At 43.6% G+C, this 576,716-nt stretch overlaps 5 protein-coding genes, 3 long non-coding RNA genes and 1 pseudogene across 29 annotated transcripts; 7 read left to right on the top strand and 2 right to left on the bottom strand.

Annotated features, from left to right (window-relative positions):
* The first annotated feature begins 19,571 nt into the window (after positions 1-19,571).
* PACSIN2 (protein kinase C and casein kinase substrate in neurons 2) lies at positions 19,572-49,026 on the top strand. 3 transcript variants are annotated; one of them, XM_082223185.1, is made up of 10 exons: positions 19,572-19,721; positions 27,254-27,410; positions 28,397-28,632; positions 29,680-29,835; positions 30,889-31,064; positions 33,235-33,355; positions 37,152-37,273; positions 43,451-43,564; positions 44,106-44,302; positions 46,896-49,026. In XM_082223185.1, exons 1-10 carry the CDS (start codon positions 19,662-19,664, stop codon positions 47,006-47,008), a joined length of 1,452 nt encoding a protein of 483 aa, XP_082079311.1. In that variant the 5' UTR covers positions 19,572-19,661; the 3' UTR covers positions 47,009-49,026. The 3 variants fall into 3 exon arrangements, with proteins under 3 accessions (XP_082079311.1, XP_082079310.1, XP_082079312.1); XM_082223184.1 differs by having other exon boundaries at positions 43,448-43,564; XM_082223186.1 differs by lacking the exon at positions 43,451-43,564.
* A 3,545-nt stretch (positions 49,027-52,571) lies between these two features.
* Positions 52,572-90,023, top strand: ARFGAP3 (ARF GTPase activating protein 3). 8 transcript variants are annotated; one of them, XM_082223154.1, is made up of 17 exons: positions 52,572-52,724; positions 56,899-57,017; positions 58,967-59,039; positions 60,759-60,890; positions 62,956-63,039; positions 63,884-63,971; positions 64,442-64,498; positions 65,071-65,115; positions 67,051-67,097; positions 69,160-69,299; positions 74,685-74,810; positions 77,334-77,462; positions 78,679-78,816; positions 81,491-81,614; positions 81,988-82,078; positions 86,567-86,688; positions 88,419-90,023. In XM_082223154.1, exons 1-17 carry the CDS (start codon positions 52,656-52,658, stop codon positions 88,434-88,436), a joined length of 1,602 nt encoding a protein of 533 aa, XP_082079280.1. In that variant the 5' UTR covers positions 52,572-52,655; the 3' UTR covers positions 88,437-90,023. The 8 variants fall into 8 exon arrangements, with proteins under 8 accessions (XP_082079280.1, XP_082079281.1, XP_082079279.1 ...); XM_082223155.1 differs by having other exon boundaries at positions 64,439-64,498; positions 67,051-67,085; XM_082223153.1 differs by having other exon boundaries at positions 64,439-64,498.
* Positions 65,122-66,732, top strand: LOC309532729. The gene is made up of 2 exons (XR_014219983.1): positions 65,122-65,911; positions 66,418-66,732. It is a non-coding gene; the product is annotated as an uncharacterized lncRNA (long non-coding RNA).
* Positions 90,024-116,543: 26,520 nt separating the features above from the next.
* On the top strand, positions 116,544-170,114 carry LOC309532667 (lactosylceramide 4-alpha-galactosyltransferase-like). Of its 7 annotated transcripts, XM_082223275.1 has the most exons (3): positions 116,614-116,681; positions 116,820-117,024; positions 168,850-170,109. In XM_082223275.1, exon 3 carries the CDS (start codon positions 168,897-168,899, stop codon positions 169,956-169,958), a length of 1,062 nt encoding a protein of 353 aa, XP_082079401.1. In that variant the 5' UTR covers positions 116,614-116,681; positions 116,820-117,024; positions 168,850-168,896; the 3' UTR covers positions 169,959-170,109. The 7 variants fall into 7 exon arrangements, with proteins under 7 accessions (XP_082079402.1, XP_082079401.1, XP_082079400.1 ...); XM_082223276.1 differs by lacking the exon at positions 116,820-117,024 and having other exon boundaries at positions 116,544-116,681; positions 168,850-170,113; XM_082223274.1 differs by lacking the exon at positions 116,614-116,681 and having other exon boundaries at positions 116,693-117,024.
* Positions 170,115-172,298: 2,184 nt separating this feature from the next.
* Positions 172,299-206,928, top strand: LOC309532726. Its single transcript, XR_014219980.1, has 2 exons — positions 172,299-174,515; positions 205,545-206,928. It is a non-coding gene; the product is annotated as an uncharacterized lncRNA (long non-coding RNA).
* Positions 206,929-212,835: 5,907 nt separating this feature from the next.
* On the top strand, positions 212,836-214,997 carry LOC309532998 (lactosylceramide 4-alpha-galactosyltransferase pseudogene; annotated as a pseudogene). Its single transcript, XR_014224720.1, has 2 exons — positions 212,836-214,251; positions 214,775-214,997. The product of XR_014224720.1 is annotated as a lactosylceramide 4-alpha-galactosyltransferase pseudogene (transcript).
* Positions 214,998-228,107: 13,110 nt separating this feature from the next.
* LOC309532684 (poly(U)-specific endoribonuclease-like) lies at positions 228,108-241,310 on the top strand. The gene is made up of 7 exons (XM_082223308.1): positions 228,108-228,396; positions 233,398-233,497; positions 234,791-234,902; positions 237,658-237,779; positions 238,612-238,724; positions 239,771-239,924; positions 240,944-241,310. The coding sequence occupies exons 1-7, from the start codon at positions 228,377-228,379 to the stop codon at positions 241,199-241,201; spliced, it is 879 nt and encodes a 292-aa protein (XP_082079434.1). The 5' UTR covers positions 228,108-228,376; the 3' UTR covers positions 241,202-241,310.
* On the bottom strand, positions 241,311-243,174 carry LOC309532736. The gene is made up of 2 exons (XR_014219991.1): positions 241,990-243,174; positions 241,311-241,652 (listed from the first exon to the last, which is right to left on the bottom strand). It is a non-coding gene; the product is annotated as an uncharacterized lncRNA (long non-coding RNA).
* Positions 243,175-249,734: 6,560 nt separating this feature from the next.
* On the bottom strand, positions 249,735-500,515 carry PCLO (piccolo presynaptic cytomatrix protein; the record flags this gene model as incomplete). 6 transcript variants are annotated; one of them, XM_082222991.1, is made up of 26 exons in its annotated part: positions 249,735-254,398; positions 255,304-255,449; positions 257,553-257,687; positions 279,835-279,902; positions 283,848-283,998; positions 288,023-288,205; positions 289,351-289,545; positions 289,915-290,095; positions 291,017-291,088; positions 294,226-294,319; positions 296,654-296,680; positions 298,389-298,519; positions 300,616-300,666; positions 303,717-303,928; positions 306,585-306,652; positions 307,504-307,612; positions 321,833-321,958; positions 325,453-325,534; positions 340,524-340,660; positions 345,220-347,422; positions 359,404-361,415; positions 361,834-366,814; positions 368,121-369,770; positions 451,502-452,887; positions 468,396-469,542; positions 500,391-500,515. In XM_082222991.1, 25 exons carry the CDS (start codon positions 469,344-469,346, stop codon positions 254,258-254,260), a joined length of 15,492 nt encoding a protein of 5,163 aa, XP_082079117.1. In that variant the 3' UTR covers positions 249,735-254,257. The 6 variants fall into 6 exon arrangements, 5 of the variants coding, with proteins under 5 accessions (XP_082079117.1, XP_082079118.1, XP_082079121.1 ...); XM_082222992.1 differs by having other exon boundaries at positions 288,023-288,097; XM_082222995.1 differs by lacking the exon at positions 500,391-500,515 and adding an exon at positions 483,530-483,753.
* Between the last annotated feature and the right edge of the window lie 76,201 nt (positions 500,516-576,716).

Genomic DNA, 576,716 nt, shown 5'->3' with positions numbered 1-576,716 from the left:
GTGGAGTTGGAAGGGTCCCGGAGAGTCATCTAGTCTGACCCCTTGTGATGCAGGAATCTCAACTAGACCATACTTGGCAGAGGCCATCCAAACTCTGCTGAAAAACTACCACGGAAGGAGAGCCCCATTGTGCTAGCAGGACTTACTGGACTGGCTCCCGTTAGTGTAACTACTTAGTTGACTCTGTACAGTGGTGCTTCGCAAGACGAAAATAATCCGTTCCGCGAGTCTCTTCGTCTAGCGGTTTTTTCGTCTTGCGAAGCAACCCTATTAGCAGCTTAGCGGATTAACGGCTATTAAAGGCTTAGCGGCTTAGTGGCTAAAAGGCTATTAGCGGCTTAGTGGCTTAGAAAAGGGGGAAAAAGCGGAAAAAAATTGGAACACTCGCAAGATGTTTTCGTCTTGCAAAGCAAGCCCATAGGGAAATTCATCTTGCGAAGCAGCTCAAAAACGGAAAACCCTTTCGTCTAGCGGGTTTTCCGTCTTGCGAGGCATTCGTCTTGCGGGGCACCAATGTATCTTTCTGTAGCCAAGCCAAAGGACGAGTAATTGAAATGATCACATATTCTTCCCCTACCTACACGGGCCTCCATTTCTCCCCTTCCTCTGTTGCCCTGTGTATACACAGAAAAATTAAACAAGAATCCTGAATTGACTGATTATGTTATAAACTAATTCAGACAAAGTACAGGGGGAAATCATTTTTGAAAACTAGGCATCTCTTCCTGTTAGGGTAAGATGGTTAGGAATGAGCCCTGGGGGGGGGTGGTTGAGGGAGACCACCTTAGCCTGAATATTGGGATCTGTAGATGGTTGGCATCTCCTCAGGGTGAGGGGGGGCATTAGGAACCTGTCATACCTGTTTGTTGTAAAATGCTGTGTACACAGATGGTACGGTATAAAATAAAATAATAAAGGTGCTGTCTTATTAAGGCAGGATCAGTCTGTTAGCCAGGACAGATAAGTGGAACCTCTTACATGCAGATGCTGTGGACATACAATGGTGGAGGGATGCTGCTCTCTTGTGCTGCTTGAAGCCTTTGCCAAAAGGAGAGATGGGTTTTTCAAGGGGGGGGGAGAGTTGAATTAAGAAAATTCCTAATTGTCAGGGCTGGTCGTTGTCCTCTTCAGATCACCACACAAACGCTTCTTGTTCTTTTATAACTTTTTATTGCGTATTAACAAATAATCTTGTAAATGGTTCTTATCTTTAACTATTCTTCCTCAGAGTCCCTTATTTCAGATACCTTCTGAGCTCTGCTTCTCTGTGACCAGCCACTCTTAAAATGGCAAAGGCGCCATTGTTCCTTTCGCTTTTCCGCTATTTTTTCTAGAGCTTGTATCTCCCCTTCTCCCAATCTGAGCTAGAATTTAGCCCTTGCCTTTCCTGGGAACAGCCGGTCCCTCCCTGTTGTTATCTTCTATTAGCTTCACTGCTCTCCTCCCCACCTTGGGGAAAAGATTATACCAAAAATATAAGGCACATTGGCATAAACATTAACATTTAAATTTATTTAGAGCATTGATCAAGTTCTCAGTGTGCATTAGAAGTACAGTGGTGCCTCGCAAGACGGAAAGAATCCGTTCTGTGATTCTCTTCGTCTAGCGGTTTTTTCGTCTTGCGAAGCAAGCCCATTGACGGATTAGCAGATTAGTGCTATTAGCGGCTTTTAGCGGCTTATCTGCTGATCGGATCAGCTGATAAGCGGCTTAGCGGCTTTGAAAAAGGGGGGAGGGGAAAAAACCCCACAGGAACTTGCACCTCCAAAACGGAAAACTCTTTCGTCTAGCGAGTTTTCCGTCTTGCGAGGCATTCGTCTTGCGGGGCACCACTGTATACCGTAAATTAATAGAGGCCATCTGTAGAATAGCAAATGGCTAGGCATACAATGCCTGGCGTGCCTGGTGTGCTCTGGTCCATGGGGTCACGAAGAGTCGGACACGATTAAATGACTAAACAACAACAAGAAGACATACAATAAGAGGTTTATAAAGGTCTCCAGGATAACATTTCAGAATCCTTTCCACACTGTGCCACACATTTGTTCAGTTGGGGAGAATTTGTTCTTTAAACACTGGTTACTTACACATCAGAAGTGGTTACAAACACACTTCAGTGAATAATTTTTCATTTTAGCTACTTTGGGCTACTGGAAAAGTCTTTTGAAGTATTCAATACACAACATGAATAGTTTGATCTCCGAAGAAGCCAAACATGTAAAATCAAGTCTCTGTTGATTTATGACATTAGTGTCAGGGAAGAGATAGAAGTTCCCAGTTTTCCAGAGGGAGAAAGTTTCCCCAAACTTCCACTGGGTGTGTGTGGGTGAGTGAAAATGCAGATATTGGTACAGTGGTACCTCAGGTTACATGTGCTTCAGGTTACATACGCTTCAGGTTACAGACTCCGCTAACCCAGAAATATTAACTCAAAGTTAAGAACTTTGCTTCAGGATGAGAACAGAAATCGTGCTCCGGCGGCGCAGCAGGAGGCCCCATTAGCTAAAGTGGTGCTTCAGGTTAAGAACAGTTTCAGGTTAAGAACAGAGCTCCGGAACGAATTAAGTACTTAACCCGAGGTACCACTGTATTATCAATGAAATCACAGTCTTGTAGGTGTTGAATACTAATGGTTCTTGCCCTAATTTCTGTGTTCTTTCAGATTTTGAGTATGGCCTGAATGCCTGACCTAGTTATGCTGTCAGTAATTGCTTCAAATCTGAGGCTTAAATGTGATGGCAGCAAACCTGTTTAGAATCATGACATTTGAAGGGACCCCGAGTCTCACCCAGCCCATCCCCCTGCAATCCAGGAATCTCAACTAGATCATCCATGACAGATGGCCATCCAGCCTCTGCTTCGAAACCTCCAAGAAATGAGTGTCCACCACCTTGTACATAAAAATGGGTGGATTTATTTTTTTAAGTGCAAAAGGTGATAATGGTGATAACCTCTCTGCAGATTGTCTTCCCGGGACTCAGCTATACATCTGGAAATAAAATGTTTTAGGTGTGTTTTAAGTGCAGTATACAATGTGACACTAGATGGCGAAAATTCAATGTATTTTTAAAAACACTTTTTTAAAAAAAAGCATTTCCAGAACTTTTTAAAATATGTGTGTAGTTTCCACTCTGGACACTTTAAATTTCAGCCAGCTCTGTGGTAAACTCATCTAAGAGAAAAGTGTCTGTGTGCATGCAGGGGGTGCAAAGGGGATTCAGCTCTTTTTTTGATCAGGTTTCTCGCCCACTCAGTCTGATTACAGAGCACTGTCTCACTTGAAAACAAAATTCTGCATCCCCAATGTATTAGTAAAACTGAACATATTGTGGCGTTCCAGTTACTGTATTTTTTTAAAATAATATTTATTGAGATTTTACAAACATTAAAAAGTTTCAAAGTTTAGACTTAACAAATAAGAACAAAAAATAACCTTAAAAAAGAAAAAAACTACAAAAGTACAAAAACAGAACACATGAAAAATACAAAATAGAAAACAGTTAACAAAAAGAAAAAAGAAAAGAAAAAGATCAATAATTTCATATCTTATACTTCATTTACTAGTTTCCTGACCTCCTCACACCTCCCTTTTTGTATTCCAGTTCAGATATTTAATTCAGCAAATCCTTACCCTCTGTCATTTATCTTTACTCAGTATCTTAACCTATCATAACCATGTGTTTATAACCATTGTCAATCCATATTTACTATTAGGGGATGATTAGCTGCTTGTGCTTAAAATGGTGCCCCTTCAGAGTTTGTGCGGCCCCACAAACCTCTGTGTGTGACAGAGCTCCTCAGACATGTCTGCTCTAGTCACTGTTAGAGTCCGACAGTGGCTGTTTGCGGAAACGCCTCCAACAAAGAAGTTCCTTAACGGAAACACGTCTCCTGGACTCACGACGTGACAGCTTCCGACGAAGCATGGGTCTCCCTGCAATTGCTTCTGACACCTCCCCACTATTTTCACTGGACGTGTCTCTCACCCCTTTCTCCCCCCTGCTTCCTGCCTGCGCTGCTGCATCTCTCTCAGTATCCCTGAGATCCTCCTCCAGAGACCCCGCGCTCCCCCTGCTGGTCCCTGCTTTGGCTGTTGAGTCTCTCCCAGTCTCTGGGAGCCCTATCACCTCCTTTCCCTCTGAGGTCAGTTCCCTGACATCCACCTCCCCTCCAGGGCCCCCTTCCCCCCCGCCCCCTCCCTCTCCTCTGGGCGGTGAGGAGCTGAAACCCCGAAACGAATCCTCTTCATCTTCCGACGTCTCGAACATCTCCCTCCATCGGTCTTTGTTCCGACTCGCTGAATCCTCCTCCACCTCGGAATCAGAGAACCCCTCCAACTCCTCTTCTTCGTCTGTGGTGGCGAAGTATTCCCTCCGGAACCTTGCCACTGGCTGGGGTTTCCGAGGGAATCTCTGATGAAAAGTTTCAATTAGAACCTCGTCATCTACATCCTCTGCTCTGACCCAGGTGTTTTCCGACTCCGGTTCCCCTTCCCACATTACCAAATACTCTACTTGCTCTCCTTTCCACCTGGAATCTAGGATCTCCGCTGCATGGTAGCTGTGTTCTTTTTCCTCCATCGCTGGTCCCCTATTGACCCTCCCCTCTCTGTCCCCTATATACGGTGACAGCAACGATCTGTGGAACACTGGGTGCAACTTCATGTGGTTCGGTAACCGGAGTCTGAAAGCCACTGGGTTGACCTGTTGCGTGACTTCAAATGGGCCCAGTCTTTTGGGTCTTAACTTCTTACAACCTCCTTTAAATGGTAACCCTTGGGTGGACAGCCACACCTGGTCTCCCACCCTAAGGCTTTCCCCTTCCCTTCTGGTTTTGTCTGCCTGCCTCTTATATTCCTCCTTCGCCCGGTTTAAATTAAGTTGGAGTTGGCGATGGATCGCTTCCATTTCTTCAACGAACTGTTCTGCTGCTGGAACGCTCCAGTTCTCCCCCTCCCCCCCTGGGAAGGCTCGGGGATGACACCCGTGATTGGCCAAAAAAGGGCTCATTCCCGTGGACACGTTCTCTGCATTGTTGTAAGCAAATTCTGCCAACGCCAGCTTCTCCACCCAATCATTCTCTCTGTCATTAACATAACACCTCAAATATTGCTGGAGGACACCATTAGCTCTTTCCGCCTGCCCGTTGGTTTCTGGATGACGGGCAGTAGAGAAATTAACCTCTACATGCAGTAAGCTCATGAGCTTCCTCCAGAACCTGGAAGTAAATTGTTTCCCTCGGTCCGAAACCACCCTCAAGGGGGCGCCATGCAACCTAAACACATTTTCCACAAACAATTTGGCGGTTTCTTCTGCTGTGACCGCATGTGAGCAGGCTATAAAGTGTGCCATCTTGGTTAACAGATCTACCACCACCATAATGGCTGTTTTCCCTTTGGACCTGGGCAAATCAGTCATAAAATCTATTGCCACTGCCTCCCACGGTCTTTCCGGCGTGGGTAGTGGTTCTAATAAACCTGCCGGTGCCCGCCTCTCCCCCTTGGCTCGTTGGCAACGGTCACACCCTCTCACATATTCACGCACATCTTCCCTGACCTTGGGCCACCAGAATTCCCTGGTAACCAGCCACATGGTTTTGTGTTGCCCAAAATGCCCTGCTGTGGGGTTATCGTGCAGTTGCTTGAGTACCTTTTCCCTCAATTCCCCTTCAGGTATGTATAACGCTCCCTTGTAGTACAACGCCCCATTTCTCTCCTCAAAACCCCCGGGTTTGTCTCCCTCCCTCCTAAGACTCCTGAGTTTGTCCTGGGCGTATACATCCTGCCCCGTTCCCTCTACCAGTTCCCTTTGCCCCACCAATGCCGCCCCACACACCCAGCGGTCCTCGGGAATGACATGGGTCTCTTCGGGTACACCCTCTCCCTCCAAATATTCAGGTTTGCGTGAGAGAGCGTCCGCCCTAACGTTCTCCGGGCCTGGTACGTAACAAATCTCAAAGTTAAATTTGGAGAACTCCTGGGCCCATCTCAACTGCCGTTGGTTGAGCACTCGCGCAGATCTCCAATACTCTAGATTCTTATGGTCCGTGCACACTTGCACCTTCTGTTGTGCACCAATTAGTAGGTGCCTCCATCTCCGGAAGGCCTCATAAATTGCAAGAAGTTCCCGGTCGTACACCGTGTAGTTCCTCTCAGACTTGTTCAGCTTCCGCGAAAAGAAGGCACACGGTCGCCACTCCGACCCCTCCTTCCCCGGCTGCAGAAGAAGCACCGCCCCTATGGCTCGGTCCGACGCGTCTGTTTCGACCCTCAGCTTTTTTTGTAAATCCACATGTAGAAGTTGTTCGCCAGAGGCGAAGGCCCTTTTCAGTTCCTCAAACGCTCGCTCCGCCTCCCCCGTCCAAACAAACTTCTTTTTGCTGCTGAGACAGTCCGTGATGGGCGCCGTCAGGTGGGCGAAGTTGCGGATGAACTTACGATAAAAGTTTCCAAACCCTAGGAACCTCTGCACATCCTTCTTGGTCTTGGGTGTTTTCCATTCCAGCACCGCTTGAACCTTGCCGGGGTCCATGGCCAACCCTTTGTCTGACAAGCGGTACCCCAGGAATTCCACCTCCTTGGTATGAAACTGACACTTCTCCAGTTTCACCCACAGTCGGTTGGCTTGCAGCCTGCTCAACACTTCTCTGACGTCTCTCACATGTTGCTCCTCATTCTCCGAATACACCAACACGTCATCTAAGAAGGCCACGCAATTCTTGTAGAGCAAAGACCCCAGTACGTGGTTCATGAAAGCTTGAAAACACGCGGAGCCTGTTTGTAATCCAAAAGGCATAACTAAGTATTCAAATGCCCCCAAAGGGGTGAACAAGGTGGTCTTCCATTCATCCCCTTTCCTTATACGTATCAGGTTGTACGCCCCCCTTAGGTCCAGCTTTGTAAAAATCTTTCCCTTCCGCACCCTGGTCAAAATATCATCAATCCTGGGCATAGGAAAAGCCGCCGGCTCTGTCACTGCATTTAAGGCCCGAAAGTCACATACCAGCCTCGGCTTGTCCGTGTTTTTTTTGTCCACAAAAAACACTGGGCTACCCCCCGCTGCCTTGGACTCTCTGATGAAGCCCCTCTTCAGGTTCTTGTCAATGAACGCTCGCAACTCCTGCATTTCCCTGTCTGACATGGCATACAACTTGCCTACAGGAAGCTGTGCTCCAGGGAGTAAATTGATCTGGCAATCAAAGGGTCTATGCGGAGGTAGTTGGTCAGCTTCCTTCTCGCTGAACACGTCGCTGAGATCAGCATACTGTGGTGGCACCTTCCCCTTCTCCACTACTTCAGTCCCTGCCAGGGTGGCTTGGGCCCCTGCTGACCCCTTTTCCCCCCTGCAGTGTTCTAAGCAATGTGCGGAACCGAAGGAAACCACTCTTTGATGCCAGCCCACCAGCGGATCATGTAGGGCTAGCCAGCTCATTCCCAAAATAATGGGAGCACCTCCCAAGGTGGCCACATTAAACGCTATCAGTTCTGTGTGCCTTGCCACCCTCATTATCATTGGGATGGTCTGCAAGCTGACTCCTCCTCCCAACAGTTCCCTGCCATCGATCGTGGTCACCTGCAGGGGGTTGCTTAAAGGGATAGTCTGTATCTGGTGTTCAGCAGCAAACTCCTTGCTCATAAAATTGCAGGAGCTGCCTGAGTCCAACAGTGCCTTTATTTTTAGGGGGTGTCCATTTTGCAGCTCTAGCGACACTTCAATCACTAGAGCCGGTCGAGGAGCTTCTGGCACTGGCACTTGGGGAAGGGGCACTTTCACTGCTCTTTGGCCTGGCTGCAGTGCCCTGATGGCAACCAGGCGTTGGCTTTTACCTGCTCCGTTTCTCCCTGCTCTTCCCCCTCAACAGTTCCCACCATCCCTTGCCATTCCTTCCTCTGGGGGCAGACTCTGGCAAAGTGGCCTGGCTGTTGGCAGAGATAGCATTTCCGGGCTCCCTTTCCCTCCTTCTTCGCCCCCTCACTGGGCTTTGAAACTGCGCGCGCGCGGGCTGTTCCGATTTCCATCGGCTCTGCCGGCGGGAAAGCTGGCTCAGGAATGTCTGGAATGCGTAACTCCTTCCAACGTTCCCCTCTCCCTTCCCGCCTCTCCAAGGCTCTTGCCTCCTGGCGCGCTCCAATGGTCAGCGCAGATTTGGTCAGCTGATCCATAGACACCGCCCTGGGGCTCCTGGCCAGCTCGTCTTTCACAGCTGAAGAAAGACCTTCTTCAAATAGCATCTGAATGGGTGCTGCCGATAAATCCCACCCCAATCTGTGAATCAGCATGGTAAATTCAGTCCAGTACTCACGGACAGATCTGCTTCCCTGCTTGCAAGCCATTAACTGTCTGCGCACCGCCCCTTCCTCAACGTCGCTGGAAAACATGATATCCATTGCACGAAAAAATTTCATAGTGTCCTTTAGGATATCGTTGTGCGTTGCCATCAGGGGTCGAACCCAGTCTCGCGCGCCCTTCTCAAGATGCCCAATTACAAAAGCAACTCGAGATTCCTCATCAGGGAACTCATCAAACTGGACATTCAGGGCATATTGCATTTCAGTCCTAAAGGCATGGTAATCCTTGGGGTCCCCCCCAAACTTCTGCACCAATCCTGGTACCTTTCTGGGGAACTGAGTGGTTCTCCCCTTCTTGTCTGCATCTTGAGCCCTCCTCTCCTCGAGCCTCGCCGTCTGCAGCGCCAGTTGGACCTCCAATGCTCGGCATCTTTCTTCCAAGCTTGGATCAGCTCCTCCCCCTGCTCCGGCTGGGTCGCTCATGATGCTTTCTCCTGCACAGGCAGCGTACAGAGACTGTCGGACTGCTATTAGGGGATGATTAGCTGCTTGTGCTTAAAATGGTGCCCCTTCAGAGTTTGTGCGGCCCCACAAACCTCTGTGTGTGACAGAGCTCCTCAGACATGTCTGCTCTAGTCACTGTTAGAGTCCGACAGTGGCTGTTTGCGGAAACGCCTCCAACAAAGAAGTTCCTTAACGGAAACACGTCTCCTGGACTCACGACGTGACAGCTTCCGACGAAGCATGGGTCTCCCTGCAATTGCTTCTGACACCTCCCCACTATTTTCACTGGACGTGTCTCTCACCCCTTTCTCCCCCCTGCTTCCTGCCTGCGCTGCTGCATCTCTCTCAGTATCCCTGAGATCCTCCTCCAGAGACCCCGCGCTCCCCCTGCTGGTCCCTGCTTTGGCTGTTGAGTCTCTCCCAGTCTCTGGGAGCCCTATCACCTCCTTTCCCTCTGAGGTCAGTTCCCTGACATTTACATATTCTTGATAATCTTTTTACCAATACCACTTAGTTTCCATCCGACATCATTTTAACATTCCTTAATTTTACAGTATTTCTGCAAATAGTCTTTAAATTTCTTCCAGTCTTCTTCCACCGACTCTTCTCCCTGGTCACGGATTCTGCCGGTCATTTCTGCCAATTCCATGTAGTCCATCACTTTCATCTGCCATTCTTCCAGTGTGGGTAAATCCTGTGTCTTCCAATACTTAGCAATCAGTATTCTTGCTGCTGTTGTTGCATACATAAAAAAGGTTCTATCCTTCTTTGGCACCAATTGGCCCAGTTACTGTATTTTTAAATAAACCACCATAAGGCATTCTGTGATTTTCCTTTGCTTGGCTAGTATGGTATTGCAGTTTTCACTGGGGCTTTGAAACTTCCCTTTTTTGGTGCAGTTGGGGTTGCTGTTCATGAATATCTGATAGATTAGCAGTACTGGATATCCCATGTAAATCTGTCCATTCATTAAGACCATCCCATTCTGTGTGTGTGTGTGGGGGGGGGGGTGTAGGCAGGTGTTTAGGGCTTAGGCTTCTTTGCTGGTACTGTCCCACTAAGTGAATACCCTCCTAAGAAGCACTTCTTTGATGCTGCTGACTCAGTTTTCAGGCTCCAAGTTCGTTTTATATTCCTGACCATGTCATGATTGGTTGATTTGTTGATCTCCAACAAATCAGTTTTCATTGATCAGCTTTAGACCTTGTATTCCTTAATTTATGTTTCTGTTCACTTTATTATTTTGTTGGTTTCTTGGATGTTGGCAAGTGAAAAGAAAGGAATAATTTAGCACCATTGTTTCTGAATCTTGGTATTTGGGGGGTGGTGGGCAGGATATCCTTTTTCTGGAATATAGACTGTATCTGGTGAATATGTATGGGTTCCGTATTATTTAGCTTGAAATCCTTCAGGCTGCAGGAAAAAAATGCCTGCATAATGTTAGCATAACCTTGAGCTCCTGCAGACTTTTTTTTTAAGGCACTATCTTGTGATCTTCATCAAACTATGTAATTATAAAGAAGGTGACGTAAAGGAAACTCCATTGTTAGTCTTCATGTGTGTGCGACTGAACAAGAAAAATAGTGTTAATTGGTGCTGTTGATCATAATATATTTTTTAAAGATTAACCATTCTATGTGGAAATATAGAATTCATGAAAATCGAGGGAATAAGGGGGTATCTCATCACCTTGTCTTATGTTGACTGAAAACTGGATTTATAATTTGTCAGACTAGCTGTTGTTAGACTGTTTGTGAGTTGCCTAGGAGGTAGTGGCTGGGAAATGAAATAAAAATTAGGCACCATTCCTTTCCGTATATGTGCACATAATAGGTATAACATAAGATCTGCTGAGTAATTCTTTGTCCAACCGATTATATTTCTTGTTTCTTAGTTTCAGATATTTTCAATTTCTTGGGAGAGGCAGGTTAGTGCAGAAACTGCAGTATATAAGCAGTAAAAAACAAACAAACAAACAAGCTTTTGGCTGGTGGGGGAAGAGATCCGCAGTCTGAAAGAATGACCTTATCTTGAGCTACAAGGAGTTTAGCTGCCAACAGGAAATGATGAAATGTGCCGTGAGAATTCTGTTTGCAGAACACTGCAGGCATTACAGTTCTGTTAGGAGAAGACAGGCACAGGGTTCACAGATCTACATGATTATGCAAGCATGTGAAATTGGGAAGAATGTGGAATGCTTAAGGTATTTGTAAGAAGATAGATGGTATTGCAAACTTAGTTTAAAATTATTGGCCTAAAAGAAACCTCACCTATAGGATAATAGATCAAATGCTAAATATGAATTAGTGTTGGCGTGACTGCAAGCACTTTCGGAGGTCAGGGATTAGTTATTTGTGGATTTACTTAATTGCAGGTACATTATATTTGTTTTTAATGGGATATAAAGTTAGGCCTTCATGTATTGCCTTTCTCTGGTGTTACCGTTTCATTGCCTGTGTTTCTTTCTTAATTTGTTGTTAGCCATATCATGTCTGGCATAAGGGGCATTTTTTATCCAGCTAAGGTGGCCTAGGCTTTTCCAGAATAGTTCTGTCCCCATCAAAGATAGAACTGCTGTATAATGTCAAGTTACTTAGGGTTTCCTAGTTACTCAAAGCAACATACATAGTGAGTCACAATTATTTCAAAATGTTTTCTTTCCTTCACTTTAGAAATTCAAGTGATATTCTGACTTGCCACTATTAAAAGAAAAACGTAGTAATAGGAATTGAGGAACAAAGAAGTTTTGTAAAGATTTGTAAACTCTTCAAAACTTTAATACCTAGTTATCTGGACCAGCTAAATAGGTGTTTATTTTTTTGAAATTTATGATGCTGGTATCTTCTGTTGATAGCTTAGTGTTTTTTGTGGATTTGGTTTTGTTAAGCTGGTATGGATTTTTTGGGGGTGGGGTGGGGGGAGGCATTGAACAAATTTTAATGAAATTAAAAGTTACCATTTGGAAAGGGCTTCTTAAGGTTACCAAAAGTATATATGAGTTTCAGTATTGCATTAAATTGGGAAGCAAGGGATATTGCTGAATAGATGGAAAAGTAGTGTATCCATTACTGTATGTGATTCTGCAAATTGTCTATTATGAAGGTGGAAGATGTTGTAGAGGAACATCTGAGATTTTAGTGTCCATTCATGGCTGGTACTGTTTGTTGCTAAATAAAGTATTTGTTTGGCTGAGTTCCCTTTCAATCTATGGACAAGTCAGAATTGTTCAGTTGGAGTGATGTTTTTGGTTGCAAGTAGCTTAACCCCACCAACATTTGTGGCTCACTAGTGAGGTCAAAATGTCATTCTTCTGGCACTTGGGCAGATGTGTAGCTTCCCCTGCAAGCTGCAGACAAGTTTCTCCCCCTTCTCTGTTATATTTAGCAAGGCAAAGTGTGTGAAGGAGTTTGAGTTTGCCTATCTGTTTAAACCAGGGGAGACGAAGTAGTATCCTTCAGTTGTTGTTGGACTATAACTCCTATCAGTCCCAGGCAGCATGGCCAATTTCACTTTTCACTTTTCATTTTCACTTTACTTTTAATTTGTATACCGCATTTCCATTTTGCCATACTCAAGGCGGTTTACAAGCTGAAGAAACATCAAAATATACAGCAATCCGATCCAATACAAATAAGTCATAATAAAAGATATCACTTAAAAAAATTCTGAGGGATGATGAGAGTTTGGTAGGCATTATTTTGTCTGAATGAACACCTTTTTTTTCAGTGAGTGTGCAATCTGCCTATACTGCAACTGTCTGTAGTATGCATGGGTTTTGAAAGTGGAATCATCATCATCATCATAACATCAACAATTACTTATAACATCAAACATGAAAAACGTCCTGATACAGGACAGCCTTCGAATGTGTTCGGAAAGTTGCAGAATTGTTTATCTCTTTGACATCTGATGGGAGGGTGTTCCATAGGGCGGGCACCACTACCAAGAAGGTCCCCTGTTCTAGGGGCTCCCCCAGCCCTCTAGAGCCCCACTGGGAGGTATGGGGGGGGGAGGAGGAAAGGGACTGAGTTTTCCCTTGCACAAGCAGAAGTCTTCGTATGAACAGGACCCCTTCTGTTTCATTTCAGTATATTTCAGCTGGCCATTCCAACACGAGACTGAAAACAGCCTCTCCCAACCTAGTTTATCATCCCATGATACCTCAAACAGAAAGTGTTTTTAAAACCCATTTAGAAGACACCAAGGAGGTTGCTGTTCATATTTCCTGCTCTGTATCAGGGTCAGCAACCTTTTTCAGCCGTGGGCCGGTCCACCGTCCCTCAGACCATGTGGTGGGCCGGACTATATTTTTTTGGGGAAAATGAATGAATTCCTATGCCCCACAAATAACCTAGAGATGCATTTTAAATAAAGGGACACATTCTACTCATATAAAAACATGCTGATTCCCAGACCGTCCACGGGCCAGATTGAGAAGGTGATTGGGCCACATCCGGCCCACGGGCCTTAGGTCGCCTACCCCTGCTCTGTAGGAAGTGCCCATCAGGAAGGCCCTATCTATCTCTTGGACCTACCAGGCTAGCTTCCCTTCCTAGTTAGCAAACAAGAAATGATGATCTTAATGTTCTAATAGGTTCATATGGGGTGTAGGTGGTGCTTTTAAGTGGCTTGACCCCAAATGTTAGTGGCTTTGAAGTTCATTACAAGTGCTTTGAATTGAGTCTGGAAGCAAATAGGTAACCAGTGCAGCTGAACCAGAACATAGTTTGAGCATTTATTCCTCCTCAACACCCAAGCAACTGTATTCTGTAGCAGCTGAAACTTTTGGACAATGCAAATTGCATTGAAATGGGATGCCAGAAGGGCAGGTGTCACTGTAAGAAAACAGCTTTATCTCAATAGGGTCACAGCTGGTGAATTGGCTTGAGCTGGTAAATGGTGCTCCTACTCATTGCCAGACCACCTGTAATTTCACCGATCATATCTTATTCAGGAGGACACCAAGCTGTGGCTTGGACTTCCTGATGTGGTCTACTAGTAATGAACAGTTGGCCAGAAATAAAAAGTTCCAATCTTAAGCTCTGGGGACATTGTGTGGGGTTTTGCTTGGCATGCAGTGCTGTGCTTGCAAAGGAACCCTGTTCACACACTGGTTGCACAACAAGGCATTGCAGACTGGCCAGGTCCCAAAGAGTTTTTAGGTGTGTCCAGCCGAATATTTTTACTTTGAGCAGAGGGCGCTGAAAGCAGAAACTGCTTTTTCAAACTCATTAATTTCACAAGAGACGGATAGTGTGGCAGCTTGGAGGATGGGTTCCTATTTGAGAAACATATGCTCAAAGCACCTCTGGCCATTTAGAACTAGTTGCACTGCTGTTTGGACCTGGGCCATAATGTGTAATTTATTGCATATGTTAATGATACCACATTTTAAGGAAACTTTTTTTTAAAAAAGTTGGATTTTCATACCTGGGATTTTTCATGACAGTTTATGTTGGATGCTAATTCACTGTGATGCTTTCCAGAATATTGGGTGAGTAATTAAAGAAATGGGTTGTAAGACATGGGTGTGGAACCTGTTGAGTTTCCAGATCCAGGTGGCGACCATTTCAGGCGCATCCAATGGACATGCGTTTGCGAACGCAGGAGAACTTTTGGCTCTGGAGGAAGGTGTAACCAGGTCAGGGTGGAATTGTTCACACCACCAATGCTCATGTGGGCTGGGAAAGGAACCCCTGTGTGAAATGGTTGCCGCCTGTTCTGGTGTACTACAACTCATATTAACCCAGACCACTGACCGTGCTGGCTGGAACTAATGGGAGCTGAGAGTCCCATCAGGAACTGGAGAGTCACAGGTTTCTGACACTTGCTGTCAGATCATGCCTTACATGGGGTGGTGGTGGTGTTTTGCGAAACAGTTTTTGTACCCAATGCACTGCATCCTAAATTGTATTCCTGAGCTCCACTACTCTGTTCTCTCCCTGAGCATTTTCACTAGAAATATTCTAGCTTGCCTCCACAAATATCTCTGAATGTCATGAGGAACTTAAGTATTTTGCTGGGGTCTAAGATGGTAGGCTTGGGTAGGTCTGCTCATGGTTCAGGTAGAAAGATGACTTCCCAGGAGGAGTCATTGAAGTATGCTTCAAGGCTTAAATTGTTCTTAGAAAGTCGCTTCTGGTATTGTCTTAGAAACAGTTTTAGGAGGGAAAAGTGACGAGGAAGCAGTTTTGGGACGAGGAAGTGGTGAAGTGGTGCAGATTCTGCCTTTGAATGCAGTCAATAGAAAGGAGTCAGTTTTTCAAAGTGAATTTTGTCAAAGTGAAAGCATCGTTCTCTAGTGTGAAGTGTCTGTTGTAATCAACTTTGGATGTTATTTAAAAACAATTTAGAACATCGATGTGTGTATCAAAGTTCAGTTTAAGTTCAGCTAATCTGCTCGGATCTTAAAACATCACATTAGCATGGGAGACTATTATGTAATAGGGTCATGTGATCAGCTAGGCAGGGAAATGTTTTCCTGTAAAATAATTCTCCATTACTTAATCCTAAAACTCTTGCAGTCAGGTTTTGCATATTGGAGCATTACAACTATGTTCAGACATGAGCTAAAGCATGTTTGGTCGAGATCATTGTGGGTAAAAATAATGACTTGCAGGCAACTTGCTAGTAAGTACTTAATGGCCTTAACTGAGGCTATGCTTCTTCATCCAAGTATCTGATCAGTTTTATTCTATCTAGTTAGTAAAGTGATGCCTTTTTTAAGCTATTGAAATTTTGTTTGTTGTGGGTATTGCATTTCCTAGAAAGCAGCACTGTCATTATTTATCAAATAATCATTGAAGAGGCTGATAATGTACTGGAAATGCCAATTAATTTATTTCCACGTCATCAAATATTCTATTTCAAGCAATCATGGTTTGCTGTGCTTTGACACCACATTTTCTCAGCCAAACTTACACCTGTAGTACTATTTCTAGGTAACATGTTTGGCCTCTTTCTGATACTTTAGAGGTATATTATATTCATAGGCCAATCCTTTGAGTGTTTGAGCTGAAGCATTTTTTGGTAAATGTGCATATAATTGCAACATTATTTTCCCAGTCTGATTTCTAGTCATTTCAGTATCTTTTAAAATTTTGGAAAATATTATAATTTAACTTTTAACAGTTGTGATGGTTTCACTGTTGTGGTGTGGGTGCCTATGAGTGTGTAAGTGGGTAACTAATATAGATGATGACATTCTGTGTGTAACCCCCGATCTTATACAGATAATTTCCTAAAATTCTTAGGAATATCTGACTGATCATTAGGAGATGGTCATTAGGGCAATCATTACTGGAAGCCCCCTCAGAATGATACTGTGTCATGATATGATGGCATTCCAAGGAGAAAAATGTGGCTGTTGAGATCGAGATGAGCAGCACCATTGCCAAAGTCAGTCATCCCCCCTTCAAAAAAACTTCACACGTTTGTCCCTCCTGTTTGGTTCTCCCCCCAATCCTGAGCCAACGTTTCCCTGAGCTTTTCATGGGGAGGCATTGCCATAGCACAGAGGACTGGCTGCCCTCATCATGTTCTGCCGCTCTAGTGCTCTCTCTTCCCACAGACGCCCTTGGCTTCCAACCTTGATGGTTTCAGTTTCCAGCGTGAGCTCAACAGTTTCCGTGCTTTGGGTGAGACTTGGAAGGCTGGCAGCTTAAAGGAAGGCTAGGCGATTTAAAAATCTGAATGCTCCTTTAAGTAGTCCACAAGAATCAATAGCTGTCCATTGTTCAAAATACTTTTCTTCTCCAAAGTTGGCTTAGTATAGCATATAGCTGAAGAAGAACATGCAACTTTGTGGTGGTTGTTTTTGCAGTCAAGTAGTTTATAAATTGTGCGACATACCGTATTTTGCGCCCCATAGGACGCTCCGGCCCATAGGACGCACCTGGTTTTTTGGGGGGGAAATAAAGAAAAAAATTTTATTTTCCCCCCAGGTGCGGGGCTGGAAGAACCAGATCGGGGAACATCGGGAAGGCGCGCTCTGCCTCCCCGTTGTCCCCCGAGCTTGTGGGGCTGGCTATGGGGAGAAGTGTGCTGATCCCGGGACTGCAGGCAGCTCTGCGCGGCCATCCGGAGCTGGGCGGGACTTCGCGCCCCGCTCCCGGTGGCCACGCAGAGCTGCGCTGATCCCGGGACTGCAGGCAGCTCTGCGCAACCCTCGGAGCCGGTCTCCCGAGGGTTGCGCAGAGCTTCCTGAAGCCTGGAGAGCGAGAGGGGTCGGTGCGCACCGACCCCCCCCCTCTCTCTCCAGGCTTCAGCGAAAGCCTGCATTCGCCCCATAGGATGCACACACATTTCCCCTTCATTTTTGGAGAGTGCGTCCTATAGGGCGAAAAATACGGTAAATAAGAATGGTAGGTTTAAATCTGGATCAAGAGTACACTGTCTCAATCGCTGGCAGAATCCGTCAGTGGGCGTTTCTTAAACTTCTTCCAGCAAAGAAGCTCTTTGACGCCCAGTCTCCTCCTACTCTCTCTGCGCGAAAGCCTTCTGCGCAAGGAGGGCGTGGGCAGCGGAGGACCCCTACTCTCCCCGCTGGTCCCCGGCAAGGAGTCATGGGACCGCCTCGCCGCTTCCCCCATCTGCCCCCTTCTCCACTGGTGCTACGCTGATTCTCTTTCCCAGAAGATGGGCTGCTTCTCCCCATCCCGGGACGCTCTCTGGAATCCCTCTGGATCTTGCTCTCTCCCTCCGGCACTGATGGCAGTTCCCTGACATACACATAAGTAATTTTGCCAAGCCTTTTGAGCACCTGGTGATGTGAGTTAATTATTTTTAATATTCTAAGAATGAGTGACATACTCTTTCCCTTTGAGATACTGAATTCATTTCCACTCATTTTTTATGTAGCTTTGTTTTGTGAAACTGAGTCTAAGTGTGTCACAGCTCCCTCATTTTTAAAAAGTAGTCTGGACTATTAAGGATGAAACACAATCCAGTTACGCTTCTCTACTGCTGTAGAGATAAATGCCGGGCAATTGCTTTTGTGCTGAGTGGGGGAAGGCAAAGTCAATCTCTTTCATCAGATATGTTAAGGTACTGGCTGTTCTTCTAATCATTGTATTGTAGGAGACTGGAGTGAGTCATCACTAGCTTAATGTTGGTATTTTAGTATCTAGTTTATTTTTAAAAAGTGTGTGAGTAGAGATTTTTCTGGCGTGGTCGTTGCTATGACTTCATAATATTTCCCCAAATATGCCTGTTCCTACTTTCTCACCATGTAGCATCAATGATATGTACAAACCTTAAAATTAATATTAGCATAACTTGATGTATCATGAAGAAAGTGCTTTATTCAAAAAATATTATGACTTGTCTGATTGGAAAGAGTGTGTGTTTCTTCATTGCTGTATTAACTACTCCCAGGTTCCCTTGGCATGTAAACATTACAAAGTCATAGGCTGAATTCTGAAAGGTAAATATTTCCATAAGGTTGGTCTCGGAAGCCAATTTATTAAAAACAAAAGGACATTACTGTATATAAGTTTGAAAAAGATCTTATAATTTGGAGGTTTGAATGACTTTCTTCATCACAAATGAAAATTTGGGACAGTAGAAATTTAAATAGAGCCAAGGCTGCTATGGGTAAGCTCTTTGCTGTCTATCTCTCAGAGTTGCCTGGCTAAAATTTCAAAATTTTGGTGGTAGCAGTGTAATCCTTAGCTAGAACTCAACATGGAGGTTTGGCTATGTTTTGGTCTGTATGAATAGCAGTTTTCATGACATGCACCTTGTTCTGCACTTGATATCCAGATGTATTTTGTAATTGACAACCATGAAAACACTTTCCTGTATGCATTGAACAAATCTTTTGGTTCAAATCTGTTCTGTGTGAACTCAAAATTAAGGGCTTTTGCTAAGCATTTTGCTTCCAAAAATGGCATGCATTGATTAAGATGGTGAGATGGTTGACAAAGAACGTTCAAGCTTGGCAACAAAAAATGATTTCTGTAAGTAGCTGGAATATAGTCCAAGTCGACCTGAGCACATGAGGAAAGTAGGGGACCAAAAATCCTTACTGATGCCATTTAAAATTAGAAAACAGCCTTGCCTAACTGCTGTAATGTAACCTTGCTGGTACATTGGCCCTGGGAGTTTGTATTCTGACTGCAGAAGCTCCCAAGACTTGCTTGCCCCTAGACCTGTTGGCTTTGCCTGGAGACTGGATGCAAAACAGGTGACTTGGGCTTTGTTTACACATAACAAGAAACCAAACTGGCTTAATGTGAATATCCTTGCTTTCTGGGAGGAGATTGTAAACACTCTGCTTCCTTCTTGTCCTTTTTTGGTCAGTTCAGCATGGCACTAAACCCGAGTTTGGCTTATCATCCAACTCCGGGTTCATGGGTGAGCTGTCTGCTCCTTCATCACCATCTGTAGAGAAGGTTTGTTCCTGGGTACAGACTGTGGTTAAGGAGGAAAGAGCTTTACCAGCATTCTGGGTTCAGACAATACGCTAATCCAAACGTTGACTTGGCTGCAGAGGAGAAAAGTGGATGTGAGCTCCTTTCTTGGAGCCAGCATGTTTGTGCAGTCCTGGTAAAAGTTTGGCTTACCGTGACATGTGAACCAAGCCATTAACTTAATATTTTGCTTGAGCATTTTACTCTTCTGACAGTTCAATCCTGCCAGATATGGCTCTGTATAATATAATATAATATAATATAATATAATATAATATAATATACATAAAACAAATGTCTTTCTCTCTCTCTCTCTCTCCACTGCAAACTTAAAATAATTTTAATTCTTTAAAAATGTGCAAGTTCAATTCTTTGTTCCGCTGATCTTTGTATTTCCTCTCTACAGACTTTGAAGAACTCATATTTACAAGACTCCGGATTGCACTGGGTGTGCAGAGATGTCTGACTCGTATTATGATTCTGTTGGAGAAGAGGTTCCTAGTGACAGCTTCTGGGAGGTAATTAAGAAAAAAAAGGAAACAAGATGTTTTTTTAAAGTACAGGTAGCTATGTTGCACCATAAGAAATCCCAAAATCTGTATTGGAGCGACATTTTTATTAGACCAAGCAAAATACCATAAAAGAGTGTGCTGGCTTTTGGCTTCTCCAGAACTTGTCCTCAGGCTGACTGGTAAATGTGTTGTGTGCCCTGAGTGCTTGTGTTAGGGAGGTGGGGAAACAACATTTTCTGGGTGGGGTTGCACTCCCTTGAAAGGAGCAGCCCACAGGTTGGGCTGTGGTCCTGGATTCAGCATTCTCACTGGAGGCTCTGGTTGCCTCAGTGGCCACGAGTGTCATTTTCCAGCTCCAGCTGGTTCACCAGCTATGGCCTCATTTGGACAGAAATGACTTGGCCTCTGTGCTCCATGCTCTGGTAACTTCCAGGTTGGATTATTGCAGTGCCCTCTATGTGGGGCTGTCACCGAACTTGGAAACTTCAATTGATTCAAAACACAACTGCTGATGTTCCATTTAGATTGCATATAAACCCTGTTTGAAAACAGCTATATTGGTTGTCTCTCTTTTATCAGGGTTTCAGTTAATCCGTTTAAGGAATTATTGGATTCGATACTATACAAAATGTGTGAATGGATTAAGTCATATACTAGACTTTTTCTGCCTGTGTTTTCTCAGTTCAGTATTGACTTTAATTTTATACTTTACATTAGAAATATTATTTATTGCTTATTATTATTGTCTGCCACCCTTCACTCTAAGGTCCCAGGATGGGTTACAACATTAAAACACAATATTAAAAACACATGAGCCTACGATTTTTATCTGCCTTGGTAAACCCCCGCCCCCCCAAAAAACCACCCATGTTCCTGGCAAACTGTGCTGCCCTCACAAGCTTTGTAAGCGTTGGCCTGTAGAGCTTTCAGTTTGTGTCTGGGAAATCTAAGGTCGGGTCTCTGTCCATTCGTAAAGCTTTCTTGGCAGCCTTGGCAAGCTACTATTTCCACTTAGCTTACCACATAAGGGTGTTGCACAGGTAAAATGGGAACTTCAGTGTAATGTAAGCCACCCTGACCTTCATAGAGGAGGAGCAGGCTAAAAATATGCAGGTTCATTAGATCTAAAATCTGTCTTCATTGGGGAAAGTAACCATTGATGGGAATAACATTATTGAATTACAGACCTCCATTCAAGTGGTGTGCCTCTGAAAGTCTCTGGATAGATTGCATCTTTAAATTGCACTGTCATTGTCAGTCTTTCTACTGTGGAAAATATCACATTTTTGTGCTAACAGTAGATTTACCCTACCCCATATGTTTCATTCTTGGCTATTTGCGGGGTGTTCAGGAGTGCCTCCCCTTTGGACCAGCTTGGTTACAGTCAAACCCAAATAGAGCTCTACCCTTGTTACCTCTTAGGGTGGGGAGGTGAAGGAGATTTCAGAGAAGTTGTTGACTTAATTCTTTGTCTTTACCGTGAAATATTTGGGAAAGATACCTGTTTCAATTAAGCTGACTAGTGCTGTTCCACTTGTTCATTAATCATCAGAAGTTTGGGTTGAGTGGTAAAGTTGTCAAGTTTTCAGGTTTTTCTGGATAATGAAATCTCTCTAACTGGGGAGCTGACCAACAGAATGGCAATTTAGGTTTGATAAGTAACTGGCGCGGGCGGCGCTGTGGGTTAAACCTCAGCGCCTAGGACTTGCCGATCGCATGGTCGGCGGTTCGAATCCCAGCAGTGGGGTGTGCTCCCGTTGCTCGGTCCCAGCGCCTGCCAACCTAGCAGTTCGAAAGCACCCCCGGGTGCAAGTAGATAAATAGGGACCGCCTACTAGCGGGAAGGTAAACAGCGTTTCCATGTGCTGTTCTGGTGCCGGTTCGCCAGAGCAGCTTCGTCACGCTGGCCATGTGACCCGGAAGTGTCTGCGGACAGCGCTGGCTCCCGGCCTCTTAAGTGAGATGAGCGCACAACCCCAGAGTCTGTCAAGACTGGCCCGTACAGGCAGGGGTACCTTTACCTTTACCTTAAGTAACTGAAACTGATGAACATTGGAGGAGAAAGAGATCTTGGAGTCATTATAGATAGCACAATGAGAATAGTAACTTGGTGTGCAGCACCTGTGAAAGACTACCGTAATTCTGTGAGAGGGATAATTAGGAAAGGGAAAAAGGGAAATAAATCACCGGTGTTGTAATGCTGTTACGCACTTTGACTATATGACCCTATTTGGAATACCACATAGGGATGAAGCAGGGATGAAGTATCCAAGGCATAGCCCGACGTGCTGTTCTCAGAAAGGCTATTGTGGAGCTAGATAACTTTCACAAAAGGGCAACCAAAAGTATCAAAACCAAAAGCCTCCAAAAGTTTCCAAACTGTCTTCAGAGGCAGCCCCACAGATAACACACGACAGTAATCCAGCTAATGTTGGGGAAGGTAACAAGTAGGTAAGCTTGTGATGTTCTGCACTTGGTCGCAATAGCCATTGGCTGGAAGTGAAAGAGTTCCACAGCTCATTCCACATACCAAATGAACTTCAGAATCTATCCTTGGGATTGCGTTTCAGACTTGAGATTTTTAGAAATCATTTTGATATGACATAAATTGTCTGCTGTTTTAAAGAGAGAGCCCACTGAATGTCTCTAAGCCCTTGGTTCATGTCAAAGTAGCTTTCTGCCTGCTGATTATAACACAAGTAAAAACTGATTCCAGATGTAGTCTACAAAATAACTAAATGGGGGGGACCTGGTGGGAAGAAACGTACCTGGTGGAAAGCTGAATTTTCCTCTTTTCTCCACCAGCTGCATTTATAGATATGCTAGTCAAATCTCAAGATTCCGTTTGTCCCCAAAAATATAAAAATATCGATGTTAAAAATTTAATCTCCAGCTTTCATGTTCTGCTACTAGGGATAAAAATGTGAAGGTTTTGAAGTATTGCTACATTTCATTTTCTGCTTAAGCGAACTATCGCAAAGAGGTCTTTGCCTTTGCATATGCTAAGCACAGGAAACCAACTGGTAACATCTTTCCGCTTAGTAAAAACAAAGTATGGTTAACTTTTTGGATCTTCTTTGTAAACAGTGCTTTGTTCAAATTTTGCTTGCCGGATTGCAAAGATCAAAAACTATAAAATGCTCTCAGAGGCTATTTTCCATCAGAAGCATTTGACCTGAAAACAAATGACACATTCTTTTATCTTTAGCAGCCAAGCAGAATAAATTTCCCAGTAGCTTCCCCCCGCCCATCCTCAGTTATATTTGCATAGTATCATCATGGCCCATTGTTTCTTTTTTTAAACTAGATTCCTGTTTTGCAGATAGAACCCAGACTCTAATTCAGTCATCACGGCAGACCGTGGTGCTGGCAAAACGGAATCAGAAAGTTCAAAACTATGGTGAATTGCAGTTTGCAAACCATTTGTGGTTTGCTGTGATGTCCAGATTGGCAAACCATATTTACACCTCCAGAAAATAATTTGCTATGACCCAAGTGCTGAGAGGATGGAATACAAAAGCAGATGAACTGGTCTGGACCATACATTGCCTGCTATTTGCATTGCAAGCTCATCCTACTGCTTTCTGGCTTGTCTGAATTGAGCCTCAGGTTCTGCTTGCGTGGGCACAACTATTCGCCTCTAGAATTAGTCAATAACTTTGCTATTGTAGGAATTATGCAGCCTTTAAATATCAGAGGCAAGTCTTTTTATTTACTTATTACATAAAAATTATATACTGCAGGATTGTAAAATACCTAAAAGCCATTTACAAAAATATAAAAGCTTTTTGAAAGTTACTGAAGTGTGTTCACGATTGCATTTTTATCTATGGCTTGCATTTACAGTACTTTTTGTGTTATAAAATGAGGGTTTTTTACTCAAAATTTAAGTTAAACATGGGGGGTGGTCTTATACATGGGTAGTGCAGAGGGGGGACGGGCGATTGGTTGCAGCCGGGAACAGGATCTTGTGATTGGGTGGGTGAATGGTGTCTGCTGCAAGGGCTGCTTTGTCAGTTGGGTGAGTTATTTGCAGTTAGTTGCGGATGTGTAAAGGGCTGCTTTGGATTGGCTGTCGTGGCTTGCAATTGTTAGCGTTTCAGTTGAGTGAGAGATTTTCGGCATTCACCCCCACAAGTTGTCCAGCAACTGGGCACTCCCCCCCAGAACAGCTTTGGGCAATCTCCCCCCCCCCCAAAAAAGCTCGACAACTCTGCCATCTCCCCCCATTTTCTTTAAATCAGGGACTGTGATCTACTCACAGAATGAAAAACTGGCAGTGATCTACCCCTCTTGAAATTGTGCGCAGATAAAGGAAAGAGGGAGGGGATGGAGCCGAATGCTCCTTTTCCACCTGCGGACAAAAATGAGCCTGCAACTGACTTCTAACAACTGCGGGTCGGCCTGTCGATTGTGGTTGACCTGTTGGACACCCCTGCTTTAAATTTAGTCCCCCAAAATAGGGGGCATCTTATATACGGGGGCGTGTTACACATGGAAACGTACGGTAGTTTGGCTACAGTATTTACCGTAATTACCTTCTGCCTCCCCTCCCCCACACTCTCCAAGGCCGTGCAAGTGAAGTTCCTGTGAAGTTCCCATGAAACCTGACTGCAGTTTGTGGAAGTTCAATCCAGGAACCACCTTCACGGTTTATAGGCAGCTCCCATTGCACTTTGAACTTAAGTGTGGCTTACATAAAGATGCCACAGGTCACCAGTGAATCTTAGCAATACAATATAAGATTTAGTAGATACCGAGTAAATAGCATTAGGGATTTGACTGTTGTGTGCATGAGGATAGTGCTAAAAGCAGATTGTTTACAATGGACCAATAGGTCTAAAGGGTTTCCCCTTCTGAAAGCATCAGGTGATACTGTTCCGTATAAGCTGTGCCAGTTGCAAACGTCACTTATGATGTACTCCGTATTAAGTGGAAATACTTGCAAGTGTATTGCCAGAAGGGAATGCGCAACAAGGACATGGTGTCCGTTTTGAGTTTGGCAGCTTCATTTGTAAGTGAGAATATTTGGCAGATGTATTTGTATGCTAAGAGGACTTCAAATTTCACTCCTGTAGGGAGTCTCCTGTGATTCTGCCAATGCAGAAACTACAAGGGCTCAGAATACCTTTTAGTAGCAGTGAGGGTCTAAGCTTCACTTTCCTGCCCCTTTGAGGGTTGCCAACTGAAAAAAACATTTGTATGAATTTCTTTGCCAGGAACACCATGTCAAACAAACCATGTCTTAGTGCAAACTAGCAAATGTGCAGGCTCCTGAGCAGGAGATTGTGGCAGCTTTGCTCCTACAATCATTTTGCTGCTGTGCTATGTTAAGCCACAAGCCCGGGTTTGGACGACACACTAAGCCGAACCATAGCAGCGTGCCTGAGGGCAGCTCTTACCCTTTTCTGTGACTTTAGAGGCAGGTCTACATGGCGGGTGGGTGGGGAAGGAACTGGATGGGGTGAGAAACCCTAAGGGGGCTGTTGCCGTGACTTTCAAATCTCTCAGAATGAAGCTGTGATAACCCCAGAGTCTTGTCCTCTGCTAGCTGCAATGAACTGGTTGACTAGGTGGACTCTGGGGAAGTGGTGCAGCAGCCTGGAGGCTCTTAGGAAGCCGCAATAACCCTCCCCAGAGTAGTCCTATTTGGCTCCTAGGTGACTGGCAGTTAGAAACAAGCAGTGCTTTCATTCCCAGATCAGTCCTCACTATTCTGCTGCCCACCCCATACACCCTTGGACGTGATGCCTGTTCTCTTGCATGAGGAAAGGACAGCGGACAAACCCTTATTCAGGACAGGCTAATAATAATAATAATAATAATAATAATAATTTATTATTTATACGCTGCCCCTCTGGCTGGGTTTCCCCAGCCACTCTGGGCGGCTTCCAACAAAATATTAAAATACAGTAGTCCAAACATTAAAAGCTTCCCTAAACAGGGCTGTCTTCAAATGTCTTCTAAAAGTCAGGTACTTATTGTTCTCTTTGACATCTGGTGGGAGGGTGTTCCACAGGGCGGGTGCCACTACTGAGAAGGCCCTCTGCCTGGTTCCCTGTAACTTGGCTTCTCGCAATGAGGGAACCGCCAGGAGGCCCTCGGCACTGGACCTCAGTATCCGGGCAGAATGATGGAGGTGGAGACGCTCCTTCAGGTAAACTGGACCAAGGCCGTTTAGGGCTTTAAAGGTCAGCACCAACACTTTGAATTGTGCTCGGAAACGTACTGGGACCCAGTGTAGGTCTTTCAAGACTTGTGTTATGTGGTCTCGGCGGCCGCCCCCAGTCACCAGTCTAGCTGCCGCAATCTGGATTAGTTGTAGTTTCCGGGTCACCTTCAAAGGTAGCCCCACATAGAGCAGGCAGGTAGGGTCTCAGCCTGCGTACCAGGTGGAGCTGGTAAATAAGCAGCTATCCTATCTTTAAAAGACATCTGAAAGCAGCCCTGTTTAGGGAAGCTTTTAATATTTAATGCTGTATTGTTCTTAACACTTGATTGGGAGCTGCCCAGAGTGTCTGGGAAAACTCAGCCAGATGGGCAGGGTATAAATAAATAAATAAATTATTATTATTATTATTATTATTATTATTATTATTATTAAAAAGGCAGTGTTGGCTCTATGGAACAGCCTTGATTTTTAAGATCTTTCTTACAGACTGTGCTCTAGGCTTTGTCTTATATGAAAAATATGCTGCTGGTTACAAATAAGGCCATCAACACTTCAACATTCCTAGCTAGCTCAATTGTTCATCTGAATGTAACTGTTAGATGATGATGATGATGATGATTATTATTATTTTACAAAATAACAGAACTCTGGTAAGTATGACGAGTTCTAGGTGTGTAAGGGAATTGGATTTGGTCCTCAATAGGAAACACAAATAAAATAAAAATAAAAAAACTCCTTCCAGTAGCACCTTAAAGACCAACTAAGTTAGTTCTTGGTATGAGCTTTTGTGTGCATGCACACGAAAGCTCATACCAAGTATAGAAGGATCTGGCAACTTCTGTTTCAGTGTATCTGAAGAAGTGTGCATGCACACGAAAGCTCATACCAAGAACTAACTTAGTTGGTCTTTAAGGTGCTACTGGAAGGAATTTTTTTATTTTGACTATGGCAGACCAACACGGCTACCTATCTGTAACAAATAAAATAGTATTAGGAAAGGTGATTATGGTACTTTAAGCTGGCTTTCTTGGATAAGAAAATGCCTACTTTTTTAACACATCAAGTGAAGCAAGATTGCTTATAGCTAAAAATTGGAATTCTCTCAAATCTTGACTCCTTGGTACATACCTGAATGTATTTAGGGAATCTTTCACTGCATTCAGAATCATGGTCATTTAATAGTATTTGATTGCTTGTGATTGGCATTACAAACTGATTTTCAGTACAAGTTTCATTTTTGTAATTAACCTAAGAATGGTTGTCACGTTTCTAGGAACAGAAAAACAATTGGCGTCCATTTTAAATAAGAGGTTGGATTTGTTGCCGTAGATGTGTTTTATATAAATGTTTCTGTCTCTCTTTTTAGGTTGGAAACTATAAGCGGACAGTGAAACGCATTGATGATGGTCATAGACTTTGCAGTGATCTGATGAACTGCATTCATGAGCGTGCAAGGATAGAAAAGGGCTATGCACAGCAGCTCACTGAATGGGCGAAAAGGTGGAGACAACTTGTAGAAAAGGGTAAAGGGAACTTTTGTCTATTTTGCGTGTTTATGTTTTCTGTGTCGATGGCAGTGTGCAAGTCCACTTAATTACTTAGAAGATCTTAGCGGGTTAGTAGGAAGCACTGAAAAAAGTGCAGTGACCCTGGATACCATCCTTTTTCCAAAATGTCAGTGAGTAGCTGTTTGCCCAGATTTCAAAATCTTCCCAATTTTTTTTTAACACAAGTGATTTGGTAATTTACTTGAGTCTAGCTAACCTTAATTAAATTAGCCCTCTATTTAAAAAAGGTGAAATAATAGAACCCAACAAGTTATGAAAAACACAAATATAGGTCCTGGAGTTGATTTCTAAGAAGGTTTAAGAGAAAAAAATAGAGTGAATGCAGTTTCAGTCATAATGGGTACCTAAAAATATATACCTATCCTTGGACCAAAGGGCTCCCTGATTCAGGGATCGATAATTAAAGAATATTTAAGTTTATCTGACCAGTCTTATGGTGTTGCTGCTTAATGCCAGGTTGGTGTTATAGAATTTGTCATATAGTGTTTGATCCTGATTGAAAGAACTGACCTATCCTACGTTACTGAAATCTTGGTGGGTGATCTAGAAGGCATTGACCATCCTCCTGCCTTTCAGCCTCTTTGCATGGTCTCAGATGGTGTGTTAAGGACCCCCTGGCTTATTCTGGGGAACCACAATAGACACACTAGGTGTTGTCAGGCCTCTGTATGTTCACAGTAAACCATTAACTGCTTTATTGTGAAATGAATGTAGTCACTATAGTCCAGGCTTCCTCAACCTCGGCCCTCCAGATGTTTTTGGCCTACAACTCCCATAATCCCTAGCTAGCAGTACCAGTGTTCAGGGATGGTGGGAATTGTAGTCTCAAAGCATTTGGAGGGCCGAGGTTGAGGAAGCCTGCTATAGTCCTCCCTTAAAAAATCAGGATAGTGTGAGAAAAATGACTTCATTTGCTGCTTTTTTCCCATCTTTGTGATCAGGGCCCCAGTATGGCACCGTTGAAAAGGCTTGGCATGCATTTATGTCTGAGGCCGAAAAGGTGAGTGAACTACACATAGAAGTAAAAAGTGCCCTAATGAATGAAGACTTCGAAAAGATAAAGAACTGGCAGAAGGAGGCATTTCACAAGCAAATAATGGGTGGATTTAAGGAAACCAAAGAAGCTGAAGATGGATTTAGGAAAGCTCAGAAACCATGGGCCAAAAAGCTAAAAGAGGTAAGTGATTGTTATGTACTGGGTGTTCCTTGCACCTTTGTCCACTATTCCACCTCTCCGTGCTCTTGTATCCATGCTGCATTGGGTGCTTTCACATAGAACCATAGAATTAAAGTGTTGGAAGGGACCCAAGGGTCATCTAGTCCAACCCCCTGCAATGCAAGAATCTCAGCTAAAGCATCCAGGACAGATGACCATCAACCTGTGCTTAAAAACCTCCAGTGACGGCGAGTCTGCCACCTTCTGAGAGAGCCAACTCCACCGTTGATCATGGTCAACAGGTCCTTGCTTTCTGGTCCTTGAAGCAGAGAGGCACAGTAGGCTGGACTGTTGATCTCTTTTTAGGAAGAACTGAATGTTGCAGAAGGACATCCTTGCATCCAGTTCTCCTGCTTCTTTCCTCTTTTCTCCTGCCCATAGTGTGCTGTTTCTTGACTGGAGAATGCAGCAGGGCCCTGTGCCTTCCTCAAGAATCTCTTCTTTCCTCCTGGTGAGAGCAAAAGTCAGTAATGGAGTGATGTTGCAGCAGTTGGCTCCACTGCTATTTTTCTCACTCTCTAAGAAAATTGTGGCCAGTGCTCATTTCCCTCTGGTCTTAAAGCCACAGAGAGCCAAACATGTGCTTAAGTCCTTGACTACAAGTTTTTGTTGTATCTGTAGATTGGAAGTAGCGACTGAAGTCTCATTTTGTCTTGTATGAGCAAACAATTCTCCATTCTTTAAGTGCTGCGGGAAGCTGCTCACACATGCTTTCTCCCTGCAAACATATAGACTCCCTTTTGGGTGTCCAGGGGCAGGATCAGCAACAGGGCTGTGTTAACTACACCAGGACCTCTTCACGTGTGTAATGTGGGAAAGGGTATTTATTGGCGCCTCAGTTTTGCTCACTACTTTTCAGCAATATAATGATCAGGTTATCTGAAGATATTTTGATACCTCCTTAAGTCCTACAACACCATTCCCCCTCCCTCAAACTTTCTAATCTATGGTGGGTGCTTATAGTGATGCTGTACAAAGATGAAATTATTGTTAAAACGTGTCACTTAGGTTGAAGCTGCTAAGAAAGCATATCATGTAGCCTGCAAGGAAGAAAAGCTGGCCGTATCCAGAGAGACTAATAGCAAAGCTGACCCAGCCCTCAATCCAGAACAACTGAAGAAACTGCAGGACAAAGTTGATAAGAGTAAACAGGATGTCCTTAAGGTAAACTGTGTGTTACTCTGAACACGGGACTTTACAAGCATTTCTTCCAGGTGGAAAAATGGAAATACTACTAGGTAGATTAGTAAATATAAGTGATCCTAGCACAAGGGTAAAAAATTGTCACCTTCTGTCTCATATTATTAGTATTCTTATTCTGTTCAAATTAGGGTATTTGGAGCATACAGGTGCCCACTTTCACTCTCACTTTGCTGTTCAATTGTATGAAGTGTTCTTCTCTTCCTGCTGCATTCTAGATATGCCAGTGGCATTTTGTGTGTGTGAATGAACTACGTATTGCACCTCTGAGAGTGCTCCAACAATTCTTTGGTGAGAGAGCCCCAGCAGAGATTTGAAAGCAGAGAACGTGCAGCAAAGGAAAGCATGGAAAGAGATAGTCTGCTAGACCTTTCAAATTCCCCCTTCTAAGTTGCTTCCAAAGTTACCCACTTCCATTAGCATAGAAAAAGACCACATGTTAAACATGGCTTACTTAAACACTCTGCAAAGAGCAGCAAGAAAAGACATAGAAACACAAAGATAGTCGGTTCACATGGTGGAAAGAGAATGATGATAGAAAGTGGAAGACCAAAGAGTTTGGGAGTCCTTCCTCCCAAGGTGAGGGTGTCTTTCCTAGCTAAGCCTGGCACGACTGCTTCCTCTATGGTCTTAACCCCTCCATGCATGAATTAGAGTTAAGCATGTTGGTTATATGAGGCTAATTTATTCCACAGGATGAAGGGCTATAGATATTCATTTTTTTATTAATAATAGTACATGACGATAAACTATGCTTTATCACACAGCCAGAGACTGAAGTGAGGCAGTCAACACCCAGTTAGAACTGTGCTAATAGGAGACAGGTTGCCAGACTTGAGCCTGGATATCTTAGTGGCATCCACCTGTAGACCTAACCTTAGCTTAGCTCTTCCGGGTCACCTGTGAGCAATCCAGTACAGCAAGGTTAGTCTTGCCTGTGCCATAGCCAGCTCGGTCAGACGTAGTTCCCCAATTAGCTGATCTGATTTGGATTTGTCTGTTTGTTTTGTCTTTAAGACGAGAGAAAAGTATGAAAAGGCTCTGAAAGACCTGGACAATGCAACCCCTCAATATATGGAAAATATGGAGCAGGTTTTTGAGCAGTGTCAGCAGTTTGAGGAAAGACGTATCCGTTTCTTCCGAGAAGTGTTGTTGGAAGTTCAGAAACATCTTGACTTGTCTACTGTTCCAGGGTAAATGTGTAAGATGAAAGCCATTGCATACCAAAGTTGTCTTCTAACAGTAAATTATGCTAGCATAGCTCGCTATTTAAAGAATATAGAATTGGGGTGACATAACCTGTATTTAAACATTTTTTTGTTGAATTTACTGACTTCTGAAGAGGGTTATAGGAAGACCTTGTGATTTTCACAAGCTAGTGATTGTGACTGGCTTCATTTTAAAAGCTACCAGTGATTTTTCTCTTAGTGTTTTACTTAGAGAGATCTTAGTTGATTTGGTTAAATCTGCATAAATTTGAAGATTCAGTAAGAAAAGAAAAGTCTTAGGAAGCATGTACCGTCATGGGTGCATCCCTCCTTTGTGAAAGAGAAGGGGCTTCCAAAAAGGGGTCTTCCGCCCTCAGTTTTGTTAGCACTTTTTGAAACTGCTTGCTTGTTTATTAAGTAGAAAGTAACAATAAGAAAACATGATGTTGACAAGCTGGGAACAGAATGGTAAATATTAATTAATGTGATTTATTTTAGTTTAGAGCATTAACAGTACTAACAGGCTTATTCAGGAATAAATAAATAGTAAAACAGAAATAGATACAATAATGATAAATAGTATTAAATGCATATGCTTTGTAACATTATGATAATGGTCTACCCCAAATTTTATCCTCATAACATTCCCAAAAGAATTGTTTGTTTGTTTATTACCCCACCCTTCACCACAAGGTCCAAGAATGAGTTACAGTAATTTGTTTATTTATAGAATATTAAGATCGGTTTTAAACAAATACAACCCAAAGGTGAATCCCCAGTGTGGGAGATATAGGTAGACAGAGTATTTTATTAAAATACCTTTACTAAAGTAATTAAAATAATTTAAAAAATTAAGCAGGGCAATGTTCTAAAGGCTTTTAATAGATTATCAGTTAGACGGTTATAAAGATCAACTTGAGTGAGTTTATGATAATGGGAGGGTAGAGCAGGCATAGGCAAACTATCTCAACCTCGGCCCTCCAGATGTTTTGGGACTACAACTCCCATCATCCCTAGATAACAGGACCAGTGATCAGGGATGATGGGAATTGTAGTCCCAAAACATCTGGAGGGCCAAGTTTGCCTATGCCTGGGGTAGAGGGTATTTTCTCTAGAAAAACATCCAACTCCTCCTGCTGTCAGCGTCTTTCTGTCTTCAAGATTTTTAGTGGTGAAGTACTGGCCGCAAAACAGAATAATTCCATATAGCTTCTAACACACTTAGGCATAGCACTAATCTTTCCAGGAAGGAAAAACCAATTGTATGATAGTGTTATATACAACCTACCCTATCTCCAAAGACAGGTAGTTAAAGAAATTAAACTCTTAAATACTTATAAATACAATTGGTCACTGAAAGATGCCCTTGCTCACACCCAGCTTCAAAGCGTTTTTTCCAAATATTATTGATCAGCTGCTTATACGTCTCTAGAAAATACGTTTAACAGCTAAAACACATGACCAGATTTTTTTTTTTGCTTATCATTACTTGATTAAACTATAAAGTAAACTTCTTATTTTTAGTTTTTTTCTCCCCCTCAGTTATCAGGCTAAAATGGATCCAGGTATGTTGCTAGTCTCAGTTTTATCACTGAAGTGTGCAGTGCAGTAGTGCAAGCACTGACCCAATACCCTTGTTAGTAAAAAAAAACAGCCTGTGTGTTAAACATTTGTGAAATGTTTCTCTCTGCTAGTTCGTATTTAAGTAGTAATACCAAATAGTAAGTCTGTTGGTGCTGCAGTGAAATGCCTAGTAGATGTGCCGATCTAATAACAGAATTCACCTTGCCTTTGGGAAATACTCTCACAATAAAGTTTGTGCAAATTTTACAGTTGATCTGGTTTGTGTTTTCCATCCAGATTGACTAATGTGGGTTGAAGCAACAAAGCTCTCTCTCTTTTAGCTGATGATGAATATGTTTAACTGCACATAAAAGGTTAATATTTTTGTTAAAACAGTGGTATGAAAATATTCATCAGCTGTTTATAGAACTGATTAAAAAGATATTACTCCTTTTTCCTATCTACTACATGTCTGTATTGTACCGAACCTCATGCAGATGTTATAGGATAATACCTAGGCAAAACATTGTATAGCTGAAACCTTTCTGATTTGCTCATTGCAACTTCTAAATCAGCGTGTATTACTTAACAGCTATAAAAACATCTATCGTGAATTGGAGCAGAACATCAAAGCAGCAGACACTGTTGAAGATCTGAGGTGGTTTAGAGCTAATCATGGTCCAGGCATGTCCATGAACTGGCCCCAGTTTGAGGTAAGGACTTGATCTGTTGCAGCCTTTTCCTGGTGGGACCGCAAAATGGTGCTGCCATGCCCCCCTCAATGGGGGAAAAGGCACCTCCATCTGCCCCGGCTGCCACACACTCACAGAGGGAAGCTCTTAGTGACTCTCCTCTCTATGGAATGGATGGGAGGAGGGTGGCTGTCATCCAGGGAGATGTGGGTATGTTGAAGGAGGCATGTTCAAAATTTGGGAATTGGAATACAGAAAGGGGAGGTACGAGGAAGTCGGGGAAGTAAGTTACAAGAAAATAAGGGATTGAAATTATACTTTTTTTTGGGTGTTTTTGTTTGTTTGTTTGTATTAATGTTTTGTTTTGTTATTATATAATTTGTGAAACTTCAATAAAAATCTTAAAAAAAAATATGAAGGAGGCATGTTCAGTGGACGAGAGGCTATGCCAGTGCAAAGAGGAACTAAGTAAGAATAGCAGACTAATTTTGAAATAATAATTACTGGACATTTGCCAGGTACCATAGGAGGGACTGGTGGGCAAAAGGCAACCACCATTGTAACGTTTCTGTATTCAGAAATAACCAGCAGTTTTATGGTTCAGGTTGTGACTTAGCCAGTTGAGAGTTTCTCCTTCGGAATCTTGATCATGTTTGGCTCATGCTCCTATTTGGAAGAATACACTAGGAATGAAATAAGTTAAATATTATCCTCATGTTGCTGTTTTGTTTTAAAGAGGTGTGAAATCTACGTCCTTTTTAAATGGCTTCCAATACAAATGCATTACATCATTCAGTGTAAGCTAAGCCAGATCTTTTTACCAAAGACCCTACGTGAAAAAAGCACGTAAGAAACCAAAGTGCTGCCATGTGCTCTCAGGATAATATTAGCAAATTATTGCTGCCTTGGTAATGTTTTTTTATTGTGAGCTAGATAATATGCAAATGGCAATTTAACATTGCTTTATGCTAATTTTTTAAAAGGACTGTTGTAGAAAGGTTATGTTGTTGCAGATATTTACATTTCTGGCAAGAGAACTATGGATTTATCTTGCCTGGACTCAACCACAATTGCATTTTAGAAATTGCATTTTGAAACTATTATAAACTATTATAAACTATTACCCACCTTTGCCCTAAGGCCCCAGGGCGGATTACAAAAGTAAACCAATGTTTAAAACATTATTAAAAATCAGCTGGATTGATAAAATACTCTTCAGTATTTCTAGTATTCTTCTTCCTGATGGAATAAAGCTGGAAAATGCATTTAAACTCAAGGCTTCAATCTTTTGCACACTTACCCAGAGTAAACTCCACTGAATACAATCAGGCCTACTTCTGAGTAAACACTCTGAGAACTGTGCTATAAATTATACTAATATATGTTCTGTATGTATTCTGTGTTGGGTATGCAATTGTGAAGCACTATCCAAAATGGAAATTACATGTTATAGATGTGATGTTATAGCTTGTTTTCCCATCGGTTCTACTGTTCTAATTTGTTTGCATTTAAATTTTTTGCTTTAAACTCTAAGCTGGAAGCTTCTTCTTTTTTAAAATGAATGTCAGGCTTTAAAATGCTTAAAATAAAATGCTGTCCTAACAAATATTGTTTGTTTATTTTTCATGCAACAAGGAGGAAGTAAGTTTTTTTTCCAGATTTACTTACGGCTAATTTTATAACTCAGACTGCCTAAATGGTCATGAAAACATGTCAAATGACACGAGCTATTTGTACAATTTTCAGCTTTTTTGTGAATGGTTACTTCCTGTGTACGTAATTTTCCTTGCTACTTAGATACAATTTTCAGTTAAGGAATTTTAATTTCATCCAAGGATTTAATAAATAATTTGAATTAAGGTAGTTTGGAGGAAGCAACAGCTGTGAGATCAAAGTTTTTCCAGAAGCTAGAGTTTTTGTTGAGAAAGTAAAACAAAAAGCTAGGTTAGCTCATATTTAATTATATACTGCCTTTCTGCCTTGGCACCCAGAAAAAGTGTCTCAGAGTTGGGAGGTGTGGAGAGGGATGAAGAATAAGGCAGCACTGGTTCAGAGAAGGCTGCAGAGTGGAGCTTTGGCATTTAGTGTGAGGAAAGAGGGACGCGCAGCGGTAGAAGCTGGAAAGCTGCAAGCCCTTTTGAGCGGGGTTTACCATTGCAAAGTGCTGCACAGACACACCGATGATCAGAAAACAGTGGGTTAGATCTTTGCTTCCTTCTGCTCTATCTGAAACAGAGAATTGCTAGTGTCAGGATAAGATCCAAGAGGCTGAAAGGGAAGACTTTCCTTGACCACAGTGAGACTTTACTGAGTGTAGGGATGCAGAAAATCCACCCAAAGCTGGAAGTCAAGTCAGACTATATTCATCCCAGCCAAACCCTCTGAAATTGCTTAGAGGTACCAAAATGGGCTGGAATTTGAAAAGCTGTTTGAGCAGAGGTAGCCCTGGATTCATCTGATTTCAGGCATTTAACATCAGTTATAGTTTAGGAAACAAGGGCTCTCCAAAGAGTGAAGTACCGTATTTTTCGCTCCATAGGGCGCACCGGACCATAGGGCGCACCTAGTTTTGGGAGGCGGAAAACAAGAAAAACTTATTCTGAACCCCAGAAGCCAGAACAGCAAGAGGGATCTGGCTTCCGGGATACCGTGTGGCTGTTCTGGCTTCTGGGATAACCGCGCCAAGCCTCTTCAGGGCAGCGGGATGAAGGCTCCCCCTGCCCAAAGAGGCTGCGCAGGGCTAAAGCAGAAGCCAGGACAGGCGCGTCGCTGAAGGGGCGCTGCGCCTTCTCTCTCTGCGCAGAGAGGGAGAAGGCGCAGTGCCCTTCAGCGAAGCTGGAGAAGGAACAGGAGGAGACCTTTCTGTTCCTCCTCGGGCTTCGCTGGAAAGGCGCGTCACTGCGAAGTGGGAGAAGGAACAGAAGGAGACCCTTCTGTTCCTCCTCGGGCTTCGCATGACAGGCACGTCGCTGAAGGGGAGCTGTGCCTTCTCTCTCTCTGCGCAGCGCCTCTCCTTCACAGGAGAGGTGCTGCGCAGAGAGGGAGAAGGCGCGGCGCCCTTCAGCGAAGCGGGAGAAGGAACAGAAGGAAGTCCCTTCTGTTCCTCCTCCGGCTTCCAGGTCAGGCGCCTCGCGGCGAAGCCGAGGATCCTGCATTCGCTCCATAGGACGCACACACATTTCCCCTTCATTTTTGGAGGGGAAAAAGTGCGTCCTATAGAGCGAAAAATACGGTAGTCCTGAAATGACCATTTCGAGGTGAACCTTAACAGAAGGATTTCCTTAAGGTGGTTTATTATGCTACAGTGCTATTGTAAGGACTCTTAAACTTTACTCTCCATAGCCAATTGGGCAGCAATACAGTGTTGCCTTGACTGAACTGAATATTAAGTTTTAGCAATTCCAGGGATTCCCAAGCCACAGTATGGAGTGGGACATTGTAATGCTTGTGTCAGCGGGAACATCGGGCAAAGGCATTTTGTCCTTGTTTCCTAGATTTTGCCAGTTTATGTTCCCTGACAATGAATATCTCCAGGCTAAGGTTGACAGGGTTTTTTTGTTGTTGTTCTTTTTATACCACCCTTCATCCAAAGCTCACAGGGTGGTTTACAATAGAAAAACTCAAAAATACATACCATAATAACAAGCAAAAGCAATAACCCCCTCAGTTATTATTAGCTATGATAAAGATATTAATGACTTAAGACTAGAATCAGGGTTAAGACACACAAAGGGCATTGCCCCTTTGACCCAAGAATGGGGGTTGGTCTCTGGAAATAAGCTGATACAAAATGCCTTTTCTCACTTACATTTTCTAGGACTGGTCAGCTGATCTGAATCGCACTCTTAGTAGAAGAGAGAAGAAGAAAGCTGCAGATGGGGTAACTCTGACGGGTATTAGCCAGACAGAACCAGTTCCACAGCACAACAAAAACAGCAGGTACATGATCATGAGTCCATTATCTTTTAGCACTAATTGCTAAGTATAAAATGGTTGTATTTTGGGTTATACTGCAAATACGTCATTTTGGAAAATTAGGCTCTATCCAGACCTATTTCCCCATAAGGAGCGATTGGGAGTGGGCTTGAGCTGACATGTTTATTCCTGGGCCTGTCTCCTGCTCCTTTACTATGTGAAGAAGTGAATGACTGACTGAACTGGGAGCTGTTGCAGTAGATTGAATATGGGATTTTTACTGACCCTGGAAGGTTGATATCTTGAAAACATCTCTAACTTCCCAGAGCCGGGAAGTCACCACATGGAAAACATGCTTTTTCTGGTTTGTTTGAAACGTGGGTAGGAGAGCCAGAACTCTACTCTCAGTCTCTTGCCAAAGTTAGGCTGGAAATAATGTCCCATCAGAACTGTAGAGAAGTTAGGCATACATTCATTTAAAATCTAAGTAAATAAATAGGACTTGTTTTGGCAGTCAGTTTGTCAACCAAACTAAACAGCGGAGTCTTAAAATTTTTGATTAGATTCCAGAATAAGGCAAATAAGTAATAATCTGTGGAAAAGAACAGACTTGCAACAAATCGATTCAACATTTGGCCTTGTTGAAAACAGATGGAGGTAAGTTTTATCTTGAGTCAGAGCAGTAGCTAGCAGGAAGTTGTACGCCCTGACAAAATACATTCCCATGCTCAAAAGCTGGGTCCTCCTTCTACGCTTCCTAACTACAGGTCTGTTTAATTGGAGATCCTAGTATCTTAATGCATATAGTTTACAAAGCTGTAATCCAGGGATAGATAACCTCAGGCCTGGGGCTCCTCTGGCCCTCAGGCTGCTCCCCTGGCCACATCCCTTACTAGCTGTGCTTTGTGCCCAGCTTGGATGTTCTGGCCTGCCTGACATGTGTCATTGAAGGCCATTAATGCCTCTTGCTTGCCTGGATGGACAAGAAGAAGAAGAAGAAGAAGAAGAGTTTGGATTTGATATCCCGCCTTTCACTCCCTTTAAGGAGTCTCAAAGCGGCTAACATTCTCCTTTCCCTTCCTCCCCCACAACAAACACTCTGTGAGGTGAGTGGGGCTGAGAGACTTCAGAGAAGTGTGACTGGTGAATGTGGAAACCTTTACTCTGGTATGGCTGGAATGTAACCTATTGCCTGTGGGTCCTGGAAGGTAGTCCACGAAGAAGTTGAACACTGGTGTTGAAACAAGCTCCCCACCCCTTCTATAGTCTCCTTAATACAGAAGACCTTTTATGAGAAATTTGGCGTTGGTCATTCACTTGTGAAATTGCTTAGAACTAGGTATAGCTGCGGAATAACACAAGCTTTAAAGAACTTTTAGTACAGCTTTGAAAGGTAGCATCTGTTTCTGGGATTTGTTGTTCTGGGATTTTTGCAGTTAAAGTTTGACCAGCTGAGGTAATAGATAAGGAGTAGTGAATCTTTTTTTTTTTTTTTTTTTAGCTCAAGGGTTGTGTTTCTTCATAAGCAGTCTTCATGGGGTGGGGGTGGGCCTGTGGGACTCTAGGCTATGTTGCAGTTACACATCAGGTTTCTGCAGACAAAGCCCTCCACCCAGAGGGTTTAGCACATTTCAAGGGCACACTCCAGCCAAGTAAAAGCTCTCAAGGAGGCTCAGAGCTGAGCTGGTGGTGAGGGATGTGAAATGGGGAAAGGGCAAGGTAAAAGGGCCCAGAGTGCCACCCTGGAGTTTTGCGTTCCAATAATGTTTTATGTCTGCTCCACACCTCATACAATGATTTTCTAATAGTATGATTCAAAAACCCTCTGTGCATTCTGACTTTATCATACCACAGGTAGGCGTGCCACCCGAATGTTGTCAAATCCCTCCAAATCCAATATATCTGAATTATCTAAGGTTATCCATTCCCTCAGCCAACAAAAACACGCCGCCTTGTAGTAAATTTTTAGATCTGGCAGGGAAAAACCGCCTCTTTCTTTTGCACCTGTCAATATTTTATACTTAATTCTTGGCTTTTCCCCCTGCCAGATAAATTTGGACAATCTTCTTTGCCATACGTTGAATTGTTTTGTTCCACTGATAACCGGAATTGTCTGAAATAAAAACAACAGTCTCGGTAACACGTTCATTTTGATAGCTGAGATTCTTCCCATCGTTGATAATTTCATTCTAGTCTATATCTCCAGATATCTCTTCACTTCATTCCACACCTTTTCATAGTTGTCTTTAAAGAGCTTTATGCTCTTAGATGTGAGCCAGACTCCTAGGTATTTTAACTTTTTTTCTATCGACATACCTGTCTTTTGTTGTAGTTCTCCTATTTCTTTACTGTTCAAATTTTTAGTTAATATTTTTGTCTTATTTTTGTTGAGCTTAAAGCCTGCTAATTGCCCATACTCTTCAATCTTTTTCAAAGCTTCTATTGCACTGGACATAGGTTGTTCTAAAGTCAAAGCAATGTCATCGGCAAAGGCCTTATACTTAAATTCTTTTGAGGCTATACCAATCCCTTTTATTTCTTTTGTTGCTTCTATTTTCTTCAACAGGACCTCTAGTATTGTTATAAATAACAATGGCGATAGCGGGCACCCCTGTCTGGTTCCCTTTGTTTTCTCAATTTTGTCTGTAAGGTTATTATTAATTATCAATTTAGCATATTGTTCCGAATAAATAGCCTGAATACCATTTAAAATTTTTTCACCGATATCCATAAATTCTAAATTTCTTTTCATAAAATGCCAAGACACATTATCAAATGCTTTTTCAGCGTCCAGAAACATTAGGGCGTCTTGTTTGTCTCTCCTGGAGTCCAGATATTTCGTTATATCAATTATATTTCTAACATTGTCCTTCATCTGTCTACCAGATAGAAATCCAGTTTGGTTCTTTCCAATCTCCTCTCCCAATACATCTTTAAGTCTATTTGCCAATATACTGACGAATAATTTGTAATCATTATTTAGGAGTGAGATTGGCTTATAATTTTTCACCTGCCTTAAGTCCGTGTCTTGTTTAGGAACTAGCGTAATATGGGCTTCTTTCCAAGTCTCTGGAATTTTGTTCCCCATTAAAATGTTATTCATTACCTCCATTAACGGAACTGACAGTTGTTCCACGCATTTCTTATAGTATTTGGCTGTCAAGCCATCGGGTCCTGGTGCCTTTCCTATTATTGCTTGTTTTATTGCTACTTTTATTTCATCCACAGTAATAATGAAATTGAGTTGGTTCTTTTTGTCATTGGGAATTTTCCGCAACCTGTTCTTTTCCAGAAATTCTTCTATTTTCCCCTCATCTTTTTCTTTTTTATATAATTGTTTATAGAATCTTTGAAAATTCTTCCTTATTTCTCCTGGATTTTCTATTGTTTCCCCTTCCACTATTAGTTTTGTTATCGTATTCTGCTTTTGTCTCTTCTTTAGTTGCCAGGCTAACAATTTTCCTGGTTTATTTGCGAACTCAAAGCTTCTCTGGTTTTAAAATTTAACTTTCCATTCGATCTCTTGGTTTATCAATATTGAGAATTGTGTCTGCAACATTTTTATGCTTTTGTTTAGCTTGGCTATCTTTTCGATTAGTTGCTAATTTCTTTTCATTACATATTATCTGTTTTAACAACTCTTCTTTTTTCTTCTCTCTCATTCTCTTTTGAATTGTGTTCTGCTGTATCCAAAATCCTCTTATTACAGCCTTTGAGGCATCCCATACCACATTAATGTCCACTCCTTTATTTAAATTAAACTCAGAATAATCTTTCAGTGTCTTTTGTGCTTTTTCCAATATTATCTGGTTATCTAGCAACCCCTCGTTCAATCTCCACCTAAATGAAGTCTCCTCCTTAACTTTCAACTCCAGTGTTTTTTCATTGTAATCTGACATAGTTTTCGGAAGAATTTCAGATTTTATTATTCTCGTTGCCAAATCTCTGGAAGCCCATATATAATCAATCTGACCAGCACTTTAATTTGGTTCTGAGAAGTAACTAAATTGTTTCTCAAGTGGGTGTTTTAATCTCCATGTGTCTATTAAATCATTATTTTCCACCAAAGTGAAAAATGTTTTGGGCAGTTTCCCTTGATTCGTTACCTTTTCCCTTTCCGTTCTATCCATCCCTAGGGAAACTACCCCATTAAAGTCTCCCATTATTATTATTTTTTGGTCCATAAAATCAAACTGCTTCTCTAGTTCTTTGTAAAAGTTCACTTTTTTGTCATTCGGTGCATAGATTCCCACCATAATTAAATTTTCCCATTGTGCTACCATTTCCACTGCTATTATCCTTCCGTTATCATCCTTAAAAATCTGACGAGATTCATATTTTTCCTTTATATATAAGGCCACCCCTCTTTTTTTACTGTCATCTGCTGAAATATATTCCTTCCCTAGTCTTTTATTTTAAAGAATTATTTCATGTTTTTTTGCCACATGTGTTTCCTGCATACAAATCACCGTATTTTTCGCTCTACAAGACGCACCAGACCATAAGACGCACCTAGTTTTTGGAGGAGGGAAACAAGAAAAAAATATTCTGAATCTCAGAAGCCAGAACAACAAGAGGGATCACTGTTTTCTTCACCGTCTCCTCCAGGGCTTGGGTCTTTATCCTTACCTCTCCCAATTGGCCTTTTAATTCTGCCACTGATTTATCAATTTTTCCATCCATTTTATCAAATTTACTATCCAAGATTTTTTTCAGTATCTTTTATATCTTTCCGAATATCTGCCAGTATCTCTGTAATGTCTATTCTGGGCTCTTCCTGTTTTGAATTCCTCCTGTCTGTTCTCTTCAACTGCCCATTCAGCCTAATCCAATTCTTAAAGTCACAACCACCAATAAAAAAATAGTCCTCAGGATCCAAAATTATTAAAGAACCCCCCTCTTCGGTCTCTTCAATGACCTAATCATCAGTAATGATATCGGAGAACACCAGCAGATCTCAGTTCCCTCAGATTTAAAGCCGCATCTCCCAGTGCGTCAGGATCAAGCAACAAATATTGCACGTCCAATGCTTCTGAGTGTCTTTATATAGCTATTTCCCCCCTTCCCCAAAGGGCTGACGGGGGTTAGCTATTATAGCCACTTGTCTCCGTTTGTAGCTAAAGAACTGATATACTTTCAATTTTGTAGTAGAAAACTTACTGCACCATTTTCTCGTCAGCAGTGAGACGGACTCCCTGTTTGCGTCTCAAAGCTCTCCGAATTCCTTCTTTTGCCAAATAAGTCCAAATTTTCTCCACTTGCCTTCGGATTATCTTTTAATGTCGGGAAATCAGCTGCCTTTGCCATCTGAACTAGAGGCTTCACTCAGCAGAAGTAGCAAGTAGACCCCCTTGCACCCACGCCTCCATCCCCTCGGGTTTCCAAACATTTTTACCGGTCCGTCTGCCTTTGGGGAGATACGCCAGGGGTGCTGCTGGGTCCCCATCACCCAAAACTCCCTTTTGGGTTTTTTACCGGAGCTCACAGTGCCCTTGTGAAACTCCAATCTTCTGCTAGGCTCGGATTTCCCCCAAGAGGCTAAATCCACGTCCGAAATGGCCCCTGCAGCCGACAGGAAGTCGGGACATCCATAAGTTTTATTTTCCATTCTACTTCCTGATTCACCAACAGAAAATTGTGTGTATAACGTTTTGATAGTTTGTTTTATTTGTTCATCTTTTGGTTTTAATGTTAGTTTTTTCTCGTTTTCCACAAGATGGGCTTGTCTGATTGGTAAGTGACTTCAGAATGTAAACATGCATTGTAACCTGTAAAATGGTATTAATTGCTGTACTTTTTAGAGTCCTTGCTATCAAGACTGATTTGGAGTGCACGGCCCACGTTGTGCACTCCATACTTCCCTGGCTAGCGCTAACTACGATTTGATGTAAATCAGAATCAATGTATCCATTCTTATTGCTAAGCATTATATGCTCAGAAACCAGCTTGAAACTGGGATCCTTGGCTGGCTTCTATAGTGGCAGGTCAGACACTTGTGACACTGAATCTGAAGTGTCTCTGTAGCGAAATAAAATGGAAATGGCTTTGGCAGAAGGGGAGACGTGTTTTCGTTTTAAGTAAGTGTTGGGAAGATAAGCCATCCAAAGAGAAGGATGTGCATGGCTCTGTTCTTAATTGCATGTATATTGACTCCGTGAAATGGCAGGGTCACCTTCATGATTTTTTTCTCCCAAATAGCAGTGTTAGTGTTCCGGGTGACACAGTGCAGTCAGTTCAGTCAAGTTACAATCCCTTTGAAGATGAAGAGGATACTGGAAGTACTGTCAGTGAAAAGGAGGACAATAAAATCAAAAAGTTGGTGAAAGACGGTTTTCAAACTGTTTTTTATACTTACACTTTTCCTATCCAGGGTTTCCAACTCCGGGTTTCTACAAAAGCCTTATGTTGCACAATGCATGAAGTCCTTGTTGAACGGTTATTTTGTCGCAAACCCGACCGACTAACCTCCCAATGCTCTGTCACTGTTTTGTTTTCTGGTTGGTTTTCCTTCACTGGTTCCACAAATATTAACTGTGGTCATGTGCTTTGAAACTACTGCTGGATCTTTGCTACTGGCTGTGCTCACTAGGTGTTCCCCCCTCCCCTTTCTCACCATTTCATGTTTTTTCCTCAAATGAACATGTTGGCCTTGATGTTTCTCTTGGTGGTCCATAACCTCTATGTTCACTCTTCTTGTCTCTAAGGGCACTGTGATGTGAAAAGGGGCAAAGCACAGCATTGCTAAGCAGGGGCCCAGAAGTAGCTTGGCAGGGGGTGGGATATCTGGAATTGATACCCCACCTCCTGCCAGGCTACTTGTATCAGGGAAGCTAACATAATTTTTCCGTGTGTTTAGTGTTAGCAGCTCGGAGAAAAACCAAAGTTACTCTGCGGACTGGTCCGACGAGGAGACCAACAATCCTTTTTCATCCAATGATGCTCCAGCAGAAACAAATCCATTTGATGAGGATACATCCCCTACGATGGAAGTTAGAGTACGGGCATTGTATGACTATGAAGGTCAAGAGCTCGATGAACTCAGTTTCAAGACTGGTAAATACCCTTTACTTTTTTCCACTGCCCTAAAAAGATGCAAGGCAGGGTTGGCCCAAAACATTTTGCTGCCTGAAACAGAATAGCAAATGGCAAAGGTACGTAAGAGTCAATGCCAACCACGAGCATCTCTAAGACCATAAGAGCCTGGCTGCAGGATCACACCAAGGACCCATCCAGTCCAGCATTCTGTTCTCACAGTGGCCAACCTAAGGAAAGCCTGCAAGCAGGACTGGCCGGCAGCCTCCCTCACCACTTGGAATATTGCCTCTGACAGGGAAGGGACAATGTTAGCCTTGGTATCCTTTACCCTCATGAATTGGGCTGATCGCCAGCTTAAACCCATCCAAGTTACGAGAGCCAGTGTGGTGTAGTGGTTAAGAGCGGTAGTCTCGTAATCTGGAGAACCGGGTTCGAGTCTCCGCTCCTCCACCTGCAGCTGCTGGGTGACCTTGGGCCAGTCACAGTTCTCTGAAGTCTCTCAGCCCCACTCACCTCACAGAGTGTTTGTTGTGGGGGAGGAAGGGAAAGGAGAACGTTAGCCGCTTTGAGACTCCTTAAAGGGAGTGAAAGGCGGGATATCAAATCCAAACTCTTCTTCTTCTTCAAGTTTGTGGACAGCACTACAATTTGTGGAACCAAATTCCCTAGTTTTTGTGGTGAGAAGAAATAGTCCATTTTGAATCTCCCACCCTTCTGCTTCATGGAATGACCGCAAGTTCTAGTAGTATAAGAAAGAGAAAGAAAACTTTCTCCACCCCATACATACCATATTTTTCGCCCTATAGGACGCAATTTTCCCCCTCCAAAAATGAAGGGGAAATGTGTGTGCGTCCTATGGGGTGAATGCAGGCTTTCGCTGAAGCCTGGAGAGCGAGAGGGGTCGGTGCACACCGACCCCTCTCACTCTCCAGGCTTCAGGAAGCTATCCGCAAGCCTTGCAAGCCCAGCGGGAGGTCCCGCGGGCTCGCAAGGCTTGCGGGCAGCAGCCTGCAGCCCACAAGCTCGGGGGACAGCGGGGAGCTGCAGCGCCGCCACCCCACCATTCCTGGACCTGGTCTGGAGGCTGGCGGGGGGGGGGCGAGGAGCAAGCTTGCTTCTCCCCATCGCCAGCCCCACAAGCTCAGGGGATAGCGGGGAGGCGGAGCGCTGCCACTCCACTATTCCCTGACCTGATGTGAAGGCTGGCGGGGGGGGGGGAGAAGCAAGCTTGCTTCTCCCCATCGCCAGCCCCACAAGCTTGGGGGATAGCGGGGCAAGCCGCTGCCCCACAGAGGCTTGGGAGGCTGTCCCTGAAGGCAGAAGAGGGAGACGGAGCGCTCCGTGTCTCCCTCTTCTAGCTTGGGGATGGCTGCGCAAACCTGGGGGGGGGAATAAATTCCCCCCCTTGATTTCCCCTCCAAAAAACTAGGTGCGTCCTATGGGTCGGTGTGTCGTATAGGGCGAAAAATATGGTAATCTGATATACAGTGGTACCTCGGGTTACAGACGCTTCAGGTTACAGACCCTGCTAGCCCAGAAAGAGTACCTCAGATTAAGAACTTTGCTTCAGGATGAGAACAGAAATCGGGCGGTGGAGCGGGAGGCCCCATTAGCTAAAGTGGTGTCTCAGGTTAAGAACAGGTTCAGGTTAAGAACGGACCTCCGGACCGAATTAAGTTATTAACCCGAGGTACCACTGTGCCTCTATCATGTCCTTCATTACTTGTCCTTTCCCTAACACAAAGCTCCCAAATGTTTTAAGCTTTCCTCACAAGGGATCATTTTGGTTGCCCATTTCTGAACCCTTTTCACTTCTACAGTATCCTTTATCAGATTAAATGCCAGTAGTCAAAGTGCATTTGCTGTATAACGGCATTATGATATTGCCAGTTTTGTTTTCAATCCCGTTCCATGGTATTCACCTTTTTACAGCTGCGGCCCCAGGACCAAAATCTGAATAGCGCTTCCTGATCCTGGTCAGTCACTGCCACTTCGTACCCCATGGGTGTATATGTGATATTAGGATTTTTTGCCCCAATGGGCATCACTTTCTACTTGTTTACTTTTAATTACATTTGCTATTATACTGCCCATTCACCCAGTTTGGAGAGCTCCTTTTTTTGTAGGGGATTTAAACCTGCTCTGCAACCTTCTTATCCCAGGCCTGTCCAGAAACATTTCCCTAAAAATATTTGCCTAAAAAAATCAACACCCCCCCAGACCACTGTCTTATACACACATTGACATTACACAGCTGTGTCTGTCTAGCTGGCCCTGCACTCAGAACTGATAGCAACTAATTTCCCTGATATCCCTGATTCCCTGAGACCAGCAGGTATAAGGCAGTTTATAAAATCAATCAATAATAATAATAAATGATGATACCTGGTGTTTTTTATCCAGTTAACATGGTGCTTCAATGGATGCTTTGATTATTACTCTTTTTGAAGGGATGGGAGGATCAATGTAATCAAACCCAGATTTCTAGTGCTCTGATGCTTATTGGGGCGAAGAGGCAGTACTGTAACTGCAATGGGAAGACCCATTTTCCTCAAACACTCCAGGGGAGTAGCTATTTTTGGGGTTCTGAAATTACTTTCTTTCCTCACAGGGGAAGAGCTAACTAAAATAGAAGATGAAGATGAACAGGGCTGGTGCAAAGGCCGCTTGGACAACGGACAAGTTGGACTCTACCCCGCAAACTATGTTGAGGCAATCCAGTGACAAAGAGTTGTATAGAAGTGCTGTAGTAATTGTCAGTCAGTATGAAGTTGGTGGCCCGCCATGAAGAGAACTGAAATGTGTTGAAATTGTATATATTTCCTGTAATTCAAATGAATGATGGGTTGAAATATGTGTTCCCAGGGGACAAGATAACAATTCAGACTGAAACTGGGAAAGGTTGGCAGCTTATGCACAGCACAAAATAACCAGGCCAGAGTGGAAATTTAGTTGGCAAGAAAATGATATTCTTAGAACTTATTGCCAATTTACTGTTTTATCATGCCTTATGTATATTTTCAAATTTGCTGCTGCCTCAACCCCATTTTTCTGGGTGGTGGCTTGCATTGATTCTTGTTTAAATCACTTCTTTTAAGTGACCTATAATAATTTGCAATAAATTGCAACTTATTTTTTTAATTGCAATTTTTTATCTGTTCTTAGCAATATTTGAAAGATGCATTTTTTTAATTTAAAGAATATGTAGCCTGCCATATTTTCATGCCTGATTCATCTACTACTACTTAAGTTATGAATTTGATTATTCCTCAGTTTACATTGTACTGTTAACTTTTCCATGCCTTAATGGTGTAAAATGCCAAATTGGGTCTGTTACATAACATTGTAGCATACTGTCTGCAAATGTTAGTTTGGGTTTCTGGAATGCCATTGATGCATTTTGGCACCAGAAGCATGAATTTTCCAAATTACGACTTCCAAGTGGATTTCTAAAAGTATAATATTTAAAACTATTTCCATCATATTCTTGCTGAGAAATTTACATTTTGCAAGATGTTAATGATTTTGTGCAATTTGGAAACGTCTACGGAGATTATTTTTTCAAGCAAAAGACTGTAAAATAGATTAATGCTTTTTTTATTGAGATGCTCTTTAAGTTGTGCATATGTGTATATATAATTTGATATTCAAATGTTTAAAGAGCATATCCTGATTAGCCAGCCTATTGTCTATGCATTAGATTTAAGGTGGAGTCCCGCACTAGTAAATGTGAGTTTGCTATCCATGTCAGTGGGACGTTGCAGCTCTAGAGCAAGCCATTTAAATTATAACATATTTAAATTGTGCTTTGACAGTGCTTACTCATTTAAACATAAAGTAGATCAGCTGCTCAACCCAGTCCACTGTGGATGTTGTAGCTGGGAGGGATTGTCCTAAGGATATAGGAGCCCAGTTTTGACCCTCTTCCATATGGAGTGATTTCAGGAGGAAGAGACCTGCATGCACACATAATACGTCCCTGTCCACCCCAATCTCCCTTTCCTTGATGGAGGTGGAGGAGTGAGGGCTGCATGGGGAGTTGCAAGGTACGCACAAGATTCCCACTCCTTGTAAAGGCCGAGGGGGGGGGGCGGGGCGGGGCGGGAGAAGACCAGTCTTTCGCAATGCATTCCTGGGATCCTTCTGTGGGCCCTGCATCCACAGTACACTGGAGTGAGGCCTAAGTATTATGTGACTTTGATTCTCAAATAAGATGAACATAGTAGTTACATCCTAATATTAATATTTGTAGGTAGAATCGTGGCTCCAAATATAAACTCGCAGTAGCCCCACTGTGGATTATTGTAGCAGAACACTGTAAAATCTACTTGTTTGAAATTGCAAATCAACTGTAAAAGTGTGAAATTGTATACATTTGTCGGAGATCAAATAGCTGGATTGTGAACATGTTGGAACAAGTTGCTTTATAGAAAATCTAAATCTTATCCGATAAGTAGAAATGCTATTTTAGGGAACTACACTGTAATTGAAATAACTTTTTGGCAATTAAAATGCTGTAAGTGCTCCTGGTATTACATTTGCTTTTGGAGATCAATATATTTATTAACATATGAAGTTCAATTGTATAAGGTTCAGTATTGGATCGCTGCCATCATAATATTCCAGCATAATTGTTCATGAACAGTAGATTTGCCACAAGTGGTGAAAAATAAGTCTGGAGTATTTTTCTGTATAGCACACTATTTTAAAAATAATAAAATCTTAAATATGCTGAACACAAATTTACTGTGAAAGTACTTCTCTCTCTCTCTCTCTCTCTTTACTGAAAGCGCTGTATTTTCTGTTTGTTGCACTTTGAGATAAATAGTCAAAAATTACTGTTTGGTATATGCATAATGATAAGTAGAAGTACTATTTGTCCCAGCAATGCACACATGATTTTGGCTAACATGAGACTGAAGAAAGTTACAGTCCTGTCCTCCAGCTATCAAAGTATGCCTACAAAAGGAGTCAGATATACTTTGGAAGAAATGCTCAAAATACAGAATAGGCAAAGTGCAGACCCATTACACTAGGCAAGTGTTCAGGCATGAATATATTGAGATAAAACAAATGCTGAATAAAGGAATGCTGAACAACAACAAATCAGTTCCCCTAAAAGGTTTGGTTTTGGACAGGGCTGAAAATAAGTCAAGGCGCTATTACAGAGAAGGCCCTGTCCCAGTCACCAATCAGGGAGCCTGCCTTAACAGTGGGACTACAATATCTTGCTGATCTCCTTTACATCCATATAAACCAGCAAATGAGATACTAGTGTGGCTGTCAGTTTTGTTATTTCCCAGGTGCTTCAGGTGGATTCTGCCTCTTTTCAAAATTAAACAGAGCCAGGCAAGTACATTTCTATGCATATGTTAACCCAGCACTTTATTTTTCAAAACATGTGAAATCTTTAAGCAATTGCAAAACTGCTTTAGAGATGCAGACGCGGCGCTGCAATGTGCTGTGGGGATAGCTTAAGTGATGCTCTCTAGATGATGTTGGACTCCAATGCCCATCACCCCTAACCTTTAGCCATGCTCGATGGGGCTGATAGGAGCACAGTATCTGGAAGGCACCATCCCTGTGCTAACCACTTAACTCAGGTCGAGGCTTCCCAGGTTTAAACTGACCCATGCTAAATAGTTGCAGGAACGGTTTTCAAAGCTCGACCCATTGTTTTCTCCTCCTCCAGATGGTAGGACCCAAACCAGTGGCTTCAAGTTACAAGAACAGAGGTTCAGACTAAACATCTGAAAGAACTTTCTGAAGAGCTCTTTGACAGTGGAACAGACTCCCTCGGAAGGTGGTGGACTCTCCTTTCATGGATGTTTTTAAGCAGGGGTGGGGTGGCCATCTACCATGGATGTTGAGATTCCTGTATTGCAGGCAGTTGGACTAGATCAGGGGTCAGCAACCGGAGCCGCATGTGGCTCTTTTACACCTTTGCCACGGCTCCGGGGCGGATACTAGCGAGGGGAGGAGGCGCATTGTGCGCCCCAACACTCCCCACTGTGGCGGGTGCTGTACTGGCTGTGACGTCGCATGGAGGCGGTGCGTGCATTAGTCACGCACCATCCCGACATCACTTTCCCGCCCGCCTGCTACATTGTAAGGGGCATGTACGCTGGTCACTGCATTGAAAGGGGGCATGTACGCTGGTCACTGTTTTGAAGGGGAGTGAAGAACACACACACACAAAAAGGGTAACTTGTTAATTTAACGTTTATTTCTATGAGGAGGAGTAATTCTGAGGGGTCAAACAAAGAAATAATAAAAAAGTGACAAAAAAGTTATTTTTATAATGACGAGTTTTGCGGCTCCCAGGTTTTTTTTCTTCGGAAACGGGTCCAAGTGGCTCTTTTTGTCTAAAGGTTGCAGACCCCTGGACTAGATGACCCTCAGGGTCCCTTCCAACCATACAATTCTGGCTTTTATTTAACATTCACAGTGCACTTGCAAACCACACCCAGGACTCGAAATGTTGTGTCCTCATCCTATCTATCCAATTAACTATCAAGAGGGAGGGTAGCGGTTTTGTAACTCCTGCTGATGCTCAAGACACAGCCGGAAATAGCACAGCATGCCAGAAGTATCTCAATGCTACCTCAAGCAGAATCTCTGTGGAGCTAGTTTTGCAATCACATTGCACTTTGATACAGACACGCTGATGATCAGCATGTGGACTCCAAAGGTTGACTCCAACAGCAGCAGATACAACAAGCATAATATGTTGTGGAGCTGAATAATTTTTTTACTGGCCCAACCCCAAAAGTGGATTTGATAGCTCCTAAAAAGAACCAATTTCCAAGTGCTTCTTAAATGAGCCAATTCTTTATGCCCAATAGTTTTAATGAATTGATGGCCCATTTGATAAGTAAGAGTCTACCGCGGGGGGAAAACAAAGTTGACTTTTAAATTTTTCAGGTGCTGTAGAGAGACTTTTTTGGTGGGACAGGCCTCTATCCCTTGCCCAGTCAGTGCCAGATTACCAAATAGGTAGCAGCTTTTCAGAAGCCCTGCAACTATGGGTCAAAATAATAGTGATCTAGACAGAAGATTACAATTGAGCTTTAAAATCCAAAAATACATTAAGAGTTAATTTGTGAGGGGCCCCCTGAGATTTTGGCTGCCTAGGGGCCTCCACAGAGTTTGGCCCTGTGCCCAGCAGGCATCTTTTTAGTTGCAGGTCATATCACATCCTGCTTCTTCTCTAATTGGAAAGGAGAAACGAAGCCCTACATGAAACCCGAAGCCCTACATGAAACCCGTTAGATTTCTTCCCCCTTCCTCCCAAGCCTGCGCTTGTTTTTCATGTAGGTAAACAACATAATAAGGGACGCAGGTGGCGCTGTGGGTTAAACCACAGATCCTAGGACTTGCCGATCAGAAGGTCGGTGGTTCGAATCCCCGCAACGGGGTGAGCTCCCGTTCTTCAATCCCTGCTCCTGCCCACCTAGCAGTTCGAAAGCACGTCAAAGTGCAAGTAGATAAATAGGTACCGCTCTGGCGGGAAGGTAAACGGCGTTTCCGTGCGCTGCTCTGGTACGCCAGAAGCGTCGGCCAATAAAGCGAAATGAGCACTGCAACGCTCATTTTGAGCCATTTTGGCCACGGCTGGACCTAATGGTCAGGGGTCCCTTCACCCTTAAACAACATAACAAAAAAGCCCTCCAGCAACCCCCTTCCTCTTAATTTCTAAGGACTTGAGGAGGGGGCTGAAATCTTGAACGTTTTAGTGCATGTACCTTGAGGCAAACCTTCAACCAGTTCTTTCTCCGCTCCCCGACCCTCCCAAAAAGAGCACCTTTATTTTCTTGGATCAGGAAACTATTTAAAAAAGGGACTTTGTATTGGGTATAAACTTTTTGCATCTCCTTTGAGGATCATCAATGAAATGTGAGAAAAGGAAACGGGCATTGGTCCTTTTCCGTTCACTTGTTGAGCGTTCACACGTACATCCGTGTCGCCTTTATTCGCGTGTCTCCTTTCTATCCTTCCCCCCCCCCTCCTCGCATTAACCCTCTCCGCGCCCCGCCGCCCTGGGCCGCCCTCGGCTCGAGGGGAAAGGAACCCCGCCCTCCCGGTCGCCTAGGCAACGCCAAAGCGCCCAACCGGCTGGCGCGAAGGAAGCCCCGCCCCGCTTCCCGGCCTTCCCAATCCGCGCCCAACAAATCAGCCCTTCCCCGCGACGCTCCTCCGGGGAGCGTGCGTGGCGCGACGTGGGCCTGCGCGCGGCGCCGCGTGGAGGCCCCGCCCCGTTGGCGGGAGCGTGCGAGGCGCGCGCGCGGGTTGGCCTCCCTCCGTGGCGCTTGAGGCGGCGCTTCTTGAGGCGGCTGGGTCGTCGTCTCCGTCGCGTCGGCCGAGAGGAAGGATGTGCGAGCCCAGCAAGCAGGACATCGGCGCCGTTTTCCGGAGGCTCCGCGCCGTCCCCACCAACAAGGTAAGCCAGCGGGGCCAGGTCGGCGGCGGCGTCAAGGAGGGAGGCGGGCTTCTTCTCCTCTCCGCTGACACGTCGCGCCTCCGGGAGCTTCGTGGTTCCCGTGTGGCTGTTTACTTTTGCCTGCCGCCCTCGGGCCGCCGAGAGGCCGGGCAAAAGCACGACGCGCGCGAGGAGAACAAGATCCCAGTGGGGTAGCGTGGGGGGTGCAGGGGGGGGGCCGGCCGCACCGGGCACAACATCTGGGGGTTAGGGGGCGCAAATCCACGGGTTAGGGGGCGCAAATTACTTGCCTTGCCCCGGGTGCTGACAACCCACGCTACGCCACTGCAAGATCCCACGGAGATCGTGATCTTCGTCCTGATTTCGCACCTTCTGTGGCCATCGCGCTCCCCCCCCCGGTGCTTTCCGATCTCCCTCCCCGAAATCGCGTTATCCGCCAGGCGCTTTGCGCTCGCGATCCCAACACCCCGAGGTACGTAGGGAGCAAGCTCCGTCCGATTAGGCGGGGCTTGCTTTCGCGTAGACGTGGCCAGATTCGTTTCTCTCTTATTTTTTTTGCATTTGTTTATTTATTGCCTTGATCTTCCAAAGAGCTCAAAAGTGGTCACATGGTCCTCCTCCTCCTCCTCCCGCTCCCCCCATTTCATCGTCACAACAACCCTGCGAGGTCGGTCAGGCTAAGAGAGAGAGTCTGGCCCAAGATCAGATCACCCATTGAGCTTCATGGATAATGTGGGGTTTGGAACCCAGGTCTCCCTTTTGCAAAGGACTTCAATTCTAGGGATTTGAGGAAGGGGCTGAAATCTTTAAGGGTTTTGCTGCATTCTTTTTGCAGGCAAACTTTCAGCTTTCTTTTTTCTGCTGCCCAAGGCCAAACGCAAAAGAAAAAAGGGCACATTGATTTACTTGGATCAAGTATAGGGAAACTGGGAAACGTAGGGAAAGCTATGTAGGTAGATGTGTCCTTCCTGATTTATATCCATCCATGTATTGTGGAGCTGACGTTGTGAATCATCCCTTGCCTTTTGTAAGGTGAAGTGCATCTGCTTCCTGCCCAGAACTCCTCACTCCTTTTTCTTTGCTGGAATTCATGGTCAAGGTTCTGTCTGCCTTGTCACTGTTGGCAATATTCCTTTAAAGCACAGCATGGAAGGGAGTGAAAACTGATGAGGTGGCTTAGGAACTAGGGCTGTAGTTGATTTTGTGTTTTGCATTTTCTTCTTGGTGAAGAGTGAGTCAGTGACCTTTCAGAATAGGAGGAGCACCGTAATGTGGGCTTTTCCCACAGGCAGTTATTTCTGCGTATTTTCTTCATGTAATTTTGTTTGCTCGTTCCTGCACACTCTGACATGACTGTATAATTTTATAATGAACGGTTACGGTGCCCAAAGTCAAGTTACTTTATCTTCTGTTCTGATGGTTTGTGGAAATATGAGTAAAACAGCATGTTCATTTCAAGCAGTGATTCCGAACTTGTTCTGAGTTATAACAGATTAAACTATGAGGATGATGAAATCATCTTATAAGATGATGAAATAGAAATGCTGCAGGGCAAACTGGTTCAGGCAAATTGGTTGCTGGCAAGTGGACTAGCTGAAAATAATTACTGCTCTGTTATAGCTCTTTAGTGATATGTAGATATGATCTTCAGGTTCACAAAGTTCAAATGTTGGATTATAAGGCCACTGTTACTTCAGTCAAGTGGTTTTGAGGTAGCTGTGTGTGGACATGATCATAACAAGGAGGATTTGGAATTCAGAGGTTGCCGAATGGATAAAAGTAACATGTTCTTCTGGTACCTTGTTAGGTATTCTGATGTCTTAACAGTTTAAAAACTAGGTTGTATATTGTTCTGGATCATATTAATGTTTGTTAACGGGTCTGTTCACATGCACATGTTAGGTTTCAGATGGTGACAGTTATCCTAGTGAGTGTTTTTTGTTTGTATAACTCAGAGTGGATATCAATTCTATGCATGGTAATTTGGAGAATGCCTACTGTGTTCTAGATGCTTAACTCCCAGTTAAGTGTGCATAGAATTGCAGCCCTAGACATGTTGGGCTTCTTTTGTACAGTGTTCTGATAGGTGACCTAATAAAGAGATAGACTATATAATCCGAAGCAGCTAGGTGACGGTCTTCCACCTGCAGGTACAGCTTTAGAAACTCAGCTATATAAACTAGTTGCCAAGTGGCTCCTTAAACCAAGATTACAGTCATCAAAACGGAATGTCTGATTGCCATTTTTGGGCAAGACGGCTCTAAAGTCTCATTTTTCAACTGATAGACTGACTGTGATTGATTATTAAGAAAGGTAAAGGATCCCTGGATGGTTTAAGTCAAGTCCAATTCGACTATAGGGTGTGGCGCTCAACTCCGCTTTCAGGCCGAGGGAGCCAGTGTTCCTCCGCAGGCAGCTTTCTGGGTCATGTGGTGAACATGACTAAACTGTTTCCAGCCCATGGAGCACCATGATGAGTGCCAGAGCGCACGGAAACACTTTAAATTCCTGCTGCAGTGGTACATATTTATCTACATGCACTGGTATGCTTTCGAACTGCTAGACTGGCAGGAGCTGGGACAAAACAACAGGATATTCGAACTGCCAACCTTATGGTCAGCAAACCCAAGAGGCTCAGTAGTTTAGACCACAGCGCCACCTGTGTATCCATCAGCTACCGTATTTCTCGTTCTATAGGACGCACATTTCCCCCTCCAAAAATTAAGGGGAAATGTGTGTGCGTCCTATAGAGCGAATGCAGGCTGCGCCGCTAAGCCCAAAGCCAGAACAGGAAGACTGAGCACTGCGGAGCGCTCCGTCTCGCTGCTCTAGCTTGGGGACGGTGCCTTCACCCCGCTGTCCTGCAGAAGCTAGCAAGGCTGTTCCCAAGCCAGAACAGCAAGACGGAGGGCTCCGTCTCACTGCTCTAGCTTGGGGACGGCTGCACGCAAACCTCTGTAGGGCAGCGGGGCGCTGCGCTCCAAAGGCTTCAGGGATCTTTGAGGCTGGCGGTGGGGGAAAGCAGCGCTTCCCTCCACCGCCAGCCCCACAAGCTCTGGTGAATGTACCTTGAACGCACCTTGTTTTAGAGGGGGAGAACAAGAAAAAAAAATTTCCCTGTTCTCCCCCTCCTATGGTCCGGTGCGTCCAATGGAGCGAAAAATACGGTAATCATCTGGCTAATTCAGGTGGCAACCTTGAGCCAGGTTAAGAGCATTGAGAACTTGAAGACAAGTTACTTGATTCAAGGACAGTCCTCATATATATTGTCCTATTCCTACCTCTTTTTCTTAATGGTGACACAGACCATTCATTACATGAGAATATTCTTCACAACTGGGAGCTGGGCAGTGGGGTGGGGTAGTTGAAGACAAGCTACAAAAATTAACTATAATGTTGTTCACTGCTCCCGCTCAGGCTGAACAGAAAAAGTATTTTGGTTCCTGAAATTTATTCAGATTGTGCAGATAAAATATAACTGATAGAATTCTACAGGATGGAGTATTAGTGTGTGAAAACAGGCAAGACCCAAGGATCCCCAGGCATGCGCCTCCAGGTGGTAGAGATGTCAGGCGCCACCCAGGAACCTTCACTTGGTCGAAGTGGTTGATAGGTCCAAAATGTGCCTGATGCCCAGTTAATTTCAAAGACTGCGGGTACATTAGAAGTTACATCAAGGCAACCAACTTTTTGCCTTACTTCAGCTCATTTGCTGGAGTAATTTAGAGCTATTTATTCTGCAGGTCTCACACTGTTGTTCAGATGCTTACCGTATTTTTCGCTCTATAACACAAACCAGACCATAACATGCATGTAGTTTTTAGAGGAGGAAAAGAAAAAAAATATTCTAAACGAAATAGTGGATATATGATTTTTGTGGTTCATGCTGTGGCCACAGACATGTGATCTGACAGTGAGTTTGGAGAAGCCCAATGCAAAAATCCTGAGGATCCATGTGGATCCATGCTTTGTAACCACGGAGGAGGGAAGGAAGGGGAACCATGGATCCTCTGCTAACGACTGCAACAGATCCCCCCCGCCACCCGCAGGCATTCGCTCCATAACACGCACAGACATTTCCCCTTACTTTCCAGGAGGAAAAAAGTGAGTGTTATGGTGCAAAAAATACGGTACTTGTCACTATATGCTATACACTTTTTGTATTGTTTTCTAGATATGCTTCGACTGTGGAGCGAAAAACCCAAGCTGGGCAAGCATAACGTATGGCGTTTTCCTGTGTATTGACTGCTCAGGGACTCATCGATCGCTTGGGGTTCACTTGACTTTCATTCGGTAAGGAATTTGCTTGCTGCTTTTGGATTGAGGATGCTTTTTCTGTGTTACTGCATTTGTCTGACTTTCTCCCATATTTGTGAGTAAAAGGTTTGTTCATCTTGTGTGCCTCTTTTATAAGGATGGTATCTTACAACATGGCCCTTCTGCTGACAGAAGGCACCTGTCATCAAAACAGGGGAGGGAGGCAATTTTCAGATTTTCAGCAATGTCTTCCTCCCCCCTGCCTCCTCTAGTGCCACCATAAATCTACTCTGGAGGGCCTTCTCTTGACAGAGGGAAAGCATTGAATCCCACCCTCAGAATGCTACTTTGGCATCAATAGTAGAGACAGGAGAATTTCTTTGGTGTGATTCCCAAGGAGTGGTTAAGATCTGAAAATTGCTCTTTCAATATCAGACAGTCGCCTTTTGGATCAGACCTGAAATTCTGGATATGGCTATTAACCTGGCTTTTGTTGTGCTGACTTGTTTTCTTACTGCTTTTATCCCCTCCTAGTGACAGATAGGTAGCCGTGTTGGTCTGCCATAGTCAAAATAAAAAAATTCCTTCCAGTAGCACCTTAAAGACCAACTAAGTTAGTTCTTGGTATGAGCTTTCGTGTGCATGCACACTTCTTCAGATACACTGAAACAGAAGTTGCGAGATCCTTCTATATAGTGAGAAGGTGGGGAGGGGTATTACTCAGAAGGGTGGTGGGAATGGGAGATTGGCAGATAGCTGAGATGAGCCTGTTGACGACTCTTAACGACTGCAATAGGTCTTACAGGAAAAGGCAAGGGGTGAGAAGGTGAAAAATGGCTTAGTCATGTATAATGAGATAAGAATCCAATGTCTTTGTTCATACCAGGTCTCTCCATGGTTTTGAGTTTGGTAATGAGTTGCAATTCAGCAGCTTCTCTTTCCAGTCTATTTCAGAAATAGTAATACCCCAGTGTATCTGAAGAAGTGTGCATGCACACGAAAGCTCATACCAAGAACTAACTTAGTTGATCTTTAAGGTGCTACTGGAAGGAATTTTTTTATTTTGACCCCTCCTAGTGGTGCAACAATGAAACTGCTAGAACAGTTGCAAAGCTAAGCAGAGTCCACTATAGTTTAAAATAGGATGGGGCACCACTTGCTGGGATGAGCCTTAGGGGGCCTTTACAACTCTACGATTCTATGGTGATATTGTGTTAACTGTTTTAAATGGTTTCTTAGGTAGTCTGAAACAGTGGGGTCTAAATTATATAAACATACTTCTGTTGAAATTATTGGATTTATTCCATTTTACCATTGAGATAAAACATTTATATTTTTATTAAATTGAAGTGGTTTTAAATATAAACAAAGATTTGATTGCCTTCAGCTTTACTGTGAATGTTGCCGTCTGAGGGTTGTGCATCAGAAAACTGCAATCATGTGTTTACATTTTTGAACTTAACATTTATGAGTCATATATCCGATACTGAATATCACAATCTTTATTTACTTTACCAACCAATCCCCTGTGTCATGCTGGTAGTTGAGCTTCATACTTTGAATACTGAATATTAGAACAGCTTTCCTAAAGATTGGTTGGTTCTGTTTACAGGAGCTAGAATGCCAGAAGTATAAATGGAAGTTTCCCTTTTTAGATGAATGTGCCACATAACTGGCAATTTTGTATTTTGGCTTTAAAGACTTTTCTCATCTGAATTACTTTTTACATGGCATATACAGCCATGGGAAAAAGAAAGCGCACCCTCTTTGAATTCTGTGGTTTTATCTGTGAGCACATAATAACAATCATCTGTTCCTTAGCAGGTCTAAAAAATAGGTAAATACAACCTCAGATGAACAGCAACACGTGACATATTACACAGTGTCATGATTTATTTAACAACAACAAAAAAGTTTTGCTTCAAGATTTTGTTTGGAAATAATGGTTAGTTCTCAAATTTTTTTCTTATTTTTTATTTTGGTAGGTCTACAGAATTAGATTCTAACTGGTCATGGTTTCAGCTGAGATGTATGCAAGTTGGAGGAAATGCTAATGCTGTAAGTTTATTTGTGAAGTTGAGTTTTTACTCCCTGAACTGTTTCATATCATTCATATTTTGCAGAAGCTCTCTCTCTCTCTGTCTCTGTCTCTCTGCGTGTTATTTTTGTGGGTGCAAAAGCTGCACTTTTTAATTTAAACCTGAGTGGTTAACCTGTAGCCCTTCAGATGTTACTGGTTTAAATTCCCATCAGTCCCAGCCAGTGGTTCAGCAGCGTCTGGAGAACCACAGATTAGTCAGCCCTGATTTATGTATACAATTCTACCCCATTTATTTAACCACAAAGTGTTCCCAGAACAGCAAGCAATACTGTACTAAACACAAAATTCTGCTTCTGAGAATCCTGCCTTCTTTCTTTGTTTACAAGCAAGTTTCTATTCCTTATGGATGCAAACATATGCTTGAAAATGTATGCTGAAATCTGGGGTTGTTTTCTCATTTGTATGGGGTTAGGGCTTCTGTGTTCCAGTAAAACCAGAATACATTATGCAAAATATCAGCTGCAGAATCAGAAACGTTAATTTTGCACAATTTATACAGGTTATAGAATTCGGATTGCCTGTGTGCACTTTTTAAAATAATGCTTGAGTGCATGCAATCCTGCTGATGGCTACTTGATTTTCTCATGCTCCTGATATTTACCCCAAACATGTATGTATTACAGTATTTTTCACCCTATAGGGCGCACCGGCCCATAGGGCGCACCTAGTTTTTTTTTGGGGGGGAATAAAGAAAGAAAAATTTATTTTCCCCCCAGGCGCGGGGCTGGGGCGGGGGAAGCCCGATCTTCCCCCGACCCCAGCCTCCAGAACAGGCTGCTATCCGCAAGCCATGGGAGCCCAGCGGGAAGTCGCGCCGGTCTCCCCAGGCTTGCGGATATCTGTCCCCCGAGCTTGTGGGGCTGGCAGCCTCCAAACCAGGTCGGGGAACAGCGGGATGGAGGCGCTGCGCCTCCCCGCTGTCCCCCAGCTTGTGGGGCTGGCGCTGGGGAGAAGCGCGCTTCTCCCCACTGCCAGCCTCCAAACCAGGTCGGGGAATAGCGGGATGGCGGCGCTCCGCCTCCCCGCTGTCCCCCAAGCTTGTGGGGCTGCCCGATATCTGCTCGAAGCCCGGGGTGCGCTCCGGAGTGTGCCCCATGCTTCGGGCTGCAGGCTGCCGCCCGCAAGCCTTGCGAGCCTGGCAGGAACTCCTGCCGGGCTTGCAAGGCTTGCGGATAGCTTCCTGAAGCCTGGAGAGGGAGAGGGGTCGGGGTCAGCGAAAGCCTGCATTCGCCCCATAGGACGCACACACATTTCCTCTTAATTTTTGGAGGGGGAAAAGTGCGTCCTCTAGGGCGAAAAATACGGTATATATGTTTTATTACTTGTATCTTAGCATGTTGTTCTCATTAACTTTGTTTTCTTGCAAAAATCTTATTTCTTTTCTTTTTTGTCTATAACCTGTATTTGGTTGACCAACAAAATTTGATTTGATTTGATGTTTGAAGATTTGATATTTGAATTTACGCTCAGATGAAAAATATGTAAATGCTATAGAAAAATGCTACAACTTTCATCTCGTTGCATTCATGCAAGGTTTCTTGATAATGTTCACCCACCCTAACATAGCATAACCCAAACATAAATACATTTGCTTTAACTTTAAGGAATAAACCCACCCTCAAATGCTTTTAAAAACACACACATTGTCTTTCTTTAATGTACTCTCTTTTTTGTAGTCTGCATTTTTCCACCAACATGGTTGCACTACAACTGACACCAATGCTAAGTATAGCAGTCGTGCTGCTCAACTTTACAGGGAAAAAATTAAGTCGCTTGCAGCTCAGGCAACACGGAAGTATGGTACTGATGTAAGTGATCTGCACTCTACCTGATTCATTGATTCTTGTTTTTACTGTCTTGTTAGACCACTGTTGTATTTCCAGGAAATCGAATGCTTATAAAGCTGACATGCAACCAATCACATGGTGTTCAGACATTTGCTTAGCTCTTTAAGAATGTTGCAGTAATGAGGAAAGATGGAAGATGCTGTATCAATTCATATCATGGCTTCCGTCATCTCTTTGGTGCATTCTGTCACCTCTGTAGCATTTAGGCAGAGTTCTGGCACCTCTTTTTCTAGAAAAAAAGCCCTGATTAATATTAATCACGTAAATTGTATTTCCTGGGTGCTTTGTATTCCTGAACAGATTATTACAAAAAATTAGGAGGGGGACCCCACTACCATATTTTCACTGAAATGAAATATTTTGCACCAAGTACATTCTTGTTCATCATACAGTTTCACCAAAGTTGCAGAAGTGTTTATGTTGGGGTACAATACCTGTATAATTAAGACATTACCTGTGCAATCAGAGGAGGTTTAATATGTTCACCAACATAAAGTGTGACCAAGAGGTTCACTGATTTCGTATGAACTGTGAAACATATTTTATAAAAGGCAAAATTAGAATTTCAGGAACCAAAAAGGTTGTATGGAAAAATACGACTTTGAAGCCATCCGGCCCTGAAATGACTGTCACCTGGTTTAAGGAGCCATTTGGCATCTAGCTTATAGATCTGAGTTTCCAACACTGACTGTAAGTCTTGCAGCCCTTGAAAAAGTAGCTACCTAATCTTTACTGCAGAGGTATGAAATCTTTTTCTGTCCGAGGGCCCTCATTCCTTCTTGGTCAAATTTTTGGAGGCTGCGTAGAAAAGTGGGCAATAAATGTCCGTCTGACCTTTGTGCAGTAGGCTGTGTTCCAGCCCTGCAAGCCAGAGGTTGACATAAACACCCTGCAAATCCCCCCCACCTCCACCCAAGGAAATGAAGAGACGTTCTCATTCAAGGAGACATTCAAGGAGACATATGGTAGGTGTGGAGCATGGCTGCTAATGAGTGGGGCCTGGGGAGCGTTCCACAGAGACTACAATAAAAACCCTGTTCCTGGCTGTTTGTGTTTGCACTTGCTTAAAAAAACAATAAAATAATCTGACTGGATATCAACGGGTATGGGGAATTTATTATGCAATTATAATGTATTTATAGTCCTGATCTAATCACTCTTATGTTAATCTGATGCACTGATCATATTTAAAATTAATGACAACTTATACAGGTTTGAAATATTTTTTCTGTTTTTCTGACCTTAGTTACTTCTATTAACTGTATTTTATATGAGGCCATTAAATGTAATATTTATCTTCACATCTGTGTGACTTTATGGAAGTCTACACTTTGTTCTGCAGAATGGAGCTCCCTTCATATGATGAATATGTGAAAAGGACTACAGCTGCCTATAGGAAACAGTAGAGAAATAATGCATTTTAGCTTAGCTATGATTGGGTAGCAGCAGTATGTTTTCCCACCCCACCAAGGCATACAAATAGGTTTGCCTGTCTTTGGCTTTGAATATAAACCTGGAAGTTTCCTATCTGGGCAATACAATGGTCTACTCTAGTATTGATTTTCTGTGGCTCTTGGAAGTCTATAGAACTGTGTTCTTTCTTGAATTGTTTTCTTTGGATTTATGAAAGTACATTTCTCTATACCTAGGGAAATCCCAAGTGTCTAGAATCTGTGTGACCTTATTTTTGGGTAGCCTTGGGTCAGTTTCAAGTTGACGACCCAAATTTGCTGTCAGAGGGAATGGTGATGCTGAAAGAATTTGAGAACTGCTGAATTTTCATTGGAGCATGTGAATGCCAGTGTAAATTGTCTGGAGCTTAGCAGCCATCAGATTTTGAATTCTTACATTAACTGTATCCATTGCAACATTTCCAATAGGTCTTGCACTCCTGTATGTTTGCCTTCGTTTCAAAGACTAGTCCCGTGTGATGCCTTTATGAAACTGTCTGTACATGCTGTTGATTATGCCTAAAACATACCTTGTTGAGGGAACATCATGAGATGACATGCTGTGTTTGTTCTAGTTGTGGATAGATGGCAGTGGAGCCCCCCCTCTATCACCACAAGAAAAAGAGGAAGACTTCTTTGCATCTCACGTTACTCCTCGGGTATAGAATAAGTTGAATTTTGCTTCTTAAGTCTCTGGTATTTCTCAAGTAGCAAAGTTTTAGTATCTGTTCTGGCCCATGCATGGATGTACAGTAAACGTCCCATCTATTGTCTTGAGAGGGCCATGGATCCATGCTCTTCCTGGCCACCACAACCAAGAGTGGGAGGGTGGGGACTAGTCACAGATCAAAGGCAATGCAGTGTTGTCCCTGTGTTGGCATGAGCTGCCTCTGTTCAGCAGCAGAATAGATGATGTCTCTAGTTTATGCCAACACAACATTGCACTTCCTACAGTTGATCATAGTGGTAGGTGGCAGTTTAGTCCTTGCTCTCCCACTCTGCGCTGGTGGCCAGATGTGCATCCAGCATCCCCCGCTTCGGACTGATTGAGCAATATGTGACCTGCCATGTAATTTCAATCTGAAAGTGCATCACTTTTTATCAGTCTTGTGACAATGATTGCTATCAGTTACTGTTTATACAAAATACAACACTTTGTAATCAAGTTTACATTGATTTTAAGTAATGTTTGTAGGGTTGTTGAATTTACGGAATTGGCAGTTGTCTTATCTAATTCTGTAACTTTATGTAATTAGTGAAAATATTCTAGTGACAAGTTATGGCAGAACTATTTGGATCCTTTACTTTTGTCCCGTAGATGATTCATAATTTTTCTTACTGAAAAAATGTAGGTGTGAAATTTTAGATGTCTTATACGTGTGTCTATAATTTTCATGACGGCATAAACATTGAGATTAACCAGTGTCTTAGCTAGTTCAGTTTTGGGGTTACTTTGGGCTTACTCCAAATAGATAGTAGTAACTAATTTTTCCTTTTCTGCAGGTTATCAACACAGAATGGGAGTTATCACATCAGGAGACAAGTACTCTAAAACAGACTTCTCTAGAAAATGATTCAGAGAGCAAAGAAGGTACAATTTGAGGAGGAGAGACAGAGGTTTTAGACTAAAGTTTAGCATTCTTGGCTACTGCTTATTCTTGTGTGGCCCTTTTATAATATCGCTGCACATTCAATAACAATAGATGCTAAAAAGCAGGCATCTGTGTTTAACAAACTTCTGCAAAAGGGGAATGTCTTATGCTGCTTTATGAATAATAACTTAGCCAGTTCTATTGTCACTGCATCTGAAGCACAACTTCAAACATGATAGAAATGCAGCATAGTTACAAAAATCTGTTGCCACTTTCATGTTGTAATCCATTTGCAGTTCCAACTTCTTAATACTGTGATTAATTTATTTTTCCGGTGAAAAAAGTTCACAGAGAGTGGAAGTTCGGGGTGGGGGAAATGAGTGTCTGTGGGGGGAAATCTCTCTAGTAAGGTATTTTTGAATATTCTGAAATGGACTATTTGTGCTTAATGTTTTTATATATCTAGAAGATCCTGAACATGGACCAAGTGTTGATTGCCTTAGTGTCTCGCCACAAGCTTCATTAGGTAATCAGTCCAAAACAGTCCTGTGTGTTTTTTAATGTGTACATGTTTGAAGTGAGTTTGGTTTGGGAAAAGCAGTGCAAATTTTGCACTGAACATTTAATGACTGCCACCAGAGCCAGCACAATATCTAGGTATGGGCAGTATTGAAGTGCATCTAAATGTGCCCTTTTGCTCCATTCACGATGCTTATTTCTCTTCTGAGAAATGTAATGTGATAAAGGCCTCCTGAGCCTGTCACAGGTCAGAATGTAGGTGGGGGATTGCATATTTGAATGCTCCTCCATGATGAATCCTTTCATATGAAAACCAACACATCTGGCCAAAACAGGCTAGCTTGTTATAAGTCTTGGCATCTGTAACATAGGGGAGTTTAGACCTGTAATTTCCCCCAGCTGTAGTCTGGAATAGTGCAGTCCTTCAAAGACAGTATCATACACTTAACCCCCTCCCTGTCCCGCAATAGTTTGGCCTTTAGGGTCCAGCAGTTGCCATGTACTATAAATTCTGTTGTTTATTTAAAACATTGACCTTTTTAGTTAGTGATGTGTGTTTGTTTTTATCTCTTATTTTAGCCAACTCGGAGAATGTAAATGCCTCAGGCACCACGCATAGCAAAGGTGACCGTGGATCTTTTTAAATATCCTGTTTTACTGCTTGAGTTTCCACATTTAGGACTTACGTGGAATAGAGCAAAATAACAGTTTCTTAGCTTCTTATACCAATTTAAGCAAATGTATCACCCTCTAACAAATTCATTTTTTGTTTTTTGTTTTAATTTGAGAAAGTAATGATAGTAAATAAACAAGAATAAAAATGTGCACCCCACCACCGAGACCATTCCATTGTAACTATCCAGCCTCCCAAAATTTCAACACCTCTTGCGATGGTTTGACCCCTTTCTGTTTGAACAGTACAAATTCTACAAACACCTTCAAACCTCTAACAATTTAAACAGTCTTAGATGCTTTTAATTTCCCCCGACTATATTTCTGGATCGCTGATATTCCCATACATTTCTTAAACATCTTGAATATCCTCTTGGCCATTTAATACTTCAGTATTTGAGGTATTAAGCTGGCATCAGTCTGGAGATCCTCACCTATAGGAGTGGTCTGCATCCTTATTTCTGTGAATGTGGATCTTATATTCAACAAACATGATTAACAATTTCAGCTCTGGGAACATAAGGAAAGATTTGCTGGATGGGGGCCTATGCAGTTCAGAATTCTTTTTCTCACAGTGCCAGACAGATGCCTCTTGGAATCCCCACAAGCAGAATATGAGGGCAGTCTCCTCTTGTTCCCTAGCAACATCCTGTCACTGATTCTGGAGGTAGTATGCAAACCTTCATGACTAGTCACCGCCATGATTTTGTCTCATTTCCTTTTAATAAGAGCGTAAGAAAAACTATTGGTGTGGGGAAGGGTCCAGTCTTCCTCTTAGTACTGAGTAGATCACTCTTCCCGAGTACGTTTCCGAGCACAATTCAAAGTGCTGGTGCCGACCTTTAAAGCCCTAAACGGCCTCGGCCCAGTATACCTGAAGGAGCGTCTCCACCCCCATCGTTCTGCCTGGACATTGAGGTCCAGCGCTGAGGGCCTTCTGGCGGTTCCCTCACTGCGAGAAGCCAAGTTACAGGGAACCAGGCAGAGGGCCTTCTCGGTAGTGGCACCCGCCCAGTGGAACGCCCTCCCATCAGGTGTCAAAGAGATAAACAACAACCTGACATTCAGAAGACATCTTAAGGCAGCCCTGTTCAGGGAAGTTTTTAACGTGTGATATTTTATTGTATTTTTGGTTTCTATGGAAGCCGCCCAGAGTGGCTGGGGAGGCCCAGCCAGATGGGCGGGGTATAAATAATATATTATTATTATTATTATTATTATTATTATTATTATTATTATTATTTTGCTCTTAAGGTGTATCAACTGATTTAATGTCTGCTGGTTTAGATTTATGACCCGAAATTCTATTCTGAAACTTTGAGTTGAAGGGTGGAAGCTAAATGCATTAGAGAGAGGAAGATTTTGTTCTCTAGGTGCCTTATTCTTTAAAAGCACACTTTCCCTAAGCAATTTTTTGGAGATGGCATACAAGTTATTAACTGGTTTCCTAATTTGTGCCTAGTGGCTTGATTCCCTCCCCATTCTGCCCCGGGGCATATAGTTTGTTCATACTTCTGTACCGTGTGTGTGTGTGTGTGTGTGTAAAAGTGTGTGTAAAAGTGTGTAAAATCTGACAATTTTGGTTAAATATCAAGGAGGTATGCTTGTCAGTTGGACAACTTCTCTGAATTGCTATATCCTTCGCCCTTTGGTAGTTCACAGAAATGTATTTGTTTATACTGTAGCTAATATTTTAATGTTGAAAATAAGACATTTCATACTACACTGTACTGCTAATTTCTTTATTAATGAAACTGCTGTATTTCAGTTAAGGAAAATAAAGGGGGAAGCTTGCTGATACATCATGCTTTTGTGCAGATTGTTGTTAAGAACATTTGCATGCTCAAAAAATACAGATCATAACAAAATATGTTTTTAACTTTCCAGAGGCCAGCTCAATGATAAAGAAGAAGCCAAATCAAGCAAGAAAGGGGGTAAGTGATTCGGTGCCATGTTTTCTTCTGTTAATGGTGTTGTAAATTAGTTTTTTCCATAGGATCTATGTTGAATTTTTGTACACTGCCATTTGTCTTTAGGTAAAAGGTATAAAACACCAAAATAAATTTTAAAATCCATAATAAATATTGGGACTCCTGCCCAAAAGAAGTACTGCGTGCATGTTGTCCTCTTCTCAAAAGCTGATTATCCTTTTCATTAGCTACAGTGGTACCTCGGGTTAAGTACTTAATTCATTCCGGAGGTCAGTTCTTAACCTGAGACTGTTCTTAACCTGAAACACCACTTGAGCTAATGGGGCCTCCTGCTGCCGCCGTGCCGCCGGAGCACGATTTCTGTTCTCATCCTGAAGCAAAGTTCTTAACCCGAGGTACTATTTCTGGGTTAGCGGAGTCTGTAACCTGAAGCGTATGTAACCTGAGGTACCACTGTATTTGGCATGGAAGAGAGACTGGATCCAGCTCTCTAGTCCTCTTTTAAAGAGCTGACTTAACGAGCTTCCAGCTTTGTTTGTTTACTTAAAGGCTATACATATAGAGACCCAGCTGAGGATTCTTCATGCATGTAGGAATATGTATGTTGAAGCATTGCATTGGAATAAAGGAGTGATCCATTTGCGGGAGGTATTTCTGCAGTTATATAGCACCCTAGATGACTTTTGTATCTTGGTAACAGAGTACATTTGTTCTATCTGTACAGGAGACCCTTGGGTTACGTTACTCTCGAGTAACGTAAACTTCAGGTTGCAAAAGTGGCAAACCTGGAAGTATTTTTCTGGGTTTCGCCACTCTGGATATGGATTTTTTGGGGTGCGCGCGGATCCCGGAATGAATTAAATTCATATCCAGAGGGTCCACTGTATTTTATGTAATTTGACCATGAGCGTACAAGGAGTAGTATTTGCCACAATTGGTAAGCATTGTGCTAACATTTCATAGTGCTGCATATTGTTGAAAAATCATGGCCTGGCCATCAGGAGTGTTCTGTGGGATGGCATGCTCGCCTCTGTTCCTGGTTCAGAGCAAACTGGTTTTTGCCATGGTGGCGTCTGAACTAGTGAGACATATGGCGACTGCTAACTATAGTGTGCTTCTAAATCCCAGAATCTTTTTTCATGTTGTGGTTTGAAGGCAAAATACATTTAGGTGTCAAAACTTGAGATTACCACAAACCAGGAAGTGCAGGAGAAATTGGGGTTTGGTTTGTCTGTGAGGTGCAAACTGGGTCTTGATTCAGCCGGCCATTGCCATTGTTGAAACTTTTTTCTTTTCTTGTTTACAATGTGACAGAACAAATGCACATGTAGTTTCTTTACCTACCTGTACAAACAGATGCCTTTGTTTAGTTTATAGAATCATAGAATCATAGAGTTGGAAGAGACCACAAGGGCCATCGAGTCCAACCCCCTGCCAAGCAGGAAACACCATCAGAGCACTCCTGACATATGGTTGTCAAGCCTCTGCTTAAAGACCTCCAAAGTAGGAGACTCCACCACACTCCTTGGCAGCAAATTCCACTGTCGAACAGCTCTTACTGTCAGGAAGTTCTTCCTAATGTTTAGGTGGAATCTTCTTTCTTGTAGTTTGGATCCATTGCTCCGTGTCCGCTTCTCTGGAGCAGCAGAAAACAACCTTTCTCCCTCCTCTATGTGACATCCTTTTATATATTTGAACATGGCTATCATATCACCCCTTAACCTCCTCTTCTCCAGGCTAAACATGCCCAGCTCCCTTAGCCGTTCCTCATAAGGCATCGTTTCCAGGCCTTTGACCATTTTGGTTGCCCTCCTCTGGACACGTTCCAGTTTGTCAGTGTCCTTCTTGAACTGTGGTGCCCAGAACTGGACACAGTACTCCAGGTGAGGTCTGACCAGAGCAGAATACAGTGGCACTATTACTTCCCTTGATCTAGATGCAATACTCCTATTGATGCAGCCCAGAATTGCATTGGCTTTTTTAGCTGTTTACTTTATTGGTCCGCTCCTCTCCTCCTATTCACTGACATTTCAGACTGTAAAATGACTTATATCTTTCATTAAAGCTTGGAGCCAAGAAAGGTGGTTTGGGGGCCCAGAAGATGAGCAGCAAGAGCTTTAACGAAATTGAGAAGCAAGCCCAAGCCGTAGATAAAATGAAAGAAGATATGCATGCTAGCAAAAGAACTGAGAAGGAAGAGCCGCTGTAAGTGTAGCTCACTTTGCATGTATAATATGTTTGCTTAGCAAATACGTAAGCTGGATTTTTGTAGTTGCGCTGAATGGTTCTTGATGCGGGGAATGCTTTAGACCAGGGGGTCAGCCAACTTTTTCAGCAGGGGGCTCATCCACTGTCCCTCAGGCCTTGTGAATGAATTCCTATGCCCCACAAATAACCCAGAGAGGCATTTTAAATAAAAGGACGCATTCTACTCATGTAAAAACACACTGATTCTTGAATCGTTCGCGGGCCGGATTTAGAAGGTGATTGGGCTGCATCCGGCCCCCAAGCCTTAGTTTGTGGACAGGCTGCTTGGACGAGTGAAACCAACCACCTGTCTCCTGGATCCTTGCCCATCCTGGCTTATAAAAGCTAGCCGGGAAGGACTGGGCGATGGGCTTCGTGGGGTGGTGAATGCTTCCCTCCGTGAGGGAGCCTTCCCAGACCCGCTGAAAGAGGCGGTTATTAAACCGCTTCTTTAAAAACCATCTTTAGATGCGGCCACGATGGCCAACTATCGCCCAGTCTCAAATCTTCCATTCCTGGGCAAGGTGATTGAGCGAGCGGTTGCCGAACAACTCCAGGCACGCCTGGAAGAAGCGGACCATTTGGATCCCTTCCAGTCGGGATTCAGGCCTCATCATGGGACTGAAACTGCCTTGGTCGCACTGGTTGATGATCTCCGGCGGGCTAGGGACAAAGGTGAGAGCTGTTTCCTAGTTCTGCTGGATCTCTCAGCGGCGTTCGATACCATCAACCATAGCATCCTTCTGGACCGTCTTGAGGGGCTGGGAGCGGGGGGCACTGTTATACAGTGGTTCCGCTCCTTCCTCCTGGGCCGTGTTCAGAAAGTGGTGGTGGGGGATGAGTGTTCAGACCCCTGGGCTCTCACTTGTGGGGTGCCTCAGGGTTCTGTCCTCTCCCCCATGCTTTTCAACATTTATATGCAGCCGCTGGGAGAGATAATCAGGAGGTTTGGGCTGGGTGTTCATCAGTATGCGGATGATACCCAGCTCTACCTCTCTTTCAAATCAGAACCAGTGAAGGCGGTGAAGGTCCTGTGTGAGTGTCTGGAGGTGGTTGGAAGATGGATGGCAGCTAACAGATTGAGGTTGAATCCTGACAAGACAGAACTACTGTTTTTGGGGGACAGGAGGCGGGCAGGTGTGGAGGATTCCCTGGTCCTGAATGGGGTAACTGTGCCCCTGAAGGACCAGGTGCACAGCCTGGGAGTCATTTTGGACTCACAGCTGTCCATGGAGGCACAGGTCAATTCTGTATGCAGGGCAGCTGTCTACCAACTCCACCTGGTACGCAGGCTGAGACCCTACCTGCCCGCGGACTGTCTCGCCAGAGTGGTGCATGCTCTGGTTATCTCCCGCTTGGACTACTGCAATGCACTCTACGTGGGGCTACCTTTGAAGGTGACCCGGAAACCGCAATTAATCCAGAACGCGGCAGCTAGACTGGTGACTGGGGGCGGCTGCCGAGACCATATAACACCGGTCTTGAAAGACCTGCATTGGCTCCCTGTACGTTTCTGAGCACAATTCAAAGTGTTGGTGCTGACCTTTAAAGCCCTAAACGGCCTCGGCCCAGTATACCTGAAGGAGTGCCTCCACCCCCATCGTTCAGCCCGGACGCTGAGGTCCAGTGCCGAGGGCCTTCTGGCGGTTCCCTCACTGCGAGAAGCCAAGTCACAGGGAACCAGGCAGAGGGCCTTCTCGGTAGTGGCACCCGCCCTGTGGAACGCCCTTCCAGCAGATGTCAAAGAGAAAAACAACTACCTGACATTATTATTATTATTATTACCCATGCTTTAGACAGCACCTGTTATGCTTCAAGAAGCCCCTGTTTTCCTTTAGCCTGAAGCGCAGCTGATGGAGTTGAAAAGCAGTTTGAGCAAGCTGTGATAACAGGATGTTCTCAGACTTGTGATACTTTCCAGATGTCCTTGGACTCAAACTCCGCTCAGCCTCAGCCAGCAGGGGATGATGCCCATGACATTCCAATAACGTGTGTCGTGCACAATGTGGACTAGCTCCCCCTTAGGCAATCCCCCCCTTTTATTTCAAAACACGTTATACTGCCTTCAAGACCGCTTACAGTCAATTTAAAATACAAAATATTTAAAAAAACAACATTTTAACAGGCGGCTAGAGAAATAGAATGCTAAAAAGCAGATGAGATTAAAACGCTAATTAAAGCACCCAAGAAAATGATTATAACAGCTTCTGACAAATGTGAAATGCTTAATTCAAAGTGTTGGTGCTGACCTTTAAAGCCCTAAACGGCCTCGGTCCAGTATATCTGAAGGAGCGTCTCCACCCCCATCTTTCTACCCGGACACTGAGGTCCAGCGCCGAGGGCCTTCTGGCAGTTCCCTCACTGCGAGAGGCCAAGTTACAGGGAACCAGGCAGAGGGCCTTCTCGGTAGTGGCACCCGCCCTGTGGAACGATCTCCCATCAGATGTCAAAGCGATAAACAACTACCTGACATTCAGAAGACATCTGAAGGCTGCCCTGTTCAGGGAAGTTTTTAATATGTGACATTTTAGTGTATTTTTCATCTTTGTTGGAAGCCGCCCAGAGCGGCTGGGGAAACCCAGCCAGATGGGCGGGGTACAAATAATAAATTATTATTATTATTATTAACCAAAATCCTTCCTGGAAAGAAAGATCTTTACAGTGTAGCCAAATGCCATGGGAGAGAGAGGATGGGTGGTGGGTCTCCTTTGGGAGGATATTCCAAAGCCTGGGCATAGCGACTGAAACACTACCCCTCACCCCGTCAGCCCCAGCCCCAGGAGTTGTTGGGGGACCCCGGGGCTTCCATTGAAGAGCTTAAGGATGAAATTTGCATGCATCTTGCCAGTGGAAAAAGCTTGCAGGTTTCCAGGCAAATGGGTGCAGCGTTTTCGTTCTTGGCACCTTTAAAGTTGGATTTTATTTATTTATTTCTTTATTTATTCCTAAGTAGCAAGGATGGGGGTGCAGGTGGCGCTGTGGTCTAAATCACAGAGCCTAGGGCTTGCCGATCGGAAGGTCGGTGGTTTGAATCCCTCGAAGGGGTGAGCTCCCGTCTCTCGGTCCCAGCACCTGCCAACCTAGCAGTTCGAAAGCACGTCAAAGTGCAAGTAGATAAATAGGTACCGCTCCAGCAGGAAGGTAAAAGGTGTTTCCATGTGCTGCTCTGGTTTTGCCAGAAGTGGCTTAGTCACGTTGGCCACATGAGCTGGAAAAACTGTCTGCGGACAAACGCCGGCTCCCTCGGCCTGTAAAGTGAGATGAGCGCCGCAGCCCCAGAGTCATTCGTGACTGGACTTAACTGTCAGGGGTCCTTTACCTTTGTAATTAGCAAGGAGTGTCCCTAAGATTCCGACAAATCCTAGGCTGAATTGTGCAATTTAGGGGTATTCAGACGATGTTCAACACAAAGCAGACTGAACAGAAATGACTTGCTTGAAGTGAAAGCCTCATGTTAAAATGCCCAGCTACTTTTCAGTCGGCCACTAGATGGCAGCATAAATGCGTTTTTAGGAGTTTCAAGCAATTATTGTGGCTCTCTCAAACCAGCAATCTAGTTCATATTCCAGGATGAGCTTGTGGAAATCCCCATTCAGATGGAACTATTAGTTCGATCCCGCCCCTAGACTACATAGTTTACTTTAATGCAATATATCCCTGAATACTTTCCTTGCACCCCGCCCCCCCCCCCGGTTATTTTCAGGGATAGTTGAAGGTGTTTGGGGAGAATAGCACATTCAAATACATTGCACCCAGCTTGTCCTTTTAAAATATACCTGCAAACATTTTGGCATTTCAACACATCTTAGTTAAAACTTTTATGAATACCTATGCTGTCATTTCATGACCCCTTAGGAGGTTATTCATGGGTCACACACACAAAAATTGCACCTTGTTTTGAAGACGCATATTGTTCTTACCTTCTTGATTTTGTTAATGCTGTCAGAGAGAGATAAAAGTAAGTGTGTTTTTTGTTTTGTAATTGGAAAGTCAAGTGCACGTTGGCTGAGCGAAAGCTTTTGCAACTTACTTGCATGGCTTCAGGATCAGAAGCTGTATTGCAAAAACTCCCGTGAATTTAATCCTATTAATATGTGTTCGTTCATTCATTCATTCATTCATTATAATCATTTCAATTTCATTTCTTTATTTTCTCCTCTTAACTTTTATTCCCTTGCAAAGTATTTTTAAATAAGTATCTGACAATCTTAAGTTACTACCTGGTGGTCATGTTATGTCCTGTAATTTTTCATTGGTTTCTGGGTTGTATTATTGCAGGAGATCAATTGAATGTACCAATGTAATCGAAGGGGAGCACAGGGACAACAGAGGGAAAATGGAGGCTGGAGATCCCCACTCCGGGAGGGGGATGCTTCTGAGGGTGGAAAGCTAGATGTACAACAGGCAGTTAAACATATATCCATCAATAAGATTTTTGAGTTAATTATCTCCCCCCCACCCCCTTTTGTGTTGTGATTTGCATTGAATTTTCAGAGTGGTGAAGATACATTTTGAACTTAGGTTCCTGGGTGGTGCGTATATATACATGAAATTGCGTATAGTGGGAACACCATCTAAAAAGCCTGTAAACACCCTCTAAATATTCAGAAACCCACAAAAATCCACCAAACTCCACCACAGTCATTCCCTCCAAACCTCCTTTCTCAAAATCCAACTCTCCGCAGGCCTCAAAGGTCTGTGCAAAGGCTCCTGGGATTGCAAGCTTGGGATTTTCCCGCTCTTTAGGAGCCATTTTTGCTGTTTTTGCAGTTTGAATAGATTTATTTAACTATTTCCTGGCACTGTGTGTATATACACATGTGTGAGCCTAATATGCATAAGTGGAGACTGTCTCTGGTAGGCAATAACCCATGCTTTTGGATACACTGAAAAGCTTCAGCAAATGCCCGCTCTTCCGATCACGTTGCCCTGTCCTTTTTACCGGAGGATCATTTCCTTAGGTGGTCAGACTCAAACTCCACTGTTCTTGCCCAGCCAATGGCATTGTGCCTTTCTGTAAGCCTTTTGGCTCCTTTTGCCTGACTGTACCACAGCTCCACAGATCATTTTTGGAAGGTCGCCCGCCCCGTCTTAGAGCAGTGCTATACTTCTGACATGTTTGACTTGTGTATGTGAAAAAGCCTTTTCTGTTAGGAAAAGCTAGAAAAGGTTTTGGCTCAGTGTGTGCTTTTCCCACACAATCCTCATATGACAGTTGCATGCAGTCCCCCCTTGGTGGCACTTTTGGTCACCTGCTATTACTGTTATCTGCATTGATCAGTGGGTGGTGGTGGGGAGATTCGGGTTTCCATTTGAAATACGTTGACTCTGCTCTGTTTTTAGGGTGTCATCATTACGACTGGCCTACAAAGATCTTGAAATTCAGATGAAAGATGAGAAAATAAATATGGCTGGTAAAAAGAAAAGTGAGGTAGACAGACTTGGCATGGGATTTAACAGCAATAGAAGGTATGTATTTTTTTTTTTAATAAAATATATATTGCTCCTTCATTGCCATCGCAGAGCAGGGTACCTAAAACAAAATAAATCATAACTACATTACTAAATGTTTACTTATTTAAATACGTATAGACAATTTCATAAAAATACAGCAAGGTAGTATAGAGCATACAAAAATACAACAACATCATCAATAAAAACTGCTCGGGAAAAGGAAGTTCGTGTTTCAGAGGCAGGTATGACTTCTGTCCATAGCTGTCAACTTACAGATTTGAAAATAAGGGACCAGCAGCCTCAAAAATAAGGGATCAGCAGCCAAAATAAGGGATTTTCCAAGCACAGGTATGTTCAACTTCTGAGCCCCTCCAAGCCAAAGTCAGAAAGCCCAGCCAGCAGCCAAACAAAGCCTCAAACAGTGGTTCCCACAGTGCAGCAACCCAGCAAAGGGGATGCAGCAAGGAAAACCACTGTCACCTCTCCGCTGGGAAGCGCTGAGCAAAGGCGAGTCCCCAGGCAACGCGGCTGATTTGATTGGCACAAGGCATGCAAGCTCCACCCCCCAGTCGTTCTTAGACTCCTTTTTGGGTGAGCAACGCAGCCAAGCAACACAGTTGGAGCCTCCCTCCTCCCTGGCCGGCAGGGAGGGAGGGAGAGGAGCTGCTTCCTTTGAAACCCGGGAAATTTAAGGGACATCATCAGTAAGGGACAGCAGCGGGACACGGCGCTGGGATAAGGGACTTTCCCGCCAAATAAGGGACAGTTGACAGCTATGCTTTTGTCGTGTCTACTCAAGTTGACTCCCTGCTCCTCATCATTTGTTCAGCCCTTCAAGGAGTGTGTCCACAAGGAGCCATAGTTAATAGTTTACCATGAACACAGAAATTGCTTCCACTTTACTCCTATCCTGGGGTGAAAAGGAACAGTGAACTATTGGTTCCTGGCTTAGCATAAGGCTCACGCTGGGATCATGGTTCCTTTTCCTCAAATCACGATTTGTAAGCCATTTGTTTTGCTAAAAAAACCAAAAATATTACTGTGATCTTTCATTTGTTCTTTGGTTCTTGATCTCTGTGTTTACAGTTTCCCTTTGTGAGGTTGCCTTTGGGCTTGTGATCCTTATAAGGGCTTTAATGGGAATAATGAAGGGGAAGGGGCAAAAGTTACTTGGAGGCTGAGGAAACCATGAAGGTTTTCCTTACTAATATCCTCTCAGTGTACTGAGTTCTATCAGATTTTAGTATGTGTAGTTTTTATTATTATGCATAATTTTAAATGCTTATATCAAGAGATCAAGGCTTGTATAAATATTATTAATTACATAATCTGTACTTCCACTCAGCATTACCACAAGGTTCCTGATGCTATTCCGCCAAGAATTTTCTCAAGGCAAAACATAGTTGGCAATCCTCAAACCTTTCTCTGCCCAGAGTCAAAATGAATGAAAAACGGGTGAATAGGGTAGGGAGAACACTGTTACGAATTTTTAATTCCAGAGGGGTATCCATATAGTGTGCTGCAGAAAAACTCCAGTGCCTTGTAATACCTTGGCTAATGATTTGTTGTGGTATAAACATTGGCACGTATACTGCTAGCCTGCTTTGTCAGATGCATGAAGGACACCATCGAATGAAGTGGGCTGTTGTCCATGCTGTGAAGGCCTTTGGGTATGTTTAGCAATACTGTCGTGTTGCCTTTTCTGCAGCAGACTAACTGACATGGCTTGCGGAAGGCACTGGAATTCAGCTTGTGAAGTGACAGACATCCATATAAACAGCAGGATTAATCCATGAAAGCTGATCCCATAATTAATCTCTGCTGCATTTGCTCAATGTTCTAGGCCCAGGGGTCAGCAAACTTTTTCAGCAGGGGGCCGGTCCACTGTCCCTCAGACCTTTTGGGGGCCAGACTATATTTTGAAAAAATAATAATGAACAAATTCCTATGCCCCACAAATAACCCAGAGATACATTTTTAATAAAAGCACACATTCTACTCATGTAAAAACACCAGGCAGGCCCCACAAAAAACCCACAAATACATTTTAAATAAAAGGACACATTCTACTCGCTGATTCCCGGACCATCCGTGGGCCGGATTTAGAAGGCGATTGGGCTGGATCTGACCCCGGGCCTTAGTTTTCCTACCCATGTTCTAGGCCCTTCAATACAAAGCTGTCTTTATGTTCTAATAAAGTTACTCGTTGGAATATGTGAGGGAGAAGCTTCAGCATTTCTAGTGACTGTCCTGGCCTCACTAGGATGTCTGGCATCAGTTTGAGACCCAGTGTTCTAGAGCAGCATGAGATTGCAGAAAGATTTTTTCCCTTAAAGCTACTTTAAAATCTTGTTGTCATGGCTGAGGAGATCTGAAATTTGATTTGTTGTATTAAGCTTGATTATTACATCAGGCCTTGGCCTATTATAATTAGATGTTTACTGATAATCCAATTCATAAGATGGGCTTTGTCCTTTTAACTGAATTTCTCTTTGTCCGTTTAATGCTAACACAGTCGTATCTTCTCTCCCATCCCAGTGGCGTTTCCCATTCCGTAATTTCAGATATGCAGATCATAGAACAAGAAACACCTATAATTGCAAAACCAAGGAAAAAGTACAATAATAATGATGACGTCGACTCATATTTCTCATCCCCTAGTTCAAGGTAACACTTTCACTTACTTGGTTGGATTAAGATTAAAACATTTAGGCAGTGGCACAATGTTTTGTATTTCCAGTTCAAACTCTTGAAAGCAGTTTCAGCAGATGCAATGTACTAATAATTTAGAAAATCATAAGAGTGAAGGTCATGATCAGATGGGGATACGAGGGAAGATCGATGAAACACCTTGTTTTCATGTTGACTTTTGTATAGTTTTGGAGGATTTGAAACCCTGTTTATCTATGAGATACTCATATCCGTAAATACCTTCCTTATTATTTTTTAACATTTCTGCAGGTGTTGGTTGTGTTCACATGACCAAATTCTGGTCTTAATAAGCCAAGGTGTTCATAAGTTTGTGGCACTTAAATGCAGCATCCTTTTCGAGTATAGGGAGAGAAACCAGGAAGCAACAATTGAACTATGGCTTAAACCAGGCTTCCTCAAACACTGCCCTTCAGATGTTTTGAGACTACAACTCCCATCATCCCTGACCACTGGTCCTGCTAGCTAGGAATCATGGGAGTTGTAGGCCAAAAATATCTGGAGGGTTGAGTTTGAGGAAGCCTGGTTTAAACTTAGCTTCTGAATCCTGGCTAATTTGGTATGCATTAATCTGGCATCCACATTATTTATTTGTGGAACTCCTAAACCACCCATCAAAATAGATCCTAAGGTGGCTTGTAAACATTAACAAAATTAACAAAATTATAAAACCTACAACAAACCAAGTAACATTTCTGAAAACTATGACACACAGTAAAACGATGAAACAGCTGTTCACACAAGCCCTAGGACCTTGAACAGTCCTGTTAAATTTCACCAAGGCCTGGGTAAGTCAATGTGCCTTAACTTGGCTCCAGAAACCTAATAATGTTGCCACCATACTCGCCTCCTTGGGGACTGATGCTTATTCCTATCCTGATTTATTATGGCATTAATTGGTCATGTGAACAGGTTAGTGGCTTGAATCAAAATGACCGCCGGTAGAATTCCACTTCCCCACACTTCACAGCCCCTTATGTTTCCTGAAGAGCTGGTGCTGGAAAATCACCTAATGCTTTCTAAGTAACAAAATGCATTGCCGTTGGACTGGAACGAGAGGAAAGCATCGCCTTCCCAAGGGCGCTTTCAGCTAAAGGCTCAGCTCTTGCTGCCCGCGAAGGCCAGGGGGACCTTCCAGAGCAGTAGTCCAATAACATTCTCTTTTTCCACCCAGGTACTTTGATTCCTCCGAATTGAGAAGTAGCACTTTTTCTAACTGGGACGACAATTCTGATTCCTTCTGGAAGAAAGAGAGCGGCAACAGAGACTTAGATACGATTCTGTCTTCGAAAACTTCAAGCTACTTAGAGAGGTACCTAAAGGAAACCTTCATGTGAATAAACCTTCAACTAGGGATGAACTGATAATAATCTTACTCATTTTCAATTACAATCCAATAATAGCCTTGTTATAACAATACCAAATTATAATACAGTTACTAATACTGATCATTCAAATACCGAATTATATAATTTAGGTGGCCTCCCCATGCCAGATTTTATGAACCTTATCAGTTCCTTGGCAAGTTTGCAGATTCCCTCTGTTCGGCTCAAGATAAATGAGCAATTATACTTCCAGTTAAATTCCAAGTCCTTTTTGAATTAATCAGTTCCGTCCGTAGATAATAAAGTCCAAATTAAGCTCTGATTAACAGGAGAACCTCTGCTTCTTAATGGCCTCATAGGTGAGTTACCGGCAGCCAAATGCTTTTGCACTCAGTGTCTCCCTGCCTCCAGCATCCCATGCCGGAGCCAGAGCCAGGTAAAAACTGTCAGTGAAGCCTGTTCCTCCCTGTCCCTGGGGGTAACTTGCAAGGATAATTACCCTCAATCATCATTGTTTTTTCTTTGCCAACAATCTCCTGCTGTCGTGGGCGCTGCCTCCATTAAGGCAGACCGGAACCAGAAGCCTCAACTAGGGATGATCAGATCAGTTTGCTTCCAGCCTCTGTCCATTTCAAATGTGTTTAGATGTCTGTTCCATCCTGTTTTTGCAACAGTCTGCTCATTTTTAAAAAATGGATATGAAAAAGTCATATTTAAATTCATATTTTAAAATTACAGTTGTATTTTCTCTCAGCATATGCTTTTCTAATTTATTCTAAAACTTGAGTTTTAAAAAATGCATTTTACATCTGGGAAAGCTCAGTCGGTAAAGCGTGAGACTCTTAATATCAGGGTTGTGGGTTCGAGTTCCACGCTGGGCAAAGAGATTCCTTCCTTGCCGGGGGTTGGACTAAATGACCCTCATTGTCCCTTCCACTATTCTACATTTTCCAGACAAGAATTACATGTCAAATTTGGAGAAATTCTAAATCCGAAGGATAATTATGTTCTGGTCTGGTCCATGTATTAATTTAGGAGTTGTGAATTAGGTCAGTTTATTTAAAAATGCAAACCAAATAAAATTCTCCTGCCATTTAACCACTGAGGCAAAACAGGTAGTCTAAGCCTGCTCACTTGTATCTAAGATATTCAGGTGGGAAATTCTATGAGTAGGCAAATACTGAATATTGAGTACAGCGATCTGCTTGTGGCTATGTTAAAACCTTTATTTCTTATGTACAGGCTGCATTAACATATAATATAGCAATATTACTGATTAGCATTTGCTACTCCTGTTATCTTTGGTCTCTCTATGTTATGAGCTCATGAGAAATTCATTGACAAAGCAGCTAAATAGGTGAAAACCTCTAAAAGTATTCTCATAAAGAAATAGCCAGCAAAATTGTATATAAAATCCAGAACAGGAGGGGATTTTGTAAAAAATATAAACAACAACCATCATGTCCTAGGTTTTAAAAGGTAGAATGTTAAATTTTAGACTAAGGATTCTTGCTTAATACTCTAGGGATCATGGGCTTTGCTGTGGTTTCTGTATGTGAAGAGAGGTTTTCCAAATCTATCAGTCTGTGTCTTAATGGTGGTTAAAGTTGCAGTTAAGCAGTGCATTTTCAATCTTCTCCATTTATTGATATCAATATATAATGGAAGAAGGAGGAACATCAGGGAAGTGCGATCCTTAAATTTTTGATGTTTGTAGATAAAAGTGATACACAAGGAACCCAGCAGACTTCTTGTGAAAACCGATTTTTTTTACTAATGTTTGTGTACATAAAATGATTGGGTTGCTAACATAGCTGGGATAATTCATGTCTTTTATGTGCATCCTGTTCCACCTGGATTATTATACATTAAATATTTATAAAATCTAACCAGTTGAAATAAACTAGGTGACACTGTTCAATTTTTAAAATGAAGTTTTTATTTATTTTAAAATTATGTTAGATACATTTGAGAAAAAAAATGTTCCAACAGTAAACAACAAATAAATTTGTGTCATGCTGGATAATAAAGTTTCATTTGATTACTCTAAGAAGTCTTGGCATATTTTTTTAATGGGTATTGGGTAGTTTCGTACCAGGGTCTGAACAATTCATGCATTCAGTAAATATTTGCCATGTATTATAAAATGAAAGTGGATGGTGATTGCCCCTAGGTGCTCTGACCTGACATGTCAGTCTCTCCGCCAGTGCTGTTGACTACACTCTGGCATGCCAAGAAGTGATGCTAAGACCAGACCTAGTTCCCCAGCATCATAATGTACAGTTTCTGGAATTACCGCCATTGCCACACCAAAATTCTCCAGCAAAACGATATTGCATACTTCTGCTTGACTTCATTATTGCTATTTATGTATTAAGCTTTTCAATTAACTTTTAGCAATAGGTTTCTGAAAGTTCTACTTAATCTTACTCTGGTTATAAACTTTCGACTTTATTTACCAGTAAATACCAGTACGTGGATGTGTTTATATGTAGGGTTTTGTTTTGAGATCCACCCCCCCATGCAGATGGAAGCCACAGTTGTTAAAATCGCTGCTCTAATGAAATAGCTAAAACTACAAAAAGTATAAATCTATTAACACTATCAAGTTGATAAGCAATATCCTCTCAGATATAACCATGTGGAACAATGTTCTTTTAGGCCTTCGTCTCGTCGTAAAGCCGAGTTTGAACCTCCTGCAAGCACAGATGAAGCCCAGAAGAAATTTGGCAACGTAAAAGCTATTTCATCAGATATGTACTTTGGAAAGCAAGACCATGCTGACGTAAGTGCAAATTAAATTGCACTAATTGCAAAACCTGTATGCAATTGATAACCAGCTTGTGGGGTATTTGGAAACATCACATTGCTAGAAGCAAATTTTTCTTGTAGAAATAGTTGTGATTTGAGAGAAATCAGAGTGATGATGTTCTCCTCCCTCAAAAAAATTTGAAACTTTCAAACCAGTTTAGAAAAGTGCATCTATTTGGATTTTCTCCTAGTAACCTATACTTTGAGTGAATTAAGAACTGGAGTTAATAAAATACTGGCTTTACCAGGATATTCAGCTTCATAGCAACAGCTGAAATAATCTCACCTAGGTGTGAAACATGTGTAAGTTTATTATCATTGCTGAAATCTTCTTAACTCTTTTGTAGTATGAAGCTAGAGTTCGGTTAGAGAGACTTTCAGGAAACTCTGCTATAAGTTCAGCTGATTTGTTTGAAGAACAGAAGAAACAACCATCAGGTGGGAAAGGAAAATGATGAACATTTTTGCTGTTTTGAATTGTGTGCAGTGTCCTGTTGATCAGCATACTGTCAGTGTTGTTTTAGTTATGGAACTTACTGCTATCCTCGTACGTCCTGGAAAATAAGTCCTTGGTCAAATATACTTCATGAGCAATCCTAATATTGGCCTGTTTATATATTTTGAGACCTGTTTTTTGCTCCTGCCCTGAGCAGGTGCCCCTGCTTTCTCACCTAACCGCAGCCCCTGCTACTGTTCACGGCAGTCGATATAGCTCACTACTATCTAAACAAATGGGTTGTGTTGAATACATGAAATTAAAACCAGCAAGTTCTTGGGTGGGATTTAATACTATGGAGGCCTTCCTTTTTAACTCTGAATGCCCTGCCTGTAATTCTGTATCCAGTATTGGGGAGATCCTAGCTGTACAGTGGTGCCTCGCAAGACGAAAAGAATCCGTTCTGTGATTCTCTTCGTCTAGCGGTTTTTTCGTCTTCCGAAGCAAGCCCATTGACGGATTAGCGCTATTAGCGGCTTTTAGCGGCTTATCTGCTGATCGGATCAGCTGATCAGCGGCTTAGCGGCTTAGAAAAAGGGGGGGGAGGAAAAAAACCCCGCAGGAACTCGCAAGACATTGTCATCTTGTGAAGCAAGCCCATAGGAAATTCGTTTTGCGAAGCACCTCCAAAACGGAAAACTCTTTCGTCTAGCGGGTTTTCTGTCTTGCGAGGCACCACTGTACTGTGCTTTAGATCTACTTGCATGGTCACTCAAAGAAGTCCCTTGGTACTGGTTGCTGAGAATTGCAGGTGAGGAGAGGGCCGTTACACTTGGAGACTTCCCAGGGATATCTTGTTGTCCACTGTCGAACTGGAACAGCGGACCTTGTTTTAATCCCACAGGGCTCTTTCAGGCTGCATTTGGGGCTGTGTTAATTGGTCCTTAGTAAAATACCAAAATGGATCAAGCTAGCCTCAAAAATAATTGTGTCTGTTTTACTGCTTGCCTTATGTGTGAAGGGAACAGTTCAAATGCTGACTGGAAATAATATATACAGTGGTACCTCGGGTTAAGAACTTAATTCGTTCCGGAGGTCTGTTCTTAACCTGAAACTGTTCTTAACCTGAAGCACCACTTTAGCTAATGGGGCCTCCCACTGCCGCCACGCCGCTGTTGCGTGATTTCTGTTCTCAACCTGAAGCAAAGTTCTTAATTTGAGGTAATATTTCTGGGTTAGTGGAGTCTGTAACCTGAAGCGTATGTAACCCGAGGTACCACTGTAATGTGTGTGTATATATGCTTAAGTTACTAGGGTTTTGTCTGAAAGGTAATCATTTCATTTGAAACAAGCCAGTTTCAACCCATGGGTGATGAACCTCACTTCTTCCAACAACCATAGTCAAGATTAACCACACTTCTGGGTTCAGGTGCAATTCTAAACTGCCGTTAATAAAAAATGGAAGTGAAAGCTGCCAGTCTTCTCAATTTTAAAGTGCCGTTAATCAGTGAAAGCTGCCAATCTCCTCACAGCTACACTGGAAGAAGTGAGGGGAGAGTAGGAGCACCTGAGTGTAAGATTCACCTAGGATCATTCCCATTAAATATTGATTTTTATTGTATCATCATGTCCAGATGCAACCAGTGACTTTAGTACTGTAATTGATCCTTATGGGGTTGAATTTTAGAACCTCATGTTACTATGGGCTGGAGCCTGATTCCCCCCACTGGTGGAGGAAGAGGAGTGGGGGGGGAGTGCACTGCCCCCGTCCGCGTGATCCCAGCAGGGTGCCATTGCGGCTGCCCCCCCCCCCGTACTGGCATGTCCCGCCCCAGGACACGTGTCAGCCATGCCCCCACCTGCTCTCCGCCCCCCAGTGCCGGCGCATGAAGCTCCGCCACTGCCTCCACCCCAGTTCTCTGTTTCTCATAGAGTTTGTGTTTTATGTATTGAAAGGTATTCCTATCAAAGCACACCAAAAAAGATATTAAAAAGTTAATATTTAATGAAAACTTTCTATCAGATTATCACCACAGTGGCTCTTACAGCTAAAGGACTTTGTTGTGCCTTTCAAAAAGGGTCTTCTTTGGGTTTACAGCTAAAAAATCTACAAGCAAGACCTTTGTATTCTGGTCCACAGTCCTATATAAATCCTTTTAGATACCATGATTGTCATGAAACTTGATTATAGTAGGTTGATAGGGTCTAATTCTCTTTGTGCATATCTGCAGCAGGAAGCTTGCAACTGGATAATCTAAAGTGCCTGCTATTTAATACTGGAGAGCCATTAGAGACTGGTAACATGACACGCACTACGTGCTGAAACTGAGCAGGGAGGTTAACTGCTGTCTTGTAGCAGTTCACGACAAGAGAAAATGAATAATTTTAAAAACACAATATAATGAAACCTAGACAACTTTACAAACGGTGATTGATCCATAGTGTTTTACGATTAACAGAATTTTCAGCTGTATATGTTCTTCACGAAATTTCCCAGTACCTTTTACACAAAACATGATCACGTCAGGTTTAGATATTTGAAATCTTTAATGTTATGAAAGTGTACCAGATTTTCCTACACAATTTATCAAGTGGAGGCTATTTAGGTACCAGCATTTGAGTTTTGTAAGCCTAAAGATTTATTCATTATTCGACTTTGTAGAATGCAACTCTCACGGTAGATCAAAGGGGGAAACTAATCCATTGGCCGCATCTGCCTTGTTGAGTCACACAGGAAGAGGCCCGCCAACGGCCTCCACAGCATTCGGGATCTCTAGAGAGCAGATGAGGTGCTTTATCTCTAGATCAGGAGATAAAATTCTTCTACTTTTAGGGGTCTTCTTGAATTCCACTTCAGATATTCTCTCAAAAGAGCAGGCAGAAGAATAATTTATCTTTTAGCCTAGCTCCAAGCACTGCAGCGCTAAGGTTGGAGCCCAATCTGCCTGCCTGCAAGCAAAAGGCAGGATTTTCACCCATCTAATAGCTGGAATGGGAATGGCTAGAAATATTGATCGTGTGTGTGAGAGAGTGCCTGCTATGTGCCTCTGTCTATGCATGTGGGTGAGCATGCATATACTTTGGCCACACTTGCTGCTGGCATGTGGCCATGTGACTATCATTGTGACTGAGAAAGGCTAGCCCCCCCTTGCCTTCAATCCCCCTCTTCATTTTGATGCTGGAAAATGGGTGTGTGGCGTGTTTGAGAAGGGGTAGTACCTCTGGTTGGGGTCATGTTGTGCTCCTTCTGCAGTAGCTTGCCCAACTTTGGTCCCCACCCTGCACTCAGCTCTCTCCTGTGGCTCCTAGAAGCTGTCAGCAGGCAAGAGCAGCCACAACCCGGGAGACGGTTCTGACTGGCCAGCTAAAGCAGGTGAGGGGAGCCGATGGGTCTCAAACCCTCAGTCAGTAAAGGACTTCCTCTGTATGTGAAGACAGATGGAGCGGATGAGACCAACAGTGGGTACAGCTGTCAAGAAGGCGGTTTTTTATGTGCTGTAGAGGGAAGTGAGAGGCAAGGTAGTTCCTCTAGAAGGAAAACTCTGATCCTAAACTGCTGCCTTACAGAACATCTTCGAATGGAGAAGAAATGGCTAAGGAGTAAACTTTCCCCAGCAATTCCTGCAGCCAGGCTGGTGCCACATTGTATTGCTGCGCTTTCCTTTGGACCACATCAGCCAGGCAGCCCTGGACATCCAAACACACTGCTCAAACTTGGGCCCCAGGGAGGTCACTTCAGTGCTGCCAGTGCAGCCACTTAAATTCACAAGTGGAGGACCCTCTGTGGTCTCTTGAGACAGACAGATGCAAAAAATAAAATAAAAATCCCCCTGCTCTTTCCCCCAGTCTCACTGGAACTTATTTTCCTATAAATCAAAGAGGGGACTTCCTGCTAAATTATTTTTATGTGCAACGTTCAGGTTCAGAGTTGTACTTTCTTTTAAGTAACTTTTTAAATAGCATCTTTGTTTCTGAAAATGAAGCTCAGGAATTCCCCCAAAATATTAACATTGCAGTGCAAAACCAGCTTTTTACCATCTAATGGTAAAACTACAGAAGTCATTGATAGAAAACCCAAACTACTGTTTGGTATTTTGGTACATTAAAGATAGATAGATGAGTTCACCAACATACTTACACATTTTTGCTGAGCGTCCTTTCCAGGTTATCGGGCATCTCCAAAATTGCTTAAGAAGAAGGGGTAACGGACAAGCTTAGAACAATGTTTCTGAATTTTGAGTCCTGTTCAGATTGTAAATATTGGAACCACTTTGGAGCATGTTTTGCCATGCAACTCTTAATGTTTGTCACAGCCATAAACCTTCTTTCTAAACAAACACAATTATGCACCCTAGTCTTTTGCTTCCATAGATTTTAGATAGTTGTTTTAATCACGTTGAAATGATTTGTCTGATAAAATTAACTGAGGAGACCTGAACTCACCTTTTATTGGGCATAACCACTAAATTTATTTCTCACTCTATTCTTAGGCAGTTACAATATTTCACATGTCTTGCCCACGGCACCGGATATGGCTCAGTTTAAACAAGGGGTGAAATCTGTGGCTGGAAGGCTTTCTGTCCTGGCAAATGGAGTCATGACTTCTATACAGGTTAGTAAACTTACACAAAAGGGACATTTTCAAATTTGAAATCAGGTTTTATGTGTTTTCTGTCGGTAGCAGACTTACCTGTATGTGAGACGCTGGAGCGTGCTTCTTGTGTAAACTGATGGTTTTATTCTGTCACTTCCATAACAAGGCTGGGTCCCTTTAGGTAAAACAATTTGTGTAGATCTATTCATGGAACATACAGTTGGCCATATTTTAAGTGTTTTCACAATGGAGTGGGGGGGGGGAGTAAATTTCAGTCCATTTATTTTCGTAGTTGTATGTTTTATGTAAGACATATGTAAGACATATGTACCGTATTTTTCGCTCTATAGGACGCACTTTTTCCCCTCCAAAAATGAAGGGGAAATCTGGGTGCGTCCTATGGGGCGAATGCAGGCTTTCGCTGAAGCCTGGAGAGTGAGAGGGGTCCGTGCGCACCGACCGCTCTCGCTCTCCAGGCTTCAGGAAGCTATCCCAAGTCTTGCAAGCCCGGCGGGATGTCCCGCGGGCTCGCAAGGCTTGCGGGCAGCAGCCTGCACCCAAAAGCTGGGGACAGCGGGGAGGCGCAGCGCCGCCACCCCGCTATTCCCCGACCTGAACTGGAGGCTGGGGGTGGGAGAAGTAAGCCTGCTTTTCCCCCCGCCAGCCCCACAAGCTCGGGAGATAGGGGGATGGCGAAGTGCCGCCATCCCGCTATTCCCCGACCTGATCTGGAGGCTGGGGGGGGGGAAGAAGCAAGCCTGCTTCTCCCCCCCCCCCGCCAGCCCCACAAGCTCGGGGGACAGCGGGGAGTGCGCTGCCCCACAGAGGCTTGGGAGGCTGTCCCTGAAGGCAGAAGAGGGAGACGAAGTGCTCCGTCTCCCTCTTCTAGCTTGGGGATGGCTGCGCAAACCTGGGGGGAAATCAAATTTTTTCCCTTGATCCCCCCCCCCCCCCAAATAGGTGCGTCCTATGGGCCGGTGCGTCCTATAGGGCGAAAAATACGGTATGTTTTATGTAAGACATATACTTTCTTATGAATATTTTATTTACATCACTTAGAGGTTTGATTAAGCAGTATATAAGTCTTGTTAGATGAATAGAGTACAGCTGTTACACTACTGCATTTTTTTTTTTACAAGGGGTGGGGAATTTTTGCACCCTGTTAATCATTGTAGGAGGTGGGGATTATTTGTTTGCCGCTGTTCTTAATTTTATTATGTATTTTGTGGTTTTTCTATTGTATTTTTATATTGTGAACTGCCCTGAGATCTACGGATGAAGGGTGGTATACAAATTTAATAAATAAGTGGACAAAATAAGTAAAAATTAAATATAGATGCAGACTTTAACAATTCAGATCTATTAAGGTCCAGAAGACTTCTGCCAGTAGGAATGTAAGTTGACCCCATAAATGCACAGAGTTCCATGTCCACAGGGAGATTTTTCTACAGCAAGCAACTGGGAAGTCCCATTCTTTTCCTTCTCAAGCTTGCTTCTCTGGCTTATCACCAGTATCAGGAGCTAATGTACTAGAAGACGACATAAATCAGCAGTTCTTTAAAAACAAGCTGAATCTTAATTTTCAAAATCCATTATATGGGCCATTTGTTAAACACTAAATTACAAAATAAATGGGTAGAGATTTCGATTTGCGATGTTTCAGATTATAATAGTGCATGCAACTTGTATTTTTCCTTCCTTGTAAGAGAGAGCACCTGTTCATGTCTTTTCATTTCCTTCTCTTTTAGGATCGTTATGGTTCTTAACCATTTGTATTCAACTGAACTTGGATACACAGAAGAAGAGCTTTTTAAAAACAAACAAACACCACACTTGCCATTGATAATAGTGCAAATCTTAAATGAAGGCTGTAGAATATTTTGTTTTAATTGATTTCACACCTGTATGTTTTTACCATGTGTCCTCTCTGGTTCCTAGCCACCTTTCATTTAACCTAGTGACTTGTTATTACTTCTGCTTTCATTCTATTAGTGTCGTCTCTTCTGCTGTTTGTGGCTTTTTGGTGCTATGAATAGCTTCCCCACCGTCACTGCCGAGAATCTGGTTCTGAAGCCAGACAGGAAAGGCAAAGCATTCAGTTATGTCTACGCAGAATTAGTTATAGACAAGCAATGAGATTATTTTCATAATATATGCTTGTCACCTTACAGAAAAAGTTGTCTGTGATAGATCACTGGCTGTAACCTCAAGTTAGCTCATTTGCTTTGCCCCTTCCACACGTGGCGATACTGGAGTGGCCATGAAACTGGTCCCTTTCCTATCTAGTCAGTGGGTAGAAAGTAGTATCTGGACAGAGCGATTCCTCAGGTAATCGAAGGTACCAAAATATTTACGCTATTTATGCATTCCAAAGTCTGAAGTAAGGGAGACCTAAGGGATTTGGGGCATTACCTTCCAGGGCTGCAAGGAGGAGTGGATTGTTTTACAATCATAAGGAATGTTGCTGATCTTGCGGCACTTCGAAATAAGAAGGGCGTGTTGTGTGCATCATCCCAACAGACCCATAGAAGAGGCCACAATTCAACACAGAGTTAAGAATGGGTTGAGTGTGTGTTGGATTGTATCCGGTATGTCTTGATAGTTTAAAACTAGTACTGATGAACGTCTCAAAATGGAAGCTAATTGCTATGCTCTAGTTGGAAAGTGAAGTAGTATTTGAAGCATTATTTTTCCCCATGTAAACAGGCTTGCCTAGAGCAGACATTTTTGTCACTTGTTAGACTGTCATTTTCCCCAACCAGCATTGCCAGCGGGAGGATTGGAGTTGTAGACCAAAACATCTGACAGGCCCTAGGTTCCCTATACCAACCTGTCCTGTGTTAAAGGACCTTGCTTTTGTGTGTTGACGGTCTGTTTATTCATAACAGATAAGTTTTCTTTTGAATTTCAATTTAGGCTCCTTAAGTGCTTTTAAACAATCAATATGATGTATAAAATTAAGACTAAAGTGTTTCTATCTGTACAAGTAAATGCACACAAATAGATATATTATACAGAGAGAGAATCTACTTATGAAACTTGCAGGGCCAAACAGTCTCGTCTTAGGCTGTTTAAATTTCTTAGTGCTGTTAACTTCTGTAAGAATTTTAACACCATCTTGGGATTTAAGAACAAAATACTGAATATGTGCATAAATGTATAAAGAGTGGCTGTGTTTTAGACAGCCTGGAAGCATAATTCCTAAAAATAAACTGAATTGGAAACTTGGTGGCCTGAAAGATCACCAAAAAAACCTACATTGTATCAGTTCTGTATTCCCCCCCCCCTTGAACAGCTGCCCTTTGAACAGCTGCTCAATAAATTTAGAAATAAATTGTAATCTTTCATGTGAAGCTTTGTTTTCTGTTTCCTGATTGAATTTCATGTTGTGTGGATTATCATGAATTTTGATTCCTATCTGTCAGGAATGCAGGAAAGTGTGTGTGCATGTGTGTGTGAGAGAGAGTCACGCTTCTTCAGGGTTCAGCCTTTATGAAAACAAAAATACACCAGCAGACAGATGGACTCTGAAAATAGAATCATAGAATCATAGAATCATAGAATCATAGAGTTGGAAGAGACCACAAGGGCCATCGAGTCCAACCCCCTGCCAAGCAGGAAATAGAGGGGGCTAGTTCTGAAGGACTTCTTGTTTAAAGCGTAATGACAGAATATGGGATCAACAGGAAGCCATTTCCAGCAGCTCAGCATGACGTGAACCAGCAAGATGCATTATTTACTTATAAACAAGAACGGTCTTCTCCTAGGAGTTACCTGTTCATTGCAGGGAACCACTTGTCAAGAACCTCATGCTCCCTGCAGATTGTGATTAGCTCATTTTTGTGTGTTTATTTTGACCCAAGCATTAATTGTTGTGACTTGGATCCTAAGATACATTTATGGAAGTTCACAGAAGGAAAGGGTTGCATCCAACACTCTTGTGTGCTGTGGAACTCCTCCTGTCCTCTCACCAGGTGTCCCCAAAATCTGCTCTTTTGGTCCCCCCAATCCTTGAGCAAGAGGGAAAGAGGAGGAAGCTCCATCCGAGCAGCCAACTTTTCCTATCCTGACCTGCACCCCCCCCCTGTGCTTCCTTCTGGCACAGGGCAAAAAGCAAGCTGGGGGCCCTTTTACTGGTTAAAGCTGGGGTGGAGAACCTGTGGCCATCCAGGTTTTTTTTTTTGGGGGGGGGGCGGACTCCCATCGACCTCATCTAACATGGCCTGTTGTCAGGAATACATGGAGGGCCACAGATTCCTCATTCCTGGCCAGAATGATCACAAGCAGAGATGATAACATTCACCCTGTGGATCCTTGGGAAATGGAGTACAGTGGTGCCTCACAAGACGAAAAGAATCCGTTCTGAGAGTCTCTTCGTCTAGCGGTTTTTTCGTCTTGCGAAGCAAGCCCATTGACGGATTAGCGGATTAGCGCTATTAGAGGCTTTTAGCGGCTTATCGGCTTAGCGAATAAGCCGCTTAGCGTCTTAGAAAAGGGGGGGGGAGGAAAAAAACCCGCAGGAACTCGCAAGACATTTTCGTCTTGCGAAGCAAGCCTATAAGAGATTAGTTTTGCGAAGCACCTCCAAAACGGAAAACTCTTTCGTTTAGCGAGTTTCCCGTCTTGCGAGGCATTCGTCTTGCAGGGCACCTCTGTATTTGGGTATGAAGTATCTGTGGAAGGACCCATATCTCAAAGTAGTTGCTTGAAAGCCTCAAAGATACTGTCTATTGATAGTTTTGCAGGGAGGAGCAGAGTCACTTGAACATCATGCTCAAACTCCCAACCCACAGAGCCGTTTCAGGAGGATCTCATCAACACTACATGTGCAAATCTCCCAACACTTTGGTCTCATAAGAACACCAAGGCTGCTTCTGAAATCTAATGCTTGGGGAACTGAGAAGTGGAGAACAATATTAGGAGCATATTGTATAATTTATGGCGAACCAAAAAGGCAGGCATTGGGAAATAATAGCAAAGCGGTTGGTTGTTCTCAAAAGGCTCCCTAGAGATATACAGGATGTGTGAGAAAGTTGAACTTAGAAATGGGAAGCTGTGGGGGATAGAGCCACGTACAATTCCTTGAGGAAGACAATACAAATTTTGTGTTCTGTTTAGAGAGATTAACTGCAGAACTTTGATAAGTCACCAGAGTAAAACAATAGCCAGACAAGCAGATCAAACTGCTGCCAAAACCATCTCTTGAAGCAAACAAAACAAAAACAACCCTTTGTGCACTGTACAATCTGGCCGATTCAAGATAACGGTTTCTATGATACGAAACCTTTAGTGGGGTCTTTAAATGTTAAACCACTTTGTGAATCAGTCTGGGCTTAGAAACAGGATATAAATATAAATCAAGGGTCAGCAAACTTTTTCAGCAGGGGGCTGGTCCACTGTCCCTCAGACCTTGTGGGGGGCGGACTATATTTTGAAAAATAATAATGAATGAATTCCTATAATAATAATAAATTTTATTTATATCCCGCCCTCCCCAGCCGAAGCCGGGCTCAGGGCGGCTAACAACAATAAAACAGTACAAAAGTACAATGCCCCACAGAGATGCATTTGAAATAAAAGCATACATTCTGTCCATGTAAAAACACCAGGCAGGTCCTACAAATCACCCAGAGATGCAGTCTAAATAAAAGGACACATTCTACTCATGTAAAAACACGCTGATTCCCGGACCATCTGCGGGCTGGATTTAGAAGGCGTTTGGGCTGGATCCGGCCCCCGGGCCTTAGGTTGCTTACCCGTGATGTAAATGAATGAGAGAAAGGTGTAGTAATAGCTGCTCCACTTAAATCGTCTGGCAACTGGATTGTTCTAATCTTTGTGGTAAATCAGAGGTAAGAGTGTGTCTGCAGGCGCACAAACAGATATGCAAATAGATCTGTGTCTGCTCAGCATACGTCCTGGAAACGTCTAGGAACAGTCAGTACCTTCTCAAGCAGAGAAACCTCATGTCTCCTGGGCATCCCTTTCTCTGCTGCAATTACGGCTGCTGGGAACATCACAGCTTCTTTAAAATTCCCAAGGCAGTCTATTTTTTCTTCTTTGTTGTCTTGTTCTCTTTGCTGTTTCTCCTTTATTTAAAAATGTATAGCTTTTCAATCTTAGTCTTTTATAGAGGCAAAAATTGTCCCAGTCCCTAACTACTATTTAGTTTGGAGTTGGATTTAATACCAAGGACTAACACCAAGCTGGTCAGGATCTTCAAAATAAAAATGAAAAACGTACTTACATTCTCAGTCTTCTTGCTATCCCTCTTCAATAATTTCTCAAAAGGTTTTCACAATGCATTCCATGTCTACTCAGAAGTAAGTGCTACTGAGTTCAATGGAGCGCATGGTCAGACGAAGGGTATTGCCCCGGGCCTCACTATGTCTGGAAATAAAAACCACCATAGCAAAATTAAACACATCTGCAAAGTTTGCTTCAAGGAGGAGCGGCTATGCCAGATAAAGCTGTATGATATGCCGCCATTCTAATTGCAGTGAGTACCGGTAACTTAAACAAATCTCCCTAGAGATGGGTAAAGACTTCTTGCTTTCAGAATGGCTCAGGTTAAACCAAAATGCTTAAAATTTTTCAAGTAAGGATGAGCTCTGATAGAGCAGTGGTTTCCAACCTTTTTAAGTCCATGGCTCCCTTGACCACCCACATTCTTTTTTGGGGAGCCACTTCCACTGAGGTTCTGTTACATGACGTGCGTAAGTGGGGATTCCCTCGTTCCTCCCTGTTCTGCCCCTGCCAGCTGCCCTGAATGTTCTTCAGAAATATATGGGCTTCAAGTTAATGAAAGCCCCCCCCCCGCTCCCCTCAAGTGTTTCTCGTCTCCCCAGGGTGCCCGGTGCACTGGTTGACACCCAATGTGATAGACTATTGTTAGAGCACAGGGCAAGTATGGTAATTAACATATGCTGAATTCTCTGGGTGTCCTTCCATTGGCCTATGTTTTGTTGTGCCCTCTAATTAGTTGGGAAAGGATGACATTTTGAAATCCAATCTTATACTTCAGGGCTGGGGAGTCTGTGACCCAATAGATATTGCTGGACTCCCAACTCCCATCAGCAAAAACCAGCACGACCAATGGTTGGGGAGGGTGAGAGTTCTAGTCCAGTGAAACCCAGGGGACCAGAACGATGACAATGTAGTGGTAGAAGAAGAGTTTGGATTTGATATCCCACTTTATCACTACCCGAAGGAGTCTCAAAGCGGCTAACATTCTCTCTCTCTTTTTTTTAAATGATATTTATTAGAAGTTTAAGAATTACAGAAAAAAGAAAAAAAGAAAACAACAAAAAAATTGACAAAACATACAATACATAAAAGGAAAAGCATAAAAAACAATACAATACAGCAAAAAAACCAATAACATTAAAACACACATCCAATGTTCCATATCTTTATCTTTCATTTACTTGTTTCATCGACCTCCTCACACCTCCCTTTTTGTATTCTAATTTAATTAATTGTTTCAGCAAATTCTTTCCATCTTTCTCAATTTTCGTTATATAATTTATCTTAACGATCTAACCTATTAATTAACTCAACAAATCCTTTCCATCTTTCACTATATTCTGTCATTCAATTTACCTTAATTTATTTAACCTTATCTTACCATAAAAAAACCTTAAAACGTAAAACTTAATACTTATTTGTACATAACTCCTTATATCATTTCTACTAAAGCCAAATAGTTTCATTCCAACATTTTTCCTAATACTCATTAATTTTACACTAATTGTCAAAATAATTTTTTTAAAACTTTATTCCAATCTTCATCCAATGTCTCTTCTTCCTGGTCTCGGGTTTTGTCAGTCCTTCTTGTCCATTCCATCTAGTCCATCAACCTGGTGATCTTATGTCCGAGGCTCTTAAGTCTTTTCCATGTCCCTTCTGCAGATCTTCTTCTTGTTTATACCTGCACTTTACTTTGTCTTTTGTTGATCTTTTTCTTAATTTCTTTCCTTTCTCATTGGGGGGTAGGTCTCGGGAGGACTCCAATCCAAAAATATCTTCATCGCCCCTCAGCAGATCAGCCCATTCCCCACAGTCCCATTCCCCACAGTCAACACTGTAATCCAGAAAGTATTTAAAAGCATGTTTCAAAGTCCTTCCAAAATTAAGAGCCCTCACAACTCCAGACCCCCCTGGTCCACTCCAGATTCAAACTTCAAGAACAGCGGCTTATGCTCCTGCAAGGCCTTGAGTCTATCCATTTGTGTTATTTGAGGTTGTGTGGATGCCTGATTATCATCTTCCAAAGCAACTACTCTATTCCGAACTTAAAAATGGGAAGCGTAATGCTGGTGGTCAACAAAGAGGTTTAAAGACTGTCTCAAGGCAAATTTTAAAAAATGTAGTATAAACACTGACAACTGGGAAACACTGGCCTGCGAGCGCTCCAGTTGGAGAACAGCCTTTACCAAAGGTGTCATGGGCTTTGAAGACACTTGAACTCAGGATACAAGGGAGAAACGTGCTAAGAGGAAGGCATGCTTGGCAAATCCACACCATGATCAACTCTCGCTCGGGAACAAATGTCCCCACTGTGGAAGGATGTGTGGGTCCAGAATCAGAGGCGCCAGCTTGTGAAGGCAATGGGGGGGGCAGCATTGTGTGTGTGATGTCATTACATTAGGGGCGGAGCCAAACACAGCGGTCACATGGCTCAATGGGCGGCAGTTCCTCTTTCGCCGGCTCTTGGTCCTTTGACCCTCCTCTGCAGTAGGATTTAACTCATTACTGAATGTATTTTAAAAGGTAACTATCGTCAAACAAGGAAAATAAAAAATACCAACATAATTTTGTGATTTTACAAAGCATAATATAACTAATAATTTTCTTAAATTATTGGGGGGGCAGAGCCCCCCCAAATGAATTTTTGTGGGGGCTCGGGCCCCCTCAGGCCCCATGGAGTCGGCGCCTATGTCCAGAATAGGCCTCCACAGTCACTTACGGACTCATTGTCAAAACCGTGTTTATGGAAGACAATCTTACTCAGCTACGAGTGATCGCCAAAGAAGAAGAAGAAGAAAAAGAAGAAGAAGATTCCTGCATTGCAGAGGGCAGATGGTTGGATTATGATTTGCAGGGTTCCTTCCAACTCTATGATTCTATGAATCTATAAGTCCTCCAACCCTGCCATAGTGAATTATCCAGATTTATTTCTCGAATCTCTACCCGTTTTGAGACACAAAAGCACCCAGTGTGCAGCTTCATTTATCCCAAAATAGTAAAATTCAAAGTTTTGAACAGCATAAAATGGCTGCTAATTTATCCAAAGCTCTTACATCTTTTGAAATTTTGATGAGGCCTAATGTAGTGTCCAAAGGCTTATTGGCTTGTTGTATATAAATGACTAATGGAAAATGAGAGGCAGGACCCAGGTTTTGAAGAGAAATAAAATAAAGGCTTACACTGAACAATGGCTGTCACAGATATTTAAGCAAAATCAAAGCTGTTCATTAGACATGGGCTGTGGAGAAAAATGTCTAAAATATGTACACATGATAAAAATATGTACACATGAAAGTGGGACAAAATTGAATTTTATTTTTATTTTATAGGAGATGTAAGCTGCAAACTGGGCACATTTGCTGGGGATGTAAGGGCACTAACATTTATTAAATTCAGCATAGGTAAAGGAAATAACTGGATATGAAATACAATAAGTCCTCAAACAATCTTACTTGAATATGTAGAATCACGTGCTCAGGTAGAACACAAGCAGTTAGATATCAATTTGTTAATTGGGTGCAGGAGTTCCCTAGCTAATAATTGTGAACAAGCTATTCCACCTAACATAAAAAGCAGATAGCTTTACTGATGCACACGTTGACATTAACAATATTTATGGCAAGACAAAATGCTTTTGCCAACCTGCGCTCTTTGTTTATTTGCAGTTATAACAAAACTACAGGCATATTGGCTTTGCAATGTATTTCTTTTAAACTATTCTTCATTGTTGTTGTTGTTTAGTCGTGTCCGACTCTTTGTGACCCCCTGGACCAGAGCACGCCAGGCACTCCTGTCTTCCACTGCTTCCCGCAGTTTGGTCAAACTCATGCTGGTAGCTTCGAGAACACTTCATTCTTCATTACACAATCTATTTCCCTTTTATAATGTTCTTTCTTTCTTTCTTTCTTTCTTTCTTTCTTTCTTTCTTTCTTTCTTTCTCTATCATCTACCTACCTACCTACCTACCTACCTACCTACCTACCTACCCACACCATCACCTCTCATATGAAGCTGCCCAAATGCTTAATTTAATCGGGGGAGGTCCTGTACCCCACCACCTGAGATGCAGTAGCCTGGTATACAGGACAGGACCTTCTTTGTGGTGGTTTAATACAAGCTATTTGCAAATGGAGTGTAGTGTTGACAGACAGCCGCAACTTCACCTGCCTCCCACCTGATGTGACAGGTGTGTGTGGTGTTGAATAGTGGGTAGACATGGCAGACTACACAGCGATTTCTCCAAAGCAGCTCTTTATTTTGTAAGCTGGAACAGAACTGAACAGCAAACAGCTCAGCCGGCCTGCTTTTATAGGCAGACGGCTGTCAACATTGTAGCAACAACAACCCAGGGTTTTCCGCCTAAAATAACTGACGTGGACCTGAGTGAAAACTATCTACAGTATCCCCCTGCTGGCCCAGGGTGAGAACTTCAGCACATGACACCCCTCCCCACCGAGATAAGGCGTTAGTTACAATCGTAATGGTTTCCTTATATACAGCACTACACGTAATGGTTCAATTAGGCACAAAAGCATATCGGTTACATTTCCCATACTTAGACCAACAGTGATGCATGTCCAACCAACATAGTCCTTTAAATAAGTTGGGCACTTGGAAACTCTGCCAGACCGCCGGGGACTGGTAGCCAAGTCCGGGGGGCCACACAATTCTTGCTGAGGCTGTGGTGCGACCCTAGGTGGCGTTGAAACCAAATCCCCTGGATCCGCTGCTGTGGGTGGAGCCTCCGCAAGTGGAGTGGTCTGAGCCTGTGGTAAGTCTGGCAGACCCTCTGAAGAGGCTTGGTTCGGCTTCACGCTGGCAGTTTGCGAGGGAGGTGTAGGTGGAGCCTCGCCATCTGTAAGTGTCTTTTCTGGAGCCACAAGTGCAGTTGGGGGCACCACGGTAGTGTCCAAGTCCCCAACCCTGCACCTAAGCTGGTCTATGTGCCAGCGCCACAAGCGTCCGTCTTCGAGTGCCACCTGGTACGAGCGAGGTCCAGTGACTCCCACTACTGTGGCTGGCACCCAAGGAATGTCCCCCACATAGTTCTGGGCAAAGACCTGGTTTCCTGGAACAAATGACCGTGGCACGTTGGCACAGCCTGGGGGTTCGGCCACGGCAAAGTCCGGGTGCAGCCGGTCGAGCGGTGACCTGAGGCCCATAAGCAGTTCAGCAGGACTCCGCCCTGTGGCCACATGAGGGGTGATATGTTGCACGAACAAGTATTCGGCGACCCGCTCGTGCCAGTCTCCCCGGTCCAGGTGCGCCAGTGCCTCTTTTGCTGAGTGCACCATTCTCTCTGCTTGCCCGTTGCTGGATGGATGAAAGGGTGCCGTTAGGGCATGGCGGATGCCCAGTCCCAAAAGATACCGCTCAAAAGTGCCTGACGTGAACTGCGGTCCGTTGTCGGAGACAAGGACATCAGGACACCCATGCATCGCAAACAGGCCTCGCTTCCGCTCCTTTGATACTGCTGTCAGCTCGTTGGCTTGGAGGTAGCAATCGAACCGAGTGAGGTAGGAGTCCCATGATTCAGAGGCTGGCGCAAACGGCGGTAGAGGCACAAGGGAAGCCATGATTCCGATGCCGGCGTGAAGGGCGATGGATGGAACACAGTGCTCTAGCCAGTACAGTCAGCTCTGAATTGGTTCTGTCCAGTGATTTCGCTCAGTGATTTCGCTCTGTGATTCAGCTCAGTTCAGAGGATGGCTGCATCTGGCTGTGCTCTGATGTCCACCGATCCCACCTTCGTCGCCAGTGTTGAATAGTGGGTAGACATGGCAGCCGACACAGCGATTTCTCCAAATTGTGGTTTTGAGGAAATGGCCTTGCAGGCCAAATGAAGACCCCTGTGCTGAAGGTTCCCACCTGAATTACCCAATCCTCTCTTTCTCCAGCAAGGCTTCAATGGGAAGTTATGAAGCTTGCTTCCATTTCAGATTTGCTGTTGGCATCTGCCTGTCTCGTGAGACAATGGAAAGGAGCAACCTTTGGGGTGAAGTCAAACTGTTAGAGAGTTACAGCCCCTATTGGGGCTGCAGAGACCGATATGGGAGAGACGTGTTTTGTTGCAGCTGGGGCAGATGAAGATGTCTGGTTGTGCTGCTGCAGATGCACCATGGAGTTTCTTCGCTCTAGGCCAGGGGTAGAAAACCTAAGGCCCGGGGGCTGGATGCGGCCCAATCGCCTTCTAAATCCGGCCCGCGGACGGTCCGGGAATCAGCGTGTTTTTACATGAGTAGAATGTGTGCGTTTATTTAAAATGCATCTCTGGGTTATTTGTGGGGTATAGGAATTCGTTCATCCCCCCCCCTCAAAATATAATCCGACCCACCACATGGTCTGAGGCACAGTGGACTGGCCCATGGCTGAAAAAGGTTGCTGACCCCTGCTCTAGGCTCTGCCCAGCTGTAATTCTTCCTCTGAACACCACTATGAACTCATGACCTGACTGTCTCCAGGCGCTGCAGACGTCTTTCAGGGATGTCTTCATGGCATGTTAGCAGACACCTTTGTAAAGTGGACTTGGTCTGCCAGTGGCCTGGTGCCTGAAGCCGGCTTTCTGCAGAACACATCCTTGTGGGTCCTGCCAGCTTCCATTCTGTGGGCATGGCCAACCACTGCAGGAGTGCGAGGAGACAGGAGTGCGAACATTTTGGGAATGTGGGCTTGAGAGATCACATCTTTGAGAAACTTCCTGGACATGTGATGCCCGAAATCAATTAACAAGATGGATACACCACGTAATAAGAACAACATTCTAAGCAGATAACATAAAATGATATAAAATATTCATAAGGAAATACTGATAAATTCAGCAAAACTTCAAAAGTTTTGTCCTTGTGAGCTGTGAATTGTGTTATATTACTGGTGGCTTGTACAAGTCCACTGTTTTATTTGATTTGTTTTGTTGTGTTGTGTCTTATGATGGGCGTAAAGCCGAATAAACATTTTCAACCTTTCAAAAGCAGGTCATAAACGAAAATGATCAAAATATAGATAAAACAAAAAGTTTAAAAAACAATATATGTAGTGGAATTGCATGTCTTAGTAAAGGTAAAGGTAAAGAGACCCCTGACCATTAGGTCCAGTCGTGGCCGACTCTGGGGTTGCGGTGTTCATCTCGCTTTATTGGCCGAGGGAGCTTCCGGGTCATGTGGCCAGCATGACTAAGCTTCCGGGTCATGTGGCCAGCATGACTAAGCCGCTTCTGGTAAACCAGAGCAGCGCACAGAAACGCCGTTTACCTTCCCGCCGGAGCGGTACCTATTTATCTACTTGCACTTTGACGTGCTTTCAAACTGCTAGGTTGGCAGGAGCTGGGACCAAGCAATGTCGCGGGGATTCGAACTGTCGACCTTCTGATTGGCAAGCCCTAGGCTCTGTGGTTTAATCCTTCCATGTCTTGGTAGGCTTGTCTAAACTTTTTTTTTTTTGTAAAGCAGATGTTGAAAAGGGTACAATGAAGATCCTTTCCTGATGTCAATAGGTATCGGGTTCCAGAGTGCAGGTGCGGCAATTTCTTGCAAGTGTGGAATGAACATAATGTGGCACTTGTAAAAATGCCAGCTCTGCCGATGGAAGTGGTCGGTTGGGTACAGATGTGGTAAGATGATCCTTCAAGTAAACTGTGTTAATTATTGTTGGCTATTGTTAATTATTCTGTGCCACCCGATCATCTGTGCCCTCTGGGTGGTTTACAAATTAAAATCAATACTCCTGATGAAGTGTTTGGGCCAAGGTGTTGTTGTTCGTTGATTCAGGTAGGTAGCTGTGTTGGTTTGACACAGTCGAAATAAATAAACAAATTAAAACATTGTCCAGTAGCACCTTAGAGACCAACTAAGTTTGTTCTGGGTATAAGCTTTCGTGTGCATGCCCGTTTCTTCAGATACCATGCACATGAAAGCTTATACCCAGAACAAACTTAGTTGGTCTTTAAGGTGCTACTGGACAATTTTTTTAATTTTTAATTTGTTTTGTTGTTTGTTGTTTTTTAATATGATTTTTATTAAATTTCCTGTTTTACAATTTCAAATAAACATTTTGCATACTTAAGATATCAGTGACTTCCCTTCTCCTCTTTCCATGGTTCGTTTTACATATCTTATATCCCTGCATATTTGTGAAAAACTATACCAATCAATTTTCCATTATTACATCCATCAAAACATTTACACTGTTGAATTTATCTTAATGCTGCCAGCAGGGCAATATGTTTTTTGAGGGAGAAGCGAGAGGCTCTCTGCCAGGATTAAAAGAGAAATCTGAAGAAAACAGCAGCAGAAATGGCTGGTGTTCACATATTTGCCTGGAATGGAAATCAGTAGTTTTTGTCAGAAGCTGAACTGCAGTGGAACAGAAATGGATCTGCATGTGACGAATATGGGGCAGAACAGAAATCAGTGCCTTTGTGCGCCCCACATTAAGAGCCGCCTTCATCCCTACCATTCATTGCTTAACTTTCCAGAGTGACAGACAATTGTAATAACTCTTAATAATAAAGCACAGGCTGTCTGCTTTATCACCAGCTGAAATCAAAAGCTGTTTAATGCAAAAACTGAGAGGAAAGGAGAATATCCAGAAACATGAAAGATGAAGAAATGTCAGGAGTTGAGTTGCCATTTAGGACTCTCTGGCCATAATAGAACTACTCACACCATTAAACCACTGCAAACTGCAGACTGGAGAAGAGCAAATAAGGTGATTTGGTCACATTCCAGACCCAAACAAAGTGAAAGCCATAATACAGCTATAAGCGCCAAAATCCCTAAAAAGAACTAGCAGCTGTGTTTGGGATGGTGTCATGCCTACCAAAGTTCATTCTGAGGCTCACAAAAGAAGAAGAAGAAGAAGAGTTTGGATTTGATATCCCGCCTTTCACTCCCCTTCAGGAGTCTCAAAGCGGCTAACATTCTCCTTTCCCTTCCTCCCCCACAACAAACACTCTGTGAGGTGAGTGGGGCTGAGAGACTTCACAGAAGTGTGACTGGCTCAAGGTCACCCAGCAGCTGCATGTGGAGGAACGGAGACACGAACCCGGTTTCCCAGATTACGTGACTACCGCTCTTAACCACTACACCACACTGGCTCTCAGTCCCCTTAACAGAACAAAAGGGGGGGGGGAGCAGTGAATGGTACTGGGACAACAGTGTCAAGATGACACTTTCGAACATGAAAGAAGCCATTGCCTAAGAAACAAAACTGAAATATTATGATTAAAATATGGAATTAACACTGCAGGTAGATGCCTCACAAGAAGCAGTTGAGACAGCCCTACCCCAGGAAGGCCCCCCCCGGGGGGGGCATACGCTTCCAAAGCACCAACATCCTCGGGAGAATCAGGGCCAAATGGAAAATGAACTAATTGCTATTTTTGCTGGGAGTCAGAAGTTTCATCAGTACTTCTGTGGACGTTTTGTAACTGCAGAAACGGACCATAAATCCCAAAAAGCATCCTAGGGTGACCTTTAGCCTCTGCTCCACCAACGCTACAGAGCACAAACGTAACTTTTCAATGGTACAATTTAAAAGTAACATACAAGCCTGGGAAAGCCGTCCCTCCAGACGATCTGCTGTGTAGAAGGACAAACTGCCAAAGAGGAGAAAGACTTAGAAGAAAAGCTGCGCCTGATGTTACAGCATCTCTTGCAACCGCATACCAATTGGAAGAAACCAGACATACATGAGGCAACGTCTGTATTGAAACCACAAGTGCAGGATGGCCTGTCCACGGGCATCATGTTCCCTCAACCATAAGCGATTTCTGGAATGATAAGATGGAACTAACAGTAGAAAATGGTCTGCCTTTGAAAGAGGAGAGGGCATCTGCTACTGCCCTGGCATGAATGCACAAACACAGAAGATGGTCAAAAGCTGTGGCACTTGCACAAAGCACCAAAAACCGATTTGCCAAGAACCCATGATAATTCGGTGTGGCCTAGCAGAGCCTGGCAGCACTTCTGGCTATAGAAGTGGAAAGAAGGCATCACTTTGTTGATGGCTGATTATTAACTGGGAGCGGCTGCCGAGACGCCATAACCGGTCTTGAAAGACCTACATTGGCTCCCAGTACGTTTCTGAGCACAATTCAAAGTGTTGGTGCTGACCTTTAAAGCCCTAAACAGCCTCGGTCCAGTATACCTGAAGGAGCGTCTCCACCCCCATCGTTCTGCCCGGACACTGAGGTCCAGCTCCGAGGGCCTTCTGGCGGTTCCCTCACTGCGAGAAGCCAAGTTACAGGGAATCGGGCAGAGGGCCTTCTTGGGAGTGGCACCCGCCCTGTGGAACGCTCTCCCACCAGATGTCAAAGAGAAAAATAACTACCAAACTTTTAGAAGACATCTGAAGGCAGCCCTGTTTAGGGAAGCTTTTAATGTTTGACGGACTATTGTATTTTAATCTTTTGTTGGACGCCACCCAGAGTGGCTGGGGAAACCCAGCCAGATGGGCAGGGTATAAATAATAAATTATTATTAATTATTATTATTATTATTATTATTACAGCCACTACTTTGAAATGACTGAATTTCTTTAAAATGAAATAATCTCATAAACTAGGCACAGGCAACACTTTCACGGCATGGCATTTGTGATGAATTGTTCTCTGAAGAATTCTGCAAATTTACAAAGTGGGGTTTCATTCATACTACCAGCAGGCCATACTACCCACAACCCAATGGTCTTGCAGAGAAATACATACAAATAGCAAAGCAGATACGGACTAAGGCCAAGGAAGATGGAAAAGATCCATATACTGGGTTGCTGAACTAGTGCAACACACACCTGGAACTGGAAGACTCGCCTGCTCAAAGGCTAATGAGCAGAAGGCTCAACTCCAGGATCGCTGCCAAAGGCTCCCTCTGGAAGCCAAGAGCAACAGATCATCACCAGTTGAAAGCAGGCTGGATTGATGGAAAACAAAAACAGAAATTCCACTATGATAAAAGAGCCAAAATACTAAGACCACTCCTCAGATCAAATGTAAGGATACAAAGCCTGCCAGACACATGGTATATAGGTGAGGAGAATTCAGACACATCTCCATCCACTGGGTATGTGACCATCAGGAGAGGTTTGTTCCCCTACCAAAGAATCCCTTAATTGTACTCTGCTGTTTACTTGTGCACCCACCCACCCACCCCACCCACACATGAAAACAAAGATCACCACAGCCCATCACTAACAACCAACCACACCCTAGGCCAATTCCTCACCAGTGTTAACCAGTGTTAGAACATCTGCCCTGGAGCATCTTCCCAGCACCGGAAGGAAGTTCCACAGGGAAGCCTTTTACAGAAAAGAATATTGTTCCCTGGTGAAAAGACCTGCAGTTTTGATGTGTGTGTGTTTCAGCAAGGAACTGTTCTTTAAAAACAAACACACCTTTTAACAAAATAAAACAGCTGCTAGGTGGGTCCTGGGTGTTTTGTGCTGCCTTGAGGAACCATTTCCTCTGAGGAGAGAAAGAATCAAAAGATGAGCTCTGCACATTCTGTACTTAAAGCAACATTCAGAATTGGTTTAGAAAGAGCCTTGAAGCTGGGTGGGGTGGGGTGGGGGGTTGCTGGACTCTCACTCCCATTAGCCCCAGTTAAGTCCTGGTTTCCTGACCTTGCTGGTAAACAGGGCAGAAGCTTCGCCCAGCTGTGTTGTATGCTAGCTCCAACAGCTGACTTCAGGAATGGAGAACACTAAGCGCAGATCCAGTTCTGGTCCCCAGCCTAGCTCTGACAGGAGATTTGGGATGTTGTTGCAAATGCCGGGCACCCATTTGTCTGGCACCATCTGAGATCTCCCAAGGCCCACAGAGCCCACTCCCTGGCAATTTCTGCCCTCATTGTTTCCCCGTATAGCACAACTACTTTATTCTTCATTTATTGGCAGTCTCGCCCCCGGGAGCACAGCAGATTTTATGATGTTTGAGAACTAATGCGTCTCAACTATATCTCCTCCCCGTGGTCTAAAGTGTCTGGCACCACATAAACACTCTCAAATCTACATTGGTGAATGTATGCCAATAAAGCCATTATGTGGTTTTTCACAGAGGCTAGGGAAACAAAATTATTTTTGTCTTTGAATTAAACCTTGGCTAAAAAACTGCACAAAGTTGTATCAGTGTATTCCTCCATCTGATTTCTCCAACCATGGATTCTGGAGTATGTGACAGATCCCTCCTTTCTTTCCAGCCCTACATGAGGGCTGGAAAGGTATAGTGGCCCAGCTCTCTCTCTCTGAAACCATCTCTGTAAGTAGGAGCAGACCTATGTTAACATAGACCCTGTTGCTCCCAACTCACCAGGCTGGTCCAGCAAGAGAACATGCTCCATGACAGCAAAAGCTATGGACAGATTGAGCAAAAGTAAGATGGTAATGCATGAGTCGACAGTGTGATGCAGCAGCAAAAAAAGTGAATGCTATTCTAGGCTGCATCAACAGATATATAGTGTCCAGATCAAGGGAAGTAACAGTCACACTGTATTCTGCCTTGGTCAGGCCACACCTGGAATACTATGTCCAATTCTGGGTACCACGGTTTATGAAGGATGTTGACAGGCTGGAAGGTGTGTAGAGGAGGGCGACCAAGATGATTAAGGGCCTGGAAACTAAGCTTTATAAGAAACAGTTGAAGGAGCTGGGTGTGTTTAGCCTGGAAAAGAGGAGACAGAGAGAAGATACGATAACCATCTTCAGATATCTGATGGGCTGTCCCATGAAAGATGGAACTAGCTTGTTTTCTTCTGCGCTGGAGGATAGGACTTGAACCAATGACTTCAAGTTAATCAACAACTTTCAAGGGCAGAAACACACCATTTGAGGTTTAAGCAGAGGTTGAGTGGCCATCTGCCACGGATGCTTTAAGGGAGATTCCTGCACTGCAGGGGGTTGGAATAGATGACACTCAGGGTCCCTTCCAAGTCTATGATTCTATGCATTCCTCTCCCCATCTCCCAATAAATGTAATCCATTAGGATGACCGAGGCCAAAGCCAGAAGGAAATAGATCCAGATTTCTGGTTTCCTGCAAGAGTGCTTGAAACCAATTTCCACCCTCTCAAGCACCTTCTCCCAACAGGGTGGTAGTTATCAAATACCTCAGGGTCCAGAGTAGTCCCCCCCCCCCGCCTCATGAGTGGGCACAACACTGCCTCTTCATGGGTGGAATGTACAGATGTATTGTAACACAGGGCTACAAAACAGCATCCTTGTGCAAATTGGATCTCAACAAGCCAAACGTTGCCCACCAGCCATTGCTCGTGGCTTGACAGGCTCATGCACGTGGCACAGTGAGGACCGGGCACAGTGAGGACCGAGCTGCGATAAGAATAGTGGCCACAAGGTGTGCCACATGCATGAGCTTGTCAAGCCATGAGTAATGTCTGGTGGCCTTGATCTGAAGAAAAATTTGATGCAAAACCTGGAAGTTTCTTCCCAGGCAGAACACTGGCATGAATTTTCAGAAAAGTTAAAAGAATGTTTAGAAGTGCTGAGAGGTTTTCCATGGGTGTTATGTAAACCACAGGTTGGGCTGAAAGAAAATATGCTTCTAGATTCTCTCCAAGACGGTTAAAAACAGAAGACGAACCCTGCCGGATCAGACCAGTGACCTACGTATACAGGGCAGGACCCAGTTTCCCACAGGGAGAAGCCAAATGTCTCTGGGAAGCTTACAAGCCTTGCCTAAAGACCACAGTTCCCCCAGTTAACTGGTTTACTGCCTCCGAACAAGGATCACTCACTTAGCTAGCATGGCTGACTGCCATGTGTAGACCTCTTATCTATGTATTTGCCTAATTCCCCTTTCAAGCCAGCTGACCTAAGGACTGTCATGCGGCAGTAAGATCCATGAATTCTGCACTGTAGTTTTGTTTCTCTGCTCAGTCAAATAAACTACTATTGCTGGATTCTAGACACTGACATATTCCCAGCTTTGCGGAGACAATTTCACTGTTGTTATTTAATTTTTTAAATGCAATATAAAACAACCCTTTAATGGAATGAAGAAGGAGAGCCATACCATCGTGGCCAAAAGCTGCACAGCAGCAAATTCACCCACCTGTCGAAGTCCACCCTTGCACTGTTATTTTTTCAAATCCATACAGGATATTTTGATCTAGTGATAACAGTACCATAAATACAGGTGGCAGGCCGACATTGCATATGTTGGTTAATCAACAACTTTCAAGGGCAGAAACACACCATAAAAAGAGGAGGAAATAATAAGCAAAGCAGAAAGTTGTCATCGTAACCAGAGCTTAGTAAGGGCCATGCAACAAACAAAGTAACAAGTGGAGTTAAGGAAGATTATTATTCAGAAAATAATACTCTAATTCTGATTATAACAATTTGAAGTGTCAAACACTTCAGATGTGAGAAAAGCAGCAATTATACAGCATAACTTTTGCAACAGAAAACCCACTGTTCCTTTTGTAGCATCCAAGCTTTAGGCTAAAATCACCTAACTGATGACAATCCACTTTCACTGTATAGCGATTTTTTATATCTGTGAGCCTCCTTGTGAAAATTTCACCTAAATGTGGGGCGTATTATTTATAAATAGAGGGAACAATGAATTGTGATGTAGCAACACCGAAAGCACAGCATATGGCCATGAGCAATGACACATTTTAGATCTATCAAAATCAGCTCAGACATAATTGAGTGCATAAAATGCAAATCTAAATCAAGAATCACTAATCCAAGAATTAAGTCCATATACAGAATAAATGGGACAGTAAAAGGAAAAGTTGCTCTGAAAACATTGTGTTTGTAAATGTTCTGTTCCACAAGTGGGAAAAATAACAGCTGCTTTTGAATGATGAGGTGGTCCATTACTCACAGATATCAGAATTGTACACTGTGGCCAGAGAAGGCCAGTGCAAGTAGATCCATGCGGTCATTCTTGGGATCCATTATTTTATGCATTGACCTTCCTGTGCATTGAGTCAGGATAACATTGCCATTTAACATGTTGTTCCAGCTTGTCTTTGGAACACAGTTACATCCTTCCCACTCTCCCACAGGGTGAGAAGTTCCAGGGACACTGCTGGAGACATAGGGTGTGTTTGCGCCGTCTGTGCTGTGTGCAGATTTACAGGCAGAGTTGAGCAGTTCAAGAACTCTGCTCTAGACCAAATAGACTCAAAGGTGCTTCCAGAACTCATCCCCCCCCTCTTACATTCTGTGTCTCTCTGTTCTCTAAATTGTGGTTCTCTGCTGCCAGACAGAGCTTAGTCCATTCCCCTTAGTTGTTGGTGGGTGTGGAGAGAATGAGTCACCTTCCAATAGCATTTCCATATATTTCAGGGACTGGCTGTTTCTCAAAGTCATCTTCTAACACGCAGCATCCACAAAGAGCCCATTTCTGACCATTAAGAACATTAGTCAGTCACTCTGGCCTGCTATGACTCTTTCTTTCCAACCCTAGATGCATTCAGCAATCAGATAGTACACTCCTAAGACAGCGCCATTTAGCTAAATGAACCTAGCAGTTTATTGCAGACAAGAGACACTGGTCCACATATGAAACAATCAAGATCACTTAAAATGATTATTATTCAAGGAGATGAGTAACTATATAACCTTTAGAAGACATCTGAAGGCAGCAATGTATAGGGAAGCATTTAAAATGTTAAATGCTTTATTATGTTTTTATATAAGCTGGAAGCCGCTCCGAGTGCCTGTGATAACCCAGTCAGATGGGTGGGGTGCAAATAATAAAACTATTATTATCATTACCTTCATGTGGAAAGTATTTTTGGCTTGCCTGGTGCTCTGGTGTTTAAATTCTTCTGTAGAATTTCTCTTGCCCACAAAGCAATGTGGGTCAGTGGTTGCAGAACCATGGACAACTCCCAGTGAGCAAAATGCTCTGACAAACGCTAGTGGTGAACTAAGGACCTTCCAAGTCTCTTCTTCCACCCCATCCTCCCCTACTTCATCCCCCTTCCCCAAAAAATGCAACCCCTGGCCTGCAAATGAACTTCTTCATGTTTCCATGACCTCCTGCCTAGCAGAATCCTTGCAGCAGTCCTGGAGGGACTTGTCTCCTCCAGCAAATCAGGGGCATGAGAAGGCATCGGTGAGGGAACTGGCTGGGGCATCATCCTCAGCTTCTGCAGGCTCCTGACCAGCCTCAGCCTCAGAAGTCTGGTGGTGTTCTCCAGAGGCTGATTCCCTCAGCCTGCTTATCCTCCTGTCACTTGGCTGGGGCCGTGACAGTATGATGGATAATTGTGTAACCATCCACTTATTTGGCTGACACATGAGGCATGTCGCAGTGATCTTTTATCCGTGCTGATGCTAAACAGTGGCAAATCAACAGAAAGGAGATCAGCCATTGTGGTGCATGCAGGTTCCACATGCATTTGTAAAGGAAATGCTGTGAATCTTAAGAACTGTGGAAAGATTTAGAGCAGTGACAGATGACTGCTCTGTGTCAAAAAGATCATAAGAACAGCCTGCTGGGTCAGTAGCCATGATGTGAAAGTATAAAAATAGTACCATGTCATAGAATCATAGAATCATAGAATCATAGAATCATAGAGTTGGAAGAGACCACAAGGGCCATCGAGTCCAACCCCCTGCCAAGCAGGAAACACCATCAGAGCACTCCTGACATATGGTTGTCAAGCCTCTGCTTAAAGACCTCCAAAGTAGGAGACTCCACCACACTCCTTGGCAGCAAATTCCACTGTCGAACAGCTCTTACTGTCAGGAAGTTCTTCCTAATGTTTAGGTGGAATCTTCTTTCTTGTAGTTTGGATCCATTGCTCCGTGTCTGCTTCTCTGGAGCAGCAGAAAACAACCTTTCTCCCTCCTCTATGTGACATCCTTTTATATATTTGAACATGGCTATCATATCACCCCTTAACCTCCTCTTCTCCAGGTTGAACATGCCCAGCTCCCTTAGCCGTTCCTCATAAGGCATCGTTTCCAGGCCTTTGACCATTTTGGTTGCCCTCCTCTGGACACGTTCCAGTTTGTCAGTGTCCTTCTTGAACTGTGGTGCCCAGAACTGGACACAGTACTCCAGGTGAGGTCTGACCAGAGCAGAATACAGTGGCACTATTACTTCCCTTGATCTAGATGCTATACTCCTATTGATGCAGCCCAGAATTGCATTGGCTTTTTTAGCTGCTGCATCACACTGTTGGCTCATGTCAAGTTTGTGGTCAACCAAGACTCCTAGATCCTTTTCACATGTACTGCTCTCAAGCCAGGTGTCCCCCATCTTGTATTTGTGCCTCTCAATTTTTTTGCCCAAGTGCAATACTTTACATTTCTCCCTGTTAAAATTCATATTGTTTGTTTTTGCCCAGTTCTCTAATCTGTCAAGGTCGTTTTGAAGTGTGATCCTGTCCTCTGGGGTGTTAGCCACCCCTTCCAGTTTGGTGTCATCTGCAAATTTGATCAGGATGCCCTTGAGTCCATCATCCAAGTCATTGATAAAGATGTTGAATAAGACCAGGCCCAAGACAGAACCCTGTGGCACCCCACTAGTCACTCTTCTCCAGGATGAAGAGGAACCATTGATGAGCACCCTTTGGGTTCAGTCAGTCAGCCAGTTACAAATGTCCCATGAGAAACGTGTTGCAGGTTTCTGTTACAGCCTGTTACAGCCAGTTACAAATGTCCCATGAGAAGCCAGTTACAAATGTCCCATGAGAAACCTTTTGAAATCTGCAGCCAGACACCTTTTATGACAACCAAGCTGTGGCCATGAGAGATTTGTCTAAAAAGAAGAAGAAAAGAACTCTGCACTTCTCAGCAACACTGACTATTAGGGGATAGGCAGTCACAGGTCTTCTGTATGGCTACCCAGACTTACAGGGTGATCTTATCCATGTCTACTCAGGAGGAAGCACCAATGAGTTTGGTGGGATTTACTTTTCCTCTACACAGCCATTTGGAAATTGTCTGGGGATTCTGTATGTTTAGGATTGCAGCCTTAGGCTGCTAATTGTAGTGCATCAATGGCAACATTTTAAATTGTTTTTCGTAAATGATAACATCATAATTAAGGAAACAAAGCACATGGCTCCAATTATCTCAGAGCAGTGCGTTCCTGTGCTTAATGAACAAGGACCAGATGAAGTTGTGAAAGCCAAAAATGTAATGATCTGACACAGGAAAAGGAACAGAGTCAAGATAATGGAGGGGGAACCAGAACTAAAGGTCAAACTAGATATGATGTTAAAACTGTTAGAGACAAGTTTGGTAGCAAGATTCCTACTCTCCAGTAGCAGAGTTTAGCACAATGGCAATTGCTCCAAGCACATTTAAACATGGTTAGATTTTGCATCTATCCTCATCCACCTTTAAACAAATGTTCCTGCTTAGGTCACAAAAGCTTGGCTTTGCAAATAAATGAAGATTTTACTCAGTTTCAGACTCAGCAAACTTTTTACATTCATTGGCAGTAGAATGAAAAAGAAGAATTAAAGTTCCAAATGACTTCATAAGAAAAGTACTTGGTTTCCTTACAAAAAGGATAATGTAGTCTTTTGGTTGGCAAAGATGCAGGGTATAGAAATCTCATTTTAGAGATATTTTAGTCACTTGAACTGGGAGCCATTCCACATGGCTCCTTCTTCAAAGAGAAGAGAAAGGGGGGAGGCAAAGACTGCTGAGAGCCTGCTAAGCCACCCCCACACTGAAGACTTGAGCTCAGGGTTCAGTCTGCCTCTTCACGAATGCAAGTGCTAGACATTAACTGGATATTTCAACAAGAACTGCCTTTTGACATCAGATCTGATGTGAAGCTTGGTGTTGTGCTTAGCAGTAGTGTGTGGTCAGTGGACTAGAGGGACTAGGCTAGTTCCCTAAAAGGGTCTTGTTTCTCTCATAGCCACAGCTTTGGATTCAAACAGAATCCAAACATGGTTCTCAAATGCTGCTCTCACTCACTCTGCAGCTTGCTCCTTTTCTCTCTAGCTCCCATCACTTCACTCTCAATTCCAAACTCTGGCTTTGAATAAATTCCAGAAAGTTGCTGGCTTAGAGATAAACTACACAAAGTCAGAACTCATGTGTATTTACATCCCCACCCCAAAGGAGCAGAGCAGACTACAAAATATATGTCATCTGAAATTGGCAGTTTAAAATTTGGTCGTTTTAAATATCTAGGTGTCATTTTCCCAAAGGAAAGAATGTGTAAGAAAAACTTCGAGTCCTTTATTGCAAACAGTGAGACAAGATTTATCGGGGAGGGATAAATTTCAGCTTACATGGCTTGGGAGGAATGCAGTGCTGAAAGCAATACTGCTTGCTACATTTTCATTTCTGTTTCAAACCGTGCCCATCAAGATACCGCTGGATTTTTAAAGCAAGGGGGGCAGGCAATGATAGAATACTTTAGTGGAGAAGTTACAGAGCCACCAACAAATAAAGCAACTCTTTCCAGAGTGGTTAGAGCAGCTGGTTCCACCATGAAGAGCCTACAAAGGACTCTGCTGATTGAGAATGAGACAGGTGTCCCAGGGGTGGATATTGAGAATAGCAGGTAAACACCCACCATTGCAGCACCTGAAGGGCCTGAGTGAAAGTGAGGAGCCATTCTTATGAACCATGCTTTTGACAGGGAACAAATTGGCCCATTGGTTCGCCCCATAGCCTCCCTTCCTAGGTTCTCTGAGATTTCTGGGTATATACAGGGTGGGAGGATGAGGAGCAAGACTTGTTCATCACAGGGAAGCCACTGCAGTCCTCAGAATTCAGCTGAGGATCTTCTGCAGCAACTCTCCTTAGAACAAGGGCATGTGTGCTTACCTTGTTCGGTGGCGGGGAGTGTTTGTGGAGAGCTCTTGGTGGAGTTGCAGCAGTTTACAACAGGCTTACTGACCAGCAATCTAGGAAGAGAGGAGGCTATTCTAGGGTGTGGGAGGAGGACTGTGAAGTAAACGGAAAGAGTTCCAAGAGTCATGGATGGTGCCCAACCCCCTGTAGCTTGACATCCTGTTAGTAGGGACTGGTGTAGGGATCACTAACCCACAGTAGGATTGCCCAAGCAAAGGGTAGCTTTGGTAGGCAGACTTTGATGTCATAGCTAGAGTAATGTAATTATTGGTATGAATAATATGTAATTATTTGTATGGTTTAAGCAGATTTTATATATGTATATAGTTGTAAATATTTAATTTGTATTATTCCCCCCCTATATTTTTAGTGTTTATGATCAGGAATCAGGACTAAAGGCGAAGTTTAAATAAATAGAGAATAATCTGGGTTAAAGACTGCTCTTGCTGCCCTTGTTTTCAGGGCAGAGAAGCTCTAACACAGAATGACTTATTAATCATTCATCTCCTAATGGAGATTGAAAATTGCATGGAGATTGGACATTACATGAAAAGTGAGAATAATTTTGCCTTGAGATGCTGTGGTGGAGCATGGCAGCTCGCTCTGGCTGATACCGTTGTGCATCACTGCAGGTTTGCTTGGGTGGGGAGGAGGTAACTGAGGAAGGACTATTCTCCCTTATCTTTCTTTTATTACCTCTTAACTGAGAATCTGAGGTCACGGTCTGTTTTATTGTTTTGCGTGTGTTGCAGTTAAACTTTATTCTTAAATGTATCTTTGAATCCTGTGTTTGGAATACTCTGCCTGTGCTGAGGTGATCTGGATTTGCTGCAGCTATAAGCTTCAGGAACGTGGTGCAGGCGAAAGGCTTAACCATAGAATCATAGAATCATAGAGTTGGAAGAGACCACAAGGGCCATCGAGTCCAACCCCCTGCCAAGCAGGAAACACCATCAGAGCACTCCTGACATATGGTTGTCAAGCCTCTGCTTAAAGACCTCCAAAGTAGGAGACTCCACCACACTCCTTGGCAGCAAATTCCACTGTCGAACAGCTCTTACTTTCAGGAAGTTCTTCCTAATGTTTAGGTGGAATCTTCTTTCTTGTAGTTTGGATCCATTGCTCCGTGTCCGCTTCTCTGGAGCAGCAGAAAACAACCTTTCTCCCTCCTCTATATGACATCCTTTTATATATTTGAACATGGCTATCATATCACCCCTTAACCTCCTCTTCTCCAGGCTAAACATGCCCAGCTCCCTTAGCCGTTCCTTATAAGGCATCGTTTCCAGGCCTTTGACCATTTTGGTTGCCCTCCTCTGGACACGTTCCAGTTTGTCAGTGTCCTTCTTGAACTGTGGTGCCCAGAACTGGACACAGTACTCCAGGTGAGGTCTGACCAGAGCAGAATACAGTGGCACTATTACTTCCCTTGATCTAGATGCTATACTCCTATTGATGCAGCCCAGAATTGCATTGGCTTTTTTAGCTGCCGCGTCACACTGTTGGCTCATGTCAAGTTTGTGGTCAACCAAGACTCCTAGATCCTTTTCACATGTAATGCTCTCAAGCCAGGTGTCACCCATCCTTCTTGTACTGTGGTGCCCAGAACCCCTCAGTCATTACCTGGGGGCCCTAATCTGGATCTTGACCTCTGTCATGGCTTGAAGAAGAAGAAGAGGAAGAGGAAGAGGAAGAGGAAGAAGACACTCTCAAACATGGGATTCAGTGTCAGGTCTCGTTTGATCCACTGATTCACAGATAAAGGGATGAGGAAGAAATTTGTTTTTGTTTGCAATGTAACTCCCATGGCTGGTTGCCCAGGAATGTACAAAGACAAGGAAAGTTTCTTACCATCTGCTTTTTATTCAATATTTACAGAGAGAGGCTTTGGAACACAGCCTCTTGGATAAGGGTGTTGTCCTGAGTGAATCTCCACCCCCTTTTCCTCCCACTTCCTCATTCGTCGTCATCATCACCTCTTCTACAGGTGCTGCTACGTGCCCTCTGTCTTTGAGCTCTTTGCTCTTCTACTTTTAAAGCTCGCCGGGTTCTGGGAGATGGTGGGTCTGGAATTCTTTCTAGTGACAATGTGTCAGCCAGTTGCTGCTCCAGCTCTGCCTGCTCCTCCTCTGCCATTATTTCCCAATTTTCCCCCTCATCTTCCTCTGAGCTGTGACCTCCCTCAAACCCCTGTTGTAATTCTGCCTTCCTCTTCCTCCTCCCTGGAAGGATCCAGCTGGGGAGGAAGTCTCCACCATTCCTCCTCTGCCCAGTCCCTGACACACTCCTTGCCAGTAGATCCGAGGCCCCCTTCCCACCAGCCATTTGCGCAGGGGGGAGCCCAGCTAGCTGAGGGCACTTGGCAAGCATGAAGCAGGCACACCCATGTCAGTGCACACAGAGTGGCCTCACCTGCTGCTCCTCTCTGTGAGCATTGGTTCCACTGACGCCAGATGAGGAGCACCGGCTGGGCCATGCGTAGCGACGACCCTCGAAAATCCACGCCTGAGGCCATGGCCCCTCTGGCATGCCCTCTGCCTGGAGTACTATGTCCAGTTCTGGGCACCACAGTTCAAGAAGGACACTGACAAACTGGAACGTGTCCAGAGGAGGGCAACCAAAATGGTCAAAGGCCTGGAAACGATGCCTTATGAGGAACGGCTAAGGGAGCTGGGCATGTTCAACCTGGAGAAGAGGAGGTTAAGGGGTGATATGATAGCCATGTTCAAATATATAAAAGGATGTCACATAGAAGAGGGAGAAAGGTTGTTTTCTGCTGCTCCAGAGAAGCGGACACGGAGCAATGGATCCAAACTACAAGAAAGAAGATTCCACCTAAACATTAGGAAGAACTTCCTGACAGTAAGAGCTGTTTGACAGTGGAATTTGCTGCCAAGGAGTGTGGTGGAGTCTCCTGCTTTGGAGGTCTTTAAGCAGAGGCTTGACAACCATATGTCAGGAGTGCTCTGATGGTGTTTCCTGCTTGGCAGGGGGTTGGACTCGATGGCCCTTGTGGTCTCTTCCAACTCTATGATTCTATGATTCTATGGTTCTCTGTGGCTTCACTTCTCGCAGTGAGAGAACCTCCAGAAGGCCCTTGGAGCTGGACCCCCGTGGAGATATTCCTTCAGGTATACAGGGCTGAAGGCGTTTAGGGCTTTAAAGGTGGTCATGAGGTGGTCTTGACCACAACCCCAATTTTCAGTATGAGGAGAATACTGCTCTGCCTTTCAGGGTTGTTGTCAAGATTCCTAAGTATGTGAAGCATTTTAAACCCTTGAAATATGCAACATAAACACTAAGCGGTACTATCAATTACTTGGTGATAAATGGACTGCAATATTAGCCATACTGTGAGAGGTTTGTGCAGAAATTACATTTCTTTCTCAGCACTGTAAGCTCCACACTTCAAAGGCAGAGAAGACCTTTAAAGTAGCTATCTGTGTAAATAGTCCTAATCAGTGCTATTTTTCTAGAAAAAGAGAGGCTGGAGCCCACCACAAACTTCTTCCTTGCTTTCTTAGAATGGCAATGGCACACACCTGAGAGGTGCTGGAGCTGAACTCCAGCTGGAAAAAAGAGCCCTGCTCCTAATTAACCTGTTTACTGTAAACAGATCCAATTAACCTGTTACCTGGCGGGGATTCCTGAGAGCATTAGAGTCATACCCCCTCAAGAATTGATATTTTGCTGCTGGGAGAAGAGGCTTAGTTTCCAAGTTCATCGTTTCTCATGAAGCTTTCTTTGCCTTCAGTGGTGCTCTTAATTTGCAAGGAATTGAGGAAGGAACAGCTGGTGATTTTGTTTGAGTGTCATATTACAATTTCCTAGTAAATGTCTGTAAGCATTGGGAGAGGCCTTAAAGCATTTAATTTTTTTTTGCAGGGACTCGCTCTCAACAAAACCCACTAATCGGTATTTGCTGATGAATTAATCACCTGCTGGACTGATGAGCTGAAAGCATTGGTGAGTAGTGGAAAACTCTCTGTGTTGCTTTCATAGGCACAGGAGATGCTAGCGCAGAGCCTCCCCTACAAAGCGCAGAACAATAACAACTGTGAGCTTAGCGGCCAGCTTGTATCATTTATTTTTTCTGGCAAGCAGGACTTGAGCTGGAAAGAAAAAGAAAGGGAGAGGTGTGGCTAGAAGGGGCTTGGAAATGATGACAACTCCACTATCTGGGAGTGGAGCTTTTTCCTTTTTGGAGAAATGGCAAAGTGGCTACTTAGAGAAACAGTTGCTGTCTGTTCCGAAAGCATCTGGCACCTGCCAGAAGTGCCCATCTCAAGAGAGCCCATCGCTTTGGAAGGTAAGCCTTTATTTTCTGAAGGCGGCTGGCAAGGGTTGCTTTGGTGAGACTTTACTTGAAGGCTTGAAGCTGGAAAAAGCTCACAAAGGAGGAGAGGAGGGGGGCTGCCTAGCTGCTGTGTAGCCTTTGAGATGCCGTCCCTTCTGGGCAGGAGGGTGGGAGTGGGAAGAAGTTGTGGCCTTCAGTGACTTTTCTTGCACTGTGGAAGAGGCACACATCTGCTGGAGAAAGCTCTCTGGAGGGTTAAAAGCTTTGCATGCAAGATCTGAGAACAGTCAGTGAAACTGCGTTTCTTCGTCATGATTGGATGGGGAATAAGAACACAAGGAGTACAAATTTGCGCAACATGCAACTAACTCAAGGGGGGTTACTGCCATGAGATGTGGAGATGTCCTCCCTCTCAGATGATGCTCACATAGGCAGACAAATGCATGGTGCAGGATAGTTAAACACAGCTCCATGTACGGGGGCCGTAAATCTTCCAGGTGGCTGGGGTTCAGCAACAGAGGGACACGATTGTGTTGTGTCCTGCTCGTGAGTGACCAGGCACTTTTGACTGGCTAGCATTGGAAAACAAAAAACTAGACTAGCTGGTCTGAGTAAGCAGGATAACGTTGATGTTCTTATCAGGAGAGGCGAAATGTAGCTGGCCAGGAAACTTGTCATTTACACTCATGTGAGAACAGAAGGTTTATGGCTAGGTCTCCATTTCCCCATTCAGGCCTGGTCTCTGGCTACAGTTCAAACAGGGAGTGCTTCCTCATCAGTATTATTAAACCTTTTGACTGTTTTTGATAGAAAGTACAGAATAAACATAGTAGATAAAGACACATCTGATGATATGCACACAAGGGGTGTCATAAGGGACTAGATTGCCAAGTCAACCTCTTTGCTAGTAAATTATGCAACAAAAGAACCAAAACGTTTTCATTTTGTTTTAAATTTATGAGCATTAAATATGCTATATGTTCGATTGAAAAGTGCCCCAGACTCTATATGTACCTGTAGGTTAGCCATTAATTAGCATGGCTTTGAAAGGTGCTTCAGGATTCTCTTTTGTTTTATTATAACAGATTTACGTGGTTGAGATTCCCCCACTCCTGCTGTTCTGGAACTCATTTGCATAGTTGATCCTGATTAAATATTTAAAGAAAGAAGTTGAAGCATTTAGGGCAGAGGTGAGAGGGAAGATAAGAGTAAAAATTGGGATATGAACTGTGAGAGAGAGCAAGAGAGAGAGCAAGCTGGACTTCTGGACAAACACTTGATGGGCACGTCAAGGGCCTTTAATAGCAAATGTCTGAGTTCCAAGAAGAAGTTGTGCCAGCATTCTCAAGTAAAGTATGTTGGTGGAATTCTTGCGTTCCAGGTCCATGAAGTCATATTGTGCTTTAATCTTTATTTTTTGCTGTGAATCAGGTTCACTCTTCGAATTCATACCACAGCACCGCAAATGAGATTTCCTCCACCTTGACTAATTGGAAGGGAAGAATAAATTGGTTCTTTATCTCAATGCAAAGTACCTGAACTTATTCGTGCAACCTTCACATTAGTTTCTTTACAGCCATCTTAAGTAATTGAAACTGAGTATAGAAAAAAGTGTGGAAAACATGGGACTTTCTCCTTCTCCCTCGTTCTCCCCAATGCTATTATCTCTCTGCTGAAACTTGGAAAGTACCTTTTAATTCTTTGTAATCTGGATGTATTCTCGCCTGGGAAGGGAGACTGGAATGTACTCCTGCCATAGGTCAGCAGCAGAGCACACACATTGCCTGATGCAAATCCCAGACTCAGCTGCTGATATCTCTATTTAAAGGAGGTTCAAGGAGCAGGAACTGGGAAGAGCTTGTGCTAGAGAGTCAATTCCCAGACAGAGGAGACCAGGATGGGCTGACACAGACTATGGGCCTTTCTTCCACACTAACTGTTTAGAGTGATATAGGTGTGTGTGTGTGTGTATGTTGTTGTTTTTTTGCATGCTGCCACATGTCATCGTCCATTATTCAGTTAGTATTCCGGAATAATGTGCTAAAAGAAACCCTCCAATTTTCTTCTAGGTAAAGGTAAAGGGACCCCTGACCATTAGGTCCAGTCGTGGCCGACTCTGGGGTTGTGGCGCTCATCTCGCTTTATTGGCCGAAGGAGCTGGCGTACAGCTTCTGGGTCATGTGGCCAGCAAACCAGAGCAGCGCACGGAAACGCCGTTTACCTTCCCGCCAGAGCGGTACCTATTTATCTACTTGCACTTTGACGTGCTTTTGAACTGCTAGGTTGGCAGGAGCAGGGACCGAGCAACGGGAGCTCACCCCATCACGGGGATTCGAACTGCCGACCTTCTGATCGGCAAGCCCTAGGCTCTGTGGTTTAACCCACAGTGTCATCCGCATCTTCTACTACTGCCCCCCCAATCAATTGAAAGATTCAAAATGGATTCTCAATATTTTCCTTTGCACGGCACAAGTATCACCCCAATTTCTGCATGGAGCAGCTGCGGGCTGTTTGGGAGGTGTCTGTTCTGCAGCACTTCCATTGACTGGTGCCAGCTGTCTAATTGTGATCACAGATCATAGGATAGATATGGGAGTGAAAGGCAATGAGACTGATCAAAAGTCCTGCCCACAGCAGCAGTAATTGCTTTGATAGATGAAATTTCATCACACAACAGCCAGTTTTGCCATGGCTCAGGAAGACACATAGCTCCTCTTCTTATTTTCTATACACCCAAAAGTTTTCAATTACGGTAGCAGTAATTGTGCCCTCGTTGACTACAACACTGTCATTGGGTGGTATAGACACACCCAGTCCAAGATCTGTTGATAAAGTATTCAAATCCATGCATTTTATTTTGGAGGGCAATATGCCTGGAATCTCTGTCATGCAATCTCATAATTAGCTTGGTGTTTTTCACTCAGTTGTAACCTGTTAAAGAAATCTAATACCTAGCAATATTTATAAGAATTTCTACCTTTCTGCTACATTTCTGGAGAGAGTGAGTTGTTCTGGAGTTCTGAGTTGCTTCATCTTTTTATTTATTTATCTCCCTCTCTCCCTGGTCTTTTGTACTTCTTCCACCTTCCTTGTTGCTTAGTGCAGTCAGTCCAACTTGCACTCAACCACTTTTGGTACCGTTCTTAGATTTATAACTTGCAGAATCCAGGATGTCTATAAATATTGTTGCTGTTGATGTCCATCTGTCTCGAAAGAGAATGGAGTGACCCTCTTGGGGGGGGGAGGAGTCAAACCGGTGTGTTAGCAGCACCAAAGTGACCTCCCTGGGGTGCAAGCCTGGGCAGAGTGTCTGGAGATCCTGGGCTGCCCAGACGACAAGACCACCCTCTTGGCCTGGCTGATGTTGCCCAAAGGAAAGTAGAGTACAGTGGTGCCTCGGCTTAGTTCATTCTGGAGGTCCGTTCTTAACCTGAAACTGTTCTTAACCTGAGGTACCACTTTAGCTAATGGGGCTCCCACTGCCAAGGTAGTATTTCTGGGTTAGCGGAGTCTGTCACCTGAAGCGTCTGTAACCTGAGGTACCAGTGTAATACATCTGGCACCAGTTTGGCTGCAGGAGGCGGAAACGATTGGGCGTCAAACAACTCTTATGTTGGCAACGCTTTAAGAAACGCCCACAGACAGATTCTACAAGTGACTAAGGGCAGCCACGTTAATATGGGCTGCGTAGTCCGGAGTGTTTAACCAGGCAATCCGATGCTCAAACGGAGCAGGATTACGCACGAGTAACTCCCAACCACTACAGCTACATAGGAAAATATTGATTAACAAGAGACTGGGCCAAGAATTTATTTCATCAGACAAGGTTAAAAAGCGAGGAGTAGTTGTTTATGCAAAAGAGAGCCTATCACCGAAATTTGTTTTTAAAGATGACCAAGGAAGATTTATTGCAATTGAAATTCAAACACAAGGAGAAAAATTTCTGATAATTGGAGTATATGCACCGAATGAGGGGAAATCTGAATTTTATAAAAAGTTGCATGAGACTTTGTTGGACTATATGGACTATAACATTATTTTGATGGGAGATATGAATGGAGTGGTATCCACAAACGTGGATAAGTCGCAGAGACAGGTAGCTACTAAAGATGGTAGACTACCAAAAACTTTTTTTGAATTGACTGACAATATGGATTTGACTGACATTTGGAGAATTAGGAATCCCTTGGGTAGAGAGGGAACCTTCTTTTCTGAAGCTCAAAAGACATGGACAAGAATTGACCAAATCTGGATAACTAGAGGACTGGCACCTAAGATTAGGAAGGTTGAGATCTGCCCTAAGACGTGCTCTGACCATAATGCCGTGGAAATGGAGATGAAATTAACACCAACTGGTTCCTTCAGATGGAGGATGAATGACACCTTGTTTAGAGATCAAGAGGTGATTAAGAAGGCCCAAAAAACTCTGAGAGACTATTTTGAGATAAATTTGAAAACTACTGTGGAAAAAAGAGTAATCTGGGACGCAAGTAAAGCAGTTATGAGGGGGTTTCTGATTCTGATTCAACAGAATTCATTAAAGAAGAGAGCCCAAAATGAGAAAAAAGAAAGAATTCTGGAAAAAATAAAAGAGGGCGAGAAGAAACTGAGAGTGAAACCCAATTCACAAGAGATTCTGAGAGAAATAAAGTTACATCACGTGCAATATATGAAGATGATGAATCAGGAAATTGAATGGAAAATTAAACAAATGAGACAAAGGACTTTTGAATCGGCAAATAAATGTGGGAAACTGTTGGCTTGGCAGATGAAGAAAAGACAAAAACTTAACACCATTACTAACTTGGAAGTGGAAGGAAAAAACATTCAGAATCCAGTGGAAATTAGAAAATGCTTCCAGAGGTATTTTAAACAATTATATACACAAGGGCCTCAGAAAGAGTTTGATATAGACCAGTTTTTTAAAACAAACGGATTGCAAAAAATCTCTGAAGAAAATAAGATAATATTGAACCATAAAATCACGGAACAGGACGTAGAAGGTGCCATTCAGAATATGCAGTTGGGAAAATCTCCAGGGCCGGATGGTTTAACCTCAAAATACTACAGAACTTTGAAGGACTGGATAATTCAACCACTAAAGGAGGTTTACAATGAAATTTTGGAGGGGGGAAAAGCGCCAGAGTCGTGGAAAGAAGCATATATTACACTTATACCGAAAACTGAGTCTGAAAAGACACAACTTAAGAACTACCGACCCATATCCCTGTTAAATGTGGATTACAAAATATTTGCTGACATTTTGGCTAAAAGGCTAAAAAAAGTACTAGGGGAAGAGATACACAAGGACCAAGCTGGCTTTCTCCCAGGCAGACACTTGTCTGACAACACGAGGAATATAATTAACATTTTGGAGAAGTTGCAAGAGGACATTAACACTAAAGCAGTTTTAATCTTTGTGGACGCCGAGAAAGCCTTTGACAATATTTCTTGGAGCTTTATGAAGAAAAATCTTCAGGGGATGGGGGTCGGTCAAGAGTTTGAAAATGGTATAAGTGCAATCTATTCAGAACAAAAGGCTAAACTAATAGTTAACAATGTGGTGACAGAGGAATTTAAGATAGAGAAAGGGACACGACAAGGCTGCCCAATTTCCCCATTACTTTTTATTTCGGTCCTGGAGGTTCTGCTAAATATGATTAGAAGGGACTACTTGATTAAAGGTATAATGGTCGGAGCTAAACAATACAAACTGAAAGCCTTTGCAGATGACTTAGTATTGACATTACAGGAGCCAGAATCTAGTACTAAAAGAGTTTTAGAACTGATTCAAGATTTTGGTCATGTGGCAGGATTTAAGTTGAATAAGTTAAAAACTAAAGTCCTTGAGAAAAATTTAACAATGACCGAGAAAGAGAGATTTCAGAATGAGACAGGTTTAACAGTGGTTAAGAAGGTGAAATACTTGGGGATTAATATGACAGCTAAAAATGGGAACTTATTTAAAGATAATTATGAAAAATGTTGGTCGGAGGTTAAAAAGGATTTGGAAATATGGTCAAATCTGAAGCTTTCCTTGTTGGGTCGAATTGCTGTTATAAAGATGAATGTATTGCCAAGAATGTTGTTTCTGTTCCAATCATTACAAATTTTAGACAAGATGGACTGTTTCAAGAAGTGGCAGAGAGACATTTCTAGATTCGCCTGGCAGGGCAAGAAGCCCAGAATAAAATTTAAAATACTAACTGATGCAAAAGAAAGAGGGGGATTTGCCCTGCCAGACCTTAAACTCTATTATGAATCAGCAGCTTTCTGCTGGTTGAAAGATTGGCTGCTTCTTGAGAACACAGACATTTTGGATTTAGAAGGTTTTAACAATGTTTTTGGGTGGCATGCATACTTGTGGTACGACAAGGTTAAAGCACATAAAGCATTTAAAAACCATATTGTCAGGAAAGCATTGTTTAATGTCTGGACAAGATATAAAGACTTACTTGAAATTAAAACTCCAAGGTGCTTGTCACCGATGGAGGCAAAGGCTCAGAAAAAGCTCAATATGGAGGCCAAATGGCCAAAATATTGGGAGATTTTGGAGCAAGAAGGAGACAAATTGAAATTGCAGAGCTTCGAGAAACTAAAAGATAGAGTGCGAGATTGGCTTCATTACTACCAAATAAGAGAGGTATATAATTTGGATAAAAAAATTGGCTTCCAGGTGGAAAAATCAAAGTTGGAAACAGAATTGTTAGATCCCAAAACTAAGACACTTTCAAGAATGTATAACTTGCTGTTAAAATGCAACACTCAGGATGAAACGGTTAAATCTGCTATGATTAAATGGGCACAAGATGTTGGGCATAACTTTATGTTTGCTGACTGGGAACAGTTGTTGGAACACTGGTATGAAATTTACGGCATGTCATGCCTTAAGAGAGAATATTATGAAAATGATATATAGGTGGTACATGACACCAGTCAAGCTTGCAAAAATCTATCATTTGCCCGATAATAAATGTTGGAAATGTAAAGAAACTGGAGGTACTTTTTTTCACCTTTGGTGGACGTGCCCAAAGATTAAGACTTTCTGGGAGATGATCTATAATGAAATGAAAAAAAGTATTTAAATATACCTTCCTGAAGAAACCAGAGGCCTTCCTCTTGGGCATAGTTGGCCAATTGGTGCCAAAGAAGGACAGAACTTTTTTTATGTATGCAACAACAGCAGCCAAGGGTATTGATTGCAAAGTATTGGAAGACACAAGATTTACCCACACTGGAAGAATGGCAGATGAAGGTGATGGAATACATGGAACTGGCAGAAATGACTGGCAGAATCTGAGATCAGGGAGAAGAGGTGGTGGAAGAAGACTGGAAGAAATTTAAAGACTACTTGCAGAAATACTGTAAAATTAATGAATGTTAAAGGGATGTTGGATTGAAAATAAGCGGTATTGGTAAAAAGATTAACAAGAATATGTGAATACGGATTGACAATGGTTTAAAATATATAGTTATAATAGGTTAAGATATTGAGTAAAGATAAATGATAGAGGGTAAGGATTTGCTGAATTAACTATGTGAACTGGAATACAAAAAAGGGGGGTGAGAGGAGGTCAGGAAACAAGTAAATGAAATATAAGACATGAAAATATTGATTTTTTAAAAAAATTTCTTACTTTTTATGTGTTTTGTCTTTGTATTTTTGTATCTCTTTTTCTTTTATTGTTATTCTTTTTTATTTCTTATTTTTAATCTTGTAACCTTTTATTGTCTGTAAAATTTCAATAAATATCATTTTAAAAAAATTTAAACTTTGTCAAACGCTTTGACAAAGTATCATGGAAATTTCTAAAAATATTATTAGACCAGATGGACATGGGAGACCAAATTACAAGAGGGCTAAAAGCAATTTATGAACAACAAGAAGCAAATATAATAATAAATAATGACACGACTGATTATTTTAAAATACAGAAGGGCACCAGACAAGGGTGCCCACTTTCACCTTTATTATTCATTTTGGTTTTGGAAATATTAAATCAAGAAATCAGATTGGATCAAGAAATAAATGGAATATCCCTAGGAGAGAAAATATACAAAATAAGGGCATTTGCAGACGATTTAGTTTTAATGGTGGAAAACCCAAAGGAAAGCTTAGCAAAGGCTCTAGAAAAAATGGGAAACTTTGGAAGGGTATCAGGTTTTGCTTTGAATAAAGAAAAAACGAAATTAATGGTAAAAAACATGGGAGATCAAGAGAAAAAGGAACTGGTAGAAAAATTTGGATTACAAATTGTAAAAAAGTGAAATATTTAGGTATACAAATAACAATGAAAAATATAAATTTGTTTGAAGATAATTATAAAATTTTTTGGGAAGAAACAAAAAGAGAAATGGAAACTTGGACAAGATTGAAATTAACACTCTGGGGTAGAATTTCGGCTATTAAAATGAATATCTTACCAAAACTTCTGTTCCTTTTCCAAATGATTCCCATAATAGGTAAATATGATTGTTTTAAAAAATGGAAAACGGACCTAACAAAGTTTATATGGCAAGGCAAAAAGCCACGGATCAAACATAAATTATTAACCGACATAAAAGAGCGGGGAGGTTTTGGACTCCCAGACCTGAGATTATATTACGATGCAGCATGCTTTACTTGGATTAAGGATTGGATCAAATTGGATAACAGTGACATTTTGGATTTGGAGGGATCGAACAACAGATACGGTTGGCATGCCTATCTAATTTATAACAAAGTGGCAGTTCATAAAGAATTTCTAAGCCACGTAATTAGAAATGCATTATACAAGGTCTGGGTGAGACATAGAAGGTTGTTAGAACCAAAAACCCCATGGTGGGTCTCACCGCTAGAAGTAATATCGGTTAAAAAGATAAATACTATAGGAAGAATGGCAACATACCAGCAGCTCCTAAAGGAAGAACAGGGCCAATTAAAACTAAGATCATACGATGAGGTGACCCAATACTGTACCACATGGTTACAATATCACCAAATTGCACAAATATTCAACCAGGATAAAGTAATAGGATTTGAAAAAGAAGAATCAAAATTACAAAAAGTATTACTACAAAACTCAAAAAAAAATATATCCAAAATGTATAATTTACTATTAGAATGGGAATTAAAGGATGAAGAAGTAAAAGAAGTTATGATTAAATGGGCATGTGATATAGGATATGTAATTTGGCTGGGCCAATGGGAGAAATTATGGAAATATGATATTAAATTCACGGCATGTTATACAATAAGAGAAAATTTTATGAAAATTGTGTACCAATGGTACTTAACTCTGGTAAAATTGGCAAAAATTTACAAATTAAAATCGAATACCTGTTGGAGATGTAAAAAAGAAATAGGAACAATGTTTCACATGTGGTGGGAATGCCGACCTATTAAACAATTCTGGAATGAAATCTATGAAGAACTCAAAAAGATGTTTAAATTATCTTTTAGTAAAAAACCGGAGGCATTCCTTTTAGGTTTAATTACAAATGATATCCCCGAAAATCAAAGGAAAGTATTCCTTTATGCAACAACAGCTGCCAGGATGCTTATAGCTAAAAACTGGAAAGGCAGAAAAATTCCATCAGTGAAAGATTGGTAAATTAAATTATGTGTATACATAAACCTGGCAAGATTCACAGCTTACATAAGGGGACAATCGGACCAGAAATTATTAAAAGAATGGGGTTGTGCTAAAGAGTATATGAAAAAACATTGTTCTGGAGTTAGTATATTGGTATGTAATGAATGATGCTTTACAGGGTTAAAGAAAAAGAAAAATGGTGTAAAAAAATAAAATAAAAAATAACAAGGTGGAAGTAATCAAATTAGACACAACAATACAGTAAGAGTACATTTTTTGAGGTCTCAGAACAAAGGAAGGAAGTCAATTTGTATTTATGTACGTAATGATATGGTTTTTTTTCTGTAGATGTGTGCTTTAAAGTTTTTGTTTAGTTTAGTTTTGTTTCCTTTGTTTTTTTCCCCCCTTTTCCTTTTCTGTTTTTATATATATATATATATGTTTCGGGGATTTTTGTTTGTATAGCATTATTTTGGATTCAATGTTTGGAATTTTTGTTATGATTCTGCATTGAAAATAAAAAAAATTGAGATTAAAAAAAATTAAAAGCACAATTTGTTAAGGGCGCTGGGAACTGTAACTCTGCAAGAGTTTCCTGAATTCTTTGCGAGTAGTTGGACAATATGCCAAAGTATCATTTAGGAATTAACCATCCCAACCCTGAGAGTCTAAGGCTGTGGTTTAGAAATCTCTGCCCCAAGTGAAGTAGCCTGTAATAAAAATGACAACTGTGGAGTATAACCTCTTCATATGTATAGCTAGTTGTTCTCCGTTATGTTGAGACAAGGAGATTTGTATTAAATGTCAAAGGAATCTTCTTCCTTGGAAGTTTTTAAGCAGAGGTTGGATGGTCACCTGTCATGGATGCTTTGAGATTCTTGCATTGCAGGGGGTTGGACTAGATTACCCTCAGGGACCCTTCTAATTTCATTGAGCCTGCTTAATTGCTCTCATGGTAACTGAGATCATTTCCTGCTCTGGTTAACCCTTTCATGCATGCAAGTGAGAATCAGTAACTGTACAGTATATTACTACAAGTTGAAAATGTAAAATCCCATAGTTACTTGAATCTGTCTCTGGCACTAGTTGAAACTTGTAAGCTCCTTGTAAGATGAAACAGAAATAAAGAAATCCTACAATGCTATGTCCATGGAAAATGTAGTTACAGATAGGTAGCCGTGTTGGTCTGCCATAGTAAAAAAAAATTTTTTTCCTTCCAGTAGCACCTTAAAGACCAACTAAGTTAGTTCTTGGTATGAGCTTTCGTGTGCATGCACACTTCTTCAGATACACTGAAACAGAAGTTGCCAGATCCTTCTATATAGTGAGAAGGTGGGGAGGGGTATTACTCAGAAGGGTGGTGGGAATGGGAGATTGGCAGATAGCTGAGATGAGCCTCATGGAAAATGTAGTACAGTATTCGTATTAATAAAGCTGGAGATTGACAAGGCTTCAGCTGAATCGAGTAGTATTACCATACATAGTGGCTTCAGCTGAATTGAGTAGTATTACACTGTGGGAGGCAGTGGAAGACAGGAGTGCCTGGCGTGCTCTGGTCCAGGGTGTCATGAAGAGGCGGACACGACTAAACGACTAAACAACAACAACACACATAGTGGCTGGAGGCAGCAACTTCCTTTGTATAAAAGTCTCATCATTATAAGCAGAAGAAAGATCTGAATGGCAGGTGCTGTTTACAACTTAATGTTCATAATTTGGGCAGTATTGTTGAGTGTGAGCTTCTTTTTTTGCTTCCTTCCCATCGTGAGAGTTAAGGTCTAAATATGGTTGATGTCAGCTGGACTTCGTTTATTAAATAAATATTTCTCCCCAGGGGAAAAAATCAAACTATTAATAGCTGTCCTAAGAATGTCGTATTTTCCTATGCTCAACGGTAAAGGCACAGCATAAGAAAACATTTTGATTTCGTCTTAAAGCAAAAATTCTTCTCTCTGTACTCGCTGGTGCCTGCTGTGTTGAGATTAAGGAATTATGTTAAAACCCAGAGATCTGACTGTAGGATAGTTGGACTGTCCTGCCCAGAGTTGCTCAGCAAGTGACCAAAGCGCTGCCTTTGGGGGTGTCAAGGAAGCAGCCCACAATCTGAGAAAGGTGGGAGAGAACGGTTGCAGAGAGGGCTGGCAGATGCTGGCAAAGCCTAGTATAGAATTGGGAGGGAAAGTGGAGGATGGAACAGTTTCTCAGCATAAGAAATACTTCCCGACAAGAGGAACTGTTGTAGGTCAAACCACGCAGGAGGAAAGGGAAACGGACGGCTCCCCCAAAGTCCGCTCCCCTTTTTCGGTGGGCCAGGCGTCCGGGACCCTGCAGTGATCCGGCGCGGGGAGTTGGCGACCCCCTCCTGCCTCCTGGCAGGAGGCTAATCTGCGCCGGTAGGGGGCGTGACCGTGGGAAATTTAACTTTGGCGCGGCCGCAGGGCGACGCTGGATTCTTGCCCTTCATCGCTGGGTCCTGCGCGGTGATCTTCTCTTGCAACCTTTGGATTGAGCCTTTTGGCTTTGCGTCGGATCCAGCAGCCCGGAGTTCCCTGCCCGCGCAGCCTCTCCCCTCCGTCTCCCGCTTGGAGCACCCACGCGCGTCGAGTCCAGCCTGCAATCCAGGCAGGAGCGCGCAGCTGAAGTTCCTGCGGTGGGTGAGTGACCCTCAGTGACCCGCGAACTTGGTGCGGGCTGGCGAGGTGTCCTTGTGCCGGCCGGGTTGGGTCCTGGGCTTGAAAAGGACGAATTCAGAGGCGCCTTCTTCGTGCGCCAGGGCGGCTCCCCGGCCCCTTCCTCCGTCCCACCCGTCCCTGGGGTCGCGGGTCTTTTGCTGCTTGGCGGTGACTCTCTGCATTGGGTCCTGGAGAACCTGCGATGCTCGGCGAGTGCGCTTGCTGTTTTGCGCCTTCTTCTTCCTTGCATCGCTTCTCCTCGCGCCGGCTTGCTGCACCTGTGCGCCCGAGCTTAAGGTCCCGGTTTTCTCTCTGCCAGCCGACTGCCTTGTGGTTGTGCGTGTGCGCTTCAGAAGGTCCGGGCAACTTGCTCATCTTGGCCTTTGCCTGCTCCACGCCGAGTGTTTGAAGGCAGTTTGCCCCCCGCCGCACCTCTTTTTGCGCGCGCGAGTGAAGAGTTTAGAGCGCCATTTCGCTCCACGTTTGTTTGCGCTTTGGGCGAGGCTTGATCCCGGGTCGGGGGCTCGGTTCATTCTTCCTCGATCTCCTTCCTCTCCACCATTCTGTTGGACCACTTGGTGGGAGCTAGAGGCCCCCCGGGCCTGGCCTTCTGGCACACCAACACCCCCTTTCCGCCCCTCCCAGAGTCTTGGCTTGGCTGGCGAGTGCTGATTTTATTGGGGGCCAAGGGATTTTAACTTGTGGCTTAGCTAGGTAGTTAGTAGACAGAGAAGCAGGTAACTAATATTTTAATACGCTACATAAATAGTTAAAGGCCGTGCGGAGGAGCGAGTGATCCAACCCATTCATTGTACTGATAGTGGTGGAAAGGTGCTGAGCGTTATTTGTGTCTCGCTGCTGTTGTGGGGACCTTGCGATTCCTTGTGTTTGGTGTCGGCATATACTGAGGTCAGTTTTTGGTAGAGGAATTGCTTAGAATTGATTCACTTTAGAGCTATTTAGTCAGGCAAAGAGACAATTACACAGGTGTCATGTTGAGGTTTCTTTCATTGATAAATCAGAGGATCCTGAGGCTGAACTGTCTCTGTGTTTTTTTGTATAGAGGTTGTTCCCAGTTAGTGTAGTCAATACTGAACTATTTTCATCTGGTGGTTGCTCCCAGTCGGTTTGGTGGCTGCTGCCAGTTAGTGTAGGCAAAAGGGAACTGCACTCATTTGGACTGTGTACATTGCCAGTATTGGTACTCGCCAGACTTATTCAGCCAGGCAAACAACCTGCTGTCTTTAGGGGTGTCAAGGAAGCAGCCCACAATCTGAGAAAGGTGGCCCAGAATGGCTGCAGAGAGGGTTGGTATACACTGGCAAAGCCTATAATTGGCAGGGAAGGAGGGGGATGGCACAGTTTCTCAGCATAGGAAATACGTCCTGACAAGGGGAACTGTTGTGGGTCAAACCACGCAGGAGGAAGGGGAAACGGACGGCTCCCCCAAACTGCAACTGCTTCACCTGCCCCTTCCTTCCCTACATCCCCCTGTTTTGTTGACAACTAACAAAACAACAATAATCCAGGACTTGATCCTGGAAGAAGGAGACCTGATTATAAGAGACAAATTTGGATGAGTCAGAGAGTCCAGCTCTGGTCCAGCTGGTTTCTCTGTGCAGCGTTCATGCCAGAGGTGGCCTGCCCTATTTCCGTGCCTGTGATGAAACAGGAAGGGGCCCTGCCAAAGCCTTGCTTACTAGGGTTGTGTGGCAGAAACAGCTTCCAGGTTCTGGCTAAATCTTGTGGGGCTCTCACAGGGCCTCTCCAGAAGCTAGAAGCCACCACTGCTTCCCCCACTTCTGCAGTGGCAGTGGCAGTGACAGCCCCGCATGGCAGCCCCCCTTGGATTCCGCTGCCTGAGTCCACCTCATGGATGGTCCAGCTCCGAACAAGGCATGACTGAAGTGCAGCTGGGAGAGGAGGAGAAGTTTTGTTTTTACGGAAGCTAGGAAAAGAAATGGGCTTTCTGTCACAGTCAACATTTACTGAGTGTCTGATCATAAGGGATATCCTACTGCCCTGCTGTCTGCTTGACCAAGGTAGTCTGGGGGTTGGGATCTCCTCAGTTTGGAGGTGACTTCCGTGTCAATGCTGAGGTCATAGAATCATAGAATCATAGAATCATAGAGTTGGAAGAGACCACAAGGGCCATCGAGTCCAACCCCCTGCCAAGCAGGAAACACCATCAGAGCACTCCTGACATATAGTTGTCAAGCCTCTGCTTAAAGACCTCCAAAGAAGGAGACTCCACCACACTCCTTGGCAGCAAATTCCACTGTCTCTCCAATCAACAGCTGGAAGGTGTGGTAAATACAGTGAGGGGGAAAAGTATTTGATCCCCTGCTAAATTTGCCCGTTTGCCCTCTGACGAAGAAATGACCAGTCCGTAATTTTAATGGTAGGTTTATTGTAGCTGTGAGAGACAGAATAACAACAGGAACCCTCCCCCCCAGCTTTTCAGACTTTTTAATTTATAGAGAATGCAAGTAATATAATTTATAAAATTATGAATGGCATGGAGAAAGCAGATAAAGAAATGTTTTTTTCTCCCTCTCATAATAAAACTTGTGGATATCCCAAGAAATAAAGTAATTCTTCAAGCAGTGCAGTGATGGCCAACGTGGATGGCTTTTGAACAGGATAGGAAAAATTAATGGAAGAGAGAACTATGGATGGGGGTAGAAATGCTTCCAAACACCATTTGCTGTGGACCCCATGAGGAGAGCGTGCTTGTGTGCTTGGATCCTGCTCGAAGGATTCCCACAGGGAGCTGGTTGTGCTCTGCGAGAACGGCAGGCTTCATTGATGCTCCATTGGCCTGATCTAGCAGGTTCTTCTTATCTTCCTGTGTTAACTGAGGCAGCTCACATGATCTCCCCCATGGCAACACATTGTGCACGAAGATAAGAGTGCCTGCATGCACACTGCTACTGATCTTAGGGTGACATGGATGTCAGTGTCTATACCCAGAGGGGTATCAGCCATGCATAACGGTCTGGCTTCCGATATGAGACTTTTCAGAAGTGTGATAATCTCTCTCCTTTCCCCCCCCTCTCCAGCCAAGCAAAGAGCCTCTCTTCACTGATGTTCTGTTTAAGAGGAAAACGTTGGTGGTGTGAGTCACATGTGCAGGGATGTGTGGAGGAAGACGTTTGTGGCCAACAGTTTCACTACATCTTCTGTTAGCTCAACTTCCATAGCAGAAACTCTTGGCCTGGTTTTACTTCCAGACTTGCTGGCACCTAGTCACTCAAGTTCACCAGCAGAGAGAATGATAAATAAAGATGACAGCAATATAAAAGGGAATTATTGTCTGTATCTCACATTCAATTAAAATCTTTATTTCAGCATTCACTTCTTCAATTTAAATGCATTTCTATGAGAAAATGTAAGTCACCAAGGCATTTTCCAAAACACCTGAGGTATTATGATTCTGCCTCTAGTGAACTATAAAGTAACACTAAGGGTTTTTCTTGGTGGGATGGTATTTGTACTCTGATGCTGTTTTTCCACCAGGAAAAGCTGAAGAAGTGTGGAAATACTGAGCTCAGTCCCAGATAATTTCTCTTAATATGGGGTGGGGTTTGAGCCTTTGCCTTGTGTCGCTTGCCAAGGAGTGGCTGACTGAGGTTCATGACTGAAAACTAGACTCATTTCATACAGAGATGTCTGATTTGGCCAAAGTGACACATGCCTTAGCTACATCCTGTTTGGATTACCGTAATGTGCTCTGCGTGGGGCTGCCAGAAACTTCAGCTAGCTCAAAGAGCTGTGGCCAGATTGTTGACTGGGGCTGGTTATAGGGAGCAGACGACTCCCTTGTTACAACAGCTTCACTGGCCTATTGGTCTGTTTCCAGGCACAATTCAAAGTGCTGATTATGACCTATAAAGCCCTAAATGGCTTAGGTCCAAGCTATCTGAAAGACTGTATTCCCTCATATTCCTTCCTGCCTTCTGAGATCTTTGATGAAGATGATGATGATGATGATAATGATTTATTATTTTTACCCCGCCCATCTGGCTGAGTTTCCCCAGCCACTCTGGGCGGCTCCCAATCGAGTGTTAAAAACAATACAGCATTAAATACTTAAAACTTCCCTAAACAGGGCTGCCTTCAGATGTCTTTTAAAGAGAAGATAGCTGCTTATTTCCTTCAGATCTGATGGGAGGGCGTTCCACAGGACGGGCGCCACTACTGAGAAGGCCCTCTGCCTGGTTCCCTGTAGCTTTGCTTCTCACACTGAGGGAACTGCCAGAAGCTCTTCAGGGTTTTGCTTGCACCATTTTGTTACATTTAGATGAATTCACAAGTTTTTAAAGACCACCTTTTGACAGTAGAAGGCACTCGTTAAGTAATTAAAGCAGGACTGCAATAAGTTAGATTTTAAAATGTAGTTGGCTAAAACTGTGCTCCCAATTAGTCAGGCAGCCAACTTAATTTTTGTATAATTATTTTACTGCACGTTATCATATCCTTTTTAGCCCACCAGAGGTAAGAAATTGGGAGGACTTATGCAGAAGAAGAGCACTGTTTTTTGTTTTTTAAGTCTTCACTGGAAGAAGTCTTTTACATGTGAGCCTTCCGTATGTGTTGAGTATAAAGCTGCTGACAGGTGGAAGAGCTTGAGCGGAAACAGGCTAGAATTTTGTGCTTTCAGAAGGCACCAGACACCCATGCAAAGAATGCACGATGAAGCAGGGCTATCCCTCCAACAGTAAAATATGATTTATATTGACAGAGGCATCCTATAAAACTTACGCATTGTATACTGTGGAAGTCTTGGGCTATTTTAGCAGCACGTACACAGCTTCAGTGCTGATGGATCTAAATATCAGCTTTGTACAAGGGATTGTAAATTATGTTCACTTGCTTGCAGTATGGAAAGTATCTGGGGAAATGTAATTTTATTCTGTGAGACTTTTATAACCTAATAAATCAGGGCTGCAAAGGTCAAGGGGAAGAATAATTTGAAGAGTGCAGCCTAACTGTTCCTATTTAGGAAGTGTAATGTAAGTGCACCTTCACTTAGGAGAAAGTACAGTGGAAATAATATCACCCGTGAAATGCAATGTTAGTCTGTTTTTTAGAATGTATAGTTTGTTTTTTGCAGGGGAACTGGCTGCACGGCCCTAGATCCGGCGTTACAGCACACATTGCAGTAATGAAGTCTTGAGGTTACCAATGCACTTTGACAATTCCTGTCCAGGAGTGATCATAGTTGGTGCACTTGGTGATGAGTCTGGGTGTCCTCTGGTCAAGGTGGATGATTCAGAGATACAGCACTTACCTGAGCTACCCTCACTAATACTGCAAAAATAAGAATTGGTATATCTCTGTGTTAGGGAAGTGGGATAGCTTGGAAATGGGACATTTTGGGGCTCCCTGAAAGGGCATATTTTAAAGGTCTAACAGCTTATATTTCCACTCTTTACTTTGCTGCATATTATGTGACCTTAAATCTCTGCTTGGTTTTTCTCACCAAAGAGTGCTTGTCCCAACTTTGGATCTTAGCTTCTAGGATTCCAACACCCTCTGAACTGGGTAGCTGGGTTAGTGTGCTGCAGCAAAGTCAACAAAAATACTTGTGGCAGCTTGAAGACTAACCATTGTATTTTGGCAAAAGCTTCCACGCACCATTTCATCATATGCAAAGATAGTCTCGCCCCCTGCACAACACCTTGTATTGGGAGCATGCCAGTTCATGTCCATTCAGGATTTTATTGTTCTAATACAGCTTTCCAAATGTTCCAAGTTCTGTGCAAAATGGAACAGACAAAAGCCACATTCCGAGGCACATTGAGGAACTTTACGTCAAAGAAGGAAGTTTCTACAAAGCCTGACTTTCCTTAGCGTTGACTGTAAACATCGCTTTAGAAATGCTATTGGCGAGAAGAAGGGGGCAGAGAGGAGGGAGGAAGGCTGGGGTGGTAATACTTAGTGTATGTGTGGGGCATCACTTGCGTAGGTTGTCTTTCAAGAGACAATACGCACAATTTTCTAAAATGCTCTCAAGGAAAAGCAGTGAGTTTTCAAACTATTTACATGAAGCTGCTGGGTGCGGTCATTAGGGAGCAAAGTGTCACCAGGATGTTGATATCACACAGCTCTGGTGCTCTATAATATCTGAATTGGGAGAGGCTGCAAAAACTTTCGACAGGTGGCCAGATGAAATGGTAGACCGGGAAGGCAAAGGTTCCCATGTTTGGGAAACTGGCAAGTTGGATGGGGTAGCACTCCTTCTGAAGGAGCAAGTGTATAACTTGGGGGGGATTCCTGGATACCTATTTGTCACTCGAGGCTCAGGTGTTCTCTGAGGCTAGGAGTGCCTTTGACCAGCTTTGTTTGGTTCACCAACTATGGTTGTTGCTGGACAGGAATGGCCTGACCACTGCAGTCCATGCATTGGCAACCTTGAGGCTAGGTAAAGAAAGGTAAAGGGACCCCTGACCATTAGGTCCAGTCACAGACGACTCTCGGGTTGTGGTGCTCATCTCGCTTTACTGGCCGAGGGAGCCGGTGTATAGTTTCTGGGTCATGTGGCCAGCATGAATAAGCTGCTTCTGGCGAACCAGAGCAGCACATGGAAACACCGTTTACCTTCCTGCCGGAGCGGTACCTATTTATCTACTTGCACTTTGGCGTGCTTTCGAATTGCTAGGTTGGCAGGAGCTGGGACCGAGCAACGGGAGCTCACCCCGTTGTGGGGATTCAAACCACCGACCTTCTGATCGGCAAGTCCTAGGCTTTGTGGTTTAACCCACAGCGCCACCCGCGTCCTTAACCTTGAGGCTAGATTACTGTAAATGAGCTCTACGTGGAACTGTCCTTGGTCTGGTTCAGATGCTCCAGAATCCTCTGGCTAGATTGCTGATGGGAGCTTCTGGTTGAGAACATGTGGCACAAATGTTAAAACAGCTGTACTGGCTGCTCATCTGCTACCAAGCCGGCTCCAATGTCCTTGAATTGATTTCAAAGCCCTGAACAACCTGGGTCCAGGATACATCAGGGATTGCCTGATCTTCCACCTCCATCCCTGACATCATCACTCCCCAAACTGGGGAGGCTTGTTTGGCAAATCAAGCCTTTAGTTTCCCCAGCCCAGGGACACCTTGCCAACAGAGATTCAACAGGCAACTTCTGTGCCAGCTTTTAAATATCTGCTGGAAACTTTTAGGTTCTGCCAGACAATCAATGTGCAGGCAATTAAGAGTACAGCCCCACAGTGGTCTGTTGTTGTTTGTTTTTAATTTCTTTTTGTTTTTAACTAGTTTTTAAACTTGGTTTTATGTTTTTATATCGTAAATTGATGTGATCTATCTCTATGATACAGTGGTATATATATACTTAACCTGGAGGTAGGCTGTATGAATTGTGTATTGATTTGTAATGATTTGTTGGGTCTCTGGACCGTAATAAAGATTGATTGATTGATATATATACTGTTATAACAAATAAATAAATAAATAAATAAATAAATAAATAAATAAATAAATAAAATACATCAATACAGTGGTACCTCGGTTTAAGAACAGTCCGGTTTAAGAACGATTTGGTTTACAAACTCCGCAAAACCAGAAATAGTGTCTTGGATTGAGAACTTTACCTCGGTCTAAGAACGGAATCCAAATGGTGGAAGGGCACCAGTGGCGGGAGGCCTCATTAGGGAAAGAACGCCTCAGTTTAAGAACGATTTCAGTTTAAGAATGGATTTCCAGAACGGATTAAGTTCGTAAACCGAGGTACCACTATATTGCAAACAATAAAAGTTATTTAAATTTCTTAACAGAAATTCATATGTATTTTTTCTATTAGTATGCTTTTCATTGCTCTGTGGGCCATAACATATAAATAAACCAAAACTAAATAAAACAAACAAGCAAACAAATACAACTACAATATAGTTAATATGTGCTAGAAGCTCAGAAACAAGTTTGCAAGTTGAGCTGTCTGAAACAATTGATTGGGTAACTGATGAAGCTATTCTTGCCGAAGAGCAAGCAGGTTTTTGACAAGCAGATCCACTATAGACCATTGCTTTGTACTAGCCCATTTTATAGATAAGTATGTTAAGAAACCAGGTGGTGTGCTATACTTAGCTTTCATTGATCTGAAAGCTGCATTTGATTCAATCTCTCAAGTAAGACTGCGGAATAAGTTGAACTCTTCAAGTATAGATAAAAGATTATTGTTCTTTATTAAATGTCCATATAAAAACACCGTGCTGAAAGTGACAGGTGACAGCAAAAACTGCAAGGCTTTTAGTGGGGGCAATTAGAATAAGATCTATTATTTGATTATAATCATGTGCCATGAATGTTTCCCTGGGGAGAGCATTCATTCATTCATTCATTCATTCATTCATTCATTCATTATTAAATTTCTATACCACCCTTCATCCAAAGATCACAACGTAACAATATAAAATGAGAATACAAAAAACAAACCAACAACCCGACAAACATATTGTTTTTGTTTTATTTATGCTTACGCACCAACAAGATACACAAAAAGAAATAGACATGATCCACAAAGGGCCTAATTTTTTCCCATTGTTTTTGGTTTCTTCCTCGCACGGTAAGGGCGAGACAGCAGTCAGCCTTTTGTCCCCAGCACTTTCACTTCTCTTCAATCCTTTCTCCCTCCTTCCCCCTTGTGCTGGTCCCGTGGGTTACCCGAGAGGCGAGGTCCAAGTCCGGTCCGTGGTCAAAGGTGCAATGTGGAGGCAGTCCGTAGTAGCTGAAGCTGGGTGCAGGGCAGGGAGTCGGGTGAAGTCAGGAACAGGCTTGCAAGCAGGGAGCCAGGGCTGGTCAGGAGTTCAGGCAGGAAAGCAGGACAGGGTTCAGGCAGGAACTAGCAACCAATAATGTTGCTCCCGCAACTTGGGACTGGGGCCGGCCGGCTTTTATCTGCCCCGAGGCATAGGGCGGCCACGATCCTCTGGTGACTTGCCTCTCCTGGTCTGGAGGCGAGCACCCTCCTGCGGGAGCTTAGTTCCCTTCGCCTCTTTGTCCTGAGCGCCTGCAGCACAGGAGAGGCTGGAGGGTTACCTTGATCTCATTGCCCTCATTCTTCCTTTACTCCCTTTTAATTCTTCCAAAGCGGAGCACCTTCCCTTGACTTGTCACGCAGGCAGCTCATTCGAGATCTTCTACAATTATGTCTTCTTCTTCAGGTGCTGGCCTAATACGGGCCTGGTGTCGGGCTGTTAACTTCTCAAGCTCTCGGCAGTTCTTGAAGAGCTTTGTCCCAAGTGGTGCCAGAGGAGGCTGCTCCTTGGTCTGAAGCGGGGCCACTTTACTGCTCTTTTTGAGCGGCATTACACTTCTCAGTCTCCTGAGCCACTCTGTTCCGCGAAGGACAAGTCCTCTGAACTTTCCTTCTTCCTGAAGTTCTGGAACTGATCGCATGGTTGACGCCTTCCTCAAAATTAGAAGAAAATCCAAATCCTCCGATTTCTCTCTTAACGCACCTACACACCTCTCTCAGTCTCTCCTCACGAACCCACAATGGACACCTGTAGTTGGTGGCTTTTAAGGGAGAAGCAGGAGATGTCACAAAGGAGGGCAGGCCATTATTACCATGGCAGCCCATGGGCCCAACTTGCCCCCCCCGTGTTTCTTCAGAACTTTGAAGCACCTGCTGTTCCATCTGCAGATGAATCTTCTGTTTTGGAGCTCATGTTTCATTCTTCATTCAGCCCCATTTCCAAAGGGAGACAATCTCAACATCCCTTGAAATGCAGTAGAAGACTCCCAAGTCTAGGGGTATCCATAGCACAGGATTAGACAATCTGCTTTGCATTATCATCCTCATCCTCATAGATAATCCTGGATTACATCTCCAGCTGGGGCAGAGAATGTCCCCTGTCCGAAACCCGGTCAGTTTAGACGATGCTGAGGTGGATGGGTCAATGTCTGACTCTGTCCAAGGCAGCTTCCTATGAATATTCCTCTTAAGTCATTTACCCTGAAGACAAGCAAGCTAACTTCTCCACAAGACCAACAATCAATTTCTCCATTTAGAAGACAATACGGAAAGTCCCTGTTTTATATACAATAATGCAAGTACAAAAATCTTGAATATGAGAAGGAAGCAAAATTCTGGTCCCTGTAATGAAGCAATAGACAAAGGGTCCTGAAGCAGAGCAAGTTGTGGGGGGCATCTGTCCGGGACTCTTCAACAGTAATTCCTTCATTGCAGGGGGTTGGGCTAGATGGCCTTTGGTGTGGCCCCCAGTTCCACGATTCTGTAATTCTAGCTTTGTACTCTGTGCTGGGTCCTCTTAGATTTATGTAGCATCACTTTTCTTTTTTTCCTTTCCTTTTTGAATTTGCATTTTATTTATTTCTTAACATTCTTATATTACATCGGTAAATGTTGTCCTATTACATTACAGGACTTACTATCATATATTTTCCAACATGTATACAAAAATTATATACAAATTTTATATACCCAGAAAGAAAATGAAACAACAACAAAAAAAGAAAGAACAAAGATAAAACAAAAACAAATCCCCTCCCAAATCATATACATACCAACACACTGTATGTTCCTGTCTATCCCGTTGTATATTCCTTTTTTACAAATGAATGTCCTCTTATTGCATATTTCTTTACATTTTATCTAATACATTCCTATATCAATATGTGCTCTTAGTCTTATTTCTCAACTCAGACTCACTCCAACGTCAATCAAATGCTAGCATAGATAGCGAACCTTTACTGTATTTTTGAACATATGTTTTATACCTATCCAACTTTTCCATAAATGTTTGTTTTGAATTGCCTCTCAGGGTATTTGTTAACTGCGCCATTTGCGTGGACAGGCGGAGTCCCCAGATCCTGCACGGTCCCCCCGCCATGTGAATAACGACTCAAGACAACGTGCTATGGGATTAAATTGGCCACAACTTTATTAAATTTCAAATGTGGAGCCAAGTGTGGATTCCTAGGTAAGATCCTCCCTCTATTGTGTGGGCAGGTAATCCCTCCCCTACCTGGCCTGGTCTCCTTGGCAACGCTTCCCCCAGGTGGGATTGGACAACTGACTGAGGTAGGTGGAGACCTCCAGGTATCCCACCTGAGGGAAGGCAAAGCCAAGCCTATGCTGTTGGAGCCGCTCCAGATCTAGGGGCTGCACGCGTCCACGCAAAGGGCGCCCCCCATTTCAAGCGGGGAGCGGTCATTCAGCAAATTCTTGTAGCTTGTAATGCCAGTCCGTTATTGTTGGGGCTTCTTGTTCCTTCCACCCCTTGGCCACCAGAGTCCGAGCTGCGGCCGTTGCATATAAGAATACCTCCCTAAAGGCCTTTAGGATGTCCCTGCCAACAATGCTTAACAGAAACAGATCACTGGTCAACAACAAACTTGTTGTCTGCATTTTTTCAGCTGATTTAGGACGAATCTGATGTGCTGAATCCAAAAATCACATTGGTTTTGCTCAGTCAGGTCAAGTTTTTGAGGTATGGCCACATGTCGTTTCTTTACGTTTTTGTTCACATGTATGCTTGTGTGGAGCATTTTAGAAGAAGTTGGTGGGGGTAAAATGCCATGTCGAATAATTGTTTTGATTGGAAATGATTATTTTAATGACAAGAAGTATTCAGGTCTGATAGTTCAGGGTGATTATGTCGAAAAGGGATCAGTTTGAAGTCATAAAGCCTCGAAATCTTCCATAAATTGGTACTGCAAAGCATAAAGTTGGGGGATCAAAACTAAGTTAATGGGGCAGCCACCCCACGAAGTGTAAAGCTTTGGGCGCCACACATGGTGTGCAAGGCATGCACCGAGACTCTACGTGGGTGGACCAATGGCAAGAGGAGTCTGAACTTTGGAATTCCCATGGTTTGGAGGGAGCCGACAAACCATGTCACTGACTGCTACTTCTGCACTGTTGATGTGACTGGGATCAACAGAAAGAACCGGAGCAGCCTCAAGTATCCTGATCTTCAATCAGCACGTCGTCCTGTAGCTCATTGTGATGAAATTCCAGTGCCTATCTTCAGAGAACTTGCTGACATTAGTGACAAAGATGCCTCCAGTGTTGAAGGACATGAAGAAGAAGAAGTGGTTCTTGAAGATGATGCTCCACATCCATTTTCCCAAAAGGAGCTGAATGATCTCGTTTGCGACCTCAGCTTGTCAAAGGACTCTGCCAAACTGTTGGCATCCAGATTGAAGGAAAAAACCTTTCCAAACTGTGTTTCGGCTGCAGTGTGTAGATGTGTTGCGCAAATAATAATAATAATAATAATAATAATAATAATAATAATAATAATAATAATTTATTATTCCTACCCCACCCATCTGCCTGGGTTTCCCCAGCCACTCTGGGCGGCTTCCAACAAAATATTAAAATACAATAGTCCTTCAGATATTAAAAGCTTCCCTAAACAGGGCTGCCTTCAGATGTCTTCTAAAAGTCTGGTAGTTGTTCTGGTTTGCTAGTAGAACTGAATTATGTGCTGCGAAATGATGCATGTCTAAAAAGTGTGCAACCAACATAAAAAGTTTGGAAAGCTCTGCAGTATGGTGTAAGACAAATTCAGCCACCCCTAACCTGTGGGAATTGCCCCTCCCACATGTTCCAACCAGACTTTGATATTTTCTCCAGAGGCTCTTTTTATGCCTGGCCTGGCAGGATGGCTGCTGGTAGTAATGGCAATGGGTTTATGGCATAGCCTCCCCACCTAGCAGTTCGAAAGCACGTCAAAGTGCAAGTAGATAAATAGATACCGCTCCGTCGGGAAGGTAAACGGCGTTTCCGTGCGCTGCTCTGATTCGCCAAAAGCCGCTTAGTCATGCTGGCCACATGACCCAGAAGCTGTACGCCGGCTCCCTCAGCCAGTAAAGAGAGATGAGCGCCGCAACCCCAAAGTCAGTCACGACTGGACCTAATGGTCAGGGGTCCCCTTTACCCTTTCTCCCGCACAGAGTCTTGTCTAGTACTGTATGTTCCAGAGTACAAGACAACGTTTTATCCCTGGAAAATCACCCCAAAAGTTGGGGGTCGTCTTATACGCCGGGTATACGTGTTGGGAAGGAGGAGAGGGAGCCGGTGAGCAGAGGTGCCCCTTCTACCGTCGCTCCTCCTCCCTCCCCACAGAAAGGGACACGGGAAGTCCTTCCAAGCATGGAGCTCACCTGCCCGCCCACCCGCCAAACAGCTTGCCTTGGGCTGCGATGGCAGAGGCAGCGGAGGGGTGCGCACGATGCCCCTGGCGGCGCTCAAACTCTCAAACTCTAAAATTGAACAGCAAAAGTTGGGGGGCGTCTTATATGCCCAGTCGCCTAATATGCCGGAATCTATGGTACTTGCTTTGTACCATGTTGTGTGACTTTAGATCTCTGTACCATGCTAAGTTCTTTTCATTTCCCCCGGTCTTTTACATCCATCTCAGCCTGTTAAATCTTCTTCAATCCACTTTTCATTCTTAGCTTTTCAAGTTTTATTCTGCAATTATTACTTGCCATAGTTGTTGCATTTTTACCTGTTTGATTTCATGTTGCAAGCTGTGTTATCTTGTTATCAGGTAGAAGGAAGCCTATCAGTGCTGTAAGTGAACACTGATAATAGGACAAAGACAACGGAGATGGATTTTAAACTCAATATACCGGGTTGAGGTCTACCAATATCCACTACACTGTGCTGATTGTCCAGCAGGGAGACTGAGAAGTGTCCGGTCAGGTGTATGAATCAAAAGGTTGCAAAACCACGAAAACACAAAAAAGAATGATGAAATCAATGTAACAACTGATATCACTGTCATTGCAAAAAATGGAGGGTGGGGGTGACCACAGCAAAGGAGGAGGTCATTGAATGAATCCATGACAACTTATATCATATGATTTCCATGACACAATAAAGAAGCTAAATTAACCACCTGGTTTTCCCAGCAGCTGCAGCAAATAGTTACCTTGTAGGCAACCAATTTAATTTGAGTCACATAGCAAAACCCAGACTTTGTCCACATTTTTTTGTCATATCAGTCCAGTAAATAGTCCAGACACAGTGTGTTATTTAGAGCTCTCATTTAATGGGCAGTTGAAAATAAGTGGGTGACACACACACACACACACACACGGAGAGAGAGAGAGAGAGAGAGAGAGAGAGAGAGAGAGAGAGATATTTGCACACAATTATTGACTGATTCAGACTCCAGGATACCAGCTTCCAAGCAACTGCAGCCTGAAAATGTACCCTCTTTAAAGATTTTTATAATAAGGAAACATCTGTCCATGGGTGTAATTCCTTTTGAACACTGTTTCTAGGTGACCGTTTTTGAACATGGTGTTATTTTGAAAAACACACCACCTGAGGGCTGGATTCAAGCTGGAAAAACTTCCAGCGACTGCATTCTAATTGTGGGTGAAGCTAGAGGCAAAAATGAGTGGGGATGATTGTCTAATGACCACCTCCCCCATATTTTACCTACATATCAGGGGGAATTGTATGTAAAATGTACATAGAATCATAATACAGTGGTACTTCGGGTTAAGAACTTAATTCGCTTTGGAGGTCCGTTCTTAGCCTGAAACTGTTCTTAACCTGAAGCACCACTTTAGCTAATGGGGCCTCCTGCTGCTGCCGCGGCGCCACCGCTGCACGATTTCTGTTCTCATCCTGAAGCAAAGTTCTTAACCCGAGGTACTATTTCTGGGTTAGCGGAGTCTGTAACCTGAAGCGTCTGTAACCTGAAGTGTCTGTAGCCTGAGGTACCACTGTATGTATGTAAGATATGTAAAGTCCGTTGCTAAGAAATCACAGAAAATGGCAGGGTTGATTGAAATGACTCACAGGTGACATCAGATGATGTCACATGATTGGCAGTTGGGCAGAGTTTACTAGAAATGGCCTCATGGGCCATTATGAGGGGTTTGGCAGCAGGCCTAAGTAGGTTCCTCACTACTGCCACAAGGCTTCTTGACCCTGCAATTGTGTTCCCTATGTCATCTTACACACAGAAATGTTGGCTGTGTGTGTCAATACATTTCCTCATTTTCCCCTTGAAATATTAAAAATTGCTGGGGTGGATCTAGAATTTATGTCCCTGACCATATATGCTTTCATTGTATCAGATCCCCAAAATATTATTCTTATTTACTAATTTATATACCACTTGTATACCAAAATGGCTGTCCTACATTAAAACTTTCCACAAGCCACTGACATTTCTGTGATTTTTTAGAGGGGCACCACTGAGTGGTAGCAAGGTTCTAGGGGGTTCCAGAATTCTCCTTTGGAGAATTGAAGACATGGCAGAGACTGTTGTAGCTTTAAGAAATATGGCTTATTCAGCTGTTTACACCTTCAGTCCTCATGGCAGGAGTCCAGATCTTACAGCATGGTCATCTCAGGCAGGATTGGTTCCCCACAGCAATGCAGCTCTGGAGTCCAAGACATCTCCAAGTCAGCCAGCCTTCAGCCAGCCCACCCAAGATGGATCTCTCCCCTTCTTCTCCCCAGCACACCTTGCCAAAGACTCCTTGTTCCTGCCAACTTGGCAACCTCTCTCTGCCCAGACCCAAGATTCCTATCAGATGTGCCATCAACACCTTTTGTCATGTTAATGCCTTTATTCCAGGTGAAGCCCTGGCTTGGAAAGGAAACTTAGCCTGTATTTATCCACTGACCTGAGAGCCAGTGTGGTGTAGTGGTTAAGAGCGGTAGTCATGTAATCTGGGTAACCGGGTTCGCGTCTCCGCTCCTCCACATGCAGCTGCTGGGTGACCTTGGGCCAGTCACACTTCTGTGAAGTCTCTCAGCCCCACTCACCTCACAGAGTGTTTGTTGTGGGGGAGGAAGGGAAAGGAGATTGTTAGCCGCTTTGAGACTCCTGAAGGGGAGTGAAAGGCAGGATATCAAATCCAAACTTTTCTTCTTCTTCTTCTTCCCTTCAATACTCCAAATAACTACCATTTATTAATTTCTAGGGTTTGGGGGAGTCACCCACCAGACTCACAACAATATAAAGCAAGGCATTTGTCTTATAGACTTTGGTTTGAGATACTAAAACTGGGTTAAAAGCCAAACTAATGTGCGTCAAACCAGGGGCACAACCACATTTTTTTGCTTGTTTTAATTACATCCTTTTAAGGTGAATGGGAGAAGGTAAAAGTGGAAAGACTGAGGGGTAAGAGGGTGGAGAGAGCTAAAGGCAAAGGGCCAGCAAAGTGAGACACGGACATGTATTAAAACAGCAAAAACAGATCCATGTGACAGGTTGTGGTCATAGGTTGTGGCAGGCATGAACACTGTAGATGACTGATCCATCGTGTTGTAATCTTTGTTTGGAAGCTGACCAGTTCTTCTTTTATTAGCTCCTGTGGTTCAGCTCAGTCTTCCTATTTATCTAATAGAAATCGACTATACACTTTAAAATTTGCACTTAGGATGCTGGAGTGTGGTCTGTTATGCAACCATTTTAAATATTGGGATTATTATGCTTTGCTTCCACAACTGATCAATATATATGTGAAATAATTTGGCTAAAATGGGAGCCCACCAGGGTAAACTAGATTGGTGCTCTTCTTGGGGAAGCATATCTATACCTATACATGTCAATATATTTTTTTTCAGTTAAGGGAAACGACTGGCAATTTTTCCAAAACAAAAGGATATTTTAATAAAGTGTTCTGCCTTGCTACATATTAAAAATATCATTGAAATTCTGTACTCATGGGAAGGTTGGGTGGAAAATATTATCTCATGCATAGTATATGCAGCCCCACCCCACAAATCAAGTTATTTTTCTCGATGACAAGCCCAAATCAGCACATTTTGAAATAAAATTCTGTTGTCTTAAGGAGATTCTTATAAATTCCACCCCACCCCTGCCACAACCATTCTTGAAAAGCTTTTGAAGTTTTGCTGACTCTCAGTCATCTAACCAGGGGTCCTCAAACATTTGACCTCCCCGTCTCCCTTGAGAGAGCTGGAAAATACGGAGGCCCCCAGTCACAACATGGCTGTGCAGAGGCAGAAGCAAAATGGTAATTGAGGAAGGCAGAGTTTGGCACAGTCATTTTATATTGACATCCTATCCCTCTTGGGAAATTTCTTTGCCAAAGTGATAAGCTCTCCCTCTCTTTTAAACCAGAACCAGTGAAGGCAGTGAATGTCCTGTGTGAGTGTCTGGAGGTGGTTGTAGATAGATGGCGGCCAACAGATTGGGGTTGAATCCTGATAAGAACAGAAGTACTGTTTTGGGGGGAGAGGGGGTAGGCAGGAGTGGAGGATTCCCTGGTCTTGAATGGGGTAACTGTGCCCCTGAAGGACCAGGAGCGCAGCCTGGGAGTCATTTTGGACTCACAGCTGTCCATGGAGGCGCAGGTCAATTCTGTGTCCAGCGCAGCTGTCTACCAGCTCCATCTGGTATGCAGGCTGAGACCCTACCTGCCCGCGGATTGTCTTGCCAGAGTGGTGCATGCTCTGGTTATCTCTCGCTTGGACTACTGCAATACGCTCTACGTGGGGCTGCCTTTGAAGGTGACTCAGAAACTACAACTAATCCGGAATGCGGCAGCTAGACTGGTGACTGGGAGAGGCCATCAAGACCATATAACCAGAGGCAGAGCAATGTGGGTGCGGTGGGGGCAGCCTGCCCTGCGTGTCATCCTGAGGGGCGGTGAAATTTGGCATGCTGCCCGCCGTTGCCCCTGCTCCCAGCTGGAGGAGGCAGGCAGGGGACAGGACAGAAGTAACATTCAGTGCACCCCCCCACCCGCAACTCCCAAGCTTACAGCAAGCGACGGCCCTGATGGCTTGTTGGAGCTGCTGGCAAAGTGGCAAAGCTCCCCCCTTTCCCCGGCTCACTGTAGGCTTTGGAGTCAAGGGCGGGGGGGGGGGGATTTCCGCACCGGGTACCACCTGGCCTTGCTACACCTCTGCATATAACACCGGTCCTGAAAGACCTACATTGAATCCTGCTACATTTCTGAGCACAATTCAAAGTGTTGGTGTTGACCTTTAAAGCCCTAAATGGCCTTGGCCCAGTAGACCTGAAGGAGCGTCTCCACCCCCATCTGAGGAGCTTCTGGCAGTTCCCTCAGTGCAAGAAGCAAAGCTACAGGGAATCAGGCAGAGGGCCTTCTCGGTAGTGGCGCCCACCCTGTGGAACGCCATCCCATCAGATGTCAAGGAAATAAACAACTATCTGACTTTTAGAAGACATCTGAAGGCAGCCCTGTTTAGGGAAGTTGTAAAAGTTTGAAGTTTTATACTGTTTTTAATATTCTGTTGGGAGCCGCCCAGAGTGACTGGGGAAACCCAGCCAGATGGGCGGGGAATGAATGAATGAATGAATGAATAAATAGCAATTCATGGTTTAGCTTTCCACACACTGAATACCGACCCTCCAAGTGTCGCTATTTTCCAGGGACATACCTGATTTAGAGAGGAAGAAGAAGAAGAGTTTTGGATTTGATATCCCGATTTATCACTACCCGAAGGAGTCTCAAAGCAGCTAACATTCTCCTTTTCCTTCCTCCCCCACAACAAACACTCTGTGAGGTGAGTGGGGCTGAGAGACTTCAGAGAAGTGTGACTGGCCCAAGGTCACCCAGCAGCTGCATGTGGAGGAGAGGAGACGCAAACCTGGTTCCCCAGATTACGAGACTCTTAACCACCACACCACACTGGAAGCAGACCCGATTTCTGATTTGATCCCGGAATGTCCCTCTTTTCTTTAGGATGTCCCTATTTTCATTGGAGAAATGTTGAAGGGTGTGGATCTGAACACTGAGGTGTCTGAAGGCAATCCTGCAGAGCGAAGTCTTTAAACAAAGTTTAAAGTATTTTATTATGTTACTATATATGTTGGAAGCTGCCCAGAGTGGTTGGGGCAACCAAGCAAGATGTGGAGGGGATAAATAGTGAAAATATCATTATGGAACGGGCCATCCCTATTGGAGAAATGTTGGAGGCTTATGTGAACATAGGCAGTTACTCTGGAGGTCCTGGGATTTTCATTCCCTGTTTCAGGCAGAACTTGCTGATTCAGAGAAATTTAGCTGAGAAGACTTTTCAGTTCCTCTTCGCCCACCCCACCTCCACCTCAAGGTCAGCGGTGGAGCTAGCCGCTCAGACACCCGGAGCGGCGCACGTGCCATGCACCCAGGGGGCAGAGTGATCCGCGTTATTTCGTCTTCCTTTCTCCTATGTATCCTATCCCTCACCCTCCCTTTCCCCTGCTCCTTTTACATTTACTTCTTCCTGTTACAACTTTCCTCTCTCATCCCCTCCTTTCTATCTCTCCTTTTTAAAAACCCCATTATTAAAAATAACCAACCAAAAATAACCAATATTTCTCTATGAATTTCTTCCTTGCAAACCCTCAAACTTCACAGTCTCCTGGCCACCGTTACTTAGCAAGTGCTGGTTCTGGCAGCGGTCCATTCAAAAGTCTACGCCAGAGGTCAAGGTGGGCGAGTGAGGAGGGAACTCCACAGACTGTAGTGCTGAGGTCCACCTGAAGATGGCCGGCCCAACATTTCAGAACCATGGAAAATAACAATAACAATTTATACCCTGCCCATCTGGCTGTGAACAGATTTAGCCTATTTTGCCTGGCTCACTTTCTTAGTAATTTCAACACAGCATAAGACTCAGGGAGGAACATTCAGAGACCAAATCAGTTGCATTCAGACCAAAGCTGTCAATATTTTGCTTTTTTAAAGGGAAATTCCCTTATTCCGAATAGGATTCCTCGCAAGAAAAGGGAAAAGTTGACAGCTATGATTCAGACCCCACGGAAATTCCATGACAATTTTTTTTTTGCTTTGGTTTCAAAGGGATGTAGGTGTAACTAATGGAGGGATGTTCTTACATTTTAGCAGATTAGTTCCACATAATTGAGATTCCATTTTATGGACACCTTCCTGTGTTGCTCTGTAACATGCATCTCAGAACATCTCAGTGATGTTCCACCCGCCTCTTGTGGGAGTGTTTAGGAAAGTAGGAGAGGATATATTGAGTAGTCAGCAAGCAGCAGAGCACATTCCCTTGCAGATTGCTGGAAGCAAGTTGATGAATTCGTTAGAATCATTTAAGTTGAGCAATCCAGTCTGGCTAGTCTAGTCTGGCTTGTTCCTTGTCCGTTTCCCCTTTTATTTTCCTCTTCAAATAATATTAATAACGCGACAGTCTTGATTAAAAGTGAGAGCAAAGTTCACTTACATTCAGTCCACAGCAGTATTCTGAAGGCTGGTTTTATCTTGTGGTTACAGTAACATTTGTAGAGAAAAGAAGTCTGAGCTAGGCCTCAGACTTTCTACCTTGGGGCTTCCATCCTCTGTAAGGAAGAGTCATGTGCTGCTGGCTAAGAGCTAGCAGAGAGCAAAAGAGAGCAAAAAAAGGCAAAAGAGAGGAAGATGGCTTTGTGACTAGCCCTTTTATAGGGTCTGCTAGGGTCACGTCCATCTACCTGGTCACACACAGTGGGGGGAGGGGAGGCTCCAGAGCAGCTATGACAGGATGTCCACCCTGTCTGGGGCAACATTTCCCTGTGTGTCCACTCTGGGCAACAGGAAATATTGTATCTGACTGCTTCAGTGATGATACATCCCACACGTCTCATGTCTGAGTGGTTCTACCAATGGGGCTCTGGGAGACTCATCTTACTGGAGCAATTTTGGAAGAAGCCATGGGGAATTTTATTAAAGCGACCACATCACAGGCCCGCATCAACCAGAAAGATTGATAGCTGTATCAGGAGTTCAGTGGCAAAGTCAAAGAAGTGACTCTCATTGACTACAGCTTGACAATAGTGCTATGTAGTGGCATTTGCCCTTATTGTTCATAGATTTTTCAGTGCGTGACAAATATTTATAAATATTGAATGCATGTACACCTGCCAAGCTCTCAAGGATCACTCATTCTGCCGTTGTTAATAATGACATACAAAATTGGACACTGAATAATTTATTGTACTGTCTTCAGTACTAATTAACAACGCAACCAAGTTTCCCTGCATTTATCTTGAGTTTGGATGAGAACATAAGAAGAGCATTCTGGATCAGACCAATGCCTCCTCTAGCCCAGCCTCCTCTTCTCAGAGTGGCCAGCCAGAGGTCTCAGGAACCATTCACAAGAGCCCTCTCCCCTGCCCTGTGGTTTTCAGCAGCTGGTATCCACAAGTGATGTGGTCTAAACCACTGAGCCTCTTGGGCTTGCAGATCAGAAGGTCAGTGGTTCGAATCCCAGCAATGGGGTGAGTTCCCGTTGCTCGGTCCCTGCTCCTGCCAACCTAGCAGTTCGAAAGCACATCAGTGCAAGTAGATAAATAGGTACCGCTGCAGCGGGAAGGTAAGTGGCATTTCCGTGTGCTTTGGTTTCCGTCACAGTGTCCCGTTGCACCAGAAGCAGTTTAGTCCTGATGGCCACATGACCTGGAAAGCTATCTGTGGACAAATGCTAGCTCCCTTGGCCTGAAGCGAGATGACCTCCGCAACCCCATAGTAGCCTTTGACTGGACTTAATCGTCCAGGGGTCCTTTACCTTTTACTGCCTTGGATTGTGGAGGCAGAGCATAGAGAGGAGAACCCCACCAGATCCACTGCCTGTTTTAATTTTGAAAAGGCCATAGGTCCCTTGGAGTTAAACAATGGCAACACTCTGAGAAGGAAATAATAATAATAATAGTAATAATCCTTTTTGTGCTACCAGATAGGCAATCCTGTATAAAATTGGTGCAGAATTGGTTCTGTTTTTGCTAGCCGTGAGTCCCAACCCTGACAAATGGAAATCTTACTCTGGCTTTGGAGATTCTGCATGGAATTGCCTACAGAGCTCTAGGGAAGGACCTACTTTTGTGGAAGAGGGTGCACTTTGCATGCGTAAGGTCTCAGTTGGACCTCGCGCTTGTTCAGATGTTTGCTTGTCCCATTGCTCTCCCCCAGGAATGCCTGATATTTACTGCTGAACTGGAGCAAACACCAAGCAGGTTTAATGTGGTTTGATATTTGTTCCGATGTGGTGCTAAAGAGTGGGCTTTCCAAGGGAAAAGGAGGGGTGGGGACAAACTGAAAACTTCTTGGACCTGTGCCTGGAAAGCATGGAACAAGTAGAAATCTGCATGGACTCATGGTTTCTAGGCATGAGCCCCCCTTGGTAGCAATAGATCCCTGTGTAGTAGCTGCTCCTAATGAGAGAAAATAATATCACCATCATCATCAAACCTTTATTGGCATCACTTACAAACATTCAGAATAAAAAAGCCAGTGCGATCACATCACCGTTTCAACAGTACAGTCATTTGCCAGAGGGAAGAAGAGGCGAGCAATCTATTTCATCTCTGTGGATCTCCAGCAAGGGCAGGATCCTGGGGTGTACTTCAGCTACAAAAAATCAAACAGAGGAACTTAGCTACTGTCTTGGTGAGCTCCTGGTCTCTCCCCTGTTATAAGAGGGGTGGCTCTGTGGGTTAAACCACAGAGCCTAGGACTTGCCGATCAGAAGGTCGGCGGTTCGAATCCCTGCGACGGGGTGAGCTCCCGTTGCTCGGTCCCTGCTCCTGCCAACCTAGCAGTTCGAAAGCACGCCAAAAAGTGCAAGTAGATAAATAGGTACCGCTCTGGTGGGAAGGTAAACGGTGTTTCCATGCGCTGCTCTGGTTCGCCAGAAGCGGCTTAGTCATGCTGGCCACATGACCCAGAAGCTGTACACCGGCTCCCTCGGCCAATAAAGCGAGATGAGTGCCGCAACCCCAGAGTTGGTCTTGACTGGACTGCACAGAAACGCCGCTTACCTTCCCACCGGAGTGGTACCTATTTATCTACTTGTACTTTGACATGTTTTCGAACTGCTAGGTTATCAGGAGTGTCTTTGTGCAAAACAGCTGTAGCCCTGGGGACGGGAAGGTGTCTAACAAACTTCGCTAAGTAAGGAATCTTTGTCTGCTGAAACACAAATCTTTAGCCAGCATAAAAGAAAACTTGCCCAGGCAACTGTCTCTAGCTTATATTGGCCTCCCTCTAAACACAGGGCTGTGTAAGGTATGCAACATGGGACAGCGAAAATCTTAAAAAGAAAGGCTGCCTGCACTCATTCCACTGACTGGGTAAACATCCAGATTGAAATTCCATAGAGCAGTTGAGCTCTAACTTTAGCATTAAAAACCTTGAGGGCAGAAGGGATGTGTTGGTTACCTCTTGTTACAAAGAAGCGCAAAATGGCCTGCATGGACAACTTGCTGGCGTTTACTGCCCCTGCGCAGTGCGAAGACCACCGGAGCCTGTGATGGAAAGTGATCCCCAAATAGTTGAATTCAAATACCTGCTGGATGTGTTTCTCACCAAAAACCCAACTATAACTCTTACGAGAATTCCCAAAGACCATTATTTTGCATTTATCGAAATTCATACTCATTTTCATTCTAGACAGGTAGTTGATACAGGCATTTAACAAACGCTTTAAGCTAATTCTAGTCCGTGAGAGCAGAATCATATCATCATCATCATCATCTGCATATAGGAGAATGGGAATTTTTGATGCATTGAGTTTTGGGCTGTGAGCATCCACCAGTTTTAGTAATGGGCAAGGTCATTTAAGAAGAGATTAAAAAGAGAGGGAGCAAGAACACAACCCTGTTTCACACCTCGATTTATAACAACAGGGTATGACACCTCGTCCCCTGGAGTTATTCTTAGATGATAGGTATTAATAAAGTAAAGCTTTTTAATAAGGTAAAGTAACCTAGGGTCTAAGCCCAGTGACTCCAGTTTGGACCATAACAGCCTCCTGTCGACAAGTCAAAAGCAGCCTTAAGATCTAAAAAGGCCACATAAAGTTATGGTGCTGCATGTACTTGGTGGCTAAATGGGATAACACTATACAGTTACGTAAAGTGGATTTCCCTCCCCTAAACCCTGCCTGCTCTGGGCCTATGATGTTGTTCATGTCAAGCCATGTAGTTAATTTGGATAATAGATATTTTGCATACAATTTCCCAATAGTTGAGAATAGGCTTATTGGTCGATAGTTGGAAGGTAACTTTTTGTCCCCCATTTTAAAGACTGGGATAATTATGGATTTCTGCCATGAATTAGGCATGATTCCAGTTCTGTCCACCACAGTGACTAGTTCTGCTAGAATCAGGGCCCACCAGTCTGGCTTGCCTTTAATTAGTTAAGATGGGATGGCATCAGAAATTAATTTTTTGACTTCCGTAATGGAGACAGGAGGCCACTCAACCAGGGCCAAGGAAGGGGCAAGATCTTGGCTGTCTGATGGAATACAATCATCATAAAAGATCGCCTTAAAATGCTCTACCCAAAGCATACATGGAATCCATGTCAGCGGGTGCTCTTGAGTCTGTGGGGGGGGGTCTGCAATAACCTTCCAAAATTTCTTATGATCATTGGTAAGGATGGCTGAAAGCAGCCAAACCCAGCATGCTTGGCTGTGTCTTATCTGGCTAAACTGGATAGACTCCCTAAGTTGCCTGGTTCTAACAAAATATGTATCGGGCAATTAGGAGCTGCCTGACTCTCTAGACTCTCTGTAGATTCTCCTAACCTCTACTTTAATGCCTTTGATTTCGTTATCAGTCCACTCACCGAACCCAGGTTTCTTATGTGGCCTGTGCAAGTGAGAATGGGGCATTTCAGTTATTAGGATGTCGAATAAGGATTCGAATTAACGAGCATACACTATCGTCTTTCCAAACCTTGGTGTATTCTGATCTTGTGATTCACTTGATCCCGGTAGGGAGGGGTGAACTTTCTCCAGTAGCTAGAGTCACTTGGTTTGAGGAGAAAATACCGCATTTTTTGCACCATAACACTCACTTTTTTCCTCCTAGAAAGTAAGGGGAAATGTCTGTGCGTGTTATGGAGGGAATGCCTATGGGTGGCATGCCTACGGATTTTCCTCCTCTAAAAACTACGTGCGTGTTATGGTTGGGTGCGTGTTATAGAGCGAAAAATACGGTAATACTGGACTAAATGGACCAATTGTCTGATAGAGTAAAATATAATTTAGTGCCTTCAAATACTTCAAAGACTACTTTTGCAGCCCTAAGGGCTAGATATATAATTTTTAATTGATATAGTCTATGACTCTTGCTGCTGTGCGACCCTTGCTCCCTGCACTCCATCCCAGTCAGTGGTGGCAGCATTGCTGCAGCTCTTCCCAGCTGAATTCAGCATCAGGACCAAACCCTGTCCTTGTGCGTTGCCGTAGCAACAGTTTTCTTAGAAGATGCTACACAATGCACTGCTGCTGCTGCTGCGAAACAGTATGTTTTGCGCACTGCCACACTTACGACTCCGAACCAAAAACAAACCCCTGTGTTGCAATAAGAACCAATAACAACTACACAGACACAACCTGTAGGCTAATAGTTAGTAGGTAAAGGTACCCCTGACCATTAGGTCCAATCGCGAACGGCTCTGGGGTTGCGCGCTCATTTCGCTCTACAGGACAAGGGAGCCGGTGTTTATCCGCAGACAGCTTCTGGGCCATGTGGCCAGCATGACTAAGCCACTTCTGGCGAACCAGAGCAGTGCATGGAAACGCCGTTTGCCTTCCCACCGGAGCAGTACCTATTTATCTACTTGCACTTTTTGGCGTGCTTTTGAACTGCTAGGTGGGCAGAAGCTGGGACCGAACAACGGGAGCTCACCCCGTTGTGGGGATTCGAACCGCCGACCTTCTGATCGGCAAGCCCTAGGCTCTGTAGTTTAGACCACAGCGCCACCCGCGTCCCTAATAGTTAGTAGAGAATATATAATAGAATAATGATATCATTCAAATTATAGGAATAAGCCAATCAAAATTCATATGGACAATATAACAGAGTGGTAGCAAGGACCGTCAAGCCGTGTGTTCAGAACAGATGTCTAAGGACAGTCTCACAATAGTTTTTCAAAGGTTTCAACAGAAGACGTCTCAAAAGCCTCAAAAGGACAGTATCTCCTGAATGATACTACTATTTCGTAATAGAATCATAGAAGCATAGAATCATAGAGTTGGAAGAGACCACAAGGGCCATCGAGTCCAACCCCCTGCCAAGCAGGAAACACCATCAGAGCACTCCTGACATATGGTTGTCAAGCCTCTGCTTAAAGACCTCCAAAGAAGGAGACTCCACCACACTCCTTGGCAGCAAATTCCACTGTCGAACAGCTCTTACTGTCAGGAAGTTCTTCCTAATGTTTAGGTGGAATCTTCTTTCTTGTAGTTTGGATCCATTGCTCCGTGTCCACTTCTCTGGAGCAGCAGAAAACAACCTTTCTCCCTCCTCTATGTGACATCCTTTTATATATTTGAACATGGCTATCATATCACCCCTTAACCTCCTCTTCTCCAGGCTAAACATGCCCAGCTCCCTTAGCCGTTCCTCATAAGGCATCGTTTCCAGGCCTTGGACCATTTTGGTTGCCCTCCTCTGGACACGTTCCAGTTTGTCAGTGTCCTTCTTGAATTGTGGTGCCCAGAACTGGACACAGTACTCCAGGTGAGGTCTGACCAGAGCAGAATACAGTGGCACTATTACTTCCCTTGATCTAGATGCTATACTCCTATTGATGCAGCCCAGAATTGCATTGGCTTTTTTAGCTGCCGTGTCACACTGTTGGCTCATGTCAAGTTTGTGGTCAACCAAGACTCCTAGATCCTTTTCACATGTACTGCTCTCAAGCCAGGTGTCACCCATCTTGTATTTGTGCCGCTCATTTTTTTTGCCCAAGTGCAATACTTTACATTTCTCCCTGTTAAAATTCATCTTGTTTGTTTTTGCCCAGTTCTCTAATCTGTCAAGGTCGTTTTGAAGTGTGATCCTGTCCTCTGGGGTGTTAGCCACCCCTCCCAGTTTGGTGTCATCTGCAAATTTGATCAGGATGCCCTTGAGCCCATCATCCAAGTCGTTGATAAAGATGTTGAATAAGACCGGGCCCAAGACAGAACCCTGTGGCACCCCACTAGTCACTCTTCTCCAGGATGAAGAGGAACCACTGATGAGCACCCTTTGGGTTCGGTCAGTCAGCCAGTTACAAATCCACTGAGTGGTAGCAGAGTCAAGACTGCATTTTACCAGCTTCTTTACAAGAATATCATGGGGCACCTTGTCAAATGCCTTGCTGAAATCAAGGTAGGCTACATCCACTGTGTTCCCTTCATCTACCAGGCTTGTAATTCTGTCAAAAAACGAGATCAGGTTAGTCTGACATGACTTATTTTTCAGAAATCCATGCTGACTATTGGTAATCACAGCATTCCTTTCTAGGAGCTCACAGACTGTTTGCTTAATGATCTGCTCCAGAATCTTCCCTGGTATTGATGTCAGACTGACTGGGCGGTAATTATTTGGGTCCTCTCTTTTCCCCTTTTTGAAAATAGGGACAACATTTGCCCTCCTCCAGTCTGCCGGGACTTTGCCTGTTCTCCAGGAATTCTCAAAGATGACTGCCAGTGGTTCTGAGATCACATCTGCCAGTTCTTTTAATACTCTTGGGATGCAGTTCATCTGGCCCTGGAGACTTGAATACATCTAAACTAGCCAAGTATTCTTGTACTATCTCCTTAGTTATTCTGGGCTGTGTTTCCTTTGCTGAATCATTTGCTCCAAATTCTTCAGGTCGGGCATTGTTTTCTTTATCGGAGAAGACTGAGGCAAAGAAGGCATTGAGGAGTTCAGCCCTTTCTGTGTCCCCTGTTTGCATTTCACCATCTTCTCCTCTGAGTGACCCCACTGTTTCATTGTTCTTCCTTTTGCTACGAACATACCCATAAAAGCCTTTTTTGTTGCTTTTAACCTCTCTAGCAAGCCTGAGTTCATTCTGTGCTTTAGCTTTTCTGACTTTGTGTCTACACGTGCTGGCTATTTGTTTGAATTCCTCTTTGGTGGTTTCCCCCCTTTTCCATTTTTTGTACACATCCTTTTTTAATCTTAACTCAGTTAAAAGTTCTTTAGATAGCCACCCTGGATTCTTTAAGCACCTTCCATGTTTCCGTCTCATTGGTATTGCCTGACGTTGTGCTTTTACTATCTCCCTCTTAACAAACTCCCAGCCATCATGAACTCCCTTTCCTTTTAGTATTACTGTCCATGGGATCTCACCCAGCACTTCCCTAAGTTTTATGAAGTGGGCTTTCTTAAAGTCAAGAAATTGAGTCCTAGTATGCTTGGCTGCTCCTTTCCGCTGTATAGTAAACTTCAGAAGAGCATGATCACTCGCGCCTAATGATCCTTCCACTTCTACCCCACTAACCAGGTCATCAACATTGGTTAGGACCAGATCTAAAATGGATGTTCCTCTTGTTGCTTCTCCCACTTTCTGGACAATGAAGTTGTCTGCAAGGCCAGTGAGGAATCTGTTTGACCTTAAGTTCTTGGCTGAGTTTGACATCCAACAAATATCCGGGTAATTGAAGTCCCCCATTACTACTATCTCCCTTCCTTTTGCATGCTTGGCCATCTGTTCCAGGAAGGCATCATCTATGTCCTCCATTTGGCTTGGGGATCTATAGTAAACTCCCACAATGAGATCTCTGTTATTCTTCTCTCCCTTAACTTTGACCCAAATGCTCTCACTTTGGCTTTGAGGTTCTAAATCTTGGATCTCTTCACAGGTATACACATCCCTGACATATAACGCCACTCCTCCTCCTTTCTTGTCTGGTCTGTTTCTCTGAAATAGATTGTATCCCCCCATTATTACATTCCAATCGTGGGACTTATCCCACCAGGTTTCAGTGATGCCTATTATGTCATATTTAGTTTGCTGTACCAAGAGCTCAAGCTCATCTTGTTTATTTCCCATGCTTTGCGCATTAGTGTACAGACATTGAAGTCCATTAATCATTCCCCCGTGTCTCTTATTTAAGGATTTTTTCCTCCCACCACTAGGTCTGCATGCTGTTTGCTCCATTTGGTCTATGATCATCTTCATCAATTGATAGACTCCTACCGTCAGGAGCACTGTCTCCCTCCCCCACATTAGTCAGTTTAAAGCCCTCCTGATGAGGTTTCGGAGATTTTTGGCAAAAACATTTCTCCCAACCGTTGTGAGGTGCAGCCCATCGCTTGCCAGAAGTCCATCTTCAAGAAACTGCAGTCCGGTGATCTAAGAATCCAAACTGTTCCTGTTTACACCATTTGCGAAGCCAGCTGTTCACTTCCACTATTTTTCCTTCTCTCCCTGGGCCACGTCGTTCAACTGGGAGGACAGATGAGATGACAATTTGTGCATTTAGTTGCTTCAATTTCCTGCCGAGAGCCTCGTAGTCTCTTTTGATCTTCTGGAGGCTATTGCTTGCAGTGTCATTGGTTCCCACATGAACCAAGAGGAAGGGGTATTTGTCAGTGGGTTTTATGATTCCTTGCAGTCGTTCAGTTACATCTTGGATCTTAGCCCCAGGGAGACAGCACACTTCCCGAGACATCTTGTCAGGCCCACAGATCACTGCTTCTGTTCCCCTCAGTAGGGAATCCCCTATCACCACTACACGCCTCCTCTTAGGTTTGGTCGGGGTTCTTCCGTGAGCTGTCCGTTCCAAGGTCGCCTGCACATTCCCTGAGGACTGACTTTGCTGCTCGTCTTCATATACCTGATCGACTGTAATGAGGGAGAGATCCTCAAATGGAGTCTGCTCTTCGTCTTCCATGCTAGGGGAGAGGACCTCAAAGCGATTGTGTATTTCTAAACAATCAGAGCGAACCCTGGGCCTCCTACTTCTTTGAGTCACGTTTCTCCATATATCTGGCTCCTGTGTTGGTGAACTAGCCTCCTTCTCAGGGGAGTCCCCTGTCTCCTCCTTGGTGGAGACGGTGTGCTCTGTTGCTTCCAAGAAGAACTCCAGCTCTCTAATTCTTTGGAGCGTAGCTACACGTTCCTCCAGTTGCTGGACTTTGTCTTTTAAGAGGGCAATCAACATGCAATTGCTGCAGGTAAAGCTGCCTGCAACCTTTGGCAAGATGGCAAACATTGCGCAGGAACCACAGGCGACTGCAGCTGTTCCCTCCCCCTCCATTCTGAGAACGTGTCGTTGGGGGTGGCTACAGTGGTCCTCCATCATAAAAAGCGTGAAGACAGGACAAATAACTCCCCCCACAAGAAAAAAACCTAGGTCTCCCCCAACAAACATTTGAGACTAGCTCACCTAGTCCCCTGGATGGATCAAACTGCGCGCGCCGCTAGGCGTGTGCCGCTGCCCTGCTAGGTCTGATAAGCTCCTCCCACAGCTAATCCCCTGCCTCAACAGAAACCCTGCCCCCTCTGACCTTTGCACAGGGAGAACAGCTAACCAGCCACAAAGAAACACACACACACAAGAAAACCTTTTTTGCTCCTTCTTCAACTGCTGCCCTGCTAGTAGTCTTCATCAGCTGGAAATAGTCTTCATCAGCTGGAAATAAGATACAAGGCATACAGCAGATGAACTGAGCTATCTGCAGAATATACAAAACAGAATATAAAAAAGGTTACATACCTGATACTTTTCAACAGAATATGTAAGTAAGATTCACGCTAAGATCAGTGCTCACTAGATAGTGTAGCTGCTGATACTTGCAACACAATTGCATAGGACATATGAAGGAAGCTTCAGGTGTTTTCTATAACGATATACTTAAAGGAACAGTATGGCCTATACAGCATACAAAAACTAAGTGGACCCATGAAAAACAAATATATGGAGGAATAGTATTAAATGTTTCATTTAAACATTGCTGCACGCATCATTTGTTGTATGTTTAAACCATTTCATACTATTCCTCCATATGCAACCTTTTAAAAAAAATTATGTTTTGTATATTCTGCTTCATTATACAATGTGTAAGCAGGTAACTCAGTTATGACTCTGCTTATGACTCCAGCAACAAGAGATGGAAACTGGAGTAACATGCAGTGGAAGAGTGAAAATCTCGCTGCACACACAGGAAGCAAAACCAAGCCCACGCAATGTGCTTCAGTGTGCCCACACTGGAGTAACATGCCAATTGATGTTGGATTATTTTTTCTTCTTCTAGAGGATTATCTGCAGATCGGGAAAATCTGATTTAATGTTGGGGGGGGGGACATGGGGGCTGCCATTTTGATTAGGACAACATTGTGTGGGTGATATGAAAAGCATGCACACCAGAAGGGCATCATATCCGCTCTAAACTGCTGTGTGCACACATTCCCTGACCCATAAGAAAGGACGCTGATTTTCTTTGTTTGAATTCCTTGTGTGTGTGTTTATGTATGGTTTGGCAGCATTTTCATGCAGCATTTTTGTTCTCATGATATTGTTTGCTCTTTTATGTTGTACGATGCTTACAAATTACTTAAATTTTATTAAGTCGTTTATAAATGCTTGAAATATACTCAGAGTCGCAAAGTGATTTCATGCTCTTTATTCAGCTCATAGTGGTGAGGAGGAATGAATGAAAGTCCCCTCAAAGTATCTGCTTTATATACATTATTTACACAATGGGCTGCACATGATTGGTTAATTCTGGAATTCTACTGTAATCAGGTTGTGGATTCGCTTATATCTGGAGCATGATTGGGTGGTTCCTGCCAACCAATCATACTGCTGCATTGTTCTTGGACCAATCAGACTGCTGCATTCTGAATCCTATTGTTCTAGGACCAATCAGACTGCTGCAATTTGGATCCTATTGTTCTAGGACCAATCAGACTGCTGCAGTTTGGATCCTATTCAACTCAGTACATAACAATGCTTTTAAACACGTAAGTAGTTATTAAGTTCTGTGGGTGCTTCCAGGTGGAGGGTTCTTTTTCACACTAATCATTAGAGAATGCTGAGAAGAACTTTCCCTCTGAAAGCACTTACAGAAAGAGAAAGAGAAAGAAGAGCATTGGGAGGCAGCAAAGTGAACTAACAGCCAGCAAGAGAAAGAGGAACTTAGACATGCAAATCGTAGTTCCAAAGAAACGCACATCTACCCAGGGCTGAGATCAAGCTTTCATGCCTCTTTCTGCTGGATCGGATCTGTACCTACCTTCTTAACAGAAAGCAATGGAAAGTCACAAAGAATGGCCCTGCCGAGCTTAAGTGACAAACTGTGAGTCCTTCCAGGAGGTTTCCCCCCTCATATCGTGCATGCAAGTTATTTTGTTCTTTTGCTCTGCAGCATTCATACGATGTCCTCGGCACTAGAATCAGTCCAACTAGGCACCACTGTTTGGGAATTTAACAAGAGCTAGCTGCAAAAATGTTATTAGCTGCACAATGGAGAACATTGCAATTGCCTGCATTGTAAGAATAGCAGGATAAAGTGGGTATCTGAGCTTACTGAGAAAGTAAGATCAAAAGTCAGAACAGTTTGAAAGTTCGTGGTCACCAGTTCTAGGAAAAGTAAATAAAACTTAGTGCTATTTGAAGGATTTTAATTTTTTAAAAATATAAATAAGATTTGAAAAAAACATTACATGACTAAATATAATTTTGGGGAGAGAGAAACAATAAGAAATATTAGGCTGTATGCACACACACACACACAATTAGTTGTAATTATTACTTTGTTGTTTTCTTGCCTTTGTGTATGCATTTATATTTAGAATAAAATACTTTTTAGAAATCCTGTTGCCAGTAACCCGTTTGTAGAAAGGTGCTGCCAATTTTGATTCTCCCCATTCCTCATTTTTTCCGTTCTTAAATTCAGTTCTCCACATTTCTGCAGCAAATTGTTGTCTTTTTTATTTAAAAAATCCTCAGTACTTTAGTGTGAAATTTTCCCAATAAAGACATTTTTGTATGCAGTAATGTACATATTTTTTCAGGCAATTTCTCCCAGCACACTGCATTTTTGATATGTTATTGTCATTAATATAAATACCGTTGTGCTTATGAATAATTTCCCCATATATATGCATTTTTTGTAAACGGTTGTTTGGAGAACTACATTTCAAAGTTCAGACAAGCGCATATTTTGAAGAATGGCTGTGTTTTGGTTTTTCTTGTTATGTTACACTTTGCCTTAAAAGTCTGAAATGAGTCAAATATATATTTTTCCATTTTCTGTCCAAATGTCAAGCGTTCACACTTGGCTCTTATTTTCAAAAAAAATCTCATGGCTTTAAAATGGAACTGCCACAACATCTCTCTTCACAGGAGAAAATAAAGTGAAGTTGTCTGCTGAATGAGAGTTACCATTCGCCAATCAAAGTAGGATTGTTTTTAATGCCCTCAATCCTGCAACAACATTAATAGAAACGCTAACCAGAAATGGGTGACTACGTATGAGAAGGGAAGGCTGGAACTGTAAATACTTAAATTGCGTTCAATGTTCTCCCTCCCTGTTCCACATCTTCTAAATCTGGAATAAGGACAGAGGCATACCTGGGTTCTCTTTTTCCCCAATTATTTTTTTCCAAATTATTACAAATCCAACCACATTACTTTACTTTAATACAATTTCTTAAAATCAGGTTTCCCGCTCCTGTTGCAAACATACACTTTGATCATTTTCTCCCTGAGTTGCATCATTTCTTATTTAGTGTTCAGTTGTTATCCGTCAACGTCAGGCTTAAGGAATTCTCTCCCTCCCCCTGATGGTTTCAATAATAATAATAATAATAATAATAATAATAATAATAATAATATTTTATTATTTGTACCCCACCCATCTGGCTGGGTTTCCCCAGCCACTCTGGGCGGCTTCCAACAAAGATGAAAAATACACTAAAATGTCACATATTAAAAACTTCCCTGAACAGGGCTGCCTTCAGATGTCTTCTGAATGTCAGGTAGTTGTCTATTGATTTGACATCTGATGGGAGGGCGTTCCACAGGGCGGGCGCCACTACCAAGAAGGCCCTCTGCCTGGTTCCCTGTAACTTGGCCTCTCGCAGTGAGGGAACCGCCAGAAGGCCCTCGGAGCTGGACCTCAGTGTCCGGGCAGAACGATGGGGGTGGAGACGCTCCTTCAGATATACTGGACCGAGGCCGTTTAGGGCTTTAAAGGTCAGCACCAACACTTTGAATTGTGCTCAGAAACATACTGCGAGCCAATGTAGGTCTTTCAAGACCGGTGTTATATGGTCTCGGCGGCCGCTCCCAGTCACCAGTCTAGCTGCCGCATTCTGGATTAGTTGTAGTTTCCGGGTCACCTTCAAAGGTAGCCCCACGTAGAGCACATTGCAATAGTCCAAGCGGGAGATAACCAGAGCACGCACCACTCTGGTGAGACAGTTTGCAGGCAGATAGGGTCTCAGCCTACGTATCAGAAGGAGCTGGTAAACAGCTGCCCTGGATACAGATTTGACCTGTGCCCCCATGGACAGCTGTGAGTCCAAAATGACTCCCAGGCTGTGCACCTGTTCCTTCAGGGGCACAGTTACCCCATTCAGGACCAGGGAATCCTCTACACCTGCCCGCCTTCTGTCCCCCAAAAACAGTACTTCTGTCTTGTCAGGATTCAACCTCAATCTGTTAGCTGCCATCCATCCTCCAACCACCTCCAGACACTCACACAGGACCTTCACCGCCTTCACTGGTTCTGATTTAAAAGAGAGGTAGAGCTGGGTATCATCCGCATACTGATGAACACCCAGCCCAAACCTCCTGATGATCTCTCCCAGTGGCTGCATGTAAATGTTGAAAAGCATGGGGGAGAGGACAGAAGAAGCAGGGAGAAAACAAGAAAGCTTTTGCTTATGATTTATTCAGTCATTATGGTGGCAGACAGAGAATCCAGTCCTTTCTCCATTATGGAGTTGCTCGCTCTGGCTCCTCCCCCTTTCCTCTTTCCCAACAGCCTCTGACCCTACAAAGACCCCCCCCCAGGGACAAACACCTCTGCATTCGTTGCTCTTGCACCCTTAATGAATGTCGCATTCTAGGGGATGGCGGATCATGTCCACTGGCTGCTCTATCTCCCCCGCTGCTTCTCCTAACTCCTCATAACTTGGCTGCTTGCCTGTCTCTGCCTTGTTATCTCCCTCACAGCTTGGCTGTAACTCAACCCGGCCTCCCTCTTCCCTGTCAGCTACAGGAGAAGTGGGGGCTGGCGGCGATCTCCACCATTCCTCTTCCAAACTACAAGAAAGAAGATTCCACCTAAACATTAGGAAGAACTTCCTGACAGTAAGAGCTGTTTGACAGTGGAATTTGCTGCCAAGGAGTGTGGTGGAGTCTCCTTCTTTGGAGGTCTTTAAGCAGAGGCTTGACAACCATATGTCAGGAGTGCTCTGATGGTGTTTCCTGCTTGGCAGGGGGTTGGACTTGATGGCCCTTGTGGTCTCTTCCAACTCTATGATTCTATGATTCCTCTTCATTCCAGTCCCTGACAGTCAATCTTCATTACATCATTCTTGCAGCTGACCGCATTTTCCTCCCGCCCTTTTGGCAGCTGGTTGATTGCAGTCCATTGGCAGTCCAGGAGCGCCTCTTGATTAATGCCAATATTCCAGATTAAGGAGAAAGAACCAGGCACAAATCATGGTGGAGACGGAGGCTCATCCATGGCAGGGGCACCCGTTCTGCCTTTCAAGTTGGCAGACACAGGCTTGAGCGGCACAGTGGGATGCAGTGAACTCCCCAGACCCCACTGAGGAGCACTGAGGCATACCTGGGCTCTCTTGCACCCTTGGCAAGGAATATATCATTGCCCCCCTGTCCCCTGCACCTTCCTTCAAACCCTTGAGAGCTGATACCATTCAGTGTAGATGACACTGATGGTTGGGTGATCTAACTCATTTTGAGGCAGCTCCCTATGTTTCCTAAATTATTTAGAGGGGCATTTCCAGGCGGGGTGAATAATGATTGAGTCTCTTTTTACTTTACTCTCAAACGCACACACGTGGTGGTGGTGAGTAGAGAGAGGACACTGCTAGCTGGAAGAGGGTGTTAATATGTCCAGGTGTTGCAAGCTGTGCCAGTGAGCCCAGTCAATCCTCAACTCTGGTAACTATGGGCAAAGAGAAACCCAGCTTCACTTGTCTTCTTTGCGGCTCCATTGCTCACACGTGCGCACACACACGTGCGCGCGCGCGCACACACACACACACACACACACGGGAAGCTGTTGCTAATTCTATTGATGCAAAGATGGTCATGCTGGAGACAAGTGCCTCCTTCTCCATGGGGCAGTGGGTCCACACTCACAATATTTTTGCCACTCCCTGGGACTGAGCCGTTGGCGGGGGTCAACCTTACCAATGGCTAGGTATGCCTCTGAATGAGGTGTGCTCTAGCTCAGGTGATCACTCCAGCACACGTCTGCCATTGTGCTTCCTCTTTTCTTTTTCTTTTTTCTTTGCTTGCTAGTTCCCAAAGGTGTGACCTGGTGTTCTCTGAACGCCCAAGCATGACGTTTATTACTGATCGATTTCATAAAGTCCAATGCACTGTTTGACTGTAAAACGAATAAATAAAAACCAACACCTTCCTCCCACACAGCAGCCTTTACTGTAGAATAGTTGACCACTTTTTTAAAAAAAAACATTAGAAGTCATGCATAAAAATTCTCCTCCCATGTCCTCACACCAGTTTTCTCCCCCCATCATTCAGAAAACTCACATTTTCATATGTTCATACATGTATATGCTGTCTTTCCACAGTTCAAACCACGCTCAAGGTGGCTTGCAACATGAAAAAATACTGTTCCCTGCCCCCCCAATCTCTGCCGAACAGTAGCAAGATTCCAGGGGTCTTGGCACTTAACCAGGATTTGTGTTTCCCTGGAATGAGACATTGTGGAGTCTGTAGTGTCTTTAAGAAATGTGGATGACGTACACATATTTACACCTGAGGTTTGATGGATGGAGGGAGTGCAGAGCATTACACCCCAAGTGTGTTTCTTGTTGCTCCCCTCATAGTTTCAGCAAGAAGCCAGCCATGAAACCTACTCTCTTCACGTAGCCTCTCCCAGCCAGCACACAGGAATTTTTCCCCGCCTTCCGCCAAAACTCTGTTTTAAAAGGACACATTATTTCCTGCGGTCGCAGGGCTTTATTTCCCTCTCACACTGGCAGCCTCCCCCCTCACATAATCAAACACTGAAATCCTAAACCTGGGTTTTGTCTCAGTACTGGCACCTTTCTTTCCCAAATGTTGAAATGTGGCACTTACTTCCTTAACAACTTCATGGTGAGTACCGGCACCATTTTTCCTTAGAAAAAGAGCACTGGCTGTAAACAATAAATGAAACATTAAAAAATGCAGAACCAAATCGAGCAATTTCCACATAAATATCAAGATCTAAAATAAAGATACAAAAAACCAACAGCCTCTTTCAACCAGGATAGTCCCGCATCAAGAATTGCCAGTGTCCCTGTGAATAAGGAACTGGGATATATGTACCCATAAATAAGCTTGGGACATGTTCACTACCAGGGGGCTGTCTCTGCTTGCTAAAACCACACTTATAATCTTTATTCAGAGTTCTGATGCAGTGTCAAATAGGGAATTGGATCCAGGAACCCTCTTCAGTCTCCAGTTGTAGCAGTGAGGCTTGCAAAGCAGGGCAGTGTACAAATTTAATTAATAAAAACAATAGAAGTAGCAAATTATCTTTTTCCTGTCACAGAAATCAATGTGGTCTTTTTAGTTGTGGGGGTAGTGAGAGTGGTTTGTTTCTTTAAGACGTATGTGGTCTGGGTGTGGCTCTTTCTATAGCTGTGCACAAACTAGTCTGAACCTTAGTGTTGCCTGAGTGATAAGTCCTGGCTGTTGAGCTTTAATTCATAAATCAATATTGCTATTTGAGTTCTCCTGCTTCCTGGTATGACGGCAGACCCATTGCAAGTTTTCCTCGCACAGTGAGTACCCTTCCCACCGGATACTGGGTGGTACCGTTTGTCTTGGGAGATGATGGGGGACTGTGCCTTGGGGGGATATTACAGTGGCAGATAAAGCTGCTGCTAAAAGAATCGAGTCAGGGGTCAATGGAACTATTGGCAACCCTATGCCCAACTGCAGAGAGTCATACTAAAAACTATTTTAATAATCCTTCCCTGCCCCCGAGAAACAAGTGAGTTGGAAATGGCTTTGAAGCAGAAAATGGAGCTAGTCTGGGGTTAGGGAAAATGATTAAAAAATACTTTACTATTCTGCAAGGGAAACTAAGACCATTATTACCGGTACTCCTGATAAGAATTTTGGCAGCACTCCCTGTACAGTTTTTACTAGCAACTACATGCTTTCTCACTATTGTTCGCTGCCTCTGCTGCCCTTGACCCTAAACCAGATTTCTTCAGAAATGCTTGGAACGTAGTCTTCAAATTGTTCTTTTTCCACACCAGGTAGCTTTCAGGAGAAGCTGGCAGGATAGGGTAGAGTTGCAGAAGTTTGCTACGGTTTTCCTGAATGGGGTTTACCACCAAAGTGTTGGATCTGGGCAGGGAAGTCAGGGCTGCACAGACACATTGGCAGAGGTTCCTGCTGGTGTTTCCACTCAGCCCTGACCTCCCTGCCCCGCCCCAGTGCTGCCCAGGTTAAAAAAAAAGGAAAGAGATCCCTGACAGTTAAGTCCAGTCGTGGATGACTCTGGGGTTGCACGCTCATCTCGCTTTAATGGCCGAGGGAGCTGACATTTGTCCACAGACAGGTTTTTTTTTGGGTCATGTGGCCAGCATGACTAAGCCGCTTCTGACGAACCAGAGCAGCGCACGGAAACGGCGTTTACCTTCCCACTGGAGCGGTACTTGTGCCAAGAGTTATTATTATAAACAAGTCCTCTAAGGGAAAACAAAAATATATGGAGTTGCTATTTTCAAAAGAGAACTGTGATATTGAAGTATACTCTTTGCCTTAAATTACGAAGTGAGAGGGCTTAACTAAATTTATTTTTTCCACTGTGTTATTGTAAAATGGAGAAGAATCTTCCCATCTCCAAGTATTGCTGGGTTCAGCCCCAGTCTGCATGACTAGTGATGAGAGATTATGGGAATCAATGATCTATTGATTGCCTTTAATCTTTGAGAATCCTTGGAGAACAGGTGAAGCCCCTGAAGACTGGAGGTGGGCAAACGTTGTCTCCAAAATCTCCAAAAAGGGGAAAAAGAAGACCCAGGTAGGTAACTACTAACCAGTGAGCTTGACATTGATTTCAGGAAAGGTCCTATAAGAGTAATAGTGAGCACTTAGAAAAGGATGCTGTGATCATCAGGACCCAGAATGGGTTTCTCAAAAACAAGCCATGCCAGATGAATCTCTTTTCTTTTTTTATTGAGTTACAATCTTGGTGGATCAGGGGAATGCTGTGGATATAGTGTATTTTGATTTCAGTAAAGTTTTTGACAGAGTCCCCCATGATATTCTTGTGAGGAAGCTGGTAAAATGTGGGCTCTATAACTGTTAGGTGGATTTGTAGCTGGTTGACTGATCGAACAAAGAGTACTCATGAATGGTTCTTCGTCTTCCTGGGGCAAAATGTCAGGTGAGGTGCTTCAGGGTTCTGTCCTGGGCCTGTTGTTGTCCAACATCTTTATCCAACTTGGATGAAGGAAATGAGGGTATGCTCATCAAATTTGCAGATGGCACCAAACTGGGAGGGGTAGCTAATTTTCGGGGGGGGGGGATCACCTCAGTTGTAATCATGATCAGCAATTTATGTTGCCACTTTGTATTTATTTCACTCCTTATTTATTAATCAAGTTATTAATTCATTTGGTTTGTTTGTTTGCTTGCAGCTCATTTTGGTTTTCCTTCAAGTTCAAAACTCTGTAGTGAGTAGACGATGTGGAAAGTGCCTACCTGCATACTGAAATTAATCAAGTTGACTTCAAACTACAAACTCTGGGCTGTGTGCATCATCATCTTTAAGTTCATGTCCTTCATCTGTATCATGTTCTACTGGAGAATCACCCAGGATGCCCAAGACAAGAGACAGCACTACAGTTTGCCTACAGAGGTTAAGTGTCCTCCTCTTCCCACTCCTTCATCCAGATGGCCTCCTTCATCACACAAAGACATATACTTTGTAGAGACATCGGAACGAATGAATCCAAACTTCCTGTTTATGTGTTCTGTTGAATCAGCAGCCAGGGTTCACCCTGAGTCCAGAATCATTGTTCTTATGAAGGGTTTAGCAAGCTACAATAAGACTTTGCCCAAACATGTGGCCTTCTCCTTGCTTAGCTGTTTCCCCAACATTGAATTCAAACATTTGGACTTGATTAACCTTTTCTCTAACACCCCCCTCGCTGGCTGGTACTCAGTGGCTCAGCAGAGGTGGGAGCCTTATTTCTTGCCCATCCTTTCTGATGCATGCCGAATCACCATCATGTGGAAACTTGGTGGCATCTATTTAGACACAGACTTCATAGTCCTCAAGAACTTAAATAACCTCACCAATGTGCTTGGTACGCAGTCCAAATATATACTTAATGGTGCCTTTCTCTCGTTTGAGCCCAAACACAAGTTTATAGAGCTTTGCATGCAGGACTTTGTGGTGGACTACAACCGATGGATCTGGGGGCACCAGGGTCCACAGCTCCTGACACGCATTTTTAAGAGGTGGTGCTCTGTCCATAGCCTCCGAAGCAGCAAAAGCTGTAAGGGTGTTACTGCTGTCCCACGAGATGCCTTTTATCCCATTCGCTGGCAGGATTGGAGGAAGTATTTTGAAGCAATTAATGCTTCAGAACTTCCCATACTCTTTAGAAACTCCTATGCAGTGCATGTCTGGAATAAGAAAAGTCAAGGGACACAACTTGCGATCACCTCTAAAACCTTGCTAGCTCAGCTGCAATCCCACTATTGTCCTTCCACATACAGGCTCATGAAGATCTCATTCTGAAGGGGCAGGGCCTAGCAGCAGCCTGCTGTTGATACAAACGCAAATCAGCCAAGCTGTTCAGCCCTGGCAGGTAATCACCATTCTCTATCACCATTTGACAATGGTAGCCCCACGGAGCAGTAGAGTTGCTGGCTCAACATTTCAAAGAGCAGCTGAATGGCTGTGAGTTCCAGCAGGCTTGGGAGTTCAGAAAAGAATACAGTGGTACCTCAGGTTAAGTACTAAATTGGTTCCGGAAGTGCGTTCTTAACCTGAAGCGGACTTTCCCATTGAAAGTAATGGAAAGTGTATTGATCCGTTCCAGACGATGAAAAGCGACCCCAAAACAGCAATTTTACATGAATTTTACTACCTAAAGAGGCCATTGATCCATAAAATGAAATTAGCAAAACAGTACAAAATGGAAATGTGTTTTTTTCCTTACCTGTGCTGATGATAGTCATGGTTTGGATGGGGGCTCAGGGTCCTCTTCCACAATTGGCTTGGCTTCCGGCATTCACGGAGGCCTCTGAGAGCTCACGCAGCTGGAGGCCATTTGCGGAGCCTCCGTAGGCCCCACGGATGTCTGGGCTTGGCTCTGGGCAGCTGTGAGGCCTCCAAGAGCTCGGAAAACTCACTTCCGGGTTAATATCATTCATAACCCGAAAAAAACATAACTCAAAAGTGTTTGTAACCTGAGGTACCACTGTACTTTTATGATGGCCAAGTAAGATATATGCAAACTTGTGAGTTGGGACTCTTCCTTATTCTGACCATAAAAGAAACATGCATATTTTCTAAAAAGAAGGGCTAGGTGCCAGCAGAATATGACACTGAAACCATGACTGCAGGCTTTTGCAATTTAAAGATGGGAATAGATTCAGGCTGGAACTACATGTGCATTGCATACATTTTCATGATCGCGTCTGAACATTTCGTACCTCAGTTAATGTGCCTTGCCTCACTGAAATTTGCATTTACTTGGCTTGATATGTGAAGCTCCTCAACTCGTAATGCTCAGCTACATTATGAAGTTAGCAGAACTTTCTTTGCATTTTTTTCACCGATGCTCAACATGTAAACAAAGCACCCCCTTTACTCATTGGTGCCTTGAATGCTTCTGTCTTCAGCATGCTCAGCAGAGGCACAGCACATGCCAGATGTTTATACTAAGAAGAACTCCAGTTCCCTGCAAAACTACCTTTCTCAGGATTCCTGGAGAGGAGATGCTGCTGCCTGGAGCAAAGTTTAAGATTCCAGGGAAGGAAGGAGAGACTAAGAAGGGCATCTCAGAGAGACTTCTAACGAGACATCTCCAACTCCACTGCTGCCACATAAGTGGGAAGCAAAGAGAACATTGGAGTGGGGAGTGGCACAAGGTTCGAATTTTGGAACTGAGTTTTCCCCTCCTTAAAACTATTTTTCTGAAAAAGCTTGGTTTGCACAGGACAATTCTGAATAGTGCAAGAGGCATCCGCTCTTAAGTACCTACCACCATACACATGTCACACCTGTTCATTCTTCAAATGCCATCAGACTCCCTTCTATTAGTGCACGAGGTAGCATTTTCTCAGATGGCGGGACAGGCTTCTCTGTGGTATATGTATCACTCATCTCATGTATTGAGCCTCTGGGTCAGAAGCAACTAACCTTTTTCAAGCTGGGTTTCCGGTCCTGCCTGCCTTAATGGAGCCAGCCCCCACAATAGCGGGGGATTGTTGGCGAACAAAAAACAAGGATGATAGAGGGCAAATTATCCTTGCAGATTCCCCCCATGGATGGGGGGGGGGCTTCACTCGCATTTCATCTCGGTACCTGACTCTTGCTTCAGCATGAAATGCGGGAGACACGGAGGCGCTGAGTGTAAAAGCACTTTGTCTGCCGAAAACCCTCCTACGCTGCCATTAAGAAGCAGAGGTAGTTTATTTGACTGGATCCTTAATTGGCTTTCAATTACCAGTGTGTGGTGGAAAAGGGTTGCAACAACATACAGCTGAATAGACAGGCTACATGGGTCAAAGGTTTGAATTGAGATAAGCTTTTCTTTGGCCTGAGAGTCGGTGGGGGAGAGGAAAACCCACAGTTTGTTTATTCTAAGCTTCTTTTATGTATTTATGATTCAGCAACCCTCTCTGGAATATAAGATAAAAAGATATTTACAAGTGAGGAAGGGAGGTTGGAGTAATATTCATATTAACAAGCAAAAATGGAAACTGTGTGTGATATGAAATGAAGAAAGGATGGGGAGGGGAAGCTCAAGTATGACTGTGCTGGAAAATAAAAAAATTCCTTCCAGTAGCAGTACTGGAAGGATTTTTTTTATTTTGACTATGGCAGACCAACACGGCTACCTATCTGTGTTGGAAAGAAAGAGAAATCCCCCTCACTTCCATTTAAAAACAACAGACAAGAAAAAAGAGATTGAGATTTGTATGTGTTACTGTTGGAATGTAATAAAGTTTAATTAGACCATAAATCTCTTGCTGGAAAGAAAAGAATTTGGGGACTGTGATAAGAACGCTGCAGAGATTCTGGGAGTTGGAAAGGAGTATTAATTCTTTAGCACGTTCAAAAACTGCCCACCTTTTCCTAGGCTTAGGGGGAAATGGCGGAGATCTGTGACATGTTTTACTAGTGAGACAGAAAGTTTTCTAGCAACCTGTCACCTGTTCCGAGACATCGAAGCAAGGGACGGAGAGATAAGACTTCTGAGAAACAGTTCTACCCGAAGCCACGATGGGAGAAAACAACAGCTGGGAAGTAAAAGAGACAACACCATATGGACAGAAGAAATCTCCATGGATGTAACAGTTTTTACACGCAGGGCAGAATAAAGATAATGGTTTGAGTTCGTCACTTGAAACTTTATAAATTTTTATATTGTAACATCACGAATGGAAATAATTAATTATGTAGCTGTTGACTAAGGGATTAGTATAACTCAAATGTAACTGATATTAATTAAGATTATGGAACGCAGTGATATAAGATCGAAAATGCACCCAAACCATCATGTGGGGAGCCACTTTAACTAAAATGTATTAATTGGAAGTTGATTGGCACTTTGATAATTGTATAATTTGGGAATTAATTGTTATTGTTATAATTTGGCTATTATTGGGGGTATATTGGAAAACTAACTTTAAAAGTTTTTTTTTTTTTAAAAGATACATTTTTTTCAAGCTGAGGACCACACACGGGCTTATGATCAACTGTTCCTGGGCCACATGTCAAACTGGGTGTGGCTGAGAGGCAAAAGTGGGTGTCACCAAAGCTTAGAAGTGGCCATGGTGAAAACTGCATTTCTCAAGATGTTTGCTATTTGAAATTTTTTTTATCATTCATAACTAAATTCAGTTTAATTAAAAAAAAAAAGGACAAATTTTGGAAGGGTCATGGCAAAGATAGGTTCACACACAAAAAAATGGCATTGCTGAAGAGAACCTAGTATAGGAGTAGCCATTAAAATATTTTAAAAATAAAAAAATATACATTTACTTACCTAATTAATTATTTTGGATGACAAGTTTTGGCTGTGGCTGCGGGGGGTAGAACCATATCTTTTGGAGGGTTGACATGACTTGTAGACCAGGGTTAGCTTCTCCTGCTCTAGGCAATGTCAGAAACTTGGATGCAATCCCGGAATGACATGAGGGTGGCAGTCTCACAGCGAGTACCATTTTCTGATGTTTGTATATGCATAGCTGTCAAGCGTCCCTTATTTGGCGGGACAGTCCCTTATTCCAGCGCCATCTCCCACTGCTGTCCCTTATTGATTATGTCCCTTAAATAAGCTACTGAAGGTAATGGGGCCCTTTCTATGTCCAGCTGTCCTTTGTCAACAACAAATTGTTGCTGTTTTTTTGTGTTGAATATATGCTATATGGTAATTTATGGACCTCATAGGTATCTAAAGCCATTTGCATGCAACAAAATATGTATTTTATCAAAGTAATTGTTGATCCCTTATTTTGGCTGCTGATCCCTTATTTTCAAGGCTGCTGGTCCCTTATTTTCAAATCTGTAAGTTGACAGCTATGTGTATATGTAATTCCCCTTTCTGTATTACTTGTGTACACATTTCCACTGTCATTTCCTCCATGCCCCCCTCTGCAATTTCTGATGGAAAAGGCATGGTCAAGGGAAAGCCTTCTGAGTTTAAGCAATGCCATGGTGAAGAAGAGAAGGAAGTATTCCTGTTGTTGCATGATGGTTGCATGCATTTTGAAGAAAGAAGCAACAGGCCAGTGCAAAGTTACAACATTTCCCCAAATGCATCTGTCAAAAAAGGCAAGACTTTGCCTCAAGCGTTTCAGTTTTACTGGAGACTTGAGAAAGGGAGAACAGAATAAAAATGAGTGCCATGGTTGTGGAAAAGGAGGAAGAACTGGGTTAGTGGCTGCTGCCTGTTATAACAATCAAAGAGACATTTCCTTATATCAATAAGTTAAAATGTCAGGAAGCCATTCCCAAATGCTTACAACTCTATTTGAGGAGGAAAGAAAGAAAAGCAACAGGCAAATAAATGCTCTTCAGATGGAATGTACTTGTTCACAGCTGACACCAAAAAGTAGGTAGGTTTGATTACAAATGTAAATGCATTGCAGTATTGTAAACAAAAACTGCTCCTTTTCCCTTATGGGGTACCCAAGAGCCCATATAGAGACCTTCTGTTTTGTTTGTTTTTTAAATAACATTTTTATTAGTTTTTCACAATTTATATAAACACAGACAATACAGACATACAAACACAAAAACAAACATGTATAGTTTCATATCCTTTTTTTCCCTTAAAACTTATTTCAGGGACCTCCCCATACCTCCCCTTTCTGCATTCCAATTCCTAAATTTATTCCAGCAAATCCTCCCCCTTAATTTTATCTAATTGTCTAATTATTTCCTTTTCTTTCCTTCTACTTAATCTTTACAGCTGTAATCCACTTACTTTTTATACCCATAACATTTTAGCACTCATTAATTTTACAGTATTTCTTAAGATAAATTTTAAATTTCTTCCAATCTTCTTCCGACCTCTCTTTCCCCTGGTCTCGGATTCTGCCAGTCATCTCAGCCAAAGCCATATAGTCCGTCACCTTCATCTGCCATTCTTCCAGAGTGGGTAAGTCTTCTGTCTTCCAATACTTTGCGATGAGTATTCTTGCTGCCGTTGTAGCGTACATGAAAAATGTTCTATCTTTCTTTAACACCAATTGGCCAACAATTCCCAGGAGAAAGGCTTCTGGTTTCTTAGGGAAAGTACATTTAAGTACCTTTTTCATTTCATTATATATCATTTCCCAGAAGGCCTTAATCTTTGGGCATGTCCACCAAAGGTGAAAAAAAGTACCTTCAGTTTCTTCACATTTCCAACATTTATTATCAGACAAGTGGTAAATTTTGGCAAGCTTGACTGGGGTCATGTACCACCTATAAATCATTTTCATAATATTTTCCTTTAAGGCATTACATGCCGTAAATTTCATACCGGTGGTCCACAACTGTTCCCAGTCAGCCAACATAATGTTATGACCAATATCCTGTGCCCACTTTATCATAGCTGATTTCACTGCTTCATCTTGTGTATTCCATTTCAACAGCAAGTTATACATTCTTGACAAGTTCTTAGTGTTGGGTTCTAGCAGTTCTGTTTCTAATTTGGATTTCTCCACCTGGAAGCCAATTTTCCTGTCTTGTTTGTAAACCTCCATTATTTGATAATAATGGAGCCAATCTCGCACTTTATCTTTCAATTTCTCGAAACTCTGTAATTTCAGTTTGTCTCCCTCCTGTTCCAAAATTTCCCAATATTTTGGCCATTTGGCCTCCATATTGAGCTTTTTCACAGTTTTTGCCTCCATTGGCGACAACCATCTTGGGGTTTTATTTTCCAACAAATCTTTATATCTAATCCAAACCTTATATAGTGCTTTCCTAACGATATGACTTTTAAAAGCCTTATGCGCTTTAACCTTGTCATACCATAGATATGCATGCCATCCAAATACATTGTTAAATCCTTCCAAATCCAAAATATCTGTATTCTCGAGGAGCAGCCGATCTTTCATCCAACAAAAAGCTGCTGATTCATAATAAAGTTTAAAGTCCGGCAGGGCAAATCCCCCTCTTTCTTTTGCATCCGTTAAAATTTTAAATTTTATTCTGGGTTTTTTGCCCTGCCAGACAAATTTCGAAATGTCTTTCTGCCACCTCTTGAAACAGTCCATCTTGTCCACAATTTGCAATGCTTGAAATAAAAATAGCATTCTAGGCAATACATTCATCTTAATAACAGCAATTCGGCCTAACAAGGAAAGCTTCAAATTTGACCATATTTCTAGATCTTTTTTAACTTCTGCCCAGCATTTCTCATACAGTGGTGCCCCGCAAGACGAATGCCTCGCAATACAAAAAACTCGCTAGACGAAAGTTTTTTCCGTTCGCGATTTGCCTCGCAAGACGAATTTCCCCTATGGGCTTGCTTCGCAAGACGAAAACGTCTCGTGACTTTTTTTCTTTGACTAAAAACAAAGACATGTTTTGTTTATAAAGTTAATTTATTTTCCCTTAAATTTTTGAACCGCTCTTTACAGTATGTGTGACTTTAAAGAGCAGTTAATAAACTGTTGTTGTACCAAATTTGGCTTTGTTTGGACTTTTTTTGACCATAGGAACGCATTAATTGATTTTCAATGCATTCCTATGGGATTTCGTGCTTCGCAAGACGAAAAATTCGCTAGACGACAAAAATTGCGGAACGAATTAATTTCGTCTTGCGGGGCACCACTGTAATTGTCTTTAAATAAATTCACATTCTTAGATGTCATGTTAATCCCCAAGTATTTCACTTTCTTAACCACAGTCAAACCTGTTTCATTCTGGAACCTCTCCCTTTCTATACCTGATAATTTTTTCTCCAATACCCTTAGTTTTTTGTTTGTTCAGTTTAAACCCTGCAACTTGACCAAATTCTTGGATTAATTCTAAAACTCTTTTCGTACTAGTGTCTGGCTCTTGTAAAGTAAGTACCAAGTCATCTGCAAATGCCCTCAATTTGTACTGTTTAGCTCTGACCTGTACCCCTTTAACCAGCTGGTCTCTTCTGATCATATTTAGCAAAACCTCCAGGACTGATATAAAAAGCAATGGGGAAATTGGGCACCCCTGTCGTGTCCCTTTTTCTATTTTAAATTCTTCCGTTACCACATTATTTACAATTAACTTCGCCTTCTGTTCAGAATAAATTGCACCCATACCATTCTCAAATCCTTGGCCTACCCCCATCCCATGTAGATTCTTCTTCATGAAACTCCAAGAAATGTTATCAAAAGCTTTCTCCGCATCCACAAATATCATTACTGCCTTAGTGTTCATATTCACCTCTAGTAATTCCAAAATGTCTATTATATTCCTCACGTTGTCTGACAAATGTCTTCCTGGGAGAAAGCCTGCTTGGTCCTTATGAATCTCCTCCATCAATACTTTTTTCAATCTTTTTGCCAAAATGTCTGCAAAAATTTTGTAATCCACATTGAGTAGCGATATAGGGCGGTAGTTCTTTAGTTGAGTCTTTTCAGTCTCAGTTTTCGGTATGAGTGTAATGTAAGCTTCTTTCCACGATTCCGGTGCTTCCCCCCCCTCCAAAATTTCATTACAGACTTCCTTCAAAGGTTGTAATAGCCACTCCTTCAAAGCTTTATAATATCTGGAAATCAACCCATCCGGTCCTGGAGATTTGCCCAGTTGCATATTTTGAATGGCACCTTCTATCTCCTGATCATTTATTTTCTGGTTTAAAGTTATTTTACTTTGCAGAGAAATTTTTTGTAATCCATGTTTCTTAAGAAAATCGTCTATGTCTTTTTCTTTCTCCGGCCCTTGTGAATATAGTTTTTTAAAATAACTCTGAAAACAGTTTCTAATCTCATTTGGCTTATAGATGTTCCTTCCTTCAACTTCTAAATTTGTAACCGTATTTAATTTTTGTCTTTTCTTCAATTGCCAGGCCAGAGGTTTACCACATTTGTCTGCAGATTCAAATGTCTTTTGTCTCATTAGTTTAATTTTCCATTATATTTCTTGGTTCATCAATTCCATATATTGTGTCTGATAGAACTTAATCTCTCTCAAGATCTCTTGGGACTTTGGTTTAGATCTTAATTTCTTTTCTCCTTCTTTTATCTTGTCCATGATCTTATCCTTTTTCTCATTTTGACTTCTCTTCCTTATTGCATTTTGTTGTATCAAAAATCCTCGCATAACAGCTTTACTTGCGTCCCATATTACTCTCTTTTCGACCTCTGTTTTCAAGTTTATTTCAAAATAGTCTCTCAGTGTTTTTTGGGCCTTTCTGTATACCTCCTCATCTCTGAATAAGGTGTCATTCATCCTCCATCTGAAAGAGCCAGCTGTTGTTAGTTTCATCTCCATCTTCACCGCATTATGGTCGGAGCACGTTTTTGCGCAATTTCCACTTTCTTAATTCTCGGTGCCATTCCACTAGTAACCCAAATGTGGTCAATTCTAGTCCATGTCATTTTTGCTTCAGAAAAGAAAGTTCCCTCTCTCGAGAGAGAGGGTTCTTTATTCTCCAAATGTCAATCAAGTCCATATTTTCAGTCATTTCAAAGAAGGTCTTTGGTAGTCTTCCATCTTTAGAGACTACCTGTCTTTGTGCCTTGTCCATATTTGTAGATACTACTCCATTCATGTCTCCCATCAAAATTAAGTTGTAATCCAAATAGTCCAGTAAAATCTCATGCAACTTCTTAAAGAATTCCGACTTCCCTTCATTTGGTACATAAATTCCTAATATCAAAATTTTTCTCCTTGAACTTGAATTTCAATTGCCAAAAATCTTCCTTGTTCATCCTTAAACATCAATTTCGGAGATAATTTTTCCTTTGCATAGATTACCACTCCTCTTAACTTTATCAGATGAAATAAATTCCTGTCCTAATCTTTTATTGATGAGTAGTTTCCTATGCAGCCTTGTCACATGTGTTTCTTGTAAACAAATCAAGTCCAATTGCTTTTTTTTCAATATATGACAGACATTCCTCCTTTTTCAGGGAAGGTTCAGACCATTACAATTCTATCTTAGAAGTTGCAGAGCCATGATGGGATTATTTACTCTTCCCTCCTACTGCCCTGAGTTGTTGTTCCTCTTCTGTCGGTAGGTTGCAGTCCATATGATAGATTAGCTATGTCAGGTATTTCTTCTACTGATGAGCCTGGTTCCACTCCAGCCACTTCTTTCAAAAGGTCTTCTTCGTTATCTCCTAGAAATTGATCCTTGTCGCTCACTGATTTTATTCTTGTTTTCCTTCCCTTGTACTTAAAAGATAGGCCTTGAGGAAATTCCCACCTGAAGAGTATTCTGTTCTTTCTCAATAAGTCAACCAAATCTTTATAGTAAGTTCTTGCATCCAAAATATGCTTGGGTATATCCTTAAAAATTTCCACATAAGAATTTTCAATTTCCAGAGTTCTTTGGTAGTGCAGATTCAATATTTTATCTCTTTCTTCTTTCGATCCTAAGGTTATCAGACAGTCCCTTGGTTTCTTTCTATTTTGTCTTCTGCCCAATCTAAAAGCAGTCACAGTCTTAAATTCTTCCTTCTCTAACTCCTGTTGCCAAAAGTCCGAAAATTCTTTTGTAAGAAAGTCCACCAGGTTATCCTTTTCACTTTCAGGCACTGCTCTTATTCTCAAATTTCTCTCCTTTCTTTGCAATTCGAGCATAGACAAAGCCAACTCATGATCTTCTAATTTTTTATAGACTGGTGGTATCTTTTCCTGGGTAGCAACTGCAATACCCTTTGCTTCCTCTGCGATCTTACGAGTTGTGGCTGATTCTTCTAGGAGCTTTTCAATAGATTGTGTGTTTGAGTTCACCTTCTTTCCCAGTTCATTAATGCTTTTCGTGTTCAAATCTAATTTTGCTGAAACCTCAGCCAGTTGTTTACTGGATTCTGTACCTTGTTTTGTCAAAAATTCCAAGGACTCATTTATTTTACATAGAGCTTGTGCCACAGCATCAGATGACATAGTTTTTGCTTTTGTTTGTCCAGCTGCAGCTGTTACTGTACTTGAAACTGAAGCCCTTCGCTGATGTGGAGTGACAGACTTGTAATGTTTACCGGATCTAGTAGTTCTGTCGTCATCCATAACACTCTCACACCAAGCCAAGGTCACTCCCACGCCTGTAGATTGTTTTCAAGTGGAGAGTTCCAATAACGTGGCCATAGAAGTCCAGTTTGCAACTGTTTCAACAAAGTCCTCTAGGGGGGGAAATCTCCAGAGTCTTTGCTACAAAATGTCTCCTCCAAAATATCCTCAATGTCCCACAAAGGTCCACTGCAACAGTTCCCAAATTTATACTTAAGTCTTAATAGTCCAGTAATTTTGTATCTTTCCCAAAGTTAAATAAAGTGTCTATTCAAAGAAATTTTCTTTAGCAGAATGACAGTCCTCTATTCGGCTTCCCTATCAAGGCAATCCGTTCCAGGGGTTTAAAATGGCAGATAAATTTTCCCAAAAAGTTCCTTTTCATGCAGGTTTATAAAGTACACTTTCCTCCCCCCCTATTCCTGCAAATAGGAGGGGGGTTTCAGTTTTGATGTTATGTTTACTTGCCTTCTATATAATCCTTCTCCAATTGCAGCTTTACACTCTCTTTGCTTTTGATCTTTCTACAGTCCGGAAAGGCAGACTTCCTTATTTTATGCCTATCCCGTTTCCGGCCAAATTGTATAGAATAAATTTCAAATCCAAGTAGTTCTTTTAAGTCCTACTCACGGGTAGATATTTCCAATCCAAATTTCAGGAAGGAATCAGCGCTCTCCGACAATGGCGACGTGGCTTCGCTCCACGGGCTTGGGTGATGACTCTCAGCACCACGCCACGCACCCGCTACCGTTCCGGAGCCTTTAAAAAGGCTCCTTCGCGGTTTTGTGGGGGCGCAAAGGTGCCCGCCGAGTCTCCTTGTTCACAGGCCTCCACGCCTGTGATTTTTAAGGGTCCCCGCTTCGCTGTAGCGGCAGGACGCGAACTCGTGGAGCAGACTCCCTCCAGAGCTCGGAGGGAAATCCGCCATTAATCGCTGGCGCTGACCGGAATCTACACAACTTGCGATCACCTCTAAAACCTTGCTAGCTCAGCTGCAATCCCACTATTGTCCTTCCACATACAGGCTCATGAAGATCTCATTCTGAAGGGGCAGGGCCTAGCAGCAGCCTGCTGTTGATACAAACGCAAATCAGCCAAGCTGTTCAGCCCTGGCAGGTAATCACCATTGTCTATCACCATTTGACAATGGTAGCCCCACGGAGCAGTAGAGTTGCTGGCTCAACATTTCAAAGAGCAGCTGAATGGCTGTGAGTTCCAGCAGGCTTGGGAGTTCAGAAAAGAATACAGTGGTACCTCAGGTTAAGTACTTAATTGGTTCCGGAAGTGCGTTCTTAACCTGAAGCGGACTTTCCCATTGAAAGTAATGGAAAGTGTATTGATCCGTTCCAGATGATGAAAAACACCCCCGAAAACAGCAATTTAACACGAATTTTACTGTAAAACAAGACCATTGATCCATAAAATGAAGGCAATAATCAATGTACTGTACTATAAAATAAATAAGACAGTATCTTAGATGAAATTAACATATTATTTTCTTACGTGCACTGATGATAGTCAGTTTGGATGGGGGGCTTTTATCCATTTCTGCAGTCACACAATCAACCAGTAGCTGAGCTGGGTTCTACACAGTCACAAAAACAAGTCACAAAAATGAAGTCACAAGCCACAGTCACAAAAGCGAAGTCACAAGTCAGTCCCATAAAATGAAGAACAAGTCAAGTCACAGTCAAAAAACCGAAAACGCCACACAAAGCAAAATGCAAAAAATTACCGTATTTTTCGCTCCATAGGACGTTCCTGACCAAAAGACGCACCAAGTTTTTAGAGAAGGAAAACAAGAAAAAAAATCTGACTCGAATGTTGTACTAAACTATTTAAAACAGCTAAGTGTGTGTGGCTCCTGTCCACTTTGCTGCTTTAAAGCGAGCCACAGTATATAATGATGAGAATGGAAAAAGGAGACATTCCATTATAATGTAGCTGTTCTCATTATCACTGGGAAGTCAGTATTGGCAGCAGTCACAAAAACTAAAATTTGAGCATTTTACTGTTATTAATCAAGAATATTAATAGTCAGGGAGAGAAACCAGGGCTGTGCAAATGAGAAGTGCTTGGAGTATGGAGGAACAGCAAAAAGATCAAATGATTGTGCTCCAGTTCCTAAATCTCTGAAGTTTTCTCAAAACAGGCATGGTGGTTTTGAAAGGAAGATTCAAAAGGGAGTGACTGAGCAAAGAACAGAGGAGGAAAAGAGGGCAGATAAATAGCTTCCATTCAATACCAAGAGAACACAATGTTTTTGGTTTGGTATAGGTGGACTGTACTTGTAAGAATTTGTATAATGAATTATAGAGTTGGAGTGGAATATCAGAGCCTCTTTTCAGCAGTAAAGATTAGCTACTAGGAACATGGTCCACACACACACAGGATGCCTGGTTATAGCTGTGCAGTTTAAACTGTTCCTGAGCCAGATACCTGCTCAGTTTTAGCTGAAATTACTATTACTGGTTTGTGGAGATGCTTTGCATGTATTTATGACTATTTCCCCAAAACTGCTACTTGAAGAAATCCCCAAACTTACTATTTTTAAACTTCAAATGGAGCTCAGAATCCAGTTAGGCAATCCTTTGCAGTTGAATTAGGAGGCACTGAGAGACAGCAATTTGCCGCTCCCCACCCCCATGAGCACCCCCGGATCACACAGCCTTCCGTCTGCTTGCAAACCTTGTCGGGACTTCAGGGGAAAGCAAAGTCTGCAGGCAGAGCAGTGTGGCTCCCCACCCCACCCCCAAAAAGCAGCCCAGCAGCACACAGCCTTCCCTCTGCTTGCAAACCTTGTCGGGACTTCAGGGGAAAGCAAAGGCTGTAGGCAGAGCAGTGTAGCTCCCCACCCCCACCCCCAAAAAGCAGCCCAGCAGCACACAGCCTTCCCTCTGCTTGCAAACCTTGCAAACCTTGTCCGGGCTTCAGGGGAAAGCGGAGGCGCCGGCAGAGCCACGTGGCTCCTCCCCCCACCCCCAAAGAGCAGCCCAGGGGCACAAGACAACAGCGATTTGGCTCCAGGGAACACACATTCGCTCCATAAGACGCACAGACTTTCCCCCTTACTTTTTAGGAGGGAAAAAGTGCGTCCTATGGAGCGAAAAATACGGTAGCAAAAAAACACACCTCCAAATATAACTTGTGTGTTGCGTGGGTGTTTGCGACTCAACAGTTGGCAGACTCAACAGGAAGCCTCTGATTAGCAGTGAGGGACTCAATTAACAAATGAAACACACTCAACAGGAACCAGACGATGAAAAGCGACCCCTAAAACAGCAATTTTACATGAATTTTACTACCTAAAGAGGCCATTGATCCATAAAATGAAATTAACAAAACAGTACAAAATGGAAATGGGTTTTTTTCCTTACCTGTGCTGATGATAGGGGGATTGTTGGCGAACAAAAAACAAGGATGACAGAGGGCAAATCATCCTTGCAGATTCCCCCCATGGATGGGGGGGGGGGCTTCACTCGCATTTCATCTCGGTACCTGACTCTTGCTTCAGCATGGAATGCCGGAGACACGGAGGCGCTGAGTGCAAAAGCACTTTGTCTGCCGAAAACCCTCCTACGCTGCCATTAAGAAGCAGAGGTTGTCTGTCTGACTGGATCCTTAATTGGCTATAAATTACCAGTGTGTGGTGGTAAAGGGTTGCAACAACATACAGCTGAATAGACAGGCTACATGGGTCAAAGGTTTGAATTGAGATAAGCTTTTCTTTGGCCTGAGAGTCGGTGGGGGAGAGGAAAACCCACGGTTTGTGTATTCTAAGCTTCTTTTATGTATTTATGCTTCAGCAACCCTCTCTGGAATATAAGATAAAAAGATATTTACAAGTGAGGAAGGGAGGTTGGAGTAATATTCATATTAACAAGCAAAAATGGAAACTGTGTGTGATATGAAATGAAGAAAGGATGGGGAGGGGAAGCTCAAGTATGACTGTGTTGGAAAGACAGAGAAATTCCCCTCACTTCCATTTAAAAACAACAGACAAGAAAAAAGAGATTGAGATTTGTATGTGTTACTGATGGAATGTAATAAAGTTTAATTAGACCATAAATCTCTTGCTGGAAAGAAAAGAATTTGGGGACTGTGATAAGAACGCTGCAGAGATTCTGGGAGTTGGAAAGGAGTATTAAATCTGAAGAGGTCATTCTGAAGGGGCAGGGCCTAGCAGCAGCCTGCTGTTGATACAAACGCAAATCAGCCAAGCTGTTCAGCCCTGGCAGGTAATCACCATTCTCTATCACCATTTGACAATGGTAGCCCCACGGAGCAGTAGAGTTGCTGGCTCAACATTTCAAAGAGCAGCTGAATGGCTGTGAGTTCCAGCAGGCTTGGGAGTTCAGAAAAGAATACAGTGGTACCTCAGGTTAAGTACTTAATTGGTTCCGGAAGTGCGTTCTTAACCTGAAGCGGACTTTCCCATTGAAAGTAATGGAAAGTGTATTGATCCGTTCCAGATGATGAGAAACACCCCCGAAAACAGCAATTTAACACGAATTTTACTGTAAAACAAGACCCTTGATCCATAAAATGAAGGCAATAATCAATGTACTGTACTATAAAATAAATAAGACAGTATCTTAGATAAAATTAACATCTTATTTTCTTACGTGCACTGATGATAGTCAGTTTGGATGGGGGGGCTTTTATCCATTTCTGCAGTCACACAATCAACCAGTAGCTGAACTGGGTTCTACACAGTCACAAAAACAAGTCACAAAAATGAAGTCACAAGCCACAGTCACAAAAGCGAAGTCACAAGTCAGTCCCATAAAATGAAGAACAAGTCAAGTCACAGTCAAAATACCGAAAACGCCACACAAAGCAAAATGCAAAAAATTAGCAAAAACAAAACCTCCAAATATAACTTGTGTGTTGCGTGGGTGTTTGCGACTCAACAGTTGGCAGACTCAACAGGAAGCCTCTGATTAGCAGTGAGGGACTCAATTAACAAATGAAACACACTCAACAGGAACCAGACGATGAAAAGCGACCCCTAAAACAGCAATTTTACATGAATTTTACTACCTAAAGAGGCCATTGATTCATAAAATGAAATTAACAAAACAGTACAAAATGGAAATGTGTTTTTTTCCTTACCTGTGCTGATGATAGTCATTGTTTGGATGGGGGCTCAGGGTCCTCTTCCACAATTGGCTTGGCTTCCGGCATTCACGGAGGCCTCTGAGAGCTCACGCAGCTGGAGGCCATTTGCGGAGCCTCCGTAGGCCCCACGGATGTCTGGGCTTGGCTCTGGGCAGCGGTGAGGCCTCCAAGAGCTCGGAAAACTCACTTCCGGGTTAATATCATTCGTAACCCGAAAAAAACGTAACTCAAGGTGTTTGTAACCTGAGGTACCACTGTACTTTTATGATGGCCAAGTAAGATATATGCAAACTTTTGAGTTGGGACTCTTCCTTATTCTGACCATAAAAGAAACATGCATACTTTCTAAAAAGAAGGGCTAGGTGCCAGCAGAATATGACACTGAAACCATGACTGCAGGCTTTTGCAATTTAAAGATGGGAATAGATTCAGGCTGGAACTACATGTGCATTGCATACATTTTCATGATCGCATCTGAACATTTCGTACCTCAGTTAATGTGCCTTGCCTCACTGAAATTTGCATTTACTTGGCTTGGTATGTGAAGCTCCTCAGCTCGTAATGCTCAGCTACATTATGAAGTTAGCAGAACTTTCTTTGCATTCTTTTCACCGATGCTCAACATGTAAACAAAGCACCCCCTTTACTCCTTGGTGCCTTGACTGCTTCTGTCTTCAGCATGCTCAGCAGAGGCACAGCACATGCCAGATGTTTGTACTAAGAAGAACTCCAGTTCCCTGCAAAACTACCTTTCTCAGGATTCCTGGAGAGGAGATGCTGCTGCCTGGAGCAAAGTTTAAGATTCCAGGGAAGGAAGGAGAGACTAAGAAGGGCATCTCAGAGAAACTTCTAACGAGACATCTCCAACTCCACTGCTGCCACATAAGTCGGAAGCAAAGAGAACATTGGAGTGGGGAGTGGCACAAGGTTCGAATTTTGGAACTGAGTTTTCCCCTCCTTAAAACTATTTTTCTGAAAAAGCTTGGTTTGCACAGGACAATTCTGAATAGTGCAAGAGGCATCCGCTCTTAAGTACCTACCACCATACACATGTCACACCTGTTCATTCTTCAAATGCCATCAGACTCCCTTCTGTTAGTGCACGAGGCAGCATTTTCTCAGATGGCGGGACAGGCTTCTCTGTGGTATATGTGTCACTCATCTCATGTATTGAGCCTCTGGGTCAGAAGCGACTAACCTTTTTCAAGCTGGGTTTCCGGTCCTGCCTGCCTTAATGGAGGCAGCCCCCACAATAGCGGGGGATTGTTGGCGAACAAAAAACAAGGATGACAGAGGGCAAATCATCCTTGCAGATTCCCCCCATGGATGGGGGGGGGGCTTCACTCGCATTTCATCTCGGTACCTGACTCTTGCTTCAGCATGGAATGCCGGAGACACGGAGGCGCTGAGTGCAAAAGCACTTTGTCTGCCGAAAACCCTCCTACGCTGCCATTAAGAAGCAGAGGTTGTCTGTCTGACTGGATCCTTAATTGGCTATAAATTACCAGTGTGTGGTGGTAAAGGGTTGCAACAACATACAGCTGAATAGACAGGCTACATGGGTCAAAGGTTTGAATTGAGATAAGCTTTTCTTTGGCCTGAGAGTCGGTGGGGGAGAGGAAAACCCACGGTTTGTGTATTCTAAGCTTCTTTTATGTATTTATGCTTCAGCAACCCTCTCTGGAATATAAGATAAAAAGATATTTACAAGTGAGGAAGGGAGGTTGGAGTAATATTCATATTAACAAGCAAAAATGGAAACTGTGTGTGATATGAAATGAAGAAAGGATGGGGAGGGGAAGCTCAAGTATGACTGTGTTGGAAAGACAGAGAAATTCCCCTCACTTCCATTTAAAAACAACAGACAAGAAAAAAGAGATTGAGATTTGTATGTGTTACTGATGGAATGTAATAAAGTTTAATTAGACCATAAATCTCTTGCTGGAAAGAAAAGAATTTGGGGACTGTGATAAGAACGCTGCAGAGATTCTGGGAGTTGGAAAGGAGTATTAAATCTGAAGAGGTCATTCTGAAGGGGCAGGGCCTAGCAGCAGCCTGCTGTTGATACAAACGCAAATCAGCCAAGCTGTTCAGCCCTGGCAGGTAATCACCATTCTCTATCACCATTTGACAATGGTAGCCCCACGGAGCAGTAGAGTTGCTGGCTCAACATTTCAAAGAGCAGCTGAATGGCTGTGAGTTCCAGCAGGCTTGGGAGTTCAGAAAAGAATACAGTGGTACCTCAGGTTAAGTACTTAATTGGTTCCGGAAGTGCGTTCTTAACCTGAAGCGGACTTTCCCATTGAAAGTAATGGAAAGTGTATTGATCCGTTCCAGATGATGAGAAACACCCCCGAAAACAGCAATTTAACACGAATTTTACTGTAAAACAAGACCATTGATCCATAAAATGAAGGCAATAATCAATGTACTGTACTATCAAATAAATAAGACAGTATCTTAGATAAAATTAACATCTTATTTTCTTACGTGCACTGATGATAGTCAGTTTGGATGGAGGGGCTTTTATCCATTTCTGCAGTCACACATTCAACCAGTAGCTGAACTGGGTTCTACACAGTCACAAAAACAAGTCACAAAAATGAAGTCACAAGCCACAGTCACAAAAGCGAAGTCACAAGTCAGTCCCATAAAATGAAGAACAAGTCAAGTCACAGTCAAAATACCGAAAACGCCACACAAAGCAAAATGCAAAAAATTAGCAAAAACAAAACCTCCAAATATAACTTGTGTGTTGCGTGGGTGTTTGCGACTCAACAGTTGGCAGACTCAACAGGAAGCCTCTGATTAGCAGTGAGGGACTCAATTAACAAATGAAACACACTCAACAGGAACCAGACGATGAAAAGCGACCCCTAAAACAGCAATTTTACATGAATTTTACTACCTAAAGAGGCCATTGATTCATAAAATGAAATTAACAAAACAGTACAAAATGGAAATGTGTTTTTTTCCTTACCTGTGCTGATGATAGTCATTGTTTGGATGGGGGCTCAGGGTCCTCTTCCACAATTGGCTTGGCTTCCGGCATTCACGGAGGCCTCTGAGAGCTCACGCAGCTGGAGGCCATTTGCGGAGCCTCCGTAGGCCCCACGGATGTCTGGGCTTGGCTCTGGGCAGCGGTGAGGCCTCCAAGAGCTCGGAAAACTCACTTCCGGGTTAATATCATTCATAACCCGAAAAAAACATAACTCAAAAGTGTTTGTAACCTGAGGTACCACTGTACTTTTATGATGGCCAAGTAAGATATATGCAAACTTTTGAGTTGGGACTCTTCCTTATTCTGACCATAAAAGAAACATGCATATTTTCTAAAAAGAAGGGCTAGGTGCCAGCAGAATATGACACTGAAACCATGACTGCAGGCTTTTGCAATTTAAAGATGGGAATAGATTCAGGCTGGAACTACATGTGCATTGCATACATTTTCATGATCGCGTCTGAACATTTCGTACCTCAGTTAATGTGCCTTGCCTCACTGAAATTTGCATTTACTTGGCTTGGTATGTGAAGCTCCTCAGCTCGTAATGCTCAGCTACATTATGAAGTTAGCAGAACTTTCTTTGCATTCTTTTCACCGATGCTCAACATGTAAACAAAGCACCCCCTTTACTCCTTGGTGCCTTGAATGCTTCTGTCTTCAGCATGCTCAGCAGAGGCACAGCACATGCCAGATGTTTGTACTAAGAAGAACTCCAGTTCCCTGCAAAACTACCTTTCTCAGGATTCCTGGAGAGGAGATGCTGCTGCCTGGAGCAAAGTTTAAGATTCCAGGGAAGGAAGGAGAGACTAAGAAGGGCATCTCAGAGAAACTTCTAACGAGACATCTCCAACTCCACTGCTGCCACATAAGTCGGAAGCAAAGAGAACATTGGAGTGGGGAGTGGCACAAGGTTCTAATTTTGGAACTGAGTTTTCCCCTCCTTAAAACTATTTTTCTGAAAAAGCTTGGTTTGCACAGGACAATTCTGAATAGTGCAAGAGGCATCCGCTCTTAAGTACCTACCACCATACACATGTCACACCTGTTCATTCTTCAAATGCCATCAGACTCCCTTCTGTTAGTGCACGAGGCAGCATTTTCTCAGATGGCGGGACAGGCTTCTCTGTGGTATATGTGTCACTCATCTCATGTATTGAGCCTCTGGGTCAGAAGCGACTAACCTTTTTCAAGCTGGGTTTCCGGTCCTGCCTGCCTTAATGGAGGCAGCCCCCACAATAGCGGGGGATTGTTGGCGAACAAAAAACAAGGATGACAGAGGGCAAATCATCCTTGCAGATTCCCCCCATGGATGGGGGGGGGCTTCACTCGCATTTCATCTCGGTACCTGACTCTTGCTTCAGCATGGAATGCCGGAGACACGGAGGCGCTGAGTGCAAAAGCACTTTGTCTGCCGAAAACCCTCCTACGCTGCCATTAAGAAGCAGAGGTTGTCTGTCTGACTGGATCCTTAATTGGCTATAAATTACCAGTGTGTGGTGGTAAAGGGTTGCAACAACATACAGCTGAATAGACAGGCTACATGGGTCAAAGGTTTGAATTGAGATAAGCTTTTCTTTGGCCTGAGAGTCGGTGGGGGAGAGGAAAACCCACGGTTTGTGTATTCTAAGCTTCTTTTATGTATTTATGCTTCAGCAACCCTCTCTGGAATATAAGATAAAAAGATATTTACAAGTGAGGAAGGGAGGTTGGAGTAATATTCATATTAACAAGCAAAAATGGAAACTGTGTGTGATATGAAATGAAGAAAGGATGGGGAGGGGAAGCTCAAGTATGACTGTGTTGGAAAGACAGAGAAATTCCCCTCACTTCCATTTAAAAACAACAGACAAGAAAAAAGAGATTGAGATTTGTATGTGTTACTGATGGAATGTAATAAAGTTTAATTAGACCATAAATCTCTTGCTGGAAAGAAAAGAATTTGGGGACTGTGATAAGAACGCTGCAGAGATTCTGGGAGTTGGAAAGGAGTATTAAATCTGAAGAGGTCATTCTGAAGGGGCAGGGCCTAGCAGCAGCCTGCTGTTGATACAAATGCAAATCAGCCAAGCTGTTCAGCCCTGGCAGGTAATCACCATTCTCTATCACCATTTGACAATGGTAGCCCCACGGAGCAGTAGAGTTGCTGGCTCAACATTTCAAAGAGCAGCTGAATGGCTGTGAGTTCCAGCAGGCTTGGGAGTTCAGAAAAGAATACAGTGGTACCTCAGGTTAAGTACTTAATTGGTTCCGGAAGTGCGTTCTTAACCTGAAGCGGACTTTCCCATTGAAAGTAATGGAAAGTGTATTGATCCGTTCCAGATGATGAGAAACACCCCCGAAAACAGCAATTTAACACGAATTTTACTGTAAAACAAGACCATTGATCCATAAAATGAAGGCAATAATCAATGTACTGTACTATAAAATAAATAAGACAGTATCTTAGATAAAATTAACATCTTCTTTTCTTACGTGCACTGATGATAGTCAGTTTGGATGGGGGGGCTTTTATCCATTTCTGCAGTCACACAATCAACCAGTAGCTGAACTGGGTTCTACACAGTCACAAAAACAAGTCACAAAAATGAAGTCACAAGCCACAGTCACAAAAGCGAAGTCACAAGTCAGTCCCATAAAATGAAGAACAAGTCAAGTCACAGTCAAAATACCGAAAACGCCACACAAAGCAAAATGCAAAAAATTAGCAAAAACAAAACCTCCAAATATAACTTGTGTGTTGCGTGGGTGTTTGCGACTCAACAGTTGGCAGACTCAACAGGAAGCCTCTGATTAGCAGTGAGGGACTCAATTAACAAATGAAACACACTCAACAGGAACCAGACGATGAAAAGCGACCCCTAAAACAGCAATTTTACATGAATTTTACTACCTAAAGAGGCCATTGATTCATAAAATGAAATTAACAAAACAGTACAAAATGGAAATGTGTTTTTTTCCTTACCTGTGCTGATGATAGTCATTGTTTGGATGGGGGCTCAGGGTCCTCTTCCACAATTGGCTTGGCTTCCGGCATTCACGGAGGCCTCTGAGAGCTCACGCAGCTGGAGGCCATTTGCGGAGCCTCCGTAGGCCCCACGGATGTCTGGGCTTGGCTCTGGGCAGCGGTGAGGCCTCCAAGAGCTCGGAAAACTCACTTCCGGGTTAATATCATTCGTAACCTGAAAAAAACGTAACTCAAGGTGTTTGTAACCTGAGGTACCACTGTACTTTTATGATGGCCAAGTAAGATATATGCAAACTTTTGAGTTGGGACTCTTCCTTATTCTGACCATAAAAGAAACATGCATACTTTCTAAAAAGAAGGGCTAGGTGCCAGCAGAATATGACACTGAAACCATGACTGCAGGCTTTTGCAATTTAAAGATGGGAATAGATTCAGGCTGGAACTACATGTGCATTGCATACATTTTCATGATCGCATCTGAACATTTCGTACCTCAGTTAATGTGCCTTGCCTCACTGAAATTTGCATTTACTTGGCTTGGTATGTGAAGCTCCTCAGCTCGTAATGCTCAGCTACATTATGAAGTTAGCAGAACTTTCTTTGCATTCTTTTCACCGATGCTCAACATGTAAACAAAGCACCCCCTTTACTCCTTGGTGCCTTGACTGCTTCTGTCTTCAGCATGCTCAGCAGAGGCACAGCACATGCCAGATGTTTGTACTAAGAAGAACTCCAGTTCCCTGCAAAACTACCTTTCTCAGGATTCCTGGAGAGGAGATGCTGCTGCCTGGAGCAAAGTTTAAGATTCCAGGGAAGGAAGGAGAGACTAAGAAGGGCATCTCAGAGAAACTTCTAACGAGACATCTCCAACTCCACTGCTGCCACATAAGTCGGAAGCAAAGAGAACATTGGAGTGGGGAGTGGCACAAGGTTCGAATTTTGGAACTGAGTTTTCCCCTCCTTAAAACTATTTTTCTGAAAAAGCTTGGTTTGCACAGGACAATTCTGAATAGTGCAAGAGGCATCCGCTCTTAAGTACCTACCACCATACACATGTCACACCTGTTCATTCTTCAAATGCCATCAGACTCCCTTCTGTTAGTGCACGAGGCAGCATTTTCTCAGATGGCGGGACAGGCTTCTCTGTGGTATATGTGTCACTCATCTCATGTATTGAGCCTCTGGGTCAGAAGCGACTAACCTTTTTCAAGCTGGGTTTCCGGTCCTGCCTGCCTTAATGGAGGCAGCCCCCACAATAGCGGGGGATTGTTGGCGAACAAAAAACAAGGATGACAGAGGGCAAATCATCCTTGCAGATTCCCCCCATGGATGGGGGGGGGGGCTTCACTCGCATTTCATCTCGGTACCTGACTCTTGCTTCAGCATGGAATGCCGGAGACACGGAGGCGCTGAGTGCAAAAGCACTTTGTCTGCCGAAAACCCTCCTACGCTGCCATTAAGAAGCAGAGGTTGTCTGTCTGACTGGATCCTTAATTGGCTATAAATTACCAGTGTGTGGTGGTAAAGGGTTGCAACAACATACAGCTGAATAGACAGGCTACATGGGTCAAAGGTTTGAATTGAGATAAGCTTTTCTTTGGCCTGAGAGTCGGTGGGGGAGAGGAAAACCCACGGTTTGTGTATTCTAAGCTTCTTTTATGTATTTATGCTTCAGCAACCCTCTCTGGAATATAAGATAAAAAGATATTTACAAGTGAGGAAGGGAGGTTGGAGTAATATTCATATTAACAAGCAAAAATGGAAACTGTGTGTGATATGAAATGAAGAAAGGATGGGGAGGGGAAGCTCAAGTATGACTGTGTTGGAAAGACAGAGAAATTCCCCTCACTTCCATTTAAAAACAACAGACAAGAAAAAAGAGATTGAGATTTGTATGTGTTACTGATGGAATGTAATAAAGTTTAATTAGACCATAAATCTCTTGCTGGAAAGAAAAGAATTTGGGGACTGTGATAAGAACGCTGCAGAGATTCTGGGAGTTGGAAAGGAGTATTAAATCTGAAGAGGTCATTCTGAAGGGGCAGGGCCTAGCAGCAGCCTGCTGTTGATACAAACGCAAATCAGCCAAGCTGTTCAGCCCTGGCAGGTAATCACCATTCTCTATCACCATTTGACAATGGTAGCCCCACGGAGCAGTAGAGTTGCTGGCTCGACATTTCAAAGAGCAGCTGAATGGCTGTGAGTTCCAGCAGGCTTGGGAGTTCAGAAAAGAATACAGTGGTACCTCAGGTTAAGTACTTAATTGGTTCCGGAAGTGCGTTCTTAACCTGAAGCGGACTTTCCCATTGAAAGTAATGGAAAGTGTATTGATCCGTTCCAGATGATGAGAAACACCCCCGAAAACAGCAATTTAACACGAATTTTACTGTAAAACAAGACCATTGATCCATAAAATGAAGGCAATAATCAATGTACTGTACTATAAAATAAATAAGACAGTATCTTAGATAAAATTAACATCTTATTTTCTTACGTGCACTGATGATAGTCAGTTTGGATGGGGGGGCTTTTATCCATTTCTGCAGTCACACAATCAACCAGTAGCTGAACTGGGTTCTACACAGTCACAAAAACAAGTCACAAAAATGAAGTCACAAGCCACAGTCACAAAAGCGAAGTCACAAGTCAGTCCCATAAAATGAAGAACAAGTCAAGTCACAGTCAAAATACCGAAAACGCCACACAAAGCAAAATGCAAAAAATTAGCAAAAACAAAACCTCCAAATATAACTTGTGTGTTGCGTGGGTGTTTGCGACTCAACAGTTGGCAGACTCAACAGGAAGCCTCTGATTAGCAGTGAGGGACTCAATTAACAAATGAAACACACTCAACAGGAACCAGACGATGAAAAGCGACCCCTAAAACAGCAATTTTACATGAATTTTACTACCTAAAGAGGCCATTGATTCATAAAATGAAATTAACAAAACAGTACAAAATGGAAATGTGTTTTTTTCCTTACCTGTGCTGATGATAGTCATTGTTTGGATGGGGGCTCAGGGTCCTCTTCCACAATTGGCTTGGCTTCCGGCATTCACGGAGGCCTCTGAGAGCTCACGCAGCTGGAGGCCATTTGCGGAGCCTCCGTAGGCCCCACGGGTGTCTGGGCTTGGCTCTGGGCAGCGGTGAGGCCTCCAAGAGCTCGGAAAACTCACTTCCGGGTTAATATCATTCATAACCCGAAAAAAACGTAACTCAAAGTGTTTGTAACCTGAGGTACCACTGTACTTTTATGATGGCCAAGTAAGATATATGCAAACTTTTGAGTTGGGACTCTTCCTTATTCTGACCATAAAAGAAACATGCATATTTTCTAAAAAGAAGGGCTAGGTGCCAGCAGAATATGACACTGAAACCATGACTGCAGGCTTTTGCAATTTAAAGATGGGAATAGATTCAGGCTGGAACTACATGTGCATTGCATACATTTTCATGATCGCGTCTGAACATTTCGTACCTCAGTTAATGTGCCTTGCCTCACTGAAATTTGCATTTACTTGGCTTGGTATGTGCAGCTGTTCAATTCGTAATGCTCAGCTACATTATGAAGTTAGCAGAACTTTCTTTGCATTCTTTTCACCGATGCTCAACATGTAAACAAAGCACCCCCTTTACTCCTTGGTGCCTTGACTGCTTCTGTCTTCAGCATGCTCAGCAGAGGCACAGCACATGCCAGATGTTTGTACTAAGAAGAACTCCAGTTCCCTGCAAAACTACCTTTCTCAGGATTCCTGGAGAGGAGATGCTGCTGCCTGGAGCAAAGTTTAAGATTCCAGGGAAGGAAGGAGAGACTAAGAAGGGCATCTCAGAGAAACTTCTAACGAGACATCTCCAACTCCACTGCTGCCACATAAGTGGGAAGCAAAGAGAACATTGGAGTGGGGAGTGGCACAAGGTTCAAATTTTGGAACTGAGTTTTCCCCTCCTTAAAACTATTTTTCTGAAAAAGCTTGGTTTGCACAGGACAATTCTGAATAGTGCAAGAGGCATCCGCTCTTAAGTACCTACCACCATACACATGTCACACCTGTTCATTCTTCAAATGCCATCAGACTCCCTTCTGTTAGTGCACGAGGCAGCATTTTCTCAGATGGCGGGACAGGCTTCTCTGTGGTATATGTGTCACTCATCTCATGTATTGAGCCTCTGGGTCAGAAGCGACTAACCTTTTTCAAGCTGGGTTTCCGGTCCTGCCTGCCTTAATGGAGGCAGCCCCCACAATAGCGGGGGATTGTTGGCGAACAAAAAACAAGGATGACAGAGGGCAAATCATCCTTGCAGATTCCCCCCATGGATGGGGGGGGGGCTTCACTCGCATTTCATCTCGGTACCTGACTCTTGCTTCAGCATGGAATGCCGGAGACACGGAGGCGCTGAGTGCAAAAGCACTTTGTCTGCCGAAAACCCTCCTACGCTGCCATTAAGAAGCAGAGGTTGTCTGTCTGACTGGATCCTTAATTGGCTATAAATTACCAGTGTGTGGTGGTAAAGGGTTGCAACAACATACAGCTGAATAGACAGGCTACATGGGTCAAAGGTTTGAATTGAGATAAGCTTTTCTTTGGCCTGAGAGTCGGTGGGGGAGAGGAAAACCCACGGTTTGTGTATTCTAAGCTTCTTTTATGTATTTATGCTTCAGCAACCCTCTCTGGAATATAAGATAAAAAGATATTTACAAGTGAGGAAGGGAGGTTGGAGTAATATTCATATTAACAAGCAAAAATGGAAACTGTGTGTGATATGAAATGAAGAAAGGATGGGGAGGGGAAGCTCAAGTATGACTGTGTTGGAAAGACAGAGAAATTCCCCTCACTTCCATTTAAAAACAACAGACAAGAAAAAAGAGATTGAGATTTGTATGTGTTACTGATGGAATGTAATAAAGTTTAATTAGACCATAAATCTCTTGCTGGAAAGAAAAGAATTTGGGGACTGTGATAAGAACGCTGCAGAGATTCTGGGAGTTGGAAAGGAGTATTAAATCTGAAGAGGTCATTCTGAAGGGGCAGGGCCTAGCAGCAGCCTGCTGTTGATACAAACGCAAATCAGCCAAGCTGTTCAGCCCTGGCAGGTAATCACCATTCTCTATCACCATTTGACAATGGTAGCCCCACGGAGCAGTAGAGTTGCTGGCTCAACATTTCAAAGAGCAGCTGAATGGCTGTGAGTTCCAGCAGGCTTGGGAGTTCAGAAAAGAATACAGTGGTACCTCAGGTTAAGTACTTAATTGGTTCCGGAAGTGCGTTCTTAACCTGAAGCGGACTTTCCCATTGAAAGTAATGGAAAGTGTATTGATCCGTTCCAGATGATGAGAAACACCCCCGAAAACAGCAATTTAACATGAATTTTACTGTAAAACAAGACCATTGATCCATAAAATGAAGGCAATAATCAATGTACTGTACTATAAAATAAATAAGACAGTATCTTAGATAAAATTAACATCTTATTTTCTTACGTGCACTGATGATAGTCAGTTTGGATGGGGGGGCTTTTATCCATTTCTGCAGTCACACAATCAACCAGTAGCTGAACTGGGTTCTACACAGTCACAAAAACAAGTCACAAAAATGAAGTCACAAGCCACAGTCACAAAAGCGAAGTCACAAGTCAGTCCCATAAAATGAAGAACAAGTCAAGTCACAGTCAAAATACCGAAAACGCCACACAAAGCAAAATGCAAAAAATTAGCAAAAACAAAACCTCCAAATATAACTTGTGTGTTGCGTGGGTGTTTGCGACTCAACAGTTGGCAGACTCAACAGGAAGCCTCTGATTAGCAGTGAGGGACTCAATTAACAAATGAAACACACTCAACAGGAACCAGACGATGAAAAGCGACCCCTAAAACAGCAATTTTACATGAATTTTACTACCTAAAGAGGCCATTGATTCATAAAATGAAATTAACAAAACAGTACAAAATGGAAATGTGTTTTTTTCCTTACCTGTGCTGATGATAGTCATTGTTTGGATGGGGGCTCAGGGTCCTCTTCCACAATTGGCTTGGCTTCCGGCATTCACGGAGGCCTCTGAGAGCTCACGCAGCTGGAGGCCATTTGCGGAGCCTCCGTAGGCCCCACGGATGTCTGGGCTTGGCTCTGGGCAGCGGTGAGGCCTCCAAGAGCTCGGAAAACTCACTTCCGGGTTAATATCATTCGTAACCTGAAAAAAACGTAACTCAAGGTGTTTGTAACCTGAGGTACCACTGTACTTTTATGATGGCCAAGTAAGATATATGCAAACTTTTGAGTTGGGACTCTTCCTTATTCTGACCATAAAAGAAACATGCATACTTTCTAAAAAGAAGGGCTAGGTGCCAGCAGAATATGACACTGAAACCATGACTGCAGGCTTTTGCAATTTAAAGATGGGAATAGATTCAGGCTGGAACTACATGTGCATTGCATACATTTTCATGATCGCATCTGAACATTTCGTACCTCAGTTAATGTGCCTTGCCTCACTGAAATTTGCATTTACTTGGCTTGGTATGTGAAGCTCCTCAGCTCGTAATGCTCAGCTACATTATGAAGTTAGCAGAACTTTCTTTGCATTCTTTTCACCGATGCTCAACATGTAAACAAAGCACCCCCTTTACTCCTTGGTGCCTTGACTGCTTCTGTCTTCAGCATGCTCAGCAGAGGCACAGCACATGCCAGATGTTTGTACTAAGAAGAACTCCAGTTCCCTGCAAAACTACCTTTCTCAGGATTCCTGGAGAGGAGATGCTGCTGCCTGGAGCAAAGTTTAAGATTCCAGGGAAGGAAGGAGAGACTAAGAAGGGCATCTCAGAGAAACTTCTAACGAGACATCTCCAACTCCACTGCTGCCACATAAGTCGGAAGCAAAGAGAACATTGGAGTGGGGAGTGGCACAAAGTTCGAATTTTGGAACTGAGTTTTCCCCTCCTTAAAACTATTTTTCTGAAAAAGCTTGGTTTGCACAGGACAATTCTGAATAGTGCAAGAGGCATCCGCTCTTAAGTACCTACCACCATACACATGTCACACCTGTTCATTCTTCAAATGCCATCAGACTCCCTTCTGTTAGTGCACGAGGCAGCATTTTCTCAGATGGCGGGACAGGCTTCTCTGTGGTATATGTGTCACTCATCTCATGTATTGAGCCTCTGGGTCAGAAGCGACTAACCTTTTTCAAGCTGGGTTTCCGGTCCTGCCTGCCTTAATGGAGGCAGCCCCCACAATAGCGGGGGATTGTTGGCGAACAAAAAACAAGGATGACAGAGGGCAAATCATCCTTGCAGATTCCCCCCATGGATGGGGGGGGGGCTTCACTCGCATTTCATCTCGGTACCTGACTCTTGCTTCAGCATGGAATGCCGGAGACACGGAGGCGCTGAGTGCAAAAGCACTTTGTCTGCCGAAAACCCTCCTACGCTGCCATTAAGAAGCAGAGGTTGTCTGTCTGACTGGATCCTTAATTGGCTATAAATTACCAGTGTGTGGTGGTAAAGGGTTGCAACAACATACAGCTGAATAGACAGGCTACATGGGTCAAAGGTTTGAATTGAGATAAGCTTTTCTTTGGCCTGAGAGTCGGTGGGGGAGAGGAAAACCCACGGTTTGTGTATTCTAAGCTTCTTTTATGTATTTATGATTCAGCAACCCTCTCTGGAATATAAGATAAAAAGATATTTACAAGTGAGGAAGGGAGGTTGGAGTAATATTCATATTAACAAGCAAAAATGGAAACTGTGTGTGATATGAAATGAAGAAAGGATGGGGAGGGGAAGCTCAAGTATGACTGTGTTGGAAAGACAGAGAAATTCCCCTCACTTCCATTTAAAAACAACAGACAAGAAAAAAGAGATTGAGATTTGTATGTGTTACTGATGGAATGTAATAAAGTTTAATTAGACCATAAATCTCTTGCTGGAAAGAAAAGAATTTGGGGACTGTGATAAGAACGCTGCAGAGATTCTGGGAGTTGGAAAGGAGTATTAAATCTGAAGAGGTCATTCTGAAGGGGCAGGGCCTAGCAGCAGCCTGCTGTTGATACAAACGCAAATCAGCCAAGCTGTTCAGCCCTGGCAGGTAATCACCATTCTCTATCACCATTTGACAATGGTAGCCCCACGGAGCAGTAGAGTTGCTGGCTCAACATTTCAAAGAGCAGCTGAATGGCTGTGAGTTCCAGCAGGCTTGGGAGTTCAGAAAAGAATACAGTGGTACCTCAGGTTAAGTACTTAATTGGTTCCGGAAGTGCGTTCTTAACCTGAAGCGGACTTTCCCATTGAAAGTAATGGAAAGTGTATTGATCCGTTCCAGATGATGAGAAACACCCCCGAAAACAGCAATTTAACACGAATTTTACTGTAAAACAAGACCATTGATCCATAAAATGAAGGCAATAATCAATGTACTGTACTATAAAATAAATAAGACAGTATCTTAGATAAAATTAACATCTTATTTTCTTACGTGCACTGATGATAGTCAGTTTGGATGGGGGGGCTTTTATCCATTTCTGCAGTCACACAATCAACCAGTAGCTGAACTGGGTTCTACACAGTCACAAAAACAAGTCACAAAAATGAAGTCACAAGCCACAGTCACAAAAGCGAAGTCACAAGTCAGTCCCATAAAATGAAGAACAAGTCAAGTCACAGTCAAAATACCGAAAACGCCACACAAAGCAAAATGCAAAAAATTAGCAAAAACAAAACCTCCAAATATAACTTGTGTGTTGCGTGGGTGTTTGCGACTCAACAGTTGGCAGACTCAACAGGAAGCCTCTGATTAGCAGTGAGGGACTCAATTAACAAATGAAACACACTCAACAGGAACCAGACGATGAAAAGCGACCCCTAAAACAGCAATTTTACATGAATTTTACTACCTAAAGAGGCCATTGATTCATAAAATGAAATTAACAAAACAGTACAAAATGGAAATGTGTTTTTTTCCTTACCTGTGCTGATGATAGTCATTGTTTGGATGGGGGCTCAGGGTCCTCTTCCACAATTGGCTTGGCTTCCGGCATTCACGGAGGCCTCTGAGAGCTCACGCAGCTGGAGGCCATTTGCGGAGCCTCCGTAGGCCCCACGGGTGTCTGGGCTTGGCTCTGGGCAGCGGTGAGGCCTCCAAGAGCTCGGAAAACTCACTTCCGGGTTAATATCATTCATAACCCGAAAAAAACGTAACTCAAAGTGTTTGTAACCTGAGGTACCACTGTACTTTTATGATGGCCAAGTAAGATATATGCAAACTTTTGAGTTGGGACTCTTCCTTATTCTGACCATAAAAGAAACATGCATATTTTCTAAAAAGAAGGGCTAGGTGCCAGCAGAATATGACACTGAAACCATGACTGCAGGCTTTTGCAATTTAAAGATGGGAATAGATTCAGGCTGGAACTACATGTGCATTGCATACATTTTCATGATCGCGTCTGAACATTTCGTACCTCAGTTAATGTGCCTTGCCTCACTGAAATTTGCATTTACTTGGCTTGGTATGTGCAGCTGTTCAATTCGTAATGCTCAGCTACATTATGAAGTTAGCAGAACTTTCTTTGCATTCTTTTCACCGATGCTCAACATGTAAACAAAGCACCCCCTTTACTCCTTGGTGCCTTGACTGCTTCTGTCTTCAGCATGCTCAGCAGAGGCACAGCACATGCCAGATGTTTGTACTAAGAAGAACTCCAGTTCCCTGCAAAACTACCTTTCTCAGGATTCCTGGAGAGGAGATGCTGCTGCCTGGAGCAAAGTTTAAGATTCCAGGGAAGGAAGGAGAGACTAAGAAGGGCATCTCAGAGAAACTTCTAACGAGACATCTCCAACTCCACTGCTGCCACATAAGTGGGAAGCAAAGAGAACATTGGAGTGGGGAGTGGCACAAGGTTCAAATTTTGGAACTGAGTTTTCCCCTCCTTAAAACTATTTTTCTGAAAAAGCTTGGTTTGCACAGGACAATTCTGAATAGTGCAAGAGGCATCCGCTCTTAAGTACCTACCACCATACACATGTCACACCTGTTCATTCTTCAAATGCCATCAGACTCCCTTCTGTTAGTGCACGAGGCAGCATTTTCTCAGATGGCGGGACAGGCTTCTCTGTGGTATATGTGTCACTCATCTCATGTATTGAGCCTCTGGGTCAGAAGCGACTAACCTTTTTCAAGCTGGGTTTCCGGTCCTGCCTGCCTTAATGGAGGCAGCCCCCACAATAGCGGGGGATTGTTGGCGAACAAAAAACAAGGATGACAGAGGGCAAATCATCCTTGCAGATTCCCCCCATGGATGGGGGGGGGGCTTCACTCGCATTTCATCTCGGTACCTGACTCTTGCTTCAGCATGGAATGCCGGAGACACGGAGGCGCTGAGTGCAAAAGCACTTTGTCTACCGAAAACCCTCCTACGCTGCCATTAAGAAGCAGAGGTTGTCTGTCTGACTGGATCCTTAATTGGCTATAAATTACCAGTGTGTGGTGGTAAAGGGTTGCAACAACATACAGCTGAATAGACAGGCTACATGGGTCAAAGGTTTGAATTGAGATAAGCTTTTCTTTGGCCTGAGAGTCGGTGGGGGAGAGGAAAACCCACGGTTTGTGTATTCTAAGCTTCTTTTATGTATTTATGCTTCAGCAACCCTCTCTGGAATATAAGATAAAAAGATATTTACAAGTGAGGAAGGGAGGTTGGAGTAATATTCATATTAACAAGCAAAAATGGAAACTGTGTGTGATATGAAATGAAGAAAGGATGGGGAGGGGAAGCTCAAGTATGACTGTGTTGGAAAGACAGAGAAATTCCCCTCACTTCCATTTAAAAACAACAGACAAGAAAAAAGAGATTGAGATTTGTATGTGTTACTGATGGAATGTAATAAAGTTTAATTAGACCATAAATCTCTTGCTGGAAAGAAAAGAATTTGGGGACTGTGATAAGAACGCGGCAGAGATTCTGGGAGTTGGAAAGGAGTATTAAATCTGAAGAGGTCATTCTGAAGGGGCAGGGCCTAGCAGCAGCCTGCTGTTGATACAAACGCAAATCAGCCAAGCTGTTCAGCCCTGGCAGGTAATCACCATTCTCTATCACCATTTGACAATGGTAGCCCCACGGAGCAGTAGAGTTGCTGGCTCAACATTTCAAAGAGCAGCTGAATGGCTGTGAGTTCCAGCAGGCTTGGGAGTTCAGAAAAGAATACAGTGGTACCTCAGGTTAAGTACTTAATTGGTTCCGGAAGTGCGTTCTTAACCTGAAGCGGACTTTCCCATTGAAAGTAATGGAAAGTGTATTGATCCGTTCCAGATGATGAGAAACACCCCCGAAAACAGCAATTTAACACGAATTTTACTGTAAAACAAGACCATTGATCCATAAAATGAAGGCAATAATCAATGTACTGTACTATAAAATAAATAAGACAGTATCTTAGATAAAATTAACATCTTCTTTTCTTACGTGCACTGATGATAGTCAGTTTGGATGGGGGGGCTTTTATCCATTTCTGCAGTCACACAATCAACCAGTAGCTGAACTGGGTTCTACACAGTCACAAAAACAAGTCACAAAAATGAAGTCACAAGCCACAGTCACAAAAGCGAAGTCACAAGTCAGTCCCATAAAATGAAGAACAAGTCAAGTCACAGTCAAAATACCGAAAACGCCACACAAAGCAAAATGCAAAAAATTAGCAAAAACAAAACCTCCAAATATAACTTGTGTGTTGCGTGGGTGTTTGCGACTCAACAGTTGGCAGACTCAACAGGAAGCCTCTGATTAGCAGTGAGGGACTCAATTAACAAATGAAACACACTCAACAGGAACCAGACGATGAAAAGCGACCCCTAAAACAGCAATTTTACATGAATTTTACTACCTAAAGAGGCCATTGATTCATAAAATGAAATTAACAAAACAGTACAAAATGGAAATGTGTTTTTTTCCTTACCTGTGCTGATGATAGTCATTGTTTGGATGGGGGCTCAGGGTCCTCTTCCACAATTGGCTTGGCTTCCGGCATTCATGGAGGCCTCTGAGAGCTCACGCAGCTGGAGGCCATTTGCGGAGCCTCCGTAGGCCCCACGGGTGTCTGGGCTTGGCTCTGGGCAGCGGTGAGGCCTCCAAGAGCTCGGAAAACTCACTTCCGGGTTAATATCATTCATAACCCGAAAAAAACGTAACTCAAAGTGTTTGTAACCTGAGGTACCACTGTACTTTTATGATGGCCAAGTAAGATATATGCAAACTTTTGAGTTGGGACTCTTCCTTATTCTGACCATAAAAGAAACATGCATACTTTCTAAAAAGAAGGGCTAGGTGCCAGCAGAATATGACACTGAAACCATGACTGCAGGCTTTTGCAATTTAAAGATGGGAATAGATTCAGGCTGGAACTACATGTGCATTGCATACATTTTCATGATCGCGTCTGAACATTTCGTACCTCAGTTAATGTGCCTTGCCTCACTGAAATTTGCATTTACTTGGCTTGGTATGTGAAGCTCCTCAGCTCGTAATGCTCAGCTACATTATGAAGTTAGCAGAACTTTCTTTGCATTATTTTCACCGATGCTCAACATGTAAACAAAGCACCCCCTTTACTCCTTGGTGCCTTGACTGCTTCTGTCTTCAGCATGCTCAGCAGAGGCACAGCACATGCCAGATGTTTGTACTAAGAAGAACTCCAGTTCCCTGCAAAACTACCTTTCTCAGGATTCCTGGAGAGGAGATGCTGCTGCCTGGAGCAAAGTTTAAGATTCCAGGGAAGGAAGGAGAGACTAAGAAGGGCATCTCAGAGAGACTTCTAACGAGACATCTCCAACTCCACTGCTGCCACATAAGTGGGAAGCAAAGAGAACATTGGAGTGGGGAGTGGCACAAGGTTCGAATTTTGGAACTGAGTTTTCCCCTCCTTAAAACTATTTTTCTGAAAAAGCTTGGTTTGCACAGGACAATTCTGAATAGTGCAAGAGGCATCCGCTCTTAAGTACCTACCACCATACACATGTCACACCTGTTCATTCTTCAAATGCCATCAGACTCCCTTCTGTTAGTGCACGAGGCAGCATTTTCTCAGATGGCGGGACAGGCTTCTCTGTGGTATATGTATCACTCATCTCATGTATTGAGCCTCTGGGTCAGAAGCGACTAACCTTTTGCAAGCTGGGTTTCCGGTCCTGCCTGCCTTAATGGAGGCAGCCCCCACAATAGCGGGGGATTGTTGGCGAACAAAAAACAAGGATGACAGAGGGCAAATTATCCTTGCAGATTCCCCCCATGGATGGGGGGGGGCTTCACTCGCATTTCATCTCGGTACCTGACTCTTGCTTCAGCAGGGAATGCCGGAGACACGGAGGCGCTGAGTGCAAAAGCACTTTGTCTGCCGAAAACCCTCCTACGCTGCCATTAAGAAGCAGAGGTTGTCTGTCTGACTGGATCCTTAATTGGCTATAAATTACCAGTGTGTGGTGGTAAAGGGTTGCAACAACATACAGCTGAATATACAGGCTACATGGATCAAAGGTTTGAATTGAGATAAGCTTTTCTTTGGCCTGAGAGTCGGTGGGGGAGAGGAAAACCCACGGTTTGTGTATTCTAAGCTTCTTTTATGTATTTATGATTCAGCAACCCTCTCTGGAATATAAGATAAAAAGATATTTACAAGTGAGGAAGGGAGGTTGGAGTAATATTCATATTAACAAGCAAAAATGGAAACTGTGTGTGATATGAAATGAAGAAAGGATGGGGAGGGGAAGCTCAAGTATGACTGTGTTGGAAAGACAGAGAAATTCCCCTCACTTCCATTTAAAAACAACAGACAAGAAAAAAGAGATTGAGATTTGTATGTGTTACTGATGGAATGTAATAAAGTTTAATTAGACCATAAATCTCTTGCTGGAAAGAAAAGAATTTGGGGACTGTGATAAGAACGCTGCAGAGATTCTGGGAGTTGGAAAGGAGTATTAAATCTGAAGAGGTCATTCTGAAGGGGCAGGGCCTAGCAGCAGAGTGGGGAGAGTGGACAGCAGAGTGGGGCGGGACTTCGCGCCTGGCTCCCGGTGGCCGCGCAGAGCTGCGCTGATCCCGGGACTGCAGGCAGCTCTGCGCAACCCTTGGAGCCGGTCTTCCGAGGGTTGCGCAGAGCTTCCTGAAGCCTGGAGAGCGAGAGGGGTCGGTGCGCACCGACCCCTCTCGCTCTCCAGGCTTCAGCGAAAGCCTGCATTTGCCCCATAGGACGCACACACATTTCCCCTTCATTTTTGGAGGGGGAAAAGTGCGTCCTATAGGGCAAAAAATACGGTAAATGCTCTTCAGATGGAATGTACTTGTTCACACCTGACACCAAAAAGTAGGTAGGTTCGATTACAAATGTAAATGCATTGCAGTCCCACTTGCAGTGTTGTAAACAAAAACTGCTCCTTTTCCCTTATGGGGTACCCAAGAGCCCATATAGAGACCTTCTGTAGGTTCTCTATCAGTAGGAGAAAATAACAGAGACCAACCAGAGAATATTGAGAAGCAAAGCAGCTAGTAAGCCTGATCTTTATTAAAGCTGTTGCAACAGGGTGCTCCCTGCCCCACACAGGAGGGGGGGAGGAACCCTGAGCCATGGGTGCAAGCCCTTATATAGACATTTTAAATTGCCCGCCCTGGCGTCCAAGACCACCCCCCAGAAACATCATACATACATCACAGAAGGGGTGTAGCCTGTGAGCACCCCCCTTAATACATCAGAAAAGGGGCAGAAATCTGGGTGTGTTGTTTCTTCCTGTCTGCCAGGCTATCTGATTGGATTACCTGGGCATCCTGGCCACTCTTTTGTTATGGTAACTACTCAATTCCTGAACCCAGATCACAGGTCACAGGCTCGCCCTATTCATATCTTAAATGTGCCCTTAAGACAGGATTTGTGAAAGAGAGAATGGGGAGATTTCCCACTTCCTTTGACCTTGCAGAGAAATATTTGGGGTCATTTTGGGAGAGAGAAAATGGTTTCAGGAATTTTCTGTGGGTTTCAGGCATGTGGTTTACATATTTGTATGTGTTTGCTAGGTACATTTATGAACATCTATTTTAAGGTCATATATATATATGAGACCTTAAAATTCTTATAGCAGCAGTGTCTCCTCCCCTGGGAGAAAGGCCCATCCTAAGACAGAGAACAAACTGGACAAGACAATGTTTTGGGGTTTAAAATTAGCCACAGCTTTATTGATTCCAGATGTAGGTAGGATTTGGCTTAGGGTGTGTATCCCTCCCAGCCACCCGCTGGAGGGCTGAAACTTGGCAGGGCTTGGGATCTTGGGATTTGTGTGTCCATCATGAGACATAGGTCTACACGGATGGCCTTGGCTTTTGGACAGACACTTCCAACTAGACCCCTCCAACGGGGTACCCCTGTGATCACACTGTTCCGAGGTGGGGGTGAGGTGGTACCCTGCCAGATGTTAGACTAAGGGATTTCACCTAAAGCCTTATCTTTTTTATGATTTTCAGTTTCAACAATAATTTTACAATCATTTTAACATCTCAAAACTTGACTTCTCTCCCCCTCTGTCTGCGGTTCCTTAAATTATTTTTAAAAATATTTTCTGCATATTCCAAAGTAACTTAATTTTCTCATTTATTATATTAAGTTAATTTGGAGCTGCAGGTTATTACAATAATCCTGCCAATGTTCTTATCTGTTTACAGTTAATTTTTAAATATTCAATAAAACATTCCCATTCTTTTGTAAAAAGATTGTCTTGATTTCTTATTTTTCGGGTAAGTTTCACCAGTTCTGCATATTCCATAAGTTTTTGTATCCATTCTTCTTTCCTTGGGACTTCTTATTCCCATCCCCCCCCATGCCTTATCCACCAAAGTTGTGACTATTATTATGGGTAGGGCAAAATGTGCAAACGAGGCCAATCTGATTGGAGGCAAAGTCCTTTCCACACGACCATTTCGGGATTTCCCAACTGCTGGCCACCTGGTCAGACATTGCTCCCTGGGGGCCGGTGGCCTGATGTGACCAGCCGCAACTCCTCTCAACTCTGGAACTGGGTACACGGCCATTTTCTTGCAGTTTATAAACCCTGCTCCACGCGCATTTGAACTGTGTGCCTTTCTTTCAGTTATATACTCTAACAGGCAGATAAAGCATGCTTAAGCCTAAGTGGCATTGCTGAAATCTGTCTTGGGTAAGCGTTTCCTGTAAACTGTACTGCGAAGTGTTCTCATATAAATTGCAGGTGCACTGACTGCAAACGCAACCAGGTAGCTGGAGTAAAAGGCAGAAGGAAGACTTGGCTTCTTGGAGGTAGGGCTTCCATATCTGATTTGGCAGTGTTCAAGAAGCTGCTCAGCTTTCCGCTTTACAATGTTGCCAGGGTCTTAGAATCTGCTATAACTATTGTTATCTGATGCTCTGCTATTGTGGAATGTCTTTAAAGAGTAACGTGATGCTTAGCAAAGAAAAAAAGAGCAAAGTTTAAGATTGTAAGTTGGCTGGTTTAAAGCATACCAGTTTGCTTTTGATATTTTTGGTCGCCAGATTTGACTTCAGTTCTCTAAGCTGCAAACAGTTTCTTCATCTGTTGACTTGCACCCAAGTGCAATTAAATTTGGTATTTAAATTTCTCTCTTTCTCAAGAAGTGGCAACCTTAGGAGGAAAGATGAGAGCAACGGCAGGAGGAATTTGGGAAGATTTTGAAATGAGAAAAGAGAAGGGGAGCGGTAGTTACTAGACCAAAAGCTCCCTGGTCAGTTTCAACTACAGTAGTACCTTGGTTCTCAAACTTAATCCATTCCAGGAGTCCATTCGACTCCTGAAACCATTTGAAAACTAAGGCATGGCTTCCGATTGGCTGCAGGAGCTCCCTGCACTCAAGCGGAAGCCGCATCAGATGTTCGGCTTCCGAAAAATGTTCGCAAACCGGGACACTTACTTCCAGGTTTGTGGCATTTGGGAGCCGATTTGTTTGGCAACTAAGGCATTCGGGAACCAAGGTTTGACTATATTGTGCTCTGGAGTATAGCACCCAAACCAATGGATTGAAGTTACAAGAAAAGAGATTCCAACTAAACTTCAGGAAGAATTTTCTAACAGTAAGAGCTGTTTGACAGTGGAATACTCGGGAGGTGGTGGACTCTTCATCCTTGGAAGTTTTTAAGCAGAGGTTGGATGGCCATCAGTCAAGGATGCTTTAGCTGAGATTCCTGCATGGGGTTGGACTGGATGACTCTACAATCTCTAGAATTCTATGATTCTATAGCAGGGGTCGGCAACCTGCGGCTCCGGAGCCGCATGTGGCTCTTTTACACCTTTGCTGCGGCTCCGGGGCAGATACTAGCGAGGGGAGGAGGCGCATTGTGCGCCCCGACACTCCCCACTGTGGCAGGCGCTGTACTGGCTGTGACGTCGCATGGGGCGGTGCGTGCGTCAGTCACGCACCGTCCCGACGTCACCTTCCCGCCCGCCCGCTACATTGTAAGGGGCATGTACGCTGGTCACTGCATTGAAAGGGGGGCATGTACGCTGGTCACTGTTTTGAAGGGGAGTGAAGAACACACACACACAAAAAAGGTAACTTGTTAATTTAACGTTTATTTCTATGAGGAGGAGTAATTCTAAGGGGTCAAACAAAGAAATAATAAAAAGGTGACAAAAAAGTTATTTTTATAATGACGAGTTTTGCGGCTCCCAGTTTTTTTTCCTTCGGAAACGGGTCCAAGTGGCTCTTTTTGTCTTAAAGGTTGCAGACCCCTGTTCTATAGAATAGGGCTATTCAAAACCACTGCATTTAAGGAAAGGAGTGTAGCCTCCCCTTTACTCAGTCAAGGTTTTCCCCCTCCACTCCTTTACGCCTAGTTTTACCCCTGCCTCAAGCGTTCTATTGTAATGTTGGCATCATTTTTGCTAATACTGCCGCGTGTCTAGAAGATACAGACTGGTTTCAGCTGCCTTTCATCCATGGTGGACAACTGCTTGGAAGCTCAATAGCCCTTTCCAGAATCAAAGAGCCTGAAACCAAGAGTGAATTGTAAAAAACAGCCGTGTTTTTTTTTTTTAAAAAAAAAAGTCAAGAGATTTGGCCCAGATAGAAAAGGATGCCAACTGAATAAAAGCTGCTTTGTGTGGCCTGACCTTGTAGTGCACAGCAGCCAATGAGAGTTTTATCAAGGGCAAGGCTTAACATCTCAGAACTTCTGTACATGAACCTACAACGTGGTCAGCTTTGTGGTTCACATCATCCCACAGCAAACACCTTGAGGATACCAGAGGGGTAACCACGTTGTTAGCTGGCTGCAGCAAAACCAACAAAGAATAAAAGCCTAGTAGTGGTTGTTACTGAGAATGAGCAAGGTTTGAAGGCATGGCCAGCTGAATGTTAAACCTGTGCCTGCATAAAATGTTCTTTAACATTCTGCATGGGAGAAGAATTTCTGGGTGGAAACCATGCTGAATATTCTAAACCTGAAGACAGACCTGTTTGGTGAAGCTTTTTAAAGGTTTAACATTTTGCTATGTTTTTACATATGCTGGAAGCTGCCCAGAGTGGCTGGGGCAACCCAGTCAGGCAGATGGGTTGGGTACATATAATAATAATAATAATAATAATAATAATAATAATAATAATAATAATAATAACAACAACAACAACAACCGGCCATTCCCCCCTGCAAATGGCACTGCAGCAGAGATGGGGAAATGAACCACAGCAAAATGGTTTTTAAAAGAAAGAGAACATTAAGGGGATTGGGGGAAACATTCCAGCTCTCCTTTTGGTACAAAAATTCAGAGAAACAAGTGTGAGGGTTATTTGCTAAAAGCTGTTGTTCTCATTCTTTCCTTTTGAGTTTACAAGAAAAACAGTTTGGCTGGCTGGCGGCTTCTTTCCAAGCTGTTTGCAATCATTGCAGTCAGGAAACAACTTTGGAAAAAGAGCAGATTTTTTGCATTTGACTTCTTTTATCATGCTTACTTTCTTCTGTACTTCATAAATACATAAATCTCCTCCAGAAAGTAGTCATTCTCTCCTACACATTTATTATTACCGTATTTTTCGCTCTATAAGACGCACCAGACCACAAGACGCACCTAGTTTTTGAAGGAGGAAAACAAGAAAATATATATTCTGAATCTCAGAAGCCAGAACAGCAAGAGGGATCGCTGCTCAGTGAAAGCAGCAATCCCTCTTGCTGTTCTGGCTTCTGGGATAGCTGCGCAGCCTGCATTCGCTCCATAAGACGCACACACATTTCCCCTTACTTTTTGGGAGGGGAAAAGTGAGTCTTATAGAGCAAAAAATACAGTATTTTGTTAAAGTCCTTTCCATGGTTTATGGCAACAGGCAGGTACTCACTTTGGCTGGCCCAGGTACTCAGGCTGGATATGAAAGCCATGTTGAGGGAATGACTGCCATTCATCACCTCTGCTCCAAACATGGGATCCCTCCTTTCAGGAGAGTGGCATGGAAGGAATTATTACAGCACTGTGGTTTAGGCAGGGGCAGATATTCTCACAGAAAAGTGAGAAGACTTTTTAATATCAGTGCTGTCATTTTTTAAAGTCATGCCTTCAAATAAATTCTAATGTTTAGGTTAACAGTCACTACTGCCATTTCCAGACAAATTGCCTTTGAGAAATAGTATGTTGAGCCAATGAAAAATCTATCCATTTCCTTCTTTCAAATGTTTATGAGAAAGAAAATAATATTGTTTGTGGCCTTTTCTTTTTAATATGCTTTAGAAAGTTTCTTTTCTGCTTGGGATCAAGAGATCTGGAAGCAACTGGTGCAGATTTGCATAACTTGTGACCCACTAAGTCAACAGCAGCCATGCTTGTAACTAAATAAACCTGTTTTTGTTCCTGACAATACATGGCTGGAAAAGACAAAATACACATCAAAATGATGCCTTTGTTTTGACTAGTCAGTATTGCATATGAAAGCTTTTTTGTTGTGCCGATCACTTCCTCAGGATGGATTTTTTTTTAAAAAAAGAAGTTAAATGGAAAAAATAATCTACTCTTGCCAGTAGATTGAGGCTGCACACACACACAGCTATTTGGAGGACAAAAATGTAGTTTCCCAATCTGGAATCGTCTATGCTCATCCTTGACACGCCACTTTCAATCTAGATTGGTTCTAGATCCTGCTGTCCTCAAGGGTGGGAGAAGTTACTTGATACACATTGATAACTCTTCCCTTTTCCTGTCTGAACATACACCGGAAAAAAGTAAGTGGTCTGCCTCCACTGGTTCTAGAAATCGTGTCCTCATCACAGAGGGCACGTGTTTCCAGTGAGATTTCCAAGACTGACCTCACCGTTTTGGGGGGGAGCGATTGGATAGCCACAACAACCCGATTGGGTCCCTCGGTTGCTGGGAGAATTCTGGCCAATGGGGTTGAGAGAATTTGCAGCCGGGGGACCTATTTATGCCGCTGCACGTAGCTTTGAGCTTCCTCTTAGCGCCTCGTTCACCACCCTCCCTATATTTAAGGTCTTGCTATGACCTTGCTATGCCGTCGTGGGTCGCCTGCTTTTGGGACAGGGGCCCGGTAGGAATTTTCCCATTTGGCGGATTGGCTGGTGCCACTTGGGTTTCGCCTGCCACGTAGCAAATCATCACAACTTGGTAAGGTTTGGCGGTTAGGCATTGGTTCAAGGTGGAGGGGAGGGGAGGTTGTCACACCTGCCCCTCCCAATGTGCGATCGGGTATTCCGTTAAAGGAATCCAGGCACTCACGATGCTTCTGTCCAATCCCCTTTCCAGGGGTTAGGGCATGGGTAGGTAGGCAAACTAAGGCCTGGGGGCTGGATCTGGCCCAATAGCCTTCTAAATCCAGCCCACAGTGTGTTTTTACATGATTAGAATGTGTCCTATTTAAAATGCATCTCTGGGTTATTTCTCTGGAGAAGAATCTTCCCACCTCCAAGTATTGCTGGGTTCAGCCCCAGTCTGCATGACTAGTGATGAGAGATTATGGGAATCAATGATCTGTTGATTGCCTTTAATCTTTGAGAATCCTTGGAGAACAGGTGAAGCCCCTGAAGACTGGAGGTGGGCAAACGTTGTCTCCAAAATCTTCAAAAAGGGAAAAAAGAAGACCCAGGTAACTACTAACCGGTGAGCTTGACATTGATTCCAGGAAAGGTCCTATAATAGTCTATAATAGTCCTATAAAGGTCTTTTCTTTTTTTATTGAGTTACAATCTTGGTGGATCAGGGGAATGCTGTGGATATAGTGTATTTTGATTTCAGTAAAGTTTTTGACAGAGTCCCCCATGATATTCTTGTGAGGAAGCTGGTAAAATGTGGGCTCTATAACTGTTAGGTGGATTTGTAGCTGGTTGACTGATCGAACAAAGAGTACTCATGAATAGTTCTTCGTCTTCCTGGGGCAAAGTGTCAGGTGAGGTGCTTCAGGGTTCTATCCTGGGCCTGTCGTTGTCCAACATCATTATCTAACTTGGATGAAGGAAATGAGGGTATGCTCATCAAATTTGCAGATGGCACCAAACTGGGAGGGAAAGCTAATTTTCGGGGGGGGGGGGATCACCTCAGTTGTAATCATGATCAGCAATTTATGTTGCCACTTTGTATTTATTTCACTCCTTATTTATTAATCAAGTTATTAATTCATTTGGTTTGTTTGTTTGCTTGCAGCTCATTTTGGTTTTCCTTCAAGTTCAAAACTCTGTAGTGAGTAGACGATGTGGAAAGTGCCTACCTGCATACTGAAATTAATCAAGTTGACTTCAAACTACAAACTCTGGGCTGTGTGCATCATCATCTTTAAGTTCATGTCCTTCATCTGTATCATGTTCTACTGGAGAATCACCCAGGATGCCCAAGACAAGAGACAGCACTACAGTTTGCCTACAGAGGTTAAGTGTCCTCCTCTTCCCACTCCTTCATCCAGATGGCCTCCTTCATCACACAAAGACATATACTTTGTAGAGACATCGGAACGAATGAATCCAAACTTCCTGTTTATGTGTTCTGTTGAATCAGCAGCCAGGGTTCACCCTGAGTCCAGAATCATTGTTCTTATGAAGGGTTTAGCAAGCTACAATAAGACTTTGCCCAAACACGTGGCCTTCTCCTTGCTTAGCTGTTTCCCCAACATTGAATTCAAACATTTGGACTTGATTAACCTTTTCTCTAACACCCCCCTCGCTGGCTGGTACTCAGTGGCTCAGCAGAGGGAGGGGCCATATTTCTTGCCCATCCTTTCTGATGCATGCCGAATCGCCATCATGTGGAAACTTGGTGGCATCTATTTAGACACAGACTTCATAGTCCTCAAGAACTTAAATAACCTCACCAATGTGCTTGGTACGCAGTCCAAATATATACTTAATGGTGCCTTTCTCTCGTTTGAGCCCAAACACAAGTTTATAGAGCTTTGCATGCAGGACTTTGTGGTGGACTACAACCGCTGGATCTGGGGGCACCAGGGCCCACAGCTCCTGACTCGCATTTTTATGAGGTGGTGCTCTGTCCATAGCCTCCAAAGCAGCAAAAGCTGTAAGGGTGTTACTGCTGTCCCACGAGATGCCTTTTATCCCATTCGCTGGCAGGATTGGAGGAAGTATTTTGAAGCAATTAATGCTTCCGAACTTCCCATACTCTTTAGAAACTCCTATGCAGTGCATGTCTGGAATAAGAAAAGTCAAGGGACACAACTTGCGATCACCTCTAAAACCTTGCTAGCTCAGCTGCAATCCCACTATTGTCCTTCCACATACAGGCTCATGAAGATCTCATTCTGAAGGGGCAGGGCCTAGCAGCAGCCTGCTGTTGATACAAATGCAAATCAGCCAAGCTGTTCAGCCCTGGCAGGTAATCACCATTCTCTATCACCATTTGACAATGGTAGCCCCACGGAGCAGTAGAGTTGCTGGCTCAACATTTCAAAGAGCAGCTGAATGGCTGTGAGTTCCAGCAGGCTTGGGAGTTCAGAAAAGAATACAGTGGTACCTCAGGTTAAGTACTAAATTGGTTCCGGAAGTGCGTTCTTAACCTGAAGTGGACTTTCCCATTGAAAGTAATGGAAAGTGTATTGATCCGTTCCAGATGATGAGAAACACCCCCGAAAACAGCAATTTTACATGAATTTTACTGTAAAACAAGACCATTGATCCATAAAATGAAGGCAATAATCAATGTACTGTACTATAAAATAAATAAGACAGTATCTTAGATAAAATTAACATCTTATTTTCTTACGTGCACTGATGATAGTCAGTTTGGATGGGGGGGGCTTTTATCCATTTCTGCAGTCACACAATCAACCAGTAGCTGAACTGGGTTCTACACAGTCACAAAAACAAGTCACAAAAATGAAGTCACAAGCCACAGCCACAAAAGCGAAGTCACAAGTCAGTCCCATAAAATGAAGAACAAGTCAAGTCACAGTCAAAATACTGAAAACGCCAAACAAAGCAAAATGCAAAAAATTAGCAAAAACAAAACCTCCAAATATAACTTGTGTGTTGCGTGGGTGTTTGCGACTCAACAGTTGGCAGACTCAACAGGAAGCCTCTGATTAGCAGTGAGGGACTCAATTAACAAATGAAACACACTCAACAGGAACCAGACGATGAAAAGCGACCCCTAAAACAGCAATTTTACATGAATTTTACTACCTAAAGAGGCCATTGATCCATAAAATGAAATTAACAAAACAGTACAAAATGGAAATGTGTTTTTTTCCTTACCTGTGCTGATGATAGTCATTGTTTGGATGGGGGCTCAGGGTCCTCTTCCACAATTGGCTTGGCTTCCGGCATTCATGGAGGCCTCTGAGAGCTCACGCAGCTGGAGGCCATTTGCGGAGTCTCCGTAGGCCCCACGGGTGTCTGGGCTTGGCTCTGGGCAGCTGTGAGGCCTCCAAGAGCTCGGAAAACTCACTTCCGGGTTAATATCATTCATAACCCGAAAAAAACGTAACTCAAAGTGTTTGTAACCTGAGGTACCACTGTACTTTTATGATGGCCAAGTAAGATATATGCAAACTTTTGAGTTGGGAGTCTTCCTTATTCTGACCATAAAAGAAACATGCATATTTTCTAAAAAGAAGGGCTAGGTGCCAGCAGAATATGACACTGAAACCATGACTGCAGGCTTTTGCAATTTAAAGATGGGAATAGATTCAGGCTGGAACTACATGTGCATTGCATACATTTTCATGATCGCGTCTGAACATTTCGTACCTCAGTTAATGTGCCTTGCCTCACTGAAATTTGCATTTACTTGGCTTGGTATGTGAAGCTCCTCAGCTCGTAATGCTCAGCTACATTATGAAGTTAGCAGAACTTTCTTTGCATTCTTTTCACCGATGCTCAACATGTACTACTACATGCTCAACATGTACTACCTGAACTACTCAATGCCTTCTTTGCCTCAGTCTTCTCCGATAAAGAAAACAATGCCCGACCTGAAGAATTTGGAGCAAATGATTCAGCAAAGGAAACACAGCCCAGAATAACTAAGGAGATAGTACAAGAATATTTGGCTAGTTTAGATGTATTCAAGTCTCCAGGGCCAGATGAACTGCATCCAAGAGTATTAAAAGAACTGGCAGATGTGATCTCAGAACCACTGGCAGTCATCTTTGAGAATTCCTGGAGAACAGGCGAAGTCCCGGCAGACTGGAGGAGGGCAAATGTTGTCCCTATTTTCAAAAAGGGGGAAAGAGAGGACTGAAATTTGCATTTACTTGGCTTGGTATGTGAAGCTCCTCAGCTCGTAATGCTCAGCTACATTATGAAGTTAGCAGAACTTTCTTTGCATTTTTTTCACTGATGCTCAACATGTAAACAAAGCACCCCTTTTACTCCTTGGTGCCTTGAATGCTTCTGTCTTCAGCATGCTCAGCAGAGGCACAGCACATGCCAGATGTTTGTACTAAGAAGAACTCCAGTTCCTTGCAAAACTACCTTTCTCAGGCTATGCCATCGTGGGTCATTTGTTTTTGGGACAGGGGCCCAGTAGGAATTTCCCCATTTGGCAGATTGGCTGGTGCCACTTGGGTTTCACCTGCAGGGTAGCAGATGGTCACAATTTTGTAAGGTTTGGCGGTTAGGCATTGGTTCAAGGTGGAGGGGATGGGAGGTTGTCACACCTGCCCCTCCCAATGTGCAATCGGGTATTCCGTTAAAGGAATCCAGGGGCTCGCCATGCTTCTGTCTGATCCCCTTCCAGGGGTTAGGGCATGGGTAGGCAAACTAAGGCCAGGGGCTGGATCTGGCACAATCGCCTTCTAAATCCGGCCCACAGACAGTCCGGGAATCAGTGTGTTTTTATATGAGTAGAATGTGTCCTTTTATTTAAAATACATCTCTGGGTTATTTGTGGGGCATAGGAATTCGTTAATTCCCCCCCTCCCGCCCAAATATAGTCTGGCCCCCACAAGGTCTGAGGGACAGTGGACCGGCCCCCTGCTGAAAAAGTTTGCTGACCCCTGGGTTAGGGCCACAACAGAGCACCTGGGAACATTTTGGGGTGAGGTTGCGTCTGTGGTAGGACCAACGCTCCCCTAGGATGTTTACCCTGACAGACTTCTGCCAGAGTCCAGGCATCAGTGCTGCCCTGCCAGAGGTGCAGGCACAGCTAGTCGAACCAGTGCCTAAGCAAACCACTCACATTCTGTAATCAATAGAGTTGTGGCCAAAATTATGCCAATAACCTTAAACTAATATTGGTGTCCACTGCGTCTTTCTTTGGGAGGTCTTGGGGGTCTTCACACAGAATAAAATGTTATACGTAAGAAAGCAGCAATGGAGTGCCCTTTTTCAGTCTTGATTGACAAAGTCGGATGTAGGAACAAGGAAACGATCCACTGTTCCCCTTCAAAATGCAACAACTATGGGTTCCTCACAACTCGCATAGATCAGAAAATGCAAGTTCTTTTTTAAGGCAGAGGAACAGAAATAAAGAACAATCTGGTGCTGTGTCAGGAGCTTAGTTTAGAACGCACATTAAGAAGAGAATTAATAGGGTAGCTGCTTATCACATATCCAAAAAAACAGTGACAGTTCCCATTTGTTTTGGACCTGGGTAAAAAGCCATCAAAAAGTTTTAGTGGTGAGCAGCGCGCAAGATATATCAGCAGGACAAAGCGGATCCCCATTCCATTGAGCAGCTGCCGATCTCAAAATATAAGACGTCTACCACATTGCTCACATTTACACGTTTGTTGCCCCCCCAAACAATTCTAAAAGCTTGGAGAGGCAGAACTTCTCTTTGCAGAAGCTACCAGTAATTCTCTGGCTGTCCACCAGGTAAGCTGGCAGGCATCCTACTTTGTCTCACCAGAGTGATGCATGCCAGACCCTCCAAGTGTCCATATTTTCCAGGGATATCCCTGATTTGGAGAAGCCTTCCCGGTTTCTGATTTGATCCTGGAATGTCCCACTTTTCCTTAGGATGTCCCTATTTTCATTGGAGAAAAGTTGGAGTGTATGGAGCTATCTGACCCCTGAGCTGTCTGAAGGAAATCCTGTATAGGGAAGTGTTGTTGTTTTTAAATACTTAATGCTTTATTATGTTTTTATATACCGTATTTTTTGCTGTATAAGACTCACTTTTCCCCTCCTAAAAAGTAAGGGGAAATGTGTGTGCGTCTTATGGAGTGAATGCAGGCTGCGCAGCTATCTGAGAAGCCAGAACAGCAAGAGGGATCACTGCTTTTGCTGAGCAGCGATCCCTCTTGTTGTTCTGGCTTCTGTGATTCAGAATATTTTTTTTCTTGTTTTCTTCCTCCAAAAACTAAGTGCGTCTTGTGGTCTGGTGCGTCTTATAGAGCGAAAAATATGGTATGTTGGAAGCTGCCCAGAGTGGCTTGGCAACTCGGTAAGATATGTGGGGTATAAATAGAAAAATTATCAATATGGAATGGGACATTCCTATTTTCACCATAGAAATGTTTGAGGGTATGGCATGCTCTGGTTATATCCCACTTGAACTACTACAACGCACTCTATGTGGGGCTACTTTTGAAGCTGACTCGGAAACGATAACTAATCCAGAATGCGGCAGCTAGACTGGTGACTGGGAGTGGCCGCCGGGACCACATAACAGCAGTCCTGAAAGGCAATGGCTCCTAGTACATTTCCAAGCCTAAGTCAAAGTGTTGGTGCTGACCTATAAAGCCCAAATGGCCTCGGTCCTGTATATCTGAAGGAGCATCTACACCCACATCGTTCAGCCTGGACACTGAGGTCCAGCGCCGAGGGCATTCTGGCGGTTCCCTCACTGAGAGAAGTGAAGTTATAGGGAACCAGGCAGAAGCCTTTCTTGACAGTGGAACCCTCCGTGTGGAATGCCCTCCTGTCAGATGTCAAGGAAATAAACGACTATCTGACTTTTAAGACATCTGAAGGCAGCCCTGTATCAGGAGGTTTTTAATGTTTGAGGTTTTACTATGCTTTTATATGTACTATAAGCTGCCCCAAATGTTTGGGGAAACCCAGTCAGATGGGCATAGTAGTAGTAGTAATAATAATAATAATAATAATAATAATAATAATAATAATAATAATAATTCAGTAAGAATGGTATAAATTTTGATGATTCGTCATTTTTAGTAGAAGATCAACAATTTTGAATTTCAGTTCTTTAAGAAACTGAGCGATATGCCATCTGGACCTGGTGACTTGTTAATTTTAATATATCAATGTGGGATAAACGGGTAACAAAAGCTTCGCAGAAACGACCATACCTTGCTGTTGTAACTGCTTGCATTGCAAAGAAAGAGGAAACTTGTGGTAATAAGTCAAGTTAAGAAATTGCTGAGAGTAGCTGAAAGATAATGCCTTATAAGGTACTAGTAAGGTTTGTAGGTGACTCAAAACCACAAGGGAAAATGGAGGAGAACAGTTCGAAAACGATTGTGCATGCTTAATTAGGCTACAAATATTAGTCAAACTGCCCCTGGTGGAGCTAAAGCTGATCAGCATGATCATAGGCTGTATGTATTGGAGGGGGTACATATCAAGGGGTACATATATGAAATAGGCGGACCGGGAAGTCTGTAAACTACAGTCTCCTAACCAATAGGACAGGGGTCAGCAAACTTTTTCAGCAGGGGGCCGGTCCACTGTCCCTCATACCTTGTGGGGGGCCAGACTATATTTAGAAAAAAAAATTGAACAAATTCCTATGCCCCACAAATAACCCAGAGATGCATTTTAAATAAAAGGACACATTCTACTCATGTAAAAACACACTGATTTCCGGATCATTCGCGGGCCAGATTTAGAAGGCGATTGGGCTGGATCCAGCCCCCGGGCCTTAGTTTGCCTACCCATGCAAGAGGAGAATGTAGGAGGGAAATTCGGACAGACTATAGGGCATAAAGTAGCTTTGATGTGAACAAGACGGGGCCCTCCATCTTTACAGCACAAGCTGGGGAGTAGCACTGTTTCGAGAATAAACAACCTTTGGTTTTGCCTGATCTCGGTGTCCGACTCTTTCTTCTCACTGAGCAATTGACTCCCTCTGGGGAAGATCCCTGGGGCAAATTTGTCCAACAATCAATCAGCCTGAGAGCTTCATTACTAATCAGAACATCACTCTCATTATTGACTTCATTTCTCATTAGGCGATTCTGCCAGGGCACACAGATTACTGTGACCTGTGGCTGTAGCTGGGAGACGTTATCGCTACTCTCCATTTCTGCACCTGGCCTTGCTTTCTTCAAGCGTTCGAGGCGGTTTTGCATGAGGGCAGCTGTGTCATCCCAGTCACGTGGACACAGTTCCACCATCCCGAGTGTCCTGGTGCAGGAGCGCAATTTGCAAAGTTATGCTGGGATCTAGGCCCTTGCATGTGGGCCTCTTGTCTCAACATTTCAGGTGGCTGCACTGAGACATCAGTTTGCACAGAACTTTCCCATCACATTTGGCCTCACAATTATCATTTGGGAAAGAGAACTATGCCGCCTTGTTTACAGAGTGGAAACTGAGGTTGGTTGGTGTCAGGAAACTGACATCGGAGCAACAGGAGAAGGAGAGGCTCTCCGATTCTGCAGGAGAAGGTACCAGCACCAGGGGGAGACGCAGCTTGATAGAGGGGGAAGGAAATCAGCGTAACACCAAGGATCCAGGAGAGCAAATGGGGGAAGAGGGGAAAGGGCTCCGGGATTCTTCCCTGGACGTCAGTGAAGAGAGCACTGGTCCTCCACTACCCACGCCCTCCCTGCGCAGAAGACTTCCCGCGCAATGAGAGGCGGAGACTACTGGGTGTCAAACAGCTTTTATGCTGGAAAAGGTTTAAGAAACGCCCACAGACAGATTCTGCTAGCGACTGAGGCAGCCACGCGGAGATGGGCTGTGCAGTCAAGACGGTTTAACCCAGGCCGTTAAGCTCCCAAACGGTGACAGTTTACGCACGAGTAACTCCAAACCACTACAGTTGGTCATGACAAACTTTGTATTCAGGGTTCAACTTCCACCCTTTGATGGTGATTGCAGGCTCAATCACATTCTAAGAAGTTTCAATGTGGGGCTGGTTCACACATGCATGTTCGCCACTGAATAACTGCACCATCAAGGTGAGAAGAGATCTCCACAGGGGACCTTGTGTGCAACCCTCCACTCACTTGCACGATGGTTTGTAATCTCTGCTTTTGTTAAAAGGGGGACCTAAGAGGCTAACGTTTGGCCTGCCTGATGCCTCTTAGACGCTGTTGATGTGGGGAGGGGCTTTTGAGAGGGGCAGGGGCTGCCACTGGAGTGGGAACTGAACATCTCCCATAAATGAATGGAACATCTCATGCAAGCACTTTGGTTCCTGTCCAGTGCTTATCAACCAAGCTAGTTCACTCATCTACTGCTCATCACTGTTCACTTATCACTCATCACTGCCCATCACTGTTCACTCATCTACTGCCCCCCGCTTGGCAGGGGGTTGGACTCGATGGCCCTTGTGGTCTCTTCCAACTTTATGATTCTATGATTCTAAGCATGCAGCAATCAGCAGATGGGCACTCCAATCATGCATGTGGGAACTGGTCTGCAGGTAAGGTAAAGGTGAAGTCATAGAATCATAGAGTTGGAAGGGAACCTGTTACCTCCTTGTAGCAGGTGACAACTATAATCTATTCAACTATAATAATCATATAGCATTCAGGGTTCTCTTAAACTACCAGGGCTAGGATCTTGAGAATGCTGAGAAACTAGATTTCATTTTAATGAGAGTGAATTTGCTGCATACAGAGCAGCATTAGCCGCTGCCAAATAGGGTCACCTCATCCCAGTTTCCTCTATGGCACTGGTCTTCAGTTGGTGGGCCAGAGCCCTCCCTACTGTCCCTTAGAAAGGAGCCGTATCAGCGCCCACTCTGCGCAATCACTTTACCTTGGTGCCACAGTGCCAGGACAGGAAGCTTCTCCTGTGTTGGATCTCGCCATGACAGGAGCATCGCTATGCCATACACATATTTTTTGCTCTATAAGACGCACCCGGCCATAAGACACACCTAGTTTTTAGAGGAGGAAAACAAGAAAAGCCAGCAAGAGCCACCGACATGCTCAGCTCTTTAAAGATAGAGCGGCTCTTGCTGGCTTTTCTGGGAGGTGGGAGAAGGGACTGACGGGCTGCCCTCCGTCCCTTCTCCCACCTCCCTGAAAAGCCAGAGCAAGCTCCATAAGACGCACACACATTTCCCCTTACTTTTTAGGAGGAAAAAAGTGTGTCTTATGGAGCAAAAAATAGGGTACATCATACACTCCATAGTCTGATAGGTGATTTTTATGTGCCCCCCCAAGCCTATGCCCTGAGCAGGGGCCGGTTTCATCAACCCTGAGGTACTGGTCAGGGCCCACTCCTAGACTTGCAACCTGGCATAGGATGAATTGCACAGCAGGAGCATTGTTGTTGTTGTTTAGTCGTTTAGTCATGTCCGCCTCTCCGTGACCCCCTGGACCAGAGCACGCCAGGCACTCCTGTCTTCCACTGCCTCCCACAGTTTGGTCAAACTCACGCTGGTACCTTCGAGAACACTGTCCAGCCATCTCGTCCTCTGTTGTCCCCTTCTCCTTGTGCCCTCCATCTTTCCCAACATCAGGGTCTTTTCCAGGGAGTCTTCTCTTCTCATGAGGTGGCCAAAGTATTGGAGCCACAGCTTCACGATCTGTCCTTCCAGTGAGCACTCAGGGCTGATTTCCTTAAGAATGGAGCGGTTTGATCTTCTTGCAGTCCATGGGACTCTCAAGAGTCTCCTCCAGCACCAGAATCCAAAAGCATCAATTCTTCGGCGATCAGCCTTCTTTATGGTCCAGCTCTCACTTCCATAAATCACTACTGGGAAAACCATGGCTTTAACTATACGAACCTTTGTCGGCAAGGTGATGTCTCTGCTTTTTAAGATGCTGTCTAGGTTTGTCATTGCTTTTCTCCCAAGAAGCAGGCATCTTGTCTAGGTTTGCCATCGCCTTTCTCCCAAGGAGCAGGCGTCTTTTAATTTCGTGGCTGCTGTCACCATCTGCATTGATCATGGAGCCCAAGAAAGTAAAATCTCTCACTGCCTCCATTTCTTCCCCTTCTATTTGCCAGGACAGGCAAGTAAATGGTTAAAAGCTTGGGTCCCCAAATGCGCACTTCGATTAAAGGTAGCTCCCGGGTCCGAAAAGCCTGAAGACTTTTGTTCTATGGCAAAAGTGGGATCGTGTAGTTACACCAACATGGTAAGTTGCTCAGGTGACTTTATGCCTGCAAATTCAGAACGAGCACAGCAGTGAGAAGCAAATCTGTTGAGTGTGTGGGGATAGGGACTGGAAGGCAAATGCCATCTCTTACGCCCCCTATCTTGCAGAGAAGGTCTGGCTGCAATTTAAGGGAGTAAATATTAATGTGGAGGGATGGATTTAGAAGGAAACTCCTAAGCCAGCACAGGCTTGCTTCAGAGACCACTAAACTGGAAATGGCAAACTGCTGCCCTCTAGTGCCCTCCATGGGAAGAGACTGATAAAAGTCCTGCGTTTGGCTTTATAGGTCCACTTCATAAGCGAGAAACTTGCTTCTTTTTCATTCCAAAACCAGGTCTTTCAAAATTGTGCCAATAGCAACTTGCTGACGTTAAGCTCACTGTTTTCTCTCTAACGAGCTCAAATTATGAATAATTTCTTATTCTAGTTTATTGCTGCAATGCTCCTTTTGTTTCTTCTTCGCATTGCCCCAAACCACTGGTGTTTCTTATTCACTGTAGAAGATCTCTTTTCATGTTTCTGTAAAAATAGAAGGGTTTCTCCTTTCCCTTCCTGTTTACGCCACTTTCTTGTTGGAAGTTTGGTTGCAGCTTTTCCCCCAAGACCAAAAGGTGCCGGAACACACTTCCGTCAGAAGACTCAGCCCACAGCCCACAGGCGATTTCTTCAGGCTGAGGGTGGTGTTTCCTTGCCAGACTGAGGCTTGCTGAGGTGCAGGCAGCCTTTCGCACTTCAGCTTAGCACCTTAAAGAGCCCCCCAGTGTCCCTGGCTCCCGTGGGGGCTTGCTCAGCTGAGGCATAGCTGTCCAGCTGGGAGGCTGAATAGCCTCAGCAAAACCCTACTGCGCCTCTGGCTCACGAGGAGACGCTCTCCAGAGCCCATAGAGGATGTCCCCATTGGGATCTGGGGAGGGTCTCCTCATGAGCTGGAGGAGCAGCAGGTCTTTGCTGAGGTTGGTCAGGGCTTCTTCCCACTTCCAGAGACCGCCTGAGAGGTGCTGGAATGCCATTCCTGCTGAAAAAGGGTCATGGGTGTAGCTCAGCTTGCAGAAGAGGGGTTTGCATGAGGTTAAGAAAGATAGAGGAACATGGGTGGTGCTGTGAGTTAAACCACAGAGCCTAGGGCTTGCTGATCAGAAGGTCGGCAGTTCGAATCCCCGCGACGGGGTGAGCTCCCGTTGCTCGGTCCCTGCTCCTGCCAACCTAGCAGTTTGAAAGCACGCAGTGCAAGTAGATAAATAGGTACCGCTCCAGCAGGAAGGTAAACGTTCTTTCCGTGCGCTGCTCTGGTTCGCCAGAAGCGGCTTAGTCCTGCTGTACGCCGGCTCCCTCGGCCAATAAAGCGAGATGAGCACCACAACCCCAGAGTTGTCCACGACTGGACCTAATGGTCAGGGGTCCCTTTACCTTTACCTTTAAGAAAGATAGAGTGAGGCACATCCTTGTTACCAGACTGCCACATACCTTTAACCTATCAGCTTATTTTTCTATCTCCTTGTTGTTTAGACTGAGACATCTTTGGTTGCATCCTGCTTGCCAGTTCCTTCTCCAACTTCTCTCTTTGACCTCAGATCGAGAGGTCATCTTTCACTATCCTCCAAGAGAACCAAAGGAGCAAGCATGGCTGTCTTGTTCTTCTCTAGACTAGCCAGACTAGAACCAAAGTTTCTGCATTTCCTACCATAAATAACTTTCTTATTTTCTTGCCTACATCCCTCCCTCCCTCCCTCCATCTCTTTCTCTCATTTGAAAGGTAAAGTCTCCTGTTTAACCAAGACTCACTTGTTAGATGCTGCAAACGAAAGGGTTTCCATAAGTAACCGATCCTGTTATCCCAATACCCCTCCTGTACTTTGTTCAAGTAAAGTGCAGGCAACTCACCTTTGTTACTTGCCATTTGTTGCTTTTGTGTTTTTCCCCTCTATATTTCCACTTCAAAGTCCTCCTAGATCTGGATTCCTCTGATATCAGTTATTTAGTTATGCCACTTTTGGGCAGGGACTTCGATTTGTAAATACAGACTTTAGATAATGCCAATGTGGAGTTAGTTATAGTTTTTAAAAAAACACACCACAAAAACTTATTGGATTTTCCTCAGGGAGTATAAATCTGGACTGAAGGGGGAGGAAGGTGAAGGATTATAGATTGTGTGGGTGCTGCAAATAACTTGGGGGCATGAGGAACTTGGCATCCTTAGACCAAAGATTGCACCTACTTTTCTCACACCTGTGTACTTTTTGCTTCACCAGCCCCTTGTCTTTGGAACTCACTGACCCCAGGTACTGAAAAGGACCCAGTGACTTCCACTTTTAAAGAAATCCCTGAAGGCATGCCTGTTTTCACAAGTCTCTTCCAACTGACTAACTGGGATATTTACGGTAAATCTTCCCTTATCCTTAAATTATTTCCTTAAATCTGTTTAGTAAGTCTATGCGCAGGGTTCTCTCTCTGTGTGTGTGTTTTAAATTAAAAATATTTATTATTCTTTTTAAAGGTATGCTTTAATACGCTGCCTTGTATTTTTTTAGCCAGTTATGCAATAACTAATTAAAAAGCAAACAATTTTCAGGAGAGAACGGATCACCATAGCAGTCAAAAGTGAGGCAGACGGCCACTTCTCTTCAGGCAGACATTGTTGTGTCTGGTCTAACCATCTCACATCCAGTTTTCTCCTACTTATTGATCTCTTTCAAGCCACTCTGGGAGCCTTGTCAAAAATGATTTAAACAAACAAACAAACAAACAAACAAACAAACAAACTCTACACCAGCTTAGATAGGCACATTAATTGTCTTCCTGCCTTCCTTTATACCATCTGCCTTATAGTTTAAAGGTAAAGGGACCCCTGACTATTAGGTCCAGTCATGGCCGACTCTGGGGTTGCGGCGCTCATCTCGCTTTATTGGCCAAAGAAGCCGGTGTACAGCTTCCGGGTCATGTGGCTACCATGACTAAGCCGCTTCTGGTGAACCAGAGCAGTGCACGGAAACGCCATTTACCTTCCTGCCGGAGCAGTACCTATTTATCTACTTGCACTTTGACACACTTTCAAACTGCTAGGTTGGCACGAGCAGGGACCTGAGCAACGGGAGCTCACCCCGTCGCGGGGATTCGAACCGCCGACCTTCTGATCGGTGAGTCCTAGGCTCTGTGGTTTAACCCACAGCGCCACCCATGTCCCGGGCCTTATAGCTTAGGGCAGAGCTTGTCAACCTTTTTGAGTGCACAGCTCCCTGGACCAACTTGACCCTTCCCCTGTGGCGAAAGGCGCTCCGAGCGTCAGCCCAGTTATGTCCCTGCTTGCCTGCAGAGTCGACAGCCCCTCATCCCTTTCCAAACACCCTCCCTGGTGGAGTGTTCCCTCAGCCTCCTTTCCTCTCCAGTGGCGTAGCGTGGGTTGTCAGCACCCGGGGCAAGGCAAGTAATTTGTGCCCCCTAAGCTGTGGATTTGCGCCCCCTAACCCTAACCCCCAGATGTTGCGCCTGGTGCGGCTGGCCCCCCCTGCACCCCCCACGCTACGCCACTGTTCCTCTCCCCTCTTCTTGGGAGTCTTCCAGGCAGCTGCTGCCCCTGGTCTCTGAGCTGCCCCTTCCCTGCCCCAAAGAGAGGTGCCTCTTCGTGCTGCCCCACAGGGGCCTGGGAAGAGGATGCCCCCAGCCTTAGCAGCCCAAAGGAGCCTGGCCGAAAGTGACCATGAGGCCACCATCTTACTCACCTTGGGAGGCAGCAGAGGCAGCAGCAGGTATTGCCTGGCCTGTGTGGTGGGAAGGCTCCCCTCCAGTGCTGGACACTCAGCTCCCAGGCAGGCATTGCATACAACAAGCACAAGAAAGGTCAGCATGGTGCATACCTGGCCTGTCTCCCACTTGTCCAGAAAGGGCTGGCAGACTGGTAGGCTGGGCTCCCTCACCCACTTGCTTGCTTACTCCAAGGACGCCTCAGTTCCTGGAAACCAGCACCCCCTGGCCAGCCCCAGAGACACCATTCACACTGGGAGCTTGTAGCCAGGGCTGCTGCAACACACAGCTGTGCAAGCCTAGGGGAGGCAGAGATGCAAGAGGGCATCAGAGGGAGGGAGGGAAGGAAAGAGGGACAGAGGCCATCGTTGTCCATGGCACCCCTGACCAGCCTTCAAGGCACCCCATTAATTCACACACAAAAGTTATTAATCATTATAATCACAGGCAGCTCTGAAGTGTGCTGCACCTGCTAATTGCATCTGCTAACTGCAGAACCCAGGAGAATAAACCATTTCCCCTTCATTTTGTAGTCATCATGATTTAAAGATACAGTGGTGCCTCGCAAAACGAAAAGAATCCGTTCTGTGATTCTCTTTGTCTAGCGGTTTTTTCGTCTTGCGAAGCAAGCCCATTGACAGATTAGCGGATTAGCGCTATTAGCGCTATTAGCGGCTTTTAGCGGCTTTTAGCGGCTTATCGGATCAGCTGATAAGTGGCTTAGCGGCTTAGAAAAAGGGGGGGAGGAAAAAAAACCCGCAGGAACTCGCAAGACATTTTCGTCTTGCAAAGCAAGCCCATAGGAGATTTGTTTTGCGAAGCACCTCCTAAACGGAAAACCCTTTCGTCTAGCGAGTTTTCCGTCTTGCGAGGCATTCGTCTTGCGGGGCACCACTGTACCTTGATTGTGAGCAAATAGCACCTTGGATATAGAGGAATTATAAAAGAGAAGGCACAGAAACATAAAACATTGTTTAAATTTTAACCTCAGTAAACAAAAGTAGTATTTTGGGATGCAAACCTCATACTTCCGGGGCAGGGGTGGGAGGGATAAAATCCAAAACACCCAACAGCCCATTTTTAAATTAAAGGTACCCCTGACTGTTAGGTCCAGTGGGGGACGACTCTGGGGTTGTGCGCTCATCTCGCTCTATAGGCCAAGGGAGCTTCTGGGCCATGTGGCCAGCATAACTCAGCTGCTTCTGGCGAACCAGAGCAGCGCACGGAAACGCCGTTTACCTTCCCGCCGGAGTGCTACCTATTTATCTACTTGCACTTTGACGTGCATTCGAACTGCTAGGTGGGCAGGAGCTGGGACTGAACAATGGGAGCTCATCCCATCGCGGGGATTCGATCCACCGACCTTCCAATCGGCAAGCCCTAGGCTTTGTGGTTTAGACCACAGCACCACCGAATGCATCTATAACAATAGGAAATGCTCTGAAGCTCAACGTGAGTCATTTTAGCTCCTGTTGATGTGTTTCTGTCTATCTGATGGGAACCTGGAGGAGAACACATATTGTCACTGTTTGCCCAACCCTCAGGTTCATTCAGTTTACTTCCTTCTCTTTGCAACGTGTCCCTTTCTACAACTTCCTTACTCTGCCAATCACCTTGAGAGGCAGCTCCCGGTAACCAGGCTGGAGGCAGTGCAAAGGTCCAGGGCTGCTTCAAAAGGGCTTTGGAAGTGAAACCGGGCATTCAGCTCACTGTGAGTCAGTTTGCTTGGGGGAGAAAAAGAGCATATGGTCAACATGGCTCAAAGGTAAGAGAGGGTTGCATGTTTTGGCATTACGCTGCCGCCCTGTGCACTGGGAACAACTTAAGCTTGAAGAATCACAGGTATGGTCCCAGGGACACTTGGAAAAGTGTAGATTTATTATCTAATCAGCATGCAATGCCCTTACAAACTATATCCTAGGTAGCAATGTCTCTGATAAGAGCCAACATATCATCTTACGCTTAGCAAATGCAAATTGCATTCCCTAGCTATAATAGACGGTTTACTTAACTTCTATGTTGTGTGTACTGTACAATTAAACTGAAGTTTCGTTTTCCCTAGCCAAGTGCAGCTCTGTTTATAGAATAGTACTATTAATTGTTACAGTTACAGTTCAGTCAACAAGGCTGAAACGGGAGGAAATTAAAGTACAGTCACAGAGCACTTAGGCATTTATTTAGAGCCAGTAACCATGGCTGAAACACTGAATGTTAATAAATCTTACAGGTGTTTATAAAGAGCTTTAAAGGCAAAATAATATCATGTTTTATTAAAAGAAGAAATTATTATTATTATTATTATTATTATTATTATTATTATTATTATTATTAAAAGAAAAGAAAAATCTGTTGTGGCTTTTTGCAAAGTAGATCTTAGGGTTTTAGAACTCTTATGCTGAAATAAGCCTTCTATCTGCCAGCTTCCAGTGTTTATACTCTGGCAGTAATTTTCCAGAAAGAAGAGATGCACTTTCTGAGAGGGGGAGCTTTCTCCAACTTACTCAACAATTTATAGTTTACTATCTGCTCAGTGGTGCAAATATGACACCACACAAGCTGCAATTCTGTTGAAATCACTGAGACCTCTGAGCTGATAAGCGCAGGATTGCTGTCCATCAAGTTATTAAGAAAGACTTTCTTTCTTTATAGACGGAGCAGGGTTTTTATTGTGTCATTTGCTGAATTCAAACAATGGTTTCGAGTGGAGTTCATTGATAGGCCAGCAATATTCACAGAAAATCAATTGTTTCCCTTGCAAAGATTGGCCTGTTGTGTCATTCAGCAAATGTTGTGTCTCATCTAGAAGTACAAGAGCCTACAGTCTAGATATTTAATCAAGATTTGAGGACTAAATTTGAAGGTTTCAGGCTGCAACCCAGCACAGAATTAAGGATGCAACTCTTTTGTTCCGCTTAAAAGGCAATATCTAGGTACAACTGTATGGAAAATTAGAGGCAAAAGAGCTGATTATATTGTTTTTAAGGGGAGGTTGATTGCAAGTGCCATAGAAAAAGAAGTCAATACAGTTTGTAAAGCTATTTGTGGGATTTTACTGCAAACACTTTTTATCAGACAAGAATGTAACTTGTTTTAACAAAATGATGGGATTCCCTTTCCTGGAATCTCAAAACTGTTTAAGCTTCCTTTGATGGAAAAAGAAGAAATGAAATTTGAAAGTAATATTAAGTTCCAAAATACAGTGGTGCCTCGCAAGACGAAATTAATTCATTCCGCGATTTTTTTCGTCTAAGGAATTTTTCATCTTGCGAAGCACGGTTTCCCATAGGAATGCATTGAAAATCAATTAATGCGTTCCTATGGTCAAAAAAAGTCCAAACAAAGCCAAATTTGGTACAACAAGAGTTTATTAAGTGCTATTTAAAGTCACACATACTGTAAAGAGCATTTCAAAATTCAAACCCAGAATTTTTTTTAAAAAACAGCAGAGTGGCCCAATGGTCACAGAAAATCATAAAAATGCAGGAAAAAAACAAGCTTCCAGATTCTTGCAAACCCCTTCCCAACACCAAGTCCTTGAATTCCAAACACCCCAACCCAAAATCTGAAACCCCCCAAAAAAGTTTTAAAAGCTTAACTTACCAAATGGCTGCAAAAGAAGTTTTGGAAAAGCTTAAAAAATCACCAAAGTCTTTAAAAACCTCAAAAAAGACTACTATGTACACTGCGTTCTATGAGTTGCTCCTTGAAGTCAAGTCACAACTGTATTAACAGTGTTAAGAAAAAGGAAACAAACTTGCAAGACGTTTTCGTCTTGTGAAGCAAGCCCATAGGGAAATTCATCTTGCGAAGCAGCTCAAAAACGGAAAACCCTTTCGTCTAGCGAGTTTTCCGTCTTGCGAGGCATTCGTCTTGCGGGGCACCACTGTAAATAAATTCTCCAGAGAAGGAGACTACTTTTCATTTCTGCAAGGGCTATTTGGGAAGAAGAAGGTTTCACTTTCTTATTTACCATTACGATCTCATGGTCACCAAGCAAATCTTAATGGTGTGGTTGTAGTTCTTTTTGTTGTTAGCTAAAGCGCACCTAGGGACCTCAGCACATTTCTTTCAAGTTTGCAATGGTCTCAGGAGAGTCTTTCTTCACAACATCCTAGAGTTTGGGAACATTTTCACGTTAGACACTTAAAAATGCATTTCAGAGCCTCATGCAATATCTACGCTGTGTGTCATTATTGCTGGGGTAACCAACAGTGCTCTTCAGATATTTTTGGATTCCAGCTTGCAGGCAACTTGGCCAATGGTCAGGGAAGATGGGAGTTGTAGTCCAACAGCATCTGGAAGGCATCTCATTGGCTACCCCTGGATTAGGGTTAGGGTGCCCCTCTTTTTGTCATCAGTTTTCCTCCCTGCAACTTGCAACTTGCTTGCTCAAAGCTGGGTTTATGCTGTGGCAAATCTGGACAAGAGCTGATTGTTTCTGTGTGGTAAGTCAATAGGTAAATTATTGTTCTTCCTTATTTAAACAATTAGACCAAGGCAGGTGTACAGTATTTTAAGTCAAACTTATTTTTAGCATTTGTAGAAGATGTACCATTGGAACATCTGGCCACACTCCTTTTTGTCTTTCAGATTATCATGACCTTTTGTGACTGTCTTTTGAGTCCTTCTGCCGCTAAAGTTGCCCTAGAAGGCTCAAATTCTATACATGCTTACTTGGGAATTTGCCTTTGAGCTGACATGTATAAGATTGTACTAGAAATGGAGTCAACATTCCACTGTAGGGACACCAGTAAAAAATTAATAGCAAGAAAAGGAAGCAATGGTGTGTGTGTATTTATAGTCTTGTCATGATTCTGAATATATCACACCACAAATTAATATTAATATTAATTTCTTATTTGTACCCCATGCATCTGGCTGGGTTTCCCCATCCACTCTAGGCGGCTTCCAACAAAGATTAAAAATACATCAAAATGTCATACATTAAAAACTTCCCTGAACAGGGCTACCTTCAAATGTTTTCTAAATGTCAGGTAGTTGTTTATCTCTTTGACATCTGATGGGAGGGCGTTCCACAGGGCGGGCGCCACCACCAAGAAGGCCCTCTGCCTGGTTCCCTGTAGCCTCACTTCTCGCAATGAGGGAACCACCAGAAGGCTCTCAGAGCTGGACCTCAGCGTCCAGGCAGAACGATGGGGGTGGAGACGCTCCTTCAGGTATACTGGGCCGAGGCCGTTTAGGGCTTTAACGGTCAACACCAACACTTTAAATTGAAATAATTCTATATTCTGCCTTATGGGACTGCAGCTCAATGAGAATTGTTTTCACGGGAGTGAAAAGTCATTTTATCTGTGAGTCAGAGAAAACCATGAAGTTAGTTGGGGGTGAGACTTCTATATTTGGGTTTGCAAAAGCTGTCCAAAGTTGGCACTCACCATTTCTGATTCTGCCTCCCTTCAAAGTTCCCAGTTCTTCCTGTACTTTTAGATGGTGTTACTGGGGAGGCGGGGCAGAATGAGTTTTCACACATTTGCCTTAAATACGATTTTCTCTCATTCTGAGAGAAAATATTATTGTATGCACCTTACATCTGACTGATGATAAAAGCTGGCAAAGAGGTTATGCTAGATTTGAAGGAACATTCAGAGTGCCATATATGATGCTCTTGAAAAGGATGCAGCAGCGTTCATATGGCAAAAAATACACCCCATGTTTGATGAGCCTCTCGTGAATTTGGAGATTGGAAACAGGTCTGTGGAAGTGAAGAAGAGGCCTGTTCATTGTGTCAGGCTTGTTAGTCTTGCGCAGGGCTGGGCAGACCCCTCTGGTTGCTGGAAGGCCAACGTTTTGCAGGCCACATTGACAAGTGGGCAGAGCTACCCTCCTGTCAATCCCCTGCCATCATATGATGTCAGCAGGCTTAAGCTTCAAGCTGTGGCGTCAAAGAAAAATTCAATTCCCATCAGTGTTTGAATGCTTTTGTAATGCAACTGGCTTAAATGTCCGGTACAGGAAAGGCATGCCTGGCTCACCAGAAGTGGTCTGGCGGTACAAGCTCACAAGTGTGGTGGGCCCAATTTGGCCCACAGATGAGAGGTTCCTCACAACTGGTCCCCTGGCACAATTCTTGTCCTAGCTCTGAAAAGTATTCGGGGCTGATGTCCAGACAAGGCTCTGCTCCGGGGTGGGGGTGGGGGGTGGGGGAGAGGGTCTGCACCTCTGTGGCTCCCATGTTTCTGACACGAAGTCTGAACTGGCATGCCACTTGGTTGTCAACAAGGCTCTAAGTTCATGCAGGCTGCAAGAAACTGTAAGTGGAATGAGGCACAGCCAATTGGCAAATGAGGTTGCCAATTGCAAAAAAGAAAACCATATTGAGGAACATATTTTGAGCCAAAGGATAGGAGTTAAGAGCAGAGTAAAAGGGTTTAGACTCAGTTGAGCTTATCATTTGTTCTCTGCATTTCCGGTTTCCAAATATAGCTGATTCTGCATAAGCATGAAAAAGCACTTTCAGCACATTTGCACAGCTCCTGATGGGGTGCTTTTGGTTTCCTTCTCTGCTTTTGAAAGGGTGCAGAGGTGTCACTGCTGCTGGGCTGCAGGAGGGGGGCAAACCCACGGTGTTTCACCCCACGAGAGCAGCCTCTGTGAAATAGCCCTTGGGGCAGGGCAGTCCTCTCTGTGTGCTCCACCAACCACACGCCATTGCTCTCCCCAAGCAGCCAGGAATTGTCTATCTGATCCATGTTTGTGTTGATTTTGAAACCCCCCCCCCCGCTTCTCTGCCTATGTTTATTTGCAGACAGATTTTGAATCACGAACTCTCCAAGCTTTTCAATGAGCTCTGGGATGCTGATGTGAACCGCTTTGTGCCTGGAAAAGACTATACCATTTCCTTACAGGTATCAGTTATATGTGTCACTATGCTTTAGCTCTCCAGTCTTCTCCCAAAAAGCGAGCATTGGCCGTGCCAGGAAGACCCACCCTCTCTGACTATCCCCACCCTCTGGTGTCTGTGCATATGGCGTGAACATCCGCAGGGAGGGCATTTTGCATGGACAGGCGGAGTCCCCAGATCCCGAGCGGCTCCCCGTCATGTGGAATAACGACTCAAGACAACGTGCTATGGGATTAAATTGGCCACAACTTTATTAAATTTCAAATGTGGGTAGACCTTGGCTCAGGCATTGGGCGTTCTCCCTCCCCGGTCCCCAGCCAGGGACCTAGGGAGCATCAGGGTTATCCAGTGTGTGTGGGGGGGATGGGCCGGCTCTGGAGAACATATGTTCAAGCAGAGATGGCCGCCCCCGTAACGCCGCCGCCGCAGGAGAGGGCAATGACGACCTTTCGGTGTACGGCCAAAGCCTCCCTTCAGAAAACCCCTTTAACGGGGAACCCTGGTATCGCCGCCGCAAGAGGAAGATGGACAAAAGGATTCCGCCCAAGGCCTGATACCGCCAAAGTTGTGACGTTTTGCTACGGGAAAGGCGAAACCTGCCAATGCAGGGAAATTCCTTTCCGGCCCTTTAACAGCGACCTTAACGTAGCAGCGCCCGCATACCTGTGAAGAAAGGTTAACCTGAAAAACCTGTGAAGAAAAGTTAACCTGCAAAATAAGACATTAACTGAGGGTGGGTAGGGTGGGAGAAGCTCTGGAGCCAAGTGAGGATTCCCAGGTAAGATCCTCCCTCTATTGTGTGGGCAGGTAATCCCTCCCCTACCTGGCCTGGTCTCCTTGGCAACGCTTCCCCCAGGTGGGATTGGACAACTGACTGAGGTAGGCGGAGACCTCCAGGTATCCCACCTGAGGGAAGGCAAAGCCAAGCCTATGCTGTTGGGGCCGCTCCAGATCTAGGGGCTGCACGCGTCCACGCAAAGGTCGCCCCCCATTTTAAGTGGGGAGCGGTCATTGCGCATTCAGCCGTGCCACTGAAGGGTCCTTCCTTGTAGACACCTGTGCTGAAACCACGTGAGCCTCTAGGCTGGGCTGCTTGCCACATAGGAACACGTGAGTAAAGCATATGAGCAGAGCTTACGTAAAAGATACAGGGAGTTATTATCTGTATTTTGTATTTTACATTTCCCCCCATAAGCCAAGTCTGTCAGGGGCTGGAGTCAACAAGCAAAATAACTTTTCAGATATCTCACCTAAAACTGCAGCACACATCCATCATAGTTCCACATTTTACTTACAGGGGAAAGCTGGTTATGTACCGCAGGGCAGTAATGCAGCCAGAGACAGCGCGTCTGAACCGTTGTTTTGCAGCGTAAATGAGCAACGTCTGAAGAACACAGAAACTTATTCAAGTAAGGCTCCTCCCTTGCAGTTTAACTGTACAGCACACCCTTCTTCCATTTGAGGGAGATATTTAATATAGAGGACCCTAAGGTCTATGAATAATAACAGCTTAAAGGTCCCGGGCCCTAAGGAAGTCAGACTATCCTCCACCAGGGCCAGGGCCTTTTCAGTGGTGGCTCCGACCTGGTGGAATGCTCTGTCCCATGAGACTAGGGCCCTTCAGGATTTAACCTCCTTCCGTCGGGCCTGTAAAGGTAAAGGGACCCATGACCTCTGTCAGGCCTGTAAGACAGAGCTATTCTGCCTGGCCTTCAATTTGAATTAGCCTCAATTCAATTTGAATTGATCCTCTATTCCCTTTCGCCTTTCCTCTTCTATGAAGAAACCCTTTCTGGGACCCCACATTTAAACTCTTCTCTGGTCTTCTTGCTGGCCCTAGTAGGACCAACATGGCCAGTTAGCCCTGGTGATCATTTGGAGTTTACTGATTACCTCCCCCCATGACCCCTGAATTTTTAAATTTTATTGTCATTGGTGCTGCATTTATGTTGTATTTTATGCTGTTTTTAAGTCGCATTTTAATCAATGTTTTAGATTTGCTATTATCCGCCCTGAGCCCGGTTTTTAACCTGGGAAGGGCGGGGTATAAATAAAAATTCATTATTATTTATTAATTTATCATTAATGTTGATTTTTATTAGCAAAAGCCCAGACTCAGAGAGAGGGGGAGCTATGAGAGTGCCCAAACAGCCAAACTACAACTCTCAGGGTTCTTTGGAGAAAACCATGCCAATTAAAATGATATCAATAAGCCCATATATAAATATAATCATACCAGTAGAGTTACAAATTAGGAGAGCCACTGATATATTCAGTCGGTAGCAAATCACTTTAACATACATTTTATTAGTGGATGTGTGCAGGAAAATACACATGAGATTTGCCTGTTACGAAACATGGCTGCATACTTCAAGTACAGTGGTGCCTCGCAAGACGAAAAGAATCCGTTCTGTGATTCTCTTCGTCTAGCGGTTTTTTCGTCTTGTGAAGCAAGCCCATTGACGGATTAGCGCTATTAGCGCTATTAGGGGCTTTTAGCGGCTTATCAGCTTATCGGATCAGCTGATAAGCGGCTTAGCGGCTTAGAAAAAGGGGGGGGGCAGGAAAAAACCCAGCAGGAACTCGCAAGACATTTTCGTCTTGCGAAGCAAGCCCATAGGAGATTCGTTTTGCGAAGCACCTCCAAAACGGAAAACTCTTTCGTCTAGCGAGTTTTCCGTCTTGCGAGGCATTCATCTTGCGGGGCACCACTGTAGCTGGTTTATTCTAGTCGGAAGATCACAGGATTTTATTTTCCCGCAAACAGAAACCTTGCATCCCATGGCCCACACTTTCACATCCCCTAGCACACACACAACACACCAGGAGCAGGAGGAGTTCCACTTACAAGGCAAAAATAAAAGAGAAGGTTTTCACTGAAAGCAGCGGAGGAGCCCTGAGTCCTGGCCACTGTATGGGAGTGGAAATTCACGGGATCTTTCTCACAGAGTGTGCTACGTGCTGTACAGTAAACACCTAGTCCTGCTTATAGCTCTTAAAGTTTGCAACCATAGCCCAAAGGCCATTTTTTCCCTGACGGCCCTAGTCCCCTGCAACTCATAGGCAAACTTTTTACTTGGGGCATGTGGCATGAGACAATGGCTGAATCCACACTGCACCTTTAAAATACATGACCCCCCCCAAATATTGGGAACCATAGTTTACCCTTCACAGAGCTATCATTCCCAGTACCCCAGAATTCTCTCTTTTTTTAATAAGGTATTTATTGAGATTTTTTAACATATTACAATAAAAATGAAAAAATAAAAATACAAAATAAAAACAGTTAAAAACACATTAATTTTCCATTTCTTATTTTCCTTAAGTTTATTTCCCCGGACCTCCTCATACCTCTCTTTTTTGTATTCCACTTAGATTTATTAGTTCAGCAAATCCTTACCATTAAGCTTTTACCCATTTATAAGCCTTTTTTCATATTCTCTTAAAGCATTACAGCTAGAAACCACTTAATTTCTATCCAACATCATTCTAACATTCATCAATTTTACAATATTTCTGTAAATAATCTTTAAATTTCTTCCAATCTTCTTCCACCGACTCTTCTTCCTGGTCCTGGATTCTGCCAGTCATTTCTGCCAGCACCCCAGAATTCTCAGGGGGGGGCAGTGTTATTTAAATGTATTGTGTGGAGTCAGGGCTGTCTTAAGCATATCCAGCGCCTCTGGCGCCCCTCCCATTTCCCAGAGTTTTTTTAGGGAGGATGGCACGGCTGGCGGGCCTGGAGGAGGCGGGCAGTGGGTGGAGGGCAGCTCCTCCAGCGGGGAAGAGGCGGAGGCTGGATGCAGCGTCTCCCGGCTCAGCTGGATGCTTTGTGCCACGGTGGCCACGGCAGACAGAGGCTCTGGGTGCAGCGCTGCTTGGGCGCAGCATGGCGGAGGCGGGCGAGGGTGGCAAGCTGATGCCAGGAGGCGCCGTGTCCAGCCTCCACCTCTTCCCTGGCGCCCTCCAGAACTTGGCGCCCTGGTGCCCCACACCTCTAGCCTCTATGGGGATGCAGCCTGAGTGATAAGAGAGTCCACACATAAATTGGTATTTGAACCCAGGCCCAGTCAACACTGTGCGCACTGCGTAAGGAACATAAATGAAGCTTATATTTTTTTTCCACATACTGAATTAATCTGAGGGATATATTTCTTCTTATAGCCTTTATTTCCCTATTGGACAACTACGAGACATCAACTGGTATGGCAGAGCTGGTGACGGCAGAGGAAATAGCTGAAAACAACCGCTTTCTCGATGCAGTGTTAGAAACTGACGTGATGAAAGTGAGTACAGGAGTGGTAGGAATGCCTATATTTTGCTTTAGTTCAGCAGCACCAGTGCCCATTAGAGGTCCTGGGATTCTGCAACCTAAATGTACCTAATATATATGAACCTAATTATAAATGAACACACACATATATATAATCTATATCTATCTATCTATATCTATCTATCATCTATCTATCTATCTATCTATCCTGGGCTTTGTTTTTGAATAAGCACCCAAAGGTTAAGTTTATATTCAAAATGTTGCATCTAGTTAAAACATTTTTGCTCTTTTGACATGTTAAGAAGACTGGATTTAAAGGAAAACTAAGTAAGCTATAGTCAGTGTGTCTTTAAATTCGGTACTGTCTATAGCCAATCAAAAATTTACTTACAGGTTAGTTCCATCTAAGTACACTACAGTTCATTGCCTCAGATTGTGAGGAGTCTCTAAGTATTTTTTTCTTCTTGTCAGTTTCAAGACTTAATAATTGGTTAAAAAATAAAGGAAACAGGGAAAACATACTCTTTATTGTTTTCACTGTCCTTTCTATTAGAGCTTGACATAGCTTAGGACCTCAGCATGTCTTAACTCTGCCTTGGCTAAAGAGATCACTGACATTAGGAGTGAATCATGATCGTGTCAAACAACAATTCCTCTCTGCTAAGGGACTGGCTTTTACAGATCTCTGATTCCCGTAAATATGTGAGACTTCACTCTCAGTCTTGTCTTCCCAGAAACTTTCTGAACCTTTCTTCTGCAGGAAACTCTGCAAACACTCTGAAACCTGAGGTCTATGTTAAGATTTTAACACCCCTCCCAGTTCATGTCAATTTCATCTCTTCCAGCTTACCCATCAATATTTAGTTAAAAAAACCTGGACTAGACCAGATCTGAAGGATTTCAAGTCTCAGCTCTATGCTATTTGGTTTCACCTCTACTCCAGGGATGGAGGAAAAGGGTATGGCTGATTTTTAATAGACTCTACCATAGCTTGAATGATGTAATATCCAAATATTGTACAGACTTTGCAGCTCGGACCTAAAGAGTAAGAAAATACACTCTGTAGGAGGATATCCATCTTCTATGTTTACATGGGAAAGTAGAGATGTCAAGGAAATAAAGAGCTATCCGAGAAGTGAGGTTACAGGGAACCAGGCAGAGGGCCTTCTCGGTAGTGGTGCCCGCCCTGTGGAACGCCATCCCATCAGATGTCAAGGAAATAAACAGTTATCTGACTTTTAGAAGACATCTGAAGGCAGTCCTGTTTAGGGAAGTTTTTAGTGTTTGAAGTTTCATTCTGTTTTTAATGTTCTGTTGAAAGATGCCCAGAGTGGCTGGCGAAACTCAGCCAGATGGGCGGGGTAGAAATAAATCATCATCATCATCATCATCATCATCATCATCATCATTCTTATTATTGGGAACCTTGGTCTATTCCAGCAGGGCTCTTTAGATGTTCTTAGTGCAAGTGCAAGAGCTTTTGCTAATCTGCTCTCTGACTTACTTAAGGACTCTTATAAAGCCAGATGGTTCCAACTCATACACTGCAAAATCAGATCTATTGGTATTGACTTGGAACTCTTTTATAATTCAAGTGAGCAATATATTTATTGCAATATTCAAACCAGATTAAGAGACATTGAAAAACAAAACATCGAATAAAATTGGCTCCCCCAAGTTCTATGGTTTAAATGCAACAGATAGCAGGGTCACTTGTGCCTCAAAATTAATAATTCCAGTCCAACACATGGCATTTATGTTAGCCCAACTGAATGTTTTCCCCTCAGCTTTTGTCAAGGGCAGATATTCACACATCCCCAGAAATGATAGACATTGCGGATGTTCTTTGAATGTGTACACTGTACAACATATCCCTTGTACAACCAGCTACGTAAATGTGTAACATCACGGCACAGTGAAAATATCAGATTCTATCTGTCTGTCCTTGAACAATACTTTTCCTTTCCCCACTCAACCCCCAACTCCCAATGATTTGCTTTGCAGACCTGACTCTTGCGGATTCGAACATGTATTTGTTGGGGAAACTAAGCGAGGTAAAGAGATCCTGGGACTGCACAACTGGGTGCAGTTTTATCTTCAAGAAAAACTTAGGCACATTGACTACAAGGGCTACGTAGCCAGGAAGAACAAAAACAGGGTAAGAAACCATTCTCTCTCTCTCTCTCTCTCTCTCTCTCTCTCTCTCTCTGTGTGTGTGTGTGTAATATATAGAACATTCTGCAACTGTTTATGTGCACAAATCTACGCCTGGGTTAGCAAATAAGCAACACACGTAGGACGTGATATTGGAAGAGTACTTTTAAAAACCCAGAGCGTCTTCAGGTAGAAGCCTGCTAAGCATCTTGCTTCTGATTTCTCTTGTTTTATACTTGCATCAGATTCCTCTGTCATTCATTCATTCATTCATTCATTCATTCATTCATTCATTCAATATCCATCCTTCTCTTCCTCCCAAAGGAGCCTAGGGTGGCAAGCGATAAGAAAGAAGAACATCTTGGGTGGAATTCAGTGGGGTGCTAAACAGGGCATGCGCAGCATGGGGAACAATTTCCAGTCAACTTTTGTGCCCCCTAAACCTATTCTGGGATCCCCCAACCCTTCAAAGCAGATTTAGGGGACACATACAGTAGGAACGAGGAGAGGAGGAGGGCGAAGTCCTGCTGCACAAGCAAACACAACCACTTACTTTAACTCCACCCATTCTCAACAATTCCAGGACAGATGCAGACTGGGAAAGAGTTCAGCTTAAAAGCCTTATTGAAAGAAGAAGAGTCTTCTGTGGGTGCAAGTGCCAAATGCCACCGACCCACAACACCTCCATCTTGCCAGGACTCAGAGTCCGTTTATGGGCCCTCATCCAGCCCCAGATCCAGGGCTTGCACATCCTAAGTGGATTTTAGACATGATGCATTACATTTACATGTGTTTCCCCCCTAATTCCACCCCCCACAACCAGTGGCTTCACTTCATCTGAGCATTCAGGGAGATGGGCTTTGCTGCCATGCTCAGCTGGGAAAGTTCCAGCAAAGCCCACCCCCTACTTTCCACGGTGCAACATCACCTGCTTCCTTCCCTGGCCCCAGAAATCCCATTGGTTTGATTCAGTCATAATTCAAAAGGCGTATCTGTTCTCATGTGTTGTGTGTTTGCTTTCAGCCTGATGAGGACGACCAGGTTTTAAGCCTTCAGTTCAGCTGGAAGGGGCTCGTGAAGCCCGTGGGCAGCAGCTTCATTGGCGTCAGCCCAGAGTTCGAGTTTGCCCTTTATACTGTGATTTTTCTGCAAGCAAATGAAAGAGTGACTCGCCAGAGGGTGAGAATAGAGGAATACGAACTGGAGATTGTCGTTTACCGCCACGGGCAGCACATAGGAACAGCCTATCCAATCCTCCTCAGCAGCGACAACGAAGATTAGTACTGATGACCTCAATTTTGAAGAGAAAATTATTTTTAAATTGCCATGTGAGAATTTAAAGTGGTTTTTGCTTCATTGTATGTTATATTTAGAATGGTATGTAAAAAAATACCCCGGGGTTATTTTTATCTGTCTCTTTAGGATTTCAAAACTTTGCCTGTGTGAGGAATTTATACTGAAATGATTCTATAGTTCACTGTTTCAAAGCTATGTGTTTAACTGACCTTCTGTTTTTCTCCTCTAGACTTTAGGCAAAAGCTCTCTTGCCTAATCTCTCCCTTCTCTGGCTGCATAGCTTCTCATGCCCCTGGCCTCTGGGGAATTTCCCCATCTCTTGCTGCCCCCCCCATTATATACAACAAGATCTGCTCCCTCAGTTGTGTGTTGCCGAATTGCCTCATGAATCCCAGTCTTTAGAAAAGCTGCTCAGTTCATAGTCCTGTTAATGCCACTTTGTACAGTGGTGCCCCGCAAGACGAATGCCTCGCAAGACGGAAAACTTGCTAGACGAAAGAGTTTTCCGTTTTGGAGGTGCTTCGCAAAATGAATCTCCTATGGGCTTGCTTCGCAAGACGAAAATGTCTTGCGAGTTCCTGCGGGTTTCCCCCCTTCCCCCCTTTTTCTAAGCCGCTAAGCCGCTTATCAGCTGATCCGATAAGCCGCTAAAAGCCGCTAAAAGCCGCTAATAGTGCTAATCTGCTAATTTGTCAATGGGCTTGCTTCGCAAGACGAAAAAACCGCTAGACGAAGAGAATCACAGAACGGATTCTTTTCGTCTTGTGAGGCACCACGGTATGTCGAGGAAAGCAGTGTTTGAAAACACAAGGCATCTCCCACTGCAGCTTATACCATTTTCCTGAAGTTTCCCTAACTGTTATTTTGCACATTACATGTGAGCTTTCACATGACATAAAAGCCACTTCTGGAATGTATTGGACTATAGTGCAAGTGGCCATTTCCCTATTAGTTTTGCACTGCAATTTCCCCTCCTTTTCCAGGGGTTCACACCACAGGCTGTGAGGCGGCACACTGGGATGCAGTTTCAAGCCTCACACCTTTTTTCATAGAAAAGATAAAACCTGCAAGGACAGCGGGATGTAAACTCAGAGGGACAGCACGAAGGAATGACGTGTGTGAATGGCATTTAGTGCGGTGACCTTTCTCCACAACAAGGAAGCATCAATAAACAAGTCTGGTAGCAGCCAAATTCTTCCAGGGTGGGCAAGCAGCTGAAGCCGATGAACTTTTAGCTTATAAATTAAAACACACACACAAACAAAAACTCAATTCCATCCATTAAACCATCTGAAAAACTCTATTATAAAATGACTTTGAACATTCTTTTTTATTGTGAACTAAACACTACAGCACAATTCTACACAGTTCCTTTAGTCAATTATATCAACCAACCCTAAAAGAAGAGGTAATTATGATTGGGAGCATCAGTTTCAGGGAGCAAATAGGGATTAGCAGCTGAGTCAATAAGGCAAAGATGGTTCTGATGACTTTCCTGCTGAAAGGGGTCAGTCCTTTTTTGGGGGGGGGGACGGACTTGTTTTGTAACATTATTACAATGAAGTGCTTGAGAAAGAGACCTTGGCAGCCTGAAACGAATGCAGCAAGCATTTCAGACATCTTGACATGAGGTCAGGACTACTTAGAAACAGCCCTTCTTTCTCCAATTAAGGCTGGCACAAAACATTATATTCAAGGCCCCGGCTAATGGACTATCTGCCTTCTGTTACCTCATCTCCACCAGGATCAAGTGCATTTGTTCAAAGCTGGCATGGATCCATCCAAGGGAGAATGTCCCTGAACATAATTGCACAGCTGAGAAAACTCTCTCTTCCATGAGGAGTGTGGCCGTAGATACCAAAAAGGCTTTTGACAGGAGGCCCAAGAGGCCGTGAGGCTCGTCACCCCAATTCTACGAGTATGTGAGCGGGAGGGTAGACTGCATGCCTGAGTCTCCTAACTCCAGATTGAGATTGAATCCTGACAAGACAGAAGTACTGTTTCTGGGGGACAGGAGGCGGGCAGGTGTGGAGGATTCCCTGGTCCTGAATGGGGTAACTGTGCCCCTGAAGGACCAGGTGCGTAGCCTGGGAGTCATTTTGGACTCACAGCTGTCCATGGAGGTGCAGGTTAAATCCGTGTCCAGGGCAGCTGTGTACCAGCTCCACCTGGTACGCAGGCTAAGACCCTACCTGCCCGCGGACTGTCTGGCCAGAGTGGTGCATGCTCTAGATATCTCCCGCTTGGACTACTGCAATGCGCTCTACGTGGGGCTACCTTTGAAGGTGATCCGGAAACTACAACTAATCCAGAATGTAGCAGCCAGACTGGTGACTGGGAGCGGCCGCCGAGACCACATAACACAAGTCTTGAAAGACCAGCATTGGCTCCCAGTATGTTTCTGAGCACAATTCAAAGTGTTGGTGCTGACCTTTAAAGCCCTAAACGGCCTTGGTCCAGTATACCTGAAGGAGCGTCTCCACCCCCATTGTTCTACCCGGACACTGAGGTCCAGCTCCGAGGGCCTTCTGGTGGTTCCCTCACTGCGAGAAGCCAAGTTACAGGGAACCAGGCAGAGGGCCTTCTCGGTAGTGGCGCCCGCCCTGTGGAACACCCTCCCACCAGATGTCAAAGAGAACAACAACTACCAGACTTTGAGAAGACATCTGAAGGCAGCCCTGTTTAGGGAAGCTTTTAATGTTTGATGTATCACAGTATTTTAATATTCTTTTGGAAGCCGCCCAGAGTGGCTGGGGAAACCCAGCCAGATGGGCGGGGTATAAATAATAAATTATTATTATTATTATTATTATTATTATTATTATTATTATTATTATTATTATTATTATTATGGATTCAGTATGGATTTGTTATGAGAATTTTAAGGTCTTATATATAAAATAAAAGGTAAAGGTAAAGGGACCCCTGACCTCCTGACTGTTAAGTCCAGTCGCGGATGACTCTGGAGTTGAGGCGTTCATCTCGCTTTACTGGCCGAGGGAGCCAACGTTTGTTCACAGACAGTTTTTCCTGGTCATGTGGCCGGCAGAACCAGAGCAGCGCATGTGGCGAACCAGAGCAGCGCATGGAAATGCCGTTTACCTTCCCACCGGAGTGGTACCTATTTATCTACTTGCACTTTGATGTGCTTTCGAACTTCTAGGTTGGCAGGAGATGTTCACAAATGTACCAATAGATGTTCACAAATGTACCAAGATAAAATAGATAAAATAAATAAATGTTCACAAATGTACCAAGCAAACACATACATAAATATACAAACCACATGTCTGAAACCCACAGAAAAAGTCCTGAAACAGAGCCAAATAGAATTTATTCTGAACCACAAAATTGAGTAGAAAATAACCAAGTTTGCAGATATATCTAAGCCTGAAAACAAAGGGATGTGAAAAGGGAAACTTTCCCTCTGCAGTAATTTGCAGTTCACCCAAGAGGTAAAAAGTTTACGCTGCCCCAGCCTAGGAACTTGTAAAGAGTGAACTAAGCCCACATGACCTGACCTGACCAGTGGAACCACTAGAGGAAGTTGACAAGTCATCAAAGGGGAAGTTGAAAGACTGTTTGAAGATCAGAGCCTCTGGAATTGGTTGATTGCCAGATTGTATCCTGTGCATCCCGAGTCGTAAATTATGTAAAAAAGCTGGGTTTTAATTGCTCCGACGTCACGAGGGGCTTGCCTTTCAAAATGTATAAATAGTCTGGTCTGAATTGCATACTTTGCCTCAGTCCATTGGGACTGGGGACTGGCTGTACATCTATATAAAATAAAGGCGATTTCCCCTCAAATCCTTGATTAAATTTTATTGTCTAAGGGACTCTTGCTTCAAAACCATTTTGTCTCTCCCAGGAAATGAGGCCGCCATCGGGGATAGCAACAGAACTGAGTTCGCCATACTATAGAACACGGGTGTCAAACACAAGGCCCGCGGGCTGAATCCGACCCGCCAGACCTTGTCATGTGGCCCGTGTAGCTGCCAGCCCGCTTCCCCCTGCGAGGCGGCGCGCTGTGGGCGGGGCTGGGGGGCTGGAAGGCGGACAGTGGAGAAAGCAAAGGCGCTCCCTTCCCGCGCCATTACTCGGCGGCCTTCGTCCAGGGTCGGGGGGCCATAGCGGGACTTTGCCCTCCCGGCGGCCTGGAGCATCTGGAGCTGGGGCAGCTGCGGGACCCGCCGGGCAGCAGCGGCAGCGGCGGAGTCGCCGCCGCCGCTTCTTCTCCTCCTCCTCCTTCGTCTTGCTCGCCGTTGCCGCCGCTCTCGTCTTGCTCGAGGCAGGCCTGGAGCTGGGACAACCCGGGCCATGCTGCAGATGTGCGTGGTGGAGTGGGGCCGAGGAGGGGTGCCTTCGCCTTCGGAGCCCGACGCCCGGGAGGGCCCGCCGAGAGCGGGAGGCAGTGGAGGTGCAGGCGGCGCGACGAAAAGGAGGAAGGCGGAGGGGAAGGCAGGCCAGCAGCCTTGCTCCGCCGGAGGCGCCCCGACGCCGACGCCACGTTTCCCTCACGAGGAGACGGGCAAGGAGGTCGCTGAGCAGCCGCCGCCGCCTCGCCTGGGCCAAAGGGATGGCACACCGCCTGCGAGGTGAGTCGCCGCCCGGCCGGGCCCTTCTGTCGCCCTTCCTGGCTCGCATCTCTCCTTATTACTGTATTTTTCGCTCTATAACACGCACTCGATCATAACACGCACACAGTTTTTAGAGGAGGAAAATCCGTAGGCATGCCACCCGTAGGCATTCCCTCCATAACACGCACAGACATTTCCCCTTACTTTTTAGGAAGAAAAAAGTGAGTGTTATCGTGCAAAAAATACGGTACTTTTATGTTACTCGCGAGTCTTCTGCTCTGAAGACAGATGCAAATAATCCGTTCAGCTCCTCTGCAATCTCCTTTCCCACCTTTAGCACACCTTTGATTCCCTTGTTGGCCAAAGGCTCTACCACAGACATGTCCAAAGTCCATTTCGGGGGCCTAATCCGGCCCCATCGGCAGTTTATGGGGTAAAATCCTCAAAAAACCCCTCAACAACTTCAACAATAAAAAAAAAGCTCAACAATTTCAATCCTAAAAAAAGCGCAACAGCTTTGGTTGGCCCTCACGGCCCTTCACTTCATCAAATCTGGCCCTCCTTGAAAAAAGTTTGGGCACCCCTGCTATAGAAGAAACTTTTTTTTTAAAAAAAAACCTCTTCTCCTGTTAGATTCACCCCTTGCATCCTCCCAGAAAAAAGCACTGTATAGAGGTATAATATGCTTCTCCCCTTTTTATTTTTAAAAAATCCATTTACTTTTTATTTTCATTTTATTTTGTTCAGCTGAAATAGTCTTATTTTTTTTTAAAACAAAGAACTCTTCAAGTGGTATAAAAGTGCTTTAAAAGTATGCTACAAATGTCACCTCTCTGAATCTCCCTCCCATCAGTTGAGTAAAATATATACAGTAGGTTATAAATAACCATGTATGTATTTGGATAATAATACTTATATATGCATATATGGAATTGTAGTTGTTTGCATATATAGCAGTATAATATATGCATTTGCCTCTCCCTTTTTATTTATTTTTAAAAAAACCATTCACTTTATTTCCATTTTAATTTTTTTCCAACTGAAATATTATTTTTTAAAAATTGACAAAGGACTGTTAAAAGTGCTTTAAAAGTATGCTGCAAATGTCACCTCTCTGAATCTCCCTCCTCTCAGTTGAGTGAAATGGTGTTTTTGACCAGCTAGAATACTAGTCACTCCAGAGCAGCTCCTTCTCCAGCGTTTGAAGGAGGCGGCCAGAGTGGGGCGTCTCCTTTGGCCCCAGGGAGGCAGGCCAAAGGCAGCTGGGGCCAGAGGCAGGAGGACAATGGATGCCACTTACCTTTGTGCCACAGGCTTCCCTGCAGATGCACAGTGAAGTCACGAGATGCCTGCACTTGCCCCTCTCTCTATCCGCCAAGCAAGGGAAACGAGGCCTTAGGACAGCTCACCATCACATTTCAGCCAGGCACTCAGGGAGGAGTGGGAAGAGGAAGCTTGGCCAAGTCAGAGTTCTGAGGGCCAGATAGAGAGGGATGGAGGGCCACATTCCCTAGTCTGGACCAGGACACCACAGCATTACCTTCTTCAGGCATTCCTGAGAATGTGCCAGATACAGCTCCCCTTTGGCCCCAATGCTGGATTTAAATGTGTGATCAGCTGACTTGCGACTGGCCTCACTTCCCCACTACAGGGACGAGAGTTTGGTCTATTGGGGTTCCTACCCCTGTTAAACGAGCTCATCTATGGTCACTTCCACCCCATACATCCAAGGCACAATTCTTTCCCCAAAGAATCTTGGGAATTGTACTTCACCCCCTGCCAGAGCTACATTTCCCAGCACCCACAGCAAACTACAGTTCCCATGATTCTTGGGAGGGGGGGTAGTCAACTGTTCTTTTGGGGAATATATGGTGTGGCTGTGCCCTTAATCTGTATGTTCATAGCATGCCCTCCTGACTGAAGTCCACCATGCACTGGTGTTCCAGCCGACGGGGCTCTCTTGTGTGTGACTGAAACCCTCTTGTGTGTGACTGAAAAAGGTGCACTGCTAGTGCGTTGCAGTGCTCACATTCTAATGTGCCACAAAACAGTCTTTTCAGTAACAGAACTCACAGGTACTTTTGAGCCAGCTAGCAAAATACTCCCATACTTAGCTGTTTCCAGCATGTTCCACTAGAGAACTTCTTACATGTTCTGATCTGCCTGCTGCTGGATTCTCCCACAGAAACTGGAAATCATAGAACTGCAAAGGGACCCCTGTGCGCCATCAAGTCCAAACCCTGCAATGCAATGCAAGAACCCTGCCCACAGCCATCCCTGGGTGGGCTCGAACCACCAACCTTCCGGTTAACAGCCAGACACACTGACCTACTGTGTCGTCCCTAGCTCTGACCAAGCAGCTGCAAACCCAGATTTGCAGGTGCAAGACCAGATGCAGCAATACAGTGCCTGAAATCGTTTTCTGGTAATAGGTATTTGCACAAGCACAACCTATCCTGCCCATGCTAACTAAGAAGCGAGATCTGCTCATTTCAATGGGCCTCCTATACCTGTTCATGCCACTGTTATCCGGACCTGAAAGGTCTTATGTAAAGGCTGATAGTTTGAAAACTGGAGGTAGACACATTGCCCAGAATGAGGAGGCAAGCTAGAGTTAGCAGTTTAATGGAATCATGTAGGCCCTTATAGGCTCCATGTGCTACCTGATCCCTGCTGAGTTAGATGTAAGACTACCCTATAAGTATCTGCAATGCAGTTCCTTACTTGGGTAAGCAACTATAGTGTTGCAGAGAGCATGGTGGCTGGGACTTGCTGCTGGAGTTCCCCATTTATGTTCTCTGGCTGCCTAACCCCTCAGTGCTACAGGAATTGGCCTTAGACTGGATGCGGACTGTCTGGTCAGAGTGGTGCATGCTCTGGTTATCTCCCGCTTGGACTACTGCAATGCACTCTACGTGGGGCTACCTTTGAAGGTGACTCGGAAACTACAGCTAATCCAGAATGCGGCAGCTAGACGTTTCCGAGCACAATTCAAAGTGTTGGTGCTGACCTTTAAAGTCCTAAACGGCCTCGGTCCAGTATACTATACCTGAAGGAGCGTCTCCACCCCCATCATTCTGCCCGGACGCTGAGGTCCAGCGCCGAGGGCCTTCTGACGGTTCCCTCATTGCGAGAAGCACAGCTACAGGGAACCAGGCAGAGGGCTCCGCGGCTTCTTCCTGCGGCTTCTTCCTGCTCCGCGGCTTCTTCCTGCGAAGGTTCCAAGTCGATTGGCTATTATCACAGGGGTTATGTTTAGCTCATCAGAAAAGGGTGCATCATGACGCAACATCATGGTGCACAGGGTTGCAGAAGGGCACCATATTGCAAAGAGCAGACTACCTAGCCTTATGTGGAATGGTTGAAAGAGTCGAGTGTGTTTAACCCGGAAAAGAAGAGACTGAGAGGAGATAAGATAGCCATCTTCAAATATCTCAAGGGCTTTTATGTGGACCAGGGAACAAGTTGTTTTCTCCTGCTCTGGAGGGAAGGACTGAAGGAGATTCCGTCTAAACATCAGGAAGAATTTTCTGACTCCCTCGGAAGGTTGTGGACTGTGTCAGGGAATGCTATCATTGAGATTCTTACATTGCCTCAATGTCCCTTCCAACTCTACAATTCTCTGATTCTTCCAAGATATTCTATTTCACTACACAGGAGTCAGCTGACATTCCATAACTGCAGAGCATATTTAGTCTTCATTACAATGCTTCTTTTTTTGGAGGGGGGTATTTCTCCTTTACCCCCCCCCCCCGTTTTATACTTCTGCCATCATTAAAGTTCCCACCCATTCCATGCAGGCAGGCACTTCAAACTGAAATTATTTCAACTGTAAACCAATTGTCCCATTTCACAGATGCTTCTCCATTTCTTGTGCTAGAGTTACTGACATATTTGCCAGCTGCAGCAGGAGTATTTAGTAGTGGGAAAGGACCCCAAACTAGAGATTTTAAATATTTATTAGCCAGACTGGATTAAACAGCCTTTATACAACACAATTTGCATAAGTTCTCAAGATACGTCCTGTATACAATCACAAAACCATGACATGGATTTTATACATAGAGTGAAAATCGAGACCGATTTACAAGCATTTCTTCCCCTCTTTATACAGTTCGTTAAGTTAGTTTTGTCTGCTTTGTTTTGTACAACTTTTGGAACAAATTTTGTATCTTTCTTTTCTTGGAGGATTAGAAGGCAAAAAACAAAGAATAATTAATTAGTCATTCAAGTGAAAAAGAAATATTAATAAACCACCATTGACACATGCAACATTCACCGTGGAAATATATTACATCTCCCCAAAGACTACTGATGGTGGCTGTTGCATTTTAAATTTTATGCCCGGGGTAGTTGTTCTCTCCAGTCACCCCCATCGCACCATCTCCAATGCCAGGGATGCTGTCCATGTTGTCTGGTAGGATGATGGCACCCATGCTTGTCAGCGACTGCTGAGCACCTGCACCAGCCACTTGACATCTATACAAGACACAGTTCACGTGGGGGGAGGGAGACATGCTTGGGACGCCAGGGGGAATTTGGAATCCAAACCTGGTTTGCTGCTCAATACAAAAATGCATATTTACAAATTAAGAAAACAGCTTTCTTCAGATCACCTAGTCCAAGTTCATGATATATATATTATATTATATATATATATATTATATATATAGCACATATTTTAAAACCCATTAGTGTGTTCATTATTTTGTCAAAGAATTAATCAGAGAAAACATCAAAATGCAACTTATGATTTAAAGAGAGAGTATCCAGATTTTATTATTTTAGTCTAACAGCATCTTCTCACTGAAGAGATTGGTCCTGCTTTGGAAATTGACTCGGATGCGTGAAGTGCCTCCTTCGTGTGATGCTAGTAGATCCTTCAGTTTCTTCACCACTGAGAATATTTGATTATTTCCCCATCACATATAGATATATGTATGTACATATATAGACACTCCAGGGGGACTGTGGGATCTTAGCAAGGGAAATAAAGCACTTGGTATAGTATCAGGTATGATTTAAATAAAAAGATAAAAAATATACTATTAACATCTGTATGAAATCTCCAGGAAACTAAACGCTAATTAAATAATTCTATATTGAGAAATATATAAGAAGTGTTTACATTTTACTTCTTCGTCCTGACAGAAAGAAGCAATATCAGCTGGTTACCAGCTACTGTACTAACCCTCCCCACCCGGCTGCCCCAAACAATCAACTATTAGGCATATAGAAAAGGAACTCAGTTTACAACGAGGTTCCTGGAAATGTCTCCCGTGTGCACACGATGAGGTACCCTAATTCTTCTTCTGTGTATTGAAAACAGTGGTACAAGTTTAAGTGGTGGGGCGGTGAGTGGACACTGATAAAAAGCCACAGCATTTATATTGCTCCTGGATACTATCCCTTTAAAGGATGATCATAACAACAAAACAGATCAATGTTGTTTGGATCCAGGGAAATAAAGCAAGATCTGGCCATCAGTCACAAGAACGAAGGAAAGAAACGATCTCTTTCGAGGAACAACCTATCATTTGTTAAATACACACACATCCTGTGCTTTAGCTCATACTTCAAGCTTGTTTTTTCATTCTGTACAAGGCTTTTTGTACAACACAACTTATATCTCTAGCTTGGCAGACTTGTGGGCAATATCTAGATCTATATAGTAAATATCTATAGCTCTATAGGAAATAAAGCGCATTGTGCCATGAACAATCCATACCTTTAAAGAAACGCACAATTGGAGAACATTCATCTATTCCAAGTTAAGAGGCCTGGCCACATTTAAGTGCTTCTGTCTGACAGAACAAACAAAGAAACAAAGAAAAAGATCCCCCCCCCGCAAAATAAAACAACAAAGAAGGAAAACAGATGAAGTATTCATACATTTTCACAAATACCCAAAGTCCCTGTGAATTTTTTTCCTTTAAAAAAATAATTGCCACAAGAAGGGTTTTTGTTGCCTTCATTCATAAAAAGAAAACTGCATTTAAACGTGATTCATTGTTGCATAGAATGATTCCAGTACAACCCAGACATTTGGTCAAAAAGAACTTGGCACACTCTGCAGACGTCTTCAGTCTTAGCACTGAAGCATTCTGGCTCGGGGAACGTCAAACCCCTTCTCTAGCTCTTTGTGAGATGCGGGATACAATGAAGAGAGATTATAACCCTAATGACCTTCAACATGCTGTTGCTAGCAGACCCTGCCTTTCCTCACAAGCACAAATTCCCGCAAACATTCGCTGGCGCATTTGACTTGTGGAGAGCGGGGCTCCCAAGGCTTGGAGCACCATTGCCCTGGGACCTGATGCCTGGTGGCAGAAGTTGCTGAACAAGGGGCAGCTGAAGCCACAACAGCAACGCTGTGAATAAATAATTGCAAATAAATATCTGCTATGAACACAAAGCTGTTCCCTTGCTTCTCAATTTGTCATCCAATCCACAGAACAGCATGTGGCAACAGCAGTCTTGCTTTATCAATTAATAGCGATAATTGGAGGTTTACTAGCAAGCCTCCCACTTGGCGCTTGCTGCTGCTGGAAATCTCCATGGCAACCGCTATACGATTCACCACCTTTGTCATAAATTTTAGCAGGAACAAAATTGCCAGCCATTTGCGCAAAATTGCATATATCATTTTTTTTTTAAAAAAAGAAAGACTTTGCTTAGCAATTGAAATTCGCTGTTTCAGAAAATACAAACCCAGATGCCATGAGATTTTTAAAATAAGGATAAGGGAGATGAGGTATTTGGTAGCAGGCAATTTCCACATGACACAGCACTTTGAGCAGGAGGGCAGCGCTATTGCTCCAAAGAATTGGACTGAAATTTAGGCAGACAGGAGACAGGCAGATGAAATCTGAGTAAGAACACCTAATTATGTTTGTATGCTCTCCTTCCTCCCAATCATTACCTATTTTACAGTCTGGATAAAATGTGCAGATATTTCTGGGATAGCTCAGTCAGTAGAGCCCGAGACTCTTAATCTCAGGGCTGTGGGTTTGAGCCCAAGACTGGGCAGAAGTTTCCTGCCTTGCAGGGGGTTGGACTACGTGACCTTTGCGGTTCCTTCCAACTCCACAATTCTATGATTCTTCTGCACATACTTGCTGCTGCTACTACTGTTTAACCATTTCAGCTTCAAGGAACAGTTTGGCATAGTGCAATTGCATGCCCATTGTCAATTAAAATACTGTAATATAAAGCAAATCAACACAATAAGGGACCAATTGTGTTTCCATTCCCCCCCCCCCCCTGGAAGCCACCAATGCAGTTTCATGTTCCATGCCTTTAAGAAAGCTTGTAGCTCACGGCAATGAATGCTGCCAAGTTAGGAATGGATATTCATTTTATATGCAGTATTTGACCTCACAATCCAAAGTCTGTCTTTCAATGATCTCCTTCAACGCTTTGTGAGCAGAATGTTTGCAACTTCATGCAGATGAGAAGGAGCCTGTAGCACACGGTCACATAAACAGCATCACTTGTTCTAACATGTGGACTATTTCATACAGTTGGAAACAGTGACTCCTTGAAGTTCACAAAGGCAAGACAAACAGATAGTGAAGCCACAATATTCACCTCAGTGCTCAAAAGCCCTTAGAACCAACGCCATTTTAGCAAAACTACGGAAAACAGTCGTTCACAGTAGGCTGAATCGCAATCTCTTCTATACCATAAAAGCAATTTCTCTTTTCCTGATATGGCTCCAACTGACCCTTTACTCTTTCCAAAATGACAACTATTCTTGTGCTTTCTGTACTTTACAGTCCGAGATGGTAATTCTCCAAGACTAATATGGGAAAAGACAGAGATTACTATTCTCAATTTAAACGCTAAAGCATATAATTAGCAAAGAGAAAAAAAATAACATGAAAGAGAAACATTGCCACCATTTAAATTAAAAACTAATTACCCCACCATTTGCCTCCTGGGGCATCATCTCACCACAGCAAATATATTCTTACATTAAGACCATGGATCTTCAGATTAAGTCTTCAGATAAGGGAGAACTGGAAAGGCAGTTGCTTCAGGTACTTTTGCATATCATGATCTCTTAGGAAATTGCACCGTGAGCCAGATTGCTCTCGCAGAAAGATTCTGCCTCCAGCTGCAGCCAAATTCTCTGCATTAACACCTGCCTTCAACTGCATGGTGTTATTATTCCTCTTCAGATTCTAACATCACAGAACCCTCACACAAGTCTCCTTTTTCAAGCAGACTCATTTTAATTTCTGGGCTTAGGGTGGTTGGTTTATTAAGCTCTGCTGATTTGTTTTTAAAAAACACAGCAAAACAAGTTGACTAGCCCTCATGAAAGTGTGCTAAATAGCCCAGAACTTTCTCCTCCTACTTCATATTCTGAAAGCCTAGCTAAACACAATATCAAAGTAGAGTCTTGGAATCCTACAAGCAGACTTTGCCAAGGCTTGATGGCCCAAGAAGAAATCTTTCCTCAATGTGTTTGTGTTGAGCTGACCAAAAGTTTGTGCCAGTTTACTATTCTTTTCCTGAGGTCCACTTTGTCAAGCCAGATATATGCCTCACCAATCAAGGTCTTCTTCATAAACTTTCCTCCATTGGAAACAAGGAGTATCTGGGAAGAGAACAGAGGGTTGGACAGATATTCACCGTTCTGGTAAAAAGATCTAAAGCCCTGGAACATGGCCCTGATCATTGCTGCAGAAGGTGCGGCATGCTGTCTGTTGGCTATGGGAACCAAGATCGTGTCACAAAATGCACCCAACACTTATTGTGGCTGCACATTCCAAGGGACGACGAATGGCTTTGGACAAGTTGTCTGTGTCCCTGAGATCTCCTGACACGTTTCCACGTATAGGTTGTCCATATACATATAATTTATTATTATACATGTCTGTTACAATGTCTATTGTAATGTGACCACCTCTAGCTGAAATAAGTTAGGGGGGAGTGGTATTTGTTATGACACATTTATCTCTCTGTCCTGAAGAGCTGAGTTTGAGATTTCCCCCCTCCTCACAAGAACTCTGTCCATGAGGTTAGGCTGCACATTAGGCTAGGCTAGCCTAGGCTAGGCAAACCACCCAGAGACTGTCATGGCCGAGTGTGAACCTGAACTGCCAACACCCAAGAAAGAGGCCTCCATTAGGTGGCCACTCATTGAACATTTATGCTTCCTTGTTCCGTTTTATGAGGAACATCCTGCCAAAGGCTTCAGTTGTGAAGATCATACAAATTTATTTATTCTCTCTGCAAATTCTGTTTACTTCTTTCTTACAACCCATACTATCTTTTGATACTTAGAGCAGCCAAGAATGTTCTAAGTTGAGGAAGTTCCAGGCTTGAAGAACAAACACAACAACATTGTGTTCATGTAACTCTCACACTGTAACGTTTAATTTGCTTTTCGGGAAATGGCAAATAATTAAGGTTAAGTAAATAAGTAAGTGAGAGAAAGGGAGTCTCAAATGCCCAATGCAGAAAGCATAACATTCAGTTTGCATTAAGATGGAGGCTTACCTGAAGAGAATGCCCAGTGGGACTCAAACTGAATCGAAATGTTTCATTGAAGGAAGGCTCTCTGTCATGCCTGCATACTCTTGTTTTCTTCTTAATTACTCTCTTTTGAGTTGCAAGGTTGACAACGTACAGCTTCACATACAGATCTGTTCAAATAAGCAGTTCAACCTGTCATACAAAACCTCATTAGGTGTCTTTGCTGCTAACTCATTTAGCATTAAATTAGTTAATGGTTATTTAAGATGAGGGAAACTTCTCTCTGCTGTTTCCCTCGATATCAAAATGAGGTAATTCCAGGAGAGCTGATGAAGTGCTCTGAAATTCAGAGCCCTGAAAGCAAATTCTTTCCCAATGAGTACATAAATTTACTGAATGAAATAGTTTAGAAATCTTTCATATAAGAGATGAAGCTGAGATGAAAAAAACTGCACATTATTTTTTGGGAAAATGAAACAAACCAGAGGTACTTCAAGCAGAAACAGGTATTGACATATAATTATTCTATGCTATTTCAGTTCTTTTTGGATAATGCTACCTTAGAAAGGAATAGCTTTCCTGTCATAAAGAGGTTTGCCACTCTTGACTTGAAGCACTTTAAGTTTGGAGAGGAGTGGGATTTTAAATTTTGAATTCTGAGTCCCGTGATCATTACAGTCCAACTGCTAAGCAGATTCAAAAATGTAAAAAGCTAGATGGCTAAATACCGTATTTTTCGCTCCATTGGACGCAGCGGACCATAGGACGCAGCGGACCATAGGAGGGGGAGAACAGGGAAAAAATTTTTTTTCTTGTTCTCCCCCTCTAAAACAAGGTGCGTTCAAGGTACATTCACCAGAGCTTGTGGGGCTGGCGGTGGGGGGGGGGAGTGCTGCTTTCCCCCACCGCCAGCCTCAAAGATCCCTGAAGCCTTTGGAGCGCAGCGCCCCGCTGCCCTACAGAGGTTTGTGAGCAGCCGTCCCCAAGCTAGAGCAGCGAGACGGAGCCCTCCGTCTCGCTGTTCTGGCTTGGGAACAGCCTTGCTAGCTTCTGCAGGACACCGGGGTGAAGGCACCGTCCCCAAGCTAGAGCAGCGAGACGGAGCGCTCCGCAGTGCTCTGTCTTCCTGTTCTGGCTTTGGGCTTAGCGGCGCAGCCTGCATTCGCTCTATAGGACGCACACACATTTCCCCTTAATTTTTGGAGGGGGAAATGTGCGTCCTATAGAACGAAAAATACGGTACATGGTAAAAGGGCCTCTTGTCTGCTGTAGGTAACACCTCCCTCATCCCTTTCAGAAAAGGGTGAAACTCAGTGTCAGGTAACATGCATTGCATGCAAACAATCTCGGGTTCAGTCACCAGAATGACCGGATTGGGCTGAGAAACATGCCTCTCTTAAATCCTGGAGAACCAAGCTGCCAGTCAGCTCAAACCTGGGATGGGGAACTGCAGCTCTCCAGATGTTTTTGGATCACCCATGTTGGCTGGGACTGATGGGAGTCCAAACATCTGGAGAGCCACAGGATTCCCATCCCTGGTGCAGACAACACTGAGCAAGATGTACCAATGGCCTGACTTGATATTAGGCAGATTCCTATGGGAATCAAACTTATATAGAAGCCGCACGCAATTGGCTGAGGTGTTTCAGAGCCTTTCGACAAAGCAACATGCCATGTTTTATATGTATGATGCTTCTCAGCAGCCATTAGGGAGGAGGCTGGTGAGATATTTACCAGTTTGCATTGTGTCGAGCACAAATACCTAGGTAAATAAAGCTCTTGCAAAGCACTCTTGGGAGGGAGCAATTTGTGCTGAGGGAAGAGACCTGCCGGACCTGCTTTCCCCAGGAGCAGCTCTCCTCACCACCGCCACACCTGCAATGGTCCAGATCCATGTATGTGGCATTAACATGAGTCTCTGGGACCCTTCAAAGGGAAAAGGAATGGGAGGGGAGTTTGGGAGACATGGGGGCTGAATGAAGAGCATTATGTACCTGTCTGCACCTTGCATCTTTGTCGCTGTAAATCGCTCTCTCCTGAAGACGCCTGGTTAGGCAGAAAGACACCCCCCCTTACTACTACACTTATTTATATTTAGGAACACCCCCCAACCATCTGTAGAGAAAACAATAATGAATGAATGCTATAAGCAATGGATATGATACATGTGTGTCGATAACTAAAAACAAAATTAAAATCTTACCATCTTTATGGGTTTACCACTCATTTTAAAACGTATTTTATGTATTAAAATGCTGGTTTACAATTGATACCTGGTAAGTGATCTGGAGATTTAAACTTGTAGGTGATATTTCGGCACTGAAGGATCTCAACTATCAGCTGTTCCCCATCAGTCTTCATTTCCTTCTTTAAAGCAATCTTGATTTCGCCCATCACCTGGGTTTTACCTGTAAAAGGGGGAGGGGTCAGATCAGCTATAGCAAAAGGTGCACGTAAGTATTCCACAAAGCTAATACTTCCAAGTTAAAAGGAACTTTCCAAACAATAATACAAGTAATATAAGCTACAAGCTAGCACAGGGTCTTTATAGTTTTGGTATAAATGAGCACAAGATGTGGCTGTAATTATTTTAGGGCAGACTCAGGAATTGACAGCAACTCCCCAGTTGGCTGAAAGGTACATTTCATTTCATAGAATCATAGAATCATAGAGTTGGAAGAGACCACAAGGGCCATCGAGTCCAACCCCCTGCCAAGCAGGAAACACCATCAGAGCACTCCTGACATATGGTTGTCAAGCCTCTGCTTAAAGACCTCCAAAGCAGGAGACTCCACCACACTCCTTGGCAGCAAATTCCACTGTCGAACAGCTCTTACTGTCAGGAAGTTCTTCCTAATGTTTAGGTGGAATCTTCTTTCTTGTAGTTTGGATCCATTGCTCCGTGTCCGCTTCTCTGGAGCAGCAGAAAACAACCTTTCTGCCTCCTCTATGTGACATCCTTTTATATATTTGAACAGGGCTATCATATCACCCCTTAACCTCCTCTTCTCCAGGCTAAACATGCCCAGCTCCCTTAGCCATTCCTCATAAGGCATCGTTTCCAGGCCTTTGACCATTTTGGTTGCCCTCCTCTGGACATGTTCCAGTTTGTCAGTGTCCTTCTTGAACTGTGGTGCCCAGAACTGGACACAGTACTCCAGGTGAGGTCTGACCAGAGCAGAATACAGTGGCACTATTACTTCTCTTGATCTAGATGCTATAGTCCTATTGATGCAGCCCAGAATTGCATTGGCTTTTTTAGCTGCCGCGTCACACTGTTGGCTCATGTCAAGTTTGTGGTCAACCAAGACTCCTAGATCCTTTTCACATGTACTGCTCTCAAGCCAGGTGTCACCCATCTTGTATTTGTGCCTCTCATTTTTTCATGCTTGGTAACTTGCCGAAGTGCATTTAGCCTTGTATTATTTTTAAAGAGTTGCATTTGTAAGAAATGGTAGTGTATTGCTGTGTTGGCATATTAAAAACAAAATAGGGAAAAGGCTGCTTGCCTGATTTCTAATGGGATGGAGTTCTGCAGGATCAGGCCCATGAAACTGAATGGTGACACCTCATTAACTCGAGTAATGCTTCTGACCCAAGCCCCTTCAGGTATCCTGGGCCTACCTAGATGTCCACGTCTTCCTGTGAAATGACCCTAAATGCACTAGCGGCACCTTTGACCCTTCGTGAACATAATTCAGTTTGACATTTTAATTCCCTCATGAATTAAGCTTGCCATTGGAATTTCAGCAATGGGAAACTTCGGCAGAAAGCACTGGCTCAGTTGAGAAGCTTTTGATGCACTGTAGAGACATTATCTGCAATCAGGTGACTCACAAACCACATTTATCACACTGAGTGTAAATGGTAGGTAATCTAATTTCATTTCTCTTCCAGGAACCAATCTTACTTTGCTTCCAGTTCTGTAGAACATCAACCATAGCATCCTTCTGAAGGCATACTATTTCTGGGATTCTGTTCCTGCCTGAAGCGCTTCTTCTATAAAGTTCTGTTATGGCACTATGGCACATCCCTGTAACACCTGCGCCACAAAGTTCTGTAGGGTGCTATCTGGTCTCCCATGGGAGTTAGGCCACCTAGGGATTTGAAGTCACGTGCCACCATTGGTCACTTCTCATTTACACCTGAGGCAAGTGAGGCCATGGGGATGTTAAACAGGTATATTGGCGCTCTAGTGGATTGGATGAGGCCAATAAATTGGAGTACAAATTGGGTGGGTGGTTTCTCTGTGCAATGCAGCTAATTTTATTTATTTATTGCATTTAAAGGCCACTCTTTTCTCCAAAGAGCTCAAGGTGGTGTACTCCTCCTCCTTTAATCCCCACGACAATCATGCAAGGAAAGTTAGGATGAGAGACCACGGCTGGCTCAAGTTCACCCAGTGAAATTCATGACCATGTGGGGATTTGACGCCTGGCCTCCCAGGTCAGACACTCTTATCCATTGAACCTACACAATTAGGTTTGTATTCCGGGGATTTAATCCTAGAGCCCCAAGGTGCCTCCGGGACAAATCCTTTGTCGGATCTCAAGCCTTATCAGAGGAACTGGCCACTCTCCAGGCACCCGGCTTGATCTCCTTGTTGACCTCCCTGTCTGCATTCCCGGCAGGATACAGGCTAGGTCACTATCGGCGATCCCCCTCAAGTGTGAGGAGAACACACCACTCTTCCCTGCTCCCTGCCTCCCCCAGGGAGGGGAAAGAGATAGACAGAAATGTATTTACATGCCTTTATTTCTGTCTTTGCAGCATTACAGAGAAACACGTCTGCTCTCTTCAGACACCAACAGCAGAGAGTCAAACTCCACCTCCTGTACTTCCTGTACAGGTCAAATGACACTCTGAGCTAACATCCGGTGCTCAGCACAGTGAATAGACTGCCCCTTTGTTCTCACGGTACAGTCCCAAACATTTACATCCTGTTTTGCTTTCCAGCCAGCTGCTGCTCGCTGCTGCATTGATCCTTTCCCGTAACATCCTTCCCTCATCTTTGACTTCTGTGGCAGCTGTGGTCCTTTCCTGGGCAGTGCCACGCTGTGGTAGCCTCCAAGTCATTGCAACACACAGCATGTGGGGCTGCTTCTGGAGAGTTTCAGAAACTGTAGTCACTTCAGACCAGGGGTAGGCAACCTAAAGCCCATGGGCCACAAGCGACCCTCAGGGGTTGTTTCACCGAGCCGCCCCCAAACCGAATCGTCCACTTGTCTGTGCGTGTTATGGAGGGAATGCCTACGGGTGGCATGCCTACAGATTTTCCTCCTCTAAAAACTACGTGCGTGTTATGGTCAGGTGCGTGTTATAGAGCGAAAAATACGGTAATTAGTCTTGTATCAACTTGGCCTCTGGAAAGGTAATATAATGTGGCGTGGAGCTGTTCAAAAGCATTCACAATCCCAAATACGCAGAAACCCACCCAAAAACATAACGCAGGTTTTTCCTCTCCTCGCCAACCCCCCTCCCCGAGATTACTGTCTCCGCAGATTCGTCTAGGAATGATTGGAAAACCTAAATGCAATTTTCAATTTGCCCACATGGGGGAGCAAGCCGACGCCACAAAACAATACTGTAGTCAGAAACCACAAAAATCAGCCTGCTCAATGTTCTTCCTGTATTTTGGCTTCTCTCCCCTGATAAAAACCCCTATTTTGAATTTTAATATAGTCCACTGTTAAGCTCATTTTGAAGTAGCTGCCTAATTAAAGTATTTTGTGTGTGTGTTTGTGTTTAAATACAACCTTACAAAACAAAACTGAGCAGAACCCAGCACTTTATTTATTTAGGGAATGCTGCTCAGTGAGAGAGACATGTATACGGCGCCAGTTTCAATCCTCAACATCTCAAAGTAGGGCTGGGGAAAATCACCACTTGAAACCCCTGCACTGATAGCTTCCTATGTAATAATTTAAGTTTAAGGCAGCTTCCTATGTAATAATTTGTCCTTCATTAAGTTCTAAGAAGTATCCCCATTTTCTCTCTGTGCTGAACATATGCTGTGGATGTGATCTAATAGTTTCACTCAAAATGGCTGTGTGAATTGAGCAATACATAGATACCTGGTGCCGCACAACTTTGCTAAAATGTGCTGGATCTTTAAAAACTGGAAATATTTCAATTTGATAGAGAAAAGGTATGAGAAGTAATGCCTAAGGTCTTATCCACAAGTACCTTTCGCCCTGCTCTTTCCAGGCAGATGTCTGCACTTTTAACGCTTATAAATAACATTACCTTATTTTTGCTCTGAGCTTTCATGGCAAAAAACCTGCTCTGGATAGTAGAATCAGAGCAAATCTCAATTCTCAAGCTCCAGAGCAACAAAAAAAGGGTGCTTGATTATGAAACTTTAAATCACGGACTGTGCCTGGAAAGAGCAAAGGAAAGTTAAGTGAGGACAAGTCTTAAATGTTCTCTATGGTTCACTGGCAGATGTGCATTTTGAAATTATACTCTGTATACATACTGACTTCAGGTCCCTCCTAAATTCCCATCATCTGGTCAGTAAAAACCACTATGAAGCTGCTAACTTTTTGCCCAAACTCATAATTCTTTTTAAATCCCATGCTTCTTTTTTTATACCCAGCACAAAATAGCACCACTATTTTATATCTGTTCTGAGTGTTTGCCTTGAAAGAGCTACGATACTTGCATTTCATGGGTTTTATTGTGCTTAGTTATTGATTTAAACGTGTAAAAAGCCAAAAAGAAACAGCTGGAGGACATTTTCTTATAGTCAAATCCTATGGCGGGAAATTTCATCCATGCATCCCTGTGCATAGCTGTCAACTTACAGATTTGAAAATAAGGGATCAGCAGCCAAAATAAGGGATCAACAATTACTTTGATAAAATACATATTTTGTTGTGTGCAAATGGCTTTAGATACCTATTAGGTCCATAAATTACCATATAGCATATATTCAACACAAGAAAAGCAACAATCTGTTGTTGACAAAGGACAGCTGGACATAGAAATGGCCCCATTACCTTCAGTAGCTTATTTAAGGGACATCATCAATAAGGGACAGCAGCAGGACATGGCGCTGGGATAAGGGACTGTCCTGCCAAATAAGGGACGCTTGACATCTATGTCCCTGTGTCATCTTCTGGGCTCCCCCAGCCCTATTTAGTACATCTATGACTGCAATGCATGCACATACCAAAAATATTTTTGTTTGTTTTTAACTATATTGAAATATTTTAATAATTAATAAAATGAATTAATGTGGTGGGGACAGGAGGGAATGGCTGGGAAGAAAACACTGGCCTTACTTGCCAGGCAACTGGCCTGGAGGTAGAAACACCCTTGGCACACCAGCTTAAAACCAGAGTGTTGGTAATTCCATCATTAACAAAGATCTGCTAGTGTTGTGGCTCAGAACGCTCCCATGAAAGGCATCGTCTCCTCTATGAAACGCGCAAACCCCTTTTCAGGTAGAGGGAAAGCAGGAGAGCAAGCACAGATTTCAAAATACACTGAATCTGTCTACCCGGATGCACAATGTCACACTTCATAGTCACATCTGCCTAGAGAACTGCATAGCAGCTTCAAATTTAGACCCGTCATTTACACCTTGAACAACATGTGAACTTTCTGAATGTATCTGTGTGCATGTGTACACGAACACAGAATAAAGTTAGGCCTCTATTTTAAAATAAATCACAGGCCTGCAGAGAAACTGATATTTTAATCCTTTCTATGCAATTAAATGACAGTATTGTTTTTTCGCCAGGCTAAAATAAGTTTAAAATGTTTAGTCCAAGATACGTTATTGCTGTCTGCCACAACTAACTCCCTGTGTTTTTATACATTCACTGTGCATGGAGGGAGTCCAGCCCTTGCAGCAAGGTCATATCAAGAAGGGCTTGTCTCCCATAGCAGCGTAGCCCTGGAGTCCAAGGCATCTCTCAGCCATCAGCCAGCCTGCCCAATATGGATCCCATTCTTTCTTCTTCCTTCCTCTTCCCAGCAAGCCTTGCTCAAGACTCTTTCCCCCTGTCACCTCACACCCAGTTACCCTGGCAACCTTCCAAATCCCCAGTCTCTATTCACACCTCAGGGCAAGGGGGAAGGACAGAGAGCCAGTGTGGTGCAGTGGTTAAGAGCGGTAGCCTCGTAATCTGGTGAACCGGGTTCGCGTCTCCGCTCCTCCACATGCGGCTGCTGGGTGACCTTGGGCCAGTCACACTTCTTTGAAGTCTCTCAGCCCCACTCACCTCACAGAGTGTTTGTTGTGGGGGAGGAAGGGAAAGGAGAATTTTAGCCGCTTTGAGACTCCTTAAAGGGAGTGAAAGGCAGGATATCAAATCCAAACTCCTCCTCCTCCTCCTCCTCCTCCTCCTCTTCTTCTTCTTCTTCTTCTTCTTCTTCTTCTTCTTCTTCTTCTCTTGCCTTGCCAATGGCCCTCAATGACTCTGTATTGTTTCTTAAGAGCCCTGATTTGACCAGGTCATTTTGCATAGGCTAGCTCACATCCCAAACAATAAAAAACCTATCATTTATTAATTTATTGGGTGGCAGTGGGGGGTTCTCCCCCAAATCCATAGCAATAATAAACACTGCCCCTCTCAAGTATCAGTGTGTTTGTCTCCTGTTTACAAGGAGCTGCCATATGAGACCATGGCTTCATCTAGCTCTGACTGGCTCTGAGTGGCCTCAGTCTGGTCCTCCTGGAAATATGGGCCTGCAATTCCTATCAGCCCCACCCGGCACATGGCCCGGGGGCCACGGGTGATGGAGCTGGAATCCAACAACATATGGACAGCCACAAGTTCCCCATGTCTGATCGACGGTCTCCTGTCAGAGAGAGAAGTCCTGTTACCTGATCATTCTCAAGACTGACAACAACTGAGACTGACCCTGAGAACTGTTCCATGAATGTGTGGTTAATATTAGAAGACTTTGAAGAAGAGTTTGGATTTGATATCCCGCCTTTCACTCCCTTTAAGGAGTCTCAAAGCAGCTAACATTCTCCTTTCCCTTCCTGCCCCACAACAAACACTGTGTGAGGTGAGTGGGGCTGAGAGACTTCAGAGAAGTGTGACTGGCCCAAGGTCACCCAGCAGCTGCATATGGAGGAGCGGAGAAGTGAACCCAGTTCCCCAGATTACGAGTCTACCGCTCTTAACCACTACACCACACTGGCTCGCTTCTCCTCCTGGATGCAAATCAACTTCCCAACCTAGTTTGCAGTGGGAAAGAAGCCGTCTTGTGGCTCACTACTCTGGAGAAATGCCACAGCCATTCAAAACCAGCCTGAGCGACTCTGCACCTCGCAGGGATGATGTGTCATTGCTTGAGAGTGGGAACAAGCAACAGCATTACTGGGGAAAGTGAGAACATTGTCATGGTATATTGTAGAATGGCAGACCAAATTCCAGAAGGGCAGCTATTTCGGTCTGTTGCAGCCAAACCAGCAAAGAATCGTGCGGCATTTCAAAGACGAGCAAATTGATGGCGGCATAAGCTTTCATGGGCTACCGCTCTCCTCACACCAGATACATGAAATGGGCTAGAAAGAGGTTTGTTTACTTGAAACATGCTCATCCTGCATTTTCCATGGCTCGAGGCAGCTTACAAAGAAATTTAAAACTGAATAAGATATAGATAGATAGATAGATAGACAGAGAGAGAGAGAGATACTTTTGGGAGGGAGGGCATTTTGCACCATCTGTGGAGCAAAAGGGCCAAGGCAATGCAAAAAGTAGGAACTGGTACATATACAGCACGGGTCTGCCCTTGTGGCTCGTTGGAAGTTGAAACTGCTCTACATGTACTATTACGTTGTTGTCTTTATGAGGATATACGTTTGACTTTTATTACACGTGTTTTGCAAAAGTCCAGGAAAGAATCGGAACTCCATAGTTTAAAATTACTGCTAGAGGATAAGAATCCCAAGACTACATTAAATGTAGCCAAATTCTGTGTGTCTGCAATCAATCGCAGGAAGCAAGTGGTATCCCATAATGATCAAACCCCTAAATGTTAACTACAGGCAGCACGCTAATAATTAATTTTAATTTTTATATTTAAATCCTTGTTATACTCATATTGTCCTTTGTATTTCTGATATTTTAATGATCTGTGATAGTGTGTGTGTTGATGCTGGTCTGTGACCGTATTAATAAATTCATTCATTCATTCATTCATTCATTCATTGGAGAGCACAATTCTGCATAGTGAGAAACAGTTCATTCTTACACCTTCTGCACTAATTATTATGGTCTGCAGAGAGGAAGTTACCCCCAATGGTTATCAAGCCCAAATAAACTGAACAACGAGGAAAAACTGTACAAGAGCTGCACTTGCACAGACTCTCTACATCCATTTTTGCATGCAGGTCACTGCATGGATTTCCACTTGACTTCTTATCCTAAGACATCTAATGCCATTCGCACAGGCCACCAAACATTCCCGATTTGCTTTTCTTTTTAATGCGACAGCTTGATGGTCCGTGTTCTTTGCTTATGGCTCACGGAGACAATGCTTTTGGAGTCTTCTCCCTTTACTCTTTCTGCTGCTTTAGGCTTCCTGGTGGTTGTACATTTCCAGCTCCTATATCCCGGAGAGCCCAAGAGGGGATTAAAACTGTTCTGCAGTCCCTACTACTGTTCGGAAATGAAAACAGTGGCAACAAAAAGCTCCTTTCAGAGACCATCCATTTTACTGTCAACTAGAAAGAAAGGATGCTTGAGGGGAAAAGCTTTAAATATAACAGGAGCTGCATCAACAACTTAGCATGGCATGAAAGCAGGATCTTGTCGGAAGCTGTTTCCACTGGGAGCAAGAAGGGGGGGGGTAGATGTGTGGCTGGTTAGCCATCTTTCTTTACCTTTCAGTAAAGTGTCGGGGTGGACTCCAATTCCTAACATGGCTTATGTACACCGGAGGCAAAGGAATGGGACACACTGTTCATATTGATCAGCTTCTACAAAGGGGGTGGGGGAGATAACTAGATAAAGGTTTTCTGGCAATTTTGGATGTAGAATCATAGAACTGTAGAGTTGGAAGGGACCAAGAGGATCTTCTACTCTAACCCCCTGCCACTGTATTCTGCTCTGGTCAGACCTCACCTGGAGTACTGTGTCCAGTTCTGGGCACCACAGTTCAAGAAGGACACTGACAAACTGGAACGTGTCCAGAGGAGGGCAACCAAAATGGTCAAAGGCCTGGAAACGATGCCTTATGAGGAACGGCTAAGGGAGTTGGGCATGTTTAGCCTGGAGAAGAGGAGGTTAAGGGGTGATATGATAGCCATGTTCAAATATATAAAAGGATGTCACATAGAGGAGGGAGAAAGGTTGTTTTCTGCTGCTCCAGAGAAGCAGACACGGAGCAATGGATCCAAACTACAAGAAACTTCCTGACAGTAAGAGCTGATCGACAGTGGAATTTGCTGCCAAGGAGTGTGGTGAATTTTAACAAGATGAATTTTAACAGGGAGAAATGTAAAGTATTGCACTTGGGCAAAAAAAATGAGAGGCACAAATACAAGATGGGTGACACCTGGCTTGAGAGCAGTACATGTGAAAAGGATCTAGGAGTCTTGGTTGACCACAAACTTGACATGAGCCAACAGTGTGACGCGGCAGCTAAAAAAGCCAATTCAATTCTGGGCTGCATCAATAGGAGTATAGCATCTAGATCAAGGGAAGTAATAGTGCCACTGTATTCTGCTCTGGTCAGACCACACCTGGAGTACTGTGTCCAGTTCTGGGCACCACAATTCAAGAAGGACACTGACAAACTGGAACGTGTCCAGAGGAGGGCAACCAAAATGGTCAAAGGCCTGGAAACGATGCCTTATGAGGAACGGCTAAGGGAGCTGGGCATGTTTAGCCTGGAGAAGAGGAGGTTAAGGGGTGATATGATAGCCATGTTCAAATATATAAAAGGATGTCACATAGAGGAGGGAGAAAGGTTGTTTTCTGCTGCTCCAGAGAAGCGGACACGGAGCAATGGATCCAAACTACAAGAAAGAAGATTCCACCTAAACATTCGGAAGAACTTCCTGACAGTAAGAGCTGTTCGACAGTGGAATTTGCTGCCAAGGAGTGTGGTGGAGTCTCCTACTTTGGAGGTCTTTAAGCAGAGGCTTGACAACCATATGTCAGGAGTGCTCTGATGGTGTTTCCTGCTTGACAGGGGGTTGGACTCGATGGCCCTTGTGGTCTCTTCCAACTCTATGATTCTATGAAATCAGGAATATTTCCTTCAACGATAGAGGTGCTGGTGAAAACCAGTTGTATTCCAGTACCATTTGCTGGGACAAAGGTCCCTTGCCTCTGCCATATACAACTGTTATCCGCATTAGCTGCTCAACTTACGTAACGTCTACATGGGCTCCTTACATCCTGAACTTGACATTAGTGTAGACAGCAGTGATTGTTTTAGAACTGTGGTCCTAGAACTATAATTTCTAAATCTCCACCGGTGGTTTCTTGGAATAATTAAGTAGGATGTAGCTCAGTGACTCAGCTTAGGAGGTTTATTACAATGTGCGCCCTTAAAACATAAACATTAAACAGCAACAATATAAAAGGGCCAGTATAAGGGCAGTGAGCTGAGATAACAGGAAGCATAAAGAACCATAAACGTTACAGAGGACTGAGAAGCCTGAGGAAATTTAAAAAGTGTTTCCTTCATACCACCAGGGTGTCATGGTGGGCCATGTAAGTGAGCTCATGACTGAGGTGAGATAAGACCAAAACCAGGAAGTTCTTGATTTGTTACTTGGTCTCTTGCAGGGCAACGCTAACCATGTTTACTCAGAAGCATGTCTCGCTGAATTCAATAGAGGTTACTCCCAGGTAAGAGTATCCTGTCTTGGAAGAACTGGATGCCACTCCCTTCTTTGATGAGCTGAAGAATGTCATCAACTCTCAGGCATGTGTCCAGTTACAGATAGGTAGCCGTGTTGGTCTGCCATAGTCCAACTAAGTTAGTTCTTGGTATGAGCTTTTGTGTGCATGCACACTTCTTCAGATACACTGAAACAGAAGTTGCCAGATCCTTCTATATAGTGAGAAGGTGGGGAGGGGTATTACTCAGAAGGGTGGTGGGAATGGGAGATTGGCAGATAGCTCATCTCATACCAAGAACTAACTTAGTTGGTCTTTAAGGTGCTACTGGAAGGAATTTTTTTATTTTGTCTCAGGCATGTGGTAAAGGCCCAAGACAAGGCCGAATCCTAACAGAAGTGTTGGAAACTTCAGTTCTTCTCCCACGACACACCTCCACAGCCTCCTCTTGCAGAGTTGGGAACAAGGATCTGTGCCACAAGACATGTGTGACTCCAGCATTGTGACTCTCTACAAGAGCAAAGGTGACCGTCAAGACTGCAACAACTACCATGGGATCTCCCTGCTGAGTACTGTGGGGAAAGCCTTTGCTCATGCAGTTCTCAACAGAGTACAGTGACTTACTGGCAGGGTCTATCCTGAGTCACTTTAGAGCTCAGGATTGCAGCCGTAGCCCTGCTTTTATCGTCATTTAAATGAATCTTTTCTTCCCGCATGCTAACAACTGCAAACCACATATAGCACTCAGAACACCAGCTATAAATGGATGCCTTGGTGTGACTCGAATCTGAAGACCTTAAACAGTTGAAAGATTGTGTGATTCAACTTGACAAGTAAGTGAATCAAAGGCTAGTACTCCAGAGCTCAGATCTAGGTGTAGGAGGTGAAAAAGACAAAAAATACATTTTCAGTGGTTGGTTTCATATCGTGGTGAATGGCACGGTTTAGCGGGAAGACACTGCAATGAAAATTTCTGTTACTATATATCTTATATGGCTGTTTCTTTGTATATATTTTAAAATTTTTGTACATGGATGTTTTAAGATGGTCTACATCTCTAATGCCTAATAAAGGTTTGGCGAAAGAAAGAAAGGTTTCATATCAGCAGCTCATGCCACACACCGTACACTCACAAATGGCAAGATCAAATTGTTAATAAAATCCATTGTCTGATTCCTCTTTCACTGAAATGCTAAGAGAAGGCAAAGTGGATATGAATGAAGCTAAGTGTGCAAAGGGAGAAGCCGGAAGGGACTTAACAGCATGCACAGAATGGCCTAGAGAAATCTCAGAGGCAAGATGGACCATCAGAAAAGCAATGACAGAGCAACGCAAAAGCTTCCTTTTATTTGTAGAAACAGTTGTCAAGAACCAAGGGATGCTGTTCATCTTATGGAAAGCCCTGATCTTAAAACCATGTTCCACTGACAGTTCTGAGAGGAGGTCACAAAGGGGAAATCAGAACATAGAGATGCAGGAGAAAAAACACAAGTAATAGGCTACTCACATGCGAAATATTGTTTCCTATTACCCTGTTTCTTGACAGGTAGAAAGTTTCAGAGCTACTGTTTACAGGGTCACTTTCTTCGCCCGGGGGGTGGGGCAGAGGTATGGGGGTGTATTAGATTCTTGCTACATTTTATCCCTATTTAGGGAAGCTTTTAATAACTGATGTTTAAATGTACTTTTAATCTTTCGTTGGAAGCGGCCCAGAGTGGCTCGGGAAGCCCAACCAGATGGGCGAGGTATGTATGTATGTATGTATGAATGAATGAATGAATAAATAAATAAATCTCTATAAAAGGATGTGAGAGGAACAGAAATAATAAGAAATAATAATATTTTTAAAAATTATATCCCATCAATCTGGCTGGGTTTTCCCAGCCACTCTGGAAGGCTTAAGACATACATAAAAACACAACAAAAAATCAAATATAAAACATCAAGAAACAACCTATCCTATACAAGCAACAAAGAAACCAATAAATCAACAGAAACACATAACAACAACAACAACCAACAGTTTACAGTTATACCCAAATTAAAATAACTGCCAACCCCAACTAAACATTAAACCAACACCAACCTGCCTAAAACAAAAAAGAGGAACCAAAATTAGAACCATTTAAAAACATTTTAGTCAGTTGCCCCAACCCAACTGTTGTTCCAGCAATGTCCCAGTGGCCTCCCAGGAGCCTCTTTTAGCTGTTCAGGGTGAGTCTGGGCTCTGCCCCTGGACCAGGTCAAAATGGGCCTTGCAGCAGAGAAGAAGAAGAAGAAGAAGAAGAAGAAGAAGAAGAGGAGTTTGGATTTGATATCCCACTTTATCGCTACCCTAAGGAGTCTCAAAGCGGCTAATATTCTCCTTTCCCTTCCTCCCCCACAACAAACACTGTGTGAGGTGAGTGGGGCTGAGAGATTTCAGAGAAGTGTGACTGGCCAAAGGTCACCCAGCAGCTGCAGGTGGAGGAGCGGAGACGCGAACCCGGTTCCCCAGATTACGAGACCACCGGTCTTAACCACTACACCACACTGGCTCTCAAGAGAAGGTCTTCCTTCCAGCACTCAGGGCAGCAGCAATGAGGGTCCTTCTTCACACAGTGCAGAGTTAAATTATGGAATTCCCTCCCATAGGAGCTAGTGGTGCCACCACCTTAGATGGCTTTAGAAGAGCATCAGACCAATTCATGAAGAATAAGGGCATCAATGGCTACTACTAGCCATGAGAGTGATGTTCCACCTACTTCCGTTGTTGGAGGTAGTATTGCCTCCAAAGGCCCATTACTGGGGATTGCAAATGGGGAGAGCATTGTTGCTACTGGGTCCTACTTGCAGGCTTCCTACAGGCTTATGTGAGAACAGATTGCTGGACGAGATGGGCCTTTGGCCTTATGTACTTACAGACAGAAAGCAGCAGGCAGGTACCAAGATCATAGAATCATAGAATCATAGAATCATAGAGTTGGAAGAGACCACAAGGGCCATCGAGTCCAACCCCCTGCCAAGCAGGAAACACCATCAGAGCACTCCTGACATATGGTTGTCAAGCCTCTGCTTAAAGACCTCCAAAGTAGGAGACTCCACCACACTCCTTGGCAGCAAATTCCACTGTCGAACAGCTCTTACTGTCAGGAAGTTCTTCCGAATGTTTAGGTGGAATCTTCTTTCTTGTAGTTTGGATCCATTGCTCCGTGTCCGCTTCTCTGGAGCAGCAGAAAACAACCTTTCTCCCTCCTCTATGTGACATCCTTTTATATATTTGAACATGGCTATCATATCACCCCTTAACCTCCTCTTCTCCAGGCTAAACATGCCCAGCTCCCTTAGCCGTTCCTCATAAGGCATCGTTTCCAGGCCTTTGACCATTTTGGTTGCCCTCCTCTGGACACGTTCCAGTTTGTCAGTGTCCTTCTTGAATTGTGGTGCCCAGAACTGGACACAGTACTCCAGGTGTGGTCTGACCAGAGCAGAATACAGTGGCACTATTACTTCCCTTGATCTAGATGCTATACTCCTATTGATGCAGCCCAGAATTGAATTGGCTTTTTTAGCTGCCGCGTCACACTGTTGGCTCATGTCAAGTTTGTGGTCAACCAAGACTCCTAGATCCTTTTCACATGTACTGCTCTCAAGCCAGGTGTCACCCATCTTGTATTTGTGCCTCTCATTTTTTTTGCCCAAGTGCAATACTTTACATTTCTCCCTGTTAAAATTCATCTTGTTTGTTTTGGCCCAGTTCTCTAATCTGTCAAGGTCGTTTTGAAGTGTGATCCTGTCCTCTGGGGTGTTAGCCACCCCTCCCAGTTTGGTGTCATCTGCAAATTTGATCAGGATGCCCTTGAGTCCATCATCCAAGTCGTTGATAAAGATGTTGAATAAGACCGGGCCCAAGACAGAACCCTGTGGCACCCCACTAGTCACTCTTCTCCAGGATGAAGAGGAACCATTGATGAGCACCCTTTGGGTTCGGGCAGTCAGCCAGTTACAAATCCACTGAGTGGTAGCATAGTCAAGACCGCATTTTACCAGCTTCTTTACAAGAATATCATGGGGCACCTTGTCAAATGCCTTGCTGAAATCAAGGTAGGCTACATCCACTGCGTTCCCTTCATCTACCAGGCTTGTAATTCTGTCAAAAAACGAGATCAGGTTAGTCTGACATGACTTATTTTTCAGAAATCCATGCTGACTATTGGTGATCACAGCATTCCTTTCTAGGTGCTCACAGACTGTTTGCTTAATGATCTGTTCCAGAATCTTCCCTGGTATTGATGTCAGACTGACTGGGCGGTAATTATTTGGGTCCTCTCTTTTCCCCTTTTTGAAAATAGGGACAACATTTGCCCTCCTCCAGTCTGCCGGGACTTCGCCTGTTCTCCAGGAATTCTCAAAGATGACTGCCAGTGGTTCTGAGATCACATCTGCCAGTTCTTTTAATACTCTTGGATGCAGTTCATCTGGCCCTGGAGACTTGAATACATCTAAACTAGCCAAATATTCTTGTACTATCTCCTTAGTTATTCTGGGCTGTGTTTCCTTTGCTGAATCATTTGCTCCAAATTCTTCAGGTCGGGCATTGTTTTCTTTATCGGAGAAGACTGAGGCAAAGAAGGCATTGAGGAGTTCAGCCCTTTCTGTGTCCCCTGTTTGCATTTCACCATCTTCTCCTCTGAGTGACCCCACTGTTTCTTTGTTCTTCCTTTTGCTACGAACATACCCATAAAAGCCTTTTTTGTTGCTTTTAACCTCTCTAGCAAGCCTGAGTTCATTCTGTGCTTTAGCTTTTCTGACTTTGTGTCTACACGTGCTGGCTATTTGTTTGAATTCCTCTTTGGTGGTTTCCCCCCTTTTCCATTTTTTGTACACATCCTTTTTAAATCTTAATTCAGTTAAAAGTTCTTTAGATAGCCACCCTGGCTTCTTTAGGCACCTTCCACGTTTCCGTCTCATTGGTATTGCCTGTCGTTGTGCTTTTACTATCTCCCTCTTAACAAACTCCCAGCCATCATGAACTCCCTTTCCTTTTAGTATTGCTGTCCATGGGATCTCACCCAGCACTTCCCTAAGTTTTATGAAGTCGGCTTTCTTAAAGTCAAGAAATTGAGTCCTAGTATGCTTGGCTGCTCCTTTCCGCTGTATAGTAAACTTCAGAAGAGCATGATCACTCGCGCCTAATGATCCTTCCACATCTACCCCACTAACCAGGTAATCAACATTGGTTAGGACCAGATCTAAAATGGCTGTTCCTCTTGTTGCTTCTCCCACTTTCTGGACAATGAAGTTGTCTGCAAGGCCAGTGAGGAATCTGTTTGACCTTATGCTCTTGGCTGAGTTTGACGTCCAACAAATATCCGGGTAATTAAAGTCCCCCATTACTACTATCTCCCTTCCTTTTGCATGCTTGGCCATCTGTTCCAGGAAGGCATCATCTATGTCCTCCGTTTGGCTTGGGGATCTATAGTAAACTCCCACAATGAGGTCTCTGTTATTCTTCTCTCCCTTAATTTTGACCCAAATGCTCTCACTTTGGCTTTGAGGTTCTAAATCTTGGATCTCTTCACAGGTATACACATCCCTGACATATAACGCCACTCCTCCTCCTTTCTTGTCTGGTCTGTTTCTCTGAAATAGATTGTATCCCCCCATTATTACATTCCAATCGTGGGACTTATCCCACCAGGTTTCAGTGATGCCTATTATGTCATATTTAGTTTGCTGTACCAAGAGCTCAAGCTCATCTTGTTTATTTCCCATGCTTTGCGCATTAGTGTAGAGACATTGAAGTCCATTAATCATTCTCCCGTGTCTCTTATTTAAGGATTTTTTCCTCCCACCACTAGGTCCGCGTGCTGTTTGCTCCATTTGGTTTATGACATTTGGATGATCATCTTCATTAATTGATAGACTCCTACCTTCAGGAGCACTGTCTCCCTCCCCCACATTAGTCAGTTTAAAGCCCCCCTGATGAGGTTTCTGAGATTTTTGGCAAAAACATTTCTCCCAACCGTTGTGAGGTGCAGCCCATCACTTGCCAGAAGTCCATCTTCAAGAAACTGCAGTCCGTGATCTAAGAATCCAAACCGTTCCTGTTTACACCATTTGCGAAGCCAGCTGTTCACTTCCACTATTTTCCCCTCTCTCCCTGGGCCACGTCGTTCAACTGGGAGGACAGACGAGATGACAATTTGTGCATTTAGTTGCTTCAATTTCCTGCCGAGAGCCTCGTAGTCTCTTTTGATCTTCTGGAGGCTATTGCTTGCAGTGTCATTGGTTCCCACATGAACCAAGAGGAAGGGGTATTCGTCAGTGGGTTTTATGATTCCTTGCAGTCGTTCAGTTACATCTTGGATCTTAGCCCCGGGGAGACAGCACACTTCCCGAGACATCTTGTCAGGCCCACAGATCACTGCTTCTGTTCCCCTCAGTAGGGAATCCCCTATCACCACTACACGCCTCCTCTTGGGTTTGGTCGGGGTTCTTCCGTGAGCTGTCCGTTCCAAGGTCACCTGCACATTCCCTGAGGACTGACTTTGCTGCTCGTCTTCATATACCTGATCGACTGTAATGAGGGAGAGATCCTCAAATGGAGTCTGCTCTTCGTCTTCCATGCTAGGGGAGAGGACCTCAAAGCGATTGTGTATTTCTAAACAATCAGAGTGAACCCTGGGCCTCCTACTTCTTTGAGTCACGTTTCTCCATATATCTGGCTCCTGTGTTGGTGAACAAGCCTCCTTCTCAGGGGAGTCCCCTGTCTCCTCCTTGGTGGGGACGGTGTGCTCTGTTGCTTCCAAGAAGAGCTCCAGCTCTCTAATTCTTTGGAGCGTAGCTACACGTTCCTCCAGTTGCTGGACTTTGTCTTTTAAAAGGGCAATCAACATGCAATTGCTGCAGGTAAAGCTGCCTGCAACCTTTGGCAAGATGGCAAACATTGCGCAGGAATCGCAGGCGACTGCAGCTGTTCCCTCCCCTTCCATCATGAGATCGTGTTGTTGGGGGTGGCTACAGAGGTCCTCCATCATAAAAAGCTTGAAGACAGAACAAATAACTTCCCCCACAAAAAAAAACCTAGGTCTCCCCCAACAAACGTTTGAGATTAGCTCCCCTAAATGTAAAAGATGGGTATATATATGGGACATCTGGTCTTGAAACCTGGTTAGCCCCTGTTCACTTCCACTATTTTCCCCTCTCTCCCTGGGCCACGTCGTTCAACTGGGAGGACAGACGAGATGACAATTTGTGCACGCACCATCCGTTTTACCTTGCCAGCTGATGTTTCTAAAATACAGGGCCCACAAGAAGAAATATGATGCTGAACACATATACACTTCCTCTACTGGCCTAGGTTCCATGGAACGGCTCTGCAGAGAGGATTTTAAAATATGAACCGGCTCGAAGAGTTCTGTGCAAATTAGAAGCTGTCTTGCAAACATCTTCAGTTGGTCCTAAAAACAGCATGATGTTACCAGTGCTTAGCTGGTGAAGGTTTTGAAGTGAAATGATCCCTAATTGTGAAGGATGCACCGTACCTGGCTAAATAGTTGCCAAATTTCCCAGTGTAGGAGGTTTCTGGAGAATGCATAGACTAGGGAGATTGCTAAGAACAATGGCTTAAAGGCAGGGGAACTTAAAGAAAGGAAGATTTAAAGTATTCTTACATCATGGGTCTTTAGTGCTATTAAGACTCCATTATCCTGGGGATGACTCCTTCTCAGCTTCTTAGAGTATGTCTTTGCAGTAAACAGCAGCATGCCAGAAAATAAGGAAATAGCTTGTACAGACTGATGCACACAGAGGACCAAATGCAGAGAAGCACCTTTCGATTGCTCTGTACCACTTTCTCAGCATGAAAGCAATTATTCAGCAACAGAGATCAAGCTCACTGATACTTTTCTCCTTTAAATATTTTGGCATTGATTAATCTCAGACTATCAAGAGCCCTAGACAGAAGATGTGACCCTGCTCAAGGCAGCACCAAACATACCTTTGTGATAAATGAGAAGTATTTTTTATGCAGCTATGAAGCAGTGAGATACAGGACACCTACTCCCCCCAAAATATGTATGCCTGAAAATGCACTACACAACTTTTGTAATAAGTTAATATCGGGGCCAGATATTAGGCAAAGTACAAAATTTGTGGATATATTTGTGTACAATCCCCATTCCCTGTGCCATGTATCTTAACCCCCCCCCCCCCGTGTAGCTGTGATGTCATTTCTCCCAGGTAAAGGTAAATGGACCCCTGATCGTTAGGTCCAGTCACAGATTACTCTGGGTGCTCATCTCGCTTTATTGGCCGAGGGAGCCGGCGTTCAGCTTCTGGGTCATGTGGCCAGCATTACTAAGCCGCTTCTGGCGAACCAGAGCAGCGCACGGAAACGCCGTTTGCCTTCCCACCAGAGCGGTACCTATTTATCTACTTGCACTTTGATGTGCTTTTGAACTGCTAGGTTGGCAGGAGCAGGGACCGAGCAACGGGAGCTCACTCCGTTGCGAGGATTCGAACTGCGACCTTCTGATCGGCAAGCCCTAGGCTCTGTGGTTGAACCCACAGCGCCACCCGTGTCCCTTCATTTCTCCCAAGCTATGAGCAAATCTAAAAACTAGTAACCTCTCCAGTAGAAACATAAATATGATGGAACAGCAATGGACTGTACTGTAGCACATTTGAGGTGTGGAAGCATCAGCACAGAGGATGGGTGCCTGCATCGGCTCCATGGGCTTCTTTGGCTCCTCCGCACACCCATTTTAGTCCCAAAGGGCTTTGGGCTTGTTCACACTTAGAATCATAGAATCCTAGAGTTGGAAGAGACCACAAGGGCCATCGAGTCCAACCCCCTGCCAAGCAGGAAACACCATCAGAGCACTCCTGGCATATGGTTGTCAAGCCTCTGCTTAAAGACCTCCAAAGCAGGAGACTCCACCACACTCCTTGGCAGCAAATTCCACTGTCGAACAGCTCTTACTGTCAGGAAGTTCTTCCTAATGTTTAGGTGGAATCTTCTTTCTTGTAGTTTGGATCCATTGCTCCGTGTCCGCTTCTCTGGAGCAGCAGGAAACAACCTTTCTCCCTCCTCTATGTGACATCCTTTTATATATTTGAACATGGCTATCATATCACCCCTTAACCTCCTCTTCTCCAGGCTAAACATGCCCAGCTCCCTTAGCCGTTCCTCATAAGGCATCGTTTCCAGGCCTTTGACCATTTTGGTTGCCCTCCTCTGGACATGTTCCAGTTTGTCAGTGTCCTTCTTGAACTGTGGTGCCCAGAACTGGACACAGTACTCCAGGTGAGGTCTGACCAGAGCAGAATACAGTGGCACTATTACTTCCCTTGATCTAGATGCTATACTCCTATTGATGCAGCCCAGAATTGCAGTGGCTTTTTTAGCTGCCTGTGCCTTGCCTAGAAAGCATGGGGCGCAGCTGATTTCTGCTTGCCCCACTCCTTTGCAAGGGAAGTTCCACTCCTTAGCGATAGAGAAGAACAAATGGCCTTCCAGGGGAAACCCGAATGGCGTTTTACTCCGACTGAGTGGTGAAGGGCGGTTTCCCGCAGGGGAAAGCAATGGGGCAAGAGGAAGCCGTTTGTCATGCCGCCTGTTCCTATCTGTGTTTATCCAGAAGAAATCCCACTTTAGGTACTTCAGGGTATAAAGTATTGGTTTATTTTTACTCAGGCCCCTTGCTGGAGATACAGTGGGGCTCCACAAGAGCTGTTTCCTGCTGTTGCACAAAGAACATGATTTATTGATTTATAAGGACTTTCAATGTTTTTTGCAATCTCCAGCCTCCTGCGCTTTTGGACATGACTTTGAAGACCAAAACTAAAAATAGATATTCAATTACCATTACAGTGTCTGCTATTAGGGAATTCAAGGTGGCCAGTTTTCTCTGCAAAATCTTGGCTCAATATCCATTTCCCTCAGATCAGCGCTCATATGGTCAGTAACTATGTTATATTGATTAAAATGATACTCACAGAGCAGGCTATCATTTAAAGAGAAATTGGATCTTTTGTTATATATCTGGTTAATTGTAGAGAGAGTAGATACCATAGATGCTGATGTGGCTTGCCAACCAGCAGTCTAAGGGGGTTATAGTCAGAGTAGCATGCTGCATTATTTGCATGTCCAGGGATAAGGTCAAGCGACAGTAATCAGCATAGAGATGAAGAACAAAATGGAACATTTCCAGCATGAAAACCATGGAAGAAAATGGGCCTAATCCGGGCCCCGGGACTTGCTTGCTGACCCCTGCTCTAAAGCTTAGTTTAAGGGATGTTGTGTTAAAATTTACATTACAACATAGTTGGGACTTACCAGGCGGATGCTATAGGGACAACTCAGGTAACAATAACAACCATGTAGTAAACCTATAGAGCTCTGTCTTGGGGTCATCCCAGCGTGTGTAGGAAGTGATTGCACATTTAGAGTATTCAATGATCTCAGTGATTGTTGCATGCAAAGCCAAAGAGAGTGGAAGGAAAACATAACTCAGGTGTCATCTCACTTATATTTCAAATAACATCTGTGTGGCGCCAGAAAATAAATAAGTTGATCTAAACTGTGAAAAGGTGCAAAAAGGCCAAAAATGGCCCCAAGAGTAGGAAAATTGCAAAAACTACCACCATCAGTGCCACGTTAATCTGACCCACAGCAAAGCACCTGGGGGGTACCGGTCTACCTCTGAATCAGAAGCCAGGCACTTCAGGGTACCAGTCTACCCTCCTTGTTGTTGTTTCCATGTTGTCCTCCAGGAAAGAGGAAGACTGAGAGCCACCATTGATGCCAGTCTTGTGGAAATCAGTGAAGGTTTGGGTAGGGTCTGTGAGAATCTTCATTTCATCTTTGGCTGCCCAAAGTTTCTAGACACCTTGCCACCAGCATGAGGCAAACTGTAGTGTGAACAACAAGGAATGGCCCACTCCTCATGAGATGTGTGCATTCATTTCTGCTCCTTATGGTAATATGGACTGATAAGGTGTTAGGTTTGCTTTAAGAGAGAATAAACAAATCCGGGAGAGACTGCTGCACTAACTGCTGGCATTCATTCCAAACCCTATTTTAGCCCTTGGAGCAACTAATATCTTGCTTAGGAAGGTGAGAACGAACAAGCTTGATGCACATTATTTTCCCACGTACACTGATTGCTTTCCTCTATGTCTCCCTGGTTCACTGAACCAATGATCTTAAGCATCATTAGCTCTTCGGGGTTAAAATAAATCAAATATGCCTACAGGAATAATAATTCAAAAGCTGACACCGTGTTATTTACTACCCACATCTCACCACAGAACTTTGGCTTCATCTTTGTAGCCATTATGTTACAAACAGCTGCATATATATTTTATACCTCTGTGAGGTGATTGCAAGTGGAAGTATACACCTTAAATAATTGTCTCTGAATTATAATCTCTGCATAATTATTTTTGCAAAGAAGCCAGTTGTCAACATTTCATTGCACTTTCTAATATTGCCCTCAACTTGTCCTGTGCAAAAAGAGGTTGATTCGGTTTTTGGTGATGTTGGTGTAAAATTCTCACAACAGGAAGCACCTTTTTATGAACTACAGTCTTTTTCGGAGATTTGTAATTCTCCCTAATGTCACTCTTCACAGCAACTATCTTAATGTGTAGCATGTTTTTTTCAGGTGCTTCAGTATAGAAAATAAAAACCAACAGATAGTTTTCTATGAACTTTTAAAATGTATCTTTCTAACGTTGACAATATTCAGTTTACCTTCAGCCTCCATTAATCCCATTCCTGTTTGCTTCACTGGTTCTTGCCCATTCTGGCTCATCTTTCCTCTGTTGAAAAATACAGTTGAGCAGCTATTAAAAAAAGCCTCCACCGTCAAATGATGCAATATACCACCCTGAGATCAATGGGGATAGGGCGGTATACAAATTGAATAAATAATATTTTTTTGATTAAAAATGTTTACAGGTTGACTCAATATGAAATGTTCGTTTATTGGAATTCACGACCCATAATGGTTTTTAAATTTGCAAAAAGGCAGTGGCTACCAGCAGAAGCAACCCCGCCTCCCCACCTGCTTGTTCATTTCCAAATGCAGATGTGCAAGCTGTTGCACAATTTGCCACATGAAGAACGCTTTCACACTCGGAAGAGATCCTCTGGTTGTAGCTGGATTCTTTTAACACTAGGAAAATAGATGGCAGCTGAAGGGATTGTCGCACAGGGATGTCTCACAACTAGCATTCTGTTGGGAGGTGTGAGCCTGGCTTGATGTCTGCTCAAGTGCTGGCCACAAGTAGCTTATGCGCTGTTTAAGACGTGCAAGAATGTTGTTTACGTGGGGCAGAGCGGGGCAAGGCCTTCACATGCAGGGACGGCACATCTCGTTTTTCCATGTGAGTTGAAACAGGAAGTGATGCCCGTCCCTGCCATGCCTCTTCTGGTTTATGGTGAGATTTCAGCAAGATCTCACCCGAAATCAGCACTGATCCTGGCACCACTTCTCCAGCAGCAGCAGCAGAGAAAGCTGCTTCATCCCCCCTGATCACAGGGCACTATGTGAATGTCTTTATGTGCGAACTGTGCCTTTGTCTGTGCTCACACACGAACAATTGGCCAGATATTCACTGTACCTTCTCACTTATCTGTAAGTTGAAGGATAATTGAGATTGGGCAAACATCTGAAGCTGATGCCATTGGAGTAGTTCTGGGTAGAGCAGTGTCGCCCTATTTATTAATTATTATTTTTATTTTATTTATTAAATTTGTTAGTCGCTTTATCTTGCCCAGGGCAACCCAAAGTGACTTACAATCCAACAAACAGACAGCTGAGATTCATAAAAACCAAGAGGAAAAAGAAATATATTAAAAACATCTCACCTACTTCTAAAAGGCCAAATGCCTGGTTATAGAGGGAAGTTTTTGCCTGGTGCCTAAAGATATATAATGGTGGTGCCAGGTGAACCACTCTGTGAAGAGCATTCCATAAACGGAGACCCATCACAGAAAAGGCCCATTCTTGTGTGGTCAGCCTCTGGACCTCTCGTGGTGGAGGCACACAAAGAAGCGCTTCAGATCATGATTGCACAGTCTGGCTCCATTCATATGGGAAGAGACGGTCTCACAAATTCTGTATAAACATTTGCTGTCTTGGATTTTACTAATAATCAGGATGTTTTGGTCAACCATATTTCACCATTCCTCTGTTGAGGGATTACCTGATCAATTTTCAACTCCAATCAGTGTGTGAGCTCAGGGATTTTTCTATAGACATCTTTCCTAGAGGAACTTACTTTCAATATTTTAAAACATTCATCCTCAAGCACTTCCCAAAGCTGTATTATATTAGTAGGGATTAGTATAAAATAATTACAGGCCTGAAGTTGAAAAATATGATTAAAACTTTTTTATTTGACTTCAGGGAATAATTTGTTTTTATCTACAGGCAGAAAGATTAAATATAAATTCTTAATCATATGGAAATTTGCAGCATGAATTGACTTTTCTACTAGAACTACTGAAGAGGAAACTTAAAAGAATAAGATGGATGATTTCTTTTTATCTTCTACTGACTTAGCGTACAAAAGCACTGCTGTCCTATAGCAAATCAAGGAAGACTTAATGCATATAAGTGCTTCTGAAATACAATCTCCTGGGGCCAAGTTTTGACTTTATTCCTTTTACGGACTTTAGAACATAAGGTTACGAGCCAGTTCTTTATAACCAAATGGAATCACTAGAGCAGGAAGTTTGCTGTTCTTCACTGGTACCTAAAACAGACACATAGACCTTGTTCATTTGTCATATTGAGCAATAGTTAATGGTCTGTCACAATCACACCTTTCTAGTCTGTTCTACTCATCCCTTATTAGCACATGGAGGAAACAGACTACAATAACTAAACCAGGGATTATACCGTAGTTTGTTGTGCCCCCAATAAACCAAGGCTTGTTTGAATGAAACAAACAACAATATTATTATTATTATTATTATTATTATTATTATTATTATTATTATTATTATTATTTACTATTTATACCCCGCCCATCTGGCTGGGTTTCCCCAGCCACTCTGGGCAGCTTCCAACAAAATATTAAAGTGCAATGGTCGGTTAAGCATTAAAAGGTTCCCTAAACAGGGATACCTTCAAATGTTTTCTAAACGTCTGGTAGTTGTTTTTCTCTTTGAAATCTGGTGGGAGGGCGTTCCACAGGGCGAGTGCCACTACCGAGAAGGCCCTCTGCCTGGTTCCCTGTAACTTCTGAGCCCTCAAACATATTGCCTTGGGAACAGAATAAATCCTTGTCATTTATTGTGGTCCCCAAATACTGATTAGTCAGTTGATTAATCACTCGGCATTTCCTATGGTCAATAATGATTAGTCAGTTGAGAAGGAAATTTGCATTAGCAGAATATTTGTCAGGTACTGGCTTATTCATACATTTAATCAGCATAATAAATTCAGTTGATAGCTAGTTTTTCAGAGGGAAATGGGGAGGCTGGCTAGCTCCACCCTCTTCTTTATCTTTCTTCTCCTTCACCCTGGCAGAGACCCTCCTATCCTTGGCATACCCAAGGATTTGTCTATGTCCCTGCTGCCTTTCCTGCCCCACTTTGAAAGGGGGGAAGAAAAATTATTAGTGTCACTTCCAACAATATCAGAATTAGGTCATTTTCAAAAGTGGTGGGTTGGTTTGTTGCTTGTAAAACCTACACATATTTTACTTAAAAATGTGCAATTTCCCCCACTCTATTCTGCATTAATAAATTGGGTTCAGTATAACTTAGGGGAATGGCAGCTTTCCTCATAGGTCCCCCCCCACCCCAGAGTCCCCTGCTCAGGGTTCATTCTAAAACCAAACAACAAAGAAATCAAACTTTAAAAGGTGCCAAGGCCAAAAAAACTCTCAACCTGTTTGTATTTGCATGTAATTTTGCAGGCTTAGTCCACTCGGGGTGTACTATTATGCCTGAAAACTTCAACCATTTCTATGAACTGGGGGGAAAGTTATAGCCATTTCAAAAATTCCCAATACAGTGGTACCTTGGGTTACATACACTTCAGGTTACATACGCTTCAGGTTACAGACTCTGCTAACCCCCTCGGGTTAAGAACTTTGCTTCAGGATGAGAACAGAAATCGTGCTCTGGTGGCGCGGCAGCAGCGGGAGGCCCCATTAGCTAAAGTGGTGCTTCAGGTGAAGACCAGTTTCCGGTTAAGAATGGACCTCCGGAACAAATTAAGTACGTAACCAGAGGTACCACTGTAGGGAATTTGGGAAGGGAACGAAGCTTCATTTCCCCCCCTAGGTGAACTTGGCATTTAGATCCCAGGCCAAACTGAGGAGCCTCCCAAGTGATTTAGGAGTCTGAACTGAATCTTGTGGTTGTTGCATGCTTCTTTTTCACCAAACTTTTGTCAGAATTCTAGATTGGCATGTGTCTAGATAATATTTGCTATGACATCTGCTATGTTGGCTATTTTTTTCTTTAAAAAAGATATTATTATCACTGCTCCAGTTTTCATTGGTTTGATGACTATATTCTGGGAAAATATACAAAAGTTTAAAATACTGTGTTCAGTGGAACTACAGCTTTAATCCCACCAGTGTACTGTTTAGCACACACATGCATACTTACGTTGCACGTAAGTATGTGTAGGGAAGCAGGGAAGGACTTATGGCAGTTCCTTGAGGGTTAAAGTAGGAACCTCTCATTTGTCTTCCCATGGCTAGTAAAAGCAACAACTTATTACATTTTTAAGAAATTCTTACATTCTTGGAATGGGAAACAGATTGGTGTCCGCAGTGGTGGTACTGCTGCTGCTTCCTTCGCTGTCCATGCTGTATCCGCTGCCAAAGGTACTGGCTGAAGAACCAGTGGAGGAGACTGAACTTTCTCCCGGTCGGTGGTTCGTAGGTCTTGCTGTACAGGGTAGGAATGAAGGATTACCAAACAGCCTAGAGAGACATCAGTGTCAGCAATACAAGTAGCACCTAGCAATCATGTGAAGTAAGAACAGAAAATTCTCACAAAATGTTGCTCTAAATAGGTTCCGGGAAACCTCTTCAACAATACACATCAAGCCTAATTTATAACTGGAAAATACAATTTTAATTTCCTCACAATGGTTTGAAAATTGAAACAATATTCATCTAGCAACAGCAATGACATTGTACAATTAATCCTTACTATTTCTAGTCAACAGCTCAAATGTCACACTACTGAAGGCCTTTTGAGAAAGTGTACACAGTAAAAAGGGGGGACGGACCCTGAATGATGAATCAGGAACACAGATACTAGACAGGCAACATCTTCTCTAGACACCACATAACTACTTGAATATATTTCTCAACTGCAAGTTAAAAGCTTAGAACATGTTACAGTCTCTGTTTTATTCCAAATATTGACCAAAGGAAACAATACCAGTCCAGCCATGCTGAGTTCACAAATCTCCAACAAAAATATTGGAGAATTCCCCTCACCCACCCACAAATTTATATTCATTCCTTATTTTAATGTCTCCGTGCTTGTTACCTTTCTCATTTGGGGCAAATTGAGAAATATGCGAAGCTGCAATGTCATACAAAATAATTCTTGTCAATGATTAACTGCAGCAGTGTGCATTTGAGCAACACTATTGCCCAGGACAATACAACGCCACTAAAAACTAAAACAGATATTGCACTATCTAGAAAATACACATTGATTAATATATGTATATATGTTGGGGGTTGCTGTTGTTGTTTCTTAAAAAATGTGCTCCAGCTATGGCTTATAAGTTTATGATAGCGTATCACAGGTTAGGCCCATGATGCTCCAAAGCTTTGCAAACAACTCGTTTCCATATGCTCCAAAGGTTCAGCTCACAGCCCACTACATTTGCCAAATGGGAGTTTTCAGATAAAGCATCTGAGCAATTTCATGAAATTGCATGTCACCTTAGAAAGGTGGGAGAGTACCTAGCGACAGCAAGAGCACTGAAATGTGACAGCACTCAAACAGGAAAAAGCAGAGCCCAGCGACAACTACAGATTATTGATGTCTATAGACTGAATAATGGGTTGGCTCTCTGAAAATTGTTTCTTTTTTGGCGGTGACAAAACCCATTTAATTTTTCTGGGAATTAGGTACTGAGAAGCCTATTACAAAGAAGGTTTATTGAGCAGCAAATTTATTTACATTATGAAGGATTCTTGCAAAGCAATGACTGAATATGCCAGTGAGGCCCTGGTTTTTGAAACAGCTCTGAACAGGAAAGGATCAGATTGATATGAGCTCCCCTCTCCCTGCACAGTCATAATGGTTGCCCTAAAAGCAATTCAGTAACAAAACAAAACAAAACAAAACAAAACAAAACAAAACAAAACAAAAACCAAAAACAAACAACAATCTATATGAAGGGCTAAAGCACAGAAGTAGGAAAACTGAAACTCCAAAAATGCAAAAGGGACTCTTTCTGTGCTCCATTGCCAGTGAGGTAACCTTGAGACAGTTGATTTAGCGGATAGAGAAGACCTGTGTTCAAATCCCCACACTGCCATGAAGATGACTGGAAAGTCCTTGAGAGATCACTTTCAGAGCCTATTCAGGCTTTACTTGCATGGAGGGACAATGTTAAGGGACAAATGGACTGCCAGGCGACCCCTTCAGCCTCTGTATCACGCCTTGGTCTTCACATGGCATGTGCTGGTTTCTTATGTGTTCAGATGCAAATTCTGCAGTGGAGCAACTCCCCTAGCTGTGTCAGTTTCTCATGCAATTTAGAAAAGTCCTATTTCCAACTTTAACCATGCGCTCAAGAACCCGCTTATCTGCAGTCATGTTGCCTACAAAATCACTTTCTTATGCCTGATTCTCATATCACCTTTGGACTCTTCCACAGTAATTTTAATGCACCAGTTTCACGTCATGAATTTTTACTTTAAAAGAACCTCATATGGTGAGAGCTAGTATTTATGATATCAAGTCACATGATGGTTTTGGGTGGATTCCTGCCATGCAAAATGCACTCTCTCATCATATGTAGGGTCAGTCAAACAGAATGTTCACCACATGAAACTGATGTGGTAAATCCGCCTTGTGAGAGGTATCTTGGGGACCAGACTTTAGTTGACAATGATACCCCCTCCCCCGAAAGGGTCCTGACCTAAGTAAAAAGACAATCAATAAATCAATGCATTAGAGGCTAATGATGCTCTTCCACGGTTGGATAAGGACAACACCAAAAGATCGATTCAAAAGAAATGATCTTCTGTAACTTCGACACTGCTTTTGTATCCAGAGCTTGTGTCTGTTGAGTTTGGTAGTCCAAAGAGTGTTTCCCTAGAGAGAACCAGCCAGTTGATGTGACAGGTGCTCATTCTCTACAATTCAGAATCCTTTGCAGAGTCAGCCTCTCTCCATCTTCCAAGCAGAAGTAACTTTGGTTGCTAAAATAGCTGGTTGGGAAGCCCTGGCCTTCTTTTCTTAATGATCACCAAGGAGATGCTATCTTTGAAAGCACTGCTTCAGCTTGAAACTAAGACTAGACTCCCATAACCATTCCAGTCCCCCAAGGGGACTGCAGCCACACCATAGGAGCCACCAGTGGGAGAAAGATTGAATGTGGATCAGTGGATCACCACAGCCTTTTTCATGTGTTCAGGAGAATACACGAGGGCTTAAATTGGGGAGGGGGAGTAGGCACATACACAATGCCTCCACCCAAAATGTCCCCACACAAGCTGGGCACACACACCACACTCCTGAACTTCTCATGTTGAGTAGAAAGGTCTGAAGAGGCCTTGTAAACACATTGGGCTGGGCACACAAGCTTCCTGACCACTAGGAACCTTGATAATGGCCCCAGGGGTGCTTGCAGGCATGATCACTTGACTGCACTGACAAAACTCCTGATCAGCACAAGAAGGCTGAGGCGGGAGCAGCTATGCTTGGCATGCCTATGCCCACTCCCTAGTTTAAACTCTGGTCATGTTTTCATCACCCAAATTTCTCTGTCATGTCCAATGGGGAATTGTGTATCTCCTATTTCAGAGAGATCATTCCATTCCTGGGGTAAGGAGATGTAAAACCTCCCCTTCAGACATGACTAAGAAGAGCTAATGGAGCATGTAACAGGGCTTCTTCTCCTTCCTATGTCTGAAATGGTTCTCAGAGAAATGAACATGAGAGATATGGAAATTCTTACTGTGAATTTCTATTCCTGGGGTTCCTAGAGGGCAGTCCTGGTAAGGGATGGCTCCTACAATTTGCAGATCTCTCTTCTTCATGCCAGGACTGCTGTCCAGGAACCTCCATCCATTGAGCAGCAGTCTCTATTCTCGGCACCCAAGGAGCAGTTTTGTCCTAAAAATACTCCAAAATCTATGGAAAGGACCATGACTCCTTCTGAGACAAACTAGAAGACTCTTGAATGTAGATATAGCTTTATGTGTCATGTCAATAGGAACATCATCTCTTCTTCTTCTTCTTCTTCTTCTTCTTCTTCTTCTTCTTCTTCTTCTTCTTCTTCCTTGCTGTGAACTTTCACAGGTGAAAACACACTAGATGTACAAATGATAACGACAACCAATGCTGTGTCCAAGTTGAAATCCCAGTGTGCCATGCTAGTCTTTACTCAAATAAAAAGAATGGTTTAATCATGCTTAAGCAATTTATGTTAAACACATGCCATTTAGTAGGCAGTGTGAGCCCAGTTAGCCCCATTTTTGTGTGTGCTGCTGGAGTTTCCCTGTCTCAGAACGTTCTATAATTTGGACTCAGCGCAATCTTTCAAAATGGGGTTTGCACATGAGCTGTAAGATGGCCCTACGGTTTTATCAACCCAACCTGAATACCGCAGAGAGGGCTGGAGAGATAAGTAGTTCAATGTGTAAGGATGAATTAGCAGGCATGGCAAGAAGGCATTTGGTTAAGGCTGACTTCTTGGCCATGTCTTTGGGCTCACCTCCTTCAGGCTTGGCCGGTCCATCAGACATCACTTTCCTGAGGGCTAGTTGGCTTTGGTCTTTGTTGTCACTGGCTGGTGAAGGCAGATTGTCAGACTGAGTTCTTTGAATGGGGAGGACTCCTGCTATGCTGTGTCTGTGCTGCTTCCTTGCATGATTAGACTGACCGCTTTTATGTGCTGCTGTGGCAGTGTAGGTGGAATGGAAACCCAGAGTATGTATCCTCAGATGGAACCAGCTTAAATGTTAGTCATGCAAACACAAGTGGGGGGTTTTCTCTTCTGGATTTAAATAGGCAAAGTGTCTTCAGAGACCAAAGAGACACCACATGCACAGCATTAAAGGGTAATTAAACTGGCTGTTTCTTTTCCATTAACAACAATGAAGAAGATGGAGGGAAATTTATTTTCTGCTTTCTGCAATATGCAATGCTGATTATATGGCACACCAAATAATCATGGAGACAAACACAATGATGCTACAGTTGGATTATATTAATTTGCAGGTGACTAAAGCCTCAACCTGTAATTCCGTGACGGGAGGGGGGTATATAAAAGTTGTAATTGTACAACCTCACGGCAGACTAAGAACAACAAAAAAATCAAACCCACCCCTATATAATGTCACTCTAGCAGAGCTAATGATATGGCTGTTAACGTTACCCATATTTCCTCAGTAATTATCTATATGTTAATTTTTGTGCTCCACAAAAATGCTATTGACCTAAGAAAACATCTGTTGCTTCAAATAATCCTGTCCAAAGATTAAAACTGTCAACATTTATCAGCACTGAATGACCTTTTTCCAGGAAAGTCTTATGACATTCTTAAGGTCTTTGAGCTGCAAAGGGTGACATTGCCCAATACGTCTCTTTCTCATTTGCTTCCTAATGTTAGCAATCTGTGTTCCTTGCTAAACTGCAGGATCTTACTTAGGAGGCTGGAAACCAAGTCTATGAAGTTTGAATTATGGTTGAGGCATTTAGTGGCACCAAAGCAACAGCACACAGCAGAATTTTACCACAAGATGTGGACAGACAGTGGACAAATGGAGACCCCAGTAGAGAAACAGCCAGTTCTACTGCATTCTATGCAAATAAAAGAGGACTTCTAAATAGGAGGAATATATTATATTTATATGGATCTACACACAGACACACACGGAGAGAACACTGAACAGGTGGCACACACATTGTGCTAAGAGCAGAAAGAAAAGCCCAGCAGGGAAAGAGTTTGGGGGGGGTGGGAAGCGAAGGAGGGGGGCGGGGAGGAAGGCAACAGTTGAACATTAAGCTGCCATGCTGAGGAATTTTATTTGCGTCTTTTACTTGGTTGAAGGCGGAGCTGTTGGACAGCTGCTTCAGCAGCGGCGATGGCTGCCCCAGCATCTTCAAGGTGCGTTTGAGTGACGCTGGTTTTGCTTTGGCTCCGCGAAGGCCCATGAGAGCGCAGGTGTCCTTCAGAGGAAGATTTGGAGCTTCCTGGACTGCTGTGGGACTTCTCAATGGTGGGCACCTGCATATCTGCAGGGGAAATACAACGGTTATCAAAGACAAAGACCAACTTCAGCCTCTATTTATTCTAAGCAATAAGAAGCGATGTACAATGTACAAAACATTATACAAGTATTAGAAGAATTGCAAGTTCTGTTTTTCCTGTATTATAATACATGTTGTGCATATCACATAATGCATTATACAGTTACATATGCAAAAATTGTTTTATAGATTTTGGGGTGACTCCCCCCCCCAAAAAAAAAGAGATTCGGAAATGACAGATCATTTCTTTGTTTTTAGGCAAAAGTTCATCTAACTACGCAGCTTGGGAACATGAAGTTGTAAAAAAGTTATAACCCACACAGTTATAGCACACACAGATAAAATATTTCCTACCCTTTGATGGGTCAGGGAAAATCCCGTGACTTCTGCTTTTGATGACAGACGGTTTGGGGGACTGCTGGCTGTTCTGTCCAGAGTGGGATTTTCCATGGTCAATGCTTTCACTCTGCTCCTTCAGAGTGTACCACCGAGGAGTATTGTCCAACTGAGAGGCGCTAGAAAGCTCAATTAATACCTATGTGAGGATACAGAGAGCAAATTATTTTGTTATTGAACACCTTACAATGTCTGATTCTGATCTGGCTAACGTGCGCGTTAGCTCAAGAGTTTCTCCAGTCGAAACAGTGGAGAATGCTAAATAAACAGACTCCCAGAATTATATACGGCATGCTATATAATAACAGAGACATTTAAAAGCAAAAGCAAAAAAGGCTGAGGGCTAAAATAATTTCAGTCGTTCCTTTCTTCCTAATGTTTCCGTATCTGTTGTCGCCATCATCATTATTATTGTACATGGTGTTTTACAGAATACCGTAAGTAAATGTTCCTATTTTGAGGCAACTACATGCATCCACACCACAAAGTTCAACCTTGGAGATTGTAAGTCCTCTAGTCCTCAATACACTCCCAATGCCCAAGGTTCTCCTGTGAACGCTAAAACAGCAAAAGTGCTTTATGAGTGATTTATATTTGTGGGGTGGATGCACCCCAAGAGCTTTTCTCTTGGTGCAGCAGCCTCTGGAAGAGGAATGGTACTTGCAACCATAGTTTGTCAATTAAACCAGGGTTAGCGCAAACCATGATTTGCAAAACCACATGAAACCATAGTTTGTTTACCAGCCAGTCACAGACCATAGTTTTTTAATTCAGACACCACACCACCATACCATAGGTAAGCTTCCTTAACTATGGTTTATCATGATGCCTGAACTGAGTCAAGTCAGCATCAGTTCCCACAATGGCAGCATCTGGAGAAATGCCATAGCCATTGCTGCTGGTTATATCTGTGATTTCCCACCTTTCTCCACAGAAACATGCATCCAAGGAACATCAGAATTACTCATCTGGATGAAAAATGCATCATATGAGTCTACTCTTAGTTGACTACTATGTCAGGTGAGGGAAGGCAGTGAAGCAAGAAATAAGGGATACTCACCTCACCCAGGAAGTCGTTGGAGGAGAATCTATCATAGTCCCAGACAGTAACTTCCAGGGTCTTCTTCTTTAGCTGCAGTTAATATCAAAAGATAATTAATTTCAATCCTCTTCATGAATCTGGCACCAAATCCATAAAGCATGCTTTGCTTGTTGCCATCTGCCGGCACCCGCCGTTCTTTTTCAATATGACAGCCAGGCAATTATTGTCCTCCCATCAACCTTGAACTCAGAAAATTCATTTCGGGTAAAGCTGAAAGTTGATATCAAGACAGATGAGCTCGGCCGAGGTTCTATGCAAGCTTGGAGGAGTTATTTTGCCGAGCTTGGCTGTGCTCCCAATACAAAGCCCACAGTGTGACTTTTAAAAAGTTGATAGCATCTATACGTCTTCCCTCAGTGCTCAGCACCAGTGAGTAGATTTTACTGTGTTCTGGGCAAAGTCAAAATGCATTGGTATTCACAGTGAGACATGGCTGAATAATTTCAAAGAGTGCTTTTCAGATCTTCTCCCTCCTCTTTTATCTTAGGTTTGAGGACAAGCATATCAACAGCTATTAAGCCTCAGAGTTTCCTCAGAAGGCTGTGCACATTCAAAGCGAACCTGCATAATATAGTATATGCCAAAAAGGTAGCAATTGGGATTCAGTCTTTGCACAAACACGGCTTCAACAAATGTCTCAGATGTTCCTATCCATATACACAACTATTCAATAGACTAAAGATGAGACATCTTGGAAGCCCCTAGTACCTCAAGCTATACCATTCAAACAAAATGATGGGTCGATGTAGCCAGCTGTTTGCCAAGAGGTAACTTAACATGTTGCACATAATATTTGGTGAACCAGCCATCACTAATGTGAAATGGTGAGGGAAATCGTACTACACTTTTGCCACCTGCCTAGAAATCTGCACAAACGGGGAAGTCTTGTAACATGGGCTATTCTGGCTGGAGCTCCAGAGTCCAGCAATCTCTGGAGGGCCACAGGTTTCCCACCTCTGACCTATACCAAAAGTCCAAGGCACAAGAAGGGTCTGTAGCTGCCCAAACTCCAGATTGTCCCTTTCCTCATTCTGCCTGCTGGAGCAAGCCAGGTCCTAGTTTTATCCAACAGTAGGTGGGCACAGAGGGTGAGGAAAGAAACCAGGAGTTCAGGGGTGGTGACCCTCAAGTCTGGGAGCCAAATGTGACTCCTCAGACATCTCTATCTGGCTCTTGGAAGTCTCTCCATGCTACTCTCGGCATTGCCCTGGCTCTGTACTCCATGTGTTTCTGCCTGCTCAGATGTGTCCTTCAGCTCTGATAAGCCCTCACCTTGGTCTGGATGGAGATGTAGAAAGCGTACTGTTGAAAAGAAACAGGGCTGGTTGCAATGAACACAGGATGGGGCAGAAATCACTGCTTCCTTACATCCCTTATTCAGACCATAGATAGCAGCTCACATGACTTGATTATCCGCCACATCAAAATATAGAGAAGGCTAAATGTGAACCCTTCTCCTTTAGTTTCCTACGTAGAAGGTTTGTTTGTTTGCTTTTGCTGTTGTGGGTATGGAGAAGCATCCAGTCCTGTGAGCTGACACCTGCAGTCTGAAGTGGCAGGTACAGTCCAGCTCTAAGTTTATCACCTCAACAGAAATTAGATTGGCTTCAAATCCCAACTTTTGACAGCTTCCTCCAACTAAAACCACACCATACACCCTTTAATCAAGAACCGTGGGTAAATTTCAAGGCTCTGAAGCAATTTAGAAAGTTTAAATTGTTTCTCTTTCTACTCATTAAGCCTCCATATTTAAATAAATTTGTATATTACCAAACTTTCAGCACAGATGGCTTCATGAAATATGGAAAGTATCATGAGATCATTTACAAATTGGAACATGACCACTCATTAGAAGGCCATCTCAGTATTTTCTTTTTCATTACGTCTTGCAGGTAACATACCAGAACTAGAGCAGATGGCTCCAAAATAAAAAGTATGCTTGCTTTGTTTCACTAATTAGAATTTGCCCCCACTGATTAATCAGTAGAACCTTTGTTGACTAATCTAACCATTAAATTAATTAAAAACTTGGAGCCATAATACATTGACATTTTCCTCCACACAATAAGCTATTACTGAACCACTTATTAGGCACATTCACATTGTACTGGGTAGGACAGAAATCCAAGAAATCAGCCTTTCACTTCTGTCACTGAACCATAACCACTGTCGGGTGCAAACCATTTTTACATGGTCTAGGGAGGGAGCTAAAACACCGAAATGGAAACGAAGTGCATTTTAAAATCAGAAATTGCGGGCCAATTGGCTTAACGTCTATTACAGGAAAACTGGTGGGGGAAAATGTTAGAGATAAAATTACCAAGCACGTAAGAACAAGTCTTGCTGAAGAAGCACCAACATGGCTTCTGGAAGCCTAAGTCCTGTCTATTACATAACCTATAGCAGTTTTTTGCGAGTGTCAGCAAGTGTACAGATAGGAGATGATTCAGTTGACATTATGCACTTAGACTTTCAAAAAGCTTTTGACAGAGTATCTCACCAAAGACTCCTGAGTAAGATCAGCAGTCATGGAATAGGAGGAGACATCGTACTGGGGATCAGTAACTAGCTCAGAAATAGGAAGCAGAGATTACAGTTAGTGGAGTCTTCTGCCAATGGAGAGATGTAGAAAGCAGAATTTCCCAAGGTACCTGTGTTTTTTAACTTGATCATAAATGATTTAGCATTATGGGTGAGCAGTGAGGTAACAAAGTTTGTTGAGAGCATCTAATTGTTCAGAGAGCTTAAAACAAAATGAGATTTTGAAGAGCTCCCAATAAACCTCTTCAAAGGGAGCGAACGGGCAATAAAATGAGAAATGCAACTCAATGTAAGTAAGTGTAAAGTGATGCACCTTGGGGAAAAGAATCTAAATTTCATTTACACACTCATAGGGCCTGAACTGCCAGTGGCTGGCAGAGAGCTTTTCCCTTTATAGAGAGGCATGTGTTAGTGGCTAGCTATGCAAACAGATCTGAGATGAGGGAGGGGATAGCAGCAAATGCTGGGATGCTTCTTTTAAGCAACGGAAATCAGGAAAGTTCATATGGTCAGGGGAGTCTGGCAGGTGAAGTTGAAATAGTTTAGTACAGTAGGGCATCATTAGAGAACAGTCAGGAGCAGAATTAGACCACACCTGCAATGAGATATCTCTTACAGTCACATACCTGCTCCATGGATATATTTTTATAAATGACTGTCTGGTTCCATTCAGGATTCAAGCTTTTCTGCACATATTTAGTCCTCCTCTTGTTCTCGACACTGAAGTGGAACAAAGGAACAAAACATATCATTGCTTATACTTGTCTCTACCTGCTCCAAGGCAGAAACAATTTCAGTGCAACTGATAAAAATAAATAAAGCAATCATTCAGGCTGGCACAGAATAATGCCAGTTGATCTGCTGTAAATGATAATCTTCTGCTGAACAATCTCCCAATTCAGTCTTTAAAATAAAACTTTTGAATTTACAGCCTGTTTACTAAGAAACCTCCCAACCTCTGTTGCCTGTGACTGACAACAACACAAATATCTTGGTTGCATTTACAAATTGCTCCTGTTTGTTTACAACAGCCTTTCTCATTGTAAGAGTAAATAGTGATGTATTGGTTTTCTTGAACAACTTCCTTGCGGCTATCAAGCTGAGATGGGTTTAATTGTCTGTATTATTTTCTCATCTTTAATCATAGGAGAGTCATCCCTAAAAAACATGAAAGGGATGCAAGCTCCATCCTGTTAATGATAGAAACACTAATTTAATATTGATCCTTTAAAGCAGGCTTTGAAGCTCCTTTTTCTATAGGGCATTTCAGAGGTTTTGCTGAATTATTTGATTTACAATGTATTTTATTGTGTTGTGTTTTCTGAAGGCTGAGACTACAAAACCGATGGCATCCTTTCCCATCACAATATGATGGTTCTAGACCACATGTTGCATTTTACTATCACATAATCTAATCAGATATCATTTTGAGGAAAGCTGAATGGTTACAGATCCACCACCTCACTGTCCCAGAATCACCATAGTCAGATTTTAAGAGAGATGCTACATATCTTTTGCAGAACTTCATTGTTTTCACACGACTGCCCTTTAAGATTTGTTGTTTAGTTGTTTAGTCGTATCCGACTCTTCATGACCCCATGGAGCAGAGCACGCCAGGCACTCCTGTCTTCCACTGCCTCCCGCAGTTTGGTCAAACTCATGCTGGTAGCTTTGAGAACACTGTCCAACCATCTTGTCCTCTGTTGTCCCCTTCTCCTTGCGCCCTCCATCTTTCCCAACATCAGGGTCTTTTCCAGAGTGTCTTCTCTTCTCATGAGGTGGCCAAAGTATTGGAGCCTCAGCTTCAGGACCTGTCCTTCCAGTGACCACTCAGGGCTGATTTCCTTCAGAATGGATAGGTTTGATCTTCTTGCAGTCCATGGGACTCTCAAGAGTCTCCTCCAGCACCATAATTCAAAAGCATCCATTCTTTGGCAATCAGCCTTCTTTATGGTCCAGCTCTCACTTTAAGATTAGCATTGGAAATATTTCATAGTTCTAAAGCTGACTTGTCTTCCTTCATTTGCCAAAAACAGTGAATTCTGATAAAACAGCTCTGCCCCAGAAATAGCATTCTCCTTAAGAGCATGTCATTATTGCACAGAGAGCAGGAAAAAAAGAAGCATTTGCAGTGGTATGCTGCTGGCACCACACCAGATTTATACGGTTGGCAATTGTCCCCAATGCAACCAGTGTCTGTTCAAATGTAGCGTATGACATTACAACCACTATCAGCCTTAAAGAAGCATAATTTAATTAGCAGTGAGATGAATATATTAAAAGCAGGAACAAGGAAATATCAAGCAAATCCCAGAGAGAATTAAAAGCTATGTTTAAGGTACTGTACAATTTTAAAGTGAGAACTCCCCGCAAGGCAGACTTTTTACATCGGGTAACAAGTATATAATGGATTTCAGTGACTGATAATTAAAGAGAACTGTATGCATTGAACAATATTCATATCAGAAAAAGTGGGTTTAAGACGTGCTACGATCATTCCACCAAAATCAAATATCCATGAAAGCTAACAGAAAACCTCCCACAAGACTAGTAACATTTTTCATAGTAACATTCTGAGAAAATTCTGAGTTTTATTCTCAGGTGAAACATCTGTCAAAAGAAGCCCCAAAAGTTTTGATAACTCTTTTTTTTTTTTGCAGGAAAAAAACCACACCAGGTGAATTCATAATTAACTATTTTTTCAGCATTCTCTCCTATAGAAATTTCAATAAAATACATATAAGACAAGTCCTCAGATCACTACTTCCTCACGTATCAAAAGAAGGGTCACTATCTCCAGTCCTTAAAATAACAATTAAACTACTGGTTCCACTCCCCACCCACTGAACCATGAAGCTACTGGAACAATTGCTTGTTGCTTGTTTCTATAGCAATTGTGTGTTATAGAAATTTAACCTGCACTAGACACGAGCAGCAAATGTCAGCTACTTCACAGGCCCCTGAAATTCTAGAAAACTATAGCTGCGTGCCCAGGATATTACGTATTTCATGCTTAGAATAATCAGAGAATCAGTGAATAATAATGTACTTTACCTTGCATTCTGGACTACCATGACTTGGCTGCAAGGCCCCAGGGCAACAATGTGTTGAAGAATGATGGGAACAAACAGGAAGCAGAAGAAGAGAGAACCAGGGGAGAGAAGATATTTAGAGCATTTTATGCAAACAAGAAATGATGGGTATATAGATTATGAGAAATAGAAACATTAACCATTCCAGGCAGTTTAACATGGAACAGTCATCAGAGATAGTTACTATCAGACTAGATGGTTCAGACATAAGGCTAAAGCATCATTGTAACATTAAATGGACAAGCAGGTACAATCCTTGGGCTCCCTCTGTCCCTTTTCTCGTTCCTCTCTTTACACAAGAGTGGAGGAAGCTTAAAGCTTTAATTCCTGGTACAAATGGTAGATTCCAGTCATGTCTTAATATGGAGAACTGTAGGTTGTTCAAACCATGAAGAGTTTACAAACCATAATATTAAACCATGGTTTGATCCTAGTTTGGATTAACTAACTATGGCTTGGACAAGCCACAATGCACCATATTCAGACATAATGGGAAGCTGTGGTTTCCTGAAAACCACAAACAGAAGATCTAAACTTCCTTCCCTCAGAAGGAAGGGAGGGTACTGCTTAAGCCGAAGGTTTATTCTTGCTCATCCTCATATGCTAAATCACAGTTTAACTTCATGTTTGAATGGGGCTGGTGAGTTCATTCAAATCATCTGGTAACACATTTGAGCATAGGGTAGGGTATAATCTAGGGTAGATTATAGGGTAGATTATAGCTAGGGTATAATCATTAGTGACAGCTAAATATGGAATATACATCTAACATAAAATTTCTGAAATATTTGTTATGTCTTTTCCTTCACAGTCCTGACTATATTTAAATGTTTTCCAGTTTTCCAGCCATGTTCCCATGGGCTTCTCTAGGAGAAAATTAACATGCTTACATGTAAAAGGCCCAGGTTCAATCCCTTGCAACTCCAGGTAGTGTTGTTTTTTTTAAACATATTTTACCACCTGTAAGTGAGTTTCAGAGTGAGTTCTTTCCTTTTCGTTGATATGGATTTAAAGGGAGGTTTAGACCACATTCTGGTCCACTGAATGGGGTTAATCTCATAGCCTATGTTGTCCTCCCATTGTTTTTTGATTACATGTAGGGGGTTTGTGGGATTTTGGAGTAGTATTTTGTATATTGCGGATACCATCCCTTTGCCGTGTCCCTTTGTTGTTAGGAGGAGGTTGTCAAGGGCCTAGTTGCTGCTGATTTTACTACTGGATTGTTTAAGAGGGCATGTAATTGGTGGTGTGTTAGTCAACTCCAGGTAGTGTTCATTTAATTATTTGACAAGATTTATACATGCCTTAATCAACAAAATTCTCTAAGGGTTGGGAGAGACTCCTGCCCGAAATCTTGGAGAGCTGCTGTTGTGTACGCAACACTTGAGTCAGACGGACCAATGGTCAGACTGAGCATAAGGCAGCTTCCTGGAAATATGAAATACTTTATTGTCACTTGTACAACTTGTACACAGTGAGATTACACTGTATACAAAAGATGAGCAAACTGTGGGTGAACAAGCTTTCCTAAAATACAATTTGCCCACCAGCCTTGTTGTAGTTTGCAGAGGGTGACAGTGAGGTCACATGAAATGAGTGTTCAGATTAGTTGATAAGAAATGGATCTCTTGAAGGTCAACAATGGGAAACCTGTTGTGTTAACAGCTGTTAGTAGTTGAAATCACCCCTCCACTTACCCTCTTCCTGGCAGAAGATAAACTTTGACAAACGGGTCCGAATAGCCATTGTTGTCACGGGGAACAAGGTTTCTTGCTTGAAGAATGTGAATTATCAAATTGCCAAGGTGCTTGTCATAGTTGATTTGAAGCTAAGCATAACATTGGTTGCCATTAATCATTTCCCAAATAATGTCATTTCAAAGTAATATCTATTACTACAGGTTACTTTTTAACATTCCCCAACACTAAAATTCAGTAATGCATCTTCATAGCTTTCCTAAATGAATCTCATAAGACGTTTGTTTCAAGCAGATGATTTAATCTTCCTCTACAGAGAAAGAGAATAGAAGCATATTTCCCTGAAAAGTTTCTAAAGTAGACAGTAATGTGTTTGTTTGTGCAGCATTTGTTTTTTTTAAAAAAGATCCTTCTAAAATCTTAGAATTTTCTGGTAAATGTAAGCATTTATCCATTTAAGGGCACTATGTCATATTGATCTATATTGTTTGTTCGTTTTTCTGTACTGAGAGTTTACCAAGCAGCTCTTTGCATCTCTAGAACTCCTAATCTTCTCTTCCTATATTTATTCTGCTTTCAAGAAGCTGAGAGTGGGGCAGAGATTTATTGGCGCTTAAGATACAGTAGTCATTTGCAAGTTGAAGGTTTTGGTTTTTTTAAAGACTCCTGAATCAGTTACCGTATTTTTTGCTCTATAAGACTCACTTTTTCCCTCCTAAAAAGTAAGGGGAAATGTGTATGCGTCTTATGGAGCCAATGCAGGCTGTGCAGCTATCCCAGAAGCCAGAACAACAAGAGGGATCACTGCTTTCTCTGTGCAGCGATCCCTCTTGTTGTTCTGGCTTCTGAGATTCAGAATGTTTTTTTCTTGTTTTCCTCCTCCAAAAACTAGGTGCGTCTTATGGTCTGGTGCATCTTATAGAGCGAAAAATACGGTAATTATATTTATATACCTCTTTGCACAGCTAAACGCAGGTCCATAGTGATTTACAGGACAATAAAATACAGAAATGCAATGTGCACGCCCCGTGGGTTTTCTGACTTTGCTTCCTTTGACCAGCAAATTCCCCTGCCGCATCACAAACTGCTTTGGGACACCCCCTCTGTGCTCAAGGTGGTTTGCAGTCTGGCATGGGGGGGGGCTGGTCTACAGCAGGAAGTAGTTGTGCAGTTATTTGGATCCCAGTCCCTAAAAACAATTGACCTGCTCCCATTGCAAATGCTTATAGCAAAATAACTATTGATTTGAACAAAAGAAGAAGAATGCAACTATATCACTGGAAACAGGAAGAACAGGAGTTGTTTTGAGAGTGTCTCTTCTGTGAAGGAAGGCTCCTTCTGATTGTGGAAGGGGCTGAGATCCAGCAGGCACACTTCAATTTCCGTTGTAGTCCTTCCCACCACCTCCCACACTGTCCTGAAGCAACTTTGCTGGAAGCACTGGGAGCTGTAGGACTAAGTAAGAGTCCCACAAGCGGAGTTCTGCTCCCAGAACTCTGGATCAAAACCAGCAGGTGTCTATTCTTTTCCCCGAACCCGACTATGGGTTGTATACAAGAGTGTTGCAGGTGATGGAAAGGAATCAGGAAGGAATGAATAAAGAATTTGCCCTTTCCCCACAGCAGAGCGGCCCAGAGCTGCAAGAAGGGATATCCCTGGACATCGATTCCCTCCCCTTTTTGTGGGTAGAAGTCTTACTGTCAGCTGAGCAATGTCACTGTATACAACTAGTGCTTTTTTCTTAAAAAATGTTTAGGGGTGCTCTCATTTTGACTCAAGAAAATCACCATTTTAGAGTTCAAATCGGGAAAAATAAATACTGTAAATGGACAAAAGTACAAAGATTCACAAAATGTTTAGGGGTATGTGTACCCCTGCGTACCCCCAGAAAAAAAACACTGTATACAACCCTATACTTTTAGTTTTGTATCATGGCACAGGAATAATGGAATTCCCATCTGGAACATCCATACAGGAATTTGCATAAATGTGCCCTGTGCAGTTCCTCAAATTAAAATGGAATTCATAGCTCTTCCCTTCCTCAGGAAGCAGCAACTGGATTAATATTAGTCATCAGCATTTGCATTCCACACAACTGATTTTTTAAAATCTATTTTTAGAATTGATTTACAATTTGTGCAATGTTGGCAGTCTAAGAATCAAACAATGATAATTCTGTTCTATTATCCATTTATAGCATCCATAAATGCTAATATTAGCTTGTTACCTGAATTTCTCCAGTAATTGGATGGGAACCAGACTTTGTACCTTCCGTGGGCTGCCATATTCAAAGAAAGAAGCACAGAAACACAGTTGTAAATCATTTCATTTTTAAATAGTATTTATTGCTATGAATATTTATAGCATCATGATCATCATTCCTACCATTCTTATACCTACATGATTAAGACTACTGACTTTGGTGGTACAAAAATTATAACTGAAATGAAATTGACCACACAAGTTTGGAATGTGACACTTTACATGAGAATTTGACTTCTGTGGGCAAATGACATCACTGAAATGACACATGTCAAGATCAAAACAAACCCTAAATGTTAATACTGCTTAATCTCATATATAAAATAACCAGGCAGGAAGTTACTTTGCATACACTGAAGAGCTTGGGGAGGCTAAACAGGATTTTTTAACTTTCCTCCTCATGTAATATCACAAAACACTTTTGAACAGTCCTTCAGATTCAATGCAGAGAAACGATTGTATGATTCTTTGAACCAGACAACACTTAGAAGCATCATTGACTACAAAGTTTAAAGAGTTTGCATAGCAGGGCATAAAAAGGCAGGTGGATTTATGTCCAGGCCTTTCATGTTATCATAACTTTGCCCATTCCAAACAGATTTTCAGTTGGTTCAAACTGTCCAAAAAGAGTTTCTGTCATAAAGGTACCTGTGGTCTTCTTTCGTGTAACAAATCCCAATAACTTCTGGCTAAGACATCTCATTAGCAGATCATTTGATTTCATCAACATAACGTGCAATCATTGTCATTTGTTCAACAAGACTAACACCAGGTGTGCAATTCAGAATAACCAAGTAGTATTTGGCTAAGTTTTCCTGAGCTAAAGGTTTCTTCTTTATAGCACCTACTAGAAGCTGTATCAGCTAATTTTGGATATCCTTTCCTAGGTAGTGAACCATTTTTTCTCTTGATCTTTAGCTCTACACCAGTGTTCACTCATGAAAGGATCAAAAAAGGCTAGATATTCTACAAACTTCAAAAAGAAGAAGTCATTGTCAGCACTGTACAGGTTTTTTAGTTATACCATGGAAACCCAAATTTTGCAAGCCAAGAACTCTGACCTAAGCAACCAAACGTTCCAATCTTTGTCACTAATATTGTTACTCTTGCCTAATTTCTGCTGGTAAATATCATCAAATGTTTTTCCTTTAGATATAAGCACAACTCAAGTTCTTCTGTAGGTGGAAAAGAGCAACTAATTACTCTCAAAGGACATTTAAAATTAGACAAAGCGTGTTCTCCCTAACAGAGAGCATATGCTGCGGTTGGGGAACAGGCCACCCTGTCATGACTAGGCAAATTTGGTGGAACCCAGCCTTTAAGAGGTTAATTGGGTTGCTGGGGAATTTTGATTGTTGCCAATTCAGAGGCCTTAAATATAGGGGACAGGCGATGGGACGTCCTCTTGGCCGTTTTGCACCGGATCACCCGCCCTCCCTCCCTTTAATAGGGTGGTTTTTTGCTATTGACCTTGCTATGCCTGTCATGGGGTCGTTCACCTTGGAGTGGGGGCCTGGTAGGAATTTTGCCATTTGGCTGATTGGCTGGTGCCATTTGGTTTTTGCCTACTGCGTAGCAAATCGTCACAACTTGTAAGGTTGGCGGTTAGGCATTGGTTAAATTGGTGCTTGGAGGGGTAAGTGCCTATCCCTCCAAATGATGCGGAAAGGGAATTCCGTTAAAGGAATCCAGGGGCTTGCCATTCTTTTCGTCCTTGTCCCTGGCATCGGACTTGGGCTGTGCAAGCCCCACCGGAACATGAGGGTGAGAGGTGTGGGTCTGTGTCCCAGCTTCATTTCTCACCCAATACTTGTTTCCCACGCTGGCTTCCGGTGGTGTCTGGAAGGGCCAGCTCTGTCCTTGGGGGCAAGGACAGATAGTCATAACCAATGCCTAAGCAACCACTCACATTTTTGTATTTAAATAAAGTTGTGGCCAAAATTATGCCAAAAACCTTAAACAAAAATTAAGCGTGAAGTGTGAATTATTTTGAGGGGTGGCACTGTGGGACTCAACACGCAACATGATTATCCTTCAAATGATAAAAGAACAAGCAGGCTAGCACGGGGTGTGGCCAGTATATTGCACCAAAAGGTCAACTCCTTTCTGTGCTGTGTAATTTGCTTTCTTTTGTTCAGTTCTTTAGACATTGAAGCTTTGTCAAAGTAATCTTCCAGGACTCGCCAGAGGTGGCTGTCATGATGGCAAGCTTCTCTGCTAAGAACTGCTTTTTTGTTGTTGTAGAACTAAAGTAAAGGTAACTTAACCTGGATGGTTAAGTTCAGTCAAAGGTGACTATGGGGTTGTGGCGCTCATCTCGCTTCAGGCCAAGGGGGCCAGGGTTTGTCCATAGACAGCTTTCTGGGGCCAGCATGACCAAACCACTTCTGGCGCAAGGAGGACCTTGACGAGTGCCAAAGTGCATGGAAATGTTGTTTACCTTCCCACCGCAGTGGTAACTATTTATCTACTTGCACTGGTGTGCTTTTGAACTGCTAGGTTGTAGAACTATGGTAAGAGAACAGAATTTTAAAGCAAGAGGAAATCTAAACGAAACCACACCCAAGAGTTTTCTGCAGCAGACATGCATCAAATCCTGCGCATGCAGTCCTTTGAATCCCACTGAAGGCCTCTTCATCTACTTGAAGTACAATCAATAGGAAACACAACCCTCAGAAGGTTTTTGAGTACTTCAATGTGAACTCTGAATAAATTTGGTGGGTCAAAGTGACAGCCCTGTTGTGATACTCAAAATCGAAATCGCAAGGAAACCCCAAACAGGCCCTGTTAGTGATGACTCCTTATCAGTGAGAAGAGATGCTAGCTCAGTCAAAGCATTACACGGGTCTTAACTGAACATGTCAAAATGCTTCCGTTGCCATTCCAGACTGCCAGTGCCCCCAAGCTGCTCAGAATGCAGTCAGAGTGAAGCAGCCCCAGTACCCCTGTTGCTAACACGGGAACACTGGAATCTCTTCTTTAAGCTTCTTTATGGTCTCGATATGAAAATGCATATATCCACCTCTGCATTCATACACAAAAAAGCCAAAACAAACGAATTCATACCTTGCTACTGTGCCGTTTCTTGCTGACCGAAGGAGAACCAGGCTGACCAGGGCTAGGAACAGAACTCGAGTTGGCTGACGTAGTCCCAGAATGAATATGGGAGCTCTTTTCCATTGCGGAGGAGGCTATCAAGGGAGCCTGTTGCAGGGAAACCTTTTGCAGCTCTGCAGCCAGTTGCTTTGGGTCCACCCCGGGCGACTTTGTTTTATCCACTGCAAGCAAATGTTTTTGTATTCATTTCTGCAACTCTCCCAGCTTGGGATGGAAGAATGGCAATTCATGCTAGTAACTTCCCCCGTTATTAGAGCACAAAGGGGAAGAAAACAGCTAACCAAGTAACAAAACCATGGACAATAAACCAAATTGTGAAACTTTATAATCTCAGCCAGCTTTTCAACTAAGTCAGCATGTGTATGTGTTGTGGAGGGAACTTACTCACTCACTCTCCTGAACCTTTAGCTTTTCAAAACATAAGTCTCTAGTTCTTTGACTCATGATGTATATGAAAACGGGAAAATGGTATTGGACTTCAGTGTTTGGTAAGAAGTAGACCTTCTTCTGTCTGCGAGCCAATGAGTGCAAAGGCACCGGGGCAACGGACAAAGTACTTTGGCATTTTTAAAATCACAATTAAGTTTTATTTTGTAAGACTGGGTCAAAAGAACTGCAATAAAGAATAGCCAATAAAAATGTATTTAGAAAATAGGGAAAAAAAGATTTCTTAAAGAACTGCAGGGAAAATTCGGCTTGTGCACCAGGCTTCCCTTCCTTCTTCTTTTTTTTTGCCATATAATTTTTATTAAAGGTTTTTTTTATGATCTCAAAACATTCCATTTACACATCCCATAGTTCACTTAATGGACCTCCCTCAATTCTCCTGGTAATCATCCGTAATTATTTCTTCGTCTACGCATTCCTAATTATTGTATCACCTTTAAATAATTTTTTCTATCTACCATTTCTTTCTTGCAATATTCCTTAATTTTTTCACAAAGCTTCCTTAAAACATACTAGCGTTGTATGATCCTCACATACAGTTTCCAAATACTCCTTAAATTTTCCCCAGTCCTCCAAAAACTTGTGATCTCTTTGAAATCTGATCTTTCCCGTTAACTTGTCCAGTTCCGCGTAGTCTGTTAGTTTTGCTCTCCATTCTTCCAAAGTCGGTGTCTCCTCTTTTTTCCATCTCTGGGCCAGTAGGGTTCTCGCTGCCGTTATTGCATATTGAAAAAGTTTTCTATCCCTCTTATTTATTGCATTCTTAGTTACTCCTAGCAAAAAAAATTCTGGTCTCTTTACAAAGTTATACTTCAACATTTTCTTTAACTCCCCATATATTGTTTCCCAGAATCCCTTCCTTCTTCATTATGCACTCTCCTGCGCCTTTTGAAAAGCCAGTCCGAAGTGTTGGATATGTCTCATGGGGCTGCAGCTGTGGGCAGTGAAATCAGCACACCTCCTTTGTGAATGTGGAAGCTCCCTTATGCTGAGTCAGATAACTGGTCCATCTAGCTCAGACCTGTCAACACTCTTGTAATTGGCAGTGGCTTCCCAGACCTATCCGGAGACACCAGAGATGAATGCAGGGACTCTGTACATTAACAGCATCATTTGGATTAGTATTCTTATTAAAGGTAAAGGTAAAGGTACCCCTGCCTGTACAGGCCAGTCTTGGCAGACTCTAGGGTTGTGCGCTCATCTCACTCTATAGGCCGGGAGCCAGCGCTGGCCGCAGACACTTCCGGGTCACGTGGCCAGCGTGACGAAGCTGCTCCGGCGAACCAGCACCAGAGCAGTACACAGAAACGCCGTTTACCTTCCCACCAGAGTGGTACCTATTTATCTACTTGCACTTAGGGGTGCTTTCGAACTGCTAGGTGGGCAGGAGCTGGGACCGAACAACGGGAGCTCACCCCGCCGCGGGGATTCGAACCGCCGACCATGCGATCGGCAAGCCCTAGGCACTGAGGTTTTACCCACAGCGCCACCCGCGTCCCAGTATTCTTATTACTGGTTTATTAATCAACAAATGCATTTAAAACAAGACTAAAACCATATGAAGTAGACTTGGGGAAAAGAGAGCATGTGCTCCACCACTGTATTGTGGACTTTCCAAGCTCATTGGGGCTCTTTAGAGTCAAAGCATTACACAACTGTAATAGACTGAATAATCTCAAGCAGTTTACTGATAGCAAAGGGTTTGCCAGTTCATACTGACATGTGATGCCCTTTCCCGCTTCCCCACCCGCCCCTTGGACCATTCAGCATAAGCATTTAAGCTATGGATCTGCAAATCAGTTTCTTTCCCTTAAACCTGAGGATATTTGCATTTATTACAGTATTACCATAACCCCCAAAGGGCTAGAGGTCTCTAGCCCATTTTTTGGTGTGACTTCTTGTGGGACATAATGATGACCAACTGTATGTGGGTTCCCTTACTCCCCCACCCCCAATTCTCTATATTAAGCTCAAATACTCAAATTGAAGACCGTCAGTTCTGATGTTTGCTCTAAAACCATTTGTTTGCCCATGTCTCAAATGTATCAAAGGTTTAGTGAAATGAAATGGAAAAATATCAACACAGCCAATTTCAATTATCCAAAGAGCAATTTGTCATATCACTCCCAAACCAGAGCTGAAAAAAGTTTTAAAAGTCGGTGCTGGTTGTGCCATCTTCGTATCAGCACCAGCAAACAAATAGTCCATTCTCTGCATATTTGACCAAAGTTGTCATCCACTGAGAAGAAATGGGACATATTTGATTCCATTTTTTGCTGCATATTCAAAGGTACTTGACCGTGTGTTCTAAATGTACCAGAATCACAATTTGTGGCCTGTGTCACTGAAAAGCAAATTGTTTTTACCTACCAGTCTTTCCTGGCTCAAGCAAATCCAGATGTTGTGGATTCTCGGCATCTGACATCATGTTGAGATCCCTAAAGGAAGCCAAAAGAAGCCTGAGACAAAATGAACCCTTGGCCCACCCTCACTGCGGTATTAGAGTAGATAAATGAGACATGGATTATGGCGGAAAGCAGCTCCCAAGCATGACCCCTTTTTTGGCTGATACGTGTTTGTGACGCTATTCAAGTTGAAGAGCTGAGAAAAATGGCAGTTCTGGGGTGGATTTTTAAATGGAATAAATGCAGGTTTACACTGAAATACAACCACTTTCCACGATGTTCAGATGAGCTAGATGTATCATTTGTTTACCTAACGTTGTCACAACACTTTCACTCACAATGAGCTTTGAAACCAGCTATGTTTCATCTCCACAGCGGTCCTGTGCATTATTCCTCCTTTCTTGCAACTCATTAGGCCTGAATCATAGCAACTTACTATGATGGTACTGAAATTTGAATGCAGAATCCCCTTGTTTTATGCAGCGCAAGCTCCCACTGCGCTTCCAGCAAAGGATTATTTGGTTTCACCCTTACATTTAACCACTCACCCAAACTCATTTTGATTAACCTTTTCCAATCACAGAGAGAAATTCAACACACAGCCCCCCAGAAGACATCAAAGGGAGTCAACTGACCTGTTAACATCCATGGAAACTTGGCCATAAATTTCAATAGGCTGTGGATGGTACCTGAAAGTCTATATTTACTCTTCAGTTTATAGTAAGGAACAAAGAAATTCTCCTCTATTATGTGCACCAAGCTTCTTTCCTTTTTAGATATAAACGGTGCACAAAGTGTTTCACGGGTTCCACCTTAACAATTGTGAATAGAAAAGCCATGAAAAGCCAAAAATAATGGAAACAGAAAGATGAGGAAAAACTCACAGTCTTACACATATTTCTGCTTCCCCACTCTGCTGACTGATGATACTCTGGACTTCTTCATAGGTTTTGGCCGTCAAGGGAATGCCATTCCATTCCAGGACCTGCATCCCTAGGGGGGCAGAACAGGGTGAAACACAGTTATGCCACGGTCTGGATTATAGCCAGTATCTTGAACATATATAAAGCGAAAGGTCCAAATAGCAGTTCAATGGGTCTTTGAAACTTAACAAAACTTCAAAGCCTTTCCACTGCACACTGATAAAAGAACAGAAAGCAAAACCCAAGACCAACATGTCAAATTACCTGTGTAGGTTAACATAGAATCAGTGGTGTAGCGTGGGGGGTGCAGGGGGGGCCGTCCACACCGGGCACAACATCTGGGGGGGGGTGCACCCGCACTCGCAGCTCTCTGCCCCTACTAAAATCCACGGGTTAGGGGGTGCAAATTACTTGCCTTGCCCCGGGTGCTGACAACCCACGCTACGCCACTGCATAGAATGATCCAATGGGAAAACCGTGGAGCATTTGCACCTGAACAAACAAATTGAACGGGAAAGAGAGGAGGAGAGAGGAAACTGGGAGATGGAAGCTGGCATTCTTTAAGCTGCATTCTTGACATGCCCTCCTTGGGAAGAACTCGTTGAATGTAGAAAATTAGAATGTCATGGATAAAAAGAATAATCAGCTTAGCCTTCTCCCCAGTATGTTTTAAGGATTACAGCTAGATAATGAATGTGACAGACCCTCTAAGTGTCCCTATATTCCAGGGACATCCCTGATTTAGAGAAGCTGTCCCGGTTCCTGATTTGATCCCGGAATGTCCCAGTTTTCCTTAGGATGTCCCTATTTTCATTGGAGAAATGTTGGAGGGTATGGAGTTATCCGACCCCAGAGCCATCTGAAGGCAACCCCATATAGGGAAGATTTTTTTTTTTTTAAAAGAAAATGTTTAATGTTTTATTATGTTTTTATATATGTCGGAAGCTGCCCAGAGTGGCTGGGACAACCCAGTAAGATGTGTGGGGTTTAAATAGTAAAATTATCTTTATAATAATAATAATTTATTATTTATACCCCACCCACCTGGCTGGGCCTCCCCAGCCACTCTGGGCGCCTTCCAACAAAATATTAAAATACAGTAATGCATCAAACATGAAAAACTTCCCTAAACAGGGGTGCATTCAGATGTCTTCTCAAAGTCTGGTAGTTGTTGTTCTCTTTGACATCTAGTGGGAGGGCGTTCCACAGGGCAGGAATGGGACGTCTCTATTTTCATCAGAGAAATGTTGGAGAGTATGATGTGAACTGCTTTGAACACTTGAAAGGGCTATACACATTTATATCATTATTCTTTGAAAAACTGCACTAAGGAATTGGACTGCCTTATCTTATTCTTTGGACTTTGCCACAATGATTGGCCGCCTATGCCCAATTTCTATACTACAGAGTTGGAAGTATCAGGCCATTTTGTTTTGGAAGGCATTTTCAGTACCAAACCTCACCAAGACTATTTTTTATAACTAAATAAGACAATTTGCTTGGCTTTAGAAACACATCAGAAACTATGGTTTTAATGGAGAACTATCCCTGCTTGAACAGTTATTTACCAGCATGAGTCAAAGAATAGAAGCCTTGAGGCTACAAATGTAAAATGTCCTTTACAGGCCAATTTATACAGTAATAATAATCCAACAGTTCCAGTTTATCTCATGGGGCTTGTGCAGGAGAACTTTCCTGGTGAACTGTTCCTTAACTAGCTAATCAAAGTCAACATGCAAAACAACACCCCACTGCATTTACACAGCACAAAAGTGACATTTCCTTGATCTGGTTCCACTTACATGGACAAAACAGAATCATTTAATGGATCCCATGTTTGTTTTGAGACCTGTGCACATGATAAATGGGAGAACAAAAATAAAATTATGTGATAAATTCTTAATAAGAAAATAAATGGAAAAAGCAGAATATTGTTTGAGGAAGACACAGGGAAAGCAAAATTGTGTACAAAATAAATTTAAAAATGAACTAATGAAAATGTTTGGCTGATATTCCCATATCTCCAACATACTGAGTTTTTAGGGTAATAAATTAAGTCAAATATTTAACACCACTCACACAGCAATGAACTTACAAAAAACAAGAAACAGTGGCTATGTGCGGAGTTAGTAAAGTACATTTAGATACAGAGGTGTATTTTATAACTGAGCCTGTGCTTTCCTAAAATTAATTCTCTTAAAAGTCTTACTCAGATTTATAATATTGCTGAAGGCTGGAGACAATCACTGCCATGTTTATATACTGATTTGCAAGAGCTGATATACTTGGGGTACGCAGGAGAAACCCAGAATAGCTATTTTAGCCAGATAGAAAGGCCCCTCTCCACTTCTCTCATCATTACCATCTGAAATGGTGTCATTAGGAATTTAAGATAGCAAGTCAGGGCGTGGACCTGTGAAACACATGGTGTCCCACTGAAATCAATGGACTTAAAAGGGTTTAACTTTGTCCGGCGTGTGCCTCATGTGCGTTTCTTTGCCCCAGGTTTTCTTTAGCTCTGGAGCTTTTTGATAGTTTAAAATAAACCAATGGAAGTCAAGGTGTTAATGTTATTTTTGGCTACTCCTTGAGCATGAATCACGCAGGAGCTCATTATTGCTGCAGACACCTTAACTTCCACTCTAATTCATCATTTGTGTCCGCGGCAAACATTTTCCATTATTGCAACAATTAATGTACTTGTTAAGATGGACAATCTGTTCCCTGTAATAATAATTGCCTGCTTGGATCAGACACTGCCTTGTGGACATTTTGTGCTGCATCAGACTGAAAGAATTGGAAAATTAGACAGCTGGGGGGAAGGATTCAAAGGTAACTGCCCCCATTAGGATCGCATACCCCCAAAGGTCCCTAATAGAAGGCTACCGTGGGCCTTGACACTGGGAACATGAGCAAACAAGACCCAGAAGGAGAGCTGTTACCCAATTAAAGAAATCTTGGTCTAGTCATCGCTGTGTCTTTTAACCAACTGGTTCATTAAATCTGCATGCATTAGCATTGCAATAAAAACAGTAGGAATGTAGGAAGCTGCCTAACACTAGGTCTAGTATTAGTATCATTCATAGAATCATAGAATCATAGAGTTGGAAGAGACCGCAAGGGCCATCGATTCCAACCCCCTGCCAAGCAGGAAACACCATCAGAGCACTCCTGACATATGGTTGTCAAGCCTCTGCTTAAAGACCTCCAAAGTAGGAGACTCCACCACACTCCTTGGCAGCAAATTCCACTGTCAAACAGCTCTTACTGTCAGGAAGTTCTTCCTAATGTTTAGGTGGAATCTTCTTTCTTGTAGTTTGGATCCATTGCTCCGTGTCCGCTTCTCTGGAGCAGCAGAAAACAACCTTTCTCCCTCCTCTATGTGACATCCTTTTATATATTGGAACATGGCTATCATATCACCCCTTAACCTCCTCTTCTCCAGGCTAAACATGCCCAGCTCCCTTAGCCGTTCCTCATAAGGCATCGTTTCCAGGCCTTTGACCATTTTGGTTGCCTTCCTCTGGACACGTTCCAGTTTGTCAGTGTCCTTCTTGAATTGTGGTGCCCAGAACTGGACACAATACTCCAGGTGAGATCTGACCAGGGCAGAATACAGTGGCACTATTACTTCCCTTGATCTAGATGCTATACTCCTATTGATATTCATCCAGCCTGGCATTGTCTCTATGGACTGGCAGCGGTTTTCCAGGTCCTTGGGTCAAAATCTTCTGCACCACCTGCTCCCTCATCCTTTCAACTGGAAGTGTCAGGAACTGGACAAAAGCTCCCTGAGGTGTGCATGGACAGAAATGGAGCCCAAACCAAGAAATGAGAAGGAGATACCATTGTGAATCTTCAGGTTTGCAGAAGTACAATGTAAATCACAGAGTACTGAATGGCAGTTGGGAGAAAATAATTCAACCCTTGGAAGGGGTCCAATGCGAGCTCCTTATAGCTTGCGGAAAGTGTGGGAAACTGCTTCCACAAACTGCTTCTCTATCCACACCTCTCGCTATGCTCATGTTTGTATGCATTAAGTTACCTAGAGGTGCTAGAAATGATTTGTAAATTCTGATAGATATGCCACAAATTCCCTTTAGTGAAAATCCAGGATATTAATGTTTTTTTTGTGGTTTAAAAAAAATATATAGATAGATATACTAGAAATCAACACTTTAGCATTGGATATGCAAGCTCATATTTGGGGCAGGTCTTTCCTATGTCCTCCTGAGCCAAGTTTCAGATCATAATATGCAAACATATCACCTAATAGAGATTCAATGCCCTTTGCAATCTTCAACGTGAAGCCAAGTGCAGATCATAATTTTCACCTGTGTCCCCCAATGGAGCATTTACTTCTTACATATTTGTTCATCAAAACTTTCAGAGGTTTCAAATTGAGCGATACTTACGTACGTGCTCAGATTGCACATCCAGTTACTTGTAAAACAGCAACACACACATATGGAATAATAATGTAGAGTTGCACGGAAATACAAGCCAATGCATGAAGAACCACAACAAACATGGGGGTAACTAGTGGAAATCAAGGGACAGATCACAACCATCTCTAATTCCATGGACATGTCATTGATGTTTAGTTTGCAAACTGAACCTTTATAGGTTATATCATGAAAGCATGACAAGCTGCTCGCTAGCAATCTAGGCCACTTTTCTACCCTTAAATGCTTTTTTCACACTTCCTTTCACACACTATGCTGATGTTATTTAAAGCAGAGTCAACAAAATTCAGCATTTACAGTCAGCATTCTCAGTTTTGCACCAAAACGAAACTATAGCCACAGCAGGTTTTTCCATTAAGTAAGGAACTGATAAACACATATGAAAACAAAATGTGAATTACTGTAAGCAAATCAGTTTTTCAATTGCCTGCCATAATATGGGAAAAGAAAAGACCAGGCTAGAAGATCCTTGGCCTTCAAAAGATTACATTTCCCAGGGCTTCCTGGGAAGAGGGACTAAATATGAAACCCATTTAGGTTTGGGGATGTGAATATGCCCAATCAGGGGTCAATAAGATGCCCCTGAGAAGCTTATAAAAGGGTGCAATGCATAAATTCATCAGATATTTGTTTCCACAGCATGTGATAATCCAGGGGTGGGGAACCTTTCTGGATTTCACAGGATAATGTTCTATCTTCCCCCAGCCCCAAGGGCATACTTTGACAGATGGGCAGGACCACTCACCTGCCAATCAATCAATCAATCAATCAGTGCCAGTCACCTGCCAGTCATCTGATGTCATAACAATGCCTGGTGATTGCTTTCATCTATCCAGAATTAACTTTTAGGGTCTTTCCCATGCCACTGGAATAACATAGGCTGCACAGCACTGACATTTTGAACTTCTAGACTGGTAGAAATCAAAGGCCACTGAGAATACTCATTTCAGATCTAATGAACATCTCCTTAGGAAAAAGTTGTAGTATTTTAATCAGGAGCCTCATAAATCCAGAGTTCTCTGTAGCTGTTTCAACATCTATTTTATTCAAGTGGCGACCTGCTGTTCCTTGGGCATATCACCATAAAGCTCTCTGCAGAAATAATTTTGTTGTTCCTTGGAGTACTTCTGAGTTATAATCAGAATATAAAATAAGAATTAATTATTATTCTCTTGGGGAATCTCTATCACCACTCCAATTCATTTCCTCCTTTTAAAAAACTTTAAGCATCTCCTACCTACCGTTATAAGGGGGAAAAAGTAAGTCATTTATTTTAAAATTGCACAAGACAACTAATATCAGGCCCTAGTTAAAGAAGATGAGACTCTGGTATTTGACATAGATGTCTTGAAGCAATATGAAAATGCAAAGCAGTTGTTGATTTATGAAAAAATTGACAGTGTTGAGGCAGCTGATGCAAAAGATTGCTGTTCTTGTCTTTTGGGTAATGGCAGTTTATTTTCCTCAGATTCTCTTTGCCCAGCCCACCCTCCCACTAAAACTTTCCCATCTTTCTGAATAAGTGCCTAGGATGCTTTCGCCTTTATTTTCACAGAAGCTGTGGACCGGTTCAATGATAAAAAAGGTTCTGCTCATCCTCATTAGGACAGCTATAAGATGTTACAGGATTTGAAATGGAAGAGTGGGGATTGTGGGATAACCAGCATGCTCAGGTCTGAGTAGCGCATGAAGGGGTTAATGCCATAGAGTAAGCTGTCCTGCCAGGCTTAGCTAGGTCACTACCCCTCACCTTGAGAGGAAGGTAACCAAGACTTTTGTTCATTCTCTGTCTACCTGAGAAGCTCAGTGTGTTCTGACCGCATGACTTTAACAAGCCTCTTTTGAGTTCCTATTCCAACATCTTAGGAGCATTCACCACTGTGGCTAAGCCAAGTTTTAGTGCCTGCACAACTTTTTCTGAATGCTGTATCAAAAAGCACATGAACCTGACCTTTGGAGAGAGTAAAGTAAACCATTTTTAACATACCAAATGTGTGGTTTTTTTCTATGCTACGGGAAGAGGGAAGTTTTGGAACTGAAAACCAAGTCAGTTTTAGATAATAACACATCTCAATCATCCGGTGAGTTGCTATACTTAGAAAATATGATGCAGCTTTCCCACAAATGTCTTGATTTATTTCCTCCATCGGCTTCAGATATACTTTATCTAATTCTGTGGAACTAATTTTCCTTACCAAAACCGCAGCAGAGATAACAATAGGATCCATAATAGGGAACAGCTGAAGGCATTAAATAAAAATTTGCTTTTAATCTGGAATTTAACATATTTGTTAATACATTGATTTACATAAGCTGTTAATTTCATAGTATTCTTTAATGGCTTTTTATAACAGAAAACTTCCCATTTTCTAGTTCCATCTGTCGGGTACTAGCCTTTTAGAAAGAGAAGAATTATTGTACCAGCACAGCCATGACTCTCCATCCTCCACAACGAAACTTTTATATGCTCCCAAGAAGAATGCAGAGAGATCTCAAGTCCCATTAATATCCATAGACTTAAGTGCCTTTAAATAACCTTTGAGATGTAAAATATGGATAAAATGGATTGAGAAAGCCTTCAGAAATAATGAAGAATAACTCTTTCACAAGTTCCAGTCCATCAGAGGAGGACAGAAGCATACCAACCAACAGTCCAGCTTTGAGTGGGACATCCCGGTTTCACAAAAGTCACCCTGCCTTCTGTTTGAAATCCTGGATGCCCCTCTTCTGCCGCCTTGCCTCCTTCTCTTCCTCCGCCATGGCCCGCCATTCACCACAACAGTGGCATGAAATGGTTGTTTGGATGCAGTGAAATCCTGTTCATAAACATGTCCCACTGCGACAAACGGGCTTTACTCCCATGCATGTGTAAAATGTGCAAAAGATTGCAGCGCCAGCCTCATAAATATCATTTATTTAATTATGGAAGAGGAAGTTGGCACACGGGTCCCTAAACGCCTCTTTTAAACATAAACATATTCCGTTGCAGTGTCAGGAATTTTCCTCTTTGGCAAGGTTGATGTTGATGCTGATCACACTAAAGCAGTAGTATTGATCATTTTAGGCTGTCAAAAAGACAAAGATGTAATTTCTGATTCATCATTCATATGAAATTATTTGTTCCCCATTAGGATTCCATTTGTTGTGAGGAATAAGTCACATAACAGCCTGCCTATGTGTTTTCCTTACCATGGACAGAAGCTCCAAGAGATGAAAAATCCCTAAAATCACGGCCTGTTGTGGCTGCTTAGTCTGCTGCTCTCCATTCTTATGCTAGTTCTTTAAACAAAAGAGCCCTCCAAACAGAGGGCTGCTTCATACAGAGGACTATTATCTAACAGCCCTTCAAAGGGAGGACTGTCATCTGAAACATAGGACACATTGTCTGCAAGACAGATGGCTTGTCCACACCTACCTTTCCTCTGATCTTTCCAGGCACTTCAAAGCTCCATTTCTGAGTGCCCTTTTTGTTGCTTCGGAGCTTTCCCTGCGAAAAACTGCTCTTCAAAGCTCAATCGGAGCAAATGGCATTCTGTGGAAAACGTGAATTGATGTTTGCTCTGACTGAGCATAAAAGAGTGGGCTTTCGCAGGAAAGCTCTGGGGCAATATATAAATAAGCAAATAAAGCAAAAACCTGCTTGGACACAGAGCTTTTAAGTGTGGACCTGAGTAGGACAAAAGGTAAGTGTATATGAGCCCAAACTGGATATGAAAAGTGGCTCCTCTCCCCTCTTCTTGGAAACTCTGGAGAGACTAGGCCAGGTCCAAGTGTGCCCAGTTTAACACAACTCCTCCTGTTTTCTGGACATCTGTTAGAGAGGAGGAAAGGGTTATCAAAGAACCAAAGAATTGTAGAGTTGGAAGGGACCGCGAGGGTTGTCTAGTCTAACCCCCTGCAACGCAGGATTTCTAAATCTAAATATAGCCATCATATTGTATTTATATGAGAATAAATACTACTTTACTAGAATGTTAATACTGCACCCCTTAACAGCTGTATCAATTAATTAAAACTTACAGCTGAATGCAAGAGCAGTTTTCAGACTCCTTTTAGAGCGAGAGAATGTTTTTCCCGTGACTATAATGCAATCTGCTTTGGGGCTGGAGACTTAGCTGGATAACCATCAGATTCTTCTGGGAGTCATATTCATGCCTGCACTTCAGAGATATTTCGACGGGTGGCTCTTCCCTGGTTGTACACAGAGAAGGAGAGCCGGGAAAGTGAGCAAAGGCAGCTCTATAAATCACTAAGACAAATACTGGGAGATTAGAGCAGAGCTAATTCCTCCCTGTCTCATTCTAGTACAGTCATAAATTAAGCCAGCCAAATGACAAAATGAAAACTGAGGGTGAGAGAAAGGATATGGTGCAAATAATAAACCGGCTAAAATTTTGCCTGCTACTCATCTGAAGAATATGCGACCCACCGAGCCAAATGCAACCTGCCAGTTGCGTATTGTGGCTTGCCAAGCTGACCGTCACATAGAGGGCTGCCCTATGAGGCTGATGGGGCTGTGGCAGAGATCAGGGGCTACCAAACACATGGCTGAAGAAGATTATTCCTACCATATGAAACTCTATCACTTTTAAGTCTTGCTGGGAAAATCAAACAACTACGCAGCTCATTTTGTGACTGTTAACCAGTAATTGCTGGGAAATTCAGCTCTGGAACACCAAGGCATAACATTACAAAACTGCACACACAGTTAGATTTCCCACCTAGTAATATCTTTTGATGCATGCATTTGCCAGTCAGTGATCAATTTGAGCCAGGGCTCACTTCTTTTTTTTTAAAAAAAATATTTTTATTAAAGATTTCTTGGTTTAGAAAAGTATGTGCAATGTCTCTTTTTTCAAGTTACAGTTTCTGTAGATCAGTTTCATTTCTTGAGACATTAGTGTTACTTTAGGAAAAAAAGGGGGAAAGAGGTGGAGGGGAGAATGGTGGGTGGGGTGGGGTGGGGTGGCGATGTTTCTATTTTACTTGATGTATGTGTGGGGTTTTGTGTCAGTGTCGCTTGTGCAGGTTCTCTTTGCTATTCACTTGTGTTCCTTTAGTGGTGAGAGAGGTTGGGGTTGGCCTAGGGTGTGGTTGTTCGTTTTTGATTGGCTGTGGTGAACTTTGTTTTCATGTGTGAGTGGGGTTGGTGGATGTTTTGGAACAGGTTAGCCATATTGATTTATATGCTGTTGGTGGATTATTGTCATTGTCTTGTATGTGATAAAGGGGAGCCATACCGGGGTGAAGGTATCTTCTTCTATTTGTCCCCGTGTCAGTTTCAGTTTATGGTTAATTTTTCTAGTAGGGCTGTTTCCCATACTATTTGGTACCACTGGTCCATGCTTACTCCTGACAGGTCTCTCCAGTGTTTGACTATGATGTTTCTGGTTGCTGAGAGTAGGTGGGCTATGAGTTCTTTGTGGTGTAAATGGGCATTGTTGTCTTGTAAGATGTTCAGTAGGGCCAGTTCTGGGGTGACTTCTAATACTTGCTTAATTATTTTGCATATTTCTTTTATGGCTGTTGGCCAGAATAGTTGGATTTTGGGGCATTCCCACCACACGTGGAGGTACGTGCCTGTGGAGGTGCACCCTTTCCAGCATTTTGGTGAGGTTCCTGGGTGTATTAGTGCTAGCTTCCTTGGTGTTAGGTACCACCTGTAGGTGAGTTTTAGAGTGAATTCTTTCCTTTTTGTTGATATGGATTTAAAGGGGGGTTTAGAAGCCAGGGCTCACTTGAACGCAGCCTTGAAACTCATTAAAGGCTCCATCCTGAGATCTGCAGCAATAGACAATATAAGGCTTCTAAGGGCTCATCCACACTTTTGTTTGTCCTGTGATTTCCAGGCACGGGTCCAACAGGTTGTACTTTTGTCCTGCCACTTTCCCTGGGAAAACCCACAGCTTTACTGCTGAATCGGCACAAACGTCAGTCGGGTTGACCGACTGATGCCTGTGGACTGACGTTTGATTCAGTTTAGCAGTAAAACTGTGGGTTTTCCTGGGGAAAGTGGCAGGACAAAGGAAAAAGCTCTCAGACCCGTGGCCTAGAAACCATGGGACAAACAGAGAAAACTGTGGGATAAAGTAAAGTGCGGAGGAGCCCCAAGTACGTGCAGGAGAGCCTTTCTTTAGCCAGAGAATGGGACAAAACAATGTTTTGGCTGGTACAAAAAAACCTGTAATTTTATACTGACAGACCAACAAGCCATTTGAGTCTGTTCATCATTAGCAACAGCCTCCCAAAATGTTGCTGAAAATAACAATGAAGCATAAAGCAACGAACTGTACTGATTTCTGAATACTCTTTTTCTCCTGCTGCAATATTTTCATTTCCTTCTGACTTCACTATTTGCAGACACACATACCATGTAAATTATTATCTATAATTCTGGATGACCTCATGCACCTTGTGAAGTTTATGCACAATGTATTTGTCCTTCAGGTGCCACAAGAATCCTTGTTGCTTTAGATGCAAGAGACTAAAAGGGCTACCTATCCTCTTGAAATAGTTCTACTGGCAAATATCAAGATGTTCTGATCTTTTAAAGCCACATGCCTCATCAAACAGTTTGCATTAATCTACTGCAAGATGTCTCTGCCTGACTGATTCTTAAAATATAGAAGAAAAGAGTATAGATATTTCACCCTTAAGACTAGACTCTGTCACAGTAGCTTGCAATGTATTATATTTTCCACCAAGACCAGCACACTATTAATAGAATACAATGCTCTAAGAACTTTGGAAGAATCAAAGAAACAGTCTCTTTGATAAAAGGAAGATTTTTGGAACCATGAAGAACTAAAAGTATGCAATGACCCTCTAAGATATAATAATAACAAATCTTTAAAGATACCCTGAGCTAGAACCTCCAGATTTTGCTAGCACATTTTTTAAAAAAGTGCAATTGCCCCTTAATAGACCAAGAGGCCAAAAGCCCCATACAGCTCAGTGGTAATAGATAGTTATAATATCACTTTTAGCAGGGATAATTAGCTGCTATGGAGAGATGAGGCAAACACAGAAAAATAATGGAAGGAGAAAAGCACAAGTGGCAAAACAATCTCTTCCACCTTTCTCTGCTTATCTCCCAAGAAGCCTTTAAAACTTGGCTGCACATGGCTCCTTTTCACGTGGTGTACCGTATTTTTCGCACCATAGGGCGCACCGGACCATAGGGCGCACCCAGTTTTTAGGGGGGGAAATCAAGAAAAAAATCTTTCCCCCCCCAGCCCCAAAGAGCAGCGTACAGGGTGCGCACAACCTCTCCCTGCCGGAGGGGTTGCGCGCAGCTATGGAGCAAGCCAAGTTTTGGCTTCCCCTTTAGCCCCATGCAGCCTCTCCTTGCCGGGAGACGCTGCGCAGGGCTAAAGAAGCCATAGCCCCGTGCAGCGTCTCCTTGCGGAGGGGCTGCGCGCAGCTATGGGAGAAGGCAAGGCAGCGAGCGGGATGGATCCCGCTGGCTGTTCTGCCTTCCCCTTTAGCCCCGCGCAGCGTCCCCGCAAGGAGAGGCTGCACGGGGCTATGGGAGAAGGCAAGGCAGCGAGTGGGATGGATCCCGCTGGCTGTTCTGCCTTCCCCTTTAGCCCCGCGCAGCGTCCCCGCAAGGAGAGGCTGCACGGGGCTATGGGAGAAGGCAAGGCAGCGAGTGGGATGGATCCCGCTGGCTGTTCTGCCTTCCCCTTTAGCCCCGCGCAGCGTCTCCTTGCCGGGAGACGCTGCACAGGGCTTTTCTGGCTTTTCTGGGAGGTGGGGGAATTCCCCCACCTCCCGCAAAACCGGCAGAAGCCGCGCGCACTTTAAAAGGGCTGCACGGCTTCTCCTGGCTTTCCTGGAAGGGGGGAGAAGGGACTGATGCGGCCAGTCAGTCCCTTCTCCCTCCTGTGGAAAAGCCCGCAAGAGCGCACGGAGCTTGTGTGCGGCTCTTGGGGGCTTTTCCCGTCTGCGTCCCCCCCTGCATTCGCTCCATAGGACGCACACACATTTTCCCTTGCTTTTTAGGAGGGAAAAAGTGCGTCCTATGGTGCGAAAAATACGGTATGTAATCTGTGGCCAGCCTATAGTCCCTTTCATTGCTTACCGTCAGAGTAAGTTCTCAGCTGCCAACCTTTGCCATGACACCTATTCCTTTATTTTCATACCCAGCTTTTTGAGCAACTTCCTCTACAAAGCAGCTTGCAATCGACAAAGAACAACTCTACTGACAATAAAATAGGAAAATACAACTAAAGAATATACCAGCATAAAAATGTGGACTACAGAAATAGAATATAAAGCAGAATATGGCTCATAAAAGCAGTATTAAGGCATAAAATCCAGCAAGAACTAAACATCAATTATATACCAATAATAAAACCTTGATTCTAGTTTGGGAGAAAGTTGGCACCTTTCATCAGAGGTATCACATGTTGCCCATACATAGCTTCACCCAGAAAGCAACTGTGCAGCAGCTTTTTGCGTTAGCTTTCGCTTACATATCAAATTCAAGGGCAATCCCCTGTGAAGTTCATTACAGTAATCAAATCTAGAGGTTTCAATGCATGGACCACTGTTGCCAAGCTATCCCTGTTACAGCTGATGTAACAGCAAAAGCTGGTAAAAGGCAGTCCTAGACACTCAATACAAATCAACATCCTGTGACAACACTGGATCAAGGAGTAGCCCCAAGCTATGTACCTGTTCTTTCAGAGGGACTGCAGCCCATCCAGAACCAGGAACCCACAAAACTTCTGTCTTGGGATTCAGGTCCAGCTTGTTGGCTCTTATCCTGCCCATTAATGAGTCCAGGACTTGCACAGAAGCTCGTGATCCAGATGTTGCAGGGCAATGGAGCTGTATGCTAAATCTCCCAGTGAACAATCTGCATGGCTTCGTAGATAGATGATGAATAGCTCTGGGGACAAAATAGTGCCCCATGGCACCCCACAGAACAACTCCCAAGGGGCTGAAAGGAAGTCACCCAATGCTACTTTCTGGAATTGCTCTGTAGGTAAGAGCAGAACGGCTGCAACCCAGGGCCTCCCATGCCTAACTCACAAAGCCGATCCCATAGAGTAGCATGGCCAATGATATCAAAGGCCACTGAGAAATCAAGGAGAATCAGCAGGGGTGCTGAGAGCTGCAGGTATAGGGCGGTATAGACATTTTAATAATAATAATAATAATAATAATAATAATAATAATAATAATAATAATAATGTTAGCAACTGGGTGCAGCTGTCAATAACTATTGGATCCAGGGTGGCCTTCCTTAGAAAAGGCAGTGGGGACCACCCCATCACATAAAGAGATTTTAGCCATGTCCTGGACCCACCCAGAGGGACCCCCACTCAGTTAGAGAGGGACTGATTTCCCATGATTCATTTATCTCCTTAGCTCTTTGTGTTTTGGACTTCATTGTGGTGATCTTGCTGCTTTAACCATTTAATACTTATTTATTATTCTACAACCTTACATCAAATCTCCCGCCCCTCTCTCTCATACAACAAAATACAATTAAAAGCATAATCTGGTCATACACCAGTTCCCAACAACTGAAACCTCTCTTCTGCAACTCCATCAATATAATCACCACCAAAATGGTGAACTAACAAGCAGCATGAGAAAAAACTGAGCACTCAAATGCCTCTGGTGGCTGCCAAAAATTAGTACTCTTGACACCAGACAAGCCTCTCTGGGGAGAGCCTTCCATCCCATAGTTGAGGAACGACTAGGTCCCCTGTCTTGTATTTCCCAGGACTCCCTCTGTTTCGCCTCAAGGCTAAGTGATCTCTGCACACATTTCCTGAATAGCTTTGAACAAGACAGGGTAAGTACTTTACCTTCTACAAGTTTCCCTGTTTGCTCAGCACTTCCACCAGGCAGGATCTTAGCAATGTAAGCACCAATTTCTCCATTGATTCCAGGAATTTCTTTCCCTCCTACAACTCGGATCCCAAGTCCATTGCCTGCATCCAGGAGGGGAAAAAGCACACACATATTAAAAATGTATAGAAAAAAGGCAGCAGTAGCGATCAATATTTCTCTATTTTCATTTTTACTTGCTGGTTTTCTACTAAAGTACTCAAATATATGTAAAACACAAACAATAATATAAATAACACAGTAAAATAGTAAATACCATTAAATAACTAGTTTTTCCCTATTTTGTACAAGAACTAATACACACACTACACTTGACCTTAGCCAAAAGACCAAGAAGTGATGCAAGAATTAATATGATCTGTAAGCTCACTGATGTAAGAAAACCAAAGTTTGTTTTGCTGTGTAATCCTTTGTCTATTAGTTAATTGCCCATGATCATACAAAGTGAACTATAGACAAGCAAGCGGTTGATGTCAAGAAGGTGAGATGCCAAAACAAGACAAGCTTTTAATTTGCTTGCCAGCCATGCCTTTTTTAATAAAAAAAAGCTTCATAAAAGTTGAGCAAAAGAACATCAAAGCCCTGAATATTCCCAGAAAGCAGAATAAAATTTCACCAATCTCTCATCTGAGCAAAATTGGTAATAGTAGTTTTATTTCACTAAAGAGATTAAGAAATCTAAGTACTAATATGATAGCAATTAATGCATGCTTAATGTAGCCCGCAATCTTTGTAATTTATATGTTCCCAATATTTTTTTGGGGGGGGTAGATGGGGGGGGGGAATTCCTGAGATAAAAGCCAGAATCACAAATGTGATTACAGTATCAAGTCATAAAAGGCTAATTGCTCAGTGCCGTCTTCCAGTATTAACTGCACATGCTTGCAGTCGTTTAAGTTATCTTCCGTTTTTATCAGAGTACTATCTCTCTCTCTCTCTCTCTCTCTCTCTCTCTCTCTCTCTCTCTCTCTCACACACACACACACACACACACACACACACACACACACACACACTGTGGAAGGCAGGGCAGTGGCTGGAAACCACAGAACGCTCTTGTGCTCATGACTGGCTTCTGGGCTTCCCATAGGTGCCTGGATGGCAACTGTGAGAACAGGAGAGTGGAATAGATGGGCCTTTGGCCTGATCTAGTAGAGCTTATCTTAAATTAGACCTCCATGTAAATGGGCCTTTTGGTAACAAGCTCATTTTACATGGTAAGCAAAGTGTGAGCACACCCACAAAGTTGTTGCACATACTGTCTGCATCCATTCGAGCTCAACACACTTGCAAACCTCCTCCAGACCCTCCTGCCCTCACACATGGGCCCAAAACGCTTCTCCTCCGTCTTCCCCTGTTCTGTCACAAATCAGGATATTTTGCTGACAAATGTGTTCAAGTGAAATTTATGATAGTAACCAAATATGACATGTCTTGTGCGATTAAATGTTCTGTGAAGTTGTTGGCCTCCGTATGTCTCGGGGGACAATGGAGGAGTGCGCCTTCGGGGGTGAAGTCAAACTGTTGGGAGAGTTGTGGCTCCTGCTGTGGCTGTAGAGGCTGATAGGGGAGAGACATGTTTTGTTGCAGCTGGGGCAGAATAAGGTTTCCAGTGGTTCTGGAAAAAGGAAATTCCCATGATAAACCACCTTCAGATATATATACTGGGAGAGTGATCCTTAGTGTGAGAAGTAGCCAAAAATGTCTGAATTTGAATTTCCATACCTAAGTGCAGATTTCTTATTTCTATTATTTTCTCCCTCTCTTCAGAGAGTTGATTGTTATGCTAGAAAACCAGTCAGCAATAAGCAAGAGGCTCAATGAATTCCACAGGAAATCTTTTTAAAACTCTGACCTCCTGATTATCATGAAACTTCTTGTTGGAGAAACAACATTTCAAAGGGAATTTTATACATTTAGATAAAATCCTTTCAAGTTGCTTCAAAGCTTGAGGAATGGCAATTAATTGAGCATGTTTTTAACTGAGCTCCGAATTTGATCTCCAGCAAGACATTACCATAGGCAAATAATTTCACAGGAAACAAAAAATAACTAGCATTTAAACTTAATTCACATGTTTCAATACACAAAGAACAGAATTGGTTGTTCTGTCCTACTCCTTAGTGTCTAGGCATAATCATCATCATCATTTAGTTTTACAGTGCACTTAAATAACATATTAATGTTTTTTTCCAAGAAAGTCTAATATATGCAAATCATATAAATCATCTGGAATTTCATTTGAACATGTTTGGTTTGAGCTCTTTTCTTTCAGAAGAAGCAGAACTGCACTCCACCAGCTTATGTAAAAAGAACGACATTCTGTTGAAGGGCTTGGTTCAGAGGCCTAAACTCTTGAGGTGTTAGTTTATTCACTTTGCATTTTTGTTGTTTATACGTACAAAAAATATGCAGAAATGACAAACCTCCATGAAATAAAGGAGGGGGGAGGATGTGTGTACAGAAGAAGGGGCTCTCCCAGTGGAGGCGGGAGCTGCAGCAACAGTCTTCCAGCTGTGGCGCCCAGACCTATGTGGAGGGAGAGGGCAGCCCAATGCAGTTGCCGGGGGACGGGACCTAAGCTGGGCAGGGGGCTCTGCCTTGACAATAGGGAGGCTTAAAACATCCAATCAACAGAAAAGAGGGAATGGAGACAAATTGATATACAGTGGTGCCCCGCAAGACGAATGCCTCGCAAGACGGAAAACTCGCTAGACGAAAGAGTTTTCCGTTTTGGAGGTGCTTCGCAAAACGAATCTCCTATGGGCTTGCTTTGCAAGACGAAAATGTCTTGCGAGTTCCTGCGGGTTTTTCCCCCTCCCCCCTTTTTCTAAGCCGCTAAGCCGCTTATCAGCTGATCCGATAAGCCGATAAGCCGCTAAAAGCCGCTAATAGCGCTAATAGTGCTAATCCGCTAATCCGTCAATGGGCTTGCTTCGCAAGACGAAAAAACCGCTAGACGAAGAGAATCACAGAATGGATTCTTTTCGTCTTGCGAGGCACCACTGTATATACACAGACAAACAGCCATTTGCATGTCCCCCAGAAGCATGGTTCTTAAAGTATTTATTTCTCTATTTATTTACATAGTGTTTAACTTATTTTTTAATAAAGCACTGTTGCACCTAACCAATGTCTGTAACTCCCCTTGTTCTAGGTGCATTTTGCGACAGGGGATTTCATTAGGGCAAGCAGTTTTTGAGCTCTGGGCGCAGTACTGTGCCTAAGATTTCAGATTAAAAAACTGCAATGTGGAAGGAAAGGAGGACCTTTTTTGCCACCCCCCCCCACTTCCAGCTACTCTCTGAAGACTGGAGAAGAGACCCTTTTAAGAATATTAGGGTGGTGGGCAGGGGAAGAGCCCATATCCTAGGTTTAAGGTGCCATTTAGCTCCTCGCTTTCATATCTCAGTTTCTAACACTGCATCTAACATGTATCATGTTCTGTTCTCATTGAGTGTTGCTACTTATCCAAGATGAACAACTGCTTACTATATGATGGACAGTCACCTCATACTTCATTTTCATGCCATATAATCCATATTCTTGTGAAGCCAGATGCTCTTGCTTGCTTTACCTGAAACAGAGTGGTCCTTTGGGTCCCTCGGCAATTTCAGCCTTGCATGGGGAAAGATGTATTGAATAGGCTTCCCAATAATCTATGGAATATAAAGTGTGCAGGCTGATTAAAGACAGAACATGCTTGTTTCACAATGACTTATCAGTTAAACAAAAATCTAGTAAACGTGCTATTTTTGGAATCTCTCCCTCTCTCTCACCCCACAGCAAGATATCCTGATTTTAGTTCCTGAGTTTGGTTCCTCCATGACATGCAGGAATGTGGAAGCAGGGCACTCCCATGAGGAGAAGGCCAGCAACAGAGATGCCATGGACCAGTGAGGCACCAAGCACCACAAGCCAGGCTGCTCTTTTCACTTGCATAGCTGGGTCAACCAAGGTCAATTCTAATCAACCATATTCTGCCACCTCATGATGATTTTTGTAATCACCCCAAACTGAGATCCTGGCTTCTGTGAAGGGCTCTGTTCCTATATAAGTGTAACATTTCTCCCATGACAGTATCACTGCTTCCCTGTTTGCTTCGGGACTTGACTCAAAATTCTGATGTTGACCTTTAAAGCCCTAAGCCATGGATAGGCAAACTAAGGCTTGAGGGCCAGATCCAGCCCAATCGCCTTCTCAATCCGGCCCACGGACAGTCTGCAAATCAGCGTGTTTTGACATGAGTAGAATGTGTCCTTTTATTTAAAATGCATCTCTGGGTTATTTGTGGGGCCTGCCTGGTGTTTTGACATGAGTAGAATGTGTCCTTTTATTTAAAATGCACCTCTGGGTTATTTGTGGGGCATAGGAATTTGTTCATTCCCCCCCACAATATAGTCCAGCCCCCCACAAGGTCTGAGGGACAGTGGCCCGGCCCCCTGCTGAAAAAGTTTGCTGACCCCTGCCCTAAGCGGCTAGGGCCATGATATCTGAAGGACTGCTTCATCCCATATGACTCCACCTGCCCTTAGATACATCTTGCCCTTAATGAATAAGCAGGTGAGTATGTGGCTCAGGGGATTTTTTGCTGCTACATTCAAGCTTTGGGGTATAAATTGCCCACACAAGGTTCATTTCATCCAAGCAAAAAAAAATAATGCCCCAGTATCTCTGCTATTTGTGTTTACACATCTGGAGTGATTTAATAATGAAGCACATGAAAAATCACAATAGAAATAAAACTCAAGGGAGTATTTAGGGGAATATTTACAAAAAAACACACAAAAAACTTAAATATAAATCCCAGGTAGGGGTTGCCTTTTGACCAGCAGTTGACATTACAAAGTTTATGGGAAGGTGGAAAATAAGGTTAAGGTATTATCTTAATTAAGATGTGCAAAGAACTGTCATGGAATGCTGGGTGGGAAGTTCAAAAGAACTACTGTATAAGAATGGGAAATGTTATGAGTGTATAACTGAAAACTTATAAATAAAAGTTAAAGAAAAGGAAAAAAAACCCTCAAAGGCACAAGGCAAACCAGCAGCAGAGATGGATGGTGACTTATCTAATAGGCTCAATTGTTCTTGCTTAGTAGAGGAACAATAGCTGTAAGCAGTTACATTGAAAGGGCTGTTAAGTCCTAAACTGAAAGATGGCTCCTGTGCCTGTAATAGGAGCCCTAGAGAAGGAGAAGTTCAGTACTGTGGCCTCTTTCATCATCATCCTGCGCTGACAGACAAAACTGCAAATGGCAAACATATTTCCCGAAGTGATGGGAATCATATTCAAATCAAGTTACATCACTTGCAATTTAAACCATTGCAATCTGAAGGATTTCAATTGGACTACTAAAGAGTAAGAGGCACCACTGGAGTTTAAACAGTATGGCGACTACCCTGCAGTGTTTTAAAACTTGATGCATGTTATGAGAGATCATTGCCAAACTTGATAGCTAGCATCTTAATGGTTGAAAACAATCTATATGAAACATGTACTAAAAGTTTCTATCTGCTGTTTAACAGCCCTTGTGCTACGATTTTTGAGAGGAGTTTAAGGGTCTAAGTAAACATTGCAAGCAAATGCTTGTACTAATATACACAACAAACAAACAAAAAGCACAAGAGGAGAAAATCTGTGTTAGGATGGACTCATTTGAAGTGGTGAATTACACAACCTCGCTTTCACCCTTTCTGTTATACCGTATTTTTCGCCCTATAGGACGCACCTTTTCCCCTCCAAAAATGAAGGGGAAATCTGGGTGTGTCCTATGGGGCAAATGCAGGCTTCAGGAAGCTCTGCGCAACCCTCGGGAGACCGACTCCGAGGGTTGCGCAGAGCTGCCTGCAGTCCCCGGCTCAGCACAGCTCTGCGTGGCCACCGGGAGCACTTCTCCCCATCGCCAGCCCCACAAGCTCGGGGACAGCGGGGAGGCAGAACATGCCTTCCCACTGTTCCCCGACCTAGTTCTTCCAGCCCCGCACCTGGGGGGGAAATAATTTTTTTTCTTTATTTCCCCCCCCCAAAAAAAAACTAGGTGCGTCCTATGGGCCGGAGCGTCCTATGGGGTGCAAAATACGGTACTTTAAAATCTATAAACTAGTTTAGGAACTTTGTAGTTTGTGCCATCTTATCCCCAAGTATCCACTGTTGATCTAAGGAATGACGGTATTGTGGCACATGGGTTTGCTAAACCTCTTCCCATTGACCATCTCAGGAAAAGAGGGTCTCAAATGCCGCCTCACACTTACATGAATGGGAAGAGTTTTACTATTACAATCTCTGTTTACACCTACCAGTAGGTAGCCATGTTGGTCTGCCGTAGTCAAAACAAGATAAAAAAATTCCTTCCAGTAGCACCTTAGAGACCAACTAAGTTTGTTATTGGTATGAGCTTTCGTGTGCATATCTGAAGAAGTGTGCATGCACACGAAAACTCATACCAATAACAAACTTAGTTGGTTTCTAAGGTGCTACTGGAAGGATTTTTAAAATTTTGTTTCTGCTTATACCTTATATTAAAAAGGGGGAATTCAAAGCAAAGGAATCTACCCTCTCTCACAAACTGAGCAGCTGAGTACATTCAGCTATAGCAATTCAATTACAGATTTTTATATACAGCCTGCTATGAGGAGAGCATTTATAAGCAGAGATTTAACAGCATTTGGAAACCTTTTACTGCCTGGAAAAAAGAAGACAAATAAGTTTGCTTTCCAAAGTGTACAAAAGAGGGATGGAGGACTACACAGAACTGGAAGAAATAATTTAATGTGGAGATTTTGGGTGAGATAAGGCTCTCTATATGCAGGCAGATGGCAATGAGCCTCAAACAGAGATTGAATAAAGTAATATATAAATGGTGTCATACACAAGATAGATCAGCTAACAGATATTTGCTGGAGATGCAAGAAAGCCAATGGTACTTTATCACACATTGGGGTTCTTTTAATTATTGGGAGGGGGCAGTTAAGGGTACTCCAGACTGTCTCTATTTTGCAGGAGGATTCAAGTGCATATGAGAAGTTTAGGTTGTTCAGTTAAACTGAATTAAATGCTTTGTTGCCCTAGCCTAACAAATCCACTTTGGGATTTGATGATGAAAGTAAGGGGAAAGTGCACAGAAGATTATGTGAACTAATGAATAACCAGAAGAGTTATAAACACCCCGCAAGCAAATTAGGATCAATGCTCATTGTTATATAGCTGCTTCACGAAAATTCTAGCCTAACCTCTACATAAGCACCGTGCAATCAAACCTCAAGGAATGCTCAATAAACAGATTTCCTGGAGGAGCTGTAAGAAAATATTCCAATTCAATAAGGTAATAGTGCTCTTGGAACACATAAGGCACCAGGCTCAGAGCAATGCACAGATTTTGGTTATCCGTTGCATTGCTCTGAGCCCGGTTTACATTTTGAGGGCATGGAAAAAAGATAGAATACCTTCCATAGAGCAGTGGAAGAGGAACATTTGGGTCTTAATGGCACATGGATATAAACAATTATGAGATGAGAGAATTAACTTTAGAAATATTTCAGAAAAACTGGGCACTTTTTATTCTTTGTTGGTCTTTTCATCATACAAGGAAATCAATGTTGAGGGGTCTTTTAAGCATGATGTAACATATGAATTGAACTGGATGTGGTTTTGTTATAAATTATATATATAGGACCTATAAATGGTAATTTATAGCCTCATTTATTTTGACACGGTCATCCCATTTTAAAACAGATGGCTAGAACATATATACTTGTGCACTGACATGTCTTTTTTGGAGAATGCATAGCCAAAGAAAGAATAAGCACTTGCCTTACAGCACAATCATATGTATGTCTACTCAGAAGTAAGCTCACTGGGTTTTTCTCCCAAGTAAGAATTGCTGCCTCGGCCTATTATATTTTTATTACTTCCACCTGCAGTGTTTTACAATCAGTATAAATCCTTGTGATAAATAGCCTTATAAACATAGACTTTAGAGTTTACTGGTACCCAGAAATCAGTAATATCCTTTTTTTATTGCTTGTAGGAAACTGTGCTTAAACTGTGGTTGGCATTATGAAGTCAACCTATACAGCAGCATGCTTCTAAGGAGAGGGGTGAGGGTGGAGGTGGAGAAGAGATGTTGGCTTTCTGTGTTACATTACAAACACCGAAAGTTATTCCTCTGCCCAGAAACAGAATATAGGAAAACGTAACACAAAAATATGTAGCACTGCAAATAACAAAACAAAACAAAAAGAGACTATGCAACCCCCAGTTCCCCTCTGAGAATGTCATGTTCATTAACTTGTTTTAGGGGTCCCCCCCATTGTTTTAAGGCATACGGAAGTCTTGCTGGAGCACTCTTATGTCTCCACAAAGAAAACGAGGCTACAAAATGTGAGCTATGCTCAAGACTCTGTTGGACTCCAATCTCCATCCACCTCAACCAGCATGGCCAGTGGTCAGGAATGGTGTAGTCCAGCAAAATCTGGCAGACCACCCCTGCTATAAAAAGGAGGCAGGACTGGATAGTTTTAAGACAGCTGGGTTGCCAGCTTTTACAAGAGGGCTCCTGCATCAGTAACTGCTTTACATCTGCATGTAACAGCAGCACAGGCTGAATTTCCTTCTGTCATGCTCTCATGCTTGAGAGCAGTACATGTGAAAAGGATCTAGGAGTCTTGGTTGACCACAAACTTGACATGAGCCAACAGTGTGACGCGGCAGCTAAAAAAGCCAATGCAATTCTGGGCTGCATCAATAGGAGTATAGCATCTAGATCAAGGGAAGTAATAGTGCCACTGTATTCTGCTCTGGTCAGACCTCACCTGGAGTACTGTGTCCAGTTCTGGGCACCTCAATTCAAGAAGGACACTGACAAACTGGAACGTGTCCAGAGGAGGGCAACCAAAATGGTCAAAGGCCTGGAAACGATGCCTTATGAGGAACGGTTAAGGGAGCTGGGCATGTTTAGCCTGGAGAAGAGGAGGTTAAGGGGTGATATGATAGCCATGTTCAAATATATAAAAGGATGCCACATAGAGGAGGGAGAAAGGTTGTTTTCTGCTGCTCCAGAGAAGCGGACATGGAACAATGGATCCAAACTACAAGAAAGAAGATTCCACCTAAACATTAGGAAGAACTTCCTGACAGTATAAGAGCTGTTCGACAGTGGAATTTGCTGCCAAGGAGTGTGGTGGAGTCTCCTACTTTGGAGGTCTTTAAGCAGAGGCTTGACAACCATATGTCAGCAGTGCTCTGATGGTGTTTCCTGCTTGGCAGGGGGTTGGACTCGATGGCCCTTGTGGTCTATTCCAACTCTATGATTCTATGATTCTATGCAGCTATGTGTTTCTCTGCCCATGTAGAGTGCAGACTGAGAGGACAATATATGGCTCAGAGAACTATGAATGGTTATATCTGGGCTGAGGCTCTTGTAAAATGGGGTGGGGAACCTTTTTCAGCCCTAGGGAAGCATCCCATCAGGAGCACGTGCTACAGGTGGGCCTGGACAAAGGTGTGTGGAGCAGTAGCTGCGATTCTTTCCTTTGTACAGTAGGCTCCACCTCCAGCTGTTTCCACGGGAAGAACTGTGAGGGGAGTGAGACTTTGCGCTGGAGAAAAGCCTGCAGCTGGCAGACCTCGAAGTCCTTTAAAACTATAACGAAAGGCTCAGAGCTACCATCACCAAAACTTTATTATTATTGTTATTTATTAAATCTGTATACTGCCCTATACCCGCAGGTCTCAGTGTGGTCCACAGGATAAAATCAGAATATAAAACTTCTGTGTTGATCAGGGAAGTTTCATCAAGGCAGTGAACCTATGGGAGATCCTGATGAAGAAGCTTCTCCACCTTCCACCTTCTTCTCTGTCTGGCTGATTTTAGAATTCAAATACCCTGCCTTGGTTCTTTTAGAAGGCCAGAGATGGATTGCCAGGAATTTGGGGGAGAGGTTAGGCTGCATGCCTGTCCCCACTTCTAATTCCTGGAGTAGCCAGGCTAGCTTCCTGGTGAGGTGACAGCCTAGGTCATGGGTAGGCAAACTAAGGCTCAGGGGCTGGACCCGGCCCAATCGCCTTCCAAATTCGACCCACAGATGGTCCGGGAATCAGCGTGTTTTTACATGAGTAGAATGTGTCCTTTTATTTAAAATGCATCTCTGGGCTATTTGTGGGGCATAGGAATCTGTTCATTTTCTCTCTCTTCAAAATATAGTCCACCCCCCCCCAAGGTCTGAGGGACAGCGGACTGGCCCCCTGCTGAAAAGGTTTGCTGACCCCTGGCCTAGGTGATGAGCCATTGAGGGGAACAAAGGAAGGGGCTCTGTGGGAGAAGACAAATGGGTGCAACCCCTCCCTCAACTTGCAGGTACTTAAAAGGAAAGATAAAAAAAATCCTTCCAGTAGCACCTTAAAGACCAACTAAGTTAGTTCTTGGTATGAGCTTTCGTGTGCATGCACACTTCTTCAGATACACTGAAACAGAAGTTGCCAGATCCTTCTATATATTGAGAAGGTGGGGAGGGGTATTACTCAGAAGGGTGGTGGGAATGGGAGATTGGCAGATAGCTGAGATGAGCCTGTTGACGACTCTTAACGACTGTAATAGGTCTTACAGGAAAAGGCAAGGGGTGAGAAGGTGAGAAATGGCTTAGTCATGTATAATGAGATAAGAATCCAATGTCTCAGCTATCTGCCAATCTCCCATTCCCACCACCCTTCTGAGTAATACCTCTCCCCACCTTCTCACTATATAGAAGGATCTGGCAACTTCTGTTTCAGTGTATCTGAAGAAGTGTGCATGCACACGAAAGCTCATACCAAGAACTAACTTAGTTGGTCTTTAAGGTGCTACTGGAAGGATTTTTTTTATTTTGACTATGGCAGACCAACACGGCTACCTATCTGCAATTAAAAGGAAAGAGGCAGAGTTGAGAGCAGAGGGGGGAGCGATGCGAGCTAGAAGCAAAGCAGCAAGCTGGGCAGGGAGAGTCAGAGCAGTTAGATTTCTGCTGGAATCCAAGGCAGCAGCTGTAGGGCAAGCAAGGCCCTGCTATGAATCCCTCCCATAGATCATAAGGCACCACATTCTCTCCTGTCCTTTATTCAGAAGGAAACACGAACCCTGGATAAGCACCTGTAATCCATGGAATCTCAGACCTCTTGGAGATTGGGGAGGCGTGCAATAGTATTATGCATGACACATGTAGAAATAGGAATCTGTGTGCTTGTCAGCAGAAGAGTTAACTGGTGGGGGTGACAACTTGTAATGTTGGGTGACCACATGTGCAGAGCAGGGTGAAGAAGATGATCAAGGGTCTGGAAACCAAGCCTTATGAAGAATGTTTAATGAGGAGACTGAGAGATTTGATAGCCATCTTCAAATATCTAAAGGGCTGTCACATGGAAGTCTGCTTTATCCTAATCTGGAGGGTAGGACTCAAATCAATGGCTTCTGATCGAACATCAGGAAGAACTTTATGACGGTAAGAGCTGTTTGACAGTGGACTGGTCTCCCTCGGTCAATGGTGGACTCTTCTTCCCTGGTGGTTTTTAGGCAGAGGTTGGATGGCCATGTGCCATGGATGCTTTACTTGAGATTCCTGCATTGAAGGGGGTTGAATTCTTGGGGTCCCTTCCAACTCTACTATTCTATGATTCCATGACAAGTGGGTTTGAACGTTAAAATTCTGAGGAAAAACTAGATTAGCCTGTTCATCTATTTATACGAGAGGCAGATGCATTGGGGAATGCACCTTCGTCTGAGAAGGATCTAAATGAATGAACTTCCAGTTAAGGTGCTTCAATTTTTTTCTCCCCAAAGCATACCAGGGAAAAACCTTACCTGGCATGGAAATAAGAGGGCTGGGTGGGAAAAGTTGTGTTTGCTAAATCTGTTGTCAGGCTGTGGTCAGATGCGCAGGAGAAGGGCCAGTAACAAGAGTCTGCAACTTGAACTTCAGATTGGCACATCAGAAGCACAGTGAGGACTAGGAGGAGCAGCAACATTGCTGAAAGATGATGCAGCTGGGAGTGCTGGCAGTTCCTCTCGGTACTGCCTGACCCTTAGAGGAGGTGTGCCAGGCTGTGTGCATGGAGCTGCCGCCATCTTCCCTAGCCCAGAATGCCTCTGGGCACCCAAGGCATTGTGGCTGAAGTAAGATGGGAGCAGATCCGGTGACTCAGTCCAGCCCTCCACTCAAGACTGATCCTTTTTTTAAATAGACAGGTACAAACATCTGATGCAATGGCCTCTGCTCTTCCCAACAGGATGCACAAAGGAACATTCCTGAGTAAGGCTAGAGGGCTGATGCAGAAATTGTTGCTCGCTCCTTCATGCCTCAGCCACTGGTCTCCTGCACAACCTCCCCATTCTATGTGAATTGCTGTGTGAGTGTGTTGGGATGCTTCTACACATTTTGTTAACTCATTTTTAAGGTTCCAGTTACAGATAGGTAGCCGTGTTGGTCTGCCATAGTCAAAATAAAAAAATTCCTTCCAGTAGCACCTTAAAGACCAACTAAGTTAGTTCTTGGTATGAGCTTTTGTGTGCATGCACACTTCTTCAGATACACCATGTATTCATGTATCTGAAGAAGTGTGCATGCACACGAAAGCTCATACCAAGAACTAACTTAGTTGGTCTTTAAGGTGCTATTGGAAGGGATTTTTTCATTTTTAAGGGAGCATCTACAAGAAGTTGCCATCCAATTGTTATGCTTCTTCCGTATGGAGAGCTCGCAAAAGTAAACGAATGGAGCAGCTGTCCACTATGCGCAGGTGTAGATGTGGTTTCGATGTGAACAATGGTGTTTCAGCCAACTGAGCCTCCTCCTTTGGACACATCTTCATGGTTTTCTTTCTGATTGCTAACATTTAGCAGTGTTTTGTAGGGTGGTGGTGGTGTTAAAAGTGATTTTTCATTCACACTGAAATGCGTACATTAAAAAACAACAACCAGTAACTGTACAGTAGGCTTAATGAAAAAAGCATAAACAAGACGCTAAAATAGCAAGCTTCAGTGCTTCATTAATCCGTTGTTCATTTGGTTTTGTTATGCATTCCCATTAGTGTGGACAAAACACAGTGGAATGTGTGTGCATGCATGCATCTATGCACACATCCAGCTATATCTGGAGTATGAAAAATAAGTTATCATTTTCCCAGGGAAAGCAGTAAAACCATGACTGGCTAATGCTAAAAACCTGCAGACTGGAGCACCCAAGATGTGCCTGAGCATAATAGGTCCTGGGTCTGTTCTGAAAAGACTGTTGTCCCGACAGGAACTGATGATTATAGCCCATATTTTAGCCTGGCAGTACTCTGCTTGTACTGTGTAGGGAATTAAGGTAAAGGGACCCCTGACCATTAGGTCCAGTCGTGGCCGACTCTGGGGTTGCGGTGCTCATCTCGCTTTATTGGCCGAGGGAGCAGGCGTACAGCTTCCGGGTCATGTGGCCAGCATGACTAAGCCGCTTCTGGCAAACCAGAGCAGCGCACGTAAACGCCGTTTACCTTCCCGCTGGAGCGGTACCTATTTATCTACTTGCATTTGACGTGCTTTCAAACTGCTAGGTTGGCAGGAGCAGGATCTGAGCAACGGGAGCTCACCCCGTCACAGGGATTCGAACCGCTGACCTTCTGATCGGCAAGTCCTAGGATCTGTGGTTTAACCCACAGCGCCACCCGTGTCCCATGTGTAGGGAATTAGAGCATAGGAAATGGTTATATTCAAGTGTACAGGAAGTTTGAGGCAACTGCAGTTTTGGTTCATCTGCCCCATTTCTTTAGCTCCTAACGTAAGTTGCACTATCTTGTCCCCTCATCCCTCAAATGATCAGATGTCCCACTTCAGGAAATGCTAGGAATCAAAGTTCGATGAATTACAGGTCACCTCTGAATTTACTGCAGATTACGTTCAAACAGAAGTTGGATCTGTTAGATTAAACAGCTTCTGGGGAAAATATGTGAGAAAGCAAGAAGCCAGCTTTGCTGCTTCTTGGCTTGAGCTCCCCTGCCTGTCATTTTGGTGGCTCTGATGTCTGCTGAAGTGCATATTTATTGTGACCTCCAAGCAAATCCGGGCTGGTGAGTGCTGTTGGCCAAATGGTTTTGAACAAATTTGTTTCTTTATAATGTGCTTGCACAGACCAAAAGAAATGGGGCCACGTACTGGATTTGAGATTTAAATGCTTAGTACATTAAAGAACTAAAGGGGGGGAGGAATCATTATTTTAAGGCTCAGACGGGAGTCATGAATACAAATTAAGCCAAATAATAGTCTTGTAAAGAACAGGAATGTCATGGACTTGATTTACATTTTCAAGGAAAGCAAACAATATGATTTGCCTAGGGCTTTACCACTTTAAACTGTAGGTGATGATTTGCTTTTCTGAATGCTCTCCAGTGTTTCTAACGAAACAAACAAAATCCTGCACCTGGATAGCACATCAGGAAGAAAGCTAGTCTGAAAACTTTCTCCTAGACATGCTAGCCTCCAATGTATGCAGGGTATGTTGTTTTTTTTTTGAAAAATATGCAGCCCATTACCAGTGGTGGTCTGAAGGATAATTATATTACCGTATTTTTCGCTCTATAAGACGCACCAGACCACAAGACGCAGCTAGTTTCTGGAGGAGGAAAACAAGAAAAAAATATTCTGAATCTCAGAAGCCAGAACAGCAAGAGGGATCGCTGCGCAGTGAAAGCAGCAATCCCTCTTGCTGTTCTGGCTTCTGGGATTGCTGCGCAGCCTGCATTCGCTCCATAAGACGCACACACATTTCCCCTTACTTTTTAGGAGGGAAAAAGTGAGTCTTATAGAGCAAAAAATACGGTATGTGGTTTTCCCCCATGCAGGTTTGAATTGGGCCTGTGTTTTAATTTATTGTAGTCTGAGAACTGTATTTACACCAGCCTATGGTAATAGAGGATAGTAGAGAACTGAGGCGAGAATGACCAAAAATGAAAAGAAAAAAGCATATACTTGGGAAGCTGATGTGAAAGCTTGGATGCAATGGAAAGCAATTCTTAAGTGAACAATCTTATAATTTTCTAGTATATTGCTAGAAAAAAAGCATAATACCACGTTCTCAACTACCTTTCCCTCTGCAAAGCTCATGGGTGAGTTCCAATTCAGGCACAGGTCCTTGGCATCCTGTTTCGCTGCTTGGGGTGAAACAGGAATTGCTGCCCTGCTCTACTACTTCTCTTGGTGGCAGAGAAGTGGCACCAGCACCAACTTCTGGCAAGATCCCACAGATTTCCAGTGAAACCTCACAAGATCTCACTGAAAATTGGAGCCACCTGAGGTGTCAGTGGTGGCGGCGGCAGCTTCACCCCACCTAATGGCTGGGCTGGTTCCGTGTAAGCTAAATGGCACAATCCAGCCACAAGCATGCTCAGTAGCCACAGAACATGGAGTCAGTTGGGGCAAAGGAAGTGGTTATTGAAGAGGAGACCCAACAGCCTGGAGGCTTCAAAGCATTGCTGAAGCCCACTGAGAGTAGGAATGGGCAAATCTGTCCATTTCAGTTCCTGTCAGTTCCTTGTTTTCCTGCTCAGTTTTCCATGTTTCCATATCAATGCTGTGGTTTTTTTTAAAAAAGAAGAAGTCATGAAAATTCACCAGCATTGTAGCGCAATTCCCCCGCCCCATGTATACATTTCTGCATGTGATTTAGCTTAATACTTGTTTTTGCAAAGCAGTTTTCTGTAATATAATGCATTCTTAATGCTATTTTAGTAACTTATGCATTTCTATGCACACTTTATCTCAGTATATGCATTTTTGTTCACATTACTTAGCTGGATAACTGCATTGCAAAATATTGGGAAGTAGGAAGCTCAAAGGATGGCTGTGTAATAATAATAATAATAATAATAATAATAATAATAATAATAATAATATATCTTATACCCTGCCCATCTGACAGGGCTGCCCCAGTCATTCTGGGAGGCTTCCAACAAAACCCCTCACAGAGCTACAATTTTGGAAAGTTTGGATTACGTAGGTTCACTTTTATATGCGAAATGATTTTAATCTTTCCACCAGTGTTAGCTGAGACAAATAAAAAAGCATAGAGGAGTTAAGGAGGAGACCGGAAAGTGGGCAGTTACACTTCAGTGTCTCATCCTTTATTTTTTCTCTCAGATGGAAATGGAGAAAGAGGCACACAGATATAAACAAAGCAATGACATAATTTAGTTGATACAAATTCCAAAGAAAATGGAATTTGTTGTTCTCATACTGCATTGTCCTCTGCAGGGGGTTTGGCCAGAACAGACTTGCTTATAGGTAAAATAAAGGTAAAGGACCCCTGGACGGTTACGTCCAGTCAAAGATGACTATGGGGTGCAGCGCTCATCTCGCTTTCAGGCCGAGGGAGCTGGTGTTTGTTCACAGACAGCTTTCCAGGTCATGTGGCCAACATGACCAAACCGCTTCTGGTGCAACGGAACATCATGATGGAAACCAGAGCGCACAGAAATGCCATTTACCTTCCCGCCACAGTGGTACCTATTTATTTACTTGCACTGGTGTGCTTTCGAACTGCTAGGTTGGCAAGAGTTGGGACAGAGCAACGGGGACCCACCCTGTTGCGGGGATTCGAACTGCCGATCTTCTGATCAGCAAGCCCAAGAGACTCAGTGGTTTAGACCACAGCACCATCCGCTTATAACAGAACTTAAAACAGAACTTTAGCATGGATTACTGAAGTCAAGCTCTTAGTGGTTTATAATGATGTTTTGAAGTGTCAAGAGAAGCCCTTATTATAGGTTTGGGATTGGTTTGGCCTGAAGCTGACAGAATAGTAGACAAGACGCCTGCAGTCTGATACATTATTATTCCCTATTGCTGACAGGGAGCTCTGCTTAGGGAGAGTAGTTGATGAGCCCTGCAGTGCAGTCCATGATGAATATTGTAGGTGAGACATGGGGTTTGGATTCCCAGTCAAAAATTCCATCTGCGCCTCAGGTGACAGCAAAAGTCTATCTACTTAAGTTGTCTCCTCAGAGCACCTTTGGGCCAAATCAGTTGCACACAGAAGCTTCTCACTTCACTGGGTTGCATGCAGTCTAAGTTAGTACAATTCTACAAGTTAGAACTGAGATTTGTTTCTTTGACATTGCATTTTTCCAGCTCCCACAAGTCTTTGTCTCTTGCTCTCTCTCACACAGTGTATATTGTGGGTACTCTTCTGTACTCATATGACAAATATTTGTCCAGGACAGAATTCTATCCTATTTATTCTATCCTCATTGTGCAAACAGTCATTCATAAAATGATGAAAAGTAGGATCCCATCTATGTTTACTCAAACGTATATCATATTAAATTTAGAATGTGTATAGGGTTGCAGCCCACTTTCCTGTCTCTTCAATCAATTTGATATGAGGTTGCTATGGCAAATACTGAGACTCTTTACTCCCTCTCATGGGAGATAATTGCTTAACTGACCCTAGAACAGCTGGTTTATTTCATTGGCTTCCATCTGAAGGGTACAGACTGCAAGTGCACAATACAATTTACCTGGAATTGTGAGTCACACCTTTCCACTACACAGTAGCTGTAGCTACAGGTCATGACAATGTGTAAAAACCACTGCCCTCAAAACAGATTGTTTGCTATGGCAAATACTGAGATTCTTTACTCCCTTTCATGGGAGATAATTGCCTAACTGACCCTAGAACAGCTGGTTTATTTCATTGGCTCCCATCGGAAGGGTACAGACTGCAAGTGCACAATACAATTTACCTGGAATTGTGAGTCACAGCATTCCACTACACAGTAGCTGTAGCTACAGGTCATGACAATGTGTAAAAACCACTGCCCTCAAAACAGATTGTTTTTTAATTCCCAGCCATTGTTTTTCCATTCCAGCCAAATGTAATCTGCAAATGTATCTCATATGCTTCATGATTATAAACCTGTGTCATGGATAGTGGTCCTATATTGCAAGACATACAAACCACACATAGGATGCATTTATGTAACGTGTTATTTAGATATGAGAAAAGCCCGCAGGAGTTGGCCCGTATCTGCAAAGCAGACTGGATCCCTAATGGGTCTGTGAACTCTTGAACCCCCAAGAGATGCAATGTGGAATCACAGCTGATCTAAGATACATAATTCTATCAACATAATCCCTTGCAGTGCCAAAGGATGCTGGAAACAATTCTCAGATCCCCTATGAGTATTGAAAAGGCTGTCCTAACACATGCTTCTAAGGTCACATTGCTGCTTCATTGGTACCCCTTAAAATACTTCCATCCCAGGTAGCACTGAACGAAAAGGTGTGTGGGTGAGGTTTCATGAATATTTTCACCGGACGAGGGAATATGGTGACGAAACACTGAGCTTAGGGACATACCATGCAGTTAAACTGTATCTCCCTATGTATGTCCTTTGTTCATTACAAAGGAAAATGTACCCAAGTAAACACTGCACCCCAAAGTTCTCAATTTTCAAAGAATTGGGGCTGCACATAACAATATTTGCCTTTGTCTTTACAATGAGCACTGGTATTCTAGAGTAAGGGTGGAATTTTCTTAAACCTCATTTTGACAAATAGAGTGGCCTGTCTACTGTAAGCTATGAGAGATGGTATGACTCATGAATCTTCTTAAAAACATCAATGCTTAAAAACATAGCCTCCTTACTTGGTCTTGATGCTGACTTGGTGGCCTCGAGTGAGCTAGCTTGTCTGGTAGTCTTCTGTCAAAACCGTGTCCGTTCTCCAAACGAGACTCCCGGGGCTTGTCGAACCAATCCGTTTCTTCCCGGCGCAGGTGGTAGGCTTTGAAAACCAAGGACACGTCATAGGTTCTGAGCCAGAGATGTGAGAAGAGCAATAGTCTGGTGTGCGCAGTCAACATGCATGTAGCAGTTAATAATTGGCCATGCATTTTAAAGCAAAAGTAGCAGGCAAGAGTGGAAGCAGACAAACTCAGGTTAGTAGAAAGTGACAGAGAAGACCCAGCCTTGTTGACTGCAGACCCTTTGCAGATATGTCAGAATGCCATAACAATTTATCTGGGCTTGTTTGGTTCCTGAAATACTCCATTGGAATATGTTTCTGAGGTGTTTCCTCTTAGCAGGTAGTTTCATAAAACCCTTTGGACTCTCAGTTCCATCACTGTCTCGCCTTATATATTTTATTTATTTATTTATAAAAGTGTTTATAAACCACCAACTCATTAAAAATATCATGGTACTATACAATAAAACATGTAAAATACAGAACAAGTGACCAACACTGAATCAAATTAATTCTGTCAATCAAGTGTTTGGCTGTATGAGAAATAAGGGTGTGCACAGAATCATTCTTGGTAGACTTTTCCCAGTTCTGAATTGCTCTCCATCTTCACGTCCACAAAAATCTGAGTCTGGATATTTGCCAGAAGAGATGCAAGACTCTTTAAAGCAGGTTAGTAGCAGGTAGGTTCTTATCTCAGCAGACATTTTAAGTCACTTCAGATTTTATATTTAGTTTTGAACTGATTTGGTCTATATTGCACTTGTTAATAATTGTATACCAATTAGATACACTTGTAATTAAGCAGTATATAAATGTGTGAAAATAGAGAGAGATATCTCCTGTGTGACAATTACACTAATTGCTATAAACACCTCAAATTTGTATATGAAATCTCTTGAACTGCATCGTTTCATACTCACTAAGAACAAAAATGGAGAATTTATCATAGACGGCATCTGTAGAAGACAGACTTAGCATTCAATTTGTCGTCATATCCCCTAAACTTAAAACTTAAAACTTTTGAATAAGGGATTATCCTTTGTATGAACTCCAGGGTATAATGCCCTAAATACTAGGATTGAACTTTTCAAACTCACTAGACTACAGTACTAACGTTACTAACAATACAACCCTAACATTGCTACTTTTGAAATAGTGGTGTTACAGGATATGAAAAAGGCAGAACAAAGATCTTCTAAGAGATGGCACAATTTATCCCATGGTTTTTGGTGGCTGCTGCTTACTAGCTATGGAGCATACCTCATCTGAGGACTTTGGTGAAATGATTTCAAAGTTAGAATGCAGGGGTAAATGAGGAATTGTGGCAGCAGCTGGCAAGTAGCAGCCTTGGAGGCACCAAACAATGCCTTATCTTTGCTTTTTTGTGGAACTGATGCTGCTTTAAGGACTGGCACTATCTCTGTCTTGGGTGCTTGCCTGATACTCATTGCTCCTGTATTTTTGTAAAGATAAAATCAAATGCAACACCCTTAGTCACTGGTACTCTCTCCTCATATGTGAACTGACTCTACAAAAGTTGGCCTCTGAAAGTTTAGGAGGTGCAACAGTAAGAATGCAGAGGCTTCTCAACCAGCAGTTTTGCATGTTGCATTTTAGGTATTTTCCAAATGCCTTTGTTTTCTGTGAATGTGCATGAACCCATAAATTCTAATCTGCTCAAATACATTTTTTAACTAGAAGATCACACTGGTTAAATGCAATGACACATTCTTAAAATGTTCGTTTAGGGAATTGCATCTCCTTTCTTAACAACTTTCAGAATCTATGGTTCATGTCATATAGCTGTCTCCAGACATAGCAACAAAGTAATTAAAAGTATATTCATGCATATAAAGAAACGTGGTTTTTTTGCTTGATCATAGTGAACAGTATGATCCGTATAACATTACTTGAACTGAAAGAATTTATGGGCTACTTTTTGCTAATAACACTTTCACATAATGAATTTGATATTACCATTTCATGATTCCTGGAGTTCTGGTGCTGCTCCTGATATAGCCTGGATACAGATTCCACTTCCTGCTATGGAGTTAACCCATAAACCCCAGCCATAGATATAAAGCAGAGTTGCAGTTTTCATACAAAAGAAGCAATGGTGTCAATGATGTGGATGCAAATGTTTGTTGTTTCATGAAAAGGATTGCTGGAGCAAAGATGACTTAAAATTCCAGTGGGCTTTACATGCTAGCATATTTGACAACTGTGAAACAAGAAGAATGGTCAAAGGGCCATGTTTCATGTCAGAAAAAAGTGTTATGTGTATGCCATGTAGGTGTTATTCTTCTTTATAACCTTATAGAGAGAGAACGTGTATTTATGAGTTACAGAATATGAAAACCTAGGATATTTTGGTGAGAGTGGATAGTGTAATTTTTTTGTTTTGAGGAGTGGGGTTACAAAAATAGGTTCAATTCCTCTTTTACTCCAGTCAGTCTGTTCATCTTATTCCTTTTGTTTTCTCTGGGCTGCTAGCAGTTATTACTCCCTTTATGAAGAAAAAATGATTTAAAGGCTTGAAGAACTCAGGAATGAAAAGAAAAGTGGAATGTTCAATGGAGCAAACTGAGACCTTAGACAAACTTTGGATCTTAAGATGAATAGGCATGGTTCCAGCAGGGCATGTAAAATGATACATAGCCTCCCTCCACTCCCTTAATGGAAGTTTTAGACAACTTTTAAAGTAAGAACGCATAAGCTTTAAATAACCACAAAAAGTAGAAACCAAAACAAAATGTAAATCTGAAGAACATGTATCGGATCCAGAGCAAATTAAAACATGCTCCGAAAAGCTCTACTCAAAAGTAAGTATCCACTGAATACAATGGGACTTACTCCCAGGTCAGTGAATATTGGACTGTAGTGTAAACCAAATTTAGGTACCCTTGAAATTGGTGCAAAAGCATACGTCATGGCTAACTTAGGTACTGTTGATCTCAATGGCATTTAAATGCAACTAACTTTCTCTGGATCCAACCTCCTGTTTTATACTTCGGTGAGATGGGGCAAATTCCAGGTCATTCGGAGGGGAAAAGCTTTATATCAAATATTCACATCTATTATGATTCTATTTTCAGAGTGAACTGAAGGAAGGAAGTAATGGTACTGAAGTAGATAAGAAAGTGTGAAGGGAGTAACTTCAGCAAGTATTTCTTCCACAGTAATCACGGCTATTAGCAAACACAACAGGGCATGCAGTGTATTTTTATTGGACAATATGCACAAAAACTCAACAGAGCACATACAAAGAAAACGTGTAAAATTCATTAACTTTCAAAACGTCTTTTGGAAATGGCTTCTGAAACAGTATTAAAACATGTTATAAACTTTACTCAATTCCAACCATGCTGATACACAACTTACAGTTTAATATTTAACATCAGCATAACATTTTTCTTTGCTTTTTAAAAAGTAACATTTAGTATTTCTTTTTCGTTTTCTTTTTTTTATAGAAAAAACACCTTTGTGTGCATCTGTGTGAGATAGGCTTGTGCAGTTGCCTGTAGACTTCCCAACCCACCACGTACTTGAACATTTACTTGGGACTTTTATTATTTTCTTTTAAGAAGTGGTTTCCCTACTTAGATTTTCCTGTCCCATCCTACCTGCCTCCTCCTCTCAGACTCATCCCAATACTTGGAAAAGCATATGCAATAACCACACATGAATAGAATCACTTAAAAAACATGCTTATATGTCTGAGGTACAGGTTATAGTTTATATAGGGTCATTTATACATATGGATAGCATTGAAGTTATCTGTGAAAGTTTAATGAGAAAAGTTTACTGGGGAAGCTTATTGAGCCTGACATCTGAACAATATCATATCATCATACTTTTAATTTACAAAAATCCATACATAACAGCATACACTTTACGAAGATGCAATTATAAAGGCGCAGTAACGAAGTCTCTAAAAATACAATACCCCATCATAACAATTTTGCTTCTACCCATGATTCCATCGGGGATTAAAACAATGATTTGAAATATATAAGGGAATTACTTTCATAAAGGATTTTGTTTGTAAACTGTGCTCTATGGCTCTTGGAAATTTTGGGATTGCTGAAGGTTTGCAGCAAGCTTATTGCACAGAAGATCTTTTCACATTAACAAAAGGATGGGTCACAGTTTTATGAAGACTATATTTATTTTGGGTGGTATTTTCAGCCTCTCTTGATTTTAGCAGAAGCTTATTCCACTAAACACAATGGAAGAAGACAAACCAATCCTGAATTATTGCTTCTGAAAATCCCAGCCAAAATACATATAACAAAAGTGGAGTGCAAAAAAATGCACACGCAAACTAAAAGAAAAAATAAATACAACTGGAACATGCAAGTCTATCCATGTACCCATCCAGAATCTGAGCACAGAGTTAAATCAGCCGACCAAATGAAAAGAATATCTATCTATATACACACACATACGTACATATATATATATACACACACACAGAAAAAGAATGCCAAAAAGAAAAGAAGAAGAATTAGTCCCCGAAAGATTATGAAATCAGACACATGCATAGAAATGAGGATTTGTGTTGTGGGAGCGATAAAGCAGTCTGAAGTCTAGTTTACCTTCACTGTCTGACATGGCATGCTGGAAGTCGTCCATGATGAAGGCTATATCCCGGTCATAGCCTCGAGCTCGTGATTCTTCCCTCATATGCTGCTGGACTTCGGGCAATGAATGGCTTGATCCAAACTGGTCCCTAGTGTCTGCGGATATAGGTGGCAATGGCCCGGCTGCTGCTCTTGCCATTCCCATTGGCTGACCCACAGGACTTAAGGGACTCTCTTCTTCTGAATTCTGCGCTACTATTGGGATTCGGCCCCTGCTCTGACTTATGGGTAGACTCGTGGGTTTAGTTCTTCCAGAGGGGGCTGCGTGACTGAAGGAAACGTCTAGTGGTTCAGCCTCTTGGGCCTTCAGTCTTAAAGATGAGCTTGAAGAATCTCTTTTTAGCGATAAATCAAGCCCATAGACGGATGACGGTCGGGAAGAAGGTCTGGATCTGCTGCCACTGCTGTAAGATTTGTCAGAATCATCATGTAATGTGGATCTCATTGTTGTACTCAGTGCAGCCCCAAGGCTTGTGCCAAGAGAATGTGAGAGAGTTGGCCCCATATACTTCTGCTGGTCTGTGATATTTTTTCGAAGGCCAAACGTTATATCATCTTGGAGGAGCCTTGCTCTGGAAGTAATGCCGCCAAGAGATGATGTGCTTGAAGTCAAGTAGGTTGAATAATCAAGCTCAAGGTCCCTGCTTTCCTGAATGGGTGAAAATTTAGATAATTTGGGATCAATCAAGGCCTTCTTATGCTTTGACTGCTTCTGGTAAAGAAGGGCGGCTGGAAGCTGTTTGGCAGCTTGCTTCTCTAAGGTAAGCCTGCTTATGCTATATTTCTCAGATTTGGGGAAATGTCTGTAGCTAGTATCTGCATGGTAATACTGTGAAAGGCCTGCCAGGTGATCCAGGCTTTCAGCACCCCTTCGGAACTCCTGCTTGATCTGATGCTTCAGCAGCTTCAGTTCATAAGGGTCTTCCATGGGATCGTCATCAGTTTTCATGTAGCTGTGCAACCGAGAAGAAGTCTGCAGCGGTGCGAGGAAATCTGAGACTTCTTGCACTCTTCGCGCCTCAGTCGTTCGAAGCAGCCGATCGGTTTTGGTCAGATCCTTCTCATGTAGACCATAAGCAGAGCTCAGAGCTGACGTCCCTTTAGTGAGGTCTCCAATATCATCAATCAGCACATAATTACGTGGCGCATGGTGGTCAATATCTGCATAGAAGGAGTCACCAGATATGCTCGAGATGGGACTACTGGCCATGCTGCTCCTCTCATCGAGCCCCATCCTTAAGTCCAAGGTACTGTATTTACTACCCAAATGGGACACGACATATGTGTTGTCAGAAGATGCAGGGGCTATCATGAGAGGCTGGTTGCGAATCACGTCATAGTTCGTTGTTATCTTAGGCTCCAGATATAACGAAGCCTGCCTTGTTTTCTGTGGGATCACCATTAGCTGTGAGGAAAGGTAGGAAGGCTGTGGGGTTGGTGGAGGCTGAGCCTGTGGCGTGAAGGACATGGTTGCCACAGTCTGGAATGCTGACTGGGTCTGGTAAGGAGAAACCTGCTGTTGATATAAAGGTTGCTGCTGCTGGTAATGAGACGGCTGGGAGTACTGAGTTGGTGCTTGAGTGGGAAGGGCAGGTGAAGAGTACTGATACTGAGTATAAGGACTCGTAGGAGTTGCAAACTGTGTTTCTGGTTGGGTTTGTGGGGGGATAAACTGGTCAAATTCTGTTTGGGGCGCAGTCCTTGGTCTTTCCAACCCATGCTGAGATTCTATTCTCGTGGGCCTGGTGCTGCTAACCTCACTGTCAGACATATAGTCGCGCTCCTCTGCTACACCTTGAAGATAGGCACGCTCCCTCTTTTCTCGTTCTTTTAGCAATGCCTCTTTCCGCCGATTGATGCCCATCTCTAGATACCGAAGTTTTGCATCTATTTCTTTCTCTTCCTCATCTAACTCTGCTTGCTTTTTCCGAAGCTTGGCTGACTCTCTTTCTACCAGATCCAGTTCTCTGTCTATATCCTGGAGGATTTTAGCTCTGGCCATGGTATTGCTTCTACAGATCCTCCGGCGTGAAACTGATCCCACAGTAGTGAAGGCAGATTGTGTCCCTACTGCAACATCTTCTGGTGGTGGGTTGGGTAGAGTCCTCTTGACCTTCTTTTGCATTCCTGATGCTGATACACTTGAAGATCCTTTAGTCTGCGGCATAAGAAAAAACCACAGGATAATTATTTTAGATAAATGGACAAATATGGGCCAACTTGTGATCTTCCAAGCCAAAAACAACCCATCCAAATGTACTACTAGATGCTTGACTAAACTCATGTTTTGTGGTCCCAAAGAGGCTGCAAAGCAGGACTGTGTCCAGTTCTAGCCACCCCATCTCAAAAAAAAAAAAAAGCACAGAGCTGGACAACATGTAGAAAAGTACAAAGAAACTGTTCAAAAGGCTGGAGGAAGCACCTTCCCTAAAAGGAAAGCCTAAAGCACTTGGGGCTTCTTAGTTTGGAAAATATGATTAAAAGGACACACAACACAAATTTACTAAATGATGCCATTTGCAAAAAGTGAATGGAGACAATTTTTTCTCACTGTCATAACAACAGAAATCAGGATAAAAAAATTCCTTCCAGTAGCACCTTAAAGACCAACTAAGTTAGTTCTTGGTATGAGCTTTCGTGTGCATGCACATTTCTTCAGATACACTGAAACAGAAGTTGCCAGATCCTTCTATATAGTGAGAAGGTGGGGAGGGGTATTACTCAGAAGGGTGGTGGGAATGGGAGAAATCAGGGTCATCCATTAGATTCAGGACAGATAAAACCAAGTGCCATATTTTTCGCTCTATAAGACGCACCAGACCATAAGACGCACCTAGTTTTTGAAGGAGGAAAGCAAGAAGAAGAAAAAATCTGAATCCCAGAAGCCAGAACAGCAAGAGGGATCTGGCTTCTGGGATAGCCTCTTGCTGTCCTGGCTTATGGGACAGCCGTGCGCAGCCTCTCCCGGGCAGCGGGATGAAGGCTCCCCTTGCCCGGAAGAGGCTGAGCGCAGCTAAGCCAGAAGCCAGGAAAGCAAGTGGGATCGCTGCGCTGTCCTGGCTTATGGGACAGCCGCGTGCAGCCTCTCCTGGGCTGGGGGAGGAAGGCTCCCCCAAGAGGTGCGCTCCCTTTAAAAAGCTTTTCCTTCACCCTCCTCTTTAAAGGGAGCGCTGAGCAGAGCCTCCCACCTGCATTCGCTCCAGGAGACGCACACACATTTCCCCTTACTTTTTAGGAGGGGGAAGTGCATCTTATAGAACGAAAAATACGGTACTTCACCTAATACAAAATTCATGTATGGAACTCGCAGCCACAGGATATGATGTTCATCACAGTCTTAATAGAAGACAAATCCATGGCAGATAGATCTATCCATGGTTATAAGCCATGGAACCTGTATGGCTGAGTACCAGTAGCTGAGTGACAGAGGGGCATTGCCTTCATATCTGTCTATGGAACCTTCTGGAGGCATAACTGTGGTTAGGAACACACTGTTGGGCTAGATATACCTTGTGCAAGGACTGCTCCTATGTAACAGCCAGTTTATGACCAAGTGAAGATGCCCAGTCGCCAGGATGACATCTCCACCATCTGGAGGCGCATGCCTGGGGATCCATGGATCCTGACTGTTTACACACACTAATACCACATCCTGTAGAATTCCATCAGTTTTATTTTATCTGCACAATCCAGGGACCAAAAAGTCGTAGTGAAAAATGGCCCCCAAATGGTAACTAGTCATTCTGTTTTGCAGAGTCTAACCCTGGTTTAAGGAACCATTTGGCGCCTAGCTTATATTTCTTTCTAACACTGCTTGAATGCTCTCCCCAGGGAGGGTCACCTGGTGCCATCATTAGGCACAGGGCAAAAACTTTCCTCTATAACCAGGTCTTTGGCCTTTTAGAAGTGGGTGGGGATGTCTTTAATGTATTCCTCTTTCCTCTTGGCTTTAATGCCAATGCAATTCTGGGCTGCATCAATAGGAGTATAGCATCTAGATCAAGGGAAGTAATAGTGCCACTGTATTCTGCTCTGGTCAGACCTCACCTGGAGTACTGTGTCCAGTTCTGGGTACCACAATTCAAGAAGGACACTGACAAACTGGAACGTGTCCAGAGGAGGGCAACCAAAATGGTCAAAGGCCTGGAAACGATGCCTTATGAGGAACGGCTAAGGGAGCTGGGCATGTTTAGCCTGGAGAAGAGGAGGTTAAGGGGTGATATGATAGCCATGTTCAAATATATAAAAGGATGTCACATAGAGGAGGGAGAAAGGTTGTTTTCTGCTGCTCCAGAGAAGCGGACACGGAGCAATGGATCCAAACTACAAGAAAGAAGATTCTACCTAAACATTAGGAAGAACTTCCTGACAGTAAGAGCTGTTCGACAGTGGAATTTGCTGCCAAGGAGTGTGGTGGAGTCTCCTACTTTGGAGGTCTTTAAGCGGAGGCTTGACAACCATATGTCAGGAGTGCTCTGATGGTGTTTCCTGCTTGGCAGGGGGTTGGACTTGATGGCCCTTGTGGTCTCTTCCAACTCTATGATTCTATGATTCTATGATTCTAATGTATCTGTGTGGGGTTTACTGTCCATCTGTTAGGTTGTAAGTCGCTTTGGGTTGCCCTGGGCAAGATACAGCAACGGATAAATCTAATAAATAAAGCAATAAAATAAATAAAATAGCTCAGAGCTGGTTCTGGGCTGGAGGGATATGCAGAGGTTTGCGTCCGTGTGTCCCAGGTGATTGGAGCTCTAACCTCCCGGCAGGTACAGACACAGATAAAGAGCTCAATGCTCCCGTCTATGTGCCTTTCCTGTTGGTGAGCCTTTGGGAAGTGGTGCCCAACAGTCTGAGCCTCCCTCCTAGGTATGAGAAGCAGTATAAATACCCCAAATGAAGCATTATTTAAATGGCGATGACCTCTCTTATCTGGGTTAACCAAACTCTAACCCAATTAACTCAGCTGGCTTTGCATATTTTAAACAGTGTATTTAGTCCAATTAAGTATTGTTTTGAGTATTCCATGCTTATTTGGCATCAGCATGGATAATATACTTGCTTAATGATTCAATAATGATTTAACAATCTTCTGAAATTGGAGGGTGATTTTGTGCTACTTAAAACCCACCTTTGGAACTGCTTTGATTTCACCAGTCCAAATCAACATGTATTATTAATGGAAATACATACATTTAGGACCCCTTAACATACATTATTTGCAGTCCTGATAGAGAGCCAGAATGTTGGTTATTTTGTCTTTTCCAGTTTGACAGAACTGTTGATGAGGTCAGGCATCTACCGAATTAGAGGAACCAGGCATGTGATAGGAAATGCTAACACGTCCAACTGCTTCTTTTTTGTGTAACAGCCAAGCTTTAATATGGAATACGGAATAACTCCTAATGCATTTTGGGATCTTTCAAATTGAGTTACTGATTTGATTTTAGCCACCTGTCCAGTGACTTCCTACTTGTTGCTCTTCTTTTGTTGATCTAGATTTGCATCTGTTAAGGGACCCCTTAACACCTTCCATTTTTTCAAAATTGTAATAAAAGAAGCAGGTAAAACAGGGACTCCTTTCATAAAAAGGGGAACTGACTACAGATGGGGAGCTTAGTGAAAAATTTCAGCAGAGCCAGAAATAACTATGTCACCTTAGTGAAGAAACACCTCCCATAGTTGGAAACTTTCAAACCCCAGGAGCTATGACCAGGGTCTTCTACCTCCTAGCCAGATTACACAAAGTGAGCAATTGAGGACACCCTATTTTATCCAGTATCATCTATGTGGATTCCATCCATGTATCCTATAAAGCTGGCATCCCAAGTTATATGACAACACAGGCTTCTTTTGAAAACTAAGGGTTGGTTCACATGTGTAATCCTTTTCAGTGGAGGCAGTTCACCTATTCAGTTTCCAGGGATCATGAGAAATGAAGTAATGTACATAAGCAAATATATGCTCCTAAGTTTGATCAGGAACCTCCTGGAAAATACCATTCTGTAACTCCCATGAATGTAACAGCAGCACTATGTACTACAGTTCCACAGGAAGATGGACAATACATGCTGGATCAAATAGTAGTAGTAGTAGTAGTAGTAGTAGCAGCAGCAGCAGCAGCAGCAGCAGCAATAATAATAATAATAATAATAATAATAATAATAATAATAATAATAATAATGTGATGCAATATTACAATAGAAGGCCACAAACATTTGCTTTTTAAAACTTACGACCTTCCAGATGTTGCTGAACTGCAATTCCCGTAACCACTGACCCCTGGTCATGTTGGCTGGGGACTGGTGGGAGCTGGCAGTCTTTACAGCAATTAGGGGGCCACAGGTTAGTTACTGCTGATTTAAAAGTTCACCATTTAGGAGAAATATTGATTTGAAGCATTCCTATGAATGTGAAACCCTTTCACAAGCCCCCTTTCCCCAGATGGAAATCTACACCTGAACATTTTTCATTTTCTTTTTCTTTTTACTAGATCCACTACATGCTTATCAAAATATTGTTCAGTAGTTTTTCATTGTTTAGCTATCTTGTGTCACCGTAGATATTGTACATTTCAGTAGAAACTTGCCAACGAATGACTGAATTTTTACAAAACAAGACTTGCTCTTGATATTTTTTTTCATGTACAAGCACAAATTACCAACTGTCTATCAACTTATCCTAGAAAATGTTTTATTTCATGATATTATGCACTGTGAACAACAGACCCTTCTGGTGTCACCTGACTCACAATTTATTGCTCATTTCAGGCTATGAATACTGCAATAAATTAATAGGAATAAAGGGAAGATTTGAATAAATTTGCAGGCTACACTTAAAAACCTCATGGCCATTAGTATCTTCTGGTCATTCAGTAAACTGTGTGTTATTACACTCCTGTAGGGTTGTGGAAATATGAGCAATTTCATGGTCACAGGCAGTCACATACAAGCATACAATTTCACCTCTGCCCTGATCTTACCAGGAAGGCAAAGGAGAGCCTTTCTTTCAATCTTGGTCTTCTGCCTCATGTCCTGCCCATGCTAGATTCCTCCTCCAATGATCTGGACCCCCCCCCCCCAGATATTGGTGGGACTCAGGAAAAGTGCAGCACAACAGCTGCAGAAGACCAGGGATCCTCAGGGGAGGCTGGCAAGTGTCCTGCCCTACAGTAAGGGAGCTGTCAGGGAACTGCCATCGGAGGAACAGGTGGGGAAAGGGCTCACGGAGGCTGGGAGGGACTCAGCAGCTGAAGCAGGGACCAGCAGGGGGAGAGGTGAGTCTCTGGTGGAAAGTCTCATGGAGGCTGAGAGAGACTCAGCAGCTAAAGCAGGAACCAGCAGGGAAAGAGGTGGATCTCTGAGGGAAAGCGAGCAAGAGGGAGGGCTCAGGGACACGTCCAGCGAGAACAGTGGGGGGGGGGGTGTCTGAAGCTCCCATAGGGAGACCCATTCCTCGCCGGAAGCTGTCACGCCGCGAGTCCAGAAGACGTGTTTCCGTTAAGGAGCTTTTATGCTGGAAACGATTCCGAAAACAACCACTGTCGGAATCTGCAAGTGACTAGAGGAGACATGTCTGAGGAGCTCCGTCACAGACAGAGGTTTGTGGATTTGCACAAACTCTGAGGGACTACGTTTTTACGCACAAGCAGCTCATCATCCCATCACAGGAGCCCAGTCTCTAAAGGAGAGACAGAACCACCCCTGAGCCCCCAGGTGAAAGTGTCCCTGACTGCTGCTGGACAGGTTCTAAGGTACATTGCAATGTTTAGAAATTAATGGCATGCATTATTATTACTACAGTGGTGCCTCGCAAGACGAAAAGAATCCGTTCTGTGATTCTCTTCGTCTAGCGGTTTTTTCGTCTTGTGAAGCAAGCCCATTGAAAGATTAGCGGATTAGCGCTATTAGCGGCTTATCTGCTGATCGGATCAGCAGCTGATCGGATCAGCTGATAAGCAGCTTAGCGGCTTAGAAAAAGGGGGGGAAAGGGAAAAAAACCAGCAGGAACTCGCAAGACATTGTCGTCTTGCGAAGCAAGCCCACAGGAAATTCGTTTTGCGAAGCACCTCCAAAACGGAAAACTCTTTCGTCTAGCAAGTTTTCCGTCTTGCGAGGCATTCGTCTTGCGGGGCACCACTGTATTAACCACCTTCTAAACCACCATCTGATGGCAATCTACACATAAAATAATTACAAGCAGTTAAAAATGCAAAGACAATGGAGACATTTAAAACAAGACTAAAACCCCAAGAAAGTGATGGCACTACATCATAACTGCACATGGAAGCTCACTTGACTGGATCCAATCCTGCGTCAACATCTCCCCCCCATCTGGAATGCTTAACTTGGAACATCTTCCCTGTTGTGAAAAGCTGTCTGCATGCAAAGGTATTTTGAGATGGAAGTAATTTTTATTATTATTATTAAAAAAGTGATTTCACTTCTCGCGCATTCTGAGCAGGCACAGACATGTGTGAAGGCTCTTGAATAGTTTAATACAGGGACAAATTAAATGTGGTTGTGTGAAAGCAACTGAACGCATGCCCCCCCCAATGTAAACAGTCATTGCAAAGGGTGAGGTGTGCAGCAGGATCAAGATCACAGCAAATGGAGAGGTTCCTGGTTGGCTATGATCAGGGTGAAAATCCCCCTCCTCATTTGCTATTGGGATCAATGGAGGCTTGCCTCCTGGAACTAGTAGAAGCTAAAGGGGAAGGGTGGGCATTTCACTGAGATCATAGAATGAGGATTGAAAAACTCTCCCTAACTGCTGAGGTCCTGATTCTTCATGCACATGTTAACTGCTTTCAAAGTTGCGTGCACACCTTACATTTAAAGCATCCCTCAAAGAATCCTGGGAACTGTAGTCTGTCCACCACAGAGCGACAATTCACAAACTAAGGTTCCCATGATTCTTTGGGGGAGAGAATCATATTTTAAATGTATGGTGCATACGCAGCCACTGCTTTTAGTTTGGTCCTTGTTCTGGATTAGTCAAGAAGTGATGTGTTTAAATGTTTTATTGCATGGGTGTCAAGTTGAATAAAATATTGGGGGGGGGGCAAGTAAACCCTGCACTACATAATTGATCACATGATGTGGTGCACAGACACAATTTGAATGGCAGCCCCTAGGAGTTGGCTCCTATGTTACCGTATTTTTCGCCCTAGAGGACGCACTTTTTCCCCTCCAAAAAAGAAGGGGAAATGTGTGTGTGTCCTATGGGGCGAATGCAGGCTTTCGCTGAAGCCTGGAGAGCGAGAGGGGTCCGTGCGCACCGACCGCTCTCGCTCTCCAGGCTTCAGGAAGCTATACGCAAGCCTTGCAAGCCCGGCGGGAGTTCCCGCGGGCTCGCAAGGCTTGCGGGCCACAGCCTGCAGCCCGGAGCACGGGGCGCCCTCCGGAGGATGCCCTGTGCTTCGGGCGAGTGTCCGCAAGCCTCCCGCGCCTGGCGGAAGGTCCTGCCGGACTCGTGAGGCTTGGGGCGGCAGCCTGCATCCCGAAGCACGGGGAGCCCTATCGAGGACGCCCCATGCTTTGGGAAGGTGTCCGCAAGCCTCCCGCGCCTGCCGGAAGGTCCTGCCGGGCGCGCGAGGCTTGCAGGCAGCAGCCTGTTCTGGGGGCTGGGGGAAGCTTGGGCTTCCCCCGCGCCAGCCCCACGCCGGGGGGGGGGGGAAATAAATTTGTTTTCTTTATTCCCCCCCAAAAAAACCAGGTGCGTCTTATGGGGCGGTGCGTCCTATGGGGCGAAAAATACGGTATATTGTTCACTTTGTATTCATGGCTTTGGCTTTACAAACTGTGTAAAGTTTTCAGGATGGTTAGGAAAACAAATCTAAATAGGGCAATATCCAGCCACAGTGAAGCACACCAAATTCCTGTTTATTTCTTCATTTCAGTGGAAAGGCTCAACTCTTCTACATGGAAATAGATGAGTCCTAAAAATGCTTAACTCTGGTTTGGATTGAGCATCTAACCTTTAAAAACTAGGGGATGCATAAGGATTTCTGCCCTCTGGTCTGCTACTCCTTGTTCATGCAAAGACTGTTAAAAACTCCCTTTGGGGTATATGTGTGCATCTGTTTGTTTGGGGCAGGAACACTTGGCATGAATCTAAACAGAGGCAAACTGATAAAATGTTTGCCATGCTTCCAAACTGGACGTTTCCCAAACAATTATTCCCTCAGAGGATGTTAAGGGCAAAAGTTTGCCCTGTTTCCAAATGGAACAGATGTGCCAACAGATTTTGGCACTTTTCCTGGATACCTTCCCTTGAGACTTGGGTTCCCCAGAAGAGGATTTGCACAGCTACCAACTGAATAAAGATTATTAATTATATGGAGCTTAATCCAAGGCACAATAGATTCTATACCCATAGTTCCTTGTTCTAAGTAAAATGCTGTAATTAGAAAGAATTTCACTGTTAACATTCACTACAAAGCACTCAATACAGAAAACACGACAAAGAAGCAATATACTCCTATCTTTATTATATTATTGGAACTTGAATTGGCTGATTTCTAGTCATTGCTCAATAAAGTTAACACCCCTGCAAGGGTGAATCAACCCCCAAACATTTGCACTCATTTACTGATGTTTGAAGGTTACATAAAGGCATGCAAAGTGACAAATGAATGCTTGACTTGACATAGGAGCCAACTCCAGGGGCCGTGGATACCTGGGCACCCACAATAATATACAGTGCTGCCCCGCAAGACGAATGCCTCGCAAGACAGAAAACTCACTAGACGAAAGAGTTTTCCGTTTTGGAGGTGCTTCGCAAAATGAATTTCCTATGGGCTTGCTTCACAAGATGACAATGTCTTGTGAGTTCCTGCTGGTTTTTCCCCCTCCCCCCCTTTTTCTAAGCCGCTAAGCCGCTTATCAGAACGGATTCTTTTCGTCTTGCGAGGCACCACTGTAATACTAGAAGCCGGGCACCCACAAAGTCAATGAGAAAAGCCAGCAGGAGGCAGCACTGTCTCCAAGAAAAAAATAGTTCAGCTCCGCCCTCCGCAGCCAGTGAGCGAGGCACACTTTTCCAAGCGCGGGGGGTTGCCTCAGACATGGAGGCAGAATCTCTCTGAGTCCAAGCCCCTCCCCACGGAGAAGGAGGAAGAGGAGCTGCTGCCACACGTACCTTGCACGTAGTGCATGTGATGTCCACATTGCGGTGGGCGCCCACAATCCTGAGGGCAAGTTGGCACCCCTATGCCATATCAAGATATGTAAACCATGTAAAATCAGGGAAAGGTTGACCACAGCCTCATATAGCCTCCCTTTCCCAGTATTCCTGCTCCTAGAACAGGCTTCCTCAACCTCAGCCCTCCAGATGTTTTGAAACTACAGTTCCCATCGTCCCTGACCACTGGTCCTGCTAGCTAGGGATCATGGGAGTTGTAGGTCAAAAACATCTGGAGGGCTGAGGTTGAGGAAGCCTGCTTTAGAACAACAGAATGCCACTTAGTTCCAGATGAGCGAGTACCATGTTTTTGGAACTGGTAAAGTGGGTTCAAATCATAGCTGTCAACGTTTCCATTTTTTAAGGGAAATTCCCTTATTCCGAATAGGATTTCACGCAAGAAAAGGGAAAAGTTGACAGCTATGGTTCAAATCCAGTATCAGCCCATGTTCTTACATGATGGGCAAGCTTGGGCAAACCAATTTTACTTATACAACTGTAATATATGTAATATATGTAATATCTAGACCAGGGGTCTGCAATCTTTAAGACAAAAAGAGCCACTTGGACCCGTTTCCGAAGGAAAAAAAAAACCTGGGAGCCGCAAAACTCGTCATTATAAAAATAACTTTTTTGTCACTTTTTTATTATTTCTTTGTTTGACCCCTCAGAATTACTCCTCCTCATAGAAATAAACGTTAAATTAACAAGTTACCTTTTTGTGTGTGTATGTGTTCTTCACTCCCCTTCAAAACAGTGACCAGCGTACATGCCCCCTTTCAATGCAGTGACCAGCGTACATGCCCCTTACAATGTAGCGGGCGGGTGGGAAGCTGATGTCGGGACGGTGCAGTGACTAACGCACGCACCGCCCCATGTGACGTCACAGCCAATACAGCGCCCGCCACAGTGGGGAGTGTCGGGGCGCACAATGCGCCTCCTCCCCTCGCTAGTATCCGCCCCGGAGCCGTGGCAAAGGTGTAAAAGAGCCACATGCGGCTCTGGAGCCGTGGGTTGCAGACCCCTGATCTAGACAATATGAATCTATTCTCTGACTCACAAGTAGGCTTAGGATGTTTGCTTAAATCTTTAAGTTGTTCACCTAAGGGTGATTGTTTTTATTGACTAATGGTAGAAATAATATTTAAACTAGGAACAATCATTCCACTAGTAATATCCCAAGCTCTTTAGTGTGAAGAGAAAGCAGGGTTCCGAAAACTAAAACAGCTGCTTTTGTATTTTGGGATTAAAATTATGCAAGGAATTGATAAATTTGGGAGGATTTGCTTGATGCAACCAGTTCAAAAATAGTCTCATTGTTTAAAATCCTGTGGCGGAAGCAAATCTATAAGTTACTTCTCAACACTAAAGTTTATCTCAGTTTACCTGTCAGCAAAAAACGTTTCTAAAGTACTTCTTTCTCTGAGAGCTGAAGACATAGTAATACAAGGAGACTTATGAACAACTACTTTACAAAAAGCATTTGAAACACAATTTACTTAGGAACACTACTTGGCCTAACTGACAGATCCTGAAATCAGGAAAAATGTTTTGTTTTACTATGGAATATACAGTTATGGAAGGAAGAATGTTAGGCATTTTGTGGGATCCTACAATGTTCAGACAACACATGGCGGCCATGCTAGGGAATTAGGTCCCCTTTGAAATAAGGTAAGGGACAACGGCAATAGCAGCTGCTGTCACTGGGCAGTGCTGTGGAGCCCGTCTGCTACAGCTTACCTGAACTGGGCTGAGGCAGAACAGGGTGGCAATGAGGTCAGGGAAGTGCAGATGCGCCAGCAGAGCTAATCCAGCTCTACTGTTGGTGTGTCTGCACAGTTTACCTGGAGGGTACTAGGGCGGGGCAGCAGTGAGGCTGGGTCTATGCACAGCTGGAAGAGTCAGACTGTTTCTACCAGTATGTCCATGCAACCCCAAGCTTACTGCCACCCTGCTCTGGCCTGCCCCAGTGCTGTTCAGGTAAGTTGTGGTGGCGCCTATGTTGGGAAGGTGGGCTTGTGGGTTTCTTGCCACACCAACTGCTACTGGGCAACAGTAACGTCATTTTGGCACTTGTGAAAACTCACTGTGCGATACAGCAGCAAAAAAGCTAAAGCTATTCTAGGCTGCATCAACAGAAGTATGGTGTCCAGATCAAGGGAAATAATAGTACCCATCTATTGTGCCTTGGTCAGACCACACTTGGAATACTGTGTTCAATTCTGGGCAGCACAATTTAAGAAGGATGTTGACAAGCTGGAACGTGTGCGGAGGAGGGCAACCAAGGGTCTGGAAAGCCTTATGAGGAACAGTTGAAGGAGCTGGGTATGTTTAGCCTGGAGAATAGGAGATACGATAGCCATCTTCATATCTCAAGGGCTGTCACATGGAAGATGGAGCAAGCTTGTTTTCTGCTGCTCCAGAGGCTAGGACCTGAACTAATGGCTTGGATGGCCATCTGTCATGGATGCTTTAGCTGAGATCCCTGCATTGCAGGGGGTTGGACTAGATGACCCTTGGGGTACCTTCCAACTACAATTCTACGATTCCAATTTCTTAGCAAATAACCACACTTTCTTGATGGAAGTCATGGATGTATGTGCATTCCAAGCTACTAGATTTCTGAAAGGAAATATATGAAAACAATTTAAATATGGAGGAAACTAGTAAATTCCCTTTCAACATTGATTCCTATAAACATTGGGATTAACTCTCATTTAAGTATTCCCCATTTTATTTTGAAGCAGCACCATGTTCCACCTTCCTTGCAGTTCCATGTCTAATTAAGAATAAAATAAACACCTCCTATCAGGTTTCAAAAGTACCAGAGCTTCATTGGGCCAGCATTGCCCAATTACCATTCACATACACAGATCAAGTTAATGAAGCAGTGCTTATTATAATACATAGGATGTCACTCAAAATGAGCTTGTACTTTGAAGAAAGAAGGGGTCTTACCAAGAAACCATCCGTGTACGGGAAATGTGCTCTGGAAGGGTCTTCGGCTGTAGGGCTCAGCGGTTTGGGGTCAGACAGAGAGCGCTGCATCACCTTCGCAGACTTGGGGCTCAGCTGCGGAATCTTGGGGACCTCAGAATGCAGAATCTTCTGAGGACTAAGGTCTTCAGGGACAGGCTTCTCATAGGGTACAAAGGCCGACTCTATAACTGCAGCCGGAGATACAGGCGAAATGGGAGAATAAAGTACTTTGGGAGATTTGGGAGGGGAAGGGGCTACCTGAAGTGTGGGTTCTGGCCGGAGGTGTGAAGAGTAACCTATTTCTAATGGTGTTGGGCGCTTTTTATCTTTCTGAGGGGAGGTAGCTGTGAGGTATTGGGGGCTTTGGGTGTCTGAATCCGTTTCTGTCTGACACCCCAAACTTCCTCCTTTGTATGTCTTTTCTGGAGCTGAAATGTGTTTTACGATTTCTACCTTTGCATCTAGGTGGGCCCTTGCTGAAGGGGTCCGTATTGTCCCTACTGGCTCTGTCTGTACGGATATCTCTGCCACCGTTTGCACTGCAATACTGGCGACTTGGGGAAACGGCTTAGGCTTGTCTGCCTCAGTGGTACCTTCGTATTTCCCCACACGGGCTTTCCTCCTTGACCTGTTGGTCGGGTCCCATTCATCTTGGTCCTCATCGTCTGTCTGAACACTTGTATCCACACTCTTTTTTGTTCTCCTCCTCCTGTCTGCATAGCCCATGTCCGCACCATCCTCATCGTCGGTTTGAACTCCGCTCTCCACTATCTTTTTAAGACACCTAGGCTCTTCTTCCAGAGCTCCGTCAAGTTCCTCGTATGGGCCACGCAGCTTTGGCATGGAGCTCCTCTTTTTCAGCTGCTTTTCCTCTCTCACATCCACGTCTTTAAGAGACATCTCTGAGACAGAGCTTAGCAGGCCAGGCCTGGGAATGTACTGAGTTACACCATCTGACTGAACTGTGTACCAGGCTTGGCTTTGTGGAATTTCAATTCCCAGCACAGCAGAAGCAGTGGTAGTGGCTTCATCACCAGCCCAAAACTGCCCATTGGGGGCAGCAGCATACTGGCCTTCAAGGATGACTTGGTCTGTAGTCGTCTGTGGAGACACAGTTCCAGACTGTTCGTAATTGTACTGATAGATCTGCTGGATCTTCTGCTCTTCCAAGTGCTGGTGGAGTTGCTGCTGCAGGTGCTGGATTTGTTCAATGTGCATTTGCTGCTGCGCTAATGTTTCTTGCCTCATCATGAACTGTGCCTGCCTCTCCTCTTCTTGCTGATATAAGAGGTGGTGCTTCATGGAATGCAACTCCTCAAGCTTCTTCTGAACCATGAATTGCTCTTGTTCTCTGAACCGCTGAATTTCTTGACGCTCCCACTCAAGCTCCTCTGCAAAACGTTGCTGCTGTAGTTTTTCGAGCTCTAGAAGTTCGCGCTCCAAGTCAAGGTGCTGCTGTTTGCCTTCTTCGGGGGCAATGAGGTGTGTAGCTTCATCCTCAATTATATCTACAAAAGCTTCTGAAGCTGTAGTGAAAACAGGCATCAAGTTGGTTGGCTCACTAGTAATGGCTTCCATGGGAAAAGGCTGCAACCCTGGGTCAATGTCGATGTCAGTAATTGCACCCTCTTTCTCAGAGGCTACAGTTGTCAAGAAATCATATGATCTTGGAAGTGCCTGGCTATGTTGTAAATTTGATAATGAGGGCATTGTGTCAACTGTCTGAAGAGCAGATAGGTCTCTAACGGAAGTACTGAAAATAGAACCAGGTTGTGTGGTGATAGCAAATGTGGATGGCACTGGAGTCGCAACGGATGAATAAACAACTCCATTAGATGATCTCAAAACACTTCCAGTGCCATAAGGGGATCCTATGGATGGTACTATTCGTGCTTGGGAATACTGAGGTGCACTGATCCCAATGCCAGAAATTACTTGCCGAGTCTCTGGGTAAGGACCCGTAATCTTGCTTGAGTAATCCATAACTTCACCTGAAATTACAGGGCAGAGTTATAGTCCAGTCTTTCAAAACAAAGCCCTTTTTTGCGAGTTCTGCAAGCCATCCCATCAAGATGAGTTAAACGAGCGGAAGAGCAGGGGGCAGCTGCATGCAAATCTTCACTTTAATGCTCTACATTAGCTGTGCAGGAGGGAAGGGGGGGGGAAGCATTTCCTGAACATGCAGGCACATGCAGCTACCTCTTTGTGCAAAACGATTTATATAACGAAGAAACAAAAAATAAAAATAAAAATGCATGTATAAATCCCAGCAGTTTGCCACAATGTCCAACATAAATTTTAATAAAAAGGGGAAGAAAAAATAGAAAATAAAAATAATTCATCCTGAAATGAGATGAGCAACACCATTACCATATTTCAAAGTAAGATCTGAGGCCTTGTCATACTGACCTGTTGTTACTCTGCCAGAAGTTAAGTCTACTGCTACATCTGTTGCCCCAACTTGGTAATCAAAGGTATTCTTGCTTTTGTACATAAAAAGTCCAGCCTCTGATAAATTGGTATCTGACATAGAAGGTTTCATACCTCCTATTCCTTTATAACCATAGGGCCCTGAGCGGTCATACTGATAGTGATCATCTCTATAACCAAAACGATCTTCAGGTAGTGTTGTGGCAGGGGCTTGAGCTGTACAGCTCCTGCCAAATGGTAGCTTGTAAATAACATCACAACAAACAGCCCTTCTCCCTGCAGTCAAGTCCACAGGTTTTTCATCATCTTCTATTACAGTGGTAACAATTCCTGAAGTTGTTTCATCCACTGTCACCATGGTTCGGTGGGATTTTGTGGTGCTGAGATCAACTACTTCACTCTCGACTGGTTCATGAGTAGTGGAAACGTCCGTCCAACCATTGGTTACACCCACAAGAGGTACCATAGCAGGCTTTGTAGTGCCCCATGTGGCTGGAGTACCTAGGGACAAATTTATTGGCACCTCATCTCTGTCTGCAGAGAGTCCCTGGACGCCTGTTACTCTAGGTCCAGGCTCAAAATGTTTTGCTGTTGTTAGCTGCAGTGGAGTTGTCATCGCATGCCCCAGATCTACAAGACTTTCTGTACTTGTACTATAGCTTACAGTAGCTGTGCAGGTCACTATTGTAAATGTTTCAGTGACTGGTGCTAAAGAGATACCAGCTGTCGATGCAGCGCTGAGATTTATGATAGCTGGCTGAACAGTGCTTACTGGCCGACCCAAAGTGTCACTTGCCATAATCTGCCTTCTCACATCCGTGGGAGCAGAAGATAGGTCCATGCAGCTACCTGCCCTTTCCACATCCATTTTAGTCAAGGTGCGAAGATCAATGACATCACCAAAGACATGGAATCTCCCATTCTCTCTATATCTGGGTGGTTCAATGATATGTGCCGGCTCTGGGGGTATGGTTATGGAAACACTATCTAATCCAGCATTTTTGAGCAAAGACACTGTAGTCCTGGCAACCTCTGTTGATATTAATTCTGTTGCTGAACTAGGAGCTATCTCAAAAACTGACCGTGCACTGACAGGAACAGGAGAAACAGATTGCAAAGCTCCTGAACCATATTTGCTTCGATCACTTATGCTTTGCATTTGCAGAGCAGTCATAGTTGGAGTGAATAATGATTGTACAACACGTGGACCCTGTTCTTTAGGGGGAGATCCTGAAGGCCAACTGGTAATTGCCTGACTGGTAATAGACTCTGTGGGAGTGCCAGGCTCAGAGGGCAATGTGATAACAACATAGGTTTCCCCTGAGGATTTGGACAATCTTGGGGAAGATTTATTAGAATGTGGAGACAGCGGGGAAGTAGGGGATGGCAATTTATAATCTGCAGGGGAAACCAAGTTCAAAGTCATACTGCTGGTGAAAGACAAACCCACGGGTTTTGGCTGTGTTTCTGCTGGCTTGTGAACAGTGGTCGGTAGCTGAGGAACTGCTGGTTTGGGAGCAATAGGGGGCTTTATTATTTCGGCAGGTCTGTGAGTGAACACAAGTCCTGCTGGAATTGAAGCTGGCTTGGGAGGAACAGGAGGGGGTGTCGATGTGTACATTTTTGTGACGGGTGGTCCAGTCATGTTTATAGCAGATGTTGCTTCCGCTGTTTTGACGTCACTGGCAGATGGTACTAGGATGGGAGTTGTGGTCACTGGAGCCTTAGCTAGGGGTTTCCTTTTAGGATAAATAGCTGGTTTGGGCAGAATAGGTGGAGGAGGTGGGGGTGGAGGTGGAGGAGGTGGGGGTGGGGGTGGTGGGGGTGGCTGAGCTGGAGACTCAAAAGAAGAGCTTTTGTAAAATGAAAATGTTTGGGGTGTAACAGGTGGAACTGGAGAAATGGCAGATGGCAACACAGATACTGTAGGCATGGCAGAGGAGGATACTGGAGCTGTACATGTAAATTTCTGGTCAGATGTAGCATCTGTTAAAGCTTTTCCTGTTATGGTCACAGGAGGTCTTGCCTGTTTGTCTTCATAAAGTCCCTTCATAACATCAAACTTGGCAGCATCTTTTACAGCTTTCTCATCTTGTGGTGGGAACGTTTCTATGGCATCAGAAACAGAAACTAAGGGCTTGGGCTTTGTTTCTACAGAGGCTGATACAAAGGATTCAGTTTCAGAAAGGGAAACCATAACCTGATCTTCAAGGGTCTCCTTAGCAGCTTCAGAGTACTCTTTTGTGGAACTTATAGGAACTTGGGTCACTGAGCTGGTCCCTTCGGAATCTGGAAACTTGCTAATAGCATCCACTGTTTCTATGTAACCTGAAATCACGCCATCTGGTGAAGAACTACCAGTGGTGTAAACTGAAGATGTGGATGATGTTAGGGAAGACGTATCTGATGGTATAATGGACGTGGCACTTTCTGAGGCCTCTGAGTACATCAATATGGATGTTTCATGGGAAATTATTTCTTCAATTTCTCGGGCGTAATCTGTGAGATATTCATCCTCTATTTCTTCAGTTGTGAAGTGCTGAGTAATTTTGACATCCGGAATAGGAAGCACTGAAGAGCTTACTGAAAGTATGTCTGAACTGGATGAAATAGTGCTTGACGTCAGGGAGGTGCTTTCTGTTACCTCTCCGGATATGCTCGTTTTTGTATCTGAAACTGTAATTAATTCAGGAGATGGCTGGGTAGGACTGGAGCCTGGAGTCAACTGCATTTGTTGTCGCCTGATAAGTTCCTCATAAGCAGCATCTGCATCCAAGAGCTGTTTTTCGTCACTTGAAGATGGCGCCACACTGTCCAGTACGATTATCTCATGACTTTCTGGCATGATGTAAGAGCTAGACACAATGTCTTCTTGAGGCATACCTGAATGCAAAGACTCTATCCTGTAATAGTCCTTTTGTAAGCTGGTAGGCTTTTGCATAGGTTCTCCATATATCTGATCTGGGGGCGCTGATGTTTTTTCTTTCAGTTGGCTAAATTCATCACCCTCTTCTTGCCTTGTCATGAGGCTACCCTCCATAGCCCCACTATAGGCATCTTCTACTAGAGATTCATATATATAGTCCTCTATTAGCATGCCACCATATAAAGGCTCTTTCTCAAACACTTCGTCTTTTTCATTTACATCTGGAAGCGGCTTGGCTTTGTGGGATGTATGCAGGATTTCTTCATATACCTCTTCAGCACTTCTTAAAGGCTTTTGACCGCTCTCTTCTTTGACAAACCCAACAGGCTGCTCTTCCGTTGGAGAATATAAAGAGACAGCTGTAGGTAATTTGTAAACCTTCTGAACTTCTATTATTTTTTCTGGGCTGATTTCAAAAGCTTCAGGATCTGACTCAATACTTGGGGAATATTCAGAACAGGAAGACCGATGTAGTTCCTCCATTTCTGCTGCCTGACGCAATTCTTCTGTCGGAGAAGCATCCTCAATCGGAGATAGGTTACTTGGTGGTGTCTTTGGCCGTTCTCTTCTTCTCTGGGCTCTGAGCTCATCCTTGTCTTTCTTGGATTTTTTGCTAGAGCTCTTCCTTTGCTGCTGTTGCTGTTGTTGTTGCTGCTGCTCTAATTCACGTTGCTTCTCCTGCTCTTTTAGCAACTCTTCCTCCTCCCGAAGCTCCTCTTCTTCGGAAGAATCTTCAATAGTTGGAAGAAGAGGACCATGCGTACGATGCCTGGCTTTACGATGCTGCTTACTTTCTCCACCCATTTTTTTGTGGCTGGGACTGCTGTCACTATCTTCATCAAGGGATGACACAGACGTAGGAGATGTACCTGGAGTGAAACTGGAGGCATGCAGACTTGAAGACCCTTCTCCTCTTGACCTATCCTCTGGTGAATCTGTAAGACTCTCCATCTCTAACTCTGGTTCTTCATCAAAATATAGACTTGTCTTTGGTTGTTCAGATTCCTCAGAATATTTATTTGCTATTGTGCTATTAAGTTCTATTGTTTTGAAACGCCGAAGACCTCCTCCCGTTACAGTGATTTCTTCACTTTCTTGACTTTTTGTTTCCCTGTATTTTGGTTCTGGACTTTCATCAAAGGTCTCATCATCATCATCATGCCAGGAATGGCGTCTGCTGGCATCCTCTTCATAGCCTGTGCTACTTTTGCGCGTCATCCTCTTATGTTTTCCAGCTATTGCTTTTTTGCTTTTCACTTCTTCCTTCTTTTGACTCTCACTTGTACAGATTTCTTTCAGCTGGTTTCTCATGAATTCATCATCTTCAGAACCTGACGCATCTTCATCAGCACTCATCTCCATGATCTGTTTTCGAATGAAGTCTTCCTCGTCACCTGACCCTGGACTGTCTTCTGGTTTGTATTCATCACTGCTGGAAGATCCAACGCTGGTCCGTCTTTTTCTCCGTGGGACAGGTGAATTCTCACTCTCACTGCTATCTTCTACAGAGTCATAGCGCTGCCTTCTTGTCGATGTATCTTCTGTCGCTTCTGTCTTCTGCTTGTACCCCTTCCGAGAAGATACACCTTGCTTACTTACCTCTGCAGAATCTCTTCCATCTTTTTCTTGAATATTTGTTTTTGCCAAATCCTCATCAGAACTGTAAGATTCCTGTGTGCTAGGTGTGGACTTTGCTCTATGTGGCTCTTTTGCCTGCTCACTATAGACACCATAAAGGTCTTTGGTCTTTCCAGGCTTCTCTTCAATGAGGGAACTTGCTTGAGCTTCCAAAATGGATAACACAGTGCTTTCTAGCTTAGCAAGATCGGAGGGACTGGTTGGGCTGCTTTCATGTGAAAGGCTTTCTTTTATACAAGTTTCTTTCAAAACATCCTTTTCATCACTTGGAATAAGACTGGGAATTTCACCAAGTGAACTTGAGATGCCATCAGATGAGTAACCGGTGTCACTTAGACCTTGTGGACTTTTTTGCTGCTGTGAGCTTGATGTGTCTGATTTGTCATCTTCTTTTTCCTGAAATATATATGAGCGCACACACATATTAAGATTCAGATTCAACTAATTAAATAATAGCATCACTCATCCAAAATAATGTTAATATCTATTATGATCATGATAAAAATGGTCAATTAACAGAAACAGTTTAACAGTTAGGTTAAAGCGCTAAACTAGAAGTGGAGAAATATACTAATTCTCTTATCCAATAATTTTAATCACAAAAATGCCACTTGAAATAAGACTTTTTCAATTAAATGTAATTATGCTCTGTTCAATAATTCAACTGAAATTCATTCTGACAAGCTTTTATGCAGTGCAAATAGGGGAAAAATTATTATCAAGAAAATTTGGTGATGAACACAAATTTGGATAGTTTTAATAGGGGGTTGGCAAATTCATGAAAAGATCATCTATTTTCGACAACCTTGGTGGGAGAATGAAAATTAAATATGGAAGATTTGAAGATTTGCTATGATTATAGGCATCTTTCCCCCAAAACCTATTTTACTTATTGTACTGTTGTTTTTTATAGGCTAGGATTTGGACCCTCATGATTGCGGGAGGAAACTGATATCCATTGCCCTTGGAGCATTAAAATGATATTTCTCAGCATTTGGGAGGGCAAGGGGTTTGTTTGTTTTTTAGCTCCTCTTACAACATTGTGGAAAATAGAAATGTATGGATTCTAACTGAAGCTTATTCATAGGTTGTGGTATTCACCTGTTCACCAAACCCTGAAACCTTTTAGGATACTATGAAGCTCTCCTGTGCTATATCAAAGATCAACCAAATGAATCTACAGCACCTCAATGACCAGTTACAGATAATTTAAAGGAAGTCTTTTATCACACTTGACAGTGTTATTAACATCACAGAGACTCTTCTCTTAATATTTGATAATTTGATAATTTGTAGGAAACAACAGTTTTGAAAGTAAGTATAGGCATGAATGCATGAACTTATTAATGAAGTTGGGCAAACTTTGTTCATTTCAGTATACACGAACCTACCAAAACCAAATCTGCATGGACTTGTTTTAGTCATTTATGACTTGTTTTAGTCATTCTATGTCAGTAAAAACGGTGGTGTGAATTAAAGTTAGTCATTCAAAACAAATTGGGTGCACTTCAGGAAAAGTTAAAGCACTTTAATTTCTATTTATTTCAGCTGGAGAGTGAGGCATAAACGCTTGACATTTCTCTCACTGAGATAAATGGAAATTAAAATGCTGAAATTTGCATAGGCTGTGATCATTGTTTCTAGGATCTGGACCCATGTCACTCAATGAAGGAAGAGTTGGGAAGGAAAGTTAAACACTCACTGCTTTCTCCTTCAGTGCTTCCACATGATCAGGCTTTGGCAAAGGTACTGCTTGAGCAGAGATTTCTTCTTTTTGAGATTTCTGAGCTTTAGATATGGTTTCTGGAATAGTCATCACTGAATCCTCTTTTTTTACCTCCTCCTGTTTTATTGTTTCTTTTCGTACCTTGACTTCTAGTTTTGCTTCAGAAAACTGCTCTTCTACCACAGCCATGACTGGTTTATGTTTGGGCTCAGGAAAAGGGTGTGTCTCTTGCGAGGGTAGAGACCTGGTGTCACCTTCCAGGGTTTCTGCCAATTGTGTTTGATCGTTACTTGACTTGGAAGAAGCTGGATCCCTCTGAAGTGTTTCTATCAGTTTTCTCTGCTGAAGTTCCACACCATCCCTTTGAATCTGCTCAGCAGAGGCTGTCTTCACTATTTCCCCCTGAGTTAAAGCTGAGTTTTCCTGCTGAATTTGATCAGCGGATGGAACTTTGGCCAGTTTTGCTTGCTGGAATTTTGGATCGGCTCTTTTAATTGTCTCATCTGAGGGTACTTTTGTCAACTTTTCTTGCTCAAGCTTTGCATCTTCCTTTTGGATTTCCTTCCGGATCTGATCAGCAGATGGTGTTTTGGCCAACTTCGCTTGCTGGATCTTTGGGTCTTCCTTCCGAATCTGATCAGCAGATGGTGTTTTTGCCAACTTCGCTTGCTGGATCTTTGGGTCTTCCTTCCGAATCTGATCAGCAGATGGTGCTTTTGTCAATTTCACTTGTTGGATCTTTGGGTCTTCCTTCCGGATCTGATCAGCAGATGGTGTTTTTGTCAATTTCACTTGCTGGATCTTTGGGTCTTCCTTCCGAATCTGATCAGCAGATGGTGTTTTTGTCAATTTCACTTGTTGGATCTTTGGGTCCTCCTTCCGAATCTGATCAGCAGATGGTGTTTTTGCCAATTTCGCTTGCTGGATCTTTGGGTCTTCCTTCCGGATCTGATCAGCAGATGGTGTTTTTGCCAATTTCACTTGTTGGATCCTTGGGTCTTCCTTCCGGATCTGATCAGCAGATGGTGTTTTTGCCAATTTCGCTTGTTGGATCTTTGGGTCTTCCTTCTGAATTTGCTCAGCTGATACAGTCTTGCCCAATTTTACCTGCTGAAGCTCTGGGTCTTCCTTCTGAATCTTATCAGATATTTTCCCCAGCTCCTTTGGCTCTTCCTTTTGAACGCCTTCTGAGATCTTATCGGCAGATGGCTTTGTGGTTAGTTTTGGCTCTTCTTTGGGAATTTGATCAGCCAATTTTTCCTTCTGAATTTTTGAATCTTCCTTTGAAGTGCTTTGAATAATTTTATCAGTTGATGCCAATTTTTCTTGTTGAACTTTTGAATCTTCCCTTTGTGTACCTTCCTGGATTTTATCAGATGAAATTGCCTTTGCCAATTTGCCTTGTTGAAGTTTTGAATCTTCCTTCTGAATTCCCATTCCTCCTCTTGGCTTTTCCAGCATTTGAGCTGAAGTCTTCTGCTCAACAGGTTTAGCCTGGCTTTGAGGAGCAGTTGCTGGCTTGGGTGATGATTTTGAAAGTACAGGAGGTGTTATTTTGTCCATATCCCCAAGCTGTCCTGATAATGCTCTTTGTGTCTGGCAGTTTAAGCACAGCCATTCTTGGACCTATAATATAAAAATAACGTTACATTAATTAAGGATATTTGCTGTGTTAAAATATCAATATTAAAGCAATATTAAATATTAAACATCACCCTGACTTTACAAACTTTTGGCTGCGACACTAAATATACAATGGGTTGTATCAAACTAAGTCATACTCGATGTATACCTATTGAAATCATTGGTTTAAATTAGTCATGCTTAACTTAAAGTGAACGGATTTAAATGGGCCTAATCCAAGTATGAGTTAAACTGCAGTCCTAACCCCACTTACCTGGGAGTAAGCACCACTGATTTCAACAGAACTTACTTTTGAGTGGACATGATTAGGATTGTATCAGTTGGATAAAACCAATAAATATTGTAAATCATTGGAGATATTGTCCACAGAACCATGGCTACCATTTTAGTAGCATAAATTAGGAGTGTCCAGAGATTAAAGAGTTGTAGTTGATTAACTACCTGTACTGAAATGGACTATATAACTGTAAATATATTCACAAAAAGGCAAACTCTTATACAGAGATCTTTTCAAAGATATTGAAAACAGAGTGAAATAACTTAGGATTTAATAAAGTAAAGCACCACTCCTTGTTAGGGCAGGCAAAAATTATTATTTTCATTCTCCTTACTTGGTTCAAAATGGTTTTAAACAAGGGTACCATTCAATCTCTGTCCTGCTGATTAAAATTTGTTCCCACTGATTAATCAACTACCAGTTCAACATACAGACTTAAGAGAATTCTTTGCTTAACTGACATGACAAAGAATGCATGACATACATCATCTGAAAACACCAACGACTGAGCTGTATAAGGAAATATAGTTCTGAGCAGAAATCTTGTAATAAGCTTTTTTTATTAATTTAATACCTAGAATAAAATCCAACTGCTAACAGATATTCACAAGGCCAAATCTGGCTAAAATAATTAGGGATAAAAGCTCTTTTAAAGAGCACCGGAAAATATAACTCACTGCATGCTGTGTGTTGTTGTACTGTAGATTTAACTCTTACACGCAAAGCACCAAAGTCTGGAATGTAATATTTTTTAATTTCAATTTTTGGACAAAGTTAAAGAGAACAGTAGTGATTACTTTCTAAAAGTTTTCAATGTTTTTGGGATACATTAAGTCAACAGTCTGAGGAATGACCCAGCCAATTTCTACCTTGTAAGATGTGCAACTTATTTCAATGCAAGAATGAGGCACATCTGTTGCTAAAAAGCTAAGAGGATGTTCAAAAGTCAACAGATGTGCATACCTAAATCTCTCCACTGAAATAAGTGGGAGCTAAAAATGCTAAGCTTTGACTTGATTATGCCCTGATTTCTGTGGTAAGTTTCTACCATGTTATAGGAGCATCCATGAATGTTGGGAAGCAAGGAAACCCTTCACAGAATCATAGATAGAATCATAGAATTGTAGAGCTGGGAGGAATTCTGGTGGTCATCTAGCACAGTGCCATGCAACACTGCCCAAAAAAATCTCTCCTCACAGTTTGCAGTCCTGCTAAGCCAAAAATCTGCAGGACATGGAACAACTTAATGCAGTCCTCCTAGGTGATTTCCAGTAGGGACCAGAGAAGGGAATTCCCCCAGTTCCTATAGAATATGCATGCCATAATCATCACAGTCCTCAGAAATGAGCAGTGCTCTGAAGGGATACTGAATAATACTGCCTTTTTAATAGAATCAGAAAATCATAGTGTTGGAAGTCGCCATGATGGTCATCTAGTCTCACTCCCCTGCAATGCAGGAATCTTTCACTCAACATGGGGCTCAAACCCACAATCCTGAGATTAAGGCTGGATCTATATATAAAAACCGATATGGGGGGGGGGGAGCTCCCAAGGCAATCTGCCATTGACTTTGGATTCTGCTCTACAGCGCCATCTGTGTCGCATTTTTATAACACATTTTAACATTACAAATTGACCTGTGTAGCGGAGTCCTAAGAGGCTCACACTCTACCAACATAGCAAAACTAGAGCTTACATACAATAATTAAGTTGTCTCTTTCTTACTGAAAGCTAGTTTTGTGAAGCTACGAAAGGAATGAGAGGAACTGCAGAGTCCCTCTTCAAAGATCGACAGAAAAAGTCCCTCCCCCATTGTTTCCATCTCTTCCTTCCACCTGCAGACTTGAACAAAGGCATTTCTGTAGCAGAATTTATAATCTACTTGGGGTGAAGTGGGGACATGAAGCAAAGCCCAGCAGTTATAATCCCAATCAGCTCAAAATCCACTTTCCTGAGGCAAAATTCACCTGCCCAATAACATGGCGCCTACTCACAACTGTCTCTAAATGAAATCGTACTAGATTTCTTGCACTTGCCCAAACTGCGATTCCAGAAAGCACCAGCTACAAATATAAATGTGTTCTCCCCACCTTTCCAATCAAATTTGCAAAAGGATCCCAACTTCACCATTGGTGCAAGTTGGGGCTGGAAAATAATGTTACCTTTCCCCAGTTAACAGGCTATACAGTGGTACCTCGGGTTACATACGCTTCAGGTTACATACGCTTCAGGTTACAGACCCCGCTAACCCAGAAATAGTGCTTCAGGTTAAGAACTTTGCTTCAGGATGAGAACAGAAATCATGCAGCGGCAGCAGGAGGCCCCATCAGCTAAAGTGGTGCTTCAGGTTAAGAACAGTTTCAGGTTAAGTACGGACCTCCAGAACAAATTAAGTGCTTAACCCGAGGTACCACTGTATATCCCTACTGATAGGCATTGTTTTGCAGGTTAGTCAAGTATAGATAAGAAGTCCTACCTCTTCAGTAATCCCAATAAGCGGAACTCCATTTTATAGCTCTTATTTTTAAACACTACTTTTAAGTAAAGTGCATATGTAAGGTCTGTGCTTATACAGCTCTGCTTAGAGTCTCTGTTGTACAGTTTTCTACAGCGGGTTTTCCAGTGAAGAAACAAATGTAAAATCCTTCTTTCCCAATGTGCACAGGTTTTTAAAAAGTGCCTTGTCAGTGCACGTTAGGTTTTGAGAACTGCGTGCTCATTTGAAGCCTCTAAAGTAAAAGAAAGATTCTATGAACCTTATTATGTCATCAGCCTCTAGGCTGTTGGTTCCCTGTCAGAATGGTTTTCTGTAAAATTGAATTTTGTACCGTGAAGTCATATGCCTCAGCTTTAGCCTTGTCTTCTCCTCAGTTAACCTCATGCCCTGAATGCAAGCTTCTTCCCGGGGCCATCTTTTCAGTTTGCCTGCAACCCATATTTATTAGGGCCCTAGAAATGGCCCCACCCCTGGTAAACACTAATGTTCTCTGCAATAGTATTGTAAGAAATCCAGTAGCCAATTTGATTATTTCAAATCAATATGCCACATTCAGCCCCTCTCATCTTGGCTTCCCTGCCCTCTAGCCTCCTTGATTTCTAGATGTGGGGGAGCAGAAGAAACAATGATGGAAGCAGTAACTTGGAGAGAGAGTGGATGTGACCAACTGGTTTGGCGCTATTTAATTTTGGTATGATCTCCTTATATATTGCAGTTTTTTGGGGGGGAGTTGCTCTATTTCACACTACTTGTCCTTGGTAAATCTCCTCTCGCTAAAACTGCTATTCTTCCAAATTTCACAACCACATCTCTGCAAGCCTGATTTGCATTTTCAAAACAATATGAGAACTGAAGCCCAGCCATCTTTCAGAATTCTCTGAATTTTCAAATGCAATTCTTTTGCCAAGTGTACAAAACATGAATAAAAATGCAAATATTGGTGAAAATAACATACAAAAATGTATTATTTTAGGGGAAATATTGTTGCAAAAAATTGTATAAAAGGAGAAATTTGCAGTATAATGCTGATGAATTTTCATGAGGACTTTTTTTAACAAAACAAAGAAATCACAAATTGATGTGGAGATATGGAGAACTGAATTTAAGATTTGAATAATGAGAAACAGAGAAACCCAACCGACAGATTTGACAGTCTCTATTTGATGTGGGTGGCGCTGTAGGTTAAACCACAGAGCCTAGGGCTTGCCGATCAGAAGCAGTTCGAATCCCTGTGACGGGGTGAGCTCCCGTTGCTCGGTCCCAGCTCCTGCCAACCTAGCAGTTCAAAAGCACATCAAGGTGCAAGTAGATAAATAGGTACTGCTCCGGCTGGAAGGTAAACGGCGTTTCCGTGCGCTGCTCTTGTTCGCCAGAAGCATCTTAGTCATGCATCTCTTTCTTAGATCTTTATAAAGGGCAACAATACCTGAGGCAGAGCTGGCTCTGCCGTTAGGCAGATTGAGGCAGAAGCCCCCAAGATGGCAGCTTGAGGCTGCCTTGACCTGCCCTGCTCTGCCTCCACTGCTGGTGCAGACGTGATGCTGGTATGAGTGCCAATTTCAGCTGAAATTGCATGAGATTTTGTGCAATTTCAGTGAGATCTCCTCTGAAATTGGCGCTGATGTCAGTGTCACTTCCCCCCCCCCCAGTGGCGGAGGCAGCACGGCGAGCGGAGAAGTGGTGCCAGTGGCAGACCTGACCTGAGATCCTCTATTTCACTTCATTTTGTGGCGTGTTCCCGTAATTCCCATCTAAGAATGCTGAAGGCATAGTTTGAAAACGGTGGATAGCGAAACCTTTCAAAAACATGATGAGGTAGGTAAGTGTTTAAAAAATACACTTGCAGAACATGATCTCTTTTGCATTATTATTATTATTATTATTATTATTATTATTATTATTATTATTATTGCATTCATTATTAATAATATTAATTGTGCGTAATGGAAATTGAAAAATATAATATTAATATCAGTATTAAATATAATCAAAATTATATGTAACCAGGAGTACTTCTTGCAATGGACCTGTGTCCATTGCAAGTGGCCTGGTTTCATACAATGCGATATAATAAAGTTTGGTTTGTCATGGCCGTGTAAAGGTGGCTGCAGCCGCCCTTGGGTTGGTCTGGTTGCTATGAGTCTGCCTCTCAATCCAAAGCCCTTCCTAAATGGGCTGACTGGGAAGCCAGTGATGGTGAAGCTGAAGTGGGGGATGGAATATAAAGCTACCTGGAAACGATGCCTTATGAGGAACGGCTAAGGGAGCTGGGCATGTTTAGCCTGGAGAAGAGGAGGTTAAGGGGTGATATGATAGCCATGTTCAAATATATAAAAGGATGTCACGTAGAGGAGGGAGAAAGGTTGTTTTCTGCTGCTCCAGAGAAGCGGACACGGAGCAATGGATCCAAACTACAAGAAAGAAGATTCCACCTAAACATTAGGAAGAACTTCCTGACAGTAAGAGCTGTTTGACAGTGGAATTTGCTGCCAAGGAGTGTGGTGGAGTCTCCTACTTTGGAGGTCTTTAAGCAGAGGCTTGACAACCATATGTCAGGAGTGCTCTGATGGTGTTTCCTGCTTGGCAGGGGGTTGGACTCGATGGCCCTTGTGGTCTCTTCAAACTCTATGATTCTAAAGGTGTGGATATCTCTCTGTGAGGCTCTCGTATTTTCTTTTCTCCTCCCTGGTCCTGCTTATTGCTGCCTGTGTTGAGCTAAGCAAAGGTTGGCCTTAGACTTGCGGCTAAGCGTCATCCTTACTAACTATGAGTGGTAGCCTAAGTTGGTTCTTGGCTACTGACCATGGTTAGCAAGGAGGTAGCTTAACCACAAATGAGTCCCAGTTTGGACGGCACGCTCAGCCAAACCTTGTGCTTGGCAGAGCAGTTGAAAAGAGCCCAGACATTTGCACAGCCACAGGAAGCCAGTTTGGCTTACTGTGTCACGTGAACCAGGCTGGTGATTTTTTTAAAGTCAAAGTTGTGATTCGCATGATTCAGCAAAAGATTAAGATTTTAAGCGCCAAATATTGTGAGAGATACAGCTGAAGGTGTTCTCTGCTATTGGCTCATGTTGGAAATAGGTCAAGATCTGACTTCATGTTAGCAACAGTTCATTGTGATAGTACTATCCATCGTGAAAACCAGGAATTCGCATTTCAGATTTCCCATGCTTCACGTTCTCTAAATTAAAGATCTGTCTTTTGTATTCACAGTCTTAACATGTCTTTTCTATGAAAACAATTGATTATAAGTAGTGAAAAGGATGTTGCATGTTACCAGAGCAGAAAAAAAATAATCTCAGTAATCATATTTGGTGTGCAGCTGATAGCAACATGGTCACATGGCCTGTTGTTGCTATGGCACTATACCTTTCCCAGGTTCTTTTAAGCAGGCTCCCAATTAGCTGACTGAAAGAATCTGCATTTACTTACATTCATAACAAATGAACATGCCAGGCAAGCTTAATTAAATGGCAGTATATGACCTCCCATTCATATTGTTATTGTCTTGAATTGATAGTCACCATTGTGTCTAACTGTCTCATTTTAACCATACAGCAATGAGGAAACACTGGGTTGCATTCATTTGGAAACTAATCCAATGATTTTCAATTACCATTTATACCAACTTTGAACAATCATGCATTATTCTAATCTAAATCTTTCAACTAGCCTTTTGCTCTCTCGCACACGTCATCATATGGCTTTCATCAGTACTGCAAATGCTCTCCACTCTCATTTAACCCACCTCTGATCTTCCACAATCCTTCGAAATACTCTTGTCTCAGTACTACTGTACCTTTTCCAGTAGGCACATTAAAACAAATTCACAGAGGTGAGGGGCTGTGGAAGGTTGATTAAAGCAGCTGGAGACTACAGGAAGCATTAGGGAGACCTGATCCTTGAATACTGCAGCTCCAGCCTCTGGAAACTGTCTGAAGTGCAAAATGCAGAAGATAATAAAATGAATCTGTTCCTGCAGGCCACGTCCAGAAGGGATATCATTCATCAGTTCTACCAGCCCCTTGTATACCTGACCTCCAAGAAGTCCTGGAGCCGGAATCCAGAGTAGGCAGAAGGTCCACAGTAGATACAAGGAGTGCTTCCAGACAGGTGTTTATTGTGGGATCGGTGCTCTTCATGCATGTACATTTTTCACAATGTCTACACAATGTCATTGGTCACAAAATGCAAAGTTGCGATTCCTAATACAATTTCTTTTCAAAAACTAAGGTAATTCACTGATGAAAAATCCAGCTGGTTTAAGTCTTTCTTACATTGGGTTAAGCGCTGCACAGCCAGCAGATGCCGAAATACATGTCCCATAGGCTCCCTACTCCTGCTGTAGGATCATCACCAAACTTAATGTCAGCTTGTCGAGTTTCACCAAAATCTTTTGCATGAAATTGGTATCTAATGCAGCAGAATTCAGAAAAAAGGTGGACTTTTCACATTATTAATGCAAAACTCAAAGTGAGCCAATTATTCTAATGACTTGCTGGGGTGAGGCAATTTCATATAACCAAAGAATAAAATAACAAGTATAAAAGAGAAGCTAGATTTGACCTTGGGTTTTATTTTTTCATCCATCACTAAAATGGTGTTGTTAGCTCCTAGGTGTCAACAAAATGCACAGCATTTAAAATCAACGGATAATGAGTTTGCTGAAAGAAATTAGAATTAAAAAGGAAAGGAAAGGAAAGGAAAGAAAAGGAAAGGAAAGGAAACAAAGGAAGAAAGACTCCTTTACCTCTGTGCTGCAATAAGCAATTTGTTTTATATAACTTGTCAACAGTAACTATAGTAACAAAATAATTTAAGAAAGTACACATCTGCAGCATAGCCTAATTTGCTGTTAAAGCTTTCTCTTGGAAAGATGAAACCTCTCATAAGTTTCATTGGGTTTTTTTGGGGGGGGATATAGGCAAGCAATTTCAAAAAGCAACCAGTTAATCCTACCAGTGGCATTTATGTGATACCCTAGAAGCATGCAGAGCTGTTTCTGAGCTTCTGGATGGGAGCTACATGGGCAGGGATGCCATCTGCATGAACTAGTGCCTCCATGTTCAAATATATAAAAGGATGTCACATAGAGGAGGGAGAAAAGTTGTTTTCTGCTGCTCCAGAGAAGCGGACACCGAGCAATGGATCCAAACTACAAGAAAGAAGATTCCACCTAAACATTAGGAAGAACTTCCTGACAGTAAGAGCTGTTCGACAGTGGAATTTGCTGCCAAGGAGTGTGGTGGAGTCTCCTACTTTGGAGGTCTTTAAGCAGAGGCTTGACAACCATATGTCAGGAGTGCTCTGATGGTGTTTCCTGCTTGGCAGGGGGTTGGACTCGATGGCCCTTGTGGTCTCTTCCAACTCTATGATTCTGTGATTCTGTGATTCTATGTGTGGGCTGTGCATGCAGTAGTAACAATTTCAACAATCATGGCAGCTTGGAAAAAAATACACTGTTGAGGGGAGAATGGGCTACCCCAATTTGTGAGATCCATGAGCCCTGTTGAGATATGTGGCGATGCTGCTTGATAGAAATGTGAGCTCTTCAGAACTTCCATTTGCTCCCATTGCGTACACGGGGCTTCCAGGAAGTGGGGCCCAGTTCTAAGCAATCTTGATTGAGTAAGAATGTGCATCTCTGCCCACGGAGCCAGGGAAACCATATGTTGTAAGATAAATTTAACAGTCTCCTCTACAAGATGTCACTTAAGATTGCCTGAGATGATTCCAAAGCATTCTAGCCCTGCTCCAGCACACACACACATGCACACACACACATACAGATGGAGCTTTTCGCACTAGCAAGGCTGCTGTGTCTTGGAAAGCTCATTACTGAATATAGGACTACCTCTACTTTTTCTGGCCTGGAAGTGAATGGGCTGGACTTGTTTGCACAAAGCTTTCTGCACCTTATGATTACGAATCAATTTCTGTACACTTAATGCCAAAATAGGCTTCTAAGTGGTTCACAGCATATGAAAACCAATTACACAACACTGTTAAAAAAATATACCATAATTATACAATGACACCATAATTATAGAACACAATAAAGCAATTCCATTAAAATATTAAATATAAACATCCATAATTAAAATATGCAACAAAACAATCCCATTAAAACACAGCAGTAAAAACAGGAAACCAGGGTGAAGACACCTGCATAAATATTTACGGGAGTCTTCTGAAGAGTTTTCCCCATTTTGGGATGACAACTGCCCTGTGGCCAGGATTAGGTGGGGTTTTTGTCTGTCTTCTGCAGCCTCTTCAGACTGGTTGGCAGAGCAAGGAGAGTCCCCTCAACCCCAACGAAGAGCTCAGCCTCTGTCCACAACCCCACTCACAGCTATTATGACCAGAGAAGTACCCCTGCTCCGATGCCTGCTCCCTTCTAGATGGGACATACCTCTCTGCAAAATTCTGAAAATGATGACATTTGTGAAATGCTTTTTAAAAAAAATCTTGCCACATTCTGGTGTTGATGTTGGGCTTTAGGGCAGCCTGCCATGAATAAAATGACATAAGTAATACATCTTTCATTTGCGTGTTGAGTCCCACAATGCCACCCCCAAAAACAATTCACACTGCACACTTCAATTTTTGTTTAAGTTTTTGGCATAATTTTGGCCACAACTTTATTCAAATACAAAAAATGTGAGTGGTTGCTTAGGCATTGGTTATGACTATCTGTCCATGCCCTCAGGGACAGAGCTGGCATTCCGGACACCAACGGAAGCCAGTGTGGGGAAACAAGTATTGGGTGAGAGATGAAGCTGGGACACAGACCCACACCTCTCACCCTCATGTTCCTGTGGGGCTTGCACGGCCCAAGTCCGGCTCCACGGACAAGGACGAAGCGAATGGCAAGCCCCTGGATTCCTTTAACGGAATTCCCTTTCCGCATCATTTGGAGGGATAGGCACTTACCCCTCCAAGCACCAATTTAACTAATGCCTAACCACAACCTTACAAGTTGTGACGATTTGCTACGCAGTAGGCAAAAACCAAATGGCACCAGCCAATCAGCCAGATGGCAAAATTCCTACCAGGCCCCCGCACCAAGGCGGACGACTCCATGACAGGCATAGCAAGGTCAAGCGAGCAAAACAAAAAACCACCCTATTAAAGGGAGGGAGGGCGGGTGATCAAGTGCAAAATGGCCAAGAGGACGTCCCATCGTCTGGCCTCTGTATTTAAAGCCTCTGACCCCTCCTCCGAATTGGCAACAATCAAAATTCCCCAGCAACCCAATTAACCTCTTAAAGGCTAGGGTTCCACCAAATTTGCCTAGTCATGACAGGGTGGCCAGTTCCCCCAACCGCAACACGTGCTCTCTGTTAGGGAGAACACGCTTTACTGCAAAGTTCCCTGAATGTTTTTTTTTTTTTAAGAATGGCATGATACAAATGAGGAGGTTAACCTTACTAAACTAAATTTGAATATTATTGATCATTTATTGTCACCAGATGGCGGAAATGTATATCAAATGGTACTTAGGGATGAGTGAGTCATTGCATGAGCACTTCACCCCCCCACTTTTGGTTGTAAAGCCTAGAAAATGTGTCTCCTTCCTTACATTTCCACTCCATCACATAATTATGTATCCAGGCAGTAGCTTTCTTCATCTGTATGCTTGCTGTTGTTTCTGACCCTTTGTTTCCACCTCTAGTATACTCAGAAAACACTTTCTGTAGCCCACAGCTTCTCCATGCAAAGAAAAGCTCTTTTGTTAGCTTTTCCCCAACCTCTCAGAATCCTGATTATTATTCACTGCCTCCCACCTGAGGCCAAAGTTGCCCAGGTGGAAAAGACCATGTGATATGAAGGAAGCTAATAACCTCAGTTTAGTCCTCTTAGTAATCCTCCCAAGTGTTTGTTCCTGAAGCTGATGGCCTATTGATCAGCACCCAAACTTAAGATTTAGCTGAACGAAGTGTGATTGAATAGTGTCAGTTACTACTAGGGCATAGCACATTGTTACACATCGCCCCAGTCTCTGAGCAGTGCAAGATTCTAAGGGTTCCAGGAACAGGGTTTGTGTTTCCATTTGGGAAAATGAGACACAGTGGAGATTGCTGGATCTTTATGGTATATGGTTTATTTACACACACACACACATATATACAAACTGAGCCTACGATGGAGGGGTTCACAGCATTAGCAACCCAAGAGGTTCCAGATCCGTCCTTGCTCTGCAGTTTGCCTTCCTAGGTCATATAACACCCAGCTTACTCTCACCACACTAATATAAGTGCTGGCTTTTTCTAATCCAGGGAAAGACCCCATTCCTTTCATCCTCTGTTGTGTAAATGACCCATTACCCCAGGCTTAATACCACAAAGGAAATTAGTCTGACTCATTTAACACTTGTCTCATGTTGATTCCCTAGGATTGTCATTGTCTAATACGCACCTTAGTAAGTTTGCCTGGCTAAGTTACACACATGTTAATTCCAAGGAATTAAAAGCATCTAACACACAGCCCAAATACACACATGGGTCTAGCTATCGCCTCACATCACTTCTGATGCCCCAAGCCGTAATTAAATTCTAGAACCAATTCTAGAACCTACGAACCTATAACAGTATAATGAAAAAGAAATAAGTCAACCTATTGCTTTCCCCTCCCTCTGAGCTTTCCCATGGCATCTCTTTCACCTGGTCTGACAAATCTGTTTAGGAGAAGGTAGAGAGAGGAGCAAAACATCTGAAACAAGATCACTACTAAGTTGCATCAAATCAGTACATATCGATCTGTTTTCTGTGTGTGTGTGTGCGCGCGTGCGTGTGCGCGCATGCATGGATGTATGTGTGTGTGTAACATTTTTTAGTAACATTTTTTAAATGTAACATGGAAAAATTGGGAGACATTATGGTAACCTTCAGTATAGAAATTGCTCCTGCAAATAACTTCACTAGAGCTATTTACAAACACAAACTCTCCCTTTAAGAAAATATAGTAGTACCTTGGTTTGCAAACAGTCTGGTTTGGATATGTTTTGGATTACAAACACGTCAAACCGGAAGTGCATGTCCCGGTTTGCAACTTTTTTTGGATTACAACCCTTTTTTTTTTGGATTACAAAAAAATAATAATTGGAGGCCCTCTTGGCAAAAGCGCGCCTTGGGTTACAACCTGTTTTGGTTTACAAATGGACCTCCAGAACGGATTATCCTTGTAAACCTAGGTACCACTGTACACGATTCTCCTTAGTCTATGCGCTCAATAGCTATTTTGACTGCTTTGTCCTATTATATTATTCTTGCCTAAAATGCATTATATAAATTACATTTTCAGATGCACTTTCCTGGGAAAGATGAATTATCAAATTACATTATATAAAGGCAGGCATGGCCATGATGAAACATGAGAGCTTGGATGATTGATGCTGCAGGAAGTTCAGCGTACCATATATTAAATGATGCAGACCTAGAGAACCTGGAAGATGGAATCCGAGAACAATGGTAACATTTTGGAGCTCAGAAAAATAGTTCAACACACCCTTTTTACCTAGAGCTGAAGCTTCCTAGATGTGCATAAGTTCCATGAGTTCAAAGAATGGCCTAAAGGCACAGGAAGACAATCCCACCTCTGAATTTAATAATACCAAGAACAGTATTTGGAAGGAAGACTGCTCTAAACACATCTGTACTTGACTCTGAACTCCTGGGAGGTAGTACAACAATTCAGGAAAGGGATATGTTATAGGACTTCTAGAACTGTCCTGTAAATCTGCTCCCGAGTAGCCCAGTTACAAGATCTGGATTTATCTGGGTTCTGAACATCCCGGCTAGGTCTAAATAGGGGAAACACATCACTAGAAACTCTGAATTCAAGTGGTGTGTAGTAAGATTTTAAGAATGAATGTACCATTTAAAAATTTGCATAGTGGTTGCATAACTGAGCTAATAATTTTGAATATAAGTGATACTGATCACAAGCGGTTGTTGGTTAAATGATATGAATTACCCTGGACATGCTCTTGCATTCTCCTAAATCCTGAAGCCAAAACATGCTAAATAATCCTGTGTTCACTTTGCTCTCTCCTGTACAAGATTCAATTTTTTAAAAAATAGGGTTCATGAGGTATTTTTTTTTAATGTTGCGAGTGTGTGTCTTAATTACAGTGCTGATGTATAGTGCCTTTCCCTTCCGTCACTGTCTTCATGTACCACGCCATGCAATTTTTGCAATAGTTTTTGCAGTTTCACAAGAAATTGCCATCTTTGACCTGGTTTGCACAAATGAACTTGATTGAGCCTCAGGCTGCAATGCTCTCCTGCCCCCTCAGATCCTTCTTCACCGTATCCTAAGTAATGGAACTAAATGGACAGACTCAGGATCTAGAAGGGGAACAGGAAGTGTTAGGACAGGAAATCTGAACACTCTCCCTCATGGCAGCTTAGTAAGAGCATACTTTGTGGGCACACCAAGAACAGAATATAGACCTTACCTCTGAGCAGACTGGTGGGAGTACCCCTAGAACTGAACCTAGACTAACTTACCTCTAGTCTAAAGTCTACAAGTACCATATCTTTTTGCCCTATAGGGAGCACCGGCCCATAGGGCGCACCTAGTTGGGGGGGGGAAATAAAGGGGAAAAATTATTTTTCCCCCCCAGGCGCGGGGCTGGGGAAGCCCCCAGAACAGGCTGCTATCTGCAAGCCTTGGGAACCCGGCGGGAACTCCTGCCAGGCTCCCCAGGCTTGCGGATATCTGCCCGAAGCCCGGGGCGCGCTCCGCTGCGCTCCCCGGGTTTCGGGCTGCAGGCTGCTGTCCGCAAGCCTTGGGAGCCCGGTGGGAAGTCGCGCCGGGCTCCCAAGGCTTGCGGATGGCTTCCTGAAGCCTGCATTTGCCCCATAGGACGCACACACATTTCCTCTTCATTTTTGGAGGGGAGAAAGTGCGTCCTATAGGGCGAAAAATACGGTACTTTATGCTAATAAAACATCCATTGTAAGCCTGAGATTGGAAGCCAGAGTAGAACCTCCAGGTTTGATCCTGGCTTGTTTCAACGGAACATAATTTACACCGCCCACAGTTCCTGGTTCGGATGTAACAATCTGTGGTGAGTTTAAACTACAACATGGATGCTTCCAGTGTTCTCTTCTGATCCATACTGGGAATGGGAGGCTGAAGCAGAACACGAAACCATCGCTTGGCATCACACCCAAACCGGGCCCATTATCACTTAAGCATGTAATACGAAAAGTCACATGGAAGGTACAACTCCTGAACTAGGCTTTGTCAACTGACTTGCCATTTAAATAGATCTTTATGCTGCTGCAAGATTAAAGTGGTTTATTTTGATGAATAAATCTTATCAAAGTACTATATCTTTAAGTTCTGGAATGAAGCAGCACTTGCAAATCGGCATTCAGCCGCAACTCATTTCCCTCCCTGTTTAGGAAGCTTTCGTTGGCAGTGTAACACTAATGAATTTCATCCAATAATGCAGCACATGGCACCAGTGTGGCTCTAACTTTTGAGGGGAGAGACTTCGTAGTAGTTGTCTTCTATAGCTGTCCGCTGCAGCCCACACTGCCTTTGTGATTCAGTGAGATGGTCTGATTAACTTGCAAGCAGGAATAGTGCCATCAGAACAGATGGGCTTTAGTGGAGGAAGCAAAAGGCCATGTGTACTATCATCTAGGGTGTTTGCTCAGAATTCAGGAACATAGCCAGGAATGATCTGCATTGTGCAGGCCATCCAGAAATACATGCACCCCTGTGGCCAAGAGGAGATGTCACAGTTAATTTTAGTTTTTGCTGTGATTAACACTTAAAGTCACAAAGATAAACTCCATTTTGACTGCAGGTGTGACCAATCTGTAAGATGTTCTTTTTGAAGATTCAGTTACTAAAAAGGTAAAGGTAAAGGGACCCCTGACTGTGAAGTCCAGTTGTGAACGACTCTGGGGTTGCGGCACGCATCTCGCTTTACTGGCCAGGGGAGCCGGCTTTTGTCCGCAAACAGTTTTTCCGGGTCATGTGGCCAGCATGACTAAGCCGCTTCTGGAGAAACCAGAGCAGCGCACAGAAATGCCATTTACCTTCCCACTGGCGTGGTACCTATTGCACTTTGACATAGAAATCTTATCAAAGTACTTGCAAATTACAGCACTTGCAAATCCACTTGCACTTTGATGTGCTTTCGAATTGCTAGGTTGGTAGGAGCTGGGACCAAACAATGGGAGCTCACCACGTCGCGGGGATTCGATCTGCCGACCTTCTGATCAGCAAGCCCTAGGCTCGGTGCTTTAGACCACAGCGCCCCAAAAATATTGCTATGACATGAGAGGTTTGATCTATGTTGCATTTAATTCTACATGGATCTTCAGAAACACATCTTAGTACATCTTAAGAGTTTATTTTTTCATCTTCACTTCTCTCATGACTAGAGATGGAAGATAAATTCAAATAAGTTTGCATTTAAAAGCAGACTTAGCTGATTCAAACTCTTTGAAGCAATATGTGAACAGAAACACAACCAATCCTTTGAAATTTGCGCTTCTCTGAGTTTTAAAATGCAATTCTCCACCCAAGTAATTTGTACAAAAAGTACATAAACTAGGGTAAAGTCCATATAATTGCATAGAATAGTAAATATAACATGCAAAAATTCATCACATTAGAGAAATCTGCATACAAAAAGGCAGTGCTCATTTCCCTATTCATATTGAAATACTGCCCCTCAATGAGGACAAACTTAGATTTACAAAATGTTTAGGGGTGTGCGTGCCCCTGTGTCCCCCCAGAAAAAAGCACTGCAAAAAAAGAGGCCCAATGCTGGTGAATTTTCATGAGGACATTTTTTTTTTGGGGGGGGAAATCATAAATTTATGTGGAAATGTGGGGAGCTCAACTTTGTTGTTTAGTCGTTTAGTCGTGTCCGACTCTTCGTGACCCCATGGACCAGAGCACGCCAGGCACTTCTGTCCTCCACTGCCTCCCGCAGTTTGATCAAACTCATGCTAGTAGCTTCAAGAACACCATCCAACCATCTCATTCTCTGTCGTCCCCTTCTCCTTGTGCCCTCCATCTTTCCCAACATCAGGGTCTTTTCCAGGGAGTCCTCTCTTCTCATGAGGTGGCCAAAGTATTGGAGCCTCAGCTTCACGATCTGTCCTTCCAGTGAGCACTCAGGGCTGATTTCCTTCAGAATGGAGAGGTTTGATCTTCTTGCAGTCCATGGGACTCTCAAGAGTCTCCTCCAGCACCATAATTCAAAAGCATCAATTCTTCGGCGATCAGCCTTCTTTATGGTCCAGCTCTCACTTCCATACATCACTACTGGGAAAACCATGGCTTTTACTATACGGACCTTTGTTGGCAAGGTGATGTCTCTGCTTTTTAAGATGTTGTCTAGGTTTGCCATCGCCTTTCTCCCAAGGAGCAGGCGTCTTTTAATTTCGTGACTGCTGTCACCATCTGCAGTGATCATGGAGCCCAAGAAAGTAAAATCTCTCACTGCCTCCATTTCTTCCCCATCTATTTGCCAGGAGGTGATGGGCCCAGTGGCCATGATCTTCGTTTTTTTGATGTTGAGCTTCAGACCATATTTTGCGCTCTCCTCTTTCACCCTCATTAAAAGGTTCTTTAATTCCTCTTCACTTTCTGCCATCAAGGTTGTGTCATCTGCATATCTGAGGTTGTTGATATTTCTTCCGGCAATCTTAATTCCGGCTTGGGATTCATCCAGCCCAGCCTTTCGCATGATGAATTCTGCATATAAGTTAAATAAGCAGGGAGACAATATACAGCCTTGCCGTACTCCTTTCCCAATTTGGAACCAATCAGTTGTTCCATATCCAGTTCTAACTGTAGCTTCTTGTCCCACATAGAGATTTCGCAGGAGACAGATGAGGTGATCAGGCACTCCCATTTCTTTAAGAACTTGCCATAGTTTGCTGTGGTCAACACAGTCAAAGGCTTTTGCATAGTCAATGAAGCAGAAGTAGATGTCTTTCTGGAACTCTCTGGCTTTCTCCATAATCCAGCGCATGTTTGCAATTTGGTCTCTGGTTCCTCTGCCTCTTCTAAATCCAGCTTGCACTTCTGGGAGTTCTCGGTCCACATACTGCTTGAGCCTTCCTTGTAGAATTTTAAGCATAACCTTGCTAGCATGTGAAATGAGTGAAATTGTGCGGTAGTTGGAGCATTCTTTGGCATTGCCTTTCTTTGGGATTGGAATGTAGACTGATCTTCTCCAATCCTCTGGCCACTGCTGAGTTTTCCAAACTTGCTGGCATATTGAGTGTAGCACCTTAACAGCATCATCTTTTAAAATTTTAAACAGTTCAGCTGGAATACCATCACTTCCACTGGCCTTGTTATTTGCAGTGCTTTCTAAGGCCCATTTGACTTCACTCTCCAGGATGTCTGGCTCAAGGTCAGCAACCACACTACCTGGGGTGTACGAGACATCCATATCTTTCTGGTATAATTCCTCTGTGTATTCTTGCCACCTCTTCTTGATGTCTTCTGCTTCAGTTAGATCTTTACCACTTTTGTCCTTTATTATGGTAATTTTTGTACGAAATGTTCCTTTCATATTTCCGATTTTCTTGAACAGATCTCTGGTTCTTCCCATTCTGTTGCTTTCCTCTATTTCTTTGCATTGCTCGTTTAAGAAGGCCTTCTTGTCTCTCCTTGCTGTTCTTTGGAAATCTGCATTCAATTTCCTGTATCTTTCACTATCTCCCTCGCATTTTGCTTGCCTTCTCTCCTCCGCTATTTGTAAGGCCTCGTTGGACAGCCACTTTGCTTTCTTGCATTTCTTTTTCATTGGGATGGTTTTAGTTGCTGCCTCCTGTATAATGTTGCGAGCCTCCATCCATAGTTCTTCAGGCACTCTGTCCAGCAAATCTAAATCCTTAAACCTGTTCCTCGCTTCCACTGTGTATTCATAAGGGATTTGGTTTAGATTGTATCTTACCTGTCCAGTGGTTTTTCCTACTTTCTTCAGTTTAAGCTTCAATTTTGCTATAAGGAGCTGATGATCTGAGCCACAGTCAGCTCCAGGTCTTGTTTTTGCTGACTGTATAGAGCTTCTCCATCTTTGGCTGCAGAGAATATAATCAATCTGATTTCGATGTTGCCCATCTGGGGATGTCCATGTGTAGAGTCGTCTCTTGTGTTGTTGAAAAAGCGTGTTTGTGATGACCAGCTTGTTCTCTTGACAGAACTCTATTAGCCTTTGCCCTGCTTCGTTTTGATCTCCAAGGCCAAACTTGCCAGTTGTTCCTTTTATCTCTTGATTCCCTACTTTAGCATTCCAATCCCCTATAATGAGCAGAACATCCTTCTTTGGTGTCACTTCGATAAGGTTTTGTAAGTCTTCATAGAACTGGTCAATTTCAGTTTCTTCAGCACCAGTAGTTGGTGCATAAACTTGGATTACTGTGATGTTAAAAGGTCTGCCTTGGATTCGTATCGAGATCATTCTATCATTTTTGAGACTGCATCCCAGTACAGCTTTCGCCACTCTTTTGTTGACTATGAGGGCCACTCCATTTCTCTTACGGGTTTCTTGCCCACAGTAGTAGATATGGTAGTCATCCGAACTGAATTCGCCCATTCCCGTCCATTTTAGCTCACTGATGCCCAGGATGTCAATATTTATTCTTGCCATCTCATTTTTGACCACATCCAACTTACCCAGGTTCATGGTTCTTACATTCCAGATTCCTATGCAATATTTTTCTTTACAGCATTGGACTTTCCTTTCGCTTCCATGCATATCCACAACTGAGCGTCCTTTCGGCTTTGGCCCAGCCGCTTCATCAGCTCTGGATCTACTTGTACTTGTCCTCCGCTCTTCCCCAGTAGCATGTTGGACACCTTCCGACCTGAGGGGCTCATCTTCCAGTGTCATAACTTTTATATGCCTGTTGTCTTTGTCCATGGAGTTTTCTTGGCAGGGATACTGGAGTGGCTTGCCGATTCCTACTCCAGGTGGATCACGTTTGGTCAAAACTCTCCACTATGACCTGTTCATCTTGTGTGCCCTGCTCGGTGTAGTTCATAGCTTCTCTGAGTTCTTCAAGCCCCTTCGCCACGGCAAGGCAGTGATCCATGAAGGGGGAGCTCAACTTAAGAATGGATAAATGAGAAACTAAGAAAAATGAAAAACGACCTATTCATTTATCCCTATCTGTGACAATTAGGGAGACTTCGTTTTTCAAAAGTAAAAAATTTATATTTTCACATATCATTTCAGACACCTTTTAGTAGCCAGGGGCTTTATTTGATCCTCCAAATTATTTATTTATGAGCAAACCCTTCACCAACAGATGATAGATTTGTATTTTGGGTACATTTGTTATGTTGAATTAATTTTCTCACCAGTGGTTATTTCTATTTCCCCATTGTCTTTGTTGGTTTCTGGTTGTTTTTCATTGTTAGTTACGCATGCATTTCATGTTTTGTTAGCAGTACTTTTTAAAAGTGCTGTGCTTATGAGTGGTATTTGCTTTATTTATTTCTTCTGGTGAATTACAACAAAAGCAACAACCCTCAATCAATAAACACAAACAGCCATTGAAAACACAACTAAGAGGGAAACAATGGTGTAAACCGAGGCTTTTTGAAGTTTAATTGTTATTCCAGAGGTGCATTTGTAAAAGTGGGTCATAGCAGGGACCTTTTTCTTTAAAAACAAACTAACACGAAAAACCAGGAAGAGACCAAAGGGGAAGAAATACAAATGGAAAGCAAGAGAAATGAAGGCATTGTCAAACAAAACCAAAAAACTACAGCAAAGCAGGTTTCATTAATGTCTATCAGTACAGGAGGTACAAGTAACCCTACCCTCATTAGCATTTCCCAAAGTGTGACTGGGAGAGAACCTGGGATTCCTTTCTCACATAAACAGGTTAAAAAGGGAGACTGCTGATTTGAGAAACCAAAAAGGTGAAGAGTCAATCTTACACGTATCTAAGAGAGAGGCAAAAAACCCACCACATGACTCACTGCTTGTGGTTTGCTTGGCAGAAAATGACCATGAGCATTGGCTTGTATGCAAAACAGAAACAGTAAAACAGGAAAGCGCCATTTCACATGCTCCATGACAAGAAGCCATACGGTCTGCAATTCGATGCGTATTTTAAAGGAAGTTGCAGCCGATCAAGAGTTTTTGGTGAATTTACTTACATAATATAACTAAATATCTGTGCCTTGTTAACATCTTTAAAAAATGTATATCCCAAAAAATGTATGTCCACGTATCTAGAAATGCAAGATGCAGAAGAGGCCCTAGCATTTTAGGTATCATGTTATTGGATTTTAAAGGTTTAAAAAAAGATTTTTTAAAGAAATAAGTCAAATTCAGATCAGTAAAACACATACAAATATATCCAACCCCAAATATGTATTTTTCACATAACTTATTTCACATTTTCTATAAATACATTTTATCCACCAGGAAAGTTTCAGCTGCCTGGAGAAAGATCTCTGGATATAATAATTCCCTACAGAGGAGACCCTACAGAGATCTTTCAGACCATATAATGAATAAACCAACCTCTTATACCAGCACTCATGAGTTCAATGCACCTGGAAAGGGTTCTTTTTATTTTATTTAAAAGCAGTCCCAACACTAGTTCAAATGAAAAAGAAATATACTATGTAAATAATAATAATGCAATGAAAAGGCAAGGCAACTATCTAGCATATTCCATAACTTTCACCACTAGTCTGAGTAAACAAACAAATTAGGACCGGTTACTGTGTCTGCTTACCCTGAACTTAAGGAGCAGTTAGTTGTCACAAGTTGCTAAAAGCTTCTAGTATTTACTGCATACGAAAGAAGAGCCTTAGTTTAAATTATTTCAGGTGGATGTCGTGAACTGTGAACACCCTTTACTCACAACCCTTCATTATACTGCCATGCATGCAGACTGGTTAAATAATGGTACAAGAATCCACGTTTTTGGTTAATGCTTCTGAACAGAGTGAGTATGGTCCTCTATTGATTTTATAATCTTCAGAAGTATTATTAGAATTGTTAATTATAAGTATTATACATAGTGTTTAGAAGCCTCTGCACATGGGGGCAGCATTTATATCCTCTGATAGACTTGTCCCCCGTGAATTTGTCTAAAGCAGGGGTTGTCAACCTGGTCCCTACCGCCCACTAGTGGGCGTTTCAGGATTCTAGGTGGGTGCTAAGGGGTTCTATGGCACAAGCTGAATCCTCCTTCCATCGAGCGGTGGGGGGCGGTAAGGAAATTTACCATCAAGAAAGATGCATTAGAGGGCGGTAAATATAAAAAGGTTGACTACCCCTGGTCTAAAGCCTAAAGATGATAGTCCTAATTGATTATGGAGGGCAGGCCTTAAATGGTCACAGTTTGCAATCTAGCGATAGGCCTTATCCGGGAATTCTGTTTCCTTGCATTTAAATGCGCACGTAAGGGAATCTGGAGGTGCAGTGACTATTTCTGACCCCGGTGGCCCATTTGCAGCTCTCCACGAGACTGAGGGCAAAATTCTGAAGCAGGAACCACTTCTGCCCTTGTGCATTTTGAAATTGTGCACGTGAGGAGCCTTCATGCCCTGCTTGAGACCTCCACCCACAAATTTGTGGAAGGCTATGAAGGAGCCAAAGATGATGTGTCAGAGGAGATGGGGCTTGGCTCTCCCTCGTGTTGAGCATTCACATGTGGTAAAATGGAACATCCAGCTAAGGCTTAAATCTGCCTGGAATGCGCATTTCTCAGTCCTCCTTCCCTCCATAATTTACTTTCTACAAGTATTTTCTCCACTCTAGTACACTCTGTTGCATTTCTCTCTTTAGTTCTGCACTCCAGCTGCATAAAACCCTCCAGTTTTTTCCTCAGTAAATCAAACATTTTCTGACTGATCACACATATGCTCAGAGACTTGATACTGATTTCGTTAAACATATTGAACTAATACCAGCTATAAAAATAACACTTGTTTTTATTCCTTGGGTAAAAGTGTATCCTGCTTGTTTTATTCCTTGGGCAAAAGTGCATCATGCCTTCCATACAGTCAGCTAACTAACTGCTGAATTTTCTTTGCCCAATTAATGAAGTATCAGGAGTCTAATTAATGAACTTACCTTCAGGACCAATTTTGAATATCACTGTGAAGTTATTGATGTTATGTGGCCTCAATTATATATTTGAAATTTTAAGTTACACTGCCTGTGTAACAGTGGCGGGGGTGCCCAGCACAATACAACACACAAATGTATGTTGTTGTTGTTGTTGTTGTTTAGTCGTTTAGTCGTGTCCGACTCTTCGTGACCCCATGGACCAGAGCACGCCAGGCACTTCTGTCCTCTACTGCCTCCCGCAGTTTGATCAAACTCATGCTGGTAGCTTCAAGAACACCATCCAACCATCTCATTCTCTGTCGTCCCCTTCTCCTTGTGCCCTCCATCTTTCCCAACATCAGGGTCTTTTCCAGGGAGTCTTCTCTTCTCATGAGGTGGCCAAAGTATTGGAGCCTCAGCTTCACAATCTGTCCTTCCAGTGAGCACTCAGGGCTGATTTCCTTCAGAATGGAGAGGTTTGTTCTTCTTGCAGTCCATGGGACTCTCAAGAGTCTCCTCCAGCACCATAATTCAAAAGCATCAATTCTTCGGCGATCAGCCTTCTTTATGGTCCAGCTCTCACTTCCATACATCACTACTGGGAAAACCATGGATTTTACTATACGGACCTTTGTTGGCAAGGTGATGTCTCTGCTTTTTAAGATGTTGTCTAGGTTTGCCATCACCTTTCTCCCAAGGAGCAGGCGTCTTTTAATTTCGTGACTGCTGTCACCATCTGCACTGATCATGGAGCCCAAGAAAGTAAAATCTCTCACTGCCTCCATTTCTTCCCCTTCTATTTGCCAGGAGGTGATGGGCCCAGTGGCCATGATCTTCGTTTTTTTTGATGTTGAGCTTCAGACCATATTTTGCGCTCTCCTCTTTCACCCTCATTAAAAGGTTCTTTAATTCCTCTTCACTTTCTGCCATCAAGGTTGTGTCATCTGCATATCTGAGGTTGTTGATATTTCTTCCGGCAATCTTAATTCCAGCTTGGGATTCATCCAGCCCAGCCTTGTTGTTGTTGTTATTAATATGTATTTTCCCCTGATATCACTCAAGATGGCCTACAGATAAAAACAAGAACTGCTAAAAACATTTTAGGTAAAGGTAAAGGGACCCCTAACCATTATGTCCAGTCGTGACTGACTCTGGGGTTGTGGCACTCATCTTGCTTTATTGGCCGAGGGAGCCGGCGTACAGCTTCCGGGTCATGTGGCCAGCATGACGAACCAGAGCAGAGCACGGAAACGCCGTTTACCTTCCTGCTGGAGCGGTACCTATTTATCTACTTGCACTTTGACGTGCTTTCGAACTGCTAGGTTGGCAGGAGCAGGGACCGAGCAACGGGAGCTCACCCCATCGCAGGGATTTGAACCGCCAACCTTCTGATCGGTATTCATATATAAAATCTGTTTCAAACATACATATAATTCCAAAAAACCCCCAACCCTTGGCATGGCAATCAATTCCGAAAAGCCTGTTGGAACAAGGTCTTCATCTGGCAGCAGAAGATAACGAAGGAGGCGCTCTGGTTCCAGAATCTGGGAGCAGCCACAAAGAAAGCATTCTCATAAAGATCTCAAAACCAAGGTAGGTACATGTGAGGGAATACGGTCTTCCAGGAAGCTTGGACCTAAGCTGTGCAGGGCTTTACAGGTCATAACCAGCACTTTGAATTGTGCTTGTAAATAGATAGGCTCTCTCTGCTGGCAGGACCCACCTGTGGGCGATTGCTGACACCCAAGTTCCTTTAACTCTCCCCAATTCTCCCCTCGCCCCTTTGCTCTTTCACACACTTGTTTCCCCAACCCTATACTTCCTTATGTGCTTCTTCTTCTTCCTTTGAAAAAATGGGGAGGGGGGAGAGTGTTTTCGTTTTCTGATGTTTTATGTTGTTGGTTTCCTCCAAGTAGCTTCCCTCCATATTTTAAAGAAAATGTGCTGATTTAAACATTACCTGTACTATAAAATAACAGCTGCAACAATATAGTAAAGGTAAACAAAAATTTGTCACTTTTAGACCCCTAAGCTGTTAGGACATTGCCATTTTCGCCTCTACATAGTTCCATCCTTATTTCAGATATCGCAATGTTTAGTTGGTGGTATATCACAACGTTGAAGACCCAGTCCTAGTGTCTATGCATGTTGATTAAAAAGTAGCAAATTAAAAGCACACACACACACACACACACACACACACACACACACATATCTTTGGAAAGTGCATATACATCTCCCTTGTCTGGAAGCAATTCCCATCAAACCCACTGTGAATCTGATGAAATAGAGAAACAAATTTCGGTATCATCAACTCACTGGCAACAACTCATTCCAAATCCCTAGATGTCCTCACTCAGCCATTTCCCAATGGGCTTTTACGAGCCTCTGGTAGACATTACAGTGTGAGGCTGTCTAAGAATGCCGCCTGCGGAGTTCTGGAGAACTTTGGGTTTCACAGAATCATAGAATTGAAGAGTTGGTAGGGACCCCGAGAGTCATCTAGTCCTGCCCACAGCTGTGGGGTGGGACTGGGACTTGAACCACCAACCTTCTGGTTAACAGCCAGATGCACTAACCCAATGCAGTTGGTTTCGTTGTGTGTGTGTGTGTGTGTTTTGAATGCAAATGAAGCTGTTAACTTTTAAAAGAAGAAATCACCCACTGCTATGCTTCAAATAAAAATAAACCAGATTTCTTCAATGTTCTACAGGAAACATTTGGGGCAGACTCACTTCCTGCTGACTGCAAATTCAATTCCCTTATGGGACAGCGGCGTATTCCTGCGTCGAAAGGAGGCTGGACTAGATGATCCTCAGGGTCCCTTCCAACTTTACAATTCTATGATTCTATGGAGACATTAGAGAAATAAAGCACAGGGGTGGAGGGACAGAGTGACACAACACTCTGTGGAGTCCTGATCCAACTTTGGGGTGGGTGGGTGTGCTACTTACATCACATTTAAATTCAGAAGACAGAGACCCACAAACCACTCCAATCCACCTCATCATTTGCCCCCCCCAAAAGGTGATGCACACTCCAATTTTTAACACAGATTTGAAAGGGGTGTGGATGATTCGAAGAGCTCTTGAAATGTAACACAACTGCTCTGTCAAAAAAGATTTGCACTTCTTTCTTTACTCATTTCCTTAATAAGCGTTAGTCACCCCCCCTTTTTTTGCAATTATCATATAATCAGGTTTCCACTGATTTTCAGCAGCAGGGAAGCAGCAGACCTTTTGCAGATAGCTGCGGGGCCATTTTAATGATCAAAACCCAGAGAGATTGAGGTCAAGCTTTGAAAATTACATCAAAATGGTGCTTAGCAGTTTATTTGTGAGAAGGGGCATTTCACTGGCACAGAGCTCTCATGACAGTTGCATGTATTTAAAAGGTAACAAGACCTTTAAAAGGCAGCCTTCGAGATGCGTTTTTGCATCATTTTCCCCAGCAGGCTTCTATAAAAGCAGCTTGTGCCTCTGGACAGTCATTTCAACCTTGCTCACAATGTTAGCACGGCACAAATTCCACAGAATCAAAGCACACCGCAAGTTCAAAAATGGTCCCTGTAAATTAGATTAAAGAAGTATGGGACACTTCTGCTCCTAATATTCCCTTACATTGCTTCTGTAACCATTATGCCACTGGAATGTGGGTCAGTATTACGGTTCCCTGCTGCAGGTGGGAAGCTGTGGTTGGCTTGCTCAAGGCAATAACTTATCAGTTGACAATTCATGCCCTACTCTCAGCTTGCTCGTTCCATGCTCCATCATAATCTTCGTCATCAACATCTCATGACCTAGCAGCTCCCCACTGGCTGAGAGCCACAAGACAAGCACCTTTCACCATTCAGCTCACGCCCTTGCAAGGCACAATTCTAAAGTTGTACTTGGGGAGGTGGGAGAACAAAGCAGTCAGGTGCCCGAGATGAGTCTCCTTCCACCCACTACACCAGCTCCACCCTCCAGCAGTTCTTGCAAGCGACTAGGCTTAAATAGCGGAGTGGGGATGCGGTGGGAGAGTAATAACACAGTCAGGAGTCCCAGGTGAATCTCCTTCACCAAACACACTAGTCGCACACCTTCTGAGGTACAGTAATTGCCTTAACAGCAGTTCATCAGTCATGTCCTTCCTTTAATTATTTCCTCTTCTATCTGATCAGGAGGAAATGCAGCAAGTCAAGGCACAAATATCTCAAGTTCTCTCTATTTGAGGAAGGTTGGCACTGCCAAGAGTCCTTATACCCACTGCTGCTGCTGCTGCTACCAACACCGCTGACCTGCTTGCACTCATCAGACAGAGATCTGGCGAAGAGGTACAGAGGCTTGGCTGGGGAAAGCTCCCTTCCTTTTAGGTACTCTTGACCAACATCACTTTTAATATTGTTTTTAACGCTGCAAACAGCACAGGGTGAAGGGTGGGTACCGTATTTTTCGCACCATAGGGCGCACCGGACCATAGGGCGCACCCAGTTTTTAGGGGGGGAAATCAAGAAAAAAATCTTTTCCCCCCCCAGCCCCAAAGAGCAGCGTACAGGTTGCGCACAACCTCTCCCTGCCGGAGGGGTTGCGCGCAGCTATGGAGCAAGCCAAGTTTTGGCTTCCCCTTTAGCCCCATGCAGCCTCTCCTTGCCGGGAGACGCTGCGCAGGGCTAAAGAAGCCATAGCACCGTGCAGCCTCTCCTTGCGGAGGGGCTGCGCGCAGCTATGGAAGAAGGCAAGGCAGCGAGCGGGATGGATCCCGCTCGCTGTTTTGCCTTCCCCTTTAGCCCCGCGCAGCGTCTCCGCAAGGAGGTGTTGCGCGCAGCTATGGGAGAAGGCAAGGCAGCGAGCGGGATGGATCCCGCTCGCTGTTCTGCCTTCCCCTTTAGCCCCGCGCAGCGTCTCCGCAAGGAGAGGCTGCACGGGGCTATGGGAGAAGGCAAGGCAGCGAGCGGGATGGATCCCGCTCGCTGTTTTGCCTTCCCCTTTAGCCCCGCGCAGCGTCTCCTTGCGGAGGGGCTGCGCGCAGCTATGGGAGAAGGCAAGGCAGCGAGCGGGATGGATCCCGCTCGCTGTTTTGCCTTCCCCTTTAGCCCCGCGCAGCGTCTCCTTGTGGAGGGGCTGCGCGCAGCTATGGGAGAAGGCAAGGCAGCGAGCGGGATGGATCCCGCTCGCTGCTTTGCCTTCCCCTTTAGCCCCGCGCAGCGTCTCCTTGTGGAGGGGCTGCGCGCAGCTATGGGAGAAGGCAAGGCAGCGAGCGGGATGGATCCCGCTCGCTGCTTTGCCTTCCCCTTTAGCCCCGCGCAGCGTCTCCTTGCCGGGAGACGCTGCGCAGGGCTTTCCTGGCTTTTCTGGGAGGTGGGGGAATTCCCCCACCTCCCGCAAAACCGGCAGAAGCCGCGCGCACTTTAAAAGGGCTGCACGGCTTCTCCTGGCTTTCCTGGGAGGGGGGGAGAAGGGACTGATGCGGCCAGTCAGTCCCTTCTCCCTCCTGTGGAAAAGCCCGCAAGAGCGCACAGAGCTTGTGTGCGGCTCTTGGGGGCTTTTCCCGTCTGCGTCCCCCCCCTGCATTCGCTCCATAGGACGCACACACATTTTCCCTTGCTTTTTAGGAGGGAAAAAGTGCGTCCTATGGTGCGAAAAATACGGTAATAAATAAGAAATTAATTAATTAATATTAATAATGAAACTTTGGGCTGGCATTGTTTGGCATCCATTCCCGACGCCATCCATGGGTGAGGTAAAAGCCATCAAGAATGACGCCATGAGATTCAGCCTTGGAAAGCAAGGAAGGAGAATGGTGGCATCAACCCCAAAGGTTTCAATGTGCTACAAATCAGCCGGCAGAGGAGGCGAGTAGGGCGGGAGCAGGCCAGGAGTACAAGAGGGGATGGCCGTGATTTGGGTGGAGGTAGGAAAGAGAAGGGAAGGAAGGAAACCGAAACAGGGGAGAATATGTGTGGGAGTCAGAGCAAGTTGATGGCGGACTTGAGAACAGAAGATGAAGGCTACTGAATCAGACCAATGTCTGACGCCACCCACCCACCTGGTTTCACAGTGGTCAGCCAAATGTAACAGCACTCTCCTGCCCACGATCCTCATCAGCTGCCATTCAAAGGCATATTAACTCTGGCGCTAGCTGAAATGTGTAGCTATGGATAGTTTTATTCTTGTGCAATTAAAGCATTCCAAGTTAGTGGCCATCGTTGCATTTTGTGGCAATACATTCCAGAGTTTACTTCTGCACCGGGCGAAGAAAGACTTCCTTCCTGCTACTTCATCAGATGTTATAAGCTTCTAAATGCCCATAATAAAGAGTCAGAAAGCCAAATTAAAAGAAGAGAAACCCTATGAGTCTCTGCTGATTTGAACTGACAACTTCTTTTAATGCAAGTACACAGCCTAGCAGACATACACACAAAACACAACTCCTTATACCCACATTTACTCAGGTGTGGTTCAATGCTCAGCTTACTCCTCCACCAAAATCACTTAGCTCCTCCATTTGAGTCAGAGAGCACCCACTCAAAAAGAGTGGTGCTGTTATGAGAGCAGAATTCTTTTTCTTTTTTCAACTAGTTTTATAAATTAAATCCATTAAGTGAAAATAGGTTATATGTACAATGAACGAACACTGTGGCATCTTGAAGACAAACAAATTTATCATTGATATAAGCTTTTGTGGACTGCTCCTCACTGCAGCTGACGAAGTGGTTATAGCCCCAGGAAAGTTTAAGGTGTCACAAGGTAATGTTTTTTTGTTTCCTGCAACAGGCATAATAGTGATCCTTCTGGAATTTGTAGTTAATATATAGGAAACTTGGTGGGGGAGGGGGACTTGAGAATAAATTTTCCCCAATGTATGGTCAAGGTGCAATTGATGGTTCTTTTCAAATGGCACTACAGATTAAGAAGGTTTTTTGTAAAATGTAGTCCCACAGTGCTGAGATAAGAGAAATGCTGCCTGCTCTTTGACAGTTGCTAATCTCCAATCTTAGCACTGTGGTGATCAGAACTGAGATTGGTGATAAGAGACCCTTTATTTTCAATTGTAGCACTTAGATGGTAGATTAGAGATAACAGGTGTCATATGATGTCAGGTGACTGACAGATGGGCATGCTTTGTCCAAAAAGGACTTGAGGGCCAAATCCCACCTTATGGGCTGAGGGTTCCCCACTTTTGCTTTTGAGGATTAAAAAGGTAAAGGTACCCCTGCCTGTATGGGCCAGTCGTGTCCGACTCTAGGGTTGTGCGCCCATCTCACTTAAGAGGCGGGGGCCAGCGCTGTCCGGAGACACTTCTGGGTCACGTGGCCAGCGTGACGAAGCTGCATCTGGCGAACCAGCACCAGCGCAGCACACGGAAACGCCGTTTACCTTCCCGCTATAAAGCGGTACCTATTTATCTACTTGCACTTAAAGGTGCTTTCAAACTGCTAGCTGGGCAGGAGCTGGGACCGAAAGACAGGAGCTCACCCTGCCGCGGGGATTCGAACCGCCAACCATGCGATCAGCAAGCCCTAGGCGCTGAGGTTTTACCCACAGCGCCACCCGCGTTTTGAGGATTAGTGACCACTTTATCAGAAAAAAAACCCCAAAGCAACATCATCCTAACACAAGACAACCACACCCTTCAGTAGTTTAGTTTGCCAAATAACAAAGTTTGCAACAGAGTTAACCAAAGGTAGAAGGCTGAAAACAAAGAAAATAGAAAATAACTCCCAATAATCAAATACCTTATAACCTTAACATCCTGTTAGGTTCAATGTCTAGGCACCATTTTGTGCCCTAGTACAAAGTTGTAATACAGCCCCAGCTCCTCTGCTTGCCCCCCTCCCAAATATACATCCTACAATCCCATTCAAAGGAATCATATTGGTTATGAAGTTGTTTTAATTATGAAATTACACTTTCTACCTGACTCATCTTATGAAAGCATCGGATTGGAGTAGAACAATGCAATGCAGTTGCCATATATTTCAATATTCTGTAGGTCCTGAAAGCCACGGAACAAAGGTCCTTGTCACACTGCATTTTTAATAGTTTGCTTTTTAAAAATTTATATAGACTTATTTTGAAAAAGATCGTAACCTGCACAGGGCCATCAATGTCAGCCTTCATGGGTGTCCTGGTGCCCATGGACAAGGGGGTGGAGACCCCCGGAATAACAAATTCACCGTAACACAAACATGTTTTTAATTTCTGCTCATTTCTGCTTAACCTTTTACAGAAGGCTACTCATAAAGAAAACTAGAACACCCATGAGTTGTGCGCTTTAAGCCATTTGCATTTTATGAGTACAAGCGATTGGCTCTGGACTCAGTTCAATTGGGACACCACCAACATCCCATTACTGTTAGAGCTGGAAAATGAATTATCTACAGTTCTTTCAGGGAATGTAATTTAAAGTGATGGGTGGCTTTCAAGGCTAAACTCCCTTCCCAACTGCTGTAACACAAAAGAGGTGTCAAGAGTGAGAAATGTACTACAGAAAGCTGTAAATCCAGAGTAAACTACTCTCTTTAGTATATATTTTAGAACATCTTGTTGGATCAGACCAAAGTTCCATTTAGTTCCACATCCTGTTTCTGCCCAGTAGCAAGTCAGGTGCTTCCAAGAAGCCTACAAGCAGGTGGGAAGGCAGCAATCTCCACCTGCTGTTGCCTCCTCCATTCCCTCCCCTACAAAAGGATTATTTAGTGGCACAGTGCCTCTAAAGATGGAGGCTCCATTTAGCTGTCACAGCTAATAGCAGGTAATAGACTCTCCTGCATGCATTTATCTAATGCCTTTTAAAAACATCTAAGCTAGCAGCCGTCACTTTCCTTGGTGGAAAGATGGTATATGGACACAGTAAGAAAATTAAATGCATATATTCATACCGTGAGAGTGAATTCCATAAGTTAATTATGTGCTGTGTGCAAAATGTTTATTTATTCTGTCAGGAGTCTACTGCCTGTCATTTTTACAGTTTATTCTGTCATGTCAATCAAGTTGTAGAATTTCACTATGATTCTAGTATTGTGGAAGACAGGAAACATTCTCTCTTCCTGTTTCCTGGGCTGTGTCTGAACTGGACCATGATGGAATAAAATGTTCACCTTGCCTTACAGCATTTTATGGGATTTGCTTAAAGGTAAAGGTACCCCTGCCCATACGGGCCAGTCGTGACCGACTCTAGGGTTGCGAGCTCATCTCGCTCAAGAGGCCGGGAGCTGGCGCTGACCGAAGACACTTCCGGGTCACGTGGCCAGCGTGACGAAGCTGCAACTGGCGAGCCAGCACCAGCGCCGCACACGGAAACGCCGTTTACCTTCCCGCTATAAAGCGGTCCCTATTTATCTACTTGCACTTAGGGGTGCTTTCGAACTGCTAGGTTGGCAGGAGCTGGGACTGAACGGCGGGAGCTCACCCCGCCACAGGGATTCGAACCGCCAACCTTACGATCAGCAAGTCCTAGGCACTGAGGTTTTACCCACAGCGCCACCCGCGTCCCTACTGCTTAGCTCCTTGCAAACATGACTGGACTGAATTTAAAAACAAACAAACATCTTCATATGGGCTGCAGTCCTTTGTGCAGAGCTGCAGTCCTCCTCATTTCCATCAAAGCAAAAAATCTGACATGAAGTCCTTTGTGAAAGACTTTGCAAAAGATCCATGTGAAAGTCTTGAATGGAATCTGATCTGACAAGGACCCGAGGTGTTAGTCCAAGACAAAAGTAACTCTGAGCAGAATTTGATACTTTAAGATTAAATGTTCTCAAAGTTTAATGAGCTGTATTATTTACATACATTCTGTTCTCCTTTGGCAAGTTTAAACAAAGTTTTTTACACACATACATGTGTTCTGTAAATAAAACTATTCAAATAAAACTATAGAGACGAGTGATATCTATTTTTGTTTCCGTACTTAATATACTACTGAACTTTGGTTAATTCTGTATAATTGTATCTATAGTGATCCTTAGATAGCATCTTCATTTTAAAACAGTGTTACTAATGAAACTGATGTTCGGAGTTTGAAAAGATGGTGGATGACATATTGCTGCAAACAGAACTGAATAAGATCTTGGGAGAGAACAGGATTCTCCCAAGTAGTTGCTAGCAAGTACTGGTTAACCCCTACAACATCCAAGTTTTTCAACTTTCCAGTGTGTTTCAGCATGTTCAGCAATACACTAATATACAAAAGGTGGAAGGTAGGGAAACAAAAGTTCGGAGAGAAAATAGAAAGAGATAGTGGCAAAATTCTGACATTGGGATGTTAAGTGTTTGGGAATCACAACTCCAGTTTGGATGACAGCTGAGCCCAAACCCTCCCAAAGTTCAAATATGGTTTGGCTTGGAAAACTGTCCCACCACTGGCATGTCAATGGACTCAGAAAGCTCAGGAAAAGCAAGGAGATACATTACGAGTGAAAGAGGTAGGGCAGGCAGTGTTCAACAGCTATTGGGGAATTTACCGTATTTTTCGCCCTATAAGACGCACTTTTTCCCCTCCAAAAATGAAGGGGAAATGTGTGTGCGTCTTATGGGGCGAATGCAGGCTTTCGCTGAAGCCTGGAGAGCGAGGGGGGTCGGTACGCACCGACCCCTCTCGCTCTCCAGGCTTCAGGAAGCTATCCACTAGCTGTGGGAGACCCAGCTCTCCCACGGCTAGCGAACTGCTTGCACGCACCCAGAAGCTTGGGGCGCGCTGAGCTCGGCACGCCCCAAGCTTCTGGTGTAGCGCAGCGATCCGCTAGCCCTGGGAGAGCCCCGCGGCTCTCCCAGGCTAGCGGACTGCTTGCGTGCACCCAGAAGCTTGGGGCGCGCTGAGCTCCACACGCCCCAAGCTTCGGGATTAGCGCAGCTGTCCGCTAGCCCTGGGAGAGGCGCCCGGCTCTCCCACGGCTAGCGGAGACCTTGCCGGCACCCAGAAGCTTGGGGCGTGCTGAGCTCCACATGCCCCAAGCTTCGGGATTAGCACAGCGCACCTGGGGGGGGGGAATAATTTTTTTCCCTTTATTTCCCCCCAAAAAAACTAGGTGCGTCTTATGGGCCGGTGCGTCTTATGGGGTGAAAAATACGGTATTTCATTTTGATGTGATTTTATTTTGTGTTTTCACCTAGCCAGCTTTACCATATACATAAATGTATGTCCAATCTGTTTTACAAGAAATCTTACACACTTTTTAAAGTTTTATTTTGCTTCCAAAATCTAGCAAGAGTATCTCTAACTGGCACAACTGACTGGACACTTCTCTACTACCAATCTAACTACAAAGCCAAATATTCTAATCACACATGGACAACAATTAACTGGCAAACTGAAATCCTAAGAATAAATTCATCACTCTCACCACAGTGGACTAACTGCTTTGGTATCCATGGATTAACAGCATACTAACATTTCCAGGGAATAGGCTTTTTAAAAAAACAAAACAAAACAAAACACCAGGCCTTACGTATATCTGATGCATAACACACCTCAAATAATTATTGCCTAGATTTGTGCATATCTTTACAGAAACCATATGCTTTTTGAGAACCATATCTCAGGTTCCAAATAAAGTAGAAGCTCCATTTTACTCTCAATTATCTTTTTCTTTTCTTTTTGAGGTTTTGAGTTTTAAAACCAGATCGTGTTTTATGTGAATTTCGAGCTGTTTGACAGTAGAACAGCCTCCCCAGGGAGGTAGTGGACTCTCCTTCCTTGGAGGTTTTTAAGCAGAGGTTGGGTGGTCCCCTGTCCTGGATGCTTTAGCTGAGACCCCTGCATTGCAGGGGGTTGGACTAGATGACCCCTGGGGTCCCCCCTAACTCTACAATTCTATTATTCTAATATAACGTGCTACCTAACTTGGTTGTGGTGTGCTGCTACAACTATTTAACACATCCCATCAATACTGGGCAATATTTCCTAATGCAAATGAGTGACAGATGTCTTCCAATGTTTATGCAATGAAAATAAGGACATATACCGTATTTTTTGCACCATAACACTCACTTTTTTCCTCCTTGAAAGTAAGGGGAAATGTCTGTGCGTGTTATGGAGGGAATGCCTACGGGTGGCATGCCTACGGATTTTCCTCCTCTAAAAACTACGTGCGTGTTATGGTCGGGTGTGTGTTATAGAGCGAAAAATACGGTATATTGTTACTGTTTTCCACAAGGATGTAGTGAACCAGTGGCACAGTCTAGATACTTCTGATGGGTTCAAAAACTAACATATTCCATTCAATAATGCCCTATCCTCTGGAAGACACTTGCTTTCACCTGCTTGACAAAAATCAAGTATCCTACATATAGATGTCAATGTTGATAATAAATGTTGGAAATGTAAGGAAACTGAAGGTACATTCTTTCACCTATGGTGGATGTGCCCAAGGATTAAGGCTTTCTGGGAGATGATTTATAATGAATTAAAAAACGTATTTAAATATACCTTCTTGAAGAAACCAGAGGCCTTTCTCCTGGGCATAGTCGGCCAATCGGTGTTAAAGAAGGACAGAACTTTCTTTATGTATGCTACAACAGCAGCAAGAATACTTATTGCAAAGTATTGGAAGACACAAGATCTACCCACTCTGGAAGAATGGCAGATGAAACTGATGGATTATATGGAATTGGCGGAAATGACTGGCAGAATCCGGGACCAGGGAGAAGAGTCGGTGGAAGAAGATTGGAAGAAATTTAAAGACTATTTACAGAAATATTGTAAAATTAATGAATGTTAGAATGATGTTGGATTGAAGTTAAGGGGTTTCTAGCTGTAATGGTATAAAAGAATATGAAAATATTGGATTCTTAACAGGTAAATTTATGTTACAATATATCAAGATTAAAGATCAGGATAAAATAAGGAGGGAAAGGAATTGCTGAACTAATAAATTGAACTGGAATACAAAAAGGGGAGGTATGAGGAGGTCCAGGAAATAAGTAAATGAAAGATAAGTGATGAAAAGATTGAATTGTTTTTAACTATTTTTATTTTGTATTTTTTCTTTTCTCTTTTTCATTTTGTAACATTGTAAAAACCTTAATAAATATTTATATAAAAAAATATAGATGTCAATGTTGTATAGCATTCTCAATGATTATGCTAATTTCCTTTTTGATAAAATAAAATTGACTATTGATATCTTTATCATCCTTTTAAGCTCCTGGAGTGCTGAATTCTGGAGTGCACCAAGGTCTCAACATCAAACTACCCCTGAGATAGTTTTGACTCACGGTATGTCAAAATTACGATTCTAAACAAAACATTTCAAAATACCAAAACTCTAAACAGAATCGGATGTGGTAGTTGACAATGTCTCATAAAGTAGCCAAAACCTGAAGATGACTATGAGAGCTAAATCTGTCGCTGCACCTAGCGTTTTGAAATGACACAAACAAAGGATGATTATAAGAGCATTGTCAGAATAATGTTCCCTGTGCATTTCAGAGGCAGAAAGATGTCAACTAGATTTCAGTCTCAACCGCAGGGAATTCAGTTCGAACTATGTTGTATTCTTTCCAGAATTAATAAAACGGTTGATTTTTTAAAAAATTATTGCCTTGATTCTCTTCACTCTAAGATGGCAAACGTGAAGATACCACCACCATCAAACCTTTTATTGGCATCACATACAAACATCCATAGCAAATCAATACAGAATTCCCGCTTTCCCAGTGACAAAAAAAAATAAATTGTCAAATGAAAGAGGCAAAGCAGTCTAACATTACATCTCTAGGTCTCCAGGGAGATCAGACATCAGCAACGTGTTTTGATGACAAAAAACCAGATAAAGATATTTAGCCACTAACTTGGTGAGCCCCTGATTATTCGCCAATAATATAAAAGGTATGACCTCTAACTCTGGTTTCCATTTGGGGATGCAGAGTAGATCTAGGAACTGCTGGCAGAGATCAGCATACAATTTACATTTAAGAGCCATATGTGTAAGAGTTTCCACCTGATGGTCTTCACATGGGCAAATTCTTTCTCCTTCCACCGTTCCCGAGAACCATAGGAGGTTTGAAGGATTTGAATTAAACCTGGCCAGCGAAAATGCCCTTCTTTCTTGAGGATTCAGCAAAAATTCGAGATAATTGTGGTTAATTTCATGTGCCCAAGAAAGTTGAAAGTTAAGAGGGGAGCATGTTTTCTCTGCTGCTGCTGTTAGTTCCTGGAATTCATTGTCCCACAATCTAGTTTTTATTATAGCCTTGACAGGTGGTGGGGACATCAATCACAAAGATTCCACTGACAGCCCAAGTTGCTGTACCTTTATGTTAAACTGTTGTAGCCCTGGGGAAAGAAAGGCATCTAGCAAAACTTCACTAAGGAGAGGATCTTTATCTGTTGTGAGGCAGATGTTTAACCAGCATGTAAGAAAACTCACCCACTCTATGGTCTGTACCTTGTGTTGACCTCCCTCTAGACACAAGGCTGCATAGGGTACACAACGTGGGACAGCAAAAATCTTAAAAAGGAAAGCTGCCTGCACTCGTTCTACCAGCTGGGTAAACCCTGGCAGCCAGACTGGAATTCCATAGAGCAATTGAGCTATAACTTTGGCATTGAAGACCTTGAGGGCAGAGGGGATATGTGTTATAAAGAAACACAAGTAATAAGTAAATATAAATTACTTCAGTATAAAAGTACAGTACTTATTCGTAATTATATATCCTCCTATGGATTAAAGACTTGAAACTTACTAGATAAGCTCATAAAGTGCAAATTTTGCTCTTTCAAACTGCTTGCATGCATATAAAAGCCTCTCATTTCATAGGTTGGAACGCTACATAGTTGTATGTACATGGAGAAGTTTTGTTTTTTGTTTTAAGTGTGGAGAAAGATCCAGACCTTGAAACTTAATGTAGTACAGTCTAGCATCAGAAATATCGCACATGAGATTGGGTGTTTCAGCTCACAAATGAACTAGTGAATGTTTCCGAGCACAATTCAAAGTGTTAGTCCTGACCTTTAAAGCCCTATATGGCCTCGGTCCTGTATACCTGAAGGAGCGTCTCCACCCCCATCGTTCAGCTCGAACACTGAAGTCCAGCGCTGAGGGCCTTCTGGCAGTTCCCTCACTGCGAGATGCGAAGTTACTGGGAACCAGGCAGAGGGCCTTCTTGGTAGTGGCACCCGCCCTGTGGAAAGCCCTCCCATCAGATGTCAAAGAAATAAACAAAGAAATAAATCTGACATTTAGAAAACATCTGAAGGCAGCCCTGTTTAGGGAAGTTTTTAATGTTTAATGCTGTATTGTGTTTTTAATATTTGGTTGGGAGCTGTCCAGAGTGGCTGGGAAAACGCAGCCAGATGGGTGGGGTATAAATAACTACTACTACTTCTTCTGTCAGCTGATATATAGTGAAGTGGCTTCATGCTTGTAACAGGCGGGTGAACATGCTAACCCAAGCTGGAAGTTGTAAATTGCTAAAATTAGTATATTAAAGCAACCATTCCATCCTATATATCAGTATTTAGTGAAACTATGGATCAGCCATAGCTAACGCAGAAGTTTTCTTTCTAGTGAGGCAGTGCAGCACTAAATACCACTACTGGGTGTAAAAACAAGGGACGGAAGTTGCCTTCATCCCAGAAGCATCCAGCTGGCCACTACTGGAAACATAGTGTTGAACTTGATTAGTCCTTATCACCGTCACCAGGGCTCTTTTTATGTCGTTTATATTCCCCCCCTGGAAGTCTGTGCAGATTACAAGGAAGAACTGGAACAGGTAATACTACACTGTGTCTCCCAATTGTGAATTGGGGTTTTATTGCTGCAAGTGAAAGATAAGCAGTAAGTGACATATCTGCCTGTATTTGGAAACAGAATGCAAACAATGCAGCTGTTCCTGCTGCAAGTAATCCCAAAGTCACATCTTCTAGTCAGACCACATCCCTAAAAGGTGCTGGAAAAGCAAAACCATTAAAGACCTTATTTTGCCATATGCCAAGCGACTGAATGCATTTTAGTTTGTACTGCTGATGTGTGAGCTCCCAACTGCACCAAAATCAGTCAAGTGCTAGAAGAATAACTGCATTGGCTGATTATCGTACTTGCAGCCATTTCCATTGTTCTTTTATTTTCATTGCTAGCAAGTTGCCCATCATAATTAGAGCCTGTATCCCATTTCAGGATCCAACCTCATAGAGAGTCAGTCATGTTCAGTTATAACAATAAATGTGTTGTGGTTAGAAGAATAAGCCCAGGCAAGCGTCAGGATCACACACTTCCTGCTCCTCCTTCAGCGTAGTCAGGGGAAGAATTCAGACGCTTCTGCTTCTACTTTGGTCTAACCATAGCTTACTATTATGTCTGAACCCAGACAAACTATGGTTAGCTGAAACAAGCCTACTTTAAATCTTGGTTTAAGAAGCTGGTTTGCATCAACAAACCAGAGCTAATAGTAGCCACAATTTAGGGCTCAGACACAAAGCTAAATGATGATTAATGTAAATAAAAAGTGAACATATAGAATCTCTTTTTCATGACAAATCAGGCCAGAGTTGGAATGGAAGAAAGTATAAATGCAGGGAGAAAGCAAAGGGGTACACCATTAGTGTGGAGGCTAAACCTGTCCATTGCCTCTACAATATATGCGTGGTTACATGTTTCTTATATACATAGATATCTGATATACATAGAGCTAGATAACACATGTGTATGTTAACTATTATACACACACACTGTGCCAAAGCAGCTCTGCTAGCAAGTCACAGAGAACCTGAGGCTAGCAGTACATGGGCTGGTCATTCTCCCCTAAGAGAGCTTGCTTATTCTATGCACATAGAGGGTATAAAGAGCCATTAGGATGCTGCTGCTGAAAGGGATGGTTGGCTGTAATTAAAACTAAAGTGGACTGTCTGTTTATAAGGATGAGAAACATCTTTCTAATAGAGAACGTGACGAAGCAAAGCTAGGAATGAAGGAAAGGGAGCAGGTGAGAGACACACAAGCAAAGAGGTTAAGAACAACAGCTGATTGCCCATTTGTTCACCCTCCCTCAAAAAACAAGCTGAAGACAGTTTCTGTTCACATAGATATACAGGCTAGAAAAAGGCAAATGGTTAGAAACAAGAAATGGCTATGCCTTTAATTAACTAACTAACTTGTTGTTGGCATCTGTCTGTCTCGGGAGACAATGGAGCAGTGCACCTTTGGGGGTGAAGTCAAAGTGTTGGAAGGTGGCTGTAGAGACTGATACAGAAGACACATGTTTTGTTGCAGCTGGAGCAAAAACGTTTATCTACTACTTGACTAATAAAACCTAAGTGGTTTTTAAGAAATATTAAATTATCTATAAAACAGTGACAAGCAATTAAAAACATTCAAATATAATTAAAAATAACAGTAAAAGAAATGTAAACACATGAACATCCACGTTTCTCGATAGGCTTGCCTAAGCAAATATCTTTTAAGCAGTCACTGAAAAGAGTTCAGCAAAGGCATGAAATGCCAATGTCAATAGGCAGGGAGTTTCAAACTGTAGGTCCTGCCACACTAAAATATGTATCTCTTATAATTGTGGAATAAGCATTATGTGGCACCTTCCTCAAGATGGGGACTCCACCCAAAGACTAGTCGTTCCACCTTCCCTTCCCTTCCCCTTACCCCACCAATTAGAACCAGAAGAGACTCATTTCCCTCCTTTGGGTCAATTACTTCATGCCTCCAAGTTTTTCTACTTCCACCTCCTTTCCTGCTGGCGGGTGGAACCTGAGAAGATGGAGAGAGTATTTGAATCAAGGACTCATAACTCCTTGTGTTCTTCCACCATTTCCTATTGGCAAATAAATGCCAAGGAGCGTTTTTAAATTTAGAATATATGCCTTTCATACAAATAAATCTCCCTCACACACAGGGAGAAGGCAGGTCAGAGGCATTATCCCTGTCATGCCTACTTTCTATGTTCAAGCAATGTCTTTGAAAGGAGGAGCATCTGAAATCTGAAGACACAGGCTTACCACCCAGTGACAAATAGACCTAAGGGACACCTTGCAGGGCCCATTATGAAGAAACTACAAAATTCAAAATTAACTGAGCTGAGCTTATCTTTGATAAACAGCATTTCAGGTCCTGATGCTTGAGAAATACAGAAATAGCTACTATTTTCCCTTTTAGCTGTAATTACAACCAAGAATTCATTACTGTGAGGAAGGAGAAAGAATTTTAATTCAATCACTCTATCATCTGGATTTCACTGGTGCTGAGACACGCTCCCCTTTACTGCAAATAAATGGGACTTATCAGCACTAATCGATAACAGCTGTGATATTATTTTAAAAAATGGTTCGCCCATAAAAGGCAGAGCTAATTCAAAACGTCTCATTAAGCAAACACACTAGGGCAGTTGACATTTAAAGACATTCTGCAATGCCAACTGAAAGAAGCAGAGTACATAACACACATCCAATTAGTTCATTATGCCTTGTTAATGCTTTCCAACCATTTGAGTGTATGGTGGCTGGGTAGGGTGGTTTCTAGAAGCAGATTTTGGGTAAGCCCCATTTAAGATTGTAGCTCTAAAGTCCTCATGACTGAATTGAAGTGAAAAGGGCACCAAATCTGGTCATCTCTAGGCCCATGCATCCTGCAACAGCATCAGGAGATAGGCTTCCTTTCTGCCAGTTGTGGTTTCTACAATCAGGGCAGCAATGTGGCTTGACAACCCTTAGAGAGTTTCACACTTCCATCTAAACCGGTTGAACCATCATCGAACCAACCAAGTGGCAGTGAAGGCGCCAAAGAAGGCACATTTTGCTGCCTCCATTTTATCCCCGTTGTGCCATCTGGAGGGTAGCAACACGAGAATGGCCCTTTTCTTAGGCCCTTCCCCGATTGTGTAATGCTCTCCCCAGCGAGGCTCACCTGGTATCTTTAGGCACTAGGCGAAATGCTTCTCTATAAGCAGATACTACGGCCTTTGAAATTTGCTTGTGGGAGGGGAGTTATTTGCTTGTTTTTGTTTTTATTATGTATTTTGTGTTTTCATCGTGTCTTTTTATGTTGTGAACGGCCCTGTGATCTTCAGATTAAGGGCGGTCTACAAATTTGAAGAAGAGGAAGAAGAAGAAGAAGACTCAGTATCCAAAAATGGTCCTCCAAAGTGCTAAGTATCCTTGCCAATTTCCAGAGTCTCTTCTCCTACGGAGCCAAAACAGGCAAACCAAACCACACTGGTGGTGGCAAGGAAAGAATGTCACCTATTGATCTGAATCAACCAGCCAATTCTTGGCTGCAGGCTTTCAGCCTATGTAACAGTAGCACAATACTCCACCCACAAGGAGGTAATGGGCCAGTGAGTAAGTGATCCCTAAAGCAAGGGGTAATTTTCTTATTAACTGAATAACTGAACATCCAGGCATAATTAATAGAATAATTACAGGCAGATGCCTTGCCTCTCTTTCCGTTAAATCCTCCTTCAGCACAGTGAGGGACTTGGGAGATACAGTTCCAATTTAATGCTAAAGCAAGAGGACTATGTCTTTTTCACAAAAGAGAAGAAAATCTTAACACCAGGATATTTTTTGGTGCTATCTCTCCCAAATAAACTTTCCCTGGCACAATATACTTTTCTGTCTTTTTGCATTTGGAACACCTTTAAAATATAATAGATAAGGCTGCAAAGCTAGGTGTTTTGCTTGGGAGAAAGACCCATTAAACTCTCCGGGATTTATATTGACCTCCCACTCATAAGAACCTAGTGATGTAAATTTCCTGATAGGCTCTCAGGTTTTTAGCAGCCATCGACCCTTACTACAGTTGAGGCTTAAATCATTTTTGTTACATGAAAACCAATGTGTGAACCTATCCCTAAGAGCAGAAAGCAAATGGATTACAAGCCTATGATTAACCACAGTTTTCCCACAATTATCTGGCTATCAGTTGCATAAACAAAGAACTTTCCCCTTTAAAAAGAGCAAACAGTTGACTTGAAAGAAATGGTGTCAAGCTAAAGAGAAAAAGCGACAAGAATCTTATAAGCAATATAGAGGATCTGAAACTAGGGAGCTATCTTACGCTTATGTTCAACTAAAGAAAAACAAAAACAAATACCTTACTAAGAAAAAAACCCACCAGGTTGGTGGTGGGGAACTCTGCTCATGGCTACAATAAAGGAAGACTGGAAACTGTTCTGGTATATCATCACAGGAGCTGTGGAAAAAACTGATAGTGTGAATAATTGCTGTATCTCTGGAATACAAGATCTCTTCCCCACCCCCCTAGATTTCCAGTGATGCAGCTCAGGATTTTCAGAATATCTGTGTGAAGTGCCCCAGCAAAGATTGGGGACCTGTTTACGTCTTATAGCACAGTTTAAACACAGAGAAGCTCCAGTTTTAGATTTTATCCCATCTGAATCAAATCCAATGCCTATTGTTGTGTGACACCTCTTGCCTCACGAATGAAACACAGTGATATATCTGAAGATACCTTCTCAGCTGAAAATAGTGGCAGCAGCAATGTATTAAAAAGGTTCCAAATTAGATACAATGAACCTCACACCTTTAAGCCTATTCTCAGGAATGAGAAAACTGCATACATTTACATGATAAATTATTGAGGCATTGATTACAGGGAAATGGCAGTTTGCATACTGAACAACAGTAGGTGGGTTAATTTGTAAAAATAGAGCAACCAAAGAATATATTTTGATACTTTAATCTTCTTACTCTCTACTCGGGGTTTACTCTGCAGTAGTAATTATGAATGTCACTGAAATCCAAATTTATCCAGATTATTTGGCTAGTAGCGTTAGGAACCTGCCCTTCCCTAAGGTCCCAGTCAGGATCCAGACATGCACTTGCAGAGTCTGCTGAAGGGCAAAATGGATCCAATTTTTAAGACAACTGCTGACCCTGGCGTATACCAGGGACACACTACCAGACAGGCTGCGCCTGCATAGCAGAGACGGATAATCTGGGGATTGTGAATAATCCCTCCTGTGCAGTACTCAGCATTTTCATAAAAGCAGCCGCATTATGGGAAACGTATACATACCCAAAAGTATCTGGGATTCTGCAGGTGGGATCAGGCCACCTCTGCCTCTTTAAATGACTCTCTTGGGTCATTGGTAATGGATGCCTGCTCCCCTCAGAGAAGGCCACACCATGTTCAGTTGTCTCTAAGACTAGGCACACAACAACACCATGTGTCTATAACGTGTATCGTGGTCTCAGTTTTTGTTTCAATATTCGTTGTGAACCAGGAAACAGTGAAAAATGTGTATTCTGCCCCTCTCTTCTAGTAACATGCCCTAAATAATTATGGTGTGCCATTGCCGGAATTGGTTGGATTAGTCCTCCTTTTATAGCAATGCTAATTCATAACAGTGGTGCGAACTCTTAAATCCTGACACCAAACCCAGCTAGGCCAGACATCCAGAAAGCGATAACAGCTGTGAAGATGTTGGGGCAGTGCAGTGCCTAAATCAGGACCTTTGGCCCTCCTAATGTTGTTGGATTCCAGCTCTCATCAGGGGGTTGGAATAGATGACCCTTGGTACCCCTTCCAACTCCACAATTTTATGATTCTATGAACTCTATCGTGAACTTATTTGAAAAGGCCAATGGGAGTCCAAAGGAAAATTCTGCCAGAGATAAACACAATTAACTTCTCAAACACTAGAGAATATTATCTCTACAGCAGCCTTTGTATGTTCCAATTTTCAAGCCAAGGCAATAAAAGCAAGTTATATCAATGTGTTGTGAAAATAAAGAAAAGGTCTTTCATCAGATAAAGTACTCTACTGATACCTTTGAATTCTAAAAAGTGAGCTACAGATCTTTCAAGAAAGGTTCCCAAGGTTACTGTGACCCTGGTAAATCAATATCAACATACATTTAATTTTTCAGTTTGTACATGAATTACCATTCCACGCCTCCATCCCTAACAATAATCCATCCACTGCTGTTACCACTATTGTGGTAAGTGCTGAAAATCTATGTGGCTGGTTTATAAATTGGGATTGCCACACACAGAGAGTGCTTGAAGTCATTACCTATGTATGGCTGCTCTAAGGGTACAGAACAGCCCTTATATCTTGCACACAGGCCTTGTTTAATTTCTAGAAATAGACTATGATTGCATTTTGTTGATTAATTTCCCTTAGGGACAATGAAGAAGGCAGATGAGGCTGGGATTTATTTGGAAATCAAAACATGATAAAGAAAAGCACAAGTATTCTTCTATGAGGATAACATATTTCAAAGGTCTCATGACTTGCAGCCCTGAACTTTATGTTCCAGAAAGGAACCTTTACTGAAATAAGATTTCACAGAATTAGTCTAGCCTGAAATCCCTACTTGCTTATTTCCTTGCGTATTCAGTAACATTGCAGTGCTCCAACCCAAATGTCTAGAGGAGACAGAAAATTAAAATAAATTTTGCCGAAGATTAGCACTCCCTTGGTAGCCAAAACACAGGGTACTGATTGGTACAGTAACTTTTTCACAGGAAAATATCAATACACTATGAGAATTCCCTAAAGATTTTCATAGTATACCAGAAGTTCCATATTAATTTACCATTTCTTTACTTCTTTAAATCTGCCTCACCTTTCACCCCAGAAACACTGAGAAGTATTTCAGTGTAAACAATGCCACAATCAATGCTACATCACAATCAATACAAAAAAGTCAAGAGCATAAAATTATTTTTTAAAGAAAAGCAGCAAGAACACAAGAATGTGTCAATTGGAAATAATATAGAACCATAGGAGTGAGCTATAAACTCAGGGCAGATTAAAAGCAATATGAAGACTCAATTTTCCTTCTAAAATTCACATGTGATAGACTTCGGAACAAATCAAGTAAGTGCAGCAGGAAATAAACATTCAAAATATAACTAAGGCAGAATTAGAAACTCAGATATATAAGCTTGGTGCCAAATGGCTCCTTAACCCAGGGTTACAGATGCCAAAATGGAATACCTAGTTGCCATTTTGGAGCCAGACGGTTCTAAAATTATATTTATCAATACGGCTTTTTGGTTTCTGAAATTCATTCTGATTGTGCAGACAAAATATAATGGATAGAATTCTATATAATGGAATATAGTGCAGACAAAATATAATGGATAGGATGTGGTGTGTGTGTGTGTGTGTGTGTGTGTGTGTGTACAGTCAAGTTCCAAGGATCCCCAAGTATGCACCTCCAAATGGTGGAGACGTCTTGCGCCATCCTCGCACCCGGACATCTTCACTTGGTTGCAAGTGGCCAATAGTACAAAATGCTCCTGGAGCTTGGCACATTTCAAACACTAAACTAAGGGAGCAACCCTATGCTCCTGGGGGCAGTGGCTAAGGGGCCGTGGTAATCTGCAGACCTCTTTCTACAGTGGCAGAAAGGGGTAGGCTGTCGGTGGACTTCCCAAGGCAGAGCAGCAGAAATCAACCCCACCTTTCAGCCCTGAATGATTAAAGATCTGAAAATTTGCCTCACCAACCTGGGTCTAGCTGACCCTAGTATCAACATGTGTACCCATCTAATTTCCTTCCCCAACCCCCTCTGTCTCTCACACACCACAGCACAAGCAATATTGTAACACATCTGAAACACATGATCCATATTTGCCTTTTTGTAGTTTCTTTGACCTCCAACATCAGGGAGGAAGTTGTAGCAGAGGGACAAATGCAAAACCTTGAAAGGATCAGTGTGGGCAGGCTTTGCAAAACCTCTGACACTGGGATTTTGACAGGTGGGAGTGGAACATGGTGCCCCATGGCTGACAGATGGTTTGCTCCACCTACCTGTCAAAATACCAACTATCAGAGCTTTTGCAAAGCCTGCCCACCCTGATGCTTCCAACCTTTTGCCATTGTCCTCCAGCTTCTCCTTCCCCCCTGATGTTAGAGGTCAAAGGAGAAGTTAGAAGCAGCTTGCAAGGAGCAACACTGGCCAATGTAGAGATCTGGATTCTGAAGGCAGGCAACCCAGGCAGGTGGAGGAACCCGTGGAGCTGGGGGACTGCTGCAGCCTGTTCTGGCTGTCCCTCCATGGCTTGTCTTGGCTGCCCACCACACTGTAGTTTGCAGCAGCAGAACCTATCTGTGGCCAAGCAAACATCAGCATGATGGCAATCTTACTATATACATATATATATATATATATATATATATATATATATATATATATATGCAGGTTTTGGTGTCTTCGGGTGTCTTCCCGTGTAAGAGTCGGGGTGTCTGTGCGACGTTTCGACGAGGTCTCACTCGTCATCTTCAGGCTGGTGCTTTCGGCTTCTTGTTACTGGAACAGAGCAGAATCTGGTGTTTGAGTTCCTATAAATACTGTTGAGGGGTGTGGTGTATAGCCTCCAACGTTCTGGGCAAAGAGGAAGTTCCTAGATTAGTGTGCCTTTTCTTCTTTTGTTCCTTAATTACTTGAGGGATATCTTGGGTGATTTCATGAGTGATATTCAGAATATCACTGGGTGGGTCATTAAGTGTAGATTAGTTGCTAAAGCTTTCGTGTCTTGACCTCTTGAGCTTGTGAAGAGTTTTTCTGAGAAGATGGCTGTGCTGCATTTAGTTGTGCTCTGGCTTGGCTTCGTGTATAGGGGCGAGCTATGGTTGTGTGCCTTGTGCCAGCCAGATCTGTGTAGGGATTGCAGGGGGGTGCAGCATCCGGAGGTGCCACTATAGTTTGGCTACTGGATGGAGTCTGTAATATGTCTGTGGAGAGGGTCTGGGTTTGGGTCTGGTGTGGTTGATTGGTGACGGCGTTCTGTGTGCCTCTGGTTCTGGTGTCGGTTTTTGTGGGGAGGGCTAATTTCCAGATGTCTGGCAGGCGGGACGTGTCGTCACGCTTGTTCATGTTGTGAGGGTGTTTCTCTATCTCGATGGCTTCCATGATTATTCTCTTGTGGTGATGTTCCATGTTAAAGAGCAATTTGGAATCTGCAAAATTAATTTCATGTCCTGTTTCTTTCATGTGTTGGAAAAGAGAGGAAGTTTTTTCTTCTTTTTTGACGGCATTCTTGTGTTCTGCGATACGTGCATTTATTCGTATTGCAGAACACAAGAATGCCGTCAAAAAAGAAGAAAAAACTTCCTCTCTTTTCCAACACATGAAAGAAACAGGACATGAAATTAATTTTGCAGATTCCAAATTGCTCTTTAACATGGAACATCACCACAAGAGAATAATCATGGAAGCCATCGAGATAGAGAAACACCCTCACAACATGAACAAGCGTGACGACACGTCCCGCCTGCCAGACATCTGGAAATTAGCCCTCCCCACAAAAACCGACACCAGAACCAGAGGCACACAGAACGCCGTCACCAATCAACCACACCAGACCCAAACCCAGACCCTCTCCACAGACATATTACAGACTCCATCCAGTAGCCAAACTATAGTGGCACCTCCGGATGCTGCACCCCCCTGCAATCCCTACACAGATCTGGCTGGCACAAGGCACACAACCATAGCTCGCCCCTATACACGAAGCCAAGCCAGAGCACAACTAAATGCAGCACAGCCATCTTCTCAGAAAAACTCTTCACAAGCTCAAGAGGTCAAGACACGAAAGCTTTAGCAACTAATCTACACTTAATGACCCACCCAGTGATATTCTGAATATCACTCATGAAATCACCCAAGATATCCCTCAAGTAATTAAGGAACAAAAGAAGAAAAGGCACACTAATCTAGGAACTTCCTCTTTGCCCAGAACGTTGGAGGCTTTACACCACACCCCTCAACAGTATTTATAGGAACTCAAACACCAGACTCTGCTCTGTTCCAGTAACAAGAAGCCGAAAGCACCAGCCTGAAGATGACGAGTGAGACCTCGTCGAAACGTCGCACAGACACCCCGACTCTTACACGGGAAGACACCCGAAGACACCAAAACCTGCATTCCTGTACCCGTGAAAATCTACGAAAGCATATATATATATATATATATATATATATATATATATGCATTGATGTATTGCTAAAGATAAAATTCATATAATGAAAGTGCTCAGCGATGTAGGTTTTTCTTCCCAATCTACTACAGTCACAGTGTAGGGTTAGACACATGCTTTACAGCATCTTTAAATAAATATACCAATATGCAGTGTATGTATGTGTTTATGTGCACATATAGAAGAACTGCTCAAACAAATGACTAGGTAAATATGAACTTAGTGCAAAGCTACACAGTGGAAGTTGGTTCCACTGTACTTAATGAATGTCCTGGCAAATGTGTTTAGGAGTGCAGATATATATATATATATATATATATTTGCTTTCGTAGATTTTCACGGGTACAGGAATGCAGGTTTTGGTGTCTTCGGGTGTCTTCCCGTGTAAGAGTCGGGGTGTCTGTGCGACGTTTCGACGAGGTCTCACTCGTCATCTTCAGGCTGGTGCTTTCGGCTTCTTGTTACTGGAACAGAGCAGAATCTGGTGTTTGAGTTCCTATAAATACTGTTGAGGGGTGTGGTGTATAGCCTCCAACGTTCTGGGCAGAGAGGAAGTTCCTAGATTAGTGTGCCTTTTCTTCTTTTGTTCCTTAATTACTTGAGGGATATCTTGAGTGATTTCATGAGTGATATTCTGAATACCACTGGGTGGGTCATTAAGTGTAGATTAGTTGCTAAAGCTTTCGTGTCTTGACCTCTTGAGCTTGTGAAGAGTTTTTCTGAGAAGATGGCTGTGCTGCATTTAGTTGTGCTCTGGCTTGGCTTCGTGTATAGGGGCGAGCTGTGGTTTTGTGCCTTGTGCCAGCCAGATCTGTGTAGGGATTGCAGGGGGGTGCAGCATCCGGAGGTGCCACTATAGTTTGGCTACTGGATGGAGTCTGTAATATGTCTGTGGAGAGGGTCTGGGTTTGGGTCTGGTGTGGTTGATTGGTGACGGCGTTCTGTGTGCCTCTGGTTCTGGTGTCGGTTTTTGTGGGGAGGGCTAATTTCCAGATGTCTGGCAGGCGGGACGTGTCGTCACGCTTGTTCATGTTGTGAGGGTGTTTCTCTATCTCGATGGCTTCCATGATTATTCTCTTGTGGTGATGTTCCATGTTAAAGAGCAATTTGGAATCTGCAAAATTAATTTCGTGTCCTGTTTCTTTCATGTGTTGGAAAAGAGAGGACCCCCCTGCAATCCCCCCTTGCACCCCCCTGCAATCCCTACACAGATCTGGCTGGCACAAGGCACAAAACCACAGCTCGCCCCTATACACGAAGCCAAGCCAGAGCACAACTAAATGCAGCACAGCCATCTTCTCAGAAAAACTCTTCACAAGCTCAAGAGGTCAAGACACGAAAGCTTTAGCAACTAATCTACACTTAATGACCCACCCAGTGGTATTCAGAATATCACTCATGAAATCACTCAAGATATCCCTCAAGTAATTAAGGAACAAAAGAAGAAAAGGCACACTAATCTAGGAACTTCCTCTCTGCCCAGAACGTTGGAGGCTATACACCACACCCCTCAACAGTATTTATAGGAACTCAAACACCAGATTCTGCTCTGTTCCAGTAACAAGAAGCCGAAAGCACCAGCCTGAAGATGACGAGTGAGACCTCGTCGAAACGTTGCACAGACACCCCGACTCTTACACGGGAAGACACCCGAAGACACCAAAACCTGCATTCCTGTACCCGTGAAAATCTACGAAAGCATATATATATATATATATATATATATATATATATATATATATATGCATGCAATGCTCATCACTTTTTAAAATATATCACAGAATTCAAACATAGCTCCTTCCACTCTTTGCAAATATTTTTCTATAATATCTGGAGTAAAGTGTCAATTCAGAGCTCAAGGTAGACTCTCTTTCTCTCGTCATTTTGCTACTGACAGACAGATACCTCAGTTATATCCTACAGGGAGGTAACTTTTAAAAAAGGACAGCTGTTTGGTTATTTAAAACCCAACAAAGTATCGTTTACAGCATGTGAAATATTTAGGAAGGAGTGCAGTCTATTTTATTTTTAACACTTTTAACACAACACTGTATAATTTATGTCTCTGAGCAGATACCTGTTAGAAAATTAACAGGTGGGCGTCAAAGCATATGGCTTGGACAAGGAAGTTGTTGTAGTATCCTGGATTCAATATAGTGTGTTCTCAATTAAAGGAGAGTGTGTGTTGTGGATGGGGCCAGGAAAGACACCCCATAGTTGCCAGACAGGATAGGTTGAAGGGGCCCGGCTCGGATTGGTGGATGGTGTTGCTGGGGTGAAATTGATGTTGCCAATTTGGAGGTGGCAACAGAGGTTATTTAAGCAATGCTCACAGCAAGCTGCTTTCTCTTTCGCTGTGGGCACCGGATCACCCGCCTGCCCTCCCTTGTTTTGGGCTTGTGCTTTGACCTTGCTATGCCTGTCATGGGGTCGTCCGCCTTGGTGCGGGGGCCTGGTAGGAATTTTTCCATTTGGCTGATTAGTGTGTGCCATTTGGTTTTTGCCTACTGCATAGCAAATCGTCACAACTTGTAAGGTTGGCGGTTAGGCACTGGTTTAAATTGGTTTGAGGAGGGGTATGGATTGGCTGTGCCTGCCCCTCCAATGCTGCTGCTGCACGGGAATTCCGTTAAAGGAATTCAGGGGCTTACCATCCTTTCGTCCAAACCCCTGGAATTGGGTTTGGGCCGCGTAAGCCCCTGGGAGCATGCGGGGAGAAGCTGAGGGTCTGTGCCGCAGCTCCAGTTATCCCTGATATTGTTCCTCCACACTGGCTCTCGCTGGAATCCGGGAGTCAGTGCTGTTCCCCAAGGCGGGGGGGGGGGAGGGGTGACAGATAGTCAAAACCAATGCCTAAGCAACCACTCACAATTTGTATGTTCAATAAAGTTGTGGCCAAAATTATGCCAAAAACCTTAAACAAAAATTATGAGTTACAGTGGTGCCCTGCAAGACAAATGCCTCGCAAGACGGAAAACTCGCTAGACGAAAGAGTTTTCCGTTTTGGAGGTGCTTCGCAAAACAAATTTCCTATGGGCTTGCTTCGTAAGACGACAATGTCTTGCGAATTCCTGCTGGTTTTTCCCCCTCCCCCCTTTTTCTAAGCCGCTAAGCCGCTTATCAGCTGATCCGGTCAGCAGATAAGCCGCTAAAAGCCGCTAATAGCGCTAATCCGCTAATCCGTCAATGGGCTTGCTTCGCAAGACGAAAAAACCACTAGACGAAGAGAATCACAGAACGGATTCTTTTCGTCTTGCGAGGCACCACTGTATTGGGGTAGGGGTGTTTTGGGGGACCTCAGCACGCAAACCGGCCATGTCACACTAGCTCATGAAATTTAACTGACTTTAGAAATGCTGACAAGACTGAAGGATTCTGCAGTCGTATCCCACCAATTAGATCGCTGCTGCTTTCTTACACAATAGCCTAAATTTAATTGGCTGGTGCTAGAACACATTGTATCCTACCTAAATCTTATTTCTTATGTGAAGCAGGGACACACCTTTGTAAAGCCATTTACTGAGATAAGTGTTTGATTTGTCTTCCCATCTCTTGCAATAATTTCTAATGCAGAGGTTTGGGTTATGACTTAATGAAAGTCACTTCCACCTACGAGTCAATTTTGCATTATTTGTACAGCCAGGGGATCTTTTCTTCTGCAAAAGCACTTGGAACAGATGGAATAGACATGGCTGACTGTTCTTCCTAATGGAAAAAAAATGTGGTTACTTGTATTACTGTCAAATCAGCTTAGCCAAATGGTGCCCATATCTTAGATTTCTTATAGGACCATCAAGTTCATGTTCCCAAGAAATAATAAAAAAAAGAAATTGTGTAAGTTTTATATAAAAAAATTGTTATTGAAAGCAGGAAAAGGATGGAAATGAAAGATGAATAGAATGATATATTCATCATTTTAAAATAAGTTTCACTGGCTAGATAACAAAATAATGCATATTGAATTATTAGCATATTGTAAGGCCAAATTCAATGATATTTTGCTCAGATAAAACACTGAGTGAATATGTTGGCTCTCTAGAGCATAATGTGGTTATTGAAACTAAATAATTGATTTTCCCCAGTGAAAATTCAAACTGAAGTTTGCGTTATCTTTGCAGGTACATGGAAACCACACTAATATATCAGGGCTAGAGACATACACAACAAGCCTCTCACATTCCATGGAGGAGTATATAGCTCGCTGCTCAAACTATAGGGATAAATTTCAATGGGATCTTGTAGGTCTGAATAATCTGTTTCCCACAATGAAACTGTGTACTCCGTCAACAAACCACACATAAAGAGTTAGCGTTCAAAAACAGCACCTTGTCCGAGGAACAAATCTATTAAATGAAAAGAGATGGTGTCTAATTTGCACTGAAGTTTTCCATACTCCAATGGGCTGCAAAATACTGACACAACGTATCTGCTATGTTCACACCTAACAATTATTGCAATGCTTGGCTGCCTTGCCAGGGATAAGCCTGATTCCAAGGTGGAAATGCAAAGCTACTTTTGGAGGCCATCTTTTCTTTTGGAATAAAGTACCAAGTGCTAAAGGCAATCCAAATATGTACACTAAGGGTTTTATTTTGAACATTGAACATTGGCCTGGATTCTACGTTCCCTGACTGTCAGCACAAGAACTGTTGTGCTATAGCGTAAGGGTGAGAATAATGGTTGTGCAATGTGAAATCCAGCACAACAGTTGAACTAGCAAAAGTCTGTTGTGCAATGGGAAGTACTGGGGCAATCCACATCAAGCGCATTCCTGTGGCTTCTCTTGCACAGGCCATTCTGCGAAGGGGCTTTTAGCTTAGCACTACATCAAATTTCTTCCAATATATGAAATCAAAATTCTCAGAGACATTAATTGTCATGTCATGAACTTTTTTTTTTTAACTTAAACAAGCAAAGATCCTATTAAAATAATCTGTTTCTCTAATAGACTTGCCAGTACATGGTGTTTGGGGAAGGGAAAGCACTGGCAGCGGCAGCAGATTCCTGTGAGATCTTGCAGTGCACAAGATCTCGCTGGAAGCTGCTGTCATTGCAGCTGCAGTGTGGAGGAAAGGGAGATTGGGTTAAATAAATTTGTGGCGCAGAGATTAATCAATGCCTATTGGCTATGAGTGATAGCAAAATTGACCCTCCATGTTGAGTAGCAGTGCACCCCTGAATACCAGTTGCTAGAGGGATAAACTGAGCCGATTCCTATATTTCTGTGGGCTTCCCAGAAACTGGCAAAATTATGGCAAATTGAATTATTAAATACTGCAGCACTTTATATTTTTATTTCCTGTTGCAAAAAGCTAATTTAATAATGTTTTATTAACAACCACTGTAATTGGCTTGGCACTGCCTGTCTCCTGCATTGCTTGATAGTTTGTGACTTGTTTCACTATTAACTGAAAGGGAAATCAATTGCATGCAGGGGATAAATTGTGGGGGAAATAAATATGAGGAGTTAATAAATTAAAGGAAAACTTATTTCAGACAACGGCAGGGTGGAAAACGAATTACTTTTTTTGTTTTGTAGCAATTAAATATTGGCTTGGTAGATTCATTTAGCATTTGGGGGCTCAGATCTGATTTTTGCCTTTTATCCATTTGTTGCCTTGGAAAGCCACTTACAACCATCTAGTCTAGCACTCTGTTTGGAAGAGAAGCAAGCCACAGTCCTCCAGGAAGCTTAGAAGCAGGGCACAAGGGCAAGAATACCTCCCTGTTGTTTATCCCCAGAAACAGGTAGTCAGAAAAAAGCCTGAGGGCAATACTCCACATTTGTGAGTGACAGCGTCTAGCAATGACCCAGAACATGACATGATACACTGACATGATACAAGACCCTTCTCTTGGCCTCACTTGTGTAATCCAAAGGAAAGCAGAGCAGTATGTTTGGCACCAGCTTAGTTGCAGGAGTTGCTGGAAGGATGTAAACAAGGCGTCTAGATATTAAGTACAGGTGAAGGCCATTTTAGGCGCGTCGAAACGTTGCACGATCACCAGCGCACAGGTTTTTTGGACCCAGAAGAGGGAAGAACAGGGATGGAACAGAATCAGGGCAGAATAGGGTGGGGCACACTTATGCACACTCCGCCGACACACACAGGGGCCAGGGATGGAACCCCCTGTGCAAGCTGGTCATCATCCGTACCAGAGAATAACCTTTTTAAGAAGCCAAGGTGAATCTTCAATATATGTCTATATTCAGAGCCTTTAACAGACTGATCGTCAGTTCAGTCATTTATTAGTGCTAAGTGTACATGGGCTATTCTGGGTTTGGTGGAGATAAACTGGACAGGCCACCAACATTTTCCCCGAAGTACCAGTGGCGAAGATGCACGCTCCAGCACCGGGGGCGGAGAGCAGGTGGGGGCGTGGCTGGCACACATCCAGGGGGTGTGGTGTGCATCCTGGGGGTGTGGCGTGCTGCTCACAGGGGCATAGCACCTGGTGCGGTGGGGGGCGGTGCGTGCCGCGTGTCAGGGGGTGGCCGCAATGGTACCCCCTCCCTGATGGTGCTGGGGGTGGTGCGCTCCCCCTGCCCCCATTCTTCCTCCAGTGCCAAGTACACTGTGCAAAATCAGTTGTGATGGTGGCACAGACTGTGCTAGTTTTGCAAGTGCGCCCTGTTGGGATCTGAATGGCATGTCAACAGTACAAACCCCAGAGCTAGGTGAGCACGCTGCTGAATATGGCATAGGCTGCTCTCTTTCTTATCTCTGATTTCATTTTAGAAAAAAGCAGTGTTGGGGCCTTATGGCTCCAAAGGTATGCTACAATCTCAAAAGTCTGAGGAGTATAATTTCAGTCATCAGGACTTCCTCAGTGCCCGTCATAGTACTCTGTCCTCTTCCCATGACTGGCAAAGGAAAAAAAAAATTAAAACAAGAAAATACAAATCTATACAGATGATAGAATTCAGATTCTCTTGGCACAGTATCTTCCTCAGTACTGAATTTTATTATTTATTTATTTTAGTACAAGTACACAGTTCCAGATAGGTTAGATGTGGCCTGAATGTGCATTCAATCGCCCTCCAGTTTTCTGTTGTAAGTCATTCTGTTCCACTCGCTGATGGACAAAAAACTGAATTTCATTATACTCTTATTATCTGTATTCCAAAGGAGAAAATGTCCCTTCTGTATTCCTACAAAATGAGCCATATATATTTCCCCATAGGTTCCCTACACCCTGTATGTGTGTGGTCAAGCATGTGTGTGCATAGATATGGTTTTCTGCAACTCCAGAAGTGGTTTGGGCTAGTCAGACAAATAAGAGTCATCAGCCAAGTGGCTCAAATTCTTAACATCAGCTCAAGGCAGTCACCATCTGTGAAAGCCACAGCCATCTGTGTTCAAGACTGTTTGTACATTTCTTTTATGATGAGGGATCACAGCAAACATCTGAGCAGAATTTAGATCAGAACATTTGTTTTCTAGCTTGAGATCTTAGGGGGAAATCCCCTGGCCATCTTGCAAAACGTAAAAACAAAAGTCCAACAGTTCCCCACAAAAAAGAAAAGAACAAGATCAACAGCAGTATGCTAAAAAAAGAGAGAGTAAATTTCCTTTTGTAACTGAATAATAATAAACTGTTTAAGGGTTTTTTTAAGTATTTTATCAGGGGTTTTTGCACTTGGTTGTAGCATGCTTCTAAGTCACTCTGGGTCACTTTTGTAAAAAAAAGTGACTAATAAATATCAAGTTAGAGCGCTCCTTTACTGTATTTTTAAAATTCTGCCCCCAGGTATATAGCCTCTGAGAGAGAAAAGTGGGGAGAACAAGAAATGATAAGCCACGCACCCTGAAACCGACTGGTGAACCTGTTCAAGTATGCAACGTGATGTATTATATTTTCATATTTCTCGTCTCCTCTCAAACCCTTTAAACAAAAAGAAAACAGCAATAGTCCCAAAGGGAGCTGTGAGGTCATGACCCATCCGTTGAAAACCACTGATCTAGCCCAACGTCTTGTTATTTTATCTGTTGCCTTGTGCCAGCAAAGATGACCCAAAGGCCTCCCAACATTAAAAAGGTTTCTAAAACAACTTGTGTATTTTTTTACAACCTGGGCGTACCAATCTATGATTTGCATTTTAGGCTTTCCTCTGCCAGAAACAACATTTTGTGTTGCTTTAAAATGATACAGTGTTTATTCTTTTAACATTGCGAGCCACCTAGGAAACAGATATCAGGGCGGGGTAATAAAAATATAGTAAAAATAATGGTTTTCTTATATAGGATGTTAAAATTTGAAAACCAAACCAAAGAGACAAAAGGCGAGAATAAACTCCCTCCCCCATCAAGCCTTGTGCCTCCATCCTGTCATGTGCACATGTTACTCACAGTGAATTTAGTCTTCCACAATCAGAGCTATTAGCATTGCTCACAGCAGAGAAATAAATCTGTTCTTTCTGCCTCAACACAAATTTGCAAATGCTTTGAGTGTGATCCCACACATGCTAGTCAAGTGATGCAGGCTGAATCAAGTGCCTTCCAAGATCCAAAGCACAACGTGTGGGTTGCCCACTCCCTTTTCATATTGTTGCACACACTGAGATATCCCATAACGTATTGATCACTGATGAAAATGAGCATTCTGACATTTTTATTTCTCACCAGATCTCTGTAAATGAAGATAAACTGAAACTAAAAAATAACTGGCACGTCATTCTTTCCTCAAATGCAAAATTAGGCTAGATCTGTGTCATGTTCTTCATATTCAAGCTTTAAATCGTCCCTGCTACCTCTTCCCTCTACTGTGACAAAACAGCAATGTATTATGGCACCTTGCTAAAGACTAACACATCCTTTCCCATCTACAACTCCCATCATTCCCAATCAGCAAATGGTCAGTTAAGATTGGAGCTGTAGTCAAAAACATCTGGAAGGCACCTGATTGGGAAAGGCTGGTTAAATCTAAAAATGAAAATACAGTAAAATATCCACGGCACAATCCTATATATGTTTACTCTGAAATAATTTCCATTGAGGTTGATGAAATTTAGTCACTGGTCAGTGTGTTCAGGATTACAGTTCTCTCCACACACTGTTTGTCTTCCTTTGGCTTGAAGAACCGGCGAAACAAGATCCCCCCTTTGTAGGGCAACAGCATCTCTACTCTAGGAGTAGCCAATATTGTGCCTTCCAGCTGTTTTGGACTACAACTCACATCGTTCCCTACCAGCATAGCAAATGATGGAAGTTGCAGCCCAACAACAGGGGGGTGGCACCAAGTTGACTATTCCTTTTGAACACTGCCTTGTTCTGGGCACGGTTCATAACTGCAGATACAATATTCTGAGCAACAGAACCATGTTGATGAATTTGTTGTTGTTTTTCTCTTTGCCTTTCTTGCTAGATGTTATTTGTTCACTATTATTCCTATTATAAACACTCCATACATTTCATATAAAAGATCCATCTTGCTCCTTCTCTGTCAGTTACGGTATCACTGGAAATATTATTTCTCTAGGATCATTCAGATCAAGCCTCATGCTGCAAGTTATTGTATAAGATTCATGAGCCATGTACCAAGAAAGGTCATGAAATGTTAATAAGATGCATACCTGCTGAGCAGCACTCCCGGGCAGTAAACACCTGGAAAACCCTTTGGGACATTTCCTCATATGCTGCACTATAACTATGAGATTTGTGCCCCATCAAAATATTTTGCCAATTAACATTTTCTGTAGTAATTGCCTTCAAAGATACCACTAACATATACTCTGTTCTCAGGGCCGATGCCAAGAAAGAAATGCAGCTAGAAATATTGCCATATTTTATCCGTTGTAATAACTCTTTTAGACAGTTAGTTCCACACATTCCAGAAATGGAGGAAGAAGGTACCAAGGAGGTTAAAATGGTTGGATCATCACTAAAGGAGATTGCAAACCTTTTGAGTTACACAGAACTCTTCCCCAGCAATTTGTTTCTGATGTCACATGTCACAGGAAAAGCTCCAAAAGGCAATTAATATACTCACTGTCACAGCAGAGGAGTAAATGTGGTTCCTATCTACTAATTGATATCTACTAATTAAAACCTGGCAAAATATAACATCCGTTAATACAACAAGAATTTGAAGCACTAGTTTTAGTTTTACCCCCAAATTATCTTCGCCCAGGAAGAAGACTAAACTCTCAAAAGGGGTACACAATTCCTGTATTTTAAGTTTGGGAAATATTGTTCTGGCCTTCCAATAAGCCCAATTGGTGAGGAAGCTGCTGCAACATCACTTTCATTCCTTCTCCTCTGTAGCAGTTTTGCATCTTCTTTAAATCGATTTTCCATGTTTAAAAAGGGAGACTAAAGAATTAATTGGTTACATTCATCTATGGACTCTGTGTGTGTGTGTGTGTGTGTTATCTGTACATATTTATGGCAGACAGGGTGCCAGAGGCATAGGGTTGGGGGCAAGGCTGTGTTGGAATTGCTGGTAAATACATCTGCCAATTCGACTGCCAAGATGGGAGCAATCCAGTCTCACCATGTAGGACAAAAGAGTGGCAGCAACTGCTATTTCAGTGTATATTTTATTCAGCCTATGTTTTGCAATGCAGTTATCACAGAAATTAGCTGCATTCCAACTATAGTAGAAAAATAATAATAATATAAGGGGTGGGGGGGTAGGTGGTAGCTCTGAAAAGAACAGGTTTGTAGGAGGAACAGGCTGTTGTCAGTGTGTGGGAAGAAGCTCTGGAACAATTGCACTGGGGAGGAGAGAAAGCTGTTGACAGAAACTGTAAGATTTCTGTATAGAAATATGTGCAAGCTTCTCCAGAGAGTAATAGATTAGGGTTAGGGGCAGCAGAGCATCAACATTTCTCATGTTTTTAGCTCCTAACTATTACCAGAATTACCATCCTTGATAGGGGATGTCAACTTGATACTTTGCAAAAAACCTTTTGTACATGGTTGAGCTGAAAAGAAGTATGTATTAAAATAAACCTTTGCCTAGATATTTAGTACCAAAAATAGAAGTACTATGTTTTTAAAAGTTGCTATTCTTCAGCAACCGACTTCAAAAAGAAAACTCCAGTGAAAAACTGCAGAACGAGTCCTTCTCAGGAAGTCTGATGGTTTGGCCTGAATCAAGAAATGATTTCTTCTCCAAGTACAGGAATTAATTAACTAAGCAAACCTGAGATAATTGTGTGGTCTCCAGTTACTGATGATGTAAATGGCCAATGTGCAGATCTTCCATGATATAATTTTAAGACCCTTGTTTTTGCTGTAACAAGGTAAGAGAACAACTCCTTTGGAAGGTAAAACACTTGATGCTGTTAACTGAGATTCAGCAGGATTGTATACATTTCTTATAAATTCTGGCTGAAATATATATAAACCTCTAACCAAAAGCAGTGATTTATGGGTTGACCACCGAAATGGAAATCTATATCCATGGCCTAAAACAACATCCTAGCTTACATATTTTACCTTGGTGGAAATGCAACAATACAAACTTTGGTCTTGTTGAACCAAAATCATTATGTCTGAAGTGAGTCAATGTAAAGTGTAAGTTAAAGTGCAATCATGTCTACTCAGAAGTAAGGAGGCAGTTGACATTTTAAGGATGCTCAGTCATTACAGTGGTGCCCCGCAAGACGAACGCCTCGCAAGACGGAAAACCCGCTAGACGAAAGGGTTTTCCATTTTGGAGGTGCTTCGCAAAACGAATTTCCCTATGGGCTTCCTTCGCAAGACGAAAGCCCATAGGGAAATCTCCGGGACAGCGGGGAAGCGCAGCGCGTCTTCCCCACTGTCCTCGGACCTCCTCCGAAGGCTGGCGGTGGGGAGAAAAGCCCTTCTCCCCGCGCCAGCCTTCGGAAGGCTGCTCCGAAGGCTGGCGGTGGGGCGGAAAGCCCTTCTCCCCGCGCCAGCCTTCGGATGGCTGTCCTGAAGACTTGCGGTGGGAGGAGGGTTTTCCTTCCCACCGCCAACATTCAGAATGCTGTTCTGAATGTTGGCGGTGGGGAGGAAAAACCCTCCTCCCACCGCAAGCCCCGGGAACAGAGGAGAAGCGCTGCGCCCCTTCCCCTCTGTTCCCGTACCTGTCCTGAAGGCTTGCGGTGGGGAGAAAAGCCCTTCTCCGCACCGCCAGCCTGGCAAGCGGTTTCCATAGGAACGCATTAATTGATTTTCAATGCATTCCTATGGGAAACCATGCTTCGCAAGATGAAAAACTCGGAAGAAGAAAAAACTTGCGGAACGAATTAATTTCGTCTTGCAAGTCACCACTGTACCCCTGTTTGAAACTGTACCTTTGTTTATCTTGCCTGATTTGGGGACCTCCTCACAACCTATGTCATTCAAAGTTGAAGCCTTGAACCTAGCCTTTGCCTCTATCCAGGAGCACCCAGGAAAGAAGGGGTTCCCTGTAACCTTGGAAACATCCCTCTTCTGGACCGGCAGGGTGTCTTCTGTCGTTGTGATGGACCAAGTACAGTGGTACCTTGGGTTAAGTACTTAATTCGTTCCCATTTCTTTTTATTGAGTTTCACTTAAATAACCAAAAGAAAAAACAAATCAACAATTTCAGAAGAGATATCCAAACATAACACAGAAGTAACATCAGTTTCCGTTACAGTTATTTGTCTTATTACTTAAATCTTTATATCTTTAAATATTTAAATCTTTCCTCTACACACCTATTGACCTCCTTCCCTCCTGATTTCGGGCTTCTTAATAAAAATACTTTCTTTTTCTTGCAGCTGTTAATTGTTAATGGTTTACACATCGTAAGATCTATATCAAACCTGCTATAGTTTTTAAGTTTCTATAATTCCCTTCAATGTATACCATAAATTTATTCCAGTCACTAATGAACTTTGTATTTTTTTGGTTTCTGATTTTTTGTGTCATTTTTGCTAATTCAACAAATTCAAATAATTTTATTTGCCAATCTCTGATCGCTGGGGTGTTTGGACTTTTCCAATTTTGTGCAATTAATATTCTAGCCGCAACTGTAGCATACTGGAATAATGTCTTACCTTCTTTTTTAATTTCATCCCCAATTATTCCTAATAGGAAGGCCTCTGGTCTTTTGGGGAAAGTGTATTTCAATTTTTTTTAAACTCGTTATAAATAAGTTCCGAGAATTTCTTCATTTCTTCGCATGTCCACCACATATGGTAGAAATTGCCTTCTTTGATTTTACACTTCCAGCAGGCCTTATTTCCTGTTTTATACATTTTCCGTAATTTTGCCGGTGTGATGTACCACCTATACATCATCTTTTCCAAATTTTCTCTGAGTGTGACACATGCAGTAAATTTCATTCCACTAGTCCATAATTTCAACCACTTATCATATTCTATATTGTGTCCCAAATCCATTGCCCATTTTGTCATGACCTCCTTTATTTCTTCATCTTTGGTGTCCCATTCTAATAGTATGTTATACATTTTGGATAATAACTTGGATTTACCTTCAATTATTTCTATCTGAAATTTAGATTTTATCTCATTTATCCCTACTTTTTTATCTTCCTTCCATGCTGCATTTATTTGATGGAATTGCAGCCAGCCTGTTAATTTGTCTTTCAACTCCTCATATGTTCTCATCTTCCATCCACTTTCTGATCTTATCAGTAGGTCTTCATAAGTCAATCTTTCTCCTTCCATATTTGCTTTTTTAGTAGTTAAAATGTCGATTGGCGATAACCACCAGGGTGTTTTCCATTCTAAAAGTTTTTTGTTTTTCTCCCAAACTTCATATAGTGGCCCTCTAAATAATATGGTTTGAAAAACCTTTGTGTACCTTTTCTTTATTTAGCCACAAATAGGCATGCCAACCAAATTTGTTGTTGAAGCCTTCTATGTCTAGCAGGTCAGTGTTTTCCAAATTAATCCAATCTTTGATCCAACAGAGGCAGGAGGCCTCAAAGTATAATTTCAGATTAGGTACCGAGAATCCCCCCCTTTCTTTCCGATCTGTAAGTAATTTAAATCTAATTCTCGGTCTTTTCCCTTGCCATATAAATTTCGAAAGAGTTTTTTGTCAATCTGTAAACATTTTGGAGCCTCTAATCGCTGGGGTATTTTGGAACAAAAATAACATTCTTGGGAGTACGTTCATTTTTATTGCCGCCATCCTTCCCATCCATGAAAGTTTCACTCTATTCCACGTATCTAGATCTTTTTTAATCTCCTTCCATGTTGTAAGATAGTTATCCTGAATTAAATTTATGTTTTTTGTAGTTAGCCAAATTCCCAAATACTTTATTTTCTTTGCCACCTTGATTCCATTCTGTATCTCCAATTTTTCTCTTTCATCTTTTCAAAATTTTTTAGTCAACATTTTTGTCTTTAGTTTATTTAATTTAAAACCGGATAGCTTGCCAAATTCTTCTAACATCTCCAAGGCCTTACTAACACTTTCTTGCGGATTTTCTAGGGATAACATCAGATCGTCTGTGTACGCTTTTAGTTTGTATTCTTTCGCTCCTATTTTAATCCCTCGAATCTCTGGTGTTACTCTTATTTTATACGTGATTACCTCTAGTACCATAATGAATAAAAGCGGGGATAGAGGGCATCCCTGTCTTGTTCCTTTTTCAATTTTAAATGAATTTGTTAGATTATTGTTTATAATCAGTTTAGCAGATTGGTTCGAATAAATTGCTTTTATTCCTTCCATAAACTCGCCCTCTATCCCTACTTTCTCCATACTTTTTAATAGGAACTGCCATGAAACATTGTTGAATGCCTTCTCGGCATCGATGAAAATCAGCGCCGCAGGTACTTCTTTCTTACATTCCAAATATTCAATGATGTCTATGGTATGCCTTACATTATCTTTAAGTAACCTATTTGGAAGGAATCCTGCTTGATCCTTATGTATTAGATTTACTAGACATTTTTTAAGTCTGCTTGCCATCACCTCCGTGAAGATTTTATAATCGTTATTTAATAGTGATATAGGTCTGTAGTTTTTAATATTTAATTATCCGTATCCGGTTTAGGGATCATCGTAATGTGAGCCTCTTTCCATGTCTCTTGTGCCCTTCCTCCTTTTAATATGTTGTTCATGATATCACATAGCACTGGCGTTAGTTGGTTTTCTAATACGTTATAATACTTAGCTGACAATCCGTCCGGTCCTGGGGCTTTCCCTGGTTTCATCTTCCTTATCGCTTCTTGGATCTCTTCTGCCTTTATGGGGTTATTTAATTGAGTTCTTTCTTCCTCTGTTATAGTCTTCCCACTGTAATCTTCTAAATATTTTTCTTTTCGGGTTATCTCTTCGTCTTCCTTTTTATACAACTTCTCATAAAATTTGAGGAAATTTTTCTTTATTTCTTTTGGATCTTCTGTCGATTGCTCCTCTATTTTTATCTTGTTTATCACGTTTTGTTTTTGCCTTCTTCGCAATTGCCAAGCTAATAATTTACCTGTTTTATTAGCTGACTCAAAATATTTTTGTTTCATTAACTTAATTTTCCATTCAATTTCTTGACTTGTTAACATTGAATACTGTGTTTGTAGCATTTTTATTATTTGTATGTTTTGTTCATCTTTTGGATTTGTTGTTAATATTTTCTCACATTCTCTTAGCTGACTAAGAATTTCCTCTTTCTTTTGTTCTCTTACTTTCCTCTTATAGCTGTTTTGCTGAATTAAAAACCCTCTTAAAACCGCCTTGCTGGCATCCCAGACTATATCCATACTTGTTTCTTTATTAAGATTCAGGCTGAAATAATCTTTTAAGGTGGCTTTGGCTTTTTCAACATCTTCACTCTCCAATAAATATTCATTCAATCTCCATCTGAACCCGCCCTGTGATGTACCTTTTATTTCGAAAACTATCGGATTATGATCAGAGAGGGTTCTAGGTTGGATTTCACACTTTATAGTTCTTAATGTGAGTTCCCTTGAGACCCAGATTTGATCAATTCTGCCCCAGCTCTTATGTGGCTCTGAAAAGAAGGTGAATTCGTTTCCCAAGGTCCATTCTTAACCTGAAACTGTTCTTAACCTGAAGCACCACTTTAGCTAATGGGGCCTCCTGCTGCTGCCGTGCTGCTGGAACATGATTTCTCTTCTCATCCTGATGCAAAGTTCTTAATCCGAGGTACTATTTCTGGGTTAGCGGACTCTAACCTGAAGCGTATGTAACCCAAGGTACCACTGTACTCTGCTTTATTCCTTAACAGCTCGCAGCCAGATGGCCCTCCTAAACTAGTCTGATTTGTTTGCATAAGCTAACCCCAGAAATTTCCACGTTTGGCATAGTTAACCAAACCTTGCTTAATTCTAACTTTTACTAAATCAAAGAATTATGGCACAAACCCACAACACATTTAGGGAGATCTGCCCCCCCTACGGGTGGCGCTGTGGTCTAAACCACAGAGCCTAGGGCTTGCGGTTTGAATCCCCATGATGGGGTGTGCTCCTGATGTTCGGTCCCAGCTCCTGCCCACCTAGCAGTTCAAAAGCACGTCAAGTGCAAGTAGACAAATAGGTACCGCTCTGGTGGGAAGGTAAACGGAGTTTCCGTGCACTGCTCTGGTTTCTCCAGAAGCGGCTTAGTCATGCTGGCCACATGCGGACAAATGCCGGCTCCCTCGGCCTATAGAGCGAGATGAGCGCCTCAACCCCAGAGTCGTCCGCGACTGGACCTAATGGTCAGGGATACCTTTACCTTTTACTCCCCCCAAAAACCCCCTCATAAAATCACCAATAGCTGTGCGAGAACTGTTGAGAAGAGTATTTGTTGGACGTCCAGCCCATAGGTCTATACAAGGATATCACCACCTTTGTTGCTACTGTTTGTGGGGGCAAATGGTACTATTCTTAAGGGAGAGCGTGTCAAGTTTAATCTCTCTGCAAAAGCTTGAGAAAAAGGCTGCTGCCCAGGAACACACATCCAGACACATGACTAGTGTGTGAGACTGGGTGCTTGTTATAGTACAGTTCTGTTAGTATATTTATTGGATCAGGGTCTTCTTGTATGCTGGCTGTGGATTTTGAAGGATTGTTCAGAGAGAACAATAACTGAGCTACGAGGAAGAATGGAATAATGTTCTGCCTGCTTTTTAGATTCTGCTTTTGCTCGTATGATCAACTGTAGTGAAGTATAATGGTTTTATTGATGACGTGTTAAATGTATTATGTAAATTGTGATGTAGCTATGTTTCTGTTGCTGTTGTTTAATTTGTAAGCAGCTCTGGGACTCATCTGAATGGAAAGCGACAATGAAATACAATCAGTCAAATCAATATTTAAACGAATACCTAACATGACAAACAACTAACAAGACGGTGCAAAACAAAACATAGACAAAGCAATCAGAAAAGAATACTCTACTGTCTTTTCTTCTTTTCAATTACATTTTTAAAAAATCACTATTTCATGTTAGTTTGTTATTCCAAAAGTCTCTGAAAGGTCACTATTCATTTTCAAAGTTTGGGGTGTGTGTGTGTATCTTCCTTCTTTAACCTCCAAAGTCCATGTAATTTATCCAGAACTGTGTCTGATGACAGAAAATGTAACATAGGGTGGCACACTTTTATCAGTCATGAGTCCTAGAACTTCAAAAGCTGACTCACTTACTTTTTCTTTTCAAAAAAGAAAAGCATTTGATTCCAGCACTAGTTCTGATGGGGTGTAGCAAATATTAGAAAATCTCACAAGATCAGGATTCAAGACACCTCATAAAGAGAGAGAGAAGTTTGTATATATGCACTCAAGCTTAACTTACAATTTATCCAGAGTCCATTTGAAAAGTCCAATGAGCAATGGTTGAAGCCAAGTATCCAGCTCCCCTACATCTCTACAGCAACTAATTTTCTCAATTTACTTTCCCCGAGTAAAGAAGATAATACATCTCAGATCTAACGTGCGGTTTCTCATGAACAGTGTGTTTTAGTAACTGCTTTTCTTTCAGTAACTTCATCTCAGTTCTAACACAGGCCTTTATTAGCCCATTAGTACAGTAATAATGTCCTGGGAGAGACCTCATTTGCAGTTTCATTCTGATTACTGACCTTTCAAGCTGCAATGTGTGAAAACATCTTACGATACCCACTTGCATTAGTCAGCAACTTACATTTCACATAAAAATTTGGTGGTTACATTTTCCATTCTAGCTCAGTTTGGCAGGCTTCAAATCCTTTGATGTGACAAGAATTGGTCATTCAATGCATAATTCTGTAATTGTTCATTAGTCCATGGTATAATATAGACAAACAGCCAGAACAAAATGGGACAGAGTTCATCTTGGGTGATTTCAGCTCTTGAAACACCAACACCTAGTGTTTCTGCTAGTTACAAATGTTAGAGATAGTTCTTAATTTCTGATGGAAACATATTACAGATGAAGCCAGCCTAAAAGACACAAGCTTTACCCCAACTACCCCTTTCTGTGGGTGGGATGATTTTGGTTTGGTTTGGTCTGGTCTGCTGTTGTTTATTTTTTATTATGTATTTTATGTTGTGTTTTTTTAACGTTGTGAACCACCCTGTGATCTTTGGATGAAGGGCCGTATACAAATAAATAAATAATAATAATAATTTACTAATTCCATGTAGACCAATCTTTCTGCAAAACCTCAAACCAAAAAACACCAGGAGGTAGGCAGAGTACTCGGGTAAAATGTAAAGAGCCAGATTGCAAAAGCAACAGTCAAACGTACTGCCCTCCCATTGCACTATATCAGCCAGCAAAGAGAAAGAAAATGTTCTCAATATTTAACTGAATCCCACATTAAAAGGAGTGCAGATGAAGCCCCTATACAATAGTAAGCACAACACTTACACACACACACACACAGAGAGAGAGAGAGAGAGAGAGAGAATTCAGTTGCACTGTGGTAGGCACTCAAGTGAAAGAAACTGAATGAAAAAGTTGGGCACTAGTATTGATGGTCACTAGTATTGTGAGTCAGGTTATCTTGGAATATGCAGGTGCCAGTTAAGCACTTTAACACACCAGTGACAAGCATAGTCATAGTTTTTGTCCATGTAAAGTTAGGTCTCATTTGCTCTCTTGGATTGTGTGTGTACATATTTTAAACTCATTATAAATGCAAACAAATTATAGTTATTATATAAATGCAGGAATTACATTTGCATCTATCTAAATCAAAGGACGTGGGTGGCACTGTGGGGTTAAACCAGAGAGCCTAGGACTTGCCGATCAGAAGGTCGGCGGTTTGAATCCCTGTGACAGGGTGAGCTCCCATTGCTCTGTCCCAGCTCCTGCCAACCTAGCAGTTTGAAAGCACATCAAAGTGCAAGTAAATAAATAGGTACCACTCCGGCAGGAAGGTAAACGGCGTTTCCGTGTGCTGCTCTGGTTCGCCGGAAGCGACTTAGTCATGCTGGCCACATGACCCAGAAACTGTACGCTGGCTCCCTCGGCCAATAAAGCGAGATGAGCGCCGCAACCCCAGAGTCGGTCACGACTGGACCTAATGGTCAGGGGTCCCTTTACCTTTTTATTGATGGTCCCTACACAGCAGACATGGGTAGCAGGACTTAAAATGTAATAAAAGATTTTCCTCGTTTACAAAAGCACATGCATCGTCTCTTCCTTCAAGTTGTGTTTTCTACAGATCAGTTACATTTGTTGTGAGACACTGGTGTTATATGCAGTACAGTGGAACCTTGGTTTTCCAACGTAATCCATTCTGGAAGTCCGTTCAACTTCCGAAACGATCGAAAACCAGTGATCAAAGGGCTGGCTACAAAGTCAATGGGAAAAAAATGAAAAACACGCCTTGAAAGACCTTCGACTTACAAGGCGCGTTTGAAAAAGGAAGCATTCACTCTCAGGTTTTCGGCGTTTGGCTTCCGAAACGTTCGGCAGCTGAGATGTTTGAAAACGGAGGTTTGACTGTATAGTGTTCGGAAGAAAGGGGGGAGCTTATGTTCTTTTACGTAGTGTATGCATGGGGTTTTTGTGTCAGCGTCATTTGGGTAGGTACTTGTTATGTTTCATTGGTGGTGAGAGAGGTTGGGGTATAAGGCCTAAGGTATTATTGAATGTCTTTGGTTGGCTACAGTGGGATTTGTTTGTGCATGTGTGAGAGGTGTTGTTGGGTTAAAGGTAAAGGGACCCCTGACCATTAGGTCCAGTTGTGACCGACTCTGGGGTTGCGGCGCTCATCTCACTTTATTGGCCAAGGGAGCCGGTGTACAGCTTCCTGGTCATGTGGCCAGCATGACTAAGCCGCTTCTGGCGAACCAGAGCAGCGCACGGAAATGCCACTTACCTTCCCACCAGAGCGGTACCTATTTATCTACTTGCACTGCATGCTTTCGAACTGCTATGTTGGCAGGAGCTGGGAACGAGCAATGGGAGCTCACCCTGTCATGGGGATTCAAATTGCTGACCTTCTGATCAGCAAGTCCTAGGCTCTGTGCCCCACAGCGCCACCCCTGTCCTGCCACCCACATGGGGTTAAGTTAGCCATATTGAATCGTATGCTGCCGGTGGGTTCATGTTGTTGTGTTGTTTGGCTGTGTAGGTGATAAAGGGGGGGCATAATGTATTTGATTAAAACATCTTTGTGCCCCATATAGTGCAAAAACCTTCCTAAGACGGTTTAAAAATATAAAAAACAGTTAAAATACGATTAACTAAATGAGCAACATTATAATAACATTTTAAATTATATGCCAAATGTATTGTATTATTTAATATCAACAACAGCCAGCAATTATAATATGCAAAATGTATATAAGAAAGTTGGGGGAAAGAGCAACTGACCAAAAGTGAAGAAGAAAGACTGTGCAGCCAAAGAAAGAGGTTGAATGTAGAGACTACTCTGGCATAAGTTTTCAGTTATCATATGGCCAGAGGAATGTGCCTAATTGTTCATCTAGTCTAGAAATGTCTATTCTACTAGCAGCTGTCCTCCAGGATCTCTGCCAAAAGTCTTTAATGCCACTTGTTCATCTCCATCAGCGGTTTTGAACCCAGAACCTCCTTTGTGCAAAGCAAGTATTCTGCTGCGGAGTTTTCTTCCACAGTTTCTGATTTCTCAATCACCCCAGAAGACATCAGATTAATGGGAAGTCCCCAGTGGCTGAAGCAGACTCCAAGTGGCCCTTTCAAGACGCTCAAACTATAAATAAGGATGCTAATGTTTTCTGGCAGGTTGTCTATTCCTTCAACAGCTAGGTGCCAAGCAATTCAGCAGGTGGAAATCTTCCAGAAAAGCTTCACCTGTTGAAAATCAGATTCTGGTGCAGTTGTTAAAGACAAAGGGAGCTTTGCAGGCAGAACGAGTTAAGCTAACTGTAAATGCTAGCGAAGCCACCTGCATTCATTTCACAAGCACATCTGTGGCTGTCACTGGGTGAATCAGCAAACTAAATAGAATATTCTAAGACTTCAATAGCTATACAAGTACATAAACTCTGATAAAAGAACCTGATTGAATCATTTCAAATTTTGCTGAGGCATGCTTGCTCAGATTGCATTTTTCTGTTCCAAATCATATCAGGTTCATTGTAGACCATGACAGCAGCAGCAGTTCTTTGCTGTATGTTTGAAAAGTAGGGGAAAGAATGAATAAATATTTATTCATTTCATTCTCATATGTATTCTCAACTTTCCATTCAAATAGCTTCAAGGTAAAAACAGTAAAATAATGGCTTAAAGAATAAGACGTATGTGAATGAGAATCTAAAATGATAACAGTAGCGCAATGCATTTCAAATGTCTTGGTTTCCTAAAAATCAGAAGGAAATTAGGCCTATTGACTTGATGAGGCAGCAGATTACAGAAATAAAAGCACATTCCAGAAAAGATCTAACAGAGAAGATGGACCATTAGCATTGCTTCTGAGAAGGAAACAACTTTGCTCCAACTCTCAATATAGAAGGAGGTTTAAATCTTCCCCGTTGTTTCATTTTCCTTCCTTTCCAGAGAAATGCACACATATTGTTAAACTCACAGCTATCAATTATAGCACCCTTGCCTTTAAGCAGATCACTCCACTTACAACATCTTTTATTGAATTAGATATGAATTGGAGATTGGTAAATATAAAAGTTTTTCCCGTGTGACAGATTTAATCATGTAATATATATTTATTTGCTTACTTACAATATTGAAGTGTTGGATTTTATACTAATTTATCTTAGTGTTATAATTTCTATTTATGATATAACCCCATGTTCTCTCATTTTTTGTATTGCTTAACGCTTTACTGTTTCAAAAACTACTGGCTGCCAATTAGGGACCCTGAACCCTTAAAGATTGTCTCACCCCTTATATATCCAGTGGATCACTGCTTTCTGCAGGAGCCAAAGGCAGAGACCATCTCTCCAGGAGATCCTTTGGGAATTAGACATATTTGCACATATTACTTGAGGGGCACTTATTAATCAATTCAATTAACTGATTACCGTTCAAGTTCTAAATACTAATTTTAAACAAAAGTGTTTTTTTTTAGGATTTTCTGGAAAAAAACAGACTTTTTAAATAAATAGCTCATTACTTCATTTTTATTATTGTTTCTAATATTATCGGTATTCATATAATATCATGTTGTTTGTTGTGAGAAAAGTATTTCATGGGGTGTCTGTGTGAGTGTGTCTCTCTGTGTGTATTATGTAATAATATATATATTACACATGCCTCATAGTGGGGAAGAAATCTTTCCCAATAAGATTTTCCTTGGTTGACCCCGCTTCAAAGCCTTCCTAATTCCATGTCTTAAACTTCTGTATGAACTCTGGAGATGGAGTCAAGTAATGTTTGAGATTTGCTGAGGCTGAAATCAAGAGAGCCAATAACATGTAGAGAACTTGTTATCTAATACTCAGAGACACTTGAAATGATACTGTAGTTTTGGACAGTTACTCAACAAACAGGATTTCTTTTTTCTTTTTTAAAATAGTGATTACTGTGTCAAAGAGGAAGCCCTCTCCTGCAACGTTAAATTGCAAGGGGGTATATGAATCCACTTTTTTTAATTTTGATGATGAAGTAAACCTGCCAAGAGCCAATGATAAGACAGAGAAAAATAGAATGGAGGGAGGTTAACCACTCTCCTCGTGATTCAGCAGCATCCATTAGTTTAACAAGTCTATAAATAAGTGCGTGTTGACAGGTGGAAATCCTCACCACAAGTTCTGCAAATCACTAGATCAAGAAGTTCAAAGCTGGACTGAGCATCCACATTACCTCCATAGCACCTTTTGAGTGTTAATAGTGCTTCACATATATTATCTTTGAAAATCTGTACATTTGTAAGGTAATTCAGAATTATCAAATTATTGAAACTGCAAGGCTGAGCAGCTGAAAGACAGAGAGAGGCTTGCCACAAGCTGCTACGGATATGGAAAAGATGAACTACCAGACATTTTCCAGCTAACATTCTGAGGTATTGTACCAACCTTATATTGGATCTGCTGAAAGGTCTCTGTTTTTCCCATCGCAGCCTGAAGACTGTAGCTTTCAAAGACCACCCACAATTCCAGTGATGAAAACCAACAGCAGGCACACAAACCCAACTGTCTCTTTAGAGCATTCTCATTCAACCTCTGTGAGACAACTGCTACAAAAGACGCAAACTGCATTTCCTACAGAACTGCCACAAACTGTAACACACCACAGTGACCTATATAAAAGAGGCCAATAAACTAAGAATAATAATAAACATTATAATGCTTGGAATGACATGTTTAACCATCAGCAGAAAAGGATTAAGCTCCATGCCATGTGTTAACTTCTATCTTGTCACCTCTCCCTTGTATTGTCTCTAAACTTAAAAGTTTCCAAATGTTGCTCCATCCCCTCGATTATTTTGGTTGCCCTTTCCTGAACATTTCCAGATCCATGATATCCTTTTTGAGATATCCATGGCAACCCCATCCTCTCCCTCTTCTAAGACAAACCTGTCAGGGAACTGACATCGGAGCTAGAGGCGGAGGGAAGGCTCTCAAATGATGCTGGAGAAGGGCCCAGCAGGGAGAGAGGCAGCTCCGCAGATGGGGAAGCAAATCAGCGCAACACCAGGGATATAGAGGGGCTGATGGGGGAATCGGCGAGAGGGCTCCAGGACTCTTCACCGGACACCAGCGGGGAGAGCACGGGTCCTCCGCTACCCACGCCCACCCTGCGCAGAAAACTTCCGCGCAGAGAGAGTAGGAGGAGACTAGGTGTCAAAGAACTTTTATGTTGGAAAAGATTTAAGAAACGCCCACTGACGGATTCTGCTAGTGACTGAGGCAGCCACGAAGTGAAGGGCTGCCCAGACTGAAAGGTTTAGCAAGGCAACAAAGCCTGGAGAGGCGGCAACTTACGCACGAGCAACCCATACACATTACAAAACCCTTCCCTTGTGAAAGTAGACTCTTAAAAAGGAATCCTCAAACAAGAACTTGGGTTTGGTCCTGTTCCCACAGCACACTATGACTCTGTGAAAAGCTTGAAAACGTTTACAGTGGTACCTCTGGTTGCGATTGGGATCCAATCCGGAGGCCTGTTTGCAACATGAAAAGAGTGCAACCTGCAGCGGCGTGTCTGCGCACACGCGAGTTGCGATTTGCCGCTTCTGCGCATGCGTGTGACTTCATTTCACGCTTCTGCGCATGCGGCGAAACCCGGAAGTAACCCTTTCCGGTACTTCCGGGTCGCCATTGGACGTAACCTGAAAGAACGTAACATGAAGCAGCTGTAACACGAGGTATGACTGTATTCTGTATAAGGGGAAAATGCCATGTGTGGTTAACAACACTTAGAAACATAGAATTATAGAGGTGGAAGGGACCCTGAGGGTCATCTAGTCGGCAAGGTTTACCAGCCGTGGGCCAGATAACTCCCACGGAGATCGTCTGTGGGCCGGACTGGCGCAGCGTGATGCCGGAAATCGCATCTGCGCATGTCTGCGGCACCAGAAATAGCTTCTGCGCATGCCCAGACACCAAAAATCAAGCCTGCACAGAAGCGATTTTCGGCATCTGGACATGCGCAGACGTGATTTCCGGCACCGCTCGGCAAGTCTCTACACCGCACCAGTTTAGCACAGCACGCAGGAGACTCGCCGAGCAGGCAGCTGAGTTCGGGGGCAGCTCGTGGGCCAGTAAAACAGTCTTCGTGGGCTGCATCCAGCCCACGGGCCGCACATTGCCAACCCCTGATCTAGTGCGACCCCTTGCAATGCAGGAATAGGCAGCTGTCCCATGTGGGGATGGAACCTGCACCCTTGAGGTTATCAGCACCATGCCCTTTTGAGCACCATGCTCTAACCAACATGATGATGCTAGACTCCATCTTCCATACTTCCGAACAATTGTTTTCCCAGCCATGCTCTGTTAGCTTTTCTACTAAATGAATTAGAGATTATGATGTAAGCATTTGTCATCACAGCACAGGAACTTTCTGCTTGTGTGCCTATTGGGGGAGAGATGCTAGGTTCCCATATATTATTCCAATTATCTTCACATTACTTCACAGTGCAGTGCAGAAGCACTGACAAACACAGAGAAAGGAATCCCTTTATTATACAGTATTGTTTTAACAAGTGTTATATTATAATTAGATTTACAGTAAATGGTGTTTACGTGCGCTGCTCTGGTTCGCCAGAAGCGGCTGAGTCCTGCTGGCCACATGATCCAGAAGCTGTACGCCGGCTCCCTCGGCCAATAAAGCGAAATGAGCGCCACAACCCCAGAGTCGGTCACGACTGGACCTAATGGTCAGGGGTCCCTTTACCTTTACTAGATTTTCAGCACTGGAGCTCTTAGAATTGTCTCTCACTATATTCTATGTTGGTAAAGTATTATTACCTGGGCACCTCCATGAAAACAGGTGAAGGAATACATTCATCTGGTCATAAATTATCAACTGCATGGTTGAAAGAGCAATTATGTTTCCTAAATCCTTTCTACTTTTCAATATATATTTTTAACAACACAAACACAGAGAGCAGAAGGCAATCCTTAAGAAGTAAACAGAAGGATAGAAAGACTGGCAGCATAACAAGTGTGGTGAGAAAAGAAAATGGACATATTTTCAAATTTCTGAATCAAGCTAGTCATTAGGTGCAAAAGATGAGACAACGTTCGTCAAAGAGACTTGAAAGAGCTGTAAAGAAACTGGCAGGCATTTGAAAAGCTATTTATAAAGGAAAACTGACATTGATTAGATTTGATTTAAAGGGTGTAACAAAAAACACCTGTCGGCCGCCAACTAAGTCATGTTTGTATGCTATCTTATATAAACACAGTTCAGACTTGGTTAAGTGGTCCAGGTACGGGAGAGTGGGGATATAGCATGTGAACAGATTGACTTCCTCAAAACAAGAAAGGTGCAACCCCCCACCCCGAACACAACATCATGATTTCCAGGCAGAAGTCCATATACACATACAGTGGTGCCCTGCAAGACGAATGCCTCGCAAGATGAAAAACTCGCTAGACGAAAGGGTTTTTCGTTTTTTGAGCTGCTTCGCAAGACGATTTTCCCTATGGGCTTGCTTCGCAAGACGGAAACGTCTTGCAAGTTTGTTTCCTTTTTCTTAACACCGTTAATACAGTTGCGACTTGACTTTGAGGAGCAACTCATAGAACGCGCTGTGGTAGCCTTTTTTGAGGTTTTTAAAGACTTTGGTGATTTTTGAATCTTTTCCAAAACTTTCCCGACACCGTGCTTCGCAAGACGAAAAAAATCGCAAGACGACAAAACTCGCGGAACGAATTAATTTTGTCTTGCGAGGCACCACTGTAGTGTGAAATCCAAGGGACACTTTGACTCCAGTACTGTATATAAAAGCCATTGGCAGCTTTCTTACAGGGCCAATCAAAGCTTTCAGTTTCACTTGCTCTTCTCCCTCTGCAATCAGAGGAAAGAAGGGATATCACTGGCATCCTAACTTGATTTTAAATAACAGAGAAAGCACAGCTAATGGGTCAATGAGGTGCATGTACCACATCCACTGCCATATGCATGGTGCAGCAGGATCTGTTCACACCAGTTCTCCTTAATCCCTCGGCCCTTGCTTACTCAAGACTTGATGAACGAATATATGAATGGACTTCTCTGAAAAGTATTATGTGGTGGGTGACAGGAAATCAGTGTTTTTCTAAAATCTGCAAAGACTCTTTCTTTCACAACAGCCATCGAGTGAATGTGTGAACAGGGCTTTAAGCACGCAACATACTCTTAAGCAGTGGTGGCTGGTACCATTTTTACTTGGAAGGACTGCAAATTTGTAAACTTGTTGTTTTCCTCACGACAGGACTTGTACAGCACTTATTTAGGGAAAAGTGTGACATTACACATGTCAGAGAGCTATTGAACACATGTAATGCGGACGCGGGTGGTGCTGTGGTCTAAACCACAGAGCCTAGGGCTTGCTGATTGGAAGGTCGGTGGTTCGAATCCCCACAACGGGGTGAGCTCCCGTTGTTCAATCCCAGCTCCTGCCCACCTAGCAGTTTGAAAGCACATCAGTGCAAGTAGATAAATAGGTACCGCTCCAGTGGGAAGGTAAACGGTATTTCCGTGCGCTGCTCTGGTTCGCCAGAAGCGGCTTATTCATTCTGGCCACATGACCCGGAAGCTGTCTGCAGACAAACACCGGCTCCCTCGGCCTATAGAGTGAGATGAGCACGCAACCCCAGAGTCATCCGCAACTGGACCTAATGGTCAGGGGTACCTTTACCTTTTAATGCAGAGCTGGTGCGTTGAGGGGACAGGCAGGAACTGCATGCGCTCGCTCCCCTGCATGAGATAGGCCACGCAGGGTAAAGCATCTGGCCTGGCCCTTAGTTTGACCCTAAGCAGGGACGCAACAGCACTCAGTCTTCTGCTTAAACAGTAGTACAGCACTGGTTTTCTGCAGGGTATTCTTTTGACACCATTGTTCTGTCTAATTCAATAAACATGCAGCCCCCTTTGGCTTCATTAGACATAGGAATTGTCAGATTCAGCTTTATCTTCATGTCAGATTGTGTTATCATTTATCTGAAGCTGTATTTGTTTTCCATACATAGAAGATGGTCCTTCAGGCAGTCTGCATTTTAGTCAATTTGTCTGTCATTATTCATGACAATGCATATTACAGTGTTAATGAGCATGTGATTGAGATGTCTGTCAGATATACTGCAGCCCCTGCAAGTATCTGATGTTGCATTTTCCATCTTTTAATGACTATTTGTTTTTAAACAGTCCTTTCATTATCTCCCTCAGAAGTTGACAGCTTATCATGGCAAGTATTTTAGGTTGAAGCAGAACTGGCAAAGAGAATGAAGGCTGCATCTACACTACAGACTCAAATTGATTTAGCTGCCACAGCTTCCTTGCAAAAAACCTAAACTAAACTTTGGGGATTTACAGTCCTGGGTGGAGGCTGGAGCTCTTTCAAAGAGAATTCTCTCGAAGGGTATCTTTTTATATGCGACGGCGGCAGCAAGAGTTTTGATCGCAGCAAAATGGAAGAGTAATGAAATCCCCTCTATACAAGATTGGATCCAAAAGCTGACAGAATATGCCCAATTAGATGGTTTATCAGAAAAAATAAAGAATAAACCAAAACAGGAATTTGTTTCTAAACGGGAGGTTTTCAAAGAATATCTGAAAAATAAATATAGTAGTTTAAATTCTGTTGCAGCATTCGAGGAACTTCAGTAATAGTTGCTAGGTAGATAGAAGAAATTAGATTTATTGAGAATAAGTTTAATTATGAAAAAAATGTGTATTGGCAATAAGTAATATGAATTTGAAATATGGAATAGATGGGAAGTTGGGTCTTTAGTGTTAAGACCAATAGATGTTTTATTGTTTGCCAAGAAAATTATGTGTCTATGGTTATTTTTGTAATTTGTGTGTAATTTGGTATTTGTGTTTTTTTTGTGTGTGTTTTTTTTCTTGTTGTATAAATAAATATTAAATAAAAAAACAAAATAAAAAAGAGAGAATTCTCTCTCATTTTCTAAAAACTTCGATTCCCCATGTGAAAATCACTTGGTTGGCTTTCCTATATATATAAAAGGATATCAACTACTTAGTGTTTGCCTATTCACACTGAACTGTGCGCATGGGGGTAGCATACAGGCATTCTGTTCCCTCATGTATATCAGAAGCGGCTCTCCCAGTGGACAACAGGGCAGTGCTGGCTTACCAGATGTGGTGTCAATACCACTTAGCAGATGTGGGAAGACTGGGGCAGCCACAGGTGAGCCACTTGTAACGCAAGTGTGGTTTAGTGGAGGCAGGGCCAGCGCACTGGGAGAAGATGCATGAAATTGCGCCTTTCCACAAAACAGGCCAGACTGGTGGGCTGTTTAGCCTATACGTTATGCAGGAGAGCTGTGACTGCACCTCCAATATATATTTTTCTTCTTCTAAAACCAACTGGGGGGAACAATGGGGACTGGGCCATGATGCAGAGGGAAGGGTAACGCTTCCATACTGTGCCCAATCTCCCATACGAAATACATCCACACAAACACTCTGCTCATTGGAGAAGGAAAAGCATAAAGTCTTGCATGCTTTCCCTTCTGTGACCAGTAACAGTGGTGCCATTTTAAGATGATTCGCACTATAGAATCAGCACAGGGAAAAGGTAGAAGTCATGATCCCAATACATTTCCCTCTACTGGTCTGCTTTTAAGGACAAGGAGAATATGCTTGGAATTCCAGTCCCAGATCTGACAAATTATGTGCAGTTTGGCTCTTAGCTGTGTGTTTGCAAGGGCTCTGATGAAGATGGAGGGATTCTTGTTGAACAGAGATTCTCCTCCCTTCGATATTGGGGCCAGCAGCAAAAAATAATTTCCATGGTATAACAGTGCTTACATCTTTGAGATCAGGTCTCAATTTAACTATTTTCACTGATTCCAAAGAGGAATTTGAACCAGGAAATCTTTTAAATTCTGTAATCCTTCTTCTCGATTTATTTCTTTAAACATGCCTTATACATTCAAGTTTATCCTTTCCTTTGGCACAATAACTAGATTAATTCCAAACAAATAGCCGCATTAAAAAGACACACACATTGCCAGGAACTAAACAAAACTAAAACAAAAGACCAGCATATGGTACACTGAGTCCTGACCTAAAAAGACTAGAGAACACAACAGCCTCATCCAACTCAACCTTTAAAATGTGATTAATGATTACCATAACTTTTTTTTTTACTAGAAAGCAATGTACGTCAATACTATATTTGAGGGTTGTTTTCGTTAGTTTTTTAAAAAGAAAAACCCTGTGAATTGATCAATAGGGGACATGGGTAGCACTGTGGTCTAAACCACTGAGCCTAGGGCCTCGGAAGGTCGGCGGTTCGAATCCCCGCGACGGGGTGAGCTCCCATTGCTTGGTCCCAGCTCCTGCCAACCTAGCAGCTTAAGCACGTCAAAAAGTGCAAGTAGATAAATAGGTACCGCTCCAGTGGGAAAGTAAACGGCGTTTCCATGTGCTGCTCTGGTTTCTACAGAAGTGGCTTAGTCATGCTGGCCACATGAGCTGGAACAACTGTCTGCAGACAAACGTCGGCTCCCTCGGCCAGTAAAGTGAGATGAGCGTCGCAACCCCAGAGTTGTTCGCAACTGGACTTAACTGTCAGGTGTCCTTTACCTTCAAGCCCAATAATACTTCAACAATACTTCAAGCCTGTAACAACTGGGTGTCTTTAGGAAAACCTTACCCCACACACAACAATAAGAACAGTGTTCCCCAGACAGATGGCAGAGCTACACAGACAATTCCAAAGATTATATTTCTTATTTAACAGTGCCAGAACAAAATGGTGTTAATAATATTTTTCTTCCAAGTCAAAAGTCCAAGATTCCCTTCTTTCAAATACACTCATCATTTGCCGATCTGAGATCTGAAAGCAGATCTCAGATGGGCAAATAATTCCTATACACAATGAGACAAGTCTGCCCGTACCAAATCAGCTGCCTCTCCCTTCAAAATTCCAGGAGGTGATGAGTTGCCCAAAGCAAACAAGCCAGCTTCACAGCTGAGCACCAAGTCTCGATGTCCCCTTTCCAAGTCCACTACACCACCATAACGATTTCACAAGGCAAACAAGGCAGCCCACTGTGACTTTGCCATCCGCCTGTCCAAGTCAGAACAAAGACAACTTCCTTTCGTTTGGCTTGACTGTAATCCAAGTGGCCTTGTGACACAGGTCACTGAAATTCACATTAGTGTTGGACTAAATTGTGTTTTCACTCTGAGGAGAGCACATTTTCTCATTTGAAAGTTAAATTTCTGAAAGTGAACAGCCAGTTCCTAATTACTAAATAAGTAGCACGCTTGCACAAGAACGCACCTTTCAAAACAGTTCATATAACATCATAGAATCAGAGAATCGTAGGATTGTAGAGTTGGGAGGAAACCTCTGCAACGCAGGAATCTCTACTAAAACATCCATGGCAGATGGGATACAGGCTGCCCACTGTTTACACGGGGGTTATGTTCTGAGGCTCTGCACGAGTCAGAAAAATCACATAATTGAAACCCACTGAAAAAGCCTGCAAACATCCTGCCTCGCCCCCATTCCGCCCTTTCAGTGATGTTTCAGGAGCATCTTTATGATGTTTCCAGGTCACTTCTGGGCTCAGCATACTGTACAGATACTTGGTCACACAAAAACTGGATGCATGTAAGTGGGGGGGCTGCCTGCAAATTAAAATCAGATTGTGTTTAATAGATCATAGATAAGGAGATGAACAATTGTACTGATTACTTGTTTTTTAATTATTAGTTTCCCCCCCCCCAATGTTTTTGCTGTTCTCATTTTACCTGTAAGCCGCCCTGAATAAGGCGGGGTTTAAATAAATATGTAATCATAAATATGTGATCATGATAGCCTCACCGCCTCCACTCCAGCTTCTTCTGTGGCCTAAAGGCAGCAGCATGAACCCAGCAGCTAACAGCAGTGCCAGCTCAACTCACGTCAATTATGACTTGGGTTCTTTACTTGCACTGGAAGCCTGAGGAAGGGTCCCTTGCTGCCTTGTCACAAGCGGGGGAAGTGGTGTCTGAACAAAAACCTGCCTTTAAAAAATAATAATAATGAAACCCACAACAGATTTCAAATTTGGTTCTTGAGAGGGCATCCTTTTAAACTAATCCTTGACGCCTCTGGATCACGCCCTGCACTACATCCATGGTCTGTGGGGCATTTTGTTAGCTAGGTTTTGTTTTAAGGAATAAAACATCTCCTCACCAACCCATCACAGGCAAGTTAGATTTTTCCTATCCCTGTAATCTACCGACAGTTAGATTTCCCCTTTAGTTTTTATTGTGCAATTTCCCCCTAATATGATTCTTATCATCATCACGGTCATCAGCAACAACAGCCGCAACTAGAATGCATGTTCAAACATCTTCCCAGCAGGGAACCCAACCCTCCAAACCCCAAACTGAAATTAATCAACTTATAAACCACACGAAGTCAATATTCTTTAGGTTTCCATTGGCATCACTGCACAAAATGGTCACTGCTACGGTGCTTCATTTGTGAGCATCTGCATCTCCTGTGCTTTCTCCTTCCACATGTACTAAAAATAGAACTACCTTCACTGCAAGTCCACAGGATGGCTAATTAAGGAGTTAGTAAACAGTGCTCCTCCCCGCTGGGCGAATCACTGGGTAAGAACATTGGCTAAGATTCATGATAATCCATCAGAGTACATATGACCCTATGGGCCTTTGAAATCTATAAATTCTCATTTATTAAATCGTCAGCTGTTTACTTTTTAGAGAACCTGGCATTAAGGTAAATATAAATCAGATGGTTGGGTTAATCAGAAACTATGGAAGCCATTAAACAATAGGCTCTGAGCTGACATGTAAATCAAAATTTGTGTTTTACATCAGCTCAGAATCTTTTTCTGTTTCTCTTCATAGAGGTTGTTTCCTGTCCTGCTACAAATGGACAATGACATCTCACTGGTGAGAATAATACATCTTTGTTCTCTCTCATGTGCCAGCCTTAGGCTTACGGAAGGATGTGCTGAAGAAGTCAGCTGTTGTTCCTGTTTCTTTGCTTCCAGGTACAGTGGCTCTAAACTAGCTGATGAAAGAAAGGGTACATGCTCTGTTTAAGGCATAATATCTTCTAACTCAGAGCTCACACACTTCTGTGCCAAAGTCTTTGGCTGTTTAACAAACCATCCCAAACCATATGTAATCAAAGATCAACCAACGTTCTGCAAAACAAATCCCACAAGATTTAAATTAAACATAGTCAGCTACTCAATGGTCAACCCAAACCAGGACAATGACAAAGCCAAAGAGATCAAACCAGAATTAGCAGAAGAAAAACAGGATAGTGTTAAGGGGCTGCAAGACCAAAAGGGGACTTTCAAATTGGCTTCTACCAATAATAGCTGCAAAGCTGCCAGTCATATTTAGCTTCAAAATCTAGGAAAGATGTATCAAATTTATTCTTAAAAAACAAAACAAAAAACTTCCTCAGTTGGAAGCAGGAAGTTCATTTTACAAGACGGTATTTTGCTTACCATCTACAACATTTCCCAAACACAAAAAGTAAGATGCAAAATGCAAGAAGGGGAAAAACACAGGAAGCTGTTCTACATGTCACTTTTTCAAGCACTATGCTGAAATTGGAAAGACATCAGACAAGTAGGTAAATAAACTGCAGGCATCCGTCACCCAGTCTTGTGGTAAGTGAATCTAAAGCAAACACTCTTGCCATCCCAGCCTGGCAGAAATATCCACAGAGCAAATTACAGAAGATAATATAGTCCCTAAGCGTAGCCTTTTTCTCCTCTGCATTTACACATTTGAAGCTGTTCAAACTTCACAGTGAAATCGTATATAGATATTAAAAACTTTATAAAAAAAAGCAAACACACAAAAAGAAAGGCTAGCAAGCCCACATACTTACAGTGCAATGGTATGCATGACTACTTGGAAACATTCTACACTGAACTGAATGGCGCTTACTCCCAGGAAGACCGATCAAATGTTCTTCTGTATTCGAGGCTTACAAAACAGTGGTTCACAAAAATATTAATGCAAAATAAAATATTGCCTACCTCAGTTATGTGCGGCATTGGGTTAAATCCACAGAGATTGCACACGACATTATGGCATTCAGTACATGTATTATAGTTGGGACGATCCTTAGAACCAACATTTAGCTCAGTTTTACAGAGAGGACAAGAAGACGCTGGCTGCGAAGGAGGCTCCGTTTTTGGTGCCTCGGCACTTTGCTTAGCTTCAACAGCTGGAGGCTTGATGTCTTTGGCAGGCAAAGCCTTCTTCCCAGCGTCTGTTTCCTTAACAGCGGAGCCGCCATCAGCTTTGGGTGGCTCTGGTTTTTCTGCCACAGGAGGCCTTGTTTCTTTCTTCACAGGTGCTGCTTTGGGAGATGGCTGGGATTGACGGGTATCTTTTTGTGGGGCAGGAGGCTGTGCTGCAGGAGGCGGCTGCTTTGAGGGGGACCCAGATGGAGGACCCTGTGGTTGAGCTCCTGGCTGGCCTGCTGTAGAGATTAAATTGGAAGCCTGGTTGAAAATTGAAGCACCAAATCCAAAGAGCTTCCCGGTGACTCTTTCTTGAGGGGTTGTTGGCTGCGGTTTGGGAGCATCTGTGGTGCCTCCTATGTTAAGACTGAATAATCTAGATTGCTCTGGGGCTTTGGGAGGTTGCTGAGCTTGTGGCTGAGCTTGGGTGGGTTTGGGTCCCATGGTGCCTTGTTGCCCTTTGGGAGCCTGCTTGGCGTCTGGCTTAGGAGCCGCCTGGGGTTGCCTTTTCTTAGGGTCTTCTTTCACCTCACCTGGTTCGCCTACCTTCTGAGCCTTAGAATCCAACCCAGGTTGAGGCTGAGGAACAAGTTTGGGATCCGACTTCTGACGAGACACTTGAGATGAAGTTTTGGAATCTGGAGGAGCAGCTTTATCTACAGACGGAGGTGTGTCTTGAGATGACTTAGCAGGCTCCGATCTCTGAGTCTGTGCCACTTTCTGTTGAGCGAGTGCGGCTTTCGGGCCGGGTGATTCTTGTTTGGTATCTGATGGTGGTGTAGGCACAGTATCGCTTGTGGGTTTCTGAGTACTAGCTTGCTTCTGTTTGTCTTCAACCAATGGCTGCTTGGCCTGGTCAGATTTGGGGGCCGGTTCTGTTGGCTGAGTTTCAGCAGGGGGAAGTTTTGGTTTTGCAGGAGGAGAACTGGGCACGGTTGGCTGCTTTATTTGTGTTGGTGGCTTTTTGTGTTCAGGTGACTGGGTAACATCAGGTTTTAGAGGAACATCTTTCTTCTGTGCCGATTGCTGTGGCTGGGAAACCGGTTTGCTTGCTGCAGTTGGAGCAGGCATCTTTTGCTTGGGTGCAGAGGGCTGTGGTCTAGGGCCAGGACCTGGAGCCAAATCGCCGCCTAAAGCTCTCTGCATCTGGCAGTTTAAACAAAGCCATTCTTTAATCTGTGAAAGAATGAAAAAGATTAAATAGCCAGATAGAATCACATCACAAATAGTGAAAACATCCTGTTCACATGTTTTAAATGGGACAGTAGCCCAGCTGATCACATCCACATTCTCCTTTTAAAGTTTACAAATTACTTTAGCATGGACACTGGCACCAGAGCCTACAATAAACCCAGATGCCAACTTTGCTGCCACATACACCCAGACAACACCATCACCGGACCCAACAACATCAAACATACCATCCCAGGCCTATTTAATTGCCCATCTTCTAACATTCTGTGTGCCATCAAATGCCAGCAGTGCCCTTCAGCTCTCTATATTAGACAAACAGGCCAAACCCTACCCCAAAGGATAAATGGACATAAATCTGACATCAGGAATCACAAGACACAGAAACCAGTAGGAGAACACTTCAGTCTCCAGGACACTCAGTACAGGATCTCAAAGCAGCTATCTTATTACAAAAGAATATCAGAAACAGACTTGAAAAGAGAAGTTGCTGAATTACAACTTATCACTAAACTGAAAACTATGGAGAGACCTAGTCTTAATAGAGATATTAGATTCCTGTCTCATTACATACTATCCATTGCTTTCTCCTGTAGGACTAATTGCTGTCATTAACAGTTGTCAACAGGTTTACCATACCCATTGAGTCAATCACCCATCTCCTACTACCCTCCTGAGAAAACCCCCACCCCACCCTCCCACTATATATAAGGGTCTGGTGACTTCCGTTTCAGTGTATCTGAAGAAGTGTGAACGCACATGGAAGCTTATACCAAGAACAAACTTACCGGTAGTTGGTCTCTAAGGTGCTACTGGACAATTTTTTTATTTTTTAATATATTTTAGCAGTATGATTACTGCATCCCCCCAATAACTGCTTCATGTCAGCTGATCAATTTCTCACCTGCTCAATAACCACAATTTTATAATTTGTTTGGCTTTGTTGCAAACAGTGCAGATAAGGATTTAGATAAATAAAATAAACAATTTGGGCAGACATAACCCACTCCTGACTATGTGTTTTGCGAAGATGTGTGATTTACATTTCCCCTCATGTTATTTGTCATCTAATGAAAAACTACATGAAGCTCTAAATTTAGCTCTAAAACTGATATCTCTGATTTTAAGGGACAGACTAAAAAGAAAATGCAACTCCTATAACTAAACACTCAAAGACCATATTAAATAAATCTTTTGCTTCTTCAAAATTCTAGATATAGTGTGACATTCATTCTGACTTAATTAATCCCATTGAAACTTCTGCTTTCAGCACAAAATTCCTTCCAAATATTTCAGTGGTAGTATCTGAATACTGAAACGTTAAAGAAGACAACTACTGCACAAGTAAGGTGTGGTACCTTAACACCCTTAATACAAAATGAAAAACACCTGTGGTAGCTTTAAGTTAACATATACTGCAAACCAATCTGCTCTTGCTTTTGTGTTTGATAAGCACTGCCCAGAGAGAGAAAACTTTTCCACCCTCATCTTCATCCATAATCTGAGAGTAACATTCATCTCCCATGTCTATGGCACACATGAGATGTATTGAGTACCCTCAACTCATAAAAAAAGAAAGAAGTCCTGCCAAGTGCAAGCCCAAGAGATTTTGGCACCTGAAGCGGACTACAAAATGGCTTCTCCCACCACCACCGCCAGGGAAGAAGAGGTACCGTATTCTTTGCTCTATAAGACTCACCTTTTCCCTCCTAAAAAGTAAGGGGAAATGTGTGTGCGTCTTATGGAGCGAATGCAGGCTGCGCAGCTATCTCAGAAGCCAGAACAGCAAGAGGGATTGCTGCATGTTTAGCCTGGAGAAGAGGAGGTTAAGGGGTGATATGATAGCCATGTTCAAATATATAAAAGGATGTCACATAGAGGAGGGAGAAAGGTTGTTTTCTGCTGCTCCAGAGAAGCGGACACGGAGCAATGGATCCAAACTACAAGAAAAAAGATTCCACCTAAACATTAGGAAGAACTTCCTGACAGTAAGAGCTGTTCAACAGTGGAATTTGCTGCCAAGGAGTGTGGTGGAGTCTCCTCCTTTGGAGGTCTTTAAGCAGAGGCTTGACAGCCATATGTCAGGAGTGCTCTGATGGTGTTTCCTGCTTGGCAGGGGGTTGGACTCGATGGCCCTTGTGGTCTCTTCCAACTCTATGATTCTATGATTCTTTCGCTGCGCAGCAATCCCTCTTTCTAGTCTGGCTTCTGAGATTCAGAATATTTTTTTTCTTGTTTTTCTCCTCCAAAAACTAGGTGCGTCTTGTGGTCTGGTGCGTCTTATAGAGCGAAAAATACAGTAAATGAAAATCTACATCAGGACCAAGAGTGGAAGGGTGCCAGCAGAACCTCCTATTCGCCAAGAGGCAGCCGGAGAGGCAGCAGAAGGGGGCAGAGCCAGCCTCCAAGGAGTATGCTGAAGCTGCTGCTACCCTCGCAGCAAAGGTAGCAGACGCTGCTGATGCATTCCTGGGAGGCCAGATCTGCTGCCCCTGCGGATCCTGTCGCCTGAAGCAGTTGCCTTATCTTGCCTCATGGGTAGACCAGTCCTAAGTCCTGCACTTCTCCCAGCCACACATTTCCAAAGACAATACAGTGGGGAGGGAATTGCAAAACAATACAATGAACACTGGTGCGTTAAAAATATATGTGTCATATGTGCTTCAGCCAGCAAGAGGATTAATACTGGGATTTGAGAGATTAACCTGTCTGACCTAAAATGGAATCTACTACACTTCCTGCCAGTGATTAAATTCCAGATCACATGATCTCACTGTAGTAGTAAGTTGCTGTTGCTAAGCAATAGTCACACTGGTGCGCATGAATGACTGCAGCTGATAGCTCTAGCGGTGTGGATTTAATGCATTATTACTATGTATTAAAAGTATACATCCGAACATCACAGGGTAGTTGTAATCGTTTGCTTCTCGCAGTGGGAGAACCGCCAGAAGGCCCTCCATTGAATACATGAGATGCTGGCCTCATGCATGCATAGCTCCCAGGCTGGCTTCCTGACAATACGCCAAGGAGTCCTCTACAGCAGTGTTCCCCAACCTTGGGCCTCCAGCTGTTTTTGGACTACAATTCCCATCATCCTTGACCACTGGTCTTGCTAGCGAGGGATGATGGGAGTTGTAGTCCAAAAACAGCTGGAGGCCCAAGGTTGGGGAACACTGCTCTACAGGCCCTATGCAACATATGTTCAGTTAGAAACAAATCTCTGAGGGGACAAATTCAAGTGATTGCTTTGCATCAGATGAAGAAGGTCAAGTGGGATGAAGGATGGCATGGAAAGCTAGCCGAAGCACAAAATTTCGGAAGCATTTTGGTCACAAAGAGAGGAATAAGCAAACCGTGGGGAGGGGGAATCCAGGTGGGGTTTTACATGAAAATTAGCCTGCCTTTGCTTTTAAAAATACAGTCCAATGAAAGTGGCTTGTATTCATCTTTTGTCATGAGCAACTATCCACTTGAGGCAACTGTTAGCTCTGGGCTGGGATGTACAACCACATCAAGATGAAAGATGCATCTAGCTGGTTCAAAGGGGACTAAATGAGCATTATGATGTGGCATAATGAAAGCCTGGTATATACTCCTGCAGGAACAGGAGTCAGACAATGGTATGTACTACAGATGGTAGTTTAAAGGTAAAGGTAAAGGTACCCCTGCCCGAACGGGCCAGTCTTGACAGACTCTGGGGTTTGTGCGCCCATCTCACATCTAGAGGCCGGGGGCCAGCGCTGTCCGCAGACACTTCCGGGTCACGTGGCCAGCGTGACAACGCTGCTCTGGCGAGCCAGAGCCGCACACGGAACGCCGTTTACCTTCCCGCTGGTAAGCGGTACCTATTTATCTACTTGCCCCCGGGGGTGCTTTTGAACTGCTAGGTGGGCAGGCGCTGGGACCGAGCAGCGGGAGCGCACCCCGCCGCGGGGATTCGAACCGCCGACCTTTCGATCGGCAAGCCCTAGGCGTGAGGCTTTAGCCCACAGCGCCACCCGCGTCCCGAGTTTAGGCTTCATCTAAACTAAGCTGGCCAGACACCAAGACCCCAGCCCTGGAACTTCTTTTGCATGTCAGGGCTTTATAGTTCCCATAGCATGAATTAGCTGGTACAGTGGTACCTATGCTTCAGGTTACATACGCTTCATGTTACAGACTCCGCTAACCCAGAAATAATATCTCGGGTTAAGAACTTTGCTTCAGGATGAGAACAGAAATCGTGTGGTGGCGGCGCAGTGGCAGCAGGAGGCCTCATTAGCTAAAGTGGTACTTCAGGTTAAGAACAGTTTCAAGTTAAGAATGGACCTCTGGAACGAATTAAGTACTTAACCCGAGGTATCACTGTACTCTGTCTTCCTGTACCTGCAGGCTTCACCAATTAATAACCCTATCCACTGACTATAAATCTGGGATTAGAGAGTCAGCTTGTAACTGAGATTATGTCCTCTCTGTTAGGACTGAGCTGTGTCATTTCTCGTTTTACGAATTGGAAAGCAGGCAACAGAAATTAGCAACAGGATACCTGTTGTGATGAAGAGTGGCAGACAAAAGCTAGTGGTGTGTTCATTTCTCTGTTTCTTTCTCTTGCCTGGGCTTTATATTTTAATATTTTTGTTATAGGCAAGAGAGACATAATGGGCAGAGAGGCTCATTTTCTGGTTTTTCTGCGAGAAGTCTTAAGTTTCTTTCAATAAAACTCTGGCCACAGGTCTGCCTATAACAGGGATGGCTATCTTCTCTCGCTCACTTGTATGTAGGATTATTTCAAACCATACACAACAAGTGGTTTGGTGGAGTTCATATCCTTCACCCCACTTGCAAACGGTTCCAGAGAAAGGCTTTTGACCAGTTTGGTTTCATACTTCAGGATACAAACTGACTTAAATGATGATAATGCAACAGTTTACCCGGTGCATGCTAGAACCACCATAATATAAGTATTATGAAAATATACTTAGAGGGGCTAACAAAGCATCTTCCACAATATCCTGTAATCAGAAGGCAACCTGATTGGTGGAAGTATCTAATTCCCCTATGCTTTTTCCTAAAGAACAGACTCAGCACACTTCAACTGATAAGCCAAAGTAGCCCCTTTTGTCAAATGAATTATTGTTTTGCCTGTGACCGACACTGCTACAATGAAAAAATTTGACACATTTTGGGCATTGTTTTAATGTACTTGTTATATATTTTGCTCACCAACGGTACGTTTTTAGGAAGAAGCTATCTATAAACATTCCTATAAATAAAAAGATAAATGATTAATTCATCCCAAAGGGGTCTATGTTCTGTTAGTCTAGGACAATAACAAAGATGGATAAGTCTGCCAGATTGTCTTCTGGAATCCTACCTGGGAACTACAACTAGAATCATCATAAACATTCCACTATAGCGAGTCACTTATCATGATTTTCTTCTCCCCAATCATGATTTTCTTTTTTTAAAAATTTAATTTAATTAAATAAATTTTATTAGTATTTTCCACACAACAACAACACCATGAAAAATATTGAAAAATAACAATACACAACACACAAAAACCAACATTCAAAAAACTAAAAAAGCAACAACTAAAAAAAAAAATCCATATCTTACAAGTTAATAATATAATCACTATAAAAACAACAACAAACATTGACTTCCACCAATCCCACAGCACCTCCTTTATCTCTCATTGTGTCTTCCTGTTTTCCTTATCATCTCTATCCTAACATCTAGATATAAATCCTTCTTTCTTAGCCTTTCACTTCACAAGGTTATTCCAGACTCAGCCAGATTTCTGTTCTCAAACCTTGACTTTTGAGGTGTTCATTTAGGCACTCCCATTCTTTTTTAACTTCACTTTTTGGTTTTTGTCTTATTATGTCTGTCAATTTGGCTAATTCTAAGTATTCTGAAAGCTTACATAACCACTCTCCCCTAGTGGATAACTGATTCCCTTTCCAATACTCCAATCCTGATTTTCAAGGAAACATCAGAGTTCTAATCTGGGGGCAAGAAAATAGGCACTGCATGTCTGTGTGAGGTTACCTTGCATGATCAAGAAATTGAGGCATCTGATCAAGACCTGCATTTTTAAAATGAGCTTAAAAATATATATATTTGTAAATGTTTTGTATCTCTCATGCCAGGCAGAAACCAGCTGGGTGCTTTGGCAGATGTTTATCTTCCTAAACAGGGCCCCACTGATCTATAAGCAGGAGACGAGCGCCTTAGGGTTGTAAAAGGAAATTACAGGCTGGGAGCAAAAGGTCACGCTGACCATACAAATTACAGAATACAATCAAGCTGCAAAGACACAATTTACCAAAGAGTTGGTAAATAGTAAGTTTTATTGTTTAACAGAAGACTCAAGCCATATTTTCATAAGGTTAAAAAGGGCAAGAGCTAATAGAAACAGCAGCTGGCTAGGGAAAGAAGGGTTGTAAACCGAAAGTGTTTTTATTAAGTTCCTTTTCTTTTAAAAATCTATATATGTTATGTATGAAATATATTGGCTTAAATGTAATTATGCAAAGGATTTAGAAAGTAAGAAATGTTAGATTCTTATGTTAGATTCTTATTTCATTGATGGTGTGTGAGAAGGTGAACCCAAGATCTCTTTAAGATAAAAATTAAAAACCATGCACCATCTGCTTTAGCCATTTGTTTTGCAGTGAATAGGGTAACAGGGGCCAAAGGTTATCTGGTAATTAAGGTGCCTGGTCGAGGCAAATGTAAGATATATGGCTACTTGTTTGCCATTTATAGATAGAAGGAAATATAGCTCTAAAAGGTAATAGGAAATGGGTGTATCTTTTATGATTGGTTCTAGCAAACAGCCAATAGGAATTTCAACCAGGCTGATTGGACAGAGGCAGCCAAAGGAGGAACAAGGGGGCTGGGCTGAGGAAATATAAGTGCTGGCCATCAGGGCTGGAGTGGGCAGAGCTTTGGTAACCATATACCACCGTGTCTCTCATTTATTTGTCTGACAAATAAATTATTATTTTAATTTCTCTATTGCTGCGTTGAATATTTCATTCCAGCTAAGCGTTAACCACAAGCAGGGTGCTACAAAATGGGTATCTCTGTGTGAAACCAATTCATCTACTTAACAGCACATATATGCAGTAGCTATATTTATGCATGGATTGATATGAAATTCAGATGGCCTCTTCCATATGTATGTAATCAAGCAATCTCAAAATTGCAGTTTTAGTTCTAGTTTTAATGTGATGCATTCCCCTGTGAAATAGTATGTCTGCCTAGAGACAGGAAGATGGTGTCCAAAATGGAATAGCCTGATAGATGACATATTCCTCACAGATTGAAATAATATTTTGCACAATGGTTTATATAGTTGCTGTTTCATTTTCATCCTCTAGATGCTTTCTAATTAACATGAACTAGAAATTAAAGTGCCATTTAGATATATGCAACTGCAGTTCCTCAGCCCATAACATTTATATATTTGTTGCAACCAGAGATGGACCAGGCTTCCGAATTCTGTGCCATTTCAGGCTTGCTCATGCAAGCACAGGTCCTTTCCATCCATTTTGTGTGGAGTTTTATTAAAGGAATCACAAAAGACCACATTTAAATCATTCACATTTTCTGTTCATTTTTTCATATCAATGCATTCATCATAAAATATGCATCTTGAACAAAACGTTGATAGGAAATACCACTTTTGCGCACTGAAACTGCACTGCAAAATCTGGAGAGATATGCAGTCAACTGGGAGTTGCAAGATAGTTTGTTTCAGATTGGGTGAGTTCCCTTTAAAAAGCAGATGGAACAAATTGTTCCTCATTCCTAGTTGTAAACAATATGGTACATAATTTAGGGTTGCCATATTTCAAAAAGTGAAATCCAGACAGAAATTGGATGTTTTTGAACTATCTCTGAGAAAATCAGCAAAAATGGCACTGCTGACATGGGCTTTCCATGTCCGGATTTCCCCAGACATTTTACCAATTTCTGCCTGAACAATGCTTGCAGGTGCAGTATTCTGGATATATCTGGGAAATTCTGGACATAAGGCAACTCTAAGATAAATGGACAATTAATAGAAAGGTGGGTATTTTAAAAAAAAATAATAACAACCAGATATTTAAAGAACAAGCTCCTGATTTAAATTGTTATTTTTGCATGTCAACTATAGTAACGTTTTGTTTTCAACAACAGCCTAATTTAAAATGCTGTACTCAGTCCAAACATCTTAAAAGCAATGTCTACACTTCTAATCTCTTAGTACTGAGTGCATAACCCAGTATGAAACATGAGTTAACGATTGCTTTCCTAAGTAAAGAACAAATCATGGGTAAAAACAAGGATTGGAATAAAAACAAAATATGCTTTCCCCAGGGAGTTTTGCCTGGCATCTTCGTTATATATCTTTAGGCGCCAAGCAAAAACATTCCTCTTATCCCAGGCCTTTGTCTAATTAAACAATCTATGGCCTTTTAAACTGTGAGGGGGGGGTATTGTTTTTGTTTCTTACTATGTTGTTTTGTTCTTGCAAGCTGCTCTGTGATCCTGTGATCCTTGGATGAAGAAATTTAATAAATATAGAAATTTAAGGTCCGTATAGTTAAAGCTATGGTTTTCCCAGTAGTGATGTATGGAAGTGAGAGCTGGACCATAAAGAAGGCTGATCGCAGGATTGATGCTTTTGAATTCTGATGCTGGAGGAGACTCTTGAGAGCCCCATGGACTGCAAGAAGATCAAACCTATCCGTTCTGAAGGAAATCAGCCCTGAGTGCTCACTGGAAGGACAAATCCTGAAGCTGAGACTCCAATACTTTGGCCCCCTCATGAGAAGAGAAGACTCCCTGGAAAAGACCCTGATGTTGGGAAAGATGGAGGGCACAAGGAGAAGAGGACGACAGAGGATGAGATGGTTGGACAGTGTTTTCGAAGCTACTAACATGCATTTGACCAAACTGCGGGAGGCAGTGGAAGGCAGCAGTGCCTGGCGTGCTATGGTCCATGGCTTGGTGGAGCAAAAATAGAGCAAGTCCTAAAATTTCAATACCTAGGAGTTATTTTTCAATACAATTTGAGGTGGAAAGCACAAATTCAACACCTACTCAACAAGGCCAAAACTCTGTCATATGCGCTCCTCCGATTTTTCTTTTCGGACGGAGCTCTGCATGTTCCCTCGGCCCTAAAGGTGTTCAAGGCAAAAGTGGTTCCCGTGCTTACTTATGCTGCCCCGCTCTGGGCCGTGATGACAGACCTTGCTCCTCTTGAGACTTTGCAAAACCAATTCCTACATCGGCTCCTAATGCTCCCCCTGTGCGTAAGCAATGCAGCCATGCGATTAGAATTGAAGATTGCATCCTTAGAAACTTGCCTGTGGAAGCAAGTCTTCAATTATTGGTTATCATTGTGGCACAGATTACCAGACCATTACCTTGTCCAATGCTTATGGCGAGATGAATTCTCCAGCCTTTGGACTAGTAGAATTCATGCCAAACTCCTGAGCTACGGAATCTCTCCCTTAGATTCCCTAAAACTAGATCAAATCACTGCTCAAAGACTGATCCGCCAAAGACTGGACGACATCGATTTACAGCGAAATTATACGCTGGGGGGAGGTGTTTGTTCACCCCAGAACATCGGTATCACTTTAACTTATTGCGTTCCATCATACCTCTCCTCCCTTTCGTCTGTTGCCCATAGGCTGGCCTTCACCAAGGCGAGGTTTAACGTTTTTCCCTCTAATGTCCTGGGACATAGATTCTCAAAGGGCCAAGCCTCCGCCATGTGCGAATGCGATAAGGAGACGCCGGAGTCGCTTCAGCACATTATGTTCACTTGCCCCTTGTTCAATGTGCCACGGGCAAATTTGTTGGGATTAATTATACAGAAGCTAGAGGGTACCCCACCAAAATTCCACCTTGCCCAAATCTTGCAGGATAAGGATATCCATACGACACTGAAAGTGGCTAGGTTCCTGGTCGCTGTCCTTACCCAAAAGCGCTGCCAAGGAGCACTACAAGTTAATTAAGGTGCAGCATGTCATCCCTTCCTTCCATTCCATACTACAGTATTTTATTGTTATAGTGGTGTTTTAGCGGCTGTTTTTTCCCACGTGCAAAAACTGTTATTTATGTCTTGTTTTTATCTGTATGGGCCTATGGCCGCAATAAAATTTCTCTCTATGGTCCATGGGGTCATGAAGAGTCGGACACGACTAAATGACTAAACAACAACAACAAATTCAGTTTTGTGCTATGACAAACACACCATCTTTGCAAGCAATTCAGCTTGAGAGATGGAACAGTCCCTCCTCTCCTGTTCTAAGGATTCTTCCAATCCCTCCCTTTCCAGTGCCAATTTCAGCAGGGGGTAAAAGGGCATACAGGATGGGGAAGGGGGAAGGAAAGCCCCATTGCACAAGTGGTTGTCCTTGTTGAAGAGCTTCTGATGACTGGTTCATTAGCTGATTCCTGCCCTGTGTCTTCTGATGTTTGTTTGATTGTTTAAATAAGCTTTTAGGCTTTTTAAACCAGGTTTACAACTATATACAAATACATTATATACAAAACATTAGACATTAATATGTCTTTTTAGATCACATACTACATTTAGCATTGTGCACCTAGTGATATCTACAAGGAATCTGCAGGTCAGCAGAGGCATCAGGTTCTAGGTCCTGCTCTATTCTGTGTTAACACCTATATAATCTGCCACCCGACAAAATCTACATTCCCTATAAACCAAGACAGTGATCTCTCCAGTAATAACTTTCTCAGTTAGCGAAGTTGCTTGAATTTGGGGGTGGGGGGGGGAACAAAGCTAGTGGTAGGTATCACAAATGTTTCTCTCTTGTTTTTATTTCATAAAAATTATGTGCCGATGGATTGTAAGAACAACAACCCTCAAAGCAGTTCCTTTGCCACGGTGCCACATGAGGATGTAGTGAACTGACAATGGGACATTGCAGTAAAGAAATCAGCCCCAGAAGCAGTGCCACCACAGCTGCAAAACAGGCAACACTGAAAGCAGGTCCCTGGTGAGGACAATTCAGGGGAAATCACACACACATTCCACAAGCACCAAATTTAACTTGTTTATTTATTTTCTTGGTGATTTAAAAATCAATTTTCTCTGATGGCTTCCTATTTCCTCTACTGACCTTTCTCTCTGTTCTGGCAGTGTTTGGCTACGTTACAGAATAACAGGGATGAGGGAGAATGTGATTCTGCCCACACTTCTAAGCAAACAGACTTGATTTGGAATAATGCACAAATAGGAAACCAGTTTTCTTTTGGACTGCACACTTCTCCAGATTTGGTGATGAAGTTTTTGGCTCAGGAATGTATACAAAAATGTGTGTGTTAGGGAAAGAGATGTACAGTTTAGAGAGAAATGCACATGATTTAAATGCAAGTTTGGGTGCACGTTTTTCCAGCAATTGCCTCACAACTGCCAGACTTGATTGTACCAGGAGGGCTTCTTCACTGTTTGCAATTCAAACATACACTCGCTGTACAACAGCGGGCAATGTTACTGTTATGAGCCAATTGATGCAACACATTTTATTCTCCAAACGTAATTCTTGGCTATGCATTGAAGTGGACAAAGCAACACATGAACCAGTCATTTGTGGATGCAGCCGGCAAAAATTCTTTCAATCAGAGTGTGTGGAGAAAAGGCTACCATGATCACAGAAATTGCTGGCAGCTGCAGCCACCGTCAAAGGCTTGTTCGCATGCTACATTTATCAGCATGAACAAATGTCTAAGATTGCACAGCAATCTTGCCTAAGTGTAGAGCAGCATGTCTTGTGCAAAGCAACCCGGTGTAATGTAGCAATCTATTTTAGATTTGTGATTAAAGAGGAAGCTAAATAATTGTCATTCAAGATGCCAGATGCAGAATAAACCGCCTTTTGTCATCAAGTTCGATCTAGAAAGATCATGCAATACAGCTATGATGACCACCACTGTTATAATTTTATGTTCTCGAATTTAAGAAATGGTTTGCTTGGCCATGCCATATTTAGGTCTGCACTCCTACCTGCCCCCTGCTCCACAGCTCAGAAGACTATAGATGCAATCACAGCAATACTGTAGGCCTCATTTACAGTGGCTTACTCTCCTACATTCTGGAATGCTGGTGTTTTTTATATATGTATGTTAGGATTGTAAATTGTGGGCTTAACTGTTGGCCATGGTGCACATTCAATGGGCCTCATCAAGAATGTGAATACAATCTGTCCATTAAGAACAAATGGTGCACATTTCCCAGTCAATATACATAATCCCCAACTGGCCTTGGGGAATGTGCATATTTTTACTGCATTCTGTACATTCTCTAGGCAATGCATTCATTCTCTGGTCAGTGTGCGTAGTCTCCAAGAAACATGCACTTATTTTCCAACTCTAGTTTAGAGGTTTTTGATCTGCACCCTCCAAGCTGCTCCTGGCTCATTGCCTAATATTACAAGGCCCCACAACATACCCTCCTACTGATCAGCAGAGTGATGGGAAGAAGGAGTGGAACTCCAGTTATATATTAACTTTATCAGTATAATATATTATAAGTGTGTGACACTTGAGGCCCAGGTGGTCTCAGTGGCCAGGAGTGTCTATTTTAGTCCTTCCTGGACAGAGCTAGCTTAGCCACAGTAATTCATGTTCTGGTAACTCCCAACATTATCCCATAGTTAAGTGATGTTCTTTGTGCGGTAACACAAGATATGGCCTTCTCCACGATGGCACCTCACTTGGGAAAATTACTTCCCTTTTTATCTTACTTTTCAGTGTCACATAAAAACACAACTTTTCACCTAGGCTTTCGATGGCAGTGGAACAGATGGGGCCAAATGTACAATGACTGGTTGTCTGTCTGCTGCACTGATGTACAGTGATAACTGTATAACTGATGTTTTGATGCTTCATGTGACTTCTATTGCTTTGTTTTAATAATATTAATGTTCTACGTTGTAACCTGGGACCCTTTGAATGATCACTGAGACAAGTAAGTAACATGAAAGATAAAGAAGTGAAGCTCTATAATGGTGGGATTTTGTTGTTACTGTTCTAGACAAAAGTATTATATCTTCCTCAGCTGATTTGGTAAGAAGTGTCACGCTATCTCCTAGCGGAAGCCGCAAAAATAAAATTGAATTGTGCATTCGGGTTTACAGGCAGAGATCTGTTGCAACTACTTCTTGGCCACAGTGCTTCTTGGCACCCTTCTTGGCCAGCGTCCTGGGCCCAAGCTGCATGCACTGCAGACGGAGTCAATAGCTGGCAGTTCAAAGCACATCACAATACTACGCAAGGATAACCTTTAATCATTATCTGACAAACTGGGGGAGTTTGGGATTTATAGCTGTCACAGAGGAGAGAGAGAGAGAGAGAGCAAGTACAAATCTTACCATACAGCCTGCAGTAGTCACACCAAAAGTTTTACAGCAAGGCAAGCAGAGGTATAGATATATAGATATGGATCTATCCAGCCTCATATAACCAACATGCTTAACTCTAATTAATGCCAGAAAGGGTTAAGACCATAGAGTAAGCTGTCCTACTAGGCTTAGCTAGGTCACCCCCTCACCTTGGGAGGAAGGGATACCAAACTCTTGGTTCTCATTCTTCCACCATGTGAACCCTAACAGTAAGCTGAATGCTCCAAGCTGAGACTACTGTATGGAAAAAGTACATGGATCTGACCTTTGAAGGGTTTGTAAGTAAACTTTTTTTAACTTACTGAACGTGCTGTCTCTTTCTATGGCAAGGGAAGTAAGGAACTTTGGAAGCAGCTTAGAATAGGATATTTTAAAGGTCTAACAGCCTATATTTCCTCACTTTTTTGCAGCATGTTTTGTGAATTTAAATCTCTGCTGGGGTTCTCTCTCACCAAAGAGTACTTGTCCCAAAATCTGGATTTAGGCATCTAGGGAATTCTCCTTTTTATTCTTTGACCAAATTACCAAAAAACAACACACACACACATGTATATGTGTATATGTGTATATGTGTGTGTGTGTATATATATATATATATGTATATATTTGCTTTCGTAGATTTTCACGGGTACAGGAATGCAGGTTTTGGTGTCTTCGGGTGTCTTCCCGTGTAAGAGTCGGGGTGTCTGGGCGACGTTTCGACGAGGTCTCACTCGTCATCTTCAGGCTGGTGCTTTCGGCTTCTTGTTACTGGAACAGAGCAGAATCTGGTGTTTGAGTTCCTATAAATACTGTTGAGGGGTGTGGTGTATAGCCTCCAACGTTCTGGGCAGAGAGGAAGTTCCTGGATTAGTGTGCCTTTTCTTCTTTTGTTCCTTAATTACTTGAGGGATATCTTGAGTGATTTCATGAGTGATATTCTGAGTGATAATGACCCACCCAGTGGTATTCAGAATATCACTCATGAAATCACTCAAGATATCCCTCAAGTAATTAAGGAACAAAAGAAGAAAAGGCACACTAATCCAAGAACTTCCTCTCTGCCCAGAACGTTGGAGGCTATACACCACACCCCTCAACAGTATTTATAGGAACTCAAACACCAGATTCTGCTCTGTTCCAGTAACAAGAAGCCGAAAGCACCAGCCTGAAGATGACGAGTGAGACCTCGTCGAAACGTCGCCCAGACACCCCGACTCTTACACGGGAAGACACCCGAAGACACCAAAACCTGCATATGTATATATGTGTATATATATATATATGTGTGTGTGTGTGTGTGTGTATATGTGTGTGTGTGTGTGTGTATATATATATGTATATGTGTGTGTGTGTATATATATGTGTATATGTGTATGTGTGTGTATATATGTATATGTATATGTATATGTGTGTGTGTGTATATATATCTAATTGCAGTGCACTTCTATCTAGTGGGGGTGGGGTTATTGGTTTGTTTTGTTCTTCTTATGTATTTTGCATTTTTTATCTAGAATTTTTATTCTGTGACCACCCTGAGATCTATAGATGAAAGGTGGTATACAAATTATTTTATTATTATTATTATTATTATTAATAATAATAATAATAGTAGTAGTAGTAGTATCAGAAAGTAAAAACTTACAATACTTTCTGCTTCATGACCCATACTGTCTAGATGCATAATTTTCAAACTTTCTAACCTCACACTGATTTGTCTGCAGAGGAACTCGATCACCTGTTGCACAACCCTATGGAGAATTCTGAGGCATGTTCAAGAAAGCACTCTCAGTTCCCATGAGTACTAGCCCAGTGTGTCAAGCCAAACTATCACTCTGTGCAACCCAACAGTACATCCAGCATTGTCCACTGTATTGCAGGGGAAGACTAGTAACAGCAGAAACGCCCTTTTTAGGCAGTTTATCTGTCATTGCCAGCGTCCTCAATGAGGAACCCCTGCTAAAACTCCCCAAAGATCCCAGAAACTCAATAATCTAGATGCCATAACACATAAAGGCCATGCACAAGTAAACTTCTCGACTCATTCAAACTCAATGAAATTAAATCTTCTTTTCAATTTTATGGCTTAAATATTCACTTACCTCTGTTATATGCGGATTCGGATTGAACCCACACAGACTGCAAACTACAGTTTGACACTGAGTACATGTATTGTAATTGGCCTTCTCAGGAGTGTGCAGAAGCAGTTCAGTGGTAGTGCAAAGTGGGCAAAAGGTTTTCTTTGGAGCTGATCCACCAGGCTGAGATGAAGCAGCTTGTTGCTGTTGGGGTGGTTTCTCAGGTCCCGGCTGTTGGCCGGTAGGTTTTGTAGGTCCTGCCTGCTGCTGTGGTGGCTTTGCAGGCCCAGTTGGCTGGACTGGTGCCTTCGAAGGTTCCTTTGTGGGGCCTGCTGCCTGGGGGGCAGCCTTTGCTGGTCCTCCTGGCTGCTGAGACGGCTGCTTGCTGGGTGGTGTTCCTTGCTGGGCAGCTGGCTTGGCAGGAGAAGGTGCCTGGGAAGATGTTTTAGGACCATCAGGTGGCTGTGAGGGTGCTTTTGCTGCTCCTGGTTGTTGCGGTGAAGGCTTTACAGAGCTCTGCTGCTGAACAGGCTTTGTAGGCTCTGGCTGCTGTGACTGAGCTTTTGGTGGCCCTGGCTGCTGTGACTGAGCTTTTGGTGGCCCTGGCTGCTGTTTTGCTGCTTCTGCCTGTGGGCCTTTTGCTTGGCCAGGCCCTGGTTTCTGAGCCTGCTTAGGCACCCCAGGTGGCTGTGGCTGCTGTGGTGCTGGTTTGGAAGGTCCTGTTTTCTGCAGGGCTGGTTTGTCAGCCCCCTGTTGGGGAGCTGTTGCCTTCGGAGACTGTTGTTGCGCGGGTTGCTTGGTGGGTCCCTTTTGCGGCTCAGGCTTATCCTGCTCCTTTTGTGCAGGCTTCGGTTTCTTTGAGGCGTCTTCCTGAGCTGGGTCTGAGTCAGAAATCAAATCAAAGGGGTTGAATTTGTTTACAACTGAAGTGACTGCGCCAAATGGGTTGGCATCCGAGAGGAAGCTGGGCATCATACTTGGCTTCTGGTCGTCTTTAAAATCAGTTCTTGATTTAGACTGTCTCAAACTTGTAGAGGAAGGGCTCTTCCCAGGCGAGCGCTGCTCTGTTTTCAACGTATCTACTGTTCTGCTTTTGCTAAGAGTAGGGGCCCCAGCACCTGGAGGCTTGCCTAGTTGCTTTGGATGTTGGCTGCTGTCAAGCGGAGCATGTCTGCAAAAGGAACGAGATGATGGTTTAAATACCGTTTCACATACGCACAAATACACACACCTTTTAGTAAGCATTAAAAGTGTGGAGAATTCTTACATTTTTAAGAGACCTAAAAGGAACCCTTAAAAAATTCTGTTACCTAATAAAATCTAAATGGCAGCGGAATGCCTTAAGTAGATGTCAACCTCATTTCCCATCATTTACAGGAAAAAGGAAATTTCCAAATTTCCAAAGCAGGCACGTTACACAATGGTTTCTGACATTTCCCACTGACCCTCTTACATTTTTTTAATTAGCAGCAAGTGTGGGAATCCACAAAATTTATGACGTTTGCTACAGTCCCTCCTGGCATCTCAAGTGACAGGCAAATCTCCTAGTTTTGCATTGCCAATAGCAACTGTTCGCATTCTATGGACTGCAAATGGCCTGGTGGGTCATAATTTGTACAAGGTTGTGATATTCAGAAATGTGTTTGAATCTCAGCTCTGCACTAGGGAAAGTACTTAAAAACCACAATCTGTAGTTCCAGCTCCTAACTGTAATAATATGTTTTAAGGAAGGTGTTGATAAAATACTCATCCTTTAATTCAGTGTTTCCCAACCTCTTTTGGGCAACGGCACACCTGTTTAAGGAAAAAAATCTCGCGGCACACCACCATTACAGCCCCGTGACGTCAGCGCGCAGCGTCACGCCGGGAGGGACGCACGAAAGTGAAAGTTTTTTCCCTCCCCCTTGCCGGGGAACCTCCAAGCTTTGGGGGTGGGAGGAGGCAGCAGAGCGAGGGACTGAGGGACGGCGGCAACTGAGGTGGCGGCGGCTGTTGTGGTGGTGACGGCGATAGCGGGTGGAGGAGGGGGCGGCGGCGGGGCTTGAGGAGCCGTCGCCGGGAGTTGCTGCTGCTGTTGTTGCTGCTGCTGCCCGGACATGCCGGCCTCCTCCTCCTCCGCTGTCTCACGCTCCTCCCTTTTGCACACGCTGCCCCGCCGCTCGGCACCACCACCGCGGAGCCGCCCCCGGCTCGACGCGGATCCTCGCCGCCGCCGCCTCTCACTGCCCGACTCGCCCGCCTCCCTCCCACGGCACACCAGCCAATGTCTCACGGCACAGTAGTGTGCCGCGGAACACCGGTTGGGAAACACTGCTTTAATTGCTAATGAAATAAACTGCATCGTACAGCAAAAGGTACCCATACAAGGGCTTCGAAGTAAAGTAGAAATACAGAATTCTGTATGTTACTACGTCTTTGGAAGAATGCCAGCAGGACATTCTGCTGTGTTCAATAGGGAATCACTGTGCTGCTGGAAGGTTAAGATGAAATGTATTTCTCTCTCTCCGGAGGGTACCATATTCCTCAGCCCCTCCACGTGCTGCGAGTTATGTTTTTGAGTTTTCTAGCATCTAAATACAACCACACATGCCCAAAAACATTATTCCCCACTGCACATTAATTTTTAAAAATGGCACTCATTACATTTAACCTATTAAAAATTCCCCGCTCTGAGAACAATAAAGTGACTCTGCAATAATTTTTAATTAAGAGTTTCATCAGAAACGAACTGCTACAGTTGAATAAATAGTAGATAGAGCATGTTATATTTGAATTCTCCAAATGCAAAGTATGTTATTTTAATTGGCTAATATTTTCAGCTTGTGTTTTTCATATAACAGTGGATTCTTGCTGGAGGTCTTCCAAGTTATTTGTGTATTCCTAAATTCTTCCAAAGCATGTCCTCTATACATATCATAAAGGTTTCACCCAGAAGCTGTTATGGAAGGGCAATTGTCCAAGATGGCAGTTTAGACTGTCTGCTTAAAATATAGCCAGCAACTCAAATTAGACAGACAAAAGCATCTTCCTATAAACATCTGGACAGGGAATGATTCACAGCCTTGTAGGGGGTGAAGGAAAAGCATATTACACCTTACTTTACTCCCTGGGGCTCTGATTCACCCACAAGTGGCCTGGAAAGCCAAGAGGAATGTTCTCTAATGGCACGAAAATCAGCCCATTCTTCACAGGAAGATAGGCAGCCATTGGGTGAGGAATAATTGATGTGCTTGAATTAGTCAAATACTAGAAGGAAACTTAAGGTTGTTTTTCAGATCTAGGATAGAAGTTGCAGTATTAGGGGGAAGGTGATTGAAATGTGCTGTACCTAAACTCCCTATCCATCGTTACCTCTCTTGAGGGAATGGACAGACTCTGGATTTATACTGAGTATAGAAGGAAGAGAGTAAAATTAGGGGGGAGGGGGTCATATTCCTTGTGAATTTGCATATTTGAAATGTCTCTGGAATTTAGTGTCAAACAATTCCTGATTTCTCCCAGCAGCTCATACCAAAAACCACTCTTGAGGGCTACAACCCAACAAATTAATAATATAATAATAATAATAAATTTTATTTATATCCCGCCCTCCCCAGCTGAAGCCGGGCTCAGGGCGGCTAACAACAATAAAACAGTACAAAAGTACAACATAAACAACATTCTAAAATCATTCATTATAAAAATTAATTAATTCACGCCACTAGCAACCATTGGGCCAGAGCTCTGCGAAGATTGCCGAGGGAGGGAGTCAGGCTGTGCCCTGGCCAAAGGCCTGGTGGAACAGCTCCGTCTTGCAGGCCCTGCGGAAGGATGTCAAGTCCCGCAGGGCCCTGGTCTCTTGTGACAGAGTGTTCCACCAGATCGGAGCCACAGCCGAAAAAGCCCTGGCTCTAGTTGAGGCCAGCCTAACTTCCCTGTGGCCTGGGACCTGCAATATGTTTTTATTTGAAGACCGTAGGTTTCTCTGTGGGGCATACCAGGAGAGGCGGTCCCGTAGGTACGAGGGTCCTAGGCCATATAGGGCTTTAAAGGTTAAAACCAGCACCTTAAACCTGATCCTGTACTCCACCGGGAGCCAGTGCAGCTGGTATAGCACCGGGTGAATGTGATCTCGCAGCGAAGACCTCGTAAGGAGTCTCGCTGCAGCATTCTGCACCCGCTGGAGTTTCAGTCTCAAGGGCAGCCCCACGTAGAGCGAGTTACAATAATCCAGTCTGGAGGTGACCGTCGCGTGGATCACAGTGGCTAGGTCAGGGCGAGAGAGGTAAGGAGCCAACTGCTTAGCTTGGCGGAGATGGAAAAATGCCGCCTTTGTTATAGCTGCAATCTGCGCCTCCATGGAAAGGGAGGTGTCGAAGATTACACCCAAACTCTTAACGGACGGTGCTGGCACTAATTGCGCCCCCGCAAGAGATGGGAGTTGCCCCCCCCAATCCCATATCGCCCCGTCCCAGCCACAGGACCTCTGTCTTCGAAGGATTTAGCTTCAACCGGCTCCCACGTAACCATCCAGCCACAGCTTCCAAACATCTGGTCAGTGTGTCTGGGGCTGAGTCAGGATGGCCATCCATCAACAGATAGAGTTGGGTGTCATCGGCATACTGATGACAACCCAGCCCAAAACTCCGAACAAGCTGGGCGAGGGGGCGCATAAAGATGTTGAAAAGCATCGGGGAGAGTATCGCGCCCTGAGGTACTCCACACACCAAGGAGTGGCGCGATGACAATTCCCCCCCAAGCGCCACCTTCTGTCCCCGACCAGATTTTAGCAAATAAGGGTGTTTCTCAATATCTGATGATAGATTGTAAAGTTAAAGGTAAAAGATAAAGAACCCCTGGATGGTTCAGTCTAGTTGAATTTGACTGTGGGGTGCAGCACTCATCCCGCTTTCAGGCCAAGGGAGCCGGCATTTGTCCACTGGCAGCTTTCTGGGTCATGTGGCCAGCATGACTAAACTGCTTCTGGTGCAATGGAACATCGTGATGGAAGCCAGAGTGCATGGAAATGCTGTTTATCTTCCCGCTGCAGTGGTACCTATTTCTATACTCACACTGGTAGGCTTTTGAACTGCTAGGTTGGCAAAAGCTGGGACAGAGCAACAGGAGCTCACCCCATCGCACGAATTCGAACTGTTGACCTTCCGATTGGCAAGCCCAAGATGCTCAGTGTGGTTGAGACCACAGTGCCACTGGCATCCCTTATCTGATGATACCGAACTTTGGCTTAATTATAAGTATTCTGTATTTATAATTAGTGGAAAGAACTCCAGTATTAATATTATGGGGGCTAAAAGTCTGCACATGGAAAGTGAATGGTCTAGGTAACCAAGGTGAAGAGGAGAAAGAGTATGGTCAGTATTAAAAAATGAAGCCTCAGAAAGGAACTACAAAATAATAATAATAATATCTAAATAGGTAAAACAGCTTATTTCTTGTGAATGGCATATGGTTGCAGGCAAATCCACAGAAAAGGAGGTAGCAATCTGGACTGTCAATAAGCCTAGGTTTCATGAGTCAAGATACACTACTTGACCCTAAAGGTAGATGTATTTTTCAAGGATTAATGAAAATCGTGAAATTACTCTAGGCTCAGTGGGCACCACAGTTCAAGAAGGACACTGACAAACTGGAACGTGTCCAGAGGAGGGCAACCAAAATGGTCAAAGGCCTGGAAATGATGCCTTATGAGGAACGGCTAAGGGAGCTGGGCATGTTTAGCCTGGAGAAGAGGAGGTTAAGGGGTGATATGATAGCCATGTTCAAATATATAAAAGGATGTCACATAGAGGAGGGAGAAAGGTTGTTTTCTGCTGCTCCAGAGAAGCGGACACGGAGCAATGGATCCAAACTACAAGAAAGAAGATTCCACCTAAACATTAGGAAGAACTTCCTGACAGTAAGAGCTGTTCGACAGTGGAATTTGCTGCCAAGGAGCGTGGTGGAGTCTCCTACTTTGGAAGTCTTTAAGCAGAGGCTTGACAACCATATGCCAGGAGTGCTCTGATGGTGTTTCCTGCTTGGCAGGGGGGTTGGACTCGATGGCCCTTGTGGTCTCTTCCAACTCTATGATTCTATGAATGTTTAGCCCTAATAATGGCCAAATAAATATTTTACAGCAAACTCTTCAATGACTCACACAATTTGCAAAAGGAACTGCAATTTTGGGTGGCAATTTAGATTGGATCAATGAAACAAAAATGGATACGAGAGGGAAATCAAGGAAAAGATTTGTGCCAAATCTGGTTTAAAGATATTCTTGATGCTGCTGATCTAACAGATTTAAGGTGAGAACCCCCCCCCCAAACTGGATTAAACATTCACTGGATGTTCACTGCAAGGCATTTGACTGGTTAAGTTGGGATTTGAAACATGCTTTACCTTCCTGCCCCCCCAAAAAACTCATTTTCAGAGGATATTCATTGTGGCTTTAAAAGCAGTAACATAAAGGTAACTTAGCCTCTATTCAACTAAATGCCTGGGACACACCCAAAAATCAACATTTGTGCCTTGTCACCTTTGTTCTTTGCCTCCTGTATGGAGCCTATGGCAAATAAAATCTATCAAAATCAGTTGGTACAAGGAATAAAATACACAGGTATGAGACATAAAATAAATCTTTTTGCAGGTAGCATAGTTGCCAACTCCCTGAGGGCCTAAGCACCCACAAAAGTCCCCATGAAGGGGCCAGGCACCCTGCGTGGCACCCACAGCCCGAAGTACCCACAGTCGCGGGGCCAAAATGGCATTCCTGGCACATAGTGTTACTTTAATACTAGCAAACCAAATATTTTCTTCACCAGCATCATTCAAAGAAATCGCATACAATGGTAATGTGCCAGGAATGGAAAGTAATTATTAAAAAATAAAAAATGTTGAATATGTCTCACCACCTACTCAATTTCACTTCCACGAACTATCTAGAGTTAAATTATATTCTAAGCACAAAAATACATTGGTGGAACTATCATAAAATGAAAGGTGACGGAGGGAATTTTGATGCTTTGATAAAATCTGTTATTTAAACATATATATATATTATTAAAGGAACAATATATAGCTTTCTTTCTTAATTGCTGTATCTTTTCCCAGTAAACTAAATGAGCCAAGAGCTAAGATTTAATTTTTTTTTTTACAGTTTTAAAAGGATATTTTGATTTTAAGCAAATCTTTCCCATAAAGATTACTGCAACATACTGGCCATTGCTGACAAATGTGAACATTCCTGATTATAATTTAGTTTCAGGCAACTAAATTGCTGAAATTACATGTTTCTAGACAAGAGCAATGAAACTAAGTGCACTCATATAAGACATGTTTAAGGATTCCCACCTCCCTCTCCTGTATTAGAGACACTTTCTTCACACAACAAATCAGCAACATTAACACTACACCCTACTAAACTACTGTGGAAACAATGACAGCAAAAATCAGCCCTGATGGACCAAAATGGATGACAAGTTCAACTCTGTGCCAATATTCTGCAAAACTGCTTGGAACTGACTTTGCTGACTCTCAGTGACAATCAAGTGAAAACTTGACATCTTGAATAAGAGATAACATAGTAACATCAGCACAGTGAGATCCAAAAAAGAATAGCAACCATGTCACAACGATGTGGAATTACAAGCATTGTTGAAATGTTCAGTAGAAAATGGAATGCGCTAGAATGTGTCAAAGAACCCTGAGTAAAGAAATGCTGGATAAGGAAAGGTTACAGTCATAGCTTCCCAGGTTATGGCAATCCACAATGCATAGGTTACTTGGGTTCACCTATGTAAGTAATGAAATTGATGTAAAATTTCATATACCAGGTCTACTTCCTGATCATTCTAAGAGGTATTTGGGTCCTTTTGCTTACAACTGCCTCTCTATCTCTTATCTCTACCTCTTCTGTCTTTGTTACTTGTTGCCTAACTTTTTCACAGGTTCTCATCCATAGGATACTGGCTGAGTAACTATGAACTATATTCCAAAATGCTATCTTCGTAAACTTGGAAATTAGGATGTGCCAAGGAGCTTAGAAATTCTACTTCAGCAGTAAATGGGCTGGAGGAAGTCAGGAGGCCAAAGCTTCAATTCCTTTTGAGACAAGCCTACCTAAATGCTTAGAAAATTGAGATTAATTTTAATCTGTTTTAGTGTTCTGCATGTTTTAAAGTAGGATTGTAATTTTTCTTGATTTTACTGTTTTATCTTTTGTAAACCACTTTGATTTTTTTATGATCCGGTGGTGTATAAATTTTATGAAATAAATGAAATAACTATTTCCCAACTCATAGCTCTAAAACAGCTTTACAACCACCCAGCCCAAACCATACCCTGTTAACCCTTTGAAACAGCAGACACTGAATTCCCCTATAAAACTACAGCTGCACAGGTATGGCACTTCAGTATAATCAGTCTCCCATAAATTAGTGCTATGGGACATGCCTTATCAACAACATCTTGCCAAACTCTTCTTCTTGCCAGAAGCTAGGTTTCCCCCCCCCTCTATAAACAAGGAATTAGGTGTTTGCTAAGAGCCAGTTCAGAAAAATATATGCAGCATTGGGTCTCTCACAAATGAATAGCATCCACTAAATAGTGCTAGAGGAGATATAAAGTCTCTGCCTGTGGCATTTGACATGCCATGAGTCATTACACACATGCAAGTCATCACTTGATGAACATGCACCTCATGAATAGCCCCACCAAGGCGCACAAATAAAAGTCATGTCAACAGAGCCAGTATCTATGAACCACCTGAGAAATGAAATACTGATTTAAGAATTTTGTAACAACTAGAGGGCATCAGACTTTTCCTGCCCATGAAAACTACCCCCACTTCTACATGTTAGCAATTTCACTCCTCCGATGCTGCAGATGAGATTGTTGTAAATCAGATGCCTGTCTGGGACAAGTCTGGGAAAGGAAGTGTCTTATCTCTTCCGCTGTGGGTACTATTACACTGTACTTTCACTTTTATTTTTTTCTGTATGTTCTCTCGGAGCTGGAGAGAACGGACGCCATTATGCTTTTGTCTATACATAATGTGTAAATAAATAGTAGATTAACTCTACAATGTCTCACACTTCTTGCTGTGTTATGCCAGAAGATTAGTGTGCATATATCATTCTGATGTATGTCGCTAGAAGCACACGGGAAGAGAAGGGAGATGCCTTTTCCAGAGCTGAGCGTACCGGAGGACGCTCAGAGTTTTGGAGGGTTGCAGGTACCCCCGGGGCGCTTTCCCAACACTAAAGACTCCATTAATTTCAGTAAAATGAATAGACGCAATCCTCTGAGAATAGTCTACTATTCTTCACTGAAAATTACCAAGCAGCATTTAGTTTGGTATTCTACTGACAGGTCTTTTGAGTGGTGTCATGCATTTCGTAAGCTTTAAATACAATTATAGGTTTTCTAATGTCAGCCTACTTAGAGGTCTTGCTAACAAAAACATGTGTCACAATATGTTCGTCAGTGTTTAAGGAACCACACAAGTTTTTTGGTTTTGCCCTTTTGTATTAGGAGGCTAGCATGGTTGCTCCTCTTCTGAAGCTAGTGCAACACAATCCTAAACATACTTATGCAGAGGTAAGTACCAATGAGGTCAATGAGATTTACACGCTAGTAAATATGCTTTGAACTACAACCTCAACCAGCTGTTCTTAAAACTCTTTTAGGCTTCCTTGTTCTGCGTTTAAAACAAAAACATGTTATGTCCACAATACGCATGGCCTTGGAAGGTTTTTGAATTAAAACTACAATGCATCGCAGTGGGTGGTTAGGTTTGTGCATGCGCTAGATCACTTTTTATGGCTGATGTGGAGAATTTGCAAGCCTAGAAGTGTCTACCTGCTGCCTAGCAACAATATTCCATTCCCTTAACCCCAAGTGTGCAGCAAAAAACATGAATTTTAGAAAGCATCCACTATGATTTGCTTGTCAAAAATACTCGTTTTCATCTTGCCTTGGGTACTACAAGAAAGTGCTCTGCGGGCTGTGCTGATCTGCAGAGTGGAGTTTAAGAATAATTTTCATAAAATTACTTTAAGAATCATTTCCTTAAAATTGTTCGAACAGACATGAGGCAAAATTAACTCACCTGGGTCTGCTTATATTTTGTACCTAGCCTGAAGGTAGTAGATCAATGGGGAAATGAAGAAAGCAGGACTCTACCAGGCCTCATTTTTTACAATCTTTCATAAAATAGCAAAAGGTACATCACTTACTTCTGTCAAGTTGTAAAGAGATGCTCCCCTACCCCCCTGCTTTCTTATATAAATGACCATTGGAATTTTTACTGAAGGGTGGTATAAAGATATCAGAAATAAATGAATATACACAAATCTTTACTAGAATAGAGGCCCATAACAACCTTGTTGTTTCTAAGCCAAAGTCAAATGATAACTTTATTCCCTGCTGCTGCTCACTATTTCTCTAAGATGTGGAGACAAGGACAATGCAATGCCCATGTAATGTAAAAATAAAAAAATGGATTATATCTCATTACATATGGATTCTTGCTGACTACATAATAAAAGTTCATCATTTACGATTAAGGCCCATCAAACAATCTTCATGGCGTATGAAATTCTTCAGTGACTGTTTTAGGTTTAGAGAATATGACATCTCAAGATACATTTAGATTACATTTAAGATAACTCTTTTAGAAATGACCATTATGTATACTAGGTAAAGGTACCCCTGCCTGTACGGGCCAGTCTTGACAGACTCTAGGGTTGTGCGCTCATCTAACTCTAGAGGCCGGGAGCCAGCGCTGTCCGCAGATGCTTCCGGGTCACGTGGCCAGCGTGACAAGCTGCATCTGGCGAGCCAGCGCAGCACACGGAACGCCGTTTACCTTCCCGCTAGTAAGCGGTCCCTATTTATCTACTTGCACCCGGGGGTGCTTTCAAACTGCTAGGTTGGCAGGCGCTGGGACCGAGCGATGGGAGCGCACCCCGCCATGGGGATTCGAACCGCCGACCTTTCGATCGGCAAGTCCTAGGCGCTGAGGCTTTTACCCACAGCGCCACCCGCGCCCCTCCAATTATGTATGCTAGGCATAGACAAACTCTGCCCTCCAGATGTTTTGAGCCTACAATTCCCATCATCCCTGACCACTGGTCCTGTTAGCTAGGGATGATGGGAGTTGTAGTCCCAAAACATCTGGAGGGCCCAGTTTGCCTATGTATACAAACCAAAACCCTAAAGAAATGTTGATATACTTGAGAGAGTACTCAGCTACTTTAGGCAGAGCTGGTCAAAGATATGTTGGCTCTTGAGGAGCACCCCAAAATGGCACCCTTTTCCTCAAGGAAAGAAGGGGTGAGGGAAGATCTACATCAGAAACAATAGGGAGGGAGTGAAAGGTCAACATCGGGATCTGCCGCCTGAGGCAGCTGCCTCACCTTGACTAGCCCTGATCCTAAGGAAAGCCTTTGCTCCCCACCATCCCTGTGTTCCCAGGTGTCCCTAGGTATTTTTACAATGCTACAAAAGAACGTCTGAGTTCTTCTCTGTTTCAGAGTTAAATAATATTACAGTATCAGCCACTGTGTCATTTTTAAATTAGATTAACGAAGGAAACATGTTTATGAGGTACACTAGCAGGTGAATTAAGATATCCCTTGAAAGCCTTAATCCAGGTGCCTCTGCCATCTAACATGAGGCTGGAGGTGACAGAAGAGAGGCTGTTGTTGGTTCTGATTCACCATTTCTATAATTCACTCTTGTTAGAGACCTGCCAGCTGCCTGTGCTGCTATATTTTACACACTAAGTAAGAGCTTTTAAATTTTTCCCCAAGACTACTCATGGTGATTTTAATCTCATCTTTGCTGGATGGATTTTAACCTCAGCTATAAACAGCAATTGTGGCAATGGTGTTATTATTGTTTTATATTTCATTGAAAATTGTTCTGAAAACTATTTAACTGAAGGGCAGAATTAAAATAATTGCATACATAAATCACAAAGCAGGTGAAATGACGGTTCTCCCACTTGTGTCATTTGTTAATTCACATTGAATGGAAGGTTTCCTTCCAAAATGTGGGTGGAACCACCCTGGGAACTTCGGATGAAGGGTGATATACAAATTTAATAAATTATAACTATTATTTTTAAAACTGTTAATAAAAAGCTTTTGCTTTCTTAGTTTACTGCTGAAGTCAAAACTGTTACAAGATGGATTAACTGCCAATCTATCATGGAAATTTAAACCAAATTAAAATTCAGTGATTTTAGAGATGAAACTGAATCTAAATTGGCAACACAAATACATCGAATTTTCTTCTCAGATAGTGCACTTCCCTTGCAAACTGTTGAATTAAAAGGATAACTTGCATGCCACTACTTGGAACTTGAGGTTGGTGGAAAGATAGTGATGTGAACAGTTTAGCAATGATTCAAGGTTTAATCTAAAATAATAAACCATTTTAAATTAGCATGCCAAAGTTATTTAATGTGCCAGATGGAAATGGGCCTTGAGGTAACCTCAGTACAAGACTCATTCTTCCCTGTATTGTCAAAAATTGCCCCTGTCTGTGCCACACATCCAGTATATTTCTCCACACTTAGGTATATAGGTAATCTGTAGATAGCGCATTAATGTTATTTCAATAAAATAAGTACCAGCACCAAATATGATTTAGGGATTCTTTTATGCTCTTCGTTGCAGTGTGAATTAAGGATTACTTTTTTTATCACAGCTGGTAGCTGAAACAGTTTTTACAAATGCAGTTGGTATATTATGAAATCGTTTCATAATAATTTATTCATAAATGAAATATTTTGAGGCTCTTAAGCATTATATTTCTGATGTTTTTATTATTAATATGATAGAATCTGTATGCAGATGGTTACTAGTGTGGTGCAAATTCAGTCTAATCCTGACACTAATCCTGATCGAAAATCTGTAGCCTGATAGCTGTGCAGACAGGTAGGGAGGCTGATATTGAGGTCGTCAGCCAGCTTTTCTAATTTCTAACTTCTTCCGCTTTCCATCAAGGTTGTGAGAAATTGACTGAACCACAAGACAAGCTGCTTCAGATCAAGTCAATTTCACTATGGGAAGATAGCTTCATAAACAAAATATAGGACAAACCCCGTGGAACTCAGTGGGACTTATTTCTGACCACATGTTTAGGATGGTAAGGTAAAGGTAAAGGTACCCCTGTCCGTACGGGCCAGTCTTGACAAACTCTAGGGTTGTGCGCTCTTCTCACTCTAGAGGCCAGGAGCCAGTGCTCTCCACAGATACTTCCGGGTCACGTGGCCAGCGTGACGAAGCTACTCTGGCGAGCCAGAGCCACACACGGAAACGGCGTTTACCTTCCCGCTAGTAAGCGGTCCCTATTTATCTACTTGCACCCGGGGGTGCTTTCGAACTGCTAGGTTGGCAGGCGCTGGGACCAAACGACAGGAGCGCACCCCGCCGCGGGGATTCGAACCGCCGACCATGCGATCGGCAATTCCTAGGCGCTGAGGTTTTACCCACAGCGCCACCCGCGTCCCTGCGTTTAGCATGGTACTCCAAGGCAAACTTTGCATTTGCTTTTCTTTTAAAGTAGTGTGTGTGTGTGTGTGTGTGTGTGAGAGAGAGAGAGAGAGAGAGAGAATGTGCCTTTCTATCTACATTTTTAACATAGTTTTTAAAGAGATCCAGGGAAGGAATGGAGAAAAAAGGAGATCAGAAATCAAAGCGCACTATCTAACTTATCAACAGCAATGAGCATCCTTAATAGTCACACCATAAGGTACAAGGGCCTGGACACACTAGGAAAATCTCCAAAACTCCTGTGAACAGAGAACATGGAGGGTCACAAAAATGACCATGTGTATCATTTGTGGCTATCCTACCCATTCTCTTACAAATTTTGGAATACCTAAAATTAGCAAACAACTAGAGATTAAGAGAAGAAATAGTTTCAAGTAGAATGGGGGGGGGCGGGGGAGATGTAAAACCTTTTTGCTTTAAATTATTGTTTTAAATTAATTTAATTTCAATTTATCAATCAGTTCATCAAGCGCTGATGAGCTTTACAGAGTAACAATTTATTTGGCAGTTACCGTATTTTTCCGTGTATAAGACCAGGTTTTTCAACCAAAATATTCGGTTTAAAATTGGGGCTCGTCTTATACACGGGTAGTGCTGCGGGGTGTTTTCTTAATTTGGAGTCCCCCCAAATAGGGGCCGTCTTATACATGGGGGCATCCTATACACGGGAAAATACCGTATCCAGGATGAGATAGGAACATAACTGGCAACTGTTAACGGAATAGGAGGAATTTGTCAATGTGGTGTGAGGAAAATAAAGAATTCAGAGGGATAGGATTTGAACGGGGGGGGGGAGAGGGGAAAAATAAGATATTTTGAACCACAGCTCTGTCTCCCGGCGCAATAGAAAAGGATGAGAAATATCAAAGATAAATATAAATAAGACCAAAAAGCCCTCTATAGAAAAGCCAGCGTTTTCAGCACCACGGACAGGGGAAATTGAAATTACGTGCCTCGTAATGGCCAGGCGAGGTAGCAGTGCGCGCTGCTCCACCGTCAACGCGATTCCCTGGCAGCATAAATGGGAGGACCCCCCCGGACCCCCCCCAAAAAGGAGGAGGCAGCAAAGACCCCCCCATCTCGAGGCCCGTAGTGCCTCAGCACCCGCCACCAGTGGCGTAGCGTGGGGGGGTGCAGGGGGGGCCGGCCGCACCGGGTGCAACATCTGGGGGTTAGGGGGCGCAAATCCACGGGTGAGGGGGCGCAAATTTCTTGCCTTGCCCCGGGTGCTGACAACCCACGCTACGCCACTGCCCGCCACATCTCCTTGGCCCCGGGTCTGAGGCGCCTTCTCTCCAGCCCCAGAGCCAGGGGGAGAGAGAGCCGCGCTTGGAACTTGAGCATCTCTCGCTCTCATTCTGTGGAGAGCAGCGCTCGGCGCTTCCATTTTAGCTGCCGCGCAGGGGCGACGGCGGAGCCCGCTCCCCGGTGGGGCTGGCACGGGACGCGCCCCATTTGCTCTGCCCCCCCCCCCCGGGCCCGCTGTGGGCAGCCAGCAACCGGGCAGCCCCCTCACCTCAGCGAGGAGGAGGAGGGGCTCGCCTCGGCTATGGCTGCCCCCAAGCGCCCCCCCACCCCCCCACGCCTCGCCTCGCCCCCCCCCCGGCCTTGGCGTGCCTTTGCTGAGGAAGCCTCTGGGCCGCCGCGTCGCCCTCGGGCAGCCCCTGCTGCGCCCTTGACACGACGGCGGCGATCTGCCTCCTCTCGTCCTCGCTCAGCCCCGCCGCGGCCCCGGATGGGGGGCCCTGCTGCCGCGGGGAGCCGCCGTCCGCCGCGCCGGCCACGCCTTCGGGCAGCCCGGCCCAGCCCTCGCCGCCCTCCAGGCTGGCCTCGTTGCCCATGGCTCTGCGTCCAACCAGGGAAGCGCCCGCGCCGCTGCTGCTGCTGGAGAGGCGAGGGCGGGCTAGGGCTCGGCGGCGGCCGCCTGCATGGCTCCCGAGCCGGGTGTCCCCCGCTGCTGCCGCTCGACAGACAGCAGGGCGAGAAGGAGCCGAGAGCGCTCTTCCGCCCCCTCCCTCCTCGGCCCGCACGGCGCATGCGCCTTGCACAAGGCCGGCTGCTGCCCCTCCTCCCCTTTACACACACGCGCGCGCACGCGAGAGCGGCATGCTCCGCCCGGCTCGGCAGCGCTTAAAGGAACCGCACGGCGCGCGCCCGCGGTCGGGGCAGGATCTCCCCTCTGGTTCTAGAATGCAGTGGCGTAGCGTGGGTTGTCAGCACCCGGGGCAAGGCAAGTAATTTGCGCCCCTAACCCGTGGATTTGCGCCCCCTAACCCTAACCCCCAGATGTTGCGCCCGGTGCGGCCGGCACCCCCTGCACCCCTCACGCTACGCCACTGCTAGAATGGTAAGGGATGGAAGGGGTCCCTGAGGGTCATCGAGTCCAACCCCTTGCGATGCGGGAGCAACCGGTTCTGCACAGAAAGCAAGCGGCGCACAAAGGATTGAAGAAGAAGAAAAAGCAAGAGATAGAATGCAATTGAACGTCAGTAGAATCTCACTGAATTGTAGAGCTGGAAGGGGCACTGAGGGTCATCGAGTCCAACCCCTTGCGATGCGGGAATCAAAGGCACACTGGAAAGAAAAGCATCCCATGGCTGTTGCAGATATATCCAGTTCGCGGGTGGGGTGGGGCAGAGGTTCATGAATTGAAAGGGGGTTGCTGTAATGGGGCTTGTGTTCTGCGTGGTGCATCCCTTGCACTTGGTGCAAAAGCTGCAGTTGGTGCAGGAGGCTGTAGCACGGCTGCAGACAGGAATGAGTCAGCACCTGACACCTGTGCTCAGAGATCTGCACTTGTTGTGGATTTACTACCAGGCCAGGTTCAAGGTGTTACTGTTAGTATATCATTTTTTTATATATAAAATTTTTATTTGTTTTTCACAGTTTTTATAAACACAAACAATACACAATACAAACAAAACAAAAAAAACCCCACACAAACGAACATGGATAATTTCGTATCCTTTTTTCTTAAACCTTACTTCACCGACTTCACCGTACCTCCCCTTTCTACGTCCCAATTTCCAAACTTATTTCAGCAAATCCTAACCCTTGGTTTTATCAAATTTTCCCTTATTCTTTTCTTTTACTTAATCTTTTACAGCTGTAATCCCCTTTTTTTCTAAAACCTCGACATTTTAGCATTCATTAATTTTACAATGTTTCTTAAGATAAATTTTGAATTTCTTCCAATCTTCGTCCGCCGTCTCTTTCCCCTGGTCGCGGATTCTGCCGGTCATTTCAGCCAGTCCCATATAGTCTATCACCTTCATCTGCCATTCTTCCAGAGTGGGTAGATCTTGAGTCTTCCAATGCTTTGCGTACTGTTAGTATATCAAGCCCTTAACAACTTGGGAACTGTATGCCTGCATATGAAAAGTCACCAGAAAAAGAGTCCGTAGCGGTGGATACGCTATGGCCACAGAATATGCTCGCATGACCTCAGAGGGAGGCCAGGATAAAGCCGAAAGGGAAAGGACCAGGTGACATAATCAGACACGGCACATCTGCTCAAAGCTTCCCTCAGGGATTCTGTGTACATGACTCCCTCCGTTCATACATCTGCGGCTTTCCAGCCCATCTGGTTCTGAAGTGAGTCCAGTACACTCTCTGTTGTCCTCATACTGCAAAATGACACACGGCAGTGTTATTTCGTGGCACTAACATCCAACAACAAGGTCCGTTGAAACATGGGAGGGGGATTTAGGTCAAACCCAAAGGCATAAGTTGGGGATCTTTTTCATCCACATAGGGTAAGTGATCCCAAGCCTTCTGTACCAACAGTTGCACCCTCAACTTGTCCCAGTTGCAAGGCCGCACTCCTGCCTGCAGCTCTGCTGCAGCATTCTTCACTAACTGTCATTTCCAGGTCAAGCGCAAGGGAGGCCCCACATAGTATACCTGAAGGAGCGTCTCCACCCCCATGTGTATCTGAAGAAGTGTGCATGCACACGAAAGCTCATACCAAGAACTAACTTAGTTGGTCTTTAAGGTGCTACTGGAAGGAATTTTTTTATTTTGACTATGGCAGACTAACACGGCTACCTATCTGTAACTCCACCCCCATCGTTCTGCCCGGATGCTGAGGTCCAGCGCTGAGGGCCTTCTGGTGGTTCCCTCATTGCGAGAAGCAAAGCTACAGGGAACCAGGCAGAGGGCCTTCTCGGTAGTGGCACCCACCCGGTGGAACGCCCTCCCATGAGATGTCAAAGAGATAAACAACAACCTGACATTCAGAAGACATCTTAAGGCAGCCCTGTTACAGATAGGTAGCTGTGTTGGTCTGCCATAGTCAAAATAAAAAAATTCCTTCCAGTAGCACCTTAAAGACCAACTAAGTTAGTTCTTGGTATGAGCTTTCGTGTGCATGCTATCTGAAGCATGGTATCTGAAGAAGTGTGCATGCACACGAAAGCTCATACCAAGAACTAACTTAGTTGGTCTTTAAGGTGCTACTGGAAGGAATTTTTTTATTAAGGCTGTTCAGGGAAGTTTTTAATGTATGACATATTACTGTATTTTTGGTCTTTGTGGAAGCCTCCCAGAGTGGCTGGGGAAACCCAGCCAGATGGGCGGGGTACAAATAAATTATTATTATTATTATTATCATCATCATCATCATCATCATCATCATCATCATCATCATTATTATAGCACATTGGACTAATCCATTCTTGGAGTCACAAATGACTGAACTACTGTGATCAAGCTCTTTCAGTCCCGGAAGAGTTGAAGCTGCTGTACCAAGCACATCTGGTGAAAGGCACTCCTAGCCCCTGGAGCTACTTGGGTCTCCAGTGACAAAAGCTGGACCCAGAAGCACCCCCAGACTTGCGAACCAGTTGCCCATTTCTTGGACACAAGAATCACTTGCCCACAGGGCCTTGCCAGGATTCAAGCTGAGCTTGCTTTTCCATCATCCATCTTCACCACTGCATCCAGGCACCCTTTCAGGGCCAACACAGCCCCTCCGGAATTAGGTGTTACAGAGAAAAAGAGCTGAGTGTCATCTGCAAACTGATGGCACTTTGTCCCCAAACTCCCAATGACCACTCCCAGCAGCTTCTCACAGATATTGCTATGAGTTCCAGGGTGCCAAATACCTGGATCCAGTAAGTGTTAGAATTTAATCAAGGCTTCCGAACCCGTGGATTGGGCAAGGGTTAAAATATGCTAGCTTCCTAGCATAAACTTGACATGAGCCAACAGTGCGACGCGGCAGCTAAAAAAGGCAATGCAATTCTGGGCTGCATCAATAGGAGTATAGCATCTAGATCAAGGGAAGTAATAGTGCCACTGTATTCTGCTCTGGTCAGACCTCACCTAGAGTACTGTGTCCAGTTCTGGGCACCACAATTCAAGAAGGACACTGACAAACTGGAACGTGTCCAGAGGAGGGCAACCAAATGGTCAAAGGCCTGGAAACGATGCCTTATGAGGAAAGAGCTGAGTGTCGTCAGCAAACTGATGGCACTTTGTCCCCAAACTCCCAATGACCACTCCCAGCAGCTTCTCACAGATATTGCTATGAGTTCCAGAGTGCCAAATACCTGGATCCAGTAAGTGTTAGAATTTAATCAAGACTTCCAAACCCCTGGATTGGGCAAGGGTTAAAATATGCTAGCTTCCTCATGTGGTAATTGCCTGGCCTGATGGGCCATTAAGAGAAGGAAGGAAAGGTGATGAGCCATTAAGAAAGCAATGGAGAGGGGGGCTCTGGGACAGATGACAAATGGGTGGGGCCGCTTTTGTAGCTCTTAGGTGGTTAGAAGGACAAAAGCCAGAGTTTAGAGTTAAAAAGTGTGTGTAATGTCAGTTGAAGGCTGGAAGAGTCAAAGAGGCAGAGCACAATGTTTGATTTCTGTCTGAATCCAAGGCTGTAGGTATGGGAGATAGAAGACCCTTCTGGAGTCCATAGGCTCAGGTGGTTAGGCGCTCATCTCGCTTTATTGGCCGAGGGAGCCAGTGTACAGCTTCTGGGTCATGTGGCCAGCATGACTAAGCCGCTTCTGGTGAACCAGAGCAGCGCACGGAAACGCTGTTTACCTTCCCGCCGCAGCGGTACCTATTTATCTATTTGCACTTTGACGTGCTTTCGAACTGCTAGGTTGGCAGGAGCTGGGACTGAGCAACGGGAGCTCACCCCTTCGCTGGGATTCGAACCGCCAATCTTCTGATTGGCAAGTCCTAGGCTCTCTGGTTTAACCCACAGCGCCACCTGTGGTATATATGTGTAAATAAGCTAGATATTGTAAAGACAACAGTCTCTGCTGTGCCTCATTTTTCCAAAAGGTGTAAGTCCCTGGAACCCTCACAATGCTCAGAGATTGGGGTGGCGTGCAACAATATTAAATAGCACTGGGAATAAAATACTGCCCAGCTTAATTGCCAGTGGCCCCAAAGGCCAAGGCTGCTCTCTTCCTGTAGGGAAGATTGGAACCACTGCCATTCCATAGAGTTAGTCCAGAAGGAAATCAGGTTCCCCATCATGGGGAAATATGCAGGGAGCGTTCCATCAAATTATGCCGTAAGATGTGATCACACCTCCCACCTTCTAGAGACCACAAATACAAAAGCACTGCTATGACTTGCAAACTGTTAAACATCTGACACTTGAAATGTTTCTTAAAAATAATGCTACAATAATTTTTGCATGCCTAAGAAGACTTTGGGCTTGCATTTTACAGCAGAAGCACACACACACACACACACACACACACTGCATAAGAAACCATTTTGGAAACGGAGTGGGACTTCGAAAAGCACAATGTGATATGCTAGTAGTAGTCCACTGTTGAAAGAACAGTAAAACATCCGAAGAGGTCTGCTCAAGTCCTTGGGTGCACCTAAGTAAGCTCTTTAGACGCTAGACAAAGTAACAATAACCATTTTAAAGGTAAAGGGACCCTTGACTGTTAGGTCCAGTCGCGGACGACTCTGGGGTTGCGGCGCTCATCTCGCTTTACTGGCCGACGGAGCCAGCATACAGCATGACTAAGCTGCTTCTGGCGAACCAGAGCAGCGCACGGAAACGGTGTTTACCTTCCCGCTGGAGTGGTACCTATTTATCTACTTGCACTTTGACATGCTTTTGAATTGCTACGTTGGCAGGAGCTGGGACCGAGCAACGGGAGCTCACCCCGTCGCAGGGATTCGAACCGCCAACCTTCTGATCGGCAAGCCCTAGGCTCTGTGGTTTAGACCACAGCGCCACCCACGTCCCTTAATAAACATTTTTTACTTCCTCTATTTACTGTATACAGTGGTACTTCGGGTTAAGTACTTAATTCGTTCTGGAGGTCCGTTCTTAACCTGAAACTGTTCTTAACCTGAAGCACCACTTTAGCTAATGGGGCCTCCTGCTGCCGCCGTGCCGCCGGAGCACGATTTCTGTTCTCATCCTGAAGCAAAGTTCTTAACCCGAGGTACTATTTCTGGGTTAGCGGAGTCTGTAACATGAAGCGTATGCAACCCTAGTACCACTGTAGTTCCCTCTTGGTTTAGGATGTACCCGCACCCCAGGGCTGTTTAGACTACTCACAAATAATGTCTGCCTATCGGCCTGTCCATAGAGAAGACAGAAATGGTATAACAAGCAACAGCATTCAGTGCATATGTAAGCAAACAGGGAGACCAAGCAGGCAAAGATCTGTGGAATGAAGAACCAATGAAATATATCCCTCTACACGCTTAAAACATCCAAAATGCTACCACTTGTGAAAAATGAATCATTTTGTCCAATTTTTACTGTATCTAATGTACCAATACACACAGAATATGTGCTTAGGCACATAACCCTTGACACAGAAGAAAAAAAGTAGCATGTGTACAATATTCATTTGTGACACACGAGGGAAAGCCACATGCATGTTATGGAAGAAAGTAGACATGTGTTTAACAGACCAATGTTTACATTTTCAAGCGGGAACAATTTTTACAATTGCCTAAATCCCATTTTCAAAAGTGAATTGCGTTATTTAAGAGCCTACATCACAATAACCACTAATAGGATTAGACACCTACGAACCTAAGCTACTTAGACTGCAATCGTCTAAGTACTTGCTCTGAATTAGGAAGACATGTTAATTGATTACATTAAATAAATTAATAAAACAATCTTGCATTTCACCAAAAGTTCCATACAGGTGCTGTTTTGGGAGAACAGAGAAATGTAAGATAAATTACTACTCATGTTTGAAAGCAGTATCTTTTCTATCTTTTGCTTCATTTATTACAACACAGCAGAAGCTAAAAAGCCTATTAAACAAACAGGGGTTTGTGTATGTGTCCTTCTTCATCCTCACACTGGAGCCAGGAGCCCTATGGTGGGAAAATGTGTGGTGTTTCACAGTGTGTGCGCGTTTTCTTATTTGTCCTTTGCCCTAGCGCCACAGTCACTGTCAGCTTGTGTGGCGCAGCGCTCGAATCAGGATCCTGGCTCCGGTGTGAGTATGAAGAAGGACTTTGCGTCCGTAGCACAAGGCATCTGAAGCAACTGGTGCTGGAGGGTGGGACAATATAGGGACAACAGCAGAAAATGTCTATTTTAGCATCAGCCTTATGATATTCTGTAGAGTACAGTGTCACAAGCAGAATTCCTCCAGATGATCTACGTAATCTTACACAGGCATAGGCAAACTCGGTCCACCAGATGTTTTGGGACTAAAACTCCCATCATCCCTAGCTAACAGGACCAGTGGTCAGGGATGATGGGAGTTGTAGTCCCAAAGCATCTGGAGGGCCGAATTTGCCTATGCCTGATCTTACAGATCTGCTTGGGGTAAGGAAGTGTTTCAGGTAACGTGGTCCCAAATTGATCAGGGTTTTATATGTTAACAACGAAAGGTTGAGGGGATAATTCAGATGGAAATTCCCAGGTATCAAAATGGGTTATTTATGTAGGCCATTACTGCAGCCCGTGTTTTGTTAGCCCCAAAATGGAAAATGAGCGAGGTCCCAACTAAAGAAGAATGGCACCTTAAACTGATGGAATATGTGCAGCTTGCGGACCTAACATATAGAATAAGAGAATAAGAAGAACATATGTTTAAAGAAGATTGAATATATAGAGGGAAATTGTGTACACTTGAAAACGTTAGTAATATCCAAGGCAACATGATGACCGAGTAACAATGCAATATTCCATTCACCATATACTGTATATGGGTTTATGAAGCGTTTTTGTATCCTTCTGCTGGGCTGAAGAAGAATTCTATGAAACAGTGGGTATATCCAGAATCACTGTTCACTACGTCTGTTTGCAGACCACTTTGGCAGCGCTGGACGTCATAAAACAAAGCTTTACGGCTTGTTTTCATCAGATAGGAATCTGACCCACTGCTTCTTTCAGAGACTTGCGTAGTCTACAAAGACTTCCAGAGACTTATAAGACTTACTTTCAGAGATTTATGAGATTCTGTTTATTTGGTTTTTCATATTGTTCAATGTTCTGTATAGATTATATAAATACTTTATATTGATATTGCATTGTTACTTGGTCATCGTGTTGCCTTGGATATTACTGATAATTGTTTGCAACACAGGGGTTTAATTGTTTGGTCACTTGAAAACGTTGGCAGCATTAAGATGAATTCAACAGTGTAAATAAGTTTTGATGGATGGAATAATGGAATATTGAATGGTTTAGTTTATGTAAAATATGCAGGGATTTATGTTATGCAAAATGAACCATGGAAAGAGAAGAAGGGTAGTCATTCAGAGAGCCAGTGTGGTGTAGTGGTTAAGAGCGGTAGTCACGTAATCTGGGAAACCGGGTTCGTGTCTCCGCTCCTCCACATGCAGCTGCTGGGTGACCTTGGGCCAGTCACACTTCTGTGAAGTCTCTCAGCCCCACTCACCTCACAGAGTGTTCGTTTTGGGGGAGGAAGGGAAAGGAGAATGTTAGCCGCTTTGAGACTCCTGAAGGGGAGTGAAAGGCGGGATATCAAATCCAAACTCTTCTTCTTCTTCTTCTTCATATTTTAAAGTTGTTTAAATGAATATTCTGAATTGTAATACAAAAAAATTGTAATACAGAAAAAATAATAAAAATTATATATTAAAAAAACAACAATAGGATGAGCATGACTCGGTAGCTGATTAGCAGTAAGTGCGGTTCCCTCAGCACAGGAGTAACGTGTGCATCTAGCTGCTCTACTAAACAGCCTGGCTGCAGCATCCTGCATCAGTTGAATCTACCAACTGTGTGCCCAGGCAATGTGACCTGCCACCCCCACAATACATAAACCATAAACCACCAGAATGCCTATACAGTGGTGCCTCGCAAGACGAAAAGAATCCGTTCTGTGATTCTCTTCGTCTAGCGGTTTTTTCGTCTTGCGAAGCAAGCCCATTGACGGATTAGCGGATTAGCGCTATTAGCACTATCAGCGGCTTTTAGCGGCTTATCTGATGATCGGATCAGCTGATAAGCGGCTTAGCGGCTTAGAAAAAGGGGGGGGGGAGGAAAAAAACCCAGCAGGAACTCGCAAGACATTGTCGTCTTGCAAAGCAAGCCCATAGGAAATTCGTTTTGCGAAGCACCTCCAAAACGGAAAACTCTTAAGTCTAGCGAGTTTTCCGTCTTGCGAGGCATTCGTCTTGCGGGGCACCACTGTATTATGCAAATCCAGTTGAAAACACACGTAAACATAACAGGCCGTATAGTAACCATTGCAAAGTTATTTACTAGAACTACTTCTCAAAAATTAGATACCACTTCTCATAATGGCAAAAACAACACCGTGACATAATATAACAAAAATGTAACTTTTTGGTTGACCACCGAGTCCAGTATGTACAAAATACGAGTCCTATATAGTCAGTGTCGTAGTACATTCTTTTCTAATATCTTCATCCCTCTTGTATTTTTCTGTCTGACGTATTCCTTAGAAGAGTGGCATGAAATGAAATCTTCTAAGTTTCCAATAAAGATGACTGGATTGGCAGACAACCCCCACGATACATGCAACAGATAATGAAAGGACCGCAGACGGGCTTCTTGGGTTCAAGTTCGGCCACAACTTTGTTGATTACAGATGCAAGTGAGCTTGGCTTGGCCCTGGGTTTCTCAAATATTATCCAGCCCGCTTGCTGGACAATTGCAGGGGGTCAAACCTGATATAAGGATGACCTATGACATACATGAAGGCATGCGGGTGGCGCCATGGTCTAAACCACAGAGCCTAGGGCTTGCCGATCAGAGGGTTGGCAGTTTGAATCCCTGCGACGGAGTGAGCTTCCGTTGCTTGGTCCCTGCTCCTGCCAACCTAGCAGTTCAAAAGCACATCAAGTGCAAGTAGATAAATAGGTGCCGCTGTGGCGGGAAGGTCAACGGCGTTTCCGTGCACTGCTCTGGTTTGCCAGAAGCAGCTTAGTCATGCTGGCCACATGACCGGGAAGCTGTCTGCAGACAAACACCGGCTCCCTTGTCCTATAGAGCAAGATGAGCGCGAAACCCCAGAGTTGTCTGCGACTGGACCTAATGATCAGGGGGTACATATACCTTTTTATGACATACATCAAATAGATGCAATCCATCAGGTCTGCCATGTTGGGACGTGCTATGGCCCTCAGCCCCTGCCAGGGTGTATGGGCAGAAGCCCTGCCCTCAGGATCCCTTTAATGGAATACTCCACAATCATGGGGGGATGGAAGAGGCATACATCTCCCCCTAGACAATGAATCTTACCCAAAAAGGATATTGCCCAATGCCATTTCCACCAAAGCTGTGACAACTGCAATTTCTCCAGAGTTGTTGATCATGTCCTACATTATCACAACTATGATCTACTTAGCTTGAGGATGTTAAAGGCTAAATGTAAGTGGTTCAAACAAGCAGCAAATTATAAATCGACATGGCTGATACTTAAAGTAGCCAGCTTGCTACAGAGATGCTATGAATGTTATCAGGTAGAGGTGACAAAGTCTTTTAATAACTGTATTTTGCGCAGCACAATAAAAGGGTACTTACTGTCACTACTGTGAATAAGGTTTTTTCTTTTAAAGATAAATCAAATACTACCACTGTTTTAAAGAGAGATGATAAAACTAGCCCCCAGGAGATCAGCTCTGATCTGATACAAAGCCTGCCCTCAAATTTCAACTTTTCTTCCCTGAATGAGAGAGTGTTCTTTAGAACTTCTTCATAATTTTGAGTGGCACAGGCTTGAGTTCACCTTGTTGCTGGCGGTGGTGAGTGTTTTTCTTTCTCCAGCTCTCTGCAGCCTCCCCAGCTGCCTGAACTTCCTGATCTCAAAAAGCTCCATGGGAAGAGTTCTCAGTCATGTTATCTTCCTCTGAGCTTTAATTAAAGAGCAGGAAATGGGGTAGGCTGGGTTCCAAGTTCCTGAGCTTGGTGCACTCACCAATTCTTATTTTTAAAAGGAAGTCCTCCATTATATCTTTTTTTTAAAATGCCATTATTTTTAAAAAAGTAAAAATTCTCCGCTTGAAAAAACACAACAGTGAGAAGCTCTCAAGAGCATGGCAGATAGCACCACCACTTTTCTGTGCTTTCAGGAAAGCTCAGCTGAGGATGTGCTGGGTTTTAGGAAGCATTGGCACCCAGGAAGGCTGCAGAATGCAGACTACCAGAGTGATGGTGATGAAAGAAAGAAGAATCACAACCACAGCCACCTCAAAAGTAAAGTTTCACCAAAATGTTCACTTCTTTTGGATAATTTTTCTTCTTCCTAATTGGCTTTTCTTAATGCAGAAAAAAACTGGCACAACACTAATAATAAGTATAAAGATTTGTGGAGAGCCAACAAAATATGACAAACATGATTGCAAACTCACAATTCCAGCCACCTCTGGTACTGGTAGCACACTTAGGGCCAAATCACAAATGACCCAGAAGATTTGCTGCAAGGACAGTAGCAGCTTCAGAGGGAGGAGTAATTTAGACTGGGGAAACGGTGCCGGGGCAAAGGGCTTAACATTTTTGGCAAAAGTACCTAAACAGATTACAGAAATTATTAAATTAAAAATGCAATAAAATACAAGTAATTATCAGAATCCAACACATTTACTTTAATTCCAGCAGTTAAAAGAGCAGGTGCATAAACAGGTCTGGATAAACAACTGGGTTTTTGAGAAATGACTGAAGGATTCAACAGATGCAGCTTTCCGAATCTCTTTCAGGAGAGTACTCCGGATGCCCCATGCTACTGCTCCAATCAAACCCACAGATTCCGCCCCCACCCATCTGCTTTTAAAGGCCATTTGACTCATTGCACACTGGTTTTGTAGGTGCTGCTGCTCCTCACACAGCCGCTGCTGCATTCGATAGTTGCAACTTGCCATCAGCGCAGGGAAGCAGTTGCCAGGAAAGAAAGGGTTGTGCAAACAAAGATAAGAAACCTAGGAGTTATGATAAAGTGCACTGTGATTCCTCCACCAGCACTGACAGCACCAATCCCATGCCTTACTAACAGGAACAGGAGATGTGTTGTTGTTCATTTGCCTGCGTTCAGAGTTCAAGCATCTGCTGCTGTACTGCAGGAAAACCGTGAACTTGGCTTCTTGATCAGTACAGTATCTCATGGCTCAGTTTCCAGACACTTATGCAGAAACATAGTTACCCGTGGCATAAATATTATAATGCACATCTCTTATCAATAACAGACAAGCTCCAGCGTTATAAAAGAACTTGTTGCCCTTTACAATGCAGTAAAGTCAGTTAAAAGGAATTTTATCTTTATTATTTTGGGAGTTTTCTTTGTTCTTTATACTTTTTGGCTCACAAATAATTTTTGTAATTATACCTTTAAAAATCAGCTGAAGAGAGGTTATATAAACAGAAGACTTTCTAGCTATGCTAGTTAATTGTTATTTTACTGACTATGCAACATTTTTTGTTATAATTTTTAATAAGCCACCTTGTAAGGAGTTGTCCAAAAAGACTGGGTATAAATAAAGCTTTACACCAGGGGCCAGCAACCTTTTTCAGCTGTGGGCCGGCCCATCGTCCCTCAGACCATTTGGTGGGCCGGACCATATTTTTTGGAAGGAAATGAACGAATTCCTATGCCCCACAAATAACCCAGAGGTGCATTTTAAATAAAAGGATACATTCCACTCATGTAAAAACACACTGATTCCCGGGCCATCAGTGGGCTGGATTGAGAAGGTGATTGGGCCGCATCTGGCACACACTGAGCTTGGGGTGGAAAAGAGGTTGACTCAGTCCACTTTTCGCAGTAAAAAAAAGGTAAGTAAAGTAAAGGACCCCTGGACAGTTAAGTCCAGTCGAAGGCAACTATGGGGTGCGGTACGCATCTCGCTTCAGGCCGAGGGAGCTGGTGTTTGCCCACAGACAGCTTTCTGGGTCAAGTAGCCAGCATGACGAAACCACTTCTGGCACAAAGCCACTCCCGACCTAAGGAGGGGGAGGGGTTGCGGGCTCACGACCCGGACTACATTGTTGCGGGGCTAGTGCCAGCCCCACGGGACTCAGGGATTCCCCAGTCTGATTATTATTCATTATCCCACAGCGCCGGCCAATCGGCTGGCGCTAGGGACGGGCTTACAATAGGGCACTTAAGGTCGGGGCAGCCCGTGCTTGCCCCTTTCTTTCCTTTCAGCAGCTGCGGTTTCCCACCCACCCACCCACCCTCTAGGTTTGCATTTGGACTTTGCTATGGGCTTCGGCTGGTCGCCGCAAGGGGCCTGGTAGGAGTTTTTCCATTTGGCTAATTGGCTGTATTTTGGAAGCCACTTGGTTTTTTCGCCTACCTCGTAGCAAAACGTCACAACACCTTTGGTTTGGGCGGTTAGGCATTGGCAGGGGTATTATTATGCAAATGAGTTGGGGGGGAGGAACGCCATCACCTCCCCCAAATGTTGAAGGGTAGTTCGTTAAAGGACTCCGGGGGGCAGCGCCTCGTCTGAAACCTATGGAGGCTAGGGCCTAAAGCGCGCTCCCGAGCGATAACCCCTTGGGGAGCGCCTAGGGATGTGCATCTCGGGGGCTCCCCCTGTTGGTGCTTAACCCTTCCCGGTTAGACCGGATAGTCTGTTAGGGCCAATGCCTAAAGCCAATACCACTCTTACCTGTAATCAATAAAGTTGTGGCCATTTTCGCCCATTAACCTAAGTTCTGGTGTCCGGTGTCTTTATTTATTCCATCCGTGGGAGGGGGCAGGAATCGCCACGCAATGGAACATCGTCACGGAAACCAGAGCACATGGAAATGCCGTTTGCCTTCCCGCTGCAGTGGTACCTATTGATTTACTTGCACTGGTGTGCTTTCGAACTGCTAGGTTGGCAGGAGCTGGGACAGAGCAACAGGAGCTCACCCTGTCACAGGGATTCGAGCCACCAACCTTCTGATCGGCAAGCCCAAGAGGCTCAGTGGTTTAGACCACAGTGCAGTGGACTGACCCAATCAGGGGCTACTAGCCATGACGGCTATGTTCTGCCTTCTGAATTGAAACTGGAAACTGCCAGAGGAAAGAGTTCTGCCATGCCAAGGTCCGTTTCTAAGGTTTCCCACAGACATCTGGTTGGCCGCTGTGAGAACAGGAGGCTGAATTTGAGGGCTTATTGGTCTGATTCAGCAAGCTCTTCTGCAGGAGGGGGTCCTTTAGCTAACCTGGTTTCAAGCTGTTTAGGGCTATGAATGCGAAAAGCAGAACCCTGAACTGCACCCAATAGCATGTTGGCAGCCAGTGCAGTTTCCAGCAGATGTGTTATATCAGGCTTCCTCAACCTCAGCCCTTCAGATGTTTTTGGCCTACAACTCCCATGATCCCTAGCTAGTAGGACCAGTGGTCAGGGATGATGGGAATTGTAGTCTCAAAAAACATCTGGAGGGCCGAGGTTGAGGAAGCCTGTGTTATATGGTGTCGTAAACCACCTTGTGATCTTTGGATAAAAGGCAGTATATAAAGTTAAACAACAACAACATTCCAGTCAACAATCTAGAGGCTGCATTCTACACTAGTTGCAGCGCTTTTTTTACACCAGAGGGAAACCTTGCACTGTGCACATTGAAGTAATCCAGTCTTGATATTTATGTTTGTCACAGAGGCTTGCCATGCAGCTGCTAAAAGCACAGAACTAAGAATACAAGAGCTTTGCAGGATGAGATCATTGCACCCCAAATCCAGCTTGCAACAGCACTGGTGATCCAGATGGCCCTCAGAAGTTCAAGACCAAAGCGACATCTCTCTTCCGCTGCCGGTCTCTAACATCTGGTATTTGCGTGAAGGCCTAAGTGGCCTTTTTATTTTTGAAGGGTGTTTGGAATGGACTTTAGCCATACAACATCCTCCTTTATTCTAACGCTAGACAAGACACCTTCTTAAACGCTTTGTATCTTAATAGGAATGCAATGTATACACCTTAGCATGCATTGGCAGAAGACTTTAAAAGGATTGCCTGACATCCTCGCCTGCCCTCGACACCGGTGTTACGAAACTGTGGTGCTCTCACTGCGTGGGTGAAGAGATTTATTAATCCATGTGCACAGTGTGTCACATGGCTGGTTTTCATTGCAATGCCAGAGCTGTATGAAGAGTTTTCACAATGAATGTAGGCGGTTTTGATGTCTCAGGATAAAACAGAAAGCACATTTGTTTCCAGTGATACCCGGGATCCAGCCAAGTAGACAAATGCTGTTATTGTATTCTTGGGCTGTATCTCTTTATTTATTGAAGTAGATATACAGTGACCACGATCCAAAGACCTAAATGGCTTCAGAGCCAAATACTTGAAGGAACATCTCTTTCCCATGCCAGCCTGTCCATATCTTAACATCTTCTGGACAGGCCCTGCTCCAAGAGTCCTCTTCAGTAGAGGTTGAATAATAATAATAATAATAATAATAATAATAATAATAATAATTTATTATTTGTACCCCGCCCATCTGGCTGGGTTTCCCCAGCCACTCTGGGCGGCTTCCACAAAGACCAAAAATACACTAATATGTCAAATATTAAAATACTTCTTCAAAGGACAGGGCCTTTTCTGCATTGGCCCCCAAATTCTGGAATGCCCTCCAGAACGAGGGTTGTCTGGTGCAGACACTGTAAGCTTTTTAGTGCCAGATGAAGACCTTCCTATTTGCCCAGGCATTTGAGATTTTAGACTATTTTAGTTTGGGTTATTTTTGTCTCCCATCTCTCTCTTCTTTAAAACTGCATTTGTAAGTTTTACACTTTTTGTATAGTGTTGTGGAATCTTTTGATGCAAGGGTGATTAAGACATATTTTATATAAAGTAAATAAAATGCAACAAGTGCCTGCCATAGACATTTGTTCCTGGTGATGTTCCAGCGCCTCTTAACAGCACAACCCTGTAAAACCTGCTGTGTTTGATGGGATTTACTCCTAGGGTGTAGAGAATTGCAGCCATAGTCTCCCTTCCTCCCCCCTCAATAGCTCACCCGAATAGTTGGAGGACCCTGGATCCTGGCTAGAATGTATCAATTACCTTTTAGGAGGCTGTGCAAAACTGCACTTTCGTGTGATCAGAAAGTCCCACTTAGGTCACCCTGTGTTTGCGTGGCTTCAGACTGCATGCCAAAGCTCACATGATAGAATTCTCCTCCATGCAACAAACAGATAAATAAAAACCCCAAAGAAAACTATTATAGCTATCATGGGATTGTGTTTATGTACCACCCACCTCCCAGAGGAGCCTAGGACTCTTCTCAAAATGACAATATAGCGTATCTCCAAACAGTATATTGAAAACTATGTATCGAAAAAACAAAATTGCATAGAGTATTTGGTGTGGTTCAATTTAACATGGAAAATTGAAACTCCTTCCTTAACTTCTGTGCCACGTAAGCAATAAACATATTGCATAATATCACAAATTGTTCTGGCATACAGCTTAATCTCCATGCAGTCATACATTCTCATAGTCTTTCAGTCCCAAACTAATGAAATCGGAATTTGGTCACTGCTAACACATGAAAACATTGTTTATTAATATAACCTATTGAATTCTAATTTGACTAAGAGAACATCCATCTATAAAAGAAGAGGTCATACAACTTTGTACTTGCATCCTTACATGACTTACATAATGCTATGTACTCACATAGTATTGTGGAAGAGAAATTCCAACCATTATCCAGAATTTATAATTCTATTTTTTTGCCTTGGTTCCATTCAGTTGAATACACATTGGATAATAATATTGGATAATAATATTATGTATGCATATTCATTTGAATAATTTTAGGCCCAAAACAACAATATTTTAAAGATGATTTGTAAATGATTTCCTCTATCTTTAATGTGTCAGAGGTTAAAATGTAAGAGTCCTGTGGCACCTTAAAGACTAACAAATGCAGTTATTACAGCATAAACATTCATGAAATGAAGTCCACTTTGTGAAATTGAGAGGTGAGACTCTGTATCCTCAACAGATTATTCAGAACACTTGTAAAGAAATAGGAAAGTACTTTACAAAGGGAGAGGTCAGCTGAATAGCTATGATTTTATATAACAAAACCTCATACCTTAAAGTCCTGCAGTCCTAGGAGTGTAAAGATTCCTGATCTTTACTGGTCCTGCCTGTCCTACAGACTGGGAATTGCCGGTCTTCCTCTGAATGTGCAGAGCAAAGAGGTTAGTCTGTGATATATTGGTCTCGCTAATCCCTTCATCTCCTCCCTCAAACAAATGAGTGCTTTGTCTAGCTCTTAATACTGAGCATATCTGTGGCATCAGTGATCCCTAATCAACAGACACAGAGAGAAAAAGATGCCGTCCAACAATGATTAAAAAGATATCATGTTATGTAAGACGTCCTGTGATTTAAGCAAAATTGTATCGTTTGCGATTTTAAAGCAGCAATCTTAAGCATCCATACCCCAAAGCATGAAAACAACAGGTCCAGGGAAGAAAACAAGAACAAATGTACTCTTGTGGTCAAAGGGTACATAGAAAAAAAAATCTCCTGGGAATTACAGATTTGGATATTCTGCAAAATATGAAGGGTATCTTTTCATACGCTATGGCAGCAGCAAGAGTTCTCATCACGGCAAAAATGGAAGAGTATTGAAATTCCCTCTATACATAAATGGATCCAAAAGCTGACAGAATATGCCAAATTAGATGGTCTATCAGAAAAAATCAAGAATAAACCAAAACAGGAATTTGTCTCAAAATGGGAGGTTTTCAAAGACTATTTGAAATATAATTACAGCAGTTTAAATTCTGTTGCAGCATTTGAGGAATTTCAGTAATAGTTGCAAGTTAGACATAAGAGTTAAGATATATTAAGAAAAAGTTAAATTATGATAAAAGTGTGTATTGGCAATAAGTAATATAAAATTGAAATAAGGAATAGACGGGAGGTCGGGTCTATAGTGTTAAGACCAATTTATGTTTTATTGTTTGTTAAGAAACAATAGCGGGTGGCGCTGTGGGTAAAAGCCTCAGCGCCTAGGGCTTGCCGATCGAAAGGTCAGCGGTTCGAATCCCCGCGGCGGGGTGCGCTCCCGTTGTTCGGTCCCAGCGCCTGCCAACCTAGCAGTTCGAAAGCACCCCCGGGTGCAAGTAGATAAATAGGGACCGCTTACTAGCGGGAAGGTAAACGGCGTTTCCGTGTGCGGCTCTGGCTCGCCAGAGCAGCGATGTCACGCTGGCCACGTGACCCGGAAGTGACTCCGGACAGCGCTGGCCCCCGGCCTCTTGAGTGAGATGGGCGCACAACCCCAGAGTCTGTCAAGACTGGCCCGTACGGGCAGGGGTACCTTTACCTTTACTTTAAGAAAAAATTGTGTTTATTGTTTTTCTTGTGTGTAATTCTGTATCTGTGTTTTCCTTTTTTGTTGCTGTATCAATTAAAAAAAACCCAAAACTGTCTTGCTCTGGAAAAAGTCCCAGAGCTGCTTTCCCTCACCTCCCCACCTCCAATTCACCACTGATAGACTAAGCCTCTCTGTACTTCCATAGCCACCAATGCTCTTGATAAGGATCCAGATGATTGTCGCCTTGGGTGGTTAATGCTGGCATCTTCTGTTCCTTTTCGGCTGGTCTTCCCAATCGGTCTGACACACAAGTTGTTCCACGGATGTTTTCAAAGCCATTTAGCTCCATCTATGAGTGGACCTGTTTAGTGAGCCTGAGAAAGATCTAGGGGCCTTTTATTGCACAAATTTCAAAGCAGTTTCTGTGCATTTCAGAATTTGTTCTCCCTAAACGTCATTCACTTGTATTCAGTCCTTGGCATTTTGCTGTCACATAATGCTTGACGGTACATTTCATACTGATGGGGGGAAATGACTAAAAAGAGGGAATAATAGTTCAAGTAATTTCAGAATGTAATAGTATCTCCTGAAAGGCAAGCCATACATGAAAAATAAATAGTGCATACTACATTTGTGAAACTTTGAAAGCCAGTGATATTTTCCAATAATTATTTGTACTTCTTTAAAGCCCATATAGAGTTATTGGAATCATTCTTACTTTGGGCATGCTATACATTCCCTCAGAGCACACACGCACATTCTCAAAAGTAATACACACGCCCCTCTCTCCCTGCTCCACTTTTAAAGGAGCTTCTTATGAAATGAATGCCTCAGATTACTTTTGTTTGCCTAAATAAGTCAGAAAACCTAAAATATATAATCCACCAAAACCAAGAAAGACAAGGTCTAACTAGTCATAAATTCTCCTTCACATAAAATTGTTTTATAGCCTTTAAAATGGTATCTGAAGAAAATGGTATCTGAAGAAGTGTGCATGCACACGAAAGCTTATACCCAGAACAAACTTAGTTGGTCTCTAAGGTGCTACCGGACAATGTTTTTTACTTTTTAATTTATTCCGACTGTGTCAGACCAACACGGCTACCTACCTGAATTTAAAATTGTCGTTCATGTTATATAGCGTGGAGCTTTCTTTAGAACAACAACCAAGTAAAATGAAACAAAACTGGACAAATCTTTCCATCAGCACTGGATTTGGCCCAACTTGGTAACATATGGAAATTCTGACTACCGAAATTACACTAGTATCATCCCGTTCAGAAACACAGATGATGTCACAGCTTGTTCAGGGGAAACTCACAGGAAGCACAGAACCCAACAGTGGGAAAATGACTTATCAGTGGCTGCCATGTGGCTCATGTACCATTTGGGCCTCAGTCGTCACCAGCATAGCATTTCCCATAATACTGATATGTATCAAAGCCATTTCAGTCTTCCTCTGCAGCTGACTCTCCTCTTGCAGCACATTTACTCAAAACGAGTCACACCATCAGGGATACAACAGATTGATTTGATTGAGGATTGAATTGAAACATTGGGATGAGTCGCTTGTATGACTGGACCAGGACTGAAATGACTGCTGGAAAGCTCATGTTGCTTCTCAGCACCATTTGGAAACTCTTCGATTATCACATTCTAAAATTTATTAAACTGTTATTTGCTATTTTCTTGAAATGCAGAGTGTATTCACATATTCAGCTGCCAGTCATGAAGTGTAAAGTTATGAAACACAGGGAAACCATGGTCACTTCCAAACTGCCAGCATTTTGTGTGCCTCTCTCACCTGCTCAGATAGATTCTGGTATTTATCCTTTGCACAACAGAGTGCATGTTTATATCCAATTCCCAAGAAAGTGGGTGCATTGTGATAAATAGCAATAGCACTTCAGCACTTTTCCATTTTTATAAATTTTAAAGTGTGATTAGAAAAATGATGGGAGAAAGCACTGGAAAATTTGGAATAAATACCACTTGATAGTGATATCATATAACTTGCATGAAAATTTTGTGGTGGGGGGGACTCAAGATGAATGATCAATGAACAGGTTGTCTGAGGAAATATATGTGAATGAAGCCAAGTTGTTGCTGCATTGATATGATTGCACAACTTACATTGATATGATTGATAGAATTTGATAGTTTCAGAATACAACCTGCAAAATTACCACATAGACAGAAGGTGAATGAAAGAAGTTCACTTCTGAATGGTGACCTGTGATTGTATGCATATAACCATTTGGTTTGATCTTCTCTACAGCCTTTGCAAATAGTGAGGATCTTTGTTGTTCTTATCGCTCTTGTGCTTCCTTGGATTTCTGATCGGGTGCTGAAGTGTGTTAGCATTTGGTAGGACAATACAGGTGTTCAGCTTACCAACTGGTCATGTGAACCACCAGCAAATGACCACCAGATAGATGGAAATCCAAATTCAGCCAAAGTCTGTACGTTGTTGTTGTTTAGTCGTTTCCGACTCTTCGTGACCCCATGGAAAAGAGCACACCAGGCACTCTTGTCTTCCACTGCCTCCCGCAGTTTGGTCAAACTCATGTTAGTAGCTTCAAGAACACTGTCCAACTGTCCTCTGTCGTCCCCTTCTCCTTGTGCCCTTCATCTTCACGAATCTCTTTCATGGATCACTGCCTTGTCATGGCGAAGGGGCTTGAATAACTCGGAGAAGCTATGAGCTATGCCGTGCAGGGCCACCCAAGATGGACAGGTCATAGTGGAGAGTTTTGACTAAACGTGATCCACCTGGAGTAGGAACCCGCAAACCACTCCAGTATCCTTGCCAAGAAAACTCCATGGAGAAAAACAACGGGCATATAAAAGTCTGTACAGATGTTACTAAACATGGACACAGATAGATCAGCAGTCTAATACAATTTAATATAGCTCTTTTGATATCATGTTACATTTTGCCTGTTCTGGACTGGAGAATATGTGCTATGTGAACTTAGGGAAAGCAGGTCTTATAGGTGATTATATAGTCATTACATAGATCACCAGATAGTGTAATAAACTGATATCAATCTGCTGTAAATGTGCCTGTATGCTTTCCTCTCTACAGTATCCAAAGTTTTTGAGTAGTTGCGCCTGCTTCTGAGGCAATACGGAATGTGCAAAAATACTAGGCAGTAGAGAGAGACATTATTCTAAATTGAGATTTAGCCTTTGTATGCTGAGTTACTTTTAAAGGTCATACTCATTTTGCAGAATTAATCCCACGGTGGTCTTTAAAAGGTACAGATAAAATTAATAAGAGAAGCAGCAATGACAAATACAATTAACAGCAGATATAAAGAAATATTATATGGAAGGTATTTGCTGAACCTCAATGTGTTATTTACGTGGATCAGCAAGGAAGGATGATGAGTTCATTTGGGTTGACGTTAGACAGACAAAATGATAGCTATTTACTCTTTATTTAAAATTACAGCTGCACGCTTTCATTGCCACTCTCGTTCCCTTTATTCCAAAGAAACGAATAGGGAAATATTTAAGTTGTGCATCTGTAGCAGTGACCAAAGGAGGAATGACTACTGGGAAGAGAAGAGAGAGAAGAAACGTGATGGTGCATCTGCAGTAACACAACCAGACACATTCCTCTGCCCCGGCTGCAACAAAACATGTCTCTCCCTTTTCGGTCTCTACAGCCACAGCAGGTGCTATAACCTTCTACCAGTTTGACTTTGTTCCAAAGGCGCTCTCCTCCGTTGTCTCCCGAGAAGACAGATGCCAACAAGAGTTCAGGCTGGAGCTCATAGGATGATTTTGGTTGAGGGAACACCAAGTAATAATTTATCTTGTTGGTCTCAAGCAAATCAGTTGCTCTTTGCCTAACCTTAACCATTCCTCATGCAATTGCTCACAGGTAAAGGTAAAGGGACCCCTGACCATTAGGTCCAGTGGTGACCGACTCTGGGCTTACAGCGCTCATCTCGCTTTATTGGCTGAGGGAGCCGGCGTACAGCTTCAGGGTCACGGAAATGCCGTTTACCTTCCCACCAGAGCGGTACCTATTTATCTACTTGCACTTTGATTGCTCATACAAAGAATTAAAATAATAGCAATTTCGAACTCCTTGGAGGAAAGGCAGGTACAAATGTAACAAATCCATGGATGTTATGTTTGAAACTCAGCTACATTAGTGCCTGCTTCTTAAAACTGTAAATCAATTTTTTGACTAGCTGAACATTTTCTCCGGCTATTTTTCCTTGTGAGTACTCCAGGAAGGCGCTGGCCGTTATTTCACAAGGAGGAATGTCAGTGGTTGGCAAAAGGCATTATAACCCAAGGGGATACCTCTTTAGTCCTATAACTTAACTGCTTCAGCTTGAAATAAGCCGTACGGGGAATGAGAGTTCAGTAGACATTCTGCCGCTTTGCCACTGCAGTCAGAGCATCTTCAGAGCAGAAGTTATAAGAGCCCTCAAGTGCTAGGATCTATCTTTAGTTCTCTCTTGTGAGTAGCTGGCACAGTGGAAGATTTAATAAAGTGTGTCAGCCTTCTTTTCGTGGAGAGGGTGTCTTCCTTTTATATTTAGTAGGTCAGCATACGAAATTAATAGCACTCAATAAGACTCCTTAAATCCTGACATCTCAGAATTAATGCTCTGCTTAATTCACACTACATGACAACTTCTTTACCAGTTATTATATCTGTTACAAGAAGTATTATTAGCTCTCTGTACAATACACCCTGAAAGCACGAGCCCAGAACCTATATTAATTTTGAACTTGGTCACATTTTCCAGCCACATTTACCCCAAGGAGGTAAGAATATCGTGTATCCTAGGTATATTAACCTATGTAGGTTAGGCTGAAAAATGAATGACTTGTGCATCAGCTTAAATTGGCGAGCAGAACGCAGGTCTTCTTATCCCAAGTCCTACATTCTTATTCATTCCACCATGAAAGCTCTCTTTGGGCCTTTTCACTACAGTGGTACCTCTGGTTAAGAACTTAATTCGTTCCAGAGGTCCATTCTTAACCTGAAACTGTTCTTAACCTGAAGCACCACTTTAGCTAATGGGGCCTCCTGCTGCCCCTGTAATTTCTGTTGTGCAATTTCTGTTCTCATCCTGAAGCAAAGTTCTTAACCCAAGGTACTATTTCTGGGTTAGTGGAGTCTGTAACCTGAAGTGTCTGTAATCCGAGGTATTATGTACTGAAGTTCTCACCCTGGGCCAGCAGGGGGATACTGTAGATAGTTATGCAAATAAGGGATCAAAAGTGACGTTCAGTGATTAGATAGTTTTAGAAAGTTGTTACAGTTACTGTATGTTGCAGGCTGGCTGAACCCTTCAGTTCAGTTCTGTTCTGGCCTGTGAATAAACAAGAGCTGTTTGAAGAATCGCTGTGTTGTCTGATATGTTCATCCACAACTTATCACAAGGTACCACTGTATTTGCACATGGGCAAACCCTTGATTGGGACTGAGCAACCACAACAGGGAGTTGCAACAAACCTCCTTTCCCTGATGAGTGAACCTGTGTGGCATGTTGCAAACACATTTTTGGCATGTTCCTATTTTTACCATTTTATCCGTACATTAAACATGCAGAAATAGATCTAAAGGACAGTGGAAGAGCACAGGAGCTGAGCTGGTATCTTCAGTTACAGGCTCGTAAGCAGAAAGGTCAGGAAACTCTTAGACCCTGGGATGTCACTGATGCTCAAAGAACACGATAGCCCTGGGCGAGATGGGTCAATTGTGTAAGCTGCATTATTGTAAAGCATTTGGGGACCATCCTGAATTAATAGAACAAATTCTTTGCATGCAGAGGATCCTAGGAAAATGAGCATGTGAGAATGCATGTGGCCACTTAGAGGAAGTGGAGAACTGGGTGGGGGTGGGGGTGGGGAAGAGAATGGGCATTTAAGAGAGCTGCACGTGGACAGAAATGGCAGGGGTAAGCAAGGATGAATTTCAAATATCCACTTGAAAATAACCAACCAGATCTTGGTTCTCAGGCCTCTAATGTTTCTTAGAGTTCAGTGCTTGTAAAAATCAAAGCACAGAAGTTATATATATCTGAGAAAAGACTGCATTTCTGCCACTGCAATTAAATGAGACATTTGCATTTGAAAAACAGCACATCTTTAGATAGTTATAATTAACTGATAACACTGTACAAAGGTTGATTGTCTTTTAGAAAAGAGGTTAAATGGGTGCCAGGGTGCACTGGTGGCTGTGGAATTTGAAAGATTAATTACGGAAGTTGAGTTCAGTTATGTAAATGCAATGTGATAACTCAACACCAGTAGTCCCTTTCCCTTTGTGATATATTCCTGTATGGAGAGGTCCTATTGCTTTCCAGAATCCATCTTACAGAAGACAATATACCCACTGCTGAAAAGTAAAAAAGACTCTCTGAAATAACCTGATTTAATTTTTCTGCAATGGTCACATAAAGCTCAGCAGCAGCTGGTGGGGTCAAACAAAAGGGGATGGTCATCACTATCCTGCCCTACTTGTGAACTGCAGGAGCCATTACCTCCTTTGTGATGGCAATCACCAATAGCGGGTACCTGCTAGGCCTGAGCGATATATCGATATAGAATCCAAAACCGGTTTGAAGTCCATATTGTGATATCGCTTTCATAAATTTTGACCTGGCAATATATCACAAATCATTTGTGTGTGTCTGTGTTTGCAAAAATCACAATGAAGGAAAAACTGTGAAGCAAGTCAGTGCCTCTGCATAGTTCCGTCCTTATTTCAGATATATTGGTACAGTGGTACCTCGGGTTAAGTACTTAATTCGTTCTAGAGGTCCGTTCTTAACCTGAAACTGTTCTTAACCTGAAGCACCACTTTAGCTAATGGGGCCTCCCGCTACCGCCATGCTGCCAAAACACGATTTGTGTTCTTATCCTGAAGCAAAGTTCTTAACCCGAGGTACTATTTCTGGGTTAGCGGAGTCTGTAACCTGAAGCGTCTGTAACCTGAAGCGTATGTAACCTGAAGCGTATGTAACCTGAGGTACCACTCTATATCATGAGGTTTAGCTGGTGATATAGGCCAATGCTGAAAACCAGATATTGCCCAGCCCTAGTATCAGCCCCTCTTTTTGGCTGCCATTTTGTGTTCACACCCGCAGAACTTTTATCAAGATATGAGTACTATTTTTACCCCCCCCCCAAAAAAAGGCACTGGCCGGAATCATCTGCTGGCTACCATTGGAAACAAAATGCTGGGCTAGATAGAATTTGGAGGGGTCCCACAGGGCAACTATTATGTTCTTTCTATTTAGATATCCAAAATTCTTCATGCTCCTGAGCCAGCAGACAACCGGAGGCACTTGAAGTTATAAGTTATCATTCAAAGCAAGATGGTGAGGCAGGTACTTAAGATTAGATCTCCCAACTTTCATAAAAGAGGAACTAATATTTATGAGGCCTTCGAGGTACAGCAGACACACCGTGAACTATTGCTGGGTGATCAGAGAGGCAACGCCATGACCTCCCTGTTCTCCACTCACATTTCATTTTGAAATATTGAAGAGAGGATACAGACTGTGCATTCAGTTCTAGGAACCATTTGTCAATGAATTTCTCTTTTTTTTATAATATTTTTTATTAGTTTTACAAAAGTTTTTATAACAGACAAACACAAAAAAGAAAACAAACAAACAAACAAGTATAATTTCATAATGTCATTTCATAAACTTCTTTCCTCGGACTTCCCCATACCTCCCCTTTCTGCATCCTCATGTCCAAATTTTATAGCAACTTATAAATGTTTTTTCCAACTCTAATTCGTCATAGTCCTTTCTTATTCTAATCTTATATTACTGCAACCCTTTCTCTCTATAGAATCTCGACATTCTAAACTTCATCAAGTTTATAGTAGTCCTTAAGATAAATCTTGAATTTCTTCCAATCTTCTTCCGCAGTCTCCTTTCCCTGGTCTCGAATTCTGCTCGTCATTTCCGCCAATGTCATATAGTCAATCACTTTCATCTGCCATTCTTCCACGGTGGGTAGATCTTGTGTCTTCCAATACTTTGCGATCAGTATTCTTGCTGCTGTTGTTGCGTACATAAAGAAAGTTCTATCCTTTTTTTGCACCAATTGGCCGACAATGCCCAAGAGAAAGGCCTCTGGTTTCTTAAGAAAGGTATATTTAAATACCTTTTTCATTTCATTATATATCATCTCCCAGAAGACCTTAATCTTCGGGCATGTCCACCAAAGATGATAAAAAGTACCTTCAGTTTCCTTACATTTCCAGCATTTATTGTCAGGCAAATGGTAAATTTTTGCTAGCTTAACTGGGGTCATGTACCACCTGTATACCATTTTCATCACATTTTCCTTTAAGGCACTGCATGCCGTAAATTTAATTCCGGTGTTCCACAACCTTTCCCAGTCAGCAGACATAATATTATGACCAATGTCCTGTGCCCACTTAATCATAGCTGATTTAACTATTTCATCTTGTGTGTTCCATTTCAACAGCAAGTTATACATTCTTGACAAATTCTTAGTATTGGGTTCTAGCAGTTCTGTCTCGAGTTTTGATTTTTCCACCTGGAAGCCAATTTTCCTGTCTTGTTTAAAAACCTCCGTTATTTGATAATAGTGGAGCCAATCTTGTACTTTGGGTTTTAGTTTTTCATGGCTCTTTAATTTCAGTTTCTCTCCATCCTGTTCTAAAATCTCACAATACTTTGGCCATCCGACCTCCATATTAACTTTCTTATGGGCCTTCGCCTCTAAGGGTGACAACCATCTAGGGGTTTTGTTTTCCAACAGGTCTTTATATCTCATCCAAACATTGAACAACGCTTTCCTTACAATGTGATTTTTAAAGGCACTATGCACTTTGATTTTGTCATACCATAAATATGCATGCCAACCGAATGCGTTATTGAAACCTTCTAAGTCCAAGATATCTGTATTCTCGAGGAGCATCCACTCTTTCAGCCAGCAGAATGCTGCTGCCTCATAGTACAATTTTAAGTCCGGCAGGGCAAATCCCCCTCTTTCTCTTGCATCTGTTAATATTTTATATTTTATTCTGGGCTTTTTGCCCTGCCAGACAAATTTCGCAATATCTTTCTGCCACCTCTTGAAACAGTCCATCTTGTCAATAATCTGCAAAGTTTGAAACAAAAATAACATTCTAGGCAATACATTCATCTTAATTACTGCAATTCGGCCTAACATTGATAATCTCAAATTTGACCATATTTCTAAGTCTTTTTTAATTTCTAACCAACATTTTTCATAATTGTCCTTATATAAATTCAAATTTTTAGATGTTAAATTAACCCCTAGGTATTTCACCTTCTTAACCACCATCAAACCCGTCTCTTCTTGAAACTTATTCTTCTCCATATCTGTCAGGTTTTTCCCTAAGACTTTAGTTTTTTGTTTATTCAATTTAAATCCAGCTACCTGGCCAAATTGTTGAATTATCTCCAACACCTTTTTCGTGCTAGTGTATGGCTCTTGTAAAGTCAGAACTAAGTCATCTGCGAAAGCCCTTAACTTGTAATGTTTTGCTCCGACCTGTACACCTTTAACTTGCTGGTCCTCTCTAATCATGTTCAGCAACACCTCCAGGACCGAAATAAAAAGCAATGGGGAAATTGGGCACCCCTGTCGTGTTCCTTTTTCTATCTTAAGTTCCTCAGTTATTACATTGTTTACAATCAACTTAGCTTTTTGTTCGGAATATATTGCACCCATACCATTCTCAAAACCTTGTCCTACCCCCATCCCATGAAGGTTCTTTTTCATAAAGCTCCAAGAGATGAATTTCTCTAAACCAAATTTCAGGAGTGATTTAGAGATTCCTTCTCAAAACATCATGCGAACCACTGCCAACAGTCCGTAGTGGTGCAGCCCAGACACAGGTTTCCTGCCTCAGGAAGAGCTGGGTCCAGATCTCCATTCTGGACACCAATGTTTTCTTCCCCTTTCCATTGAGGATCTACTCTTTAGAATCATAGAATCATAGAGTTGGAAGAGACCACAAGGGCCATCGAGTCCAACCCCCTGCCAAGCAGGAAACACCATCAGAGCACTCCTGACATATGGTTGTCAAGCCTCTGCTTAAAGACCTCCAAAGTAGGAGACTCCACCACACTCCTTGGCAGCAAATTCCACTGTCAAACAGCTCTTACTGTCAGGAAGTTCTTCCTAATGTTTAGGTGGAATCTTCTTTCTTGTAGTTTGGATCCATTGCTCCGTGCCCGCTTCTCTGGAGCAGCAGAAAACAACCTTTCTCCCTCCTCAATGTGACATCCTTTGATATATTTGAACATGGCTATCATATCACCCCTTAACCTCCTCTTCTCCAGGCTAAACATGCCCAGCTCCCTTAGCTGTTCCTCATAAGGCATCGTTTCCATTGACCATTTTGGTTGCCCTCCTCTGGACACGTTCCAGTTTGTCAGTGTCCTTCTTGAACTGTGGTGCCCAGAACTTTCCTGCCCTGAGTATCAGAAGCAGCTCAGTGAAAATGAAAAAAGCTCCAGTAAATCCAGAGAGTTATATTGCTGAGAGGTTCTGAACAAAACTGGTTAGCATGACGCTTTCTTCTTCTTTTTTTGCTCCTGGTTTATCCTTGAGCTCTTCTATTTATCTCCAAATGATGAATGAGGCAGAAATCCTTAATCGACTTGATATTTCAAAGAAAAAGAAAGGATAAATGCTTTGCACAGTGTTGGAGTCGGCTTAAGCAATTCCGTGGCTCAGGAGGTCACAGAGTTAAATACTGAAGAACGCTTTTTAAAGAAGTAGTGGATAATTAAATGCAGTATTATAAACAGGCTGAGTAAGAAAAAGTAGAAAGAGCAGAAACTTCCCCAGAGACTCTCTAGCACTTCTTTTGAAGGGAGGCCTCCTTCTGGCTCAGTTTCATGCTGTATGGCTGAATTTAAACATAATGAAACTCAGAAGTTGCCTGACTGACCATCCTCTGTTGACTACACCTGATATTTGAAAATGGGCTCCTGATAGCAATAAAAAAGTGACATAGCACACTGTTCACCCTGCTGTCCCCATTCCAACTTTTAAGGCAGAGGAGAACTCAGTGGAAAAGTCTGGACAGCATCTTCTCCTTCCCTGTGTTAAGTGTGACGTTCTCTCTTGCCAGGTTGCTCAGGGAAAGTCATGGAGTGTGGAGGCTTTCAACTGGCAGAGCCAGGCTTCTTTCCACATGGTCAGTGCAATGTGTTTGCCATTATGCCACACCCATTCTCCCATGGAGGAGATACATGCATTTAAAGCAGGGGTCAGCAACCTTTTTCAGCCATGGGCCAGTCCAGTGGCGTAGCGTGGGGGGTGCCAGGGGTGCCGGCCGCACTGGCCGCAACATCTGGGGGGGCGCGAGTCCAGAGGGAAGGGACAAGTTCCTTCCTCTGCCGGGCTTCCCGCCGCCACCGCCAGCCTTGCGCCCTAGCGCGCGCGCCCCCCGCCGCCGCTGCGGCTGCGCTCCACTCACTGCTCGCAGGAGGAGCAGCCACTGCAGCAGCGCCGACGCCGCCACCGACGCCTGGCCGGGCACGGGCAGCCTCCGCACCCCGCCGCCGCCGCCATCCCCTCGGCCCAGCCACAGGCGACGGTTGCTTCTGCAGACTGGGAGGGAGGAGAGGGAGGAGGGCAGAAGGGGGTGCCGCTGGCTCCGGCTCTCAGCTGCGCGGGGGGGGGGGGGCGAGGACGGAGCACGGCTGGAAGCCTCCGGACCCTGCCGGGAGGAGGAGAGGCGCTCGCCAAGCCTGGATCTGGAGCTAAACCTACAGCCCAAGGAGAGGAGGGGGCTTCGGCTGCCTCGGCCCGCGGGGTCTCAGCAAATAATAAATTTAATAAATTCCTGCTGAGCCTTTTGGGGGGGGGTCCTTGGCTCCTTCGCTCGCCCCCAGCCCCAGTGGCGTAGCGTGGGGGGTGCAGGGGGGCCGGGCATAACATCTGGGGGGCACGCTCGCACTTGAGTGCTAAAATCCACGGGTTAGGGGGCGCAAATTACTTGCCTTGCCCCGGGTGCTGACAACCCACGCTACGCCACTGGGCCAGTCCATCATCCCTCAGACCATGTGGGGGGCCAGACTATATTTTTTTTGGGGGGGGAATGAATGAATTCCTATATCCCACAAATAACCCAGAGATGCATTTTAAATAAAAGGACACATTCTACTCATGTAAAAACATGCTGATTCCCGGACCGTCTGTTGACTGGATTGAGAAGGTGATTGGGCCGCATCCGGCCCCCGGACCTTAGGTTGCCTACCCCTGATTTAAAAGCTCGTGCCACATAAATTTGTGGCATTAAAATGGTCTTTAATGAACCAAAGGACTGTTTGTTGTCTTCCTTCCTCTCTCTTTGCCAGCACAAGTCAACAGCTATTTTTCCAGAAATTCTCCAAAATAGTACTTTTGCAGCAGAGATGAGTCAATTTACACATTACTCCAACACCGTACGTCTGTGGCCTTTGCAAACTGGGGTTGGTGCTATTTATATTAAAGCAGCATAAGACAAAGAATGAATCATGGATGCAAATGCTTCTGCTTTCTCTGGCAAAGGCTGAGCAGAGTTACTGAACTGAAGCGAAGCATCATTGCAAAAATTGTAACTAAAATGACCAGAAGATTTCCTAATGTAGTTCAGTGTTTCTGAAACTTTTTAGCTTGGGTCCCCACTAAGCTTATTCTCTCATCTATTCTCCTCCCCCCAAGTTAGCAGCAACCTTCTGTTCCACATCAGAGTGTGTGCCAACAACCCGCTGCCATGTGCAAATATTTTTGGATTGGGGTATTAGTCCAACTTCAGCATTGGAAGAAGAATAAGGCAGGGCACCACAGAATAAGACAACATTATGCCCTCCACACCATTTGCCATATTGGCTTGGGCTGATGAGGCTTATAGGCCAAAATATATGGATGGTTAAAAAGGTAAAGGTAAAGGGACCCCTGACTATTAGGTCCAGTCGTGACTGACTCTGGGGTTGCGACGCTCATCTCGCTTTATTGGCCGAAGGAGCCGGTGTACAGCTTCCAGGTCATGTGGCCAGCATGACTAAGCCGCTTCTGGCAAACCAGAGCAGCGCAGGGAAATGCCATTTACCTTCCCTATTTATCTACTTGCACTTTGATGTGCTTTCAAACTGCTAGGTTGGCAGGAGCAGGGACCGAGCAACAGGAGCTCACCCCATCACGGGGATTCAAACCGCCGACCTTCTGATCGGCATCCCTAGGCTCTGTGGTTTAACCCACAGCGCCACCCTATATGGATGGTTACCCCTGCTCTATCCTGAATCCACATGCAAGGATACATCAAAAGAACAAAGGAGCAGCTCTTCTTGGGCTTGCTTCTTCTCAAACCATGTGGAAATGTTGGGAAAGTGAGGAGGCAATTATTCCCACAAATCCATTGTCAACCAGTGAGACTCCTCAGCCCAGGACATTCAACTCACTCACTGCGTGAGAGGAGTGAGTGGAGGAATTCTATGCCTGCCCCATCCATTCCTGGAACTTTGTGCACAATATTTCTAGGTGATGTGCAGTGAATCCCAGACACATTCAGCTTGCCCCCACCCCATGAATCTGCTTTGGGGCTTCTTCCACAGTACCCCCACCTGCACATTCAGCAGGTGGAACAGAAATCCCTGTGTTGGCAGAGTGATGCTGGAATGAACTCCATGGCAGAGGCTGGCAAGGTTTGTTCAACTTGTAGAAGTCAGTTGGCCAATAGCCTGTTGGTCTTGGGCCCACCATCTGTTGTTGATCCTACCCCACGCTTTGAACAGTGTGATCAGCAGAGGATGCACAGCTCCAGGAGAGCTTTCCAGCAGAGCACCAGAGTTTTCCTGCTTCCCAGAAGTCAGCATTCTCCAGAGTTTCTACTCAGTTCCTTTCAGATAGGGCCTATTGTCTCTGGACACAAGGCAAGCATAAACACTCCAGGTACGTTAACTTTGTTGTTGTGATGGCCTGGGAGTCTGATTCAGAGGCTGAACCAGAGCAATCCCAGCCTGCACAGGGCCAGCTTAGCCGGGGCAGGGCCTTGAATCTGAAGCGCCTGCACCTGTGCCGGATCCTCAGGAGCAGACACCAGATGAATCCACTCTGGCTCCGGAGGTGATTGAGGACCCATTGCCTACAGGTGTGCCTCTCCCAGCCCTGTCAGGGGAAGGTGAGCCTCCCCCTGGGTCCAGTAACCCTCCAGCCTCTCCTGAGCTGTAGAGGCTCAGGGCAGAGAGGCAGAGGGAACTGGGTTCTCTCAGGAGGACTGCTCGCATTAAGGCCAGGAGAGGCGGGTCACCTGTGGGCCGGGACCGCCCCTGGCCTCAGAGAAGATAAAGGCCAGTCAGCCCGGTCCCAGGTTGCGGGAGCAACGTCGTTGGAAACCTGTTTCTGCCAGCACCCAGACCTGTTCTTCCTGAGTTCCTGACCATGCCCGGCTTCCTGCTTTGGACCCCGCTTCGCCCTTGGTGGACAGTCTCCAGACCCTCGACCCAGGACCGGACTCTGACCACGCCTCTTGGTAACCCCCCCCCCCGGGTCCAGCACAGTTGTTGTTCAGTCATTTAGTCGTGTCTGACTCTTCGTGACCTTATGGACCAGAGCACGCCAGGCACTCCTGTCTTCCACTGCCTCCCACAGTTTGGTCAAACTCATGCTGGTAGCTTCGAGAACACTGTCCCACCATCTTGTCCTCTGTCATCTCCTTCTCCTCGTGCCCTCAATCTTTCCCAACATCAGGGTCTTTTCCAGGGAGTCTTCTCTTCTCATGAGGTGGCCAAAGTATTGGAGCCTCAGCTTCAAGATCTGTCCTTCCAGTGAGCACTCAGGGCTGATTTCCTTCAGAATGGATAGGTTTGATCTTCTTGCAGTCCATGGGACTCTCAAGAGTCTCCTCCAGCACCAGAATTCAAAAGCATCCATTCTTCGGCGATCAGCCTTCTTTATGGTCCAGCTCTCACTTCCATACATCACTACTGGGAAAACCATGGCTTTAACTATACGGACCTTTGTTGGCAAGGTGATGTCTCTGCTTTTTAAGATGCTGTCTAGGTTTGCCATTGCTTTTCTCCCAAGAAGCTGGCGTCTTTTAATTTCTAGACTGCTCTCACCATCTGCAGTCATCATGGAGCCCAAGAAAGTAAAATCTCTCACTGTCCACATTTCTTCCCCTTAACTTTAACTTTAGGAGATGCTAAAGTCTCTTTCTCCGTGAATACCCCCCACTCCTGCCCATGCTGCTGAAGGGAGCTATGGCTTTATATTCCCCTCTGCATGGACACATATTCCTTAGAGAAAGGGAGAGGGGGCGAGTCTTGCTCCAGGCATGGAGCCTTGGGCTGTTTCTCTGCCCCCCCCCATTGTAGCTGCTGGGCTAACTAAACAAAATCCAAACATGGGAGATGGCTACTCAAGACTAGGCTGAAGCGAGTAGGGCCATTTCAAACATTTCACCAATTCCGTCACCAGGGTTGAGTGTAGAGACAGTTCCACTTTATTCCACTGCACCCTCCCAACCTGGCTCAAAGAGGGTGATGGCTGGATTGCAGCTTTAGCGGGGGGGGGGGACGGGGGACATTCATAGTATGGTGGGGCACAGTCCAAGCTGTAGGAACCTGAAGCAGAAATCTGAGGTGAAAATGAGGGTACCTTTTATTAGGGCACACCCTGGGAACTCAGGCACTCAGTTTTGCTCCCACAATGATTTTGCAATCACGTTTCTACTAGCAAAGGAGATTTAGCCCAAAGTGAAACAGTCACTTAGTTAAATTATCCTAAGAGTATTGATCTATATTTCCATCTGAAATCCTGGCAAGCTTTTGAATCTGCTTTTCATAGCTGAGTCCCTGACTTGACAGACAAAAACAAAAAAACCCCAAACAAAAAAGTCAAATGCTGCCTTTAAGTCAATTAGTTTTTTTTTAAAAAAAAACCCTATGCCTCTTTCTTTTACCATAAAACATCAAGCAACTATGACAGGGAAAATGGATGTATTATATCAAGTTAAAGAACATCTGCTTATAGTATTTCATAGAATCACAGAGTAGGAAGGGACCCCCAGAGTTATCTAGTCCAACCCCCTGCAATACAGAAATCTCAACTAGATCATACTTGACAGTTCAACCTCTGCTTAAAAACCTCCAGTGGTTCTTAGTGATACGGACCGAGGGGGGGTACCTATTTCCCCCCTTCTTCTTTCTTGTCCGAGGCGATGACCTCAAGGGTACCACCGCACACCCACCCTCGAACCCCCTTCACCGTTGCACAAGCACCACACGTTTCCCAGACCTTTTCCTGAGCGAAATAAGCTCGAATATATATATATTCCCTATCCTTTCCTATGCCTATCTGCGCTCCATACTTAGAATGAGTAGACCGAGTGTTTCCCTTCTCCGCTTATTCCTATGGCCGCGCTTTGGCCAATCACAGCCATGCATTCGTCCTGCAGGAGCTAGCTCAGGGAGCTCTTGCACGCCTCATTTAACCTCCTGACGAGCTGCTGACGGCCCCCCACGGCGAGAACAATAGAACCGAAACTCCCGACCTCGTAAAACTGTCAAACCCTTGTTACAATGTATCCATTTCTACAAGAATGGATACATTCTGCTTCCGCTTTTGATCTAGGCTACGGAACGGACTGAAAGTCATCAGAACCTTTCAAAATTCATATAAAATCAACCACAGCTCCAATTTTCTTGCTCTTGGTGTCATTCGACTCAGTTTCCCCAGGACTCCATGATGTTGGCCGACTCCATAATCCTCGAGACGGCAAGTCACGTACACAGGAACTCCTTAATCCTGTCAGATCGCTCTGCCCAGCCCGTCCCCCGGGCAATACCAGGTGGCAGACAGCGCATATCAGTAACCCATTGTCCCACCGCCACCGGTACTCATGAAATGTGTATTTGTGTATGACCCTCGCTCTGCATATTCCCCCCTCCCTTCCCTCAAATGTAAATTAGTGTAACCCCACCTTTCTCTGAGATATTCATGACGTGTGTAATATATTCATGATGTAATCCATGAAACCCAACCTTCCCATAATGTATTCATGACGTTCCGCGCACTGTGTTATGGGACTTGGAGGGAACTTTTAAAAGTTTATGTCGCCCCATTCTCGGGGTTCAATCTCGCCTTGAACCTGTTGCGCAATAAACTTGGATTTTCGCATTTTGCTCCTGCGTCCGGCTGAGCTTCCTTTTCTTCCGCTAGAATCCACGGACTTGGTCCGATTGGCTGGGTGGCAGGGTAAATACGCACCCAGATTTTTCCGTAACAGCTTGGCGCCCAACGTGGGGCTGGCGGTTCTCCCGGGTTGCTGACCGGAGGCCCCGAATTCTTCAGCCGGCTGCGGGCCAATTTGCCCGAGAAGACCCTTTTGGACCTCCGGCCATCTCCCGGGCGGTAATCGGAAGCCCCAGGAGTTCAGCCGGGGAGCAAAAGGGATCCAGCCGGCTCATTCATCGATCCCGGGATCGGATCGACGGGAAGACGCGTGAGTATAGGAAAATCCAGTGCACTGGTGGGAAGGGGTGGAAGTCTCCTGGCAACTGAATTCTCTGCCCTCCTCTCTATCGTACCTTCTTGCCTTTCTCTTGGTCCAGTCAGTGAGAGAGACCGTGGACCGCTGCTCGACCCGAAAGGGGGGTTCTGAGCTCTATCTCTTTATCTAAACCCTCCAGCCAGCCGCACCAATTGGGAGCCCGAAGGGTAAGACGGAGAGACCCGACTTGAAAGATAGCCGACTCTCCGCAAACGGGCATCCCAGTTGAAAGCAAGGGGTTGGAGCTCTCTTTCCGATCTTCCCGAGCGTCCTTTCTAGGGGGCAGGAAGTGGTCTTGCTTTCTATCCCAATCCCAGCCGCACCGGTCGGGCTACAATACCACGTGTACTGTAAGCCCGCTTCCGAAAGCAAGGGGGATTTTCGACCCAAACCTCTGTCCAGGGACCACCCGATCTGGCACCGCACGGTGCGGGCGTTCAGTAGGGCCCCTTTTCCTGAGTTGTGACGATAGGTAGGAGGTTGCCAGGAGGGAATAGCCCATGAGGAATTGGGCGGGATCGGCAGAGTGGAAAAGGGACCCCAGGTGAATGGTTAAGGAAAAAGGAAGTAAGGAATACCGGATAGCTAGAGCTCTTAAAAACCTCCCTAGGAAGTTGCCAAGCGACTAAAGACCTTTCATTTTACTAGTCCTTTGTCGAATAACCCTAGACCCACAAATCCTTATCGACCCCCTCCTCTCTCCTCTTTCCTATCTAGACACGCGTGAAATATACTATGGGTACCCAGGCTTCCAAACACGAGCGGACTCATTCTGGGAGGAAGGCTTCCCGGAAGCCATCCCGTTCCCAGAAGGATCCCGACTCCCCTCTTCAATTTGTCATCGCGTGTTGGAAGTCGATTCCTGGCCACAAATTGTTATCTAAGGAAAAACTAGAGGACCTCTGCTCCGGAACCTGGCCCGCCAGGACTGCCTCCGCCAGACCCGAACTGCGGTGGCCACCGGGGGGTTCGTTTAATGAAGAACGCTTGAACCACCTAAGGAAAGCCCTGATAGAAGAAAAACCCCGCCAGTTAGAATACCTGGCCACCTTTGAGGCCGTAAGGAGAATGCTCCAAGCCCCAAAGGGAACAACCTCTTACCAATTGCCTATATTAAATCCCGGGCGACTGCCAATGCCCCCCCCTTACGAAGATGACGATGTACGACAGACCCTGGTCCCCTTTTACTATCAAGGACCACCGCCGCAAGCCCCGACATCCAGCGACAGCGACTCCAGTAGTGGGGAGGAAACGGGGGAGGAGGATGAGGCACAAGACACCGAAAATAGGAGGGTCACACGACTACAAGCGAAAAAGGACAAGGGGGGGGCCAAACAAGTTAAAAACCCCGGACAAGCTAAAACTAAAATCCCCTCCTCTACTCACCACAACACCATTGAGGACTCTACCCAAGTCGGGAATAAACCCGCTCCCACGGAACCTCAAGGCTCCGAAAAAGGGACCCGGGGCCGCGATAAAGAGACTCCGGGGACTTCTGACCAAGTAAGCTCCACCGTGAGTTCTACTGCGGTCCAGATGCCCTTAAGGGCCCTGCCCATTCCTCCTCTCGACCCTGATGGGCCCCCGCGGATGGTTTACACGCATCAACCCTTCTATACCTCAGACCTGGTAACTTGGTCAAACCAGATGCCCTCATTGAGGGATGACCCGGACAAATGCCACCGCCAGGTCAGCGCTATCTTCTCCACACACAATCCCACCTGGCCCGATGTCCACGTCCTTCTGAATGCCCTCTTCAACGAGGCGGAGAAAGCGGACATTCTAACTAAAGCTGGGGAAGCCATAGAACTACCTGACTACCAAAGGGGACGGCCTCAGGGATTGCAAGCGCTCACAGCACAATGTCTCAGAGTAGAACCAGAATGGGACTATAATACCACTAACGGTATTTGGTGCTTAAACCTATTTAAAAAGGCCATTTTGGACGGTGTAAAGGCCGCCGGACAACGCACCGTTAATTGGACCAAAGTCCAGTCGGTCATGCAGGGACCAAATGAACACCCGTCCGATTATTACACTAGATTGGTCTCTGCCATTAAAACATGGGGAGGAATAGACCCCAACAACCCACAGCATGAAGTAATCATTAAAGGGTTCTTCAAGGATCAGGCTTGCCCAGATATCAGGAAAGCTCTGAATCTCCAAATTGGATACGATGGAAAGAGCGTAAGTGAAATCTTGTCCATCGCAAAATCTGTCTACAACTCTCGGGATGAAAGAAAGAAGAAGGAAACGAAGCCCGAGGTCGAACAAATACTAGCCTTAAGCATGGAACCTGCCTATGGTCCTAATCGAGGCAGGGGATTCCCTCGAGGAAAGGGAATCCGTGGAGGAGGAACCCCAAATCCCTATAGGCAATGGGGACCGGGGACTGGAGGATGCTATTACTGCCAGGAAGAGGGACACATAAAAAGATTCTGCCCCTACCTAAATGCGACACCCTACGGGGGACAGGAGCCTAAGCCTTTCCCTGTACGGATCACCCACCCTCCTTTCTCCCCGCAAGCCAACGTAACCCCAGGCTACAGCAACCACAACCCAGCGGCTTATACCCCACCGGCGGTCTCGAACCCGATCCCTCAATCCCGACCACAACCGGGACCCCGGACCCAAATGCCGGCCACCCAACTGCCAGCCATAGACCAGCCTGCCCACCCTTGGGCGAATGCTACTGCTCCTCCCTTGCACCCTCCAAACCAACCACCTCCCGATGATCAGAACACTTATTGACAATTAGAAGGGGATCCCGGTCAGACCCAAACCATCTGCCCTGTCCTTACATTGTCACCCGAAGACCCGGTCTGTACTATCGAGATAGACGGCCACCCTTACCAATGTCTACTGGACACAGGGGCCACCTATTCCACCCTAACCGACAGTCACCTGGAACCAGGGACAGTAACCAAGAAAGTAATGGGACTGGATGGGATACCCCGCACTTGCCCGCTCTCGCGACCGGCCAAGGTCACCCTCGGACCATTACTAGCGGAACACACTTTCCTATTAACAAGCAGCCCAGTCAACCTCCTCGGCAGAGACCTCCTCTGCAAACTTAATGCCACCATAAAATGCTCCCCGGATGGCATTTACCTACATATGCCAGGGAACTCCATTCCCATTTTCCAGGGTATCGTTCAGGAATCCAAAGCGGACCGACAGTTTCCCGAACTCCCTTTAGAACTGGAAAACGAATTGCCCCCCTCCCTATGGGGCACTGAATCAACCTCAGTGGGACTCTTACTCTCCGCCACTCCGGTTAAGATCACTTACCGAAGCGACTTACCCTTCCCATGCACCAAGCAATACCCTCTGCCCAAAGAAGCCATAGAAGGCCTAACACCCATGATTGAGGACTTCCTCGAAAAGGGGATTCTAGTCCCATGCGCTTCGCCCTGTAATACCCCAGTTCTCCCGGTCAAGAAGCCCGCTAAGGAGGGGACACCTATACGGTACCGTTTTGTGCAAGACTTGAGATTAGTGAACCAATTTGTGATACCCCGACACCCGGTAGTTGGCAACCCGAACTCCCTCCTAAACGCCATTCCAGCAGGGACGACTTGGTACTCCGCTGCGGACCTGTGCTCTGCCTTCTTCAGCATACCCCTAGATCCGGCCAGCCAATTCCTTTTTGCATTTACCTGGGGGCCCAGCCAACTAACGTGGACCAGACTGCCCCAAGGCTACGTAGAATCGCCCGCCATTTTTTCGGCCGTTTTACACCAGGACTTAGAGGACATCCACTTACCGGCCAGCTCCACCTTGCTTCTCTACGTAGACGATATTTTATTATGTTCTACCAGCGAGGAGGCATGTAAGATAGATACTAAATACCTCCTATCAGAATTAGCAAAGAAGGGACATAAAGTGTCTCCTAAGAAACTCCAATATTGTAAGCAAGAGGTCAAGTATCTCGGACACATCTTGGGAGTAGGGACCAGAAGTCTAGCCACTGACAGAATTGAGGTAGTCACTAAAATCCCCCTCCCAAGAACTAAGCGACAGCTCCGCGGCTTCCTTGGCATGGCCGGCTTCTGCCGGGCATGGATCGCCGGTTACAGTGAAATAACGAAGCCCTTAACTGTCATGACGCGCCAGGACCACCCAGATACCTTAGTCTGGGAAGATGAAGCTTACAGCTCTTTTGAACGACTAAAACGGGAACTCAGATCTGCTCCTGCCCTAGGATTACCCGACTACCGAATCCCTTTCAACCTGTTCATCCACGAGCAAATGGGGGTAGCCTCTGGGGTCCTAACCCAACCATTCCGCGACCAAGAGAGGCCAGTAGCATATTATAGTCTACAACTTGACAATACTGCCAAAGGGGCTGTCAGTTGCCTCAGAGCCATTGCGGCCGCCGCGGTCCTCCTCGAGAAAGCCCAAGAGACGGTTCTGGGCCACGAAATCACCCTCCACGTTCCCCATTCAGTCTCAACCCTCCTAACCCTAAAAGGATGTCACCATTTCTCAAACTCCCGCCTCAACCGCTACGAAGCCCTCCTACTGACTCCAACCAATGTCACCATTAAACGTGTCAACTCGCTAAACCCCGCTACCCTACTACCCCTTCCCGATGATGGCACCCCGCATCATGACTGCACCACTATAGTCCGGCAAGCCGAAAAGCCCCGGGAAGACTTAGATCATCTTCCCCTGGAGAACCCGGACCTAATATTATATACTGATGGTAGCTCTAAAGTAATCGACGGGGTTAGGAAGACTGGGTACGCGGTAGTCTCCGACTTCGAAATACTAGAGTCAAATCCAATTAACTCTCAGTACAGTGCCCAAGCCGCCGAGCTAATTGCGCTGCTGCGTGCCTGCGAGATTGGTGAAGGGAAGCGGATAACCATTTATACGGATAGTAAATACTGTTTCGGCTTGGTGCACACAACTGGCCAAATTTGGCTCCAAAGAGGCTTTCTAACCGCTGCCGGGTCTCAAATCTCGCACGCCGCCCTGGTTGAGCGACTTCTCACAGCGATCCACCTACCTGCCGCCATAGCCGTTGTCCACTGCAAGGCCCATACCAAAGGCAGGGACTCAGTTTCTAAAGGAAACAGACGAGCCGACAAAGCCGCACAGATGGCAGCCTTACGCACCCCTAACAACGAATCCGAGTTCCAAGCCCTCCAACTGCCAGCAGACCTAGACCTCACAGAAATTTACAAATCTGCCCCAGGGGATGAGAAGGCTACGTGGGAATCGATAGGTGCCACCGAACAACAAGGTATCTGGGTCCTCCCCGATGGAAGAACCGTCCTTCCAAAGGCCTGGACTCCAAAAGTAGTGAGGTTTCTTCACCAGCGGACACATTGGGGAAAAGGGAGATTAATGGAACATGTAATTAGATTTTGGTACGCACCCGGGATAGCTGCTGCCGCAGCAGCAGCATCAAAGAATTGCATTACCTGCCAGCGGTTCAATCCTAAACGTGAACCAAGGAGGCCGCCAGGAGCCAGACCATGGGCCTTTGTCCCCTTTGAGAACTTGCAGCTTGATTTCATTGATCTGCCCCAATGCCAAGGCTTTAAGCATGCTTTGATTATAGTTGACCAATTTTCCTCGTGGGTGGAGGGATTCCCTTGCAGAAAGGCCACCGCATCCGTAGTTGCCAGGGCCCTCCTACAAGACATTATTCCCCGCTATGGCATACCCCGTCGCCTAGACAGCGATAGGGGGACCCACTTTACTGCAGAAGTGGTGCAATTAGTGGCCAAATCACTCCAAATCAAATGGGACCTCCACACCCCATACCACCCACAATCTTCTGGCCAAGTGGAACGTATGAACCAGGAAATAAAGATACAGCTGGGCAAACTTTGCGAGCTCACTGGCCTAAAATGGGTCAATGCACTCCCACTGGTTCTTCATAACATCCGCAGCGCCCCAACCGGACGTTTGAAACTCTCCCCATTCGAACTCTTATTCGGGAGACCTCCTCCCGTCTACAACACTCTATTCCCACTATCGGAACTGGAGCTCGGGGAGGCAGAACTTACTAATTATGTTATTCAGCTCCAGACACAGCTACAGCGTCTCCACCACTACGCGGCCATCGAGGGACAGAATCTTCCCATCGACGTCCACGCTCACTCCTTCCACCCGGGCGACTGGATCCTCGTCAAGGTCTACCAGAAAGAACCACTCCAACCCGCGTGGGAAGGTCCCTACCAAGTACTCTTGACATCGCCAACCGCCGTGAAAGTAGGTGAGAAGAATTCCTGGTTACATCACACTAGGTGCAAGTCCTCACCCCCTCCACAGGAGACGGAAGAAAGCAACGGCGAGGACTTCACCTTTTCGACTCCACCGGCTTTACCGACCTCATATATTGACGACGACGACCAACAGACCGGACCAGCGGATCGGGGCCAAGGTCGGGCTCAACAGACCGGACCAGCTGATCGGGGCCAAGATCGGGCTCAACAGACCGGACCAGTTGATCGGGGCCAAGGTCGGGCTCAACAGACCGGACCAGACACCGCGACACCCAACTGGACGTCCGAAATCATCCCAGATACCAACACCATCAAGCTACGTTTCAGACGCGCCGACAACCACGTTTGACAGCTCCATTGACAGCTTGCTTCGTTTGACAGCTCCATTGACAGCTTGCTTCGTTTGACAGCTCCATTGACAGCTTGCTTCGTTTGACAGCTCCATTGACAGCTTGCTTCGTTTGACAGCTCCATTGACACCTTGCTTCGCTTGACAGCTCCATTCACTACTTCCTTCGTTGACAGCTTCGCCTTTGACAGCTCATCTGACAGCTCCGTTCAACAGCGCTATTTGATACCTTCGCTTTGCAGCCTCACCCTGTCAGGCGCCTTCGTTCGTTCACGCATCCGAGCCATGCGCCTGGTCACCACCGCCCTTCTCCTCGCCACCTTATCCTGGGTCACGTCTACCTCATCAGACCATTGCACAGGATTACGAACAAACTACCACTTCTTGGACTATCATGAGGTCGAGACGGGAAGGTCTAACCCTGATCGAATGGGGGACTTTGATTTCTGCCTTCCCGAGTCCCGGACCTTGCTACGCCATTCCCTAGTTCCCCAACTCGCCGAAAACGAATATTGGGAACTTTTCATTCGAAACAAGGATTTACATCGTATCGGCTCTGCGGCTCTCACTCTTGACCACTCCTCTTACCGGCTGACCTGCAGAAATGGGACTTACCTTCTTTACGAGAGTGGAGAGGTCTCGCAAACCCCAAACTGGACCGAAGTCGAGACAGGAGGGGCTACTCACGCTTATACGGAATCAAGCCACCCCTCTGGAAACTTGATTTTCGGCTTCCAGTGCCTCCGCTCCACCCCAGAAACCCGGAAGCCCCAACTCCAAGGACTCTGCCTACGGCGGTTCTGCTGTCTATGGGACTTAGGGGTCACTCATGAGTGGAGAGGGGCTGAATATCTCGAAGGGTGGCACCATTCTTTACACCCCTCGCGCTCCCCCTCATGGGACCACGTCGGACCCCTGCGATGCGGCGGTATCGCCAGGGATAGGCGACTACTGAACACCACCGACCCCCTCCATCCGGTTGGCACAGCACCCCGACAATTCGGCGCCGACCCGGCGCTCCCGGGAGAAGACCTCCTGTCATCCTGGGAGCAAAACTCCTATATTAAGCTTCTCAGCCAGGTGGCGAAGGAGTCACCCTACCCGGACTGCTGGATTTGCGCTCACGCACCCAGCCATCTCCAACAGAGCCTCCCACTGGTCCCTGTACCAGTGACCTTAGAACAGTTCCGTTCCGGAAATGTTACCTCCTGGAACCTGACCGCACTCAACTTAACACATCAATACCTCTACCTCACCGGCCCTACGAAGGGACCCCTTTGCCGCAGCTTCTCAGGGGAAGGAACCTTCATCGGATCCAGTACATGCACCAACACTCTGGAAATCCTACCAACTGGACTGGTCACTGTCTCTAACACAAGAGACTCCCGAACTTTTCCTAACCTTACTGTTGCCTGGGCCGCTGCGGTTGGACACCCCTTGGACTGGAAGCCACAACCCGCAGACATCATGCTACTACAAACCTTTGCTTCAGGCCGAATGGAATCTTACCTCAGCGGCCTATTCTGGGTGTGTGGGCACCGCGCTTATACATGGGTGAGCCCACACATGTCCGGATCCTGCTTCATCGGCTACATCGTTCCCGGAATTAGAATATTACCACACCTACCGCCTGGAAGACAACGGAACAAAAGGGAGCAAAAGGAGCTGTCAGACCTGTCAGACGTTGCTGCGAATGGAGAGACCGTAGGCCGAGCACTCTTCCCCGCCTACGGTGCCGGTTCAAACCACGTGGATATTCTCCGACTCACCGACATCCTCCTTAAGTTCATGCAGGAGGCGACCCAGATCACAGACTCTCTCATGTCGGAACTATCCGAGGTAAGACAATTGAGCCTACAGACGAGAATCGCGACAGACTTCCTCTTGTCCAGTCAGGGAGGCACCTGCGCATTAATAGGCACAGAGTGCTGCACATACGTGACTGACCAGACCTTAAATATAACTGGACATTTGAATAATATCCATGAACTAGCAGGGAAGCTCCACGACATCCAGCATGAGGGGCTATCCGATGTGGACTTATGGGGATGGTTGCCGAAGCTGGGATGGCTCAGACAACTATTGAAAGTCGTGTTGTTTATCATTTTAACTGTCTTCCTTTGTGTCTCTGTCCTATGTTGCACTATGCATTGTATTACCCCTTGCTGCTCTCTCCTCCGACATTCTGCTTCTCCTAGTTCCTTTCCTCTTCGAGCCTATGCCCGCTCCCGACATGCTCCCACTTTCCCAGACTATGTACAGATGAGGCATTTAGGAGAAGGTGAATACGAGATCACCGAAATTTAGCGCTCAAATGGTGCGGAGAAAGGATTTGCAAGTTCTTACAGAACTTTAATGCAAATCTATCTCCGAATGGGGGACTGATACGGACCGAGGGGGGGTACCTATTTCCCCCCTTCTTCTTTCTTGTCCGAGGCGATGACCTCAAGGGTACCACCGCACACCCACCCTCGAACCCCCTTCACCGTTGCACAAGCACCACACGTTTCCCAGACCTTTTCCTGAGCGAAATAAGCTCGAATATATATATATTCCCTATCCTTTCCTATGCCTATCTGCGCTCCATACTTAGAATGAGTAGACCGAGTGTTTCCCTTCTCCGCTTATTCCTATGGCCGCGCTTTGGCCAATCACAGCCATGCATTCGTCCTGCAGGAGCTAGCTCAGGGAGCTCTTGCACGCCTCATTTAACCTCCTGACGAGCTGCTGACGGCCCCCCACGGCGAGAACAATAGAACCGAAACTCCCGACCTCGTAAAACTGTCAAACCCTTGTTACAATGTATCCATTTCTACAAGAATGGATACATTCTGCTTCCGCTTTTGATCTAGGCTACGGAACGGACTGAAAGTCATCAGAACCTTTCAAAATTCATATAAAATCAACCACAGCTCCAATTTTCTTGCTCTTGGTGTCATTCGACTCAGTTTCCCCAGGACTCCATGATGTTGGCCGACTCCATAATCCTCGAGACGGCAAGTCACGTACACAGGAACTCCTTAATCCTGTCAGATCGCTCTGCCCAGCCCGTCCCCCGGGCAATACCAGGTGGCAGACAGCGCATATCAGTAACCCATTGTCCCACCGCCACCGGTACTCATGAAATGTGTATTTGTGTATGACCCTCGCTCTGCATATTCCCCCCTCCCTTCCCTCAAATGTAAATTAGTGTAACCCCACCTTTCTCTGAGATATTCATGACGTGTGTAATATATTCATGATGTAATCCATGAAACCCAACCTTCCCATAATGTATTCATGACGTTCCGCGCACTGTGTTATGGGACTTGGAGGGAACTTTTAAAAGTTTATGTCGCCCCATTCTCGGGGTTCAATCTCGCCTTGAACCTGTTGCGCAATAAACTTGGATTTTCGCATTTTGCTCCTGCGTCCGGCTGAGCTTCCTTTTCTTCCGCTAGAATCCACGGACTTGGTCCGATTGGCTGGGTGGCAGGGTAAATACGCACCCAGATTTTTCCGTAACATTAGGTACCTAATATCACTCAATGAAAAATACAACAGTCTATATAACAGTAATGGAGCCATATATACTCTTTCTCTCTCTCTAATTAATATTAAATAGTATAAATATTTATTAAATATTAATATTAAATATTTATATATTTAGAGAAGGGCCGGAGAACCTGTAGCCTTCCAGATGTTGCGGGACTACAGCTCCCATCATCCTTGATGACTGGTGATGCTGGTTGGAGTCCAAAAGTGTGGGCAGCCAGAGTACCCTCACCTCTGATTTAGAGGGTTCAAAGAGCTTCACTCTCATTGTCTCAACAACTTCACAACAGCTGTGTAAGCTACGTCAGTATTCTTATCCACAGATTTCAGATGGAGGGTTGAAAGACTGGCTTGCGAAGGGTCCCCTAGGGCTGTGAAAACATCTGTAGCAGGGCATTCATAGAAATATTTCACACTACAACATAAACACACACTTCAAAAGAATAAGGAACTGAATGGTAGTTATGCCTGCTTACGTTATTTAAGTCACAGTCTAAACCTGCTGAGAAAGTAGAGTCTGCAAGCCAACAGAACCAAGTTATTTTTAGGATTCTTGTTCTCTTCCATTCCTATTAATGTTTCATGTCCCATCTTTTAGTCTTCTGGATTTTGTGATCATTTCCCAGGAAATAGTTTGTTCAGTCTTATCTTTCCATATGGTTAACCTTAGGTGCGCCTACTTCTAAACTTAGACCCTCCACTGGGAAAGGAAAACGACATTTCATACACTGATGTAGAAAACAAATGGTTTGTTACTAGTTACTTTTTGCATGTACCTTATTAACTCTATTGCATTTTTCAACATGTAACTATTTTGTTGATATATAATCACCAGAGAGAAAGGGGCACATTTTTCAGATCTCACTGGTCAGTGGATATATTTAAGTTTTCAAATGACAAAATCCCAGTATATTTTAAGGACAAGTAAATCCCCGCAGCGGGGTGCGCTCCCATCGTTCGGTCCCAGCGCCTGCCAACCTAGCAGTTCGAAAGCACCCCCGGGTGCAAGTAGATAAATAGGGACCGCTTACTGGCGGGAAGGTAAACGCCATTTCTGTGTGCGGCTCTGGCTCGCCAGATGCAGCTTCGTCACGCTGGCCACGTGACCCGAAAGTGTCTGCGGACAGCGCTGGCTCCCGGCCTATAGAGTGAGATGAGCGCACAACCCTAGAGTCTGGCAAGACTGGCCCGTACGGGCAGGGGTACCTTTACCTTTTAAATCTCAACAGAGTTCAATGGGGCTTTCTCCCAAGGAAAACGTGTACGGATTGGGAACCTCTCTCTTTGTTAAGGCTAGCATGAGCATATGCAGATAATGTCTGCTCCTGGCTGGCTGGGGGTTGCCCAAACTGTCCCCCATTACTTCCCTTCTGACCACTCAGACCCCTTCTGAAGGGGGCAGTGTTCTCTGTTTGGACTCAGTCTCTCAGCAGGCTTCATTTTGCTCCTTCCTTCCTTCCTTCCTTCCTTCCTTCCTTCCTTCCTTCCTCCCTCCCTCCCTCCCTCCCTCCCTCCCTCCCTCCCTCCCTTCCACCTTCATGTTAAAATGTAACACCCCCTTATTTTCTTGTCTCCCCAACTCTTGTAGAATACTTTCCGTTTTCTTTCAGATCTAACCCCCAACCCACACCATCGCTTTTATGGTGGTGGCCAATTTCCCTCCCCCCATTGACCTTCCATACTCTAAACTTGGCCAGCTTTGTGGGTCAAAACTTACACAGCCTTTCTTTAGTGGAGGAAGCCATGGGAAGCATGCAGATTTCCTTGCCGTTCCCATGTAACATTCTGAAGAATGGCCTGCTTCCATATTGATTTTATTGATACTTACCGGTATTTTATTTGGTAGTTTTGCTGATGTTTTGGTTCACTTATAATTGTTCAACTCGATTGTAAACTAAAATCCACTGGATTTAAAAGCTAGATATAAATGCCTGAAATAAATAAATATTACAGGCATTGGACATCTCTGCCATCTGTTTTGAAGGCCTGGCCACATGAAGCTGTACGCTGGCTCCCTTGGCCAGTAAAGCAAGATGAGCACTGCAACCCCAGAGTTGTCCATGACTGGACCTAATGGTCAGGGGTCCCTTTATGTGTTAAATGTCACTGTATAGTACAGAATCAGGAAATTGTGGTTACTCCAGATTAACTTGACTAAAATACAAAGGTATCGTTTGGGGTACTCGTTTTATTTTTGATGCTTTCCTTTTGGCATGGTTAATTGTGTCCATTTTCCAAAAAACCACCTGGAATAAAACAGTAGCAAAAAAGTGGGGAAATGCTTTTGCATGACTGTTTATCTTCTTAACCCCCCCTCAAAAAACCACAAAAATCCTCCCCAACTTCAGTAACTAACAGTTCCTTAGTTTTACACAGAGAGCTTGAAAAATTCAAGAAAATAGTGAAATAGCTTGTTGGGGTGTTTGTGTGTCTGTCTGTGTGTCTAGATATGTGTGTGTGTGTGTGTGTGTTCTACCTCTTCCTTCAAGCAACCCCTCCTCCTCCTTAACAGTCACTTTATGGGGACAGGGAGAATGTGCCCTTCTCACTTTTCATCCCCTATCAACAAAACATCTATGCTTCTTATCTTACCTGTGCAATGCATCAGCTCAGCCCTACAGAGCAGTGGCTTTGCTTGGGTTCCCATTGGCGAATGCGCTCCCACTTACACCAAAAACAGTGCTGAAAAGGGGAATCCCCACTTACGTGTGTCCTGTAACAGAATCCAGCATGTGTGGCTCACACAGGGAAGTTGCAAAAGAATGTGGATGATCAAGGGAGCCAGAGACTCAAAAAGGTTGAAACAACTGCTCCATAGTATCTCAAGCCGTGATGCAGCCATATACAGTGGTACCTCGGGTTACATATGCTTCAGGTTACATATGCTTCAGGTTACAGACACTTCAGGTTACAGACTCCACTAACCCAGAAATAGTACCTCAGGTTAAGAACTTTGCTTCAGGATGAGAACAGAAATCATGCTCTGGTGGCGCGGCAGCAGCAGGAGGCCCCATTAGCTGAAGTGGTGCTTCAGGTTAAGAACAGTTTCAGGTTATGAACGGACCTCCAGAATGAATTAAGTACGTAACCAGAGGTACCACTGTAAATCTGCCTGCTCAGCTATTGTCAGTTCCACACGCTGAGGATCTCCGATTGGTGACACAGCTTAATGCAGAATTGCCTCTGCAAGGAAAGTTGCTTGCAAAGGGAAGAGTGAAGATCTTGTTAAGCTTGCGGCGTTTTTTGTCAGATGGAATGATGACTCACTGAAGCACCTGGCACAAATTTAAAGCACCTTCAAAACCTTGGGGTACGCAGAACGTTTGCATGGACATTAGCTATGCAGATGAAAGCTTGCATATCATGCCTTATGAACCTTAAGAACAAACAGTGCTACCCAGAAAGAAGCTTTTTACTGTACTGTACTTTTTTTTGTACTGTGAGCAAAATGTATACAAATGAACATTGTCTTTGGAAATGCCCTTCATATCTGGATAATGATAAAACACCAAGAGTGCAACTTGGAATCAGTCCAGTATCTGCTAAAACAAAATACTTCTCAATGGGAACAGTTCACACTTTCAGTGGAGTCATAAAACGACGAATGCGTGTGAATCAGCCTTAAGATAAAAGTACGGTAGGTGGCAATGTGTAAAACTGCCACATTCTGACACAGACAAGGCCTTATTGTGGTTCTGGCCCTCTAGCCAGATGTTAAGTTAAGCAAAATGTGTTCAAGTGAAAATGTCTGTCAAACAGCCCGAATCTAATCCAACGGTAAATTCAGCCAGTGCAGTCTCACTGCCCTGAGCACTCTTGCACTCCTTGCACAGAGCAGGGGGAAGGAGCCGGGCTGCCTTCTAGGGACAGATTTACACTCACGGTTTTTAATGCTAAAAAAGAGAGAGTTAAGGAACGGTTCTGATAACCATATAGCCATATGGTGTGTTTTTTTAATATCAGTAATGTATTATTAAAATGCAACAACAGAGAAACAGAGAAATCAGCTACCAGAAACCCCCAAACTTGACCCTCCAGATGTTTTGGGACTACAACTCCCATCATCCTTAGCTAACAGGACCAGTGGTCAGGGATAATGGGAATTGTAGTCCCAAAACATCTGGAGGGCTGGGTTTGGGAATGCCTGCTTTAGACCTTGTGGAAAGAAAGCAAAAGCGAAACTAAATGGGACTGTTCCTGTCTTGATGTTTTAGAGTGATACATTTCTAATATCGTTCTAATAATGTTTAAATGGTGAGTGGACTGTAAATCCCTAGCGACACCAGCTTCTTGCTATGGGTATCTTCATCCATAACTGACCTCATTGCAGTGAGGTTTTCACCTTTCTCAAGGCAACAGGTTTGTGTACCATTTGTTGTTGTTTTCCTCTTCAAAACTTTGACTGGTGGGTGTAGGACATTGGGCAGGATCAAGAGTCATATAGGGGCATAGGAGCCAACTCAATAGTTGAGGGGCCTGCCCCTCCAAAGTTGATGGCCATTGCCATTGGATTCAACTCTTAGGGGCTATGGGGTCTCTGCCCCAATGAAATATTTGAGCCGCCCCAAGTTAATAGGCATTGCCCTTCAAACGGTATGCGATGCGCTCTGTCTTGTGATCGATTGTGCGGTCCGGGCTTACCTGCCCCTCAATATTTTATTCAAGTTTGCACCCCTCTTCAGTGGGGACTCCCATAAGGAGTCTTGGTTGGGGGCTGGCTGGACTGCCATGTGCCTAGCCTAGCTCAGGCTGGTGGTGGTAAGACCGGCTGTCATTTAAAAGGGATAGCAGAAATGAGACTTCATTTTGTTAGAAAACTGAAAGCAAGCCAGCACTGAAAGCTGGTCAGATAAATCATAAATCTTAAACGATTCAGGTTGTTTCTATTCCCTCTAGCAAGGTAGCACGGCTGTGAAAGAGGGAGAGCCCCAGGTGCCAATGATTTTGAAAGTCTACTTTTTCATTCAGAGTTTATGTTTCCTGTCCTGAATAAAATGTACAGGCCTATGGAGGTGTAATATAGAATTATCCCTGCATGAACAAGTGTTAGGATTTTAAAGAATCCAGAGAGTTATACTGAGGTACATACTGTGCCAGGAAGCACCCGAGGTTGTGGGCAGCATAACTGGAACAAGGAGGTGAATTTGGGCTAGATTGTGACAAGAAAAGCTCAGAACTGGTTACGAGTTCAGGACAGATAACAGGCTTGAGAAGGGAGTTATTGAATTGCTGGCTGACAGCCTATTCTGCCTTCCTGTAACAGGGCTGTGTCTGAAGAATGGTAGTCAAACGAAGAAAGATCAACTCAAGCAAACTTGTGCTTGAAGGCAGTTTGGGACAGAGAAACAATTTCTCCCTAGCAGCCCACCCGTTTTCCCTCCAGCAGAAAGCAGCTTCCTTTCTTAAATGAAGGACCCATAGTTGTGGGCCGCTATGGCCCTTGCCTTGCTTATTCCACAATGGGATCTGCCATCCCAGAAGGGACTCAGGCACCATCCAGCCTAACTCCCCATCCCCGCAAACTCGCAACACCACATTATGCATAAAACTGGTACAGTGAAGACCAGCAACGCTTTGGCCACAATGGAAAAGACAAATGAACCGATGTTATGATGCTGACCAGAAGAGACAGTTTCTTTGCAGCCTGAAAGTTGGCAAAAGAAAGAGAAACTGTCTTCATTTAGAGTTGCTCTGGGGAAACTGGAAAAGTTCCTAGCAGCCAGAAGCAGTTTTGAAGATACAAAGGTGCTGGAAGACACTAGGAAGGGCTGTGCACCCTCGGGCGTCTTTGGGGAAAGCGTGGGATATAAATTTAATCCACAACAACACCCATCTACACTCTGATACATTTGTAAACTAACACTTCTTTATAAAATAAAGAGGGAAGACTCCTCCCGCCCCCAAAAAACCTACCTTGCAAAACCTTTCCTATAATGAATTCATTGTAATTATTTTTCAATGTTTTTAATCATTCTCACTGTTTTTTTATTGATTTCTATCTTTATTTTTTACCATTTAGAGGTTTTGCAACAGTCAAGCAGTATACAGTTTTGTTAAATAAATAATTTCAGCTGCAGTCATAACACTCACCAGACTCAAACTCTGTGTTTGTTTGCTGCTTGCCTAAGACTGATGGTCTATTACTATTAATAATTCTTCATTAAATTTACATAGCACTTTTCATCCGCAAATCACAGGGCAGTTTACAGTATAAAAACTATAAATCATGTGCTTGTTTAAAACAACTTCTGCAATAGAGGCTTTAATTGGAACATGGATGAAATTTGAAGAAGTCTAAATTTTAAAGATTAAACTATACTTTAATAAAATAGAAGTGACTGAATACTTTGGTCTGAGTAGACTTTGGGGATTTTGAAAACTTGGCTTTCTGTAGCACACGGCAGACAGAGTCGGAGAAACACTTATGTTGAAGTGATTAATCTTTTTGAGAAATCCTACCATCTGTTTGCCCTAAGTTCATGCTGCTTAGCTGGGTGGCAGAATGGAAATCGTCTTGGAATGAAATTATGTTTTCCTAAGCTTGTTTTACAGTTGAACGCAAAGGGCAAATATCAAGGTGTTAGCTGTGCATCTCCATTAGGCAGCACATACAAAAATGAAAAGACCCACCAGTGCAAGTGCATTAAAAAGTGAGATATTAGAAGGTTTCTGATGCCTGAGGATTTTATTTTTTTTAGCCTTGCTTGTTTTAAGAAAACTATGCATCCAGTATATAACCCAGCCCTGCCACCTGCAGGTATCATGCCTGCTTGTTGCCAGTTCTTCGTCATGGGGACCCACAGTCACAGACATTCAGTTCATTTCCCATACTGCTGGGTCAAATTGTCTGGAAATTCTTCTATTGATCCCAGTAAATCAGTGGATTCCGATTCAATACCCGATGGCTGGATGTTGGCATCCATCTGTCTTGAGAGACAAGAGAGTGTGCCTTTGGGGGGTGAAGTCCAGCCACTGTGTTAGCAGCACCAAAGTGACCTCCCTAGGGCCAAACCTAAGCGGTGTGTCTGGGGGTCCTGGGATGCCCAGATGACAAGAAGCCCCTTTTGGCTTGGCTGATGTGGTCCAGAGGAAAGCAGAACAATATGTTTGATACCAGCTTGGCTGCAGGAGTTGCCAGAAGGAGGCATACATGGCACTGTCCAACCATCTGACTCTACTTCAGATCTGTGTAGGGTTCAGTTCTGAGACTTGTCTTCTCCTGCAAGGCAGTGGAGCTACCTTCCCAGGTTGACAAGCCCCGTCTGCCCCTCACTTCCCTCCACAGCACATACAGAAACCGCCTTCTTGTCCATTGGACCCACGATTGGTCTCGTTTGCTCAATCCACCGGAGCCTGTCTCGGCATGCAGGTGTGATGGCCTGGGACTTGGGGTCAGACTCGGAGACAGAGGGGTCTCAGTCCGCACTGGATCCTTTGCCTCAGGTGACCTAGTCTGGGGCCTGATTCTGAAGAGCCCCAGTCTGCACAGGTTCCCCTGCAACAAGCACCAGCTGGGCCGAGTCAGGGGCCTGAGCTCCAGATGCAGGGATGTCCTCGTTGCCTTCAGCTGGGCAACCACTTACAGCTGCTCCACTACCGGTTGGGTCAGGAGAGGCTGAGGCGGCCCCTGGGTCTAGTAACCCAGTGTTCCCCAACCTTGGGCCTCCAGCTGTTTTTGAACTACAACTCCCATCATCTCTCGCTAGCAAGACCAGTGGTCAAGGATGATGGGAATTGTAGTCCGAAAACAGCTGGAGGCCCAAGGTTGGGGGACACTGTAGTAACCCACTGACATCTCCCGAGCTGCAGCGACTGAGGTCTGAGAGAAAGAGAGACCTGAGTACTTGCAGGAGGAGTGCTAGCCTTTGGGTGAGACAGGGAGGTGAGTCACTGGGGGATCAGGATCGGCCGTTACCCCGACTGAGATAAAAGAGTGCTGGACCCCGCCCCAGGTTGTGGGAGCAACGTTGCTGCTTGCCAGAACCTGCCTGTGATCCTGTGCCTGACCTTGCCTGGTTTCCTGTCTTGGCCCTGTCGGACTGACTCCTTGCAAAATGTCGGGACCGGACATGGACCATGTTACTCGGGGTACCCCTGGGCCCAGCGCAGCAGGGAAAGTCCTTCACTCTCTGACAGTTTGAGACCCATTGGCTATGCTCACTTGGTTTAGCCCGCCAGTCGGAGCTAAAGCTCATCCCACTTAAGGGAAAGTTTTAGATGGCAGATAGGATGAGCAACCATGAGGAGGTGTGTTGCCTGTTCTGGATGGGTCCGCGTCCTCCTTTAGGTACAAGGTGTGGATTTTGTATGCTTCCTAGGTAGTCATGAGGCAGCTGTCACCTGGGTTGCCTATCAAGATTTAGTTGGTGTACCCAATCAATGGAAAAGAGGGTCCTTGATAACTTGATGACTATTGTAATGGATTTGATGTGAGGCTGTGCATGAAAATATTTTTTTTTATAATAATAATAATAATAATAATAATAATAATAATAATAATTCATTATTTCTACCCCGCCCATCTGGCTGGGTTTCCCCAGCCACTCTGGGCGGCTTCCAAAAAAGATGAAAAATACACTAAAATGTCACAGATTAAAAACTTCCCTGAACAGAGCTGCCTTAAGATGTCTTCTGAATGTCAGGTAGTTGTTTATCGCTTTGACATCTGATGGGAGGGCGTTCCACAGGGCAGGTGCCACTACCGAGAAGGCCCTCTGCCTGGTTCCCTGTAACTTGGCCTCTCACAGTGAGGGAACTGCCAGAAGGCCCTCGGAGCTGGACCTCAGTGTCCGGGCAGAATGATGGGGGGGAGACGCTCCTTCAGATATACTGGACCAAGGCCGTTTAGGGCTTTAAAGGTCAGCACCAACACTTTGAATTGTGCTTTAGAAACTTCAGATGTTCATGTGGTACCATGTGCCACAACTGACCCCAACTGACCCCTTTAGTGGTAGTACTCAGATAAGGAAATGCCTAATCCCAACCCCAACCCCAAACCTAACTCCAACCCTAACCCTGAACCCAACCCAAAAGCAAAGATCCTTCTAGTTTGACTATTTTAATAGGAAAAGTGGCCTCTAAATGCTTTAATTAAACATAATTCATTTTTCTTTCCCTATCCATTTCTGCTGGTTCCTAGTGGAAGAATTCCCTTGAATTCTGAGAGAGGGAGAGAGGAAATCATTGTAATGTGCACATCTTATGTCTGGGAGAATATTTTTGGCCATGGCATCAGGGAAGCTAATAGCTAGAGCTAGAAAAGGAGGAACACACATACACACACACAAATTAGTAAGATCTGCATGCAGAGCATCACTCCACATATAAATCTTCCAAATGCCAGTCTTGCTTTTATATTCAGTACATTGTGCTGCTAGTTTATAGATTGCCCATAATTTGTCGCTTGCAAGTGTTCATTTTATGGCCATGCAGTCTGTCTACATTGTGTTTTCATGATAAGGCTGTATTTCTAAAGATTAATGCATACTGCAATTTAAGCTGCACAGAAGGGGAAGCTGTTGGTAGCGCTTCTTAAAACTGTAGCAGGAATCAAAGTGGTACCATTTGTGACCAGTCTTTGGATGGGTGTTCTTTCCTCTCAGAGGGGAAAAAAAGAGAGAATTAGACCTGTGCACAGCACCATCTAGTGAGTTGGGAAGGAAAACTCTTCAGCAGAGCAAATCATTGGGCAAGTATTCATGTAGGAAAAAGGTATACATGCCAAACATAATGTACCAACCATGTAAAGGCAGCTCACAAAGCAAGGAACTCAACAACTCAACAACTCCTGTTGTTTTTGCTTCTGCCATGGCAAAAAAATATGGTGGGTGGTCTACAATTCAGCTGTTGGGCCACAATTAGTTCAGGTATGCCTGAAGGGTGTGGTATCAGCGGCAATTTACATATCTTCTTGTAAAAACACTGTTCTGAATAAATCCCATTTTAAACCAAAATTTGCTAAATTGTCTTACAGGGCAACTTTACAACAATTTTTCTCAGCCAAGTGCACGACAAAATTCCCACCAGGTATTAGATGAACTCCTAATTCTTCCAATATGGCAAGATGTTCTACTTTTCCTGAAAAAGTGAGTGCCAATCATGATAATAACTACTGGACTTCTCTATTACAGCACAGTAGAAAGTCTCTTGCTAGGAATTGCTGAAGAGTTTTAGCAACTGTTTGCATTCCATTTCTGCATCTTTAGATTCAGTCCATTATATCTGCAGACAGGACAGCAAAACCACCATTTATTTAGAGAGCTTTGAACAGTGCTGAACTAAAAATGTTGAAGGAGCCCTCCCCCATTTCTGAATGGTTTTAAAACCATGTTTTTAAAAGTGTTCTTGAAGCTGTGGGGCAAGAATGTCCCACATTTCAAAAAGATAGTCGCCAAAAGCCATTAGCTCAAAAGAGGCCTAATTAGTAAACTAGGGCTTGGCATTTTATATTCCTCCCCCCCCCAACTTTTTCATAGACACCTGGGACCAAAGAAATATGCAAGAAACATAGTAAATCAACAGTAGGAAGGGAGGAAGTGGGGGGGAAATGTTCTGAATTTTCCTGCGACTTAAAAACAATCCAGCTTGAATTCAATTAAGGATGCATTTTGCGGTAAATATTATGGTTTTAAAAAATAAGATAGGCTTACCATTTGCATAGTTTCGGGCAGGATGAGATGTTTTATTTACTGCTCACAAGAAAGCTCCTCTGTGTTCAACAAGGCTTGTATCCTAGCTCAGTTGATAGAGCATAGAAGCATAGATCTTAAGGTCATGAGTCCGAGCTGCATGTTGGGCAAAATATTCTTGCATTGCAGAAGGTTGGACTAGATGACCCTAATGGCCTCTTTCAACTCTGTAGCAAGGGTAGCCATGAACATGACTGACAGGTGTTGTTGGACTCTAACACCCATCAGCCTCAGTCAGCATGGGCTCAGTCAGTGGAGATGGGAGTTGGAGTCCAGCAACGTGGACAGTCATCTTGTTGGCGATCCCTGTTGGCCTTGAATTGCAGTACAGTGGTACATTAGTTCTCAAACGTAATCCGTTCCGGAAGTCCATTCCAAAAGCAAAGCGTTCCAAAACCAAGGTGGGCTTTCCCATAGAAAGTAATGCAAAATGGATTAATCCGTTCCAGACTTTTAAAAACAAACCCCTAGAACAGTAATTTAACATGAATTTTACTATCCAACGAGACCATTGATCCATAAAATGAAAGCAAGAAACAATGTATTGCAGTCACACAATCACCAATCAGTAGCTGAACTGGGTTCCACACAGTCCCAAAAACAAAAAGCCACAAAAATGCAAAATAAATAGCAAAAACAGACAGACCTCAGCATAACACTGAAAACGGAAGTGTGGCACTCAAAATTGCACCAAGGATTCCCTGCCCGAGCTGCTTCAGGTCGTGGCGGATGTTCTCCTGGAGACAGCTAGTTTGGTTGTCCTAGGGGATTTTAATATCCATGCCGACACGACCTTACAAGGGGCCGCTCGGGACTTCGTGGAAAGCATGGCCTCCATGGGGCTGTCCCTGAATAAGTTTGGCCCAACCCATAGCCACGGACATGCCTTGGACCTGGTGTTTACCTCCATGGATGTTGGTGTTCTGACACTAAGTAAAAGCGAAACAAAAGAAGTGCCATGGTCAGACCACTTCCTGGTGCAACTGGACTTCTCGGCGACCCTTCCCCTCTGCAGGGAGGTGGGACCGATTCGGATGGTCCGCCCCCGCCACTTAATGGATCCAAATGGTTTCCAGAGAGTGGTAGGGGATGCTTTATCCCATGTTGATGGCCTTTCAGCTGATTCCCTGGTGGCCCGCTGGAATGTGGAGTTAACCAGGGCTATTGACTGTTTGGCTCCGAAGCGCCCTCTCCGATTGCATGGAGCCCGGACAGCCCCGTGGTTTTCCACGGATCTGAGGGCAATGAAACAATCGTTGAGACGGCTAGAGCGCCGGTGGCGGATGACCCATTCTGAAGCTGACCGGACACAGGTTAGAGCTCAGTGTCGAGCCTACCAAGTGGCGGTAGCGACGGCGAAGAAGGCTTTCTTCGCCGCCTCTATTGCATTTGCAGAGAACAGCAGCAGGAGACTTTTTCAGGTGGTCCGCAATTTAGTGGAACCACCTGCTACATCGGGGCCCAGGACGGGCCACATGATCTCCTGCAATGATTTTGCAAAGTTTTTTGCAGATAAAGTCGCTCAGATTCGGGAAGAGGTAGACTCCACCGTGGGAGCAGGGCCGGGGCGGGAGAGTGCTAGAGTCCTGTCTAGTCAAATTGCGTGGGATCAATTCCAATCTGTTACCTCCGAGGATGTGGACAGGCTGCTTGGACGAGTGAAACCAACCACCTGTCTCCTTGATCCTTGCCCATCCTGGCTTATAAAAGCTAGCCAGGAAGGGCTGGGCGATGGGCTTCGTGGGGTGATGAATGCTTCCCTCCGTGAGGGAGCCTTCCCAGATCCGCTGAAAGAGGCGGTTATTAAACCGCTTCTTAAAAAACCATCTTTAGATGCGGCCATGATGGCCAACTATCGCCCAGTCTCAAATCTTCCATTCTTGGGCAAGGTGATTGAGCGAGTGGTTGCTGAACAACTCCAGGCACGCCTGGAAGAAGTGGACCATTTGGATCCCTTCCAATCAGGATTCAGGCCTCATCACGGGACTGAAACTGCCTTGGTCGCACTGGTTGATGATCTCCGGCGAGCTAGGGACAAAGGTGAGAGCTGTTTCCTAGTTCTGCTGGATCTCTCAGCGGCGTTTGATACCATCAACCATAACATCCTTCTGGACCGTCTTGAGGGGCTGGGAGCTGGGGGCACTGTCATACAGTGGTTCCGCTCCTTCCTCCTGGGCCGTGTTCAGAAAGTGGTGGTGGGGGATGAGTGTTCAGACCCCTGGGCTCTCACTTGTGGGGTGCCTCAGGGTTCTGTCCTCTCCCCCATGCTTTTCAACATCTACATGCAGCCACTGGGAGAGATCACCAGGAGGTTTGGGCTGGGTGTTCATCAGTATGCAGATGATACCCAGCTCTACCTTTCTTTCAAATCAGAACCAGTGAAGGCGGTGACAGTCCTGTGTGAGTGTCTGGAGGCGGTTGGAGGATGGATGGTGGCAAACAGATTGAGACTGAATCCTGACAAGACAGAAGTACTGTTTCTGGGGGACAAGAGGCGGGCAGGTGTGGGGGATTCCCTGGTCCTGAATGGGGTAACTGTTCCCCTGAAGGACCAGGTGCGCAGCCTGGGAGTCATTTTGGACTCACAGCTGTCCATGGAGGCACAGGTTAAATCCGTGTCCAGGGCAGCTGTGTACCAGCTCCATCTGGTACGTAGGCTGAGACCCTATCTGCCTGCGGACTGTCTCGCCAGAGTGGTGCATGCTCTGGTTATCTCCCGCTTGGACTACTGCAATGCGCTCTACGTGGGGCTACCTTTGAAGGTGACCCGGAAACTACAACTAATCCAGAATGCAGCAGCCAGACTGGTGACTGGGAACGGCTGCCGAGACCATATAACACTGGTCTTGAAAGACCTACATTGGCTCCCAGTACGTTTCCGAGCACAATTCAAAGTGTTGGTGCTGACCTTTAAAGCCCTAAACGGCCTCGGTCCAGTATACCTGAAGGAGCGTCTCCACCCCCATTGTTCTGCCCGGACACTGAGGTCCAGTGCTGAGGGCCTTATGGTGGTTCCCTCACTGCGAGAAGCCAAGTTACAGGGAACCAGGCAGAGGGCCTTCTCGGTAGTGGCGCCCTCCCTGTGGAACGCCCTCCCACCAGATGTCAAAGAGAACAACTACCAGACTTTTAGAAGACATCTGAAGGCAGCCCTGTTTAGGGAAGCTTTTAATGTTTGATGTATTATAGTATTTTAATATTCTTTTGGAAGCCGCCCAGAGTGGCTGGGGAAACCCAGCCAGATGGGTGGGGTATAAATAATAAATTATTATTATTATTATTAAAACAGAGCACGTTCAGCTTCCGAAAAAAGTTAGCAAACCAGAGCACACACTTCCGGGTTTGCAGTGTTCAGGTTCCAAGTTGTTTTGAGTACCAAGGTGTTTGAGTTCCAAGGTACCACTGTAAGTCTCATTGAACTCCGTGTAATTTACTTCTGACTAGACATCCATAGGCTTGCACTGTTAATTTTATATTCTACATTCAATCCCAGATTCTACTATATAATTTTTTTTTCTGTTTAAAGAAGTATTTTTTTCAAATAAAGAAATGTTTTCACCAGGAGCTAAAAATCAAAAGTAAAGTACTTGAATATTAGGACAGCGCTTAAAGGGCTAATGGAAACAAATTCTATGGGTATTTTGTGGAAGTGAGAAGATATTGCTCATTTAGTCTGGTATTTCTTGTTTGTGCCCTCAAGCTGATGCTACACTTTGTCTCTACAGATTATAAATATCACTTGAAACGGATGCAGCCATGTGATGAAGGTCTGTATTGATATTGTGATGTAGCTCAGCAGTGCCACATAGAGAGTCTGGGGTTTCATTTCACTGCAGAGAAAACAATGTCTTGGGCCTTTCATCCCAAATCCTTAGTTTAACTGTTTTCCACAAAGACCATCTAGCCAGAGGTGCCAGGCATGCTTACTGTGCCTCAGTGTTTGGGACAATGAGGCACAGCAGAGACTGTGGTGTCATCGTGATATATGGTTTATTTACACATATATACAACCTGAACCTAGATGAAGGGATTGCCGCAGATCCGCATCCCAAGCGAGTCTGGCCTCGTCCATAAGCGCAGCATTGGATTCAAAGAACAGCAAAAGCCATGCATGGTGTATCCTTTATCACAACCTGCCAAAATCAGCTCACATCATGTTCTGTGCCCCCTTTCTTTGCTTCCCAAACCGCTTGCAAAACTAACACTTCCCCCATTTGCTTGTAATCCACTCTGAAATTCTAAGCCCCCTTGGTCTCTGCCTACAAGCTGGAGGAGACCCTGCCCCTCTGGCAGTCTTGCTCTCTCTTGATGGGCCATCAGTCTCGTTTCTTCCTCAATGGCTTACACTCCACTGGCGCTGCCAGGCCTGTCTGGCTCATTAGCATAAGATAAACCCAGGAATTTCTGTGTTTGGCACAGTTTAATCAAACCTTGATTAATTCTAAGGTAAAGGTAAAGGGACCCCTGACCATTAGGTCCAGTCGGGACCGACTCTGGGGTTGCGGCACTCATCTTGCTTTATTGGCCAAGGGAGCTGGCATACAGCTTCTGGGTCATGTGGCCAGCATGACTAAACCGCTTCTGGCGAACCAGAGCAGCGCACAGAAATGCCATTTACCTTCCTGCCGGAGTGATACCTATTTACCTACTTGCACTTTGACGTGCTTTTGAACTGCTAGGCTGGCAGGAGCAGGGACCAAGCAACGGGAGCTCACCCCGTCATGGGGATTCAAACCGCCAAACTTCTGATTGGCAAGTCCTAGGCTCTGTGGTTTAACCCACACTGCCACTCACGTCCCTTGATTAATTCTAACATTTACTAATTCTAAGAATTATGCGGCCCTTGCACCCACAAAACCCTGCCACCTCCGCACATATGGTAAAAGGTAAAGGTCCCCTGGACAGTTATATCCAGTCAAAATTTCCTATAGGGGGTGGCACTCATCTCCGGTTTCAGGCCAAGGGAGCTGGTGTTTGTCTCCAGACCATTATTCCGGGTCATGTGGCCAGCATGACTAAACCACTTCTGGCACAACAGAACACCATGATGGAAGCCAGAGTGCACAGAAATGCTCCAGGGTTTTTTTTATGGCACACACAGAAGGAGATTAGTGTGATTTTCATGCAACATGTTTGATCTTTTTTTTGGTCAAAGTTTTTTTGGTTTTCTTTGGTTTGTTTGTTTGCTGAAGTTGCTGAGTTTATCACATATGGTAATCCTAATCCTAGGTGTACGGTATCTGAAGAAGTGTGCATGCACATGAAAGCTTATACCAGGCTTCCTCAACCTTGGCCCTCCAGATGTTTTTGGCCCACAACTCCCATGATCCTTTGCTAGCAGGACCAGTGGTCAGGGATGCTGGGAATTGTAGTCTCAAAACATCTGGAGGGTGAGATTGAGGAAGCCTGATTTATACCAAGAGCAAACTTAGTTGGTCTCTACGGTACTACTGGACAATTATTATTTTTATATATATTTCAACTGCGTCAGACCAGACGGTTACCTACCTGAATCTAATCCTTGTGCAATTGCTAATTCATTTACTGAATTCATTGTGGAATAGTTTTCTGCCTTGGAAGCCTTTCAGGCCAGTATATATCAAATTACAGCACCAGGAGAGTGTTGGGGCCATGCCTCCAAGCTGATAAACCAGTCTTGCTGTGGATTGAGTCCTGCATAACATGTCTAGGGTACAAAGTCATTGGCAGGCCAGTAGATCATAAGTCAATGGGGTTCTGAAAAGGCCTGCAATCATTCAGAACTCTTCAGTCCCATTTTGAATAAGGTAAATTTTCAACTAAGTGCTCATAAGAGAGTGGAATTCTTGGAAGTCCCTGATCCCACGCCTCAGTCCAATATTCTTGCAGTTCAACAACAACTCAGTTTCAAGGGAAAAAATGGGATGCAATACTCAACATGCTCAGATCTTCTTCTTTAAAAAAATAATAATTAATATGCTAACTTCTTACATGTTGGGTGAAATCTTAAAATGATACAAAGATTTTGGAAAGGTGTATTAAAATGGTTAAATTTCTCTCTTCTTTGCCATCCTCATGACATAGGCCAGTGGTGTCCAAACTTTTTTCAAAGAGGGCCAGATTTGATGAAGATTTGATTTGATGAAGACTTTGGCCATCCAAAGTTGCTGAGCTTTTTTTGCTTTTTTTAGGATTGAAGTTGTTGAGGATTTCTTAGGATTTTACCCCAGAAAAATAAACTGCTACAGTGGTTGGATTAAACCGGCCGGCAGGCCGAATTAGACCCCTGAAACAGGCGTTGGACATGCCTGATGTAGGCAATATAATTGTGTAAAAGAAAAGCAGATGATTAATTAATTAGCAAATGCAAGCACAGTAATTATTTCACACAAGTGGCAAAAGACCATCTGGAGAGAAGCAGAGCAAAAAGAGATGGAGCTTGATGATAATGGCTATTGTTAATTACAGCTTGGTAATGACGGAACATTGATGAAGTTTGTGAATGAATTGCTCCAGCACTCTTCCTTAAATTCGTAGTATCTTAAGAACAGGCAGCAGCATCTGCAGCAGCTACTGAAAAAGTCTGTCCCATCAACACGGTTCAAGTCCAAGTTTAATGTAAGAAGCACACGCTCTGGGTAAGGTTGGATGGGAGGTAGGTGTTAAGTGCTTTGCTGGATTTCCGCCAGAGCCTTTTGCATCCTGCCAAATCATTTCCCAGTGACTGGAAACTGAAGATTGAAGTTGATACTACAGCCTCTGAACCAACTCCTTGAAGTAGCAGGAAGTCTACCGTGCTCTGTATCAGTAGAACCACTTGAAATTCCAGACCCATATTGATTTGTATGCTGTTGGTGGATTTTTGCCATTGTCTTGTTCAGCCATACCGGGGTGCAGGTATCTTCTTCTATTTGTCCCTGTGTCAGTTTCAGTTTATTGGTTAATTTTTCTAGTAAGGCTGTTTCCCATACTATTTGGTACCATTGGTCCATGCCTACAGTGTCTGGTTATGGTGTTTCTGGCTGCTGAAAGTAGGTGGGTTATGAGTTCTTTGTGGTGTAAATGGGCATTATTGTCTTGGAAGATGTTTAGTAGGGCCAATTCTCGGGTGATTTCTAATACTTGCTTAGTTATTTTACATATTTCTCATATGGCTGTTGTCCAGAATAGTTGGATTTTGGGGCACTCCCACCACATGTGGAGGTATGTCTCAACAAATGAAACTGATCTGTAAAAAGTGTTACTTGGAGAAAAAAGAGAGAGAGAGAGACATTGCACATACTTATGTAAACTAAGAAAATCTTTAATAAAAATACATTTTAAAAAAGAAAGAAATACCAGATCCACAAAAAGCTTCCCATTTCAGCGAAGACAGAGTGAAAACAGATCGCTTTGCAGCATTTTCAAAACACTAGGGATCCAGAGCCAAAGACTGGACCAGCTATTTGTTTTGTTTTGTTTATTTATTTTATAATATTGGGTTTTCTGAAAAGGTAACAAAAATCAGAACAACAAAAAAAGCAAACAGTAACAAATATTGTAACAGCAAACTAAAAAATAAAGAGAGAGAAAAAGTTTGCATCAAAACAATAACATATCCATAAAATGGGATTATCTGAATCCCGTGACTTGGCTCTTCCTCCCCTGGTTCCTTAAAATTCTTTTTTAACTACATATCTTTTCTACTCCAAATTTCTATTTTAGCCTCAAGTTTCATATACCATCTGTGCTGGTCCCGGGGGGAGGTTACCATGAGGCGTAGTCAGAATCCGGTCCTGGGTCGAGGGTCTGGAGACTGTCCACCAAGGGCGAAGCGGGGTCCGAAGCAAGAAGCCGGGCGTGGTCGGGAACTCTGGAAGAACAGGTCTGGGTGCTGGCAGAAGCAGGTTTCCAACAACATTGCTCCCGCAACCTGGGACTGGGCTGACTGGCCTTTATCTCCTCTGAGGCCAGGGGCGGTCCCGGCCCACAGGTGACCCGCCTCTCCTGGCCTTAAGGCGAGCACTCCTCCTGAGAGAACCCAGTTCCCTCCGCCTCTCCGCCCTGAGCCTCTGTAGCTCAGGAGAGGCTGGAGGGTTACTGGACCCAGGGGCACCTTCCCCTTCCCCTGACAGGGCTGGGAGAGGCACACCTGCAGGCAATGGGTCCTCAATCACCTCCGGAGCCAGAGTGGATGCATCTGGTGTCTGCTCCTGAGGATCCGGCACAGGTGCAGGCCCTTCAGATTCAAGCCCCTGCCCCGGCTAAGGTGGCCCTGGAGGCGGGGACTCCGGCTGGGATTCCTCTTGGTTCAGCTTCTGAATCAGATTCCCAGGCCATCACACCATTTCTAAAATTGCAAGTGTTTTTAAAATCCTGCCAATATATTAAGATGTTTGCAATGACCGCTCCCCACATCAAATGGGGGGGGGCTGCCTTTTGCATGGTCATGTGCAGCCCCCCAGATCCCAGTGCGGCTCCTGGTAGTTCAGGTTGGCTTCATCTTCCCCAGGCTACCTTAGCCAATCTCCGCCTACCTTAGCCAATCACCCAATCCCGCCTGGGGAGGCGTTGCCAGGGGATCAGCCAGGGAGGGGGAGGGACCACCCTGTCCACACAACAGAATGTGAATCGTACCTGCGAAGCATCAGTTGGCTCCAGAGCTTCTCCCACCCTGCCCTCCCTCAGTTAAGCCTTCTTTTGCAGGTTAACCTCTTCTCCACAGGTACGCGGGTGCTGAATGTCATGGTCGCTGTTGCCTTAAAGGAAAATATTATAAAAATGATCTACAGGTGGTACATGACCCCAGTCAAGCTAGCAAAAAATTATCATTTGCCTGACAATAAGTGTTGGAAGTGTAAAGAAACCGAGGGTACCTTTTATCACCTTTGGTGGACGTGCCCGAAGATTAAGGCTTTCTGGGAAATGATATATAATGAAATGAAAAAGGTACTTAAATGTACTTTCCCTAAGAAACCAGAGGCCTTTCTCTTGGGCATTGTCGGCCAATTGGTGTCAAAGAAAGATAGAATTTTCTTTATGTATGCTACGACAGCAGCAAGAATACTCATCGCAAAGTATTGGAAGACAAGATCTACCCACTCTGGAAGAATGGCAGATGAAAGTGATGGACCATATGACACTGGCTGAGATGACTGGCAGAATCCGTGATCAGGGAAAGGAGACGGCGGAAGAAGAATGGAAGAAATTTAAAATCTATCTTAAGGACTATTATAAACTTGATGAATGTTAGAATGTCGAGGTTTTGAGAAAGAAAGGGTTACAGCGATATAAGATTAGACTGAAGGAAAGATTAAGAGGACATATGTTTGAGAGAACTATTTGGAGGTTGCTGGGAAATTTTGGACATTGGGATGCAGAAAGGGGAGGTATGGGGGAGTCCGAGAAACAAGATTTATGGGGGGGGGAAAGTTATGAAATTATACGTGTTTGTATGTCTTTTTATATGTTTGTATTGTTTTAAAATTTTTTTGTAAAACCAATAAAAATTTATTTAAAAAAAAAAAAGAATGTCATGGTCGCTGTTGAAGGGCTGGAAAGGAATTTTCCTTCACTGGCAGGTTTTGCCTTTCCCGTAGCAAAACGTCACAACTTTGGCAGTTTCAGGCCTTTCCATCTTTGGGCTAACAGTATCTGGGTACTGTTTTATTGTATTTATGATTACGTTTGCACAGTGGGGAGATGTAGTCAGTACTTTTGTCCCGGGTGAAGCCTCCAGACTGAGGTGCCTAGCCTGCCAGCCATTTTACTGTCAGGGCTTCAGACGGATCAGCTCTTCCTGCGCCTTTGTGTCTGGCTGTGAGTGGGATGTTTTGTTCCAGTTTTGTTCCATTTTGTGCTCTGAGCCCCATGTTTCATGTTGCCCCCAAATTGAGTAATTGACACAGCACATCGGGGTCACAGGTGAATGCCCCCAAATCCAGCCTTGCCTAGAATCATAGAATCATAGAGTTGGAAGAGACCACAAGGGCCATCGAGTCCAACCCCCTGCCAAGCAGGAAACACCATCAGAGCACTCCTGACATATGGTAGTCAAGCCTCTGCTTAAAGACCTCCAAAGTAGGAGACTCCACCACACTCCTTGGCAGCAAATTCCACTGTCGAACAGCTCTTACTGTCAGGAAGTTCTTCCTAATGTTTAGGTGGAATCTTCTTTCTTGTAGTTTGGATCCATTGCTCCGTGTCCGCTTCTCTGGAGCAGCAGAAAACAACCTTTCTCCCTCCTCTATGTGACATCCTTTTATATATTTGAACATGGCTATCATATCACCCCTTAACCTCCTCTTCTCCAGGCTAAACATGCCCAGCTCCCTCAGCCGTTCCTCATAAGGCATCGTTTCCAGGCCTTTGACCATTTTGGTTGCCCTCCTCTGGACACGTTCCAGTTTGTCAGTGTCCTTCTTGAACTGTGGTGCCCAGAACTGGACACAGTACTCCAGATGAGGTCTGACCAGAGCAGAATACAGTGGCACTATTACTTCCCTTGATCTGGATGCTATACTCCTATTGATGCAGCCCAGAATTGCATTGGCTTTTTTAGCTGCCGCGTCACACTGTTGGCTCATGTCAAGTTTGTGGTCAACCAAGACTCCTAGATCCTTTCTGGTTGACTCCAAACAGGTGCCAAAGTTCTGTGACAGTTTTGAGTTGCAAACCAAACGTTTTGTGCCTCCCTGCAAACATAGTCATTGACTGGGGTCACAAGTAAATGTCCCAAACCCCAACCTTGTCCGATTGACTCCAAACTGGTGCTAAAGGAGTGTGCTGGTTTAGTGCTGTTTTGTGCCACAATCCCCACGTTCTGAGCTGCCCCCCCCCCAAACTGAGTAACTGATGCTCGACCCAGGGGCCATAGGTACTTGAGTGTCCACAGAATGAAAGATGGAAGGATCCCCAAGGAGCTGACTTCAGGCACCAGGCCTGCCATGTGGGAATCCCTTGCAGACAGTGGCGGAGCTTCATACTCCAGCACCGGGGGCAAAGAGCAGGCAGGGGCGTCCCGGGGGCATTGCGTGCCACCCGCAGGGGCATGGCATGTGTCCTGGGGGTGTGGCATGCCTCCTGCAGGGGCGTGGTGCCCAGCGTGGGGGGGGGCAGCCACGATGGCACCTCACTGGGATCGTGGTGCCGGGGGCGGTATGCTCCCCCCACCCCATTCTTCCTCCGCCAGTGCTTGCAGACAACCACAGTGTCTAGCGATAGATGGACAGGTGACCAGGGGATAAATGGCCGCTGGGAAAAGTGCAGAGGGAAGAAACATGATGGTGCAGCTGCAAAACTGGATGCCTTCCTCTGCCCCTTCCTCTGCAACGAAACCTGTCTCTCCCGTATTGGTTTCTACTGCCACAGCAGGCGCTGTAACCTTCCAGCAGTTTGACTTGACCCCAAAGGCGCACGCCTCCATTGCCTCCTGAAACAGATCAGTGGCGTAGCGTGGGGGGTGCAGGGGGGGCGGCCGCACCGGGCGCAACATCTGGGGGTTAGGGTTTGGGGGCACAAATTCATGGGTTAGGGGGCGCAAATCCACGGGTTAGGGGGCGCAAATTACTTGCCTTGCCCCGGGTGCTGACAACCCACGCTACGCCACTGAAACAGATGGGTGCTACCATATCCTTGCAAATGGCTAACAGCAGGCAGCTGCAAAAGAACTACTGCATCTGCCTTTCCTGTGGGCAAAAGCAGCCGTAATAGGAAAGCAGATCTCTAACTCAAGAAAGTTCGCTGAGGCTTTAAAGTGAACAGGAGGAAGCTTGAATCCCAGCCAGCCCAGAGGCAAGTTACTTACCCAGTTACAAAGTATGTGATTAATTGTGCCTCTGTTAGCACATTCCATCACCTCGGAAAACTGGGACATATCTCACAACAGCATCTGCAGTGGGAAAAGCCACAGTGCAGCAGCCTTATGTGTAAAAGTAGACCATCTTGACTTGGGAAATGTGGCATGATTGTCTTTTTAAAAATCCCTAGTGACACTTCAACTTTGTTCATCAAAATGGAAATAAATTTTGCTTTGTTTCTGTGCAAGAAAAATGCTAATGCAGATAAAAATCTAACCTTCTGTCATTCAGCAATTTATTTTCAAAGGTAACAAAAATGGATGCAGTTGTCTCTAAAGAAGCAGGGTTTTCTTTTTAAAGGGAAGATAACTTCCTTTTTGAAACTTGCAGTACCCAGAGGGAAATGTTGCTTCTCTCAAATTGATCTGCAGCCTTTATTTCTCAGAACAGCAAGCACTGGGTTATATTGTCTGGAACTTTGCAGACTGTATTGGCTGCAGAAGGAATACGACAACTTGGCTGGTGAAGGCTGAAGAGGGCATTTTCAGCAGAAAAGCACAGAATTGGAGGGACCGTCTTTCTAACTGCAAAGAGGACATCACTCCATGATGCTGAGTCAACTACAGGACTACAGGGCTGTTGGGGAATATGAGCGGCAAGGCGGCCTCTAAGGTTTCCTGGCCCTGAGTTGTTCACCAGGGTCTTGAGAACCAGCACCATCCTGGCACTTCTGCAAACATGGGAGTTGGTCTTAACTGCCAACTTAAGTGCCAACAGGAATGCCAGGGTCTTTTCCAGGGAGTCTTCTCTTCTCATGAGGTGGCCAAAGTATTGGAGCCTCAGCTTCAGGACCTGTCCTTCCAGTCAGCACTCAGGGCTGATTTCCTTCAGAATGGAGAGGTTTGTTCTTCTTGCAGTCCATGGGACTCTCAAGAGTCTCCCCCAGCACCAGAATTCAAAAGCATCAATTATTCAGCGATCAGCCTTCTTTATGGTCCAGCTCTCACTTCCATACATCACTACTGGGAAAACCATAGCTTTAACTATATGGGGTGTTAATCAGCCACAGGCATGGTTGAAGAGGAACATTTTTGCCTGGTGCCTAAAGGTGTGTAATGAAAGTGCCAGGCGAACCGCCCTGGGGAGAGCATTCCACAAATAGGGATCCACCGCTGAAAAGGCCCTGCTCTTGGGTTGCCACCCTACGGACGTTACATGGAGGAGGCACATGAAGAAAGTCCTCAGAAGATGTTCTCAGGGTCCAGGTAGGATCATATGGAGAAAGGTGGTCCTTGAGGTATTGCGGTTCTGAGCTGCTTACTCATTGTGATTTTGTATGAGATTATATAACATGTACTGTATATAGTTATGATCAACAATGAGCTTTGACTTCTGCTAAGCCCTTTCCTCTTCTGTTCTATGTGACTACAGGGGGAGAAAGGATGTCCTTAAGTCACCTGCATAGCTTCTCTGGAGAGGAAGAGCAGATGGCCGGCATCCTCCCTCTCTTTCTGAGTTTACATTAGCACTGCGGTGCAATTTGCACTTCATTTCTCATGATTACTTTTAAGCATTTTGCAATGGAAGAATGAGTTTTGATCTACTTTCTGGATAGTTGCGTCTTTTTGTAGAAGCTTATTCTACCGTGATAAGTGCACAAAAATGGAAGACTTCGAAATGAAACAAAGTGCGGAGGCTCTTTGACCTTGGCTATGTCACTTCTCTCCAGCCCCCAACCTCCTTCAGAAATTAGCAAGCAGGTGTAATTACCCTAATGGATACTAGGGCTTTGCCACTGAGCTTTAAAAGTAATTGTCGGATGAAGCCAGTTATTGCTGCCTTGGAGGGGTGTTTTTTTTTTAATGTTTAGTTTTGATAGATTCCTTTCCCAACAAAAACTGTCCAGGGATATCAACAGCAAGCGGTTGAGAGCCTTTTCAGTTATTTATCACTGTAATCAATATGTACAATAAAATAAAGGGAGCTTTCTTTTATCCAAACCTTCAGAAGCAAAGGTAAAAAACAACAGCATTGGATGTGCTGATTTCTCCCTCTCCAAAAGGCTTCATTTCTAAGTGATCATTACCTACTAAGACAATAGTAATTGTAGTGATTAACTTAGCCAAACTACTAATTAGCAAGAAGAGTAGAAGACAAGGAAAGGGTTCATAGGCAGCCAGAAGGTCTCATTGCTTCGCCTAATTTCTTCTGATTGCAAATATTTATTCCTATTCACAGATGGAGAGATCCACAATAAAATGTTTCACCTCCCAAACTGTAAGGGTGGGCATGATTCAGCCAAAGTTAAGCCTTTGCTCAATTTAATCCTATACATGACGTAAATTCGCTGGATTTCCTCCCAGGTCGGCGTATCTGGGGAGGCTGGTCCCCAGGTAGACCAGCATAGCCTCCCCAAGGAGCAGGCCAAACCTTTTTTTTTTTAACACCCCCCACCCAAAAAAAGCCGCACACCTTTTACTGTCCTCCACACATTTTATATTTCTGTCTGAACTTTGAGAAGCTCTGCAAACATTTCTGTCTGTCTCCTATCCTCTGGCCAAGATGGGAAGGAAACCAGAACATGGTCTCACACACTGCTGTGATATCTCTTGGGCTCTGCGCCCAGGACCTCTTACTAGCCCCCAAAGGTGCAATGGGCACCAAGCACCATTTATTGCAGGTTGGCATCCAGCTGTCTTGGGAGCAGGGGTATAGTGGGGGACAGGGGGGCTGTGGCCCCAGGCACAGGTTTCTGAGGGGGCACAAGGCTGCCACCACAACAGGCTTGCTCATCAAGGCTGTGGGGAGGCAAGCCAAGTCATGCCTGGGCTGGGTCTTCAAGGCTAGGGCAGAGGAGGCACACCCTTCTCCTCGTGGCCTGCATGCGCCCCACCCCATGCCTGCCACCACCACTCACCAAGGGGGGTGGGGACAGAGAGAGGCAGGTGAGAGAATGGCAGCCGCGTTCTCCCGTCAGATTGCCATAGCTCGGTCACTCTGGCATCGGCGGTGAGAGCTGGGCTGGCATGGTGCGCTCCATTCACCCTCCACACCCCGCTGCCTGGTGTGCCCTGCCCCCTGGTGCACGCACACGTACCCCAACGCACACATGCCTCCCCCAGGAGCCGTCAACCCATGCTACACCACTGCTCAGTAAACAATGGATGGATTGTGCCTTTGAGGGGTGCAAAGTCAAACTGTCAGAGAGTTACCACGCCTGCTGTGGCTATAGAGGCTGAAATGGGAGAGACACGTTTTGTTTTTTAAATTTTATTTATTTCTTGATAAATGATACAGAAAATAAAAGTAAAATAAACAAACAAATACTGATACAAATTTGTCCCCCCCGCAAAAAACCCCACATATAGACCCTACACTACAAACATAAACCCTACACCCCCCCCATGACTTCCCTCCACCACAACTCGACTTCCTTTAGTTCAAATTTGAATATTGTCATTGCATTCTTTGGATAATACATCTTATATCCATTTCTAATTTATATGCTCGCTTATACTTTACATACTTAATCCATGCATATCAACATATTCTTCTTAGAGCAGTGTTTTTCCATATACTCCTCAAAACACTGCCATTCTAATCTTAATTTTTGATTTGTCTGGAGCCTTATGGCTTCTGTTAACTTTGCCAATTCTATAAATTCCCTTAATTTACATATCCAATCTTCTTTTGTGGGTATTATCTCACCTTTCCACTTACTAGCGAGAACTATTCTGGCGGCTGCCGTGGCGTATAGAAGAATTGTTTTCTTTTCCTGTGGGATGTCCTTCCCTAATAGACCTAGTAAATACGCGTCTGCTTTCTTTTCTATGGGGATTTTAAGCATCTTGTTCAACTCTTCATGTATAATACCCCCCAAATTATTAATCTTTTCGTAGCTCCACGAAATCTTTGTCCCTTCGGCTTTATTGCATTTCCAACACAGATTGGACTTTAATTTATAAATCTTTGAAAGTTTTGATGGTGTCAGGTATCACCTAAAGAACATTTTCATAAAGTTCTCTTTAATGGTATAAAAGGTAAAGGGACCCCTGACCATTAAGTCCAGTTGCAGATGACTCTGGCATTGTGGCATTCATCTCGCTTTACTGGCCGAGGGAGCCAGCGTTTGTCCACAGACAGCTTCCGGGTCATGTGGCCAGCATGACTAAGCCGCTTCTGGCGAACTAGAGCAGCGCACGGAAACACTGTTTACCTTCCCTGCTGGAGCGGTACCTATTTATCTACTTGCACTTTGATGAGCTTTCGAACTCCTAGGTTGGCAGGAGCAGGGACTGAACAATGGAAGCTCACCCCATTGTAGGGATTCGAACCGCCATTCTTCTGATCGGCAAGCCCTAGGCTCTGTGGTTTAGACCACAGCGCCACCTGCATCCCTTTACTTTAATGGTATAGCAGGCGGTAAATCTGATATCCACTCACCAAAGCCTCTCCCAGTGTTCTAAGTAGATCATATGGCCGATATCCTGTGCCCATTTGACCATTACCTCTTTTACTACTTCATCTTTCAAGTCCCACTCTAGCAATAAGTCATAAATTTTAGATAGCAATTTCTTATTATTTTTTAACAGTGCAGTATGTAATATAATGTAGATTCCTCTTTACCAAAGCCTCTTTGGTAGAGGCATGTTGGGAGAGACATGTTTTGTTGCAGCTGGGGCAGAAGGTGTTGTGTTGTGCTGCTGACGTTTCTTCTCTCTGTGTTCCTCCCAGCAGTCATTTCTCCTCCAGGAAGAACTTTCAGACCATACGAGCAGTTTGAGAGTGGAATGGTTTCCCTCTGGAGATTGTGGGCTCCTTTCTTGGAGGTTTTTAAAGCAGAGGTCATGGATGCTTTAACTGAAATTCCTACATTCCAGGGGGTTGGACTGGATGACCTTTGGGGTTCCCTTCCAACTCTACAATTCTATGATTCTATGAAAACCTAAGAAATAGCCCTGCCACTGCTCCATAGTACACTTGGACTTCTGATTCTGTAAGCCCTGGTGACATGTGGCGTGGAGCATTGATTTTTGTTTGCTGTTTTCTACGCAGAGAGGATAATCTTTTGAGATTTCAGTCCCTGTGCTGCTGCTGAGTCACTGCTTCTGTAGCACTTGCCTACATGTTTCATGAGTCATAGAAGTGCCACAAAAGATCAACAGTAGCAAGGAAGGAGAGGGGGAAAGCAGTACTGTGTGGGGAGAAACACCATAGCTCTAGGCAGGAACGTCAACCAAAAACAAATATACATTTCCACATGCTTTCTCATGGCAGAACTCCTCTGCCAAGTCATCATTCATCATCAAGTTATAGTTAGACATGTTAGATTGAGTGCAACAGAGGCTTTTGTCGACTTTCCCTCTGGAGTTTGCAATGTGTATGGATGTAGATTAAAGTTGTGGGGGAAATAGGAAATCAACAAGGCAAAATGTAACCAGGATCCCCTGATATACAAGACCAGTGTTTTTTCTCTCTTTTCTGGGTGGGACGCAGGGGTATGCATACCCCTAAACATTTTGTGAGTCTTTGTACTTTTATCCATTTTCTGTATTTATTTTCCCAAACTTGAACTATAAAATGGTGATTTTCTTGAGTCAAAATGAGAGTACCCCTAAACACTTTTTTAAAAAAGAAAAAAAGCTCTGTACAAGACAATCTTGTGGTTCCTGGCATCCTTCTGTTTCAGGAGACAATGGGAAAGTGTGCCTTCGGAGGTGAAATCAAACCATTGGAGAGTCACAGCGCCTGCTGTGGCTGTGGAGACCGATGCAGGAGAGACATGTTTTGTTGCAGCTGGGGCAGAGGAAGGTGTTCATCTGGGCTGTTGCAGATGCACCGTGGCCTTTCTTCCCTCTGCACTCCTTTCAGCATTCATTTCTTCTCTGGTTACTGCTGTGACTGTCTGTCTCCAGGCACTGCAGTCATCTGCAAAGGATTCCCACCTGACAGGGTTAATGTTGCCAGGCTTCGTGCCACGTTTGCAGAAATCTTTGTAAGGTAGAGTTGGTCTGCCAATGGGCCTGGTGCCGGAAGCCAGCTCCCTGTAGAGTACATCAATCAGACTCTCTCTCAATCTATTCATCATTCCTTACTCAGCACAAATTTCTAAACAAAAAACAGCACTGACTTCATCAAAAGTTTGGGAAATATCAGAAGGGGAAAATATCACAAAGGTTGGGCTGATTTTCTTTCTCTGTATAAAAGCTGACATAACTCTTTCTGCGAAATGGTAATGGAAGCTATATATTAATCAATTATATATATATAATTGAAGAAATGTTAATCCTACAATTACCATTAGATCCACTTAACATGTCTGTTAAGTTTTGTACGTTCTCTTGTGCCTGAAAGATACGTAACGTGAATTGCTGTTAAATGTCTTAGTAGCTATAGGGCTGATCCTTGGCAGATGCTTCAAAAGAGGAATGATTACAAAAAGCATGAGAGTGAATGCTTCTTGTCGAGTTAAAAGCTTATCAAAGATCTCACGATGAATTTGTAAGGTTAAGAGAAGCCTGGAGTCTATTTGCACCATATCTAATGAATCAATTTTCTCTTATGGGTAATAATTCTGAATGCCTGAATATTCTTTAATAAACTGGAATACGATAAAGCTGTGAGAGCGGTTTTCTGATTAAGGTGTCTGGCATTTTCAGCCTTCTGTCATTATAAATTAAAGGCAATTGGACTGATGGTATGTAATTTGGAATGGGTCTCCCATACAAAGGATAATCTGGGTACATTCTGATTATATTGTAGTTTATAGTAGACTTGCTTCATTGTACTGGCAATTTTAGTGTTACCTTTATTGTTATTGTACATTTTTACATTTGTGAGGATTCTTTTTAAGGACTGGGTGTCAGTTTATTAAATGGAAAAAGTATTTAATTGGCACTAAAAAGAGTATAAGGAAGGTGCCACGGTAAATAGGGTGCCACCACCCAAAAGGCCCTCTCACCAGTGACCACCTGTTGCACCTCACTTGTGTGTACCAGAAGCCTGCTTCACAGCTACCTCTATTAAACCAAAATCATACTATTGTCTCCCCAGAAACACTGCTCCTCCTGAGTTCTGGGGTGTGCTCAGCCCCCGTCATGGAAAGAAGGGCAAGAGCCCTCAAGTCTACTGCCAAAGGGAGCAGATGAGCTCTCTCTTCATTCTTTACCTCTCCCCTTTTCCTGTTTCGGAAAGAATTCTAGGGCATGTTCTAGGTAGTTAGCAAGCCTCTTAGACCTCACTATCACAGCATACAAAACTGACAAGGTTGGGTGTCAGCATGCTCACAACACCTCCATTGTAGGTGCACAAGTCTTCCAGGCAACTTGCCCGCCATTACTAAACTCCTCATTGAGGAATCTCTGACAAGCTGGTGAGGAACGCTGGGTTTCCCGGAATGCAGCTTGAAAACCACTGCACTACATTCTTACTCAACCCTTGGGCCATGACAGATGTTACAGTTGCCATGGGAATGCTGCTAAAAATGGCCTTCCTGTGGAGAGTGATCTTTCCAGGGACCAGCCAAGAGAAGCAGTTGCTACTTAGAATTGTGTCACAGAATCTCATGCCTTGATGCTCTGCTCACTCTCGTAGGAACCATTAGAAGGAAGAGGGAGATTTGTAATGTGCAGGACAGTCGCCACAGGGAGGGTGGTTGAGCGAGGTGTGCAATACAATCTTGGTGCATATGACAAGCCGTGGATGCGCTTTACACATCCAGAAAGGATCAGAAGGTGAGTGATGATCACCAGTATGAAACAGCAGTTGATCAGGATCCTTTAAAAAGCAGCCTGTCAGCAGAAGAAGGGTATGGAATCTACTTTAGGGCTTGTGGAAATAACTCTTGATTCATTGAGTTCAGTGGGTTATGGCAATGCATGGAATTAATTTAACTGTGTTTTGTCAGCAAATCTGTTCCTTCCCAACTCCACATCTAATTGCCCCTCAAAGCGTATGTTCCACTGCATGTGTTCGCTGCAGATCCTTATTTAGCACTTTAAATGAAATAGACAAAATAACTCACTGTGCAGTCAGAAGAGTGTTCTGTTGCCAGGGGAAATAAAGCTGCATTTATCTAGTGAATTGCAGTGCCAGAAAAAGGATGCTACAAATGCCCTGTTATAGTGTTTGGTCATCATTCTTGATCCTCAAAAGACCAGTCTGTGCTACTTTCCATTTGTTCCTTCCCCAGTCTCAACATAACTGCTTGACACAGCTCATATCTCTGAGTCTCTGTGCCATATGGAAAGAGAACTGTCAGGAGTTAGCCTCTTCACATTGGTGAACAAAAAATCAGGAGTGTATCCATTGCCTGGGCTGGCCATGATTACTTAATTCATTTTTTTAAAATAATGTTTTATTACGTTTTAACAGTAAGAAAGTCTAGAAGACACAAAAGGCAAATACAAAACAAATACAAAATACAAAAGCACAAAAATACAAAATGGAAAAATAGAAACATTAAACACAAAAAAAGAAAAATCACATATAAAAAAGAACAAAATTTCTCTCTTTCTTAATCTCTCCACTTTAAATTAATTTATTTTCCTGACTTCCTCACGTCTCCCATTATTGTATCCCTTTTTAAATTTAGTTCAGCAAATTCCTGATCTATTAGTTTATCTATTATTAGTCCCCTTATGCTTTTTACATGATTACTTAATTCATAAATGCCACCTTACAAGTAAGCAATGATATACTGGTTAACAAAGCATGAATAAGAGGGCAAAACCCCATCTCCCAGTTGGGTGAAACAGCCAAAGTGGTGCCAAAATGTTCAGCATGCTGGTTTCTTCAACGAATAAATGGTGGAATGCCAAGTGTGGACACCCACAAGCTTCCAGGGAATGGTAGTGGCTTCAGATTAAATAACATGGAGTACAAGCAAACATGTGGTTTCCTTTAACTGGCATAAACTGTGCGCCAGAGAGGTAGGAGAAGAAGTCATTCACAGATGTGCAAAGGACAAGGTCCACATCTTTTGCACAAAGACCACTATTTAGTCCAGTTAATTAAGGAAGGGTGCTTCCATACAGGAAATGGATCGATTGCCTGTCTCTTGCTATGATTCTGGGATGGATCATTTTATCATGATTGGGCAGAGGGATTTAAGGGAACCTGAATTAGAGCAACTAGTAAGAATGTAACACACTTCATAATAATTAGAAGCCTGTTGGATTGTTGTTGTCTTTTTTAAAAAAAATATTGATAATGTGTCTGGTCTAATAATTGCATTTTAATTGTAAAAGAAAGTTAGGCTAAAATTCTGTACCTGTCTCCAACTCAAGGGGACCTGCTTCTGAATTGCATTATTAGCGTAATTTAAAAACTTTCTACATTTTGTTTTAATGCACAAAAGACATTGATGCATTCCTAAAGTGATAAGCAACTTGCCCAGGGTTGCCATATTTGTTATAGTTTTATTTTTGCTATAGTTTTATTATATTTTTAGCTTGCAGATGAAAGCAATAATAAAAAAGGATACAAGTGTGAAGCAAAATCAATAAGTGCCACCAAATTGTTCCTCGGGGAGACTATAGTCTGTGACAAAATGCTGCTTTGAAGCTTTCAAGCCACTTTCCTGCAAGCTCAACACACACACAAGCAAAGAAAGCCATACATTTATTCAAGCTCGAAGGTTTATGTTCTTAAGGCTGTCTTTTGAAATACATGATTACTGTGCAAAAAGAACTCCATTAATGAAGACCCCAAAAGAAATGTTCAATGCAGTTATACAGAATTGTCCCCCTCCCCATACAAGTTCATTGTTTCCCCATCGTTAGCATAGATACTGGTAACAGCCTATGGCCAATGCCTTGATTCTCTTTTCCAAGATGTGAAACAGCATTCTTCTTCTTGTTGTTCTTACGAAGGCGATGGACCCAGCTGAGGCTTGGAAAATACTCCAAAGATTGCTGAGGTGTGTGGTGCGCAACTCAAACCTTCGAGAAAGCCATTGTAAACGCAGGGTACATTTCAGCATGGTATGAGAGGAAAGTGGCTAATTGCTACCTTTAACTGACTGTTTCAAATGCAGAATTATATCTTTATTGAAAATATATAATTACTGGATATGCAACTGCATATGTATGTGGTGTAAGATTCTCACTTGGAAGCCTCTGAGACCCTGGTTGAGGGGGTCAGTTGCTTCTCTTGCCATCGACCCCGGGCTCTTTTCTTCATGTGCAAAGTTGCTGGCCTAAATTTTCCCCACCTCCCAGATTCAACTTCTTTTATCCTGCTGGACAGAATTTGAAAAGATTACAGAATAAGCCGAAGCATAGGAGGAGGACACAGAAACCAGGTGATTCTGGAGTTGATATAAGGGGTGATCACTGGTTATAAACTCAGGGCAGTCTGAAACAGTGGGAGGGGGAAGTGGTTGGCCTGATAACACCAGCAGGCATTGTTTTAGGGTTCATCCACACTCCTACTTGCCCTGCTGCTCCCCCCTGGGGAAACCCACTGTTTAACGCTGAATCGGAGCAAATGTCAATCAGGCAGTGGCGGAGGCAGTGGTGTAGCGTGGGGGGTGCAGGGGGGCCAGCTGCACCGGGCGCAACATCTGGGGGGGCGCTTGCACTCTCAGCTCTCTGCCCCTACCTGGCTCACTCTCTCTCTCTCACTGCAGTGCTGGCTGTGCGAATCCGATCCGAGCCGCCGGGTCGCCACCCACTGTGGAGGGGGTGGGTGCCAGGCGTGCGGTGCGGAGAGAGAGCAAGGGACTATCTGGGGGAGGGACAGTGCAGCGGCCGCCCAGCGCAGCGCTGAGCGCGGGAGAGAACCACACCAGACCAGCCCAGGCAGCAGCAAGAAGAAGCTGGCAGCGGTGGCAGGTTAGGGGTTAGGGGGTGCAAATTACTTGCCTTGCCCCGGGTTAGGGGGCGCAAATTACTTGCCTTGCCCCGGGTGCTGACAACCCACGCTACGCCACTGGGCGGAGGAACCCTCTCTGGCACCCGGGGTGGGATGCTGAGTGGTGGGGCGAACCACCTGGTGGCGCGCGCCCAACATTTGTATGGACTGTGCATGTGTGGCATCCTGTACGGAGTGCGCACGCGCGGCAGCCCATATGGTCGCCGTGTGAGAGGCAGCCTATATGGACGCCTGTACAGGCGCCATGTGAGCAGCGCCCATAGTGACTACGTTCGCCCTCGGCTGCTCTACAGCTGGGGGGAGGCAGGGGTCACCACCTCCCAGAGTGGTACCCAGGGTGGCCGCCCCCCCGCCCCCCACTTTGTATGCCCCTGCAATCAGGTTGTCTCTAGATTGACATTTGCTCCAATTTAGTGTCAAAGATGGGTTTCCAGGGGAGAGCAGTGGGGCAAGGACAAAGACCCCAGACCCATGCCTAGTACGGCATAAGCAGAAAAGTGCTCCAATCCATGGTGCCTAGACGTGGGGCAAGGAGCAGTGTGGATGACCTCTTAGTTAAGCAAACTCAAGTGACCTCTGTTCAAGACCAACAGGAGTGAGAGTCTATAATGTGTCTATCCTTTAGAAGAAAGGACAGCTGGGAAGGACTGGATTTGCTCCCTGCTCCTGTACAAATCAGATTATCAGCAAAACTATGCCTATGCAGGCTAGAGCTGAATGCATTTGGGAAACATCTGTGCAACGCTTGTGTGAGTGTGTGCTTCTACATCTAGCTTGGGATATGTGTGCAGAAACCTGTTTCCACATGTGTGTGTCTGTAACCAGATTGGAGCTTGTAGTACTATATTTTCAGTCAGATTCTACAATCCAGGTTCTACAATACTTGGACTAGAAACAAGATTTGAATGGAGTCTGAATCTCTGAGTACTTTGGAGAGATCCTGGGCTTGTCAGAGGTGAAACGGGATCTGTACAAGGTACCTCAAATCAAAGCAGCGGCCCCCTAATGTTTTTAACCTTATCAGATAAGGAAAAAACCGGGGGGGGGGGGAGTGAGGTAGAGCAAAAACCAGGGCAAGGGAAAGGGGGAGCAAAACTACATTGTGATTGACAGGTCAGACTTGTGATCAGAGGGGGTGATTTTACTCAGACTCTCCAAACCCACCACTTTGGGGGAGGAAAGTTAATCCCTTTGGGTTAATCCCAATCAAATATAAAGAAGCCTAGCACACACACACGCAATCCTGAACCTGTTTGCCTGTAATTTAACAGGTTTCTTATCTCAGGACACCTGTCTCATGTCTGCAGCTTTGAGGCCAATTTCTCCCAAAGCTCTAGGGGAGAGAAAGATTCCTTTTTACCCTTTCCACCCAAAGAAACTGCAAAGGCTACACAGGTGGAGAAACCACTGTGCCTATCATTCTGAAATTTGGCAGGTTTCATCCCCTCAGGAGGGGCTACTATGCTTGCAAATTTCATCCAAGTCTGCCAAAAATAAAAATTATAGACATTTCCTTTTTATTTTTTAAATGAAGATTGAAAAGTGTCCAGTGCAACAAAATTCTGAATCTAGTTGTATTTTGAGAGGATTAATCTACCTTTTAAGGACTACTGTGCTTGCAAATTTCATCCGCTTACAGTCTATGTAAAGTATAATTGTTTAATTCACACTGAAATGGAGAATGCCTGTGTGTACTGCTGAAAGGGCTTTAACATGGGGAAATTCCACTGGAGTATACCCAGTTTTCTGCTAGCTAACACGTGAGTGTTTAACCTCAGATCAGGTGACAAAGGTTTGCCATTTTGAAGAGCCTTTGAGTCTTTCTTCCCAGGTTCCGTGGAAGTAAGGATTCGTAAACAAAGCTCTCCAGGAGCGCACAGCCTTAGGCTGTAATGGAATGGAATCAGCACAAAATATTGTATGGAATTATTTGGATGTATGTATCTTTGATGTTTTTTGTTCTGTTTGGAAGAAAATTCTGCAAGTAAAACTTTAATTAAACTTTTGGGCCTTGACAATGTTTCATTTCCAGAAGGAGTCAGCTTTTATGCATTCACTTGCTTCAAGCTGAACAATATTACTATCAGCAATGGTCTATTAGAGAGAGAGAGAGAGAGAGAGAGAGAGAGCCATATTCCTATGTTGTAAAGAATGTCAAGGCACAGTACTTGTACAAAGGCTGATTAAAATACCATTTGCTATTTGGGAACAGTATAAGGGTATCTGCTTCCTTTATATCTTGGGTTCATATTAGTCAGCTGGGTGTGTGTGTGTGTGTGTGTGTGTGTGTGTGTGTGGAACACACTGTTGCAATAATAAAGCAAAATATATCCACAGCCTAAACATGCAATGTAGATACTATTCTACACCTCCTTTTTGAGCAGTGAGATACGTCATGACTGAAAGGACCCCATTATTGTTGATGATTGAAATTTTCAAATACTATATTATGAGTTGGAAGGCTGGAACATAGAGGACTCATACCTAAAGGAGCATGCAATTATTAAAGGGAGAATAAATATAGAAACTCTTAAGGTCATTTTTGGTGAATCATCCTTTTTTCATTTGAAGTGGAAGTTTGAGAGAAAAATTCAAAGGTGTGGAGAGAGGTTTTTTTAAAGGTATTGTCAACCAAATGCTAAATACTTGTGATGCTACTAGCACTATATCGTGTTGTGACTTCATGCCAATAAAAGAGTTAAATCCATCCTGGTGTTGGTGGTGGTCTCTGTTCACTGCATAATTTATACTGCTTACCATAGAATCAAGGGACGCAGGTGGCGCTGTGGGTTAAAGCACAGAGTCTAGGACTTGCTGATCAGAAGGTCGGCGGTTCAAATCCCCGCGACGGGGTGAGCTCCCATTGCTCGGTCCCTGCTCCTGCCAACCTAGCAGTTCGAAAGCACATCAAAGTGCAAGTAGATAAATAGGTACCGCTCCGGCGGGAAGGTAAATGGCGTTTCCGTGCTCTGCTCTGGTTCGCCAGAAGCGGCTTAGTCATGCTGGCCACATGACCCGGAAGCTGTACGCCAGCTCCCTCGGCCAATAAAGCGAGATGAGCGCTGCAACCCCATAGTCGGTCATGACTGGACCTAATGGTCAGGGGTCCCTTTACCTTTTTTACCATAGAATCAAAGAATTGTAGAGTTGGAAAGGACCTCTAAGAAGGGATAACTTCTTAGAGCAGATTACCAAACATTCAGAAAGGAGAGATGTGGTAGTCATGGGAGACTTCGACCTCCCCAGTATCTGTTGGAACTCAAACTTTGCCAAGAATATAAGGTCTGACAAATTCCTCCATTACCTCACTGGCAATTTCAATTCCCATCTTTATAAATGACTTGGATGAAGGAATTGAGGGGAAGCTTATCAAATTTGCAGATGACACCAAACTGGGAGGGGTAGCTAATAATGCAGAAGACAGAAACAGGATTCAAAGTGACCTTAACAGATTGAAGAATTGGGCCCAAGCTAACAAAATGAATTTAAATTGGGACAAATTTAAGAATGAAAAGCACTTCAGTGGCTCATAGAAGCTTTCCTCAAAGGAGAAGAGAACTTTACAAGCCCTGAAATTCTTCTCCTGCTCCGATGAGAATACAAACTGGAAAAGAATCACTGGCTTCCCTGACGGACAAGTCCTTTACGTGTGGCACAGAGAGAGACACCTCTCTTATCAAGCAAAGCCTGGGGTGGTGAGGGATCATGGGCATTTTGGTAGCCCAAGATCCACATGCTAAAAGAGTTGCCTCCACACTGGATCACTGACATCTAAAGCTCTTAATCCTGAAGTGGCTGGGTGCGTATGGGGACAGGGAGCCAGCACCACTGGTAGTTGGGTAGAAGAGGAGGAATTCCTTCTCCTGCACAAATATTTTTTTTTCTTCAAAATTTTTTTTATTGGTTTTCACAACATTATAAACGAACACACACACACACACACACACACACACACACACAAAAGACAAACAAACATAAATCATAACCTTATTGAAAATTACACTTATTAACATTGTTAAGTGACTTCCTCGCTTCCCCTTGGTTGAATTTCATTGCATATCCTTTTAATGGTTTTCCAAATCACAATTTTTTGTAAAATTTAATTTAAACATTAACATTTTTAGATCTTCACATTATGAAATTAAACATATTAATTCAACACTTAACATAAATAAAATCCTAAGCCAATTAAATGTCTGCAAGCTGTTTTCAGTTCATTTAACTTAACATATTTAACTAAGTAATCATTAAATTTAATCCACTCTCCCTGATACTCCTCCTCCTTCTGGTCGTGGACTCTTCCGGTTAGGTCGGCTAGCTCTGAAAAATCCATCATCTTCATCTGCCATTCTTCTATCATTGGTAATTCTTGGGTTTTCCGCTTTTTAGAATACGCGCAGCAGTTGTGGCATACAAAAATAATTTAACATCTTTCTTGGGCAATTCCAAACCTGTTATTCCAAGAAGGAAGGCCTCTTTATAAATGTATATTTCAACATTTTTTTCAGTTCATTATAAATCTTTTCCCAGAAGTCTTTCACTTTGGGACAGGTCCACCACATATGATAGAAGGTTCCTTCCTTTTCTTTACATTTCCAACATAGATTATCACAGTTATGATATATCTTTGTCTTTCTGCACAAATATTAAAGGTGCAGAAGTCCTGCATAATAGGCTGCTCTTGTTACACGACGCAGCTGATGGAGGAAGCTGGGTTTCCCTATGGCCATCTATTAAGCTGAGAAACATTTCCCCAGCTCTTAACTCACGGCTGTGGACCTGCCGCCTTCTCTCACTTTCTGACTCAGCAGCAGCTCTCCAGTTACCACCTAGGAAAAGATGAGCCGAAATATGTGGTGCATGACTCAGACTTTTTGTTGTTGTTGTTGTTGTTGTCGCTCCTATGGGACACTTCTGGCTGCCACTTCTTTTATTACCTATTGTGACGTTACTAGCTCCATTATTTGCACAGTCATTCAAATTTTACAGCCCGCTCATTCTCATCTGACTGTGGTCGTCTTTAAGTGCCAGATTCTGATACTGAGTTGCTTAAGAAATATCTTCCAGTCAAACGCAGCTGTCAGAGTTGCTCCCCGATCCTAGCTCACAGAGGATCACACTAGCCAGCGATCATTTAGTAAAAGTCTTTATTGAGTTACAGTTCCCATTCTCAAGCTGCTGCGTGCAACTCTACGTCTTATGGTTAGATCGGCGAAGCTCTGTCTGGGTCCCCGCCTCCTGTACACCAACTTAATATCCTAGCCTTACTCCACCTTTTCCGCCTGACTGTTCTTCTCTGGGTCCCTCTGCCCCCCGGGGTCTCTTCCTTCCGGGACTCTTCTGACGCTGACCCCCCGGACCCTTCTGTCTCCTTGCGCCAGGCTTTAGGACCTGGCTCCCTTTCCGGGCTGCTTACTGCGCCACCTTCCTGTGCATTTGAACTTGGCGCGCGCGCCCAACCTTCCACTTTCCGTCTGACCGTTTCTTCGCTCCCCGATGGAGGTGTGACCACTCCTGACTCGTGCCCTCCCTCCTGTTGTGAGCTGCCAGCGCTTGATACCTGACTCCCTTCCTCTCCCCTGCTCTCTGTTGGTGACGCTGGTCCCGATTTCCAACTGCTCCCCTCTGAGCTCCCTCTGGCCCTTTCCTCCTGGGGTGTCCCCCTAGGCTCCCCCCTTGCCCTGGCCACTGGTGCTCCTTTCTGTGAATCTTCTGATTCACTGGAAAGACTCGGAGATCTCGGGTCGTCGTCATCACTCATCCTTTCTTCTGCCTCCTCCCCCTCGCTCTCTGTTTCCTCCCTTGCCCTTGCCTCTGCTCCTGAACCCCTGACAGCAGCATAAACTGGATGGCTTCTCTCTTCTTCTACCCTTTTGCTGTAAAATCTTTCTCTCTAGCATTCCCCCCTTTATTAATAGTCTTACAATACATTACATAAATATATGATACATCTCATAAAGTAAATTGTTTCAATCATAGTTTCAATCATATACACACACAAAAAGAAAAACATATACTTTATCTTTTCTTACCTATATATAAACCTTGAACTTCTGCTGTATTTATGTTAACTTTTATGCGATTATTAACAAAAAATTCTTATCAATTTTTTTTTAAAAAATATCCTAAGAACTTTGGACTTCCTGTCAATTCCCGTTGTATAATTTTATTTTGATAGTGAATGTACCTACCATTATTACTCTATTCTTTATATATTCTCTAAGACATTCTTACAACAATTTGTACCATTGATCTTATTTCTCATATGTTTCTTTATCCAAGGTCAGTCAAGTGCTGTCATAGACGATAAACCAGTGGCATATTTTTGCACATATCTCTTATATTTGTCCCATTTTTTCCCCTTCAAATTCTTGTCTTGAATTACCCCTTAAACTGTTGGTCAATTGCACCATTTCCACATATTCTTGTAGCTTATTCTGCCACTCTGTTAAATCAGAACATTTTTCCCTTTCCATTTTTTTGCTACTAGTGTTCGGGCTGCGGCGGTGGCGTATAAAAATATTTCTCCTAATTTTTTCGAGATAACTTTACCAACAATACTTAGCAGAAACACTTCTGTTTTTTTAAAAAATGTTATACCAAAGATTTTTTTTCCAGTTCGTCATATACCAGGCCCCAAAATTCTCTTATTTTTCTACACGTCCACTACAGGTGGTGCATGTCTCCATTGCTTCCCCCACACCTCCAGCAATCTCTCTCTCTCTCTCTCTCTCTCTCTCTCTCTCTCTCTCTCGCATTTCAGCAAATTACCGTAAATGCTGGTCTTTCACCATCCTGCCATAGTTTCTCATGTCTTGTTAACATGCGTCTTAGATGGAGACTTCCGGGTCGGCGCCATCGTTTAATGGCGGATTCCCTCCGAGCTCCGGAGGGAATCGGCTCTGCAGAGCTGGACGTGAGGTCTCTAGGCTGATAGTAGACTAAAACTGATGGATACTTGTGGGGGCGGAAGCCGGGAAAGGGGGGGTGGAGTTTGGGAATCCAAAGGGTTCATAATTACAATTTATTTGGTTTTTATTTTGTTTGTTATTGGTATGTAAAATGGGAAATTCGTGGAAGGGAACCTTGGTCGATCTTAGGAAAAAACGTTTTAAGAATAAGAATCGATGTATAAGATCGAGGTTTAAGTTTGGATAAGGTAAAATTGGATTTCTAAAATGAATTAAATTAAATGAAGATAAGGTTAGCAAAAATAAATCTAAGATATACTATTAAGTTAAAGTTGAGAATTAAGTAGTAAGGATTTGCTGAGCTAATAATTAGAATTGGAATACAAGAAGGGGAGGTGTGAGGAGGTCTGAGAAATAAGTTAAATGAAAATAAGCAATTGAAATTTTACGTGTTTTTAATTGTGTTTTAGGTTTGGAAGTAAGTGATAAGAAAATAAGGGATTGAATTTATACCTGTTTTCTTTGTTTGTATTTTGTTTGTATTACTGTGTACTACTGTTCTTTTTATATAATTTTTGAAACCTCAATAAATATCTTTTTTTAAAAAACCAACATGCGTCTTAGATGTCAGTGACGGGTTATGCCTTTGCTGAACATAAATTGTTCCACCTACAAGACTTCCGCAGACTAGGGCATTGCTCCTGTAGCAAGGACTGTGCCAGGTTTAGCATAGTGGCAAGGATAGACTCCCCAGGGCTATTGCTGCTGTCTCCCTCATGATGGAACTGCCTCCTCCTAATGGTGTTAGTGGTTTCATTGATGGAGCTGCTGCTGCTGGGGTAAAACCTGCACAGTTTTGCCCCCACCACCTTGCCTGGGGATGCTGGCCTTCTTCCTAAAGGAGCCAAACAGCCACTTGCCTCTTACTAGCTGCCATTTTATTATCCCATAATGCAATGCTAGGGAGCATCCAATTGGCAGTGCTCTCCCAGGTGGATGTAGCCATGAGCTAGGGGGATTAACAGGGAGAAATGTAAAGTATTGCACTTGGGCAAAAAAAATGGGAGGCACAAATACAAGACGGGGGACACCTGGCTTGAGAGCAGTACATGTGAAAAGGATCTAGGAGTCTTGGTTGACCACCAACTTGACATGAGCCAACAGTCGGAGTACTGTGTCCAGTTCTGGGCACCACAATTCAAGAAGGACACTGACAAACTGGAACGTGTCCAGAGGAGGGCAACCAAAATGGTCAAAGGCCTGGAAACGATGCCTTATGAGGAACGGCTAAGGGAGCTGGGCATGTTTAGCCTGGAGAAGAGGAGGTTAAGGGGTGATATGATAGCCATGTTCAAATATATAAAAGGATGTCACATAGAGGAGGGAGAAAGGTTGTTTTCTGCTGCTCCAGAGAAGCGGACACGGAGCAATGGATCCAAACTACAAGAAAGAAGATTCCACCTAAACATTAGGAAGAACTTCCTGACAGTAAGAGCTGTTCGACAGTGGAATTTGCTGCCAAGGAGTGTGGTGGAGTCTCCTACTTTGGAGGTCTTTAAGCAGAGGCTTGACAACCATATGTCAGGAGTGCTCGGATGGTGTTTCCTGCTTGGCAGGGGGTTGGACTCGATGGCCCTTGTGGTCTCTTCCAACTCTATGATTCTATGATTCTAAGCACCAGCTCAGGTAGTTCCAGCTGAGGCCCTTGGCTGCTGGGGTGCTCAACTGCTTTAAATGGGCATGGATGCTGGGACTACCAGCTGAGGACCTCCTCTGAGCCTTTTGGGACATGGCATCCTGATTATGGGACACCCAGACAAACTCCCTCAGCCACACTCGGGACTGATGGGAGCTGAAGTCTAGGAACATGATGGGTGGCCCGGGATGCCCACACTCTGCTGTACAGGATGTTCCTTGAGTGCCATAAATGTCAGGGAGCAGTTGGTATCAAATGTGACTGTCTCTTTGGAGTCTCAAGGGAGGAAACTGCTGAAGATACTGGGTAAGGCTGTCCAGGAGGATGAGGAGGAGAAGGAAAGCAAACGTGGCATTGTCCACATAATGTGTGATTTGTAACTCCTGGTATTTCCCCCTGTTCTCGGTTATTATTGTTGTATTGATATTCTCCTACAGAGGCACTGCAATATCTTTTAGTTTAATGTTCTCATTTTGCTGATCTGCCATCTCTATATTAGGGATATTACAGAAGTAAAGAAAAATGTGGCATGCCTTTTTTAAAAAGAAGTTTAAAATATTGCAGTTTTCAGGAAGAAACTTTACTTGTAAAAGGCTCTCATTCCCCCCCACCCCCAGAAGGATGTATTAGAAAAGCACTCTCTCTTTTAGTCGAGTTACGGTTAATTATTATAGCAGATCGACTGCAAAGTGCTGTTTATAACAGCATCCTATAATTTGCAGGTCCACTCTCACAGAAAGCAAAAGGTCATTTCATTCATTTCTGCATCTTGACTCTTCCACAGGGGGGAAAGGAAAGGAAATAAGCAGGATTTGCCATTTGGCCAACGCACTTGAATGGGCCATGCTGTGTTGACTTGCCTGAGGCTGCAATCCTATGCTCACTTACCTGGGGGGGGGGGGGTAAGCCACAGGAAGTGAAGTGAGAGCTGGACCATAAAGAAGGCTGATTGCCGAAGAATGGATGCTTTTGAATTCTGGTGCTGGAGGAGACTCTTGAGAGTCCCATGGACTGCACGAAGATCAAACCTATCCATTCTGAAGGAAATGAGCCCTGAGTGCTCACTGGAAGGACAGATCGTGAAGCTGTGGCTCCAATACTTTGGCCACCTCATGAGAAGAGAAGACTCCCTGGAAAAGACCCTGATGTTGGGAAAGATGGAGGGCACAAGGAGAAGGGGATGACAGAGGACAAGATGGTTGGATAGTGTTGTCGAAGCTACCAGCATGAGTTTGACCAAACTGCGGGAGGCAGTGGAAGACAGGAGTGCCTGGCGTGCTCTGGTCCATGGGGTCACGAAGAGTCGGACACGACTAAAAAACTAAACAACAACAACAAGCCACATGAAATTCAATGAAAAGGCTGAGGAAGCATGTGTAGGATCACAGGGAAACTTAAGTCCCATCCATGCCTTACTTGTGTTGAGTGTGTTATTTGGAAATAGAGCTTTTAGCTCCACTCCTGATGTTGCATTGTTTGTGTGTATGAGCCTGCCCCTGGTTAGGGTGCACACGCCCCAGTTGCATGGAGCCACCTTTGCATGTGAGTAGTTTGTGCTTTGCGCTTTCTCTTCAAACATGCAGCTGCCTAGGGAATGAGTCACAATATTCGGGGTGTTCCTTAAAATATAGGTCTGCTTCAAGTAAACATGGTGATCCCCTACATGAGAGAAACACATGGAGAGGGCTTTCCTTTAACAGCAAATGTCTATATTTTTAAATTCCCTATATGTACATAAGAACAACCCACCCATTAGCTGTACTTTGTAGTGCTGCCAACAAGGATCTGAAGCAAAGGCGATCTTGTGGCATGTAATCCAAAATGCGGCCAATTATTGAAATTTGCACTACTCTGAATTTTCCAGTGGAGTTTTCCAACCAAGAATCTGTGCAGAACTGCATATATGAGTGAAAATAACAAAAATGCACTATGTTTGAGGAACCATTTTTTTTTTGCGGGGGGAGTTAAAAAGAGAGAAACTGAAATATGCAAATGTGTCCATCTCTAATTTTCATTTAACTAATGGAGGCTGAAACCCAAATAACTTATCGAATTGCAACTTCAGAATAAAAAGGAGCCTGCTGGTTTTCACAGGGCTTTACACACTGGGATGGGAGACTGATATCATTTGCTGTCCCATTCATACTGCGGAGGGTGTGTTTGTGTGTTTGTATATGGAATTATTATGGATATGGTGCTGAAATACTGGTATTAAATAGCTATTAGTTTCATGCGTTTGATGCATCATAAACCTGTCTGTTGTTGCATTTCCACTAGTGCACAGGTAAATTACTTTCTGGGTTGCGGTGACAGAGGGGGAAAATCACTTCTGAGTGCTAATAGATAAATAAAAATCAGCTAAAATGGGAGAAACGCAGTTCCTTCCTCACCAACAATTTGTCACAGGGTCTACCCCCCGGCACATCTAAAATCTCAAAGAAAATGGCAATTTGAACTGAAATAGATTCAGAAGGCTGACAGGAATTATAAACATCCTGCTTGGTTACAAATGTGGAAAGCTCACTTTCAATACCTGTTATCTGGACAGTGCAGCTTTCAAAACCATCTCTAATGTTTTGAACCTTGAGACATAAGGAGGTAGACATATCTCTGACTTCATTGCTGAAGGTAAAATTAAACGAGAAAAAGACTTGGGTTTCAAAAAAGAAAATATATATGGTTCAATGGGATCCAAAAGGGTGTGTGTGTGTGTACACACATATGATTAGTTCTATCGCTATGTCAATTAAGCTGGAATGCAATCTGTGCACCATTTCAAAAAATGAATGTTTGACGCACACAGCAAACCAATTAAAAGGGACTGGAAATATATTTCTGTCCCTTGAAATCTATGCCAGGTGACAGATATAATTGCTACCAAAAAATTGCAATTTGGAACCCAAAGATGACACACACAATTCTGCAGTCCAGAGTCAATGATATCTGTATTAGCAAAGTCACTTAAATAACGTAGAAGGACTCCAGAGATAAAAGTCCTGATAACATTTTACTAAGCAAAACAAAAACGGTGTATAATTAGAGGAGAAAGGAACAGAGAGTTTGCATCTATCTTAGGTCAGGTCTTGTACATAGCAGGGAGAAATGCAACTAAACATAAAGAGGAAGATTCCCTCAGAACTATCCAGCCAATTAGAGCATGTGCTACTTCAGTGAATATCATGCCACTCTGCTTGGTTGCTAAGCACCTGCAGCTACTTGACTTGAACACTAACAGAATTAATCCATAAGTTACAAACTGAATGATCCCTGCTGTTGCATTTCCAACAATATGTGAGAAAACTGGAGATGGGTACCCTTTTGAGAAATTAACTATGTAATGAAACACAGTGATAGAAATAAAGGCCACCTTTCGTACTGGCTGGATCTACACTGATCTGGGAAATGCTATAAAAAATGCTATTAAAAAATATAGCTCCCAATGCAATTCCCCATTGGCAACAGATCACTGCTCTTCAGTGCCCTCTGGTGTCACATTTTTATAACACATTTTTAACGTTGTAACTCACCAGTGTAGATTCGTCCCCTGTTCCATTCCCTGTTACACAGCAGTAACACACCAATATGCCTGTTGTCTCTGTCCATGGAGTTTTCTTGGCAGGGATACTGGAGTGGCTTGCTGGTTCCTGCTCCAGGTGGATCACGTTTTGTCAAAACTCTCCACTATGACCAATCCATCTTGGGTGCCCTGCTCGGCATACTTCATAGCTTCTCTGAGTTATTCAAGCCCCTTTGCCACGGCAAGGCAGTGATCCATGATGTATGGAAGTGAGAGCTGGACTATAAAGAAGGCTGATCACCAAAGAATTGATGCTTTTGAATTCTGGTGCTGGAGGAGACTCTTGAGAGTCCCATGGACTGCAAGAAGATAAAACCTATCCATTCTGAAGGAAATGAGCCCTGAGTGCTCACTGGAAGGACAGATCGTGAAGCTGAGGCTCCAATACTTTGGCCACCTCATGAGAAGAGAAGACTCCCTGGAAAAGACCCTGATGTTGGGAAAGATGGAGGGCACAAGGAGAAGGAGACGACAGAGGACAAGATGGTTAGATAGTGTTCTTGAAGCTACCAGCATGAGTTTGACCAAACTGCGGGAGGCAGTGGAAGACAGAAGTGCCTGGCATGCTCTGGTCCATGGGGTCACGAAGAGTTGGACATGACTAAACGACTAAACAACAACAACACACCAATGCCAAAATAGCCTTGATTGAAGAAAAAAAAATTGCAGCACCATGACATTCATTTTCAGAAGGGCCCATATAGGTTCTGAGTTGTCCCTCACACTGAATTGCTTTTTCACGTGACAAAAAAGGGAGTGCCTCTATATAGGTAGCAGTGATGGTGAGTAACATTTGGTGTTATGCATTTCAAGCTCATATGAAAACTGAGCTACCACTTGAGTGGATAACCAATGGAATCTCCAGCCAGTATCTGATGCGCAGCATTTCCTCCTCCACCTCTTCAGATCCCTTATGCATCCTGCTAAAAATAAAGCAGCCCTTAAATAAGAGGACTCGCTAATTTGATCGAGCTCCTATGTTCTATTTTTAGGCCAGTTGCAAATACTATGACATTTGTGAGATTCTTCCCTCCTGCTTCAATAAGGAATTGTTGGCCCTGTTCCCTTCCTGCTGGTAGACCTAAAATAAATTAGCACCTTGTTCAGTCCCAGGAGAATTTCGAATTATAAGGAGGAAATGTCTGCGTGTAAAAACACTGATATAGAATAAGGCCCGCCTTTTTGAAGGGGGGGGGAGAGCCTTCTTTAAAATGCTTTCTCCATCTAGGTTTTTTTTTTTAAACATTCAAATTAATGTACAAAGGCCACTCAAAGGATCTGGCTTCCTACTGCATTTTAATTCAATTAACTTGAGTGGCTTCTCTTAAAAGAGTTGAGCTTTCCGTTTCCCAAAATAGCTTCCCGGCGATGAGGAGATGATACTGCAAAGTATCTACTTTTTTCCCTCTAAGGCCCTGCAGAGATATTTAAATCAGCACGGTGATGTTCTTGCATGTCTGAAATCCATGCTCCTGCCACCCCACTTGCCATGGCTCAGCGGCAAGGTCGCAGTGGCAGCAGTGTGGGCAAAGGTGCTGTATTGCTGACGCTGGCAAAGCCCCAGTGAGGCTGGCAGTGGTGCAATGATGGGGGCAGGGTGTCAGCTGGGTGGTGGTAAAAATTTGCACCGCCTGAAGCAAATAGCTTCATCTTGCTGAATGCAGAGATTACCCCTGGGTGAAGTATCAATGCAAGATTCAGCTGCCAATGCGCTTAGCTTCTGGAATTGTGGTGTGTGTGTGTGTGTGTGTGTGTGTGTGTGTATACACACACCATCTTGTTTCATTCAGTTCCCAGACTGTCTTGAGCTGGTTGTGCTTGTAGTTCCAGGGGGAACAGGCCTTTTCTATGGGTCAATCTACACCAGGCATAGTCAAACTCGGCCCTCCAGATGTTTTGAGACTACAATTCCCATCACCCCTGACC

Source organism: Podarcis vaucheri, assembly GCF_965113315.1.
Source record: "Podarcis vaucheri genome assembly, chromosome: 5".
NCBI classification, from domain to species: domain Eukaryota; kingdom Metazoa; phylum Chordata; class Lepidosauria; order Squamata; family Lacertidae; genus Podarcis; species Podarcis vaucheri.
The sequence above is the reverse complement of the archived record's forward strand: the minus strand, read 5'-3'. Positions and strand labels throughout refer to the sequence as shown.

Bases quoted from the DNA above. Each gene is read 5' to 3' on its own strand.
- ARFGAP3 (XM_082223153.1), top strand. From the start codon at position 52,656: ATGTGCGAGCCCAGCAAGCAGGACATCGGCGCCGTTTTCCGGAGGCTC. The intron at 52,725-56,898 runs GTAAGCCAGCGG...ATTGTTTTCTAG, and splicing joins GCGCCGTCCCCACCAACAAG to ATATGCTTCGACTGTGGAGC. The intron at 77,463-78,678 runs GTAACACTTTCA...TTTTCCACCCAG, and splicing joins TTCTCATCCCCTAGTTCAAG to GTACTTTGATTCCTCCGAAT.
- PACSIN2 (XM_082223184.1), top strand. From the start codon at position 19,662: ATGTCTGACTCGTATTATGATTCTGTTGGAGAAGAGGTTCCTAGTGAC. The intron at 19,722-27,253 runs GTAATTAAGAAA...CTCTCTTTTTAG, and splicing joins CTAGTGACAGCTTCTGGGAG to GTTGGAAACTATAAGCGGAC. The intron at 28,633-29,679 runs GTAAGTGATTGT...CGTGTCACTTAG, and splicing joins GGGCCAAAAAGCTAAAAGAG to GTTGAAGCTGCTAAGAAAGC.
- LOC309532667 (XM_082223279.1), top strand. From the start codon at position 168,897: ATGTGGAAAGTGCCTACCTGCATACTGAAATTAATCAAGTTGACTTCA.
- LOC309532684 (XM_082223308.1), top strand. From the start codon at position 228,377: ATGGTCAACATGGCTCAAAG. The intron at 233,498-234,790 runs GTATCAGTTATA...TTTTACTTACAG, and splicing joins ACTATACCATTTCCTTACAG to GGGAAAGCTGGTTATGTACC. The intron at 238,725-239,770 runs GTATGGCTGATT...TTTGCTTTGCAG, and splicing joins TCCAGGGATGGAGGAAAAGG to ACCTGACTCTTGCGGATTCG.